General features: G+C 39.5%; 2 protein-coding genes across 7 annotated transcripts; both read left to right on the plus strand.

Moving 5' to 3' along the window:
- Positions 1–100,489: 100,489 nt before the first annotated feature.
- On the plus strand, positions 100,490–378,356 carry DOCK10 (dedicator of cytokinesis 10). 6 transcript variants are annotated; one of them, XM_060016026.1, is made up of 57 exons: positions 100,490–100,650; positions 226,269–226,388; positions 237,917–238,006; positions 255,731–255,813; positions 266,573–266,645; positions 266,920–267,042; positions 267,288–267,422; positions 276,565–276,748; positions 277,999–278,084; positions 278,359–278,442; positions 278,562–278,717; positions 286,334–286,555; positions 286,969–287,091; positions 288,338–288,420; positions 293,549–293,671; positions 296,289–296,368; positions 298,176–298,363; positions 298,866–298,931; positions 300,661–300,753; positions 304,654–304,777; positions 304,974–305,095; positions 305,468–305,554; positions 308,219–308,311; positions 308,756–308,874; positions 313,296–313,365; positions 316,693–316,806; positions 320,912–320,983; positions 326,059–326,205; positions 331,000–331,083; positions 333,283–333,379; positions 335,616–335,660; positions 337,441–337,616; positions 337,743–337,859; positions 339,322–339,433; positions 340,176–340,270; positions 340,359–340,473; positions 340,564–340,630; positions 340,852–340,899; positions 341,468–341,569; positions 343,635–343,759; positions 345,038–345,150; positions 346,759–346,896; positions 347,581–347,763; positions 348,181–348,291; positions 349,674–349,889; positions 353,780–353,837; positions 354,145–354,243; positions 357,254–357,360; positions 359,112–359,234; positions 359,371–359,484; positions 366,800–366,946; positions 368,798–369,008; positions 370,228–370,418; positions 372,738–372,838; positions 373,015–373,153; positions 374,437–374,512; positions 377,406–378,356. In XM_060016026.1, the coding sequence occupies exons 1-57, from the start codon at positions 100,528–100,530 to the stop codon at positions 377,465–377,467; spliced, it is 6,555 nt and encodes a 2,184-aa protein (XP_059872009.1). In that variant the 5' UTR covers positions 100,490–100,527; the 3' UTR covers positions 377,468–378,356. The 6 variants fall into 6 exon arrangements, with proteins under 6 accessions (XP_059872009.1, XP_059872005.1, XP_059872008.1 ...); XM_060016022.1 differs by lacking the exon at positions 374,437–374,512 and having other exon boundaries at positions 340,149–340,270; XM_060016025.1 differs by lacking the exon at positions 374,437–374,512.
- A 38,062-nt stretch (positions 378,357–416,418) lies between these two features.
- On the plus strand, positions 416,419–430,727 carry CCDC195 (coiled-coil domain containing 195). The gene is made up of 3 exons (XM_060015501.1): positions 416,419–416,688; positions 421,490–421,736; positions 430,472–430,727. The coding sequence occupies exons 1-3, from the start codon at positions 416,427–416,429 to the stop codon at positions 430,593–430,595; spliced, it is 633 nt and encodes a 210-aa protein (XP_059871484.1). The 5' UTR covers positions 416,419–416,426; the 3' UTR covers positions 430,596–430,727.
- The last annotated feature ends 97,165 nt before the right edge of the window (positions 430,728–527,892 follow it).

The following is a 527,892-nucleotide window of genomic DNA, read 5'->3' on the forward strand; positions in this document are numbered from 1 at the left end:
AACAAGTTAGTTTAAAGTGGAAGATTTAAATATTTTAATAATGACCAGTGATAAACACTTAATTGCATGTATATTCATAAGATGTGTTTATTCATTGTGATTGATCTTCACTGTTGAAAATTAAAGAAGCTACAACTTTTTACATTTATTTATTTTATAAAGAAAAAAATCCACAAATCTATCTTCCCTCAAATTTCACAGCCTTTCTTTATTTTTAATAAACATATTCAAACCCTATGGTGTAAAGGAAGGATAAAGAACCCACTGGGATTCACCTCTGCGCACAGTTTTCTCTGAGCCCTAATTCACTTCCTTTGAAGTGGAACTTAATTCCATACATATACCCAACCACAATCCCTAACACAAATGTTAACTAAAAGAAAGATTAACATGCTTCTCTTACTCATTCAAAGCACCTAAATTTTCTTTAGCATTATTTGTCAGGGTACAATAAAATTATACTTTTCATAGATTTGATTTCTAAAGATTTTAAATTATTCCACATTATAGTTTCTGGTGAGATATACATAAGCTAAGCAGATCTTCCAAATGTTGACACATTTTATTATACAATATATTTAGAAGCTCATTCCATAATACCATCATCAGACTCACTGAAAAATTTCGTGATAGCAAGTACAAGTTTTCAAAATTTCATTTTTTACATGAAAGCCTGAATTTTATCATTAGCCAACTGTTTTCCTTACAGAGCTAGCTCATTTTGTTCACTTCAGAAAAAATATCTACCAAATATTCAGATCTAAGTGTGCATAGTTTGTTTGCTAGTCATTCTTTCGAGTAGAAATGGTGTTCCAGGAAAAAAAATGTCCAACTGGGCTGACAATTCAATTGCACGAGGGCTTTTCCTTGAGACAAATATCATAATTTTGGTATGCAGCAGAAACACTTTATGCCTATTTCCTATTTTACACACAAAACATTAAAAAGATGTGTGATTAAAAGCAGAGATTTAATATAATTTGTATTGCTTCATTAAGGACATTCTTAAGTGAAACTGCCTTTTTTTCTTCCTTACTACCTTCCTTACTACCTTGCTCCGTGCTAAGTTGCCCGAAGTTTTTCTCACCATTGATTTTGCACCATCTACAAATATCATCACAAAGAAAAAGACAAATAATATCTTACTATTATTTTGAAAACAATAGTTTTATTCATGGATCTCCTAAAAGAATTTCAAAGGCCCCCACAGCTTCACAGACCACATTTTGAGAACCAATAGTGCAGATAATTATTTTATTTTATTAATTTCATAAGAATGATCTGAGCATGTTGAGTTTATGTGAAGGTTGGTACATTATTCATTCTAATCTTTGTTATTCTCCATTAAAAACATATCTAAGATTTTAAGATACACTGTCCAACTTAAACTCTGTACAACAGACTATATTTAGTCTACATTAGTTACTACAGTGTACTTACATTGTGTGAGATCTACACTTAGTATAGGTACCATTTATCCAAAAGTTGGATTACATCCTATTTGGAACACAGTGATGCAATCAAAATTCAAAACAACAGTTAACACAAAGTCATACCTGCACATTTAGAAGAAAACGCTTGGAGCTGCCCAATGAAGCCTCATTCCAAATCCTGCAGACTGAATTGTGTGTAACTAAGATAATTGGCTTAAGAGTCCTATATATGTGCTTTTCCATGGCAATGTGGAAATCATTTCATTTTGTTTGTTGCAAATAGGAAAATAAAGGATTTCCTTAAGAAATCTTTAAAATCAACTACAATTGAATGTGCCTCTACAAGCTTCAAGTATAGTATTGAGATGTAGTATAGCATCAAGGTCAAATGAGCTGGGGTCAAGTCCCACCCCTTGAAACATGAGAGTTACTATCTGCAAAATGGGGATAGTAATACTACTTCCTCATATTAGTAGTAAAAACTATTATTATTAATAATAAAATAGTTTTTGAAAGTCAAAATGAAGTAATACATTAAAGTTCTCAGAACAGTGCCTGGAATAGTAAGTAATAAACATTTTTAATTTCACTTTTAGGAAAAATCGTGAAAGGTTTTGAAATGGGCAAAAGGAAGATTCCTAGTTGTTCTGTCAGTCCACCCCTTTAGATTATCCCAGTCTTTACTTGTCTTTGAGCTTATTTTACAACTTTAGAAATCATAGAAAACTGATAGTAATGCAAAAGATTCTTGTGGGGCAGAAAAAAAAAACAACTATTAACTTGTGGATATTGACTACGTTTACAACCCTGTGTAAATTAATTTCAGCATTCCTGTCCACCAGTGTATGTATATGTTCTTTGAATTTTCCTTTGAGCAGGTGGGAATGTTTTTCTGGATTCTTCATTAATTAATGAATTATAAAATCTGCAATGACCATTTTATGTTTATATGAGCATCATGATTTTAGCATTTTAAAAATATTATTCTTTAACTCGTTATTATTATTGCAAAGAAATGTGACATTAATGAAAGGGGAAAACACACTATGAGGAGAATTAATGTAATTTTGGAATATGGCAGGACCAGGTGGCATAGCTTATTGGAGATATCATTGGAAATCCTCAGGGAGCATCATGTTAATGACATGAGTTTGAGTTCAAAGGCAATCAGGTTAGACTGTTCACTACTGAAAAAGGTAGGGAAGTGAATACAATATTTTTTAAATTAGTTTTTTAATTGACAGTGGTTAAATATTTTAATTTAGGCGTAGTTAGCCAGAATATTTACTTAGATAGAAATTCTTATTTCTTGACAAAGCTACCTATATAAAATGTTATCTACAAAAATCTAAAAATTTTTCTCTCTCCTGCTCTGTCACTAATTTAAGTTGATTCCCTGAGTGGTTTGTCCAACGTTATAATTCTGGAGCTGGAAACAGTAAATCATCAGTTGTTCCCATCCCACTCTTTTTCCACAGGCAGTCTGAAATTTCACTGAACTACCATATTGAATTTCTGATCCATTATATGATGGCATCTCATTTTAGTATTTAGTATTTAAAAAAATTTCATACAAAATTTATAACTGAATTTTTAGGAATGTTTAAATATACCTGTGTTTGAGAGTGCTTTTATTTTTCTTTTAGTATCACCCTACATGTTAAAATACTAACACAATAAAACCAGGAAGTTAGAGCTCAGTAATTTAGAAGTCTTAATAAATTAGGCAGGGAAGGACTAAATTGGCATTTACCTTTATCTGTCTATTCATTTCAGAAAATGATTTATTGAGTGTATTTAGTTCAAAATATCTATGTTTTGTTTATTAAAGGAAGTAAAATAGTGCAAGATCTTTAAGCGTTCATTTCCACATAACGTTTTTGATATGACAGATAATTACTTACTGATTTAAGATATCTACTTTTAAACTTAAGATAGTCTGAGTTCCCAATATACGCCAAACATACTTCAGTGGCTTTTTGTAACAACATCCCATAATTCAAAGCAATCTTCCTCATAAATAAGCAAAAACGTGGGTGTTTCTTTACATGCATAGAATATAAAAATGTTTTTATCCTAAAATATCTGAATGTCACTTTATTTGTGCAAATTTATTAAGCACATTGAATTGCCTGTTTTATAGCAAGGATTCAATATCCGACTTTACTTTCCTGCCATTGCTTTATTAAAAGAAGCAACTTAATTACGTCCTCCTAGCCATATGAAAAGAAAAACCTGATACATCAACATAACAGAATCAGGCTGCGAGCAAAGAGGAGAGCTTTGCCCATACATTTCTCCAGCTATTACAGAACTGGAAAGCTTTAATAAAGATTTGTACCCTCATGCCAAGTTTCTGACATGCAATTATGTAAGCAGAAGTAAAACTAAAACCTTCTGGAAAACTGATGTTTAACCAGCATAAAATTCAGTATTTCCCAAATGACCAGTAATTGCATGCAGTATTTCTGAAAAGTAGATTAATTCCCTGCATTCTGATGTGAGTGTACTCAAATGATCTCTAATCTTGGACCACTTGGACTGGTCAAAAGACTCTACTGATCAAACTCAGCAACTTCTACTTATTACCTACCAATAAAGGAATCAGAGAGAGTCAGAGGGCGAGGGAAAGAAATCCCTATTTTTGATGAGACACTAATGAGATTATGTAGACTTTTCATTAAATTATAAAATCATCTTAAAAACGAAGCTTGGTTTATCACCCTCCAGTCATAAATTATGCAAGCTTGCTGCCAGTTGAGAATTCTTAACCATGTGGGGAACTCTTACAGAAAACAGTGATCTATTTGGAGAAATACCGCAAGAGACAGAAGGAGGGCTACTCCAGGCAGCCTTGGTATAGGAGGCCCAAAATCTATGAACTAGGAATTAGGGTGAATGCCAGAAGCCTGTACTGCTTCCACAAGCTCACTCTGTGGTTTCAGGTCACTGACCTCATTCGGACATTTCTTCATTTATCTCACCTTTTCTCTAACAATGCTTTAGGCCCTGGACTTATTTAAATTTGACGAGCTTTAGCATTTTTTTTTTTTAATGAGTAAGAAAGTAATATCTAATTCTTTTCAATTTTATAAGAAAAGATGGATTTTCACTGAACAAATTAGATTTGGAACCATTAGGGAAGAATGAGTCATCTTTAAAAACATAAATTAAAAACTATTTCAAGACTAGGAGCAAAATAACTTTTTTTTGACCTTATATGCCCATTACTTCCCATAGTGACCTTACACTATATTTATAACTAAAACAAATCTCCTCAGTAAAATAACATACCCTGAATTCTTTCTGGGGTTGTGATAAGAATTAAGTACAATAACTTGGCTAAAGTCCATATACTTATAGTTTAACTGTAACATAATTTTATAAATTCAAATAGTAACACGAGGGCTTCCCTGGTGGCGCAGTGGTTGAGAGTCCGCCTGCCGATGCAGGGGACGCGGGCTCGTGCCCCGGTCCGGGAAGATCCCACATGCCGCAGAGCGGCTAGGCCCGTGAGCCATGGCTGCTGAGCCTGCGCGTCTGGAGCCTGTGCTCCGCAACGGGAGAGGCCACAGCAGTGAGAGGCCCGCGTACCGCAAAAAAAAAAAAAAAATTTCATGAATTCTGTAAGTTCAGGTTCACTTCCTTTCACTACAATTGCAAAAGGCATGATAATAGGAAATGCAAACGGCAATAAGTAGATTTTTTTTAATGCAATGTTAATTCTGGCATGCTATCTTCTGACCTTTCACAGGTCAAGTCTGGAAAGCAGAAATCTCACTCTGCCCCAGCAAAATGCTTTATTCATGACTTTGAAAATGCCAAGATCAAAAGGGGGTGTATTCAATTCAATTCAATTTGCTCAAGTGGACAGAAAAGATGTTCTTTTATTCAAACGACAAGGACATTTGATCCAGAAAAGCTGTACTACTTCATTCTTGAAGAAGGGCACACACCTTGCTTTATGAATTCCATTTTGAAAATGTATTTGTTGATCGGCTTATTAATAGTCAGATCCAAATAACCATCTAAAAATGAGGCAATTGGCCAGTCTTTGTTTAAAAAAGGAAACAAGATGCATTTCATTAGCAACAGCCAATGAACATAAAGACCCATCTATAGGATTCTGTTCCTCTGGAAACCTTGGGTGGATTTAGGGGGATTCCACTTAAGCTTTGTGAATTGAAAGAAAAATATAATTCACATAGTGTCAATAAATCTACCTGGTTTATTTACCAAAGGCCAGAGGACTACCCTTGTTCTCATCTCTTGGGGACCAAATAAGGGAAAAATAAATTCTTTTTCTGTAAAATAATTTCCTAAATAGTACCTATGCCACTGGCATTCTGCCAAAGGCTAGGGAAAACCTTAGAGTCTTTCTTTGCTCACATATGAGCTGTTTGTTTTAGTGGATACACCAATGCTTGGTCATATATGATAAGGAAACATGACGAAGAGACCAAAGGGGACTTGAAAACACAAAGTACAATAAAAAATTACATTAAGGGGCGTGGGAGAATGTCATTCCATTTGAGTGAGTCTTTTGGGGGAATGTGAGATTTTAATACCCATGTAGAACTCCAAGTAAAATATGGATGTTCCATTTCAGCTTGCCTGAAATTTGGTATCTCACCATCTCTCCCTGATCAACCTCTTAAATGTCAACCCTGGCCTTTCAGTCCCATTGGGTAGAGGAGTTCCTAGAGATGGGGCAGGGTTCTCACCCCTGTCTGCAAATCAATATCACCTGGAGAGCTTTTATAACATGTGTTAAGTTTGAGTCTCTTTTTTCAACCCATTAAATCTGGGTCTCTGGGCTGTGAGTTCCAAGCACCCCCAAATGTTCAGCTAGAGTTGAGAGTCATTGATTTGGGGGTAATACAGGATTTGCAAAGTGGAAAGGTAAATTTAGGACATATAACAATTCAGAAAATAGAAATGTATAATACATGCATTCTCTCTCAAGACTCACATGACATGTCGTGACCTCTAGATACCACTTTTTCTCTCTTTGCTATTTCCTGGTCAAAGAGGAACTACATTTGTCCGTTACCACCGTTCCACACTGTCCTCTTTCCTCTTCTGTGAAGCTTCCTTAGTCATAAACAAGATTAGTGAACTATAAAGAAATTCATTTTACACTCACACGGTGACCTCCTAACACAGGTCCCTGCTCCTGTGTAACCACTGAATTCTGTTAGAAGACAGTTCAGTCCCTCATGAATGTCTCCAAATATTTATAACTTGTGGTGGATCAGGGCATTAAATAATTCCTACTTTCTTCTAGTTCTTACTTATTACTGATCCAGTTATATTCTAGAAGCTAGATGGATTATACACTGCAGGTTGCTTAGCAGTGTAACTAAAATGATATGAATCCAGCAATGCCAAATACTCCAACTTGAACAATTTGAAATAGATTAATGATAGACAGGTAAGTAGAAAATCTGAAAGTGCTTCTAACTTGAGTGAAACATGATGCACAGTCTCAAAACAAAAGTCAGTCTCTCTCTCTCACTCTCTTTCTCTTTTTCATTGTCCTTAGATCAAATCCTATGGAAGCAATGAGATAGGCCTGGCTTGTTTCCATGCTCACCTCTTGGACCAGTCCAGCATGAGATAATTATCAGCATTATCTCATGCTGATAATGAATGAGATTCAATGACTGGCCAGACTCAGAATGTATGTTGAGATTGTCAGATCCACTAGAACCACATGGGATCAGAGAGAAAAAACTCCTGCATTGAAAGATGACTGAGTAGCACCAATAAGAAGTGACCATACTCCTAAGATGGATAAGAGGTCATAACCACCTCTCTTGTCCTAGTTGCATCGAGGAGAGTCTCACTCAAGTGTGCCTGTACCTAGCTCCTTCCTGAGAACTAATAATCCAGCCATCTTCCACTGGGAATGTTTTAGCATCTGCTTCCCAGATACTGGGGGGAAAACCCACTTGCCTCTGATTCGAAACACTCCTATATTCTTGCAAATTATAGAAATTTGCAGTTGTGGTACCCAAAGTCCTCAAGTTTTCTTCGACTTCCCTTTTCCTTGGTGTCAACCTGTATATACTTAAATACATTGTCTATTTCCCTTTGGACCCTGAATTTGTGGTATCTGACATGTGTACCTTAAGTTTGTAACAGGAAACTCTCCAAACAAAGTTCACAGCCAGTATGCCCCCAGTCATACACTGCTCTCCCCAGATCTCATCTATACTCAGAATTTCATTTTTTCTGGGATTTGCATAAATCATGACTTTTTTAAATGATAACGGAAACATTCTTTTCTATGGTATTTTTCCTGATACCAGATGCCTATGTCTCTATTTCCTCCAGGTTTCCATTTCTATTTCCTTCTGTTATTACCATCTCCTTCAAGCAGATCTTAGCTGAGTTTTTTAAAGTTCAACCTGCTTCATCAATTAGATCCAATTTCTCTTCGACATTTGTGAGGCTAGATACTCATTAGATCAGAGTATTCTCTTCTTTCTTTATTTTTCCCATGGTTCCTCTTTTTACTGCAAAACAAACTTTTGTGGTTCTTTGTTTGGCTGGTTACTCAGCTAATACTACTACTTGTGTTTCAGATTTTCCTTTTCCACAGCCTAAGCAGTAATTTTACCTACTGGGTAATTAATTCTAGCTTGCGCAACAGACAAGCCCTGAAATCTCAATGACTTGACCATGATAAACGTCCATTGATTGCTCACGTGATAGTTAAAGTTCGGACGAGTGCCCGTCATCCATAGCAATGCCATCTGGACCACACAGCCTCCAATCATCATGGCAAGAGAAGAGAAGGCCAGAAGACTGGATGGATGGTTTTAAGGCTTGTGAGTAGCTTACATAACTTCTTCCACTTTATGTTAGCTAGAAATTAACCACATGACCTCAGTCTAACTTCAGGGGAGCCTGACATAGCTGAATGGACACAGGCCTGTATAGACAGGATGCAGGATAAGCACTAAAACTCATACTCTACATTTGCAATTTTCCTCACGCTCACAATTTTTCTCTATCTCAGAGCAACTGTGGTTGGACACTGGCAATGTAGCTAGTCTAAACTGAAATATGCTGTGAGTGTAAAAGACACACTGAGTTTCAAACACAGTATAAAATAAGGATTAAAATATCTCACATTTTCTATTGATGACATGTTGAAATGACAACATCTGAATATATTCAGTTGAATAAAATATATAACTAAAATCATTTCTGTTACTTTTTGCTTTTTGTTTAATGTGACTGCTAGAAAAATTTTAAATTTCATTTGTGACAAGTGTTGTCTTTTAATTGGACAACACTGCTCTACAGTGTTCCAGACATAGGCTTGCCTTTAATTATTTTCAATGATCGCCCTGCAATGATTTCTTTGAGGTTTTCTTTCTCTAAATCCAGGAGACTGACATACTTTTAATAATAAATATCCTAATTTTTATTTATTTATTCATCAATGATTTCCACTCCTTCACTATATGTATATCTGCTGTCTGGATTTCTGAAATCCAGAACCAGGAGGAGGATTTAACCAATAAACATACAAGACCCAACTCGAGAGCAAACAGTGGGACAGATTCTGGGATATCATAGCCACACGAATCCCAAGAAGATTCTAGATAGTAGATACACTAAGGAACATAATGAAGCAGTTGATCTAATACTACTGGTGTCAATTTGGCACCACTAATATAAATAATTAAAGATTCACACATTAGAACTTGGCATATGCTGAGTAGTGTCTACCTTGAAATGCAACGGTACTCCACTGCTCTTGTTACCTGAGCAAAAACCTGCCCTGGCTCCAAAAATGCATCCTTTTCCTCAGATTAATACCAGAGTCTGCCTGTAAGAAGCAGAAGTCATTCCCCAGCAGAGATAGTTGGCTAATCCTTGCTTTCTTCATGTGGTACTTGTTCCTCAACTGCTAGTTCCCTTGGTAAATGCATTAGGACTACTGAAACCATAGCAAATATGAGAAACCAGGGTGAGATTTTGATGGGCTAAGATATCATTATGTCCAGGTCATCAAACAATAGCCCCAGCTGTAGCCAGAATCTTCAAAGATCCTGGTGAAGATAAGCACGCAGGAATGAAAACAAACATTTTGAAGTTCTTTTTTTCTGAATCTCTGTATCTCAAGGAAGAACTCTGACAAACTAAGCTGCACTTAAGTTGGTAGGAGGTAGAAGCCTATGAGGTCTCCTTCCATACAGAAATCTGCCCCCAAATCTTAGAATTTAATAACCTGGAATGTTTAGAGACTAAACAACCTATTTCCACTTAAACCCAGACTTGAATTTCTACATTCTTGCCAACCACATGGAAGGGCCTGCTCCAGGACAGAAAGCCTGGGATGAGTTTCCTACTGCAGTTAGAAAGGTAGAAGGAAAGAGAGCCAAGCATACCATAGGCTGACATTCAAGTGCATGGAGTTCTCAGTATTCTAGCCCACTAGACAATCAGTGTCCCAGAAACTGAAAAATCAATGACACCACTTTTATGGAAGAGAGTGGAGTGGGCGCAGTGGAGGTATAAGGAACAGGAACAGAATGATCCTGGAAGTCATTTTCCTGGGAGTAACAGCCAACTCTGGGCCAAAACTTCAAGAAGAATGACTTCCAAGTCAATTCTACTTCTTTTTGGAATTAAAAAAAAAGCATATTAACACAACATTGTAAATCAACTATACTCCAATAAAAAATTTTTAATAAAGCATACGTAAACTCTTATTTTCTCCCAGTATGTTATGTAAATATCTACTAAGTTAAAAATATTTGTTGGAATTAATAGGAAGATTTAATTGTTGTTGTTGTTCTATCTTTAACGTGGGACTTGAGGTTACGGTGACGTTGGTTTCCCCCAGATGCACTGAGCATGTCCGCATCCTCTCCTTTATTGACTCTGTCTCAGCTCCTAGAGCATCTTCCTGTGCATTTATAGTCCCTGACACACGACCTGATATTTACCATTTGGAATTCATCTTTTCTTCCTCTTAATTCTGATATAATTATACATGCTTCTCTAATGATACACTTTTTATATAGTTTTCATAAACATGCCTGAGTAGGAATTTACATCGAAATATAGTCTATTTTTGTGTTGAATGACATATGGAAAAGGAATATTTTCTAATATTCTTTTCCTTAGACTGTCAGCCTGGGCCTTCTAGAAAGCAGAATCCCAAGGCAGGAATGAAATTGCTGATACTATTTGGGAGGCACGAAGAGCAGAGCCGTGAGAGTGAAGGTGAAAGGGAAACGATGCGTAGCACTTGGCCTTCCAGATCAGCTGCAGAGCTAGGGAGCCACATTCATGTTAATAACTTATTCTTATAATTAATTAGTGATAGCAGCCTGTCCATCTGTCTGTCTGGGGCACCTAAATATCAATACCAAGACGTGAAGAGTGAACATGAGGAGAGCTGCGAAGAAGCTGTGAGCCAGAGGTGAAGCTGCAACACACCACCAGAGAGCTCAAGTCATGCAAAAGGACTCCGACTCTGTCGACTGAAAACAAAAAAAACCGCACAACTTAAAAGTTGAGAATTAGGTTTTACTTGGCAGACAAAACTGAGGACTTAAGCTCCAGGATGCATCCTCTCAGATAGCTCTGAGGGACCGCTCCCAATGTAGTTTTTGAAACACACACCAGATACTTACAGATTACTATTAATTAAAGGAAACCAGACATCTCAAGTCAAAGAATGTGCTGCTTTTCTGTGTATGGGAAGATGCAAAATTCTTGAGCTCATTGAAATCATTCCTTTGATATGCACCTCAGCTATCTGGGGCCAGTATCCTGTGTTTTCCCATCCTGAGTCTCCTCAGGGTGCACCCCTGGGGGGTGGCTGCAGGGACTGAGGGCTGGATGGCTGGCATCCTATTTCTATCCTGAGTTCCCTCAGGGCTCACCCTCGGGGCAGCTCTAGTGGCTAGATGGCTGCAGCGTCCTTTGTTTAGCAACATGGCAGGCAACATTTTGTCACTCACATGTCCTCTCACCCACCACAACAATAGAGTATTGTTAACTGTAATCACCATGCTGTACCTTAGATCCCTAGAACTTAGTTATCTTATAACTGGAAGTTTGTTCTATTTGAGCAATATCTCCCCATTTCCCCCACCCCTCAGACCCTGGCAACCACCAATCTACTCTCTGTTTCCATGAGTTAGGTTTTTTTAGATTCCACATAAAAGTGATACCATATGGTGGGTGCCGAAGTCCCTTATATAAAATGGCATAGTATTTGCATATAACTTATAAACATCCTCCTATATACTTTATTTATTTATTTATTTTAATTTTATTTATTTATTTATTTAGTTATGGCTGTGTTGGCTCTTCGTTTCTGTGTCAGGGCTTTCTCTTGTTGCGACTAGCGGGGGCCACTCCTCATTGCGGTGTGCGCACCTCTCACTATCGCGGCCTCTCCCGTTGCGGAGCACAGGCTCCAGACTCACAGGCTCAGTAATTGTGGCTCACGGGGCTAGTTGCTCCGCGGCATGTGGGATCTTCCCAGACCAGGGCTCGAACCCGTGTCCCCTGCATTGGCAGGCAGATTCTCAACCACTGCGCCACCAGGGAAGCCCCCTCCTATATGCTTTAAATCATCTTTAGATGACGTATAATACCTAATACAATGTAAATGCTGTGTAAATAGTTGTAAATGCTATGTAAATAGTTGCTGGTATGTGGCAAATTCAAGTTTTACTTTTTGGAACTTTCTGGAATTTTTTTTCTAATAGTTCAATCCACAGTTGGTTGAATCCTCAGATGTAGAACCCACAGATATGGAAGACCGACTGTACTGTTGAATTAAGTTTGCTAGTATTTTGGTGAGGATTGTTGCATTGATATTCATCAGGGATATTGGCCTGTAGTTTTCCTTTCCTGTAACGTCCTTATCTGGCTTTGGATAAGCATTACCTTATCAAGGTAATGCTAGCCTCCTCATAAAATGGGTTTGGGAGTGTTCCTTCCTTTTCAATTTTTTGCAAGATTTTGAGAAAGATTGGTGTTAATTCTTTAAATGTTTGGTAGAATTTACCCATGAAGCCATCCTGTTCTGGGCTTTTTGTTGTTGGGAGGTTTTGGATTACTGATTGGGATCTCTGCTCGGGCACCTCTGCCCACGGGGACGTGGTCTGCCAAGTTCTGCTGCACCCTCATTGCTGTGAGCCCCGTCCCCTTTCCTGGTCTCTACCTGACTCTCCTGGTGATCCCTAGGAGGTGGTATCTCAGTGGATCTCCCAAGAAGCATCCTGGAATGCTGGTGAAACTGAATGTCCACATTGGGCTCTTCTTTTCCACTGAAGGAACTGTAGGCCCAGGGGGAAGCTCCTTGACGCCAGCCTGGGGAGTGGCAATGTGATCAAGTGAAACCACTCCCCTTACCCTTCACATGCAGTTTTTCTCAGGTTTTTGTGGTCCACAGTGGTGATTCAGCCTCACACTGGTTCGGGATCTTCAAAGACATCTTCTCTATGGCTGTTTACTCGCTGCCCACTGTGTGGGACACCAAAATCAGGAACCCCTCTATTTCACCATCCTGCTGATGTCACACTCATTTACCCATAAGTTTTATCTTGATAAGAAGAGGTGGAAAGTTAATAAAGATATAAATATGTAAAGAAGATCATTTTAGCTTTTTTATAAGCACTATGAAGCAAATAAACAGAATTATATGCTGTAGAATAATTTGGAGTGTGCAGGAATGCACGGTGTGGGGTGGCTTGAATCAGATAGCCCAGAAAAGCCTCACAGAGAAGGTGATATTTGACCTCAGAGTAAAAGGATGTAAAGGAGCCAGGCATCTAAGGACCCAGAGAATGTGCATCGCAGGCTGTGAGACTAGTGTATTGAGTGGCCCTCAGACAGGAAAGTGCTTGTGGTTTTTTGTAGAAGTGAAAGTTAGCCAATGTGGGAGGAGTTTCGTCAGCTAGAACGTAGATCAGCAGTTTTTTTCTATAAATGGCCAGACGGTAAATCATTTAGATTTTATAGGCTAGGTCTCTGTTGCAACTACTCAGCTCTCTGTTGTAGAATGAAAGCAGCAGTAGACAACATATATTCCAATAAAACTTTGTTTATAAAAGCAGGATATTGCCATCAAGCTGTAGGTTGCTGACCCCTGAATTAGAGGAGAGTGGTGGAAAAGGTTAGGGAGGTGGGCAGGAGTCAGAGCAGGAAAAGCCTGGAAGGCCATAGTATGGATACATCAATTATCTACCTCTGCGTAACAAACCAATCCAGCTCCCTGTGTCTTAAATCTACAACAACAATTCATTTGCCATAATTCTGAAATTTGGGCAGGGCTCAGCAGGATGGTTCCTTTTGGTTCCCCACAGTCTTCATGGGGGGGCTCAAGTGGACCTGGAGAGTCTGAATGGCTTCACTTTCTTTCCTGGTGTCTTAGCTGAGGTGGATGGAAGAGCCAGAGGCTACCTGGGCTTCTCTCTCTTTGCCTTTATGGTCTTTCAACCAGCAAGTGCCCTCTCTCTCTCTCTCTCTCTCTCTCTCTCTCTCTTTCTCTCCACAAGACCTTTCTCTGCAGTAAAGTAGTTGGACATCTTTGGTAGCTGGTGTTATATGGTACAAGGTGTCCTGAAGCCCAGGTCTGTAATAGGCATAATGTCATTTCTGTCACAATTTCTTGATCAAAAAAAAGTCACAAGGATAGTCTGGATTCCAGTGTAAGGAAAACAGAAATTAATGAGAAAAATTGTCGTTAGCCTTATCTGCAGACCATTCTTGGCACATTATAAGGAGTTTACATTTTTTTCTCAAGTGAATTAGGAAGACATTTTATCTTGCAAAGGAATGACATGGCATAACTTATGATGAGAGAGAAATGTCTTAGCTGCATATTCTTGTAACAATCTTTTCACGATGCCTGGGAAAGATCAGCAGAAACGTGGAAAGCAAACTATAAGAATTCAATGGCTAACGAAGAAGCAATGAGTTTCACAGCACTTGGCCTGAAATTCTCCATTTGAAAAGGATCTCAACTCCACCAAATTGTATAGAGCATATATAGCAGTATGTCAGGGGTGTGGACTTGATTCTTTCATCCACCAACTTGTTCAATTTTATTCCATAATTATGGACTAAACCCATGATGCCTGCTATCTATCTCACAAATCTGCTCATTTAACCACAAGGTGGATCAATTTGGCAGAAACCAGGACTTCGTTGGATTCGTATCCATCATAACAACTAGAAAAACTACCAAAGTCCTTGTCCTACTGACAACAGGTCATTAAAAACAAAATGATTTTGTAAATTTACTAAGCTCTTACATTATCAGCTTAATTATCCTAGCATTAAATTAATAGGTATATCAGAAGCCAAAATGTTCATTGTCATGCTTACAAAACACCTATAAATGCAAACATAAGTTGCAACAGTATTAGCTCTCCCAAATATCTTTTTACATAAACTTTGTTCTTCAGTCACTCATCCGTTTTATATTTTCTATTTTTAATCAGATATTTTTTATTGATATTGTGTTATACAGTAAACACTATTACTTATTACATTCTTCTTTTGGAGACATAAATGTCCGTTTGACTTCAGTCCACTTGAAACTGTATTCTGAACATTTATGTATTATTTATTTATTTAAGCCTCTTTCAATAAGAACAAATGTCTCAGGTAAAATTTACAGTGAACAATAAGATTTAGTCCCAGTAGTAGGTGTGTTTTCTAAAATAAAAATTAGAAGTATCAGGCATCCAATCATTAGAAAAGTCATTAACGATAATGGTGATCGTGCAATGGCCTTACTTCTCTGTCATTGAAAATAAGGCAGAGAATTGTGCTCTAAAAGAATGATTCGAGAATAGTCTAACAAAACTAGCTAATCAGCTACTTTTCCTTAGGTAGTAGAAGTAATATTACAATTTCTTTCCTGTCATAGTATCGAGGGAATAGAATAAATGTGTTTCAAGCATCACCTGAAAGAGAAAAGAGGAACAATTTAGAAACATTCTTATTAAGCTTAGCATGATTTCATTGTCCTTCAGCAAAACACATTTCTTATCAGGGAACTCTATTTTGCTATTCTCTTGAAACACTGGCTTGGGGAGGGAGGCATGAACAGCTTGAATAATTTCTTGCCAGCTCAATGCTATTTTCTTACTGGTGCTTTTCCAGTTATTCCATAAAAGTAGACTTGGCTTTACCTAAAAGTTAGAGTGCAGATATTATGTTTATGAATTGAACCACAATCAGCAATGAACAATTTTTAAGAGACCCTTATTAAATTTTCTTGTACAAGAAAGAATTCTTTTTTAATACCAATAAGGAGCCTTGATTTATTTACACTGGACCTGGGGAAAGACTGAGAAACTCATGCCACAGGTTGAAGGAACTGATTAAGGATTTCTACAAAGCATGTGAATGACAAGAGAAAAGGATATGGCCAAAGGAGATATAAGAGCAGTGGCTGAAGAAGAGTTTGCTATAGGTGCTCCCCACTCTGACCACAGCTCCCACGGTCCCTGGGAACTTGTATATTCCATCTAGGATGGCTGCATGCAGAAACCAACAGAGTCATTTTCACTCTCTGATTCAAAACAGTATCTCGTCAACATCCAGGTACAAACTTTTCTATCACTTCCAAGGGAAAGAAGATAAAGAAGTGATGGGAAAAAGTTTCAGGGGAAAGAAGGTTCAAAAAAAACCAAAATCGGCATGGACTGTTATGCAATTTTGGCATAATGACGACTTCATATAATGGACTGCCATTCTAACAACTCGAAGGCCATAGCGCTCATCAGTACCAGAGAAATCACGGGGTGTTCCCATCAGAAGCCAGTGTTGCCCAAGATGGCAAAATAAGGTGGCCAGCAGAGGCAATAATGTACTATGGCCTTTGTCCAGATTCCATGCAGCTGATGAAAGAAGAAGAAAGTGGTGTTGGACTAGCAAGCAGGATTTGCTTGTCAGTTGATATGTCCAACAGCACATATATTTTTCTTTTTTTTTAAACATCTTTATTGGAGTATAATTGCTTTACAATTGTGTGTTAGTTTCCGCTTTATAACAAAGTGAATCAGCTATACATATACATATATCCCCATATATCCTCCCTCATGCATTTCCCTCCCACCCTTCCCAACCCACCCTTCTAGGTGGTCACAAAGCACCAAGCTGATCTCCCTGTGCTACGCGGCTGCTTTCCAGTAGCTATCTATTTTACATTTGGTAGTGTATATATGTCCATGCCACTCTCTCACTTCGTCTGAGCTTACCCTTCCCCCTCCCTGTATCCTCAAGTCCATTCTCTACATTTGCGTCCTGTCCTGTCCCTAGGTTCTTCATAAACTTTTTTTTTTTTTTTAGATTCTATATATATATGTGTTAGCATACGGTGCTTGTTTTTCTCTTTCTGACTTGCTTCACTCTGTATGACAGACTCTAGGTCCATCCACCTCACTACAAATAACTCAACTTCATTTCTTTTTATGGCTGAATAATATTCCATTGTATATATGTGCCACATCTTCTTTATCCATTCATCTGTCGATGGACACTTAGGTTACTCCCATGTCCTAGCTATTGTAAATAGAGCTGCAATGAACATTGTGGTACATGACTCTTTTTGAATTATGGTTTTCTCAGGGTATATACCCAGTAGTGGGATTGCTGGGTCATATGGTAGTTCTATTTTTAGATTTTTAAGGAACCTCCATACTATTCTCCATAGTGGCTGTATCAATTTACATTCCCACCAACCGTGCAAGAGGGTTCCCTTTTCCCCATACCCTCTCCAGCATTTATTGTTTGTAGATTTTTTCATGATGGCCATTCTGACTGATGGGAGGTGATACCTCATTGTAGTTTTGATTTACATTTCTCTAATGATTAGTGATGTTGAGCATTCTTTCATGTGTTTGTTGGCAATCTGTATATCTTCTTTGGAGAAATGTCTATTTAGGTCTTCTGCCCATTTTTGGATTGAGTTGTTTGCTTTTTTGATATTAAGCTGCATGAGCTGCTTGTAAATTTTGGAGATTAGTCCTTTTTCAGTTGCTTCATTTGCAAATATTTTCTCCCATTCTGAGGGTTGTCTTTTCGTCTTGTTTATGGTTTCCTTTGCTGTGCAAAAACTTTGAAGTTTCATTAGGTCCCATTTGTTTATTTTTGTTTTTATTTCCATTTCTCTAGGAGGTGGGTCAAAAAGGATCTTGCTGTGATGTATGTCATAGAGTGTTCTGCCTATGTTTTCCTCTAAGAGTTTTATAATGTCTGGCCTTACATTTAGGTCTTTAATCCATTTTGAGTTTATTTTTGTGTATGGTGTTAGGGAGTGTTCTAATTTCATTCTTTTACATGTAGCTGTCCAGTTTTCCCAGCACTAGTTATTGAAGATGCTGTCTTTTCTTCATTATATATTCTTGTCTCCTTTATCAAAAATAAGGTGACCATATGTGCATGGGTTTATCTCTGGGCTTTCTCTCCTGTTCCACTGATCTATATTTCTGGTTTTGTGCCAGTACCATACTGTCTTGATTACTGTAGCTTTGTAGTATAGTCTGAAGTCAGGGAGCCTTTTCCCTCCAGCTCCGTTTTTCTTTCTCAAGATTGTTTTGGCTGTTCGGGGTCTTTTGTGTTTCCATACAAATTGTGAAATTTTTTGTTCTAGTTCTGTGAAAAATGCCATTGGTGCTTTGATAGGGATTGCATTGAACCTGTAGTTTGCTTTGGGTTAGTATAGTCATTTTGACAATGCTGATTCTTCCAATCCAAAAACATGGTATATCTCTCCATCTGTTTGTATCATCTTTCATTTCTTTCACCAGTGTCTTATAGTTTTCTGCATACAGGTCTTTTGTCTCCTTAGGTAGGTTTATTCCTAGGTATTTTATTCTTTTTGTTGCAATGGTAAATGGGAGTGTTTCCTTAATTTCTCTTTCAGATTTTTCATCACTGGTGTATAGGAATGCCAGAGATTTCTGTGCATTAATTTTGTATCCTGCTACTTTACCAAATTCATTGATTAGCTCTAGGAGTTTTCTGGTAGCGTCTTTAGGATTCTCTATGTATAATACCATGTCATCTGCAAATAGTGACAATTTTACTTCCTGTTTTCTGATTTGGATTCCTTTTATTTCTCTTTCTTCTCTGATTGCTGTGGCTAAAACTTCCAAAAGTATGTTGAATAATAGTGATGAGAGCAACAGCACATATATTGACCAGAAATAATTGAATGGTTACTTTAAATGGTGGCTATATGTACATCAGAGGGCAACTGCTGTGTTTCTAGTCATCTAGGACCGTTTCTCTCTTAACTAATGGTGGCATGATTTCCACTGGGGAATTATATCTCCCCTCATTGTGTGTTGTCTTGTTTATGTGATAAATTATGGTGCCCTCTCATTATAAAAACCAAAGAGAACCCCAGGGACTTTGACAAATCACACCTCTTCCTGCCTAATAAAGGCCATGATGCAGAAACATGCCCTAAGTGATAGAAATTGGCCTCTTTTCCTAAGCACTTTGACATGTGAGCATAGCAAAATGCATTAAGCACTGAAGAAATAGAATGAGTTGATTCCTCCAGTGAAGGCATCAGAGCCATAAATGTCAGATAAGTTATATTTTGAGATTCCCCTAAATCAGTGGTCCCCAACCTTTTTGGCACCAGGGACCGGTTTCATGGAAGACAATTTTTCCACGGATGGCGTGGGTGGGGATGGTTCAGGCAGTAACGCGAGCAATGGGGAGTGATGGGGAGCGTCAGGTGACGCTTCATTCGCCCGCCTGCCGCTCACTTCCTGTTGTGTGGCCCTGTTCCTAACAGGCCACGGACTGGTACTTGCCTGCAGACCAGGGGTTGGGGACCCCTGCCCTAAATTGACTATTACTAGTTTCTGTTATTTCCAGACAATATTATGCTTTTCCTTCACTCCTATTAGTTTCTTATATATCTACCAATACATTCATTTTATGCTTAAGAAAGATATAGTTTTTCCTGCTTATGAGAAAAGTATACAAATAAAATAGTATAAATTTTATAGTAAAATAATGGTCATAATTGTCATGTCTTTAAAAAACCAATGTGATATACAACGTCTTACTTCATACAACGTGATATTATTAGAAGTCAGATTTTAGATGCATCATTGATCTATCAGCCCAGCAGTTTCTGTGTGGTGTGTTATGTGATAAGACCTTGGTAACAGGTCCATGACTGTACCTCCTTTGCTATAGACTGGGTCCCTTGGCCTGAGATAACTGTATGAGATATACAGTGTCAAAGACTGTCAGTGGGTCAAATACTTAGGCCTTCAGTAATGGCCATAAAGACAAGAAAGACACAGCCATGCCAGGAATAAGTATCATTTCCAGTCAAGATGAATCATTGCCCATTCCAGGGTAGAAGGAGTCCAACGTGATCAACTTGTCACCAGTGGTTGACCTGTTGCTTTGAGGAATGGTCCCATATCCAAGGGCCTGTTATCTATTACTGTTGTTTGTCTGTTGGACCTTCAATGAAGGCAGTTGCTACATCAGCTCTGATGAATGGGGACCCATCCTCCTTTTCTAGAAATGGGTCCTGAGTCTGAGAACTGACTCAAGTCAGAAACTGGACAAAGGATTATATTTTATTGCCCTAAGCTTTCTTGTTATCCATCTTTGATTGCTTTTGACTGTATACATCTATTATATATATATTTTAGACCATGCCATGCAGCATGTGAGATCTTTGTTCCCTGACCAGGGTTCAAACCAGTGCCCCCTGCCCCTGCATTGGGAGTGCTTTTGACTGTATATGTTGAACAAGATCCTGTCTGTCCTAAAGCAAAGCCACATTCTGCTAACCATCTCAACAGCTATCTACAGGACAGGACAGCCTGGCTGCCACTTTGATGTGCTGCTCATTATGGTAAATATGCACACCTTGCTTCTGAGGGTTGAGTGTCTCTATTATTTGGGGACTCCATTACCTCACTTTAATCAGGGAAAACAGTTCTATTCAGTATCTCTACCATTTTCCCTACTACAGGGGATAGCCACTACTTAAATTCTCCCTGATGGTGACAATAGTATTCCTCTCACCAGCACAATCTTATATCGATAAATGGAGTATTCCCTGGGCTCTCTCACAGAATAGAATTGATTTTCTGGCCTTAGGTATTATATTAATTCTAGCATGCCATGTCTTTGGGCCTTGCATTTATTCCTCTATTGTTTGTATAACAGTCCTGGCATTTCTTTTGCACTTAGAGCAAGCCTTAACTTTCTCCAAGCTTGCAAGAACCAACATAGGAGCATATTTGCATTGTTTCCCAGCTTTGTTAGGGAGTAAAATTCTGTCCAGTCCCATACATATGTTCCTGGATCTTGCTGTTATATGTTGACTAGGTTTTGCAGCTCTATCTGGAAATAACCTTTTCCTCTTTTTTTTTTTTTTTTTTGCGGTACGCGGGCCTCTCACTGTTGTGGCCTCTCCCGTTGCGGAGCACAGGCTCCGGACACGCAGGCCCGGCGGCCATGGCTCACGGGCCCAGCCGCTCCGTGGCATGTGGGATCTTCCCGGACCGGGGCACAAACCCGTGTCCCCTGCATCGGCAAGCGGACTTCCAACCACTGCACCACCAGGGAAGCCCACCCTTTCCTCTTTTAGGAGAATATACTAGAATGCACTGGCCAGGTTACCTTGTAATAACCCCAGTTATTAGTCTGGCATCCAGAAGCAGAGGTAGAGATAGATCCTGACTTGCAAGGTAGCAGCTTCTATATCCTCAAGCTGGTGCAGAGTAGAAGATTTTAATTAGCAGGAGGGGACCATTTCTGCAGACCTAGTGTATTAAGCGGTATCGAGGGTTTTCAAGGTTCTAGTATATTCATTACAGGTGTCCCCATCTCAGTTCTCAGGTTTCAGACCTTGCCAACCATGACACTAACCTTGACTGTAGCAGACTTGTTAAGGATGAGAATTAGAATTCAACCTTCTCCGATGCTCTGCTACTCATAATTATACCCTGGCCTGATGCTCCGCTTATCCTGGCCCCCAGCTCCAAAATATGGACTCTTTTCCTGTGCTGCCAAATAGGCCCTCTGATTTTCACATTTTACCTTGAATTGTTGGTTAATCACCATCAGCCTTTCATTGTCTTCGTCCAATGCATCAATAGTACTCTGATTCCATTGTCCTTATAATTGCTACTTCCCCCAAACCTCTCAAACATTTGAGATATTGCAGTAGCCAGTGCATTACCTTCCCCAACTTCCCATTTCAGTTCACCACCAGGGAACATTTTAACAATTGTTTTGCTACAGCAGGTCAAAGGCCACCGGTGCTCTACCCACCAGGGATGTGATCCACATTGCCAGCTGGCCTGGGGTGAATCAGCTCTGAATTCCTGTTTTTAAATCTGCTTCCTGGAACCACTCTTGGCATCAAATATGTAAGGCCAGTTTCCCCATACATGTGTACTCTAAGACAAAGATTTGTATGCAGAAAGTTAATTGAAGAATACTCACAGGAACAGCATCCATTAAGGATTGAGGGAAGAAGAATTGGTTAGAAGATGAAGTTGAATGCAATGAGTTTGAAAAAAGGTCTCAGCTGGTCCCACAAGAGGCACTCAGCTAGAATGACCCTTCAGAGTTGTCCAAGATTGAGGCCAGGGATGGGTCTCTGCACCCGTGGATGCATGAGGTCATAGATGTGGGCCGCCCCTGCGGAAGGGGTATAACCTTTGTGAAACAGCTTACTCAGGCCAACACTCCCCCAGCTAGTGGCTCAGCCCTGATTTTGGAGCCATCCTAGCCTCTACTACATTTTTGCACATCACACTAGATTGTACAATAGATTTGGAGTTTGAAAAAAGTCTTAATTTATATATTGGCCCTACCAGCGACAAGAAAAATGACTGAGCAAGAGATTTAACTTTTCTTGGTCTTGGCTGTCTCTCTTGTGGAAAATAATCTACTTATTTTTCTTCTTTTTCAACATTATCTTGGTTATTCTCACTTCACTATTCTTTCAGATGTATTGTAGATTTATCTTGTTAAAGTCCTATTCGTATTAAAATTCTACTAGTATTTTAAATGAAATTAAAATAAATACATGGATTAATTTGGAAGATCATTGTATCTCTTCTATTGTGGATTACTGAGTTTTCTTTCTCTTCTTTATACTTTCTCTCTCTCTCTTTCTGTCTCTCTTTCTCTCTGTCTCTTCTGTTTGTCAGCTCTGTCTGTCTCCCTCTCTCTCTCTCTCTCTCACTCCCTCTCCATTGTGAGTGGTCACTCTAGATCATCCTCCCTCTTTCAGAGAGCCTTTAGTCAGTCCAGGCTGCTACCACAAAGTGCCATAGACTGGGTGACTTATAAACAGTAGAATTTTATTTCTTACAGTTCTGGAAGCTGGGCATCTGAGATCAGGGTGCCAGAATGGTAGGATTCTGGTGAGCACTCTCCATAGGATAGCAAATTGCAGACTTTTATTGTATCCTCACATGGCAGAAAGAGGGTAAGAGAGCTCTCTGGCGTCCCTCTTATAAAGGCACTAATCCCATTCATGGGGGCACCGCTGTTATGATCGAATTATCTCCCAAAGCCCTCACCTCCCAATACCATCACATGGTGGTTATGATTTCAACCTATGAATTTGGGGTGGGACCCAAGCAGTCCATTGCAGATCACCTTCAGTTACGTTTTGGTATGGTGAACAGGCATTTCTAAAGGTTTCTGGTAATTGCTGTAGGGATCTGTATCCTCTTTTAGAATTTAATTTTTAATTTGCCAACTTAGTAAACTTCTAGTTTTAAATGGGATGAGGAATTTGTTCACATTTTCTAGGGAGAAAATTTCATTTATTTCATTTTAACTGATATCTCATCTTTTCAAATTTATCAGCACTGATTTCAAGGCAATATTTTCTTACATTTAAAAATCTTTTTGGATCATAGTTTTGTCTGCCAAAAAGTGGGATTGCTGGATCATGTGGTAATTCTATTTTTAGTTTTCTGAGGAACCTATATATTGTTTTCCACAGTGGCTGCACCAACTTACATTCCTACCAACAGTGTAGGAGAGTCCCCTTTTCTCCACACCCCTCCAGCATTTGTTATTTGTAGACTTTTTAATGATGGCCATTCTGACTGGTGTGAGGAGGTACCTCATTGTAGTTTTGATTTGAATTTTTCTAATAAACAGTGATGTTGAGCATATTTTCATGTGCCTATTGGCCATCTGTATGCCTTCTTTGGAGAAACATCTATTTAGGTCTTCTGCCCATTTTTGGATAGGGGTTTTTGTTGTTGTTGAGTTGTATGAGCTGTTTGTATATTTTGAGAATTAAGCCCTTATTGATCACATCATTTGAAAATATTTTCTCCCATTCTGTAGTCTGTCTTTTCATTTTGTTTATGGTTTCTTTGCTGTGCAAAACCTTGTAAGTTGACTAAGTCCCATTTGTTTATTTATTTATTTATTTTTTTTATTGCTTTGGGAGACTGACCTAAGAAAACACTGGTATGATTTATATCAGAGAAGGTTTTGCCTGTGTTCTCTTCTAGGAGTTTTATGGTGTCACGTTTAAGTCTTTATGAAAAACTATAATTCAAAAAGATACATGCACCCCTTTGTTCATAGCAGCAGTATTCACAATAGGCAAACATGGAAACAGCCTAAATGTCCATCGACAGATGAATGGATAAAAAAAGATGTGGTATAAATACATATATATAATGGAATACTACTCAGCCATAAAAAAGAATAAAATTTTGCCATTTGCAACAACATGGATAGACTTGGAGGGTATTATGCTAAGTGAAATAAGTTAAACAGAGAAAGACAAATATCATATAATATCACTTATATGTGTAATCTAAAAAAATTCAACAAACTAGTGAATATAACAAAAAAGAAGCAGACTCACAGATATGGAAAACAAACTATATTTTTTATTTTTTACAGAGAATTTTAACAAATACCATATTATTCTTTATTGATTAGACACATTTAGATTTTTAAAATTAGACATTGCGATGAACAGGACATGTGAACCTCGATTTATTGACTTCCCCTGGTGAAACTACAAACATTTTTGCATGTTTTTAATTCCCTCTACTCTAACCTTCTCACTTCCAGAATTTTTTCTAGGACCTCAAAGAAGGTGAAGGTTGAATACAAAAAAAATTTGGAGCATAACATTTGTTTTGAAGACAACATAGATTTTTATATCATCATGGAAAGTTTCCAGCATATAGCAGTAATGGGTATTGTGCTAGCAAAATGTGTATATTCTGACAATTTCCCAAATGATAAGTAAAGTGTTTTTATGCAAGGGTGTCTTTTTCTAATTCACACGAATATAGACTATTCCTGGGTCTGCTTAATAAAATATACGTTTATTATAATTTAAATTAAATCTCTTTCAAGATTGATAACATTTTTCTAAAGTTTCATATCTTCATTGAAAACAATATAAATAAAAAACAGAGGAAATTCTGCTTCCAACAAAGATGGAGTAACGGGAAGGCAACTTATCTTTCTGCCTTAAACAAATAGAAAGCCAGAGAAAATAACGGTGGTTTTCAGAACTACTTTCAGACAAGTAGTTTTTGAGCAATGAGCAGCTCTTGTTGGTGACCCCTGGGGAGGGCAAGCAAACGTGGGGAGCCTTCCGTTTGCCCCGGATTACTGCCTGAGTGTTTATACACTGAAGGGCAAGAAAGGGAAACCAAAACAGAGCCTCACAGCCTCTCTGACTCAAGAAAACCAACTTGAGAATTGAGTAAGACCAGGGCAGCTGGAATTTGTGGAGCAGATGACCGGAATGGAGAGAGAAGTCTTCATAGAGAGAGCTCTGGAAATCTGCAGAAGGTTTTCATAAGTTTTCACACAATATTGATCAGCATGTACACATGAGAAAACTCTAAGAGGCCAAGCTAAGAGGCACCAGATGTACAAAAGTGGATAGAATTCATCACCAGCAGCCCTGCCCTGCAAGACAAGATAAAGGAAGTATTTCAAGCCAAAGAAAAGGGATACCAATGCTCAGATCTTGGTTTTGAAATACTATTCTCCAATAAAAAGAATGCAGCCTCCTTAGAGAAATGGCTGATTCTCGTATTGGGACACAGAAAACTCTTGTAGCTTGTAATCATCTTGTAGAAGAAGTCAGTACTCAAAAAAACAAGAGGACAGAGGCATTTCACAGGGACACAAATGCCAATCTGAAAAAACTCAGATTGGAATTTAAAACTGGAATAATTTATGCAATAAAATAATATAGTAATGGGTTATAAGCCAAAGTATAAAATGCATAAAATGAAGTCCATACTGATATAAACAAATGAATAAATAAATAAATGGAGATGCAAGGAGAGGCAAAACTTCCTTATAGGAACATTACAGATAACATAAAATTTTATTTAATTTAAGGGTTGTCCTCAAAGTTTGTACATATTACATGAGAAACTTTGGCTCAGTCAGTTTCCCATAATAAAGTAGATCACCCTCCATGCCCATGGGAGGCTGCGTGATACGTGGATTTCCAGGCTCCTTGCTTACCTAAGCTTGAAGCTTACCTAAGCTTCAAAAAGCCAGGAGGAAAAGAAAGATTGCAAGCCTTCCCAAAGCATACAGTGTGACATAGTGCATTGTCTGTTCTGTATTCTCACATAGCACCTCAAAGGCATGTCAAATTCATCATATGTGACCTAAAGTCATAGCCTACCTCCAAAGCAGCTACCCTGTCCCATGCAGGCTGTCTACTATTATTTCCTATCTTAATTAATGACAATATAAACCAATAAGCATCATAAACTGATCATTTATATCTCTCAAATTCAGTCTACTGCCATGTCCAGTTACTCTTATATCCTAGATGACTCTTACGCCTGTCTATATATCTTCTGTATATCTTCATTACTCTACCCAAATAAATGGCCATCAACTTCTTTCCTGGACTAAAGCTGTATTTTTTCCTAACTGGTTTTCTTGCCATCCCAAACTCCACACTGTAGCCAAAGATTTCAAAAATGCAAATGTAATGATATCACACGTTTCTTAAAACCTGCCAATGTCTTCTCATTGCTCTTGGAATAGAAACAAAAATGTTTAAAATCTCACACAAGACCTTTCATATTCCAGACTTTGCTTATGATTCCAGATGGGCTGGCAACAACTCAACATCACTACCATCTCCTTCTTCTAAGAACTTGCCTGGGATGAAGACAAATCCAGGAACTACATTTCCCACAGTCCTTGGCACTCACGCAAGATCCTGAAAGCAGAAGAGAGGAAAATCCATTGTTCTCCTGAGACTGTGGCAGCAGAAAACATGAGCAGCTCTGAGAGTCACAGCAGCTCCTAGCAAGCTCTTAAAAAGCACATTCTTTGCTGAAATCCTTGAAAGCAGTTCTGTTTTTCTCCCTGCCCTTCAATGGTATTTGCCCTGACCTTCCTGACCTCCAGTGATGACTTCTATGATCCTTCAGCTTTGAGCGGTTGCCTACAGCTCCGAATTTCAGACCCACAAAAATAGAGAGTGACGTCTGTTTCCCTGACCAAATACTGCCTCACACACTTTTTATCCTGGAGTTGGTAACAGGGAACAAACTTTAACGATGAGACTCTAAAATTGGTTTGCAGGTCAGATTAGATTTAAGGCACTAACGCCCTCATTGCTAGTGGAACGTGACATCTTTGTTTCGTTTTCCCCAGAATCAGACCTTGAGTCAAAAATGTAAATACAAGTGACAGATGATTGTAGTGAGCTCCACTGTTAAGAAAGTAGGGAAATGAGGAGCAAGGAGAAGGAAGACAATTTAAAAAGTCAAGAGTTCACTGCCATAAGCAGCTGGAGCTCACCAGTGCTATACGAGAGCCGTAGGAGAGGCAAGGTGTATTGTCACGCAGAGGAAGCCCAGCTGAGGGAGGATACTGGGGTTTCTATCCACTAACTGCCCATTTATTTTTGTTTGAAACCTTCTCCCAGGAACATTGACTCTCCAGCCTATTTGACTTGCCCTGAATGCACACTGAGTATGTTCCTGCATCAGGAAGAAAAACAGAGCAGTCCTCAGGCAGAGAGCCACAGGTATTCGCAGTAAGAAGCCTACAGCCTATGGAAGAGAGTGCAGAGGAAATATGGGTGGGGCACAGAGCTCCAGTGAGACATGGGCAGTCCCTCACATTAAGTGGAAGGAGAGCTGTTTATATTATAAACTTCAGTTGCATGGTGTCGAATGTCTGTGCAATGTAGGCTTTAGAAGACAAAGTAGTAGTTGCAATAGATGTGACTTTATATAAGTGCACTGGAGAAGCTGGAGAAAGAAACTGATGAGCTCAAGATTTTACATTCTCAGATAAAGAAGATGTGGTACATATATACAATGGAGTATTACTCAGCCATGAAAAAGAATGAAATAATGCCACTTGCAGCAATATGGATGGACCTAGAGATTATCATACTGAGTGAAGTAAGCCAGAAAGAGAAAGACAAATATACCATATGATATCACTTATATGTGGAATCTAAAATACGACATAAATGAACCTATCTAAGAAACAGAAACAGACTCACAGACATAGAGAACAGACTTGTGGTAGTCAAGGGAGGATGATGGATTGGGAATTTGGGATTAGCAGATGCAAACTATTATATATAAAATGGATAAACAACGAAGTCCTACTGTATAGTAAAGCAAACTGTATTCAATATCCTGTGATAAACCATAATGGAAAAGAATATGAAAAAGAATGTGTATATATGTATAACTGAATCAGTTTGCTATACAGCAGAAATTAACACATTATAAATCAACTATGCTTTGATAAAATAAATTTTAAAATAATAATAAATGTTGAAACATTAAAAAAAAGAATTTACATTCTCAATTCAAGTCACAGAGTACTGTAGAGATGATAAGACTTCCTTGAAATTATTCCTTATAATTTAAATTTACAAAGTGAGATTTCTAAACCTGATCCTGTAAGTGGTTGAATTATTATACAACGGGAATTGAATTACAGCCTTGATAGGACTCTTATGTTACAGTTAAGTCACTGATGGAAAAGAATGGAATGTTAATGATAAGAATGAGCATATTTCAATGAATCTAATAACCTTGACCCACCCTCAGAGTTTCCTGAGTTTTCCTTAGCAACAAAAGCAGCCTCTCCCCTCCTCTGGGCAAGATTATTGGCTTCTCCTTGCCTGAAGACCATAAAATCATTGTCAGAGTGTTCACCATGGGGATTATGCTGAATCCTTAACACTTATTACTTTCAGACTCATAAATATTCTTTTGTATGTGTGATAAAATATAGACAACATAGTATTTACCATTTTAACAGTTCTGTGGCACTAAGTACATTCACATTGCTGTGCAGCCATCACCACCTTCCATCCCCAGAGCTTTTTCACCTTCCCCAGCTGAAACTCTGTCCCCATCAATCGCAAACTCCCCATTCCTCTCCCTGCCAGCCTCTGGCAGCCACCATTCTACTCTTTATAAATCTGATGACTCTAGGTACCTCATAGGAGTGGAATCGTACAACACGTGTCCTTTTGTGACTGACTTATTTCACTTCACATAGTTCCATGCTGTAGCATATGCCACAGTTTCCTACCTCTTTAAGACTGAAGAATAGTCGACTGTATATATATTCCACTTTTGTTTATCCATTCAACCATTGATGAGCACTTAGATTGTTTCCACCTTCCAGCTATTGTAAATAATGCTGCTATGAACACTGTTGTACAAATAACTCTTCAAGTCCCTTCTTTTAGTTCTTCTGAACACCAGTGAGCTTGTGAGAACCACCTGTGATAGTGCTTCAAGCTTCAAACTTTGATAGAAGTTCCCGTGGCATTTGATATTCACATCTTTGATAGCTGTGCCCTAGCTCTTCCATGTTACGTATGCCCTTGCGTATCTTGAACATATAGAATGGTTTCTGGCTTCCTGGCTGTTCCATTTAACTTTCATGGTTTGTGCTCCCTCCCACTCATTCTCTGTGCTACAGTGATATCAGCATTCTTTATGTCTGTTTCACTAGCCATTCTCCTTACTACCCCAGGGCCTTAGAACCTGCTCCTCTGGGTGCTTGGGTTACTTTTGATAGACACCTCCCCCCAACTTTTTCCCCAATTAACAGCTCATCTTTCAAATCTCAGCTCAGTGTCACATCCTCAGGGAAGCATTTCCCTTCTCAGGTATCTTTGAGTACTATGTCCTCTTCCCTTAGAACACTTAACTTGGTTTCACATTTTACATTTATCTGTGTTCTTAATTAACATTTCCATCATAGTCCAAATGCTAAGCTCCAGATGATCATAGATTCTCTGCTCAGTTAATATTTCTAGCACAAAATTGCAACACTGAGTAGCAATTACTATGACTTCAAGTCATTTTGGAGGCCTATTAAAGAACTATGAACTCCGATAGATGCTAGCGCTCTCTGGAAGGGGCACTGAGGGATACAGTGGAGGTAAAACCAACTGGTTCAGGTTGCTCTTTGAGTCAACAGCTGAGAGCAGATGTCAGAGCTGAGAACACACTTGCTCATATGGGCAGTAGGAAGGGGAGGTGATTCTGGTTGACGGGGTGCTATTTTAACTTTGTTCAGCATGGTGGAGATTGGGGGCTTACATTTTAGACCTCCTTGAGGAAGGAGAGCACTGACTTCTCACTGTAAAATTTGGGGTCTTCAGGGAGGCATCAACTCTGCAACACCCAAAGCCATTCGAGCTGGAATCCAACCTTTGTAAAGGGAGTATAGTGACTAAGGAGCGGTTAAGTGAGTCTATTTTTTTTTCACAGATTATAAGCCTCTAGATCTCAAATTGCAGTCTTCAGAGATTCAGAAAGAAAACACACAAGTACACAGGAATGGAATAAAAAGAAAAACATAAGTATACCAATGAGAGATAAGTTGTTTACGTATTTTTAAAGGGAGATTGTTGCTTCTGCTTTCCTTATGAAGACTGCACATAATTGTCAGACATCATTCTCCAAGCCTGACAAAGAGAGTTTCCGAGTTGATATTCCGTCCAATTTAAGCAAGGATAAAAAATATAACACTATGCTCCTAACTTAATCATATATGTAATTATGTATATGTGGCCTTATACATATGCCCAACCAACCCCCAAACTTGGGTTTCTACCAAGCCTGAACACTAAAAATTATATTCTCTCCAAAACCGAGAACTGGTTCGTTAGGTTACAATTACAATTTTATAAGTCTAGTTATGAAGAAAAAGCCCTATGTACTTATTCTAGGTGACTCTCTAAAGAACTTCATTGGAACTCCTAAACTACTAGTTTTTCTCTTCGGATTCACCCAAATTTCTGATGCGACTAATGCTTTGATGATAATGAAAGGTAGCCTAAGTAATGCATTTAGTCACCATCTCACAAAGTTTTCTTCAAGGAAAACAGGCTCTAATGATACAGTTAAGTGCATGATAATTGAGTTCCAAGGCATGGCAATTCAAAGCTGCTGCGAGGTTTGGTTTTCATTCTTGTTTTAGTTCCTCAAAGTTTATATGTTCTAGGTTATGAGTAGAAATAGGAAGAGAGGAAGAGAGTGTGGACCTGAGGGCACAGCTTGAGGGAAAAGGACATAAGTTGATGCAGGTTCCAGGAAGCAGTCAGGTAAGAAGCCTAATCAATCAGAGAAAGGCAGAGACCACAGGTATTGGTAAAGAGGAAGGCCAAAGACATCCATGCACCCTTCGCAAACTGCAGACTGTCAGGACATGAAGAAACACTAGCAGGTAAGGGCAGGGAGTTGGAAGGTCAAGCAACTAGTCAACCAAGTAGCTGGCAGCCCAGCAAAAGACAGGCAAAACACAGATTCTGTAGAGCAGTGGGGACAAGGAAGAAATTCAGATTTGGTGGCAGCTGTCTCTGTTTACCTGTCCCCCTGGAGAAAGCGATTCCTGAGTGGACCCAGACTGCAGGCTGGAAGTGATGATAACAGAGAACAGCAGGTGGCATAACAAATGTGCATGTGGGGAGCAGATTCAATTCTCTGGCAAGGAGACATTTCCCTGAAAACCAGAGTTTCCTTGTAATGTTATCTTCAAGGTCCACGTTAACAGTACACACCCTACAAACAAAACCATGCTATAATGAGTACTTTTGCACATACCCCCAGAAACTCAAAACCTCCTTGGAGGGAATTCAAGATTGGTCCAATGCTTGATTCCAGCCTTTTGGATTTCATGTTATGGTATAGTTCCACCCTATAAATGTGAAACTCTCAATGAAACCATATGCAATCATATTACAGTTGTGTATATGACATGAAAGCTGGGCTTCTCTGATACCATCAACATAAGGAAAATGAAAATTCCATCTGCCACCTGGCTACGTGGACTCTGGAATGGAAAGCAAGTGTGTATTGGGATGACACAGAGACTATCTGAATGAGAGACTCCTTTTCGCTTGACTCCCTTTCACTTATTGTGACATAGATTTAATCTTAAATTAAGGTAGAGAAATTTGATTTTCAAAGGATACTATTCTTGAAAACCTCTGAATATTTAATCTACTCTATGGGGTGGGTAAAAGCTTAAACCTATAGTGAGAGAAATGGGAAGTTTTATATGCTTTCACCTGGTCCCTGGGTTCTTTTCCTCCATTCATCAGCTCTCATAAAATAGTTATGGTCATGATATATGAATGTACAATGCTACAAGCACGTTTGATCCTCTTCAGATTCTATTCCACCATTTTTCCATCCCCAAACCAGTTCGGATAGGTTCAGGAGGAAGAACAGGGGAGGCTAAGGAAAGCTGGACAATTGTGGACATGAGTAAAGAAGAAATCAGGCTATGGTGCCAAGGTGAGATCCCTCAGTCATAGTCACAACATCTTTCACGCTAACATGGGTTTGATTTATTGAAATTATCCCCACAAGTGTACCCTTCATACTGAAAATTCACCTTAGGTACTGTCACTACACCCCAAGCAAGAACACTCTCTAAAACTCATTAAACTGATTACATTTGCATAATCAAACAATTTTTATAATGCACAGTCCAACCTATGACTTTATCCCATTTTGTTTGCAGCTATCAGGATTACTGATGGAATCTCAAACAATCATTAAGAAAGCATTCCAAAAAGGAATTTCCCAGTATTGCTCCTGAGTACTTACTCTTAACTTAATTCATGAAGGCTTTAATACGACAGCTGCTAAATGTTCACAAAAATGCTATCGTGCCCCACAGTTTTATCAAAAGTCTAATTAAATGAACCACTTGACTATGGTGTAGATTTATCTAAGGCAGATAATCTTATATGACATAAGTCAAGTACTTAGAATATATGACTTAAGAGGGAAAACACTTAGAAAAAATATTTTTCCTTGAGATAGTTCTATTTTTAGGTTGAGTAGTCTCTTAAGTTATATACAAGATAACCATCTACTCTGAGCTACAGGTCAAACTAAATATTATCCAAATAGCATCAGCAGGGAACTCAGTCAGTGGAAGGGAGGTTTTGCAGACTCCAGTGGACTCACATGCTATTTGGAAATCAGTGGCATGCTGGTTGCCCAGTGCAGCTGTGGTTGCTATAGGGATGGAGTCCTGTGAGTATTCCATCTGCTACAAGGGGGACAGCTTGGAAACCCCTCACAGGTCTTAAGAAGAAATGAAGCAAACAAATGATTCATCTGGTTAGGAAGGCTGGTTTTGTCTAAGTAGCTATTTCAGCAGATTTCAAGCATATACATACCACGAATCTGTACTCAAACCAGAAAAATCTTAAATTTCAAAATTAGTTGCAAAAATTATTCAAATTTCAGTCAATTCCTTCGAAACTGTACGTGTTTCTCAAGCACAATGTGTTGCAACATTTTTGTGTTAAATTTAGCAAATGCACTTTTATGTAAGTGTTTAATCCACATTTTCCAGAACAATTAATATTATCTACTAAACAAAATGAAAGGCTCATTGAACAGACTTATTTTGGAGAACACAGCAAAAACAGACTTGTGTGATGAGTCCATATGGAATGTGGGGGTCTCACCCATGCTGAAAAACATTAACTCAAAGTTGTCTGAAAGTATATTTTTTAGCATTGTCCCTCATTAATAAACAGAAAGATTGATAGAAAACTTGGGCATATGCTCATACTATTTTTAAACTCTTACACCCATCCAAACTTACAGAATTAAGTAAGGTCCAGTATCATGCATCTTGAAAAATTAGAAAAGCCCCTGTTTTTTAAACTCTCAAAAGGAAACCAAATATCCTAAAGGGAAATCAGGTTGTTGGACACTGAGGTTTCAGAGAACACAAAATACTTGCAGACATGACTGAGAATGCCACCACAGTGCATTTTTCTGACTTAATAAAATAAGGTTTTGCTTATTGATTTGGTAGTGGAAATATAACAGCTCCTAACTCATGTAAATTTCATTTTATATAATTACATGATATGGCTAATGCAGCAGAACCATGTCTAGGTAAGCTGGATCCTCAAAGAATTTCCTATGGAAAGGTGTATTTGAGTAAAATGTGATCTTTTATAAGTTGTTCCCTGAACAGCCTAACTATTCAAACACATCAAACAAAAATTAGATAGTATTTGAGAGTTCTGTTACTTGAAATGGTACCTCCATAGGCTACCTCACCAAACTGTCCCTGAACAAATGACCCTGCTTTCCTAGAGGACAGAGAACTTATCTTCAGAGACTCACAGGAGAGGCAGAAGGGATATACCCATGGTCCAACATTTTTGTTGAATCAAAGAAAACAAAAGCTAGAAGACAGTTACATTTTAACATAAAACTGATAACACATTCAGATATGACCTAACTCTGTGTCTTCAGGTAGCCTTGCTTCCCAAAGCTCTCCTTCTGGGGTTCTGTCCCTGGCATGACTTAAATGCCAATAACTTCCCCAACTCTCCACCACTATCAAATTTAGACACCATCTTTTCACTTTCTCATGGTCTTCCCATGTTATCTAAGATGTTAATGACTAAAAATGAATTCATGTGGCATCCCTCCCACAGGATGCCTTTAAAATTTTTATCATAAGCCTTGCTTTCTATATGCTGATAAGTAACAAATGATATGTTTAAAGCATCATCACAGCGGTCTCCAACCTTTTTGGCACAAGGGACCGGTTTCAAGGAAGACAATTTTTCCATGGATGGGGTTGGGGAGTGAGGAGATGGTTCAGGTGGTAAGGCGAGTGATGGGGAGCGACGGGGAGCAGCAGATGAAGCTAAGCTCACTCACCCACCACTCACCTCCAGCTGTGTGGCCCACAGGACACAGACCGGGCCCGGGGGTTGGAGACCTCTGATGTAGAAGGCACTAAGAGATACTTTGGAACCAGGCAAAGGAGCAAGAGAGGTTTCAATACCTCTAATTCTGCCACATGCTAAATGGTCTATTCTACTTAAATGTAGGACAGGACCTTTGCTTACCCTGCACATAGTGTATTATAAAAATATCAGAAACAATAATTTTTGTACTGAGATACTTTTGAAACCATTAAAGGAATAGTCTCCAAACAGCGTTACATATACACATTTTACATAAATGTAATATGCATTTTATTTTATTAATTCTCTGAAAATTCATGATCCACTCATGACTGAAGGGAGTCTGTTTATCTGTTTAATGGGGAAGAAAATCAGAAAGACAAGGCTTAGGATAACCAGGGACTAACAAAAGACGGCCAAGTCATTGGTTTGACAGTTTTACAAATATGGAGGGAAGAGATGAAAGAAAGACAAGATAGGCTAACTCAGAAGCAAATAGTGAATAAACCAATTTTGTAGGATTTTATTTTAAATAATTGTTTGACCCTCTTAAAAAAAATCAAAACAACAATAAAACCCCTTAGTAGAAATTTGACACATCAGGCAGAGTAAGAAAAGATTCAGATATCTCAAGATTCTAGAATCAGGCTTAAAATGAGGTAACCAGCTGGATAGAAAATCTTCCTCTTCTCCCTCTCTCTGCCCCTCCCCCCTCCTCTTCTTCCTCTCCTCTCCTTCTCCTCCTTCTCCTCCTTCTCCTTCTTCTCCTCCTTCTCCTTCTCCTTCTCCTTCTCCTTCTCCTTCTCCTTCTCCTTCTTCTTCTTCTTCTTCTTCTTCTCCTTCTCCCTTCTCTCTCTCTCCTTTCCTTCCTTCTTCTGCTTTCATTCAACAAGTATATCCCTAGTGCACACACTTCTGGATACCAGGATACAACAATGAGCACAACAGCCAAAGTTCCTTTTCTCCAAAGTTATGTTCTAGTTAGGAGAGACAGACAATTAGCAATATGTCTGTGCTGATAAGTGCTATGAAAATTGTTGGTCTGGATAAGGGAATGAGAGTTTTGGAAGAAGAGCTCCCTTAAATATCTTGGTCAGAGAAGATCTCTCCAATGAAGTGATATTTGAAGGAAGGAAAAGGAATTGAACAGTAATGATATCTGTGTGAAGCATCCAGAATGCAGAGGGAATGATACATTAAGAGACCCTAAACAAGTACATTTGGTTCTTTGAGGAAGAGCCAGGAGGTCATATTGCCTGCAGCACAGTGAGCAAGGAAGAGGTGACCAAGGTTGAAGCAGTACAGGTCACTGAGGGCCATATTGGGAAGGCTTTCTAAGCCAGGGTAAGGATTTTTTTTTTTTTTAATGAGAAGAATAAGAGTTTTGAGCAAAGGAAAATCATGTACTGGTTTACATTTTTAAGGGAACTTGAAAAATTTAGCTAATATTATTGAATCGCTAAATACCTTTACTATCTCATAGAAAAATATCAATTAAAATAATTACTTTATTGAAACAGATGTGAAAGTGATAGTAATGTATGTCACAATTTGCACAACTGGAAAGATTCTGAAGAAATTATTTTTTTAAAAATCAAGACCTAGACCTTAATTAACAGCCAAACACAGACCAGTTCAGGGTTTTTGAAGTTGCAAGGGCCCAGCAAGAGGGAAGCTATGGATCACCTAGTCTAACACTGCCACTTCATCGAGGAGTTAATGGAATCCTCAAGAAATGTACTACTTCTTTGGTGACACAGACAAATAAAGGCAAAGCCCTGGACAAGCACACTGTGCCCCTCATTTCTACCTTGTTTCTCTTTCCAAAGCATTCTATTATACTTTGAATATCCTGAACACATAGGTTGGAAAACATACAGTAGATATGAATTAACTTGAAAGCCAAACAAAATGTTTTTGAAGAAGATCCATCAAGCAGGACCTTAAATTGTTCCATTGGGACCCAGATATTATGTAGAAGATTTATTTGCTTGTTTGTTTGATTTAAACAGAATCAATGAGTGGAAGCTTGGAAACTAGGGCTTTGACTTCTTAGCCTCCCTGGCAACTTTGACTTATTAATTAATAGCTAGCTTCTTTATTTTTAGAGATGACATTCAAGAACCTGTGTGTAGAATAAACAATAGGGAAATGCATGCAAGAGTTTATGAAGGACCATGTCAAAACTAAAAAGCAAAAAAAAATTAAAAGAGAGAGAGAGAAAACAACAATGGAGCATGAAATTTGCATTATTTTATTGATTTAAAAATAATGAAAGCAAATTTATTGGAAAAGAATTATTTTATTTATTTACAATTAAAAGAAAAATTGACTATATTGACAGGCAATATTTAAAAATCCATTTGAGAGATCAATATTTACAACAATTTTTTAAAATCAGACTTTAACAAATCACCAACTAAATCATAAGGAATAAGTACAATTTTGTAAGCTTTTTTGGCAAGGCAAAATGTATATTATGGATAAAAGGTTACTTGTGACTATAAGCTATTATTTTCTACCCTAAATGCATGCTCAGCATCTGACCACAGGATAGCATGAAGAGCATACAATAGTGGATATCAGCCAAAACTTCAAAATTACATTCAAGATTTTATCTGTACTTATAATTGGACATGACAATGAATTCACTGTCTTCAAGATATTGAAGTTGTTCTTCCAAATATTTAAAACCAGTTAATTTTCTTAGAATATGGATTTCAAAATTGGTCAGCAAAATTCGCATAATATATTAAGCTCATAATGATGCCAGGAGCATACTCTTTCTATCTGTTAATTTTTTTTAGTAATTGTGAAAATGAAAATAGAATTAGAAATATTCTAATACTAATTATATCATATTATGTATTTACTAATTATATATGTACTAATATATTGTATATGTACTATGTATCAATATTATGTATGTACTAATTACATAGTATTTCGTATTTTCTAAGGTTGGGAGGAAAATTCATTGTTTTTGGACCAAGGACTTATTCAACTACAGTCCTGTGTTTCAAGGGATGAAGTGCTCAAGTGTTTTAGCTTTTCTAATAAACATTAGTGTAACTCTAAACTTATATGGCATGCGTATTTAATAACTGTCACATCTTTAGTCTTTTATCATTTTAATGTGTAGAGCCCACCTATGTGAGTAAAGAAAGGAAGTGGTTTACAGAGATCATCATTAGAAAAGAGAATGTAATATCTTTTCTGTATCATCAGGGCTTCAATCTGATATTATGGCCTCAACTGATTATATTTATACTACTATTATTACTATTATTACATTACTGTTATTGTGTTAAATAAATTTGTATGGCTCATTACAGGTCTTAAAGCACTTTCATATATATTCTCTCACTTGATCTTTAAAACAAGCAGTTGGAGTAGATATTATTATCTCTCCATTTTGCACACAAAGTTATTAAATTTGGGTGAGTAACTGCTACAGTGAAGATTCAGAATGAAGTTCATAAAACTGTTCTTTTGTGGTTGTTTAATGGGAGCTTTGTGATGGCTGTAATAGATGTGGGAAAATAGATGTATAATCCACAGCACTTATATTTAAATAATTTATGATATAGTTGAGAAGGATGCACAAAATTATCATTTGACAGGTGAAGAGTATACTCAGTTAATTCCTCCATTTAAAATCTTGGTAATAAGTGATAATAACAAGGTTGCAGGATACAAGCTTAACATGAAAGTCAAGTGCCAACAATAAGCTATTGGAATGTGAAATTAAAAACACAATCCAGTGGCACTAAAAAATGAACTATTTAGGTATAAATCTAACCAAAAATATATAGGATCTACCTGTGGAAAACTACAAAACTGATGAAAGAAATCAAAAAAGGTTGCTGGGGGAGGGTTCCAGAGAAGATAAAACTTAAGAAATATGCCCGATGGAGAAGATAAGAAAGATTAAGATTGGGATTGACATATACACACTACTATATATAAAATAGATAATTAATAAGAACGTACTTTACAACATAGGGAACTCTGCTAAATACTCTGTAATGACCTATATGGGAAAAGAATTTAAAAAATAGTGGATATATGTATAACTGATTTGCTTTGCTGTACAGCAGAAATTAACACAGCATTGTGAATCAACTATACTCCAATAAAAATTAATGAAAAAAAAAGAAGAAGGTAAGATTCCAAGTAGGGGAAAGGGCAAAACTGACGAAATGCCAGAACAACCCATGCAAGCAATCTAAGTTGTATGATTATACACACACTCTTGTCCTGACACACATTTACTGGTTCACCCACCTGGAGAGGAGGGGACTGTTTCTGATGTGTCATTGGCTGATAGATGGGTTTCTGAAGAATACATCCATTGAATCACAGCACAGCCAGCTCTGATTTTTATGTGCTCTCCAGTGAGGGGCAGGGGTGGGGAAGCATTCACTTGAACACAGAAAATACTCGAACATGTTCAGATCCTCAAAGCTGTACATTGCATGCACGTTTGGATAAAGTGAGAGCACATTTTGGATTCCTATCGGTTTAGCAAGATCAAGGAATAGCACATTCAAACTGCTTTTAAATAAAAGGTTTTTATTAGAGGGAAATTAATAGGAAAATACTTGGAAAATGATAAACAAAGGTGAATGTCTGTCAGGATGAGGTAGAAATTTTTCACGGAAAGATTACTATCCATGGAATAATGAGAATTCATGCATAATCAAAAGAGAACAAGAGATTTTAAAAAACATTTTTATATGTTTCACAATCCAATTTTAAAGATAGAAGACTTTATTGAATAGTGTGCTATTGAAAGACTGCATTTTTCCTCTTAGTAAATGATCGTACAAGTGAATTAAAGTAACTTGGCAAACAAGTAAATTTGCCCATACTAAAAATTGCTATTTTTTCACCAAAAAAAAGGACACAGAAGAAATTCAACCACGAAGTGTGGGTGGGGGGAGAAAACATGACTCTAATCATCATGTTACCTTTTCTAAAATATAATTATTTGTGATTCACTTCTATACAGTAAATTATGGCAATAATAGTTTATTTCTACACAATGATTGTTCCCATTTCACTTTGGTTTTCTTTGGGAAAGTGTCCCATTGCCCATCCCATGTGATTCTAAAAATATCATGAAATAGAGCGCCCACTCATCTCCTAGACAAAGAGGTGAGCATGTTACCCAAGTCCTGTCGATCACGGTCCTATATCTCCCTGTCAACAGCAATTGGTTCAAGAGGCAGGTGTGTACCAAAACTAGGACCAATCAGAGTACTGCTATTCTATTTATTGTCCCTAAGAAATAAAGAGTTTCTCTTCCTTTTAGATCTCATGTTGTAAAGATACAGTCTTAGGGCTCTCTGCAATTCTCTTTCCTGCAGCAGGAGAGAATGAAGTTAACCAGAGAAAAAGCAAATCTAGAGATGGAAAGAAAAAGATCCCTGGTAATGTTATTTTGCTTGAGCCACTGGATCAATCACACTTAGATTTCCCAGCTTTATGAGACAAATTCTATGGGTTTGAGAGTTGTTGGGTTCTTTTAATACTTTTTGTGTTTTGTTTTCACTTAAGTGGAAGTTTGAGTTGAGCTTCTGTCAGTTACACCAAAAATTGTCCTGATCAAAATATGTTTTTCCTTGAAAATATGACTTAAATGAATACTAATATGGCAGGATAATCACAGAATTACTTTAAAAGATAATTATAAAAGAAACTCAGTGCTGGTTTGGTATAGCTATGTCATCATTAAGGTCTACATCTATTCTAATGTGTCAGTAACTATGCTCAACCAGTTATTTGAATATTTTGGATGTCATCTATGAATAGAAACTTGAAGAAAGAGAGGACACGGAGCCCAGATATATACAAGTGATAATGCTTTGTAAACCATAAAATGCTATAGAAATATTAATTATTGATGATCTCATTCAGATAATCCATGGGACATTATACTTCCTCATTCTTTGAGAGTTTGATAAAGAAATGTATCTCGAAGAGGAGTCAAGTTTCTCTTACACAGTTTCACTTATTCCAGTGCATCAACCAGGTGAGTGGGTTCCCAATGCTCCTGCAAGTCAGGTAAAGACAAGCAGAGAGACTTGTCCAAGGTAAAAGTATTGATAGCTTGTGGCCAAAATAGTCTAATGAATTCTTCTATGTTTTGCTCTTTGAAACATACCCCAAAAATGTATCACTGTCCAGTTCATATCAGGGAAATTAACACTTCTCATGAAGTCAGATACTAATCTCATAATTTTTTGTAAACTATTCATTTGAGGTCACACCTACTTTCTCTTTCTGGATTAAGTATGCTATCAACATGTTTATTTCCTATTTCTATTTTTTATCTTGGTAATACTACCAAATTTCTGTAAGGACTTCTTTCTATCTCTGTACATAACTTTTATACATTCATGTATGTATGTATAATCTTTACATTCTTAAACTGTAAGGTAAAATGAACTCCTCTTTTTCCTCAGTCTAGCATATACATTATCTCATTATCCCTACCAAATGATCATTTTAAATGAAAAATCTTCTGCTTACCTGTATATTTTATTTGTGCCTTACATTTACATCTGAATATATCCTTCTTTTTGCAAGTGTTTATATCACACTTTGACCCTATTTTTACATTTTCATAATTTCTAATATGAAGTCTGCAATTCAATCTACATACAAATTGATATGTAAAACTAGATTTTAATGATTTATACAGGATAAAAATAATTTATAGCTTTCTCATGAAATCGTTATGTTTTCTAACATTCTCTCCTCTTTCTAAATGGCAGAGATATGATAAGGTTTTCTAATCCTTTGTCCATGAAGATAAATGCCATCTTTAAAAATTCAATGTATTTTCTTCTACAACCCCTATACAGCAGTAAATATACTCCTACTAGGTATTTGTTTCTTTGGGTATCCTTCTGCTCAACTTGGAAGACTGACAATAATACCGCCTGAGCCCTGTCCCATTAATGGTCAATACTCAGCTGGGTTTTCAAGCATAAAGAAACTAAAAATTAAATCTATAGCTTTCAATATTGTGTCTGTAACACCAGATGTTAAGATACTGAATAAAAGCCCACAACGTCACACATAAAAGGAAAATCGAATAAATGAAGAAAAGACTTTTCAAAAAAAATTTTTTAAGTTAGGACAACATAATGATCCCAAATCTCAGACACTTTGGCAGGAGTTCAGATTATTACAAACACATGGAAGAAAGTCCACGGTGGGCTTTTGTATATGAATTTATATTTTGCCCACATGCAAGCAATGGAGTCAGGTTCTCTTCCCAGTGCAGTTCATGCTGTTTCTCCCTGCAGAGACAGAAAGCAAAATTGGACCATGGGTGATTTATGTTCCTGGACCTTCCAACTGAAGATACTCCATGCTACCTTTAGCCAAACAGCAGAAAAAAAGAGAGGTTTCTGATGTTAGACACACTAAGGTTAGTCTACACAATACTGAAGCAATTAATTGATGAAATGAAAAAGTTGCTCAAATTGGTCATTTGGTAAAGGAAAATATAGAGGAGCATTTGCATAGGGACCCCTTTTATAGCACATATCATGTTTATGTGTCTGCTTCCACTACTAAACTACCATTTTTAAGAAAAGACTTATGTATGACATTTAGTTCTATTGTCCATATTCTAGCAGGGAGGCTGGGTGACAGTAAGTACACTACAATTTGTTGTTGGATAAATGGATGAATGAATGAGTGAGTGAAATATTGCTCTCACACACCTTACTACTAGTTTAAACTAAATTTTGTCCTTATTTTTATGCCTAGTGTCAGTCAAGAATTTTTGTAACATGGCAGTTCGTCCTGAGACCAGTATGCTAATGAGTCTAGAGTCTAGGTAACCACTTTTAAGTGATTCAGAACGTGCATTTCATTATGATGAAAAAAAATTTAAACACGTCAAGCATCGGAGTAAAGGGTATGCCTTATTTTTTCCATTAGCCATGAAGGAAAAGGGAGAGCAAAGCATTAAAATGCTCATCTTCAAACAAATCAAATACGAGATGTTCGAAAGGGATCTGTTTAAAAAGGAAATTGTCTTCCCTGACCTTTGCAACATCCATGAAAAATAATATACTCAAAGTATCAAAAAGATTAAAGGTCTGTTTACTAAGAATTAAGACTAGTAACAAAGCACAATTTTACTTTCAAACTTCATTTTGTAAAAAAGACCATTTCACTCTGACTTATGAAACACTGAATTATAGAATACTGTACCTGTCTCTGACCAGATTGGAGGTCACACAGTGCAAAGGATAACACCATATAAATATGGCATTTTTTAGAGAGAAGAGAATATTTGAAAGATAATCAGCATCTGACCTTTTGAAACACTCATTCATTTTTCACAGTTCAAAAGCACTGATGTTTACTTACTTCTCTTTTCACTCGGATAGAATAGTTCTGATAACTAGAAGAGAGCACTTCCTGTCCCAATACTAATAGTCTTTGTCTTATAGCTCTGCATGTTATTACACACACATACACACACATACACACACATACATGCAAAAACTAGCAAGAAATAAAATATTTTAATTCTCTAAACTCAAAAGGATAGGAAGATTTCTTTCCTCTTCAAATCAAAGCTCCTTTAAAAAGTAGACTACTCCTGTTATCTCAGTCTTCATGTTCTCCATAATTCATTCATCAATAAATATTTGTTTTGGACTTAATCTGTGCCAGAAATTGTTGTATGTGCTGGGAAATCAACAGTAAGCATAACAGACAAAAATCCTTAGATGTGAGTATCTCATCATAGTGTGAAGGGGTTAGACAACAAACATCATGAATAAGTAAAGCACCTAGTACATCACTTCCATGGATGAAAAAAAAAATCACGGTAAGTATATCAGAGCTCTAGTGAGGGCGTCATTTTTAGTAAAATGCTTATGAGGTGAGCAAAGATTTGATGAACGTGAAGGATTTAGGCAAAGGGATAGTAGAACACTCTAGGCAGAGAAAAGAGCCAGTGCAAAGGCTCTAAGGTGGAGTGTGTCCCTGAGTTTGAGCAATAACAACAGGAGACCAGTGTGGCTGGTGGACCTGAGGTCAGAGAGGGAAAGAGGGCACCGGAGTATGCACAGCCTTGCAGGCTATTGTAAGGACTCTGGTTTTACAGGACTTTGAACAGAGAAATGACAAGATCTAACTTAGAACTTTAAAAAATTTAAGTATTAATGTTTCAGGTAGGATTTAATGAATAACAGACTACTCCAAACTTATTGGCTTAAATCAATAAACACTTTTTCAGGTCATGATTTGGAGGGTCAGCAATTTGAGCAGGATTGGGCTAAGCTGGTCTGTGCTTCTGCTGGTCTCAGGTTCATTGATGTCTGTGGTCAGCTGCTGGTCAGGTACGTGACTCAGCTTTTGGAGGTTACATAGTTGTCACCTTGGAAGATAGAGCAACTGGACCACGTGCATCCCATCATCCATCAGGCTAGCCTGGGATCCTTCACCTCATTGTGACTACAAGCATTTCGAAGAGCAGAAAAAGGGCAAGTCCAAATAAATGCACACGTATTTTTCACATCTCTGCTTGCATCACGTTAGCATGTCCCACTGGGCAGAGCAAGTCTCACAGCTATTCCAGTTTCAAGAAGTACAAAAATAGACTTTATATCTTGATGGGAGAGAAAGAGCATTCAGCAATTTTTTAAGTCTACCCCAGCTGATATTAGACGGTGGAGCGGGGGTAGGGGACAAAAGTCAGACGGGGTTATGAGGCTTTTGCAATAACCCGGTGAGAGGTATGGTTTTGGACAAGGTAAGAAATATTTGCTTCCTGAATATATTTTTGAAGTTTGAACCGAAAGGATATTCTAGCAAATCGGAACTGCAGTATAAAATAAACAGAAGAGTCAAAAAAAAGAAAAGTTTGGGGCCTGAGCAACTAAGAAGATGAAGTTGCCGTTAACTAGTAAGAGCAAGTTGTAAGGGAAGTTTTGATGTTCACTTTGTGATTATTAAGTTGAAGATGTTCACTAGATACTCAAGTGAAAAAGCCAGATTGAAGAGGATAATTTATATCAGAGTTCAGTGATGAGGTCCAGTGTTTAAATATAAATTCGGAAGTGGGCAGGATGCATATGGGACTGGATAAGATTACCAAAGGAGTATGTTTAGGTAAATCAAAGGGAAGATCCAAGGACTAAGTCATTCCAAAATTAAGAGTTCTGAGAGAAAAGGAGAAATCAGCTAAAGAGACTGAAAAGGAGCTGTCAGTGTAATAGGAAGCAAACCAGAAGCATGTGCTGTGCAAGTCAAGTGAAGAAAACATTTCAAAGACAAGAGAGTGTGCAGCCGTATGTCAAAAGCTTCTGGTAAATCAAGGAAAATGAGTACTGAAAAGTCCTTTGGATTCCACAATGTGGAGGTGACCTATGACTTTGATAAGAGCAACTTCCGGTGTAGTGATAGGTTCCAAAGCCTGAGTGGAGAGGAGACATTCAGGAATGGGAGGATAGAGATAGAGGAAAATGGAAGTGGGTAACACTTTCTAGGAGCTTTGCCATAAAGGGAAGCAGAGAAATGGGGTGACAACTGAACAGGGCAATGAGTTTAAGAGAAAATATTTAAGATGGGAAAATGACATGTTTGTATGCTGATTGAAAAGGCCAAGTGGAATGCCAGAAAACTGAGATTATAGGAGAGGGAGATAAACATTGTTGAATTGATACTTTAAAGTAAGAGAGAGGGTACAGGATCTGAGAGGGAGATAAACATTGTTGAATTGATACTTTAAAGTAAGAGAGAGGGTACAGGATCTGATGCTTTATTGGTTTTAGAAATAAGCAGAGGTAGTAACAGGAAGGAGGGTGTATTATATGGAAGAAGATGTGATGATGAGAGTTCATGAAATTTCTCCTCCAATTGTTTCAATTTTCTCAAATGAATAGAAATCAAGGTCATCTGTAGAGTGTAAAAATAGAAGAGAAGGTGCTGGAAGTGTGAGGACGGGGGGCGGGGGAAGAAATAGTATTGAGGAAAGAATGTGTATGAACCAGGAAAATGCAGTATAATTGCCTGACTGCATTAAAGACCCATTCGAGGTTCACAATTGTTCATTTATTTTTTCTCTTTAATTTTTCACACAGTAAAATTCACTCTTTTTGAAGTAGAGTTGAGTTTTGACAAATACATAGAGTCCTCTAACCACTTCCACAAACAAGATACAGACATTTCCATCAACCCCCCCCCCCCCCCGCGCAAAGTTGCCATAAGCTTCCCCTTTCTGGTCAACAACTTTCACCATCCCCACCCTCTGGTAATCACTGATCCTTCTTATGCCTCTAATTTTTTTTCTTCTAGAAGGTCATAGAAATGAAATGATTTGTAACATTTTAAGTCCAGCTTCTTTCACTTAGAATAATACAGTTGAGATTTATATATGTTGTTGGTTGTATCAATAGTTTATTTTAATTGCACAATAGTATTCCAATGTATGTATGAGCCACAGTTTGTTTATTCATTCACCAGGTGAAATCAGTTATGAAAAAAGCTACTATAAACATGTAAAACTTTTGTATAAACATAAATTTTTGTTTCTCTTGGATAAATATCTAGGAATGGGATTGCTGGATCATATGGTAAGTGCATGTTTAAGTTTATAAGAAATTGTCAAAAGTTGAAAATCAGCTTCCCAAATGGCTGTGCCATTTTGCATTCCCATGAGATATGTACAAGAGTTCCAGTTGCTCCACATCTTTGCAAGCACTTGATATTGTCAGTTGTGCTGTTTGCCCATCTAGTCTCAAGATGTTTAATGGAATATAATTGAGGTTTTAGTTTGTGTTTTTCTAATAACTAATAATGTTGAACATCTTTTCATATGTTTATTTGCCACTTACATAGCTTCTCTGATAAAGTTTCTGTTTGAATTTTTTTGCCGAGTTTTTTCAGGTTGTTTACTTTCTTCAGATTCGTGCTATGTCCCCAGTATAAAGAGTAGATGGGTCAGGAAACAAGGAGAGGAAGGTGGAGTGACCCCATTTACTTTCATTCCCAATTACCCACTGGAAGACACTTTTCTTCCTATTTCCACACCGCTGGACTTTATAGAAAGGTCCTGGTCCCCATAAGGGTGGAAGCACTATTATCAGGAGACATGTCAAGGGTTTCATGGAAGAACAAGCTACAGCAGCCACCTGGCACTTTGGACTTCGTGTGTCTGGGAACTAGTAGGCAAGAAAAGGAGTCATCATCTTGGGGTAGTATTTTCCCCGATCATCAGGAGGAGTCAGGGCTGCTGTTACACAATGAAGCAGGGAGGAATATGTATGGAACCCAGGTAATATGTATGGAACCCAGGGAGCAATATGTATGGAACCAGAGCGCCTCTAGGTACTCACTTACTCACCTGTGACTGTGAATGGACAAGGGAGGCAGCTTCAGCCTAAGAAACATAGGGTTTCTAGGATCTCAGACCTCTCAGATCTGCAATGGTGACACCTGGAGGACAGGGGAATTTAGAACATATAGCCTGTAGGGAGACAATGAGTACCAGTCGGAGACCCAAGATCAGTTGCAGTAGGGGGACAAGAGCTCTGGTTCATTTCACTAATCTCCCTCTTTTGAGGGTCCTCTCAGGAAGAGAAGCCCACTGGAATTCTGGAGGAGCTGCTTCTCAAACCTACATGGAAAATTGGATCTGCGCAGAATGAGGTCTCCACTGTGGCAACCGTGGAGGGACACAGCTGGGACAGACCAGCTATCCCACAGGCGTTAGCTGACAGCTTCCAGCTTTAGAGCCTTCAAGACCAACCTCAGTTTCCAAGTTCTTCCCAGACAGCCACCAGCCAATAATGAAGCAGAATGAAGATCTTAGGGCCTGGCCATTTCAGTCCAGTGCAGGATTTTCCTCATGGGGAATTTTTGCTTCCAGCGTTTTCTGTTGGGTGGACTGAGACTGTCAGGTCTAGTTCATAGTCTGGGGTTCTTCCTACCCAATTCTGCCTCCTTCCCACTTTCCTTTCACAGATAATAGATCTGCATTGCTTTCTGAAAGCCTTACCTTCCCAGTTCTGCTCCCTGTTGATTTAGCTTTCATGAGCACCACTCCACAATCTATCCCTGGCATTCTCAGTTCTGCCTCAGCTTCTGCTTCCAGAGAAGCCAAATGGATACACTAGCCCATTGACAGAATACCCAGACATGCATAATAATAACTTAAATGAATCATCTATAATATTTTGCCAACTTTTAATCATAAAATGTACCTTTACATAAATGTACCTTTACATAAAATGTACCTTTACATGTACCATTACATTAACCATCAGCTAAGTTACTAAATAATATTGCCAGCTTCCAAACAGCTCCGTATACTTACCAATGAAATTGATCTGGAATATCCTTCTTCGGCTTTGGAAACACAGCAAAAGCCAAAAACTCTTAGCCACTATTTTTTTTAATTCATCATAGTGGGTTCCATCCTAATCCTTGCCCAATTCCAATGATCATGTAATAGATGTATACGGAAATCTTTTTCAGTGGCTAAGTTAGGTCAACTGACAGAGGCAATGTGTCTTCTCTGGGTTCAGTCTTTCTGTCATATCTCGAAAAATCAATCTTTGTGGAGGAGAATGAACGGATGATATTTTACTAGGTGTGATGCTGCAATTGCTGAGCCTACAATAGTAAATGGCTCTTTGACCCTTCCATGTTCATTTTGCCTTTAACTTTGCTCAGTCAACCAGCCTAAGGGAGCACCCTCTCTCACAGGGTGCTGATGAAAACCCCTGGGTCTTAGAGATTTCCTCCATAATGGAGGAGGGGAGAGATTAATGCAGGTTGTTCCCCTGACCTTGAAGGAAATACGAAATCACTGGTGTAAAGAGACCACACAAATTTTCACCCACAGGAGGACCGCTGACTCTGCCAATTGTGATGAACGATGAATTGACAGAAAGGGAAGAGGTATCAGAAAATGCCAAGAAAGCTTCAAGCCCCATTCTGTGGCTTGTTCAGTCATAAGGGGGAAATAGCCATTTGTTCCAACCTCATATGTCATATGTCTTTTGCTAGAGGCAAAACGACAAGCTAAAGCCAGCACAGAGATTTCTGTCCCTCTTTTCCTATCAGCTCGTATGAATTATAGTTACTTCTCCTAAAGAGTTGGCTTGCGTTGAGACAGTCCTTTAACCTCATAAGGAATATCATAAGCATTCAGTAGATGTTACGATGTCTGAGAAGAAAATTGGGCACCCAGGCACGCTGCTGCACGTTATTCATTTTCAGCCGCTGACAATAAGAACCTGTCTGGGAATCCTAGGGCTGAGGTCTTTCCTGCTGGCACCTGTGCCTCTTCTTATCTTGGACAAGCCATCTACAGGAACTTCTCTGGAATGCACACACAGCATACATATATTTTCTAACTGTGTGTGTTGTGAGTTGAATTGTGTCCCCCAAAAAGGCACGTGGAAGTCCTCATCCCCAGGACCTGTAACCGAGACATAATTTGAAAACAATAAAGATGTAATCAAGTTAAGATGAGATCATACTGGATTAAGGGGGTCCCTAAATCCAATGACTGCTGTCCTCATAAGGAGAAGGAGACGCAGAGACACACAAAGAGTGAAGAAGAGCACGTGAAAACAGAGGCCGAGAGTGGAGTAACGCTGCCACAAGGTGAGGAATACCGAGCATTGCTGGCAATGGCCAGAAGCTAGAAAAAGCAGAGAAAGGTTTTTTTCTCCAGAGCCTTCAGAGGGAACTTGGCCCTGGAACACCTTGATTTCAGACATTTGGCCTCCAGAACGCTGAGAGGATACATTTCCGCTGTTTTAAGCCATCCAGTTGTGGTAATTTGTTACAGCAGGCCCAGAAAATATGCAATATGCACACACACATAAAGTGCATGTGAAAGATCAGATTTTTTTTTTTTGGATGTGGAAAAGTCATAAGAAAAAATACACTGTCTCTGTCTTCCAGTTCTACAATCTAATTGAGAGACGAAGTCAAATTAACAAACTTGCCAGCAAACCACTGCAAGGCAAAATAGCATCAGGTGCCAGATTCTATGGGACGCATTAGAATCATAAAGTATGAAATTAAATTTTTAAATGGAATGATTAGGTCAGTGATTAAGTCAATGATTAAGTCAGCAAGACCTAAAATTTCAAGTGCTTCTTCGACAGCTTTGAACCTGATAGGGCCCCCAAAGACCCAACCATGATATGTTCTCCCCAGAGTTGCCCCTCGCCCAGCAGGAAAGACTCTGCACCCACTAGCTGCAGGGCAAGCTGCTCTCCCCCTGGCCCTCAACCTCACAGTCTTGTGTCCCTGCCAGACCACAGAATTGTTCAAACAAGCCAAGCACATCCACCCAGCCTCCCGGCACCACGAAGCCTGCCTCCACAGCCTCTGCAGGTCCACTCTTTTCCCAAGTGCAACCCCCTTGTGACCCTGTATGTCCTTCCCCCGGGGGCTGTGAGTATATGCCACTAGTCAACTGCTGTCAACCTCATCTGACCCGAGTCAGGAATCCTGTGCCCAGCAAATCCCTAGAACCCTCAGGCAGGAATTTCTCCTTCACCTACGAGATGAAGAGGAGGTGAATAAAACAGGGAAGGACATTCATTAAGGGAAACAAAAAGAGCCCTAGGTGGGGGACATTTGAGCTGGATTTTGAAAAAAAAAAACAACAACAGTAAATACCAATTAGTGAAGAAAATATAAGACAACACAAAAGTGTAAACAAAAGAGATTAACAAATTGAAAACAGAAGCATTCATTTCATCATTTGAGTGAGCAAAAGTATCACATTTACAACTAGGAGTGATTGGGTTGAAACAGAACTCAGATCCCATTAATATCACTTAAAGATAGAATATAAGGCAAAGATCCACGACTCAATGGGATTATTTTCAAATAAAATTTCCCAGTCCATATTTATAGATTAAATGTGACTGAAACTAAGAACTATTAGAGAAGTTAATTCAGCCTTTCAGTTGAAACATATGAGTTTCCTTTGATTTTTATATACCTTTCAGAAATCTAAAAATATTATCCTGGATAAAATCGAGCCAACATTGAAGCTCTACAGAAGGCAATCACCTAAGACCATGAAAAATGTGCCAGGCTAGTATCATTTTTGTCCAACACATGTTATTACCAAAAAAACAAACAAAAAAACCCTTACACTTCTGGGTTTTTCTTCAAGAAAAAAGTATCAGTGTATGCTCAAATCAACAGTATTCCACTTATATTTTTCTCTTCCATATAACACTGAAATTTTCTACTGTTTTAATGAAGGTAATTTACTTGTACTTTATCCAATGATTGAGTTCAGTACTTATTTATTATTTTTGGTTTTTTACATTTGAGAGCAATGGGGAATAAAGTACATTTTCCTGTTGTCAACTTTTGAGAACCACAGACAAGAATTATTAAAACATCCTTTTAGGTCAATGAATGATCATAGCTTTTTAAAAGTAGAAAAATGGAATTATTGGAATATCAATTGCATTTCTGTCTGCCATTTTTCAAATGTGTTTTTTGAGAATTATGAGGTAGCTACAATACCAGCAGCTAAAAAGAGAAGGAAGAAAATTAATGGAGCTGATTGAGTCTAAATAATAGTTTCAGGATAATATTCTCTAAAATCAACTTTACTGAGGTATAATTTACCTACAATAAAATTCACCTATTTTAATTGTAAAAAAGTAAATAAAATAAAATTTCCCAGATCTGCCACCCACAATTTATAAATATAATATGTTCAATGTAAAGATATGTATATTTGCAAAATATACTACATATGTATATTATATTACATGTATATATATTTACAACCCAGCCTACACAATTATTAAAAAATGTATACAGGGCTTCCCTGGTGGCGCAGTGGTTGAGAGTCCGCCTGCCAATGCAGGGGACACGGGTTCGTGCCCTGGTCCGGGAAGATCCCACATGCCGCGGAGCGGCTGGGCCCCTGAGCCATAGCCGCCGGGCCTGCGCGTCTGGAGCCTGTGCTCCGCAACGGAAGAGGCCACAACAGTTAGAGGCCCGCGTACAGCAAAAAAAAAAAAAAAAAGTATACAAATACTACATATATATATTATACTACATGCATACACTACATGTGTATATATATATTTACATAATATAATACATGTGTATACTATATTATTTATAATTATACAATATTTAATATTATATGCTATATATCCCATCTTGTTGATTTCACAAGTTTGGAAAACAAACATTATTTTAAAATTACTAGTATATAGTTATATAGAATATATGACATAATATTATTTACTATATACATAACACAGTATTTAATACATGTATATGTATACATATGTTTATAATATAGAGATAGATGATAGATAGATACATAGATAGATAGATAGACAGATAGATAGGTAATGTATATATAATGCACCTAAGCATGCAATCCCATGCTTTGGAAAGTGTTGATGATTGGTGACCAATGAGTTTCAACAAAGGTTTTGAAGGAATAATATTGAGCTCTGTGAAGAGCCCAATCTGTCCCAAATTGAATACATTTTTGTCTTCAATTTTCCATCTATGACTCTGAAATTTCTAACTTTGTGGGGGTTATTTCATTCATTTTCACACCATAAAGTGGAGTAAAACCCTTAACAAATCCTTTGGAGAAGTTTTACCACCAGGATTTTAAGGGACGAGGGTCAATCTATAGATAAAATGATATTTTCATATATTTATTTTTATCTATTCAATAAAGCAGGTATTTTTAAGTGCAATGGACATTTTATGACTAGTTTCCACAATCTACCTGATAAGTTGTGGTCGTATTATCATTGTGAATATGGCCTGAATCGCATGGTACGCTGTAACCTTTTTTTATGCCCTATTATATCTTCTATTTTTTCCAATTGTTCTCACCTTTTAGAGATTATAATATTAAATGCATGCAAGGGGATGCCTGATATTAATTATAAGTTGGTTTGGAAACTCCAGAAATTTTGTCTCCTTCATTTGCTGACATTTGCATAATGCATTTCTTTTGTTCCTTTTATTCCCAGATAATTGAGTTAGAATATCTTTGTTAAACAAACAACCTTTCAGAAGACCCTTGGACTTAATTGTAACCATAGGTAAAATAAGACTACAGGTAACAAAGTAATGTCTCTTTTTCCTCATCTGGAGCATAAATTCTAGAATATAAGGTGTTGAAGCTTGTCATGAGGAATTAAAAAGAAAGAAAGAAAGAAAAAAAAACCTGTATTGCAGGCTTATTTGGACATTAAAGGGACAAGGGACAAAAGTGGCCATCTTCAAGCTGCATATGCCAGTAAAGTTCATTTAGTTTCCTACCCCCAGCAGGTGAGAGGGTGCTGGGGTAAGATGTGGGAAGATTTGATTGGCAAAACTGGTTCTTTCTAACACAGAGGGCCCAAAGTATGAGAAGGCACAGTGACCTAAAAATCTTCTTTGCCTTGTCAATGACGTTAATGCTATCTTTATTATTTAATCAAATGATATAAACTTTATTCTTAAAATTCTAAACAAGTGTTTCTATATCTCTTGGAATAAGCCTATGTCATCAGTTCATGTTTCACATTTATCGGTTCATTTTTTCCTCATTTTAGATGCTTTTGTATTTTTGCCATGTGGCTTATCTGAGAAAAAAGCACAATGGCTTTGACCTTCATGTTTATATTCTTTATGCATTTTTTTATTATTTTGGGTTTAAACGTTATTTTTATCTAGTGTTAATCAGTTGGTTTTACTCATTTCTATATTGTCCTAATATTCTCTCCTGACTTTTCAAAGTATCCATTACAAAAGGTTGCCAAAAAAAAGTCTCTATTGCTGTTCTACTATGGTGTAACTGAACTGCTGTTTTAATTTTATTTTTATTTATCTCTCTGCTTCCAGCATTTCGTTTCAGGATGATGGTCTGAGTACTTTTTATAATTCATTATTTCCTACAGCCTCCTTTACCAGAGTGATCTATGCTCCCATATTCTATTGAACTATCTCATGTATTTTTATATTCATTTTATGTTTATAATACCTGAACTCATGAATATCTGTTAGTGTTATGCTATTCCTCCTCTTTTTTCTATTAACAAAGATATTTAAACCACCTATTGCTATGCAACCTCCTAATTTTCATCTCTTCATAAGTATGATATCAGCTTCATTTCAAGTTAGTACATTAATTCACTCTACTTGTGAATGAAGAAGATGTAAATATACTTTGCGATGAAAAACAGCACAAGATTTAAAACTGATATCAGAATATGGGTTTTAAAACATTGAGAGAAAAAAGAAAATTATGTGAGAAAAAGTACAAGATAGATGGATTCTCATAAAATATGCTATTTTATATCAAAATGTGATTTTGTTGTGTGCTTTTATAATCCATATGTTCCAATAAGACTTAAAAGATAAAGTGCTAACCTGTAGATAAAGAGCCATATTGGTTAAGAGATGCAGTCTCTCTTTTTGTGAGCAGTAATGGCCATCTTTGGTGGGTTTGCCCTACCAAAGATAGACCTTTTTTCATAGAATTCAACCTATCACCATTCAAATGAAGTAGCTCTATCTGTATTACCACTTACCACAATGATTGCTCCGTACAGTAAATTAACATGCTATATTACTTAAGGTTTTGTTTCATGCTTAATTATATTTTCCTCCATTTAATTACAAGTTAAAGACAATTATCAAACCTCACTCTAAACTTCCGTCTGAGGCTAATGAATTTTCCTATCTGTCACAGAGGGAAGCTTCCCTATGCCATTTCCCCAACCCCAGACCACGTTCCTTTCTTCTATGTTCTCGTATAAGAACGACATCCTCCACTTTCAGAGCACTTAACACAATTGTAATTGTTTTATTTTATTTATTGAAGTAGAGTTGGTTTACAACGGTGTGTCCATTTCTGCCGCACAGCAAAGGGATTCAGTATATACAATCTTTTTTATATTCTTTTCCATTATGGTTTGTCACAGGATATTGAATATAGTTCCCCGTGCTATATAGTAGGACCCTGTCGTTTATCCATTCTACATATAATCGTTTGCATCTGCTAACCCTAACCTCCCACTCCATCCCTCCTTCTCCATTCTAAGCCCCATGTAAGCACAGCCTAAAGCCATTCTGGTTAATGCATGTCAGTGATAAAAGCTCAATAAATATTTGTGGGCTGAATGTGGAGTAAACTTCAGTGTTATATACCCAAAACTATTGCCAAGAAACTTCCATGACAGAATACTTAAGGGTGGCCAAAGAATGACACTTTTGTGAATTAAACTATAGATTAAAACAGTTTCCACTTGACTATAAACACACAGCTTCAAATACCATAGCAAAAAGTCAGCACCTATCATATTTCATCTGTGAGCAGCATTGTTTGGGGGTATTTGGGTAAATGCTTTTAAGCAGATGGAGTGAATGAGCAAACTGAAAAGAAGACAAATTTTGGCTTAGGATTCTCTTTTAGTTCAGCCCAGTGACCAATATGTACAATTAAAGGTACTAATGCCTCAGAGGGAGAGGAGTGTTATACCTTGAAATAATTATTTTTTTGGAATGGTGATTCCGTTGCGGAATACAAATCCAGTCTTACAGCTGGTCACTCGACAAAACGGTTCTGAGAGAGATTCATTAGTTCTTTTGTACGGTTTTGCAGTGGGCCAAGCACTATTCTTGATGCTTTTCTCTTCCTTTTATGTTATGTGTGTATGAAATCTCAATATAGATGCTTATATAGTTCACTCTATAAAGCACAGCTGTGAGATTATTGCTTACTATCACGTTAAAGAAAGAAACACAATCGCGAGGCCTGGATACAGTGAATAACTGATGAGAGCTATGATTGAAATGCCTTTTCCCTGCTTCCACATTTCCAAATGTAGTAGCAAAAAAGGAGGTCATTTGCATATGCTATGGGAGTGGAATACAATCTTAATAATTTGTATACTTTAAACCAAAGCTGGTTTTTGCTATTATTATCTTTGTTAATCAAACTGAACGTTCATTATTTTCTGTTATTATTACTGCAGTCTCCATCATAATATTTTTTAAAAATTAGAAGGAGGGGATCATTGACATTATTTAAAATCAAATGTTGACATATATATTTCATTCCTCCATTTACAAAAATAACCACGTTATCAGGCTCCTGATGTAAGAAAGAGAAAGAAGAAGAAAGGGAGGGAGGATAGAAAAAAGAGAGGATGGAGAGATAGTGGAGGAGAGAGAAGTAGTCAGGAAAGGAAGAAAGGAGGAAGGAAGGAAGGGAGAAAGAAAGGATTTTGAAAGTCTTTTAGCAGGCTAATTTGAAACTAAAGCTAGCCCTCTGCTGCAGCCTGCTGGCAGATCGGAGAACTACAAGTGAGAAGATACTTAGCCTTGGCAATAACAAATTTATTACAAATATTTCTTTTAGATCCAGAAGTCTTCATAATTTTATTATATATCATACAGTAGGATATACCTGAAACAAAGCATCTGTATTGTTTCTCAATTAGAAAATAGATTTACTCTTTGCAATAGAACATATAAATATTATACTTCTTCATAGAGGGTAGAGATTGATTCTCCAAATTAGAACGTAATAACCTGCCTTCTAGTCATCCCCCGGTTAGTTAAAGACTCAAGTTCATGTTCACACAGATAAAACCATGGTGGGGACAGAGCACAGATGAAAATCACTGTATAAGGAAGACTGTGCTCAACAGCATTCAAGGATCCATATTTGACCAGAAACTCCAAGACTACATCTGAGTGTTTTAAATATCTGAGAGTCCTGCAAAAAGATCAAAACATCTGTTGTAGGGGCTTCCCTGGTGGCGCAGTGGTTGAGAGTCCGCCTGCCGATGCAGGAGACACGGGTTCGTGCCCCGGTCCGGGAAGATCCCACATGCCGCGGAGCGGCTGGGCCCGTGAGCCATGGCCGCTGAGCCCGTGCGTCCGGAGCCTGTGCTCCGCAACGGGAGAGGCCACAACAGTGAGAGGCCCGCGTACCGCAAAAAAAAAACACACATCTGTTGTAAAATAGCCAGAAGTTTGTTTTGTGGAACTGCAGGTGGAAGCATACCTGAGAATTTGGGGTCAACTTTTTCTCTGTTCTGGTAAGGCTCACTGGCTAATCCGCTTAGTCAAAACTCAAGAACTCACTTACTCACCAGACACTGGTGAGGAAACCACCACATAACTGCTTAAATACATGTCTAATAATACAGAAGGCTTTTAAAAGGGAGTGGAGGACTTTCTGTCAGGGATAAACACAAACACACACACAGAATTACTTTATGTGACTTTATGATTTTCCTAGTAGGCTGAAGGACAGGACTTTAGAGCTTCTAAAACAGGGGAAAATAAGCCCTGAAGAAGAGAGGCTAATCTCGGTTGGAAAGGCCCCCACGGAGATGATGGTGCTCAGGACCCCAGCAAGGAAAATCACCGAAGAGGTCCATCTACGGCCGTGGAAGCAGGCACTTAAGACCAAGTTTTCTGTGTTGCAAGACTCTCATGATATTTTCACATTTTTAGTTTAGTTTTAATGACTACAACTGGTTGACGTCTTAGTTTCCAGAACTTTTTTAAATCCCTGAGAATAAGAATTTAAAGGAAAAGTTTTAAATGTAATAGGTTGAGTAGAACTTCTGAATTTTTCCTCAAATTTCCTTAAAATGTATAGTATGTAAGTACCTTAGAAATGAAAGAAGGAGTCAGGGATTAGAAGTTGGGTGCAGAATGGCTTCATTTCAAGAAAAAGGAAGAGAATAATCTTTGGTTTATTATTAAAGAAAGAATTCTCTTTTTGGTGGGGGGGGTGGGTACGTGGGCCTCTCACTGCTGTGGCCTCTCCCGTTGCGGAGGTCCGGACGCGCAGGCTCAGCGACCATGGCTCACGGGCCCAGCCGCTCCGCGGCCTGTGGGATCTTCCCGGACCGGGGCACGAACCCGTGTCCCCTGAATTGGCAGGCGGACTCTCAACCACTGCGCCACCAGGGAAGCCCAAAGAAAGAATTCTTTTAGTGACAAAGGAGAAGTTCCTGGTGGCTTAAGAGATAGAATTTGAGTGAGATTTTAAAATCCTCCTGTTCAAAGGAATTATAATAAAATATAGGGGGTGGTGGTGCTAATCTTCCAGAATTTCTAACTACTCCAGGTGTGGGCTAGTGGCCTCCTATGGTTTGGGGAAAATCCCTCAGACTTACAGAGGCAGATACTAGCTGTTGGGATTTGGCTGAAGCATGACTGAAATGCAATGAGATGTCAGAGATCGGAGTCAGTAGGGGTTAGTGATAGATTGAACCAATTCAAGGGTTACACCTTAGCAGGACAATTGTGTTGATGATGCTGCGATGGGGAGGATGTGGTGAATGATCGACAAGGTGACAAGGAAATCTGATAGAGGGCCAACCATGTGGGGCTACATACACAGGACACATCTCCCATGAAACGCATAGAAATCCTCAATGGCACTGTGAGAAAGGCTAGGATTTGTGGCGGTCACGTGTGGCCTCCTATTATCATGATTTGAATATACTAGAAATATGACCTCATTTGTAGCCACTGAAGAATGACACCTAGAAATGTGATTTACATGATAACAAGATGGCCTGCAGTTTATAATCTCCAGAATTCTATAAATTGTCGAGAGAAGGGAATGAAGAAGCTAAACATGAACATCTATAAAATCTACAGCAACATTAGATTTATTTGCTAAACTGTAATCGAACTATACGACAGTGGCCCTCAGATTCTCTTGGCTTCTCAGCAATCAGATATTAAATTTGGCTTGCCAATGGACATGACGTAAAGTAAATGAAATCATTACGTTTAAGAATTTCAATTGACATTCTGTTAGGTTCACCAGTGTAAAAAGAGGTAACTTTGAGGGATGTAAGCCGGCTATTTTACGTCTTTTCAAATGAGGCGATAAAGCCCATGGGTTTGCTAACCACCTCTGACATATAAAGCACTCACAGGCAGGAAAAATGAAAACAAAATTTCTTCACTCTAATAAAAAAAAAAAATACTTGCCTGGGCTTCCTAGTCACAAAACAATCCAATTTACATTGAAAAATACATTTAAAAAGAAAATATAACAGAATTTTCTAACAATATCCTTCCTCATGTCCTTGAAACACTGCCTCTTGTTATTTTCTTCCTTTCCTTTCTTCAGTGTATCAGCTGACAGCTAAAATTGGCCTAGACACCCTTTCTCGTTTGACTCCTCTCTGACCCAGTTCAGGCTCCCGAGTTGGGGAAGCACAGAAGCAAAGCCAACATTCGGAATTTGTTTACTTCTTTATGTTTCAAATGATGGTACCACTAGAAAGAGTCCGGGAATAATGTTTCTTTGTTTCGATGTAGCTTGCGCACCTGCGGGGTCAGTGCAGGCATTGTTTTGTGGTTTTCTCACATGCCGGACCAGATGAGAAAGCAATTTTGTTATTGCTTTGTGATTCAATCTACCAAGCTATTCTTATTCCCACAAAACGTGGGGAGAAATGTGTATGGGACTAAGCGCAGACTTCAGAACTCTAGGCAGTTATCAACTTTTTCTCTGTTTTACATTTTCTAGCAGATGTTGATTAGGAAAAATCTGGACTGCAGTGTTAATCCAGTTGCTATGAGATCCTATCAGTAACTGGTGGTTTCACCATTATGCTATGAAAATTGCTTCTGTGAAGCAATTTTCAGAGAATTATAATGCATTTTCCACCGTTCTACAGGACAATTTTTTCCCAATGTCTCTCTTTGTGGTTGACCAAATAGAAGATATTTTTACTCTGCAAAAAATTATCTGGAAAACTGCTATTAAAAAGTTAATTGAGGGCTTTCCTGGTGGCGCAGTGGTTGGGAGTCCGCCTGCTGATGCGGGGGACACGGGTTCGTGCCCCGGTCCGGGAGGATCCCACGTGCCGCGGAGCGGCTGGGCCCGTGAGCCATGGCTGCGGAGCCTGCGCGTCCGGAGCCTGTGCTCCGCAACGGGAGAGGCCACAGCAGTGAGAGGCCCGCGTACCGCAAAAAAAAAAACAAAAAACAAAAAACAAAAAACAACAACAAAAAAAAAGTTAATTGAAGAAATTGTTAATTTATTCATTTAATGATGCATTGTATATTGTGGACAGTTCACTGGTATATGTAAATACAAAAATTATTACGCCAAATTTTTCAATCTATATTGGAGCTCAGTGGACGTAAACTATTTATAGTTAATATGCTGAAGGCATTAGTGGTAAACAAGGGGCCAGCATTACCGTACTTCTGTGGATGATGATATCAGTATACTAAAAGGTCGTTGAGATTGTGACACAGGGTAGATTGTAGGGTTCCAGAGGAAATAGACAAGCAGAATCCTCCCCGTCTTAGCAGCAGTCAAAAATTAAATTTGGTTTACCTACAAGACTTGAGATGTACCCTTATCCACGCCTAGATTTTGAACATTTCACTTATGGGTTTGGTTTCTGGGCTGTAAATTGCTTGTCTCTCGGGGGGCAGTGAGAATTAAGAGTTGTCATATATTTTGGCAGTTTGGGGGAGACACCAGGAGATACAGTCTCCCACAATCTAGCACTGACTGCCAATATTTATACTGAGCATTTCATAAACAATGAAATATCTATTTCATTTGTACCACTGTTGGAAAATTTCAGGCCCTAGGGATTTCTGGATCTCACAGATGTGACAGAAATCAGATGTCAACAGCTTTTGAAATCAAAATGCTCCTACATAGGTAGAAATTCCTACTGTGTATTTCCGTACTTTCTATGAACATTTTAAAAGAGAAGTAGCAAGTATTTGAAAGCAAGTACTTGACTTTGTTAAGGATATTTAATACCTATGACACTCTGCTTTGTTGGAAATTATTCAGTTTTTATGACATTTAAGAACAAATCCACGAGATGCAGTTTAGAAAAGCAGCAGGCTGGGAATCAGACAGAACAAAGTTTAAATCTGGGCTCTGGCATTTAAGAGTTTTCTACCCTTGGGCAAGATACTTAAACTTTCAGAACTTTTAAATTTTTAATTAATTTATTTATTTTTATTTACTTTTGGCTGCATTGGGTCTTCATTGCTACGCGCGGGCTTTCTCTAGTTGCAGTGAGCAGGGGCTACTCTTCATTGCGGTGCACGGGCTTCTCATTGCGGTGGCTTCTCTTGTGGTGGAGCACGTGGGCTTCAGTAGTTGTGGCTCACGGGCTTAGATGCTCCTTGGCACGTGGGATCTTCCTGGACCAGGGCTCAAACCCGTATCCCTTGCATTGGCAGGCAGATACTTAACCACTGCTCCACCAGGGAAGACCCAGAACTTTTAAAATGTTTCAGTTTTTTAATCTGTTTTTAATACATAATAGGTCTAAGGGAATGGTTAAAAAAATTGTGAAAGCATCCAGGGTACTGAGAGCATAAAGTCCACACAGTGTTGAGTGACATGAATCTAAATGGAGTGTGTGCGGTGAGTATGCCCACCAACAGCTACCATTTCTGCATTTGGAGGAGGATTGTCACAGGGCAGGTGTCTCAATTAGGAAAGGCAGGGCCTGTGGCATAATCCATAATGCAGAAGTGAGAATTGAGGGAGTTAAACTGCTCTGTAAAATTGAATTTAAACAAAGGAGGAAGGGTGTCCTTTGAGCTTGAGATGTTAATTTCATGTAAAAATGATTTGGGGGTTCTTCGGGGTAAGGCTGGAGAGGTAGGAGTCGGAGGACACTGAAAGTGGGGAACTGGTGAGACAAAAGGGGGGCTCTGGATGAACACTGGCCACAGCAACTGGAAGTAGGCTGTGGTCAAAGGATGGAGACAGCTGAAATTAATGATCTTCCTGTGCTGAAGTTCAACTTCTAGACTTTAGAGACAATGATGTCTGATGTCCAAATTTAATGATTTTCCCACTGTGTAATGGAATGCCCTGCCACTTACCACCCTCTGGTATTCAGTAAAGGCTTATCAACCACTAATTTCATGCTGGCCTTCCATGAATGTAACCTTAAGGATTAAGACGAGGAGGTTTTGACCATGTTGAGAGAGGGAGAGTGGTCCAGAGAAAACTGGATCACAAGGAAAATACAGCCATGAGATGGCCAGGTTCTGTCAAGGAGCCCAAGAGCAGCTGGGACCAAAATTTCAGCGTGACAGGCCACAAACATGATATAAAAGCAACCTCTGAAATTTTTCAACAATTGTTACAAGGAGACTGAATTTCTTACATTTACATCTAGGTGAGACTCATTATTTTGTGCATTGGAAAAAAAAAAGATAAACCCTAATTTCAGGAGAACTTGAGGACCTTTCAGTTACATAAAGTGTCAGTAAATTTTAATTTATAAAAATAGTACACAAGTAAGAAACTAAAAAAAAAAATCTGCAACCAAATTGATTTAATACGCCTCGCTGGGTGTTATTCAATGGTTGTTAAGGGCCAATAATCTACCTACAAAGCAATTACGTAGAAGGGGAAAGAAGACGGAAAATAAATTATGCTGAGTCCTGTCTCTGTGCCAGGCACCTCAGGTTATCTCGTTTTGCTCTTAAGTCATTCCTACCAGGGGAATCGTGTTTCTATTTTAGAAACAAGACCACTGATGCTGTGAGAGGTTAAGTAACTTGCCTCAGTGAGTCATTCAGCCATGGCAAAGCAGAGACGGAAGCCGGGGTCCTTTGACTCTCACCTCCCTGCATGTTCCAGGTCTCCCCAATGAGCTAGCAACGTTCCACGTCAGGAAAGCGAGGCTGGTGCCTCATCATCACAAGGGCACACAGATTCTTTTAATCTATTCTGATTGTTCCCAGAGAAGAATGAGTGTCTAATTTCATTCTCTACTAATATCACTGCTACATGAAATGTAATAAATTTTCCAGTTTAAAAACAGTGGTTCATCATTACCAAATGCATTAGAAAACATTTATTAATATCTGAATTGCATATAATAATGGTAATATTTATAGAATACTTAATGCCAGACACTGTATTAAGTGCTTCACATAGATTACATCATTTAATGCCCACAAAACCCATAAGGTCGATATTATTCTTTTCCCCATTTTATATTTGAAGACATTGAGACTCAGAGAGGTTAAGCAATTTGCTGAAGGCCATGCAGCTAATAAGAGTCACAATTAGACCAGGCGGTCCAAGTGGAGAGCTCACATTTTTAATCAACATGCTATAAGTCCTCCCATATAAAACTTTACCAGGTACTGGGCACAAAGCCTAGACTTGGTCTTTCTCATGTGGAGCAAAATCCACACCAAATGCAGGAAAAATGATACTTTATAGATATTCACAAAGAACTAGGGAATAGAAGAAAGGGAGAGAATGTGAGAGACCTGAGTTACTACTGAGTTTTCCTCCCTCCCATCCATGCCCCCAGCTCCTCAGTTACAGTGTTTCTGCAGATGAAAGCAAGAGGACTAGAGAGATTAAACAACTTGCCCAAGGTCACCTACCCAGAGCCAAATCTCTTGACCTGCAGGTCAAAGGAACTTTCACAATACACCTCAAGCCCTGATAGAAGTTAGGCTATATCCCAGCAAAAATCCAAACAGTGGATTATATTTTCAGAACTGTCTTTTGAAGATAGCTTTGTTTTAGAGAAATATCCAGCAACCTTTCCTTTATTTAGAAAGGTTTGTCAATGAAATGGTTGATTGATGGGGGTTCGTGATTTTCATACATACCTTAATATGACAACAATTTTAATTTTAGGTCTTGACATGGCCATGAAGAATGGAATCGTTCATTTTTTTCTCCCCTGGAGGTGTGATTTTATGATTCCAGACTCTGTTATCAATTCTGTCCAGGCTTGAAATGGTAGTATTGTGTCAAGAAAGAGAAAATTTCCTACGGGGTTACATACTTACTTCTACAAGGTTTGGTTTTCTCCCCACAGTATTAAATAAGTTGGCACTGAATCTTTGCTGCATGTTTAAAACTTGAGTCCTTGGGATGTGTTATCTGGGGTCTATGGGTCATGAAGTCTGACTACCTTCATTAAGGATTCATCAGAGAGTTGTTGAAGTTGGTCCCATTTGCAGAGTTTCTGTACCTGCAATATTCCATCACCAATAGAATGACAACGGATATGGATGATAATTATTGGATATGATGATAGCTAACCTTCCAAACTTAAAATTCCTCATGTTATATTTCTTTACATCTCCTACAGTTCTTAGCATATTACAATCCAATCCACACAATAAGCTGAAGCAAGATGGGAAAAAAACAGACCAATTGCTCTGTTATATCAGTATGGTAGAAACAACTAATTACTCCCTAAAATTTACTCCTTCATCTGTAGTAGTAAAGGTGAAGGTCACTCTTGACTGCCAACTTTGGCTGTCAATGCCAAATGAAATGAGACAACAATTCTCAGCCTTCCTAAAGACTAGATGTGGTTGTATGATTAAATTAAGGCCAATGGGATTGAACGTGGATGATGTTTGCAACATGTGGATGATCTTCAACTTAAAACACAAGCCATTTGCCATGGAGTTCCTCTCTTTTTCTCTTGTTCTGTAAAACAGACACAATTGTGACCCAGCCTCAACTATGCAGGTGAAAAGAATGCCTTAGGGAGTAGCAAAGCAACAAGATGGAAGAAATTGGTCACATGGCAGGGCCACCTCCCAATCTAAACTACTCACCTCAAGACCCTTAAATGAGAAAGAAAGAAATACTTTCTCTGTTTTTGGGGTCCATTGTTATGTAAACTTAGTTTTTACCTTAACTTTACTCTAGGACTGCATTCATCAATAAAGGGCTAACTCCTGAATTCCTATGCCCAACGAGGCATGTGCATGACTCACTATTTTTATTAGTAAAAAGTAATTATAATCATTTTGTGCAAGGTTTTATTTTCTTTGGCATTGTTAAATAACTACTTTCCCTACCATATGTGAGGAATTAAGAGGAGAGCCAAATGAACTGTTCAAAGTTGTGCTGTCATAAAGTCATTTTTTCAAACTACTCTAAAGCTTGCTTTTATGGTTAACTGATCTCTTTGCTCTATGTTAGTATAACAGGAGAGATGTTTCTTTTAAGAAGGAAACATAGTATGCAGTAAATGATCCTAATTTTTCATACTGAAGTCAAATCATTATTATGACCAAAACATGCAAATGGAGATAACCTGTGATATTGCTCTTGTTAATGCTTGTTTTTCAAAAGGTAAATGACAGATTTTATTAAAGTAAGATCATTTGAAAATCATTACATTGAATCATGTGAAGATCTGAAAACTATACAATAAATACACCTACTGGGAAACTGGAGCAGGACAAAGAAACTGGTGCAATAACTGCAGTGCTGATTTTATTAGTGGCAAAAGTTACTACCGATTTCTACCGATTCGCCTCAGAGATTATTTTTGTAATTTTATGCATTTAAAGAAATTCAGAAGAGTGTTGTGAAAATAACTATGACTAAAGAATCCTAATATTGACATCATTCAAGGGTAAACACATCTCCAAGAAATAATTCTAAATTTTGTATGGAAGCACAGAAATAAACATTCTTGGGAAAGAAGAACAGCGCTGGAGGAATCACACTCCCTGATTTCAAGCGGTACCACAAAGCTATTGTAAACAAAACAGTATGATACTTCCACAAAAGCAGACACATAGAACAATGGAGCAGAACAGAGAGCCCAGAAATGAACCCACACTTATATGGCCAATTAACCTATGACAAAGGAGGCAAGAATATGCAATGGAGAAAAGACAGCCTCTTCAATAAACGGTGTTGGGAAAACTGTACAGCTATATGCAAAAGAATCAAACTGGAGTACTTTCTTACACCATATACAAAAATAAATTCAAAATGAGTTAAAGACTTAAATGTAGGACCTGAAAGCAATAAAACTTGTGGAAGAAAACATGGCAGTATTCCCTTTGACATTGGTTTTGGGAATATTTTTTTAGATATGTCTCCTCAGGCAAGGGAAACAAAATCAAAAGTAAACAAACGGGATGACATCAAACTCAAAAGCTTTCACACAGTGAAGGAAACTATCAACAAAATGGAAAGGATGCACACTGAATGGGAGAAGATACTTGCAAATGATATATCTGATGAGGGGTTAATATCCATAATATACAAAGAACTCATGCAACTCAATTAAAAAATACTAATTAAAAAATGGGTAAAGTACCTGAATAGACGTTTCTCTGAAGGAAATGTACAGATGTCCAATAGACACATGAAAAGATGCTCATCACCACTAACCATCAGGGAAATCCAAATGAAAACCACAATGAGACATAACCTCACACCTGCCAGAATGGCTGTTATAAAAAACAAAACATAAGAAATGTTGGTGAGGATGGAGAGAAAAGTGAACGCTCCTGCACTCTAGGTGGGAATGTAAATTGGTGCAACCACTATGGAAAACAGTATGGAGATGCCTCAAAAAATTAAAAATAGAACTACCATACAATCCAGTAATTCCACGTGTGAGTATTTTTCCAAAGAAAACAAAAACACTAATTTGAGAAGATATATTCACCTATATGTTCACTGCAGCATTATTTACAGTAGCCAAAATATGGAGGGAATCTAGTGGCCATCAACAGGTGAATAGATAAAGATTTGGCATATATATGCAATGAAATATTACTCAATCATAAAAATGAAGGAAATCATTCTAATTAATTTATCTTTTTATTATTTACTTATTTATTTTTATTGGAAAAAAAGAAGAAAATCTTGTCATTAACAACAATACTGCTGGAGCTAGAGGGTATTATGCTAAGTGAAATAAGTCAGACAGAGAAAGACAAATACCATATGATTTTACTTATATGTGTAATTAAAAAAACAAAACAAGTGAACACACATAAGTCAGAAACAGTCATAGATACAGAGAACAAACAAATGGTTGCCAGAGGTGAGGGGGACTGAGGGGATGAGTGAAAGTTACAAGGTAAATGAGTCATGGGGATGAAATGTACAATGTGGGAAATATAGTCATTAATAATATAGTACCTTTGTATGGTGACAGATGATAACTAGACTTATTGTGGTGATCATTTTGTAATGTATAGAAATATTGAATCACTGTGTTGTACACCAGAAAATAACACAGTATTTAGGTCAATTATACTTCAAAAACAAACAAACTCAGAAAAAGATATTAGCTTTGTGGTTACCAGAGGCAGAGGATGGAGCTAGAGGGAATTGGACAAAGGGGGTCAAAGGGTACAAACTTCCAGTTACAAGATAAATAAGTACTAAGGATGTAATGTACATGATTAATATAATTAACACTGCTGTAGACTAAATATGAAAGTTGTTGAGTTCTCATCATAAGGAAAACATATTTATTTCTTTTTTCTTTTATTTTTTGTCTATATGAGAAGGTGAATGTTCACTACAATTATTGTGGTAGTTATTTCATGATGTATGTAAGTCAAACCATTATTCATTACACATCATATCTTGGGTCACAAATCAAACCTTGGCAAATTTAAGAAAATTGAAATCATATCAAGTATTTTTTCTGACCACAATGCTATGAGACTAGATATCAATTACAGGAAAAAATCTGTAAAATATACAAGCACATGGAGGCTAAACAATACACTACTTAATAACCAAGGAATGCAAGGATTCTTCAATATATGCAAATCAATCAATGTGATAACCATATTAAAAAATTGAAGGAGAAAAACCATATGATCATCTCAATCGATGCAGAGAAAGCTTTTGACAAAATTTAACAGCACTTCTGATAAAAACCCTGCAGAAAGTAGGCATAGAGGGAAATTTTCTCAACATAATAAAGGCCATATATGACAAACCCACAGCCAACATCGTCCTCAATGGTGAAATACTGAAACCATATCCACTAAGATCAGGAACAAGACAAGGTTGTCCACTCTCACCACTATTATTCAATATAGTTTTGGAAGTTTTAGCCACAGCAATCAGAGAAGAAGAAGAAATAAAAGGAATCGAAATTGGAAAAGAAGAAGTAAAGCTGTCACTGTTTGCAGATGACATGATACTATACATAGAGAATCCTAAAGATGCTACCAGAAAACTACTAGAGCTAATCAATGAATTTAGTAAAATAGCAGGATACAAAATTAATGCACAGAAATCTCTAGCATTCTTATAAACTAATGATGAAAAATCTGAAAGAGAAAGTAAGTAAACACTCCCATTTACCATCACAACAAAAAGAATAAAATACCTAGGAATAAACCTATCTAAGGAGACAAAAGACCAGTATGCAGAAAATTATAAGATACTCATGAAAGAAATTAAAGGTGATACAGACATATGGAGAGATATACCATGTTCTTGGATTGGAAGAATCAACATTGTGATTCTGTAGATTCTGCAATCTACAGATTCAGTGCAATCCCTATCAAACCACCACTGGCATTTTTCACAGAACTAGAACAAAAAAATTCACAATTTGTATGGAAACACAAAAGACCCCGAATAGTAAAAGCAATCTTGAGAAAGAAAAACGGAGCTGAAGGAAAAAGGCTCCCTGACTTCAGACTGTACTACAAAGCTACAGTAATCAAGACAGTATGGTACAGGCACAAAACCAGAAATATAGATCAGTGGAATAGGAGAGAAATCCCAGAGATAAACCCACTCACATATGGTCACATTATCTTTGATTAAGAAGGCAAGAATATAAAATGGAGAAAAGACAGCCTCTTCAATAAGTGATGCTCAGAAAACTGGACAGCTACATGTAAAAGAATGAAATTAGAACACTTCCTAACACAATACAGAAAAATAAGCTCAAAATGGACTAAAGACCTAAATGTAAAGCCAGACACTATAAAACAAGAAGAACACTCTTTGACATAAATCACAAGATACTTTTTGACCCACCTCCTAGAGAAATGGGATTAAAAACAAAATTAAACAAATGGGACTGAATGAAAAGTAAAAGCTTTTGCACAGCAAAGGAAACCATAAACAAGATGAAAAGACAACCCTTGGAATGAGAGAAAATATTTGCAAACAAAGCAACTGATAAAGGATTAATCTCCAAAATATACAAGCAGCTCATGCAGCTCAATATCAAAAAAACAAACAACCCAATCCAAAAATTGGTAAAAGACCTAAATAGACATTTCTCGAAAGAGATATAAGATTGCCAACAAACACATGAAAGGATGCTCAAGTCACTGATCCTTAGAGGAAGTCACTGATCCTTAGAGGAACTCAAATCAAAACTACAATGAGGTATCACCTCACACTGGTCAGAATAGCCATCCTCAAAAAAACTACAAACAATAAATGCTGGAGAGGGTGTGGAGAAAAGGGAAGCCTCTTGCACTATTGGTGGGAATGTAAATTGATACAGCCACTATGGAGAACAGTATGGAGGTTCCTTAAAAAGTTAAAAATGGAGATACCATATCACACAGCAATCTCACTACTGGGCATATACCCTGAGAAAATGATAATTCAAAAAGAGTCATGTACCACAATATTTATTGCAGCACTTTTTACAATAGCCAGGACATGGAAACAACCTAAATGTCCATCGCCAGAGGAATGGATAAAGAAGATGCGACAAATATATACAATGGAATATTAGTCAGCCATAAAAAAAAGAAATTGAGTTATTTGTAGTGAGGTGGATGGACCTAGAGTCTGTCATACAGTGTGAAGTAAGTCAGAAAGAGAAAAACAAATACCGTATGCTAACACATATATATGGAATCTAAAAAAAAAAAATGGTTCTGATGAACCTTGGAACAGGACAGGAATAAAGATGCAGACGTAGAGAATGGACTTGAGGACCCAGGGAGAGGAAAGCGTAAGATGGGACGAAGTGAGAGAGTGGCATTGACATATTTACACTACCAAATGTAAAATAGATAGCTAGTGGGAAGCAGCCGCATAGCACAGGGAGATCATTTCGGTGCTTTGTGACCACCTAGAGGGGTGGGATAGGGAGGGGGGGAGGGAGACGCAAGAGGGAGGGGATATGGTGATATATGTATAAGTATAGCTGATTCACCTTGTTATGCAGCAGAAACTAACACATTGTAAAGCAATTATACTCCAATAAATATGTTAAAAACTAAATAAAATATAGGTTCATTGATGTTGAGATATAATTAAACAGATGATGGTCCAAGATTAATGCTAGAAGAAAAATTGTAATTAACTGAGAAGGAATAAAAAATGTTCAAGTTTCCAAAAGAAAAATATAGAAGGCTGGACCAGCAGCCATTTTCCAGGGTTGTGCTATGTTATTGCACAAATGCGGCGCCACTGACGCTCATCACACTGCAGGCCATGGAGGGGGTGCTCCAAGGGCTCTGTGGAGTTGTGCTCTACAGGGTTCCATTATTCCCAGGAGTGGTGCTGCACAGTGCCCTGGATTTACATCTGATCCCTCAGGAATCGCTCTGTTAGTCGGGGGGCACTTTCCCTACACCCTTTCAGCTTTTCCTTGACTCCTCCTGCATCTTCTCTAAGTCTAATAGTAGAAACGTCAGAGAACAGCTAGGCAGAAAGGAGAAGAAAAATAAGTGTCTCTCTATACTCTATGGGTGGTCACTTTTGGAGCAGAAGCGCTCAGAAGAGATTGAGGGTGGGGCTGGCATGGAACACTGAGCATGCTCTGGGGTGTGTCGCTTCGCACCTGCGCAGAGTTCCAAAGGACCACACTGTGAATGCTCAAGGCAGAAGTAAATGCCATTCTGTTTCCTTTTATCAGTAGAAGCAGAAGCAAGTGCTCCCGCCAGCCCCCATTCCAGCTATAAAGTAAAAGTAGATAAATGCACACTAACAGGAGACCTGAGAGCCAACCCACATGACCTCTTTATTCACACACTCACCCTGGACAGATTTTGCCTCTTTAATGATAAATAAGAGTGGGGGGAAATGCATAGGGGTCAGGAAAATGGAGATCTATGGAGAATGAAGTAACAATGGTACTGAAGGATCCAGAAGAAGGTGGCATCTTTCATAAAATACACTAAGAAAAGAAATTCAAGGCATAGGAAAGAAAACAAGGTAGCATGATAGGGAAGATGGATTAGATAAAGAAAGAACACTAAAGACACAATATAGGAATAATAAGTTGAAACAGAATGGATGCTGTTGTAAATTAAATCAATATTGTGGAGAACAAATGTGAGCCGTTCTCCCAGAATAAAGATGAAAAGGACCAGGGGAAAACAGTGGTGTGAAAACAAGAGAAGAGAAAACATAGAAAAGGAGTGAGGAGCCATCCAAGAGAATAGACCTTAAGTAAAAATAAAAGAGAAAAAATAAATAAATAAAACACGTGCGTCCATACAAAGGGATCCCTGTACTCCAGGCAAAATCCATGGAAAAGTAGAAAAAGAAGACTAGAAAGTGGAAAGAAATGTTTAATCATTTTACATTCTGGGAACATTTCTGAACTACTAGCCTTTCATTTAAGGATGAACAAAGATTAATCTGGGCAAAAACAAGAGGTTATACCTACCACCACCACTTCCTTCAGAAAGAATAACAATAATAACAATGAGTAAACCCTAATCACAGACAGAAGATAGGGAAGTGACACTGGCTTAGACCAGTGGTTCTCCAAAATTTTGATTTCAGGATCCGTTACACTCAAAAATTATTGGGGATCCTGAAGAGCTTTTGTTCTGTGGATTACATCTGTCAATATTTACTATGCCAGAAATAAATGTGAGAAGTTTTAGAACATATATTTATTCATCCATTTTAAAATAAACCCATCACATATTTAGCTTTTTTTTTTTTAAGTTTTCCTAAACAATAAAAATTTAATGAGAAGAGTGGCATCATGTTACATTTTTACAAATCTCAATGTCTGGCTTAATAGAAAACAGCCGGATTCTCACATCTGTGTCTATGTTTAATTTGTTGCCCTGTTACACATCACATAACCTCTGGAAAACTCCACTGTGCACGCTGAAAGAATGAGAGTGAAAGGGCAAATAACATGCTGGTATTATTATGAAAATAGTTTTGAATATCTGAAAGGGTCTCAGAGACCCCTCAGGTTCTCACGCTTTGAGGACCGCTGCCTTAGGCTAAAGGATATTTATGAAATACTATAAATAACAAAACTATGGAGGGAAGGTGAGTCCAGGGTTGCTTATTTCCCTGGTTCATTAACATGATCAAGAACTCAGGTTCTTTCCATCTTTACCGCTGTGCCATTCTCAGAGGGTGCGCCTCTCCTCTTTGCCTGGCTTCCTTATCCTTCTAAAACTGCCAGGGTTCCAGACCTCAACCCTCAAGACCAGAGACAGAAGAAAAGTTTATTTCATGAACACTTTTCCTAGTGAAGAAACAATTTTAAGACACCTAAGCAGACTTCCCTTATGCTCACTGACCAAAAATGAATAATGTGTTATTCTTTGATCAGTTAGCTGGATGAAATCACCACACTTGGGCTTCATACACATACACGCACATACGCGCGCGCACACACACACACACACACACATATACATATACATATCTTGAGATGTGTATATTTCCTTTGAATTTGCAATTCTATTTCTAGATATTTATCCTAATGCAATTATCAAACATGTGAAAAGAGGAATGCATGTTGATATTTTACATGGCATTTTAATATTAGTGTATAATTTTTTAAAGTCAATGGTCCAATCATAAGAAATGGGTTAAATAAATAAATTTTTTTGTGCTTCCATCAATGAAATGCTTTGGAATCACTAAAAGTGATGATCCAGAATTACACTTATTAACATGGAAATCTGTTCACAGCATATTATTAAATAAAAAGTAAAATTTACAAAATAAAATATATTCAACAATGTGTGTAGAAATATGTCAGAAAGACTATATATAAAAATAGTAATAGTTGTCACCTCTGGTCATATTGAAGGTCATTGGTTTCTCATACTTTTCTGAATTATCTGACTTGTTTATGAATATTTTTATGAACACATTATTTTATGATAATAATTTAGCAGAGCTATTTCCATCTTTAAAAAGTGGATGTGGGCTTCCCTGGTGGCGCAGTGGTTGAGAGTCCGCCTGCCGATGCAGGGGACATGGGTTCGTGCCCCAGTCCGGGAAGATCCCACATGCTGCGGAGCGGCTCGGCCCGTGAGCCATGGCCACTGAGCCTGCGGGTCCGGAGCCTGTGCTCCGCAACGGAAGAGGCCACAGCAGTGAGAGGCCCGCGTACCGCAAAAAAAAAGTGGATGTAATGCAGAAATGTTTCTAGTTCACTGATACCATGTAAATAAATTTCATCTGAATAACTAATTATTATCACTAACTCCCCTTCCTTCTCAACATAGGAAAGATGTTACAGTTTTTAAAAAATTATCATGAGTATACAATTGTTAAGTAATTTAATGTGACCAGTTTATATTCTGTGTGATTTCATAGCAATACCAATGTAAATCAAAATCATCAATCACATTTGAAAGTATGTATATCTGACTCACATTTCCTTAAATCATAATTAGGGTTAATCCTGGGCTGTAAAAAAGAAAACAATGCCCTCAGTCTCTCTGTAATTGGTTTGAAAGCACAGAAATCACACATTTACTTGAGGTCAGGAAGTGTTTGTAGAATTATAACCTCAATATCAAATATAATCCACTCACTTGATTTAAGTACCTGCAACATCTCATTCAAGAAATGCTTCTTTAATTTACCTGCTTAGGGGTCAAAATAATTTCTATCTTCAATTTACTATTGATTTTTCATGTCCAGTGCTCTCTACCACTGCCTAACATTATTCATTCATTCATTCCCTGAAATTATTGACAACCTAAAATGTCCTGCATACAATGATGGGCCCCAAGGCTACAAAAATAAATGAGAAAAGTCCTGCTCAGACAGATGTGAGACATGGGACTGGTGAAGTGGTGTTTTTGTTGTTGCTGTTTTTTATCTGAAATGAGAAGGAAGCAACGATGCAAATATGAATCATTTTATGGGGAGAGAGGCTGAGATTCAAGAGAATATATGCCTGAGAGTGTCTACCTGCTCTGTAACGTGGGAAGCAATGTCCTTGGCTAAGACTCAGCAAGGATGTGTGGGAGACAAGGCAGGCTGTGCCTGGATGCTTGAGTAAAGAGGTGAGAGTATGGGGTATTCTTCTGGGGAAAAGACAAGGACATGCACCAGAAAGAAAGAGATAGATAAGTGAACTTGAATTCTCTATAATTTCAGAACAACCGATAGAATTATTGGAAATTGGGAGGAAGAAGGCAAGGTAGAGTGATGGGTCAGAAAGCCTCAACTTTTACTTGGAGAAGTTGAAAGACCAAGAAGTTATAGTATAAACATGTTAATGTAAAGTAAGTAGGCTCCCAAAAGAACTAAAATAGGAATGTTTAAAAGGAGTTTCCTCTGGTTAGTAGGGTGAGGTGGGGCACGGTGGGGTAAGAAACTGGCTTTTTGTCATTAGCTCCTCTATATTCTTTGGCTCTTTTTCTTTGTGTGTCTATTATTTTATATCAAGTGTTATAAAAGAGAAATGGACTCTTTACTGTAAACTTTTGGTGGCAAAGTGTGGGTGTTATTTCTTTTCTTTTTCACTATAATTATTTTCTTTCTAATCTAGAGGATGCATCTTTAAATGGCTGTTTTCCACTTTCTGTCCCAATGCTATCGTTAAAATAATAAGCAATTCTGTGGGTAAAGAATAAATCGTTCAGGGGTTGAGACCCTGGAATGAGATGATTAAATCACCAGGGGAAAATTGAGGTTCTAACTTAGCTGCTATATATGCAAGAATATCCAAAGTTTAAAACCATATGAATTTTTTAAATTACTTATAGATTTTGCTGAATTGATTACAAAGTATAGCGCTTGATCAGAGAAGTGATTCTATGTTATTTTTATCTTGTTTCTTTCTCAGTTTTTTTCATCTGCATCTCATTATAAACGGGCAAATTAATATTTGAGCAGATACAAATAAGGATATTCATAAGCTGCAAAATAACATGTTTACCTTTAAAAAAAAGCACTTAGATGCCCCTTCTATTTATCAACTTCCTGAAAGCTAACTCTAATCTCTCTACCCTGCCTTCATTTCTTTTCTAGATACCCCCTCCTCATTTCCCCTCAATCCTCAAGGTTTCCAATGAGCTATTCTTGTTTTGTTGCTTGTATTCATGTGTCTCTCAGCCAGCCTGGGACACAACTGGCCAGTCCCCACTTCTCCATCCTTCTCCTCTTATGGCATACAGCCTGGTTCAACTCTTTGGACAAAACGACTCACAGGGCACATCCACAGTGATTTACTCCTTTCCTTAACTTCCAGATCACTGCTGGATCTCACCACCACAGTTCCAGATCTTTCCAGATTTTAAGTTTCTCAAAGTCACGGATCAAACATTCAAGCTTGCTTCCTTCTCACATGGTGACCAGTACAGTACTGGGTAAATAATAGGTCCAAAAGATATTACTTTTTGTTTAAAACTTTAATGATTGACTCTCCAGATTCCTAACATCTGTATTCTAGTGCTGTGCCACAGTCTGGCCAATCCACCAAGCAAATGCAATGGCCTCTATTTTTGTGTAATTGTTTTCTTCTCCTTCAATTTATTTTATTTTACTTTACTTGGTATAACTTTTCTCAGTAACCCAAATATTTTCAGAAACTTGATATTTTCATGGTCTATATAATGTATATTAGTTCTCTTTTTCAAAATACTCTATAAAACTAACATGCAAATGCAAATCCAAAATATAAATTATTTTATAATATTCTAGACTTTTTAACATGTATAATATATATCCTCATCAGCTTTTCAAGGGTATCTGAGTTGACGTGCAACAAAAAACTTATATCTAATAAGCTTATTTAAAATGAAATAGATTCTGGAAAGCATTATATTTCAGACCAAATTTCCAATTTGTATTCTTTTGGCAAAGGCAAGCTTTGGCTTTAATTTTTAGCTTGGAAATAACATGATTAAATGATCATTTTAGGAAAACTTGTCCTCTGGTGTTAAAATATCTGTCTATGCATCTCTAACTAGTGGATGGAGGAGTTTCAACTTGGGGTCTAAACATGAAAAGATTTCATTTTGTTCCAGTAACTGTTCCCTAATTGTGCTGTATTCATCCTACCTTTCCCACTGTGTACTTTAATGACACCTTGGCAAGATTCAGTAATTTTCTACTCAGTTTCACTTATTTGAAATGTCTCATTTTCAGCAATAAAGAGTCAAGACTCTAGCGGCTTGTGGGTAGGGCTGATAGGGGAACTGCTGGGAGAGAAGGTGCTCCAAGTCAGAAGGAGGAGGTTGCTTTTGAACCCCCTCTCACTCTGCCCTCTTCTAGGGTGAGCTGGTCCATTGTGTTGGGATGATGAGGAGGGAGTGGTGAAAAGGCAAGCCTCTCTCTCCTGGCTGAGCAGGGAGCAGTCTTCTCCTTGATTAATTGACGCTCTACTCCTTCAAGGTCCTTCACATGGCTAGTTCCCAAATGTTACCACTTTTATGTGGATGGGCCCCTGTGGGGACCTCTACCCTAAAAGAGGCAGTTCTAGTTCTGGATAGCCATCTTCCATCAATATCTCTTACACCTAGTGCCTCTGACTGGTGGACTTTCCTTACCCAGAGGGTGACTTCTTGTGTGGAGTGCCTGAGTAAAGGCTTAAGCTCAGCTCTCTGTACAGTGTCCACTTGACTTGCAGTGAACATATGTATTCCTGGCATGCCTCTCCCAAGTTTCTACCTTGCAGCCTTACTAGTTCTTCTCCTCTGCTCTGAGGACACAAAGAAAAATCATGTCCCCTTGATCAGCAACCAGGAGCACTCCTAGACCTAAGTAATGGGCATCTTTTTAGTGGGCTGGAAGGAGGAGAACAGGTTATTGACCTTATTGGGTGTATGTCTTTGAATTTTCACTTTAGCTAGAGTATAGAGAAAAAATAATGGATTGGGATAGACAAGAGGGAAAGTGAGAGCTGAAATACCGGTAGCTTGATCTCAAGTGGTGAGGCTTTCCAGAAAGAGTTCAAGGTACCAAGAAGTAGCCATCCTAATGGGATATGATGAACAAATAATTAAGTAGGTAAGACGATAATAAGTCATGGTGAGGAGAGCCAAGCTTATGGCAGAACAAGAAGGGACAGGATGTAGACATGAACCTAAACAAGAGGGGTGAGTGATTTCAAGCTCAAGACATAAGGCATTTCTCCAGAAACAGAACTGAGGAGTGCATCTGAGCTGGTGGAAAATCCAAAGTATAAGATAAAATACCTTTGGGAAATCAGAGCATGTCTGTAGTATGAATGCCATAATGTTGGGCAGTAGAGCTCACCACAGGTAAGAGTTTCTTACATGATTCTAGTGGAGAAAGGAACCACAATTAACCCAAGAAGCACAGAGTGACAACCTGCCACACCTGTGAGGTCCTGACAGCAAGCACTACATCACCAGATTTTCCAGGGTCATTAACAGAAACAAGGTAAAAATAGGACTCTGCAGAGGGACACTGTTAACACTCATAATCACATATTTTAGATGCTGCAAACCATCAGTGCATTGCAGCAAGGAAATTAGGAGGCTGAATTAAGGATTTCTCCTGAGGAGAATGCAGATAATGAAGTCTATGTTGAATATAAACCAAAACCAATTAGTTCTCCGGCACTGCTGCACAGGACTATAAATTCTACTGACGCAGTTTGAACCAACAAAATGCAAAACACTATGAACTTATTTATTAACACTAAAACAAGTTAGTCATAGGACAAACAAGCTATCTTATCGTTTAATGGCATGTCAAATAATAAATCTTTGCTTGACATTCGTGCTCTGTTGTTGAAAGAAACAAACCACTAATAATCAGATCTCCAATAACCACTCCAAAGCTTCATAATGATTCCCCTGTCCCCAGTATAAGCCTATCCCAAAAGGAGAGTAGGAGTCTCTAAGATTTTATAGGTGATAATTGTTGCTTCACTGCCAAACTTAGGAAATGCCTCCTGCTTTGATGGAACTACCTCATCCAACTCTTAGTTTGCAAGGTTTTTCTGGGGCCTCACTATGGGATACAAGGGCAAAGCAGGTGACCTTAGTTTAAACCAGTCAGTACATTTCTTCCTAGCGATTGGCTCAGGGATGGAACTGTGACTCAGTATAGCCAGAGAAGGAGTGAATACTTTGGCTTCCGTGGGAACTATCCAAAAAGACTGTTCAGCTGGACTTCCAACTAAAGGAGTAAGGTTAAGGCAGCTGTAGCCTCCTTGTGACCGCAAGTTCAGAACCTTGTTGCTCATGGAGCCAATCTGGAAAAAGTAGAGCTGAGAGATGGAAAGAAACATGTTCTAAAGCCAAACATACTCCTGGACTTTTCATTTACATGAGTCAATGCATTTTCCTTTTCACTTGATTCAGTTTGGATTGGTTTTTCTATCACTAATATGAGAGAATATCTTAATTGATACGGTATGCAATACAATTGAAGAAACCCAGCAGATATTACCCTCACTCATCTCATTTACATGGTATCTATTAGATGCTGCCATGGTTCTTGATCATGGGGTCTCACAGCCCATCTGGGGAAATTGTATTTGCCATATGGAATAAAAAACAACAACACAAGCCGACAAGGGGTAAATACCAGATGAAACGTGCCAGCCGTTGGTGAGCACCAAAAGTACAAGAAGATACAACATGGTACCTAGGATACACCAGCACCCTCCACCATGAGAGCTGTTAAGGTTATCAACCCTGACTATAATGTTTATCTTTACAGTTCATGGGATTTTGTGTTTGTTCAATTTGGGGTATAAATAGATCGACGATTAATTCCCACACTGTATATGCATAAAAATCCAACCATGTCACAAGTTATAATGTAAATCTTCTCAACCCATCTAAAACTTCTAAAAATAACCTAAAGCAAAAAGAAAGCAAAGGCAAAATGACATACAGTAAGGCCTTGAGTTTCACTTCTCTAAATTCCACTGAAATTTTAACTATCGCAATTGGGAAAATTATTTCTTATAATTTTTGTTCTAAAATAATCATAGATTCAGAAGAAGTTGCAAAATAAAAATTTACAGAAAGAGCGCACGTATCCCAGCCTCCCACAATGACAATATCCTGCACACCCAGAGTACAATGTCCAAACCAGGGAACTGACCCCAGCAGGATCCACATAGCACATTCAGACTTCATCGGCACTGCATGCATGCACTCGTGTGTGTGTGTGTGGGGGGGGTGGTGAGTGTGTGTGTGTGTGTGTGTGTTGGGTGGGAACCCATATGATAACTAATTGTAGAGACCTCATTGCTACTCTCTGCCTACCAGGCCTTCTGAAAGAAGGGTCCATGGATTCATCTCAATACATTTATCTAACTTTTAAACTCTCCAGTTTGAGAGTTTGGGAGTCAGTCCCTTCACTCTAGGCTTCTGGATCCTTCTGGGATTTCATCTGACCCTTCCCCAGAGCTCTATATTGTACTAGGAAGGCCAGTCTTTGCTTGGCCCTAAAGCGGTGGGTGACAGCTTCCCTTAACCTTCCCTAACAAGAGAAGTCACCCAAAATATTTTTATTCCAAAAGATCTTCTCCAAGTTGAATTGCCTTCTGGATCTCCAAACATGGAAGTGGATAAAATAGTTATTTCTTCAAATTCCACCTCACCATACACCCTAATACAACTCCCAAGATGCCTTAGCATTTCTAAACAAGTTTAACGATAACAATAACCCATGTAGCCCATGATTTAAAGTCCCTAACGAGGATAGAAATGGAGAATGTTTATATGGAGTGCATGCGAGTTTAAAACATTTAAGAGTTCAGATATCTCTTCAAGTTACTGGTTTCATTTCCTTTGGATATATATCCAGAATTGGGACTGCTGGATCCTATGGTAGTTCTATTTGTAATTTTTTAAGGAACTTCCATACTGTTTTCCATAATAGCTGTACCAATGTATACTCCCACCAACAGGTATACAAGGGTTCCCTTTTTTCCACATCCTAACCAACACTTAACTTTTGTCTTTTTGATAATAGTCATTCTTATAGGTGCGAGGTATATCTCATTGTGGTTTTGATTTGCATTTCCCTGATGATTAGAGATGATGAGCATTTTTTCTTATATCTGTTGGCTATTTGTATGTATTCTTTTGAGAAATGTCTATTCAGGTTCCTTGCATGTTTTTAAATCAGATTATTTGTTTTCTTGCTATTCAGTTGTTTGAGTTCCTTATACATTTTGGATACGAACCCCTTGTCAGATATATGGTCTGCAGATATTTTCCCTGATTCCATCTCATCACTCTGTTGATCGTTTGCTTTACTGTGCAGAAACTGTTTAGTTTGCTGCAATCCCATTTGTCTACTGAAGAAAAATTTTATAAAAGGTTTCCCAATTCTTAAACTTTTGAAGTGGCAGTGCAGTAGAAAGGGCAGGGGATTTATACTTATGAGAATCTTGATTCTAAGCTCTAGTTTCTCCCACGTACAGGTTGTATGACCTTGACATAAACCTTTCACACACATTTACTGGATAACATTCTATGCTGAACGCTAGCCTCCAAGAGTTCACAGTCCAGTAGGAGAGGCAGAAAGTAATCAACTACCATTGTAAAATGTTATAATTGCCAGAATGAAGCATGCAATGTGTTTAGGGTGCTTACAAGGCAACTTATTCAGAGTGTGGAGCTCAAGGAAGGCTTCTGTGAAGAAGTGATATCTCAGCGGATTTACTGGATTTCCGGAGCCTCCTTTTCCTCATTCTGTAAAATGGGAATAAACACTTTATTGCACAGAGTGGTTGCACAGATTAAATAAGTTAATCCAGCACATTATTGGCACTCAACAAGTATTAAATAACCTCTCCCCCGCCCCCGGCCTTTTTTTGGTTAAGGAATCCTAAAAACAATCAATGAAAATGAATACAGAGAACATAACATAGAGAGAAGCTTCTCCAAGTATAATGAGGTATAAAGCAATAATAACTAATGGACCTTAACCTTTCATTCTAAATATAAAGTGAAATCCCCCCAGGTTCTGCCTTCTCCATTTGGTCTTCATTTAATCATACTTTATTTCAGAGCAAGAATTGCTTCCTCTATATTCTGTGCAGTGCTGTGCCCTGTATCCATTATGTTGTTGGATGAGACTAAGTAAATTTTATTTAAATTAAATTGACATACACACTCATAGTCCATACTCTGCAAGCCATGTCTAATCATCAAGCCAATTAAGAACCCTATAAGGAGGTTATATTCCTCCCATTTAATTATTCCTGGTTTGTAATCCACGGTCAAGGAAATCCGGAGATTGAAGCCTTCTTCTCGGCCTAATCAGTAGCTAATGAAGATTTAAAGGAAGGCTTCCTGGTTTCCTTTCCTTTAACGGAGATGCCAGTCCCTTTTTCCAGTTGATGGTTAATTTATTAAGAAAAAATCATTAAAAGGAATTAAAAATTCTATTCTCCTCTGATAGCCACACATTACATTTCAGAAGTAGACCTTAGCTTTCTTAATGTAATAACAATAGATCATCTTAAAAATTTGCATCCTGAAAAACAAGAATAGATTTTAAAGTTGCAAAAAGAAAATGCCTTTAGTAAAATAAAGTCAGTTTCTACAGATAATTAAGTAGTAGATTCATTATTTTTAAGCTTTTGAAATAGCTGAAGATTTTAGGTAGTTTAAGATTTTTGTTTCTGTCTGGTTTTCATTTGCTGATTTTAGCTTTAACCCTATGACCATATTTGTAGGACATTCCACTGGGGACAAAAGAAGCATGATTTGTGATTTTTAAATCAAAATTTTGCTGAGTTCATTATAAAAGAACTACAGCTAGGATAAGCTGGAGCACACAGTAGACAAGCAATGCATTGAGGACCAGTGATTACTGAACGCTACAGCTGGTAGGGACCTGCAGACTCTAATCCAGAGATTGCTAAGGTTGACACTGGGAGATGTATGTATATGTATCTATATACATGTATATATATGTATATACTTTTACTTTTTAAAAAACAAAAAAGCTAATAAACTACATATCTATATATAAACCTCCTGCCAATATGGAGTTCTACAAATTTTTTAACTAGTTCGGAAACTTAAATTTTGGAGATTCCATCTAAAAAAAATCTAGATTTCTAGCTTCTCTTGAAAAATAGGTAGATATGGCAACACAGGGCTCACATTCCTGCGTGATTATTTTTGGCTGGAGCTGAGTAGAAGCTTCCTTTTTAGAAGGGGTGAATGTTGTATCATCAAACACCATCCTCTTTCCTTCATTTACTGTGCCTTCCTGCCCTGAAGGCAATCTGAGTTTGGATCACCAGCCCTATCCTAACACCCTCGTGTTGCCAAGAAGGAAATTTATCCAGAGGAACTAGAACAAATTACTTCTATGGCTCTGGTAATGCTACATAACAAAAAACCCTCAGAAGCTCAACAACAAACAACAGTAAGCATTTGTTTTGCTCATGTGTCTGGGGGTCAGCTGTGTTCAACTAATCTAGGCTGGGTTGATCTGGGGTGACTTGGCTTTTCTCCACGTGCCACTTATTCTCCTTCTAGCACCAGCACACCAGCAGGGCAACTTCTTCTCAAGGCAATGACAGAAATGGAAACGGTCAAGGGGAACACACGAGCTCTCTTAATATCTAGGTTCATAGCTAACATGCCTTCACATCTGTCTCTTTCAAGTGGGCAAAGCAAGTCATATGGCTGACCTAAAGTCAAAGGAATGGGGAAACGTGCACTGCCTCTTTAATGGGGCGACCTTCCAAAGCATATCATGGATGGGAGCAGGGGTAAGGTTAAATAATTAGAGCCAGTAACCCAATCTACCATGGAAGGGGTAGTCAATCACCCATTGCACAGTCTCCATCAAGCCTAACCTCACTCATTCATCTCCCATTTCTGCCCTGGAGTCATCTGATTTGGAAGCAGCTGGTCTAATCTCATGACACAGACAAGGAAACTTGAGCAGAACCAACAGAATCGGAGCCCTGAGAAGACCCTGCCTCTTAACCTAGTGTTCTTCACTTCTCATTTTGATGACAGAGCACTATTTTCTTACCTGTGTGAAATAAAACAATTCCTCATAGTTTTTGCCAATAGAATTTCGTATTTGGAAAGAGCTACATTAAAGCTTAAAAGGCATTACATAACTGGACTACAAATCACTCATTAGGATGAGTTCCAAGTACTCAAAGCAATCTCCTCCTTAATAATTCTCAGAGTCTAATTGCACCTTATGTGGAAATATGGCACTAAAGACCTCCATTAGGGAAAGAAAAGAGCTTCCTACAAATTAGACAGCATTATTTACTTTAGGCTGGAAAATCTCAGCAGGCTTCCCTTTCAGAATTGTAGTTTTTCTTGTTCTCTGCTTCTAAGACTTGATACTTTTAAAAAAACACTATACTCAAAAAGCTAATAGACCACTGAATCGCTCATGGATGAAGAAAGGAGAAACAAAGCTTAGTAAATGAATTTTAACATGTTAATTTGGAAGGTCTCCAATCAATGGCCATGGGGATCCCTTAATTCCTTACAAGGGAAGCTCCACTCAGACAGAAGCTCCTTTTTCCTGTAGCAAGAGTCCCTGCACAGCCCTTCCTCCTCTCCTAGCCTGCAGTCCCCCAAAGACCCCCGAGCTCTGTTTGCTAAGCCTAGAGGCAGCCCCAGTACCCAGCTCCCAGGGTTTTTCTAGGACCCAACCCTTGTAGCTTCAGCTTTCCAGAGGCGCTGTTGTCACACAGGCAAAATCAACCTCCACCCCACAAAATGAAGAGGCACAAATGTAGAAATCAGAAACCAGGAAGGTGCCAGCAGTTCACAAGACCTAAAGCTTCCAAAAGCACCTGCAGTCCCAAAGTTCACCACACGGACCACGCCCCAGCCATGCTCACACACCTCAGTGTTCAAATCCTTTCCATCCCTTGACCTATGATACTTCCCCAGCCTGATTTTGTTTTCTTGGGGAAAGGTAGACTGCGGAGGAAGGAGAACAGACAAACGGGAGTCTCTATATCTCTCCTCCCCTCCTTCCAAGTCTAGAGTAAACTATTTTTCTTCCTCTAAAATCTTTCCTACCTACGATATAAATATTTTGTTGACAGCTTTGCTGGTTCAAGCCTTTCCACGTGAGCCAGCCAGCTGGGTCCATGCTATGGTGTCTCGCCCAGGCCCTGGCTCACACCTTCGTCTCCTGTGAGTACGTCATGATAACATCACCCTTCCCCAGGGAGAGTGAAGTGCATGGAGAAACAAAGCTCACCTAATAACTGGACATTGAAGAATTCCATAAGGAGTGCATCCCTCCATGAATGTCAACATATCCAGCAGGGATGAGAAACAGGATTTCGAGATAAAGCACTTTATTATCTGCCTTCAAGGATTTAAAATCACTTAAACCACACAACCATGGTGAAAGTTTGCATTTTCATTTTGTAGACCAGGTGGCGCGGGGGCTTGAAGTTGTGAGGCACGAAGTCATATGTTCAAAGTCACACGTAGTAAGGAGTAGAGCTTTTGTCATGGGGGTGGCAGTGGGTGGGTGGAGGAAGATCTTGGACGCTGCCAGGCCCCTTTGTCCTTGATTAAATACTACAATTAGAAGTCCTGTTAAATGATCCTTTCAGTGGCTGTATATATATGTAAGGAATAAAATCAAAGTTCTCTCTCTCACAAAACGGTTGATCTTGCCATTACAAACTTATGCTTTTGTTTGTTTGTGTGTCTCTCTGAGATGGTTTCTGCACATATTTTAAAGCTGTTTTGGCAAAACATTAATACTTTCTGACTGTATTTTTCTACAAGAATTCTTTAGGACAAATTGACTGGTACCAAGAAGCTTGGAATCCAAGAGCAGAAGTTTCCAAAGTCTTGGTTTCGGATAATTTCAGAAATTGTGCCAATGTGTATAAAACCTGCCTTCCTCCAGACAGCGGGAGAGACTAAGGATGTGAGTGTGTGATGGGCAGAGTTCAGAAGCCTTGCCACGCAGCACTTCCTGTGGTTTAGATTTCCATCTGTTCTTCAGCTGCCAGGGTGACACGGGAAAAAATGACCAGGCTCTCTTGGGCATAGTTGCAATAAAACCTTCACCGCTGCTTTTTCCTACTTTTTTCTACCATTAAAGATTCAAAATACACTTTTGCAAGGAAGGAGTATAAAATATAAAATTTTGTGAATATGACAGAATATGACAGTCTTTGTCCTAGTTTTTGGCCTAGTGGGAAATTGTCTCTGAAAGCTAATGCAGTCTCTATATCTTATAGTTATTTGGCATGCTTTATAAACGTCTTTGCACTATATGAATGCAAATAGCATTCATAACCGTAATTCAGCTTCAATTTGAAGGATAGCCATTGTTCTTTCATAATTTGTTTCGGGACTATCAAAGAAAGTTCGGGCAATCCATCTTGATACAGGATGCTTGAAATATTTCCAGTGTTCTGGGATATAGCCTTCCGGAATTTCTACTAACCTCAGCTTCACTAATAAATACATTCACCAGAGTTATGCCAGTTGCTACTGGAATCCCAGTCAACAAAATGTAGAATCTCATTCATTTCAAAAAACGTCTGTCATAGAACCCAGAAGTCTTGATGATAAACAGTCTTTTCCAGTGGTCTCCACTGTGTCGCATAGGAGCGACAGTCTTAGGAAAGTCACGGGTGAGGAAGCCCCCCCCAATCCAAGTCGAGTGCCAAGGCGGCAGGCCGGACAGAGCGGCCACTGCAGGGACCGAAGCCCGCTGCAATAAATTCATGGCCGCCATGGCTACTATCTGTGTTGCTTTTAGCTAGAACTAGAAATCATATCAAGGCTCTGGTACAACAGCCACAGGAAACTAATAGACATTAAAAAAAAATAAAAGTTTCCAAATAAGCTTTTTCTGAAGGCATGCTTTTACTACACCCGGAGACACAATACGTGACTTTTCAGTATCCTATCAACTGACTGATACCTTACCGAGAGACATCACAAATCCCCCGGCTGGGCAGAGATGCAAATAATTCTTTAAAAACAAATGTTGGACTTCGTCATTTTTTTTTTTCTGTTGTAACACCAAAATATCAGTGAGCAAAATCAAATGTAGAGGAGAAGTAATAAAATATTGGGGATATATTCTTCAAAATACTTGAAAATATTTTTTCGTGTGATAGTAATATATCTGCTTCAGTTGGATTTCAAGCAGTAATGGGTCAGAATAGAGGGTTTCCCCAAACCATCTTGTCATATATTCATCCTTGACTTTTGGTACTTGACAAAGAGATACTATCAATATTGGTTAACTATCCATTTTAGACTGTTGTGAATTTTTACTTTTAAAGCACATTGATAAATATCTAAATCATGCCCTAAACTGTTCATTTAATTTTCAAAGGTTGTGATAGAGCTATCATTCTTAAATGATAGAATTCTGAAAGTCAGGAGTGTGTTCTTCCATACCACTATTTTTGCAGTTGAATGACAGCTTTATTTATTTATCCCAAAGTTGATGCCAAACTCTGATTTCTGACTCTCAAGGAAAAGAATAAAAGATATGGGTCTCTCTGAACTCCGAAGGATACCAAGGCAGGTCCCACCATGACACACTCTCCTGACACTTAATAATTTTCCTTGACAACACCTGCCACAATTATGACTAATAATCAGTTGTGTAATTCTTTATATGATGTTTTCCTTTCTCTACTAGCATAGGTCCCAGAAGAGTAGGATACATATATACCTCATTTACCTTTTATCTTCAATGCCTAACATTGCTTGGCTCATAATAAATATCTGTTGAATGAATGGATACAATAAATGTATGATATTGTCATTGCTTATTGAGCTTCCCAAGTTATATGCTTAGCTCTGATATTAATTGTTGCATAAATGGATGGGAAATCTGTGTCATATGGCATATCCCCCACTTGAGAATATGTCAATCTTAATAGTACATTTATAAAACCACTTTATTTATATTATTTGAACATTACAAGGAGGATAAAGTCAGAAATATTGGGACTGGGTATTAAACACAATCGATAAAACATTACATGACATAGAGAATACAGCATCAGTATCTAGCACTATGACTATTAAATTAACAATGCAAGTACCAGACAGGGATTTTTCACTTAAATAATTTACAACCTTATTACATCATCATAAATGAGAATGATATGGCTTTTTATTCATGCATATTGATATTAAGAAAAAGTTATTTTATCTGCCTTTAAGATACATAAACCAAGATCCCAAAGTAAAATATTTACAGATTATTGTAATTAAGTTCTGATCATGACAATATATATTAATAACTACTCAATACATGTACATTGGATGAAAATGATATGTAAAGATACTGTGGAAGATACAAAGAAAAATGACATCCTTCCTGCCACAAGGAGACTAAAATTACTCAATGTGGGAATGGTTCAGAAAATCAGCCCTAAGGGTACTACCCATCCTCCCTCCCCACTCCTCAACACCTTCCAACTCCTGCACACACCCGTACCTCCAATCAACCTCCCTCACTGCTACATAAGCAGGGTCAGTTGGTCTGGTCAAGGAAGGAATCAGGGGAAAAGATGGCTTGAGCTGCAATTTGAATGATGGTTAGAAGTGAGATAAGCGGTGAGGAAATTCCAAGCCAAGGAAATCACTTTGAAACAAAGTTGCAGAAATAAAAAAAACATAAAGCATATTAAAGATAATGAATAGGCCTATTGGACCATATGTCTTAGTAAGGGACATGCAGCAGAAGCTATTGTGATGATAACTTCTATCCTCTTCTACGTGCTGAAAAACTTTTTTCCCCTTTCTGCCTCCAGAAGTGTATAAATTTTTTTTCCCTTTCAGGACTGGCCTTGAAGAACAGCCCCACTCATGCTATTGAGGGATGAGGCAGGAATTGCTCCACACTGAAAAGCTGATGCCTGGACTAGAAACAGAAGTCTGAGCCTGCAAAAGCGACATGGACTTTCTGGAGGAATCAGTGAGGTAGCTCAGTGGCCCACTCCCAAGCCTCAGCTCCACCTGATCACTCCTACCTCCTTCTCAACCCCCTTCTCAACCCTACAGTGTATGCACCAGCTTTGTACCATGGCTGCCTTCTCCCCTTCTCTCACTCTTATCCTGGCTAAACCATCTTTGGAAGATCTTATATAATTTTGTAATTATTTCTTCTTTGAATGTTAGAACTGGCCAGTGAAGTAAACTGGACCTCAAATGTTCTGTCAAAGACTAATTCAATGAACTTACCCTAATGATCATAGGACTATTATGATTTCCTATTGTTTATTAAGTTTCAATAAGCTATATTTTTCCAGAAACCTTTCCATTTCATCTAAATTTTCTAGTTTCTGCCACAAGCTTTCTTATTAACTTTTTAATTTCTTCTGGTCACTAGTGATTTTCTGTTTGCTATATCTTCTAATAATCTACCACAGGCTTTTACTATAACCCTAATATTAGCATGTGTCCCTTCTATTTACTTGATCAATCTCTCCAGAGGCTTATCAATTTTATTTTTTTCTCTTTAAAGAACTATTTTTGGCTTTATTAAGCCTTTTTATCATGTGCTTGTATTCTCTTTCATTAATTTGTGCTGTCACTTTTATTATTGCCTATCTTCTACTTTCTTTCGGTTAATTTTGCTATTGTTTTAAAAAATTTCTTGTAAAGGCTGTTTAGCTTGTTAATTTTTAGATTTTTTTAAATCAATATAAGTATCTAAGAACATATATGTTCCTCAAAGTGCTGATCTAACCCCAACTCACAAGATTTTATATTTAGTATATGTGTTATAGATCAGTTCAACCTATTTCTAATTTCCATTGTGATTTTTCAAGTATTTAGAAGTATATTTTGTAATTCGAAACATATGGAAATTTTACAACTTTACCATTGATTCATATTATCTTCATATTGTGAAATGGAATAAATGTTGTACGATTCCAATCCTTTGATATAATTTGTGTATTCCTTTTTGTCCAATCTGTTAATTTTTATATCTGTTCCATATGTATTTTTAACATGCATTGAATAAAATACAACTTACCCAAATTCATGGGATGCAGCAAAAGCCGTGCTTAAAAGGAAATTTATAGCATTGGCTGCTTATATTAGGAAAGAAGGAAGATCTAAAATCAATAATCTAAGCTTCCATCTTAGGAAACTAGAAAAAAAAGAGTAAATTGAATACTAAGTAAACAGAAGAAAAGATAATAAGAACTAGAAGAATAAAAATCATGAAATTAAAAACAGGAAATCAATAGAGAAAATCAAAAGCTGGTTCTTTGAAATAATCAGTAAAATTGATGTGCCTCTAACCAGGCTAGACAAGAAAAAAAAGAGAAGACACAAAGTACTAATATCAGAAATGGAAGAAGAGACATCACTACAGATCACAACTCTATGTCCACAAATTTGATAGCCTAGATGAAGTTGACCAATTCCCCGTAAGACACAATTTTCAGAAACGCAGAAAAGAAATAGACAATCTGACTAGGTCTATTCTGTTTGACACTATAATGTAGACTCATCAGTTGTAATTAATGTGCCAGTGTCATGCAGGATATTGATAGCTGAGGAGTCTGTGAGTTTGTGGGGATGGAAGTAAATGGGAACTCTGTACTTTTCAATTTTGTTTTGAACCTAAAACTTCTCCAAAAAATTTTTATTAAAAAAAGAATACATGTTTTGTAGTTGATGCAATGATCTCTACATATATGTAGAGATATATAGATCTCTTTTGTTAATTACGTTGTTCAAATCTATATCCTTGCTGACTTTTTGTCTATTTATTATAAAACAACACACACACACACTCACAAACACATATTTAACTTCAATTTTTCAGTTATCCTCACTCTCAACTACACATCCCACCATTACTGGAAGCAGAAGTTTGTGTCATGGCAATTCTTTATTAGTCTATGCCATTCTCCATTTCCTGCAAACAAACATTCATCCTGTCAAACTCCTACTCAGGCTTCAAGATCTTCCTTAAGGGTGACTTTTCCAAACTGGTTTCCAGACTGCCTAGCACAGCTAGTGACTTACGCTTTGTCACTCTATTTGGATTATCATCATACTCTTGTCAACTGTTATTTATTCCTTCAAGGGCAGAATTTTTCTATATCCAACACCTAAAACGGTTACTTCAAATACTGTATACTAAACAAATGTTGGCAGCATAAATGGATGATAAAATTCATTTGGCAGAATTATAATGGGAAAAATGGGAGATTTGGCCAAACTCCCTCCAACCTCAATCCTTTCTCCTATTCACGTTGGCTTACAATTTTTCTAAGGTTTCTGACACTTGTGTTTCTCCTGCTCAGATACAGAATTATATCATTTCTAACTTGGCTAAGCAGTCCCTGTTCCTGCTTCCCGCTCAGATTAGTGATGAAAGACCATGTAGAAAGAGAGGCCACAAGGAAAAGTCTGAAGGCAGCTCAGCAGACAAGTGAGGCTGTCTCAGATGTTCCAGCCTCAGCAGAGCTGCTAGCTGAATTCAGCCACATGAGTGAACCCATCAGAAGAACTGCCCAGCTGATTCCAACCAACTGCAGAATCATGATAAATAATAAATCATTCCAACGTATGGACACCAATGGGGGAAAGTGGCGGAGGGGTAGTGATGGTGGAGTGATTAATTGGGCAATTGGGATTGACATGTATACACTGATGTGTATAAAATTGATGACCAATAAGGACCTGCTGTATAAAAAAAATAAATAAAATAAAATTCAAAAATTAAAAAAAAATAATAATAAATCATTGTTGTTTTAGTCCTAAAATAAATCATTTTAGGTTTTGGAGTGGTTTGTTATACAACAACAGATATGGGAAATACCACCATATCATTCTGGGTATTTGAGGCAAAAAGAAATGTAATAAGGAATTTAGTTTTACAAAATCATTGGAAAGGCAAGATGAACCCCTCCTGGACTATGGAGTCCAAGGTTACGGATACACCTCCTAACTGTGATCCAGATGTCAGGAAGCTTCCATGGCTGCTACCGCAGGTGTTGTCACAACTGCCTCTCAAACCTCAAAGCTGGTGACTGAAAACTGAGTGCTTGAGTCTGCTTCTACCTACTCACCCCCCCACACACACCGCGCCTTGCATCCCAGCCACCACAGCAGCTGGAAGACGGCACGCACGTCACTACTGCCTTCCGAATCTCTTACCACTGCTTCTAACTGGCACACCTTCCATCATATCCAGAATCCTAGATTCCAGAGACTTTGAAAAGTGCAGGTTCAGCTTTCCAACCTCAAAGACTGGAAGGTGCATGGAATGAATGATGAGAGAAGTCTAGTATTCATGACCACAGTCCTCTGGCTCTGAATTTAGTCAGTATGACACACAGAAATGATGTAGGAATGGGAACACAGCAAATATGATTTCCCATTCTGGTTCTGATGTTTATTAAGTGTTTGAACTTGGTCAGTCAGGAAACCCTCATCCCTGATTTGGAGGGTTTTTCAAGAACTCAACACGGCTTTCGTAAAGTTCCTGGCAAAGTGCCTGGCACATAGTAGGTACTCAGTGATTGATAATGGTTATTATTAATGGAGGAGAGGACAAGTGAACAAAAAACTACAATATACAGAAAGTATTATTTGACCATGTAGGAACGACATCTAACAGATTGGGAGAGAGAAAAGACATCTCAAAGAAGGTGATTTTGAAATTTGAGATGGGCCAGGAAAAAAAATGGCACAAAAGGGAATTCAATATATTGAGGTCTCTCTCTGGCCCCTTCCATAATTCTCTAGGTAGGACCATGACTCTGGCAGCTCTGTGCTTATTTCCAGAACACTTCATAAGAATGGTATTTAGTTTAATGTCATTAGCCTCTGATTTTCTCCCTTTCATGTTTCCAGCTTCATGGTATAGTATTGGAACAAACATTGGACTAGAAATATATCTGGGTAGCAATCCTACCTTTGCCACCAGGTAGTTTTATCAGCAGCTGATCTGAGATACAGCACTTAGCTTCTGAGTTTTCACCTCCCCTTCTGTAAACAAAACCTACAACTAAGAAAGCAAAAGCAAACAAACATGACTTAGATAATTTCTGTGACCACTTCCAACTTTGACAATCTCAGAAATACCTTGATCCACTTAACCCCAAGCATAGCCCAGTGGTTTTTAACAGTTGACTCACCATCCATATATCAGGCACTCTACCCCTATCCAAAATAGGAATCCAACAAGAGAATACGTATCCAGCGACGAGATGAAAGCTTACTTAGTAGATTTACATATTAACCACTAGGTTTGGCCTTCATAGATATACTTCATCACACTGATCAACATTGGTTGGATAAATGTTGGAGCCAATGGGAAAAAAAAAAGGGTAGTAAAAACCTGGCATCTTTATGAAATACATTATTGATCTCCAAGAGTCATATTCAGACGCTTTCAAGTAGCTCCCACCCAAGCATCTCTTTAACAGAAGGTAGGGTACTTGGCAGGTGTTAGGGAACAAGCTCTTGTTAATGTGAGCTTGGAGCTTTACGCACATGATGCTAATAGTACCCTTTTAAAATATACAAAAAGTACTTTGACTTTATTAGGATTTTTTTAGACTAGTTGCATAATAATTCTCCTATTGCTTTAAAAACTTTATAAAAATAACTATTTTCTTCTTTTTGTCCCTCTAGCAAATAAACAAGCAAGGAGAAAGGGGAGAAGATTCACGATTAGCTCAGAACAGAAATACATTTTCAAGTCTATACATGAGAAAATGCTAGAAGATAAAGCTATGAAAAATCCTAATGTAGTCATATTAATAAATTCTAATGATCACATGGGGAAGAACAAAAGCCCACTGACTTTCGTTTGAATAGGCATCTTCAGTACTCGTCAAACTGCCAATTTTGTTTCAGGCTTTGGAAACGCGTGCACAGTTTGCATTGTTTTTCTCCCTCTGCCTTCTCCTTTTTCAAAAACTGAGCTCTGGGCAATGGTGTTATATTTCTATTTCACTTCTTTTTAACACATCAAGGGCAAGGGTAAAGCCGAGCATACGCACAGGAAATGGGTTAGTGCAAATGCAACTACACACCAAAACCACATGCCTGGGAAAAGACAGTGACAATGTTGCATAGACTTTTTTAAAAGAAAAATTTCCTGGAAATAAAATAGTTTCTTTACATCAATTATATGCACCAAAAGCATATTTCCTCCAACTGTCTTCAACCCACCTAATCAGGGTATAGAATTAATGCTTTGAAAAACTTTATAAGCATAGATTAAATATTAGTATGTTTCTTTCTGAGGCTGCCTATTAGGAAATAAAACGCATCCTTTATCTCTTTTAAATAATCACTTGGTATTTGTTAGGTGTATATTTGGTGTAACACTCTCTTTACTAGATGAAGAAAATGGTAAATGATGCCATGACTTCTGATTACTGTTAGCAACATCCAGTAGTGAAAACAACAAACTATATATATATACATAAATATTTGACTTATATCCAGAATATATAAATTAGACTTTAAAATGAATGAGATAGGCTGACAACCTAATTTAAAATGGGCAAAAAATTCGAATAGATTTTCTTTCCTTTTCTAATTCAGAGTTTCTCTCTTAGGAATTTGCCTATTTCAGGTATTTATCTTGTCAGTTGAGATCTTTGTATATTAGAAATATTTGCCTTTCTTGTTTATTTTTATTATAAACATTAACCCAATTATGTTTGCCTATGGCTTTTTTATTTTTTCTTTTGCCATAATGAAAATTTAAGATTTTATGTATTTAAATATTACTATGTTGTCCTTCTATAATATCTGGGGTTCCTGTCTTGATTAAGAGAGTTTCACCCTATTAATGAAAAAACAAACAATAAAACATAGTCAAATTAATAAAACTCAAGACCAGTTCCTTGAAGAGACTCATATAATAGCTAATTCCCCTCGAGAACATAATTAAGGAAAAAAAGAAGAAAGTAAGAAATTCAAGATTAAGAATGAGAAAAAACTGGATAAAGAAGAACAAATTAAACGTCAGTAAATAGAAGTGACACAACTGAGTTCGTCTCTTCAACAAGTCAATGTTATTATCAAAAAGGAGGAGGAGAATGGTTTTAAATTAAAGACTTAAGAGACAAGACAACCAAATATCTTCTATGATTAAATTCGGGATTCGGCAAATCAGCTATAAAGTGTTTGGGGAACAACTGGAGAAATTTGAATATGAACTGGATGATAAAAGTTATTGAGAGATTGATATTGCAGTTCTGCGGGAGAATGTTTTTACTCTTCGGAGAGAAATGCTGAATTGCTTAAAGACGTAGGGTTATGACTTCTCTAATTTAAAATGGTTAACGATAGCTGGGGGTTAGTTGGGTGCTCACTGTATTCTTTTGAAACTCTTTAGACGTGTTTAAAATCTTTATAATAAAATTAAAAAGAATACAGGATGGGGGAATATATATAAGTTAACGCTACGTGCAATTCTAAAGCAAAATGTTTTTGAAACCTGGAAAAATGGGTGCTATTCATTGTAAAACATAAATTATTAAGAATTAAAAGAAGATGTGTAAATCTTGCCTAGACCAATTACTATAGAAAAGATTTGAAAGTGATTATAGATCGTCCCTTAAAAAAAAATGCACCAGGACCAGGTGGCTCCACAGCTGGATTCTATTCAACCTTTGGAGACCAAATGATCCCAATGTTTTAAAAATGATTGTAGGCCATGGAAGGGGACAGCAATTGCTCCAATCCACTTCAGGAAGCTAAAGAAATCTTCCTGGCAAAATGAAATAAAGTCACTTCCACAAAAGAAAAGATGACCAATCTCACTCATGTATAGAGCTGCAAAATTCTCAAAGAAATAATAGAAGACAGATTCAATTTTATGTTGCTCTCTTTAAAAAGTAAAAGAAATAATTATGTTATAATTTGTTATATAAGGTGTATTTCTGTGAGAATTGTGAATGCCTGGAGTAATCAACATATTGAAGAATAAGAGAAGGGCATTGAAATGCCTAGAAGAATAAAATAAATACAGGGTTTAACTATGCATGTAAGAAATTGAAAAGTTCCCATTCTATGTTTACTAATCATTTCCTTCTTCCTCATATCAAGCCAAAATCTGCCTCTCAGTAATTTTTACAGATGGAGAAATAAAGGTCCTGGGACATTAATTCCCTAAGGCCAGACTACAAATTAAATCCAAAGCAGGATAGAAAACCCAGAGACTGGTTTCCCGTCCAAACTGTTCTTTCCTTTCAAGTATGTGCCTCTCTTTGAGATATGCCCCAAGGATTCTGGTGGACTTATTGTGCTCTGCATGTGGCGTGTGGGCAAAATATACAGCCCAGCAGAGAGTTTCACATTCAAATCACATTATGTTAAGTGAAATTTTCTTCCAAAGAGTGATCTGTCTTCTAAACACGGTAACAAATCCATATCAAATTTAATTCCTTTGCCCATAAGCAACATGGAGGCACTCAGCTTTGTCAAATGGCTCTGGCTCTGGCAAAGACTAATGCATGCCCATAAATATCACACCTCTCAAATCATATTTTCCTTGCTGCTTTTTAATATTCCCTGGGCAAGGTGAAGAAAAATGGACCTTATGAAATAGGATTCGGCCAAAAAGCCACTGGAAATAAATTCAATTGTTTAATTTTTATCTTAATATTAGAGAACAAAGAAATGTTTATGGCAAAGTATTTTTCTTATATTTTGGTTTGAGATTCTGATATTTTATTTACTTATTGCTGAATAGGACAAATTTTATACTTTCAGTAGCCAAATACAATTATTTTAATTTACCCACCCCAATCACAGTCACTACAGTGCCATGGCAAGTCACCTACTTCTGTGGACCTCTTTTCCTATTATAAAAAGAGGATAAATGTACTTTTCCCTAGATAGGGAACTAGGAAGGAAGTCTTGATAATATCACAGAATAATTTTAGCTTAGACATTTGTACCCTAAGCCTTTTTTTATTAATTAGCAAAATGCTCCTCCTTCTAATTTCAATGTTATTAAATTATCTCTCAGTTTTGTCTTATGGACAGTGGGGGCAATATTTCATGCTTCATCTGCCTTTTAGGATGAATTATTTTAGAATCAAATGACATAGTGACTATATTTTGTAGACTGTGTAACATTAGGCAAACTTTAAATGGTTTGAGACCTTGAAACCTTGAGACAGGCTGATGGCCAGGCTGACACCTAGGGTGCAGTAGACTTGGTATCTCTTAGGAAAGGTGGCTTAATGCCATGGAATTAGTACAAGGGGTATTGTCCTAGTTTCTACAATCTCTGAGTACCAAAACCTGGACTCACAGCCAGGTCTTCAGACTCCTGGACTAACAACTAATGGAATTTTCACACTATTGTATCTGTTGTATCTCTAGATACAGTAAAGATAGTACAGTTTTCACTTTTATACTTATTACTGCTAAAGTTCCTGAGAGCTTTCCTTACTCATAAGACTAGTGTAATCAGCCCTGGGCAAAGTCACGGAGAAGGATGATAGGAGAGGACTATTGACAATTTCATTTTTCTAGTTGTATAGAGTTTCAAACTGTACCAGGGCAGGTAATCAGTGCTTACTGCATCTTAAGAAAGCCATTGATGCTTTTGAATAAGGAGGGAGAGTGCCTGAGCTTTAAAGAAGGAAAGGAAGGCAGGCAGGAAGGAAAGAAGGAAGGAAGGAAGGTAGGAAGGAAGGAAGGAAGGAAGGAAGGAAGAGGGAAGGAGAGAGGGAGAGGCGAAGGGAGGGAGGAAGCACCAGAAAATCCCATATTATTGAGACAAATGTTTTCAATCTTAGAGCTCTAAGAATATAAAATATAAAACGTTAATACGGGTCCTATCTGAGAGACTCCATTTCCAGAATATTACCCTCCACCCCTCACTAGTGTTTTACATCAGTTTCTCTATTTGAAATTAAGTTATCTGAAGGCAGAGACCATTTGCTTTGCTCCCTGCCCCCATGGCTTACGTTGAGATCCTGTCCAGAGTTGAGAGTCCATAAATGTCTACTATTGAAAGTGGGGTCATTTCTTTCCTATTAAATGGCTTGGTCCATGCCACCTCAAATAAAGAGGAGAATTAGAACTTGATAAAACTTGATTGCAGGCTATGTGTTCTAAATATTAGGAAATATGGAACAGTAAAAGATTGAATTTAAGGTCATTGAATAAAATTTGTCACTTCATGACTTTTTTTAACTTTAAAAATTTTTATGGAATCTGTAGTTAATACCTTTTGTCATTTCATTGTAATTTCTTTCGTGAAATATTATTTTACTTATTAGTTTGTGAATAGGTTATTACACATGTGATACAAAATCCAATAAGCACACAGGGTGTATATATTAACATGTATATTAATATATATCGACACTCCTGTCCGCCAGCTGTCAAGTTCCCCTTCCCAAAAGCAATAACTGAAATCTGTTTCTTGTGCAACCTCCCATACGATTAATTTTAGAACATTTTCACCATACCCCAAAGAGACTGTGTACCCATTAGCTGTCACTCCCCACCTTCCCCCAACCGCCTCCAGCCCTAGTCAACCACTAATCTATTTTCTGTTTCTAGATTTGCCAATCCTGGGCATTTCGTTACAAAGGGTATCATAAGTGTGTGATCTTTTGTGGCTACCTTCTTTCACTTCGCATAATGTTTTCATGGTTCATCCACATTGTAGCACATACCAATACTTCATTTTTTTATTGCCAAAAAATACTCCATTGTATGGACATACCGCATTTTGTTTATCCATTCAATTGGTGGATATCTAAGTTTTTTCCACTTCTTAGCTATTATGAATAAGGCTGCTGTGAACATTCTTCTATAATACAACTTTTTATGTGAATATATGTCTTCATTTCTCTAGGAGTGGAATGGCTGGGTCACACGGTAACTCCATGTTTACCATTTTATCGAACAGCCAAATGGCTTCCAAAGTCGCTGTGCCATTTTATATCCCTACTACCAAAGCACAAGGGTTCCAATTTCTCCACATCTCCCACATCTCCCCAACACTTGCTATTTTCCATATTTGCATTATGACCCTCCTCGTGGGGTGGTATCTCATTATGGTATCTCACTGTGGCTTTGATTTGCATTTCTCTGATGACTAATGATATTGAGCATTGTCTATTTACATATCTTCTTTGGAGAAATGTATGATCAAATCCTTTGCCCATTCTTCCATTGGGCTATTTGTCTTTTCATTGTTGTGTTACATTGCTTTCTTTGTTTTTGTTTTTTTTAACTTTTGTTTTTAGAGCAGTGTTAAATTCACAGCAAAATAAAGAAAAAAATACAGAGATCTCCCCCTACCTCCCCACCTGTAAAACCTCTGCCGTTATCAACATCCCCCCACCAGTGGTACATTTGTTACAACTAATGAACCTACACCGACACAGCATAATCACCCAAGTGCCTAGTTTACATTAATTAGGATCTCCACGGCACTTTCATAGGTTTGCCTTTACAAAGCATCTTAGCCATGTCTCTCTAGGGAACTGAGAGATTGGTGACCAGCAAAGAGTCAGAGAATCCCAAATTAGCAGACCTGAAGTTGTGCCTCTGCAGCAAAGAATGTGTGTGTCTATGCAGACACTCAGTACTAGATCCTTGAAATCCAGAAGGCAGTTTAACTAAAAGCTACATGACTGTCAAGGGCCGTTATTGAAATGTCCTGAGTGTAAAGGTCACTTACATTTACCCTCCTTCTCAGCGTGAGCCATGGAGTGAACATCATACAGGGTAAGGGTAGGACAAATAGGCATCTGTTCATCAAATCCTCTCACACTAGTGCTCTGGGTAACCCCCTGAAGCTGGAGAAAGCGAAGTTTGCGGTAATAAAAGATGGGTGAGTGATTTTCTGTTACTTGATACTCTTAAAGAATGGGTTGCGCGGGATCTCGGTGTTTTGAAGCAGCTCAGTGCCTTGCTTGCCATACCAAGGACACATTCTGAGGAATTTTCAGGTACGCCAGCCTTCCCTTCCAGCACACCTTTCTGTCTGTCTCTACCTCAGGCACTCAGCTCTCAGACTGCACCAGCCCATCGAACCCTTGGGAAAGTCATCCGCAAATCAATATCAGCGAGCAACTCCTGTGTTCTGAAACCATGGAGAAAGACTAGATACCTCTTCTTGGGAAGCTCAAGTTCTTTCAAAAGTGCTTAATGAACTATCTCTCTCAAGAAAGTATGCATTTGAAAGCATCACCACAAGGCACACCTGTTAGAGGAGGGTGTGGCTGGAGGGAGATACTCCCATAGAGATCTTGTGTGTCACCACAAGGCAACCACCTACTTTGCTTACCCTTAAAGGTGACCTTGGTCACATATTGGGTACCAGTGTGAAAGCATATGACGCAAGACACAGTAGTTTGCTCTGAAGGGTATAGTAGAGCCGACCAGTGTTTCGTATGGCACGTCCCAAACCTTCCAGAGCCTCTGTCCGTCACGATTTCTAAATAGAATGCGCTGAAATGATGCCACACCAGTACCTCTGGCTAACTGAATCCCAGACATCAGAGAGCTGCCTCAAGTGCATCTATCAGCCACTTAAGAGTTCTTTATACCCAAATGCAACTTTGTGTTAAAACTATATATTGGCTTGGGAAAAACGTCAGGGTCACAGATTTATAAAAAGCTGTTAAGAAAAACCTAGACTACTTGGAGTGGCTGCCCTGAATCTCTTCAGACTGGTATCCTAGGGGCGGGGGCTGCTCTTCCCGACTCCCAGCCCCACGTGGAGTTGGAGAACCACCCTGGGGTGTGACTCAGGATGAGAATTCTCAGAAGACTTTAATCAGAGAGCTAGGGACAATGTGCAGGCCAGATGCATGTGTGGCAAGAGTGGGAGAAGAAAAACAACACAAATGTAAGTCCACCCGCATACCTGACCCACACCACCTGGCAAGGCCACCGTCAGTTCTAGCCAGTTCACCCTATGTGCTACTCCCCAGCTTCTTACCTCACATTAATTACCCTGATTTATTGGTTTCTAGCTTGTATTATCTGAAACTCCCTTGTTCACATACTTGTATTCTTTCATTAACTTGGTTATCTGCTGCCTCCTACCCCAAGCTCAAAAACCTCGTCAGCCCCTCACAGCCTTAAGGTGGGGCTGGTAGGTTCCCCCTCTTAGCCCAGTTTCCAGAACAACGTGCACTGGCACATAGTAGGCGTTTCATGAATACTGGTTGAGGCATCTATGAACTTGCACGCTTATTCCAAGGCCCTGAGTGAGGACTTCGGGCAAAGGAGACTTTGAAAGCCTGGCTCGGGAGATGCTGCGGAGATCCCAGCCACCAGACCGTTTATAAGCCTCTGACCTGATTCCAAGGCTGGAAGGGCGAACTGAGCTCTGCCCGCGCCCTCTCGCCAACCCCGGAAAGTCGGGGCGAAACCAGCGAACGCGGCCAGAGCTCCAGCGCCGCAAGGAGCCTCCAAATGGGCACGAGGGCGGTGGGCAGGCCCCGCCCGGAGCGCCGCCGCCGCCGCCGCCCCGCGCCCCTCCCCCGCCACACGCCGGTCCTGGGGGCTGCGGGCACAGTCGCGGGTGGCCGGCTGAGGCCGGGGGTTGGCACGGGCAGGAGCCGCCCCACGCGCGTCCCGCGGTCCCCACTCCAGAGGCGCAACAGCCGGGTCGGGGCCGCCTGCCGAGTTGGCCGCGCGCGCCCGCAGGAGCGCAGAGTTTGGAAAGTCGTCGCGAAGCTTCGGCGGAGCGCAGTGGGTGGGGGGTGTCAGAGAGAAAAACCCGCCTCTTGCGAGTAGAGCGAGGAAGGCGGGGGGGGGGGGGGCGGGGGGAGGCTCCGAGTTCCGCTTCCTGAACGGCGGTGGGTAGAGGAGGTCGGCGCCGGCGAGGGCGGCGGGACGCGCGCTCCGGGCCCGCGACGGGCGATGGCCAGCGAGCGGACCCGCAGGTTCACCCGGAGCCTGCTGCGACCCGGGCAGGCGGCCGAACTCCGGCACAGCGCCGCGTCCGCCGCCGCGGTGGCTGTCAGCAGCCGGCAGCAGCAGCGGGTGAGTGCAGCGCGTCCTCCGCGCCTCCCCGTGCGCCCCGGGCTGCTGGGGGCCCGAGCCCGGCCTCCCGGAGCCCTCGGCGCCCGGTTCCCTGCCGCCCTCCGCCTCCCCCGCCCCCGCACGGCCTCCCCCGCCGCCTCGCCCGGGGCCGCCAGCGCCACCTCTGCGAGGCAGCGGCACCGACGCGTGAGGACCGGGGGCACGTTTGGGGACCGGGGACGCTCAGAGGATCAGCCGCGCGGGCAGCAGAAGCGCAGCGTGGGAGAGGATATGCCTGGGTTTGGGGGTGTGAGGAGGTGACGGGAACGCATCGCGAGCCCCGTGGGCGTTAGGTTGTGGGGTGCCAGAGACCCGAGGGGTGGATAGTCTACGGAGCGGAACCTCTCGGTCCTCGGGTCTCCGCGCCCCCTTCACCCCTGGCGACTAGGGCGCAGGAGGAGAGGGTGTGATCCGAGGTCCTCGCCCGGGCTAAAGCTGGGAACCTCATCTGAACGCTCTCGCGGAAATAAATGCCCTTCTCACCCCCCTCCCTCCATGGGGTAAAAACCCACAAACCGCTTTATGGGAGTCCAGAAAGGGCTGAGGGAACTAGACTGGAGGAGACGTGGGTCGTTAAGTATCCAGTGGTTCCTGGTATTTTTCTAAGATGTTCGCAGGGTTCTCCCGCCAACTTTACTGGTTACTTCCTTATTGAAACGCCTTCTAAGAGAGCCGGGTGATTTCCGCGGGAAATCCCTGGGGCAGCAGCCAGGCGTTCTCATCTGATGCCCAAATCATATCCATACCTCCCCAGATGTTCGTAAGTTCCAGTAGGTGTCACACTCCGGGTTGGAAGTGTCAGGAGGAAGAAAAATGAACTCTTGTGGGAAAGGGAAGCGAGTGGGAACAGACTTAAAGCAAGACTTGGGTTCAGCAGCGACACTCTTGGCCTGCCTTTGCTGGACCGGAATCCCACGTTGTGGGTTTCATTTTACTTTTTGCCAGGAAACATCATTAGGAATTAAACGGCTTCTTTTAAGAGTGTCAAAGAAAGTGTTACTCTTGCAAGTCACCCATCAGGAGGGAGCCAAGAGCTGCCCAGAGCCAGTTCCCACAGCCAGGACTTTTCTCTAAAGGCAGAGGTTGGAAAGTTGAACAGAACGGAAGCTAATTGCCTGGCAGAGGAAAGAGGCATCAGATGCCCAAGAGGGTGAGGGTGATTGGAGTGTGAAATGAGTCAGGAGTCAGTGGCCAGGGTGCCTTCTCTTTCACTTACCACTGGCTGCAGTCTGCAGGCACCCAGAGGGGATTTAACTGTTAGCAGACCCTGTGCCAGGGGCTGCCCTGGTCCTGATATCAGCATGCACATTTTCAAGGCAGGAAGGATAATCGGTCAAAAAGAACATTTGAAAGAAAGGTTCAGCTAGAGTAAAAATAGAGATAGTAAAATCCTCAGGCATGCATAGAACGTAATTTTCACTTTGGAATGATTATTCAGGATGGTGGCTTTGTCATTGTCTGCCATTTGCTTTAAGAGAACTTTATTTTGCAGTTGATTCATTTTACCAAATCTCAGTAATGACCTGGTAGACAAGTGCACAGAAATAAGTAGCATTCAATTGGAATAAACAGCCCTAAATGTTGTTTTTGATTTTTGTTTTATTTTTAACGGGGTTCTCCTAGAGTTTTTGGAGCACTCGACTTTTCTCTAAAGAATATGTATCCTAGATACCTTTGTACGCGGACATACACATTACTTTCTCCAAACTGATGTCAGATTTGAAATCCTAGGGTATCTTGTCAAAATGAATAAGCCCAGTGTCTTAAAAAGAGTTGGGGGAAGGGGTGATTCGCGGGAAAGGTGTCCCTGCCCCCCTCCCCTCACTTCAGCACCGTGGCCAACACCCTGGAGCCAGCTCTTGCCAAGACATATCAAAGGATCTTACCCATCTAGTCAGGCAGCTTGGGCAGCGATTCTGGCAGCACGGACTTATGTGCCTGGCATCCATCCCATCAGTTAACTCTTAAAGGGAAGCTGGAAAGTGAGGCATTCTCTGAGTTGGCACCCAAACGCAGTGGGATTCTGTGGGGCAGAGCATCCCTTTTGAACCTAAAACCTTGTAATGGGACTGTGCAGTGAAGATGAAGCTTAGCTTACATTGATCCACTGCCTTAAGACTCTTTGTGTTTGTTGCTTCAAGTCCTCAAATCCTGGTTGTCAAGGGAGAAAATGAATAGTCTGGGGGAAGAAGAGAATGGGTAGCCCACTTCAATACAGCAAGTGGAATAGTGTGTATTGGAGCAAGCTGTCATCTACTGAAAAAATATTTGAGACACACTAGAAAGTCTTGCTGAGAAAACCTGTCTCACTGCTGGATTCATACAGTACCCTTTCTGAAATCTCTCTTTTGCGGACCGAAAATATAAATACAAAAAATATATAAATATATATACATACATATATATCATACAAACATACACATAATAGGACAGGAAATCTTCAAAATGTGTTTGGATTATGGAGATCAGAGAACGAAGGGATGCTGAGTGAGGGCATTTACCGGGGGGCCTACTTTCAGTGCAGTTGCTGAGGAAAGTAGAGGTGGATTCCACAGCAATCTTGATTTTAGTTTTAACCCAAGGCACTGTAGTAGCTCATATGCAGGCAGACTCCTAGTGAGGACCCGCCTTAGTCTACATTCCTCTTAAGAATAATAATGAAAAATTATCTGCACTCCCAACTTCATTGGAGCATTCTACACAATAGCCAAGATATCCCATTACAATGGATATATAATATTCCATTGGGGGTGTGTGTGTGTGTATACACACACACATATTATTTAACCTTAAAAAAGAGGGAAATAGAAGGAAATCGTGCCATTTGTGTACATTATATTAAGTGAAATAAGTCAGACACAGAAAGACGAATACTACATGAACTCACGTATGTGTAGAATCTAAAACGGTAAAACTCATAGATGCAGAGAGTAGAACAGTGGTTGCTGGAGTGGGGAGGGGAGCAGAAGGGGAAATGAGGAGATGGTCATCAAAGGGTACAGATTGGTCACCTCTGCACGATGAATGAGTCCTGGAGCTCCAATGTACAACGTGGTGACAATAGTTGAAAATACTGTATTGTACACTTGAAATTTGCTAAGACGATAGATCTTTAAATCTTCCCAACACACACACACACACACACACACACACAATGGTAACTAGGTAGAAGTGATGGATAAGTCATTTAACTTGATCATGGTGATCTTCCCACGATACATCAAAACATCAAAGTGTACTCCTTAAGTATATACAGTTTTTATATGTCAAAGGTCTCTCAATGAAGTTGTTGGAAAAAAAAAAAGAAAAAAAGAGTGAGAACAATAAAGAAAAATTATGAGCAAAAGCCATAGATTTTGAAAACAGAAATATATCCTCCTTAGTTATCCTAAAACTTTTTCATCGAAAACAAATGAATCACAACTCATGCCAAAGCCAATCTCAGGATCAAGCACAGCTTAAGTATTTCCTGACCGCCCCCCTTTCATAGTAGTCCCACAAAGCAAACTTGTGTATCGCAGAATCGCAGTTCAAAAATGATGAGGAACATTTCTCTCATGTCAGGGCTTGAGTGTTTTATTTTTTTTTGGTTGAATATACTACTGTCTTGGCCACAAAGTTGTAATGCCACTAATTGGAGATTCTTTTTTGCTAAGAAGCTCTTCTTTTAAAAATGTGTGAAGTGCATTTGTACTTTCACATGAATTAGTTCATCTAAATAGCTTTCTACAGTTGATTAAGCTATAAACATAGGATTGGTGCTTTTTTCCGCATATATATTATATTTGTTTGAGAGATACGGACTTTTATTTCTGGAACATGATTGGGTGGGTCACAGGAATGGAAGACTGAGTAACAGAGAGGCTAAGAACTAACTAGGATCAGATGATGGGAAGGAAACACAGAGGCAGGTGGAGGTTTGCCAAACACCAACTAATCATTTGGTCAATTTTTGCCTAATGCCTTTTATGTGTTTCCTAGATGAGAACATACCACTTTATTTACGTGTATTCTTTAGGACATTTACTCTGCTGTTACACAAAAATAGCTCTGCAACTTGTGTTTGGATTGTATCCAAATTTATTAATTTCTTTAAAAAAGGAAACATCCTGCTAAAAGCAACTGTACTTAATCAGTGTGTTTTCTCCCTCCCCACCCAGAAAGGCTAAGAGAGGAGAGTATTGATTCAGTATTCCCCCAAATTCCATATCCTTGCTTTGATTTGGTGTTTCCTAACTACCTCTGCTCCCCAGTGGTACTCCTATTAATATTTTAGGCAGCTTTGAATAAGCAGAACCTTTGACCGACTGAAGATTTCTGGTTGAGAAGCTATCAATATGGAAACATGTTTACAGGGGCAGGAGGAATTCTTGGAAGGAAGACTTTCCTTCCCTCTGAACTTTGTGATATTTAATGGTTGAGAGTAAGAGGGTTTTAAGAAATTGAGTGGGAGATACTAGAATTTCCACAAACTCCTATGCCTGGAGTAGGAGTCAGTGAAATGATGTGGGAAGTGATATTGAAGAAAAATGAAACACTTGTTTTGCTGTCAGTGTCTAGAATGAAAGCAGTAGGCAAAGCAGAGGCCTGTTAGTTTGGCATTCCCAGCACCGTCTTGTTCTGTTCCAGTTTTTTTTGACAGGGTTCTTCATAACAAGGGTGTTTACATTTTAGCAGAAGTCACAGGCTTTAGCATAAATCCCAATCCCACGTTTATGTTTTCAAATGAGGAAAGTCCCTAGCCCGGTGAAGAACTCAACACAAACTTAGTTTACAAGATCAAGGTTGAATGTTGTTATTGACTGTATCAACTCATGTTTTTGACTTCTCAAGGGCATTGCAGAGGTAACTTTAAAAATATATGGTAACAACGGTGGGCTCTAGAGAACTTTTACGTGGGTCAAAAAGTGAAAGAATGAATAAACATTTTCGTCTGTCTCTTTCTTTACAACCTTTTTCTCTAAGGCCTAGCATAAAGAAAGAGAGCAGTAATAGTTGTTATATAATAAACCATTTGCTGAGAACCTACAAAGTGCCTGACACAGCATTGTTTTATTTAATTCTCAGAGCAATCCTATGAGGAAGTCATTATAGTTACAGATTACAGAGGAGGCCACTGAGACTCATAGGGTTAATACCTTGCTCTGAGTTAAGTAACTGACAGGGGACCTCTTTGCATCCTGAATAGCAACCAGTTTTGTAGCTGCTTCCAATGGCATCTCTAAGTGGGAAGACACAAGGATTTTACTTTGGTTAATGTTGCCTTTTGATGGGTAGCTCTACCTAAGGAAGAACTCTGTCCTTCCTACTGGCATTTCAGAGTACCCGTGAGGGGTCGCTTCAGTTTTCCTCTGAGGTTAGAAGCCACAGGAGAGGCTGTTCCAGTTACCCATGTTAATAATAGACCTTCCCAAGGCAACCGGAGCTCAGTGGTTAAGTCCTTAAAACATGAACTTACTTAGCTAACCCCATGCCATCTATCTGGCAAAGCCATAAGTGAATTGTGAAAGAGGGCGGAGTTCATTCTTCTCAAGTCCACTTCTCTCCCAGGACTGGCTGCTTCTCCATTCTCAATCACTTCACCCACTCCAAGCAAGGGCCTGAAATTTTCCAATGCGTCATGTGTCCTTGACGATGCACACTTCCATGTGACTGGGTTGTGTTGAGATTCTTTTCTCACACACTATCTTATTCAAAGGAGTGATTCCAAGTGTCTTACAAAGATGCAAGTAACATAGCAGCAACGAAAAATATAGTGAGGAGGTAAAAAGCAATATTAGCAACAACAAAAAGCAGTGTTAGGAAAGGTAGATGTAGTCAGGAGTAGGTCAGTGGAGTACGATCGTATACAAAACGCCTAACCATTAAGTCCTGTAGTCTGGCTAAGGGTGCATCCTAGAGAACCAAGTCAAAGAGGAAAACATGATCAGCCGTGAGGTTAAGAGAGCCATAAGATAAAAGAAGATCATTTGCTCTAGACTTGGTCAGCTTTAAACTTGTACTGAGACTCCAAAGACAAGATAGTCTTTCTTCTGTAATTTTTCGCAAAGGGCAGCATGATGCAGTGATAGACCCTTATTCCTTAGAATGTGGTCCATGGGCCAGCATTGGCATCACCTGGTCACTAGAAATGCAGAATCCCTGGCTCTATACCTGACCTCCTGGATCAGAATGTGAATATTAATAAGATCCTCTGATGATTTGTAAGCACGTTGAAACGTGAGAAACACATACACACTGACACACAAAGCTACAATTTTAGCCGTAGTTTTGCACTGTATTGTCAGGTAAAGGCAATTGTGTGAGGGTCTAGTACACCATGGTTTATTCTGCAACTCTTTGAAAGAGTCTCTTGAGACAAAGATAAAGTTTAGAACGCCTAAGGATAAAAATGAGATTTGTTCATTGCTAAGTGACTTTAGGGAAGTCCGTTGCTTATTTGCTTTGTGTTTTCTCCTCCATCTAGCACCTTAATTGTAGAGTGAACTTAAGTTAAGCTTCTAGGTTAAGGAAAAAATTCTGTAACGTACATGACATAGTTGCAATGTGAATCTGCAGAAGTTCTCACCCTGGTTATAACCCTAAAGATGGGTTCCAGGATGAGGCCAGTGTCACCCCACTTACCAGAGAATTTGAAAGCAGAATCACTCCAACTCAGGTAGGACATGCAATGATGATTACTTATTGCTTTAGAAGATTTATGTTCCCATCATATTGAAACCCTTAGTTATTTGAAAATAATTGGTTATATCAGAATATCTGATTGCTAGAATCAGAAAATGATGAACCTTTTTTCTTTCAGTCATTGACTCTCAGAAAAAAATGGTTTTTCTTGTTCTCATTTGAATGTCCTAAGGATGGGATTCCATGGAGTTAAAGACCTTGGTTTTTCCACATGTTGTAATTAATGTGGTCCAGGACCCCTTTGATTGGCTGTCCTTTACCACCATCTGGGGACACTCTTTCCTCTCCACGGCTGTCCAAGTTGAAGTTCCCTCATGCAGTTTGAACCATTTGGCCAGTTTGGGAGTTGGTGTAGTAAATATCAGATCCCGTGAGACTGGAGACCAGAATTCCAGCCCTGGCTCTGTGACTCTTTGCTGAGTCACTTCCCTTTCTGGAGTCTCAGTTTCTTGATCTGTGAAATTAGGACATTAGATGATTGGATCCTTACATTTGCCCTCTCTCTGCCTTGGAGTCCTCACGGCTTCTCCTCCTTGCCCCTCAGGTTCTCAGATGTCATCTGCTGAGGAAGGTCATCTTGGATTCCCAACTGCAAGCGGTTTGCCCAGCCTCCCTCTGCTACAGACATCTCTGACCCATTACTGTTCTTCACTTTCCTCATAGCTCTTACCACTGTCTAAAGAGATCTTTCTACTTATTTAATTTCTTATTTCTCTTTTCCAGGCTTTCTGCCTTCAAATATAAATGCCATTGAGAGAAGGGAACTTGTCAGTTTCACTACTTTTATGCTGTATTGACTATATGAAAATAAGGGGCGGGGGTCTCCCTTCCCACTGCAAATGAGTGCTTAAGGAACGTCGGGAGAGTGGGCTGGGTGTATATCAGTGAGAGACTGTAGTGGAGTTATGACTTCAAAATGTCAGGGTTGTCAGTATCTGCTTATGCTGTTCCTTGAGCCATCTTCTTCACGGTCTAGTTGGTAAGTGGCAGAAATGCAATTAAATAGAAAGATATTGAGCACATCCTGTGTGCCCGGTACTTGACTCGTACAGTCTCTTTTAATCCTCATGACAACCGTATGGGGAAGGATTTCTATTCCTATTTTATAGACGAGGAAGGAGATGCTTGGAGATCAGGAACTTGCCCCAGATGAAATGGCTGGTAATTGTTGCATCCAGGAGTCACATGCAGGCAGTCTGACTCTGGAGTCTGTGTTGCCCACGATTAGTCTGTTCTGAAGACAGGTCCACCAGGCAGACAGGCAGATCTCATTAAACATGCAGTTAGCATCCGTGTGAGAGAGCAAAGAGAGAAAAGGAAATCTCAGAGTACCAGCCGTAGGAAGAGGTTTTTAAAAAGAGTTTCTCAACAAGAGAAGAGCTGCGGTTACTTTTGCTCTGCTGAACAATTTTTCATTTATGACATCTCAGCAGAGTGGGATACTGGGAGTGACACCAACTTTGGACACTCTGTCAGTGTGATTCTTTCCCAAGGACAGGACTGGCATGGAGTGTGTTAAACTGTGCAAACAATGGCTCCTTCATCTCTTGAAAGGGGCATCATTTGATTCTTCTCCTTCTGTAGGAATACATTTCTGGCACGATATGCATGGCGTAGTTGCAGTTGCAGCATTGCATCTGTTACATTGTCTTTTGTAGTCTTGATTTGAATGTTCGTGTTTACAAAGGAGAGGGTTTTTTTCCCACTGAAGTGAGATTTGTTTGCCGCTTATCATTCACAGCAGTGTCAGTGGGCTGGAAAGAAATGCTTGTGTTCGCTGGACTTGACATGTTGACGTACATTAAATGATGTAGAAATAATAAAATTTAATGAATGTGACTGAGTTAGTGGCTATAGAGCAAAACACTTGCCTTTGAAAACGTTAATATTTGTAACTGGATTGCAGTGGAAGTGTCTGCCTCTGAGAATAGCAGAGTTAATGGACCCGAATCATCAAAAGTTCCTTTCATTGTGCTGCTAAATGTGAAAGTAGTCAGTTTTCCTAATTCAGTTTCAGCACAACCCCCTCCCCTGACACGTAGAATTGGGGAAGCGAGGCAGCTCTCTACGTTAAACACCAAAATGGCAGAGTTTAACGATAGGATGTGGAGGAGGGTCTATTGAAAAGGACGGCACCATTTATGATGACCACAGTGAGCTTTTCTTCATACAATTATTTTGGTAATTACCAATCTAAATGACTAATTAAGGCTGTCAAAATGACCAGTGACTTTGGGGCTTTCAAAACACACATTCTATAAACAGAACACAGGCCTGAGCATCTGACTTGGCAAACAAGCGAACAAAAAAACTTAACAAAATTCACTATTCAATTAAATATGATAATTAAGTTATTTTCAAACACGGATTGTTTATTTGATTAGCTCTTAAAAGTCCCTTTGTCACGCTCTTCAGAAGGAGAAAATGGGAATTAACTACAGCTGAGTAACCTTCACAAAAATGAAAGTGACGTCAGAGCTCAGTAACTTCTGTTTTTTGTTTGTTTGTTTGTTTGTTTTTTGCGGTATGCGGGCCTCTCCCGTTGTGGAGCACAGGCTCCGGACGCGCAGGCTCAGCAGCTATGGCTCACGCACGGGCCCAGCCGCGGGGCATGTGGGATCTTCCCGGACCGGGGCACGAACCCATGTCCCCTGCATCGGCAGGCGGACTGTCAACCACTGCGCCACCAGGGAAGCCCTCAGTAACTTTTTTGGAGAAGAAAATTCAAATCTGGAGAACTCATATTGAAAGTCATTTACTTTCATGTTTTTTACATTATTTATTTTAAAATCAGACATTTATTCAAAAGAGGATTTTATTTTCCAACGAAAAGTGTTCCAGTTTACTTTAAAGCCTGTATATCTACAATAGCTATAAAAGTTCCCTGTGTAACTGCCAGTAATAAAATTTATTGGCATACCAATATGCACATATAAGATTCTTTCAGGACCTTTCTGAGTGCTAACAGGGAAGGTTCATTTATTAACTTCCATTTTTCAAAGTCAAAAGCCATTATGTGGTTGCTATTCAATCAATTTGAAAAATGTATCTTTTTATCATTAGGAAGCAATGGTTTCCAGGCTCTGTAACCTTGGCTATGTCTTTAAGCTTCTTCGGGTTTTAGTTTCCTTGTCTTTAAAACAATAAGGTTGGACAGTAAAACCTTTAAATGTGCCTTAGTTCTAAAAATCTAGGGAGTTATTATTCTTAAGAGGTTTTCATAGATGGTTCAATTTTTTTCATTTTAATAACACCATTATTGATTAAATAGCTGGTTTTAGCAATAGGTAGAATGGTTCCAAATGATCTACAACCAAATTTGTATTTCAGAGATGAAAATGGTAGCACAAAGTGGTTATTTGAGGATGTAATGAAGGGAATAGCATTTATACACCCAAAGAACAGGGCTAGAGGCATCAGAATTGGCAGAAGGACAGCCAGCAGTGACTGCTGGTGGGCAAGACAGGTCCCTCCGACGTGGTGGAGGCTCAGAGGCAAGCTTGTAACCTCATTTCCCACTTTCTATTCCTGCAGAGAACTGTAGGCTCCATCTGCTTTTAAGACCACGAGCTCTCCGGTTCCCATGCCCAGTCTTTGTAATTGCAGCTCTCTGGCTTAATGTCTGTGCCAGGCTCCTCTTAGCACCCACATGACTAGGGTATAGACCAGGGTGGGGGGAGTTTGAACCATCCTCCACGCTCCACACCTCTTCCCTGCCATCGAAAAGCAGTAAGAAACTCTTTCTTTTTCAAGTTCTGTCTCTGTCACCTCCTTCTCACACCTGAGAAAGGTAGTATGATCTTTCCTTGTGATCTGTCTGGTGTGATTTCCGAGCTGTTGAAAAGACAGCAAAATCTTCCTTCCCAGATCATTCTCCTAGCAGCCTGTTCCCTAACAAGGTCCAGCATATTTCATTCAGCAGTTAGAAGTCAACCTTAAAGATACAAGATGAACATTGACTTGAATTCACACCAAAGTATAAATCCATTCCCCAGCAGGTGTACCTTGGAAATCGCCTTTATAATAAATGGGCGTAAGAATGGGAGGCTTGTACCAGAAATAACGTTTCATCTTTTACTGGTAACTAGTCCGATCTCTGGCATGTAAATGCGTGACACGTGTCCCTGTTGCCTCCCCTGGAAATGTAGAATGAAGTGTGGTTTTGCCCTCACATTTCCAAAACCCTGAGAAACCTTCTGGATAAGCACTGTGGTTATTGTTTCCATATTTCCAGGACAGCAAGGTGGCATACAGCAGTATTTACTAAATGCTTGTTAAATGTAAGAAAGAAGGTCACCCTTGGAGACGACAGAAGTACATGTTAGGCGTGTGAAAGGGAATCTAAGTGCCTGGTTTGCAGTAAAGAAATTCTCAGGTATGTTTCAGAAGAAATACTTTGGTGAACATCTGACTTGGCAAACAAGCGAACAAAAAAACTTCATAAAATTTACTATTCAATGAAATATGATAATTAAGTACAAGCATATGGAATGTGCTCAGTTGTCACAAACTGAAGTATCCTGAATGGAATTGAATTCAAGATTCCCAACAAAAGCTATTTAAAGATAAAAAAAAAATTAAAATGTTAATCGGCATGAACGGATGCTCTTGGATAAATAAGACTCAGCCCAGCAGGTGTTAGTGTTGTTCTAACACCAGCTCCTCCCCTTGTGGGCGCCTCAGTGGCACACACAGGCTTCACTGTTCGGCCAGGGGTGTCATTGTCATTCCCTCAGACGCTGTTAGCAGTCACAAGCCTGGGACAGAATAAAACTCTGGGCGGGCTGCAGAAAATGATGGATTCAAATGCAGGAAGTGTGGGCGACAGAGTTTGGACAGCAGTCGGTCCCCAGTCCCATGATGGAGAGAGGTTTATGTTTTCAAGAAAACACTTCATAAATCACCAGAGCTGTATGAGGCTATCAGTGAATGTGAGAGTGCTATTTGAGTTCTTAAAAACTCTGCTGCTTTTCTTTAGGTCAAGGAGCTTTCCTGACGCTGTTTCAGAGGGTTGTAATAACTGTGCTCTATGTTCTCTTTTTACTTCCAATTTTCATCTAATAGTCTCTTTTTACAGCTGTACTTTGAACACCTTTATTAAATTGATAACTCAACATATAGGTAATAATGGAAAAATAAAAGCAGTGATCACCCATAATCTCACCACCCACTGGTAACAGCTTTTGGTGTGCTTATTTTAAACATTTGTCTGTTCACAAAAATATCCTTTGACACACGTTTAAGCTAATAGTGAATATTTAAATTTTGCATGTGTGTTCAGTGATTCAAGCTCAATTTTGTCCTGAGAATTCTTTCTTCTGGTGCTTACGGATACCAACTCCGCGTGAAATGTATGTTGGGAATGAGAAAAGAGAAATTGTGCTGCATTTCTTGGTGTCCTACCATCATAAACATTTAGACCTAGAGGAAAAAGTCTAAAATAGATCAGGAAGTTGAGTCACAGGGAGGTTGAAGTGGATATGGTCAGGGTGACAGAGCAAGGTTGATGAGCTCAGACCCAGTGCCTTTTCTCCCTCAGCCCAGGGCACCGTGAGCAGCCCGAAGTATAATTTAATGTCATAAAAGGAAAGTCTAGAATTTTACTCAGATTTCTATGGGGCTTTCCAGTAAGAGTGAATAAGCCTTAAAGCCAATAGAACACCGCTTTCAAAGGAGTTTAAACAGTAAACACACACTTAACCCGTGCGTGCACACGTGGCTTACTTCCTGAACACGTGAGGGGGGTGTTACCTGTTGCTGCTGAGACTCTGTGACCTGTGTTTAGCAGCAGGTTGAAGTTGTGGGTCTCTGATTTGTGAGCGCACGGAAGGGTGCGGTTGTGCCCTTGGGCTTCCTGTAAGCTGACACTGATGCCTTTTGCTGCCACCTTGAGTGATCTGAATGGTGACACGTGATCTCTCAGGGCCCAAAGAAATGATCAGAACTTGACCGAGTCTGGGCTTCTGTGACTTTGTGGAGACACCAGCCCTGTCACTAGATTTCTATTGCTGCCATAACAAAATTACTACAAATGTGTGGCTTAAATAACACAGATATATTATCTTCCCATAAGGTAGGTAGGAAGTCCACAGCAGTCTCCCCAGGCTAAAATCAAGGTGTCAAGAGGGCTGAGTCCTTTTCCGCAGGCTGGAGGGGAAAATGTGTTTCCTGCTCATGCGGGTTCTTGGCAGAACTTCTTGTGACGGTAGGGTCAAGGTACCTGTTTTCTTGCTGGATGAAAACTGAAGGCCATTTCCAACTTCTAGACACCAACAGCTTCCTTGGCCATGGCCCCTTCTTCCATCTTCAAAGCCAGCAATGGTGGATCGAGTCCCGGATGTATCACATCTCTCTGACTCATTCTTCTGTTTTCCTCTTTTGCTGTTAAGGACTCATGTGATTATGTTGAGCCCTCTGGGTAATGCAGGATACTCTCCCCATTTCAGTATCCTTAACCTTAATCACATTTGCAAAGTCCCCCTTTCCAGGAAAGTTAGCATACTCCCAGGTTCTGGGGATCAGAGGGTGGACATCTTTGGGGATCTTATCACACATGCATTTAGAAGGATTATTAAAAGGACAAATTCTTCCCCAAGTACCCCTGAATTCCCTCTGTTGGAGGTCGGGTTAGGGCCTAGTCTCTGACCAGGCCTCATTATTTTGTGTGAGAGTAACTCTGATCCATGGTAGATCTCAACCCTACCAGACCCTGAACTTCCTTCTCCATGTTGTCTTTAGTTTCATGTACTGAGGACCCTGGTGGGCAGGACCAAATATTCTGTGCAGCAGTTCCAGACAAGCTGTCTACAACTTTGTGTACATGGACTCAGTAACCATTACTCAGAAACAGAGGCTGAAACTACCTTTTATCATTTTACCTAATGGCTAAAAGAACCATTTAACACAAGCAGTCTTATTCGAAATGGCATCTTTGATTCATTAATAAACAGAGACTCGGTACATTTTGGGGCACAGAAGACTGGATCAAGAATTACTCAATATATTTTCAGATCATGGAATACCTCTAGGGGAAGTGGACCACTTCATGTTGGAATTCACCAGGGATCTAGCCTTAGATCTTCTTTTCTCTGTCTCTCCCCAAAAAACCTCCCTCCTTTGTTCATCCTCCCACAGATTCAGCAACGCACTTATGCACTGATGTTTCCAACTCTGTCTCTACTTCGTGCTCTGTATCTGAGCCCTGCCTATTGATGCCTGTAGTTTGGAGTCCCCTAGTGACTTCAAACTCAACAGGATCCATATCTAATACAATTTTTCTTGCATCATAAATCTGTTATTCTTGTTACCTGAGTTTTACATCTCAGTTGATCCTTTAATCTCAAACTGAAACCATGCTGAATTCTTTCCATTCCCTGCCACCCTGCAGGGGATCACGCTCCGAGTGTTGACAGCTCTACATCCTAAGTATTTCAAGCATCGCCCTGACCACAGTGATCTAGGTAAATCGCTCGCGATTTCTTCCCCAATGCAATTGCCTTTTGCAATGTCCTTGAGGTTTTTCTCCAGAACTACTTCCTGTCTCTGTTCTCCCCACCCAGTCATCCACCTTCCACACTTCATCTGCCTTATCTTGTGAGCACAGACTTCTGATCATGATATGTTTCTTCCCGAGTGCCGTTCATGCGCTTGATGACTGCCCCGGTGGATTGAATCTCACCTGGTTCCAAACTTGCCTTTCCAGCCTCACTTTCCATTAGGTTCTTTCCTCACTATGCACTATAGCCACTTAAGGTGCTGGGCGTTTCCTACGGATGCTGTGCGCTTTTATGCCACCGGCTGCTCTTTTTTCTCTTCTTGTTCAGCTCCTACTTGCCTTTCAAGACCCAGCCCTTCACCTGTTACCCTCCCTAAATCTATAGGCAAACAATCTCTTCCTCTCCTGAGTTTCCATAGCACTTCTTGATATGTGATTTACTTTTCATTGTAATCGTTTACTTATTGTCTCACCTCATCAGACAGTTAGTTTTATCATAATGTAATAAATGACTGGAGAGATGTCTGTGCATATTTACAGTTCTTTTAAATGTTCTAACCACTCCATGTTCTTTTGAAAGGGAAATGTACTGCAAATATTGTCGTACAGGAGAAGCAGTAAGGCATTATCTTTCTCCTCCTTACTTAGATGCTTAAATATTACCTAGCTTTGCAAATAATAGCCCAGCATTCAGTCCAATGCTTCTGACAAAAAAATGAAACCGGTTCAGAGATTTTTTAAAAGGACCCATTTTAATTATTGCCTTTCAAGAATGGATGTGGCTGTGAGGAAAAATTGCATTTTAGGTCTGCGATTTCTTTATTTTTCAAAGCGCACCCCCTGTCATTTCTCATTGAACATTTCTAACATTTCTAAATATTTTTTTCTAGTTGCAGTTAGTTACAATAAATTGGACATTAAATGTTTATGAATTATCCAGTTTGCTGGGGGAAATACAGACACATTTAATTGCCCCAGTGCTAACACTGAAAATCTTTGATGTGGTAGTTCCAGACCCCAGCCTCCCTTTGCTCCCTTGTCAAAGGCCCAGGGGCCACCTCTGAGCACCTGGTGTGCAACAGGCACCTGTGAGGCACGGCCCTGACTGGGTGTTTCCCAGCCCAGAAGGTTCTTTTCTCCCTCACCTGCCTTCTCACATACCAGTTCCTCCAGGGACCCTTCCCTCATCTCCAGCCAAACCCTGGAAGCTTGAGTTGCACTGGGTACTGCCTTCTGTGGCAAATATGGGTTTCCTGGTTATAAACTATGAATGCTTCATATATAAAAAGAATATCTAGAGCCTATGTTTATTCCTGAAAGACTAGAGATGAAAGTGCTGTTTATGAAACGCTATGAGCAGCACCTTCACAGGCCTCTGTCCGCCTCTCTGCATCCCAAGCTCCTCCTTCCTGCGAAGTAGCCACTAAACAAAATGTCCTCAGTATTCATTCCCCTGCTTCGTTTTTTCCTTTTCCTTTTTTATTTTGAGGAGCATTCAGATTTATTTTTTTAACATCTTTATTGGAGCATAATTGCTTTACAGTGGTGTGTTAGTTGCTGCTGTATAACAAAGTGAATCAGCTATACCTACACATATATCCCCATATCCCCTCCCTCTTGCGTCTCCCTCCCACCCTCCCTATCTCACCCCTCTAGTTGGTCACAAAGCACTGAGCTGATCTCCCTGTGCTATGCAGCTGCTTCCCACGAGCTATCTGTTTTACATTTGGTAGTATATATATGTCCATGCCTCTCTCTCATTTTGTCACAGCTTACCCTTCCCCCTCCCCATGTCCTCAAGTCCATTCTCTACGTCTGTGTCTTTATTCCTGTCCTGCTCCTAGGTTCATGAGAACCATTTTTTTTTTTTTAGATTCCATATATATGTGTTAGCATACGGTATTTGTTTTTCTCTTTCTGACTTACTTCACTCTGTATGACAGACTCTAGGTCCATCCACCTCACTACAAATAACTCAATTCTGTTTCTTTTTATGGCTGAGTAATATTCCATTATATATATGTGCCACATCTTCCTTATCCATTCATCTGTAGACGGACACTTAGGTTGCTTCTATGTCTTGTCTATTGTAAATAGAGTTGCAGTGAACATTGAGGTACATGAGTCTTTTTGAATTATGGTTTTCTCAGGGTATATGCCCAGTAGTGGGACTGCTGGGTCATATGGTAGTTCTATTTTTAGTTTTTTAAGGAACCTCCATACTGTTCTCCACAGTGGCTGTATCAATTTACATTCCCACAGCAGTGCAAGAGGGTTCCCTTTTCTCCACACCCTCTCCAGCATTTATTGTTTGTAGAGTTTTTGGTGATGGCCATTCTGACTGGTGTGAAGTGATACCTCATTGTAGTTTTGATTTGCATTTCTCTAATGATTAGTGATGTTGAGCATCCTTTCATGTGTTTGTTGGCAGTCTGTATATCTTCTTTGGAGAAATGTCTATTTATGTCTTATGCACATTTTTGGATTGGGTTGTTTTTTTGATATTGAGCTGCATGAGCTGCCTGTATATTTTGGAGATTAATCCTTTGTCAGTTGCTTCATTTGCAAATATTTTCTCCCATTCTGAGGGTTGTCTTTTTGTCCTGTTTATGGTTTCCTTTGCTGTGCAAAAGCTTTTAAGTTTCATTAGGTCCCATTTGTTTATTTTTGGTTTTATTTTCAGTTCTCTAGGAGGTGGGTCAAAAAGTGTCTTGCTGTGATTTATGTCATAAAGTGTTCTGCCTATGTTTTCCTCTAAGAGTTTTATAGTGTCTGGCCTTACATTTAGGCCTTTAATCCGTTTTGAGTTTATCTTTGTGTATGGTGTTAGGGAGTGTTCTAATTTCATTCTTTTACATGTAGCTGTCCAGTGTTCCCAGCATCACTTATTGAAGAGGCTGTCTTTTCTCCATTGTATATTGTTGCCTCCTTTATCAAAAATAAGGTGACCATATGTGCGTGCTTTTATCTCTGGGCTTTCTATCCTGTTCCATTGATCTAATTTGTTTCTGGTTTTATGTTTATCTTAGTTTAGTATTTAGAGTTTATCATCATTGGTAGATTTGTTTATTGATTTGGTTGCTCTCTTCCGTTTTATATGTATAGATATATTTTTTTTTCCTTTTTCTCTTTTTGTGAGCGTGTATGCTTCTTTGTGCGATTTTGTATGTATAGCTTTGCTTTTACCATTTGTCCTAGGGTTCTGTCTGTCCGTTTTTTTTGTTTTTTAGTATAGTTTTTAGCACTTGTTATCATTGACAGATTTATTAAGAAGTAAAAACTAGTGGAAAAATCTCATGTACCCTTCTCACTGAGATTCCCCAAATCTTAACATTTTACCACACTTAATATTAATCATTCTCTCTCTCTCTCTCTCTTTCTCCCTCCAGGCTCTTTTTGCCTCTCTGTTTCTCTCTCTGTCTCTTTAACACACACACACATACACACACACGCACACACACACACAATATTGTTTTCCTGAAATGTTTGAGAATAAATGGCATACATGATACCCTTTTACCTCAAAATACTGCTTCAGGAATATTTCTTAAAGCAGTTCTCTTACATACCTATACTAGAATGATCAAAACCAAGAAATTAACGTTGATACAATAATAGTATCTAGCCCATACATCTTCTTAAGATTTTGCCAATTGACCCACTGTTTTTTTTTTCTGGTCCCAGATCCAAGGGTGACATTGCATTTAGCTGTCACATCTGTTTAGTTTTCTTTCATTGGAACAGTTTCTCAGTCTTTCTATGTCTTTCTTGACCTTGACACTTTGAACAACACAGGTCCATTGCTTCGTAGAATGGCCGTCAGTCTGGTTTTATACAGATGCATTCTCACGATTAGATTCAAGCCAAACTGTTTGGGGCAGGTATGTAGCAGAAGCCATGGGGTATCCCCAGTGCAGCCTGTGGGGCGGGGGGGGGGGTACATGATGTCAATTTGTCCCATTGCTGGTCACTTAGTTGCAATGGTGTCTGCCATGTTTATCCTTTAAAGCTACTAGGTTCCTGCCTTAGTCAACTTGAGCAGCTATAACAAAACACCATGGACCAGGGGGTTTAAACAACAAACATTTATTTCTCACAGTTCTGGAGGCTGGGAAGTCCAAGATTAAGACACAGGCAGATCTAGGGTCTGCTGAGGGTTCTCTTCCTCATGTGCAGAATGCCATTGTCTCAGTGCATCCTCACGTGGTGGAGAGCTGAGACGGAAGCAAGCTCTCTGGTGTCTCTTAAAATGACATTAATCCCATCACTAGGACTTCACCTCCATGACCTAATTACCTCCCAAAGGCCCCGTCCCCAAATATCATCACGTTGGGAGACTAGGGTTTCAACAAAAAATTTGGGCCGGTGGGTGGGGGAACACAAGCATTCAGCCCGTAGCAGTTCCCTCTGTAATAAACCAGTAACTTGTAGGGAGACCTCTGAGACCCTCCTCTGTTTCTCCTTATACTTTAGCCACTGTTTTAACATCTGGAGATGATACTTTCCTAAAGTAGTTATTGCTATGAATGGACATTTAGGTTACCTCCATTTTTTGTTTTGCTGTTTTCTATTTTAAATCTCCTGGTGCACAAATGCAGGGACTTCTCCAGGGCACACCTTCTTTAACTTTAGCAGCGCTGCCAGATCGTCTCCAAAAAGACCATATTGCTTTCTATTCTCACACACACTTTTTAAACTTACTATCAAGGCTTTTTGATTTTTGTTGGTTTACTGGGTAAGATGGCATCCTATTGCTGATTTTATTTGCATTTCCCTGTTCACAAAGTAGAGCATCTTTTTATATGTTTACTCACTATTCTTGTTTCTTTTTCAAGCTGACAATTTAGCATATATTTGGAAGGTTTGAGTTTATATCAATAAGTATTCCAGAGATTAAAGGTAGGATGATTATTAGAAGTCTTTTTGTAGAGGAAATTTTTTGAATTTAAGTTGCATTTTGAAGTTTTGTTAGCATTTTCTCAAAACTCTGTTGGTAATTAGGATCAGTCCTCTTCCACCATCAAGTTCATGGACTTCATTATTCACTACATTAGTGTCCTGTATAAAATTCTCATAATGAAATTCACAACAATAAATGCAAGCAGGTGTTTCCATTTAAGAAAATTCCATTTATTTGAACTTTTGCTCAAATCTAGGGACAGAAGGGCTATTTGGCCCACAGACTTCCCTGGCCCCAAGCATCTCTTTTGCAAATGTTTTGTTTAAATCAGACTGAACTGAACAATATAAAAATGTTTGAGTTTGAAGTTGTAGTAAATGCCCAGCCTGAAGTCTCAATTTTTTTCTGGCACAGCTTCTGGTAGGAGTATATAGTTTTATATTAGAAGATTCTGTTAGACCTTCAGTTTAGGTTAACAGTTAGATTCTACACTTGTATGAAAATGTGCGGTTTTGCAAGTGAGTTTGATATAAAAGAATGGCTCGTTTTTACTGTCCCAGGGCTGCTGCTGATCAGGCTTGTGACGTGGAGCTGGGTGTGGGGACCCTATGGTACGGGTTCTGGCAAAATGAAGTCTTCAAGGAATAAGCGAAAGGGCACCTGCAGAAATGGAGCTGGCAGCTCAGTCTGACCCAACCAGAGTCATGGACTGAGTGGTTAAGTAACTTACTCAAGATTAAACAATTTTAAGTGGTAGAGAGAGCGCTCAAGCTCCAGAACTCACAATCTTAGCTACGCTCTTGTAAAATACTGTGTGTGTGTGTGTGTGTGTGTGTGTGTGTGTATGGACATTACAACATTATGCATTTTGGAGCATAATGTCAAAAATGCATAATTAGGAAAATGCCATTTTTAACGTTATTGAGTGTAGAATCCAACCTGATTTGTGTCTTTTTGTTACTTAATAATTGGAAAAGCAGTTCCTACAAAAGTTCATTAAAAATAACTTATTGAAATGAAAATATTTACAACTTTGTAGACCGTCGTAAATTATTTAATGTCTGGGTCCCATCTTCGTGTTCTGTGGTGAACTTCCAACTGATCGAGTTCCCAAAGTTAGCTCATGATTTCTCTGCTGCTTTGCCAATGTGCTCACCATCTTTTATCTTGGTCTTTGCTGTGACTCATCTGTTCTGCTCTATAGACTATATTGACCACAGATGAATATAAAACCATAACAGTTTTGTTATGCTGACATGTCGATTTATCTCTAGGAGTGGCCTTGAGATTCCTGAAGAGCACAGGCACTCAAATTTGTATGGCTTGGAGAAGAGCTGGGAGAGAAATAAAACAAACAAACAAAACAACAACAAACCTTTATGACTCTTCTACCCTCTATCCCAACTGAATTAGGAAATCAAATTGCAGATTCAAAACAGCTAAAGTCTACCAATATATATGATCATATACAGGAAGTAGCAATCTGTTGCAAGTATTTGATGTGCGAACCTCAGCACAGAATAGAATGGAGCTCCACCCCAGAGGGTGCAAGGTCTTCAGGGATAAATCCTCGCCAGAGCTTCTCTTTTTCCCACATTTCTCTCGCCTTCTTAACAACATGTTTTAAACAAATAACATTCATTCAAATAAACAGTAAGGGCAGTTTTGAATGGGGAAGTAGTCGTAAATGGGCATCCTGGGGTGGGTAGGTAAGGCCGTAGATTGGGATGAGGAGGCATTAGTATTTGCATAGCTTAAGTGGAAATGAAAGATTGATGAACTGATGATTTACTCACTGTTTAACCAACTGCCTAGTACTCTTGTCAAGTTCTCTGACGGACACAGGATGTACTGCTGAACACAATGTTTAGGATCTCTGCCATTTATTGGTCCCTGCCACATTAGTTGTTCAGCACAAGACACAGCTCTCCAACTCCCCTCACATTCAGCAGACTCCCTTGACTTTTGCTCAACTCTCCCCCAAAGTGAGTTCCTGAAACAAATTGCTGCTTGTTTTATCTTCACAGAAGTGTTTAAAGCCAGTGAATATAAACAGTACATTTCTGTGTCACATATGCATTCCATCACATTTATGGAGTTGTCTTCATACAAGTGCAAGAGGGGTGTGTATGTGTCTGAAACACAAGATTCTTGGGAATCTAAACCAATTTTATTTTCTTGAATAGGAGGAAATGCTCTAGTGTATCTTAGAAATTAGACTGCTGAGGATGGAGATTGTCCTAAGTGATAGCAAATGTTGTTTCATTCATCTCATGTTGAGATGCTCGCAACACATTTTTAGAAAATGACATCATTTTATGATTGCCATCAAGTTGACAAATTGTCCCTTAGAATCTTAAAATAGCTACCTCTACTCAGAGGAGAGAAACCCTGCAAAATCCATCATAGCCATCAGTGTCACTTTTGTTCATCCACATAATGTAATAAAGTATGATTTTTGGAGAACAATCATCATAAAGTATAGGGGAAGTTGCTTCTGAAATATTATATGTTGCTGTGTTAAATTGTTCGGCAGAAAAAAATCCTTTGTTTCGTGATTAGCTCATGATTTCTCTGCTGCTTTGCCAATGTGTTCACCATCTTTTATCTTGGTCTTTGCTGTGACTCATCTGTTCTGCTCTATAGCATATATTGACCACAGATGAATATAAATGTATGTCTTATTCTCAACAAAATGCCGAGGACATATAGTTCAAAGTGTTACTCCTCCTTTTTAAAAAATATGACATACTTTAATAGCGATTTCAAGACCGTTCACTTACGAATCATTACAAATGTGAGGGTTATAAAATAGGAGAGCAAAATAACATTAGATTGTTGGCAGTTTCAAATTCTGAAAAGACATAGAGGTAAGTGCTCTGTCTGTGTAGACAAATAGCTACATATACGTTGAGTCTGTATCTCTGACTGAGCTAGATTCACAAGGAATGAGGCACGAGAACTACATGTGGGTGGCAGGTATGCCTGTAATTGACACCCGTGTCTTCAGGCTTCAGCTTGTTGGTTTAGCCTTGTCGGTTGGTCACATCGCTTGACTGAAAGCATGGGAACTTACCTAAATTATACTGATTATGACTGCTGATTCTCCTCTTAATGGTTGTGAAATCAGTAGACCATCTTTGCAGAATGAGAACCCAACATTAAATACTTTCAATCTTTTTATTCACCCTCACATTCCAGCCTGATACCCAAGCCAGAGCTCAGGGCTGTGTTTGCTAAGGCGCTGCCAGCGATGAGAGGATAAACCATCCACTTCAGGATGGAAGACCTGGAGGCAGAGAAATGTGGAGCAGGCCACTGTGTTTGACAGCAAATAGTAGGCATTGAACAGCTGGAGACAAATGGAAGCCAGGAGGGAGTAGATGCCAGGAGTAGCAAAAATGGGTTTAAAGAAGAAAACCAGGCAGGAGCATGGGACACTGAAATGGGGTTGGCTTGGAGATTTGTATCTCAGCCAGGAAAACAAAATTAAACCATGCTCTCTTGAGCTTTGAAGTTGCCAGCCACCAAATTCACAGTTGTCTTCTTTTTTGTTAACCATGAGACTCTGCTTCAGATCTTGGAAACCTAGAGCCTGTATTAGTTGGGAAATGTGGTATTTCTCCATATCCATTCAGGAAACTACCACATCATGTGGTCAGGGTGACAGCCTTTACTCATTCAAAATCCCACACATCATAGCAGGGGTCCTGAGCATATGGAGGGCTGCACGGGCAGAGAACCTGATGAACAAACTGTAAGATGATTGGTCTCCACTGTGGCCTAACCCATAGGGCTGTTTTCTCTCTTACATAATTACCAAGTGTTCTTAACAATTCAAAAGGAAAGGTTTAGGGCTTCCCTGGTGGCACAGTGGTTGAGAATCTGCCTACCGATACAGGAGACGAAGGTTCGTGCCCTGGTCCGGGAGGATCCCACATGCCGCGGAGCGGCTGGGTCCGTGAGCCATGGCCGCTGAGCCTGCACGTCTGGAGCCTGTGCTCCGCAACGGGAGAGGCCACAACAGTGAGAGGCCCACGTACTGCAAAAAAAAAACAAAACAAACCAAAAAAAAAAAAAAAAGGAAAGGTTTAGAAAATGGACAGGCACTCAAAAATAGATTGTTGCTAATTGGTAACAGAGCTTTTTTTAACGTCTTTATTGGAGTATAATTGCTTTACGATGGTATGTTAGTTTCTGCTGATAACAAAGTGAATCAGCTATATGTAAACGTATATTCCCATATCCCCTCCCTCTTGCATCTCCCTCCCACCCTCCCTATCCCACCCCTCTAGGTGGTCACAAAGCACTGAGCTGATCTCCCTGTGCTATGCGGCTACTTCCCACTAGCTATCTATTTTACATTTGGTAGTGTATATATGTCCATGCCACTCTCTCACTTCGTCCCAGCTTACCCTTCCCCCTCCCTGTGTCCTCAAGTCTATTCTCAAGTCTACGTCTTTATTCCTATCCTGCCCCTAGGTTCTTCAGAACCATTTTTTTTTTTTTTTTTTTAGATTCCATATATATGTGTTAGCATACGGTATTGGTTTTTCTCTTTCTGACTTACTTCACTCTGTATGACAGACTGGGCATATACCCTGAGAAAATCATAATTCAAAAAGAGTCATGTATCACAATGTTCATTGCAGCTCTATTTACAATAGCCAGGACATGGAAGCAACCTTAGTGTCCATTTACAGGTGAATGGATAAAGAAGATGTGGCTCATATATACAATGGAATATTACTCAGCCATAAAGAGAAACAAAATTGTGTTATTTGTGGTGAGTGGATGGACCTAGGGTTTGTCATGCAGGGTAACAGAGCTTTGCATACATTTACCTGATAACTTGGAAAGGCCTAGAATTCCCCCCTCCAATTTTGGCTGCAATTTGGTGCCCTTCCATGAAACTAACTGAATGCTCTGTCCTAAGGAGAGAATGATGGTTAAGATGGGATGCATACTGCTCATTTCACAGCCCCCTGATTCAGTCCTGCAAGGAATGGCAACTCACCATTCCTTCCACTCCAATCCCTGGGTCAGCACTTCTCCCTTTCAGCTGTTCAGAAACAGAGATGAACCATTTAGTCCCCATGATTGCGATGATACGCAGAAGAGAATAGAGACTAAATATTTTGTTTAAAATATTGGTTATAAAAAAGGCTTCCTCATGCACTGTATTTTTCTTTGAAAATGTATGAATTCAGCACTTGGCAAGCAAGTTGTCACCTCAGTAAAGTATTCCTTAAAGCTTTCTTTCTGTAGAAAATCCAGTCAAACTTGAGATGTGGCACAGCTCTAACCTAGGGGCCACCTCACTATGACCGTGAATGCATGTTATTCCAGCAGAGTAGCTGACATGGAAAGGCAGGCAATGGGGGCTGGCAACCAGACAGTGACCTCTGTTCTCTGTTGGCAGGGATAAGGAAGAAGAGATGCAATTATAAATAGAATTAGAGACCAAACCAGGATTCCTTGGATAACTCAGTCAACACAAGGTTTTGTTTGATTCAATTTTCTAGATGATTTCATCAATGATTAACCTAACTTTGTTAGTAGAGATCTAAAAAGAGAGCCAGCTTAAACATATTCAGCCCAGCCAGCATTTCCTTTTTGCTTTTTTTGAGTGGTAGGCATATCTCCAAATATTGGCTTCTTTGGCTAGACAGTGCTGTTCACATTTTTTTTTTTTTTTGACAAAGCAGAAAAAAAGTCACTAAGAGATTCTGTTTAGAAATCTAAAAGAAAATGGACAAGCTGGAGAACTATTCATGCTGAATAATTACCTTAGAAGTTTTACCGAAATGGCATACCAGGCCGGACTGCCGAATCAATCAATCAGTCTTTGACTGTCCCTCTCTCTGTTGCCCTGTTTCTCTCACTACAATGTCATTTTATTTCTGTTTCTTTCTGTATAACTTGTGACTCTTTTGCATGAACAGTGAGATTTGTTTCTTTGGCTAAGCTGTCTTCAAAAATAAAAGTTGGATGGTCAATTCCATCCTAAATGGTCATTTTGACGGACTCATAATGTACAACCTTTGCAAATGCATATCAAAGGCCCAAAGCTGGACTGAATGATCCAACCACTCTTGCCATTTCCTAAAAGTGAAATTATTGGATACCAGATTTAGTTAAGAAATCCTTTCAAAAGTTTTTCTGGGTTTAATTTTAGTCTTCTTTGGGCTTTAGCTTGGGAAGTTAAAAATATAAGTAAGAGGATTTGCTATTTAGGAAAGAATGTACATTTAAATAATATCACCACCTAGATTTTTAATAACATATTTGCCTTCTTGCTCATATCAATCAACATGAAACTTTCTCTTTTTTAGTCAAATACAGATACAAATTATGACATATTATTAAAAGTGACCCATGTTTTGAGTATTAAATCTAAGAAGTTGTCTACATATTGTAAGTCCAAATAAAAACAGAAAGTCTTGACATGTAGACCAACTATTCTATTTTTCATTTTTACTTGCGTATTTTATAAAATAAAGGCCATAGTAAGACATTTAGAAAGCAACTTATATGCTAGTGACAAACCTGTTAACAAGACCCATTAACGCTATCTGACTCTAATGAAGCATCCACGATAGACTTGAGAACAAACACAAATAGTACATAATGTTTTATGGTTTTACAGTTTGCAAATAATTTTAAGATGGGATTATCTTAACATAATCCCATCTCATTTAAGTCTCAGCAAAAGCTCTAGGATGGGGAAACTGAAGCTTAAAGAGTCTGAGTGAAATTTCTGGCCCAAATGTTCTTATTCTGGTTGATTAGTTTTCTTTTTAGTTAGTGATATTTTATTTTATTTAGTTGACATTTCAAGGCCCCTACTCCACCTTTCCTATCCCTATCAGGTGTAAAGATTTTTAAAAGTCTTTCAAATAAAAATAGAAATGAAACAGAAACACAGAGCAGTAAGGGGGGGACTGGAAACAAGAAACAGGTGGCAGAACTGGAAATAGAACAGGGGTATTGGCTCTGAGAAATGGGTGCTCATTCAAGGTGGGCATCTGAAATCAGACTCAAAACTGGAAACCAGGAATTGGAATGGAGCTTCAGTGTCCTTGAATAAGCATGGAAAAAGCCACCATCCCTGTCCCATTCCTAAGAGCCATATTCCTTAAACACAGCTTCTCAGCCTTGGCCAGTCTACCAGCTGGCCTGGATCTTGGGTCTCTCCAGTCACCATGTGATGGAGTTACCAGGCCCGGGTGGAAAGACACCCCCTACAGAGTAGGAGATGACTCCCTACTCTGTCTCGAGTCTGCATGCTAAAATGCCAGAACATGTGAGGAAAATGAATGCTAACCAAAGTGTCCCCTTAAATCAACAATCAAAAGATGAATTTAGTCCTGATTACAAGGAAATAATAGTGTAATCTGGAAAATACTTCTTTAAAACTATAGTAAAACCCTGCCATCATCGAAAAGTGGTGATCTAATAAAAGTTCCATCACACAAAGTGCACAAGTTGCATTACTGTAAAAATAATGAAATATACTTTGGCTGTCTTCCAGCTTCTGTGGGAAAAAATAAAAGGAAAACGTTTTTATTTATATATTTTTACTTATTGAATATATTAGTAAGTTTAAAAAAAAAACAGTTCACTATTACAAATTTTGTATCACACACTAAGTTGAGAAAATCCCAAATGATCATAAAGTGGTCACTTCCAAACTATGCCCTCCCCCACTGACCCAGACTCTCTGTTTCCAAGAGTCAGTAAGACTTTTATTCAACCTTCAGATGAGAACAGGCAGGTGATAAGAGATCAGTCACCAATTACATTATAACCACACAAAAGTATTTTGTGTCCCCTTACAATGGAGTTTACTTTAGAATATCCAAGAGGTAAAGACGAATAAGTGGCTGTAAAAAGAATAACAAAACAAGAACATATAGATTTTTAAAATCATGGAAATGAAAATGATAGCCCCTGAAATTAAGGAATAAACTTCAGACTAGACCCAGTTCAAGAGACAACTAATGTATTAAAAGATAGTACTGAATTCACACAAAATAAAATTCAGAGAAATTAGATCAAAGATATGAAAGAGAAAAATAATAAATTCAGTTACATTAAAATTCAGAGGAGAAATAAAATGTCGAGCTCCTAAACCAGCAGAGGAGAAAAAGAATTTAAAGCATATCTTTCCAACCTAACACATAATAAGAAAAAAGACACAAACAAAAGGCATGATTAGTAGACATCTCAAAATAAACTTTTAGACATTAACTACATCAATAACTAATCACAATAAATGTAAGCTGAGTAATCTCATCAATTACAAAGCAGAGTATACTTCGTATTTATACCAATACTTTGGTATACTATAATATTCTATAATAATAGCATAGCAACTTTTATTTTTAAAAATCTTTTCTATTTTTTATAAGGAAATTTCCCTACACTTAATTGCAATTTTTCAATAACTGAGCTTTTTCTCAACACAGAAACACCCAAAATATCATTTCAAAAATATTCACTGTCTCCAAAAGATCTGTGAGAAAATAGGCTACCATGATATCTAGTTACCCTAGGAAGTAGGTAATATCATTTGAAAATTCCCAGAGGCAAAATGTGGGCTTAAAATCCACATTTTGATTTGAGAATTTTTATTCCAAATGCTATAAGTGTTTGTTTCCAATGAGTTTTTAAGTTGTATTTCTTTTTTAAAAATAACCTTCATATTCTGACTGCCAGAAATTTTTTAATGATATTGGCTACTTCTTACAGTTATAAAATGTCATAGTAGCCAAAAACGCTTTTCTCATATATTTTTTGGAGACATTGAGAAATTTCTGAAATGACATTTTGGATGTTCTTGTGTTGAGATCAGCTTAGTGGCTAAAACAAATTCTAATTGAGTGAAAGAAAATTTTGGATTTTATCTAAAAATGCTATAATATATTAAGATAAGGAGATGATGCTCTAACACAGTTTAATTCTACAGTTTAATACAATATAAATTATATTCAAGGAGAACATAATGCTAAGTACTATATATATCTAAAATTCTGAAATTCTTTGTGGCAGATATCTTCAAAATCCCACCATTATTACAACCAAACATCCTCACTAAAAGAAAAACTTTTTATGTTGGGAACTGTGAGGTCCTAGAAGAAAAAGGGGACATTCATTTCCATGGAGAACTCAAGCTGTTGTTTAATTTCTGTGCACTTTGATGAAACTCTTGTCAGGGAGCCCTGTCATGCCTAGTGGTCCCCTACTCTGGCCGAGCTCAGCCAAACTCCCCTGAAGGGGTCGATATGGTTCTCTTACTGGGCATCCGTCTATCCCTGGTCTTGGAGACCATGTCTTATCTTGGGCTTGCACAATCAGCAGATGAGTTTGGGAAGCTTCAACCAGCAGGGATGAGTCTGATTGTTTTTTTATTTAAATTCACAATGTCCTCATAAGAAGAACTAGACAAGTATGTTTCCTAAAGATTTTTAAATTATGACTGTTGCCTAAGGGGAAGTTTGCTAAAATACACAGAAAAAGGAAGGAAGAAAAATATGTAAGTTTCTTAAATGCTTGGAAAGCTCAATATTTCTTGAGCTACTTAACTACTTTTCCTCACCTGTTATTACCACCTCCTTTCTCTCCCTCCCTCTCCCTGCCCTGTCCCGCGCGCAACGAAGAGTAGCCCCCCGCACACACACACACCTACAGCCTGTGCTGACTTTTCTGTCTTAATTTTATGATGTCAGTGTTTCTAGGGAGTCAGTGTTTGAACAGAAGAGAACCAAAGGAAATTGTAAATTCCTCTTTCGAAAACAGGCATTGAACACATGTAGGATGCTATCCCTGATGGCTGTTATAAAGTAAGGTCAGTTGCAGAGAGATTAGGTTGCTCCAAACCAAGCAGAGTGAAGTGTTGAAGTGCTTATTATCTAGATGATTTGAGAATCTAGCTTGATTGACACACACGTCCTAACTCTCCACTTCACTTTGGCCACAGCAATCTGACCTACATAATTTCCTTCATGTCAGAATCATGAACTTTCTTTTCATGATTTTACCGGTTTACAGAAACACAGATTAGTGAATGGGGTTTAATTATATTTCTCCTAGAACCATTTCTGAGACATAATACTTCAGAATAAGCCTCACCATACCTTTCACAGCAGCACGTTTAAATCTTTGAGCACCATTAAATGTACTTTTGAGTGATCAGGGACCTTTATATTCAGGGTTTGTTCGTTTTTTTAACTAATTGTATTTATTTATTTATTTTGGCTGCGTTGGGTCTTCGTTGCTCTGCACACACTTTCTCTCATTGTGGCGAGCGGGGGCTACTCTTCGTTGCCGTGAGTGGGTTTCTCATTGCAGTGGCTTCTCTTGTTGCAGAGCACTGGCTCTAGGTGCGTGGGCTTCAGTAGTTACGGCTCGCGGGCTCTAGAGCACAGGCTCAGTAGTTGTGGCTCACGGGCTTTGTTGCTCTGAGGCATGTGGGATCTTCCCAGACGGGGGATGGAACCCGTGTCCCCTGCATTGACAGGTGGATTCTTAACCACTGAGCCACCAGGGAAGTCCATTCAGGGGGTTTTGACGATGCTTGTTATCCAATATGTAAATGATTATTTTCTTGTTTTCCTCTAGAGTACAAGAAACTCGATGTATTTGCACTGAAAGAGAATGTGGTTTGATTTTAACAAAGAAATTATGTACTTTCCTCGATGTTAATTAACTCGAGTATTAATCGAGACTGAATTATTATTTAACTGTGCTGTAGCTAGCCAGGAAAATAAATTTCTAAATGTTTTGATATGCAACAAAGGCTTATGAATATTAGAGCCTGTGTGACTTGGGACAACTAACAGAATCTTTCTGGGGTTCAGTTTTCTTTTCTGTAAAAATAGGGACAATAATCACACCTGCCTTACAGAGTTTTTGTGAAGATTGAATTTTTTAAAAAGCAAATAATTAAAATTTTTTTCTAATATTTAACATTGAAATATAGTTGATTAACAACATCATGTTAGTTTCAGGTGTACAACAGAGCGACTTAACATTTTTATAGATTATACTCCATTCAAAATCACCACAAAATAATGGCTATATTTCCCTGTGCTGTACAATACACTCCTGCAGCCTATCCACTTCATACATAGTAGTTCGTACCCTTCAATACCATTCCCTGTCCTGCTTCCTCCCCATCCCCACTGGTAACCACTAGTCTGTTCTTTTTTTTTTTTTAATCATTTTAAAATGTATGTTCTATTTTATTTTTTATTAGTTACCTGTTTTATACACATCAGTGTATACATGTCAATCCCAATCTCCCAATTCATTCCACCCCCACCACCCCCAGCCTTCCCCCCTTGGTGTCCGTACGTTTGTTCTCTACATCTGTGTCTCTATTTCTGCCTTACAAACCAGTTCATTGGTACCATTTTTCTAGGCTCCACATATATGTGTTAATATACGATATTTGTTTTTCTCTTTCTGACTTACTTTGTTTGACAGTCTCTAGGTCCATCTATGTCTCTACAAATGACCTGATTTCGTTCCTTTTTATGGCTGAGTAATAGTCCATTGTATATATGTACCACATCTTCTTTATTCAGTCATCTGTCGATGGGCATTTAGGTTGCTTCCATGACTTGGTTATTGTAAATAGTGCTTCAGTGAACACTGGGGTACATGTGTCTTTTTGAATTATGGTTTTCTCAGGGTATTATGCCCAGTAGTGGGATTGCTGGGTCATATGGTAATTCTATTTTTCATTTTTTAAGGAACCTCCATACTGTTCTCCACAGTGGCTGTATCAATTTACATTCCCAGCAACAGTGCAAGAGGGTTCCCTTTTCTCCACACCCTCTCCAGCATTTGTTGTTTGTAGATTTTCTGATGATGCGCATTCTAACCAGTGTGAGGTGATACCTCATTGTAGTTTTGATTTGCATTTCTCTAATAATTAGTGATGTTGAGCACTTTTCATGTGCCTCTTGACCATCTGTATGTCTTCTTTGGAGAAATGTCTACTTGGTTCTTCTGCCCATTTTTTGATTAGGTTGTTTGTTTTTTTAATATTGACCTGCATGAGCTGTTTATATATTTTGGAGATTAATCCTTTGTCCATTGATTCATTTGCAAATATTTTCTCCCATTCTGAAGGTTGTCTTTTCATCATGTTTATAGTTTCCTTTGCTGTGCAAAAGCTTTTAAGTTTCATCAGGTCCCATTTGTTTATTTTTGTTTTTATTTCCATTACTCTAGGAGGTGGGTCATAAAAGATCTTGCTGTGATTTATGTCAAAGAGTGTTCTTCCCATGTTTTCCTCTAAGAGTTTTATAGTGTCTGGCCTTACATTTAGGTCTTTAATCCATTTGGGGTTTATTTTTGTGCATGATGTTAGGGAGTGCTCTAATTTCATTCTTTTACACGTAGCTGTCCAGTATTCCCAGCACCACTTATTGAAGAGACTGTGTTTTTTCCACTGTATATCCTTACCTCCTTTGTCATAGATTAGTTGACCATAGGTATATGGGTTTATCTCTGGGCTTTCTATACTATTCCCTTGATCTATATTTCGGTTTTTGTGCCATTACCGTACTGTCTTGATTACTGTAGCTTTATAGTATAGTCTGAAGTCAGGGAGTCTGGTTCCACCAGCTCCTTTTTTTCCCCTAAAGATTGCTTTGGCTTTTCGGAGTCTTTTGTGTCTCCATACAAATTTTAAGATATTTTGTTCTAGTTCTGTAAAAAATGCCATTGGTAATTTGATACAGATTGCATTGAATCTGTAGATTGCTTTGGGTAGTATAGTCATTTTCACAATATTGATTCTTCCAATGCAAGAACATGGTATAACTCTTCATCTGTTTGTGTGACCTTTGATTTCTTTCATCAGTGTCTTTTAGTTTTCTGAGTACAGGTCTTTTACCTCCTTAGGTAGGTTTATTCCTGGATATTTTATTATTTCTGTTGCAATGGTGAATGGGAATGTTTCCTTAATTTCTCTTTCTGATCTTTTGTTGTTAGTGTATAGGAATGCAAGAGATATCTGTGCATTAATTTTATATCCTGCAACTTTACCAAATTCATTGATTAGCCCTGGTAGTTTTCTGGTGGCATCTTTAGGATTATCTACATATAGTATCATGTCATCTGCAAACAGTGACAGTTTTACTCTTTCTTTTCCAATTTGTATTCCTTTTATTTCTTTGTATTCTCTGATTGCCATGGCTAGAACTTCCAAAACTATGTTGAATAATAGTGGCAAGAGTGAACATCCTTGTCTTGTTTCTGACCTTAGGGGAAATGCTTTCAGTTTTTCACCATTGAGAATGATCTTTGCTGTGGGTTTGTCTTATATGGCCCTTATTATGTCAAGGTAGGTTCCCTCTATGCCCAGTTTCTGGAGAATTTTTATCATAAATGGGTATTGAGTTTGTCAGAAGCTTTTTCTCCATCTATTGAGATGATCATATGGATTTTATTCTTCAATTTGTTAATATGGTGTAACACATTGATTGATTTGCATATATTGAAGAATTCTTGCATCCTTTGGTTAAATCCCACTTGATCATGGTGTATGATCTTTTAATGTGTTGTTGGATTCTGTTTGCTAGTATTTTGTTGAGGACTTTTGCATCTATATTCATCAGTGATATTGGTCTGTAATTTTCTTTTTTTGTGATATCTTTTTCTGGTTTTGATATCAGGGTGATGGTGGCTTCGTAGAATATATTTGGGAGTGTTCCTTCCTCTGCAATTTTTTGGAAGAGTTTGATAAGGTTGGGTGTTTGCTGTTCTCTAAATGTTTGATAGAATTCACCTGTGAAGCCATCCAGTCCTGGACGTTTGTTTGTTGGAAGATTTTAATCACAGTTTCAATTCCATTACTTGTGATTGGTCTGTTCATATTTTCTATTTCTTCCTGGTGCAGTCTTGGAAGGTTATACCTTTCCAAGAATTTGTTCATTTCTCCCAGGTTGCCCATTTTATTGGCAGAGTTGCTTGTAATATTTTCTTATGATGCTTTGTATTTCTGCAGTGTCCATTGTAACTTCTCCTTTTTCATTTCTAATTTTATTGATTTGAGTCCTCTCCCTCTTTTTCTTGATGAGTCTGACTAAAGGTTTATCAACTTTATCTTCTCAAAGAACCAGCTTTTAGGTTTTGGTTTGTTTGTTTGGCGGTACACAGGCCTCTCACTGTTGTGGCCTCTCCCGTTGTGGAGCACAGGCTCCAGATGCACAGGTTCAGTGGCCATGGTTCACAGGCCTAGCCGTGCCGTGGCATGTGGGATCTTCCCGGACCAGGGCACAAACCCGTGTCCCCTGCATTGGCAGGCGGACTCTCAACCACTGCGCCACCAGGGAAACCCCCAGCTTTTAGTTTCATTGATCTTTGCTATTGTTTTCTTTGTTTCTATTTCATTTATTTCTGCTCTGATCTGGATGATTTCTTTCTTTCTACTAACTTTGGGTTTTGTTTGTTCTTCTTTCTCTAGTTCCTTTAGGTGTAAGGTTAGATTGTTTATTTGAGATTTTTCTTGTTTCTTGAGGTAGGATTGTATTGCTATAAATTTCCCTCTTAGAACTGCTTTTGCTGTATCCCATAGGTTTTGGATCATCGTGTTTTCATTGTCATTTGTCTCTAGGTATTTTTGATTCCCTCTTTGATTTATGCAGTGATCTCTTGGTTATTTAGTAACGTATTGTTTAGCCTCTATGTATTTGTGTTTTTTATATTTTTCCCCCTGTAATTTATTTCTAATCTCATAACATTGTGGTCGGAAAAGATGCTTGATATGATTTCAATTTTCTTAAAATTACTGAGGCTTGACTTGTGACCCAGGTTTACTGAGGCTTGATTTGTGACTCCAGGAGGTGATCTATCCTGGAGAATATTCTGTGTGCACTTGAGAAGAAAATGTAATCTGCTGTTTTCAGATGAAATGTCCTGTAAATATCAATTAAATCTATCTGATATATTGTGTCATTTAAAGCTTGTGTTTCCTTATTAATTTTCTGTCTGGATGATCTCTCCATTGGTGTAAATGAGGTGTTAAATTCCCAAGATATTATTGTGTTACTGTCAATTTCCTCTTTTATAGCTGTTAGCATCTGCCTTATGTATTGAGGTGCTCCTATGTTGGGTGCATATATATTTATAATTGTTATATATTCTTCTTGGATTGATCCCTTGATCATTATGTAGTGTTCTTTCTTGTCTCTTGCAACATTCTTTATTTTAAAGTCTATTTTAACTGGTATGAGTATTGCTACTCCATCTTTCTTTTGATTTCCATTTTCATGGAATATCTTTTTTCATCTCTTCATTTTCAGTCTGTATGTGTCCCTAGGTCTGAAGTGGGTGTCTTGTAGATGGCATATATATGGTTCTTGTTTTTGTATCCATTCAGAATGCCTGTGTCTTTGGTTAGAGCATTTAATCCATTCACATTTAAGGTAATTATCAATATGTGTGTTCCTATTATCATTTTCTTAATTGTTTTGGGTTTGTTTTTGTCGGTCCTTTTCTTCTCTTGTGTTTCCCACTTAGAGAAGTTCCTTTAGCATTTGTTGTAGAGCTGGTTTGGTGGTGCTGAATTCTCTTAGCTTTTGCCTGTCTGTAAAGCTTTTGATTTCTCCGTCAAATCTGAATGAGATCATCCTTGCTGGCTAGAGTAATCTTGGTTATAGCTTCTTCCCTTTCATCACTTTGAATGTATCATGCCACTCCTTTCTGGCTTGTAGAGTTTCTGCTGAGCAATCAGCTTTTAACCTTATGGGAGTTCCCTTGTATGTTATTTGCCGTTTTTCCTTTGTTGCTTTTAATAATTTTTCTTTGTCTTTAATTCTTGTAAATTTGATTACTATGTGTCTCGGCATGTTTCTCCTTGGGTTTATCCTGCCTGGGGCTCTCTGCTCTTCCTGGACTTGCGTGGTTATTTCCTTTCCCATGTTAGGGAATTTTTCACCTATAATCTCTTCAAATATTTTCTTGGGTCCTTTCTCTCTGTCTTCTCCTTCTGGGACCCCTATAATGTGAATGTTGGTGCATTTAAGGTTGTCCCAGAGGTCTCTTAGGCTGTCTTCATTTCTTTTCATTCATTTTTCTTTATTCTGTTCCGCAACAGTGATGTCCAGCATTCTGTCTTCCAGGTCACTTATCTGTTCTTCTGCCTCAGTTATTCTGCCATTGATTCCTTCTAGTGTATTTTTCATTTCAGTTATTCTATTGTGCATCTCTGTTTATTTGTTCTTTAATTCTTCTAGGTCTTTGTTAAACATTTCTTGCATCTTCTTGACCTTTGACTCCATTCTTTTCCCAAGGTCCTGGATCATCTTCACTATCATTATTCAGAATTCTTTTTCTGAAAGGTTGCCTGTCTCCACTTCATTTAGTTGTTTTTCTTGGGTTTTATCTTATTCCTTCATCTAGTACATAGTCGTCTCCCTTTTCATTTTGTCTGTCTTTCTGTGAATGTGGTTATCATTCCACAGGCTGCAGGATTGTAGTTTTTTTTGCTTCTGCTGTCTGCCCTCTGGTGGATGAGGCTATCTAAGAGGCTTGTGCAGGCTTCCTGATAGGAGGGACTCTAATCTGTTCTTTTTATCTGTAATTCTCTTTCTGTTTTGCTATTTTCACTCATTTGTTTTATTTTTTAGATTCTACATATAAGTGATAACATGCAGTATTTGTCTTTCACTAAGCATAATACCCTCTAGGTCCATCCATGTTGTTTCAGATGGCAGAATTACATTCTTTTTATGGCTGAGTAATATTCCATTGTGATATCTATACCACATCTTCTTAGTCCAGTCTTCTGTTGATGGGCACTTGTGTTGCTTCCATGTCTTGGCTATCATAAATAGTGCTACTATGAACATTGGAGTGCACATATCTTTTCCAATTGGTGTTTTTGGTTTTTGTCACAAATATATACCCAGGTGTGGAATTGCTGGGTCATATGGTAGTTCTATTTTTAGTTTTTTGAGAACCCTCCATGTTCTTTTCCACAGTGGCTGGCTGCACCAATGTGCATTCCCACCAACAGTGTACTAGGGTTCCCTTATCTCCACATCCTTGCCAACATTTATTATTTGTTGTTTTTTGATGGTAGCCATTCTGACAGGTGTGAAGTGATAACTCATTGTGGTTTTGATTTGCATTTCTCTGATGTTTAATGATGTTGAACATCTTTTAATGTGCCTGTTAGCCACCTGTGTGTCTTTTTCGGAAAAATGTCTATTCAGGTCTTCTGCCCATTTTTAAATAGGGTTATTTGGGTTTTCTTTTTTTTTTTATATTGAGTTGTATGAACTGTTTATATATTTTAATTATTAACCCCTTATCAGCAATATCCTTTGCAAATATTTTTTCCCATTAAGTAGTTTTTTTTCATTTTGTTGATGGCTTCCTTTGCTGTGCAAAAGTTTTAAATTTTAATTAGGCCCCATTTGTTTATTTTTAATTTTGTTTCTTTTGCATTAGGAGACAGATTCAAAAAATATTGCTATGATTTATGTCAAAGAGTGTTATAACAGTGTTTCCTTCTAGGAATTTTATGGCTTCTGGTCTTACATTTAGGTCTTTAATCCATTTTGAGTTTATGTCTGTATATGGTATGAGAAAATGTTCTAATTTCATTCTTTTACATGGCTGTCCAGTTTTCTTAGCACCCCTTATTGTTTTTTCTCCATTGTTTATTCTTGCCTTTGTCATAGGTTAATTGCTTATAAGTGCATGGGTTTATTTCTGGGCTCTGTATTCTGTTCCATTGATCTATGTGTCTGGTTTTGTATCAGGACCATGTTGTTTTGATTACAAAGCAGTATTATACTGCTTTGTAGCAAGTCTGCAATCAGAAGCACGATACTTTCAGCTTTGTTCTTTTTTCTCAAGATTGCTTTGACTATTCAGGGTATTTTGTGGTTCCATATAAATTCTAGGATTATTTGTTCTAGTTCTGTGAAAAAATGTCATGGGTATTTTGATAGGGATTTCATTAACTGTGTAGATTGCTTTGGGTAGTATGGACATTTTAACAATATTAATTCTTCCAATCCATGAACATGGGATATCTTTCCATTTATTTGTATCTTCAATTTCCTTCTTCATTGTCTTAAAATTTTCAGAGTGTAGGTCTTTCACCTCCTTTGTTAAATTTTTTCCTAAGTATTTTATTCTTTTTATGCAATTATAAATTATAAATGGACAGTTTTCTTTAATTCTCCTTCTGATAGTTCATTATTAGTGTATAGCCAAACAACAGATTTCTGTATATCAGTCTTGTATCCTGCAAATTTACTGAATTCATTTATTAGTTCTGATAGCTTTTTGGTGGAGACTTTAGGGTTTTCTGTGTGTAGTATAATTTCATCTGCAAATAGTAACAGTTTTACATTTTCCCTCCCAATTTGGATGCCTTTTATTTCTTGTTCTTGTCTGATTGCTATGGCTAGGACTTCCAATACTATATTAAATGGAAGTGGCAAGAGTGGGCACTTTTGTCTTGTTCCTGATTTTAGAGGAAAAGAAAAAGCAAGTTATTTTTAACATATTTTTTATACAGTCAATGTTCATAATTATTAACCATTATTACTATTATTATTGTTATTATTTATGACATCAAATGAGATATGTGGTTTGTAAGCTGTAAGTGCCTTGTCAACTCTAACAAGGTGTATATACTAGTTTTATTTTTAATATCTCTTTTTGATTATATGATGGAAAAGCTAAGTTATATGGGCACTGTAATTTTTTGAAAGCTGAGTATAAAACTTAGAAAACAGATGTTGCTACACAAGTAGATTAAAGGATTTGGGAATTATCTTCCTTTTTTTTACTTTGAAAATAAAGTGAAAGCAGATGGGATTGAGTATGAAATTATTAATGAAATAAAATGAACTTAGGAAGTATATCTTGGATGATTTATATAGTCTCCCTAATTGTCATGCATGCCTCCAAATACTTTCCAGAGCTCCTTATTTAACACAGAGATGATTCAGGATACTTCCAGCCTTTGCTTTGTGTGAAAGGATCCTATGTCATTACTGTCCGTTATGGTCTGGTCCAGAGTAGAGTCTAACCCAGGTGGAGAGCCTTCAGCCTTTAGTATAACCTGTGACCAGTTAAGTCAGTGTCTGGGTCTCAAGTCTCCCTTCGTGCAATGGAGGGGAACTTTTTCCCCTGCCTGCTGTGGATTTCAAATTTTGAATGAGTGGGGCCTCATTCTGAGATATCTGGAGACATGGCATATATAATATTGAATTGTTACTGATAGTAATAATACCATGTAAAGCCATTTTCAAGTTCTCTCTCCTTAATGAATTCGGGTGGCACTTTGTTTTTCTCCTCCCAGGGAGTACACATGAGCTAGTTTCCATTCAGATCATACCTGCATCGAGCGTGCTCCTCCACCGGGCTGTTCTCAGTGGGGCTCATCTCAAAGAGCAGCTCAGGCCCCGTTGACTCTAGATACTTCCACTCACGCTGTAGCTGAGAGCAGCTAGACCTTTCTTTCAGAGCCTAACATTTTGGGTGCCTGTTTATAATGCCAGTGGCAATTTGCATATTGATGTGGCCTCTGTGCCAGTAGCCAGATGTTCCTCCAAGCCCCAGAGTCTTCCTTTTACTCATCTCCACCCAGCTCTGGACTTGGCTGAATTTCTTTCCTAAAACACAGAGACTCTTCTGTTTTGTTTACTCTTTAAGGATCAGGATTGAATAAATGCATTTCATTTTAAAAACGAAATCATAAAAATTTTATTATATTAGGAAAGTCATACCTATACTGAAGTCATAACTAAAGACCTCTGTTTGCCTTCTTGTTGGTTGGTGACACTGATCACAGTATTTCTAATAAGAGCTAAGTTAGTTTGTTTTTCACTTGTTTTTTAAGCTAACTTGATTATCCAACCTCTTTCCTCTAATGAAAGTGAATCCCTTTAAGAATCTAGAACTTCTAGTGTGAATTCCTCCAGCAGGTTTGTTTGTATGGCCGATATGATGCTTTTATTTAATTTTCTTCCCAGAAGCAAAGAAAGAAAATGTCTCCTGTGACTTCTCCACTTTCCATATAAAGCCCTAAGTCCTTTCTGGCAACTACTGTGACATCGTCTTTTTTGGGTTTTGTAGTAATCTTCATTGGCGTGAAATCGTCTTTGAACCTGATCATTTGGCAAGACTTGCTTGCTGTGAAAAGAACTTGGACTCTCCACATATGCTATTATAGATATCATAGCAATATTTTCCATCACTATTTAACGTTATCAGAAAAGACATGTCCTGCTGTCAGGCAGAGTGAGTCACAGTCAGGCTCACTTCTGAGACTTAAAATATTTCCCTGTTTTCCTTCAAAATATTTGACGTGTCAGCTGAGAGGATATCAGACCTTTATTCACCATTGGTTTGATTGAGACCAGTGCAATGATGGGTCCATATGTGCTTGCTGTGCTGTATCCCTTATTAGCTGGTCTGCTTCATACAGGCTAAATACTTCTTTGGAAGAAAAGTTTTTTTGGATTTAGTTCTGTTTCTAATCCTGGATCAGTTGATGTCTCTCCTACAGAAAAACATCTGTTTTCTGTATTCTTTTTTCAAGGTTGAATCAATATTTCTCACTGACACCCTTTCATCCTTAAACAGTGTTGACCCTCCCAGATTGTATGAACTATCCGGCTTGAACCAAAGGGTGAAGTGCCCGAACTGATCTTGGAACCAATAAGAACCTGAAGCTCTTTCCTGGCCCCACCTGGGCTTTCTATAGTGGTAGTTCTCAGTGTGTGCCCTTCATCCCTCTTCTCTCAGTAACATCAGCATCACTTGGGAACTTGTTAGAAATGCAAGTTAGCAGGCCCAACCCATACCTCCTACTTCAGAAAGTCTGGGGCCAGGCCCAACAATGTGTGTGTCAGCAAGCCCTCCGGGCAGTTTTGATGAGCAGTACAGTTGAAAGCAGTAAAGTTGATTATCCCCTTTCTTCTTTCTCTGACTCTTTCTTTTGCTTTCTTGATCCTCCTTCCCTTTCTCAAATTCCACTCTTCAAGAGAAACAGCTGTCAGTTGTGTGTACCAGTGATTGAGACCTTTGTCTGTTTGTTTTGTGTGCCTTCCTTCTTGTTGGACCCTAGAAGACTCTGTCCCCTATCCTGGGAGATGGATTGAATTAACCTCCCCTGTTCTTCACACTTCCGTCTATCTAGGTGCTTTGGGGGTGCCTTCCCACATTGCCTCTGGGCTTAGTGTCATGATTCTCTTTGGCCAATGAGACAGTAATGAACAACACACATACGGAAGCTTAACAAGCTTTCGAGTGCCTCTGCTTCCTCTTTTATTCCTCTGCCTTCACGATGAGAAAATGCCTGGGTTAGCTGCTGGAGGATGATACCTAGTAGAGAACAGGGGAGTCTGCCAAGACCCCAGAGATTCTCAGAGCTGCCTGGCTGACCTGTGGCTGACAGCAGACCCATGGGTGCATTCCCAGCCAATACCAAAAGAACTGCCCAGTCAACCGATAGGCGCCTTAGCAATAAAAAATGGTTGCTTTTTTTTTCCTAAGCCACTGAGTTTTGGGGTAGTTTGTTACTCAGCAACAGCTAACTAATACACTGTTAAAGGAATGTAATGCTTCAGCCAAGGGGAGAGGGCAACACAAAGACCCTTCTCAGTCTATCAGAAATTGTGTCCATAGCAGCTTGCAGGAATTGACCGCATCATCAAGTATGGGCAAAACCCTAGCAAACTCTTGAGTCAAAATGAAAATTCGTAGCAGGCCTTTTTAAGTGGCTAGTTTGAACTCATTACTGTTACAGAGTTTTCCTTTTTAGGCAAATTCTGAACAGAGTTTTTCAGCCTTTTTTTAATCCCTAGGGCCTGCCTTTGTCCTTTTTCCCTTCACACCCTTCCATCTATATTTCTTCTTTGCAAACATGCTGCTAACTTCACCAGAGGCCACCCAGTGAAATGAGATTTGCAGGGATACACTGGAGCAGAGTAAATCATCTTTCACAAGAAGGATGATTGCAAAAGTCATCTCCCATTTGGGTGAAGCAAATACGTGTATTTTGTGGCTGTTTTACACTCTTGTTTTTGAAATCTCAAAGAGGGAAATTCCCCAAGTATTTTTATTAACTTAGAAATCCAGCTGAGAGTATTTTATTGTTCCGACAGCCTCCCTGCCTGGGGTTCACTCCTAGAGAACTTAATATCATCTGTTTTCAATATTTTGAGTCAATGATTGGTGTTTTATTTTGGTGGATAGAGTATTACATCTTAGCTAAAAATCGAATACTTATTTTAGTTGAAAAATGCTTATGGGGACATGAAATTTTAACTAGACTCTTTAAACTCAGTCATCCGTGACCCCTTACTTAGGAGCCAACCTGGTTTTTCAAGTAGTTCTCCCTAGAGGGCGCCATATGCTCACTTCACAACTTGGTCTGGAAAGGTTGGCTCCCGGTCTGTAATATCATATGTGAAGTTGAAGTCGTTTAGGTTAAAACATTGGAATCTTTTAGTAAATCTACCAGCAGTGGAGACTTCATTTTAACATGATAAATGCATAATTTACTGATGCATTTTGTTTAGGCATCATGGCAAATGAGACACAGTCTATGGAAGGAGGCGATAGTGTTTATTTGGCGTGTTTGTGGTTGTCAGTGAATTCTAGTCCACCTCTGTGGAATATTATGGACAGCTGGTGGAGTACTGGATAGAATACTGAGGATGGACTGAGGGGACCTGCGCTCTCATAATCTCTATGTCGCTTACAGAAGGTACTTACCCCATTTGTACTTCAGATTCCTCATTTGTAAGATTAGAGAGCTGGTCTTGTTTTTCTTCACAATCCCACTAGCTTTGTGATATGAACTTTGGTACATAACAATAGTTCTGTCCAGTTTGGTAGAGGAAGTGATACGATAACTGCTAATTCTAAGGAAATTTAGGTAGTTACCCGGTGAAATTTTGGTCAGCCTACAGAAAATATCTAAAATTTTGAGAAAAAATTATAGCTTGATTATTGAAAACCATAAATGCTCATAAATATGTTTTTATGTCTCTTCTTAAAGCATGAATATTTTCATAAAGTCAGCATAAGGTATTGGTTTAATAACTGGCTTGGAAGAACAAGTGTCAGCTAGCCAAGATCTATCACCATGTGTAACAAAGGGTCCTCACTCAAGAAATAGTTGTTGAATAAATGGCAAGATGGCTAATTTCATTTCTGGTACAGCTTTTATTTCTAGAATATTCTTTATTATATTGAGTCAGAATTGATCTCTATAAACTTCCAGCAGTGGCTTTAAATCTAGTCCTTTGGGTTGTATTGACCGTACTGCATTTGCTATACATGGAGAGTTACTTTTATTTTTTTCCCACCCCACTACTAAAATAGTTGGGTGGTAATAGAGTTTCTGAAAGCATGGGATGCATACCACTGGCCATACCCATAAATTAGGCATAATTCTTTCTATACGGCCATTTTTAAGTTTTAGGTAATAATTCTCTTACCTGGTATAGTTACATCTTTTCAAAGCTAAACATCATCTTCAGAACTTCCTTATACGTGTTTTTTTCAATGTCTTCATCACTCTCTTCTAATGAGTCCCGGTTTGTTTGTATCCTTCCTACATGTCACCAAGAACTGAGCAGTTTTCAATGTTTCATCAATGCTAAGAAAACCAGGATTACCTTCACCTTGATTCTAAATGCTGTTTTTCTGCTGATACAACTTAACGTTACATTCTTCACCACATGTTGGTTCATACTAATACCCAAGTCTTTTTCATGATTGTGTTGTTAAATCACATCTCTATATCATTGTGATTTTTTAAAGATTTAAGTGAAGATCTTTTACTCTTCTTTGAAGTACACCTTCTTTTTTTTTTTTTTTTTTTTTTGCGGTACGCGGGCCTCTCACTGTTGTGGCCTCTCCCGTTGCAGAGCACAGGCTCCGGACGCGCAGGCTCAGCAGCCATGGCTCACGGGCCCAGCCGCTCCGCGGCATGTGGGACCTTCCCAGACCGGGTCACAAACCCGTGTCCCCTGCATCGGCAGGCGGACTCTCAACCACTGCGCCACCAGGGAAGCCCAAAGTACATCTTCTTAGACTTAGCCTGCATGTGGGAACATTTTGGATTCTGGGTATGTCCATCTACTAATTACTTCTGCTTCTACTTCATGTCATCTACAACAATACTGGCCCCATGACCTAGTCGCATGTTTCATTTGTGCATGCGTGTAATTTAACAGAGCTAAGAGAGCAGTGATGCTCACTGCTAGAAACCACGCTCCAGGATATCAGCAAAAACATCTTTGAGGTCTTGTCAGATGCCTTTATAAGATTCTTTCCATCATTCTATCTCAGGCCCAAGTAAAAAGAAACAAAATTATTGTGACCTGATTTGATGTAAGTGATCTATCTATATTGACTCTTCATGATCACCTTTTCCCTTCCCAAGAGCCAACAAACCATCCTGTTAATATCCACTTTAGAAATTTGCTGGAAATAAACATAAAACAAGATGTTGGACAGCAGAATGCACCTCACGTTCCTTTTATGAATTTTGTGATGCATTTGTGCATCTCAAGTCTTCTGGCCTCTCCATACATCCACAGAGCCCCTGATGGACGTTGAGTGAGTTCTTTCAATACACCACAAAGTAATTTCATGGGCTTAAAGTTTGAGTCTTCAGAGCTATTGTTGAGGGCTTCATTTTCTCCTTATCAAGGTTCATTTGCCATTTTTAAGCACGGATCACTGATGTTGAGAAGATAGAGGCAATATGAAAGATGAACTTTGATATCCATCAGTATTTTTCTTCAGCTCTAAGCAGCAGGTCTATCCCTTCCTTGTTGCTTCTCTTTCCAAATGTAAATTAAAACTATCAATAGTTGGGAAATATCTTCAAATAACTCATTTTGGAAGGTGTGCGATGAGCATAACAGGAGGAATAGAAAGGCATGCAGAAGAGGGAAATAACTTTGGTCACAGGGCCTCAGGAAATCTACTTTTTTGAGCTGGTCATGGAAAAAATAAGTGGGATTTTGACTGAAAGGATTCAGAGGGAGTCTAAGTGGGAAAAGTGATAGGAGCAAAACCATAAATGGGACAGTGCTTAAATATTTAAGAAGTAGCTAAGAAACTGTTAATTTACCTAGTAGATAAGAGCTAGATTAACAAGGGCCTTGTGGATTGCAACTCAGTTGAATCATCTAATGGAGTTAAGGAAGATTTTAAAGGTTTCAACTAAAGCAGTGATATGAGTGAATTAGTAAACTTAACCTGAAAGACTGAAAAATTGCAGTTAGAAAAACTACTAGGGAATTTTATAGGAACCCGTGCCACTCCAACTAAGATTGCAGTAAATGGAAAGGATAGAAACAGCCCATAAAGCAGAGACAGGGAGAAAAATGAAGATGGATTTCATATTAATCAAATATTTAAAGTATACATATATTGTACTTGTTCTGTTTTGAAAAATTACTTTACTTATCCCCCCTACCCCGAAATGTTAGTGCTCTATGCCAACGTGTGAAATGCATACCCGTGATCATTCTCAAGATTATTTTAGGTGCTTTCCCACACAGCTTTAAATAACTTTGAATCATACTGTGAAAAAGGTATTTTCTCTTTCTTTTTTGACATCTTTATTGAAGTTGCTTTACAATGAAGTGTTAGTTTCTGCTGTATAACAAAGTGAATCAGCTATACACAAACATATATTCCCATATCTCCTGCCTCTTGCGTCTCACTCCCGCACTCCCTATCCCACCCCTCTAGGTGGTCACAAAGCACCAAGCTGATCTCCCTGTGCTGTGTGGCTGCTTCCTACTAGCTATTTAACATTTGGTAGTGTGTATGTGTCCATGCCACTCTCTCACTTCGTCCCAGCTTCCCCTTCCCCTTCCCAGTGTCCTCAACTCCATTCTCTATGTCTGTGTCTTTATTCCTCTCCTGCCCCTAGGTTCTTTAGAACCTTTTTTTTTATTATCATTCCATATATTTATGTGTTAGCATACGGTATTTGTTTTTCTCGTTCTGACTTACTTCACTCTGTATGACAGAATCTAGGTCCATCCACCTCACTACAAATAACTCAATTTCATTTCTTTTATGGCTGAGTAATATTCCACTGTATATATGTGCCACATCTTCTTTATCCATTCATCTGTAGGTGGACACTTAGGTTGCTTCCATGTCCTGGTTATTGTAAATAGAGCTGCAATGAACATTGTGGCACATGACACTTTTTGCATTAGTTTTCTCAGGGTATATGCCCAGTAGTGGGATTGCTGGGTCATGTGATAGTTCTATTTTTAGTTTTTTAAGGAACCTCCGTACTGTTCTCCATAGTGGCTGTATCAATTTATATTCCCACCAGCTGCGCAAGAGGGTTCCCATTTCTCCACACCCTCTCCAGCATTTATTGTTTGTAGATTTTTTGATGGTGGCCATTCTGACAGGTGTGAGGTGATACCTCATTGTAGTTTGATTTGCATTTCTCTAATGATAAGTGATGTTGAGCATCCTTTCATGTGTTTGTTGGCAATCTGTATATCTTCTTTTGGAAAAATGTCTATTTAGGTTTTCTGCCCATTTTTGGATTGGGTTGTTTGTTTTCTTGATATTGAGCTGCATGAGCTGCTTGTAAATTTTGGAGATTAATCATTTGTCAGTTGCTTCATTTGCAAATATTTTCTCCCATTCTGAGCGTTTTCTTTTTGTCTTGTTTATGTTTTCCTTTGCTGTGCAAAAACTTTCAAGTTTCATTAGGTCCTATTTGGTTTTTTTTTTTTGTTTTTATTTCCATTTCTCTAGGAGATGGTTCAAAAAGGATCTTTCTGTGATGCATGCCATAGAGTGTTCTGCCTATGTTTTCCTCGAAGAGTTTGATAGTTTCTGGCCTTACATTTAGGTCTTTAATCCATTTTGAGTTTATTTTTGTGTATGGTGTTAGGGAGTGTTCTAATTTCATTCTTTTACATGTAGCTGTCTAGTGTTCCCAGCACCACTTATTGAAGAGGTTGTCTTTTCTCCATTGTATATTGTTGCCTCCTTTATCAAAAATAAGGTGACCATATGTGCATGGGTTTGTCTCTGGGCTTTCTAGCCTGTTCCCTTGATCTATATTTCTCTTTTTGTGCCAGTACCATACTGTCTTGATTACTGTGGCTTTGTAGTATAGTCTGAAGTCAGGGAGCCTGATTCCTCCAGCTCCATCTTTCTTTCTTAAGATTGCTTTGGCTCTTCGGAGTCTTTTGTGTGTCCATACAAATTGTGAAGTTTTTGTCCTAGTTCTGTGAAAAATGCCATTGGTAGTTTGATAGGGATTGCATTGAATCTGTAGATTGCTTTGGGTAGTATAGTCATTTTCACAATGTTGAGTCTTCCGATCCAAGAACATGGTATATCTCTCCATCTGTTTGTACCATCTTTAATTTCTTTCATCAGTGTCTTATAGTTTTCTGCATACAGGTCTTTTGTCTCCTTAGGTAGGTTTATTCCTAAGTATTTTATTCTTTTTGTTGCAGTGGTAAATAGGAGTGTTTCCTTAATTTCTCTTTCAGATTTTGCATCATTAGTGTATAGGAATGTAAGAGATTTCTGTGCATTAATTTTATATCCTGCTATTTTGCCAAATTCGTTGATTAGCTCTAGTAGTTTTCTGGTAGCATCTTTGGGATTGTCTATGTATAGTATCATGTCATCTGCAAACAGTGACAGTTTTACTTCTTTTCTGATTTGGATTCTGTTTATTTCTTTTTCTTCTCTGATTGCTGTGGGTAAAACTTCCAAAACTATGTTGAATAATGGTAGTGAGAGTGGACAACCTTGTCTTGCTCCTGATCTTAGTGGAAATGGCTTCAGTTTTTCACCATTGAGGAGGATGTTGGCTGTGGGTTTGTCATATATGGCCTTTATTCTGTTGAGGTAAGTTCCCTCTATGCCTACTTTCTGAAGAGTTTTTATCATAAATGGGTATTGAATTTTGTCGAAAGTTTTTTCTGCATCCATTGACATGATCATATGGTTTTTCTCCTTCGATTTGTTAATATGGTGTATCACATTGATTGTTTTGCATATATTGAAGAATCTTTGCATTCCTGGGATAAACCCCACTTGATCATGGTTCAAGTTACTTTTCATGTGCTGTTGGTTTCTGTTTGCTAGTATTTTGTTGAGGATTTTTGCATCTATGTTCATCAGTGATATTGATCTGTAGTTTTATTGTGACATCCTTGTCTGATTTTGGAATCAGTGTGATGGTGGTCACGTAGAATGAGTTTAGGGTTGTTCCTTCCTCTGCTATATTTTGGAAGAGTTTGAGAAGGATAGGTGTTAGCTCTTCTCTAAATGTTTGATAGAATTCGCCTGTGAAGCCATCTGGTCCTGGGCTTTTGTTTGTTCGACGATTTTTAATCACGGTCTCAATTTCAGTGCTTGTGATTGGTCTGTTTATATTATGTATTTCTTCCTCCTTCAGTCTCAGGAGGTGCTGCATTTCTAAGAATTTGTCTATTTCTTCCAGGTTGTCCATTTTATTGGCATATAGTTGCTTGCAGTAATCTCTCATGATTCTTTATATTTCTGCAGTTGTTACTTCTCTTTTTTCATTTCTAATTCTATTGATTTCAGTCTTCTCCCTTCTTTTCTTGATGAGTCTGGTTAGTGGTTTATCAATTTTGTTTATCCCCTCAAAGCACCAGCCTTTAATTTTATTGATCTTAGCTATTGTTTCCTTCATTTCTTTTCATTTATTTCTGATCTGATCTTTATGATTTCTTTCCTTCTGCTGACTTTGGGGTTGTTTTGTTCTTCTTTCTCTAATTGTTTCAGGTGTAAGGTTAGATTGTTTATTTGAGATGTTTCTTGTTTCTTGAGGTAGGATTGTATTGTTATAAACTTCCCTCTTAGAACTGCTTTTACTGCATCCCATAGATTTTGGGTCATCATGTTTTTATTGTCATTTGTTTCAAGCATTTTTTTATTTCCTCTTTGATTTCTTCAGTGCTCTCTTGGCTATTTAGTAGTGTATTGTTTAGCTTCCATGTATTTGTATTTTTCACAGATTTTTTCCTGTAATTGATATCTAGTCTCATAGCATTGTGGTCAGAAATGATACTTGATACTATTTCAATTTTCTTAAGTTTACCAAGGCTTGATTTGTGACTCAGGATATGATCTATCCTGAAGAATGTTCCATGAGCGCTTGAGAAGAAAGTGTATTCTGTTGTTTTTGGATGGAATGTCCTATAAATATCAATTAATCCCATCTTGTTTAATGTATCATTTAAAGCTTTTGTTTACTTATTTATTTTCATTTTGGATGATCTGTCCATTGGTGAAAGTGAGGTGTTAAAGTCCCCTACTATGATTGTGTTACTGTCGATTTCCCCTTTTATGGCTGTTAGCATTTGCCTTATGTATTGAGGTGCTTCTATATTGGGTGCATAAATATTTACAATTGTTATGTCTTCTTCTTGGATTGATCCCTTGATCATTGTGTAGTGTCCTTCTTTGTCTTTTATAATAGTCTTTATTTTAAAGTCTATTTTGTCTGATATGAGAATTGCTACTCCAGCTTTCTTTTTATTTCCATTTGCATGGAATATCTTTTTCCATCCCCTCACTTTCAGTCTGTATGTGTCCCTTGGTCTGAAGTGGGTCTCTTGTAGACAGCATATATGCGGGTCTTGTTTTTGTATCCATTCACCCAGTCTGTGTCTTTTGGTTGGAGCATTTAATCCATTTACATTTAAGGTAGCTATTGATATGTGTGTTCCTATTACCATTTTCTTAATTGTTTGGGGTTTGTTATTGCTGGTGTTTTCCTTCTCTTGTGTTTCCTGCCCAGAGAAGTTCCTTTAGCATTTGTTGCAAAGCTGGTTTGGTGGTACTTAATTCTCTTAGCTTTTGCTTGTCTGTTAAACTTTTAATTTCTCCGTTGAATCTGAATGAGATCCTTGCTGGGTAGAATAATCTTGGTTGTAGGTTCTACTCTTTCATCACTTTAAATATGTCCTGCCAGTCCCTTCTGGCTTGCAGAGTTTCTGCTGAAAGATCAGCTGTTAACCTCATGGGAATTCTCTTGTATGTTATTTGTTCCTTTTCCCTTACTGCTTTCAATATTTTTTCTTTGTATGTAATTTTTGATAGTTTGATTAATATGTTTCTTGGCATGTTTCTCCTTGGATTTATCCAAGGAGTATGGCACTCTCTGTGCTTTCTGGACTTGATTAACTATTTCCTTTCCCACATTAGGGAATTTTTCAACTATAATCTCTTCAAATATTTTCTTAGTCCCTGTTTTTTTCTCTTCTTCTACTCGGACCCCTATAATTCAAATGTTGGTGCGTTTAATGTTGTCCCAGAGGTCTCTGAGACTGTCCTCAATTCTTCTCATTCTTTTTTCTTTATTCTGCTCTTCCGTAGTTATTTCCACTATTTTATCTTCCAGGTCACTTATCCCTTCTTCTGCCTCAGTTATTCTGCTACTGATTCCTTCTAGAGAATTTTAAATTTCACTTACTGTGTTGTTCATCATTGTTTGTATGCTCTTTCGTTTTTTTAGTTCCTTGTTAAATGTGTCTTGTATTTTCTCCATTCTATTTCCAATATTTTGGGTCATCTTTACTATCATTACTCTGAATTCTTCTTCAGGTAGACTGCCTATTTCCTCTTCATTTGTTTGGTCTGGTGGGCTTTTACCTTGATCCTTCATCTGCTGTGTACTTTTCCGTCTTCTCATTTTGCTTAACTTACTGTGTTGGGGTCTCCTTTTCACAGGCTGGAGGTTTGTAGTTCCCGTTGTTTTTGGTGTCTGCCCCCAGTGGCTAAAGTTGCTTCAGTGGGTTGTGTAGGCTTCCTGGTCTGGGGGACTGGTACCTGTGTTCTGGTGGATGAGGCTGGATCTTGTCTTTCTGGTGGGCAGGACTGCATACGGTGGTGTGTTTCGGGGTGTCTGTGAACTTATGAATTTAGGCGTCCTCTCTACTAATGGGCGGGGTTGTGTTCCTGTCTTGCTAGTTGTTTGGCGTAGCGTGTCCAGCACTGTAACTTGCTGGTCGTTGAGTGGAGCTGGGTCTTTGCATTGTGATGGAGATCTCTGAGAAAGCTGTTGCCATTTGATATTACATGGAGCTGGGAGGTCTCTTGTGGACCAATGTCCTGAACTCTGCTCTCCCACCTCAGAGGCCCAGGCACTGAGGCCCAGCACTGAGACCCTGTCAGCCACATGGCTCAGAAGAAAAGGGAGAGAAAAAAAGAAAGATAGAAAAATAAAATAAAGTTATTAAAATAAAAAGTGAAAAATATATTATTAAAAAAATAAAAAAGTAAAAAAAAAGAAAGAAAGAAGAGAGCCACCAAACCAAAATACAAATCCACCAATGAAAACAAGCACTAAAAATTATACTAAAAAAAATAAACAAAAAAAAATGGACAGACAGAACCCTAGGACAAATGGCAAAAGCAAAGCTATACAAAGCAAAGCTATACAAAGCTATACAAAGAAGCATACACATACACACTCACAAAAGGAGAAAAAGGAAAAAAATATGTATATTAAAAAAAAAAGGAAGAGAACAACCAAAGATCTCTAGTTTTTTTGTGGTGCTGTCCTCCTCTGGTGTAAGGTCATAATTCTATCTCTTGAAAAAAAGTTTTTTCTAAAGAGAACATGAGATCCCGTTTCTCAATTCACTTCTGAATTGATTCTAATACATCTAATGACCTCTTTTCTAAAATTAGTTTCATGAAGGGCCTGATTGATTTCAGGCTCTTTATGGATTGAATTTAATGTTCATCCTCCATTGTATTACTGCCCAGCATGCTTAAAGGTGATTATATATATGATGAGAGAAATAAAGCAAGGCCAGGATTGCTACTTTGGGGGCCAAGTGTAGAGCGGCTTTATCCCTGAATCGGGAAGCAGGGCCACACGTGGACTGAATTGCTGATGAACAGACCCTAATGGCTCTTTTAATGCAAGCAATTGATTCTGAAGGCGGGAAGCTGCTGGAAAGGCTGCCCTGAAACTCTGCATCAGCACTCTCGTCATTCTTGGTTTCTTCTTAGGAAAACAAATGCTCCCTAGACTGTTAAACCAGGCCTGTGGCTTTATGCTTAAAGCCCAGATTTTTGAGTCGGAAAGATAAGTTCAAACATGGCTCTACCATATATTAATGCTAGCCATGTGGCCCTGGGAAGTTATTTGACCTCTCTGAGCTTCGGGTTTCTCAACTTTAAAATAGGGATGCATTAGTGTCCCAGGGCTACCATAACCAATTACCACAAATGGGCAGCTTACAACACCAGAAATTTCTCACAGGTCAGAAGTAGTCAGCAAATCTAGTGGTCAGCAGGTCTGTCCTCCCTCTGAATGTTCTCAGGGCAGATCTTTCCTTGCTTCTTTCTTTTTTTTTTTTCGGTGGTACGCGGGCCTCTCACTGGTGTGGCCTCTCCCGTTGCGGAGCACAGGCTCCAGACGCGCAGGCTCAGTGGCCATGGCTCACAGGCCCAGCCGCTCCGCGGCATATGGGATCTTCCCGGACCGGGGCACGAACCGCGGCAGGCAGACTCTCAACCACTGCGCCACCAGGGAAGCCCGAGGACGTATCTTTTTGAACGCCACATTAAACCCACTACAAGATCTAATCATATGCTTACATCACAGATTAAATAAGAAAATGCTAAGTGAATAAGACATGTTCAAGAAATGTTAGTCATCATCAGTTTTAGGATTATCAAATAGCTTCTTGGTTTTGTCATTCTAATATTTACTTTCCATAGACTTACCAAACTTAACAGTGGGCTCTGTTATGATTAGGCCTGAGGAGCAGATATAAGTCTCTAGTTGCCTTTGAACATTTCACAGGAAAAAACGTGGCTTTTCTCCCCAAAGTGGCTTGGAAGTCATTGACCTTATATTATCAGGATAAATGCATCTCATAGAACTTTCAAGACAATATTTCTTGTAGTTTTAGCAGAGAAGGAAAGTCATTAGGGATCAAGGATGCTAATGAAATACCATTGACTCCACTCCATAAAATTTGGAACAGGACTGCTTTTAGATAAAACCTTTTATTTGAAACTAAAATCAACGGAGAGTGTGTCTGTGCTTTGGATATGTGTTTTTTGAACAAAAGGTTCATTTGATTAAACGTGAAGTCAACGCAATCAGTAAAACATGACTTCAGGATTGGGTGTCTCCACTCTGACCCTAATTGAGAGCATTGCACTGCCAGAGATAGTTCTGCGGCTAAGATCCATCTTCTGGTGGAATATGGTGGAACAAAGGCCCACCTCCCACCCTCAGAAAGCTCAAACTGTCCTTGAGGATATTAACTCCAAATTCCAACTCCAAACTGTAACTGTAACCTCCTGAAACTCCTTTCCATTCTTAATTAGAGATGGCATTTGACACCTTCTAAAACGTTCCCTGCTCATTCGTCGGTCCTCACCTGTCCACCCCAGGGCAGTCTGCACTGACATTGTTCTTACCGACTCTTCAGTGGGTTCTGAGCACCTAACAACACTCAAGGCCCTTCCTGGGAGCTGTGGGTAATGAGAGGCTATCTACTGATTCCTTTCCTGCTGCATATGGGGATGCATCTTTCTGTCTGCCTGAGCCGATGACCAACTCCTTGAGGCGTGGCCCAGCTGTTGTCACACTGTGATAAGCAGTCTCTGAAACACTTTCTGTATCTCAGTCTACTCGCCAGTTAAAGAGAGCTGAACGGTTGACCAGATCTCAGCCACTAAGGCCGAAGAAATAAATGGAAGTAATTCTCTTCACGTCGGTCAATAAAGGGCCCTAAGAAGAAGCAGATTTATTTCTGCGTAAACTCATTGAGAAAGCTTTGCGTGTGGTTGTTATCGTTATTATCGCAGTTCCTGGTCAGAGCTCACCTTTATTCATTGTACGACTTAGGGATGAAACTTGAAGAAATGATGCTGAGGATGACACTTTTGTCATTCTTATAGAGCAATATGGCAAAGAGGATGAACGTTTGCACTTGAGGCCTCTTCTCACAGTGGACACCAGGGGGCAGTGCTTATAGTGAGAGATTTCAGCCTCAGGCAGAGAAGTGCATCCGTCTGCATAAGTGGGATGCCTTCAAGAGGGGCACAGCAGTTCACGACTGAAACCCTTTTCCGCACTTCACTTCCCAAATGTCTTTTAACCATTCTTTATAATGCCGCTCAAATCTTTTAGCCTCTAAAGAAACCATATCTAACTGTCCTGGCCGAATTAACTGCCCCTCTCTGACCTTTCATAGTATTGGGTTGGCCAAAAAGTTCATTCGGGGTTTTCATCGGTTACAGGAAACCCCGAATGAACTTTTTGGCCAACCCAGTACTTTGAATAAAACTCGATTTTAGGCAATTTGTTGTATACCGTTGCACACCTCTGGTAAGCCCTGCCCATGGCTTAGCAACATCCCCAGCACCTGCTCTTGCCTTCTCTATATCTATTGCTAAATACATATACTCTGAAAGATTGCCGAAACTACTACTATTATTACTTCTACTATTATTAGCTAACCAGTAACTTTAAAGTTAATCATTTAAAAATGCTGTTAAGACTCACAGACTTAGAGAACGAACTTATGGTTACCAGACGGGAAGGGTGGGTGGAAGGGATAGTTAGGGAGTTTGGGATTGACATGTACACACTGCCGTATTTAAAATGGATGGCAACCAGGGTCCTGTTGTGTAGCACAGGGGACTCTGCTCAATATTATGTAACAACCTAAATGGGAAAATAATTTGAAAAAGAATAGATACATGTATATGTATAATTGAACCACTTTGCCTTACACGTGAAACTAACACATTGTTAATCAACTATACTCCAATATAAAATAAAAAGTTAAAAAAAATTTTTTAAATAAAAATGCTGATAAGATGCCACTTCTCATAATAATCTTTGCCTCCCCACTGTTGGCAGGAAACGGCACTAAACCGGTTCAGTAGGTTAACTCCTTCAATGCCAAATTAACACATCACTTTCTAGTAATTGCTTTTCTTTCTAGGAACAGCTAGAGCACTGTTCCGAAGCCCCTTTCTCTAAAGGAAATGCAGAGAGGCCATGGCTGGCACATGGACTCACATTCCAGTCCCTTGATCCTGCCCTACTTTTGGCAAAGACACCCTCCAGATGTTGTGACTGTGTTGAAATTCTGTTGGCCTCCTAGCAGAATTGGCGGTATTACTTTCCATGAGCTGTGGACAGGAAGTGCTCAAAACAAAACAGTTTAAAAGTGGGCTTGCTCACTCTAAAAAATACATCTATTTATTTTTTAAAGTGGGGAGGGGGAAAGAGGGGTTGCTAATCAATGGGTATGAAGTTCAGTTCTGTAAGATGAGTAGGTTCTCAAGATTTGCTGTACTACGTTGTGCCCATAGGTAACAATACTGTACTGTACACTTAAACATTAATTAGAAGGGTAGATCTCATGTTGAGCGTTCTTACCAAAATAAAGAAAAAAGAAGAGAGAGGAGGAATAAAAGGAGGAATAAAGTGGGTTGTTTCTTGCCCTGTTAAAGCATTTACCTTTTGGTCTTCCATACATGGAAAGCACAATTCCATTAATGACTGTAATAAACAGAATATATATTTCCCAACACTAAGAGTTTCTCAGAGGTCATGATTCTTTCCTTGTGTTTTTAGAAACCAGACCCACGAACCATTGGAAACTGCAGCAATGAGACTGAAGCATGACCTGTGAAGCTAGTAATTGTGTGTGTGTGTATGTGTGTGTGTAGCTTGAGTGACCCCAGGACTTTTTTATAAATAATAGGACATAATTTGTGTAGCTTCAGAAGACTCACCATGCATCAGCTCCTTGGGGCCAGCAGTATTTTTGCATATAAATTGTATGATATGAAAAGCCACATTTTCTTACCCTTTGATAGACCGTAGTTTTCTAATTTAAGGTCACTTGCCAATTTAACAGTGACTGCATCAGCACCTTGTGACGCCAAGCAGGGTGCGTTCTGAAGAGCCGTCAGAGGGAACTTGTTACATCGCACATAATAAAGCTTTCAGTCCATCGCTGAGTTTTTCCAAGTACTTGGCATGCAATAAAATAAATTCTAATATTTACTTTGCGTATTGTCAGATAGTAACTATCAGGTTGGAGACCTGGGAAAAGTTGCTTCTTTGGGCTTAATTTTTCTCCTCTGAAATTACGGACATTACACCAGGCAGTGCTCATTTTAGGCTAGAGAATCCTAAACACCATCATGGTATTTACGGGTAAGCTTTTCCTAAGAGGAAATCATATTTTATTTGAGACTGACATCAGAATGTGAGCCCCGAGGGGCAAGAGCTCTCATGTCCGTGTTCACTGCTCTATCGCCTGAGCCTGGGACAGTGCCTGGCACAGACTCACCTTTAGTAAATATTCATTAAATGGAGAAAACGTCTTCCTTTCCTTTCTTCCCTCCCTCCCTCCCTTCCTTTCTTCTTTCCATGCTTATTAGGAAGGAAAGGAGGGAGAGAGGAAGGAACGTTGACATATTAACACCTCATTAAGCTGAACCTGCTCCCTGGGATAGCCACGTGGAAGCAACCTTGAAGGTTTGCATGTGAAATTTCATGCTGTGAGTGATATTTCAAGAACAGTTTTGTAAGAGAAAAAGTACATTGAAGGATGTCAGCAATCTTTTTTCCATCTAGAAATCACATGGCTGGGCTGACTGGTGACCCTTTGGTGAAGAGAGTTCGATGAAGTGGGTGCCGGGGGGTTAGGAAAGAATGGGAAAAGAGGAAGGAAAGAAATAGGGTCTTTAGATGATGCTTTCCAGTCGTTTGCCTGTGAGGGAAGGCGAGAGAGTGCGGTAGCCATAGAATTTTCAGGGTTGAGAGAGGTTTTTTTTAGTTTGTTTATATAATCTGTGGGAGAAGCATTTAGGCTGCCGAGGGGAAGGAGCCAGTAGAGGGGGAGGGGAATGATGGACGGAGCAAGATGCTGGAGAGTGCGCAGAGATAGGCCTTGCTTCTGACGCTAGGGAGAATGGAGGCAGGATGTGAGTAAACATTTTAAAAGAACAACAATAATACAAATAGCACCAAGGTGCTGAGCCAAGTAAAACCAGATGCTTCCGAATGATTTTAGTAACTCCGTTTGCCACTTGTTCATTCATTTTCATTCATCTGCTCGTGCTGACTCACAGACAAGCAGTAAGAGAAGCAAAATATTAAGAAAATACATAGAAAACTTATAACTCATGTAACATGTAACTCTAATTGGAAATTGGAAATAGATTGCCATTTATTTTTAGATTGCCATTTTTTTTTTTTTTTTTTTTTTGCGGTACACGGGCCTCTCACTGTTGTGGCCTCTCCCGTTGCGGAGCACAGGCTCCGGACACACAGGCTCAGCGGCCATCATGGGCCCAGCCGCTCCGTGGCATGTGGGATCTTCCAGGACCGGGGCACGAACCCGTGTCCCCTGCATCGGCAGGCGGTGTCCCAACCACTGCGCCACCAGGGAAGCCCTAGATTGCCATTTTTAAATCATCAATGTCTGGCTCTTAGAATACCATGAGATTGCAAGTAATAAGAACTAGAGCTGGCGTTGGGTGGCACTAGGAATTGAGACATGCAGCTGTGTTCACAAGTCCCTGGGAGATCTGAGGGTACAGACCTTCACAGATTTTGGAACCTATACTGGGGGAAACACAGACAAGAGATAGCTGGAGAGACGCGTGTTTGTTCCACAGAATGTTGTCCATATCCCCAAGCCTACACACCCACATCCCTCTCTCCTGGAGCCCCCTTGGGTTCACCACTCTCTTTTGGACCCCGGTCTTGCCTCTGGGAATCTGTCTCCAGATCTAAAATCCTCTCATGGCTTTGGATCACATGGCATGTCTGGTAGTGACTCTCTTTCTGGATTCTGCTCTGGTCCTCCTTGGCTTGCTGGGAGTTCTGGACTTCAATTCTCGGGCTCACTGTTCTTGAGATGAGCCACCTGCATCATCAGGCCTGGGTTTTGCATGTATTCCCAGCACAGGCTGCTGTCTGATTCCTGTCCTCCTGGCCTCTGTCAGCAGTGCCTGTGAGCTGGACTTGTTGCCCGTTGCATGTGGATGACTGTGAAGAAGGAGGCAGCAAAGGTTACCCCAAAGTTTGAGGAACAATGACGCAGCCATTAAAACCAAGAGGACCACTACTACATATAAAATAAATAATCAACTAGGGCCTACTGTATAGTGTGGGGAACTCTACCCAACATTCTATAATAACCTATATGGAAAAACAATCTGAAATAGAATAGGTATATGTATAACTGATTCGCTTTGCTGTACACCTGAAACCAACACACTGTGAATCAACTATACTCCAATATAAAGTAAAAAATAAAATTAAAAAGAAAAAAAAACAGGACAGTTGCAAGGCAGAGGTGACTCAGAAACAAAGCCCAAAGGCAGTGTTGAACTTGTCAGGGCACGGAATATCTAGATGGAAATGTGGAAATAGGCCTTTGGGGGGTTAGGGTAGATTTTGAAGGTAGAAGTGAGGATTTAGGGATCCCAGGTATAGAGGAAATCTGGTTCTTGGGACGCCACATGAACGCTAAGTTGGAACTCTTTTCTTTCCTTCTCCTGCCCCTAAGCTCAGTCAGCATGACTAATGAAGCCTCAGACCTTGTTCCTACCCCTCCTCCGGCCTCATGTCTGGAGCCCACATCCCCTGCCAGCCTGAAATGTGCTCTCCTTGCAAGCCAACCACCTCCATGAAGAACCAACATCGAAAGCTGCTCAGCACTTATTGTCATGTTGTTCAAACTGGACCCCTCGACCCTTAAGTCCTGCTCATGTTACTAACATTTATTGACACTGTTATACCAAACACTCGCCTAAATGATTTCACATGGATTACCTTATCTGATTCTTTTTTACCTTATTTGATTTTCATAGCAATCATCCATGTTAGAAATTATCACCAAGGTGACCGTGCATCCGAGTTCGTCTGTGCATAGCCCCTATTTATGCCCAATGTCTTGGCATCATTATTAATAGCACCCTCTAAAAGGGTCCTGGTTTGGACGGTCAATTATATGGCCACTGTAACTGTTACCACACTTACTTTCCTCAGTTTACAGATGAGACACTGAGACGTGAAGTCCCTTATCCATCGTCACATTGATGATCCGTGGCTGAGCCAGGACTCGGACTCTGGCGTCAGACCCCTCATGCCAGCCTGTAAACCGCTGTGTTCTGATTCGTGTTTACCGGTCCCCTTAAGTTTTGCTGGATGCCTCGTCTTTAGGATTTATTTGCTGCTGATTTAGTTCTGATATTCTGTGTCGCACGGGGCAGCTTATCCTCTTTCGCCCCCATCCCCACCCCTGGTGAGCACCAGGTCCCACTGCATCTGACCCCCAGCTATAGCGTGAGCTTTTATCATGTGGGGCTGGAATGGAGAGGAGAGAGATGGGGTGCTTGCTGGAGTGGGTAGAAGACTTAAGAGAAATTTATTTTAAGGGCTGGAAGATGTGAGCCGTTTGGTACAAAAGACTTGAGCAAGAATTTTATTGAAGGAGAAATGGTTGAGCCAAGTAATGGCCCGGCCTTTTATTTTGGACAACTTACCCGTTGACTCAAATTATCCCACAATCAATTCCAGTGAAACAAATAGTATCAATGACAAAACTGGCTAAAAGGCCTAAGAGCAACTACGCCACGTACAAGTGCACCTCATCTAAACAGACTTGGTTTTTGTCAAAATTGAATTTTGAAAATCAGTAGTGTCCTTTTCACGCTAAAGCGAGTTGATGGCCACAGGTGTGAGCAATGCATACTTAAAAACCTGCCCTCATATACAATACCTTTTCCTGAAAAAAAAAAAAAACACAAAAAAAGTTTAAAATGCAGCCATGGTCACTTTCCACATCCTGAAAATGATGAATTTACTAAGATTCACACAGTTAGCCATGTTTTCATCACCAGTGTACCAACGTCCACTTCCTGTCATAACTAAAAGTAGTATTCCAAGGGCCCTCCTGATCACACACCGTCTCATCCAGAGTTTGTCACAGGTGGGTAGGTCCGCCTTTGCACGGAAATAGGTAGAAATCTGAAACCACGGCTGTACATCAATACCAGGTGATGGGACCTTGCAGCACCGTTCCAAAACAGCCGTTACCATATCACGTATGTACTTTTACATGCATTATTTCTGTTAATTCTCACAGCAGTCCTCTGAGGTGGGTCTGAAAGTGAAGAAGAGTCACGTGAGTTGCTGAAGATTTTCAAGCTAGGAAGACACAGACCTGACTTTCAAAACCAGGCTGGAGTTCTGCGGAGTCCTCCATGCCCAGCACATATACTAGACAGTACTGCCTCTGATGACAAGGTTAAACTTGCTTCTTTTTTTTTTTTTTTTTTTTTTTTTTGTGGTACGCGGGCCTCTCGCTGTTGTGGCCTCTCCCATTGCGGAGCACAGGCTCCGGACACGCAGGCTCAGTGGCCATGGCTCACGGGCCCAGCCGCTCCGCGGCACGTGGGATCTTCCCGGACCGGGGCGTGAACCCGCGTCCCCTGCATCGGCAGGCGGACTCTCAACCACTGTGCCACCAGGGAAGCCCTAAACTTGCTTCTTAAGCTTATAGCCCCATTACCTCCTACAAAGGTGGTCATAATATAAATTGTTAGGCTATTCCTTTCAAAATAAATTTGATATATTAAATGAATTACAAAGTGATCTGAAACGCTACGTCCTTATTCATAGATGTGTAGTGATAGACTGCTTTAAAAGCCAAAATATATTCATCGGAAATTCCTTCTCTTCATCCCTTGGTTGGGTGCACATTAAATCTTTATTAAGATTTGCACTGAGATATCTGGCATTGCCTTTGAGGAATGTAATAGAATCCTATCCTGATCACACATATACTTCTAAAGACCTAAGGGCACAGGCAGTTGAATTTGGGAAATCCTTGTATGGCCAGGTTTCAGGGTTTTTCAGAGTAGAAGCATGGCAGCGTGGAGGCTGGGATCTCAGCCTCACGGAATCCAGCAGCCCTGAGGAAAATGGCCATTGGCACTGCGGCTTTGTTCTCTGGCAGCTCGGCCACCTGCCGGGCTGCTTCCGGCTCCAGTAAGGACTGTGTAGTCCAGGCTGATGTTAAGCTGGCCACAGGCTGGGCAGGGCTTTTGTAGCCCCCTCCTCAGTGCAGGGCAGGGCTCCCGTGTCCTCCTTGGGTAGGGGTCATAGTGGGCGAAGGGGAGGGAGGGAGAGTCTTTCCCGTAGTCAGAATTCAGTTCCCTGAAATGTGTCTTCCTCCTGTTCCTTTCTGCTCCTGAATAGAAAACAGGATGACAATACTTTGCCTAAAGGGTAAACATTAACATCCTGTATTCTGTCTCACATTCTTCTCTTCTAAAATGCTGGGAGCCTAGAGATTTCTCCTACTAGGGGAGGTTTTCTGTTTCTCCATGACTCCTAATGTCGCCCAGCAGTGAGAGGCACACTGCCTCACTGGGTGTGTAGCTGGCAACTCGGAAAGTCCCCGAGTTGAGTTCATAAATAGCAAAGGCTCTCTATTTATTGGGTCCTTACTCCGTCCCGGGCACGGTGTTGAGCGTGTTAAGTACTTCGTTTGGATTATCTCAGTTACTCCTTCTCATCGTATAAGGTAGGGGTACACTGTCATCACCCCCATTTCACTGCAGTGGAAACGAAGATCAAAAGGTTGTTTGCTCAGGGCTTCCCTGGTGGCGCGGTGGTTGAGAGTCCGCCTGCCGATGCAGGGGACGCGGGTTCGTGCCCCGGTCCGGGAAGATCCCACATGCCGCGGAGCGGCTGGGCCCGTGAGCCATGGCCGCTGAGCCTGCGCGTCCGGAGCCTGTGCTCCGCAACGGGAAAGGCCACGACAGTGAGAGGTCTGCGTACCGCAAAAAAAAAAAAAAAGTTGTTTGCTCAGGGTCACAAATACAGGTAGTGACAAGCTCAGATCTGTGGGACACCAAAAGGATCAACCTTTGGAGAAAAGCCAACCGAGTCTTAACCGTTCATTACCCAACCATCATCCTGCTTCCACTCCGTAGGGCGTTGCCGTGTACCTGTTAGAGCTCATTGTGGTGAAGTTTCTGGCTATTGGGCTGGATCAGGGAAGGGAGCAGGTAGGATAAAGTCCTTTTGGCTTCTCACTTGGCCAACGACTTGATCACCAAAAAAAGGAAATGGGTTTCGTTGGACACCCCCATCCACTACATCAGTTCCAATGTTTTCCTCCTCCCCCTCACTCTTTAGAGTGCTTTTACCTCTTTTTCAACATTGTTTGTGATTCACTGTAGCCTTTAAAAAAAATATTGGCAGGGGGAATGTGAGAGATACCAGCAACAACTCTTTCTATCTCCCCCTCTTTTGTTTGTATGTTTATATGTGACTGACCCCAAAGCCCAGACATGTGTTATTGGTCTTTGTGAATCTGCAGTTGGAGAAAGCTTTTAGACCCTAGACCTAGAAGGAACCTGAGCTTATCTATTCTAACTCTCTAACTTTATGGACAAGCAAACTTAGATCCAGAGAGAGAGAAGTAACAAGGACTGTCTGAAGTCTTAATTAGTGTCGGAGCCCAAACCCCATCCACTGCTGTGGCCATCACATCCCACTGGAATGCAGGGTACCCAAGTCACCCTGCAGAACTGCAGTAGCTTCATTTGTCAGTAGCAGCAACCGGAGATAATAGGAACGCAAACTTGAAGAATCCACATCCTGTAGTTTAGGGTTTAAAGAGAAGCTGAACATTATCTTATCAAGTTAATCTTTTGAATATAGCTCCGCCCCTCCTTCTCCTGCTGGGTTTAAACCTTGCTTTGTCCTCATTTCCTTTCAACAGCCTGAGCTGGGTGCTTTGCACCAATTCTAAAATTATATGTTGGGCTGCTCCCCTGAGTCCTGGCAAAGAATGCAGAGTTGAGATTTGCTCAGGTTGACACGATCCTTTTCAGCTCTTGAATCGGTTTGGAAAGCACATTTGTAAATGACTTAAAAGACTGCCATTTTCATGTTTGGAAAGCAATTCGTGATTTATTGTAAATGAGGTTTAACTTGGAATGTTTAGGACGTGGGTGGCTAATTCCGGCCACAATTCAAAGGGGTAAGAAATGAACACAGAAAATAAAATAGAGCAAGTACTGAAAGTACAGTTAATAGTTCATTGATCCAGCCTCAGCTGAGAACATTTTTTACATAGCTAACTTGGGAAGATCACAAAATTGACCCCATTTAATCATAAACTTTTAAAAACTAAAAGCAGTCTCTGGCAGAAGTTTATCTCGAATGTTTCACAGGTTTCTCTTCCTTCTGAAGCTGTCGCCCCTGGACATAATTTGACTTTTCCTGATGCACCAGTGTCATTATCGTGAGCTCTCATTATTGCCCTGGACTAGAACACTGTACAATTTACGACCTTTATGATGTTTATGGTCCCAGATGCTAGGGATACTGATTTCCTTTACTTTTGTCAGTCTGTTTTGTCAGCCCTTCCTTTTGTGGGTGCTTGTACCTTTAAGTTAGTTGGACTCAGGCAACTAGGTGGTGTAAAGGAGCCAAGAACGCTTCCTGCCTCACCTCACTCTTGACCTTGCCAGTTCATTCTAGTGCCAAGGCTCTCTCTTTTGTTTGTGTGTTTACATGTGACCGTATTAGCGTTGAACCTTGACTTACAGGACTGTTACTTACCCTCTTTGGCACTTTCTTGGAATAATAATGATAATAAACATAATAGTTTTATTAATAATGCAGGTAAAAGAGTGATAAAATCTACCATCTATGCCAGTGTTTCCTACATAGCATGTCTTTTGTTATAATAACTCTGCAAAAGAGGTCATCTTAGTTCTGTTGTAAAATTGAGGAAAATAAGGTTCAGAGGATTCAAACTTCGAATCACTTCCCAGGTACCAAGCTAGAACCATGAACCCTCATCTCTGCTCCAGATACACAGTCCGCAACCCCATCTAGTGGCATGGGTCTCGGTAGCCCGCTGGCTTAATTGCTGGGACCACCGCAACCCTCTGAAGAAGCTAGAGGCTGTCAGCACTCCATTCCTCAGCAGGGACATCCTTCCAGTTCTAAGTGGCTCGGCCCTGTTCCCACTGGACCAAGGCAAGTCAGAATTATAGTGCTTCTGGTCAAAGGCTGTTGCAAGCTTCGTTCAGCAGCCTCTTTGGAATCCTGTCTAAGGTGGCTGTAAATGGGTAAATGTACAAAGACCCCTCCTCTAAACCACTCCTGTAACCTTCCCAGATTAATGAATCGGGTGCTGTCTCTTTCTGGCCCTGCAGAGGTTGTTTCTCTTGCTTCCCGGGGCTTGGCTGTGATCAGAATAGTTGAGGTTGCAAAATGAGTGCCCTCTGGGTAAGTGAGGTATTATTATATTATTTCAAATGTGTTTATTCATGGAAAAGCACTGGGAAGGGGTTATGGAACTTGTCTCATGTTACCATGGGAGCTAACTTCAAAGCACGGAGGAGGCATGCCCAATACGCTCGTTCCTCCATCACACAGGGAACATCGTGTGTTACTCAACAAGGAAGAGTCCAGAGATTTTTTAAAAACACCACTTGTGAAAGGGACAGGGAAAAAGCAAGCAATGTTTGAAATCCTTAGATCTTCTCTCTTCTAGTAATAACTAACTCGCATGTATTGAATACTTACTTACCATGAGTCTGGCACTGTGCCAGGCACTGACATGGCGATTAGATCCTCCTGAGTACTCATTCATTTAACAGATGAGGAAACTGAGGTTTAAAATGTTTGCTTTAAGTCACAAAGGTAGCAAGTGTCTCAACAGGGATTTAAATTTGGCAGTCTGCTTCCTGAGCCTTTGTCTTACTGCAACACTATACCATCTTCTACTAAGAATAAGAAAGATTTATTCTGACCTGACAAGCATTCAGTCAAACGTAGAAGCCTGAGAAATGTAAGGTATGATATTAATGGAACATTGACGTTATCCACACATTCTGCAGGAAGCTGCTGATGAGGAAGCCACCCAGAGAGGGATGCAGGATAATTTTCTGATGCATCTAAATGTACCAACCGAAGAGTACTCTCCTTTTAAGCCGGGCTGGTGCCAAAAGGAGGGAAATGAAGACAAAGAAGAGCTTGGCAGCAGCACCTGGATTTCTTAAATGAACGAACAGTGTGCCTGTTTCCAAAGTGATTAATTAATTGTACAACTCAATAAATGTCAGCGCGTGCGAAAGATGCCTGTAAAGAGGAGGCCACTATAATTAAGTGAAAATGAAGAGAGAGAAGCTGAAAGAAGAGAACTTTACAAATCACAGATGGGGAAAAAGAGGTCATGGTTACTATCAAAATAGACAAGTCCCAAGCTCTTGAGTAGAAGTAGCACCAGGAGAGGCAAAGATGCAAGTTGGTAAAGAGCCACTGGGCCTCAGGGAGCATCATTTCGCTGGGTTGTATTTTCCACTTTCTAGCTAAGAAAGCACTGATCGACTCCCTCCTATCCATTTAATTGAGTTTATATACCTGAGGGGACTTACCCATCTGGAAACAGACAAGTTAAAAGATTCATTCTAATCCCTGCCCTGGGAAAGTGGTCAGCTCCGTGACCTGGTTTTACTCAGCTTGGGGTTAAAGCCCCAATTGCTTTTTTTTTTTTTTTTTTTTTTTGCGGTACGCGGGCCGCTCACTGTTGTGGCCTCTCCCGTTGCGGAGCACAGGCTCCGGACGCGCAGGCTCAGCGGCCATGGCTCACGGGCCCAGCCGCTCCGCGGCATGTGGGATCTTCCCGGACCAGGACACGAACTCGTGTCCCCCGCATCGGCAGGCGGACTCTCAACCACTGTGCCACCAGGGAAGCCCGCCCAAGTTGCTTTTAATCTATGAGGGTTCTCCTCCTTTGGGGTCACTTTCACTTGGGAACAATTGCTGAGCCTCTGGAAAACTTACAAAGCAGCCCAGCAGGATTCAGACTTTGAGGGTGATAATGATGAGGAAGAAGAGGGGGAGTTTGTTTTCGTTACATATTGATTGATTCACTCCACGAAGCACTGAGTTCCCATGGAAAGGCTGTGCTCCAACTTAAAGAAGTGGATGGAAGTTTCTACCTTGATCTCCAGTTTCTTTCCATCACACAACTCTGTATAGAATAGTGCTGGTGGTGAAGGAGGGGGCAACAAAGACTGGGGGCAGTTCCACTCCACCAATTTCCTAGTCCCCACCAAATTCTCATGCTGGCCCAGAAAAGCAGGTGGCTGGTTCCCTGTGAACAGCAAGGTGTTCAGGCTGTCAGCTTCCAATGGATTCCAGGGGGAGTGGCAGTAGGCTTCTTCCTGGAGCCATGTCCAGGCTCAAAGGGTGTCCTAGGGTGATGGCTTCATTCTTGTTGGACCCAGAGTAGCCTCTTGGGGCATTTTGGTGTTAACCAGCATCTTTGTATGTAAGGACAGATGTCGCATCAGGGAGTTACAAAGCAAGCCAATCACAATTCCGTATTCGAACTGTGTGCTTTCAGAGCCAGTTTCGACAGGTGAGTCATTTCTGCCAATGAATGCTTCACACATAAACAGAGCACACCTTTTTAAAAATTATCTTATCAAATTCATTACATTTTCAAATGTTTTAAAATGCAATTTAAATGATCACCCCAAACAGCTTGCTGACACTACTAGCTGCCTTCTGAAACTGTAATCCAAGGAAACATCACAAATTTTCCTCTGAAGGACAAACCAGCTCTCACAGGGGATGTTCCGGGGTTGCGTCCCTACACTTTGCCATGTGCCAAATGTTTCTCTGGTATAAATCCACCTTTGGAAGATACAAGGTTTACTTGGCATATATTTGGCTTTCAGAATTGGTTTTCAAAGGCTCAGACTCAGTTCAGATTCTGGCTCTGCCACTTAAATAGCTGTGAGTCTAGGAGCAAGTCACTTAATTTCTCTGTGCCTCAGTTTCCTCACCTGTAAAATGGGGGTGGTCAGAGCACGACCTCATAATGGAGATGTAAATGAATCAGTATGTGTAAATATTAAGTAGAACTGTGCCTGGTGCATAAGAAGTGCTGTGGAAGGGCTTGCTTTATTATAAGTTTCATTATTATTATTGTTATTATTCACTGAGCATCTACTGCGTGGTTACACAGGGCCTATAGTGAACGAAGCACAATCCCAGCTCTTACAGAGAGGGGACGACAGCTCTTAAAAATGAAATCCATCGGAATGTAATTTCAGCTTATGTGTTAGGAAAGAAGCCCACAGGGTGCAGTGATGGGACTGCGCTTCCTGATTACCTCGGGCTGTGAGACGAGGTCTGTCAGGGGAGGCTTCTCGGCGGCAGTGTCATGTTTAAGCCGAACCTGGAGGCTTTGGGGAGGAGACCGAGCTTTCACCCTCCCCATCAGCACAGGTAGTCTCACACTTGCTCAGTGAATGATGATTACGGGCCAGGCTCTCTATTGGTCTTTTTATTTATTTATTTGGTTGCACCGGGTCTTAATTGCAGCGGGCAGGCTCCTTAGTTGCAGCTCGCCGGCTCCTTAGTTGCGGCATAGCGAACTCTTAGTTGCAGCATGCATGTGGGATCTAGTTCCCTGAGCAGGGATCGAACCCAGGCCCCCTGCATTGGGAGCGTGGAGTCTTAACCCCCGTGCCATGGGGAAGTCCCTCTGTACCAGTCTTTTCAGGTACTCTCCTCCCGCCGACATCCTGACAGGTGTAAAGGATTATCTCCATGTTACAGCGGATACTCTCAAGGCTCAGAGAGGTTAAACGACTTGCTCGAGAGCACACAGCTTATGGGTGGCAGAGCCTTGACTGAGCAGGAGTGTGTCTGACTCTGCAGCTCACTGGGAGCCTTTCTACTGCCTTCTGCTGCCACCTCTTCCTCCAGGCTGCCACCGGGATCAGTTAGACTTGGACCGTGTGGCTCAGTACATACACTGTCAGTTCCTCTATGAATAAATCCAAATATAAGGAGGGTTCTACTTAGTTTGGGTAGCCTGAGTGCTCTGCCCTCCAGCTCTGGGAACAGGGAGAAAAGCCCTAGAGGCCCCCTTCTTCACTAGGTTCAGACTGATACCTGACTCTCAGCTCTCAAGCTGACAGGTGTGCCCATTGCCATCTTTTCTTCAGAGTGTGTGTGAGCCAGGCGGGCAGGCTGTAGACATGCCCACCTCCACCGGCCAAGGGGAGCTGACACCTGGGCTACTTATTCTGGAATCTTTTGCCCTTCTGCAGAGAGCTACTGTGCTCTAAAGTTCTGTCCGCTGGGGTGAGGGGTAGGGTCCACTAGCTACTCTCTCACACCCAGTGCCTACTTTCCTCGAGCTTGGAGGGCCCCCTCCAGGGCTCTGTTGAAAACTGTGGCTCCTCTTTGCACGGCCTTCTCCTGCCCTGGAAGCTGTTATTCATCCTTCATTTTTGGTTATTGATCCATGTGACCATGTTCACTTTTCATCTTTCAGAGAAACTCTGAAAACTCTCATCTGCTCGAAGATCCATCCCGCCCCCAACTTTCTCACTGTCATTAATATGTTCCCTTTTATGCCGCTCTGTTGTCACTTCACTTGGACTTTGGGAAGAAGGGAAGGAAACATACGTACTTCATTTCTCAATTACAGTATTTGCATCTGAGGGCATGTTTGTTTTCTAAGATAACGTCCTGCTGTCAGCAATAGTGTTCGGTGCACATTTAATGCTTGAAGGCCAAGTTAATGATTCATTTGGTTAATACTTCAAAGAAAATGGCAGACACCTGTGGGGAGTTGATTCTTCCTTTTTTACTATTTCCTGTGTGTCAACATCTATGCCAAATGTGAGGGAAAAAAGGTCCCTTATGTCTGTGGGTTGATTTCTATCTCTTCCCCCACCCTACCGCACCTCCAGCTTAATTTACTATTTCAAACTTAGAGCTCAGAATCTGATCCCTTTCTTGCAATTTTGCTGCACGTTTGAAAGTTTTCATAAAACGCTGGACTGTATGTCCAGCTATTATTCTCTGATTTTCATCCTTCTGGTCTCTTGTCCATTGGGTAACTGTAGTGTGTAATGAATTCACAAGAAACTAATTCTTGGAGGTTCCCTTTCCTTGATGCTGGAAGTTGAGAGAGAGAGAGAGAGAGAGAGAGAGAGAGAGAGAGAGAATTCTGAGACTCTGTCCATAATAGCAGTGCATCAATAACGGATGAATTCCTCAGAGGCAGAACAGGGATCGATGAATAGAGCAGGACTCTAATAGCTAGAAAGCACATCGCTTTTTCCCCCCAAGACTTTGTCATCTGCCAAAACATCTGACTCCAAAAGCCACCCTAGAGGTTAGCCAGACTTAGCGAGAGGTGGCTAGAAAGGAATTTGGTATCAAACTGCCTCTTCCCTGCCAAGCCCATGGTGTGCAACTGAGGGATCCACCTTCCCTTTCCTGTTCCCCACAGGAGTTGCTGGAGTGTTTAAGCACCTCCAGTCCGTGTCTTGCTGCATTCGAGCTGTTCGGTCATGAGCAGATGACCAGAACCCGAGAGAATGGTTGGAGAGTGATAGGTCATGGGGTATGGGAGTGGGTGGACAGGGTGAGCACCGACATCCAGGGAGCCCCGAGGAGCAATCCTATTTGAAAAGACACATTCATAATCATGGAAACCCACTCGATGCTTTGTCTCTGGTGGACACCATTTATATAGATATTCAATACACAAGCCAGACAGGCTAAATTGTGACCTCTCTTCTGTAAATGCCCTAGTTGTTTGGAGTAAAAAAAATGGTTTAGATTAGCACCCGGGCACTCTGACAAAGGTCCGGAGGGAGTTCAGGGACTTGCCAGCATCATTAGCATTTTTTTCTTCTTTTTCCAGCCGCACTAAAATATGTTTGCTGAAAACATAGGGAGATGAAAAACTACTGGTAGCCAGTACCTCTTAAAAGAAAAAAAAATGTTTTACTTCTCTGGCAAACATACCAATTAAAACGAGGCTGTGTTGTGACAGATTACGGAGCAATTAATGCCTAATTGAGCCTTCTGCTAGATGCCTCTGCGAAAGCCACTTCACTGGGGTCACACCTTAGAGCAAAACAAACCTCCAAACTTCCTGCAACACCCTCTGCTCTGCGGAGCCCAGAAACCAAAGAAAACATTTTTGAATCTCCAAGAGTTACACCAAAAGGATTAGCTAAACGGAAAGATCTCGACATTGAAAAATCCTACCGGGGATTTCATAGTTTCTTCATTTGTAAGCAAAATATATTTTCCACGAGATATTTTTGGTGCAAGCATCCCTTGCTGTCCTATTCTCTTAGAGTATACCATTAGATCTTGAGGCCATTCCAGGCAGGTCACGTGACTTCTAAGCATCTCTCCGGTTCCCTCCTAAGTCACTAGTCTCACAGGAGTCAGGGAGTCCTAGACTCTTAACTACCAAAGACCTCAAAGTCCTTCCTGAAGCCTTGAATTCTTACTGATAGGATGTGAAAATGCTGTACAGCTGCTTTTCCGAAGAGGTCAGCTTGGTGGAGCTCCCTGCCTGACCTCAGTAATAGAGATATTTTCAGCCCTGCGAGCCGCCTGTGTAAATATAAAAATGTATTAGGCTGCAGAACTGCATGTGTGGGAACAGAACAAGCATGCTATTGAGAGGAAATCACAGGGGGAACACTGGTGTCACTCACATGGGTTTGGTTAATGCGTGCATACTTTTGATAAATCATTTTGATTCAGCGGACTGCATGTTTCAGATGAGCCCATTTCATTTCTGGAACTTCTGAGCTCTGATAAGTAAAACCCCAGTCACCTAGTAAGGTGTCTAATAAAGTTTACTTCTGGAAGTTTTCACATTTGAAAACAATCATGTCACTCTTTGTATGACACTCATTTACCTTAAAAAAAAATGTTAGTGTGAAGTCAATTTTTCAGTTGTTTAATGTGAAAAAGAGTGATTTGTTTAAGTGTCTGAGAGGGAAAGATATATTTATTCAGACCTCTGAAACCAGAATCGAAGAGAATCACTGTAATGAACCGGAAACATGCTCTTGAAATGAACTGAGCAATGCTGTCTGAGCGAAATGCTCTAATATCCCTGAGTGTGTTCAGTTTCGGTGGATCAAATCTTTCCCATCTCTGCATCCAAGCTATTTGGCAGTGATCAGATGATCAGAGCTCAAGGAAGTGATTGGAGAGTGAGCTCGCTGCAGCTGCAATGTAGGCTGTTTTCAGGGACAAGGAGCCACTGTTTTCAAACATAGCATCAACATAGAAGTTATTTTGTGGGCTCCAGGATGCAGCGATGGGCTGCGCTGCCAGCATTGTTCTGCTTCAGGCTTTTCGTTCTGTGGTCCAGAGGAGCTGTCCACACATTTGTAGACGACGCCAGGAGGAACCATCCCATGAAATTTTGCCTCTGGAAAGTGACGATGAAATGAGTAGACCCAGAACCCTCATCATAATGGTATGGTATCTGTGGCAGAGCAGCCTCCGTTGATGAAACTGTTATTATAGAAATGAGGTTGCCATTCGAGGTTTGGGTTTTCAGATAAAGAAATGTGTGACCTAGAGTTTACTACTGTGCTTTCCTGTTCGGGGAAAATCTTTCAAAATTGTTTCCTGTATTATTCAGAGAACTGGTTTTCTTTCTCTTAGATCTGTCATGAAAGTGTGCAGTTTATTGGTCTCTGAGAAACTGTCTTCTGCCTAACATTTTGTATGCTGTTATTAACTTTTGTGCAGAAGCAGAAAATTTTGAAGTCTTGTTTAATTAAGCGGATTTTATTTTATAACTCAAATTTGAAAGTAGAGCCCCAGATAGATATTTTTATGTCACATGTAACCCATCGAGTTGTGTAAATGTTGGTACTTAGATCTCTAACTTCAAAGTATTTGAGGCCTTTATTTCCAATGCTGCTGTGGAAATGCCTTTCCAAAACGCTTAACTTACACATAAAATCAGAATGAAGTTTTTGAGAATTTTGTGGGATGCATGGTGTTTTAATTAGAAAGCTGTTTCTTGCCACTTGTCAAATTACATTTTTGTCTGTGCTTTAATTATAATAGTGTTACTCCTTCTTTGTGTGTCTGTTTGATCAGCAAGAATAAAGTACAGGTTAGTCTCTCCTTACTTTAGGTTCAGGGAGAGATTTGCCTAGTCACTGAAATTCAACGTTGGGATGGAAGTAGTGTGCTAAAGTTTCCAAAATTGGGGAGGCGTTGAAGTCTGCGTGGTTTCAGCACAATCGACTTTTTTCTCTTAGATTTCAATGTTCAGATATCAAGGATGCAGTAAATAATGAATGATAAATACCTGTTACACTAAAAGTTTTTAAATGAAAGTCATTTAGCCTGCCTTTGACTGACAGAATACTAAGCTATAACATTCTATGCCAATTTCTCCAACAAATCAATACCTGGTTTTCAAAAGGGCAAGACTGTTCTTCAACTGTTGGGCTATGATGATCTCTAAGAGGAAACACTTAGTGGGAATATTTTCATACTCATTTTCCCATAAGTTTTCACAAATTAAATTTAAAAGGATTTGACACATTTGTGCTCCAAGTTTAACTCTTAATAGCAGTAACACATTCTATAGCTATGTGTATTACTCATGCCAGCTCAGTCATTAAAGCAGTCAGTTTTCCTAATTTTACTAATTAGACTATAAAATTTTGCAGCTAGAAATTTGCCCCTAAAACTGTTTTTCAAAGTAATTGAGAAATAAAAAATAATACATTCACTTAATAACAATGCCCTGTTTTTTTCAAAGATCCTTTTAATTCATAGGATACCTTTACTGACATTAAATGAGGTGATGATGGATTTATTGATGAGGAAAACAGGTTCAGAAAGATCGAATACCTTGTTTATATCACACAGCTGCCCAACGCCAGAGCCTCAGGTCACACTTAGATCAATTATTCCAAAAGCCAATATACTTTTTCACTCTGTTCATGTCTCTAAGGAAATAATGATAAAACTGAGAAGCGTGAATTTTTATGAGAAGTCTGATGGAAATGTTGGACCACTCAGAGTAAAATACGCTCATAGAAAGTTATTGTGCAACTTGAACGTTTCCTCTGTGCCGCTTGAAACTTCACACACTCCACAACTATTTGTTGCCGATGCACTATTGGCCAACCACTGTTCTAGGTACTTGGAATCCACCAATGAACAAACCCATCCGAGATCCCCGTCCTAAGTGGCAAAATTTTACTGTGCTTGTATATTTTGAAGATCTCATTATGGAATTACTATATTAGGGTTGTGACGCTTAGTGTCCTAGTTTAAGTCAATGAAACGATTTCCTATTTTCCAAGATGGTGGTTTGAAACCTTGAATGTGTTTCAAAATCACCTAGGAGTTCTTTATGTTTTTAAATTTTTATTGGAGTATAGTTGATTTACAATGTTGTATTAGTTTCAGGTGTACAGCAAAGTGAATCTGTTATACATATACCTATTTGCACTCTTTTTAAGATTATTTTCCCATATAGGACATTACAGAGTATTGAGTAGAGTTCCCTGTGCTCTACAGTAGGTCCTTATTAGTTATCTATTTTATATATAGTAGTGTCAGTCCCAATCTTCCAGTTTATCCCTCCCCCCCCTTACCCACTGGTAACCATAAGTTTGTTTTCTACAGATTCTCTAACTCTATTTCTGTTTTGTAGAGAAGTTCATTTGTACCCTTTTTTTCGATTCCACATATAAGCAATATCACATGACATTTGTCTTTGTCTGACTTACTTCGCTCCGTATGACAATCTCTAGGTCCATCCAGGAGTTCTTATTTATACTAATCCTTGGGCTCCTGGCCCCAATGACTCTACATGAGAATGTCTGGAGTGGAGCTGAGGAATCTGCACTGTTAGCAAACACCCCCTGAGTGTTTCTGAGAATCTCAGGTTCTGAGATTCCGATGGAGAGCGTGGTGGATGACGCTCTGAGAAACGACGCTCTGGAAACTGATCATCTAAACCCCCTACCTTGCATCCTCCTTTAACCTGATATGCTAATCGCCTTCTCACTCTGGCTACAAGCTTCTGAGCAAACTGATTTTCTATTCTCTTACTTTCCCATCAACCACTAGTCACCAAATTTTGTATATTGATCGTGTGTGGGTGTGTGTGTAAGAACACAGGCTCTAGAGCCAGAGACTCTAGGTTGCAATCCTGAATTCATCCCTTATCGGCCGTGTGACCTTCTGCATACTTTTTAACTACTCTGTGCTCTTTTCCTCTGTAAGGTGGAGATAATAGTTCCCTCAACCCAGAGCTGTTGTGAGGGTTTAATGAGGTAAGAATGTTCAGTGCTTGGAATCATGTCTAGATATGTTATTAAGATTATCAATAAGAAGGATCGAGGTCATCCTAACTGAAAAAGTGACATTTGAGGGAAAGACCTGACGGAGGTGAAGAGTGAGTCGGAAATGGCTCAGGCAGAAGGACCAGCCAGGGTGAAAGTCCCTGATACGGGAAGAAGCTTGGGGTGTTTGAGGACCAGTGAGGAGGCCAATGTGGCTGAGTGAGCCAAGGAGAAGGCAGTAGAAGGACGTCGTGGAGGGAACAGGGGACAGGTCATGTGAGGCTTGGCGGGCCATCATGAAGACGTGGGCTTTTTCTGAGAGTGAGAAGGGACGCCGTTGGAGGGAGCAGGCACAGAAGTTAGGAGCGTGGGCTGTGGAGCCAGAATGTCAAGGTTTGAGTCCTGTGTCTGCCCTTCACTAGCTGTGTGGTCTTGACTTGTCCTAAGTGCGCCTGCATTTCTTCACTGATGAAACGCAGAGAGTCACAGGACCTACCGTGTAGGGCTATTGTGAGAATTCAGTTACTACTTGTAAAGAGCTTAGAACAGTGCCTAGTGGGTAGTAAGTGCCGTGTTAACTATAGGTTTGTTAATTTGGATGGCCTTGAGCAGGGCAGTAACAGGATCTATGGCTGCCAGGGGTCCAGGGTGGAAACAGGGAGACCATTAGTCAGGAAGCTATTGCAATGATCCCAGCTAAAGACGTGGATGGTAGTTGCTGAGGTTGTAAGAAGTGGGTCGATTCGGATACATTTTAAAAGTAGGACCAGTAGAGGTTGCTTACAAATTGAACACAAAGAGTGAGAGAAAGGGAGGAATGAGGGATGAATGTATGGTATTTTGGTTTTGTTTTGTTTGTTTGTTTGTTTTTTGGCCTGCACAACCAGAGGACTGAGTTGCCATTCAGAAGGGGAAGGCTGCAGGGGAAGATTTGGCAAGCTAATCTAAGTTCACTGTAAGACATGTTAAGTTTGAAATGCCTGTGAGGTCTATACATGGAGGTTGCAAATAGGAAATTGGATATATAGCTCAGAGTCCCAAAGAAGAGTCTACAGAGAAGATATAACGCTTGGCACTGTATAAATACCAATTAATGATTGATGAATGAATACATGATCTCTCCTCTAATTTCCTGTAATACTTATAGTGTGTCAATCCATTTGTAGTTAATCATATCTTTAGCTATTTCATTGAACTTGTTTATTTACCTTATTATTCATATTTTTTTTTTTATCCCACTGGTAGGTGGAAAACCCCATGTAGGCAGGAACTAAGTTGGCTTTATACCCCAGTGGTGCCCAGCACCATTGCTTTTATAGACTAAAAGTTCAGTATCATCAATGATTTGAAATCTTTAAGCAACTGACATCAACTTGAAAAGTTCAGCTGTTAAAGCTGCCTTCCTAACTCTTCATTGAAATGTCCAGGAATAAGTTAAGAATGAAGACAGCTACTACAATAAATACAAGGGTTTGAATGTTCTGCAAAAGGCTTTTGTACTCAAGTCATCATTATATCAAAGAATCTCATTGCTGAGTCCAGGTCCTGAGTCTTCATATAGAGATCAGCTTTGGGCTGGCACTGATTATAGTTTAGCTGCATAGTCCAAAGTGGAGACACTTGGTACACATCAAAATAAATCATTGTAGGCCCTTTGCCTTTGCAAGGGACACATGAAATCCCACCGTCTGAGACTATTTCAATGTCTATTAAAATGCAGCCAAATTTAACTGGGAGAAAATGAGGAAATTCCTTCAAAGCTCTAGTTTGTCTCTTCAAAAATTTTTGCTCTGATGGGAGAATTAACAGAAACCTTTTCATGAATTAGTTTTTCTTACATCCTTTATAGCATATTTTGTTGAAGGCCTCAGACACTAATTTAATTTATGGAGATCTGCTGTTTTCTGAGGAATGTGTATAATTTCTGATGTAATTTACTAATCACCAACCCTGGAAGCTGGCTTCTATTTTAAGGCCTATTTCCGCTTCCCCTCCCTGCCCCCCCACCCCAAGAGCATTTATCCATTTATATGATGCAGGGTAGAGATAAAATAGAAGGAGGACAAGAAGCAAGTGCTAGGCAGGCTGCTGGTCTCTCTCACTATATGCCCAACTCCCAAGCACAATTTTAGGATCTTAAAAGTGAAATGTTTTTAAAATCCATGAGCATTTGGGGGTGTCTCTGAAACAGTAGAAACCGTGATATTTACATTTGTGAATGCCAGGGGTCTAGTGCAGATAGCATGCGAAACGTGGCTTTGTCTTTTAATTTTGGTTGAAGACAGAGGAAAATAAAAATAGCCTAACTTGCGGTGAGTCGGAGAGGTGAACTCTCTTCTGTGAGTCAAGGATGTGCACTTATAGGATAAACATTTCAAAGCCAGGGAACTTCAGGTACGCCTGAAGATCTGCATTACAAGTCATCCTTTGGTGGTTGCCAGGTGCAGGGCTCTGATGAACTATGGTATGTGGGTCCAGTTCCGCCCACAGTCTGTTTTTGTATGCCCTGTGAACTCAGAATGGTTTCCACAACTTTTAAGTTTTGTAAAACAAAACAAAAAAGGAAGAAGAAGACCACTATGCAACAGAGACCATATATGGCCCCAAAACCTAAAATATTTACCATCTGGCCTTTTACAGGAAAAGTTTGCCAACCCCACTCTGGTGAATGATGTGGGCTCAACCAAAATGGAAACTTCTCTTTTTTTTTTTTTAACTTATTTGATTTCTGCAGTGTACTTGGTCTCTGCCTAACTAGGTGTAAAGGAACTTGGGTTTTTCCTGGGCACCTTTTGTTCACCTGAGGGTCTGAGAATGGTCGTGATTCAATGATGAATCTTAGATTTGGAGTCAGAAGGCCCAGTGTCTGAGTCTCAAGCCATCACTTAAAAGCCCATATCACCCAGACATGCTAATTCATTTGTCTGGGTTTGTGAAATGGGGACTGCTCTCTATTCTGTCTGTTAGAAGCATCAGAATGTTTATTTTTATGGAATCACTTTGTAAATTAGTGAGCATTATACAAGGACAAAATCTTGCAGGTAGGGAGCTAACTTTACAGTACCAGAGATGCACTGTAGGTCACTGTCCCAGTGAGAGTTCATTATCCATTGGGTGACTCATCAGTGATGTGGGGAGGTAGTTTCCACTAGAGTTTTACTGTATTTGCTCCATGTCTACCCCAAAAGGGTGGTATAGTGAGTGTGGCCAGAAGAGAGGGCCCATGAGTGAACTGTCAAGCTTCTACTTGATTAGCTTTTTTTTTTTTTTTGGTACGTGGGCATCTCATTGTTGTGGCCTCTCCCATTGCGGAGCACAGGCTCCGGACGCGCAGGCTCAGTGGCCATGGCTCACAGGCCTAGCGCTCCGCGGCATGTGGGATCTTCCCGGACCGGGGCACGTACCCATGTCCCCTGCATCGGCAGGCGGACTCTCAACCACTGCGCCACCAGGGAAGCACTTGATTAGCTTTTTGATCTTCAGTAAATCTCCACATCTGTGTCCCCTCATGTAGAATAGGCATAATAGTCCTTCCTTCCTGGTCAAGTTCTTTGAGAACCTAAGATAAGGAAGGAAGCTAAATGAAGGACATCAATTATTTATGAAACTAATGGTGCCATCTCTTTGGAACACACATTTGTTTACATTTATGTCCTATGAATAAAATCAGGACCAGAGAGAAATATACTATGGGAGCTACTTCAAAGGAAATAAAATAATCTCTCTTCTTACTCTACAATAAATATTCCAATTTAATAAAACTTTATCATCACCAAAGGGATTTTAACATGCTTTGCCCAGTTTCTGCTTTATGCATGTGGAGGAAACAACTTCCAAACATTCTCAATCCTGAGTAAATGTTCTTATTTCATTTTAGTGAGTTTGAATTTTGGATATACTAATGTAAGATTCCCCAGAGAAAGGAAGCTTGTGAAATGGAGACTGATTTGAAATGGTTTGCCGTAGATAGATGGGTGTAACGTGGAACTTAAAAGCACAGGGAGTGTTTGGCAGTTATTTTTCCTTGGGCACTGAATTTGCACTGAATCTCAAAGCCACAGAAAATGGATAAATGAATTGAACGGCTTCTCCATGGGTATAAGAATTAATTGAATGTGACTGAGGCTTCGTAGTTAGCAACACAAATCTTTGAGGCAAAGCCATACTAGATTCAAATTACATCTGGTATCATCTTGTCCAAATAATCTGGCAACTTTCTAGTTCTCCAAATAACACATATTTAGAAATGATAAGGAACAAAGACAAAATATTCAAAATCTAAAATGTTTAAAATATAAAACCACCACAGTGATAAAGAAAAGCAGAAAATCAGGTATATGGGAGTAGAAACTTATACCAAAAACAATTAGCAAATTCAACTATAGATAGATATAAATAGATATTTATATTATTGGTAAAAATATATATTATAAGAACATGTAGAAGATTATGCTTTTAGTAGGTATAACTGTTTGAGGGGAGACCATAATGTGAAGATTAAGAAACAGTTTATTACAAGTAGAAACACACAGTTATATGGCTAGAAAAAGTCAAGACTCAACAAATAAGTGGTAACAAAAAGTCCCTTAACTTTTTTAAATAATCAAATATAGAAAAACCCTGGTTATGCTTGTTTTGTTTTTGTTTGTGTCTTTGCCTTCTAGAAGAGTAGATTTAAAACTTATCCTCAAGTTCCAGGTTTCAATACAGTGAAATCTTGTGCAAACTGAGTAATACAGTTGAGGATAAAAAGGCATCTTTTGGCAAACCAAATACGAATAGAGTATTTTTGTCATGCTTCAACAAATTTCTTCTGGATAGTTCTTTTGTTCTCTCATATTTTCTTCTCATGGAGCTGATTTACTCAGGAGCTAAAGTCTAGGAGTTTTGAAATTCATTTCCCATAATCTGCTTTGTTCTGCCGGAACACATTTTATTCTCTAAGACCATGTCCAACAAATTGAACATGTGTCAAACGAATTTGGATTGTTAATTAGCTAAACATCAGAAATTCAGTAGACAACAGAGGGACAACTACCCCTTACCTTTGACAGGCACAGATGGCAAAGGCCAGCCACTGACCTGCTTTCATGGAGCTTACAGTTTGATGGCAGAGACAGAAAGGACTCAAACAAATGTAAAATTGTAACCGTGATAAGTGTTTCAAATGAGAGTTACATTCTACCTTAAGACTATACCCTTTGAGCATCCAACCTCATACACACAAGCAAGGAAGGCTCCCTCTAAGGAAGTGACAAGGGAGCTGAAACCTGGAGAGTGAGTAGAGGGAGGAGTGCCATGTGCCAGTCCGAAGTTTTATTTTGTTGCCATGGGTTAAGAACCCTTGGTTCATGGACCTATTCCATCTTCAAAGTCAGCAGTATAGTGTTGTCAAACATCTCTCTGACTCTGACCCCTGACTCTCCTACCTCCCTGTTTCACTTACAGGGGACCCTTGTGGATGACACTGGTCCCACGTGGAAAATCCAGGATACTCTCCCCTTTTCTAGGTTCGCTGATTGGCCACCTTAGTTCCATCGGCAGCTTACTTCCCCCTTGCCATGTAAATAACATATTCACAGGTTCTGGGGCTTAGGATATGGACAACTTTGGAGGGCTGTTATCTGTCTACTGAGATATTTCATGGAGTTATTTTAAAGTTCAATTAGTGAATACAAATAAAGGATCTATTATGTACCTGGAACTTAGAAAGACCTCAGTAAGTTTTAGCTATTATGATTGCTTCAGAAACTAAGAGAGGTTCACAAATTTAATATACTTTAAAGAGTTATTTTAGGAAAAAGAATTGAACTGCTAAAAGGAAACTTAATTTGTGCTTCATAGAATGTGGAGAAATGGAAATTCAAGATTAGCGTATTTACACGAGCACTGTAATACTTACTGAATAGATTCTTCAAAGAACACCTACGTTTATTAGAGATTCTCTTCTATGTTGTCCATCAGTTGCCACTTTTCTAAAATTTAACTTTTAGTTTCTTTTTGTTTTCCCTTGATCATTTATAAAAGAATACTTCATCTTTCCAGGTGTCCAAATTATGCCAAAGTTAGAAATAAGGAACAAAGAAAAAACATACAAAATCTTAAAAAGAAATGTTTAGAATTTAAAACTTCCACAATAATAAAATAGAAAATCAGGTGAGAGAGAGAAGAAAAAGGATAATACATTTTAAGTTCAGTAAGGACAGTTGAAGTTATTAACTTAGTGATGAAGAATAGACTGCATCTTATCATTTTAAAGCTATTTCAGTGTTTCCTGATGTGAGCAGATTTTTTTTTATTACAGGTCTATAACCATTAAGAAACCTAAGAATGCAAAACTATGGAATCTAGGTTCTTCAACAAATTGGTACTCAGTAAAATGTTTGATGAATGAATGAATGAATGTAAGCCATATCTTACAGGTCATGAAAGTTATAAAAGTAGGAATCTGTGAGGTGAAAACAAAATATGGGTTCATTTGGTAAATTATCAGCATCCCTGCCATCCATTGGTCCCTGTGCTGTCAGTGGCCTTCTTGGCTCTCGTGCACTTTATGAGAACAGACTGAATATCCCACAGAATATCTCCAAATTCTGTTTCGTGGGTCAGAGGAAGTAAGGATGGAAATCGCGTCCACAGAAGAACAGCTCTCGATTGAGCACGTCCAGCTATTTGTCAAGCACTTTGCTAAGAACTTTGCAGTTATCTTTTCTTATTGCCACAACAACTACTGGAGGAAATTATTTTTATTCCCATATCATTAAGGAAGAAATTAAAGCATATAGAGCAGCTCTGCCCAACTGAAATACAGCAAGCCACATAATTTTAAATTTTCTAGGAGCCATATTTTAAGAAGTAAAAAAAAAAAAGATGAAATTAATAATATATTTTATTTAACCCAGTATATCCAAACTCTTATTTTTTTGCGGTATGCTGGCCTCTCACTGCTATGGCCTCTCCCACTGTGGAGCACAGGCTCAGGACGCGCAGGCTCAGCGGCCATGGCTCACGGACCCAGCCGCTCCGCAGCATGTGGGATCTTCCCGGACCAGGGCACGAACCCGCGTTCCCTGCATCGACAGGCGGACTGTCAACCACTGCGCCACCAGGGAAGCTCCAAACTCTTATCATTTTGGCATATAATCAATATACAATTTTTAATGAGGTAGTTTACCTTCTTGTTTTTATCCCAAGTTTTCAAAATCCAGTATGTATTTATACTTATCACACATTCCAATTGGAATATTAAATATTTATCACAAATACTTGTGCAGTATTTAGATTTCATAAAATTTACATTTGAAAGTGTAAATTCACATAACCAAGTTGTTTCAAAACTAGTTAAAGTTTTCCACTAACTGGCTACAGTACCAGTTTTTAAAGTTAAACCAAAATTAATTAAGATGAACTCAAATTAAAAATTCAGTTCCTCATTCACACTAGCCACATTTCAATAGCCACATATGGCTAGTGGCTGCTGCAGTGGACAGTGCGGGTATACCTAGTGGTTACCGAACTTGGCCAGGGTCACGCATCTGGTAGGGACCTGGCATTTGAACCCGGAGCGGTTGCTTGTAGCCACGGTGCCACACTGCCTCTCCCTTGCCACACCAGGGAGTGGTGAGAAGCATGAGGCTCGGCCCGCCTTCACCAGCGCGTTCTCTATTGCTTTCCCATGGGCATTTGTTTCTCTGAATTAAATAAAACTAAATAACAAAAAATAGGACATTTAATTTCTTTAAAGTGTATAGGGAGGGCTTCCCTGGTGGCGCAGTGGTTGAGAATCTGCCTGCCAATGCAGGGACCACGGGTTCAAGCCCTGGTCTGGGAAGATCCCACATGCCGCCGAGCAACTAGGTCCGTGAGCCACAACTACTGAGCCTGTGCGCCTGGAGCCTGTGCTCCGCCGCAAGAGATGCCGCGATAGTGAGAGACCCGCACACTGCAATGAAGAGTGGTCCCCACTTGCCACAACTAGAGAAAACCCTCGCACAGAAATGAAGACCCAACAGCCAAAAATAAATTAAAAAAAAAAAAAAGTATATAGGGAGGGGGCAGGGGAGACCAGAGTATCTATTAATAGGAAGATTTGGGGTGAAGTAAAAATTTGTCATTTTTCACCTGTCTCTAGAAAATTTTTCTAAGGTGCACAAATATTGTTATCAGATTGGCAAATGAGCCAAAATAAATTTAAAAATTAATTAATTAGTTAATTAATTAAAAATGGAAAAGCTACCCAGCTTAGAGATGAAGTCAGGGGCAACCCCAGTGTGGCCCTTATCAAACCCGTAACTGCCACCTTCCCTGTGACCCAGAAACACCACTTCCCCCTTCCACGACACCCTCCTCCCTCACTCCACCCTCCTCCCTTCTCTGGCTCTTATGCAGCCACACCCACCCCACTGATTCACCCCCTTTCTCTCCACTCCTGCCACCTGAGTGGGCCCACTTTCCCCACTGCTCCCTCCTGCCTTCTGTCTCTGTTAACTCAGGGACTCAGGTCTCTGCCATGGCATTTTTCTGCTGTGTCCAGCGTGGCAAGCTGCTTGGTACTTTTCTTAAAAATTCAGAGTTTTCCATGTAGATTATATAAAATAATAACATGTTATGAATTGGGGATCATAGAATTCAGCTGCCTCATTTGAAAAGTGAAACCCAGAGCCAGAAAGACAAATTGACATATCTGTAGCTCTCATAAGAGTTGGTGGCAGAACAATGACCTTTGCCCAGGTCTCAAAATGATGAGACCCTCACTCTTTTAAACTACATACTCTTCCTTTCTCAATCCAGAGATAATGGGCCAGAGTAGGTGCACAGTTTTAGTTCAACCACATAAATGCTAACTGCAAAATAGTAATAACATCAGTAGCATAGTAAATTATATCCAGTCTCTGATTATTTTAGAAGAATAAATTGATATAGGGATGGAAAACAATTTTGTCATTCAATAGATAAGGGACTCTTACACCAAACTATTCTCTTGACTTTTCTTGAAGGATTAAACACAAAGAAAATGAGTTCCGGTTACTGTGTAGAATAAACCAGTAAGATGAGCAGATGCTGCAGAGATACAGCATCTTTTCGTCTTATGGTATTCGGTCTCAGGGATCCCACAGCAGGGAGAGCAAAGAAAAAATAAAAGGCAAATCACTTTCTTGTAATCTCTTCAGATTGAATAGTTTACAGAGTTCCACTTGGAGAAGTGTGTCTCTCCTACCTTGCCGAACTCTGAATCCCAAAATGCTGTGCTGTACCAGAAAGAATTATATAATGACAAAACATGGGATTTGATGTCAGACTTGTGCCCTTTGAAAAGTATCAGACTATGGGAGAATTCTTTGCATTCTTTAAATCTCAGTATCCCGATTTGTGGCGCAGTAATGATTCTTCATAGTGCTGTTGACTATCTGAATGAAAATTGAGGAAAAGCACTTAGCACAGTGCTTCTGTTCCCTGTTCCTGAAGAGAATGTGCCTCTTTTTCATCTGTGAAATGAGGAAAATATCTCCTGCCCACCTGCGTCATAATTGAAGTAATGACTTCTGTAAGTTAAGCATACACTGTTTACGATTTTGTGTTAATTCCAAAGGAGACATTTTGGTATGCCTGACTGTTCATTTTTCCACCAGATAAGGCAACTAGAATGTTAAGAGACTTAGCAAGTAAACAAGAGTTATTCAAAAAGGGGACTCAGTGAAAAAGCCAGTGAACCAAATGACATTCCCCAAATGAAAGCCATCGGAAGAAATAAGTGGACCAAAAGCTAGAGATCAGGATCAAGGACAAAGAGATGTAGGCAGGGAAGAGGCTCACCGAGCAGGGAGCGAAATGAAGTGTGAAATGCCTTTTCCTCTCTCAAATCAAAGTGACCCTGAGGATGTTAAAGGGCCCTTTTGTAAGGTTTGCTTAAAACCAGTCTGCTCGGGCTTCCCTGGTGGCGCAGTGGTTGAGAGTCCGCCTGCCGATGCAGGGGACACAGGTTCGTGCCCCGGTCCGGGAAGATCCCACATGCCGTGGAGCGGCTGGGCCCGTGAGCCATGGCCGCTGAGCCTGCGCGTCCGGAGCCTGTGCTCCGCAATGGGAGAGGCCGCAGCAGTGAGAGGCCCGCACACTGCAAAAAAAACCAAACTAAAAAACCAGTCTGCTTTTGTACCACTCTAAAATAATGGAACATTTCAGTGTCATTCCTCCATCCTAGTTTTTTTGTTCTCTTAAAGATATCTGTTCTTTCATAAAGCTGCCATATTTCATCCCATTTTTGCCCATGCTGTTGAAAAAGAATACTGATGGGTTTTCAGTTAAAGATTGTGTGTATCCATGCCGTTCCTTTAGCTCTGAAGGTTGAGTGGAGCATGGCAGATCTGTAACTGATGGAACTGGCATAGAATCACATCTTCAGGGTCTGATGTGATAGCCATTAGAGGCTTTCGTTTTGACTGACAGGCAAATGAACCAATGAACATTTCTAGAAATGTTGTCTCCCTGAACAGCCATGTAGTATTCATTTGCAAAGATATGGGGAATAAAGAGTTTGATCGCAAATACATCTTTTTTTGCACAGCTAAAACAAAAAGAAATTATGAACCATCCCTGCGTTTACCACAAAGCAGTAAGCACCATGGGAATCACTTAAGTTTCCCTTCGGAAGCTTTTTAGATCTGTTATCAGAGAAAGTGTATTTCACTACAGATGTGGTTAAGGTCATTAAGGATCTTCAAGACTTTAGATTACTTACGTAAAGATGGAGATTGAAAAGAGAAACAGAAAACAGATGTGAGGTTCTAGTATCACTAAGTAAATTTTAAAGCATTGGAAGAAGCCTGTTGCCTCAGTTTGGGAGGACTGCTACTTGGACAAACAGATGCACGTTGTGAAAACTCCCTTGGCAAAAGCAGAGAGCCCAGTCTCAAGCTGAGACCACAGAGAAGTAAAGAAATCGTGGCTGAACAGCTTTGCCTGACGTTTTGCAGCGGACACTGTCCTTCTCTGAAGGTGTTACTGCCTGGACTTGGCAAACCCTACTTTCATTTTACCCTCCCAACCTTCTGCCCCTATTTGGTTGAAGTTTGCACGGGTAGATCTGTGTGCTTGTGTGTGTCTGTGGCTCTGTTTGTTTTGCAGTCAAAGAAACTTTCTAACCTTGTGTTGTCTTTAAGCATTCAGCCTCATTATATCCATAGATGCACAGTTAATTTACAGGTCTGCATCCATGTAGCTATACAGACTGATACGGATTCAACTGTGGTAGTACATCCACTAGCCTGATACACAGAGTTTTAAATGGAGCCTGGTGTGTGTGGAAAATGTAATCTACTACCTTATTTAGCCACTTAGGACTGAATCAGTTATTTCAGAACCTCGTGAGGATAAAGCCAATGAGGACAAAATTTTTGAGATACAATTCATAAATCTTAGCCGATATTCTCATTTCATCTCTTACCTTTTAGCAATAAATGTCGATTTATCACTGTTTTACAAAGAATGCTAAATATGCAATGTCAAATAGATTCAAAGAAGTAATGTGCTGAGGGCCACATAGGCAGTGGAAAATTGAGACCAGGGGCCGATCGGCTGTAGGATGATGTAGTTGAGACCTGACTCACACCATCTACGGCGCAGAGAAGGGCTTACTGAGCCCCAGAACCTGCCCCACCCTAGATTATTTTGTGCTTAGACTCATATTCCTTGTGGTTTAACGAATCCAAAGTTTAAACTATTCTTAGTTCTTAGAGGATATTTTCTGACTCTCCTCTTTAAACACCACATGGGAATTATTTCAGTCAGTAAAACTAGACGTATCATTTTCCGTTAGCTTTGTCCTTGCCGTTTCTGTTGCTCGCAGGCTCGATTTCCCACTCAATGCTCCCTTTATGTGCCAGATCACGGTCGTAATTTAACATTGTTTTACTTTCCTGGTGGTGATCTGTCTCCACACGCCAAGGTACAGATTTAGATGAATCCGTTCAAATTCAGCTAGTGACTCCTCTTTAGATGTTTCCCCAAAATAGATAATGATCGTGATGAGAAAACTACAGTTGCAAAAGAGTAAAAACCAAGACAGAATAACGCCTATCAGTGTTTCTCTTTTATATTTTTTTAAATTGTAAAAGAAGTATATACCACGTGAACAATGTAAATAACGAATGGCGGTATAAAATGAAACAGTGAAAATATTCGAGAGATTTTATTCAAACTTCTTACACACATTCCCACATTCCTCTCACATCCCTACAAATAATCATTATTAACACCTACATATATGTAGTTTTCTTTTTTTACAAAATTAATATGACTTTTAGTAGATGGCTCACCAAGAGATCTATTTAATCACAAAGGTAAACATGATCATAACCCAGGATGTGGGGACACAGAGCCAGTTTTTGGTTTAATTTCTTACTGTAATTTGATAAGGGGGCCTATGATAGTCACTGACATAACCTACTTTCTGTCATAGTCACCAAATAAAATGATAACTTTAGATACTTGATTATAAAATAATACTTTAGGGATATATATCCTACCCATTGCCAAGGCACTGGGCAAACCCTGAAATTTTTACTTATTATGTAGATCATCAAGCCATTCTTCATACTGGATGAGACGAAAAGATAGATGAAACTTGATCTGTTTGATCCTGGCATATTCTGTGCCCAATGAATGGGGTTGTTTCATGAGCTCTTACTTTTTTTAGCACCTACACTATTTTAGACCTAAGGGGTTCCCAAAGGTGTGTGTAATTCCCTCCTCTGTAATTTCAGTGGTTAAATGTGAGTCTCTATTGTTTTACCTGAATATCGGCTTAAGATGAAATATTTAACTCTATAACCATGAGTTAGCTGGCACTGAAGAGTTTAGTCCATGTTTGTTCACAGCCTCAATAAAATATAATTGGCCATAAACCCAGCAAGTATTAAGGTCCCTTTCCAAAGAAGCTTGCTCTATAGCCCATTATACTCTTTATGACACTTAGAATTCTTCTGCATCTAGAAGTTTTCTGCATCTTTAGAATGAGGGTCCTTCTGCTTTGTCTCAGGAATGCTGTTTGACAACCACATGTGATCAGTTTCACAGTTCACCTATCAGAGGCGGTGGTAGTCTTAGTGACTTCCAGAAGGAGGAAATAAATACTTAAGACTTCTAGAAAATAGGAATAAATCAAACATTTCCTTTTTGTTGCCCTGGGAATTACATCCGGGAACTTACAGTTGCAGAAAAGTAGAAATTTAGTCTTATATAAATCTTAACAGACTGTGTGATAGTTTTGTGTATTCAAAATAGCCACTGGATGGACCTAGAGATTGCCATACTGAGTGACAAAGAAAGACAAATATCATATGACATTGCTTATGTGTGGAATCTAAGAAAATGGTACAAATTAACCTATTTACAAAACAGAAAGAGTCACAGATGTAGAAAACAAACTTATGGTTACCAAGGCGGAAAAGGGGGGGGGATAAATTCGGAGATTAGGATTGACATATACACACTACTATATATAAAATAGATAACTAATAAGGACCTGCTGTATAGCACAGGGAACTCTACTCTGTACTCTGTAAGGACCTATATGGGAATAGAATCTAAAAGAGAGTGGATATATGTATATGTATAACTGATTCACTTTGCTGTGCAGCAGAAACTAACACAACATTGTAAATCAACTATACGCCAATAAAAATTAATTAAAAAAATAAATCAGGAGAATCATCTCTGAAAAAAAAATAGCGTGTGTTACATCATTCTAGTGCAAAGAGGCCATGATTTTCAGAGTAGCCTGTGTTATATCCTAATGCAAAGAAGCTATGCTTTTTATCAAATAGTGTTCTCTTTCTAAAATGAGCATAAGGTATAGAGCTAGAGCCATGACTGGGGCACCATCCATCTATTTTTTCCTAGCAGCTCACCTGATTTTTTGGTACTAAGAATAGGCAGGCCCTTCAGAAATGTCTTTCGAAAGAATTTGGAGGGAAAGAGAGGGCTGAGAGTGGACGGTATATAGGCTGAGCACTTTGTTTGCCAAATATCTGAAGGAGTCAGGGAGTCTGTTGTGTCCACTTGCCTTTATTACAGGATAATGTTAATCAGTTAGCTCAATTCTGCTATAGATAGTAAGTATTACATTCCCTGGAAGCCACAGTGGAGTGATTAATAATACATTCTAATTTCCAAAAGTAGCATTTCACTCAGCCTTTAAACATGGCTCTTTGAAAAGTATTTTTTTGTATACAAGAAACATGGGTGGAGTGAAATTTATTTCTCTGAAAATAGTCCTGTGAAAAGGAAAATATTATAAAGTTTTCTCTGAGGCCTTCTGGCCCTCCCTGTGTAAATGAGTACAATTCAAGTTGCTTCTTTAAGCATTTTCAAATAAATTCTTAGGAAACAGTGCTGTAGGCTTCAGAGTTAAATGTGCTATATGGGAGTTTAAGGGAAGCCACATAAATTCTTAATAATTATAGAGCACCTGCTATATTAGAGTTCTGAGACTAAGCTCTCTCACGGGTAAAAAGGTAATTAAGCCACTGGCTCTGTATCTAAGACACTGCAGCAAGAGGGCATTTGGCCTGTACTAAGTGAGTACACGCTAAAGAGAAGTAAGGTAATTACCATGAGCGAAACACAAAGTTCAATGAGGTTTTATTAGAGGGATAAGGAAGGCAAGAATCTACCCTAGAAGAGCTGGACTGTGGACTATTACAGCATCATACGGGAGGTGAGGGCAGAAAAGTAAATTTGAGGCCAGCCTTGAGTGTGAACATCGACCTTGCCGTAGAAGGGCCCCTCACAGTGCCTGTTGTGGAGCATGCAGTCAGCAAACATTTACGTAATATTTTCTACACGCCAGGCTCTGCCCCCACTCCTACACAACGTGAAATTTAGACACTTTCAGGATTCTGACCCGATCTCCTTAACCTCTGCACACACGGTGAAGTGAAAGCACTTGGCATTAAATATGCGCTTAAAAAATTGAAAGATTATGTTTTGGAGAAAATGCACGTCATCAGATACCAGACATGATTGTTTCTTAAAATTGTTTCTTGAAATCAACCAATAATTATTAATATTTTTTCTAGCAGCTAAAAAGCTGATTAATGAGAGTTCTTCTCTTCTATGAAATGAGTATCTCTTACCTGATGTAGTGATACTGGCGTAACCCACCAAAAAGAAGCATTTTTGCTCTGACGTCCACACTAGAAGCGACTTGGCAGTGTACGTGGGCAGGATGGCCCTCTGTCTCTACCTTTAGCATTCTGCGGTCTTCTTTCTCCTAGTCTTGTGTCCATGAACCATGAGTTCTTACAAAAGCACTAATCCCTTCTAAGGGAGAAGAAAAGAAGAACAAAATAATGAAAGGAAGGGAGTTCTGCATTTTGGAGGGCATGTTGCTGAAGGGAAAATGTGAACTTCCATTTGTTGATATTCAAGACCATCAATTGCATTTTCTTAGAAATATTTAAAGGCCAATATTTAAACCCATGGAATAATCATGAAAAATCATGGTTTTATTCCTGGTCTCTTGGTTCCTATGCCCGTTTAAGCCCTCAAAAAGGAATTATTGGTGAGCCAAATGGTATCTATTTCAAAGAGCTTTGGTTGAAATATTAAGCTGTATTAAAGAATCATTTGCATTTAGAAAGTGAATGATACATTAAATTTTGAATGGGTATCAAATGGCTTTTATTTTTACAGCAGCTTACCATTTAAAGAGTTTTTGTGATTCATGTTAAATTCTGTGGCATATTTTTTATTACATCCATCTAAACGCAGAAAGTCTTCTAAATTTCACCAAGGAAAATTCCCACAAGAGACTTATTAATGTGTTCTAACCCACTGCATCCTGCATTGTCGTCCTCCCCTCAAATACAAATTTTTAAATAGTTTGAAAATAATATGGAGAAAATGGCTCTTTGAATTTCAGACCAAATTGTAAAAGCATGATGATTTCAGACTGAATAGTCTTTATGTCCCTGACACTCATCTAGTTGAATCTCACACCAAGCACACACACATCCCAAGTGCCTCCTTGCCTCCTTGAACTTTTCCATCCTACTTCTCTTTGCTCTGCAGTGGATGTGAATATTATATTATCCTTCTGCAATTATTTGCATATTAAACCTTGCTTTGCAGGCATTAAGAAACAAGTAGGCTTTGTAATAAGGAGCTCCAGATATCCTCCAGGGCCAAATGGTCCTTCCCTGAATTAACCCACATAGGAGTAACTGTACTCCCTACATGTAAGGCCAACCTTATTAAACTTTATAGTAGGAGGATTAAATTTAAGCCTGGGAAGTTGCTAATTGTCTATTGTTAATGATATATCAAAACAAGTTGGGGGAAATGAGCTTGAACCTGCACTAGAGAACTTCAGAACTTCATTTTAATTTTGACTTTCTCCCTTCTCAGTCCCTCATATCATCATTGCTATTGTGGGTTGTTTTTTTTTTGTTTGTTTTTTGTTTTTTTGCGGTATGCGGGCCTCTCACTGTTGTGGCCTCTCCCATTGTGGAGCACAGGCTCCAGACGCGCAGGCTCAGCGGCCATGGCTCACGGGCCCAGCTGCTCCACGGCATGTGGGATCCTCCCGGACCGGGTCACGAACCCGTGTCCCCTGCATCGGCAGGCAGACTCTCAACCACTGCGCCACCAGGGAAGCCCCTGCTATTGTTTTTGAAATAAAAATTTCCCATTCTATATTGCACTAACTCCAGATTTTCAGTTACTTGTCATTCATGGTTTAAGAAAAGCTGGGAGCAATGCCAGATTCCTATTAGCATTCTTTATTTTCTTCATGATTCATTAAATTTTTTCATGCATTTTTTTTTTTCTTGCAGAGGGCAGAATTTGGTTTACAGTCCAATTGACTATTGGAACAGTGAGGCTAAGCTAGATGCATTTGTCATTTAATACAAAAGACGTCAGCAAAAAACGTCTTGGCATCATATTATACTCCCAGGACAATTTAAAGTTGTGTTGTTTAGTTTTGAGAACAGAGAGGCCAGAAGGGTACTCCACTGGCAGACTGGATAGGGGCAGTGAGGAGTGATTCACACCTGATCTCAGCCATCCCAGCAGGGAAGCCATGACTGTGAAAATGGTGGAATAGCCAAGAAAATGGCATTGGTGCTTTGGAGGGAGGATTTCTGGGATAAATCCGTTACTAAGTAATGGATTATGACATTTCTCCTCCTCTGGCAGGAGAAATGTCAATATGACTTATGTAGTTGCTAGAAACTATGAGGTATGTCAGAATCAGCCCTTGATGATCTTTCAAAGTGCAAGAAAAATGCAACCATAGCATATCTGGAAAGAGTACCCTGAAACCATCAAATTATTCGAAAGACTCTCGTGGTCTCTCATCATGACTTACATGATTACTAACAGGGGGACCCTATATGAAGAAAGGAGACTAGTATTCTCTTAGTTTCCCAAGGATAATTGTAGAGAATACATAAGAACATTTGCTAAGGCTTCATAGCTATACTCTCATACCATAATAGAGCTTTAGATCTAGCTAGTGTTTTCAAGATTATGTACAATCTCATGTCTTTATTTCATTGAATGAGGAAAATGATCAATACAAGTACTGAGTTCCTTATGCAGATATGTGATATAGTCCTTAAAATGTACGGTGGAAATAATTTTAAATTTATAAATACCTTAGTAGTATCACGATAACCATTAATATTAAATCTCTTATCTCTCCTTCATCGTTAATGTGAAATTACTGCTTGAACATTTTTTGCTTCCTCTTTAAAACAAATATTTCATCACTTCTTCGAAGTTTTTGCTTAGCATTATGTTCCCATCTTTTATATGAAGAGGTGTTGAACCATGCCATTAGTTGCCACACCAATTTCTCCCACGAGCTGACTCTGCCTCAAAATGGTTTTTATTTTGAAAAATTAAAAATGTAATGCTTTCTGTGGCTTAATCAACACCAGAAAGAGTCTCTTGTTCCATACATGCAAGGAGAGGGCATTCTGGCAGGAATGTTAGAACCAAAGCACAGTTTTATTACTTCATTCAAGATATTGGTGCTTTATTCACACACGGGGAATTCTCAGGAGTAAATTAGCCATCTAATATTCACCTGGATTAACTACAAATATATTGGCAGTAGAAATCTTTGGGCTTGTTGTTTAATGTAGATGGATCAAGCAAGTCTTCCTGCAGATTCCCAGTTATAATAGTCTTACTAAAAGTCATGATTTTTTTTTAATTTATTTTTTACTGAAGTATAGTTGAATTACAGTGTTGTATTAATTACTGCTGTACAGCAAAGTGACTCAGTTATACATATATATACATTCTTTCTCATATTCATTTCCATTATGGTTTATCACAGGATATTGAATATAGTTCCGTGTGCTATCCAGTAGGACCTTGTTGTTTATCCATTCTGTATATACCAGTTTGCATCTGCTATTTCCAAACTCCCAATCCAACCCTCTCCTACCCCTCTCCCCCTTGGCAACCACCAGTTCTCTATGTTCTCTATGTCCCTGATTCTATTTCTGCTTCATAGATAGGTTCATTTGTGTCATATTTTAGATTCTACCTATAAGTGATATCATATGGTATTTGTCTTTCTCTTTCTGACTTACTTCACTTAGTATGATAATCTCTAGTTGCATCCGTGTTGCTGCAAATGACATTATTTCATTCTAAAAGTCATGATCTTAAATGTGACTTTAAGTCAAAGGTTCCAAACTCAAATGCCTACAGGCCTTGCAGGGAACAAGTGAATCAGGCTAGACAAGGAGACAAAAGGGAGTGGCGGGGAGCAGAGCAAACTGAAGAAACTACGGCCCATCCACGGGGTACGGCCACTGTTCCACTTGGGCAACTTTTTCAGTGTCAGAAGGGAGGATTAGTTATAGTACAGGGAACTCTACTCAATATTCTGTGATAACCTATATGAGAAAAGAAGCTGAAAAAGAATGAATATATGTATATGTATAACTGAATCACTTTGCTGTACCCCTGAAACTAACACAACATTGTAAATCAACTATACTCCAATAAAATTTAAAAAAAAAAAGAGCACACACACACACGCACACATAAGAAGTGAGGATTAGTATGATTAGAACTGGAATTTTCCAAGAGAAGCAAATAACCAGGGCTTTTTATGTAAAATCTTCCCATTTTTAAATGCTGGCAACTAATTCAAATATTTTAAAACAATGCTGGCAGGAAAACACAATTATGGGACCAGGTTGAGCCATAGGCTGCCTGATTGTTATTCTCTTATAAATTTGCATCAGTTTTACTTTAATTCAAGGTTCCAACTTCAAGGAGCCAGTGAGAAATACACTGCCTGTAATATGTTACAGTATGTTTGGCTGGTCTGAGTGGAAAATGATTTTGATATTAATGTCCATGTAGGGCTAGAGATTATATTTTGAATTCGAGAAATTGTGCACTCCAACTCCTAATTCAGAAAGATTTCCACAGATATAATTGAATAATAACAAGTCAGACTGTCCTTTCTTGACGGTAAAACAATAAGCGGGGAATGTGGTAATACGTATCTGACACTTAATGTAATTTTCAGCAACATAATGCAGGTGGAAGATGTGGATACTAATGCATCAGATGCAACAAATCCTTTTAAAAATCTGTTTACAAACCAGACTAGGGATATTGCCAACTCTTGAAGGGGAAAGGTGGAAGGCAGGGATGGAGGGAGGATTCAGACATCCATGTTTTCACCTTAACTGGGTCATGAATTATTTTCCATGCTGACTACAGTGCTTATTCAGTGCTTAGTACACAACCATGAAAATCTGTCCCTGCCTTATCCTGTTAAGCTGAGATTTCACAGAGGTTCAATAAACCCAAAGCCACACAGCTAAGTAGATGTTACCTTTGGTCCAATTTAAGCAAATTGTTTTAAGTATTTATTTGAGTTGTGTGTTTCTCTAACTGATGTGCACAAGTGGCTTGTTTATACTGCCCAGAACAGTCACTCCTGGGAGAAGTGGACGTCTGGGCTGCTGCTTACTCTGGGGAAGGAACAGGACCAAAATTGGAAAAGGTAGAGAAGTCTTACCCCGAAGCCACCAGCCACCCTGTCACCCAGCCACCATGCTGTCATCTTTCTGTTTTAACACCAAGCAACCCAGCACCTGCCCTAATTCAGACTTCCCTGCTTTGTCATGTAAACCCCTGCAATTTCTCTCAACGCTGGAAAAGAAGCCGCTGTCATCTTCTTTTTCTCAAGTATTTTAAATTCTGTCTCACCAGGTGGCTCACTACGAATGCTGGTTGCAGAGACCATTTCTCAGACTATATGACACAGAATGATAAGTGCTCTGTAGGAAAATGCTTTTGTGCGAAAATCAGTGTGGGAAATATTGCCTAGTACACACTCCTTGAGAGATTCACATTGCACATTGGAAATTTAAAGCTCTGAGAGTTCTTCCGTGAAAAGGCCAGTTTAGCTTTGTTCAATCCGTTGTTTCTCAAGTTTACTTGACATTGAATATCTCTTATCTGGAACACTGGCCCACACATCTTGAAGTTCTAGAGCACAGTTTGGGAAGCACGAATATGGACAAGGGGGATGCCACTTACGGCTTCTGACCTGGGGAATGACGTGGTCAAACCTGGCTTTAAACAGGAGAATGGCTGCAGTGAGAGGGAAGATTAAGAGAACATATATAATCATTAGGTTTAGTGATGGGCTGGTTATGCAGATGTGGGATAAGAAACGTTGAAAAGGAGAATCAGTGGGAAAAGAATCTGGAAAGAATCTGGATAGATGTATATGTGTAACTGAATCAGTTAGCTGTACACCTGAAACTAACACAACATTGTAAATCAACTACACTCCAATAGAAAATAAAAATTAAATTAAAAAAAAAAGAGAATCAGGTCCCCAATTTTATCACCTACATGGATGATGGTGTTATTAGCGTGTTATTAGCGTTATTAGATAAAGTCACGTGAAATAGTATTTGGAAGGAAAGGTAATGAGCTTTTTGTTGGTTTTAGCACTTAAGAGAATATTTGGAGAAAGAATATTGAGATTTTTCTTTGTTTGATTTTTAGGGCTTTCTAATACAAACGTCTCATTACAGCATGTGCCAAACTATCTCCTCTAAGCTCTGTGAAAGCAAAGAAGTTACTTTACTTTTCTGATTTCCCTAAATACTTAGCACGACATCTGCACCCATTTACGGAGGAAATAAACAAATGGTTGCAAACATTATATGGTTACAAAAAAGAAATGGCTTGAGCTAAATCAAGGGGAATAAAGAGTGAAGGTGGAGCGAGCCCATCAGACTGAGGCAGAACTCACTAGAAAGCCTCGTAAACACAGGAAGTAGGAGGAGGGCCCCTGGAGCTGTAACGTGCAGGGTTTGGGGCAGGTTTTGGTACATACCACAGCTTTGTGTCATTCTTCTCAAGGCTCAAGTTCAGAGAAAAGAGTCTTTTTAATCCAGGTGTGGTCAGAGCACTTGTTGGGTGAGCTCTGGAAGATGAGGGGGTAGAGGAGATGTCTCATAGGAAAGTCAGAGACTGTCAGTACAACGAGTGGGTATGAGAACAGTGCCAGAATTCTTTTAAATGGTCTGTTTATGAGCCACGTCAAGGACAATGCCATCTAGTGAGAAGGCACAGCTATTGACTGCTGAAATGAAATCTAGCTGGAACAGGGAGCGAGGCCCAGGTAGCGTTTGGGGGTACACCATCTGGACTTGGCGTGCAGAAAGAGGTGCTCTGACTGAAGATTGCTTTCCTTTCCAATTGGCCGTTGAGGTTAAAATAAAACAGACAAAAAGCTTATTTTCTCAGGCCGGTCATCAGACTATCTGAAAATGGATAATACAAGTTTTATTTAAAAACATAAAAATTTTAGAGATGAAAAAGGCTTTAGGTCAAAGACGTCCAGAGAGGTTACTGCTTTGCCCAGCGTTGCTTAGACCATCAGTGAAGGACTGATTCTTGAATACAGGAGTCCTGACTGTCATCCGATGCTCTCCTCACTGTGAGCACAGATGCACTCTGCCTAGAAGAACAAAATGACTTCTCAACGGCAGTCTCCACTCAGCTGTTATGGGCACAGAGAGATAAGAAGGGAACACAAACTCAAAACTGTTTTCTGAAACCGTCACCCTGAATGCCAACCAAAGCAAGAGGGAGGCCAATTTTAAATGCTGCCAAAGATCTTTTGATACAGTCTAGGTAACGTATCTCCTTCCCAATCTGTGACATCCTTGCAAATGAGAGCAAAGTCAGATTAAATGTCTCCTTGTCAGTGTACTTTAATACCTTGCTGTGGCCTCAGAAAGTTGCGGGAAAGGAGAAGCAGAAGAAAGAGAAAAAGAAAGTGCTATGCCCTTTTCTCTGTTCACAACATCAAATTGGTAATTACAGTGTTGGTATTTGCCGCATGCCAGTAAGGGACCCAGCACGGTTCAAACATAAAGACAACACTGTTCATTGCTCTGGGAATTTACAGTCTCGCTTAGACAGAAAAGTAACCATGAAAAGATTGAAAAAAATCATATGATATTGGTTAAATCTTGGCTTTCTTTAACTTCCTTGGCATTTGGGTCTTTTGTGTGGGATGAAGGGACATGACAGAAATAGGATAATTGGAAGCTTTTGTAGTTGTGCACAGTGGGGATTTCAAAATGAAATCACCAGTATTGCAAGACACAGCACAAAGAGGTCAGTTGTGGAAGGATGGAGTGCGCATGGGAGGAGGGGCTTTTTAACCTGATTATCCACATCCAAGCCAAAGGGGTCTCCTAGCCACTCCCTCCATTTTTGGAAGGTCCTTTCCCTTTTACTGCTGCTTTCAAAGCAGCTAGCACCCCTCTTGTGCTCCCACCCCACCTCTCCAAGCTCAGTGCGTGAACAGCTGGGACATCTGCGCCCCCCGCCCAATACACACAGCCCAGCTTAAGACCCCTCCTCGCCACAACCACACTTAGAGCTAACATCTTTTGAGCATTTTCTTATTTTCCAGGCACTGTGCTAAACGCTTTGCAAAATATTCTTTTATTAAGCCTCACAGCTCTCAGTGAAACAGGTACTATGGTTACCTTCATTTTACAGGTGAAAAGCTCAGGTTCAGAGAGAGGTTGAGTAACTTGTCTGGAGACCCTCAGCAAGTAAGCGGGAAGGCCAGGAATCAAACGCAGGCCGACTGACTCCAGCACAGTGATCTTACCCACCATGGCAAACACCACACTCTCAGCTTTATCCTTCACACCGTTAAAATGTCTGTCTTCATCTCCACGTCCTTGGGGCTTTGCCTAGGTGGCCAGCTTGCCTCTTATGATGTATCATGCTAAGTTACTGAAGATTCTAATGGCTTCAGCTCTTTTCCAGAAAAGTGATAGCTGCACTTGATTAGGGACACCCCAGAATAGAAACCCAGACTCATAGACTAATTCCAATAGGGGGATTTTTAGGCATATAGAGGATAAGAGAGGGGACTGACTTGAAAGTCAGTAGCCCCGGGGTTCCTCCAAACAAGGAGGAACAAAAGACCCAAATGCCAAGTGATTCTCAACTTGGCTTTCAGTAGGAGCTAACTCTGATCTGAAGAGAAACTTCCATCATCTGCCCCGAGATCTCTGGGCCTGAAAGCCATCATCAAAGCAATACTGAGGCAGAATAATTTGCATTAGGATTTGGACCAGAGATTTTCAAGCAGGAGTGATTTTTCCCTCCTTCCCCCCCCCGCCAGAGGACATGTGATGATGTCTGAAGACATTGTTGGCTGCCACAGCAGGGGACCGGGGTGGGGGGTTACTGGCATCGAGTGGGTAGAGGCCAGCCAGGGATGTTGCTAAACATCCCGCAATGCAGAGGACAACCCCCTACAAGAAGAACGATCTGGCCCAAAATGTCACTAATGCCAAGTTTAAGAAAATCTGTTTAGACAATAATTGAGAGGCCAGTATGACCAGGGTTACAAAAGTCCAAGCAGAGAAAGAGCCAATGAAGAAGAAACAAAGTGAAATCGAAGGACAGATGGCACATGTCCAAGGCCCAGTTTTCAACAACTAGTTACACTCCAGGGTTTTCTCCTCAGTCTCCTAAATGTTTAGGGCAATGTAGCTGGTCAGCTAATTCTGCCTCTTTTTGAGTATACCTAAGAGAAAAGGAAATATTTGATTTTACAAATAAGACTTGAGTCTAGTAAAAAAAAATGAAAAACAGCCCTGGGAGTGATGCCCCATTGGATACTATTATATGATTCTTCTGACTTAAGAAAACAATTAGGTGAACCAGCTTCTGAGTCATAGTTTCTCAAAATGTGGTCCGTGTAGCATCTTCAAATGAACCACGTGGATGTTTGTTAGCAAAGCCAGATCCCTGGACCTCCTGTCAGACCTACTGAGGTCCTGGGTAAGCTCAGGAATCCACAATTTTAACAACCTTCTCGTGTGATTTTTGCATATACTGGAGGATGCCTGCTTTGGGGGGTCTTATAAAGGTGACGTTCGAAGTCCTGCTGATCTCGGGTGGCCTCGGCCTGCAGCGGATTGAAGGAGGATTTCGGTTCCCGGCCAGAGATTGATGTCAGGCCGCGGCAGTGAGAGCGCTGAATCCTAGCCACTAGACCAGTGGCCGGTGACAAGGCCCTGGCCCTTCGGCTTTGTAGAAATGAATTCCCACAACGAGAAAGTAGTGAAAAAAGTAAATGTTTATTAGGAGGAAAAAAGAGTGCGTGTGAATAGGCACACACGGGTGGACTCAGAGAGAGAGAGAGTCACGCCCTTGGGGTAGTTTGAATCACTTATATGGAGCATTTCTTCCAGGCTTCCGTTGGCCAGTCATCTTGCTTTGCCTGGTTCTGCGTCTGTATTTTGTACATCTCAGGGTCCTCACATGTGTGTGGGCACATCTCTTAGCCAAGATGGATTCTAGTGAAGAGACCTATACCTAGGTTGACATCACCTTCTATGGGGTGCCTCCCCTCCCTTTCTGACCTTCAAGCACCTTTCTGTGCCTGTGTAGTCGGGAAGGTCTCCTTGACTTCGAGAATGATGAATATGTGGTCTTTTATCTGTTATCTGGGTAGGGCTCAGCTCCTCTCATTATTCTCCTGCTATTATCTTCCTCTTGGAGTATCTCTCAGCAAGGGACAAGCTCCTCGGCCTGGGCCCCGTCTGTCTCCTGTCTCACTACCATTGTCCAGGCCCAGACTCAAGTCTCCATGCCTGTATGAAGTCCCCCTTGACCTTAACCTCATGCTCTCTTCACTTGACACTTCGTTTCTGCGTTCTTATACTTCTGTCGTTGTTTTGTGTGTACGGTGATCTCCCGCCTGGACTGAGGGTGGGCACCCTGACTTAATCCCCTCTATCACTGATATCTGGCACTGGACCAGGACTAGGGAATGTCCTCAGAGCCTCTCAGCATTTGTACCCATTCTCATAAACCAGATTCGATAGATACTAGCGCCCTCTTCAGAACCATCCAATCTTCATTTTCCTGTTGTTTTTCCTGTGTCCACCTGGAGAGGTGCAGAACAAAAAGCAAGAAGTCAATTTGTCCTTGAACTGGGGACCTTGATGAGCTACCGCACATCCAAAGGTCAAGAATGTACTCCAGTGTGCACAGCTAAATAGAGAAAATCCAACAGTTAATCCTCTGTAAGACACAAAGAAGCTCTTGATTGAAAAGCCAAGACCCATCCATTACTCTCCAATTCCTACAGTGCAGGGCATTAAACACTTAAATCAAAGTATTGCATTAGCTTTTTTAAGGCCTCCTTACAGAGGCCTTAAAAAAGATAAATGCATTATGACACTATTAAACGAACGGTTTGTGGGGCATCCAGGTTGCAGAAATTGCAGCTAGACTATCAGTCAGCGCCACTAGCAAGCAGTCCTTGGTCTGAACGGTTGGTCGCTTGCATGTTCAGGGGTTGGCACGTATGTGGCAATCTATTTCCTCGTCAGAATTGCTTAGGTAAGAATGCCTTATCGCCCTCCCTTTGTAAAGACACATCCATCTGCAGTTCAAACCAAACCAAACAGAAACAAAAAGACTACCACGAGACTAAAACATATGTAATACTGACGTTATATAAATTAACCAATTTTTCCATCGGAGCTTCACAGATTGGAAAGACCTTGGCGCGTCCATAAACACGTGATTTTCAAGGTAATTATTAAACATTGGGTGACATTCATATTGAAAGCAAGGTAATTAGCAATTGGAAAGACGAGAGGAGGGCAATTTGGGGTGCTTGTTTTATTTTAAAAGAAGTAACTCAGGTCTGTAGTTCACTTTGCCAGCAGCGGGAGGCTCGCATGGGATCCAGCCAGCCAGCAGAGAGATGCATGTGTCTCCAGGGGGAAGTTACTGTCGGGCAGCAGTCCTTAGCAGATCAATGATAATAGCATTGATTTGGACCCTCAACTCCCATTTGTGTCCTTTCACTTGATCATTTGTGAGAGAAATCGTCTGCCTCGACCCAGAATGCCTTTCAGTCTTCGTTAAAAGACAGAGAAAAATAGTCCAGGGAAAATAAGTTGTTTGGTGGTTGATTATGTTTTTAATGGAAAGAGAGCACTATATTCTAGGTGTAGAATTAGCTGCGTGACTTTTTAAACAACATTTTAAATAACATTAACAATCCAGGCTGTATTATTCGTGTGAGACATAAGCTTAAAAAATCATATGTTAGCTTTTGTATGTTTCTTGTTGTTATTATTGTCATGTTGTTATGCTCTGGCTCTGAGCCTGGTGGCATGGGGGAGTGAGTTAAAATGTGGTCTCCAGAAGCATGAATTCTTGCTTCTTAGGGATTTCCCATTTTGCAGCAGACCAAGCTAAAGCTACCTCTCGAGGGTGGTTGGAGGCCTTTGCCATAAAGCAGAAAAAACTTCAACATGGGTGATGAGTGCCTATATACCCATCAGGAAACTGAGAAAAAAGGGTAAAATTAAAATCAGTTTTCCTCATTTCCTAAATATTGTATCAGGATGCTTACTGGTAAGATATATGAGTATATACAGGCTATAATATTTTTCCTAGTGGAAGGCTGTGACCAATGATAAAGTCCAGGATTAAAAAGAAAAAACTAAAACCCCTTCACTGATTGCTATTAGATTCTAAGATGGGCTCACTAAACTGTAAGCAATGAGTTCTTTAACCCCCTTGTCCCCATGAAATCCTGATTAAGTGGGAATTCTTACCTCCTGAGACCTACTTAAGTTCAATGATATAAACAAATATTATTACAACTTAATACATGTTTGAAGGGCCATGAAAGGAATACCCTAAATTATTTTAATGCAGTAAAGATCGTTTATGCTACGCACGTGTACACACACACAACAAACGTCACACACTCAGCACACACCATGCACGCATACACACACAACTGCAGTCTGTTTCTATTTCTGGCATGTCTACATTCTCCCTCAGTGCAATTCATGTTGCAGGGCTCTCTTTATTTTCCGTGAAATTTCTAAATATTTAATACTAAAACTAATGTGATTTGCATTAGAGTTTAGCAGACACACAAAAAAACTGCTGAATTCCGCAGACACTGCCCACTGAAAGCTCTGCACTTAGAAATATGAGGTTTTGTCATGTTCAATGAAACTCCCCTGAGCTATCTAAGCCTGTCTCATAGGTAACTCAGAGCCATTCAGCCCTGACCTTTGTAGGCAGAAGCAGTGAGCCTCAGTGCTACGAGCTACAGAAGCACTTCTGCTTGGGGCCAGGCTCAGGCGAGACCACAGTGAGGGAGGAAGTAGCTACTGGTGCTTTACTTCCTTTAAACAAAGTAGACAGTGGTGAGCAGAACCTAGAGAAGCGCTATGGACCAGCCTTGTTTCATCCTATGAGAGAAAGGCTGTAAAGCACACAAACCCTCAGGCAAAGGGAAAATCTATTGGAAATGGCAGAGAAAAATGAAATGAAATGCGTTATCTAAACGTTCTCTAACAAGGAAGTATAAACGCTGAAAAGCTCCACAGGTAAAATACATTGGAATAAAGTTAAGATGGGTTGAGAAGCAAGTAAAGAAAGTAGGTGGAAATGAACAGAAAGTACTTTACCAGCTGCTCAAATTAGGTTTTGTGGATTCAAGTATGATGTCGTGTGTGGCTGTGTAAGTCTTAACCACCAGGGTTTCAGTTACTCTGCATCTCTAACGGTACTTTCTCGGTAATGTTTATTAAGTAGGTTCAGTTGCGTTTTCAACGAAACAAAAATCTCTGTCCTCTGGTTTCTTAGATTCCACGAGGACGTCATTTGCTGTTTGTACAGGCTATTCAAATACAGTGCAAACATAAACATTTTAGAGATGACCTCAGAGCGTGTTGCCTTTAGCTTATAGCCTTTGTTTTCTGTGTTTATGTATTTGATTACTTCACCAATACCCATCATCTAAATTTGTCTCTTTGGTTCTGCCCTCCCTCCCCACAACTACGATTTTCTTTCTCACCTTATTTCACTGCCAGCTTTTTCCAGGAAGTGACCTATAAGCCAGATGTCTGTTTCCTCTCACTCATTTCTTGCCTCCACTGAAACCTGCATCCCACCTCACTGTTCAACAGAAATTCAAAGGCCAGGTACTGTCCTGCCTACACCTTCTTCTCAGTGCATTCTTAATGTTAACATTGTCTTCGAAAGATAGGTGTAAAAAGCAAGCTGTGGTCCAGAATAAGACTGTGCGAGAGACAGTTTTCTGAAGATACCTCTCCCCCTCAACAGGACTGTCTGGTGCTTCAATGAAACACTCATCTTAGTACTGCTATGAAGGCACTTTGTGGATGTAAATTAAGGTTACTTATCAGCTGGCCTTAAAATATAGAAATTATCCTAGATCGTCTGGGTGGAACCAATCGAAACACATGAGGCCTTAAGAGCCAACACTTTTCTCCACCTACAGTAGAAAGATGCAGAGAAGAGATATTTAGGAGAAAAGGAAAAGTCAGAGAGATTTCAGAAGGGTTCAACCCATTGTTGCTGGCTTAGAAAGGGGCCATGGGCCAGAGAATGCAGGCGGCCTCTAGAAGCTGACAATGACCCCTGGCTGACAGACAGCAGGAAACTGGGACCTCAGTCCTGCAACTGCAAGGAATTGAATTCTGCCAACAACCTGAATGAGCCTGGAACCAGTGTCCCCTCTGGAGCCTCCAGAAAGGGACACCACCCTGCTGACACTTGGATTTCAGCCTTGGGAGGCTCTAAGTGGAGAATCAGCTGAGCTGTATCATACCCGGATTTCTGACCCACAAAAACTATGAGACAACAAGTGGGTGTTGATTTAAGGCAATAAATGTGTGGTCATCTGTTACAGCAGCAATAGAAAACTAATACAGACTACTAGAACTTTTCCTCAAATTTCTGATATCTTAGCATTCAAATTCCTATTTCTTCTAAAACATGGTGAAGACTTACCATCTTAATTAAATTCCAAATACCCGGACTCTTATCTACTGAAAATTGCAAACTTAGTTTCTCTTTCTGGACACCATGGAGCCAGACTCTGAAGACACATATAAGAATTCGTGCGTCTGTGTATTTTGTTATGTACATGCATATGCATATATAGGTGTGTCTATACGTGAATACGTACCTAGCTAGACCTGGTAAATACCAATCATAGTCAATAAGTAATACTTTACATATATGCATATATAGGAATCTTAGCAATTATATATACACGTGTGTATTTTTTTTCTCAATGCTGAGTAATAACATATATTATTTCATGACAGTCTTGTAAGCTGTACACTAATTGCTCCATTGTAAATATAAGAAATGGGAAGACAGAGGTCACGTAACTTGCTGGAGGTTATCTAGTAGGTGGCGGAAGAGGATTCAAATATAGATCTGTCTGGATCCAAGACTGCAAGGTCTTTAGTTTTCATCTTGCTTATCTCTCATGCTGGATCTTTTTGGACATCCTTGGGTCCTACCTCCATCTCTGCCCAGATGCCGTGTGTCACCCTCCTTAAACTCCCTTCCTCAGTGCATCTGGACACCACACTGCCCTGCTAGTTTCCCCCCCAGTATCCCTATGCCTTCTCAGTTTCCTAAGTTGCCTTCTATTTATCATATATAAAAGAATTTCAGGATTATGTTCTCAATTTTATGCTACTCTGTTCTCCAAAAATTCAGTTTACTTTTGGATTTTCAATTTTAACTCTTTCGATGACTTTCACCTGGATATCTCCAGTCCTGACTCTTTCCTGAGTTCCAGGCACACGTATGACAGTGGTGCTGAAAATGCCCATTTTTCTGTCTTCTTGACATGTCTAAATCAGCATTAGTGGAAAAGAAGTCCTCTCTTCTTGCCACCCTTTTTCCCTCAGACATATTATCCATCTCCTTGATGGCCAGACTCAGAAACCTACTGGCATCTTTGGACCTCTCTTCTGATTAGGGGCATGAGCTCTGGAGCTGGACTGCCTGGGTTTAAATCCCAGCTGTGCTACTTACTTGTTTTGGAACCTTGGACCAATTGCTTGACTTCCCAAGACCCAAGTATCTTCCTCTGTAAAACTAAGTGGTGATAACAGTAATAGTAATACTTACCTCACAGGGTTGTTGCATGGTTTAAATGAGGCACTATAAATATTTAGATCAGCACCCAGCACCTAGTACTTGCTTGATAAATTTCAGCTATCATTCATTTTCCATTTAATTGCCAGATCTTCATCTGTGAAGTCTGTGGTTATGATTCTGATGCCAAGTTTTCTGCCCTCCACTACTCTATGTTAATATCCGGGTTAATGCAGACTACTACTCGGGATCATACTCCCCAAAATCTAGCCTACGTGTAATTATCAGATGACTCTTCCAAAGGCACTACTTTAATCATAATTCAAAAATCCATGGGACAAAGTGAGAGAGTGGCATGGACATATATACACTACCAAACGTAAAGTAGATAGCTAGTGGGAAGCAGCCGCATAGCACAGGGAGATCAGCTTGGTGCTTTGTGACCACCTAGAGGGGTGGGATAGGGAGGGCGGGAGGGAGGGAGATGCAAGAGGGAAGAGGTATGGGGACATATGTATATGTATAACTGATTCACTTTGTTATAAAGCAGAAACTAACACACCATTGTAAAGCAATTATACTCCAATAAAGATGTTTAAAAAAAAAAAAAATCCTTTAGTGACTTTGCATGGCTTTTGGGATACGATGGAACCTTTCAGCATCTTAGCATTTAAAGCCTTCCATGAACTGGTCCTGGCTTCTGTTTTCAATTGTTTCTGCCTCTATTCTCCTACTCAGCCCTTGGCTATCGACAAGCTGGACTTCCTACTTTTTTTTTTTTTTTAATCTTTATTAGAGTATAATTGCTTTACAATGGTGTGTTAGTTTCTGCTTTATGACAAAGTGAATCAGGTATACATATACATATGTTCTCATATCTCTTCCGTCTTGCGTCTCCCTCCCTCCCACCCTCCCTATCCCACCCCTCCAGGCGGTCACAAAGCACCGAGCTGATCTCCCTGTGCTATGTGGCTGCTTTCCACTAGCTACCTACCTTACATTTGGTAGTGTATATATGTCCATGCCTCTCTCTCACTTTGTCACAGCTTACCCTTCCCCCTCCCCATATCCTCAAGTCCCTTCTCTAGTAGGTCTGTGTCTTTATTCCTGTCTTACCCCTAGGTTCTTCATGACATTTTTTTTTCTTAAATATTCTTTCTTGGCCTGCTTCTTAGTTTCTGTGATAACGAACAGTTATGGTAACTATACCAGGCAATGAGTTGAAATTTTAAAGTGTCATCTCATTTATACTCACAAAAACTCTGTGAGGTATCTACTACGCTCTCCCTATTTTACAGATGAGAAAACTGAGGCCTGGAGAGGGTAAGTATTGCCTGAGGATATAGGATATAGTTAGGAAGCATGGACCCAGGAGCTGCCTCTAAGCAGATTCCAGATGCCACGGTTTTAACCATTGTATCTTATGCCTTCTCTATGCTACATTCCTCTTTTCTAGAGTATCCTTTACCCTTCTCCCATCTATTTGACTCAAACCTATTCAAAGTCTCCCTTAGGTCCTGTCTTTATTATAAAGCTTTCCCAGTCTCCTTTACACTTTAGTGAACTCCTCTGTCAGGTACAAGCTTCTCAAGACTAGGAAGAGTATTACATATTTCTCATGAAGCACAGCAATGCCTTGAGTATAGTAATTAATTCTGATCATTGATTGGTACCAGATTTCTTTACTAATGAACTTGACAGTGATTCCTTGTGATTGAGCCAGCTAATCTCTGATTTCTCTTTATTGCCTATTCTTGCCCAGTGCCCTAGTTAGGTTCTTTGGTTGTCAACAAGTGTCCGAACTTAAGCAGAAGTTGCTCCAGTATGCTGGAGAAACAGACTTGGTCTGAAATCAAGGAGCTCAGTAGAAGCTCAACTGTGCCATCCCATGGAGCACTGAACTCCATGCTACTAGATTTTCTCCTCCTTTGCAGTCACCACAGGTTATGTCTTTCTGACATTCCCATATACTGCCCGGCAATGCCTCCTTTTGCCAATGTTAAAGGTAGCTGCAATCAACAGCTTAGCAAGGAGAGAAATGAGTCATTCTCACATTGCAGAAGTCGGGAAGTGGGAGGGACTCCAGGATAAAGAACTGTGGTGCCTAAAGAGGAATAGAGGAGAGACGAGATGCAACTGTTAGATAGAAAGAGAGGAAGTCACTTACGAGTTGCTCAAGATTATTAAATGCTTCGTTATAAGACAACGTTCCTATCTTCTAAAGCTGTGAGCTAGGGATTTAGGGTAACATGAATAAGCGGGTCCCCAGATGGACCTCAGAGATTGGTGACCCCCTACCATGCACACACATTTTCTGAGTCCTTACATGTTCCTGCTGAGTGAGTCCAGTTTTGTTAGATTCTCAAACAGGTCCATGATCTGAAAGGGTTGTGGAATACGACTTTCAGCTATTAAAATAGAATCATACATACTCGGGAAATCAGGTGACCCAAAAAGGCAGACTCTCATCATATAAGGGCGAAAGACAGACAGTGGAATGTCTATACATCCCATGACCATGGATCCAGAGGCCTTCTGCTCTGTGGAATCTTCGGATGCCTACTTAAACCAATTGCAGAATAACAATATAGTTTACCTCCTCAGTTGTTATTTTTGTAGCGTCTTGCTATTTTTCTCAGTTTTTGAAAGAAGCTTCCTTGGTCTCCATACTTTGGCAAGGAATGAGTGGTATCTCTTTTTGCCTGTCTTGTACAAATCTCTGCATGAGAAGGTAGAGGTGCACAAGAGGCTAGAGTCTGGGGGATACGTATGTGCATCAATTAAATCTGGTCTTCATTGGGGAAATACTATTGGGAAATGGCCTATGTCAGGATAAGGCAACCATGATAAAGGTGAAGGCTTATTACAGATTAAATAATAATCAATAATGAGGCTTATTAAATAAGCAAATGGCATCTATTAGTGCCTTGTCTTTGGAACTAGCTGGCTAAGTGGGAGCTTCCCTGAGGATAGCCGCCTTCATTACAGAATCATAACTATGCTTGCAGAAGTGGCTTCTCAGGGTGAGATACGAACTTCTTACCCCATCTTGTCTAGGACCCCCTCCCCCCACACACAAAAAGGCAAGGGAGGAGCATTCAAAGTCATCAGAGGAGGCTTTCTGAGGAAGAGACATTTCAAGTAAAGACTGAAGGAAGCTGAGGAAAAGCCACATGGATACGTGGGACCATTCAGTCCTAGGTGGCAAGTTGGCATATCCGTGGAAGACATCGGGGCCTGCACCATTAACCGTGTTGAGCTCTAGAAAGAGAAGGCAAGGCTCTGGAGCAAAAGCCCCCCACAAAACCCCCGACTCACTGTGTTTACCCATTGTTCCCTTCCTCTGGTCGCTCTCCTCATTCCCATCTGTACCCTGAGTCCTGCTTCCAGCTAAGACACGAATGCAATAGCAGCCTTGTTATTTTTCTTTCTTAAAGTTCCAAACTCCCAGAATACTGAGAGCCTTTTGCAGAAATTGCTCTCCTGGTTAAGCTTCGTGCTTGCGTCCACACTGCACGTCACACTGCCCTCTGTGTGAAGATGCCCCAACAAGTGTCTGTGGAACTGACTCCCTGACAGTTACTCCCTTCGAAATGCCCCTTGCTCAGGACTCATCTCCTGGGAGAGCTGGTAGGAGCTTGTGTCTCGGTGGTTGTGAAGATCAGTCCTCAATGGAAATATTCCTTCAACCATCTTTTAAACCCCAGAGTGCTTCCTAGACAAGCAATGGTTCCTTTAGCACCTACCTCACACCGATGGACACCTCCGTTGTGGGGGTCCACCCTGCAGATGAAGAAACAAACTCTTGAAGAAACTGAATGAACGTCTCCCACAACAATCGTTTTTTAGAACCCAGCTTTCTAATGTTTAATCTAATCAATTATTTCCTAGTCCTGTGGCCTCCAAATATTTCCTGTCTCATGCACTTTGTAGAAAAAAGTTGGCTGCACTCCCATCTTCTGTGTGTATTTATAAATTATATAGTCCTTGCCAGTAGCTAATATTTCAAAACACAATATACATAGGGGACAAGGTTCCTTGTTAAGCACAATATTTATGTCCTTCATTTATTAAACAATTATATATATATATATATATATATATACTGAGAATCTTCTGGAAGCCAGGCATGGTTTTGATCACTGAAGACACAGTGAATGAAGCAAAAAAATTCCCACACTCTTGTGGCATAGACTCTAGTGGAGGATGACAGTCCATGAGTAAAATAAGGAAAAGGCACAGTAGTGTCACATGCTAGTAAGTGCCGTGGGGGAAAATAAAACAGGAAGTAGCACTGGGGTGGGTTTGAGGGGAGAGGTGCACTTTTAAATTGCCCCAGAGAGAGGGAGTAAAGATCTAAAGATTAGGGAATTAACTATTTGACTATATGTAACCATTTGACGTAGAGAATGAAGGCGTCCATGTCAATGTGTTATGTTAAATATTAGTAAAGCACAGTTTCTCTATCTAGATGACTAATATAAATAGAATTCTAATATTTTCCCCTTGTGCCTAAGTGATCCTCTTGGGCACCTCCCTGGAAAGACTGTTAATGTAATCTACGCATACATGACCAGCTGATTATTACAGTTCACCTTTGGGATCTAGCCACAGTGATAAAGTTTGGATGGCTGTTACACTGACAGACATGGCAGCCTACCGTAAACTAGCTCTTTGATTCAGTCTTGACTTGGTTCCAACGGTGAGTTTACATCCTATGGTTTATTTAGCTGTGAGCAATTCTCTTAAACATCCAAAGTCATTTTGTGTTTTTCATCCTGCTTTAAAGCAGGTGATTAGGGAGAATAAATGCACAAAAGCGCTTCTGAACAGCTGGTAGTTACTCACTCACAGGAAGCAGTAACTTGTCGGTTTTCTTTTCCTTTCTATTCAGTTATGTTAATGTAGCATGAGCATTTCCCTTTTTACCGGAGAAGAAAAATTTGTTCGGCCTGGTGACGCTTCAGAAGCAAGAGGCTTAAAGAAATTGATATTTTTAAATATCTTGCCACTCAAATAACAATACAATGAGCTTCCGAGGAAAGGTTTTTAAACGGGATCCCAGTGAATTTTGGAAGAAGAGACGAACAATGAGGAGAAAAAATCAAGAAGAAATCCACAGATTTAGTTCTGTAGGTATCTGAATGTTGTTTGCTTTCCATCTTTTCTTAATACTTTAAAAAAAAAAAAAAAGATTAGCTCTGGAGTGGTATGCTAACCTAGGCTATGGGCAAAGTCTTAGATGGAACAGAATATTCAACCCAGTTCATAAATATCCTTTTTTACTTCCATCATTATTTTTTAATTACTTCCATCATTAGTTTAAAACATATTGGAAGAGGTTGGAAGTAGCTAAAACATTAGTGACTTATTTGGAATATTGGAATTACTTCCATCATTATTTTAAAACATGTTGATACAGGATTTAAATGGTTAAAATGCTACTAGAATATTCTCTGTTTTAAAGAAAAGCCTACCATTGCCTCAATTAAGACCCAATTGATGACTTGTATACAGTTGTGTGTTTTTTTTTTTTTAATTTATTTTATTTATTTATTTTTGGCTGTGTTGGATCTTCGTTGTGGTGCACGGGCTTCTCATTGCAGTGGCTTCTCTTGTTGCGGAGCACGGGCTCTAGGCGCCTGGGCTTCAGTAGTTGTGGCACATGGGCTTAGTTGCTCCGCGGCATGTGGGATCTTCCTGGACTAGGGCTCGAACCTGTGTCCCCTGCATTGGCAGGCAGATTCTTAACCCCTGGGCCACCAGGGAAGTCCCTACAGTTGTGTTTTTAAAAAAGTATTACTGCTCTATTTTTATCATGTACCACTCATGATTTGTTTTAAAGTTCTTAGAAAGAGCAACCCAAAATAGGAAGGGAAATGTAAATAAGTATTTAATTCAATGAGCCAAGGAAGAGAGGAAAAATTGGTAAGTTTTAAAGGTAGAAAGATTTGGTTTTGTCTATTGTTAAAAAATGTTTCTGCTTTAGCATTCTTAAAATGAGAAATCTGGAAACGTGTACTTATTACAGAATTCCAGATTTCTATCTGTAAGAACTATGGGTAGCTGAGTATCAGGGTGGATGGCTAGAGCTTCAGTGACTCACATGTAATGTGGCCCACTTTATATGATAAATGGCTACAACAACATGATTGGGTAGCTCTTTTTACAGGAATGTTTATTTTACCAGGTGGTTCAAGTTTTGCTTGCTTTTCTTCAAGGCAGGGGTTCTTCAGCTCAGCATACTGTCATTTTGGGTTGCAGAGTTCTTTGTTGTTTGGGGCTGTCCTGTGCATTGTACAATATTTAGTGACATCCTGGGCCTTAACCACTAGATGCTGGTGGAAAGCTCTGCCCCATTTTGACAAGCAAAAATGTCTCCAAACATTGCCAAATGTCACCTTGGGCAGGGAGGGTGATATTCCAGGTGGAGAGCTACTGCTCTAGAGGTACATAATCTTTTTGTTTATATAAACACCTTTAATCTAGAAACAGAACAGCTTTAAAAAATATATACATTTGATAATATAGTGATGGTTTATGAATAGTCATTGAATAAATATGAATAATCAAATTAATGAAGAGTCACTCAGTCTTTGATAGGCCAGAATCAGGCACGGAATACTCCGTCTCAAGTAACAGTGGTTGTCTTTATACCTACAGTCTATCTGGTGGTAATTTAATGGGAGTAGAATTTACTGGAGGTCTGGTTCATGGGATTGATGCCTTGCTATTTCTACCACAGGATCTTAGTAGTACGTGTCTCCCACTGGGAAACATGGGTAATCGACCCCCTTGACCTTGGGATGTGCCCGGGTCTTTCCACTCAGTGTTTCATAATGGGAATATGCAGAGCTCAGAACCTAACCTCTTGGTCCCCACTGGCCCCACAGGGTGCTCAGTTGTGACTTCTCTACCAACCCCATAAAAGCCTCATAGGTTGTTTACCATCAGCCTGTTAGAGGATTAGTGTTTGAAAACTTGTTTGGTTTGAGATATGTTAACCTTCAGACCAGTCCCCAAAATGTTAATTTCCTAGCTGCCTTTCTCTCAGTGGAATTTAGAAGTTCCAAGGGTTATGTCACCATAGGTTTACTTCTTTTTGTGTCCACTAAAAGAGATAACACACAGGAGAAGAACGAGTCTATCTTACAGAGCCCACACACAGGATTTGGCATTAGGACAGTCCCTGGTGCGTCTCCGTATAATGAAGCTAATCACTCCATGAATTATCTTAATTGCATTTGAAGGTATTGCTACTCAGAACTATGGGGAAAGCAGCCAGTAAGGATGGAGTGTTTTCCCACAGCATTCAGTAGCTGTGCATTCACGTTTAATTAAGATCATTCATACAGCGATTCGCTTTCTTCTGTAGAAGGCACTGGGACTCCCTGCTGCTGTTGCCTGCCTTTGGTCCTCCTAAGATAGGCATATCTTCTTTCACAGGTTGTCTCTTCTGTTGAGTAGGGGATTGCTCAATCCATCCTTAGGTATTATCCCGGGCTTTCATTTTAGAAAAAAAAAAGAGACTCCAAGAAAGTGAAACATGTAATTAGAGGGCTAGGGGGTAATTCTGACTGTCTCGCGCACGGTCCATGTGACCTTGGGCAGGTTACTTAAATCGCTCTGAGCCTCAGCTGCCCCTTCCGTAAAATGTTCCTAACAATACCTGCCCTGTCTTAAGATTGTTTACTGGAATTCATTTCGATCATGTGGGTTCTGAACATGATTTGAACGTTGTAAAAAGTTACGAGTTGCAAGTGTTATGGAGTATTAATAAAACCAAGTAAAATGTCTCCATTTCCAAGGGCAGAGGAAGTGGGGTATACTTGTGGAGTGAGATTGTCTTTTCAGTGACTGCAGCATTGAAGCCACTGGGCTATAGGTGACTCCTTCCTCCCGGGACACTTTTTCAATGACAGAGCCACTCAGTAGACAAAATTCTGAATTGCATCAAGCTGAGTGCTCTCGGGGGTCCCAGATCACTCTGTGTGTCAGTGAGGTTTGCCTTAGAAATGCCATTTCCCACCCTGGCTCCCACCAAAGCCCAGCTTAGCTGAAGCCCATTCAGAACCAGATTGGACTTTCCACAGCGCATTCATCTAAGCTTTTTAAAAGCTAAACCAACATCTCTAGAACTGCTTCTGAGATGCCTGGATAGGTGATAAGGAAGAAGCAATGCAAGTGTCAAAATGCCCAACAAATGAAGATAAGGCTTACAGTTAGGTCACAAAATAAAACAACGATTTCTTTTGAATTTTTGGATATACTTATATATTGTGGTGAAAGAAGAAATAATGATCGCTGGAAATAATGATCACAGATTGTGTTTTTATAATGATTGTGTGGATTTTGAATTCAACAAACCATTTCTTGCTCTAAGACAAATTTAGAAATGGTTTAGTATCAGAGTAGTCTAGAATACTTAAGCGGAAGTCTGTGACTTCCTAAGTGGTATACAACCCAAACTTTATACTCTCATGACCCAGACTGACAATTCTGTTTATTTGGTTTTCTTCAAATGCTGTTTATTTAACTCTGTTGGAATTTTTTATTGTTTTGGAAGCTTCCCTTATTGATCCAGTTTTCAGGTGTCTTGTCTAAGAAATCCCTTTCCATGTTTTAATCCACTTATCACAGACAACATACGAGACAGTGCAACTGCATTATAAGAAAAGTTTGAGGAACTTACTTGCTAGATCATCAAGTAGAACTACTTCCCTTAATTTTTGAAGTGTGTATGGTGTTCTGTAGTTGAAGGTTTTCTCTTTAACTGTCTTTCTATTTTTATTTTTCTTTTTTTATCCAATCGTTCAGTATGATCTCTGGCGCATAGGGCGGAGGTTAATAAAAAGACAGTTTCCTTCCTAAGTTGCATATCCTCATTTAGAAAGATTAAATATACTATTGAATTGAGTTATGATATCAGTCATCTGTACTATCAGAAAAAAATGCAAAATTTATTTAAGTAAATGTGAGTTGTTATTTTTAAGTTGTTACTGGCTTGTGGATAATTAATCTGCAGGATTTCAAAGTGTTTAGAAGACTTTGTCTACAAATGAAAATCACTCCTCCTCTTTAGTCATAGACTGTTAGCACTTTAATAGAAAATAGAAAATTGTAGAAAACTATAGATGGAGGATGTAATCTGAAATATTTATATCTCCTACATATGTCATTTTATTAAATGTCTTGTGCTGTTGTCTTTCAAGTCTGTTTTTTTATCTTTACTCTTCCATGTTAACGTGGACAGCTTCTCCCTGGTCATCTGTGCTTCCTTACTTACGGATACTGTTTTATACAAACATTCACAGTTACCTGTTTAGGTTACTTTACAATGAACCAGTTAGCTGAAAGGAAGCACAGGATGGGGTGCCAGGAACCAGGATGATGGTTCCAGGAAACGATGAAATGAGATGGAATCAGGGTTGGAATACAATGTAAAGCAGGGATGAATGCTATAAATGGACAAGGTGGAAGGAAGCAAAGAAACAGGAGTAAACAGGGGATCTGAATTCAGTCCAGACCACAGAAATGGAGAAGTGTAAGTTGAAACTGGATCTGAGGAGTCTGCCTGTGGCTTAAGCAATAGGGAACAGCTAGCTCAGATGCTGCATAGCTGCAGAGAAGACACTTTCAAAATGGACTTCGGATTAGTACCTGCAATTAAACCAAGACTGACCTTACTTTCCTCGAGACTGAGTGCTAGGAGAGGAAGCAGAGTTAAATCCAGAGAGAGACAAGGTGGAGGAGAACTGCCAAGTCAAACTGGGCAGACCTTAGCTCCATGACAATGTTCTTTACAACTATCTGAGCAGGAGGTGGACCATTTGTCAGAGGGGTGTGGGGAGGGGGCACAGTGGACAGGAAATAACACCATGATCCCCCCATCTTTTATTTCCCAGATGACAGCAGTACAAAACTTTCTTAATGCAGACAGTCCCTCAATTGGTGGCAGGTTCCACTGTGGTTTCTGACACAAACGTTATCTAGCATTCTCAGTTGGAAAACTTCAGTTTTCCACCTGTCTTCTTCTTATGTGTCTCCTTTACTCCTCATACAAAACACTTCATTTCTGACACCTCTGGTCACCAAATGTGTGGAGGTTTTTCCCCACACCAAGAAATTCTGTGTGGTACCAGCTGGGTGTCCTAAATTTAAATCGGTTCTAACACCGCCTACCTGGAGGTCATGTCAGATCTCACAGGTTAAGCTCAGTCCTACGAGGCTACCCCTGATCCCATGTCAGATGCCAACCACAAGTCTAGGTTATCACCTGTGCTTCTGACCAACGGGCTATAGATTGGAGGTTCCAGCCACCCGCTCTGACTTCAGACGCCAGGTGCAAGTCCAAGTTGTTATCTGTACTTCTGATCCACTGGCTATAAATCACAGGTTCCCATGATCCCCTCTCTGGTTTGACTTAATTTGCTAGAGCAGCTCACAGAACTCAGAGAAACATTTTACTTACTAGATCACTGATTTACTATAAAAGGATATAACTCAGGAAGAGCCAGATGGAAGAGATGCATAGGGCAAGGTATGGGGAAAGGCACCAGTCTCCCCCAGTCTCCAGGTGTTCACCAACCCAGAAGCTCTCCAAACACCATCCTTTTGGGTTTTTATAAAGGCTTCATTGCACAGGCATCGTTGATTAAGTCATTGGCTCTTAAACACTGATTCAACCTCAAACCCCACTTGATCTCCCCAGAGGTCAGGGAGGTGGGATGGAAAGGGCCAGCTCTCTAATCACGTGGTTGGTTCTCATGGAAACCACCCCCACCCTGTCCAAAAGTCATTCATTAACATAACAAAAAACACCTTCATCATGCTCTTAGGAAATTCCAAGTGTTTTAGGAGCTCAGTGCCATAAAGGAGGATGAAGACCAACTTTATATTTCTTATTATAAATCATAAAATCACACATCCCTTATATGATTCCTTAACATACCTTTTCATCTCCTTTTCTTCATCTTCCGTACCATTTTATAAATGTTTCTTAGTCCTCTGTCCCTACGACTTCCTCCCCTGAGGTGCCCGGTGACCTCCCACCAGCCCCCAGCTTTCTAATTTCCCTCATTGTGGAAACTGACCAAGGGAGCAGGAATAGTACCCAAGCTACAGCTCTATTGTAGAATCTTCCCAATAGGAAAAAAAAAAAAAGCGTTTCTGATTCTTATTCCTGCAAAGCTATGACCTTTGCTGGTAGAGTGTAGTGGAGGGGACCAAAGGCTTTATCCTGAGCTGGATTGAAATATCAGTTGTTCTATCAAGTTGCTGAACAGGTCCTCAGATTCCAAGTTTCTGCATTTGTAAAATAAAGCAATGATGACCTCTTCTAGGCTTGATATGAGTATTCAATGAGAGAAAGTGTTAAATACTTATTATAGGCCTTGCCATTTGATCATGATAATAGTAGTAGGAAAATAAAAGCTATCATTAGCATATATGGGGTAAATGATAAAAAATGGTAGTGTCTAAAGTTACTATTAGTATTAAATTGTTTGGTGTGACTATGTTATTTCTACAAGTAAAAACACATGAATTGGTTTTAATACAACAAATATAGCAAATGTTTTCTCTTAAGCTGAAAATGACAGAATGAAGGAAGGTGATACAGGGCCAGCAATGGCTTAGAGACACCTGGTCGGTCATCTCTAACACAACTTCCAATGCAACCTGGCACCTCCTATAGAGACAAAATTATAGTCTGTGACAACATCAGCACTGAAAGCAAATGTGGACATAAACTTATTTTTTGGCCCCAGTTGCTCTGGTGACATCAGAGAGGGATGATTAGAATGGATTAGGCTTAGTGGAAAATTAGAGATGAAGGCTTCACTGAGTTTATCACCTTGGAAAACCAAGAAGGTATTTGTCCCCCATTCTCAGGATGCATGATACCTGATGTATTTTTTATAGAGTAGGATGACGTTGGAATTCATTAGTAACACATGAGTTTACTAAACCTACATCCTGTACTTCAAGGAGTCATTGGCTACAGGAGAGGTTCTCCTTTAAGATGATTCAAATCCAAACAAAGGTAAGTTGAGGAAATAATAGTCCCTTATTGTAGGCGCTGCTCCTTGTATTATATCATTTTAGATTCTTCTAGATGCAAGCAGAAGAAAGCTTCCCTGGTAAACAAACATATCCAGAGAAGGGAACAGAGGAAGAATGGAGAGACAGGCTGGGCAAAGAACAAGAATGGACTTAGAGCAGCTCGGGGCAGTGGGAAACAGGGATGGTCTTGGTGTTTGGAACTAATGGACGGTCATGTGGGATTTTGGCATCTCTCCTTCAAGATTCAGAGTCCTGGCGGGAAGTGTTGAATGGGCTGGGGTCACATGCCCTTGATCACGGAAAAACAGGACTTTTTAAATTATCAGACCCACCGACACTGCTCTTTACAGGGAAGGAGAAAGAAGTACCCCCTCAGAAGGAAATTAACATGCTAGTACTAAAAGAAAGCAGGATGGATGTTACTTAGGTCAAAAAACAACAAATGTCCACTATTCATGTTCAGTTCCAAGTAGCCAAAGGTTAAGAAAGGAAATAAAAGAATGAGCTGACCAATCATTATGGGAAGATTTATTGAACATATATAATTCATGTTGTTGACAGGACTATTTGCATTCATGTATTTGTGACATGTATGTGTTTACGTACACACACACATACATACCTCTCACATTTGACTCATTTGTGTGCCTGTTAAAGTACTAAAATAGTGTCAGAGTTTAAGCTGGTGGCAGCTTTCATCACAGACTTTATATAAATTAATCTAAAAATCCTGGCAGCTGGCTCAAAGGCGTTAATTTCCCTGGTGTCAGGCGGACTTGTAATTGGGTTGTGATGTATTTTTAATGATATTTATTATCTTTCAAGTGTTTCTAGAAAACTAAATGAGACAGGTAATTTAATTTGATTTAGATCTTCTTTCCTACTTCTTTACAAGTACCAGTGTTAGGCAAAGAAGCAGGCACTTTTCTGTTTTCATTTTCGGAGCAAAAATGAGTGAATTTTGACATGATCCTAAGAGATATATGTTGTTAAATTGCCTTAAAAGAGAAAATAAGACTGAAAAGATTTAAATTCAGCTTGAAACTATACCTTATTTCATCCTATAAATCTCTTCGGGTCCTTAATTTTCCTAATGAAATTAAGGGTTAATAAAATAGAATCTCCTGATTTTTCTAACTATAATGTTTGTGTTGAATATGATGACTAATCATCCTTTGTATTTGCAAACAACTTTGTAATTTACCAAGTTTAACCTGCTTTATATCACTGAAATGGACTAGGACATTTACAGAGTTACTTTTGGCTGATTTCTTCTGAGATCTATGTCCGTTTTTGTTACCAAGGGAACTGTTTCCAAATTCAGCTTAATCTGAGTTTGCCCAGCTGCACAGCTCTTAACTTTGACTTAACTGGTGTTTATCCATTCTCATGAAACTGGGGGGTTGAAGACAGAGAGAAGGTTAAAGGGTCAGCATAAGATGGCTTATTCCTTACTTAATCATTTCCTTTTTGGTAAGAAAAGTTCATCTTGCTTTCTGAAGCTCAAACAGTTGAGAAGTTGTCCAGTGGAACTCCCTTTGATGAAAGGCTGAATTAAATCTGTCACAGGACCACAGGCTGACAGCTGTGGCCGTGGGTCCAGCTGTGTGGGGTCTTCGCAAATTTCTTGTTTGTTTTAAACACAGGTAGTGTGGAAGTTGGTTCCTTTCCAGTTGCACTAAGGCCAAAGGGCCCTGGATGAACTTAAGATCTAAAGAATCCATGTGTCATTTAGATCTCTTATTTTCTTTAAGAAATGTAATCAGTCATCTTGATAACATTGAAATTAATTAACAGCTGTGTTGTTTCTAATTTGTTTGGAGATGTCCAGATTGGTATTTTTTTTTTAGGGTCTGTCTAAAGATCGTGTGGATCCTCACAGTTCCCTATTTGTCTGTAGGTCAAGATGTGAAGAGAATGTTTAAGTAATTGGCATGTCATGCCCTACTAGAGCCTTCTGTACTGGTCCTGAAGTACACACCTATTTTTATTTGTTTTTCTGGGTCATTAACCTGGATGGATAATATTGTCAGCTGATGAAGGCATTCAGATATAAACTTAATTCTGTTATAAATACTGAAATTAGAATAAAGATTCAGATATCTGAAAGCGACAGGGGTGGTTGAGGGAAATAGAGGAAGTCTAGACTAGCATCACAGTAGACACTGCATGTCACAGAAAAAATATGAAACATCTCAAAGGTAGGGGAAAAAACTCTTTGCATAATACTGTTTCTTGAAAAGATCAGATTTTTTTGAAAAGCAGAACCAAGCAAGTGGTTCAGATCAGACTAACTAGAGTAACCCTAACGGTGAGTAACCAGTGCTTGGCTTCCTTATTACACTTAACATTTACAGCACAGACATGTGGCCCCAAACACAAAGGGTTTGCTATAGAGATTGTTCTCCATTTCTCATCCCATCGAACCCTTTTCCTGATTTTAGTCCTTAGCGATCCTATTAACTCCCTATTGCTCACAAACTTGACTTGCATGTGTGTAGGTTAGAGCTACAGAAAGAAATTCTAAATATCTTTTGATAAAACTTTGTTGTCTAGGTATTTATCTTGGCAAAGCTAATGAGTTTAATACTAAACTAATCCTAAATTTAATCCTTTTCTTTTGATCTGAAAATATAAATTCAAGAAAATATTTTCTAGGTTGGTCTCTCAAGGAAAATAAAAGGCAGAATTTCAAAGTCACTTTCATTTGCTGATATACATAATTAGATTGCCTTCCTTCTTCCTGCCGGTCATAGAGCGGCCTGACTTGATTCAGGAGATACACAGAGGAGATGCTGCCCTTTCCTAAATTTCAGTGCTTTTCCTTATGCTTTTACCTCTTTTGCTTCCAGTAGAACCACTGATTATCAAGGTTTATTTGTTTGTTTGTTTGCTTTTTAAGGAAATTTAGATAACAAACATAAAAGCATGTAGGACAGTTTCTGGGACATGAAGAATTTAGTATCACCAGTTTGATTAGTTGGTTGGTTTGACTTGGTGTTGGGATATATTTGGGGTTAAACATATGTGGTAATTTTCAATCGTTTTCGAATAAAGAAAAATCTATATTTGCCTCGCTTTTGGTGGTTCACTTAACACCCTCACATACTTCATCTCTTTGATCCTTATGACAACACTGCTGTAAGCAGGAAGTTGCCCTTTGATTTCTTTGAGTCAGTCTCTCTAAGTCTCAGTTTAAATGACTGTCCAAGTTACTTAGCTGGGAGGTAAAAGACCCTGGACTTCGAACTAGAGATTCTGACTTTTAATCCTTTGCAAGCGTGGCCAGTGCACAGAGCTGCTTAAGTAACTTACCAAATGTTTCTGGTTCCCTACAGAGCTCAAAATACTTTTGTTAATAAATTGCTAATTGTTCTTCCCTTTCTTGCTGACATTAGCTTCTAGAATCACATACATAATCTGTAGTTATTTTCCCTGGTCTCTTTTCACCAGTGTTTTATTTCTCTTTTTTTAATTACTTCAAGTTGTTAGTGGTTGAACTTTCATGTGCTTTTCTACTTTCCCTCTTTGGTGTGTTTTCAAAGGGTAAACAATTTTAAAACCAAGCAACTCCCCAGTGTTTTCAGAGACATGAGAGTTTTGAAAGGCCAAGTTCATTTTTCACTATGATGAAAGAAATATATGTTCATTACAGAAGATTTGGAAAATGCAAAAATTCAAAATGACAAAATCCTAAACATCATAGTCCCATCTAAATATAATTGATAATATGTGGATACAGATTTCTAATTCTTTTCTTTAATTTTTAAAAATTTTGTGCAGTTATTCAGTGTGCAGTATTTATTCCCACTTTTACTTAACAATACATAAGCAATTTTGCTTGTCATTGCAAACTTTAAAACCTCAGGTTTAATGAGCATGTACTGTTTCTTAGAATGGATGTGCCATAATTTCCTAATCATTCTTTACCTTTAATAATTTATTGTTTCCCATATTTAGCTCTGCTGGTCCTTCAGGCTTTATTACCCCTCAGAGATCTAGCTATTCTGGACTCAATTCTAATGTCATAATATGTGTGAATCTAGAACCATTGTCAGGATGCATTTGACTTCCTTTCCTTCCTCCTTTCATTGTCTTCTTTCCCTTTGCAGCAATACTTGCCATCTTGATCATGGACCCCAACCTCCTCACGTTTCCCCACGAAAGCCAATCACATGCAAAATGTTGTGAGCTAACTAGCTTTACTGAATATTTGAAGAGTTACAAGGAGAATTACAGCATGTACCACACAATTTTTCACTGATTCTTTTCCAACTCCTATCCTATTTTCAGTATCCTTCCCAAAGCCCATTAGAGCACTAAGCCTTTCTCCACTACATACGATTCTTGGAAAATATGAATCGCTTTTTGTGAACAACAACTCTGGTGTCTTCACCTTTTAGATATAGCCTCCACCAGCCTGCCTGCCTTTCTTAGCCCTCTTGCATTAAAGTGAATGTATTTTCTCCATCTTGTTACAAAGGTAATATTGCAATGATATCCTTGTATACTTCTTGGATTACATGTGTGATTATTTCTTTAAAATAGAGTCCCAGAAAAGGAATTCCTGGATGAAAGGATATAAACTTATTTACTCAACAGATATTTATTGAGCACCTATTATTTGCTCTCTGTACACATTAAATTTACAATACAGGTGCCTTAAATCCATGACTAGTGAAAATTTAAAACTCACAGCCTTTATCTACTTAACACTTATGTAATGAGTACTATGGGTATAGTTTTGTTCTAAGAGCATAACAGATATTACCTCATTCAGTCCTATGATCTAACTCCTACTAAAATGTCCATTTTACAGATTGGGAAACTAAGGCACAGAGATTCTAACATGCCCAAAGTTCCATAGCCCGTAAGTGGCAATGCCAGGACCAGGAGCCCAGGAATTCTGGTTCTAGAGTGCATGTTACACTCTCTGTTGCATCTCAACATAGAAAACCTATAATCACACTTCCCTAAAACGAGGCTGCGTGGTCTAGGTTATTTCTTAGATTCTGGAGAGATGTCTAGGTTGATCATGTAGTCATTTGACTTTTTTCAGTGTTACATACTTCAAATGCTTAGATCTTCAGTGTCATTTCTACATCCATTTGCTTTTGAATTATAATTATGAAAATAATTCAGACCTTTGTGGTAGCACACCATGTTCTTGAAATTAGAGTCTTCAGCTAAAGCATGGACAGTCTGCTTGTTTCGTACCAGTAAACAGCTCCTGGCAGCTCAGGTTGTTACCAAGATGGCAGGTTCACCAATTCCAAGGCTTAGATTTGCGTTGGCATTCCATGAGAAGTTGTGGAATAAGGAGAGGGGAAGAAAGCATTTGTTTTTGTGACAGGAGCCCATTCTTCTGCTGTGAAGTCGAATTGGAAGAGAGCTGTGGATCTGGGGGAGTAGATCAAACAAATGTCTTAATACTATATCAAAAGAATAGCCCTATTCCCACATCAGTGCAGCACCAGCCCTGCCACATAATGACGGGCACTGGTGGTTGCCTTTTCCCATGCCTGGAGTGATTTTAGAACAGCTAATGAAATTCATGACTCATTTGAGAGAAAAAGAGTAAGAGTAAAATGCACTATAAAAGTCCAATCCAATTCAGGGTAATCTTGGCACATACCTTATCCCAGTTGGTGCATTTCCAAAGGAAAGAGGCACATTAAATTCAGGAGGGACAACCCAACTGTTGTAAAGCTGTAAATCAATGCTTCTCAGTTCCCAGTTTCACTCAAAATCTCTGTAAGGAGCAGTAGTGAGAAATTAACCGATCCCATCATCTTTGTATACATCTGTCTCTTTGACCAAAACATGGAACTGACAGCTCTCTTGCTCCAGAGAAGACTACTGGTTGCATAGCCTGGATTCTCACCATCACAGATGCATAAAGCATCCTTGGCGAGCATTGCCAAATTCTAAGCTCTAGGTACTGTGGAAGATATCACTATTATTTTTATTTATGAACCTCATATTCCCCAAATTATGAAACATTGAATATCTTGAACGTTGCACACTATTTAACATATTCCCTGGAAAGATAGAATTTTACTTATCCCCCAGAGGTCAAAACTTAAAAAATGATATGAAGCAGATCTGCTAGGCTTTGCAGCCCCAAGTCAGGATAACCTCAGTGCAACATTTTAAACAGGAAGGGCTTAGTAAACCTCCTTCGTTAATTGGCTGGCATGTCATAGCCTGAAGTGAATAACTAAAAATATACCTTCCAACAGGTGCTTACAGGGTATGCCATTTATTGTGTGTATCAAGGAGAGTTTAGGATTTAGATTTCCTGTGGTTTTATTAATAACCAGTGACTTGTGAACTCTGATTTTCCTATTGTACTAATTTAGGTGGGATTCATTTTAGGTGGAGTTTAGGCCCTAGTAAAAATAAATAAACAAGTAAGTAAGTAAATAAATAAATAGAAAGATCTTTGAAGGTCTTGACCTGCGGTTGTTTATTAACGCTCAAGTTTTCGACTAATGGGAGATAAAATTAAAATGACAGTGAGGGGTTTCCCTGGTGGCGCAGTGGTTGGGAATCCGCCTACCAATGCAGAGGACGCGGGTTCGTGCCCTGGTCCAGGAAGATCCCACATGCCGCGGAGCAGCTAGGCCCTGTGAGCCATGGCCGCTGAGCCTGCGCGTCCAGAGCCTGTGCTCCGCAACAGGAGAGGCCACAACAGTGAGAGGCCCGCGTACCGCAAAAAAAAAAAAAAAAATGATAGTGAGAACAAGACTGTAGAAGGCCTTCTAAAACATCCTTATGTCATTTGCCTTTTTTTTTTGAGGCTTTCTCCATTTTATTTCTTTGGGAAAAGCAAACGAAGTCTTTCCATCGCATGTGGTAGAGATATAATTTCATATATAATTTCTTTTGTGTTTGGAAATCCCAAAGCTGAGTCTGTTCATATTTTTTTCTATTTTTTTTTTTTTTTCCTACTAATGCCTCCTCTTTCCCCTGCCCCTCTGGCCCAGGCCCAGATTCTGGGGCAGGTGCTGTGAAGGGTGAGTGGGAATGGGCATGATTGCCAGGACAGCCCTCCACCCAGCTCAGAGATCTGGTGAGGGGCACCGGAAGGGGCTGTGCAGAAGGACAGAGGCCACAGGGGCACTCCTGTTTTTGTGGCGGATGCACACCTCATTAAACAGTCACCAGTCATGGGAGGAGGCTGGTCAGGGGTCGGGGGATTGCTGACAGTAGTTAAACCTATAAATCCCAGCGCACACTGAGCCACACTCCCACACTCCTGTGCGTGTTGGTGTGAAGAAGGGAGAGAAAAGGGCAAGTGTTAGTAATCACATCCTGAGCTGTTGGTAGAAGGACATCAGACACTTGAGCTGAAGAAACAGTGAGGAAATGGGGCTTACCAACCAACTCGATGGCGGAGATAAGCGCTTCCTGACCGTTTTACAATGCATTCTGTTTTATTTGCTACGTCCCATACACAAACACAATATTAAGGGAGGGAAAAGAGATTCCAGAATAAGCCAGGTGTTTCCGACTTGAAGGCTTATTGGGGCAGCTGGTAATATATTATAAATGTGACATCGTGATACAAATGAACTTATTTACAAAACAGAAACAGGCTCACAGACTTAGAGAATGAACTTACGGGTACCAGGAGAGCAAGGGTGGGGGGAAGGGATAGTTAGGGAGTTTGGGATTGACATGTACACACTGCTATATTTAAAATGGATAACCAGCAAGGACCTACTGTATAGCACAGGGAACTCTGTTAAGTATTATGTAACAACCTAAATGGGAAAAGAGTTTGAAAAAGAATAGATACATTTATATGTATAACTGGATCACTTTGCTGTACACCTGAAACTACCACAACATTGTTAATCAACTATACTCCGATATAAAATAAAAAGTTAAAAAAAAGGTTTTTTACATGTGACATTGCAGGGTAAGAGGTGATAGGCTACTGAGGTCTGTTGCTGACCTGGAGTGAAATACCACTACTCAAAGACATTCAAAGACAACTAAAATCATTAAGATAAGTGAGCCAAAACAAACGTCTGCAGCCTGCATTTGCCTCTTGAGCTATCAATCTGTGCTTCTTGGAATTAATTTTTGCCTGGGAAAATAGGGAATTGGAACCTAAAAGAAGTCTAAAATAGAATAATTATATCAAAAGGCAGGGAAAGGATGCAAGAAGTGCTTTTTTTTCAATTACCCATCATGCCATAGTGTCTCTGTATCTTCTACTTGCAAATATTGAATGTCTCACAGCTTTCACTAAATGGATTATGTTGGGCAACTAAATTTCTTCTTTCCTCCAAGCGTGAAGTCCTGCGTTTTTATTTGCTAAATCAGCAATCCTCATTGAAGGGCCCTTCCAGAGAGGATATTCACCTTTCATCATCCTCAGTTTACTCAAGCATTTGTAAAATGGGTTTGTTTTTGTTCTGTTTCGGTGCAGAAAGTACATGGAAATCCATGTTGTTGGCCCACCGTGTTACATTTTGTTTTGTTTTTTATAGTTGGAAAAAAACATTGACTGCTGCTTTGAGGAGCTCATTAGCAATTATTAAAATGTTGGTAACAGTTTCTGGAGCTTTACCAGCAGAGATCCTCCAAAGAAGGCTTTAGAAGTTGAAGCTAAATCTGTGGGCTTTGCAGAGCGGGGAGGGGTGGGGTTGGTGGGAAAGTGTCTGCTGATGTCATTGACGTGAAAAATAAAATATTTTTTTTTTCATTTATGAGATCACTTTAGCATGCAGATTTCACGTTGACCACTCCAGCTTCCAGGAGCCCAAAAATAATCCAAACAATGATCCTTTTTTATTTAGGCTGCATGAATGCTTCATCCAAGGGCTAAGGGAACTTAGACTGTGTACTTAGTCTTCAGTAATATTTTATTATTTATTTTGGGCTCCATCTTTCTCACTTTGTGAGCTCTATACAGTTTGGCGTAAACATATCAACTGTAGAATGAAACAACCACCTTTCTCCCACTGGCATCTTAAATATCTCTTGGGCAGCTTCTTTGAGGGAGGTGTCTTTCCCCTTGGCTTTAGGAGTTTAATGTGGTGAGATTATCTAGCTATTTTTTCAGACTCTTCTCCGTTTTCAGCACACTGTTTCCATATTAACTGTGTTGTTCAATCCTACTAAAGAATTACCCAACTTCTCTCTATATTGGCAAAGAGGCTCAGAGCCAAGCAATTAATCCTGACACAGGATCCAAGTTTCAGTGACGACGAAGACAGTCTGTGTTACTTTGATTGCTAGCAGGGAGCCAACAGCTTAAAATAGACCCAAGTAGACCTCACAAGGAAGTATCTAATTCACGAAAATTGATGATAATCATCATAATACTATAGCAAGTAAGGAGAAGGCCTTTCTCCACATTAACAAAGATCAGGTTTACATAAACATCTACTCTGTGGATGTGACAAGGCTGAACGCCATGTGCACTGGAGGCTTGGCGCTTAAATTACTGAGTGAGATGTCAGGTATTTCAAGATCTTCTCATATTATTTCAGATCTGGAAATAATAGTTATGTGGCTTTGCCCCAAATGCCTGGAGTCTCCATGACTCTCTTAGAAGGGTTGCACGATATCAGAGCTTTGGTGATTCTAAGAAATGAAATCCAACCAGATGTTGAGAAAAAGCAAGATTCTCCGTTTCAGTGGTTAATACAATATTTTCTTTGTCTACAGCAAGAAAAGCCCAGGCTTCTCCAGCCTTTGGATTATGAAACTGTCATTGAAGAACTTGAAAAGACCTATCAGAATGATCCCCTTCGAGATCTCCTGTTCTTCCCCAGTGACGACTTTTCAGTAAGTGTTGTCTTTTCCAGCCATCTAAGTTCAGGAGGGCCCCACAAGGTGATAGTAGATCCTCCCAAATTGTGTCGCTGTCTTTCCTTATAGATTTGGGGAGCTCAGCCCTCTTCCTGTGGTCACCCTACATCACTGTCATCACAGATGGAATGCATATCCAGTATAGAAAGTGCCCAAGGTCTTCTAAAGTTGGAAGATTGGAGGCTCAGTGATAACTGTGGCCACCCGGGATGGAAGGGGCATGGGGAGCTGCCTGGCTCCAGGTGGTACTATTGTCCCTGCCAGTATCTTGGTTTCTAACCACTTACCTAGCCTCACAGAACACTTCCTCCCTTAGGCCATTTGTAACTGAAAGCTTCCAAGCAACTGGAACCAACCAAAGGCAGAGGCGGGGGCACAAAAGATGTAGGTCTTAAAAATCACCCTTAATCGTGGTTGTCCCTTGCTTAGCCTTGTGGGCAAGGAAAGGTAGGCAGGCGCATCTTCACGGAAGGATTTGTGATCTGAGATGTGTCCCATTTAGGGTGATGCTCACTGGCACACAGAACACTCCAGAGGGTGGTGCAGGGAATGAATAAAAAGGAAATTCATTTTGGAGACAAGCACAGTAAAGTTATGGTGATGAGCATGCCTGTGTCCCAAGCGTTCCATCTGTGGTCATCTGAAGCATGTTTAATTTGTTAGTGAATATCTATATAAACAGAGATCTCAATGGGCAGATGGTAACCTTTCCTTTTTTTGTAAGAGAAAGGTAGTCTCAGACATCACAAAAATGAACATCTTTTTTGTGTGTGTGTGTGGTTGGATATAATTTCTTTCTTTTTTTTTAACATCTTTATTGGAGTATAGTTGCTTTACAATGTTGTATTAGTTTCTGCTGTATAACAAAGTGCATCAGCTATACGTATACACATATCCCCATTATCCCCTCCCTCTTGCGTCTCCCACCCACCCTCCCTATCCCACCCCTCTTGGTCACAAAGCACCAAGCTGATCTCCCTGTGCTATGCAGCTGCTTCCCACTAGCTATCTATTTTATGTTTGGTAGTTTATATATGTCCATGCCACTCTCTCACTTCGTCCCAGCTTACCCTTCCCCCCTCCCCGTGTCCTCAAGTCCATTCTCTGCGTCTGCGTCTTTATTGCTGTCCTGCCCCTCGGTTCTTCTTAAAGCAGATGAAAAAGCAGCTCTGAGGTAACCTGTGGCACAGCCACTGTCAGTGGAAACCTCTGACGAGTTGCTGGGGCCCCAGGGCTTCCACTTCCTCAAACAGCCTCAAACTTCCATTTCTTCTCTTATCTTGGGGGCAGATCTGGCTTCTGGTTTCTAAAGGTTCATTTTTTTCACCTTTCTCCTTGAATTAATAAAAAAGAGGTGTGTGGAAGTCAACAATTTTCTGTTCCAAGTACCGAGAATGATGGAAAGAAAGGAGACAGATTTGTAGACAGGAGAAAGAAACTCTTCCCATCTGTTCTTCAGACTTTAAATGTCTCTCGCTTGAGTGTTTGACACACTTTAAAACAGGCTTATCTTGGACAGAAATCTTGTTTCCGTGGTGGGACGGGGCCACGGGGCCTGAACTGCAAGCACAAAGTTGAACCACGTTTTATTTTTTAATTCTGCATCCTCATTTTCTTTCAGACCGAGGGTAAACCTTGAAACAGTCTCTTTCTGTCAAACAGCACACACACAAACAGCTTGACACTTGGAGCCCCTTTTCTTCTAGCTCTGTTACTCAGAAATACGGTCAAAAGCTACTCCAGGTTCCCCCAGCTCAAGAAGAGAATGGAGGCATGTAGATGCAATGTAACATTTGTACTGAATTTGAATTCATTTTTTGGCATCTTTCCACACTCATTTAACTTAAGACTGGTCTGATTGCTCTGTGTCCTTTGCTATCCTTAATTGTGTAAACAGAGCATACAATAAGTGCTTTGTTATTTTCCCAATGTAAACATTCCAATAAATACACTGAATTCTTTTATCTTGGCCTTGCTTAAGACCCACCTGTGGCCACCCCCATTGCCTTCAAAACAAAGGGCAAACACTGTAGTATTTCCCTACGGCTTCTCCATGGTCTGGTCCTAGCCCATTTCTCAAGGCCATGGTCTTCCACCCCAACCCAACCCCCCACCCTGTCATACACAGTCACCCTCATCCCCAACTGGGGTAACATGCTAGCACAATTCTGAACGTAACATTCTATCACCCCATACACGATGTCCTTCCTTTATTCATTCAACAAATATAGAAGGTATAATACCGAATGTTAGGTATTAAAATATCTCAGAATGGGGAGACAGCAGCCATTAGACAGAAATATCCTTGTTTTAATGAAGCTTACCTTCTGGTGGGAGGAATCAGGCAAAAAACAAATAAGTAAATAAATTAATTAGCAAGATAATTCAGATAAAGACCAGTTCTATGAAGAATGAACGGGGCCGAGTAATAGAAGTAACGAGGGGAAGAACTGAGCCGGACTGGATGATCAAGGGCACCTCTGACAAGCTGACATTTGAGCTGAGCTCTGAATTCCCAAAGAAGACCAACCCTGCTAAAGCCTGGGGAAGGAAGGAGGGTTTGGGGCCGCAGGAAGCTGCTCTGAAGGCCCAGGAGAGGTCTGGGTGGACAGCCAGAGTGGTCAGAGTTGAGGTCAGGCAAGGACAAGATAAGACATTTGCATCTTATTCGAAAGGCAAGTGGCGAGTCACTGGAGTGTTTCAAGAAGGGGGACGAGTGACCTGGTGCATGTTTTTAAAAGCTCATCTGGCCTCTGCATGGAGAGCACATAACAGGGTGTGGAAGAAGCTGGGAACCGGCTGGCAGCGTGGCTCCCAGTTGGCAGGTGGTCAAGAGACGTTTGATGCCACCCTATCATCAGAAAATATTGTGTTAGACAAACAGCTAAATTTTCATTTCCATGAAATGATATTTTCACAAACTAAAGGAGAGTATTGAATATTATTACCACGTAAAGTTGCCAGTTTTTGAACAACATTCAGATGGATTGGTTTCCTGCTTTCCTACTCTACAGAGGAATGGTTGACAAACAATGGCTCATGGATGGCCTGTTACCTAATTTCGTATGTCCCGTGAACTAAGAATGGTTTTTACGTTTTTAAAACACTACCCTGTTCTATTTTCTTCATAGAATTGATTAAATAGTTGAAGGGAAAAAAAGAATATTTTATAACCCATGAAAATTATATGAAATTCAGATTTTGGTATCCATAAATAAAGTTTTACTTGAACCCAATGACACCCATTCATTCACCTGTTGTCCATGGCTGCTTTCATGATACAGCTACAGAGTTACAACAGAGGTGCAGTAATTGCAGCAGAGAGAGAGGGCCCTAAAAGATTTACTATCTGACCCTTTACAGAAGAAATTTGGAGATCCCCGCTATACAGTACAACCATGCTCGTTTTGGGGGGGCTTCCTCTCCCTCCATGTGGAGTAAAGCCCTTCTTTAAATGCCTTCTGCCACAGTCTGCTCCATCCACAGCCTGCATCACATTTCAGGGGTGTTGCTCGCCAACAGCAAGGCTTCTGTTCACCTGGCTAGGGTATCGTTTCCCAGGCCCATCCTTGAGCAATGAGTAAGGATGCTCTGGGATATGAGCAGTCACCCAATGAGAGGTAGTAATTGAGTGGCCACTCCAATCCCAAAGCATCTCAGGATGGAAGGAGGGGAGCGGCCCCAAACTCCCCACCCTCCCTCCAATGTCCTTCCCAGTTGTGCCCTGCGGATGGGAGAATCTAGCTCACTTCTGTGTTTCCGTGTTACCAAGCGCCCATGCTTGCAGTAGACATGGTTCATTATTCGGTTTGCTTAATCAGTATTTATTCAGCACCCACAAGGCGCTGAATATAGAGTAGCACTTTCTAGACAAGAGAGACTGACAAGAAAAACAAAAGCCCTGTGTTTAAGGAGTGTGTGCCCTAAGAAGGATGAACACTAAACTTGATTAAGAATGCTTATGGTTAAGCAATAACAAGAAACAAAGTCTTCATCTGGTCCTCTATACCCCGTAAAGGAGATTATTTTTTACCGAGACAGTATTCCATTCACACTGCTGGCCCAAGCCATCATCATCCTTTTTTGCCTGGATCCCCAGAAGTGGTCTTTAACTGGTCTCCCTGCATCCTTCTTTGCCTTGATTGATTTATTCAACGGAAGCTTTTGGAAATACAAGTCAGATAACGCCACGCCTCTAGTTAAAACTTTCCAGTGGTTTTGCGTCGCCTTTAGAGTCAAATCCAGCTTCCCACCTGGCCCCTGATCATCTCTGAGCCGTTTTCTCCTAGCCCCATTTCCCTTGGTCACTACACAGATACCTAGCGTTCTTTGTGTTCCCTGCTTTTCCCCAGCCCACCCCCTCCATGGGGCCTTTACTCCCCTCGCACAGCTGGTTCGTTTCTTCCATTCATGGTTCAGTTCAGATGCTACCTCTTCAAAGAACCATCTCTGACTTCCAACCTGCATTACCCCACCTCCACCCTGTGTTATTCTATCACATCCCCCTGTTTGCTTCTCTTTATAATACTTACCACTACCAAGGAAGATCTTGGTTTGCTTTTTCGCTCTCTCACCATCAGTGAGTAACCCCAAGCAGGACAAGGGTGTCCCTGCCTTGACCATGGTAAGACCCCCCAGCAACTAGAACGGCGCTCAGCACTCAACAGGTGGAAAATGAATACCTATTTCACGAGTTGTCTTTCAGACACATGCATGTTATTATTTTAGACTATAACTTTGAGTACCTTTAGGAACCAAAAAGGCTATTCTGAAATGAAATTTGAGAATAAAGAGAATGAAGTCATTGGTGTTTCTTGAGATCATTAATACGATACTTTCCTCTTTGACACAACTTAACACATCACCTTAAAACAACAGCGCTGAGTTCGGGATCCCTTTCCCCAGAGGCTCATTCCATCCGATACAGTGACTGGTACTTAGCTGCTATCAACAAAGGCTGATTTCCTCCCTGTAGCACCCTGTACTTATTCACTTGTTTTCTGTTACTAGGCAAGGGAGAAATCAATTCCTATCTGCATTTTAAGTACCCAACACAACGTCTGGCTCATGGGCATTCAATAAAGATTGTTGAACATTGAATGGAAATCGTCTTCTTCCAGATTAAGAAACCAAAGTAGAAGCATTTTCCTCTTTCTTGGCCCACGAGGTAGAAACTCTTCCTCTGGTGCGTGGGTTCTGGGGAAAAGCAGTGTGATCTTCTGTACTGCTTGCATCGTAATGATTACTTGGAATAAGCCGTCCAGATGCATTTATTAACTCATTCATTTCAAAAACATGCACTCCTTCAGTAATTGTATTTGCTGCTCTTGTTTTTCTCATTTTTCTTTTTGAAGCTGGTAGTAATAGAAACTTAAGACCAAAAAATAAAGAACTTACTCACCAGATTGTGGCTTCACGAAATAGGCAAGGAGAGTAAGAAAGGAAAACAAGAGCTAAAGAACAGTTTGCACAGGGAGATCAGCTTGGTGCTTTGCGATGACCTGGAGGGGTAGGATAGGGAGGGTGGAAGGGAGGCTCACGAGGGAGGGGATATGGGGACATGTGGATGTATAGGGCTGATTCGCTTTGCTGTGCAACAGAAACTAACACAGTATAGTGAAGCAATTATACTCCAGTAAAGATCTATTTTAAAAAACAACAGTTTCGGGGCTTCCCTCGTGGCGCAGTGGTTGAGAGTCCGCCTGCCAATGCAGGGGACACGGGTTCGTGCCCCGGTCCGGGAAGATCCCACATGCCGCGGAGCGGCTGGGCCCGTGAGCCATGGCCGCTGAGCCTGCACGTCCGGAGCCTGTGCTCCACAACGGGAGAGGCCACAACAGTGAGAGGCCCGCGTACCGCAAAAAAAAAAAACAGAAAAAAACAAAAAAACATGGCAAAACATTTCATATATAGTTACATTTTATCACGAAAGCAGATTTAATGTGGCGTGCTTACATACAAGAGTACACACACGTAACATGACTGGCTGAATTAATCACTTGCAGAGCTTTGGGTTCTACAATATTCTACAGTTAAGCTGCAGACTTCATGGGTAATACAGACAGTAAACGATATAATGCTGAGAAGAGAAGATGTATGTTGGATGAATTAGAGAAGACTTTCAAAAGAAGGTGGCATCTTTGTCAAACCTGAGATTAGGAAAGAACAAGGAAAGAAAAGGGTTTTCTGAGAGTAGGAGCACGGCAAGGTATGTGCAGGCCTGAGCCCAGCGCGGAAGAAAGAATGCCCGCAGCCACGGGAAAAGGTGCCCTGGCGGCTTGGCTGCGGTGGGTTGGCTCACGTCTTAGGCCTGTTGCTGCTCATGAGGGCATATCTGCAGGCCTCACATGGAGCAGGCTTCTTCGCCGTACCTCCTTGGAGAGTGAGCTCAGACCACAGCCTCTGAGTCCTTGCCAAGGGGAGACCTTGGTGCAATAAGTATATTCCTGTTGTTGGAACCGTGTGTTCTATGAATACTCACATTTTTCCATATGTAAAACGTTTCATCCTTACCACCATGGAGGAGGTGAGACACATTTTGGAGCCTGGAAAATGAAGCACAGCAAAAAGAAGGGAAGTGACTTGCTCCGTGGTTTGCCTGTCCAAGACTAAAATGTCTTGAAACAGGTCTCCAAGGTTCCCTAATTATATACTTAAACACTATGATGGATGAATCACCATGCTTGACTTGGCTGGATCATGACTAGGGTCCAGTTATGGGCAACTGCTCACTATTCGTGCAAAACAAGAAGGACCTTTCCCTTAAAGCACAATGAAAGTATTCATGTGAATTCTCATGTATGTAAAAAAATAAAATCGCAATACTCTTCTGAATGGGATAAAAAATGTTTTTCAAGCAACCAATGTAGTATAAGTGTCTGCTCTACCAGGATAGAAACCAGTATCAGTGTCTTAATTTGAGAAATTTAGGTGAAGATTACTTTTAAACACACGCTTACGTTGGAATTGACCACAAAGTGTTAGTTAATAGCCCTTATTGTGAGGTTTGTTGGCTTCTCGAGCTCAGAATGATGGGTTACTCTAAACACCATCATTTTTGTCCTCTTTTTTGAGCAGCTGGGATCTACAATACCGTCAGAGGGAGCTTTGCTCAGCTCCAACATAGGAAAAGCAACTTCTTTTTTAGACTTTGACGGTGGCCTTTGGCCAATTGAGACATGGCCCCTATGTGCTTGGAATGAAGTCTTCTGTAGTCATTTTAGCCAGCAGCATGGTAGCTGTGACAAAGCCCCAAAGACTACCCACTGCAGAGTAGAAAGAATCAGAGAGTGTCAGGGCTGCCGTGGGTGATGTCTGAATGTCATGGACCTGAAACTACAAACACAGGTCTGCATGCCTCATTTCATAAATAAAAGGACAGTTTTTATTTCCAGATGCCTAATCTCTGGACAATAGGCCCTTATGAGACTCTCCCACCCGATGAGCAGCTCGGCTGCGTTCCAGTGCAGTCTCAGATCCGTCTCATGCTATTGAGCTCTACTGATCGTCGACCAGAGGGTTTATTAAAGAGAACAGGAAGTCTGTTGTGGCCAAGGCAATTTGTAGTGGTCGGAAAGCATCTAATTCTCAGAAAAGAAATTATTTGTAACCATGTTAATTCCCTTACTTAACAAATGTGACTCTGTATACTTTTTTCCTATTTGATCGATTTATTTTTGCTTCAGCAGAGATACATGAAAGAAATGTAAAATGATCAAGATGGGGTTAGGGGGTTAAGAGGTACAGACTGTTGTGTATAAAATAAATAAGCTACAAGGATGTATATAGTACAACACAGGGAATATAGCCAGTATTTTGTAGTAACTGTGAATGGAATAGAACCTTTAAAACTTGTGAGTCGCTATGCTATACACCTGTAACTTACGTAATATTATACATCAACTATACTCCAATTAAAAAATGAAAACAAAAGGAATCAAAAATGAGTAGAAGCAATACAGTTCTTAAAGGTGAAATTGTATGGAGCCCTTCTGCTTTTTCACGCAAGTTCTCCAGCATTATGACAAACTATAACTGAGGTTAACTATAGCATGTTATTATACATGTATTCCTTTTCTTGTATTTGTGTACTCTGTGCAAGGTATTAGATGTGCATGTTGTAAAATATTGTTTCAGATTTATCACATGGTTACATGAGGGTGATTCAGCCCCAGCTGCCTTATTTAGCAAAGAATCAACATCATCTCATAACTAGAGGTCATCAGGGATCACACATAACCATTGTACCTATGATTCATTTTTATTACCCCAAATTGAAGGAACTTCCAATCTCATATATTGAATATGAGCATTAGCCTGTGTATTTGGGACCCTAATCTTTACTCTGTGGCATCACAAATCAGGTAGTCATGTAATTATTATTACTGGAAACCTGAGCCCACCTTCCAGAAAAAACAAAACAAAACAAAACAAAAACCTTCTTAAACCAGCACAGTATTCACTCTATTGAACTACACCACAGAGTACTTGATCTTAGTGGGATGATAGGTTTATGGTATAACTAAACAGGAAACTAAACTTTGGGCCCCTTTACTCTCCATCAGACTTAGAGTATTTTAGAGCAGCTATTATTTTTTTAAAGGCAAGAAATCAATAAACTGTGGTAGATAATGAAAAAGAGGAATCTTTTGCTTTTTTATATAAAAATTTTATTATAAAATAATGACTGAAATATAGAAAATTTTTTCAATTGGAGGAAAAAAATCCTTAATCTTGTCAGTAGATCACAATATGTAATGTTCGCTGGAAACGCATCAAGTTACACTGTGTATCTGCAAATTATCTGTCCAAACAGGAAATAAGTTATCCCCAGACAACTGAAATCCAGCAATAAACCCCAAAGCTCAGTTTAGGCATGGATTTTCGTCTTCTACTCCAACCTTTCAATAGAGTTTATTTACTGTTTATCTTCTAACAGAGTGAATAACATAAAAGATGCAATTAGCAAAAGGAAATTCAAAAGGAATCAAAAATGTAAAATCTAGATAATAATAAATCCTAAACTGGCTCCAGCACGCTTCACGTGGGAGGTAATGGTTCCCTGTGCGTGTATCTATACTTGGCTTAAATCGACAGCCATGTCCTGCGAGCACTTCCAGACTCTCTTCACACAAACCGCAGTCAAATCCTGGGGCAGATGCACTGACCGAGGGGCTCTGTATCTGTGTTTCAAGATGAGCATTTATTTTTGCCATATAATGTATCTTGATTACAGTTTTCTTATTATTTTTTTGTCCTCTGATCATTATTTTTGTCCTCTGATCCTGTTAGAATCACATGACATTCTTCCTGTTTCAGTGTCCAAATCCCATCCTCCCAATATGCACGTACATGCGTGCACGCCCACACGCACAGATATACCCACACACCACACCCACTCACACATGCACATATACATGCTCACACATGACAGACACACGCTCACACATGACAGACACACTCGCCATGCACACAAACACACGCTATCAAGTACAGCATACCTTCCTGCATGATCACACTCACACACCAGGCACACACCACACACACACATTCACACAGACATACTTACACGCTACATGCAACCACACAAGCTCACACAGACGCACACCACCCACCCACCACATGCATACACAGAATGCACATTTACATACTCACACACATTCAACACACTCAACAAGTAAGTACTGAGCACCCAACCAGGCACTGAGGTTATAGCGATGAACAAAACAGACCAAATTTCTTTCCCACGAGGAGCTTATATCAAGAGTGAAGAGAAAAGGGGATTTGAAGAAAATATGAGGCTAGGATTGGAAGAAAAAGAACGATGCTGCCCTTGGTGGCAGAGCCTGCAGCTGCAGCTGTGACCTCAGAAGACTAAATTCCCTGGACCCCTCTCCTTCCCAAAAGTAAGGATGGGTTTTAAGACTCTCATCTGTTTTAATAATTGGTCTAGAAAAAAATGCCCTTCATCTAGAACAGTTCAAATAAACCTTATTTTGTGCTTTAGAAATGCTGATGAATTTGCATGTGGGTTTGGGGATGTACAAAATAAAAGATCCCAACTGTTGGTACCATGTATGTTAACAGACTCATCATCCCAGCATCCTTGTAATCCCCAAGGAGTACAGACTAAAGGAAGCTGGTAGCTGTTAATGGAAAGTTACCAATTTATGGCATCCCATAAGATATATACAGGGGAAACAATCTATGAATTCTGTTTTAAATGTCTTATATTTAGAGATTCTTTATATTTTTAGTTAATGTATATTCATTTAATAAAAAGCTGTTTGTTTAGCATTGAAGTTGAAAATGTTTTATTTATTTCAGTGAAAATAAAGACGCTAAAAACATGACTTATTTTCTTCAAGGTCCAGATTTACTGAGTACCCTTTCTTCTCTCCCACCATAATAGTGGCTACACACACACACACACACACACACACACACACACACACACAGGGCTTCTGAAAGGGGCTAAATTTACCCTGTGGATATTCAAGAGATTATTTACAGTAGGATTAAAATAATGTAGATTTTGTAGGTTTTCTTTTTCATTTCAAATGTATTCTATCAATAGCATTAAGAACAAAAAAGATACCAATATAAACTAGTCAAAATATACAGATGCCCAAATTTTTGTGTTCTGCAGGGAAGGAAACAGCTTAAAATTATGAGCTTCACAGATAAAACAGTAATTGCAATACAGTATTGCAATCCTCCCTTATACACTGGGGATACATTCCAAGATCCCCAGTGGATGCCTGAAACTTCAGATAGTACCAAACTCTATCTCTACATACTGTTTTTTCTTATACGCACATACCTATGATAAAGTTTAATTTATAAATTAGGCAGAGTAAAAGATTAACAATGACAACTAATAATAAAATAGAACAATTATAACAATATACTGTAATAAAAGTGATGTGAATGTGGTCTCTTTCTCTATCACAATATCTTATGATACTGTACTCACCTTTCTTCCTGTGATGATGGGAGATGATAAATGCCTAGGTGATGAGGTGAAGTGAGTTGAACGATGTAGTGACATAGTATTAGGCTACTATTTATTATCTTTCTGACAATACATCAGAAGGAGGGTCATCCTGGATCATGGAGCCCTGAAGATGTCGATGAGATGGGATGTTGGGGACAGAGTGTGACGGCTTGAGATATCATCATGCTATTCAGAACAGCACACAATTTCAAACTTATGAATTGTTTATTTCTGGAAGTTTCCACTTAATATTTTTCGACCCTGGTTAACCATGTGTAACTGAAACCATGGAGCAGGGGGGACTCACTGTAATGCCAGTGGTGGTAATCCAAAGAGGTTTGAATCTTCCCTCCTAGAGATTAAATTGGTAAGAACTATGGAAGTTTCTCTGTCTTCTCTTATCCTTAAATGCTAAGATCTCATACACTTCTTTATTGTGCCTTTGGTATAGTGGTCTGCCCAGTGCTTTAAGACGGAAGGCTTAATTTCCTTTCCTTGTTCCTCTCAGACTGCCACAGTTCCTTGGGACATACGAACATTGTACTCAACAGTACCCGAAGATGCAGAGCACAAAGCAGAAAGTTTACTGGTGAGAGAGGTAAATGCAATGCTTCCAGTCCTTTATTTTGTAAAGCTTCGCTTCACCCCATTTAGTTCTTTTTTTTTAACATCTTTTTTGGAGTATAATTGCTTTACAATGTTGTGTTAGTTTCTGCTGTATAACAAAGTGAATCAGCTATATGTATACATATATCCCCATATCTCTTCCCTCTTGCGTCTCCCTCCCACCCTCCCTATCCCACCCCTCTAGGTGGACACAAAGCACCCAGCTGATCTCCCTGTGCTATGCGGCTGCTTCCCACTAGCTATTTATTTTATATTTGATAGTGTATATATGTCAATGCTACTCTCTCACTTCGTCCCAGCCTACCGTTCCCCCTCCCCATGTCCTCAAGTCCGTTCTCTACGTCTGCATCTTTATTCCCGTCCTGCCCCTAGGTTCTTCAGAACCTTTTTTTTTTTTAGGTTCCGTATATATGCGTTAGCATACGGTATTTGTTTTTCTCTTTCTGACTTACTTCACTCTGTATGACAGAATATAGGTCCATCCACCTCACTACAGATAACTCAATTTCATTTCTTTTTATGGCTGAGTAATATTCTATTGCCTATATGTGCCACCTCTTCTTTATCCATTCATCTGTCGATGGACACTTAGGTTGCTTCCATGTCCTGGTTATTGTAAATAGAGCTGCAATGAACCTTGTGGTACATGACTCTTTTTGAATTATGGTTTTCTCAGGGTATATGCCCAGTAGTGGGATTGCTGGGTCATATGGTAGTTCTAGGTTTTTAAGGAACCTCCATACTGTTCTCCACAGTGGCTGTATCAATTTACATTCCCACCAACAGTGCAAGAGGGTTTCCTTTTATCCACACCTTCTCCAGCATTTATTGTTCGTAGATTTTTTGATGATGACCATTCTGACCGGTGTGAGGTGATACCCCACTGTAGTTTTGATTTACATTTCTCTAATGATTAGTGATGTTGAGCATCCTTTCATGTGTTTGTTGGCAATCTGTATATCTTCTTTGGAGAAATGTCTGTTTAGATCTTCTGCCCATTTTTGGATTGGAGTGTTTGGTTTTTTGATATTGAGCTGCATGAGCTGCTTGTATATTTTGGAGATTAGTCCTTATTTGAGTATTCTTAACAAAAAGATTTAATTTTATTTTCCTTGTTTAGATTGAGTTGTAGGAAAGGCCATAGTATGTGAGAATTTTGGATAACAGACTTTCTATTTTAAGAGAGATATTTCTTTCAAGTATTAACTATAGAAATAGTTAATGGGAAAACCACGTGGACAGCTTAAAGGGACTGATAAAAGTCTGTTGGTGTAGCATCTACTTGCATTTAGTTGGTGTAGAAGAGGCCTATAAAACTGCTACTTCTTCTAACCAGACTGCAGGTGGCTTTGGGGCAGGGATTGGGCCCACACTTAACAGCTACTTAGTAGATGTCTATTGAATGAATAAACGAAGTCAGTCCTTCCTTTACAGAATATGCAATGATATCATTTAGCCCAGCACAGGTCAGACTGAAAGTAGTGGGATCTAAATGCCATCTTTAATCCTGAGAAAGTAGCGTATCCCAATTAGGATTTAAATGAAGCTGCATAAAATAGCAAAACCCTTTCTCAGCTCTTAAACATATTTGTGCGAGTAGAAGCTAGCTTTATTAGTGTACATACTGATCCTAATCTGATTAATCATACATATTTTATTTTGGACTATTCAATCCAGATCATCTTTACCATAGATTTGCCTTTTTTTTTCCCAATTCTATCATTTCATATTTATTTTCTCAAAGTTCACATTGACTTACACCATCTCCTAAGAAGGTTAAAAAAAAAAGTGCAAATTCAGATAACATCAGGATATCTGAGTATACTGTTTCCACATTTACTGATAAAAATGCTTTGTCAGTGCCATAATATTTTGTTTACAGTCGCCTTAGAGGAAGTCTTAATATCTAGTAGGGCATCACTGTTTAAAAAAAGAAAGAAAGAAAAAAGAGTTGGTAAATCATTGTCTACACAAGCAAATCAGAATCATTGAGACCAGGTCTGCAAAGTCCTGCAGGAAATATGTGTTGACTTAGGTAAGATTTGAAATGTTTATGATATTGAATGCCTAACAGGGAATATTTAACTAGGTCTTTTTATGTGTTTTTTACTAAAATGTTTCACTTTCTTCATAAAGATCTTTAACTTTGTTGTTGTTTATTTCTATGTATTTTATAGTTTTGTTGCAAACGTGAGTAGAGTTTTTAAAACCCATTTCCTTTCCTTACTGTTCATTGCTGATATTTTTTAAAAGGTATTGATTTTGAAATATGGATAACTAGCTTACTAAACTCTCTGGTCCTAATAGTTTGTTTTTTTTTAAATTTTTAGATGTGTAGTCACATCATCTGCAAAAATATTTTAAATTTCTTTTTTTCTAATAAGTATATTGTTTCTTTGATTTTTATCTTATTTTATTATCTAATAACTCTAAAACAATATTGAATGATAATGCTAACATCAGGCATATTGTCTTATTCTTGATTTGGTGTTTTCTGACAGTTTCAAATACAAAAGAACTGTCTAAGAAGGGTCTTTCTTGGTCTTTATCATGTTTAAGAAGGGCCTTTCTTGGTCTCCACAGTGCTTATAAAGACTGGCTACCCTATGCTGTGAAATTCATATTCAGCCTATTGACATAATAGCTTTTTTCTTGAATTTATCACTGTAATAAAATTAATAGGTTGCTGTCCTATGAATGCATACTTGTGTTTCTGGTATAAACTTTCTTGTTCAAGTTGTACTATTACCTTAATATTTTACTACATCAGAATTGCTAATTTTTTCAAATTTTTGCATTTATATTCATGAGTGAAATTTTGGCTCTAGTTTTCTTTTTTCCTTTGGTATTAGAGAAAAGTTAGCTTTAAAAAATAGAGACTCCATCTTTTCCTGTCTTCTGAAATTAAAAAAAATAAGCCAGTGAAATGAAACAGAGTATCAAGAAACAGTTCCAAGTGCATATGGTTACTTAGTAAATGGTAAATATGGCACTCCAGATTCTCTGGGGAAGGGTAGACAATTCAACAAATACCACTTGGCTATCCATTTTGGACAAAAATAAAGTTAGAGTTGTATGTCACAGTACATGTAAAAATTAATTCCAGATGAATTTTTAAAATCTTAATTTTAGAAACGCAAGTTATAAAAACGTAGGAAAACATTCTTTTAGTGGAAAGTTATGGAAAAATGAACACATTTAACAAAAGTCTTAAATTTTTATGATGAATGGAACATAAATCAAGCCAAAAAAAAATAGTTAGTGAACTCATTTGCAACTCATGTTCTTTCGCCACACCGCCCCACACACATTCCTAATACTCAAAATTCTACAAGTTAATAAGAAAAGGTAAATAACCCAAGAAAACATGAGCAAAAAGATAGAAGCAGGAAGTTCAAAAAGAGCAAGACTAAGTTGGCCAAGAGGTGTACAAAGTTGCCCAGCTACGGGGCTTCCCTGGTGGCGCAGCGGTTAAGAATTCGCCTGCCAATGCAAGGGTCAGGGGTCGAGCGCTGGTCCGGGAAGATCCCACATGCCTTGGAGCAACTAAGCCCATGCGCCGCAACTACTAAGCCTGCGCTCTAGAGCCCGCGAGCCACAACTACTGAGCCCACGTGCCACAACTACTGAAGCCCACACGCCTAGAACCCGTGCTCTACAACAAGAGAAGCCACCGCAATTAGAAGCCCGCGCACTGCAAAGCAGAGTAACCCTCGCTCTCTGCAACTAGAGGAAGTCCACACGCAGCAACGAAGACCCAATGCAGCCAAAAATAAATTAATTAGCTTAAAAAAACTCAAAAAATATTGCCCAGCTACACTTGTAATCATAAGAATACAAATTAAAACAAAAATGATGTATAATATCTGAATGAAGAAAAATTTAAGTTGAATATCATTTAGTGATAGTAAGACTATAGGGAAATAAACACTATAACACAGTGTTTGTAATTCTCACATGTCTATAGCCTTTTGAGATATTCAAATGTATCTTTTTTTTAACATCTTTATTAGAATATAATTGCTTTATAATGGTGTGTTAGTTTCTGCTTTATAACAAAGTGAATCAGTTATACATATACATTATGTTCCCATATCTCTTCCCTCTTGTGTCTCCCTCCCTCCCACCCTCCCTATCCCACCCCTTGAGATATTCAAATGTATCTTTTGTAAGTCATACATATAAGTATGCAACATGAATATTAGAAAAACAAACACTAAAGCATAAAAATACAATTACAAGCATGAGTATTGCAGCACCAGACAATTTGTAATATCAGTTGATAAGGGTGGGGTTGAATATATTTTGGCACATCTATATTTTATAATAATAACTAATGGAAAAAAATTACATACATTTAAGTGTATTAATTGGAATGCCCATGATATGCTGTTAAGAGAAGAAAGTAAGCTGCAGAATACACAGTATATCATTGGAGAGTTAAAAAAAAATGTGAATATGTAAATATGTTATGTAAGCCTAGAAAAAGTATTAAAAAATGCCCATTAAACTCATAACATTGGTTACCTCACAAGTTTGGGATTATAGGAAGGAGGTAGAAATTGATTTTCAGTGTATATATTCTGTATTGTTGTGATGTTACAAACAAATTTATGTAACTAAAAAGTATTTTGAAAAAAAATTACTTAGAATATATCTAAAAATGCTGCCAGAATTGGAAGCAACTCGAGTCTATTTCCTAAAATTTTCTCTAAAAGTTAAAATCCAACTTAATTCTTCAAGTTATTAGGTAGTCACCTTAGAGACTTCATCAGATTCTTTTATTATTATTATTATTTTTTTAGTTTGATCATGAAAATATCATATGGAGAGATCAAAATCCCATATGTGTTTTGCTTTATGATTCTATCTGCTGGGCTTCTCTGTCCATGATAGAAGCCAATTAGGTTCCTCTGACATAATCCATTCTTAATCATTTGTAATATAGTATAATTTGAATAGACTTATAAATATTTCCATGATCTTAGGGACTTTCCTTTCTTGGTCCTTGCATCTCTTTTTGGGTATATAGAGTATTTGTGTGTTCCAGATTTTCTGCAGTCTCTCTCCTTTAGGCTGTGGAAAATTGCTCTCACTCGAACCAGGGGTTGTTAGTTCTCCCCTGTGGGTCTCTAGTACCTGAGGCTTTCGAGGCCTTGGATTGGGTTGCCAGCCAACTTCAGCTTTTTTGCTCATTTTATTGCCTGGTAAGCCTTCGGGGTAGGGCCAATCAGCTCAAAGACGAAATCCCAGGACCTAATCAGAAACCACACCCCAATCTCTGGATCCAACAAAGGTGTCAAGTTTAGCTCCTTTCCCTGGCGAAAGGATGGCCTGAAAACTAGGTCAGTACAACACTGGAGACTTCTAAGGATATTCTAGGGTTCTTAGAGGCCTTTAGTTTTGTTTGTACTTTCATGAGCTTCTGCACCACGACTTTAAATGGCCACATCGATCCCTTTATTTCTGTAGTTCTCTAAGAATGTCCACTTCAGCTGAGAACAGGTTGGCCACAAAATATGCCTTTGTCTTGCTATTTCTCCTGGGGAGGAATTTTCACCTTCACCTTTGTTCCTATATTAATTTCCTTCCAACTACTTGCAGCTGGGATTATTCCTCCTTTGCTCACTTCCACCCTCCGCTTCTCGATTCTCTTAAGAACTTCTCTAAGGAGAAGTCAGGTGAAATGCCTTTTACCTCAGATGCCGGGTAACTGCCAAAGTTTTAGATTCCAAATCTCAGGGCAGAGCCTCTGACTTGGAAACATGAATGAATCTTCTTACCATGTTTTTCCCAACTGTGTGGATCTAAAGTAGAAAAAAAGAAAAAAGAAAGTGGAGAAAGCCTGGGAAGAAATTTTTCTGGATCACTAGCCGTGAAAACCCTGTGGAAATTCCCATAGTTGTACTTGTTTTTAAGGATGGAGATAAAGTGAAACTTGTGCCTTAGGATAGAAAGAAGACAAACATTACATGATGATAATGGAACATGAATAGTTGAGCCTGGAGACAGTAGATAGAAAGAAAAGGGTCACCAGAGAGCTGGGTTAAGATGAGAAATGACCCCAGAGAATTATGCTGGCAAAAAGTCTTGACCTCTATAGCTAATAGCCGCTGATCTTTATTGACTACTTAACTCTGTGCCAGATACGCTTCTCAGCCCTTTGCTTACAGTAGTTACAAACATACGTTTCGTCATTATCATCATCATCACCTTTTAATGATGATGAAACTTTCATAGAAAAATGAAGGAACGTGTCCAGCCTCATACAGCTGGGAATAGACAGGTCCGGCGTTGCAACCCCTGCCGTCTGGCCCCTGGCCTCTGAACCATGATGCCGACTGCCCATGTGGGCTTTGCTATAGCTGCCCTCTGGAAGGAACACTTGTCTCAGTCTTCTTCCTAACCACCCCACTGTAGCTTTGTAACCCTGATGCATGCAGTTAGTGGACCACACTTTGAGAAACATTGGCTGGAGTTTTGAAACCAGAGTAAGCCAGCACTGAAGTGAATTCATTGATATTTGTAGGGTTTCGTAGAAACACATGTTTCCCTTACAGTGGCTGCTGCATTGCACTAAGCAATCTTTTTAGTCCACCCTGTGCTAAATTGCCCTGCGGCTCCCCACAGGGCGGCAAGGACAAATACCCTAGTTGCTAGGCAACAAACTGGCATGAATCTCATTTAAACACATGGAGTTCAATACTAATTTTGAATTGTCCCTCTACACTCTACTTTGACAGCTCTGAGCCTCTTCGGAAAGGCAGTAGGCATTCTTTCCTTTTTAAAATAAGAGTATAGGTGTATTTAATATCCACTAAAGCACCTCACACTTAGTTAAACTAACACAAGTCAGAGTTCAGCAACATTCTCTCTATATATTTTGAACATCCTGTGTTATAAGTATTACTACCTCATTTTACAGCCTACGAAGCAGGTCCTGAACAATTAAATATTTGCTCAAATACATACAGAACCAGAATTAAGCCCCTGATCCCTCTAACCTCATGCTCCCTCTAATCCCATGCTCCATGCTCTTACCAACTTTGCTACCTCTGACCCTTTGAAAAATGCCTTTAAACCATGCACTTAATAGCCTGACCTAATGGGGATATTTCCACTGTCCACAAGGGAATATGTCCTTCATTTTGACAAGTATTTAACCTTTTTTGCCTCAATTTCTCCATCTTTAAGTGAGGATATTAATAGTGCCGATGCTGTGTTTCTAAAAATAAATATAGCAATGGTATGAAAACACTTGGAAAATAACAACTGGGGAGCCATGTCTTTATCTGATCCTCATAAATGACTTAAAATCAACATCTATAACCATAAAAAGTATGAAACACTTCTGTGATAAAACAAGCACCACTTCCTCCCACTGGGACTCAGGGGAGCGATTAAAGGCATCTATGAATAGGGTGCAGACTTCTTAAGCAAAACTTCTGTAGCAAAGTTTTCATTTTAATATACACAAAACACTAATTAACACTAAGCTCTCGGTTTGGTCTCTCTTAACAAAGAAGATGAGAGAGCAGAGAACTGAGAATAATACAGTGGCCCAACAGAGAGCAAGGGTCCAGGGACCACCTCACCTGAATGGCTGAGAGAGATACTGAGTACTAAGGTAGCAAGTTACTCTGCCAGCAAAGCCCCCTGTAATTTCTAGGAACCAACCTGCAGCAGGAGTAGACTCATGAAGAAGTGAGGAGTCAGTCCGAATTCAAGAATCCACGTCTCACTTTGGTCAAAGGCACAAGACACTTGAGGACTTAAGAGTTGTGGAAACGTTAAAAGAATGGAAGCAAAATATCTATATATACTTCTGTACCTGATTATGTCTGTATACACACACATGCACAGAATGATGAGGTACTGTCCTCATCCCGAAAGTACTAAGTTACTGAGGCAAGGACAAGTTCGGATTTTAAGCAGCGTTTCCAGACCAGAAACAGTTGAATTCTCCAGGAAAAATATAAAATAGATAACTAATAAGGACCTATTGTATAGCACAGGGAACTCTACGCAATACTCTGTAATGGCTTATATGGGAAAAGAATCTAAAAAAGAATGGGTATATGTATATGTACAACTGATTCACTTTGCTGTACACCTGAAAGTAATACATCATTGTACATCAACTAGACCCCAATACAAATTTTAAAACAATAATGAAAACAGGACCCAAGACTGAATAGGGAAAACAAACCAGATTCAAAGAAGACAGGATAAATGTTGTTGAAATCTCTAGGCTTCCATAGAAAGTGCACACTAAAAACCAGGAGAAAAAATGGTTGAGATCAGAGCAGGACCCCAATTTCATCCTGCAGAAAGCTGCAGGATGTTCACAGGTCTCACACACACACACAGATTCTTCACACACACACACACACACACACACACACAGATTCTTTAGCTAACATCTATTGAGGCTACCTTAGAAGGGAATATGGAATGAATTATTTCCCAAGTTTATTTTACCATGGAGAAATTCTGTTTCCCCCCAAGTATCTTGAGAAATATATTTCAGAAATGCCGATGCATTGTAAACCTGATGGAAGGAAATCATCAGGAACTAGGGGCACAATACAGCTCAAGTCAAACAGAATCAGCTCTTGGGTGAACTTTGACATGCATTTCATTAAGGCAGATGGTGAAGAAGAGAAAGGGAATATTAAAGCCTCTGAAAGAGCAAATTAATTGTTTCTTTCTTTTTATGGGCACATCCATTCTTAATTCTTATCATTAGTGTCAAAAATGTCTACCTTTCTCCAGGGTAAACCTCTTACAACATTAAGACACAATCCCAGATACACCCAGTGATGGCAGTTCTATAGATTTATCTTCATGCAGCAAATTGTAAGTATTAACAAGGTGAATTTCAAAGTTGGAAGTAAATAATAATAATCATAAAGCTCAGAGTAACACCTTTTTCAGCCCTTAAATTTCTCCTCTCAATCCCCTATCCAGTTACCAGATTATGTTTTCTCGTGTCCTAGAGGTAAGTGCAAATTCAGTGACTTAAACAAGCTGCCCCTTTAGATATACACAGAAACTGCTACTCCCAGTCTAGCTGGGTGGAGTTGATTATCTTTACTAATAGTTGAATTCTTTATGTAGAAAGTTCCTCACTTGCTGACTTATATTGTTACTGTGGATTACATACAAAGTATATGAAATAAAGGGCCTTGTCCACTGCATGAAAGATTGGACTGGGTTTATTGTTCACCAACATTTATCACTTACTAAGCTACTGATACCACCTGGATGTAACATAGTCAAGGAGCTCAGCACCAGACGGGAAATGACAGACCTGTGATCAGATTTTTGCAGAACAACTAACAAGAACCCTTGGAGTGTTACTGTAAAATAGAGAAACAAGGTCAGGTTCACATGTTAGAAAAAAACAACTAAAGGCAGACCAGAGAATGGATTGGTTGGCTCGTGGGGAGGAGTAACATTGAAGGGAAGTTGGACAGATAGGAGACTATTTATTTTAATAGCCCAGCTGGGTTAAAGATCTGTGCTAACGTATGGCAGCATGGTTGTGGTGACAGTAAAGAGCTGTTAAAGAGACAGAATTGACAGGAGTTGGTGACGGAAAAGAAAGTAAAGGAGAGGACTATATTGGCAATGACTCCCACGTTTCTGTCTTGGGCTATTAGCCAGATAGTTGTGCCGGTAATTTAAATAAGGTCCCCAGAAGAAAGTACAGATTGCTCAAGCAGGGATGGATGAAGCAAGTGAGGTAATCTCTCCGGCCGACATGCAGAGAGAGATATCCAAGAAGAAGATACATATATAGGTCTCAACGTAGAAGGAAAGAGTAGGCACTGGCTCTGGATTTGAAAGTTGAAGCTTTGAGCCTGGAAGAGCTTGTCCAGGAATGCCACGAGGGAGGTCCCTGAGTGATGCTCCCACATAAGGGGCTGGCAAAGAGGGCCCAACACAGGAGGTGGAGATGGAGTGGACCCGGAGGTAGAAAGAAATCAAGGAGAGATTGATTTCTCAGAAACAAAAACCTGTCAATAGCGAGAGTGAGCCAATGGCGTAAAATGCCAAAATGTGTCAAGATTGGGTAATTCACTGGATTGGGTAATTCAGAGCCATTGGTGGTTCTTTAACAGAGCAGTTTCAGAGGCTTTGATCACAACCCGATTACAGTGGGTTGAACACTGAAGAGATGCAAGATGTATTATCTTATCAAAGAAAGTGCTAGTATATTGTTGTCCCTTTTCCCTAGAAAGTGCTTTAAGGGTAAACCCAGTAAAACTGTTGGAACTCTTCAGGGAGAATAAGCTATGCATTCTGAATTTAAAAATAGCTCAGGAGACTGTTAAATACTGTACCGAAATATTGCTTAATTGATTAAGAAGCAAAATTTTGTAACTATGAAAAACAATATATGACCAAGTGAGTGTAATATTGAAAATGAATTTCTTCTTCCTCATCTACCATTTGGACCCAGACAAGTGGCATTCAATTAATTCGAGAGAAAATTATGAATAGTCAAGGTAGAAGCTGCATCATGTCGAGAAGTAAAAGCGATTTTAAGCAACGTGGATCCTAGGCATTTCAAAGAAAATGATGACGAGAGGAAGGCTGGCCATGATTTCAAATGTATTTCATGCTGCCCCGTTTTGTTAACTGAATGAAACATATCTAAAAAGAATGAAATGTATCTTTTCTGAAGAAAGCACAGGGAATTTCACTTGTTCTATGGTTGAAATAATTTTATACGCTTTATGTTTAATTTTGGATTGCCTGTTGTGTACATTGACAAAGAAACCATTCTTTTAACCAAAATGCCTTTGGACTTTATACAAATTGTTTGAATCTCATATGCAGAATAAGGTGCAGTTCATCACCCAGAAATAAGAATGAGTCTTTCAGTAAATGATTCTGAGGTGGGCTTTTTTTTTTTTTGCATGTATAAATAAATTAAGTAAAAATGAATGCCGTTTTCTGATTCTGAACCATTGGGCAGCAAGTGAGTGATTCTAATGCATTTGTTAACTTTAGATCAGAGCACAGTAAACATAGTTTTCTTCAATCTAGAAGTAACCCCTCTGCTGTGACATCAGGGGTACATGCACAATTTCAGTTACTGGAAGATATTAGGGAAAATACAACTATAAAAATTTCTCCAAATTAAAAAGAAAAATCTTAACCCTTTCTTAATAAAATTAGTGCAAATAAAAGATTTTTGTTTTTGTTTTGAAGAAGGAGGCTCTTAATTCACTAGTGAAGGTCTTGCTGGAAGTTAAGGGACTTTTCATTTTGTGTGTACTTTTTAAAAGTAAATTTATAAGTAAAGCCATATTTATTTTGCAACTTCAAGAATTTAATGGAAAAATGATATCAAAATCTGTTGTCCTATATATAGTTTAGTCTTAGATGTAAAGATTTTTTTCTATCATAGTCAGAACAAAATGGATCACCCTATTTTTTTTAACACTAAATGTATGACAGTAAAGATAATAAACGTACAAATGTTGATTAAGGTAAATTCAAATGCATTTACTCTTTAGTAGCATTAGGATAAAATGTATATGGAAAACACTGTTGAAAACAATGAAAACAAAATATTTTTGTGTTTCACATTAACCACCTTGAATAAATTTATTTTCTAGTCTGTCACATCTCTAGAATAATAGTCTTGTTTCCAAACATGTAAAATGGTTCCCATTCTAAATTGGCTTCCTCTAATCTTCTCCACAATAAAAATCATCCTACAATGTTTGGTGGTAAGTGAATAAAGACAGAAATATAAGTCGGGGACCCTGGAGTATAAAAATTTTAAAAAAAACCATCATAAGTTTGAACCTAAAATTTCAGTTTCATTGAATTACAGCCCAGATTTTATGACTTACATGAAAAGAACAAGTAGATCATAATATTATCAAGGTTTTTTTTAGTACCATCCATTATTTATGTCCTGACAAAATACTTGTGACATCTAGCTGGGCAATTAGAGTGTAGGTCCCCAGATTGGGCACAGGTGTGACTTATGAAAGTCTAATTTTAAAGTTTGTTCAGTTGCCTTAGTGCAATGCATTTTTTAAAGACAAACCAAATACCTTGATTCACTTTCAATTTAAAATCAACAAAGGTAGCAATTTAGGCTACTCTATAATTCAGACACAGTAGTTTAAAAATGATTTACAGTTATGGTTGGCATTTGATGTGACTTTCTGTTTTACATGGTATATGCCTATTTATACACATAGTAACACTATCTAATATCAAGTAATATTTTTAAAAAACAGACTCAAAAATCTATTAAATAAGATTGTACCATGATTTCTGAAACTGAATCAGATCTAGAGTTACATCACGTATTTTGTCCAAACTCATTTTCATTTCTCTCCCAAGAGTGTAGTATAAGTTTTAAAAGATCAGTAACGGTTCAGCTTATTTTCATAGTACAGAAATTAATGATTGCATTTTAAAGGAATATATAATGTGGTCAAGTTAAATTAAAAAATGTTTTCAGTGCCTTTTCCTTTCTTCTAAAATATCGGTGTATTTATTGGGTGACCAATGTCCTGATTTGCAGGAAGTTTCATATTCTACCTGTTGGCCTGGCTAATAGCATCTCCTTTCACTTTGAAGTGCCTCAATGTGGACAATAAATTATTCAGCCACTCTTTCAATACATAATTTATCTGAATTCACTTAACTTCGTGATGCTGCATTTTTTTAACATTTATAAAATAGCCGTAATTACTTCTAAACTTTGTAAAGAATGGCATTAATATGAAAATCACCACCATCGTTTTACAAATACAGAATTAATCCCATTGGTGACTAAGAGCCAAAAAGAACACCTTTTGTGGTTGCATAAATATTTCTGGCAAGAAAGTAGTCAGGTAATTAAATAACCTCTATAGCCAGAAAGAAAAATAATTTTGCATCTAAAATGCAATCTATTACCTGCTTGTTACTCTGTAGCCAGAATCTAATAATCAGCCTTTTTAAGAGATGGACAAATTACATTGCCAAACCTAAATTGCTATTTGAGGTACGTGACATGATTTGAATTGATTCTGGTGATCCTCTAAAGAGGACGGGAAAAGGGGAAAAATGATATGTTTTGTTTAGAGTATTTTAGGGTATGCTTTATAGTTGCCCAATCTTTTCAAAAGTATTTAGATTTTTAGAACTTTTAAGGTGTCCTGTTCAGTTATTTCTAAAGGAAAAGAAAGAATATAGAAGATTAATTCATTCAACACATATATATTGAGTTTCCACTATCAGTAAAACCCCATGCTGTAGTTGATATGCTCCCTGCTCTTTTCAAAAGGATGTGCCTACTTACAGGGAAGCTGGAGGGTCACCTCAGTTACTAGAGTTCCCTGTGTGAAGCTGGGACCCTAATGCTTTCAGTTCATAGGCAGACAGCATGACAAGGACAGAGTCACACTGTCACCCCAGTGGAATGATGCCTTTCAAGGCCCCCTCTAGAGATTCTGATTCAGTGAACCCCCCGTGGGACCCAGGAACCTGCATTTTAATTAGCAAGCTCCATGGACACAATACAGTTTGGGCAACACTATCCTAATGACTTAAAAGCCTTTGACTATGTTGAGTTGGCTCAATTTTTTGTGTGTCTAAACATATAACAGGCAGAGATGGCAAGATAAAGGCTGAACAAGCAAACATAATAAACAAATAAAATGTGAACCGGGGCATTGCTGTTTGGAAAAATTAACCAACGCAGCAAATGTTTGCTGGATATTCAGTCTTCATCTTTGAAGCAGACTGTGGCAGTGTCCCTTTCTCAAGGGGATAAGAAGTGGGTAATTTAAAATCAGTGCTGTGAGATAGGTACTTTTTAGGGGGGAAATGGAGCCATTGCCTTACTAAAACAAGCAGAGTTGTAGCCTGTGACTTTGAATTTGCAACAGGTCATTTCAGCTTAGTTTTTGGACAAAGAGGAATTGTAGTCATAATTATAATAGATCTTAATGATCTTCTTAGAGCGAGTGTGTGGGCTGGAACAAAGAATGGCGAATAATTTTCTATGTGTAACATTTCCAAAATGCCTAACTATGTAGGAGAAATGTTTATGTGTTTGTAAAATGCACTGACTTTCTCAGAATCGGAGAAATCACAGGTTTACAAGGATTCTTAAGGGTCATCTAGTCCAACCCTAATCCTCATCTACCTACCACCAGATACAAGAAACCTAACAAATAAATTCAGAAGGAATTTGATTAAAACAGAACACTGTGATCATCAGAGCTAAGATAGCTCTCCAAAACTATACTTGAATAAATCAAGAAAAACAAGTTGTTATTATCAACTATCATGAATGTGATTTATAGATTGAGTCAAACTTGCTGAGAAAACCGATTTTTTAAAAACAAGTATTTGTTAATTACCCTCTGTTAGGTGCTTTATAGGAATCGATGCTAATGAAGGTGGTATTATTTAGACAGATAAATAGATATTAAATCGCTTAATTGAGACCTCACAGTTAATACCAAAATTCAAAACCAGGTTTGCCTGACTCCAAGACAGAAGCAGAAACACCATAGAAAACCTCTGGAATGGTGGTCCAGATGTGATTTTTTTTTTTTAAAGGCTTCAAAGTCTGCAAATATCAAACAACTCATAAATTAGTTGAATAGACTTTTTGAGTCAGACAAATCCAGTTTGAAATCCTACTTCTATCACATGTGGGATCTTGGGCAAAAATCTGAGCCTCTCCTTGCCTCTGTGATCTATAAAATGGGAATATACAATCTCATGGAGTGCTTATTAAGATTATATGTAAAGCACCTACTAGAACAGTATCTGACAGGCATTTGCCACTGCCAAAACAAAAAAGAGGTAGTTCTTTACTAGGCTGCACTATCATAAGAAATAACCACCTTCATTTTTGGTCAGTATCTCAGGTTTGGTGAAGCTGTGGCATCTCGTGAACAGCGTGTGTAATATGCGTGAATGTTTATTGCGGTTACACATAGCTACTATCCCTAGCAAGACAGGGCAATAAGACAATGCACATCTGTCCCATCGAAACCTCCAGATTAGGAAGTGTAGCCATAGATATTATGAGAGAGAAATTTCTAATCCAGTCTAATATACTGAGTGTTCAGTTGCTAAATCAGAGATCCTAATAAATAAAATGATTTGCCCAAAATCATGTTGGAATTCAGTACTAGTCCCAGACCAAGAATAAAGCCCTGTAGCTCCTGGTTCAGTGCAGTACCCTCTGTTCGCATTTTTTTTGTAAAGAATATACGTTGGTTTGGCAGTTTTTTATCAAGAATCTTTAAAATACTTTGAGTACTCTATCCTAAGAAAATGATCCAAAATGGGTCAAACTTGGGGGAAAATGGGAGGACCAAATTCATGAAGAAACACTCTGAAGCATCTTTTTCTACAATGGCACAAAATTTGCAGTAGCCATAGTAACTGCTCACTCTGTCCTCTTCTATAAGTCTTTGCTCAAATGTCACCTTCTTTGTAAGACTTACCCTAACCATTCTATTTAAATTGTCCCTCCTTCCCCAACTCTATCCATCCCCCTTCTTCTGCTTTATTTTTCACATGACACTTGGCATTTCCTGATACATGACACAATTTACTTATTTTTGTGTTTGTTGACCAGCTCTTCACAGGGGCACACTTTTCAAGAGGGCATGAATTTGTGTCCCTTGTTCACTGATGTATTTGCATCACCTGGAAAAACGCCGGGCACACAGTATGGGTTCAATAATGTTTATTGACCAAATTAATGAATGGATGGTTTCCAAAACTAAGAGACCTGGTTGGTAAATTAGGGTATGAGACTTTATTCTACTTATTTAAAGTGGTCATAAAATTTAGAAAGCAAAAGTTAAAAAATCTTTAGAATATGGCTTTAGGTGAATAAAAACAATATTCCAATTCAAATATATACTTAGAGGAGAACTAGGTAAAACTACGCACCAGAAAAAAAAAAAAAGATTGAAAGGGAATGCAAAAAAGGGGTGGGTTTTATGCTTTTTGTTTTCCATTGTGTATCGATTGAGAACTACAGAAAAGTGTAGAGAAAGGAAAGTAAGTGAGAGAGGGTGGGAAAGAGCCGTGATCATGAACGTTTTGCCCTCTTGGGTTGCGATGCTGTGGACCTTTGTGATCCTTGCCTGAATTCCTGGCATCTTTATCGAAAATGAAGATGGAACTTTTTAGCCAGGGAGCATATCAAGGTCCAGTTTTCCTTTTATTTCCAGAGACGTGTGGTTTGCACAGTTGGCTCAGGCATTGGCAAGTTAAGAAATTTAATTTGAGCTAAACATTAAGTTTTGTTCACATTCCTCCTCTCCATCCAAAGTCGGTACACATCCCCTGAATCCTCTTTGACTGTTATCCACATCCATTTGTCTTGTTGCTGACAAATGTTTTTCTGTTTTTCTGTTTTTAATCTCTTCTTTTCTCCTGTCCCCCGCCGCCATCCCGCCACTCCTGTCTTTGTCCTAGTCTCATGCATTGTTTGCCCTCAGTCCCCATTTGCATCGGGGTGTTTCCCTGAACAGATAAAGCTATGGTGCTGAGGAAGTTCAAGGCTAGAGAAATCCAGTGCGGCTAAGGACCCCTAACCCTTCTCCCTGCCTTTCCTGTGCCTCTTGAGCCAGGTGCCCGCACCCTATGTTCTCCACCCACCTTTCTACACCCCGCTGTGAGCCACTCCTTCCCACTTTCTGTTTCTGCAAAGACAGTGCCCGTGCTTTCTTTGCTCTAACCCTTCCACACCTTGAGTAATGACTCTCCTGAAGAGCTCTCATTTGCTGTCCCCTTCTTGGTTACAAAGACAATCAGAGGTCTTATCTCTCACATTGCAGTAAGTTTATTACTCCTCATTTTTTCCCACTAATGCTAGAGGACAGAGTCTCCTTATCATCCTGGTGTTGCTGTTTAATCCCCAGATTTACGTAATTTTAGAATCTAAAGGAATCTTAAAAGCCAGCTAGTGAAATCCCTATTACCACTCTGTGGTCAGTACTGTGACAGACACAGGGTCGGTGTTTGGGAAATATTTGCCGTGAGTAACTACTGTAAACTCAGCCATCATGAACCGCTCTACGATAATTCTTTTGTGCTATTAACATTGTTTTTTAAAAGTTTTTTGGTCATCTTTTATTCACATATATTTATAAAGTTGATGAATAATCAGGGAGAAGGTTAGGCTCAGAAGGCAATGAGGTAAAACTAGAAAACTCATTTCAAGCTGACAGCAGGGTTGATATAAAGAGGAAAAGGATAGGTTACTGATGCAGGAATAAGAAGAAATGGGCTAAAATTATGATGAAAGGATAGCATATAAATAATAACATATTTCACTGCTAAGAACTGTTACATAAAGGAAGGCTTTCCAAGGAAAGCTGAAAAATGATGATACTTGAGGTTAGTGACATATCCGGTTATGATTCAGAGGATGATTAAATTAGGCTTTCCTTAATGGAGAAAAATAGAATAAATATGTTAAACAGTTCCTCCTCTAGGAGTCTGGGAAAGGTTAGATTTTCCTTTCACTGGAAAATGAAATGATTATAATGCTCAAGCCCCTTCTCTACCTTAAAATTGATAACATAGCTACCTTAACATTAACCCGGAGATTACGAGCACTGAATGCACTGTGCTTCTTTATCAGGACAGCTGCTCTTTGAATGATCATTTTTAATTGCCATTGTTTTCCTTTCAGGCTTGTAAATTTTACAGTTCCCAGTGGTATGTGGTAAACTACAAATACGAACAGTATTCTGGAGACATTCGACAGTTACCTCGGTAAGAACCTGTTATGATTACTTCTTGGGTTTTTCCATATATAAGCTGTGTTCCCTAAATTCTGCCACTGTTCATGAATACATGTACGTTAATCTAGTATCAAGGTATGTTTTACAAAATTTAAAAGTAAAAGTCACAATGGAACATTTTGTTCAACAATGTATTGCTTGTAACCTCACAGAATTGGGGTGAGAGATACGTATACTCATTTAGGTTTTGAACAAAGTTTGAAAGTACCATGTCATTCTTTTGTGAGCTGTCTTTTCAATAGCAGATACAAGAGAATTTAAAAAGTAAAATTTGGACCAGAAATTTTTTCTGACAATGTTCTATATATAGCATTCAGATTTGCCACTGGTTTCATGTATTTTCACTCTGGGATATCAAAGGGCACGAAAGTAAACAACCTCCACAGGAATGATAAATGTCTAAGAACAGCAAAAAGGAAAAACAAACACCTACTATTTTCCGGATTATGGGGAAATAAAGTCTTTAGGAAAAGGTGATATTGTTCTGCACTGCCCAGATGTCACCTCTATAAAGAATTTGCTCACCTGACCAACTACCTGACCTAGGGTAGTCATTTATTCTGTGTCTGTGTCTCCACTAAAGTTAACCCCCCCCAAAGGGCAGGGACTCTTCCTCGCAGAATCCCCTGCAGGCCTAGGAGAATGCCTGGCACATCGTAGGTGTGCAATAATTACTTATTGGATAAGTAAACTGAGAGAGGAACAAATTTTAAAATATAATAATCCTGGGTGGGCTTGGAGCTGCTTAAATTCAAAGAACTGCAAAGAACTGGAATCTCCCAACACACTGGTTCATCAAACTAAAATGATGTGCATCATCCAGAAAAAACACTTAAGACAGTCAAAAGTTAATTTTTTATTAACACTCCCTCAAGTGAAACTTTGAGGTCATACACATTGCATCTAAATTTTTAATGGACACATGGTTTAGATTTGGACACCACTTTCTAAGATTTTCCGTGCCCCGAGAAACATCTTTTCCAGACTGGGATACTTGGAAGTGCTGTTCTCAACTCCTGGAGGCAGAATTTGAAGTGGAGGGGGTGTTACGGAGTAGCTCTGGGAAGGTGACATTTGGGCTCAGATCTGAAGGAACCGTAGCTACCAGCACTGCAATCTCCAGAAAACGGTTCCCAGGGGAAACAGCAGGGGCAAAGGCCATGAGGTGGGAACCAGAGTGGTCATTCTGAGACCGGACCTAAGGGTTGGTGAAACCATGGAACTAGGCAGGGGACCTCGTGGGTCCTGAAAAGGAGCTGGATTTTATTCTCATTGCAACAGAAGACTAGAAATTTGTAACCTGGAGTGTGACATGATCTGGTTTACCTCTTTAAGAAATTACCTCCTCTTCTCTATGGAGAATGGGATTGTAGCAGTGAGAATTAAAAAACAGAAAAAAAAAAAGAGAAGCAGGCCATTTCTTTTGGAGTAGTGTTACTGTGAAGAGCAAAGCAATGTTCCTCTAAAACAGCAAGTCTTTATTCAAAACAGTGGCTGTTAACTTTCACCAAATATCTGAACATTCCTTTAGATTCTGGTCACTCCTAAAAGATAACTTCCTTAAACTTCATGTTGGGAAGGTCTCATCACACCCTAGGCCTTCAAGAATAATTATTACATTCAGTATGTCTGGGCCTTAGTCGTACACCTTTTGTAGCTGCAATTGAAAAGCAAAGCATTTTTTAACATCGAGACTTCTTCTTTCTGAAAATAGTACTGAGAAGTGGTTACAACTTGTAAGCCATGTCCAAGCCCTTGGAAGACTGCATATAAAGGGAGAGAGTGTAGAAAGAGGTGTTCAGCTGCCATTTGGCATAAATGCCTTCCTGCTGTCCTTAGGTCTATTGAAATCTTTAATGGCTTTTTCCCCAAACACTGTTCATCTTTTCTTGTATTCATGATGCCATAAAGAAAAATAAATTAATTTAAAAATTCACATGCACTATATTCTTCCTCTGTGAAAACAATAAAGAAGGCACCTCCAGTCAGAACAGGGTCTGGATATCATTGTTGAATTGGAATTCTTGTAAAGCACGAGAAGGAATCTCATGAGAAGAAATGCAAAAGTAACCAAAATATTGCTGAAAATTTCCCTGACTTTAACTAAAGGATGTGGAAGTTGCTACCAAGAAAGGGAAGCATAAGACTGCCGCTAAGTGAGAAACTGTAATGAACTCTATATGGTATGTTCAAAATGAAAATCAGAAGTTCTAGAATAATCCTCATGTATCCCCTGAACGAATGAAGACTGTAACATTGAATAGTAAAACTATTTTTTAAGTGATTTTACAAAGCTAAGCACTTCCCACTAAAGACTACACATATTTAGGTCAGTAGTGGGAACATAATTTACTTGGGCCTTCTGAGACTATTAGAAGTAAATCATTTTCATGCCTCCTGGATTAGAAGAATTCTCCTATGTCTGCTACCAATTTAAGCTGATCATTTCTTTTTATGGATTGCTGAGGCTTTAAAATAAAAACTTGGAATTATGGGGAAGTAAAAAATGATATGTGTTCATCTCCCTCATTTTTAGTCTTTAAGTTTAAAATTGTGCTATTATCCACTCTTAAGAACCTCATTGTTTTAGTGTCTGTTCATAGGAAGATATTGGAGAGAGACTTTATTTCAGGCTAGAATGTAAAATGTAAAGACTTCACACATTAGAAGTAAAAATTGGCACTGCAATTGGTGTTCCTAGGAAACAAGAATGTCATAAAAAAAAAGTATGATGTCAAAGCAGCCAAGAATATACAATGGGGAAAGGATAGTCTCTTCAATAAACATTGGGAAAGCTGACAGCAACAAGTAAAAGAATGAAACTAGACTACTATCTTACACCATACATGAAATTAACTAAAAATGGATTTACTACTTGAGTATAAGACCAGAAGCCATAAAACTCCTGGGTAAAAACATAGGCAATAAGCTCCTTGACATTGGTTTTGACAATGATGTTTTTGGATCTGACTCCAAAAGCAAAGGCAACAAAAGCAAAAATAAACAAATGAGACTACATCAAATTAAAAAGCTTCTGCACAACAAAGGAAATCATCAAAAAAATGAAAAGCAACCTACTGAATGGGAGAAATATTTGCAAATCATATACCTGATAAGGGGTTAATATATAAAATATACAAAGAACTCATACAACTCAGTGGCAAAAAAAAAAAACCAACAACGATCTTATTAAAAAATAGGAAGAGGATCTGAATAGACATTTTCCCAGAGAAGACATACAGATGGCCAACCGGTACATGAAAAGATGCTCAACGTCACTAATCACCAGGGAAATGCAAATCAAAACCACAATGAATTATCTCCTCACACCTGTTAGAATGGCTATTATCAAAACAACCAGAGATAACAAGTGTTGGTAAGGATGTGGAGAAAATGGAACCCTTGTGCACTCTTGGTAGGAACGTAAACTGGTGTAGCCACTACGAAAACAGTATGGAGATTCCTCAAAAAATTAAAAATGGAGCTACCATATGATTCAGCAATTCCACTTCTGGGTATTTATTTGAAGAAAACAAAAACACTAATTCGAAAAGATATACACACCCCCATGTTCATTACAGCATTATTTACACTAGCCAAGATACAGAAACAACTTAAGTGTCCACTGATGGATGAAAATGTGGCATATATACACAATGGAATACTATTCGGTGATAAAAAAGAATGAAATCTTGCCACTTTTGATGACATGCGTGGACCTGAAGGGCACTGTGCTGAGTGAAATAAGTCAGAGAAAGACAAAAGCCATATGATCTCACTCATATGTGGAATTTAAAAACAAAACCAGAAAAAAAAAATAGCAAGCTCACAGATACAGAGAACAGACTGATTAGTTGTCAGAGGTGAGGTGAAGGGGATCAAAAAGGTACAAACGTCCAGTTATAAAATAAATAAGTCAATGGTAATGGAACGTACAGCTTGGTGACTAGAGTTAACAATACTGTATCGAATATTTGAAAGTTGCCAAGAGAGTAGATCTTAAAAGTCCTCATCACACACAAAAATTCTTCGTAGCTATGCATGGTAACGATGTCAACTAGACTTATTGTGGTGATTATTTCACAGTGTATACAAATACAGAATCATTATTTTGTACACCTAAAACTAGCATAATGTCATCTGTCAATTATACCTCAATTTAAAAAATGTGAAACAAGCAAAAAAATATGATGCCACAGTTTTCATTAATCTGCAGGCTAAAATACAGAGATAAGTGACATACTTAAAAAAGTTTTACCACAGCTGGGTGGATATAAAGAAAATTTCATAGAGTATATTTTGTGGTGGATAGAAGATCAATTAAAATGGAACCTATAGGGCTTCCCTGGTGGTGCAGTGATTGAGAGTCCGCCTGCCGATGCAGGGGCGCGGGTTCGTGCCCCGGTCCGGGAAGACCCCACGTGCCGCAGAGTGGCTGGGCCAGTGAGCCATGGCCGCTGAGCCTGCGCGTCCGGAGCCTGTGCTCCGCAACGGGAGAGGCCGCAGCGGTGAGAGGCCCGCGTACCGCAAAGAAAAAAAAAAGAAAAAAAAATGGAACCTGTATAGTTGGGCTGACTTGGAACCAATTTTTTTTTAAATAAAAGAAGACTTCTTGAGTGTCGACAGTGAGCCAGAATGTGCTGGGTGCCATATGTACATTATCTCATTTAACACGCATGACCCCACGGAGTAGGAACTGTTTTCCCTGTTGTATAAAGGAATGCAGAGCATCGAGAGGGTTAGTAACTTGCCCCCAACCTCACTCCAGTCAGGCATCTCCACACTCCTTATATGAGGTATAGGAGGTAATTTGGGTATAGAAATGAGAAATAAGACTGATCAGAAATGACAACTAACGTTGGGTCCAATCACCGGAAGGTGAGGCCCCTGCTGAGCCCTCTGTCTCTGGAGCCCAAAGGCCCTTAGAGACCCACAGCGGTCTTGGGGGAAGAATTTTACCTTCAACAGCCAGAGGTGCTTATCTTTTAGTGACATCCAGAAGAGAGAAAGGTCATGCTTAATGGCCCTGCAGATATGAGACTGAGTAGTGATGATGGTTACTTAAGGACAAGGAGGCCGTGCCCTGTGGGTCAGTGGGAAGAGGGACGGGAAAGAAGAGCTCTCAGTAGCACCCATGTCTAAACCCTCCGCCAAGTGTGCTGCAGGGCATTTTCTTACAAGGCTGGCCTCCCCTCCTGTCTCTCTCCCTCCCTCACTGTGCTCCAGCCCCACCAGCAGTCCACTCTTGGGTGCTGCAAGCCTGATCCTTCCTCAAAACCTTTGCTCGCCATTCCCTGTGCCAGAATGATCTTCCCCCAGATCATCACATGGCTGGCTTCTTCTCATTTTCAACCAAAATGGCCATCTGTGACCACCCCTTCTAAACCTGGCTTCTGCCACCCCTACCTGGATCACTCTTTTCTCCTCTTTAATTTTCTTCCCAACCATTTTCATCCAGGGAAATTACCTTGTTTATTTATGCTTAAATACCGACTCTCTCCTCCCTTAGAAGGCGAGCTTACTCAGCTTGGGGATTTATCTTCCGATACGTGGTTGTCATTATTGCAGGTCTTCTATGTGACAGGTACTGTCTAGAAACTGGATCATTTAGTGACGAGGAGGAATAGCCTCCAAGAATTAACACAGCTCTCAACTCACAGTGAATTTGATCAAGCAAACAGATTTAAGAAAAGCCAGCAATGAAAAAACCATGCACATTCACCCATCCCACACCCCTAGATAGACCTATATTGACACTCCCTGGTCTGCACATTTTTTTTAATGAACAATAAGGTCTGCATGAATATGACTAAGGATTAATGTAGTTGGTTGAGTTTTGCTAGTGACCTCATTGGTTTCATCTGTCATATCTTATGATTTATTTTTGAGTCATAATACTTAAGTGAACTGGAAAGGAAAACTTAAAGTTTGGTTTTATGCAAGAGTTTGGAGACCTCACAAATTGTAATATCGTAACATTTGGGAAATTAAAAAAAATTTTTTAGTATTTGTATGAAGCCGCCTTCTCTCTTTTCAAAATCATCTGTCCTTCAAACATACCAGGGGAAAGTTCTTGAGAAATTCATACTCACTATTTTCTTTGAGAATAGTTATATATATTTTTGCACAATTTCTTAAAATTTTGCTTAGTATTAAAAAAAATTCAGGAAACGTCATTTTTCTTCAACACCTTTAAAAAAATCCCCCCTGTATCTTACTATGCAAATTTTCAAACATACAAAAAATGTTGGAAAACTTATACAATGAACACCCATATTCTCACCATCTAGAATGTATCTTTTACATTTTGCTGGATGTATTTAATGACATTATGCATCCATCCACCCATCCCTCTTGCCATCCACCAGTCCATCTTATATTTTGATCATTTCAAAGTGAGCTTAAAGTACCAACACACTGTCTGCTGCCTTTCTGAACACTTTAGAATGCATACCATTAACTAGAAACATATATGTTTACAGTTTACTTTTTTTTTCTTTTGAGGGAAACTTTAGGAGGTGAGACACAAGTTGTAAGTGAACCACTGGATGACTTTGACTATGAATACACCTGTGCACCTGAAACCCCTGCTGACATAAGGGACGTTATCATCACCTTCAAAGAGTTCATAGCTACCCCTTCCTTGTCAGTCCTCACCCCTACTTCCCTCTCTCCCCAGGGACAACCACTGTTCTGATTTTCTTCACCACAGATTGCTATTACATATTCTAGAACTTTATATTCTAGAACTTTATTTTTTGGAATCATTCTATAGGTATTCCTGTGTTTCTGACTTCTTTGACTCAGCATGATGTTCTGAGTGATATCCATGTTGTTGCACGTGTCAGTAGCTCCTTTCCCCTTCTGAGTAACATTCCTTTTGTGTGTTGATCTACTATAGTTTGTTTAGCCGTTCTCCTGTCAATACAGCATTTTCAGCTGAGTTGTGCATAAGTCACTTTAAAATCATGGACTTTTGTGAAACTTTGGCTATGATTTATAGGCTATCTCAGTTGTTATTTTCAATTCTCTGATGGGAGATTTGTGGAAAAACCCTCACAAGTATTTAACGTTATGGACTGAGATTCATGAAAACCCTATTTTGTTTCCTTAATTGTTTGTTATTTCATTGCTAGTTTGAAAGGCTGTTCCTTCTCTCCTTTCTTTACACTTTTATAACTATCTTTGCAGAAATGAGAGTTGGACTGTGGATCATGGCCTCTATTGCAAGCCACAATTATCAAGAACAAATGCCTATAAAATTATTCTTTGGTAAGAAAGAAAAGAAAGGATAAACCATGCTGGCAAAAGAGGACAGAGTAAAGAATTCAGAAATGAATAGAACTGCCTCAAGGTCAAAGGGAGACGGGCAGGAAAGGACTAGCATATAATTTAGGGCCGCCCCGGAGCCAAACATTGACCTTCCAGTTCAAGTTTGTCTTTGCTGCCTCATCCTCAGTTTTTCCTACTCATCCCTTTATCTTTCACTTGGGATGTTTCCTTAATAGTGCCTTTACTGCCCTGCCATCATTTTAAGAATCCTGGAACACTCATGTCTCCTCCTCTGCAGAAAAATTACTTTGAATAATTGCTCTGAAATAAGCCCTTTGAACCTGCCTCTGAATCTCAGGCAGTGTGTCACCTCTGGAAGGAGCAAGGGTTGAGGAAAGGGTTGTGTTTACGTGCTTTATTTTGCCCATCAAATGAAAAGGCAAAAGGAACTGCTTCTGGTTCAAGGAGTGTCAAGATGTTGTTAAGGAGAAGAGGAGTATTTTTGGTGGGATGGGGAGAATTTCCCAGTGGTCCCAAAATAACAGTGTGGTCTGTTACCTGTTCTGCCTTCATATAAGGTTGACCCTAACCAAAAGAGGCAGAACAAGTTAACATCAGTGGCAGTTGGCCCAAACTTGAGTATCTCTAAGGTTCTGCAAGAAGGAGAAAGAACTACAGGTACACCAGGATCCTTTGCAAGAGAAAAATGGCTGAAGTCATACTTAACATGCTTATTAAAGATGGTTTGGACTAATCTGTCCTTGATACAGGAAGTATCGTTTCAGAGATAAGCCTTCTGACCCCATCTCTTTCACTATGTGTTTATGTGAGTAACTGTTATGGACTTCGTTTTCTTCTCAGCAAAATAACAAGATTAGACTAGATGTGGATTCCCAGTATTTGTGTCCAAAAGTCTGATTATACACATATACGTTTGAATAAAAAGCAATATGCTACTTAGTACATATTTAGACTTCAGTACAAAATCTCTGTTATCTTGGTATATATTTTTGAGCTTGCAAATAAATCATGGTTGAGGAAGGTTGTATTATATATTAATATGTTTTTGAAATTTGGACTAACACATACCCATGCAAGTAAATTCATACACATTAATTAACAAGTATTTATTGATCACTTACCCTTACCATGTTTCTGAACCTGTTGTGATGATAACCTCGAAATACACATTTCCTACCACTCTTCTTTCAAGCCTCTGGCTTTGAAATAAAACTGTTACCATCTGCAACTACTTATCTATGGGTCTTGGGATGTCCTATCAAGACTGTGGAACCAAAACAAAATAGAGAAATAAATGGGAATTAGGACTGAAGTGAGACTCTAGATATCATTTATAACACTCAATATCAAGTACTGTGTACCCCAGAATAGCTTTATTTTTATTAGTTATGAATTTTAGTAGCAAGGGACTTTCATTAATTTGAATTTATAGGATAAATTCACAATAATAAGATACTTTTTAAAAACCTATTTAACATGTTGGAGGTGCCTCTTAGGATTTTGATCACCAAAAATGTGTCCTACTGCTAAAAAGAACATCGCCAAGATGCCTTCCAAAAACAAAAGTTTAAGTTATACCTTTTCATATTATCTCACTTCTGTGATATCCTTGTTCATCTTGCCTCTCAATAATTCAGTCAGCAAACGCATATTGATCGTGTCTACAACAGGAAAGAAAAAAGCCGAGTGAGACGTAGATGGGACTTTATTAGAGTCACTGGCTTTAAGAAATGTATAATCTGCTGGAGGGCTAAGACAGGCGTCCAAATAACAGAACCAGGCAAGCATCATAAGAGACGTACGCTCAACATCTACAGGAAGACAGTCCTAATTCTGTAGATCCAGGACACCTTCATGGAAATGACTTTGGGAGCACAAACTCTTACCAATATCGTTCAGCCTTAAAAAGGAACGAAATCCTGATACACTCCCCAACATGAATGAACCTTGAAGACATTATGCTAAGTGAAATAAGCCAGCCACAAAAAAGACAAATATTGCATGACTCCACTCATATGAAGTACCAAGAATAGTTCATTTCATAGAGATAGAAAGTAGAATGATAACCCGGGGCTGGGGAAAGGGAAAAATGGGGAATTATTGTTTAATGGGTACAGAGTCAGTTTGGGAATAAAAGTGGTCTGGAGATGGACAGTGGGGATGGTTGTACAGTGTGAATCTACTTAATGCTACTGAACTGTGCACTTAAAAAGAGTTAAAATAGTAATTCTTCTGTTATGTGTATTTTACCACAATAGAAAAAACATTGATCAGGTACGGAGGATGTGGTTCTGATCTCAGGCTTTTCTACAGTTTGATAGCGAGGACGGTGTTTTTTGTGCTCTTTCTCTGCTGTGAACTGGGAATGGGCATTTCTGTGTCTTTCAGAAGGAGGGTACAGAATATTTTGAATCCGTTTGAGTCCACTGAATCCCTGTGTGAATGCACGGCTTGGTGATTTTATGAGCACATATATAATATATATATATGTGTGTGTGTACATATACGTATACACATGTATGTATAGACATATATGAATACATATAAAGAGTCCTTGGTCACTCCCCTTGCTATCTGGAACACCATCAACATAGGAAGCCATTTGTAATGGGAACACTGAATGTGCCCCTGGGCTTTTTTCTCAATAGTCAACTTCTGAGATTGCTTCTACATAATATAAATCATTTTAAAGAAAACACATCTCCCGTGCCACTCTCCGTGTAGGATTTTCTAGTTAGGTATAAAGGAATGCCTGAATTTTGGATGATACTGTCTGGTTTCCATTCAACCATGTGTTATGAGGTAGAATCAAGCCAAGGGAAGTTTATTTCTGTCTTATTTTACCATTTATAGGGCCAAGTGTACACTCTTACTCCTCTGGGCTCGTCAGTGACGCTCTAAGAGGCTTTACTGTGCTACCATGGAAATCCCCAAAGCTAGCACAATTGCTGCTAAGTCACGTTGGTGCAGGCTTCTGGGAGAGGCCAAGGTTAGGGGAGCAGCGCAGCCTGGTGGCCAGAGCCCTGGTGGTTCTTCAAATGACTGTCCTGTAGCCTTGGATATGTCACATAAAAGCAAAAGGGGAAAAAAAAAAAGGTAATGAAAATATCAGTACTTTATATTCCACTTCAAAATATGGAGGAAGGAAAATATAAATCACCAAGCCCTTAAAATTGTCCCACTTACCTTTGTGTAATTAAAAAGGACATGTGTAAATCTGTATAAATAGTAACTGTGGTTTAAAATGGAGATTTAATTTCTGGAGATAAGAAATAATGGTGTAAGGGGAAAGTTAATACTTCCAAAGGAAATGGGCCCCTCACGAGATTATATTATTTTATAAAAACGTGTAAGGAAGCCACCACAATAGCTGTTACCCAGCTGAAAGCAATGTCTCAAATGACACATCAGAATCTTTTTTTTTTTTTTAATATCAGAGCAGAATACAAACCAGAGAAACTTCCTTCACATTCCTTTGAGGTTGACCATGAAGATGCTGATAAGGATGAAGTAAGTAAATGGTTGAAAGTGAAATGTTTAAAACATGAGGATAATTAGCTCCTGTCTTTCACTAGCGTGTTTCAAATTCAGACCAGTTTCTCCTAAAGCTGCAGTAGCTGTTGGTGTGAAGGCTTTTAGATAAAATGAATCACGTGTTTTGAAATTGAACATGATTTCTTAAGATGAGTCAAATAGAGAAAAAGGAGTCTCGTTTTTAAGCACAGTGTCTAAGATCTGGGATTCACAGAAGATGGCTGTGATGCTAATGATGTCTTCTGTACAGGATACCACTTCTCACTCATCCTCCAAGGGCGGAGGGGGAATGGGAGGAACTGGAGTTTTCAAGTCTGGCTGGCTCTACAAGGGGAATTTTAACAGCACCGTGAATAATACCGTTACCGTTCGGGTAAGGAGACATCAAGACTCATCTTTGTTTCTGCCACCTTTCTTCACTCCCTCCTCCACTTCGGTCACAGAACAGAGGAGAGCCATTTGCATTGAGTTTTATTCATGTCATATTTTATTTATGAGAAAGGAGGATGTTCTTCTCTAGAACAGTGCCCTAGAAACGTAGCACTCTTGAAGGAATTAGAAGTAGTCTAATTGCTGTGAATTTGAACTACCTCCTTACATTTTTTTCCCTTTATTTAGTCATTCAAAAAGCGCTTCTTCCAGCTGACTCAGTTGCCAGATAATTCTTACATCATGAATTTTTACAAAGATGAAAAAATATCCAAAGAACCCAAAGGTTGCATCTTTTTGGATTCCTGTACAGGTGTGGTACAGGTGAGTAGAGATCTCTTTTCCCCCGAGTTTTTTTAATCGAAAAGTGTGTTCATCCAATCATTATTCATTCATTCCAAAAATATGTATGGAGTATCTGATATGAGCCGAGAACTGTTTCAAACTCTAAGGATTCAGTGGAGAGCAAGGCAGCCTAGATACCTGCTTTCACAAAACTCATTTCAATAAAGTAAGGAAAACAGAAAATACGTAAAGAAAGAAATAAACAGAATGGAATGATTGGTAAAATCTGGAATAAAGAAAATAAACAGGGTTACAGAAGGTAGAGAGACGATGGTGAGGTGGCAAAGGAATTTTTATGCTGCAGAAGTGAGAAAAACATTTATGAAGAGAAAATATTTGATCTAGAGATTAAAGAATAAGCAGGGGCAGCAAATGCAAAGGTCCTGAGGCAAGAGCAAGTCTGCTATACTCAAGGCAAAGAGGAAAATTACCACCTGCATGGCTGCAGTGTGGAGATCCACCAAGCTAAAGAATTCAGTAAGATTATATGTAAATCACATCGTTCAAAGAAGGCTCTTCATGAATGTTATCTTTATTATTAGGTAATAAGTAATAAGATAGTAAATTTACAGTGTGTAAATACATCATCCTTCTTCAAAGAGCAGGTTTCTTCAAAGGCAAGGATTACATTGATTCTCAAGAGTTAATCTCAGAAACAGACACAGTGCCTGTAACAGACAATACTGTTCTGCAAAGCCTTGGTCCTCAAAGTATTGCCCTTAGTATTAAATTTGACATGGACCACGGTGGCAAAGGGAAGCAAAATAATTCCTTAGGCCTCACTTGGACATCTTATTTTCAAAAATTTTATCCTACTTTGATGAAATAGCTATCCTTATTCTCGCTCATGTAAAAATTGAAGCAATAAGTGTTTTAGCAGTCTTCCCTCAAATTTCACATTAAGACGCTGGCCTATTTAGGTTGAGGGTCATAGGCCACCAGGAACAATTCTTTATCTTATCACCAAACTACAGGCATTCACATAACTTGCTACATGGCTGAGATTACATTTTGGATTAATACCAGGGGCACTCAGATGTGTGAATGCAAAATAGAGTTCTCTTTAGTCACTCAAGCCTAGTCTATTTCTGGATGGTTTATCCATTAAAATCTGGAATTTCTCCAGAAAGTAATAATGCTGCACTTTAAAAGGAAAGAATTAATGAAGTGTTGCTGAGCCCTCCACTAGAAATGAAAGATAACTGCTTTTTAACACAGATGCCAGCTTTCCTTATGGAAAGGACAATAAGGATCTTAATGGAGGGTGGAGATAGTTTTCTATTGTTGGTCACAAAGGAGACTCTTTGGCTTTAGAAATATGAAATAATACTTTAACAATAGGTTAAAGATCAATAACTACATTTTACAGACATTGAGCTGAAAAACTCATTTTCTTTTCTATTTGTACTTCCAAACTTGCTCTAGCAAATGAGTCATCATCTTCTAAGAAGTATCATTGTAGCCCTTGTTAGGTATCAAGTTTGCAGAGATATGAATTATTGTGTAATTTCTTCTTCCAAGAACTATGTAACTCTGTTGAACACACAGTTAGTTAGTGCTCTAATCTGACCTTCCACTACAGGTACCTTTTCTCCATCACATCTTAGACTGTGTTTCAGTCTCTGCTTAAGCAGTACCTTGAAAAAAGAATGTCTTCTAAGGAAAACGTAAGCTTGGGGTTTTTACTGGTCAATGTTTGAATCCTAGTTTCACCATTTACTATCTGAGAGCCTTGCGTAAGTTACTCAAGCTCTTTGATTTTTGGTGTCTCATCTGTAAAACCAAAATAAATGTGCTAACATGTGATAAGGATCTGGGAGATAGTGTGTCCTCAGCCATCCTTTCCTAGTCTTTCCATTAATTACAAAGGTCACAACTTTGAGAGATAAACACCCCATCGTGGGAAAGCCCTTCTAGAAAATATTGATTCACCTTCCTGAAATATCTACCTAAACTTGCTAATTTATCCATTTCTTTCTTCATTCATTCATTCATCCAGCAAACTTATTTAGTGCTTATGACATGCAGGAACTGTGCTTAAGCATTAGGAATTCCCTGCTGAAATCATGACCAGAGAAGGACATAGGCTCATAACTCACTATTACACAGTGTCTCAAGAGCTATAATGGAGGTATAAATGGCACTTTCTATGGAATGTTCTAGGAACATGGAACAGTGATAAACTCTTCTGGGTTGGCTGGAAGGATGCATAGAAAAAATGGGCATATAGGTAGGAATCTCCAAGGTAGATTTTACACCTTCAAGCACAACTGAATAATCCTACTTCACTTTCCAATAGATATTAGCCATTCAAGTACCCGGGAACATGTATTTTATCTCTTAAAGGGTTTGGCTCTGTATCCCTGTATTTGTATTCCTCTTTATCAAGAGCTTGTTACCCTTTATAGAGGGAGGGGCCTTTAGCTTCTTGAGATCACTTTGGGAAGGTAGACATCTGGGTCCCTCGTCACCTTATGTCTGCCAGTTCTTATGTATTTGCTTACAGCTCTTTCTAACTTGTAAGTTTTGCATCTGGAAAAAAAGATACTGAATCAGAGAGTGCAAGTTTAGTCATTGCTCCAGCAAGTTCTCAGGCACAAAATGTGCCTGGAGACGAAACACGTACACACAGAAGCACAAAGCAAATGAATAATAGGATGAGTCAGACCTATTTTGTCAAGAATCATTGTCAGTTGCCCTTGAATAAAACAGAGAAGAGAAACAAAGAGTTTGCTTCAGGAAGTGCTACCTACCACCCAGCATTCTCAGGGCATTCATGCACATAAGAGTCTTGAGTGAACAAGCCTTTTACTTTGCTTCATTCAGACCCATTCTATATCACTGTGCTTTCCTAAGAATAATCCTTGGAATTCTTAGAAATATATTTCAAGGGTGACTTCAAATAGAGAGAAACTCCTACCCAGAGACTTCAGGTGACATTTATGATTGGAAATTTCCTGGATCTTGGTAAAATAGAGACCTAACAGTAGTTTTCCTCTTTTTTGTAATGTCATCAAACAGTACTAGATCTGTTTCACACCCCTCATTCCCAGTCTGAAGCAGAACTTCCAATTTTTGCTACTTCAGTTTTGATTTGAGACTAAGGCCTATTTGGACCTAAGCTATCCTATCTTGTTCTGTGAGAGTCTTCTCATTCATTCATTCATTCATTGGTCCATCCATCCATCCATTCCAGATCCTGCCACTGCGAAGGGAGTGAATAGCCCAGGAATCGCAGCTACCTAGGGTCCCTACCTCAACAGTGACAATGACTGATGTCACTTGATAGATAAAGGCTTAAATGAGGGTGGTGTGGTGCTGAATGCTGTTGATTTCCTCCTAGGTGCTGATCTTCCACCTTGTGGATGTGGGTTCTAAGACAACGGCCTTAGGGGCTTAACCAGAGTCTAGAAAGTCAGATGCCTTCTGCAGCTCAGGCCACTACAGGAAGGAAGTAGGGTCAGCTGTGAGGTAACAGGAGCAGCTCAGACTGTGTGTGCCCATATAAAGGCAGTCAAACTGGGAGGGAAAACAATGTGTACCTCCCAAGGACAATAAATTTAGAAACCCCCCATAAACCCCCCATTAGCAAACCTTGGCTGTAAAGAATCTGACTTCCCATGATAACAATAAAAACCAGAATGACACTTGTAATCTTCTTCATCTAATACATTATTTGACAACAGTTGATGGAACATGCATTATTATTGTCCCAATTTATTAAAATAAAACTCAGCGAGATAAAGCGGCTTGCCCAAGTCACAGAGCTAATAAATGGAAAAATTACATTTGAGGCAGAAGAATGTCCAAAGTTACAGAAAGATGCCCAAGGAAATGCTTTGGTGATCATACATCCAGTGGACATGCTTGCATAGATACATACATTCATCCTACATAAGCCGCATAGGCAGAAGAAACACTACAAAGATAGGTGCTGGTGTGTCATTTAAGCAGTGAGTTTTGGATGTAAGATTTATTTCAGCAAATATATATGGAAACTTTTGCTTTATGCAAAGCACTGTGGGAAAGCCAAACATGAATTAGATGTGGTTTGTGTCTTCAAAGAACTTCTGGCCTGTGGGAGAACAGAACAGATATAGCACATGCCTGAGTAATTAAACACGAGTGACACAGCTCAAACAATAGGTTCTGATAACATATGAAAGGAAGATATTACATTTATCACTGCATGATGCTACCTTATATTACACATATGTAATATATATATTGCTTATTTTTTCCTGACATTACATAACACTAGAATGTAAGTTCAATGAGGGCAAGCAGTTCTCTTGAACATTTTTAATGCTCTGTACTTGGCACATAGAAGGTAGCCAATATATCTTGGTCGAATGAATGAACAAATAAGCATACAGAGAATGGAAAGGACTGCATGGATGGTAGCCATCAATACCAGTAACCTGGATTTGATGTTGTGTGTTTCCTCTTAAAACTCTTCTCTTGTGGGGCTTCCCTGGTGGCGCAGTGGTTGAGAGTCCGCCTGCCGATGCAGGGGACACGGGTTCGTGCCCCGGTCCGGGAGGATCCCACATGCTGCGGAGCGGCTGGGCCCGTGAGCCATGGCCGCTGAGCCTGCGCGTCCGGAGCCTCTGCTCCACAACGGGAGAGGCCACAACAGTGAGAGGCCCGCGTACCACAAAAAAAAAAAAAAAAAAAAAACTCTTCTCTTGTTAAGGCAAAATTCTGTAAAAGATGCTAGCCACATAATAGGTACAGTGGCATATTTTGCTCGAATAACTTCCTTCAATATTCAGTCCTCCATTGGCTTTGGTGATTTTATTGGAGTGTCTATTTCAAAACTTTTCCAGATGAATATTGTGGAAAGAGACCAGTTTGCCACAACTCATTAAGCACACCATGTGGCATTAGGACATATTTCCAGTTTCCTTTTATTTATGAAGTCACGTAGATAGACTGTGGTGACCTTGAATGAACAAAGTAGTTTCATCGGTCGCAAAGGATACTGATTTCAGGGAAATAAAGGAAAATTTGAGGAGTAATAAGAAAACGATTACTTCTTGATTATCATTTTAATGACTTAAAATTGCATTTCAAGATTATAAAAATGACCCATTGGTTTTCTGCTTTGGGTTTTTCTTTTTTGCTGTTTTATACGCCATTATCTTGGAGATTACGGAGAGTGAGATGGAAAACCACTTAGGCATCGTAATCTTCCCCAACATAAGCTTCTCTGCACTGCAAGTAGTTCTGTTTCACTCCAAGGAGAAAAATAATTTGGCTTTTGAGAAGTTGTGAATAGAATATTTATTTCATTTATAAATATCCCTTTTTGAGAAACAAGGGCTTGTTATACTTTGCTCAAATTTTTTTAAAAATTTAATATATAATATTGTTGAAGTTGACAATCACATTTAATTCATTTAAAGTACAGAAGGCAATTTAGGAAATCAAGTTTTGTTCTTATTTTGTCGTGTTTGTTATTAGTTCCTTGACAGCTGCATTTGAAAGCAGGTTGCAGCTCAATCCACTTTTAATTTGGACCCAGTATAAGTACTGTACATAGCTTTGCATCTGCCTGTCCCCATTGTTTACAGCATCAAATTAGTCAAGCAGATTCTTTCTTTTATTTTCAAGACAGCCCTGAGACTTGTTTGCATTCTGCTATCCTCAGATGCTTTAGATCTGCTCTGAACTCTGGACATTTCTAGTTCTTTCCTGAGTGTCTATTTCTGTTCCTGCTGCTTTTTGAAGGATACAATACTATCATAGCAACGTGTCTCTTTTATACCTGCTCTCGGCCGTCTGTCTCTGCCCTCAGACCCTCTGTGTCAGTGCAGGTCACAGGCGGTTTTATGGACCTCCTTCTTCAGCACCCCAGGAAATGTGTGGGAGGATGTGTGGAGGGAGTCTGCCCCACTCCTCATGCGGCAAGCATAGCTTTTAAGAATTTGCATTCTTAAAGAAGCTACCTGGAGGTTTGCTTTGCACAGGACCACCCCGCCTCTGTTTACACTGCAGCCAAAATGATCTCAAAATGCAACTGTGGTCTTTTACTAGTCAAGTCATCCTTTCTGTATTCTCACAGAACACAGAGGGTGCTGCAAGAATAGTAGTATTCTCAACACACCATTGTAAAGCAACTATACTCCAATAAAGATGTTAAAAAAAAAAAAAAAGAATAGCAGTATTCTCATGTTGCAGTAACAATCCTGTTCTCAAAAAGAATTTTTATACCTTGATTTCATACGTCTTCTTCAATACATTCATACAAAAGTTAAGTACATTTATCTTCCAATTTCACATTTGGGTGATTAATTGGTTAACACCCATCGACCCTGTTCCAACACCTTGTCTGTTTTTGCCCAGCACAAAATGTAAACACGAGAGAACCTCTTTAAGAATGAATACTGTCACTGCACTGAGGATAACTAGTGAGCTTCTGCCCTTATCAGGCTCACGGGCTATTGAAAATGGCAGCCTGCAGGTGAGTCATTACAGGGCAAAGAAATAATAAAAATTGACAATAATACGAAAGTATGGACACGAGCAGAGAGCTTGTCCTTGGCAGTCTACAAAGTGCCATGTGAGCTGTGAGATTCCACAGTGAGGATCACGGTTAGCTTTTTAGCTAATTCTTCTTTCTCCTTCAATTCCCAATTTTTACTTTTTCTTGAGTCTTGTATGATGCCCTGCTGTCTACTTTCAGAAACCAGAACATCCCAGGCCATGGTTACCCATTTGGTGTGTGATTGTGCCAGGCAGGTGGCAAAGAAGGAGAAGGGCATCTGATGAGCATCTTCTTTGTGGCTGGTCATCTCAGGGGATGTTAAAGGATGAAGGGATTACTTCCTGTCTCCACCACTTGCTGCCCGTGTATCCCAAGCATATTTTCATTTGTCTTCCCAAGCCTCAATGTTACCATCTGTTAAATGGAATGATACAGTTTCTCTCACAGAGTTATTATGAGATTTAAATAAAATGGTGACCGAAATGGTCAGCACAGTGCCAGGTATATAGATGACAAGTGTTTAGTAAGTGTCATGTTTGTAGTAGTAGCCGTACTGTTGTGGAAGCTGAAAGGAGAACGCTATTTGGGGACGTTTTTAAGAGCCTCCCAAAGAAAGAGAACACGACCAGGAGTATATTAAAAATTATTCTTTCTTGGGCTTCCCTGGTGGCGCAGTGGTTCAGAGTCCGCCTGCCGATGCAGGGGACACGGGTTCGTGCCCCGGTCCGGGAAGATCCCACATGCCGCGGAGCGGCTGGGCCCGTGAGCCATGGCCGCTGAGCCTGCGCGTCCGGAGCCTGTGCTCCGCAATGGGAGAGGCCACAACAGTGAGAGGCCCGCGTACCGCAAAAACAAACAAACAAACAAACAAACAAATTATTCTTTCTTGCCACCAAGAAATAGCAATCCTGTTCTCAGAAAGAATTTATACCTTGATGTTTAGGCGCAACCCCGCACTATAGTGCCGTTCTCATCTTAGGGTTCTATTATTGTTTGTATTTTACTTATCTTAATTGTGTAGGCTTTGCTTTATTACAGTTGTGAGTTCTCTAAAGGCGTTAGAACAGTGTGGGTAAGAGTTGAATACTTGTATCGGAGGTACCTAGGAGTGAATTAAATGTGGAACATCTTCAGTTCTTACAGCCACCGCGGGTTATATAACTCTAGTCTATATCATCAGGGGAAGTTTCTACTTTGCATTTGTATTTCTCATCTCATGGCAGAGTATATAAAACTGCTGTAATAATCTGCTTTTGTATTCCCTCTACTTTAAATGTGCTTCTTTGATCTTTAAACAGCTCACTTCTTTTTACAGATTTCACCTTCTGTGAAAGTTCAATCTAGAGTAGCTACTCATCGCATCAGACCATTTTAATTCTCTGCACAACAGAGAATCTTTGTTTTTCATTTGTTTGTTCATTTCTTCAATCATTCATTCATTCCCAACGAGAAGAACCTCTTCTGTCCCATTTATAAGATATGACTGTTTTGAACACACTGTTGTTGAATCCTTCTGTGTGAGAGCACTGGTACAGGACAGAGTGGTGACCCAGCTCTCATGGAGGCAGATGTAAGGGAGGAGTATACTGTTCAAACAAACAAGTGAAAGTGAATAAGCATGTAATCCCAAACTGTTGTGAGTGCCCCGGAGGACAAGAACCTTGTCCTAACTGGGGAACTGGGGAAGGTTCACTGAGCAAGGATAAATTCACTTGAGATCTGAAGAGTGAATACAAGTCATGTAAGTACTTGAAGGGCAAACATCGTGCTGTGTGCGAGAACCCATGCATGGTGATTTGGGATGGGAGGGTTGTTTCAGGCCTTTGTGGCAGCAACAAAGCCTATGATGGGAGCACATCCAGGGAACTAGAACAAAGCCTCGTGGGTTGGTCACAAAATGCAAAGTAGAGATGTCAAGTTCGAGAAAAGTCTGGAGGTTGGTGGAGAAGCCAGAGACAGAGAAAGGAATTGGGGGTCCCTGGCATATGGATGTCATTTAAAGCCATTGGCCCAGAGGAGAAAGGAAGGAGTCTAAGGCAGAGCTGAGGTCAGCATGACAAGTCAGCAAGATAAGGAAGAGCCAGTAGAGGTGACTGAAGAGTGGTGGCTATTCAGGAGGAAAGGAAACTAGCATAGAGTGTAGTCATGGAGAAACCCAGAGAGAGATGGGTTTCAAGAAGCCACTGTGTTAATTCTGATGAGAGGTCAAGGAAGATATGAAGAAAGAGATGTCCTTGGGTAGTACAGCAGCATAGAGTTTGTTGGTGATCTTGGCAAGTGCTGCCTCTGGGATACGATGGGGTCAAAAACCCAACTGGAGTGAGTTGTAGACAGAACACAAGGTGAGGAAGTGAAGGTAGCAACTCAAAGCAACTATTTGAAGAAGCTTAGAATATACTTCTCCACCTGCCTGAAGATGAAATTTTTGAGCCAACATGCTCATCCAATCAAGAAAAATGTACAAAAAGGCTTGAAAGAAACCAAACGAAATGATTCTTATCCAGCTAAATTTTTGTCTTGTTTTGGAAGATCTCCTTGAAGTCATCTACTCATGAGGAAAGACCCCGTTAAAAGCGTCTCCCACTCTCTAAGACTTGGTATCTGGTGTTTTTCTTTCTTTTCATGCCACAGAATAACAGACTAAGAAAATATGCCTTCGAATTGAAAATGAATGACCTGACCTATTTTGTGCTGGCGGCTGAAACGGAGTCAGATATGGAGGAGTGGATCCACAGCCTCAGCCGCATCCTGCAGATCAGTCCTGAGGGCCCCCCTCAGGGCAGAAGGAGCGCCGAGCTCACGGAGCTGGGGCTGGGTGAGCGCTTGCACACCCGCCTCCCTTCCCTCGCGAAGTGCGCATTTGGTTCATTTCAGCTGCTACTAACCCTGGTAGCCGTCAGGTGTAGCTCTTCCAACCCTGAGCTATTCACTCCAGGAAATCACCCATAAACCTTTACTTTTACTCAATAGTGAGAGTCGCCACACAGAGGTATGATTTTGAGTTGCCAGGCAATGCTTTGAGGCTGACATCCAGCCAATGATGTTAGGAACCATCGGTCAGCGGTATTAAAAATATACCCATGTCTGATGGGGTGTTAGAGGGGAGATTCTGTGTTTTATAGCCTTTCATTAAATTTAATTAATGAACATAATACTCTGTAATGGCAAATATGCATTCTTTCCTTTTAGTTGAAAGGCATCTTTCACGTGTGCTTTTGACCCCACTGAGATCAGCCTAGTCGTGGAAGTTCCATGAATTTTGCATGGTATTCGAGATTTTTATAAGACAGATTTTTTTTCTGCCCATCCTAATTCTTTCGTATAATTCTAATCCAGGCTAGCAAAGAGAAGAGAACAAGAGAGAGGAAAGAGAGGATGAAAAGTAGGGGAGAAAACAGGTCTGTAGCCACATCGAAGACAAGTTCACCTTCAGAGTCAGTGATCCTAAAGGAAAATTACTTTAAGACATTTTTCATAACACATGATATGTTATTTTAAGTCTTTAAGTTCTGATAGTCTGTGTATCATATGAGAGAGTCATGAGATAATAAGGAAGAAAATTATGGTTGACTTTAATACAACTGCTATATATCATAGTAAGTGTTTTACATTCATGATTTGCTTACTAATGATCAACTAGAATATTAATGTTTACAGAGTCTTAGAGAGTTTAACTGAAGCTAGAATGTGGGTTTTACATTGATGGCCTAAGAGTCAGAATTATCCAAAATATATTCATATATAAGAAAACTTTAGTATGCATTACTGAACTGCGACAAAACAACCTCAAGTATAAATGTAGTATTGTAAGGGTCCATAGTTCTTATGGGCACAGGATGGTGTCATGGAGAGTGTCCCAAAATGAGCACCAGGACATCTGATTTCCAGGCCCAGTTCATCTAACAATACGGAATACTAGAGCCAGGACACAGTGAAGCCACCTCCTCACCAATATCCGTCCCCCATCGCTCTGGAGTCTAACCCAGTTGTTATATGTCACAGGCTAGAGAAAGGAATGATTCATGAGAACTGTTTAATAACCCAGTCTTGGTGTATCTTTTCAAGATTCCCTGGATAATTCTATAACGTGTGAATGCACACCGGAGGAAACAGATTCTTCAGAGAACAACCTACACCCAGACTTCACAAAAGTAATAAAGCTGACATTTTTCTATGAAAATAAATTCGAATTACTTATTGTTTATTGCTTTCATGGAAAAGATATAAATGCTTTCTTCTAAGATTTAGACTAAGAAACACAACAGTCAGAAAACAAAAGCATGTTTCTATAAGATTGTGGAGTGTTCATGGATGATATTAAAGCAGTGCTGATACTAAGGGGCTATTTCTTGGCCGTGTGGATGGAGCTGGGCCGTAAGTTTACGGCTATTCAGATACTAAGAACTAACACAGTTTTCTCTGTAGTACCTCACAGAAACTGAAGAGATTGTCAAAGCAACTCGAAACGCGGAGAGGCTAAATCTGTTCTTGCTGGATCCAGATATAGATGTAAGTCGGGATTCTCTCTAAGCAGACATGAACTTGATTCGTACAGTCGTGGTTTATAATTTAGAATCTCTTTTCTTATGATGGGTGTTTGTTGAGTAAAACTTCCCAAACTTTTTTAGAGCTTGAAACTTCAGAAGAAGGATCTTTTAGAACCTGAGTTTGTGATCAAACCATTTGAAGAAAAAGCTGCCAAGAGAATCATGATCATTTGTAAAGCTCTCAACTTAAGTCTCCAGGGATGTGTTACAGAGAATGAAAACGATCCGGCAACAAATGTAAGTTTCTCTTCTGTTACATCCTATAGATCGGCCAACATCACACCAGCCTCGTTAAAATCTTTTATTCAATTCTTGATCTTTCCAGGCACTGAGTTCACACCCTCAATTGTACCAAGCATATGATTGACAGCATTTTTCCACATGAAAAAATGCACAAGTTATGAAGTGGAATTGTCAGGACACTGCTATAGAATTTCCCTTTTAACTTAAAGAAGCATCGAAGGGATTATGCTCTAGGGTTCTTTCCATTAAGTCAGCACAGTGGTTCAGAGTTTCCAAAGATATTGTTTGTATCTTCTTGGAACTTGAGATGGCTTTTAAATTGATATTTTTATTTTAATATTTATGTGTTAATTTTCATGTATATTAGAGAATATTTATAATGAGCAAATCAACCCTGTGTTTTCACAGCTACTGCTGCTTATGACAAGGCTAAATAGTGAATCAAGTAAAATAATACTATATAAATATTAAATAAATAATACACGTAAATGGTAGGGAAAAAAAGGTGCTTCACTGATATTTGGGAAACATCACTGTGCTCATTAAATCCATACAAGATTCCTCTTCTTACCAAGTGGGCTCTCTTGAGAGTTCACTCTTAGTATTCTAGGGGACAATTCTATACTAATTGTAAATGTATGTGTGGGAAGGGGACATTTTGTGAGCATAAATATTATTAAAGGTTGAACTATAAAAAGGAATAAAAAGCACTCATAATCCTAACATCAAAAATCATTGTTACTATATTGGTGTGTTCCCTTTCATTCTTTGTTAATGCATTCTGTCCTCATTTCTAATAAAGCATCCCTCAATTGTCATCTTTCACCTTAAAGAAGAAAACTTATTTCCAGATCCATGATACAAGCCACATTTGCTTTTAAAAGGTAGAAACGACATTAAGTTTTCTCTTCAGATTGCACACACAATCCTGTACATGCCTTTATTTATGATGTAGTAAAACGAGCCTCGTTAGTTTGACAGTGAGTTGCTGGCAAAATGGGTGAACTCTTTCGAAAGACTGTAACCTACTGCCCTTGGGTCTTCAGGCACCTCACTGGTTGTCTGAGCCCCCTTCTTCCTGGTGTAATAGCAGGACAACGGTACATGCTATGGACCTCAGGAGAATGAGGAGAATCAAGTAACAAATGCCTGACTTTCCCACTTACAAGTTGTTCCATGCTGGGCAAGTGGCTTAACTTCAGTCTCCTCTTCTGAAAATGGGGAAAATAATAAGACTATTTCAAATAGCCGTTGTGAAGATTAAATATGGTGCCCGGCGCAGAGCAAGCATTCATTAAATATTAACTCTTATTCTAATATCTGGGAAATTGCTTTGAAATTTGTAAATACAATGCATGCAAGGTATTGATGTTTTCAATGTTACCTGTGAGATTCTTGTTGACAAGTAAGCTAAAATTGAGATTAGTTGCCAGTAAGAATCTTCCTCCAAAATGAAGCTTCCTCATGTTTTATAACTGTAACTGTGCACTAGGTTATGTGAGACTGAAAGCAGTTGAAGTTGAGTTAACTCATTCTCCAGCAAATATTTATTCAGTGCACCTACTAGACCCAGACTTGTTCTAAGTACTGGATAAACAGCAGGGAACGAAATCAACAAGGTCCCTAGCCTCTTGAAGACTAGATTCTTTTGGAAAAGGACCGAAGTAAATAAGGAAACGAATAAATTAACAAGATAATTGCACATTGTGCAAAGTTCTTTAAAATAAATCAATATAAAGAGATGTGATACAGAGGAACTGGGAAGAAGGCTGCTGTAGGTGGGGGGCCATGGGAGACCTCTCTGAGCGGGTGACATTTGAACAGAGACCAAAGGTTGAGAAGGATAAAACGTCAGGTCAGGGCAAAAGATTCCAGGCAGAAGAAAGAACAAGCGTGAATGCCCTGAGACAGTTAAGTCTTGGCAAGTTCTGGGAACTGAAAGGAGATAGTGAGGGGAAGGGCAGACCAAGATGCGGTGGGAGAAACAGTACAGGGTAAGATTAGGTAGGGTCTTATAAGCTGTAGCAAAGAGTTTGGATTTATCCTAGGTGTGAGTGGAGGCTATTCAAGAGTTGAAAGCACATTAAAATGGTGTGATCTAATTTGTGTTTTTAAAACATCTCATTAGAAGAATGGATTGGAGGAAACAAGAGTTGAACAGGGAAAGCAGTTAGAAGCCTATTACTATAGTTCACATCACGGCTTGCGCTAGGGCTGGCGAGGAGGAGGGAGAGGAATGGATGGATTTGACTGCTGTTTTGTAAATTGAACTGACAGTTTTTTCAGATACGTTGCATATACAGGATAAGGGGAAGGGAAATCTGAATGCTGAGTCCCTAGTCTTTGCTTTAAACACTTAGACGCATGGTAGTGCCATTACTAAGAGGACAAGACTAGAGGAAGAGCAGATTTGGGGGATACAGGCCGAGAAGTACATTACGGATATGTGAAGCTTAATCAGCCTATTAGATATCCAAATAGAGATGGCCAGTGGGCAGATTCAAATACAAGTTTGGAACTCAAAGGCATGGCATGAACAGAGATACAAATTTGGAAGTCTGGTACAGACAGTGACCTAGAGGGAATCATGTAGGAATTTCTGTGTGTGTAGGAAACATTTAATGGATGAACAGAGAAGTGACCAGAGAAGAATCAGAAGGAATGTTCATGGATGTAGAGATAAACCAGGAAAGAGTGGGTCATGACGCCAAGAGAGAAAGGGTCAGCTATGTGGAATGGTGCTGAGAAGCTGAATAACAAGAAGCCAGAGAGCAGCGTGGTAGATGTGGCCACGTGGAGGATGACTATAGCAGAAAAAACTTCCTTGGAGTGAAAATGTTAGGAGGAGCAATCAGAACATACTTTCATTTGGGAGTAAAAAAAAAAAACAACTAGAAACTTAGTTCTTGAAACTATATTTGGAAATATCAGGAAAATTTAACCTAAATTATAATGTCACTTAATCTAAATTTTACTAAATAAAAATAAATGCTTTTTTTGACCGGGTACATCTTTAAGTGTGATTAAAAGCTCAAATTTAGAAACGGAAACTCAAAGATAATGGGCTTTTCTTTCCAGTGCCAGGGGCATATGGCTCCTTCCACATGGCTTCGTATCTTTATACTAAAGCCCATATTCAGAAGCTAAATGTGTGTATTTGGGCCAATCTCGCCAGGCAAGAGAGCACGTGCAGCTCAAAGAGCAGCTTCTGTGAGCCCTTTCTTATGTGTCAGGCCATAGGAATAAGCCAATTCCAAGTGCTCTGTATGTCTGTATTATTTTTAATTTATTTTACAGTTGATACACATGTTTAAAAACTAGGAAAAGAATTTTAAGAATAATTTCATAGTGCTTATAAACAATAATGTAAAAAAACCGAGAAAACAGCCTCTCCTGAACTCAAGTGCAATTTTGTATGTAATGGCATTGTTTTAAAAAATCTTTGTGTGATTATTCAGTGATACTCATTAATGTCGCTATTTTTAAATTCATTGTTTGTAACTCAGTGAGCATGCTTTTAACTTAATTGAAATATTTCTCCAAGTTGCTGAAGAGCCAGCAATTCAGTAGCATTTAATGAATGAGCTTCTAAAAAGACACCCTAAAAGGACTTTTTCACGATGGGGAAACAATACTTGACAGCATGTAATTTTTTTAGTCAGTCAGTTGAAAACCAAATTCAAGTTGATGGTTTTAGAGTATAAAATATTTCTTTGAAAATAAAAATTGATTCCAAAAATCTGAACTAATAAAACTGCTTCACAGCTGAGCTACATTTAAAATGCCATGTTCTTGAATTTTTTTAAAGAGAAGTACAGAATTCTAAACATCAGAAACCTATGACTTAATTTGTTAGGCTTTGAAGGTTCTAAACAACACTTTATTGAAAAGCTGGTGATTCAAAAAGTAAAATGTGAATGGCCATCATCAAAAAGTCTACAAACAATAAATGCTGGAGAGGGTGTGGAGAAAAGGGAACCATTTTTCACTGTTGGTGGGAATGCAAACTGATACAGCCACTATGGAGAACAGTATGGAGGTTCCTTAAAAAACTAAAAATAGAACTACCATATGACCCAGCAATCCCACTACTGGGCATATACCCTGAGAAAACCATAATTCAAAAAGACACATGTACTCCAATGTTCATTGCAGCACTATTTACAATAGTCAGGACATGGAAACAACCTAAATGTCCAATGAGATGAATGGATAAAGAACATGTGGTACATATATACAATGGAATATTACTCAGCAATAAAAAGGAACGAAACTGGGTCATTTGTAGAGATGTAGTTGGACCTAGAGTCTGTCATACAGAGTGAAGTAATTCAGAAAGAGAAAAACAAATATCGTACATTAACGCCTACATGTGGAATCTAGAAAAATGGTACAAATGAAACTATTTGCAAGGCAGGATAGAGACACAGACGTAGAGAACGGACATGTGGACATGGTGGGGGGGAAAGGGGGTGGGATGAATTGGGAGATTGGGATTGGCATATACACACTACCATGTGTAAAATAGATAGCTAGTGGGAACCTGCTGTATAGCACAGGGAGATCAGCTCGGTGCTCTGTGATGACCTAGATGGGTGGGGGAGGGAAGTCCAAGAGGGAGGGGATATATGTATACATATAGCTGATTCACGTCATTGTACAGCAGAAACTAACACAACATTGTAAAGCAATTTTACTCCAATTAAAAAACGGTAAGATGTGACATTTAAGTTGAAAAGGTGGATTGGAGGAAATAAGTGACGCACCATATGAGCTTTAATTCCTGACGGATTATCGAAGTAGGTGATTTATTTCCCTTCACGAAGCAGAAATGAAAATCAAAAGGCAGCAATTCACAAAAACTTAATAAGGATTTTTTTCCTTTGACCTTCAATGTGTTTGGGGTTCCTACCTGAGTTATTTTCACATAATTTTGTATTTTTCAACTCTTAGCAGACTACCACTGCCACAAACCAAGAGTTTTTCTAAACTAAATTAAATTGGTAAAATATGAAACTTTTCCATTTTGTCTTATTTTTAAAAACGAATGCGTTGAATTTTATTTTATATGTAATTGTAACAGTAAGGGAGCTGGCAGGTATTGCTAATATTAAGGAATTAAACTAATACCCCTGTTATAAACTAGCCATAATCCTGCATTTCAAGGAACACAAGATACTTATTAAACATTCAGCAAAATCCACAGCATGAGTGAGTCTGTACAGTGATGAACTTGGTCACAACCTGCTTATCCACAGAATCCTGGTGGGTGAGAGGCATCAATTCAAAATTAAGTAACATAAACAAAAGTTAAAAACTTTTTATAAGTATATTCATTTTAAGAAGCCTGTAGTTAATTACATATGTATGTATTTACATATATATGTATGTATATAATTATTCATGTGTGTATTTATATACCTATGTCTGTGTATATAATTACATATACATATATTGGGTTGGCCAAAAAGTTCGTCCGTTTTTTCCATGTTACAGAAAAACCTGATTCTCTGTACCAAAGAATTCATCTTTGTATCCTCATCCTATATATTAGTGAATGGCATTGTCATTCACTTAGTTTCCTATAGCTCCAAACCTGGGGATTTTCTTTTATTCATGCCCTTGTGAACCCTCTCTCCAACTAACCAACCCACGCACACAAGCAATGGATTTCCAAGCCTTTTGGTTGTACCTTCCTAACGTTTCTCAAATGTATCTTCTGCAAACACATCCTAACTTTTTGTTTCCACTCTGATCTCACTCTAAACCTGTGTTTTTTCATGTCTTTGTGACTTTGCCATGTCACTCCACCTACTAGAAGCCCTTTATAACTTCCCCTTTACCAAATTTCTACTTCTTTAAAACTCAAGCAAGAAACTTTCCCTTCCCTTTCCATCTTCCTTTACCTTCGCATTTGCCCTTTACTTCCCATCTTCCTCTTCCTTCCTAGCACGGTAGTAAGAGGTTAAGGGGGCAATCACACAGAGGCTTGGAAGTTGAGTGAGCATAAGAATTCCAGATGACGCGGGGGAGGGAGCCACGTGGAGGCGCAGAGGTGCCACGCCCTTGGATTTGTCAGGACCTGGGGCACTGTGCAGGCTGGTGCAGAGGAGATAGCTAGATAGCTACTATGGTTGGGAGACTGGTTACTCTGAACAATAAGTAAACTAATTGAACAAATAAGTAAATAAATGATAGTGAGTCAGGTTTTTCACGATTGGATGAAATACTCGCAAATATGAAAAAGGGAAAGGCTAGAAAGAACCTTTGAGGGTTTGGATTGGAAATGGAGGTATGACACGAACCCATGAGTTTTTAATAAATATTCATGTACTGACAGAGATAGAGACATCACTGTAGCTGTGAATACTGTGTATATGTATATATATGTGTGTGTCCCAGAAACAATGAGCATAGATAGCAAGCACCCAGATCTTGGTTTCTAAGTGTCACCCTCACTAACAGGAGCCAGGGCTCTTTGGAGGAATGGCTGGACATGGAAAGTAGAAGATGAGCCTGGAACATCTTGTTGGGTAAAGAAAGAGGTGCTCCAGAAATGATGCTCATCTGCCGTAAAGACACAGGAGCTACACTGAAGGGTGTACCTCTAGCCAAGTCTGAGACAAGTCGAGTATCACTGTAAATAACGACAGTAAGAGATGGACATTTATTGAATAAAGTAGCAATCCATGAGTCTATACATACATATATATATGTACATATGTGTGTATGTGTATATAAATATATATATGAATAAAAAATGAGGGATAAAGGAAAGCTCATTGTTACAGTAAAATACCGACTAATGTAGAAAGAATGATGGAACTAGAAGATCACCATTGGTAGCCATCATAGTGGTAGTTGGTTCCAGTGGGAGTTATGAATGGTGGATTGGGTTTGATGAGTAGCAGGACATTGGTGTAATCTCAGAAAATATTTCCAAAAAGGCTAATCACTTACCAAAGGGAAAATGGTGACGTTATAATGGAGAAAACTGGAAGATGCCAACAAGACCGGAATATTTAGGTTAACATTACCTAAAGTCGTGGGAAAGTTGACTTTTTGTGCCCTTGATATAATAAACTATGAAAATCAAATGTCACACTGGGGTATTACTGCCCCAGTAATACCTGAGTCAGATCATGAGGCATCATCAGGGATACTGACATTGCAGATATTTCTGAGAGAGTAAAGGAAATAACTAGAAGGTTTTGTAAGGTTGAATCATACATGTATTACAACGTATGAAAAAGAATATTTGGCAGGAAAAGTAGAATGAGGAAACCAATGAAATACAGTTCTGGGATCTGAGGAACCTGATAGTGGAAGGGATTCTGGGAACTTGCCTACAAATATTGTATTTTATATGTTATATATAAAATATATAATACATGCAATATAATATATGGTATTATATCTATATACGTATCTATATACATATATATACATATATCTATATACATATAATAATAGCATATTATATATAGAAATATTCTACTATATATAAATAGTATTTTATCTACTGCCTTATTAAATAATATACTTAAGGAGGCTATCCCCTGTGTGATGATTTTATGTCAAAACCATCAATTCTTTCTTTTTCTCCAAAGATTGAGCCTTTTTTTGTGAGTGTGGCACTTTATGACCTCAGAAACAGCAGGAAGATTTCTGCTGATTTCCACGTGGATCTAAACCACACTGCTGTCAGGCAGATGCTCTCAGGGGCTTCCGTGGCTTTGGAAAATGGAAACATAGACACTGTCACTCCAAGACAATCAGAAGAACCTCATGTCAAGGGATTTCCAGAGGAATGGCTAAAATTTCCAAAGCAGGTTGCACTTTTTTTTACCTATCATGGGAGGGAAAATGCTTGTTCCAGTTTTCTTACCAATAGATTACATAAGATGAGCAGTTTTCCAAATAAAAATCCCCCTTAAAGCTGTACTCTAAAAAAGTAGAATTTTGGGGGCTTCCCTGGTGGCGCAGTGGTTGAGAGTCCGCCTGCCGATGCAGGGGACACGGGTTCGTGACCCGGTCCGGGAAGATCCCACATGCCGCGGAGCGGCTGGGCCCGTGAGCCATGGCCGCTGTGCCTGCGCGTCCGGAGCCTGTGCTCCGCAACCGGAGAGGCCACAACAGTGAGAGGCCCGCGTACCGCAAAAAAAAAAAAAAAAAAAAGTAGAATTTTGTAAATGTCTTCAGTGTGGTTTCCTAGATGCTTATTAGCTGTTTTCTTTGTACATAGGCTATATTTTCTGTAAGCAATCCACATTCTGAAATTGTTTTGGTGGCCAAAATCGAAAAAGTACTGATGGGAAACATTGCAAGTGGTGCTGAACCTTATATTAAAAATCCAGACTCCAACAAGGTAATGCATGATCTTTTTATAAGTAATTTCAATTACTTTCAAGAAATAAAATCACACTGCCTTGATGAATTATCAAGTTTGATAAATGTAAGTCTTGAAGTATTCCCTTGTTAGTGAAATGAGTATCAAACAGGAAATTTTTAAAGTATATATTCTCAGCTTATGTTTTTTGATCCTGCAATTTCTGCTGAGACTCTATTGGTAGAAATAAATTTAAATGTGGATAAAACTTTAACCCCCAAAGACTAAAGTGTTAACAATAATGAAAAGTTAGGATTAATCTGACTGAAAACAAGGGAATACAGTTTACTAAGACATCAGCAATGCTTATGCTGAACTAAGTGAAAAAGTAAAATAGTTGTTTACCAAATTTTAATAACACCTAAATGAAGAAAGAAAGAGGAAAGAAAATACCATAAGTTCTTTAAATGGTGGGACTGCAGGACATTTTTTCTGCTTTCTTTTTTCAATTACCATATTTTCTATAATAATTGAATGTTATTTTTTAATAGAAAATAAATACAAAAAGTTTATATTATCCACACGAAGAAGTATATTGGGAAAATAATGCATAATAATTGAATTTGAGGATGTGTGACAGTTTAGGGCAGTGTTTAACATATTTATGAGAATCCTTTAATTCAGGGTTTAGCAAACTATGGAGTGCAGGCCAAGTCCAGCCTGTCACCTATTTTTGTAAATAAAGTTTTATTGAAACACGTTACACTCATTCATTTAAGATTGTCTTTCCTGCTATAGCAACAGAGTTGAGAAGCTGAGACAGAGACCACATGGCCCACAAAGCCCTATATATTGGATTGGCCAAAAAGTTTGTTCGAAAGAACTTTTAGGCCAATCCAATATTTACCGTGTGACTTTACAGAACAAGTTTGCTGACCTCTATCATAACAAATAAAAAGAAATACAGGACAGCCTGTGAATGTAAATTTCATAACTCTTTCCATTCAATATTTTAAGGTCTTTTAAGTCAGAAAAAAAGTTGGTATTCCAAGGTAAGGGTGTTTTCTACATTTGAAATTTCTAAACTAAAAAGAAAGAAAGTGTTATACAATAGTTTGAACACAGAGGATATCATTTGTCTCTTTACAAGGTAGAATCTGTGAGCCAGTAAAGCAGAAGTTTACTAAGTTTCAGTATAACACGGAAAAGTATTTATTAATATTTTACATGGACTGTTTGTACAGTGATGTTCTAAACAACATTTATATTTATTTTTTTTCCTTAGTATGCACAAAAGATACTAAAATCCAACAGGCAGTTCTGCAGCAAGTTGGGGAAATACCGCATGCCATTTGCTTGGGCGGTGAGGTAGGTTGACAATTGCAATCAACAGAATAGAAGTGCATTTATTGTCTGCATTGAAAGCTTCATTTTTGAACGCATCTGTGTTACCTGTTATTTTTAACATACCAACACCTAGAAGAATGCTAGTGTGTTCATCTTCAAAAATACCTTGAGCTCCCCAGAAACATGTGTTTTACAAGATAATTTAGCAAGCCAGCTCATAATAGACTGGGACCATGACATGTGTACAGTGTATGCATGACCAGGTATACAGTGGGTACTTGGTAGGATCAAAGCCAAGTCATAACTTCTTTACTATGTATATTTGGTCTAACAAATTCTTGATGTTTTATCAGTCCCAAGGGTTTGGTGCACATAAAATTCAGATGGAAGCACTGTGATTTCTTATGCAGCTGCATGTTTTCATCCGTGCAGAAAACACGGGTCTATATATGGATGTTCAAATGAAACCATCAAATTGATCACTTGAACTCTCTTTGATTTTGGTACTGATTAGCATAGCCACATTTCTCAGTACCAGTTGACTCTCTGATAGAAATGCTGAGTTAATGTGGACACTGATGGTGGAACCATCCACCTGGACATATAACCTCTGCATAAAGGACAAAAAATGCCTTTCAGATCTGTTTAAACATCAATTACTACTGTCCTTGTCAGTCTCTTTGTGTCTTTATCAGTACATGAATTTCTTAAAGGAGGAAGTGCCTGCCATAGATATATGGGAAAAGGTCAGCAATGGACAATCTGAATGAACTAAAAAAGATAAATTAGTGCTACAAAACAAGCAGCCTATCAGGTATCCATTTGAATGTTGATTATACCCCAATGCAAATAACTTTAAAATCCAGAAGGACAGAAGAACTAGTTAGCTATGTCATTTTCAGGTCTCACAGTATCCAGTTGTGGTGCATAACCAGAGTAAACTCATCCCTATTTTTCATAATTTTGATGTAGTTATTGAAAGTTGGAGACAGGTACAGGGAGGAGGAATGTGGAATTAGGGGCAGTGGTAAACCAAGGTAGACTCATGCCGTCTCTAGGGATTCATTTGCCCCAAGGCAGCCCTCTCAGTTGAGGAGGAAGAGACCAGGCCCAGGAATCTGAAAACGTGGTCCACATCAGATACCACTTATAGATTGTAGCTTTGGTCAAGTTTCCTTTCAGAGTCTCAGGGTCTCCATTTGCAGAATGAAACTAACAAGACCGCCTTGTGAACAATAGTGCAATCACAAGTGCAAAGGCATCTGTCATAGAGTAGATCATAAATATCATTTTATCCCCCTTTAATATCTCTCCCTACAGGGACAGCTAATGCTAGGATATTCTTCATGAATAAAAGATATTAGTTAGAAATACTGAACCCTTATGATGAACTTAATTCATTTTATTCCTTGTAAGCTTCAAGAAAAAGGATAACTAATTGTAATTCACAGGTCAGACTTTTCATGTTGATAAGTATTCTCAGTTCCCACAAGATAATCAGTTGGGGCAAGTAGAGGGTAGAGGCAGGATGTCCTTTGGCAAAGTGAAATATTCCAATATAGCAAAATCATAATAGTGAACACATTTTCTCTTTAAGGATTGAGGATTATTCTGAGTATTGTTATAAGCAGACATTTTAGAGCCAGAGCTGGGTTCCCTATCTCAACTCTATCTACCAGTGAATATAGCAAGAACTTATAGTCTCAATTTTTTTTGAATGTAGGAAGAGGAATTCTAATACCTAATTTACTATTTCAGGGATTAACAAGTACATAGATTTATTCAATAAAAGGTAGCCATTATTAGAAGCCATTAGTCTAATATGATTATTAAAAGTCCCTGTGGAGATCATATCCACCCAAACAAGCCTCCTTTTCAGGTAAATTTGGGGCAGTGAAGAATAATGTGGGAGAAAGAAGTAAAAGAATTACCCATTATTGAAAGAACCTGAGCAGTTAGGAAAAGCAGTAACAACCCTACTTTGAAGTTGTCTTGGTCAAACGTGCTAGAGGAAAGATAGATGAAGTTTCTAGGGAGGCTGATAATATTACCAACTATTGAAGTAATTATGTCTAGGGCAGGAAAGCCAACAAAACCACAGGTTCATGCTACGTGAATGCCTGATCACTGGTTTGGTTGTAGACCAGGGAACAGTATACACCACCAATTTGTGCCCGTAAATGCATGATTTACATTTACATAAACATCTCTAGCAACTGAGAAAGATGATTAGCAGCACAGTTCTCAAGATAGACCCCTTGGAATATCTAACCACAAAAACAAGTACAAGATCCAACCAAAGAAGATTTTAATTTTCCCCCCACAGTGCGGAAACTGCTCCAAGTAAATGTTGACCAAATTAGAGAAGGGCTCTTGCTACTCATGTCGTTTTGACATAAGCCAGCCTGCTGACATAGTCCACTACCCTACTGACACCGCTGGTTCTCTGGCTCCTTTTCCCTTCTATTATATTTTCTCGATTACAGCTTATTTCTTGACATAGCTTTGAGTGGACTCTAAAACCCTTTGGCCCTTAAAATCAACTGCCACTCAAAAGCATAGAACTGACAATTAGCTTTACAATCATATTTTTACCCGATCCAGTCATCCCACCAGCTGCAAAACACACACTCATCACTGTGAACATTTTATTTTCTAGAACATTTTATTTTCTAGAACGTGCACTAATTTGGTACATGTTCTTATTTTGGGCACCAGCTGTAGCACCATTTTATAGCAAAAAAGCTTATATTTGGGATAGGTAAACAGAATGCACTCAGATGGCTACAGAGGGCATTGTACACTCATTGATTCAGAAGAAAGTCAACCTTTACAAATGTGCCATGTTGCTAAATCAAACTCTTTCCTCGTGTATCACCCCCAGGAGTATGTGTGCCTAAATCCAGGACAGGACGCTTTTTGATTCCTTTTTCTCTGTCCCATGAAACATTCCAAATGGAACCGAGTAAAAAACTGGATTTTCTTTAAAATTAAACAAGACTAAAATAAACATTTCATTCTTATATCTATACATTTATAGAAGGCACACAGCACAACAACAACACCCAACAAATGGTTGTCCAACCTCTGTTCAAATCCTTCCAGTGACAAAAACTCAAGTGCGTCCCACAGTGGTTCTTTCTTCTTTTATAGCTCCAATGATTAGATAATTCTTCATCTATATATATATATATATATACACACACACACACACACACACACACTCACACACACACACAGTTTTTTAAACTGCTTGACACTTTTATGTTTTGTCTTCCAAAGCCACAAAAAATGGGCCCAATTCTTCCTATATATCACAGCTATTCATGTTGCTTATTTTTGTTAATATTTTTTTAAAGTCTTTATTGAATTTGTTACAATATTGCTTCTGTTTTATGTTTTGTTATTTTGGCCGTGAGGCATGTGGGATCTTAGCTCCCCAACCAGGGATCAAACCCGCACCCCCTGCATCGGAAGGCAAAGTCTTAACCACTGGACCGCCAAGGAAGTCCCTCATGCTGCTTATGAATGAAGCTCTCAGGGATACCTAAGCTTCTTTTCCTTTAGGCTAAACACCACATTTTTTTTTTTTCAATCACACTCTAAACGTCATGGCTCTGAGACCTTCACTGCACATGGATCATTGCTCAACTCTGGCAGTTGGAACAGGGCATGGTGTCCCAGCCATCCTGAAACCATCTGTGTAAACGAATCAGTTCTCTGCTCTCCTGCCAGTTACCATATTTATGGAGTGGGGACAGAGTGTGAGTGCCGTGACCAGCGCCTCTCTGTGCTGCTGTGTTCCTCACAGCGTGTCCAATGTTAAGTGAGCTGTTTCCAGGACAGGGCTGGCTGCGGATAAGAGCAAAAGCGAGTGATACAACTCAAGTCTACTGATATATTTGAAGTGACTGGTTAAATTTTTTAAAAATACTACTCAGTTTAACTTTCTTCCATGTTGGGAACAATGTCACACACTCAAACACAATCCCTGAATAATATTTAAATAAAAATAATCTTCAAGTTAAATATTTTCATTCTTCCTCCCTCAGTGTTATTTGATAGGGGACCTTTTTTCCCACAGTTACTACTTCACAGAAAAAAAACTGAGGAGAAAGGTTGAAGGAGTCTAAAAATATCATTCTGATAAATTCCTGGCCCATTTTCTAAATTATTTGACACTAAAGCTCTATGATCAGGTAGCCATTTAAATGGCCTTTGCAGCCTGTGTATTGAAATCTTTGGCTAATGTGAAGAGTAGTAAAAGAGTCTCGTTAAGGTCCTTAAGTTAGAAGAAATAAAGATTCAGCATTTCTCTAACATTGAAGAAAAATCAGCTACGCATAGGTCTAATTTTCCTTTGATAGACACAGAGTATGATGAATTATGGGGAAGAAAAACGACATTAAGCATGTTAGGTATACTTGCTTTTCAGGAAGTGTGTTGCCCGGCATTACTATATTATTTGGATGAAAACAATTTATGCATTTTAACTAAATCTGTATAGTCCCATTGAAATGGATCAAGGAAGGAAATAAATGGTTCAGGTTCACAGTGTTCTCTTTATTTAATACAAAACGCTCATTCAGGTGTTCTCCATTTTATCTTTGTCTCTGCCCTAAAATTTAGGGCATGGGCACATTTATCTCCATGAAAATGTTTCAAGAGTCTGGCTCTCTACACCCACATACACAACCTCATACCCTTTCCATTATTCATAAATTCTAACGGCACCACCCAAACTGACATGACCCAGGAAATAATGAAAAAGTGGTAACATGTGTTCCCATTCCTCTCCACCCCCCCTAATGCTCTGTGGCTTTGACATGTTACCAAATCATAAATAAATGTAGTTGTAATATGGGCTGCTGTCACTTTAGATACCAGGTTGAAAATAAGAAATTGAAGATAATAAATGCAGTGTATAAATGAAATTTTTTTCTAAGAGGTTTTCCTGTCTTTTTATTTTATAAGTTCCTGGATTTTCTTCCATTATAAATGGGAAGTTGAATCATTTTAGTCAACTTAAAAATACATCTTCGTAAGTAATATCCAGGTACCAAGAGGGGAGCATTGGTGGTTCAGTGGTAGAATTCTCCCCTCCCTCCCATGCCAAATACCAAACTGAATAAATATTGTTTTCTTTCAGATCAGTATTTAAGGACAACCAGGGAAATGTGGACAGAGACTCAAGATTTTCACCATTGTATAGACAAGAAAGCAACAAGATTTCAACTGAGGACCTACTTAAACTAGTGTCAGATTATAGAAGGTAAGATGTTTTGGATACTCTTGAAATTAACACGAATCAGCTACATTGCTGCTGTTGATTTGTTATCTCTGCATAAACAATACTCCATAGCCAGATTCCCAATTATCCATACTCCCCCAGAAAGCAGATGCTTTGCAGATGACCTCTCATATGCCCAAATGACACCGTAAGAGTAAATTTGCCAGAATGATGTGGAAGGAGGGTGAGGCATTAAACTATGTCAGCTACCTATGGCTGTGTAACAAATCACCCCAAAACTTAGTGGCTTAAAACAACAGCATCACTTATTTTTCTCTTGAGTCCATAATTTGAGCATGGCTAAGTGAAGACAGTTTGTCTCTTCTGTATATGGCATCGGCTGGAAGAGGTCCAATGGAGCCAGAGGGTCCATTTTTGAGATAGCGCATTTGATGACTGGCAAGTTGGTGCTGGCTGTTGGCTGGAAGCTCAACTGGAGCTGTGGGTTGGAGACCTTGGCTCTTCTCTCCATGAGATGCTATGGCTTGGGTTCTAAGAGTAAGTGTCCCAAGGGACAGACAGAAAATGTTCACTGCCAGTTTCTTAAGATGGGAAGCTGTCACAGTGCCCTTTCTGCCATAACATACTGTCAAACTGTCACAGATCCTAGATTCAAATGAAGGGTATATAGACGCCTCTAAGTAGGAGGAGTGTTAGGGGATTTTAGAATATGTATGAAACACCACAGAGCAATTAATTGCTGTGAATACAATAATTCATAATAGTTCTGTCATTCAAATGCTTTTGGAAAAGACAATGGAAGTTAGAGCTAAAAGAAGAAAAACATAAAAGTCACAACATTTTTAAAATGAATCACCGTATATTCAGCATCTGATGATGGTAAGATCTTTCATGACAAGTGGCTTATCTTAAACTGTTGGTCCCCTGACACAGTCAGGATTCTTGTTCCCTTTGCCCCTTTCCCAAATATTAACTCTCTGCCTCTCGCATCTAAGAGTCAACAATTCCTTATCAATTAATTTTGTTTATCCAAAACAAAAATTATTTATTACTATGAAACAAGCATGATTAATATTTTCTGTATCTTCAGTAGAGGATATATTTCTATTTAACGAGAAGGGAAGTTTGTCCAATGTTCTTTTTTGTTCTGGAAAAAAATAAACCTTAGGAAACAAAATAAAAGTGGAATTGAACCAATATTATTTTTTTGTGATCTACAGGACCACCCCTTACATGGGGAGACCTTCCTTCCCCTTATCAAACATCACGGTCAAAACCCCTATATCGACTAAGTGGAAATTAAGAATGCTTTTCCTCTTTACTTTTTTCCAAGTTTACTAAAGCCTGAAAAGTTGTAACACTGAGCAGAAGGAAACGGGCAAAACAGGAGAAGACCATACTGTCACAAAACCCATGTTATTGGTGTTTAGCAAAGATAGTTATCACTATGGCACTTAGAGGGCGTCTAGAATACCCAACACCATACTGGTGAGACATCAAATTATTTCATGGATGCCTCACACGTAATGACATTTATTCTCAGTAGTGTGCTGATAAATGTCTACCACTGACCCTCTAGGAGGAAAAAAACTGATTGGTATTGATGGCAAATTTCCATGGTGTAAATTCTCCTACCATTGCTGATTTCAAGCTACCAGTGGGGTTTTGCCAAACATGGAGCTGGAAAGAAATGTGCACACCATCATATAACTTTTCCACCACACAGACAGATGTAAATAACCTCAAGAGCACGGATCCTCTCCCCTGTAGTAAAACAATTACTAAGTGATGAATTTTCAGTACTTTTTACCTTGGTATGTAATGTAATTTGTTTAATATAATTTCATTTTTAATAATGACTGTGTTTTACAGATGGCAGGCAAAATAACTGAAAATATAACAATTAGCTCTCACAGGCTGGGAAGAGCTGCCTCTCGAGGTAGATTTCCTGAGAGGGGTGACACTCGAAACTGTTCTTAGCAACTTTCACCTTACTATAAAAGAAGATAGGGGAGACGGTTTTAGTAAAGAGGGAGGAAAAGAAAGTCAAGGACTCGTGAATTAGAGTGACTGTGGGCACAGGGATAGGTGGTGAAGAAGGGGATCAGGGAAAGGGCCCTTGTCCTCCTGGATTGTTGGTGAAGAGGGAAAAAGCAAACTGTCCACTTACCAGTTGTGGCAAAGACCATCCCTGCTCTCAAAACTTCTTAAAATTCCTCACGAAAGTGAATTATTTAAATCGGTTCAAAGACTAGTACTTTCTGCTAACAAAAACTAAATATTTACCATTTACCAAAACTAACGATTTACATTGCACTCGTTTGGCCATATAAATGTTATCTGAAGTGGTGCAAATAAATTTAAAACATTCTTCAGAATATCTGTAACTGGACCCCTCCCTGATTTTTTATTTGCGAAGTCACATAAATTTTAGTTTTCAAAATAAAACCAGCTAAATGAAATTATTCACAAGATTGTTTAGGGTCCCACTGTTTATCCTTATCAAAGCTCAGAATTACCATTGTGTGTTTTTTTTCCTTGACAACTAGAATAATTCACTGTGTGTGTGTGTGTGTGTGTGTGTGTGTGTGTGTGTGTGTGTGTGTGTGTGTGTTTCTGTGCTGGTATACTTTCACAGAGCTGACAGAATAAGCAAAACGCAGACCATTCCTGGAAGCCTGGATATCGCTGTTGACAACATTCCTTTGGAGCATCCAAGTATGATGATGTCATGGTTTGCTTGTAGAGTTTTGAATGTTTAGTGGCTTTTTGGTTAGTTGGTTGGTTGGTTGGATAGTTGGTTCGTTACAAAGGTTTGTTTGGGGATTTTTTTCTCAAGGTTTAGGATAACTGTAATTCATTATCCTATAGAAATGTGGGATGTCTTATTTCTCCATTAAGACAGACTGTAAGTATTGTAGGACAGGAACTATATTCAGGGTGACCTAATATTCATCTGGTATACACCATGCACTGAGCAGGGTGTTAAATTGTATCATTTAATCCTCAAAACCCTGAAGGGTTGCAAATGAGGAAGTCCGGTTCAGATAGATTGATAAACCAGTAACCCATAATGAACAATGCCACGCTGAGCTGTCAAAGGGCTACTCTGAACATGGTACGTTGCCACCCAAGTGGCCATGCAGTAATTATAGCTGGGAAGTTTTTAGACTCTGTTATTACACAGACAGCATATATCTTTTCCAGAATATGGTCAAAAGTTCTATTTATGTTAGTGAAAATTTAAATTTCAGAAGCAGTTTTATTAACTTATAAATAAGATTTTTCAGAATTTATTTATTAAGTGGTGAGATTAGTTTATTTGGTTTTATTTTCCTTCTAATTACACCTTTTAGTGACTTTCTCAGTGATGCAAAGAATGAATAAAGGCATTCTAAAAAGAACTACAAACAGGGAGAGGATTATTACCACAGGATATTTGAATTACCATTAGCACTATTAAGTTTTCCATTCTTATGACTTTTCCACAAATCACTTTAGTATGAAATAAAATGAGCATTCTAACTTAAATCATGGCTCCAAATCACTTTTGTATCGATTGGTGTGAAAAAGCAGATGACAAAGTAAGCCATTTCCTCTACCTGATTTGTGGGAAGTTGCTTTTATTACCTAGGGAAAAGAAAAATAACAAAAGAGAAAGCTAAAATATTCTCTTTGAATATACTATGATATTCTCTGATATCATGGGATATCAGAGAAATTTGAACATATAATAAAAATATTCTAATTGATTTTTGAAGAAAAAAAAAAAGCCTGTAATCTGATTCCCAAGCATATAGCTAACGATATAGCTAAACATGGAGCTAACCATGTTGCTTGTTTGAACACAGGAAGATTCCAGATGGGGTAAAGGAAGGTAGAAGGCCTTGCTGTCTTTCAGGGCCACAACTTCAGCCTCCAAACTGCTTAGTGACAAGTTTTGATTTATAAATTCCTACTGGTCTTTTCCCCCCTTAGGCTGTTTTTACAAGGTTAGATTTTAAAAGATTGTGAAAACTGAAGAGAAAAATAAAATTCTAACTATTAATGCAGAGGGGGATTAGGGCCTATGTTGTAAAATCATTCCATAGGGAAAATTACTATTAAACCAAGTGGTACTATCAGTAATAAACCCACTGGACGGAGTTTTGTTCCATCATAGAGCAATGTTTATAGTGTGATGGCTAAAGTCAGTGGGCTAGTCTTTATCTATGAATATCTGGTTAGTATGCTCAGAGGATCTCTAGCTAAAATTTACTTTCTATATGAAGCTTAATACAAAAAGAAAATAGTTATAAATCCAAAAGATTTACCAGTCTTTTGAGATATCAGTTTTGATGTTAAATATATCCCTGAGTATCTATCGTGCTTACCTCCTACAAAGTTTTCAGGCCAGCATAATTTAACATAAATTAGTATACAAGCATGGAGTTTCTATTTTGAGTAGATTCATCTTAAAATAGGTTAAGTACTGTTCACTTACAATCATATCAAGTGACAAACTTTTCTTTTCTGATTTTTAAAGACTGTGTAACGTCGTCCTTTATCCCTGTCAAGCCTTTCAATGTGACGGCTCAACCAGAACCCACAGTGGAAGTGGAAGAATTTGTTTACGACTCAGCAAAGTATTGCCGTCCTTACAGAGTATACAAAAATCAAATTTACATTTACCCCAAGCACCTCAAGTATGATAGCCAGAAATGTTTCAACAAGGTATGATATGTTTCTGAGATATCATCCTCTCTCTCCACCCTATTTAGACCATATTAAGATGGCTTCTTGAAAGTTCAAATACAAATTACTATAGACTAACACTTTAGAATAGAAAACCATTTGAAGAAAATGTTTAATGAGAGACAGTGATGAGTTTCACCTTAAAAGTGTTTGAGGATGCACATTTTATAACATATGAGTAAAACTTTCTGAAATCAGCCCTAAATAATTTTGTTCCAAACTTTATTTTTAGTTTATTAAGAGACTCTGAAAATAGCCTACCTGCACTCTTTCAATATGAGTCTTTTCTTCCCTTTTAAATAATCTCTCCAAATCTTTCTGCTATTTCGGAGCGCTATGAGTAATGCCACAAGAGAATTTTGGCTATTCTGCATTTTTCAGATTTAATTAGAAGCTACTTATTTTAGGCACTTGGATTGTTTTTTGATGTTATTATCTAACAGGAAATTACAATGTCCATTTTCCCTGTCTGTAATTTCAGGCACGAAATATAACCGTGTGCATTGAATTCAAAAATTCCGATGAAGAAGATGCCAAGCCCGTGAAGGTGAGTCCAGCCCATGAGGGAATACAGCACATAGGGGCAGGCAGGTGCCCTGGTTCTCCCCACGACCAAGGGGCTTTTTAGTTTAGTGTGCTGGAAAGAGGAGCAATTCAGTCCATTTGATTTAGATTTCCTAACATGTATCTGATTGAACAGCTACCATTAACTAGATCTATTAGAAATGCCAGTCTCATGGCTCTGCTTAGCTTTTCATGATTTGGAAAAAAGGAAGCCGTTCTGGTGTGAAATCAAGGCAACGATTCCCCTCTGGAAGACTTTGCCGTTTTCAAAGATTAGCCCGCATCTCATGAATTCAGCATGCTTGATTTCAAATGCAGCATCCCAGCTGGGCTTCATGTGGCCTCTGCGGAAGGGCTGCTGCCTACTGGCCTGATGGCTAATGCAGGGGGCCCATGGGGCGCTCACATTTTTGGAAGGTGCGTGTGGCCACCTGCCCGAGGACCTCGGAAGTGGCTCTGGGAAGCTGGTCCCTGCTGTTGATCACGCGACTTAATAAGATCAATAAGACTATGAGTTTTATAGGAACTGGGCTGTTTGATCCTATAAAACTGCAACTGGATGGCATTTTTCAGAGTTTGTATTTGATATATACTGTTTTTATTTTAGGGACTTCAAACAGCATAAAGAAACTTATAAAAATAGAGAGGAAAATTATTTTCAGTGGGCCTGTGGCCAGATCTTCCCAGTTTTGGTGAATCAGAGGAAGGAGATATAGTAAAGGACAAAACTAATTTCTAACTAATCCCCACAATTATCTGAGGTCACCTCTTAAAGCGCTCTGTCAGGTACCGATTGTGTTCTCTGTGCTCAGAAGGGTTGTAGCATTATTCAGAAGAACAGTAATCAACTTGAGTGAATGAATCATGCACAATAGAGAGAAAGAGTTCTTTAAAATTGTCCTGAGGCACTCTCAGCATCCCCAGCTTCCAAGTTCCACAATAGCATTAGCAGCAGGAGAGAAAAAATAAAATGAAATGGAATTGTCAAGCAAACAAAGGCAATGGCCAGGCGGCGAACACACCAGGCCTGCTAGAGAATATGGGGAAAAATCTAAAAAAGAGGAGTACTCGCAGGTACATGTGACCCCTGTTTCATTGCATTCTAAAGCATTACTCAAGAGATACAGCTGACTGCAGTAAAGGGACTCTGAGCCTTGGGCTAAAGGGGCTTTTATGACAAGGAAGGTCCATATCCCATCCCCAGGCCTGATTAGGGGCTGGGACAGAAGAATAACACAATACAATGGAGCCTGGGACCAGCCCTACCCTTCCAGCTCTCATTCTTGGTTGGGGACTGGCATGTCAGGAGCTGGGGTCAAACCAAGTCTTGTATCACTAAGGACTGATCGCCTTAAACTCTAGACCAGAGCTGGGTACCGTGGGCCGCGAGAATCAGAATTGAACAAAGTATCTCTTATCTTCTGGTAATCAAAAGTTAGGTAGTAGTTAATTGATTCAGGTATTCAGTATTGATATAATATCTACATAGTGAATTAAAGCCTTCATATTTTCTTCAACAGTGCCCTATTGTGTAATAAATACAGGACAGCAGATCAAAGAAGTTCAAGGTTAATTAGATGTCAGCTCAGCCTGGCAAGTTACCACAAAATGCACCTTTGTCCCAGAATGGGTAACTGAAGAGTTGTGGCCTTTTTGTGCTCAGGGTTAATTTCAGACACTCATAATTATTCAACTCATAACTTTTTAAACAGTGTATTTACGGAAAACCTGGAGGGCCCCTCTTCACCTCAGCCGCCTACACTGCAGTTCTGCACCATTCCCAGAACCCAGATTTCTCAGACGAGGTAAGCCAAGCCTCCACTGCCCCCAGCAGCTCCTTAAAAGATGGGTGAGTGGGTAAGATAATACGTGATGACAAACACTCTCTCTAAACTAGCCCTCAGACTAAGGACATACCTTAGCAGGTGTTTACATAACCCAGTTTTAAAAACCACGTTAATTGACAGTTGCTCCAGGACTATGCTGCAAACTCACGTATTTCAGCACAAGATTTTAAAAATGTGATGTTTTTATTATATCATTTCTTTCAAATGAGACTAATTTTTTTCTTTTCTTTTTCATTGGTTAGGGTAACAAACATCGTGTTAGGTAGTTTTTACCAATCAGTAGCAGCATTTCATATCCTAAGGGAAAAAACAAAAAGGGCTAGAATATGAGCCAACTGTTGCTTATAACCCTCATGAACTTGAAGGAGCTTGGACTGCCTCACCTCAAGACCTGCCCTGCCAACTCTCAAGACTCTCTTCTTATGTGCCAGGAACCACGCTATACTCTAAATAGACACTATCTCACTTGATCCACATGGCTTTCTCCAGAGAAACAGAGCCAATAGGAAGATGATAGATAGAGAGATACATAGGTAGATAGATAGACAGATAGATAGGTACAATTTAATATAAGGTATCAGATCACATCATTATGGAGGCTGAAAAGTCCCACAGTCTACCATCTGCACCCAGGAAAGCCATTGGTGTAGTTCAAAGGCCTGAGAACCAGAGTGTCTATTGTAGAGTCCAGTCGAGGTCTGAAAGCCTGAGAACCAATAGTGCCAAGAACTGGAGAAGGTCAGTGTTCCAGGTCAAGCAGTCAGGCAGAGAGGAAATTCAACCTTACTCCGCCTTCTTGTTCTATTCTGGACCTCAGTGGACGAGATGTGCCCACCCACATGTGGACCCACATCTGCTTTGCTCAGTCCACCAATTCAAATGCTGGTCTCCTCCAGAAACGCCCTCACAGACACACTGAGAAATCATGTTTAGCCAGCTCTCTGGGCATCCCGTGGCCCAGTCAAGTTGACACATAAAATTAACCTTCACACCTTCCTAATTTATGGATAAGGAAGCCGGCGATCAGAGAAGCAGCTTTGACAAGGGCACATAACTATGAAGTGACAGTCAAAATTTAAGCCAGCCCATGTGACTGCAGAGCCTGAAGCGTCACTGCTCTGCTATAACCCATATATAAAAAAAAACTTACTGGATTAGTAGTAAAGGACTATACATATGTCAGCTTGTATTATAAACAGCTTTAGACAAACAAGTTTCAGTGATTAAATTTAATTTCTAACCGTGAAGCTAAGGTCTGAACTAATGCAACCTGCCAATGTGATTTCTGGGATTTAAAACATCACATCTTTTGTATTAGGTTCCTATTGCTACTTGAACAAATTGTCACAGTTTCGTGGCTTAAATAACACGCATTGATTACCTTACGGTTCGGGGGGTCAGAACTCTGAAATGGGTCCCACAGGGCTGAAATCAGGTGTCAGCAGGCCTCCATTCCTTCTGGAGGTTCTGGGACGAATCCTTACCTTGCCTTTTCCAGTTTCTGGAGACTGCCCTTACTCCTTGGCTTGTGACCCCTTCCAGCAATGAGCAATTACTCTGACCTCTGTTTCTCTCCTCACATTTCTTACGACCCTGACTCTCCTGCCTTCCTCTGATAAGGACCTTTGCAATTACATTGGGCCCACTGGGCTAATCCAATTTAATCTCCCCATCTCAAGACCCTTAATTTAATCACAGCTGCAAAGTCCCTTTTACTGTGTAAGGAGACATATTCATATATTCTGAGGATTAGGACTTGGGGGGCATCCTGGAGGGCCATTATTCTGCCTATCACACCTTGTTACACGTCAACCATTTATAAACTTCTTAAAAGAACACCAATGAAACCACAGACCTGACTAACCTTATCTCCTTCCTCCACATCCATTTAATGCTCTTAAATTTTTTCCCTATAAATTCAGGACAGAGGTAAAAAAAATAAATAAGGGAAAGGGCTGTTACTACATTACAGAATATTTACTACATTGGTTGACGTCTTGACAAAGCCCATCTGAAAGGTGCATCCTCTGTCAACATATAAGATTTAACGAAGAAAAAGAAAATGTTCTTACGGTTAAGTCTGGCTTTTAATCTCTCTCACGCTCATGTGCTTCCCGGAATACTTGTAAAAGCCATGAGCTTTTCCACAAGAGACCGTGTATATAATGACCTGCCTGGTGAACTCTGCAGTACAGATTCAAAACCATTTCTTTTTTATTGCAAAAGATGATTGCATTAATTATAAACATGAATATAAATTCTTCTAAGGCACTGCTCAAATATAATGTATTTGCAGTATTTGTTACCAAGGAGTGTTAGCATTAATATGTAGTTTACTGGAATTCTTGAACACTTGTTTCAGGCCCATGTGTTCCAACTAAAAAAAGAAAATTTCATTCTACTGCATTGTTAGTTATTGTATGTTTGGAACTGTATATTGGCTTTTGTTACCAGGTTAGCATTGCTGGTATGTCATGAATATATGTAAGCTGCAAACCATTCTAATTCAGGAGTTCTCAAACCTTACCAGGCACAGAATCACCTGGAAGGCTTGTTAAAACACAGATGACTGGAACCCACCCCAGATTTTTGGATTCCATATGTCTGGGATGGGGCCTGAGAAATTGCATTTCTAAACAACTTTCTCAGAGATGATGATACCGCTGTTCCAGGGATGACACTGAAAATCTGTGTAATAAATTCTCTCCTGAGCAATGTGACAGTAAAGTAACTATATATATAGATGCACAGAGAGTCTAATAAAAACTAGTAGATAATTTGCTTGTCTGTTTATCACCTTATTGCTTGATTTGATTGTTCAAGAAATTACCTAGTTGCTAATATTGAACTGAATGTCACTTAACCTGCATGGGATCCTGGGATTCCAGTGTGACATGTGTTCTTGTCCTGGAAGATCCTATTAATTACTGACTAGTCCATCCTCCTAGTGACTCAAAGCCCCCTAACATCTTTCGCCTTGGTTGCTACCTCTGTATCATCCTACTTTGCAAGGCCGTGGAGGGAATTAAATGACAACCTATGTGACAGAGGTTTGGAAACTGCAAAGCACTATCACATGTAGAAGGTTCCAAAACCTTTCTTTCCAGGAACATGGAGGACGCTCCTCATTAAGTATATTCTTCACCTATATCAATTTTATGTTTTTCTTCACAAGTGTCATTTACAGAGGAGAACGTGACCTCTTTCCAAAATGGCTCATTACTTAGTTACCACAGTGTGATTTTTTACACAATACATACCATATATCTTTTTGTGGTTTTTATAACAGATAGATTCCGTGCTCCAGTTACATCATTTGCAGCTACCATGTTCCTCAACAATGTGACTGTGGATCATCTGGGGATCTTGCTAAATGCAGATTCTGATTCTGTCTGTCTGGGGTAGTGTCTGAGAGTCTGCATCTCTAATCAGCTCCCAAGTGATGCTTATGCAACTGGTCCATGCACACACTCTGGGAGGCAACGACCTACTCTTCACTCAACTCATGTCCCTTGATGATAGGTCCTTCATCTGTGCCTTATTTACATGCTACTGTCATGTCTGTGTGTGTGTGTGTGTGTGTGTAATTCATGGTGGTGTAAATTATCTAATGAGAAACACTAGGTATTCTAAGTGATCACCACAATAAAGAAGTAAAAATAACATCTTAACACATTACTGCTAGCGGGATGGATATTTATTGAGAGGTAAATCGTACTTCTAGTGCTGACTATTAAATTGTGGACCTAGATTTCAGTGAAAGACTTTTAAAGAGGCTAACATGCCTATGCCGTGTCTTGTCCTGACACTGGGAGAATGATTCCAGTCTTCGCCCAGCTGTTCTCTCTTTCATTGCAGGTGAAAATCGAGCTACCAACACAACTTCATGAGAAGCACCATATTTTTTTTTCTTTTTATCATGTCACTTGTGACATAAATGCAAAAGCTAACACCAAAAAGAAGGAGGCTCTGGAAACACCAGGTATTGACAGAAAGCAATCTGAGATAGCTGTGCATGTTATCTCTGGAACCTAAATTGGAGAGTATTTGAAAAGCTCTGATTTATTGAGTTTTTTAAAGTGACGTTTTATATTCATAAATGATAAATAGCTTTATTTTTACTCCTCGCCATGAAGATTTGTACTGAAAAGTTTTCCCTTTGTTGTTCCTTTGCACAGTTGGATATGCGTGGCTTCCTCTCATGAGAGATGATCAGATAGCTTCTCAAGAGTACAACATCCCAGTAGCAACAAGCCTGCCTCCGAATTATTTAAGCTTTCAAGATTCTGCAAGTGGAAAGGTATTGAATGATGTATAACTTAAGAGAAAAAATACATGGGCTAAAAGGCATGAGGTTATCTTCTTTCTGCTGTTTGAATTAACCCAACCTTGGTGTATGCATCCATTGTAATAAGGAATCAGGTGTACCTATGATACGTCAAATATCTTGTTTAGTTTGTGGCCAGTAGAAACGATCTGTTCAAAATGATCCCCTGGTATCACATTGGTTTCATTGACCAATATTACCAAATGTATTTGCATCTCTTATTTTCCATCTCTATAGGACCGCGAGGTTAATGGGTCAGGATGACAAATTAACGTAAACTAAATAACCTGTTTATTTCCTCTCTCTCAAATTGCCACAGTGACAGTAACAAACTCTTTTTTGCAGCATGGTGGGAGTGACATTAAATGGGTCGATGGTGGCAAACCACTTTTCAAAGTATCGACATTTGTTGTATCAACAGTGAATACTCAGGTGAGTGTGTTGTCCTGAAATATCAAAATCTTCTCTAACACATAAAATCGTAAAGTGTCTCCCAGATTTACAGGAGGAGACTCACCATTCCACAAGGTGTCAGAGAGCAGGTGATCAAAAAGGAAGAATGTTTGTGGCAAAACTGTATCCCTCTTCCAGAAGAGATCGAACGCCCTAACCCATAAAAGCTCAGGCACTACCAAACTGCAACCCAAAATTCCAGTAGCGTATTTATCAAAAGGGCACTTTCCTTGGAAGATGGTTTGCTTCCCATGACAACCCCCGAGTGTTAAAAATATGAAACGTTTAAAATAAAGGCTTTGGACCTTTACCTTAAAACTCAGTCTAATTCCCAATCCCTACCCAAGGCTCCTCTCATGGAAAGGCCACGAGGTTGGCAGAACTGTATTTGAGAGTCACCTCGGCCAATTTCTGGCCCAGTGACCCTGGACAAGTCACCTCACCCCTGCAGTCCTGTGTCCTCAGCAGGAAAATGATAACAATAGAAAATCTCAACCTAAGGTGGTTGTGAGGCTCAAAATGAGAAACTGCACGTGAAACTATCTCATGAACTGCAAAACGCTGTACAAATGTAGTTATTATCACTGTCAGATTACCACAAACTCACCCCTTCCATTGCAAGGCAGCTTACTTTACCACACTGTGAGGACTTTTGTGGTACTAACTATAAACAAACTATTGCAAGTACATAGGCTACGTATTGCTTCTTTCTTAAATTCAATGTGTACCTGGGTTTTGTGTGTGGTTTTTTGTTTGTTTTTTTGCTTCATGCTGCTTTAACCGTAGCACATACTTGCTTACTAAGAAGAATGAAATAATCCGGGGACCACCATATATTGGATCAAAAGGTCTTTCCGTAACCACTGGCGCCTCAAGCCAAACTTAGTCCTCTTCCCAAGTCCTATGCCCATGACTCCTCAAACCCATCTTTTCTCTGACGCCATCAGCCCCGGTCAAGTCCCACAAAATGGTCCTTCTCCACCAAATCCTGCTTTTATAGCTCTCAGAATGCCCCGAGTTTCTCCTTCCCGCACCTCCAGCTGCTTTTCTCCAAACTGCCCAGGTCTCTCTGTGACTCACCACTACTCTCCTTTCTGCACATCAGCTTCCACCGCCCACGCACTCGTCACCCTGGGGGACACCTTCTTCCTTCCTCCATAGCGGTATTTACCTCAATTTTCAAACACGCCAGGCCCTATCCTGCACTGTGCCCTCTGTCTGCTTCATACCTCCAAGATCCAGGGATTTTGTGACACTCAGCCTTTCGTCAGCCAGGAGGGCGATCTCTCCCTCTCTGCCTACCCTCCCCTGATTGGTCTGGGCAGCTACTACTCAACCTTCAGAGCTTGGCTCTAATGTCGCGTCCTCAAAGAAGCCTTCCCTGTCCCCTAACCCCTCAGATATGCCGTGTCATCTTGTCATACACCCATACAGCACCCTGCTTTCCTTTGAAGCACTTGTCTAATTATGAGCAAATAGGTATGTGTGAAAATCATGGCATGGTACCTGATTTCCCGGGCATAATGGAAGGACCACAGAGTGGCTTTTCCTTGCTCCTGACTCTGTCCTCCGTGCCTGACAAGAACCTGGCACATAGACAGCTTTCAATAAATAACTGTCGAATAAATGAAGTGAAACTGAAAATATACACACACGCACGCACACGCACACAAATACCCCGACTTGAGGGGAACCCCAACCACAGATGCCCTCTAGAACTGACAAAGGCCAGAGAAACCCCCAGAGAGTGCACCTACACTAAAAGTCTGTATTCCACTTCCTGACTTCATAACTTTGACCCTCAACATAGAACTTAGGCATTTCCAAGGTGACACCCTTTTCAGGAAAGAGCATTAAAGGGCTGATTAGTTTGCTTAGGCTGCCATAACAAAATACCAGACTGGGTGGCTTAAACAACAGAAATGTATTTTCTCACAGGTCTAGAGGCTGGAAGTCTGAGATCAAGGTGTCAGCAGAGTTGGCTTCTTCCAAGGCCTCTCTCCTTGGCTTTCCTCTGTGTGTGCACATCCAAGTTTACTCTTCCATGAGGACGTCAGTCATATTGGACTAGGGCCACCCTAACTAATTACCTCTTTAAAGACCTTATCTTCAAATATCATTACATCTGGAGGTACTGGGAATTAGGACTTCAACATATGGGTCTGGGGAGTCAAGTTTTATCTCATGATGTCAGGTGGACTTCATAATTTTTTTATTAACTCTGACATTTTAAGTCCGAAAATATCCGTATGCATTTTAAACTGTACCCATTCTCGTGTGTGTTAAAGAATAGGTAAGAAAAATTGGTAGAAGTCTGTGGAAGGAAGATGACAGAAGACACCTTAAAAAGAAAGAAGGGAAAGAACAGAGACAAGGGAAATAATTCTCTAGCCATTATCATGTGGCCCGGAAAGAAAACAAATCTCTGAGAGTGAAATAGGAGAGAGAGGGGACTTCGTAGTTCAGGTCAAGCCCTCTGTGTGCTGGAATGCCTGTGAAAATGAGAGGTCTGTCACTATGCCTCCTGGACAAAGCACCTCACATCAAGGCATCTTGTCCTACAGAAGGGCTCACCTCCCATCACCATGATTGTTCCACAGCTTACATGTCATCAAAAATCAAGACTTTCTTTTGCTGTTTCAGGATCCACATGTGAACGCATTTTTCCGACAGTGCCAAAAAAGGGAGAAAGATATGTCTCAGTCACCTACCTCGAGTTTCGTCCGTTCTTGTAAGGTAACATGACATGCAAATAGCTGCAATGGTCTCCAGGGTAGAAATGGGCAAAACAGACCTTTACGTTTTGCATTGAGCAGCAAACTAAGGGGTAATTATTATCGAAGATTTTTAAACACCTTATCAATTCAGAGACTAAATGATTTTATTTCACAATTCCTAAAAGGTGTCTGTGTGTTCATTAAAAAATAAGCAAAGATCAGTTTCTCCAAAATAAAAATGATTGAAAATCAGAATCAATTGACTCTAAATTAGTTAATTAGATGTAGAGTCCTTGTAACATTACCCCCATGCCTTTATGTCATGCTAAATGCCATGAAAAGTAAAGTCAAACAAAAGTGAGCTACAGTAGTCATATTCAAGTTCTGAAGAACGTCAGTAAAAGAATGTGCTTTAAATTTAATCAATGGCCTTTTTTTTTTTTTTGTCCTGCCAATTTAACAGAACTTACTGAATGTGGAAAAGATTCATGCAATCATGAGTTTTCTGCCGGTAATCTTGAATCAGCTCTTCAGGGTTCTGGTGCAGAATGAAGAAGATGAAATAAGCACAACTGTGACCAGGTATCCATAGCACAGCCTTAGGGGAAGAGGTTTTATAAGCTGTGGTTACACACAACTTTGATTATAACCGAATGGCCACCTGATTGTGTATGCTTGCATTTCGTTCGAATACGTACCTCAAAGTTAAGTATGTCTCACTCTTGAGTTCTTACCTTCTAATCATCTATTACTATCATTCAAGTAAAGTTTTAGACCTCTTTTTTAACTTTGTGTTTTTAATTAAACTTTTTATTTTGAGATAGAGGCACATGCAGTTGTAAGAAATAATGCAGAGAGAGTCCATGTTCTCTTTAGATGTTCCCAATGGTGGCATTGTGCAAAACTGTAGGACAATATCACTCCAAGAATATTAACATTGATAGAATCAGGAGACAGAATATTCCCGTCCCCACAAGGATCCCTCATGTTGCCCTTTTATTGACACACTTACTTCTTTGGCATCTCAAACCCCACTCCTTGCCCCGGACAACTACTAATCTGTTCTCCATCTCTAAAATTTTGTTACTTTAAGAATTTTATATATATTATATTGAAATTTTATATATAATAGGAATATATAAAATTTTATAGTATGTTAAAATATACTCTATGCTCCACATATTCATATAATAAATTGATGAGTTTATTATATATTCTATTTTCAATTCATATATAAATTATATATTTTATATATATATATATGGATATGGAATTATATAGTATCACGGTATATAACCTTTGGGGATTGGCTTTTTTCACTCAGCATAATTCTCTGGAGATTCATCCAGGTTGTTGCATCAATCAATCAATAGTTCTCTCCTTTTTATTTCTGACTAGTATTCCACATCAAAAAATGTTTAAAAATTCACCTGTTGAAGGCTAGCTGGGTTGTTTCCAGTTTTGGGTACATTTGGGGTGAACATGTTTTCATTTCTTTGAAATGAGCGATTGTTGGGTCATATGGTCATTGTATGTGTTGGTTTTAAGAACATGCCGAATCTCTTGCATTCCTATACACTGATGATGAAAAATCTGAAAGAGAAATGAAGGAAACACTCCCATTTACCGTTACAACAAAAAGAATAAAATACCTAGGAATAAACCTACCTAAGGAGACAAAAGACCTGTATCCAGAAAACTATAAGACACTGATGAAAGAAATTAAAGAGAATACAAACAGATGGAGAGATATACCATGTTCTTGGATTGGAAGAATCAACATTGTGAAAATGACTATATTACCCAAAGCAATCTACAGACTCAGTGCAAACTGAGTCTATCAAACTACCACTGGAATTTTTCACAGAACTAGAACAAAACATTTCACAATTTGTATGGAAACACAAAAGACCCCGAATAGCCAAAGCAATCTTGAGAAAGAAAAACGGAGCTGGAGGAATCAGGCTCCCGGACTTCAGACTATACTACAAAGCTACAGTCATTAAGACAGTATGGTACTGGCACAAAAACAGAAATATAGATGAATGGAACAGGATAGAAAGCCCAGAGACAAATGCATGCACATAAGGTCACCTTATCTTTGATAAAGGAGGCAAGAATATACACTGGAGAAAAGACAGCCTCTTCAATAAGTGGTGCTGGGAAAACTGGACAGCTACATGTAAATGAATGAAATTAGAACACTCCCTAACAGCACACACAAAAATAAACTCAAAATGGATTAAAGACCTAAATGTAAGGCCAGACACTATCAAACTCTCAGAGGAAAACATAGGCAAAACACTCTATGACATAAATCACAGCAAGATCCTTTTTGACCCACCTCTTAGAGAAATGGAAATAAAAAGGAAAATAAAGAAATGAGACCTAATGAAACTTCAAAGCTTTTGCACAGCAAAGGAAACCATAAACAAGACGAGAAGACAACCCTCAGAATGAGAGAAAATATTTGCAAATGAAGCAACTGACAAAGGATTAACCTCCAAAATTTATAAACAGCTCATGCAACTCAGTATCAAAAAAACAAACAAACCAATCCAAAAATGAGCAGAAGACCTAAATAGATTGCCAACAAACACATGAAAGAATGCTCAACATCACTAATCATTAGAGAAATGCAAGTCAAAACTACAATGAGGTATTACCTCACACCAGTCAGAATGGCCATCATCAAAAAATCTACAAACAATAAATGCTGGAGAGGGTGTGGAGAAAAGGGAACCCTCTTGCACTGTTGGTGGGAATGTAAATTGATACAGCCACTGTGGAGAACAGTATGGAGGTTCCTTAAAAAACTAAAAATAGAATTACCATATGACCCAGCAATCCCACTACTGGGCATATACCCAGAGAAAACCATAATTCAAAAAGAGTCATGTACCAAAATGTTCATTGCAGCTCTATTTACAATAACCAGGACATGGAAGCAACCTAAGTGTCCATCGACAGATGAATGGATAAAGAAGATGTGGCGCTCATATACAATGGAATATTACTCATCCATTAAAAGAAACGAAATTGATTTATTTGTAGGGAGGTGGGTGGACCTAGAGTCTGTCATACAGAGTGAAGTAAGTCAGAAAGAGGAAAACAAATACCGTATGCTAACACATATATATGGAACCTAAAAAAAGAAAAATGGTTATAAAGAACCTAAGGGCAGGATAGGAATAATGATGCAGATGTAGAGAATGGACTTGAGGACACGGGGTGGGGAAGGGTAAGCTAGGATGAAGTGAGAGAGTGGCATGGACATATATACACTACCAAATGTAAAATAAGTAGCTAGTGGGAATCAGCTGCATAGCAGAGGGAGATCAGCTCAGTGCTTTGTGACCACCTAGAAGGGTGGGATAGGGAGGGTGGGAGGGAGATGCAAGAGGGAGGAGATATGGGGATATATGTATATGTATAGCTGATTCACTTTGTTATAAAGCAGAAACTAACACACCATTGTAAAGCAATTATACTCCAATAAAGATGTTAAATTTTTTTTAAATTTTAATTAAAAATAACATGCTGAATTGCTTTCCAGAATAGCTGTACCATTTCTCTCCCACTAGATCTTATTTTTTTATGCTCAATTTTTCTTCAACTGTTCTCACTTTAAATTTGCCTGTACTATATTCTTTCAACATTACTAATCTGTCTTGTGACTTTGGCAGTTACAATTTCCTCTTTCTAGAGATAGAATTCTTGATTAATTATTGAATCAAATATTTCTAAAGTTCACTTTTTTTTAAATATTAGTTACAGCATTCTGGAAAAAACCTACTCTTCACATTGAAATGTTTCCAGTACCTTCATAACTCACAGGCATATTATTAGCCTCTTTCAGAATAAGAGTCTTTAGCGTCAGTTTTTTGTTTGTTTGTTTGTTTGTTTGGCTGCGTTGGGTCTTCATTGCTGCACGCAGACTTTCTCTAGTTGCAGCGAGTGGGCTCTACTCTTCGTGGCAGTGCACAGGCTTCTCATTGCGGTGGCTTCTCTTTTTGCGGAGCATGAGCTCTAGGCGCACCGGCTTCAGTAGTTGTGGCACGTGGGCTCAGTAGTTGTGGTTCGCGGGCTCTAGAAAGCAGGCTCAGTAGTCGTACTGCACAGGCTTAGCTGCTCAATGGCATGCAGGATCTTCCCGGACCAGGGCTCAAACCCGTGTCCCCTGCACTGGCAGGCAGATTCTTAACCACTGCGCCACCAGGGAAGTCCCCTTTAGCGTCATTTTTAAAGTAAAGCTCTGAAGCTCTAGAAAATTAAAGTATCTCTAACAGTTCTACAACCAGGCAGTTCTGGAGCCAGATTAGAAGGCCCCAACTGTGCCTTCAAGTTATGCCTTTTTCAACATGAGTATATGCATCTGTGTTGGCAAAACTCCTAAGTATTTCAGCAGATAGATCTGTTGAAATTCTGGGCTGTTCCTAAGCCCTACAGCCGTGGAGTAACTGGAAGTATTAATGTGAAGAAATCAACCCATACCACAAGTGCTACTGGAAACCCTAACCCAGCTAAGAGGGAAAACCCAAAAACCTGCATCTTAAACGAATTAGTTTTTCCAAAAGCATGTATATAACACCTCTAGGTTGGAAGACTAGCCCTTTTAAAGTGGAACATGATAGTTGGAGGTTAAAGAAGTTTTAATAAGGTACTAAAAATGATCCCTTTTCCAAGAAGACAATGTCAGCAAACACATAGACCATAATAGCATATACAACTTGGGCAAAAATGTCTCCAGTATGGTATTGCAGCCTTAATACATTACTTATATCGTAGTGTTTAGAGATTTCATGGTTGGAAATGGCTAACAGGTATTGTAGATGTTAAACACCCAGTATTGGGGGATAAGGGGGGCGGGGAGAGTCTGAAATTGGTTCGTTCATTCATTCAACAACGATTAAGCACCCAGTTTACCAAGCACTCCAGTGACAAACCAAGTGGTATTTTCCTGCCTTCTCCAGAAAGTCCACTCAACAGCATTGCTTTTCCAGGGTTCTGACTGACATCGTGACCAAGTGCCATGAGGAGCAGCTGGACCACTGCATCCAGTCCTATATTAAGGTACAAAATTGCCACCTGGGCATTGGTCATATCCCCTTGTGCTGTGTGGCTTTTCTCACTTCCTGTCTGCAACAAGTGGGAAGTTTCCCCCTTTAGCTAGACGGTGCCTACCACAGTCGTATCAGACATTCCCCTTAGCTACTTAGAATTCCTTCTTTTTGCATTGATGGGCTCAATGTATTGTTTCAATGTATAAATGTATAAATAATGTGTTCATGTGCAAATGAATATACATATGGGGAGAGAGAGCAAAGAAAGAGAGGAGAAAACTAAAGTATTGTCCTTTGAAGTCAACATTACAAATAAATGAAATCCCTCTATAAATTTAAGGAAGATGTTTCCTGTTGGTTTGTTGAATGTGCTATGTTTCTTCTGTACTGTTTTCTTAGCTCTTTTTATTGTTTTCTCAGGCATTATTTCATTTTCCCAGTTACTGTATATTTGTACCTGCTTCTGGTATGTTAAGTCCTTTATCCTCTGGCATGCACCACTAGCCCATCCCATCAGTGTGCACTGCATCCTTCAGTGGCCTTCGTCAGATGTTCACTCGGATATGTTTATATTCTCATTTTCAGTTGGCCTGTGACTTAATGCCAGTGAACTTGTGATGATGTTTGTACATTATAGTTCCAACCTAAAAGTCATCTTCTTGAGTGAAGAGAAAAAATCCACCCAGAGATAAATGAAAGTACCTTATATTCCTTTATGATGCATAGAGGACCTAAATTTCAATATTTATGCACAGGTTGTATCTTTAAGAGACAGAGACCTTTTTATTAAAAGATATATTCCATTAATATATAGATAGACATTTATCCATATATTTTAGGTGTCTAGAAAGGTGACTAGAGAAGAATTTGGCGTCTTCTTTGACAGAAATGCTCCTGTAAAAGGAAGTAACTAGAAATTTTACTCTGGAGTGAACCCTTCTGAGATACCATCAGTGAGGAATTTTTCTCATTACAGTTTTATATTTACATGTTTTCTACCTGTCAGAAATGTTAGATGTCTTCCCAAATATCTAAGTATGAGTGTGTGCCATTCCTTAAAATAGCCCATACGCCAAAAAGAGCTTCTTCACCATAATTTCCCTATGGTATAATTTTACCCAATAAGATCTACAATTCAACTGCAGAAGGCCAGTTCCACCTACAAATGCCTTTTTAGTTTGCTCTCTAAGACAGAGTCATAGCTTACTTTTATAGGGTATTGAAGACTTTACTGTTCAACAGAAATCATCTATAGAATTTTCATTCTCTCGACACTTAACCCAGTTTTCCATTTCAATTGCCAAAGGGGCTGAGTAGAAAAAAAATTCCCCAATCCTTATTACACAAAGTCATCTCCTTTTCAACACACATATTATTTACCTTGTTCCAATGGAATCACTGAAAATTGCATTGAGAACCCACTGACGTTGCAGTTATTTTTGTGACAGCCGAGGCTAGTTCCTGGTGAGAGCCTTAAATCAGCTCTCAGATGTTATCTGTCATGCTCCTGGAGCGTTGTCCTGGAAATGCACCCTGGAAAGGTCTTTATTTTTAAGCAGGATGTTTGAAATATCCTGATGAGACCTTTTGATTTTGTAATGTAAGAAGCTGTGTATTTAGTTTGCTTTGAAGTGGTTCAAATCTAGAAATACACCTATGTGGAATTTCAAGCTGATAAAAATTCCTAAAGATATTTTATAACATAATTTCATATATCTAAAACAAATACAGCCTAATAAGTATAACCAACTGGAATTTTACTCTGGAAAGAGCATTAAAGTAGCAAATGAAAAACTACATTCTAGTTAAGGTTAAATAGCTAACTTGGAGCAATCAGCCTCTCTGAGCCTCACTTTTCTCCTCTGTGAAGTGAGATGGGGGAGACCCCATGAACATCTAGGTCTATGGTTCTGTGATTTGTCTCTTGCTGCAGTACATGGCTGACAGCCTGACCTTGACCAAGGAGTATGACTTTTTTTACCCGTGGTGGAAAACATTATTTTTTAGCATATACATTAAGCCCCACACCTAAGAGTATAATGAAAACTGGTACCAATACGTGCTTTGATGTCCTTGAAAGATGGGATAGCTGATATAATTCAAACCTATTCAGAAGTAATCTAAACACCATTTCAAGTTCAGTGGTGTTAAATGCTGCTAACTCACTCCATCTACGATATCCAAAATGCACACATACACCATGTCTTTTTCAAAAATGTATACCTAAGGTCAATCTAATTAAATGGTTTACAGCAATTCGTAGGACTCATATGGTCTAGCCAAAATTTTTAAAATTTCAGAGCTAGTCAAAATGCCCTTGGGGCTTAATTACTGCACAAGGGATTAGACAGTTGATGACATTACCCTCATATGAGTCATAATCCATGAGGGGGAAAATCATACTACTCTTGATGTTAGCTAGTTTCATGCATTTCTTAGCCTCGTTTTTCTCCTTTGGGATGAGCGTGGAGAAGTTAGGCCCCATCAGAATGATTTAGATATCAATGGCCTGTGAAGTTCAAAGAAATAATTACAGACCCAAATGCAAAGTGCCTCTGCTTTGTTTCTTGCCTGCATTCATCCTTGACTGTAGTGAAGTCCAAATTTTGAATATTATGAAGAAATGACCTTCCTTGAGGCAAACCCAACTCATAAGTAAAATATTATAATTCAGTAATAAGCATTTTGTATTTTAAATATACATGCATGAATTGATACTTAAAATATATGAAGAAATATGGAAAACTAAACCATGACATGCACTCAGTGGTGAACGCCAGCACTAATCTTTTAAGAAAAGAAAGCGAGAAGCATTAGTTATCTTACTGATGGCCAATTATTATGAACCTGTTGGTTGCCACGTCTCAGCATGAGATGGTAGTGGACCCTGGGCTTGTGGGCAGCTCACCTCCTGGCCTCTGGAAGGCGCCTGCTTCCCCACTTGGCTATTTGAGTGGGTGCTCTACCCTTTCAGGATGAAGAAATGCTACCATGCCACCCACCTGTTGCCAGTGGAAGGAAGGAGAAGGGGAAATGTATCCTAAGTAGGTGGGTCAAAGCCCTCCATGTTTCCTTGAACCCTCTAAATTGCTCTCTGATCTTCTTTGTGATTTCGACAAAGAGCGTTTCAAGGAGAACTTAGGTGAGCAAGGCTCTACCTGTGCAAAGCCCTCAATAGGAGCAGGTGTGTATTACACTTCTCATTGGGCCTTCATTTATTTCATGACAAAATCTGGCATGAGCAGATAAGTTTGAGACATGAGTTATTCTTGGAACGTCATTTTTGATGCTTTGTTCTTAAGTATTTCACTTTTTTCACTTTTTGGATTTTCTTCAGTTTGTGTTCAAGACCACGGCATGCAAGGAGAGAACTATACATGAGGAACTGGTTAAAAATGTGACTGGTCTTTTGCAATCAAATGACTCCACAACAGTCAAGCATGTCCTGAAGGTAAAGAATTTAAAGACGGTCCTTTCATTGGGATGGCTTACACTCAACCCTGAAGGTGATAGGATTCATTGATTTTTATAGATCGTTTCTCTAACAGTTTCTGGTATAAGCTTCATGTTGAAACGGTAACATATGAACCTGTTAAGAAAAAGAGATCCGTGTCAAGAGAACAGATCATTTTAACAAGTAGAATGGACTCAAGTTAAGTCCTTTGGCCTAAAGGCAGAACGAATGACTATTAAGAATGACCCAAAACATTCAAAAACGCTAAGTGTACCCCAACTAAAGTTTATTGGGTTTTCAGGCACAGGAAGAGGAAAACTACCAACAAAAGGATTAATGATGTAGTAATGAATATACTGACAGCAGAGAAGAGGCAGAGAAACAGCCACTCTTTGACCCCCAAAAGTTGAAACACATGCATTTGTAGTAATAGAAGAAGAGATGGTGAGAAGCTGGTAAAGATGTAACTTACAGACTTGTGAATTTAGTCCCCTGCTAAATTAATTATCTATCATGACTTGACAGATAGATGATTGATTTGTAAGTAGCTAGAAGGGGAGGCTGAAGGCCGGATCAATAAGCGTCAACAGGGGTTGACTGAAATCACATTATCCTAGGCCAAGCGGTTTGTTTGTTTAAATTTAAATCAGCCGTATGCGTATATTCATTCAGTTTATCCAACAAGTATGTTCCAAGTGCCTTCCTTGTGACAAGCGCCATCCTCACCATCCTAGGCATTTGGCGTGCATTTAGAGAATAGAATAAAGATCTCCGCCCTTGGGAAGCTTACATTCTACTGCGGGATAAAAACGATAAATGACACACATGATAGCAAAGTTAATTAAATTGTACATTTGGAGGTGAGAAGTAGCATAGGAGAAGAAAATGTCGAGCAGGTAAATGGAATGCGGAGTCCTGAGTACGCAGGGTGAGGTTTGCAGTTTTAAATAGAATGGTCAAGGTAGAGCTCATGGAGAAGGTAATACCTCAGCTAAAAATGTGAAGAAAGTGAGGGAGCTGGAGATGTTTAGGGTAGAACATTAAAGGTAGAGGGGAAAACATACCGTATTTATCTTTGTCTGACTTATTTAACTAAGCATAATACCCTCCGAGTTCATCCATGATGTCACAAGTAGCAAAATTTCATTCACTTATATGTGGAATCTAAAAAGTAAAACAAACAAGTGGATATAACAAAACAGAAACAGACTCACTGATACAGAGAACGAACTAGTGGTTCTGAGATGAGAGAGGAGTGGGGAGAGGGGACAAATAAGTGAAGGGGATTAACAGGTACAAACTGTTAGGTATAAAATAAGTTACAAGGATGTAACGTAGAGTGCAGGGTATATCGCCAATATTTTTATAATAACCTTATATGGAGTACAATCTATAAAAATATTGCGTCATTATGTTGTGCACCTGAAACTAATATAATATTGTAAGTCAGCTATATTTCAAAAGAAAAGGTAGAGGGGAAGACCTGTATAACGTTGTAAGGCAGCAGCACACCTAGTGGATACGCCTGAAAGATGGCAGGGAGGCCAATGTGGCTGAAGCCGTGTGAGCAAAGAAAAGCGGAGGCAAGTTGAAGTCAGAGAGGCAGCGGGAGGTTTGGCAGGTAATGTAAGGCCTGTGGGCCATTGCAAGGGTTTTGGCTTCCACTCAGAGAGAAACTGGGAGCCGTCAGAGGACTTTGAGTGGAGGAGTAACGTGAGCTGATCTTGGTTCAAAAGGATCGCTCTGATGGCTGCGTAGAGAATAGACTGTAGTGGGGTGAGAGTGGAGACGGGGCTGCTGAAGAAAGCTGCCTGCCTAGCGTCCATGTTGCTGCAAATGGCATTATTTCATTCTTTTAATGGCTGCGTAATATCCCATTGTATACATGTACCACATCTTTATCCATTCGTCTGTCAATGGGCATGTAGGTTGCTTCCATGTCTTGGCTATTGTAGACAGTGCTGCAATGAACATTGGGGTGCATGTATCCTTTTGAACCATGTTCTTCTCCGGATATATGCCAAGGAGTGGGATTGCTGGATCATATGGTAGTTATATTTTTAGTTTTTTAAGGAACCTCCATACTGTTCTCCATAGTGACTGTACCAATTTACAGTCCCACCAACAGTGTAGGAGGGTTCCCTTCTCTCCACACCCTCTCCAGCAGGGTCCTCTGGGGAGAGTCAGTGTTCAGTTAAAAGACAAGGCAAAGGGAATGTTTGGAGGAGAAGTTGCATCTTCAGGAGATTTTATTGGTGATGGACCATGTGTTCCAGACCAAAGGTATGGTGGGTGGGTTTCAGGAGATGAGAAGCAGTGAGATACACAAGGGGGTGTGCAGCACCTACGGAGACCAGAGGGCAGGAGAGGAGTGAGGCTTCTTCTGTCATCAGACGTGAACAGAGGCAAGAGTCTCAATGGGATTGGTCCTGGTGGATTCAAGGTAAATAGTGGAGGTGGGGCTGCGTGCTGAGGAGTGAGAGTGACAGGTGTCAGTTAAATCAAGAGACAAATGTTAGAACATTTGGCATGGTGGTTCAAAATATTATTTAGGACAAGGTGGGGTGCCTTGTGTTAATTAAATATTCCCAACAGCATGAATTTCACTTCCAATATCAAGTTTACTAAGGAATGACCCCCTTTTTAAGCCAGAGCTGCCCCTTTAGAGCTTAAACGTCCTTTCTTCCTCATCTCAGTCAATCTTCCAGCGTTAGAACCCAGTACTCAAAAGTTCTTAACAGCGTGCTTGGTATCAGCCTAAAATTGGATATAGTTCAGATGCCCACCCACAGTAGAGCAGATAGGTAAATTGGGATTATATATGTGATGCAATGACAATAGAGGACCCCCAGCTACCTAGCTCCACATAAATAAACCTCAGAAAAGCATTTGTTGAATTGAAAAGGCCATCACAAGAGAATACATACAGGATGATTCCGTTTATTTAAAGTTCAGGGGCAGGCAAAACTGAATATCACTTCGATGTATGATATTGGCAGCAAAATTATGAAGGAAAGCAAGGGAATGATGAACACAAAACTCAAAATTATTATATGTGGTGGAGAGGCTGGGAAGGGAAGAGGCTCAGGGAAGTGTATTCTTTGTAAGTGTACACAATATGTGATGTATATTTTTTGTATCTGGGTTAAGCAAGACCCTTAGACCCAAGAAAGAGGGGCCTCTGCTCTTGAATATGCTTTGATCTTCTCCAAATGTACCCCTTCTCATAAGAAAAAGTATGAGAATAGCCAAGAGCAATGCTCCTGGGAGCCCCTACCACCTCTTCAGCACCTATAAGAATCCCCAGGAGCCCCTGCCTAAAGGGTTTATAGGTTAATTCCTGGGCCTGCTTAGATCTCTTTCCTAAGTCCATTGTTCAGAGGGAAAATCTGGAGTGTAACCCAAGACCCAAGAGGGGAGCAGTGTTTGGTGGGAGAGAGGGACCAGCTTGTGGGCAGCACCTGGATTTGCAGGCTGGACAGTCACCCACGTGCCCCAGGCCCCTCAGTGTAGGGCAGAGCCTCAGGTGAGAAGAGGGGGTGAGCCCCGCGTCCTGGTGCAGCATTCCAAGTTGTCATGAACTTATATTTGTCAAGATAGGAGGATCCAACATATTTTATTTAAGACTCTGCTAACGTGACTTTGAACTTTTAGATATTTTCACACGTGGCTTCCATGTTCACTCTTGCCTCTATCCCTGGCAATGTTAGGGGTGGGTCTGCTACACCATATTTTAAGACAAAAAAGTTTTACTTAGTTTTGTTTAACTAAGTAAAACAGATAGAACACCCAATGAATGAATAAGTATTTCATAAGACTACTGTCTACTCAGCCATGTCTAGCAAACCAGTATCTTGTTTTAGTTTAAACAGTCTTTGAGGTGACTGAGGAACAGAAGTATCTGGTATTTACTTTTACCATTAGAACTTTGCTAAGGATGATCCTAACATAATGGAGAATATACTATTGCTCTGATGCATTGAATTTCAAAGAATACATTTTAAGATAAACGTTTTATAAAATTGCATGTTGTGAAGAATGGAATTATCATTATTTTGCTATAAGATGATAAATTTCTGGTTGTCTTTTCTTTTCCTAACAGCATTCCTGGTTCTTCTTTGCAATTATCCTAAAATCCATGGCACAGCACTTGATTGACACAAATAAAATTCAGGTACGATCATAGGTAATACAATAGCATCCAATAAATGTGAGACATGATTGTGTGTATCAGTACAGGTCCTTCAGAAGCAGATGCCAGGACAAAATTAGAAGTACAAAAATGACTACAAAGGATAAAGGGACAGGCAAAAGGACTAGGAAGGTCTGACACCTGTGAAAGGAGATGGCAAAGGAAGGAGGATCAGCTAGAAAGAGGCTTGCAGTGAGAAAGTTGTAGGTGGGCCAATGGGCTGTCTGAGAGCAAAGAATGTTCATGAGAAAAGTCCTGCATCGGGAAGATGGTCTGGCTCCGTTACCTCTGCAAGCTCAGTAATTACTCAGAGCAGCCGGAGAGAATGTGGCTTGGCATGAGCTCTTGAGTGGGTCCCAAAGGCTTCGTAGTTATTTCATTCATCCCAGTAGACTTTTTCTCAAGGGAGTATCTGAGCTATGCACATCCTCGGCTGCCACCCGTGGTCCACAGTCCACAGCTACCTTTCACATATGATTATGAATCTTCTCCTCCACAGTTCCCATGGGCCTCTCCTTCCTGAAAGGAAACTTACAAGAGGGAGGCTAGTGGGGTTAACTGTAGCCCCTGTTACTATAGTTGGTCTCGGAACCCTGTGCAGTTCTCATCACCTCCCTCCTCTACCATCCATTCTAGATTGCCCTCACCCTCAGCCAGCAGCTCGGAAGGTCTTGGTGACTTACTGTGTTGTGACCCAAACCCTCATTCCAGAGTGGTCCAGGGTGGTCTCACCCTCCCAAGCCTCCAGTGTGTGGGTACTCTAGATGCTAATTATGTCAATACAAATTATACATTTGGACCAGGGAAATGGCTGTTTGGTGGATTTTTGAAGCCAGTGGACTCTCTGCTAACAGAACTTTAGGCAGGGCAACTTTATGAATCCTGTGAGTTTCCACTCTAACTGGGTGGACTTGGTGGTGTTTTGGTCTCCAGATAGCAGTATCAACTCAGATCTTGTGGCCAGTAGTTCTTGAAATATATGAATATTCCCCTCCGCCTAGTATCGTCACCTGAGGAAAGCCTTTGGAGAAGGACTGGTGGAATCATTACAGTATGTACTTATCAAAGGTCTGTAGGGGGCTTTCTTTAGGGACCCTGCCTCCTCTTCAGTCAGCATGTACCAGATCTGAAAATTGACTGAGATCCAAGAACAGAGAGAGGATTCCCGTCTACTTACTGGAACAAACATCCTCATCTCCCGATTGTCCAGTCTTGCCTTCTTGGTGGACTTAAGCATCGCCATTGCTGGCTGCTGATTGTCTCGTCCCTAGGGCTTCCAGCGTGTCATCAATCAGCTCTGTAGCTCCCTGAGAGTCCAGCCCCCTCGGCTGCTCTCCAGATCTGCCATTTGTTTTGGGAATCGCAACCCCCTGGCCCCTGGAGATTAGGTGCGATCACATGGCCTCTGTTATATTGATGCCCCTCATCCTCATGACTGTGAGTGAGCCAACACTGGGACTGCCTGTCTCACCTGCAGATGGGAGACGCCACTGAACGGTCTTAGGGATGTCGGTCCCCAGTACCTTCCTGATGGCCTTGGCGGATAGTGGGTCTTCCGGGCTCATAGTTCCATTCCTACGTGTCCACCTTCATCTGCTTCTTTATTCCTTCCTCATTCATCTGCCAGGGCAACCTAGGCATTTCCGTTCTGCTTAAAATGAGCCATCTCCAGGATTCTAAGAGCCAACTAACAGTGAGTGGTCCATCCCCTGAGGTCTTATTTAAGCCCATGTCCTGACAAAGTGCCCTCACGTCAGTGAAATTGAATTTATCCATTCTTATGTTCTGGCCATCTTGGTCAAATACACTCAACATCCAATCTCAGTGGTACTCCCACTGTGGCTCCTGCTGGTACCTGCTAACTAATTCTTACAACTCCTTGGGGTACACGCCCTTCCTTACCTTATTAGGCCCAGCAGGTTCACAGCTGAGTTAAGCTGGCATTTAATCCCAGTTCATGGCCTGAGCTCCAGGAGAGGAGGAAGGACAGCTCCTGAAGGGTTTGCCTGGCCTCTTGCAGGGAGAGACCTTTGCAGTGTATTCCCACACAGGAGAAGTGCTGACTCTTAATAGAGAGGGATGGGGCACTGAGGATTCAGGGGAGTCTGCCAAGCCACCATCCTCGGGCCATCCATCCACGTGCCCCATCCCTGCCTCCAGGCCTCAGGCCTTTCCAAACATGGCTTTGACGTAAGCATAACAGACCTGCCTTGGCTGCACATCTCATCATCTCTGGTATCCCATAACTCTCAGTTCTTAAGTCCTATGTTTGCTTTTCAGCTGTGTCTGCGCTTCTACTTCCAGAGATAAGAGCCTCCTGTCTGGGAGGAAGAGAAAATCTAACATGAAGCTAAGACTGATTCCTATCTCTCTGTTCTTAAGCTGTATCAGGAAACCTCACCACTGTAATCCTTGCTCTGCCACTAACATGTTCGATGATTTTAAAAAAAGACACTAAACATCTCAGAGTCTGTTCTCCCATATGTAAAAAGAACAAATTGGACTAAAATCCTTTAGTTCCCACCAGTATGTATCTGCTAAAATAGATAGGTCACAAAACACCCTTATGAACAGCCTAAGAATAAAGGAACTCATCGTAAACGAGAGTTTATCTTCACTGATTCAAGTTCCCTTTTCCTTACCCTCTTCCATAGCAATCACCATACCCAGTTTTCTTCCAGAGGTGCACGGCCTTCCAATTTTCTAACCGTCTCTATTTATCACAGTAGGAGAACACCAGATACCATCATTTGACCTGAAAGCATTCACAATAAACATCTCCCAAGCTATTTGCATTTTCTTTTCTTATTTTTTAATTGTGAAGTGAATAGCTTTCTTTGCTATTAAAAAAAGCTTCCATCATCAAGGAGATGCGAGAAAGTCAGATCCCCTAGTCTGGTCCTCTGAAAGGCAGATAACACCTCCCTGTGACCCCTGCTTTCTTGTCCAAGGCGAATTCCTATTTACTAGGAAGTGCTGAATAGCTTCTCAACACTGAGCTCTAGTAGCCAAAGTTTTCTTGTACTGGCTACACCTTTTGTTTCCCATCAGCCCCTTGTTCTTAACGAAATTCCCAAATGCCTGAAATTCAGCCCCTGCATTCCGCACCTGATCCTTGGGACCTCCACCATATCATAGCCCAGGTTCTCCAACGCGTTCCAGCTCTGCAGCTTGGGATCCAACCATGTGGTCACCTTACCCCGCTTCCTCCCCTGTCCTGAGAGAGAAAATCCACCGTCCCCAGCTCAGGAATTCTCCCGCCTCAAGCCCTTGGGATAGACTTCCAGAGAACGATTAAAAATATTGCTCGTGTGTTTACCGAGCAGCATGTCTTTGGGTTAAGAGTGGGAGTAGGCTACAAGGGGAGTTTGAAAGGAAGGCAGAAAAGACAGAGGAACAGAGGGGTTATCAAAGTCCAAGGTATTACTGTATGTCCTTGTGAAGAAAATGTTGACATTGATATGTTTAATGTATCTTGGAGGACTAACACAATGAAAAAAGGAAAACTACAAATGTGCTTTGATTATCTAAAAAGTGATTGTTGCTTTCATAGGTGAATTGTTCACCCTTATTTCCCCAGGGTACACCCAGCAGGATGAAAAATGATGTCTGCAATTAAATTCATTAGGTTTATTTGTTGTTAACTTCATTTGATTTCAACAATAAGCTTTGAATATATACAGGGGGTAACCATAAAATCCTCAAAATGCCTATACAGTCATGTCCTGGTACAATGGCTTAAAAAAAAGCCAGTCCAAGTCAGCTCCAGCGTCCAACAATTAATCACTGTTTGTTCTATGCAGTTCCTGTAATTTTAGCCTCCGTGGTTTTTATTCTTGCCTCATGGAAGGCTGGGTGCTCAGAATTTTAGAGAATATGGCACTAACTCTCAATTGTCTGTTTCTGTCTATAGTGAAAATGCGAGTCTAATTTTAAAGCCAACTTGTAAAGATGAATGAATCTTACCTATCTCGTGCAAAGAAGCTGTGTAAATTCACCAAGTAGAGACTGAAATGGGAAAACTCAGCTGCCTGAAACTTTCCCTTTATGTGCGGGAGTTCAAATTGCGGGGGGGGGGGGGGGGGTGTTGGATTCCTGGACTGAGGGCAGTCTTTAGGGGCCTACAGAGTTTTATTCAATGTATGTTATGTAATCTCACAGCCAAATCACTTTTTATCTTGCGGCAAAACATCTTGACTGTGAAGTCCCACAGGCACCTGCGGTGGCATATGCTGGGACCATTGAGTTAAGACTAGCTTGTGTAAACCTTCATCTATAAGATAAATAAGGTTTGAGCATCTAATGGAAAACATGGTGATAACACTGTATTGTGTAATTGAAATCTGCCGAGAGTAGAACTTAAATGTTCTCTCCCCAAAAATATGTATGTGAGCTGATGGATGGCTTAATTAACTAGATGAGGGGTGGAGGGTGGAATTCTTTCACAATGTGTATGTGTATGAAAGCACCACAGTGTATGCTTTAAATATAATTTTATATATCAACTATAACTCAATAAAGCTGAAATAAATGTTTTAAAAAGACTAGCTGGGACTCACTACTTATTAGAGAACATTACAAACCGATATCTGTACCCATTCAGTTATTCATTCACTGATTTCTTATAGTTGTTTATTGGAGGATTCCTAGTTTTAAAAAATCAAAATAATTGATTTTTAAATTAGAGAACTGTGAGTCAAAGAAAATCTAGAATAATATTCATTAAACCATTGATAGCAGTTATTTCCGGAGAGGGAAAGGAGGGGAATTAAGAGGTTATAAAAAAATGTTACATTTCTACATTGTCTGAATAGTCTGCAATTCATATATGTTATAATTTATAATGAAAAAGTGAAAAACTTATTGGGCAAAATAGAAGGAAACATTAAATGAAAATGATGACAATCATGACCTTGAAATTAAAAGGCCTTCTATTTTATTATTGCTTTCAAGTTTTCAGAAAGACTTTTTGTTTGTAGTAAGTCTTACAGTTTATGTTTTCCAGGCTTAGTATTTCACAGGTCACATTATAAAGAAATGATCCATTCTTTCCTTAGCTTTCTCGGCCTCAAAGATTTCCTGAATCTTACCAAAATGAATTGGACAATCTTGTCATGAGCCTAGCCGACCACATGATTTGGAAAAACAAAGATGCACTTGAAGAAACAAGAAGGGCAAACCACAGCGTTGCCAGATTTCTTAAGGTACAATTATACAAGATCACAGTTCTCTTCAAGCCTCCGTGATAGTGGGTGTGAGATACTCTAAATGTCAATTTAAGTCACAGTTTCATTTATGATGAAAAGTCAAGACTACCAGGATTAGATGAATACTTTCATCTATACATCTTTCTTGCTTGAAATACTTTTTGATACTTTTTCCAATTTGGAGTCATACAGAATAAGAACCAAGGTTAAAGAAAAGTATCTACTTGAGTGTTGCCAAGTGTAGTACTTCTAAATATCTTTAAAGAGAAAAATGAGATTTTTAAAGAAGCTGCACTGTGACAATATTATTCTCTTGGGCTTTTCTGCCCTTGAAGTGATGTTTTGGATTGGATCCAGCTCTAACAGTGATGCCAAATAGCCACTTTGGGAAAATTTTGGGGAATTTCGCATTTTTGTTATATTACCTCTAGGCTCTTTTAACATGATGAAAATATCGTGCATTAATCGCATAAAAGGAAAATTATCAGTTAAAGTATTGAGCAACATAAAGTGAATATATATATACATATATATATACACATACATATATTTAGCATCATTTCTTTGAATTACAGGCATTTCTATTGAATTGAGAAGAAAAATGTGCTTAGTCCAAGAAAAGCTAATGTAGAATGATGGTGTATCATTTAACAGATAATACATTCAACCAGAAAGATAATGTTTTTCTTCTATTCCTTCTTTTGCCCAACTGTTGACCACTGACGAAGCCACTTCACTTGTTTCTTTGTGGTAGACACCAGAACATACTGGATAGGTGTGGGAATGTATAAATAAATACTACTAACAAAGTTAAGAGGCTATGGAGGTAGATGGAAAATTAGCTTAAGTTGTCTTTGGTGAGTTTTAATTCAGTCTAATTTCTTTTTTAATGTGTTAAATGCAGTTTCAAATTGCATACTATATTTGTTCTCATCTTGTATTTCTTTTTCTTCACTGTTTTGCCTCTTATTTTTGCTTTTTTTCTTGTTTCAGGAAGAGAAAGGGATGGTCAGAGTTGAGGAGGAAAAGAGTAAAGGAGAAAAAAATTACTCTAGTTTTCTACCATGTTTTTAAGACCTATGAGAATAAAGTTTATTACTATGCTAGTAGTTTATTTGAAGTGCTTGATGGAAAAGAAAATTTGGGAAAAAAATGGCATACTGTCTGATTTGTAAGCAAATTACATTCAAGAAATATCTGCAATATTCTTCCCAAAATTCCAAAAAAAAAGGTTGCATAAGCAAGTCTCTTAAAAAGGGAAAAGACCTATTATTATCCACTCTTTTTGGCTTAAATGCTCTGTACTTATTAGAATAAATATATGTTTTCCTTGGAGCTCATTTATGCAAAAGTTGCTTCTGGTGGTACATAAACTAATGTCTAACATGAATGTCCAAGATGAAAAAAGCCACAAAGTATAAATCTAATGGTGAGACCAGTGGTTGTGAAATCTGTGGGTAAAAAGCATGGATTGACAACAGATAAAACAAATATAGTCTATAAGATACATGGATCCATGAAGTGCAAACTGAAAGCAATACTTATATGTGAAGTTTATAAATGAAAACATTAGTTTAATATATTGTACATTATAAAAGTCCATCATACAAGCATTGTACAATGCTCGTCTGACTAATCTCTACTTTATTTCAATTAGCATTTGGAAATCATTTGCAAATGATCTAATATAAAAAACAGACTTTGGTAGAAAACTACGTTTAAAGAAACATCTGTGATAGTTCTAATTATGAAAAAAAAGATGGATAAGCAAGTCAGTGAAAAGGGAAAGTCTTCATATCTACTCTATTTTCCTTAAATGTTCTGTGTTTGTGGAATAAATAAATGTTTTCTAGAAACTTCATCTATGCAAAAGTTGCTGTGGGTGGTACAGAAGCTAATACCTAGCACAGGGGCAAAGGAAAGGAAATGATGGGCCCAGAGGTTTTGTAAAATATACAGGGAAAGTCACTCAGGTGGTGTGTTTTGCAATTTGGGATTTCATAACTCATCACTGAACCATCTATAGAGTAAAACTGTGACTTTCACAGTTGATGAGACAAAATAAACATTTTTTCATTACAACAGCCATATATACAAAAATATATTTTTGCATGTAATTTAGAATATTTGGCTTTTAGTTTACTAAGCCAAACTGAGAAAAAGTCTGATAGGGTATAAGTTATCCTTTATATCAAGAATCTGCAAAATTGTTTTCTATAAATGGTCAAATCTTAAATATTTTTAGTTCTGCAGAACATACAGTCTCTGTGACAACTACCCAACTCTGCAACTGTAATACAGAAACAACCATAGACCATTCGCCATAGACAATATATAAACAAATGACTGTAGCTGTGTCAGTAAAACTTTCTTTTGAAAAACAGACAGTGGGCCAGTTTTGGCTCATGGGCCATAGATTACCAGAGCCTGTTATAAATTATTTTCTACTCATGTAGAAGGTTAATATAAATTATTTTAAAATAAAAGCAGGGGCTTCCCTGGTGGCGCAGTGGTTGAGTCCGCCTGCCGATGCAGGGGACGCAGGTTCGTGCCCCGGTCCGGGAGGATCCCACGTGCCGCGGAATGGCTGGGCCCCTGAGCCATGGCCGCTGAGCCTGCGCGTCCGGAGCCTGTGCTCTGCAAAGGAAGAGGCCACAGCAGTGAGAGGCCCACGTACCGCTAAATAAATAAATAAATAGATAGATAGATAGATAGATAGATAGATAGATAGATAGATAGATAAAAGCAGAGAGGTCCCTTCGCCTGGGGTTAAGAAGATGCTGGGATGGACCAGACACGGGACTGGTGACAGGAGAGACACATTTGATGAAGCTTGATCTGCAGGAGGGCTCTCTGCAGGAAGAAGGCTGATTCTGCTGACTTTGTATCTTAGGAATGACCCCTCCTTTTCCCTCACTGTCCCTTAGAAAGAGAATGACAAGTTTACCACATGCAAAGTCTTCTTAAATCTCAAGAAAGTCTTAAGTGAGTTTCCCTAGATCCCCAGGGTAGGCAGCCTTCTTCTCACCACTACCCTTGTTCAATGACAGGACTCACCAACCCCTTCTCTGTCTAATCAAAGGGCCCTGTGTCCTCACCAAAGGGCTTCTTTTCTCTTGTTGTTTCTTGAGAAGTTTCTAGAACCCACAGTTATACTGGGTGGTCTTCCTCTCTCTGCAAGGTGAGACACAAGCTTCTTCCCAGCAGGAAAGAGACAGCAGAGGTCTTCTGGGGAGGGAGCTCCATATTGGGGATAGTCCAAGGGTCACCAGTCGGGACTTCCTTCTGCAGATGGAAAGCCTGGGAGGATTTGACACACTAGCTGGGAGCCTGCATAGTGTAGAAGACACGAAAGCCCTCTTTTCCTCCCATCCTCCCCTTATAGTGTTCTGCACTTATGATTATGCTCTACTGTCTACCTTTCCTCACTGTTCTTTTGGGAGGTGGGAGGACATGGGAGCCATTTACTTTTTTCTAAGGGGAGAGTTATTGAAAGAACTTAAATCCATATTGAAAATGAAAATATAAATGAAGCAGTATGTTAACACAGTAATGAATAGGTAATGGAAAAAAAAACTCAGAAGAAAACAAAGAAAAATGGAAAAGGAAACAAAACAAACATATAAATGACCAAGCAACTGGAAAAATGTTATTAGAGAAAAAAGCTCATGTTTATACACGGGCGTATTTCAGTGGGAGATTTGCACTTGGTAGACTACCTATAACAAGATTTTATGTTCAGTCCTTTCTGAGAAAAGAGATTTGTTTGTAAAATTGAGGAGAGATTAAGAGATGCAAAACCAGTACAATGGACCATACAGGGCTCTTTGGACGAGAAAGAAGGCTTCTATGCTGAGTGATGTAGCAGAGAAATTTTCCCATGTAGTACGCATGCTCACACACATGTGGCTGGGCAGAATGCAACCCACACACACGCAGTGATGACCCCATATGCCAATCTGCTATAGTGCCTCCCCAAGATACTGCATCAGTAACTATGGTCCATGCCCGCTTCACACTCTTCCAGTGCAGTAATTGGCCACTGTAGCTTGGTTACTGGTGACATGGCCATGGGTCTTTGGGAGAGAGAGCAGGTGCTGTACCAAGTTGGCACGCTTGCCTGACTCCTCCAAACCTACCTACTGTTTAAGGCTCTCGTTTCTCCAGTTAAGAGGGATTGACAACATAATAAAGAGGCAGTGGGCAGCTCACTGATAGAAATCCCAGGATCTCTTGCCTTCACTCTTCAAATTCAAGCTGCCTTGGCTGAAAAGAAAAGCTATTCTGCTGAAGGAGGCCAGTGAGATTTTATTATTTTTTTTATTTATTAATTTTTCGGCCAGTGAGATTTTAAAAGGTTTTCCTGACGTGTCTCTGCCCTGTTCCTACCCAATGTTGCACAGCAAGTTTCTTCACCTGAGGAATTATGGAATCGAATTACTAAAAGAAAATAATAATAAAATGTAACTAAGTGGTTTTTAAAAATAGACAAGTAAAAGCTAAAACTTTCTATATTAAAAGGAAAGGGCTCATTGCAAAGCTCCAAGAGATGTTTTATAAAATTGATAAATATGGGTTTGTAACTTTCTGGTGTGTGTACTGTATCTAGTATTTTAATTAGTTGCCGTATGTGGATGAATGCTTAAACATATTGCAGAGATTTTTAAGACATTTATTATACAGCACATTTAGTTAAATGCTATTTTACTTCAATATATTTAATCATCTTTTCTAACATCTTTAATGATCCTTAAAGTAAAAACGTCTGAATTTAGAATTTTACTTTTTTAGCGCTGCTTTACGTTTATGGACCGGGGTTTTGTGTTTAAGACGGTTAACAGTTATGTCAGCATGTTCTCCTCTGGTGATCCCAAGGTAAGAACCACGTACAGGAGTGCTTGCTTTCTAAACTGCTGCATTATAAATAAATAAACCGGTCTCTGTGTATATCTGTCTAAAACAATAACCTATGCATTATCCATATCAAAAAATAATTTCTATACCAATGGGAGGCAGCCTTTTAAAACGGTTCACATGCTCAGTAAGTCTACCCATTCCTTCCTTCACGGGGGACAAAAAAGGAGTGTGGAATGAGAGTGCTTACATTTCACTTTTATTTCCTGTGGGCAGTGAAAGGAGTGATTCTTTCCACCTGCAATTCTTCTGCCTCCGGTTTACTCGGAACTGTCTTGGTTTTAGCACTGAAAGTCCCACTTCCCTGGAAACCTTCAGTCTTGGGCAAAATGGGACAGTGGATCACCCTACCCAAATAGGGGCTATGTTTTGGGAGATAGGGAACGGTACTGTCTAGAGAGCAGCAGTTCTAAAAGTGTGGTTCCTAGACCAGTGATCTCGGAACAGAGCTACCACGGGTGGAGCCCAGAAATCTGGATTGCAACAAGACTTTCAGGTGATGCCTGTGCATTCTCAAGTTTGAGAACCACTGAGCTATGAGTATGAGTATGACTGGAAGTGGACCAGACCGTGAACGTTTATCAGTTAAGGTTCTTTGTCTCACAGCAACAGAAGCTTACTCCAAATTGAGCAAAAGGGAATTTGGGGGAAGGATATTGGGGTAAACAGCATTGATGAAAGAGCTGGAGAACTAAGCTTGGAAAAGAGCAGTGACCAAGGCACTTCCAGGCACAAGAGTAATCACAGAGGATGAACCAGTGGCCAGGGTCTGCTGCTGTCTAAATAAGCAAATGGGACCCTTTTCTCCTTCTTAATACTCAGCTTAAGATTTACATTCCAGAGAGGAAGCATGTGACCAACCTGCTTTGGGTCACATGCCTGCCTCTTAGGGAGGGAAGACAGGGCACCTGAATTAATAGTTCCCCATTAACCTTTACCCATTGGGAGGAAGATAAGTCCCCAATGGGAAATTATCTAGGTATTGGGAAAGAGTAACGAATATAGAAAAGCCAAAAATAATAATGATCTCCTTGGAGCCTTTCATGTTATGCTTAGGAGCCCGAACCTTATTTTTCGGCAGTGGAGATTTACTTTAGGCTAGGAGAGTTACATGGTTATATGTCATTTGATTTTGAGAATCCAGCTCTCTCTGTAAATATTTTTTGGAAGGATATCCTTCATTAGGGCTCCAGTTATGCATGACATTTTCAGAATATCATTTTAGGTATAATTCCAGTGAACTTAAACTATATATTTTATCAAAAACCAAACAGAACATACTCAGTGAAGAATGACTACCATGTAATTTAATTATGCTTCGTTTCACTTGGATGTGCAAAGGATTAAGTCAGATACTACCCTTGTTTGAGACGGCAGTATTTTAAATTATTGACTAAAGTGGCCACAAAATATGATTCTAAAATATCTGAGCAAATGGAATATATTTTATTTTGTTAGCTGATATTAGTGAATACAGTGAACACAATCTGAGTCTTAAAAATTGATTACTTAGTTTGCATGACAATGAAAATAGAATGGTTATGAACATGCTAATTGTTCCTATTTATGTGATTGTGTTAAGTTGTCTTAGACCATGTCTGCACTTCGTTTATCTCTGTCCTACTCAAAACATTATTGAAATGACAGACCTGTTTGCTAGGGCAGGGAAGAGGTGGAATTAGATAATGTACTCCAAAAGCAAATGGCAGATGGAGAGAGATTCACTCTAACTTTAGATTATCTGCACCACTGTCTTCCTTAGCACTGGATCTTAGGAGTTGATTGGAGTGATATGTTCTTTGAGCTGAGTGTAGTTGAAGACCTCTGTACATGTGGTGAGGACCTATTTTTCCCAGAATAAACATGTTACATACATGCCAAAAGAAGCAAAACATAGGTCTGAGTAAGATTGTATCTCATAGAAACTCAATGTAGGTTGCAGCTGGGATCATTTCCTGAACAGGCCTTGTCCAATCTCCAAAAACAGGGGGCCTGACTACATTTACCACTTCAGAGGGGACAAAATCCTTTAAATTTAACGATGACCCAGTGGTCACACAAAAGTAACCCCACCTCCTTTTTAGATGTAAGATTCAAGTGCAGATTTTCCATTAACTTTCTTAGTGTGTGATAATAGTCATTTCTTTGCTTCTTTTTCAGACCTTATGCCAGTATAAATTTGATTTCCTCCAAGAAGTATGTCAGCATGAACACTTTATTCCTTTGTGTCTCCCCATAAGATCAGCAAACATTCCAGGTAATAATTCCCAGAATTTTTGTCTGTTCCTACAATGGGAACAAATATATTTTTTTGTTTGTTTTGCCTTTGTTTATTTGTTGTTGTTTCCCTGTTTCTTCAATGTTGGTTTTGTCTGAAGTTTTCACATGGGATTAGATCCAGGTAATCAGGTTAAAATGCAGAAGTTGGTGGCATGTGGTAAAGAATACAGCTCTGTATTTCTCAATTTTTGTCTATGTTTCCTTTTTCATTAATGAGAAGGCCAAGAAAACCATAAAATTAATGCTTGTAAATCAAAGAATTTTAACCTAGACCCATACTGTCTTTCACCATACTGGCTCCAAAAGACAACTTTCCTTTGATTTTGAGAGACATAAAATTACAGGGAGGAAAAGTTATACTTTGTGAGTATAAATTCATTTAAGATTATCAAGGTGTGTACATTAAAATGCAATTCCTCAAAATGAGTTTTATACAAAGAAAACTGTTACCTTGAAAGGGAGAAAAGAAGGCAGACAAATGGGCACCATTGTAAATACTCAATACCTCTGGGTCAGAAAGAGGCAGAGATGGGCGCACAGGTAAAAATGGGGCCTCACATATTGTTTACTGTACTTACTATAGTATAAATGGTCTATAGAAAATATTTTCATTTATTACTTTTGTTAAAATATGTATATACACACACATATCAGCATGATCATGGTAGAGAATAAGCATCGCCCATCTAGACATCAGAAACTAATCAAACATCAAGCTACATAGAAAATACTTAAATGATTTAGGACCTTAAACTACTTTACTTCTACTTTGTAAGGTGTACATATATCAAGTCATGTGGTGCACTAGAAACTAATATAATGTTATATGTCAGTTTTACCTCAATAAAATAAATAAATTGATTAATTAAATACTTCTAAGCATGAGTAAATTACAAGGCACAGTTTTGATATTCATGGAAAGCAGAAACTAAGATGGTAAAGAGCCTCTTCACGTGTATTATAGCTCACACTAATATTTTGGAAGGAAAGAGAAAGTAACGTACATTATCAAGCCTATAAAAGTTTTGTCTAGTAGGTCTGTCTTTATTCCTGTCTTACCCCCTAGGTTCTTCATGACATTTTTTTTTCTTAAATTCCATATATATGAGTTAGCATACGGTATTTGTCTTTCTCTTTCTGACTTACTTCACTCTGTATGACAGACTCTAAGTCTATCCACGTCATTACAAATAGCTCAATTTCATTTCTTTTTATGGCTGAGTAATATTCCATTGTATATATGTGCCACATCTTCTTTATCCATTCATCCGATGATGGGCACTTAGGTTGCTTCCATCTCCGGGCTATTGTAAATAGAGCTGCAATGAACAAGGGTGAGCTGTGACAAAGCGAGAGAGAGGCATGGACATATATACACTACCAAACGTAAGGCAGATAGCTAGTGGGAAGCAGCCGCATAGCACAGGGAGATCAGCTCGGTGCTTTGTGACCACCTGGAGGGGTGGGATAGGGAGGGTGGGAGGGAGGGAGACGCAAGAGGGAAGAGATATGGGAACATATGTATATGTATAACTGATTCACTTCGTTATAAAGCAGAAACTAACACACCATTGTAAAGCAATTATAACCCAATAAAGATGTAAAAAAAAAAAAAAGTTTTGTCATGTCAATCTTAAATATAAGCTGTATACATTATTCCATTCTTTTTCCAATTTACGAAATACATTTATCTAAATGCCTTCATAGAATAAAGGGTGGAAAAGTTATTTGGGACTGTAACATTCTTCGCTTTTTGTTTTATGTTTATGAACTAGTGCCAAGATATTACTGCGTTAGGCAGGCTGGTTACGACACTCAAGAGGATCAAACCTGTTTTTGTCATTTGGATTCTGGTTGTTTACTGCTTATCAGTAGCTCAGAAAAAGGCCTGACAGTCTCTGTGTAGATACGATATTATCAACAGCGAACATAAAAATATGTTTCGTAGCAAGCAGATTTCTGATAGAACAAAAAGGTGTCCAAGAAGAAGGCTAAGAATTAAAATAATTCTGTTCACGGCATTCATTTTTAAGGAAAGAAGTAAACAACCTCAGGTACTTGTCTTGAGAAACAAAGCTTTTTTGAAGGGACTCGCTCATATTTTAGGCCAGTGTATTTTAATTTTTCAGTATAAATTACACATAGTTAATGAATACAGTGTGTCTCTGAGTATGTATGTATCTGAATTTTTTGTTTATTTATATTACCTCCAGATCCTTTGACACCTTCAGAATCAATACAAGAGTTACATGCATCAGGTAAATAATGATATTTTATATTACACTATCTCAGCATCAATAACCACATCATAATTTGATAATATTGATGAGTATATATAGTTCAGATTTCCAACTGGAAATTCCAGATGCTAATAAGTAGCCATATGTTTAATACCGTCTAATCAAAATAGTCAAAAAGTTGATTGAGCTTTTCTCTTGTCACAGATAATTAAATGCTTCCCCAATTTGAATTCTTTCATACTTTATTCTCCAGAGTTGGAATTTTCTTAATTTCCCAAAGCATCTGAAATTTCTTAGAGGGCATCATAAATAAAATTCCCAATCGTATGTAATAACACGCTTGCTCAATGAAACTATATAATATTTCTATCAATAAACCATACCCCTGTTCAAACCATTCTCTCAGGATTTGAGATTATTAGAATCACATAAGTTTATTTTTACCCCAGACCAGTTTATAACTTCAAATAGTCCTGGCAATTTTTTTTCTAGCCATAGATTGGGAATCGGAAAGCTTGGTTCTCTTCCTGGCCCCTCATTATTACTCAGTATTTCATGGAAAGATTTATTTAACCTAAGCCCTTTGATCTTAGTTCCCTGAACTTCCACATTCCCCGTACTTCTGCCCCCAGCAGTATTTTTTAAAAATCAGTGTTTACTTTGCTCCTGGTCAGTTATGACCTGGAGTATTCTAATAGTTCATTCTTCCTAATGGGTAGCTATGAGGAGTAACGGAGATAACGCTTGCAAAGCGCTTAGCCGAGTGTTGGCACACAATACCTGTTCTATAGGTTGGACGCTAGTCCTGCTATTAACAGTTACGTTTGGGAAGCACATTGGCCCGTTCTCGATAAACGCACTATTACTTGAGATTTTAGCACTCTTTTCTCTATAATTCAGACTCAAAAGGGTGCAGCCCCCTTTGGTTTTCCTCTCTCTCTGCTCTTTTACGTCCTGCAGCTCACGTGTCCTGGTGACTTTACTGCTACTACTTGGGTCCTGCTACCCCAGGTCCAGAGGCCTTCTCACCATCCCCACTTCCCTGTTCCTCCAGCGTCCTGGATGGTAGCCCTCACCCCACATCTCCCTACAGTCTAATTCCCATTTATAGCCTATCATATTAATGGCTCAATAAAGCACAGGTCCGATTGGGCCACTGATCTCAAAGCTGTCAGTCACTTAACATTTCCTGTAGAATTACGTGCAAATGGTTCAGGGACCTAGACACCAGCTTAGGAATTTGTACTTGATTTTGCCCATCATCCAGTCCCAGTATATCTCTTCAGTCGTAATTCTCGCCACTCCTCTTTTGGCTGCTGTGCTTACTGGTCTCCTCCGTACCTGTGCTCCCCACATAACTGTGCTTTCAGAAGTCTGTGCCACTGAAACCCTCTCCCTTCTCCCAACTTCCTCTCCTCTACCCACTGCCTCCAACTGCCCCCCCCCGCCCCCCAGACTCTTTGCATCTTCAACCTTGAGCAACCTCAAAGGTCCATCTCAACATATTCCCTCCGGTCACATCTCCTGATTCCTCCAGGCAGAATATAAGCTTTTCTCCTTTCAACTCCGGTACTATTGTAGACATGCCACTTTTATGGAATTTGACATTTGACACTGAGTACTATTTGGATTAGTATAAACAGAATACTTGCTGAATGCCCCTCTTCACATTTTTCATCTCTGTATTACTGAATCCCTCCTAGTAGTGAGAGGGGTTGATAGTTGTTTGCTAAATCTCTCGATTATCAAGTGATCAGTTGATTTTCAATAACATGATCTCTTTACCTTCCTCACAAAGATATGCCTGAATATTCAGTCACAAATGAGTTTTGCCGCAAACACTTCTTAATCGGAATTCTGCTCCGAGAAGTTGGCTTTGCTCTGCAAGAAGACCAAGATATCAGGCACTTGGCTTTAGCTGTCCTAAAAAATCTAATGGCTAAGCATTCATTTGATGATCGATACAGAGAACCAGTAAGTGGTCTTCCTCTCTCCCTTCCCTAAACACCATTTAATGGTTCACTGCATTAAATGCATATCAAACCTACAAGTCTATTGATTTTCAGGTAAATCATTTCTTTTGACTACTTTTTCACCTAGGAGAAGCAGGCCCAGATAGCAAGTTTATACATGCCCCTCTATGGCATGCTTCTGGACAATATGCCAAGGATTTTCCTGAAGGACCTGTATCCTTTTACCATCAATACATCGAATCAGGTAAGTCTGCAGAATATTCCAAGTGTCTATCGTAATAAAGAATTTGCCTTTTTTATATTTTTGCCATAGATAACTATTTTCCCCCAACTGTGACCAAACTAAGAATTAAACAGCACTTCTTGCTAGGTGCTTTGAGACGTTTACATAGTGTCATTTGTTCCAGATTGGTCACTGACGCCTTCCACTTGTCCATCTTTTCAGCATTTTGTTTTCATTGTCCTCTGTTCTCTGCATCACCTTCCAATTCTCTCCAGTTTGTACCACGTTCCTCTGTTGCATTCATGGCCCCATTCTCAGTGTACACCTTTCCCCACCAGCTTTCTGCATCAGGTTTAGGCCCATCTGGTGTCAGTAGAGCCACGTGCCTTATTTGTAGTCACAGCCCAGGAGTGGCCTGTTTTGTCACCCCTCCTCCACTGAGCCAGCCTAGTGACTTCACAACAACCCTCTTGAGATCCTTTGACTGTGTTCAACTCCCAGATGAGTTGACGCACTGCTGAATCCAGGCAAGATGTTACCATCTAGAAGTTAGGAGCTATGTCTTTGGAATTTTTTTTTTAGACCTTGTTCAAATCCTAATAGTATCAGTTACTATCTATGTGACCTTAGATAAGTTATCCAACTTCTTTAAGCCTCTGTTTCCTCATTTATAAAATGGAAGAGAATACCTGTATCACAAGGTTCTTAGGAGGATTAAATTGTGGAATAGAGAACATTCATCATAGATACTGGCCTATAATAAGTACCTAAAAATTATTTAAAAAGTTTTAAATAATAGTAATATACATAAAATAATCCATGATAATAATGATATATAATCTACAATATAATCAATGAATTTATGATATCGCTTATAGGTAGAATCTAAAAAATACAACAAACTAGTGAATATGACAAAAAAAGAAGCAGATTCACATATATATAGAACAAACTAGTGATTACCAGTGGGGAGAGGGAAGGGGGGTGAGAGGCAATAGGGGTAGGGGATTAAGAGGTACAAACTATTATGTATAAAATAAACTATAAGAATATATTATACAACATAGGGAATATAGCCAATATTTTATAATAACTGTAAATAGAGTATAACCTTTACAAATTGTGAATCCCTATATTGTACACCTGTAACTTATATAATATTGTACATCAACTATACCTCAATTAAAATTTTTTTAAATCAGTGAATTTATCAATAACCATTCCAGCCATTTAGTCTATATCTAAAAGATAGTTTCTACTACATTGTTAAAAATTTTTTAAATCACGTAAGATTTAAAGTCTGACTAAGAGTATGGTTTAACTATATTAATTTTCATTGCCTAGTTTGGCAGAAGGTTTTGCTGAAATATAAAAGATCAAATCGCGTATCATCTAATGGAAAGTGTAACGAAGAAGGCATATGTGGGTTTGCAATGCTGAAATATGATGATTCCCACTAATTTCTTCTGTGCTTTGAATACAGGGGTCTAGAGATGACCTCAGCACCAATGGAGGATTCCACACCCAGTCAGCTATGAAATATGCAAACTCTGTGGACACATCATTTTCTAAAGATGTTTTGAATTCCATAGCAGGTACTTCAAACCTTCCAGACAGTTGTGTTTAACTCTCATCCGTGTTTACGTTGTATATCACTGTGCTTTTTACCCACTCCATAATTCATTACACCTAATCTATGTGACAAAGTATACTGCATTTATATAGCTGAAGAGTCTTGTTACATATTTCTTTGCATGCCGTCCAGCAACTTCATCTTCTACTTAGTGTTCATTTTTACTTGGATCGAGGAGCAGTCTTCTCCGATGTTATCAAATTGTTTCATTCTGGAGACAATCTTGAAGTTTTCATTGCATACGGCCTTTTAAAGTATAATAGCCCTTCAACTTCAAAGATTATTCTTAAGAACTATTTTGGAAATGTCATCTTAATTTCTTATAAACTGTCAAAAATTGAAAGCTTCTTCCCCCAAAGCATCATTAGGAACTTTTATTATTCATTTTAAAACAGAAATGTTCTTTCAAAAGCTTTTGAAGAAATCAAAGGAAAAAAGATTTATTTCCAGTTAAAAAGGTCTACATTTTCCTAAATCCTTAAGGCTGGCATGGCTGTTATAATAATAGTTTAAAAGTTGCATATCTTTCATGGCAATGCCAGACTCTATTACGTCAGCTTTTCACAATACTGCTACCCCCTGAATGACCAGCGTCTTTTTGGTTCATCATTTTAGCTTTCTGTGTTGTGTGCCCACGCATCTCATTACCGTCTGTGTGCTGTGGCTTGTGTTTACAGCATTTTCATCAATAGCTATTTCTACAGTAAACCATGCTGATTCCAGAGCTTCGTTAGCAAGTCTTGACTCCAACCCAAGTACCAATGAGAAGAGCAGTGAGAAGACTGAAAACTGTGAAAAGGTACGGCTTCCCTCCCAAACTTACTCAGCATATTACCAGTCAGCAACCTCCTATTCTTACTCAATCCTAATTGGTTCTTCATTCCTAGATCCCAAGACCCTTGTCTTTGATAGGCTCAACTCTTCGGTTTGACAAGTTAGATCAAGCAGAAACCAGGAGTCTTCTTATGTGCTTTCTTCACATTATGAAAACAATTTCAGAGGGTAAAGAGAGTTCTTTAAATTTAAATTTTAAAAAGAAGAAAAAAACTTTGAATTTCAAAGAGTCTCATGCTACTCGGGGTTTCCTTTCAGAGACTCTGATTGCCTACTGGCAAAGAGCGCCCAGTCCAGAGGTGTCCGACTTCTTCAGCATCTTGGAGTAAGTTTTAGAGTTGATTACATAACGCTTTTTTCTGGAACCTTCAAAATACTTTAGTATATCATTTTTCATTCTAGGTACCATATGGTGAATGATCTATCAGTAATAATGCATAAACTATTTAAAGAAGACAATATTTTTCTTTTAATATACTTGGATGAACACTTTGTATAAATAAAAAGGCGTGAATAATTAGAATGTGACATTTTTTTCCTTTCTAGTGTTTGTCTTCAAAATTTCAGATACCTAGGAAAACGTAACATAATAAGGTAATAATTTTAAATTCCAAAAGGTTAGTCTGATATTTTGAAAAAAATTATGACATATTATTAATGGATCAGGTTAGACTTAGAGATTTATGTTAGAAATCTTAAAATGCAAATAAGGATTTTAAGGTTGACCTCACATTAGACATAGAAGTTTGATGAATACCCTATAGCCGTAGTAGATCTAGGAACAGTTAAAGCTGTCCAGGGAAAAAGCACAAAACACATTTCTGAAAGGAAACCACATTTCATGTAACTTCTCAACTAATTTATCCATCTTTATATGAAAATAACTTGAAAGATACCTATTTAAGAAAATACTTCCAATAAACTAAAAAAAGCAATTAATCTAGAAAACTGTGCTGTCATCCTTTTCTCATGAGAGACAGCAGTGCCCCTGGCATCTTCCCTAAACCCGCAATTTCCCATTTCCAGAAGAAAATGTGATTTTATTTTTCACAGCATGTGGAATATTTCATTGTTCAGTAATCGCTTTGTCAGTTGCCTTTTCTTAATTCATATATCAATTACAAACACTGAGTTCATATTAAAACTTCAGTTTTCCTTGCAGAAAAATTGCTGCTGCTTTTAAATTCGTGCAGTCCACCCAAAACAATGGAACTCTCAAAGGATCTAATCCATCCTGCCAGACTTCTGGCCTCTTGCCGCAATGGTACTGTCACATTTGCTTGATATTTAAAATTATATTGTGAGTGTACGTGTGTGTGTGTGTGTGTGTGTGTATACATACATATATATATATATATATATATATATATAGGCTGTGGATACACCCATATGCACACACACATGTGCATGTGTGTGTGTGTCTGTGTATATATATATCTCAAACCCAAAACAGATCTCAAGTAACTCTGTGTGTTTCTCTGAAGAAACTTTGACGGTACAGCCCTGTCTGCCCCACCAGCTTGTGAAAACCTAGAAGCAAGATTTGCCTTATTTATGTGCACCTAGCGTACAATGCCTTGTATAGGGTCAACGAGTGTCTTAATTTAATTGAACCTGAAAAGACATAATTCCAATAAATGCCTATTGTAATGTTTGCTAATCTAGTGACAAAGTAAAATGTGAGGTCATATCTCCCCTTTCCTCTTAGTAGTAAGTGTAATAATTTATCAGTATTCTTAGAGCTTAATGTGTTGTTTAAAGGGTCAAGGGCAATAGGAAGCATAGTTGGCCCCGTAAGCTCATTTTAGGTTTTTTAGTCATTAGAATAGTATATAAAGCCTAGGGTCACCCTCCATTAACCTACCCTACAGGAAACATTTGCCCTAAAATCCTGCCTTAAAGCTCCTCTGGGTCTAGTAAATCAGAATTCTTTGCTAAAATTTTCTCCAGTTTGATTTATTCTCCCCAGGAGTATCATAATAATGTATAATATGAAAATGGCTATATTTTAGAAAGAGCTTTAGAAAGAAATATGAATGTAGTACATAGCTAATAAACCATAAAATAAATTTTGCCTGTTTATCCATGGGGACCCCTTGAAATGGCCCCTTATGAGAAAATAAATGGCAGTTGAGTAGAGGACTGTAAACAATTACTTTAATGACAGTCGTAGCCCACCTGAGGTCACTGCAGTTTTGAAGACGTCTGGTGGGTTAGACTTTAGGCCCCTCCCTAAACCATCTGGACAGGTCCTGGTCGTTCCCAGGACTCCCCTCCCAGAAGCCATGGCTTTTCCTCCAGGAGTTACAGACTGAAGGAGACTCAAAACATGGAAATAATCCAGTCCAAAAGGTCCAAGCCATACAGCCCCAAACCATACAGCCCCAAACCCATTATTCCTTGTAGCTACAGAAATGACCCAGACTCTCCTGGCTACTGAAAGCCAAGGTTAGATCTCTAGGGTCCCAATCCATCCAGAGCATTTGATTTAGCCAGAATCGAATAAGCCTTGAGAAGTAAGACAAAGACAAAAAGTTGTTTCTTTTTCAGGCTTGACTCTTCAGTATCTCCTATTGCCTGCTTTCCTCAAAGAAATTTTCTATGACCTTGGCCATCAGATAGCTTAAATGAAAGCTTAAATGAAATGATAGCTTAAATGAAAGTCGGGAACAGGAAATATTCCTACTTCCTCATTCCCCCAGTTAGAAGTGCCAAGGGGTATTGAATGAGAGCCCTGGCCATTGTCCCTGCTCTGGGAAAGCAGCAGCCCAGAAGCGACCTCAGCTCTCTCCCCCACAAGGATCATATGTCAGCCCTGCTGTGGGCCTGACACAAATGCAAAGACAAATCCTGTAAGAATTTCCAAATGCAAAGAAGTAGGAGACAAAGGGTTGTTTTAGACTAGATTTTACTTTTTTACATTTTACCTCCTAAAAATAATTGATACAACTGAGCTATATAATATTGTACTTTTTTAATGTCTACCACTATGCCTTTCTGATCAACCAATGACCACCTGAACATGCATGGAATCCCATGATTTCATTAAATAATAATGAATATGTTTGTGCAGAATTTAATTCAGCATCTATTATTTGTCTGTTATCCTTTAGTATCTGTTATCATTCTGAACCCTTTTTTGGCTTAAATAAAATTTGTCCAAACGTACTTTTAAAAGTTCCTCTCAGCATGTCACCTATAATTAATATTTTTAATAAAAAGTGTCTATTCAAAAATTTTTTAACATTTGACTCAATCAAGAGAATTTGAATGAAAATTTGGTTATCATATCCCTATGACTTTAAGCATTTCTGTCATTTCATTTTCAGGATGCACACCACTTCCAGTCATGAAGGACAGAAGCAGCACAGATCACAAACTTTACCGATAATTCGAGGCAAAAATGCACTTTCTAACCCTAAACTCCTACAGATGTTAGACAATACCATGACCAGTAAGTATACCAGAAATAATAGCAACAAGATGGTTATCATCTTTCTCTAGATGTGTACAGGACATAAAATGCATTATGTTTCAAAAATGTAAGGAATGTTGCTGTGCCCCTGAGACCACTGGTTTTCAGGCTTGCTGTAGCCTGAGGAACATTTCTGGGAGGAGAGAATCAGCTGGAAGCATCTAAAAAAAAGTAGTGTCCTTATGAGGAGAAAGGGGAAAAGTAAAACTCTCAATATAGTATGCTCACTGTAGCCCCTCTGGAACCAGGTGACTTGGCATTGTGAGGGGTTAGGGTGGCCTCTCTCAACCAGATTATTGTCCACTCTTTGGGAAGAGGAGAAAGTTGTCCATGTCCTAGAAGCAGCAAGTGTGCCATCTCGAATCCAGTGTTGCACACATTCCAGGTGTGAATGAGGAGAAGATGGGATCCAGTGTTTTTGTATCATGTAAGTGTTCTTGATTATGGACACGTGACCACAGTTAGCTGTTTGAAGGTATTTGCCTTAACCTAGAAACACATTTAATCCCTTTCTGACGAGGCCATTAATGCAGATCATCTACTGAGACTCCACGTTTGGTCTGTTAATCTGAGACCATAAAACTTGACCCAGACTGATTATGGAGGAAATAGGACTCTACCAATGCCTGAATCAATGGAAAAGTAGTGAGAAATAATGGAGAACAGACTACTCTGGTCCTTTGGAAACTATAGCTGACAAATTAAAAGGGCACCCACACAGTCTTAATCAGTTCGAGCTGCTACAACACAATACCACAGACTATGTAGCTTAAACAACAAACATTTATTTCTCATAGTTTTAGAGGGTGAGAGATCCAAGATCAAGACGCCAGCAGATTTGATGTCTGGTAAGAACCACGTTTGCAGATGGCCAACTTCTTGCTGTGTCCTCACGTGACAGAGAGAGAGAGAGATGATCTCTCTGGTGTCTCTTTTTATAAGGGCACTAATCCCATTCATGAGGGCTCCATTCTCATAACCTAATTACCTCTCAAAGACTCCGCCATATTGTGGATAAGGGCTTTGACATATGAATTTGCGGGGACACAAACATTCAGTCTATAGCACCCACTAAAAACTCTGTCTCTGTTTTTGCTTCCGCTGATAAAGAGATTGAACAAATGAAAGCACTTTGATTTAATAAAATTACTCGTCAAAACACCAGTAAACATTGACTATGTTGTAATAGAAAAAAGTTCTTTATAGGGTACAAAGATTTGTTTCTGACATTGATGCATTTTCTACTTTATTTTGTAGGCAACTCCAATGAAATAGACATCGTGCACCATGTGGACACAGAGGCCAATATTGCTACAGAGGTTTGCCTGACTATTCTAGACCTGCTAGCCCTCTTCACTCAGGTCCACCAGGTGAGTGTGACGGTAACTTCTTCTGTAATATGATAAAATGAAAGGTGGAAAAGTCATGTGAAGTCAAGAATATGTTTTTAAGGTTTTTATGACATTTAATGAAATGTATTAACCTTACATAAATCAACCTAAGTGTGAGTGGAAAACATGTTAAAGAAGAGATTCAGAATTTATCAGAAGTTGGCGAATGCTCAATTGATATACACACAGACATATTTCCTTATTGTCCAATAATAGACAATCTCTCTTCCTTGTTTCTCTTGCTTTACTGTCAGGCAAGTTGGGCTGAGGGAGAATGTGACTCTACTTTTTCAGTATCAAAGGGAGAGACAAAGCACAGCTAGATACAACAGATAAACAGATACAACAGCTAGAGAAAACAGCGTGATAATGTGGAGCATCTTTTTGTGTGCTTACTTACCATCTCTATATCTTTGGTGAAGTGATTCCACTACTTACCATTAGAATGGCTGCAGTTTAAAAACACTGACCATACTAAGTTTTGGCAACTTGGGGAAACTGGAACTCTCATTCACTGATGGTGGGAATACAAAATGATACAAACACCTTGAAAAAACGTATGCTGGAATGAAGGTTCAACATAATCTATCATGTGACCAGCCATTCCAATACTAGGAATTTACCCAGGAAAAATAAAAGCATTTGTTCACACAAAGCTTTGTACATCAATATTCACAGCTTTGTTTTTTAATAATTAAACACTAGAAACAACCCAAAAGTACATCAACAGGTGAATGGATTTTTTAAAATAGTGGTATTGAAACATATCCATACAATAGAATATAAACTATAAAATTTTATAAAATATGAACTATAGAAATTATATCAATTACACCTCAATGAAGTTATTAAAAACATTAGCTCAACCTAATGAGCTTTCAAATGTTAAGGGTTAAATTAGAAAAAGTTGGGTCGGTTGAATAGTCTGCACCAAACAGAATGATTATAGCAAGGAAGTCTTATTTTCAAGTAAAATGTCAGCATGGCAGTCGAAAAAACAAAATCCACATTTTAATTCTTTATTGCTCGATGGAAATGTCAATCAAATCTCACATCTTACAGGCTCTATCAGTGCCTTTGAGGACCTGCCTGTCTGTGACCACATCTGCTACCTCTCTCCCGACCCTGCCCCACTAACCATGCTTAGGCTACTCTGCTCTTTTTCCTCTTTTTTTCTTTTTTCTCTTTTTTCTCTGCTTAAACTAATAAGCTCCATTCCATCTCAAGTCCCTGGTACCAACTGGTTTTCCTTCCTTGGACAATCCTCCCAGATCTGCCCATGGCTGACTTTTTCAGCTCACATGTCAATTCATCCATTAGGGAGGTCTTAACCACCCTATATAAAGTAATCTTATCTCCCAAAGCAACTACTTTCCATCATAGATTATTCTACTCTATTTTCTTATTTAGTAACTTTTTTCAATCACTGCTATATGTAAGTTTCATTGGGAACATAGAGCTTATTCAGCACTTTATTTCCACACCCAGAATTGTGCCTATCGCATAGTAGGACCAGAGTAGATATTTTTTGAAAGAATACAGGTGTCCTTTCACTCATCCTAAATAACTGCTGTGTTGAATTTCCAGAGACAACTCCAACAATCTGAATGTCAAAATTCAATGATGAAAAGGGTCTTTGATACCTACATGCTCTTTTTTCAAGTCAACCAATCAGCCACAGCCCTGAAGCACGTATTTGCCTCTTTGAGGCTATTTGTATGCAAGGTAAGGGTCCTCCAGGTTCCAAGAAAAGCTCAGTGAAGTGTTTATTGCTGACAATAAACACATATCAATCCTTACATCTCTCAGTATCGAGGGAAGAAAGTTTGTTTTCTTCTATTTGATTTATTTGGTTTTATTAGACGATTTATTTGGTTTTATTAAACTATTTGATTCACGGTCTCAAAATAAGTTCACAACCTTGGCAGCCTATCTGCTGGATATCAAAAGGGAGCAAAATTAGCACCTGGCCATCAATTCTTGGGGTTCTCAGTGTTTGTGGCAGAGAGTTAGGTAAAATATACACCATCAACTGTGATGTCCGTTCCTGCCAAGTCAAAGGTTCTGCACTAGATACAGGAGAGTCCACCTTTGAGGACCCTGGGGGTTTTACAGTGTTGGGTGAATAGAAACTTTTTCAGAGCTCTCATTCCATTGCTTTGGGTAGTCATCCGTTACTGATGCAAGGGATACTTACAACGTGGAGAATGATTATTTCTAGGAAAAAAAAAATACTAACATAGACTTCAGTAAATAAGATTATATCCTCTTCCACCTGCAAGTGGGAGAAAAAGTCTAGGTTAAGAAAAAAAGAAAGAAAGATTTTATTCTAAGGGATTTTAAAATTTGAGAATGAACAGAGCAAAATGAAGGCATCTGCTCACTTCACCAGCACTTCTGTTTCCGCAGTTTCCTTCAGCGTTCTTCCAAGGGCCTGCCGACCTGTGTGGCTCATTCTGCTATGAAGTCCTAAAATGCTGCAACCACAGGTCACGGTCAACTCAGACGGAAGCGTCAGCACTTCTATACTTTTTTATGAGGAAGAATTTTGAATTTAACAAGCAAAAGTCAATTGTCCGGTCCCACTTACAAGTACGTGCTGCCAATTTCCATTAATGTTGTTGTTCAAACCACTCATTTGTTTCAGCATTGATAAAAGCCTACTGTTTCCAGGGCAACCACTTCCCAACTCTTCCATCAGATTCCTCCTTAAAGATGCCCATCACACTGAGTTCCGATTCATAGAAAGAGTGCAGCTGGGCAGAAATCAGCAAAACCCATAACTCCACCTGTACTTTTCCTTTCTTCTGCCAGGGAGTAGAATCATAGAATACACAACTCAGGGACCATGACTGTTTCTAGGATGCCAAATCCCACCAGATTCTGAGCACACTCATTGGGCCTACAGGGAGAAATTAATGATACATTCATCCAACTCAATGGATTTCTTTACAACTAGTATTTCGGAGTTACTTGCTTTTGAGGTTCCGTTTTCCTTTTCTTTTTCAGCTTATCAAGGCCGTAAGCCAGTTAATAGCTGATGCTGGGATTGGAGGCTCTCGGTTTCAACATTCCCTTGCAATTACCAATAATTTTGCTAATGGAGACAAGCAAATGAAAGTAAGAAATGCTTTGTGGACTTTTTTAAAGAATTGGGAATAAACTAAACTGGATTCTTTTTGCGAGATACCAAAATCATAAAAAATACAAATTCTGTATTTTGTTTATTTACCCTTTGAGTACTTATATTGAGTCCGCTTGCATGAATGGATAATCAGTTCTTACACTTTCAGCATATACTCAGTTAAGTGGAATTTCCAAGATATGGGGTTGAATGATACTTAACAAGAAAACTGACCACAAGTATCAGATACCAAGAAATACAGTGTTTCTCTCATAATCTCATTCTTGGTCAAATTCATTTTATCTCTTTTAAAACTTTCTGGAGGGGCTTCCCTGGTGGCACAGTGGTTGGGAATCCGCCTGCCAATGCAGGGGACATGGGTTTGAGCCCTGGTCTAGGAAGATCCCACATGCCGCAGAGCCGCTAAGCCCGTGCGCCACAACTACTGAGCATCCACTCTAGAGCCCACAGGCCACAACTACTGAAGCCCATGCACCTAGAGCCCATGCTCTGCAACAAGAGAAGCCACCGCAATGAGAAGCCCGTGCACCGCAACGAAGAGCAGCCCCCACTCACTGCAACCAGAGAAAGCCCGCACACAGCAACGAAGACCCAGCACAGCCAAAAATAAATAAATAAAATAAATAAATTAAAAAAAAAAAAAACCTTTCTGGAGACTTGTCCTTCAGTTATAATATTGAAAAGTTCAGGGATAGAGCCTGGTGTCAGGCATGGCTGAACCCAGGGATTAAAATAATGTTTTCAGATCCCCTTCCCCTACTGCCTCTAGTTTTACCTCTCTCTTTGTCTCTCAGTTCAGTTTTCTTCTTCCTTTACTTCATTTACAGGTAGGCTCTCCCCATGAGCTAAGTCTCTCAGAAATTCTGAGGACAATGGTAGTATTCTATGGATGGGAAAAGCACCTTGCTCTATAGTGCCAATTAAAGTCCCAGGACTGAGTCTCGTTGATCCAACCTTGTTTCATATGCCCATCCCTAAGCCAATCACTGTGACCTGGAGTATAAAAGAATATGATTGATTGGCCAGGCCCATATCATGTGTCACCCCTGGTGCCTGGGAATGAAGTAGACCCGTTCAAATCATGTGAACTAGAGCCAGAGAGGATGCTAGAGGATGTCGGGGTGCTATTACTAGAAGAATGTAGGCTAGGAGACAAAATGGAGTCCACTACAATTCATCTTCAAATGTGTACACAATCATAATACATAGAATTTGTCCATAAAGAATATACATATTTGTGAACAGTATTTAGAATGCACTAGACTGTGATGCCAAGCCATAGCTAAAAGCATAACTTGAAGTGAGTTAATTTGTGAGTTCTAAACAGATAATGACCCAGGCTCTCTGTTTTCCAAAGAACAGCAATTTCCCAGCAGAGGTGAAAGATCTGACTAAACGTATAAGGACTGTTTTAATGGCCACGGCTCAGATGAAGGAGCATGAGAAGGATCCTGAGATGCTGGTGGATCTCCAGTACAGCCTGGCAAACTCCTACGCAAGCACTCCCGAGCTACGGAGGACCTGGCTGGAAAGCATGGCCAAAATTCATGCGAGAAATGGAGACTTATCCGAGGTGATTAGCAAAGACTCAGTCATTCTTCATTAGGTGTCCTCTTGATCAGGATGATTGGGTTATCATTTACAGCAGGAGGATAAAAAGTTATCATATTTCCCCACTAAAGTTGATATGACCTAATTATATGTTATGTGCATTACATTTGCATGTAGGATTCGAGGATGCCTAACTCCATGTAAATAATATCAAATAAAAGCCAGTGTCTTGGGGGCCAGCTGTAGCTGTAGGATGTGTAATGGAGACCAAATGCTAAAAGCCTGAGGCTACGGAGCATGGTTATAAGGGTGTCTGGAAATTGAGTTATATAAGTTGGTGTTCAGTGTGTTAAAACTTCTTCCCTGGAATTGGAGTTGAATGGGGAAACTCACCATTGAGGTGAGTCAACTCAGGTTGGGGTAATCTGTCCTCCTGTGCAGCTAGCCTGAACTAGCGTTGGAAAGGTTAACACCCCTAAGAGCCATATGAGAAGCGGCCACTGTGTGATGGTTATAACTCAATAGGTAACTTCTTATCTTTTTTAACATCTTTATGGGACTATAACTACTTTATAATAGTGTGTTAGTTTCTGCTTTATAACAAAGTGAATCAGTTATACATATACATATATCCCCATATCTCTTCCGTCTTGCGTCTCCCTCCCTCCCACCGTCCCTATCCCACCTCTCTAGGTGGTCACAAAGCACAGAGCTGATCTCCCTGTGCTATGTGGCTGCTTCCTACTATCTGTTCTACATTTGGTAGTATATATATGTCCATGCCACTCTCTCACTTTGTCCCATCTTATCCTTCCCCCTCCCCATATCCTCAAGTCCATTCTCTAGTAGGTCTGCCTCTTTATTCCCATCTTGACCCTAGGTTCTTCATGACCAATTTTTTTGTTTGTTTTTTAGATTCCATATATATGTGTTAGTATACGGTTTTTGTTTTTCTCTTTCTGACTTATTTCACTCTGTATGACAGACTCTAGGTCCCTCCACCTCACTACAAATAACTCAATTTCATTTCTTTTTATGGCTGAGTAATAGTCCATTGTATATATGTGCCATATCTTCTTTATCCATTCATCTGTTGATGGACACTTAGGTTGCTTCCATGTCCTGGCTATTGTAAATAGAGCTACAATGAACATTGTGGTACACGACTCTTTTTGAATTACAGTTTTCTGAGGGTATATGCCCAGTAGTGGGTTTGCTGGGTCGTATGGTAGTTCTATTTGTAGTTTTTTAAGGAACCTCCATACTGTTCTCCATAGTGGCTGTATCAATTTACATTCCCACCAACAGTGCAAGAGGGTTCCCTTTCCTCCACACCCTCTCCAACATTTACTGTTTGTAGATTTTTTGATGGTGACCATTCTGACCGATGTGAGATGATATTTCATTGTAATTTTGATTTGCATTTCTCTAATGATTAATGATGCTGAGCATTCTTTCATGTGTTTGTTAGCAATCTGTATATCTTCTTTGGAGAAATGTCTATTTAGGTCTTCTGCCCATTTTGGATTGGGTTGTTTGTTTTTTGGATATTGAGCTGCATGAGATGCTTGTAAATTTTGGAGATTAATCCTCTGTCAGTTGCTTCATTTGCAAATATTTTCTCCCATTCTGAGGCTTGTCTTTTCATCTTGTTTATGGTTTCCTTTGCTGTGCAGAAGTTTTTAAGTTTCCTTAGGTCCCACTTGTTTATTTTTGTTTTTATTTCCATTTCTCTAGTAAGTGGGTCTAAAAGGATCTTGCTGTGATTTATGTCATAGAGTGTTCTGCCTATGTTTTCCTCTAAGAGTTTGATAGTGTCTGGCCTTACATTTAGGTCTTTAATCCATTTTGAGTTTATTTTTGTGTATGGTGTTAGGGAGTGTTCTAATTTCATTCTTTTACATGAAGCTGTCCAGTTTTCCCAGCACCACTTATTGAAGAGGCTGTCTTTTCTCCATTGTATATTGTTGCCTCCTTTATCAAAGATAAGGCAACCATATGTGTGTGGGCTTATCTCTGGGCTTTGTATCCTGTTCCATTGATCTATATTTCTGTTTTTGTGCCAGTACCATATTGTCTTGATGACTATAGCTTTGTAGTATAGTCTGAAGTCCGGGAGCCTGATTCCTCCAGCTCCGTTTTTCTTTCTCAAGATTGCTTTGGCTATTCAGGGTCTTTTGTGTTTCCACACAAATTGTGAAATTTTTTGTTCTAGTTCTGTGAAAAATGCCAGTGGTAGTTTGATAGGAATTGCATTGAGTCTGTAGATTGCTTTGGGTTGTATACTCATTTTCACAATGTTGATTCTTCCAATCCAAGGACATGGTATATCTCTCCATCTATTTGTATCACCTTTAATTTCTTTCATCAGTGTCTTATAATTTTCTGCATACAGGTCTTTTGTCTCCTTAGGTAGGTTTATTCCTAGATATTTTATTCTTTTGGTTGCAGTGGTTAATGGGAGTGTTTTCTTAATTTCACTTTCAGATTTTTCATCATTAGTGTATAGGAATGCAAGAGATTTCTGTGCATTAATTTTGTATCCTGATACTTTACCAAATTCATTGATTAGCTTTAGTAGTTTTCTGGTAGCATCTTTAGGATTCTCTATGTATAATATCATGTCATCTGCAAACAGTGAAAGCTTTACTTCTTCTTTTCCGATTTGGATTCCTTTTATTTCCTTTTCTTCTCTGATTGCTGTGGCTAAAACTTCCAAAACTATGTTGAATAATAGTAGTAGGAGTGGGCAACCTTGTCTTGTTTCTGATCTTAGTGGAAATGCTTTCAGTTTTTCCCCATTGAGGACAATGTTGGCTGTGGGTTTGTCATATATGGCCTTTATTATGTTGAGGTAAGTTCCCTCTATGCCTACTTTCTGGAGGGTTTTTTTATCATAAATGGGTGTTGAATTTTGTCAAAAGCTTTCTCTGCATCTATTGAGATGATCATATTGTTTTTCTCCATCAATTTGTTAATATGGTGTATCACAATAGGTAACTTTTTAATGTCTGTTTAAACACTGGGAGGATTTATGTGCAGCAATTCAGAGCACCCAAGTGGCTTCCGGACACCAAGTGGGGAAGTTCTGCTTTACTGTATTCCCAGGATTGTGCCCTCTTTGGGAAGAGATGAATTTGCATAGGAAAACTGAAGTCCTTCTAAATACATGTGAAGGACTCTGGGATGGAAGTAGATCTGACCAGAGGCCTCACTTGGTAGCAGTTTGGTGAGGACAAAAATGAGCAGCTCCAGTTCCCTTGGACTGCCCTGAAAATGGAGGAGTTTCTCCATAAAACTTCAAAAGGCAAAGTTGAAGTCATTTGAACTCTTCAACAGGTCAGGGTCTACTCTGTGTTCAGCAGTGTTCGAGGGCTTTGCAGGAGATTTTACAGAACAAAAAAATGTCGCTCAAATAATCTGGTTGAGGAAAGCACACGTGATACATTAGGTCACACTATTTTATCAAGTGCCACCTTGTGCGGCTACCATTTTAAAGGCAATAGAAATTCTAAGGGGGACATTACTGGAAGTAGAAAAATGTAAGAAGACGGCTTATTTTTACTTCCAGTTTATATTCAGGTGTTATTTAGAGAGAGAGGGGAGACATAGATATTAAGGAAAGAAGATAATTCTATGGGATTCAGGCCAGCTCGTTCACCCACCTGAAAACTACATCAAGAAAAACAAACCAAAAAAATTCCCAAATAGACAGTTTATTCTTGATGGTGAACTTTTTGGAAATCTAATTGATTCTTATTTCCGGTTCTACCATGAAAAGGATTTCTGTACATATTCTGACTTGGAATACTGACTCACCTTGGATTAGTCCTAATAAGATAGATAGTAAAATCTACAGTATTAGATAAATGGTAAAATCTTCCTCTCAAACTGTTTTCTTTTTTCTTACAGGCTGCTATGTGTTACATTCATATAGCTGCCCTCATCGCGGAATACCTAAAAAGAAGGGGTAAGACAACATTGTGAGGGGAGAAAGTGCAGAAATCAACATGTTGAAACCTAACTTAAAATTTATTTATTAATTTTAAGTTTTATTAATCTTGATGTTTTATTAAGCAATGTTAATTTTCACACATATTTCTAATTATGCTGTACTTTTAACTCTCTCTTCCGTGCCATTATCATGTTTATTTTATGTACAACCAGGCTAACTGGTCCGCTTCTTAGTTCCAAATGAGAAAGCTTCATTGGTTAACATAAGCTTGAATTAACATAAACATGTGACAATGTCCTAACCTCATCTTGCACTGCCATAGGTTACTGGAAAATGGAAAAGATTTGCACACCATCCTTGCTCCCGGAGGATATCCACCCCCGTGATAGCAACCTATTACTAACAACTCCCAGTGGAGGAAGTGAGTGATCTAACTGGGCTCCTTTATTCCCAGGGAATGGTACCGAGAAAACCAAGTCACTGCTTCAGTTTTGTTCCAGCGAAACTCTTAAACGTATTCCTAGAAGCAAAAACTGTCTCATATCTACATAACTTACTCCGTAAAAACCCAAAGTTTCTACCATTCAGAAATTCCATCCATCCAAACTTTTATGAAGTTTAGAGACCTAAAGAGTGCTCAGCAAACAGAACCACATCTTATCCAATATTATGGCCATGTTTTACTACCAATTTGCATAGTAGTCTGTCTTCGGGATTTTATTCTGAAATGGATGAATTGTTTAAAATTGCAAGAGAAATCTGTTCAGCTGTTGAAATATAATACAACTGTTTATTCAAAATAAGGGGTGCAGAAAGAGACATATAAATATAGTGTATATACAGGACTACACTTACAGTCAACAGGCTCCATTTCCTTTTTGTAAAGCACACACTGATTCTCACAATTTATAACATATAATAATTTACAGTATGGTTTTCCTTCAATTAAAAATATTCCATCTTTAACATTTGATAGAGATTTTCTAACAATAACTAAAGAATTACTCTTTGTTTAAAAAAATTTGTCAATATAACCTTGCAAAATTTGTTCAAACCCAGAGTTTATGAACCACGGTCTATTTCACATCACTATCTTAACTTTCAAAATGCAGTGGAAAACTCACTGTATGAACAACGGAAACAGATCTTTAGATGTTAAGATTAAAGTACCTAAACAAAAGGGAAAAGGACTTCATTTACAATATTTTGGAAACATAATTGGTCCCTTATTCTTTTAAATATGTATTTATTTCCTAAAGAGTTTCAGTGGATTTTGCAAATAAGATATTTGAACCAAATGACCAGACTGGATTCTGAGACAGTGAGCTCACTTGTTAGAGGGCCCTGGAGGAGGGACCAGACCTGGCTTTATGACTCATGTCCACCATAAAAGTCAGGGATCTTCTGGCTCAGTTTCACGCTTCCTACTTAGCCTTATTTTTATAGGCAAGTCATGAAAACCATCATTGTTGTATTTAACATGCCCTTCCTCCCCATCTAATTTTTTTCATAATCAGATCCCATACAGTTTTATAAAAACTATTTTATATTCTAACTGAAACAAAATTGGAGAAACCAGATAAAGCTAGGTGTCAGTTTGAGAAGTTGTGGAAACTTATAGCCCAAAATGTCGTGTGAATCTTTAATATTCAAAAAAATCTAAATACGTTTAGACCAGTGGTGATATTGGAATAACATACCCATTGAGAAACATATATACAGTTGAGCCTTGGACAACGAGGCGGTTAGGGGCGGTGACCCTGCCAGTTGAAAAACCCACATGTAACTTTACAGTCGGCCCTCCGTATCCACATCCACGGCTTCGACCAAACACAGACTGTGCAGGGCTGCACGCATACTTATTGAAAAAAATCTGCGTGTGAGTGGACTCCTGTAGTTCAAACCATGTTGCTTAAGGGTCAACTGTATTTGTTTTGTAAACTTTGAATGAAGGAAGGTGATTATTTATGATGCATTAGCAGATATTTGTATTCACTGGCACATATCTGAAGCTCATTGGCATATATTTGAAGTCCTCAATGTACTTGTAGGTTATGATGTTTCTAAGTCAAAGAAGTAAACTGTTCCTTCACTACAATGCACACATGATAAGAATGCAGTCGAACCTCCGTATCCGGGGGTTCCAGATCTGCAGATTCAACCAGCCGCTCCATCAGTGAGAACCCATAGATGTGGAGGACCAATTGTACTGTGCCATTTTATATAAAGAACTTGAGCATTTGTAGAATTTGATATCTGATATCTGTGGAGGTCCTGGAATCAATCCCTTGCGGATACTGAGGGATGACTGTATAGGTGAATTGAGGTGACTCCAGAAAACATGGCTTCCTCAGTTGTACTAACATTCATCATCATCCCACAGAAGTATGTCATGACTTTTCCTGCTCCAGTCAATGCTCATGTAGTTAATGTGTTTAATTACCAAAGAAAAATATTAATAAGAAGTAGGAAAGTAGAATTTTTAATGCAAGGATTCAATTGCAATCTTTATCATCGTCATTTCTAGCATGTTTGGGAGTAATAAGTTAGTAACATAGCCAATGATCTGATTATTAAAAATGGAAATATCTATAAAAGTATTAACTGTAACTTAAAAAGCACTTGCTCCAGGGCAGCCACTGCACCAAGCTCTGTACTGGCCATATCTCCATTAGTTGCCAATAAGGAGTCTGAGTTAGGTGCTGTTATCACCTCATGTTTACAGGTGAGAAAACCTAAAGAAGTTAAGCAACCTGCCGCAGACTCCCTTGTTAGCTTGTGATGGGGCTGAAGTTCAAGGGCTGGTCTATCACTCCAGACTGTGCTCTTAACCTCTGATACTCCCCAACGTTCTGATCTGATCCCTTGTTTAGCACATTACCCATTATCAACTGTTTTCATATGCATCCGCAGAGCCAGATCTTTTTTAAGCTTGGTGGCCAAGAGGCTAAGAAAATTTAAGAAGTTTTCTAGATAATGCAAAAGAGTGAAAGTTAGTAAGTATTGAGTATTGTCTTTACAATGCACTGATGATACCAGGTGTTTTCTCAAATACTAATACTCCGAATCCTTTCAACATCCTTTGAGATAGATATCAATGTCTGTGGTTTAACAAATGAGGGATACAGACTCCAAGAGGTTAATTAAACCAGAACATTGGAGCTATATCAATCTGCAAGCCTGTGCTCTGTCCATAATCCCGTGCCAGCTCGTTATAGAAAACAGGTCACCTGAAAATGATAAAAAAAAAAATTATAAAAAGGGGAAGATTGGTTGCCTAGAAGAGAGTATTTATCAACAGTCATAATCTAACCGTCTCGTTGAGTGTGTGAGCTTTATAACCACCACATGTCACATCATGAAGAAAGGCACTGTCTAATCCAAGCAGGATTTGTCTCAAATAATGATACATTTTGCTTTGTTCTCTCAAGGCATGTTCTCTATGGGCTGGCCAGCTTTCCTGAGCATTACACCAAATATTAAAGAAGAAGGGGCAATGAAAGAAGATTCAGGAATGCAAGACACACCATACAATGAGGTTAGACCAAAATGATTGAGTGTACAGTAATTGAGTGAAAAGATGCATTGAATTGTAACATTAAGCTAAATAGGGGGGAGAAACTCTTATTCAGAAATCAAATAAAGTTATTCTATAACATGACTTAGGCAAAATAAAACGCAGGCTAAAAATTAAACTAAGATTAATAGATATCAGATTCCATTGATAAAGCATAATTTTCAATGAAAATTTAAACTAAATTTTACTTCTCTAAGATAGAGCCAAACATATACGATCAGCTCTTCTACAAAATATAAAGTCTGTAGTCCTTTGGTAAATGTGGTAAGGGACGCTGAAAATTCGTTGAGCTGGTCACAACTTTATTTAATGCATTAGAAAATGTATTAACAAATAGACTTGAGCAGAAAATCACACTAGTTTCTGCAGAAAACCTTCTGGTATGCAAACCACGGTTATTTTTCAAAAGAAGCTCTCTACCTGGAATGACTTAGCAATAACTCAGGTAAAGAAAATAGAGCTCCCCTCCTCAAGTAAATAAAAAATTAGTATTCATAATATTACATAGACTTAAAAGAGGATACAGAAAAAAATCTGGGGTAGATTTTAATGAAATTTTACATATGGCTGTACACTAATTTAATGTACATTGAAAATAAATAGTAAATGCAATTATGTATTTATATGAAGTATTTCAAATAATGTTTAAAATCTTTTCTTAAAAGACACTGAAAACATTCCAGCAATATTATCCACTTGCTTTAGAGAGTATATAATTTGATTCCGTTGAACATTTATTAAACTACTAGTATATGGAGGCATTGATACAAAGATAAGTAAAGCAAATGTATTTGGAGAGACAAAGATAATAAGGCATAATCCCAGCTCTTAAAGAGTTTAGAATCTTGTGAAAGACAAACTTCCTTCAGGGTGGGGAGTAACCAGTCTAAGACCCAGTAACTATAAATCTAGGCGTCATATATAGCTGCAATTAAAAGGGGAACAATTTTTTACATGAAAGTGATTGGAATGCAGATGAATGGGGCATAAATAAAAACTCTGCAGACTTTTGCACTGTCTTGACATTTGATGGGACTTGAAGGTGTCAAATAAGAAAATAAGGTTCTTATAGGAGCAGCAGCAACTTCAAAGGCAAAAGTGTGGGAATTGTATTCTAAGAATGGTGTGGTACAGTCTGGTGTAGCCAAAGTGTAAAGTCAATGCCAAGGTGCTGAAAGAGAGTGGCACTGAAAAGGAGGTTGGTGCCTGATTCTCGAGCTCCTTCAATGTCATGCTAGAGAGTTTGGACAGCAGTTCATAGCCACTGGAGTGCCTCCAAAGGTTTAGGGCAGTGGCAAGTTCATGGTCAGGTTTATGTTTTAGAAACAAAGATTACTGGGGAGTAACACATAGGACCAATAGGACCAATTGGCGAGGGAAAACATTAGCTTGAAGGCTACTCCAGGGATCTGGGAATGAAGAAACGGGGGTTTGATCTAAGCCAGTGACTGTAGGAATGGAAAAAAAAAACAGATCTGAATACTTGTTATAGATTTAAATTAGCAAGTTTGAGGCACTAATAAGGAAAGAGAAGACTGCAAGAAGACACCACCATCCCTCCCAGGATGGATGTAACTGCCAATTGCAAAGATAGGGAATGCAGAAATCCCACTATGAAAAAAATGGACCCTTCAACAGTTTTGAAAGCAAGTTTCAGGGATGAGCCACCATCTTCACTGTGTAAAGTCTCATTTCCGTTTGCGGAATTGCAGAATATCCTGGTGGAGCAGCTGTACCTGTGTGTGGAGTTCCTGTGGAAGTCTGAGAGATATGAGCTCATCGCTGATGTCAACAAACCCATCATTGCGGTCTTTGAGAAGCAGAGAGACTTCAAAGTAGGTGTTCTAAACCCAGGAGTTAGTTCAAATATCCTTCATTACATTGGAGAATTACTTACAACTTCCAAAAGTAGAAACTCCCTAGTTTTGATGTCAGCATCCTCTTCACGAAACCCTTCACTTCTGGTTTCAGAAATTATCAGATCTCTACTACGACATTCATCGGTCGTATCTGAAAGTTGCAGAGGTGGTGAATTCAGAGAAGCGGCTCTTCGGTCGCTACTATCGTGTGGCATTTTATGGGCAGGTAAGTTTCCTACAAGCAGCATGGCCTCTAAGTTCTGTTAAGTGGTTGACTGATGTTCTTCATTCTCTACAAGACATCTAACTACATGTGCCAACAGATTGAGGGGGTGGAGGTGGAGGTGGGGATGTGTCTAGGTATATTTGAGTGTTTCTCTGAGTGTGAGGGTCTATATGTTTGGCCAAAGGAACATGCTAAATTAAGAAAAAAATGAGCGGAGACCTCCACGGGTCTTAATACAGATTGAGGTAAAACAGTGATTTCGAACTTCTTGGAGAAAGAGGGTACTTCCTCAACACCCTCCTCCTCCAGTTCCCCCCAAAATGTCTAATTAGAGGTTTGCATCATATTTGAAAATGAGATTTAAATGAATATATTTTGGGCAATGAAATCCATAATATTCCAGGAAATAAAGAATTCCTAGGGGCTCTACCATATCAAAGCCATGAACTTTTGACTTTAAAATCATGCATTTTCTTTTCTCCTGCTTTCAAACCATCACTGCTTCTAAGCAGAGCATAATCTGGTTGTTTTGTTTCTTATATTGCAGGTCAATATAATGTCAAAGTGATCTTTCTCAGCTTACTGCATAAACAATGAACAAGACTGAAAATATTAGCAAGCCATAGCATTGTCTTAAAAGCAAAGCGCACTTAGATATTAATTCGGAATGTCTCTGAGTAGTGCTTTAGGTGGGATAAACCCAGACACCATCCAGGCAGGCTTATAACACTAGTATATTTCAGCAGCCATATTTCAGACTGTTATTTTCACGGAGAATCAGTCCATTCTTCTATTTTCACAGTGGTAATGACCCTCAGCCCTCTCGTTTCCTTTTTTTTCTCCCCTCACGTAAGGCACAGTTTCACATGCTTCTTGTTCTCCTCAGAATCTTTTAAGGCTGCAAACAAACGTGTCAAATCCAGCATGGTCATTCTAGATCACTTCCCACTTAAGTCTTTTGGAAAATAATATATATTGTCCTCTAATCACCAAAGGCAGCTTAAAAACTAATGTCTGAATTAATAAAGACAGCTGCGCTCTCCCTGGAAAGGAAAATGTCACTGGGCAGCCACTTACCATAAACAAATGAATCCAACCCAGATTTCCCCCACTGCACAGGAGCATCAGGACTGTGGAGACAGTCTACGAAAAGAAGCTAAATTTACTCATTTGGGGGTTCCCTGGAAAAGAATCTGACCTATCTGAAGTGATAGTGTATATGGGGGAGATAGAAATGTGAGAATCTGCAGGAGAGGAGGAGAGAGAAAAGGAAATGCTATCTTGCAAATCAGCGATAAACAGAAAATAAATGACTCTTGACCTCAGGGAAACATTAGCAAGAATAATGGCAGAACTCCTCATCAGGAAGGGAATGTGGGAGCTGAGGGATTGTAAGGGAAAGGCAAGGGCTTCCTGGGAATGGCCACAGGCTAACTGAGCAGCATGGATGTAGCTCACAGGACATACGTTCAGCAAACCTAGATTTGAGTTTACAACGCTTCAGGCGATCTTTCTAATGAAAAAGTGATGAATTGCCATTAAGAGTCTGGTCATGAAAAGCAGATTGCCTACCTGATGGTTTCTCCAACCAACATCTAAGATACTGGTTGCTAAACAGGTGGAAACGAAACGATCATGCTCTTTTCCAATGAGATTTTAATGCAGATGTTTACTCTTTTCTTCTTTTGGTCTTGATTGTTCCAGGCTGTGGTAAGTTCTCTCTCTCTCCACTTGCATGCTCTAATAAGCCTCACACTTCCCTCCCTATGTTTTTACTGAACCTTAACTTTTTTGTGCAAATGAACGTTTGAGATAGGTGAGATAATCCTGTTTCCATTCATTTTGGAGTCATCCTGCATTTCTGGGACTAAATTGTGTTTATTCCATTTATCTGAATTACAAAAATGTATCCTTTATTTTTCATATATAATATCTTTCTGCACAAAGGTCGATGTAGTCTGAAAACCTACACACACACACACACACACACACACACACACTCACACACACACACACACACACAGATAAATATGGGCACACATATTTGAAATATATGGATAGCAGGCTCAGTATTGGAATTTGCCTGCTCAGTTCAGGCCACCAGAGTTGCAGCTGATTAAGAAGAGCATGGTGGGCAAAATCTCAAAAGTTATAATGGTGGCCATTGGTGGGCACCTTCCCAGGGTCCTGAAAGGACCCTGCCCTTTTCCAAATGAGTATCGTGGAGAAACAGGGCTCTCTCTGTTTGGTGGTGAGCTCTGAGCATTCTCGAAAATGATGGTATTAGTTCCCAACATAAATGATGAACAGTGAATTAAACCTTTACCCTGTGAATCACGTTAAGTCTCCTGAGATGCAAAAAGAAGCCGTGTAAGAATTTTAGAGGATGAGCTGAGGGGCAATAACATGCCAAGACCTAGAGCTCTGTGACACAGAATTTTCTCTGTGTTATTCTGAACCATATGAAATTGCCCATAATCAACCTTTCATTTTACTTACAAAGATGGCAACTTCATGTGGTTCCATGTAATTATTGCTGAGTAAGCTGGAAAAGCAAATTCCTTCAATATCCACACATTGTCCACAGTCAGCTCTGCTTCTCTGACCAATACATACTTTTTTGTAATTCTTTAAAATCCCTTTCCCCCATCCATACTATATCAGTATTTTCTACCTTCATTTGTAAATTTGGGGTCACGTGTCCTTAACTCACCTACTAAAAGAATACTTGGAAACCCCTCTATTAAATAGAATGGGGGAGGTGGTGGGCAATGGGGAAGGATGGGGGAGAGCTACTTTCAAATGTCCTAACTTTGTTCTTTTTGCAGATTCCTCAATAAAGTGTGCTGACTGTGCACCTGACTTTTTGTTTTTAATGCTGCCAGTATTCTCAATTGTCTTTTATTTAAAAGTCCAACCTGACCTTAAAAGGCAAAGTGCCTTGTTAAATCTGCAGACCTGAGGACATGCCTAAGCATGGTACTCTGTAAACTCAAACCCCAGCTGCCTTTGAACAAGGAGAACTAATGGAGGTCATTCTGATAAACAGTCATTTAGAGCCTGTCATCATTGTTCAAATGATATTCAACTACCTGTCCCAAGACACCAAACGGAGAGGGTGAACTGCTGTATTCAGTGGGAGCAGACGGCGCACATCACTTTATATTTGATGATAAAGAAATAGCAAATAGATTTGCACATCCCCCCAAATGTGTGCAGAATGAAGGTTTCTGAGAAAATCTTGACTATTTCATTAGCATAACCTCCATGGTCAGAAATGATTTTTTTTTATGATGGTACCTTATGTCCTTGTAAAATTCACCTATTAATCCAAATTGATGTCTCACAATCATATTCCGAAGATTGTGGGAATATAACATGCAGTCGGCTCTTTGCCTCCACAAAGGCCTTTGTGTAAATATTTTAGTGTCCCCCGTGGGCTAGTACTTTCACTTTATAGTACTGACTAGAGTAGTTAATATTATGTCTGCAATGAGCCAGACCCTGGAAAACAAGTTGAAAACTGTGCTTTTGTGGCGAGAACTTTAATAAAAACGCAAGTCTTGCATAGCGTGGATTTTCTAATGCAACACCTGGCATCACTGACTATGGAAATTTTACACAGAGCAGCCTATATAAAACACCCCTTCAAGTGTCCCTGAAGTATTCATTTCCAGAGTAATGAACCGCCAGTAGTGATCAAACATCAACTGTAATCAATGAAATCCTTAGGCTCTGGTATTTAGCATGAAAGCAAGCAAGTGAATGCTCATTGAATAACTTAAAACATCAGATGGCCCTGGAATGAATTGAGTGAAAAGCCTGGGGGAATTTTATTCTGTTCATCAAAGGATGTAAATTCCATGATTCTCAATCATGCTTACATGGGTAGAGATGCACCTCAGAATCTTGATAGAAAAGGGATTGGGGGTGGAGGAAAGGTGCCTGTGTACTGTGTACAGCCATCATCTCCATGTTGGGGTGTGATACACCCTTCTGGCTCCCCTCCTAGATGAAAGTCACTGAGATAGATAGATATATATATATATATATATATATATATATATATATATATATATATATATATACACTAATAATTGGGTTCATATTTGGGTTCATGTTTGTATGAAACCATTTCTCTGCATCTGTGAAGTTTTTCTTTTCCTAACATTTAGCTTATTGTGATTTTCTGACCCATCTTTTATACACTAGATTCCTCTTTGCATGCATTCCTTTGTGAACCTTGAATCAGTGGAATATAATAGCAGGGGCACTTATATTTGACATCCCAATAATGATCCAGAGCTATTTCAAGATTCTGAAGTACCTGCAAAAACATCTAAGAAGGAGTCAATAATTTTCGTTTTCGGTTTATTGAAGTACATTTTTATCATCATCTGTTGCCTAAAAGTTTCATAATCCATGCATGTTACCTACTGACTCAAAGTCCTTGTTTAACTAGGATACGGGCTGTTTCGTAACCATGGCAGATCAGGGCGTTTGTTGCCTGGTAAAATGACATTTTAAAAAATAGAACTATGGAAAATGCGGAAGTCATATTTCCTGTTGCCTTGAAATGCAGTCTTCTCATCACTTTGGGGCAAAAGCAAAAGAGAGACTGCCCCTAGGTTTTCATCACCTTGTGTCCCTATTTATAACTCAATTATTTCACGGACAGAGCATTAAACTTCCTTAAGATAGTGTCCTGTGCCTCACTGGGCTTTGCTTTGACTTCCCTGGGTAAGAGATAAGCTCGCATCCCGGCCATTTTCAGAGACTCCATTTCTCTGGCTCCAAAAGCTCTTACACAGTCCCTGTAAGGGATTAAGTGCTATATTCTGCTACACCCGCTCCTTTCTATTCATTTTATAAAATAGTCTCAATAGGTTTATAGCTCCATGTGCTGTAAATAAATTGATTAATTCTAATCACGATTCTTTCTGATCAATCACTTACCAAAATATCAAAATAATCATCAATAGTCCTTTTACAATAAGGAAAAGTGTAGTGCCCAAGTAAGAGAACCCAAAGGTAGGTATTTTTAAGCACTCAAAACTCAGTTTAGCTGTTTCCCTGCATATTAGCCAGAACTCAGATTGCTTTGCTGACAGTTTTTTCCTTTATCATTGTCATCACTACCATTCTCCTCATTATAGCTAACACTCACCAATGGCCTTTTGTGTCCCGGACACTGTCCTTAGGGTCTCCTAAGTCTAAGTCTGTACTATTTCCCATCCTCCAGACCAAGGAGTAAGGATGAAAGGAGTCACAGGTCATGATCAAGGCCACAAGGGTCATAGTAACGACAATAAAATACTGCTCTCACCACTCCTTTTCTGCTAACTCTGGATTCAGAAATTTGTTAGGGGAAAATTTTCACAGTGAAAGTATCTTTGTGCTAGTTTTCACACCATGATGAGAAAATCTTTTCCTGGAACTTGGAGACATTTTTCTCGTTGAAATGGAAGTTGTAAATGTTGCTTCAGCTATTGCCCTGTGGGGATTCTGGTTGATGGCCTCAGAAGTCTTAGTTCTCTTTTGTGCCAGTCTGTCAATTTGAGCCACTAACCTCTGACCTTGAATCAGACAAAACTCCATAAAGACAGCAACAGAAAAAACCTAGCAGGCTGGAAGTCATGTGGGGATAGGGCCAGACCTCACTACCCCTACGAAGTCTAGAAGAATGATAAGGAGAGACTTTTCATGCCTTTAGCATCACACATCACTGTTTTAGCAGTCTGGAGTCAAGGTACTCATAATCAACTGTGTTGGTCTTGAACATTTCTCAAAGAAATTTGTTCCATAAAAACATCTGTATTAAAAGCAATGGAATCTTTTCCAGTTATATTTGGTACAAATATATCCTTTTAAGATGTAGCCCTCTGAGAGCTATCTTATTCATCTGTTTATTCACTCAACTAATGTACAGTGATGTCTCTCTAGAGACCAGGCACTATGTTAAATACTGGACATGCAGTGCTGAACAAGATACTTTCCTGCCTTAAAAAAGCCCAAAGTCAATTAGGGAAACACAAGGAAACAAGCAATTACCTGCTGAACAAGAACTGTGCTGGTGAATGTGCCTTATTCCTTGCCTTCAGTTATAGCCCAATTATGATACAAAGTATACTGTTCATGATGGGCAGACTTACATGGATGAAAGTGCTTTACAAGTATGAAGAACCATACAGATGTGAGCTGTTATCATTATTCTTAGATTGCCTCACATTAGCCATGAAAAAAAAAAAAACAGCATTGGAACATTTTACCCATGTTTTTTAACACATAATGAGTAGTTTTTAAATAGCCAAAAATAATTTTTAAAAATGTATAGGTAAGATATTTTTATGACCTTCAGTATCTTTACTCAGCCCTCAGAAGTCATTTCCTTAAGGTAAACTCTGCAGTCAGAAGATACCAGAGACACTTGGGTTCTTAAACTGCAAACTTACTCCAATATTCTGAGGTCACATTTATTCCAAAGGAAAAATGCCTCTGTGTCTCTTCAGTGAGAAGGAATTATAAAGATTGCCTCAATTATCCGCAATGGAATCTTCCCTTCCCCCTGTTTCAAACCAGGTAAATAAATTAACAGAGGTTAAAACCTACTTGCTCCTATGATATAAAAATGATAACATGGTTACTTTACTACTTTCAATCATAAGGTCTAGCTTTTCAAGAACGTAAGGGATCTATTAGTAAAGTAAATTGAAGGACAAAATTGCACATAGCCAAGTTGCATCAGACCCCTGATGAAATATTAAAAATAACAGTACTTGCGAGCATAGCACATGTAATTTCTGTTATGGCTTTTCATCTAAGATGATGTGGGAGGCATATCAACCCATTTAGATACCTTTATCTGCCCTATAGCATTAATATTTCCTATCCTGGTTTCCAAGACTTTCTTAAAAATGATACTGCTCTTTGAAAAATACCGTTGAAAAATACCAAAAAGTACTCCAGACTTGGTGTTCTACACCAGGCTACCACATGAGGGCATTCTTCCCCTAAAATATATGCAAGCAGGTATTACCAATGATTTCTTCTAATAGAGAAAAATACGTGTAATTTGCTTCGTGAGGCTCTTTGGCCTGACTAGGCAGTATTTACACTAATGACTGATTCTAACATGATACTTTGTTTCCTTCACTCGATTTTTCTCTGAATTTGAATTTTATAGGGTGCTAATCTATGGCTTGGATGACAACCAAAATACTGGCTATAATATTTAAGTAAATGTTTTTTGTTTTGCTCCTTATTTGCAGTTGGAGTTCTCTAATAAACTTGGCGGTTCGCTGTATGTCTTTCATAGGGTTTTTTTGAAGAAGAAGAAGGTAAAGAGTATATTTATAAAGAGCCTAAGCTGACAGGTCTCTCCGAGATTTCCCAAAGACTGCTCAAGCTCTACGCAGATAAATTCGGAGCGGACAATGTGAAGATAATCCAGGACTCCAATAAGGTAGGGGAACATCAAGATTCATGCAACTGCAAAGAACTAACTACATTTTTTTTTCTCTCTTAACTACATTCATTCATGTTTTAAATTTCTGCCTGAATTTGCAAAGTAAACTACCTAAACTATTTTGAGCGTTTCGGTTGTTTATTGGTCGATGGATTGGTGACTGGGGAGGGGAGTGTCAAAAACCTTGTACATGTTTATTTGAGTCACTTTTAGGTAACCTTAGAAACAACTTACTAAACCCTAAATCACTCCCATAGGTTGTTCGCATTTGAGTAGCAACCAAAGGGTTAAAGTAATTGGGCCCAATGGTGGACTGGGAGGAAAGAGCAAAAAAGTATTTATTTAGTCATGAAGGTCTTCCTGGAGGAGCTTTCGTCCAAGTCACACAGGGAAAGCTTGGGGCTGGGGCCTCCCTGAACAGCTCATTCTTGGTTAGGCGATGCTTCACAGAGAGAGTGATGTTTGAGCTGGGGATTGTAGGGTGAGAAGGTGTTCTCTGGAAGCGTTCTAAAAGCCAGCACATGTAGTGACAGGAGGAATTCAAGGGAGAGGTGTGTTTAGAGAACGGCAGGTCTTTGAAACATAGATTGTATAGAAGAGTGTGGCAGAGGTGGAACTAGAAAAGCTGGTTTGCACCCAACTGTATTGACCTCTACTAGGCCCAGAAAAGGTCTTTTTTTTCCTTTCCCTCTTTTGCAATGCTAGTATTTGGAGGGGTCTGGGCATGAGATTAGATTTGCTGGATCTGGACAGAAATTGTTAAAATGTGTTCATCATTCTTAGCTTGAAAGGTACAAACCTCTTCCCCATAAAGAGGGACAGAGCTAGAACCGCGGTCATGGTCGCCCTTCTACATGGAAAGTAGAAACAATTCCTAGCAGTGAGAGAAGTGCCAATTTTGGTGTCAGGACAACTGTTGTCTTCATCCCGCCATGCTGCCACTCATCAGCTGGCGATGCATCTTGGAGAAGCTGGGTGGTCACTCGGAGTCTCCATGTTTTAATCTGTGAAATGGTTACAGTTACACCCATCTTACAGTGCCATTATCTGCGGCATTACAAATAAATTCATGAGCTTCCTCCAATCTCTGGAATTGGATAAACAGTGGGTGGGTGAACGGATGGAGAAAGTTGGAAGAAGCCTGAAAATTCTTCAAGGAATCATTAGCAAAGAGGCCGAGGCTCATCTCTCCCTCCTTGAAGGAAAGCAAGAGCCATTGCCTGGCTGTGTGGGGGAGACCCCAAGCCTGTCTTCCTTGCTGTTTGTCAAGCCTATTCACCAAAGCTCAGTTAGTTTTAAAAATTACATAGAATGACTTATTGCAGATTAGAGAAGGAATTCGAGAAATCGAAAATAAAAATATTTGCAGTCGTGCGATAGGTCATCAGTTAATCTGCTAAACAGACCAGGAACCTCCTTTCACATGACAAGCCCACAGCCGATGGTCCCAGTCTAGGTACACGACTGAATCGTAGAGGAACAGAGATATATTTCTACTCTCAACAAGCTTGATTCAACACAAAGGTGAAGATATTCAGTACAGAAGAGAAAGAAAATAAAAGGTTAAATAGTACGTCATAGCCAAGTACTTATGTTTCAAAGAGCCCCAGCTACTTGGCAAGCTGGCTTCCTGCTGCCTCTGCCACCATCTGGCTGCTTGACCACAGTCCAGCCAGCTACTCTTTTGGGCTTTCCGTTCACCCAGCTCTCACATGATGTGATGGGCCTTTCTTCTCTGAGAGGGGCAGCTCAGGATGCCAAGCTGGGGGGATACAGGGTTCCCCACCTTTCTTTCAGAAGCACTTCACGGCTCACTGCTCTTTCTCTGCCCATAATGTGTTGAAACAGGTAAACCCCAAGGATTTGGACCCCAAATACGCCTACATCCAGGTGACCTATGTCACGCCGTTCTTTGAGGAAAAGGAAATAGAGGACCGGAAGACAGACTTTGAAATGCACCACAACATCAACCGCTTTGTCTTTGAGACGCCCTTCACGCCGTCAGGCAAGAAGCACGGTGGCGTGGAGGAACAGTGCAAGCGGAGGACGGTCCTGACAAGTAGGTGCTGGCCCCCGAGCACGTGCTCCCACGCAGGGCCCTCGCGTAGGCCGGATTCGCGGAAATCAAGACACTTCGATCTTGCAGACAAGTACCCAAAGTGTGCTGACTTGGAAATGTTTGCCAGGAACATTTCTTTATTTTCTTTCAAGACAGAGACCCTTGACAAGTCAACCAAAACAGAAACTATCACAGGGTCACTTTACCCACCTCTTCCCTTTAGACCGTAGAGTGGTGAAGGTCCTGGTGTCTTGGGAAAGGCACTCTGAGCTTTCCTCTCCTCTCTCCCTGAAACTACCCCCCAGTTACTGCAGAGTTAGCCACTCTCGGAATTGTGTGCTTTGGGGCAAGATTCCCAACCACTGTGGAATTCAGGTTCCTCATCTGTGAAATGAATGCAGAGGGTTTTCCTCCAGCATCCCTTCCAGTACTATCTAGATCTATCCTGTGAGTTGGTCTTCCCTTCATTCCACAAACATTCGATAAGTGCCTGTAGGTGTCGGGCATTGTTCTGACAATTCAAATAAGTAAAACACAATTCTTGCCCTCAAGGTGCTCACCATCTGGTAGGAGAAAGAGCTAAGTAAAGCAAGAATTTCAGGTGAGTCCAGCATGAGAAATGAAATGGGAACCCAGCAGAGGGGGACTTAGGGCAGGCTGAGGGGAAAAATGAGCACGGGCATCTGAATGAAGGAGACCCAAGCCACCTTCAAAGGTGAGCAGTCCTAGATTCTATAGTAAATACGTGGGTAGCAGCCACACCCAAACTATGGGGAAACATTCCCCTTCAGTAAACTTTTCCAGAACTTTCATAATTCAAAAAAAAAAACTAGAACAAAGCTGTTATAGTATATGCTATTCAGTATCTAGTGGAGCATTCTTGACTGTGATTTAGTGTAGTTTTTATCTGAATTACAAGTTGTGGTGGAAGCTATCATCTTTTCAGTGTTTAGAGACTCTATAGGTCTAGTCCAGCCTCGGCAATGAGGACATGTTGGCTAGTGAAGCGTGGGAGAACGTGCCAGGGGAAAGTAGCTGGGCTCCTAAGAGGTATATGAGAGCGTGGAACATAGGAAAAAAAATAACTCACATACACAGAAAACATGCAGGATGGAATGGTCTGTGTGCAAAGAAAAGACACAGGATCGTCCTTTCAAGAGAACCCTTGACTCTTCACTAACCCTCGACCTTGAAATGCTCTTGTATTGCTTTTGTGCAGCGAGTCACTTGTTCCCCTACGTGAAGAAGAGGATCCAGGTCATCAGCCAGTCAAGCACAGAACTGAATCCCATTGAAGTGGCGATTGACGAGATGTCCAAGAAAGTTTCCGAGCTTAATCAGCTTTGCACGATGGAAGAAGTGGACATGATCAGACTGCAGCTCAAACTCCAAGGGAGCGTCAGCGTGAAGGTAAGCATCGCCCGGAGCTGAGATACTCATGGCCAGTGGAACCTGGTACAAAATGCCCCTTGGGGCTTCCCTGGTGGTGCAGTGGTTGGGAGTCCGCCTGCCGATGCAGGGGACACGGGTTCGTGCCCCGGTCCGGGAGGATCCCACATGCCGCGGAGCGGCTGGGCCCGTGAGCCGTGGCCGCTGACCCTGTGCGTCCGGAGCCTGTGCTCCGCGGCGGGAGAGGCCGCGGCAGTGAGAGACCCGCGTACCGCAAAAAAAAAAAAAAAAAAAAATGCCCCTTGAAATTTTTTGACAAAGGGTATAAGAGACATTTTTCTGTTTGTGGTACCATTCAACACCTTCATCTGAGTCTTTAAAATTTTGTTTCCTTGTGAATGCCCATTGATGGTGCCAAAAACTAGAGATAAGCCTTTCTTAGGTTTAGCTGAAATAAAATTTCTTCTTCCTCAACCGTCCTTTCCCATCTGCTCTGCATAAACTGTGTTCTATATTCTAAATTCTAACAAATAATTAGTAAATGAGTAAGCATGGCTCTCTTGTAAGTCTCTGTCATGAAAAGCCTTATAAAACTGTTCAAAAACAAAACTTTTTAAAATGTTTATTCATAAAATGTGCATCAGTATTTATCTGACTGTCAGGGTCTTGAGAGGAAGCAGAGGGCCTGTTCACAGTGGGTGACTGAAGAAAACGTAACAAATGACTCTTTGAAAAATGTACAAGAAGGGGCTTCCCTGGTGGCGCAATGGTTGAGAGTCCGCCTGCCGATGCAGGGAACACGGGTTCGTGCCCTGGTCCGGGAGGATCCCACATGCCGCAGAGCGGCTGGGCCCGTGAGCCATGGCCACTGAACCTGCCCATCTGGAGCCTGTGCTCCGCAACGGGAGAGGCCCACGTACCGCAAAAAAAAAAAAAAGTACAAGCTGTATTTAGGAAAACCAAAGAGGGCAGGCACCGGGGCATAAGACTGAGGGGCTGTCACCCTTCCCAGACCTGAAGACTCAGGGGAGAGAAGAGTTAGTGGAAGCAGGGAGAGAGCAGGGAGAGCCAGCTGATGACAGACAGACAGACAGATAGACATGTTCTGTGCTGGAGGATTGCAAGGAAGAAGCCCTGGACCTAAATAAGCCCTGACAGGACTGAGACTAGGGTGAGGCGAGTGAGGCATTTTCCTTGGGCATAAAATTAAGGGAGCATCAAAACACTCAGTAACCAAGATAAAATTATATTTTAATGCAATATTTTTAAAAATCAAAAATAACTTCAAAAATCCATATTGAACAAAGTATTAAAATTTTAAATAAAGGCAAGTCAGTAACAGTGCCACACAGAGCTATGCGGGAGCCTGAGGCAAAAAGAAAACTCAGTACTGTTGATCCTGATACTAATCTGGCTCTCCTCTTCCCCACCCACCTCTTGTCTGTATCCCATGGCTGACTCAAAATAATAATAATACATGTTTAAAAGCCAGAAAGTAAAAGAACCATTGCTATACTCCAAACGGGACAGCTTCCCTCAGCACATAGCTGAGCAGAGGAAGGTGGAGTTGCATCTGGAGAGACAGAGGAAAGCACTCTGTACTCACTCTACCACACTGGCAATACCTGGTAGGCAAAGCCATCTGAAGATGCCTCAGATACAGCACTGGCTTCCTTCTTCTTTTACCTTGTTCCTTCCAAGCCCCACAGTCACATGCAAAGACTGTTAAGCCCTGAAGAACATAGACGCCTTCACTAATGAGAGCCTACGCATGCCTGTGAGCGTGAAGAGGACTTGGCACTGTGCCTTCATTCAGCAAATCTAAAAAGTCCCTTTTGGACCCCAATCTCAGCCAGACTTTCGAGGGAGATGCAATAAATCAGTGATTCCCAGGGCGCTGCCTAGATCGCGACCACTGTGGAATGTCTCTTATTAATAGCTATGTGTTTGCTTGAAAGTTTGTAGGGAAAAAACTAGCACGGCAAACATTTGATTTCACGGATGTTACATTTATTTAAGTAAATCAAGGTGAGTCTAGTTTTCAAGGTTATTAAGAAAATAACAGTGCTAACAGAATGAGGATGTGGCCAAATGTGACATGGTGCACACGTGACTGAAGTTGAGGAAGGAGGACAATGAAGTGTGGAATTCAGATGCCTCCTTTTAGTAGCTCATTGACCAGTTGAGAGACAGCAGATAAGACCGATAACAAATGAGTAGACTACAAGGCAATGTGAGAGAACTGGGGGGCCACACGATGGGTGCTACTCCTTCCAGCCTTGGAGAAGGCTCCATGGAGGAGGCGGGACCGTCCTCATCCAATTCTCTCCTCCCCGATAGGTTAACGCCGGGCCGATGGCCTATGCACGGGCTTTTCTTGAAGAAACCAATGCAAAGAAATACCCTGACAACCAAGTAAAGCTTTTGAAGGCAATCTTCAGGTAAGCTTTTCTTTGTTGGGCTGTTCTTCCTTGAATCCCTTGAGACAGGGAGTCATGAATGAACGCCCCAGGAAGCCACCTGACCGACCCTCTTCTCGGTGGCAGAGTGTATCAGCAGCCTGACTTTGAGTTGCCACTTTCTCTGGCTGTTAATTTGCTTATTGCTGTCACTAAAGGCAGTTTGCAGATGTGTGTGGGCAGGCCCTGGATGTGAATGAGCGCCTCATCAAGGAGGACCAGCTGGAGTACCAGGAGGAACTGAGATCCCATTATAAGGACATGCTCAGCGAACTCTCAGCAATCATGAGTGAGCAGGTGAGGCTTCCCCTGGGGCAGCCCGAGCGGTCCATGCATAGAAAGTGCCCATTTTATCCCCAATGCCAGAAGGACCGGAAAGAGTCTCTTTGTTTTCCTGCTGCTGAAATCCCTGTACTTTCCTGAACACCATGTTGCTGAGCTGTTCTCTCCCCCATGCACAACATCCCCTGTCTCAAAGGAGAGGGATCAGGTTGGAGAAAAATCTGTAGGAAAAGAAGATGAGATGAGAACCCAGTTGCTGTCCACAGTTTTCAGAGATGTTTATCCAAACAATGTGTGTTGGTTTTCTAGAACAGTTGATGCCTGTTACACACCAAGAACATTGGTGGCATTCCAGCTAGAGTTTGCTGCCACTCCCAACACCCCTGATTCAGGACCTCACAATCCCCAGGCTGGGATGTGGAGTTCCACAGTTCTGCCACTAGGGGTCTCTGCATTCATACTCAGGAAGAACACCAGGACTAGGGTCCTGGGCTTTTAATGGTCAAGGCTACCTCTGGAAAATATGCAGAAGTGGGATAAAAGCCAACCCCCCACCCCACAAGCAAGTCATCCATGATTCCTGACATGTATTCAGTATGTTCTGTAAGACTGTGCACAAAATGTGGACATTCAATAATCACAATACTTTTGGGGATACTGAGAATCGAGCGACCGAAAGCCAAGTTCTGCTTTTTTTGGCCCGCTTCCCAGCGTCCGTCAACCCTCACACTCTACCTGGACATCTCATCACCCATGGTCCCCTCAAGGAGTTAGATGTGTTCTTTCCAGAACAATTGAGGGGGAGAACTTGAGTTAACCTCCCAATACTGCTTCATGCACAGTAGCCATTCACTAAATATTAGTTCCCTTTCCTTTCCTTAAATGGCCTAGCACTATAACAAAACATGAAATGTGTCATAAGCATCTTTTATTCTAATTGTATTTCCCATATGTTTATTTTTCTTCTTTTCCATCTCCTTCTACCCGCATTTTAAATTCTCCATAGCAGTTAGAGAAAGAAATGGTTAATTGACTTACGTTGCAAAGAAAACAATCTCCCTGGATAGGATTGCTAGTGGAAGTATTGGTTTGGAATTTTTCAGGGGTAATGGGAATTAAATACTCAGGAACAACGCCTTAACAGCATGGGAAATCATAAATCGGAGAATGAAACAAAAAGAATAAACAGTGGATCTGAAAGGGGGAATAGGTGGCAAAGAAATGCTTGTTTCCAACTGTAAATTGCATCTGACCTTGAAACTTTGGGCAAAAATGCTTTTCTCTTTTTTTCCTGGCAGCTCTGTCGTGGTCCATGTTTATACAGCTTCTGTTCCTCTGTGTCTAGTATTTCCCTCAGTACTGTAAGCAAAAGCGGTATGTTTTTCTTTCCTTATGTCTACTCTGTCCTTTGTGGCCTTCTGGTCTACCTCTTCATTTTTCCCAGACACCTCCATAGTGACTAGTGTTCTCTAGATGTTTACTTAATTAGAACAACTTTATTTCTATTTCAAGGTAGGTCAGTATGAAAATTAAAAAGCCTACTAAAATGAAAAAGCTAAAGTTAACAACTTAGCTTTTAAAAGGAAAACGTATATTCTGTCAACTTCTGAAATACTTTTGAGCTCATTTGTATCCAAAACAAAGATTCATTATACCTCCAAGTGCTAAAACAACATTACAAAGACAAGGACCAGGTGATTAAGAGGAGAGAAAAATAATTTCTTTTCCAGAAAACCTTCGCTAAGAGAAGCAAAATGTGACTCTGTGCTTTGTAGAAACTGATGCAAAGAAAAGAAACTTATGCATTACACGGGTCCTGTTATTTAGTAAAAGAAATATATCTGTTGGCAGGAAAGACAAACTTTCTCCTGGTCCCGAGCTTCTATGGGGATTTGTCACATAGGTTTTTATGTATGGCACAATGACTACAACATTCACGATCCTAAAAAAAAAAGTTTTCCATGCTTCCCCGGTGGCACAGTGGTTGGGAGTCCGCCTGCCGATGCAGGGGACACGGGTTCGTGCCCCAGTCCGGGAAGATCCCACATGCCGCAGAGCGGCTGGGCCCGTGAGCCATGGCCACTAAGCCTGCACGTCCGGAGCCTGTGCTCCGCAACGGGAGAGGCCACGACAGTGAGAGGCCCGCGTACCACAAAAAAAAAAAAAAAAAGTTTTCCTTAAAAACGATTTACTCTATTATGTGGCCATTCCACATTTCCACCTTAGATTAAAATGAGGACAAAATATTAACTTCTAACTCTGTAGAGGATATTCTAAATTAACTACTTAATTGACGATTATCAATCATAAATTTAAATTAACCGTAGCAAAACTCTAAGTCATCTACAGCAAAATAAGCTATTTTCATGACAACCATTGATAAGTGTTTTGAGTTGGTTGTAATGTCAGAAATAGCTAGCAAAGGATAGGGGTCCTTAAAGTCCAAAGTATTTTTTAAAAACTGGGTATTTATCTCAGTTCAGATTTATAACAAAAAAAATTTGTTTGCTTCTTTTCTCAATTTTTTAATAAAGCATTTGACCATAATGTTTGGGTTTGAACTCTAGCAGAGGGAAGGGTAGTCAAATTTTAGCATAACCCTGTAATGCATGAATGAACCATCATCTTTAATGTATGAATACCTTTACATACCTAGATACTCATCCACATATTCTGGAAACAGGTACATATATAATAACAGTAGAAGAGAGAAATTCTACCATAAAACTTTTAAAACACAGAAACAGAGTTAGAATGGATAGACAAACATAGAAATAGAAAAACAGAAACAGAATTGATTATGCAGTTCACTCCAAGAGTGTCCAGAAAAGTCTTAGCTAAAAGGCTAAGACTGAAGCCACTACTTAGTGAAAGAACCTTCAGTATAAGGAGAGAGATGAAGCCGGATTAAGTGGATGCTAGTGTGTAAAATGGAGATGTGGCGATGGAACAGCCTCAGCTGCTAAAGTGACAGGCAGGCAGTGATTACCTGTACAGGCAGTCAGAATGCCGCACTATTTTATAAACAGCCAAAATCCATAAAAGCCTCCTTTGATGGAGGCCAAAGTAATACATGTAACTATTGGATGAAGCGTAAGATGCTGATTCGGAGTCTGTTTCAACATTTAGAAGGATGACAGCATAGTGAAGTCAACGCTGGTAATGGATATCAAATATAAAATACAGGGAAAGGAACACATCTACTCTGTTAAAGTGCCAAGCAGGCGAGATCCAAAGGCATGTTGCTTTTAGAATTTCTTTTGATACATTGTTGGCCAATTTATTTAAGCAGAACTTGAGACATTGATCAAAAGGAGAACTTATTGGTAGTATAGGATACATGGATGCCAGGTGCTTGGGTGGGGACAGAGCGACCATTCCATCCCATAAGAGTAGTAGAGCTAAAGCATGGTAATGCAGGAAGTTAGTGGGAAAATTGTCATAACCAAGAATTTTAAATATTAATTAAGTCTCTTCTGCACAGAGATTTTAGAGGTGCCTGGGGTTTCTGTGATTGTTACTGTGTTCACATATCATTATTTGAACAGATCTGACAGGAAAGTATGATTTAGGCGTATTAACATTATTTTCAAAAGTAAAATCAGGTCAAGGTATATTTTTTCCTTGTATTATAGTTCCATTAATGCAAACATTTAAATGAGGCTTCAGCTGTTTCCCTTTGGGGGCAGATTTTGCCCATACAGTTTACAAACTTTGCAAATAAAATAAAATTCCAGAATTACTCAAACACATTCATAAGGTTCATTCAGACATTTACAAATATATATCTGGAGCTTCCCTGGTGGCGCAGTGGTTGAGAGTCCGCCTGCCGATGCAGGGGACGCGGGTTCATGCCCCGGTCCGGGATGATCCCATGTGCCGCGGAGCGGCTGGGCCCGTGAGCCATGGCCACTGAGCCTGCGCGTCCGGAGCCTGTGCTCCGCAACGGGAGAGGCCACAACAGTGAGAGGCCCGTGTACTGCAAAAAAAAAAAAATAAATATATATATATATATATATATATATATATATATGAGAGTTGAAGAGTATCAGAAAGCTACTTTAAATCTGGTCAACATGGCTGAGACAGGGGCTGGGAAAAAATTCTTCAGATCTGCTTTGATAAGTGCATTTTTCAACATTTGCAGATTTCCTGTAGGGAATTATAAAAAATCACTGTTCTGGGTTTAATTTTGTGTTTGGAGATATTAACACAGACTTCTCTGTCATCATTTTGTTTTGTCACATATGTTTTGTCCTGTCCCAAGATTACGTACCAGGACGGCCCATCAAAGCGAGGAGTGGAGCAAACTTGCACTCGAGTAATTAACAAGGCGGCTCCCTCTCTGTCTCACCCAGTGCAGAAGTTTGAGGGAGAGTCTGCAACGTCAGACACGCCTCCAAGAGAACTCTGAATTTGCAGCTAATCTCGGGGAAGAGAAAGATACGTTTAATTTATTTGAAGTTTTTATGGTGTTCATATTTTTTGTTTTTACCTCGCTAGCTTGAGAATTTTGCAGTTTCCAGATTTGCACATTTCTTACATCCTTTTTCTTTGAGCAGCGTCGATCAAGCCAAGCTGAATATTTGCTATGAAATTCCAATGAATGTGTAGCTCAAAAGCCGACTGTAAGTTTGCTATCGGCTACATTATGTTCCATACCCAGTCCTCATACACATATTTTAAAGGTCAAAGTGAATGTTTTTTAACATTTGAGCATATTTCAGATGTAAATAGAAGATTGTAAAATATATGGTTTTTACCAAATTTAAAAAACTTTTTAGTTAATACTTATGACAGTGCTAAAACTATATGAATAACATTTCAGATACCATTATATTAAAATATTTGTGTATGTGTACAAAAATGTTGATAAATACTAATCTTTAAAGTTTGTGGAGTTTCTTTATTTGTAATATATGTGCTCTTAAAAGCAATGAGATGTGAAATTATGGAAACCTTTTGTTGTTAATAGAAATAAAAAATACAGTTACTTTGCATTTGGTTTCCTCTTGAAGAGTGGGCAAGTTGCTACTAAAAGTGGATCATGGGACTGGGCCTCTGCTGAATGCAATCCTACTCACAGCATTTTCTGTTTGTTTCGTTTTGGGGGTTTTTGTTTTTGTTTTATTCTTTTTCAAATTCTTTTCCCAATTAGGTTATTAGAGAATATTAAACAGAGTTCCCTGTGGTATACAGTAGGTCTTTGTTGGTTATCCATTTTAAATATAGCAGTGTGTACATGTCAAGCCCAAACTCCCTAACTATCCCTCCTCCCCAACCTTCTCCCTGCAGGTAACCATAGTTCGTTCTCTAAGCCTATTTCTGTTTTATAAATAAGTTCATTTGTATCATGTTTTTTAGATTCCACTATAAGCACTATCATATGATATTTCTCTTTCTCTGACTAACTTCACTCAGTATGATAATATCTAGGTCCATCCATGTTGCTGCGAATGGCATTATTTCATTCTTTTTAACGGCTGAGTAATATTCCATTGTATATATGTAGCACATCTTCTTTATCCATTCTTTTGTCAATGGACATTTAGGTTGCTTCCATGTCTTGGCTGTTGTAAACAGTGCTGCAGAACATTGGGGTGCATGTATCCTTTCAGACCATACTACTCACCACCTATGATGCCTTAGCAAGAAGTCAGGAAAAGGACTTGAACCTCATCTGGACAGTTCCTCCTAAGGGCAACTAGACAGGCCAGGGATTTCAAATCCCAGGAGATAACTTGACTGATTTGGAGAAGATTTAATGAATCAGAATTTGAGGGTTGTGATAATTATTGGACTTTTCACAAACATTCCATCTGTATATTTTATAAATTTGTGGTGGTATTGCACTTTCCTGCCTCTTCTGAAGTTAGACTTGACCATATTTTAGCCATTGAAATGTGAGCCCAAGTGACATGTGTCACTTTCAGGCAGATATTTAAAAGCCAGTAAGTGGTTCTGCCCCAGCCCTTCGCCTGATGCAGACATCGTTGAAGGACAGGAGACGGAGACTCCATCAGCCTGAGTCCCCAAGTGGCCACAGGAGCAGACACACACTCACACCACTCCCCCAACGTTGTTGGACATGGAGTCTTGAGTGAGAAAAACATTTTGTTGTATTGAGCCCTGATATTCAAGGCTTGTTTGTTACTGCAGCGTCCTGAGCTTATCCTGGCCGATCTGTGTTTTCATCAGAGCTGTGACTGATATTCCTCCATGTGTGGGAACCACTGACACATCCCACTCCCTCCCCCGCCAACACCAGCAGCAGTTCAGCTGAGCTGTCTCCATATGCAGAAGGCAAGCTCCAGAATATCATTTTATATTGACCCTCACCAGACATTCTAAAGGCCCAGACTCCAGTTAGGAGACTTTAGCTGAGCTCATCTTTCTGCCCTGTAAGCTCATCGGTCAGTATTAGCACATGAGGGCCAGAAGGGAAGATAGGGCTTGGAAGACACATGGAAATATTATATACACAGAAGTGATAAAAGGACATTTTAGATGAGAACTCCGACCCCTTGAGACTCATATAACTGGGCTTTTTTCAAATAAAGTCCACTGTTTCATTAGAAAGAGGAAGAAAGGAAGGGAGGGAGGGAGGGAAAAGAGAAGGAAGGAAGGAAGGAAGGAAAGAAAGAAAGAAAGAAAGAAAGAAAGAAAGAAAGAAAGAAAGAAAGAAAGAAAGAAAGAAAGAAAGAAAGAGAAAGAAAAAAAGAAAAAGAAAGGGGAAAGAAAGAAAGGAAAGAAAGAAAAGAAAGAAAAAAAAAGAAAAAGGGAGGGAGGAAGGAAGGGAGGAAGCAAAAGAAAGAAAGGAAGAAAGGGTGAAAAGGAGGGAGGGAGGGAGGAAGGAAGGAAGGAGAAAGGAAAGAAACCATGGTGTGAGCCGCCCTCTGGCTCAAAGCATCCCTCCCAGCTTCGTTCCGGCTCCCGCTTAGGGTTTCTGACTGCCTGGTCAGCATCTTGGCTTCTCCCCTCTCGTTTCCCCTTTTGGATTTTTAAGCTGCCCTCGAGAGGATTACTCTCCCAGGAACCCAGGAAGACTCTGCCTCTGCTATTGTCTCCCACCCAGTTCCTACCTTTAGGCTCATTTCCTCATCTCAACCCACCCATCCCCCCTGCCCTAGGGACACCGTCAGCATTAGGTCGCCTGTCCAAATCTGAAAATAAAACCTCTAAGGAAGTAATCGAAAATAACCGATCTTTTTACTCATGTTAAATGCCAAATATTCCATTTTTTGCCTCACAAACAGCCATATGTTAGATGGCTTCACTGTGTTTTGCCCCTGAAATGGTTCATAGTACAAGAAGTTTAAGGTCAGCTGCTCTAGAGAGAATCAGCTAAGACCACTGTGCTTTAACAACACTGAACTCGCCCTGCAAATCCCAGCGCCTTCTATTCCTTCCTTCTTTAGACCAGATGCATCAACTTGGCCGCTCAGAGACTGAATCCAACAGATGCATTTTATCTGTCACACAGAGTGTCTTTAATTTTTTTCAGGTACACACCAACACTTAAATATTCAGAGACTTACATAAAATTCCAGCTTTCTAGTATCTGTGAAAAAATGAAGCTCTCTCTGGTAATGCTGGATTCACATGCCCACCAGAAAACAATCAGTTAAAACTGAGACCCCAATGATCGCTTTACAGGTGCTCTCCTCTTTGCCACAGTCTGCAGCAGGCCCTGACTGACTTACGCCAGGTCAGCCACTTTTATTTACGTTTCCTGCCTAGATCCCACAGGCATGTGCAGACCGCAGTTCAAACTTTTTATGTCTATCAAAGTGTAGTGATTACTAGATGTGGACAGCAGATCATCTGCTTCAGCATCAGGCATGTCCCATGCTAAAATGCATATTTCTGAGCTCTATCAAGCCTTCTGAAATAGAAACCCCAAGAAGTGGTACCCAGCACCACATAATTCTTAGACATACAAGGGTACAAACGTTCTACCGCATCCTGTGCCAATTAACCACCCCTAAATATTTACTTTGCAGAGGACAATGCCTTATAAACCAGTAACCTGGTTTTGAATTACCAAGACTGAATTCTTCTTTTATGTTCTTTTGCATCTTTATATTACCTTTTTCTCAAAACAATTTACATTTTACTTTAATTAGTAACTCATCAAAATAAGCTCTATAAAAAAAAAATGGTAGCAAATTTCCCAGTTCTTCAAATGGAAAGACTGAAACTAAGAAGACAAGGGACATTATTTTCCTGTGGCTTACCCTGGAAGGTATCCAACACAGAATAAGTAGATCTAGTACTTGGGATTTTAGTCTTGGCTGTGTCCACCCACCCATTCATCATCCCACTCAGTAGCTACCTCTCCATTCTCATTTCAAAGTGCACAACGCCCTGACTGCAAAACAAATTAATGTATCCCTTCATTTTTGGCAACAACTACCTTATAAACAAGTGCCCAATATCCAAACCTCCCATAATATGTCCCTATTCTGTGTTCTCATCCGTTTAGAAAACAATACAAATGGACCAATAAACTTGTTTCCTTCTGAAGAGATGGAGAGTATGTATGGGAAGTGTCGGATTTCATAACCTGAACATTGCTCTGCAGAAGGATTCTACCGTATTTGCAGACTGATGGCTTTTCATCTTACAGTATTAGTCAAACTCCAGAAAGAAAGAAAAAATATTTATATATATACATATATGTAAAATTTCAGTACTCTCATAAGCAGTTAGGAAATGAAACCAATTTGAAAGCGAACGTGACAAAATGACTCTAAATTTTAAACTTGCTCATATTACAAGGGCCCCCATATCCTCCCCCCATGTTTGTATCAGTGAAAAATCATATATATATGCAAATATGTATCATATTATATGCCAATAATGTGATATTTTGTTCCGAAAATGATCAAGTGCAGGCACGGGTAGCATTCAAGGTTCTCTGCCGGAAGCCCCTTCCCCTCCTCCCAGGTTCACATCCTGCCTGCTTGCCTACGCACACCCTTCACTGGGGCCACATTGTTCGGCTCACTTAAAAAAAACAAAAACAGGGCTTCCCTGGTAGCGCAGTGGTTGAGAGTCTGCCTGCCGATTCAGGGGACACGGGTTCGTGCCCCGGTCCTGGAAGATCCCACATGCCGCAGCGGATGGGCCCGTGAGCCATGGCCGCTGAGCCTACGCGTCCGGAGCCTGTGCTCCACAACGGGAGAGGCCACAACAGTGAGAGGCCTGCGTACCGCAAAAAAAACAAAAAACAAAGAAAAACCTTGTGCCTCCACCTGAAAGGTTGCTTTTCTCCAACCGTATAAACCCAACCATATACGCCAGGACTCAGCTGAATTCACACCCGTGTGACCACTGTGATAGGACACCCAGAGCCCCCCTTCAGGACTGAGACCCCCATTCCCCCAGCTGCTCACTCTCCTGGCAGCTAATGGCTCTCAACTGAGTTCCTCTTGTCCGATGTGAGCCCAGACGAACCTCACATTCAATGACTGGTTGATGGTGGGAGGTACAAAGGCCTGGCCTCACTGCCAGTTCAAGACGACTCCGAAGGGCTATCAGGGCTCCCCAGCTCTGACTGAGAGCACCTTGTACCTACATCACAGTTCAGCTCCTTCTGCCTTTGAAGAGGATTCCAAAGAGGCGTGGATTCGCAGTACATTTCCTGCATGTAAATCTCCACATCAGAGTCTATTTCTCGGGGAAATAGATCAAGTCCATAGATTTTCCAGAAGCTTTGCTTTCGACCCCAGCTCATCTGGATTTCTCATTCTCTGCCCTTCATGGGCACAGACGCCTGCGTCACCCGTTTTTCTCTCCTTCATTATGTTGTCAGTTACCATTTCACGTGTCTGCCTTTTCTTTCCAACCACGCCATGGCTGGCTTGAAGGCAGATTGTGTCTTAATCTTCTTTGCGATGTTGGCAGTTCAAACTCTTGACCTGCACTTGGGAGTTCTGGAGTAATTTCTCCAAGTTCTGTTGGAATGGAGACGTTCCAGAGAAAATGCGAGGGCAGGGAATGGAGAGCAAAGGGAGAAAGAGTAGCTTGTGGGAAGATGGATTTGGAGCCAGAAGTCATTGTAGGAATGAGTGTCCTTGAATCTCTCTTATAAGGGACTTTTCTTTTTTTTAATATCAGTGTTGTCTGCTTTGGGTTTCTTTTCAGTTCTCAGCCTCAGCAGGGTTTGCCACTGAAGTACTTGGTTCTGGATATGTACATCTGTAGGAGCAAACTCGGGCAGAGTTATTCACAACACGATCTTTTCATTTGGAAGCTTCCCCACTCCTCTCTGCTCCTAGCTCCTTTGTATTCTCGTGCCCTCCCCACCACTCAGTGACCTCATGTCACCTAGCTGCAGTCCCTGCTCGAGCCCTCCACCCAGTCCTGTCTTCCTCAAGCAGAATCTACCCCCCCTTCTCCATCTGTGTTTGTCTTGCTTCCAAGTGGATTCTAATTCAAATACCGACTCCAATCAAAATGAAGCTGTTGGGAATTCCCTGGCGGTCCAGTGGTTAGGACTTTGCACTTTCACTGCCAAGGGTGTGGGTTTGATCCCTGGCAAGGGAACTAAGATCCCACAAGCCACCAGCCAAAAAAAAATTTTTTTAAAAAGAGAAAGGAAGCTGTTGCCTGGGACACTGGGTTGAGAAGGATTACGTGAGACCACCTCTGCTCCTGCGGTACGGGCAACTGGCAATGTGCTGGGCACTGGAGTTAGGGTTAGGAGTGGCTGCCCAGTTCCTGTGCATTTCCCATCCTTGCGTGAAACCTGCTGAAAGGTTAACATGAAGTTGCCTCAAACTTTTGATCCAATGACTGACTACAGGAAAGAGTGCTACTGTTTCCTGGGAAAATTAGTATCTTCAAAGGACAATCTTTTTTTTTTTTTAATTTTCAGCACATTTTTATTTTTATTTTTTTTCTACATCTTTATTGGAGTATAACTGCTTTACAATGTTGTGTTAGTTTCTGCTTTATAACAAAGTGAATCAGTTATACATATACATATGTTCCCATATCTCTTCCCTCTTGCATCTCCCTCCCTCCCACCCTCCCTATCCCACCCCTCCAGGTGGTCACAAAGCACCGAGCTGATCTCCCTGTGCTATGCGGCTGCTTCCCACTAGCTATCTACCTTACGTTTGGTAGTGTATATATGTCCATGCCTCTCTCTCGCTTTGTCAAAGGACAATCTTTAACTCAAAAGAATGATTTTTTTAATTGAAGTATAGTTGATTTACAATGTTGTGCTAATCTCTGCTGTACAGCAAAGTGACTCAGTTATACACATATAGACATTCTTTTTTTTATCTTCTTTTCCATTATGGTTTATCACAGGATATTGAATATAGTTCCCTGTGCTATACAGTAGGACCTTGTTGGTTATCCATTCTAAATGTAATAGTTTGCATCTACCAACCCCAAACTCCCAGTCCATCCCTCTCTCTCCATCCCCTCCCTTGCAAGTCACAAGTCTGTTCTCTATGTCTATGAGTGTGTTTCTGTTTTGTAGATAGTTTCATTTGTGCCATATTTTAGATTGCACATGTAAGTGATATCATACGGTATTTGTCTTTCTCTTTCTGACTTATTTCACTTAGTAGGATAATCTCTAGTTTCATCCATGCTGCTGCAAATGGCATTATTTCATTCTTTTTATGGCTGAGTAGTATTCCATTGTAGGTATGTACCACATCTAAAGGAATGAATTTTTAATTGTTGGAATTTTAGGTCTTCAGATAGTCTGCCACTGAAGTCCTTCCACAACCCACATCCTTGTCCGCCATCTCACTAAATAAACCATCATCTCTATCTAGCCTGAAGTCATCTCTGAACACATTCGGTTAAATCATATCTAAGTGAAGTAGTAAATGAGTTACAAAGAACCATACCTGGTTATGGTCTGAAGGCTCAAACAGGTATGTCCTTGGGCCAATCACTTTAACTCTCTAAGGGAGGGTCATGAGTGCTACCGAACAAGTGGTTCTGAACACTAAATGCAAAAAACAGATGTATGGGTACTTTGTAGAGTGGTGTACGTAGATGGCATATGTTCATTGAAAATTTTCAATTAGCAGTCCTAGCAGATCACTCTATTTTCCCACATCATTCCAAAGCAATCAGCATCTGATTCTCCTGATTCTAAGACAACATGCAAGGTCTGATGGCTACTGAGAGAGCCACATGTGTGTAGTGTCAATAGGAGAAGTTTGAAAATATGAGAAAGTTTATATGGGATCTTGAATTTTCTAAGAGGGTGAAAATAAGTTTAAGAAGTGCTAACAGTTGGCATCTAAGAGCCCCCTTGGCATGTCCTCTGCAGCTCCACCTTGGTTATGTCCCAAGATTTAACAAGAAGATCCATGGTCTACTTAGAGAACAGAGCCCCATCCTGACCAGAAGTTCATTTGCCTGAGATGGAACAGGATAAGTGTCAATTTCCTTATGGGCACATGAGAGGAAGTGCTATGAAGAGAGGACAGATAAGCAGATAAATGTGTCTGGGTTCAGAACACGGGTGATTAAAGTGCTCCAGGTGAATAATGGAGATGAGGAGACATCAGCAAAATAAAGAAATTCCCATAAAAGCTCTAAACTCCTTTGCCTTCCCCTTGCCCCTTGATGTTCCTGTAGGGAACACGTGTGGTTGGGCATGGGAGGTAAGAGAAGAATAATTTGATGGAGAGATCATAAACCACAAGTCTCAAGAGAGACGCTACAGCAAGCACATAAAGTTGATCTGAGAGAGAGAGAAATCAAAACATGCCCAAACGGGTTTCATGAAGGCCATTTGGAGAAGGTGATGGTGATTGAGCCTGAGTAACTGAGCAAAAGTTTACAAAGAATAGCTTTAAATAACACTAATGTCAAGGATTCTCCAGAGGCATCTGCTTGCAATTTTCTTACATCATTACTATTAATACCCAACTATAAAGCCATTGTCTCTTGGATATATTCCTAATTTATAAAGAATATTTACTTTTGAAGCTCATGACTTTCCTTGTATTTCATCAAAAGCCACACAACTGTAACTACTAAATCCAGGACAGGTTGACGTTTTAAAGTTACAAATAAGACAGTGGCAGCTGCAGGATATTTTATTGAACAGAATGGCCCATGAGTGAGAAAGTCCATTTCATAATACTTGCATGAAAATTAGTGAGTTCCTTTGGATTTCTATGGGACTTATCTTCTGCAATGTTATTTTTTCCTTTGGATGAGCAATTATCTTTTTAAGAAATAAAGAATAAAAGTAAAGTTCTAGAAATCAAGTTAAATCAATTTAATGACAGCAACAAAAAAGAATTTTTGCTTTTTAACAAAAGTGAAGTAAAATGGAAATCTAGCTTGAAAAGACTCTGGAGTGTTCTACAGAAATATTTCCAGCCAGTGACCCAAGCCAGGGCAGAGGCCTTTCACCACCTCAGCTCAAAAACACCACTTTGGATTCCGAAAGTCAAATTGACCCATCTCAGTCTATCAAGTGGTTTCCAGTTTTCAGCTTCTCCCTTCTGAACAGCTGAGCAAAAGACATTGCTGCCTGAGGTTTATTGAATTGGTTATTTTTAAGCTAAAGGATTTGGGAAATACGTTGCCCCTTACTTTGCCTTTAACATTTAGAAGGGCTGAAAATAAGAGTCCTTCCCAGAAAGAAACTGTTTCCATTACGATTTTAAGCCCAAGATGCTCATGATGATTCAACACAATCTATACTCTTTTCTGGAGAGACCTTGGTTCTGATACTATGGATTTTTATAGTCACTACTGGGAAAAGTTGAGAATGAACAATAACAGCCTTTTATAAGCTGATATTCACTGTCTTCTATAGTGTAACTTGAGTGTGTAACTGTGCTGAGTCAGAGACTCTCTCCAAAGAAGCAGAGTATTTTTCCATCTTGCTTTCCTATCTACTGCTGGTCCTGCGCAGAGTGAGTCAGAGCCCCAAGAGGGGATGGGTAGGTGCCACACCCCAGCAATGGGGATTTCCTAACATCATACATTTGGCAAGAATGAAATGGGAAGTTTTTAAAATGCATGAAATGGAAATGAATCTAGCCCAGCAGAGTAAGCCAACACTTCCCTGACTCTCAGACAGATCACCAGCCCTGGGGAGTCTGAGGTTTCCCATTTGCTCCCATACCATGAGGCATCTGTTTGTTTCTGGGAGATATCATGGCAACACTGTTTTACACCTCTCAAAATAGCTTCCATTTGGCTTTAGTCATATGCACTTCATTAAAAGTTGGATTTTTTATCAAGTTGTTGCTAACAGGATGCCTTAAATTTGAATAATAGGTTTTAATATTCTGGTCACTATCGATTTTTACACTCTCATCAAATATGCAGCTTTTCTACTCCTTTCAATAGAATCTGAGAATGTCTCTGGCAAAAATGCAGGACCCCTGGAGGACTGTGTAGCTGCAATTCAGTTCTCTCTTCTGGAAGCCATAGAAATAGCTCATGACTGGAATTACAGATAATTGCCCCATTCTTTCACCTCAGAAATGGCCTTGAGTGCAGTGCTCATCTTGGGTAAAAAGTATGCTTTATCTTCTAATCAATTTCATCTCTCTATTGGAATTAGCAACTTCTTGGGTTGTCTATTTAACATATCAGGTGATATGCCCTTTGAAGTCTAAATGTTAGCATAGTCTCTTTTTAAGAATTAGAAAATAATGTTTTCCTTGCCAGAATTTCCCACTTATATTTTCTGTACTGTGATATCTTGACATTTGAATAGGTAATTAAAATCAGATCAGAAAGACCTCCTATAGCAGTCCATTGCCAAGGGTCAGCAGCAAACACCTCCTCCTGGACTCATAGAGCTAAGATGTTGCATGATTCAAGAGTAATCAAAAGAGAAATCCTTAGAGGGAGACAGAAAACAAATAGTTGAATCCAAGGATGTAACTCCTTGAAGGCAAAGGTTGCATCTTGTGTGCCTTTGTATTCCAGAGGCTCGGCAAAGCGCCCAGCATAGAGAAGGGTCTCAGTCAACACCAGCTAGATACAGGGGTGACTGAATAAGCAAATGAATCAAAAAAGCTCTCAAGGTTAGACTTCCTTGAGCAATCTCACACTGACTAATGACTCTTTAGTTTCCCTACTCATACCATATTAAATCAGAATGGCATAGTGGTTTTTAGCATGGACTCCAGAGCAATATAGAACCCCAGCTCCACTGCTAATTGCCTAAGTGGTGTTAAGTATCCTCACCAAATCTCAGTTTCATCATCTGTAAAATGGCAATAATAAATACACTGATTTCACAAGGTTATTAAGAGGATTAAATGAAAGAACAGAAAATACTTAGCACACAGCCTGGCAACAATAAGCACTCAATATCTGTGAATTATAATTATTAATATCACACGGAAAAAGCAACCCAAGTGGGAAGTTAGGGGTTATGACTTTAAATTATTTTAAAATAATATTTATTAAAAGAATGATTGAAATAAGTGAATAATTAATGAATGCATAAATTAGAAAATGAGTAATTCATGTTGTCTCCATACATAGTCGCTAATGAACACGTAATACCAGCTGGAAGTCCCAGGTGGTTTCCCTTTATGTTAGATGGCTGAGGACAGGGTAACATCTTCTGTTTTCAGAGACTGCTGGCATAGCGCACGCCGTATTGTAGGTACTCAGAAAGTGTTGTCAAAGTGCACAAATACGGGGCTTCCGTGGTGGCGCAGTGGTTGAGAGTCCGCCTGCCGACGCAGGGGACAGGGGTTCGTGCCCCAGTCCGGGAAGATCCCACATGCCGCAGCGGCTGGGTCCGTGAGCCATGGCCGCTGAGCCTGCGCATCCGGTGCCTGTGCTCCGCAACGGGAGAGGCCACAACAGTGAGAGCCCGCGTACGGCAAAAAAAAAAAAAAAGTGCACAAATACTACTTATTATCTGCTTGTATCCTTAAGGAAAGACGCCACCTATTGGTTCGGCTTTGGATAAACCCTCTGAAATTGCCCATAAAAGACAAAAGTGAAATTAGCATAATCACTGACAAAGGATATGAATACAGAAAAGGCATGCTTTCTAAAGTCCAGCTGGATGAAATAGTTATTTGCTGAAAAGCGGTTTTTTTTTCAAGTAGTGATATCAAAAATAATTTAGCATCAAATTTTTCTTCTCTGTTAGAGGATCAACTTGGTCATCCTTAGTGACAGAAAAACATTAGGAAGATGTGAGGTTTGATAGTAGTTAAAATGCCTAGAAGCTATGTAAAAACCAGACATGTATAACACTGACCTGCTGTGTGTTTCAGAACCTGAGATTGGAGACCCATTGAACTGATTAACGTTCACAGGAATAATTTACTGTAATTACATCAAAAAACTGGCTCTAACTATGGCAACAAATGGAACTGATAGCTTTTCAGAGCAATGCTGTGAAGTAAATACAGTATACACATATTATTGTGAAAAATGTAAAACAAAGTTCAAGTGGAAATCATGAAGACATGGGGAAGTGAGAACAGGGAAAACCTAAAGTAAACTATTCATTTTCTGGTTTATTCTGAAAGTTAACATGTGTGCACACAAACACACAGGGAATACTATAATAATTTTGACAAGAGGGCAAGAACTGATGCAAATCTCAAGTGGAAAATATAAGAAAGAAATGAATAGAAAAATGAACTTCGCAAAGCAGCTCACATTCTACAAATTGGAGTCAATAGATTGATGGCATATAGTTCTGCACATGCAGTCTACTCAGAATAATGGAAGAACTTCCATCCAGGAGGGTTTCTACTCTACCCTGGCGTAACTCAGCGAGCTACGTGGAACCTACTGTTACATAAGCTGATGTTTAAGCTGTTTCTCCTTGTGGTGCATCAGGAGATTTTGAAGTCTGTGGGGAAAGAAGAATAGAGAGAGAAAGAAAAAGGGAGAAAGAGAGAAGCGTAGGGCTAAGGATAGAAGTGGGGTTTGAATTAATTGAATGTCCACCATCAGTACCAGGCTAAGCAACTTTACCTACATGGTCCCGTTACTCTTCTCAGCACCACTGTGAATAGGTATCCTTATCATCATTTCATAGATGAAGAAATGCAAGTCCAGGGAAATGAAGAAATTGGTTCAATGTCATGACGGAATATAATAAAAAGCAGAACTAGACTGTGGTCAGATCTGTCTGCCTGTCCACTGCTGTGCTTCCACCTTACCACTTGTTTGAATTTGCTTGAGCCTAAACCAAAATCCTACCCACACTGGCCATACCGAGCCATTGCCCCCATGTCACCAGATGTCCTTTCTGAGAATGCTCCCAATCACCTGGAGGACGACAGTCCTTGATACCTTGTAAGGTTAGAGAGATGCTGTTGCCTACCCTCTCTCACTCTAGGGAATTCACATAATGATGTTTTTCAACCTAAATGCTGCAGGATTTTACAATAAGGAATATCTTCTAAGGAAACTCAAATGTTAGCATTGCCTTTATTACATATCCTTGCTAGGCGAGGAATTTTATTCTGAAGGGCAGATTTATCACCAGCAGGCTGCATAGGGAATGTGGCGTCAGGTATACCAGAAATGGATATTTTTAAAGATGTCTCATTCAAGCTGAGTCTAATAAAACCTGCTGAAAAACACTTTGACTTGTTTTATTTGAAAAGAAAAGTTCTTTCGCTCTCAATTGTGCACCTTTCTATAAACTGAACTATTCACATTTACTTCTCTTCCAAAAGCTGTGTCCATTAAACCCTGAGAAAATGTATTTTTCACCATCTTCCCTTTGCCTGGAGTTCTAGTGACCATTCTGATTTCTATCCCTAACCCATTACTACTTGCACTTCATTTTCCAATTCTCTTTCGAGATACGTTTGTATTCAATTTCTATAGTCATTTCGGTTGGCCTCCTGTCGGTTTTTGGTTTTATGTTGACTTCCATCAGAGATACCTCACTGTTTACTTCTGAAATTCACATTTGCGGCAGAGATGGCCAGCTGCTCACTAAGTTCTACCCATCTTTCTCTATAACACAACCATGATTTTATGCAGGAGATAAAAGTACTGAGCCAAAAAAGACTATACTTCTCAGCCAACCTTGTGTCTATATGATTGAGGTCTAGCCAGTGAAGTACAGGTAGAATTTGTTGGGGGACACATCTTGAAAGCACCTTAAAAGGGTAGCATGTAGCTGGCCTGGACCCTTTTTGCTCTTCCTCACTTCCTCCCTCGTGCCTGGTATGTGAGCCTGAGTTCTGGCAGCAATCTTGGACCCTGGGGAAAGATTGGTAGCCACACATTAAGAATGGAGAGAAGAAATATAGAAAGATACTGGGTCCAAGATGATGGTGGAGTGCCGTGCCAGTCTTAGAATACCTATTTCTGGAGAGAAAACTTAAAAATTCATCTCATTAGCCCAGCATTGTTCTTAGTAGCATCATCATGTTATTTCTAACAAATGTACTCCCCAGAAGATATAAAGTCCTCTTTTTTTTTTGCGGTACGTGGGCCTCTCACTGTTGTGGCCTCTCCCGTTGCGGAGCACAGGCTCCGGATGCGCAGGCTCAGCGGCCACGGCTCAGCGGCCCAGCCGCTCCGTGGCCTGTGAGATCCTCCCGACCGGGGCACGAACCCGTGTCCCCTGCATCGGCAGGCGGACTCTCAACCACTGCGCCACCAGGGAAGCCCTCGTGAGAGCTTTTGATGTTGATATTGATTATGTGATTTGCTTTGGCCAATAGAATATTAATAGATGTAACTGACCTGAGTTAGATGTGTAATAAGCTTGCACAATGGGACCTGGTCACTTGCAGTTCGACTTTTATTCTTAGAGGACCAGGCTTTGAGTTGAGGCTTTGAGCCATTGGACCAGGGAGGATAAAAGACACGTGGAGAAGAGCTTGGCTAAACCTGAAGTTTGGAGCCAAATCCAGCCAAACCCAGACTCAAACAGTCAAATACCAGCCAGTGATCACATGCGTAAAAGAGAAATAAGTACTTATTGCTGGATGCAAGTAAGATTTGGGGTGAAAACACACAGCTTTTGTGAAGCATCAGCTAACTGATGCATGTGGCGTTTCAACAAAATTCTCAGACTTTAATCTCATGAACTCAGAGCAGTGGTTCTCAAAGTGTGATCATCAGCATCTCTTAGGAGAACACCAGCATCAACCTGGAGACTTGTTAAAAATGCTCAGGTCTCAAACCAGACCGACAGAATCATAATCTCTGAGGGAAAGGACCAACAATTTTTGTTTTAACAAGCCCTCCAAGTGATTCAGATCTACCATAATGTTTGAAAACCACTGACCTGGAGCATATGTTCACTCTTAAACCATCCCAGTGCATAAATCATCAGGCCTGGAGCTGTGGGGTGGGTCAGCAGCACCAGAATTATTTAATCCCGCGGGACAAGACCTGAGGATGCACATTTCTAACAAGTTTCTGGATGCTGATGCCGCTGGTCTGAGGCGCACACTTTGAGAATCACTAGACTAAGACTGCAACAGGAGTGGCTAATTGGGAAATCAACATTCTGTTAACAAAAGAAAGAAACAAAAGAAGAAGGCTACTGGCTGGACAGCAAATGTCAATCACAGCTGCATCCTTATTAAAAGGAAAAAGTTCTCATGGAAGAGATCAGACAACCACCGATATTCTGCAGCAATTCTGCAGGGACAGGCAAATCTGGAGCCAAAAGAGAAATCTCATCTGTCTTTTAGTTCATGAAATTGATTGAGACATGAACTGATTTTTTTCTTCTCTTCTATTTTGCTGAAATTCAACACAGATCGGAGGAATCAAATAAAAGACAGCGGTTTTTGCTACACAGAGCCATGTATCATCCCAAATGTGATCTGAGTTGTCACACAAATCTTTCTTAGTACAATTCACTGAAGATTAATATAGTGCTTAAGGAGATAATGTCTATATGTCAAACAACTGAGTCATTTTGATCCATTCTCATGAAACCAAGACAACAGCCTATAATTTTGAGCAATACAAAATAGGATCACAGACCCTGGTTATTGTTGCTATTTTTAATCTGTTCCTGATATGTGAAAATTAAAGAATTTTGGAACTCAAAGAACCTTAGAGATCATCCAGCCCACATATTGCAAGCCCAGACAACAGGCCACATTCCACCCAGAAATGTGTTTATTTGTCCTGCACAAAAGCATTTTTCTTTTAATTAAAATTATCACCATATTTAAAATTTTTCAACTTTTCTTGGCAAGTCTGAAGATCCAGCAACACATAATATGGACAACAGTCTAGTTTCCTCATGGCACAGTACATCAGAGCTGAGGGCTGGTGTCCTACTTTTGAAGAAGCACCTACTCTACTCCCCAGTCTGACAAAGACATTCCACTCTGTTGTTTTACAACCAGCTGGCCTCACTCATTTACAGGGCCTGCCTGTGTCCTGTAGGCATGTAGATTTGCCATCTCTAGTCTAGACAAACGCCTTTGTTTTAGTAACTAGAACACTGAAGTTCATGGTGATGACCAACTTTCATTCACATTCTCTCTTTAGCAGCAGACAGGTTTGCACTGTCAGTTTTTCACTATTTCAGAAAGTAGTTTCTCTTACAGACACTTATTCACCATGGAAAATGGGGTTGCAAAAGCTCACCATTCAAATTCTGCCCAGTTAATACTGAGGCAGGTGGCTCATTTCAGTATATGGCTAATTTCAGAAGCCTAAAGAGTAAAAAAATCCATGATCAATGCAAGAAATGATCAACCACAATACTTTTAATGTGAAATAAATCTTATTCAGATTTTGTGGACTTTGTGCCCTCAGTATTTTCAACTCCTTTGGTGAGAAAGTGGGGTTTTTTTCAGTTAAAAAGCAATTTTTAGGGCTTCCCTGGTGGCACAGTGGTTGAGAGTCTGCCTGCCCATGCAGGGGACATGGGTTCGTGCCCCGGTCCGGGAAGATCCCACATGCTGCGGAGCAGCTGGGCCTGTAAGCCATGGCTGCTGAGCCTGCGCGTCCGGAGCCTGTGCTCTGCAACAGGAGAGGCCACAACAGTGAGGGGCTGTGAACCGCAAAAAAAAAAAAAAAAAAGCAATTTTTAAACACATTTATCTGGATGACTACTATTTAAAAAAAAAAAAAAGACAGAAAATAACAAGTGTTAGCAAAGATGTGAAAAAAAAATCCCTTTATGCTGTTGGTGGGAAGGTAAAATGGTGCTGCCACCATAGAAAACAGTATGAAAGTCCCTCAAAAAATTAAAAGTAGGATTTACCATATGATCCACACACTCCGCTTCTGGGGATGTATCCGAAAGAACTGAAAGTGGGATTGCAGACAGATATTTGCACACCCGTGTTCATAGCAACACTATTCAAAATACCCAAGACGTGGAAGCAACCCAAGTGTTCATCCACGGATGAAAAGATTTTTTTTAATGTTGTCTATACGTACAATAGAATATTATTCCGTCTTTAAAAGGAAGGAACTTCTCTAAGTCTGTGAGTCTTTCTCTGTTTTGTGAATAAGTTCATTTGTATCGTTTTTTTTGGTATAACTAAATCACTTTGCTGTACACCTGAAACTAACACAACATTGTTAATCAACTGTACGGCAATGCAAAATAAAAAGTCAAAAAAGAAGGAAATTCTGACACATGCTACAACATGGCTGAACATCGAGGTTACTTTGCTAAGTAAAATAAGCCAGTCAGAAAAAGACAAATATCACATGATTCCACCTCCATGAGGTATTTAGAGTAGTCAAAATCATAGGAACCAAAAGGAGAATGGTGGGTGCCAGGGACTGGGGGAGGGGGGAGTGGGGAGTGCTTGCTTAACGGGTCCAGAGTTTCAGTTTTGCAAGATGAAAAGTTCTGGAGCTTGGCTGGCCAACAATGTGAATATACTTAACACGACTGAAGTAAACAGTTAAAAAATGTTTAGGATGGTAAATTTCATGTTATGGGTTTTTTACTACAATAAAAATAATTTTTTTGAAAAAGAAATTTCTTAGTCAAGTCTGCTAGGTTTGGGGGGATCCGGTGTAATTATTTCAAACGCCAGAGTGATGATATTCAAAGATGAACTAGAAAGACGATGTGTGTCCTATCCTGCAGAGGCTCTTGTGAAGGAGAACTTCCATTCACATCAGCATGGTTAAGCAAGTTCAAAGACAAAGTCAGGTTCCCAAAAGATCCTCTCAATCGATGAGTAAAAAAATGCTCTCTAGAGCTAGAACTGATAAATTTTTAGATGACAATTTTATCTCATTCTGAAAACTACAACAAAAAATTTTGCATTAAATATGTTTCAGATTTACTCTAAAAATGAGTTAAAAAGTGAGGAATTTGGTTGTTATATCTAATAAAATTCAAGTAGAGTATAAAATATATTTTATGATATTTGACTCATCTGCTTTGGGTTTTTAATACTCCTCTCAGTATAGATTATGTACTCCTATTTGCTAATCCTAGAGGTCATTATTCCTGGAACTAACAGCAAGGACTGTATTAGCTGCTCATATTGTAATAGTTCTGTCTCCCTAGGGCAATCAATCACTGAAGAAAGGCAAGACCAGTGTCAGCGTCCCAAAAGGCAGTCCCAATGCAAACCACCCTCTGATAATTTTGTAATTGTTGGTCTATTTTTATCTGCTGAATCGGGTACCTTTAAACTGCCGGTGTGCGTATCATTTTGTCTCACCAGCTTTCCACACTGTCTCAATGTATCTAAAGGCTGCCAAGGAAAGAGCCACTGTGCCAAATGCTCCGGATGCATCTCAATAGACTGAGTTTGGTTCACTGGAGATACTTCAAATGGAAACTGGAATCTATCCAGGAAACAGATTAGTCTAGTGCTCTAGGGCTTGACCACCTTTAAAAGACAAACTTCAGCTTCGTCTGAAAATTATGAAGTCACAGCTGTTATATGTGTCTTGAAACTTATCCACTCCAACTAACATTCTCATATACTGACACATTATCATGGTACTCTTGTAAATTCTGTGACTGTTAGAGCAATGACACTGGGGAGAGGGAGAAAAAAAACCCAATGAGACTAGTCTTTGCTCTCAGGAAGTTTATATCTTAGTCAAGGAGATAAATGCTATGTCCACGGTTCCAGAAAAATGCTTGACAGTATATCGTTGTGTCAAAAATTTGTGATGTCTGCTACATTAAAAGAATTCAGTGACAGAAAAGACCAAGGTGATATGGAGTATTGAGAAGGGTTTCATGAACCTGATAGGGTTCCAACAGGACCTTGAAAGAAAGATGGTATGCGAAATAGAAAGCAGACCGCTTGTATGTTCTCACTTCAATTCTGCAATACATATTTCCTATATTTGCTTTATCACACATTTACCCATTACTCATTCCTATAACCATCCATCATTCCATCGCATTTTAAAAATACATGTTTAGGGTAAGTTGCTCACATCAGTATATCTCACCCCTAAAAACTTTAGCATGAATAGCATTAGAGTTCAATAGTTATTCATAATTTGGGAGGGGTAAAATGTACATAAAGTTAAATGCACAAATCTTAAGCGCACTCTTGGATGTGTTTTGACAAATGCTTGCTCCTGAGTAATATAACCCTTCTTTCAAGATATACAACATTACCAACACTCCAGAAAGTTCCCTCAGTGCCCTTTTCCTACCAATACCCACCCCCCTCTAACTCCCTTGAGGCAGCCACTGTTCCAATTTTCTATCCACAAATTACTTTTGCTTACTGTAGAACACCAGGTAAATGGAATTATAAGCTATCTTTTGGGTAAGGCTTCTTGACAGCATAATGTTTTTGAGAGTCATTTAAGTTTTTGCATGAATGAGTATTTCATTCCTTTTTAGTGCTGGGTAGTATTCCACTATGTAAATGGACCATAATTTGTTTATCCATTTTTTGTTGGTAATCACCTGGGCTATTTACATTTTGGGGCTATTATGATTAAAGCTGCTTTAAATCTTTCTGTACAGATCTTTTCATTTCCCTTATGTAAGCACCTAGGAGTAGAATTGCTGGGCCAAAAATAAGAAGGTAAAAATAACTTTACAGTAGACTAAGAATAAAACTGGATGATGGGTTTTAAATTAAATTTTACTCTATAAAACTCTATAGATAACCATTAAAATTATATTTGTTTCTGAGAGAATGCTGGGAGAGGTATATCATAGAAATATTCAGTCCCATAATTTGTATTTCTTTGTTTCAAAAAGCTTCTAGAAAAAAACCTTTGCAAAGGATTGTTACAAAAATTGCATCCTATCAGGGAGTAGTGGGGAAAAAAAAGCATGAAATTCAGTCATTGGGGATCATTACTTTTTATATTAGTCCATATTTTATGCAATCCTTCTCAAAGTTTTAAAATTCAGCAAAATGAAGAAACGTGCAACTTAACTAATTTTTCATTCTGTCTTTCTATTAAAAAAAAAGTGAGAACATGCCATGATCATTATTATGTTCTGTGTAAATAGTAATTCTTTCATGCTAGTAATTGCAGGTAAGAATTTTCCTAATAACACCAGGATAACCTAGAAGAATTAGACACATTTGTCATGTTTCCTAGTGATTTTTCTAAAAAAATTTTTTAACTTAGATTTTTTTTTCAAATTATAGTATAATGTATCTAATTTTATAGTGACTCAGATTCTGGGAAGAGTTAGATACCCCATCTTAGTAGTATTGGACTTCTCGAGTTTGCTTTATGATGAGAAAAACTGACGCAGTTACTAAAAATACTGATTCCCAGGTGTTTCCCCTGGAGATTCTGCTTCAGTAAGGAGAAGATGAGGCCAGCAGAGAGCCCTCCAGGGACTGTAGACAGCACATCTGAACTTCACTAGTCTATTCCGCCCTCCCTCGGCTCCTACACTCTTGGAATGAGCAGGCCATTGTACCCCTGTGGGTTTCGCTCCCTTATTTGTTAAAAAGAAAAAAAAAGAGCATTAGTACCTAGAAATGTACTCAGATCTTGCCACTCCTGCCACAACCCTCCAATGAATGCGTGTACCCTTAGAATAGAACTGGAGGCCTTGCCATCACACTGTCTGCAAGGCCAAGGTGATGGGGCCCCTGACTCACCCTGTGTCTTCCCCTTCTGGCATTTCCCCCAGGTTCACTCTGCTGTAGCCACACTAGCCTTCTGGTCCTCACACGTGGCAGACTCACTGCTAACTCAAGGCTCTGCACTTACTGTTCCATTTGCCTGGAAAGGTCTTCCCCTAGGCAGTTACATGTCCTGCTCCCTTGCTTCATTCAGTTCCCTCTTTACATATTACTTCCCCAAAGGGGACTTCTCCGAACTCCATGGCTGAAATCCAAAGCAGCATTTCTACTCTTACTTCTGATCATTCCCTACTTCCTGTCCTGCTTTTTGTTTCCCCTAGTATTTATCACTACCTGGAATTACACAATAAATCAGTTATTTATTGCTAGGTTATTTATTTATATGTGAATTTGTTTATATGTTATGCTCCATGAAGGTCAGTATTGTTAGTGCATTCAGGCTGCTCTAACAAAAACACGATAGGCCTTCCCTGGTGGAGCAGTGGTTAAGAATCCGCCTGCCAGTGCAGGGGACACAGGTTCGAGCCCTGGTCTGGGAAGATCCCACATGCCGTGGAGCAACTGAGGCCTTGTGCCACAACTACTGAACCTGTGCTCTAGAGCCCGCGAGGCACAACTACTGAGCCTGTGTGCTGCAGCTACTGAAGCCCACGCACGCCTAGAGCCTGTGCTCCGCAACAAGAGAAGCCACCGCAATGAGAAGTCTGTGCACCGCAACGACGAGTAGCCACTGCTCGCTGCAACTAGAGAAAGCAGCGCACAGCAACGAAGAACCAAAGCAGCCAAAAATAAATAAAATAAATAAATTTATTTTTTTAAAAAAACACAATAAACTGAAGCCTTATAAACAACAAACATTTCTTTCTCCCAGTTCTGGAGGCTGGGAAGTGAGAGACCATGGCGCCAGCAGATTTGGTGTCTGGTGAGAACTGTGTCCTTACATTGTGGAAGGTACTCTGGGGTCTTTTTTACAAGGGCACTAACTCTAATCATGAGGGCTTCACCCTAATGAGCTAATCACCTTCCAATGGCCTCACCTCCTAATATTATCATCTTGGGGTTAAAGATTTCAACATATAAAATTTGGGGGCACATAAACATTAAGACCATAGCAGCCAGGAATATTCATCTCTTTTGTTTAATCTACCTTGAGAACCTCAAACAATATCTGGCTCATAGTAAGCCCTAAATAAAATTTTTGTAAACTAATGTCAGCACTCATGGTCTTGATGAGATCAATGTATGTCATATAAAATCACTCTGTAAACAAAAAACACCCTGTTCAGGTATTTTTTTACCATTAAACTGCTATAAAAATATATATAACTTCATCTACAGATATTAACTATTTTTTCACAAAGAATATATTTGATGTCAATAGTAGTATTAATTTGTCCTTCAACATTCAGTACCTTTATTAAATAAGTGAAATACTGCACAACTATTGCATGCAATAAACTCCTTTTAAAAGTCAGTAGTTTAAATGATCAGTTAATAAATTCTGGAAAAATCTGCAAATAATTAAAACTTTCTTGTGATTGCTTTCATAATTTCAGTATTATATAAAAGCAATCCATCTTCCAATCTGAAGAAGAATTTAGAATTTTAGGCTTCTCTATGTAGAATTCTCTGTACAGTTGCTCCTGCTTTTATGCATTTTAATAATTCTGTTTATTAATGACATTAACCTGAATGTCAAATTCTTCCCAACTTCTTTACTGACACTTTAACACAAATAATACTTAGTAGCAAAATAAAGCTGCATTAAATTTTGTTTCTTTTCACTGAGCCTGTTCAATGTCCATATTTCCATTGCTCTCTTGAGGGATCATGTGGACACAGTGCTCACTGAGAATAAACAGCCCAAACTGAACCTTATTAGCCATATACACAGAATTCTAATGTATATGGCCAGGAATTAATAGAGACCTTTCCCTTTTTGTTGACTATTTACACTCATTAGTGCAATACTTCTTGTTCCATAAACACATACAACTGGAAATTCCCTGGGGGTCCAGTGGTTAGCACTCTGCTCTTCCACTGCAGGAGGCATGGGTTCGATCCCTGGTTGGGGAACTAAGATCCCACATGCTGTGCAGTGTGGCCAAAAAAAATAAATAAATAACACATACAACTGGACACTATCAATTATATAAACGTCAGAGTCAATAAGAGTAATAATCACTTCCCTCATTTGAAAATTCACCATGTGCCCTGCACTATTCTGAGCACTCAGTTACACCTCACAGCCCCCCTCTGGTAGGAATTATTCTTGTGTCCATTTTATGGAAGAAGAAACTGAGCCACGAAAGTAAACATCACACACTTTGTATGAGAGATAGAAACCCCAGCACTCAACTCTGAATAAACATGTTTGTCTACAACTTATTCTGCCTCAGGATGGTTTTAATGACCTAGTTTTCCATTGGAGCAAAGACAAACAGCGTGTAATCGAAGAAAAGATACTGCATGGTTGATGTGGTAGAAAAAGAGTTACTTCAAATACAGTTTTTATATTTAGGGGAAAAGGCAAATTATGAAGTTAGAGGTAACCTAGAAACCAAACACTGTACGTTTATAAATTAATTTTAAGTAAATGTTTTCATGCAGTTGTTGCTCTCCTGTCTGAATGGCAAGATTTTTTTAATTTAGTTAAAATTTAACTGAGTCTGTTGGCTTTTATGTACATTTTTTTATTGAGATAGAATTTGCATGCCATAAAATTCACCATACATGCTACAGTATGAATGAATCTTGAAAACGCTCTGCTAAGTGACACAAAAGGCCACGTTTTACGATTCCATTTATATGAGATGTTGAGAATATGAAAAAAACAGAAACAAAAAGTAGATTAATGATTGCCAAGGGCAGGGAGGGAGGCGGGCATGGGGAGTGGGTAAATGGTTTCTTTTTAGAGTGATGAAAATGTTCTGGAATTAGATAGCAAGGATGGTTGCACAACCTTGTGAATGACAAAGTTTCAAACAAATCTGAGATAGGATCAAAGGGTCATTGGTCATTCTTTCTTGAGAGGCACTATCCTTAATTTCTTAATCCTTTCATGGAAAACCTATAAACATATAGGAAAAGGAATGATAGAAAAACATGAAAGTGCCTTTCCAATAACGAAGCATAGCAGAGCTATTCTCGATGGTTAGAAAATAATACACTAAAAAAAGAACCCAAAAAAACAAACAAAGAAAAGATAGGGAGGGTGGGAGGGAGACGCAAGAGGGAGGAGATATGGGGATACATGTATATGTATAGCCGATTCACTTTGTTATAAAGCAGAAAGTAACACACCATTGTGAAGCAGTTATACTCCAGTAAAGATGTTTTAAAAAAAAAACCCTCTATGAACTAGTTGTATTTACAATTATAGCTAAATGTGTTTCAGTACTTACTCTCTGCATTTATTTTTAAAAAGAACCTGAAGAAAAAATAAATAATAACCCAGCAAGATTCCTATTTCTGTGTCTCTTCATCACCAGCCAATATCTCCAAACCATTGCCTTTTAAATTAATTTCACCTGAGTTACATAAAAGAAGCAAGACTAAAAACCCAGGCTAATACTTTCCTGACCAAAAAAAACTAAAAAAGGAAGAATAGAGGACCCGAAATGTCAACTACAAAACTAATTTGATTGACTATTTAGTTCAAAATAAATAGGAAAAAATGGTAATGGTAACATAAACACAGAGACTTTGAGGGAAAAAAAAAAAATTTACTGGGATCCTTTAATTCTTCCGATACTTTTGAAAGCCCAGCTTCCAATACATAGCTATTCTCTACATAGCAAAACACTGAAAAAAATCACAGATGAGGACCACATCTCTGAACAACAGTAACCCGTTTTCCTGCTTCAATCACAAAAGCCTAGGGCTGGACACAACCTCAAAGCTGCTTCAGCAGATGAATGGCTATCTAGAAAAAGAGATGGCCATTTACTTCATCTATAAGCATCTCCAGAGACCAAGAATTTGCATTGAACAAAAACAAGAGTAAACCGTTAAATATCTGATGGAAAATAATTTTTAGCAAAATCACACATACAACCAATAACTCTATATTTTGATTGCTTATTGACGTTGACCTATACATGTCTACATTCATTGAACCAAATCTAATATAAATCTCTTATAAAAATTAGACCAGAAGTGAATCAAAATTGAACCACATTTTCATTGAGCTTTAATCCTGGCAAACTCAGAAAGAGCACTGGGCCCCTTTACACCATTGTAGGTAACAGCCCCATAGTCAAATGACTCTTCTGCCCTGTGAACCCAATTCCTTGGGCTGGCAGGTGAAGTGTTGCTGTGAATAGGAGGTCTGCGTCAGTCTACATTAATGGCAGTGGAGTTGGGGAATGGAAGGGCTCATGGGAACTCTATTTCAAGACCTTCAACCCAGCCAGACTGCATAAAACCACATGCCAATGACTTCACAGAGATTTCATCCACAGTCAAATTGGCCCAACATTTGCATTATTCGTGCCTGTGGAAGAACCAACCACAGGGCCCACTTTTTAGGACACGAGCCAAGTTTTGCAGAACTAAATGAGCAGGCATTCATAGTTCTATTCCTATTGGCAGACTACCTTCCATTTATTTTTAAAATGCATTCAGAGAAAATTACTATTCATTCATTCTTCTACCAAACACGCCCTAATAGTATAAGGAACAAAGAATACTCTTTGTTCTAATACAGTGACACTAGTCAAAATAACACAGTTTATTTTGAACAGTCTCCAGTATAAACTAATAAGAGATCAATATGTAATAGTCCATTTATTCCCCTCTATAGAGTAAGACCTTCCCATCACCACACAAATCACAAATTTCAGTGAGACATTTCAGCCTCAGATAAATCCAAAGATGTCTTTCCACTTAAAATAATCAGACACAGTAAATAATATTCTTGAAAATAAAAGTCTTTTTTCTACCATGAGCAAAGTAGTCTCCCAGAAAGCAGGACCCTTCCAGGCAGGTCACAACAAGATCATTGCTGTCAACTTTGGGATCGAAAACTACTCAAATGTCTCTGGTAGGAGAAATTCCTTATTTGACATTACATATTAATGGATTACAAAAATATATTTTTATAAATCATCCTCTCTTTCACATTTAATACCAGTTACTTAATAACTGCTCTAATCCATTCTTCACCCAAAGCCAATAGATCTTTTTAAAATTTAAAGATTTAAAATAAAAGCCAAAATATAAGGGTTGCAGGGGGTGGGGGAGGATTATTATGGAATTATAATCATGTGTGTGAAACTTTCAAAAATTGTAAAGCACTATAGAATTTAAAGAATCTTCCGTTTAATTTTAAAAAATTAAAAATAATAAAATCACATTCTTCTAGTGGCAAAATAAAAACCAGCAAGCCAAACTCCTCCATGTGGTATGTAAGGCATTTTAATATTTGGCTGGTTTTTTGCAGGGCTCCTGTGTTCTCATTCTTTATGCTCTAAGAAGCCTCCCCTGACCATCTTCCTTCAAGAAAATTCTCCTGGGTGACTTCTTTCTAATACTAATCATAATACAACTTACAATTTATGTTTTGATTATTTCATGTATTTATTTGGTTGTCTCACTTTTTAAGGCATAAAACCTGCCTGTCTCCTGTGTCCAGTATAGCACATTAGATAGGCAGATGCTTAATAAGAACTTGCTGAGGACGTCCCTGGTGGTGCAGTGGTTGAGAATCCGCCCACCAATGCAGGGGACACGGGCGGGCTCGAGCCCTGGTCCAGTAAGATCCCACATGCCACGGAGCAACTAAGCCCGTGTGCCACAATTACTGAGTCTTCGCTCTAGAACTCGCGAGCCACAACTACTGAAGCCCACATGCCTAGAGCCCGTGCTTCGCAGCAAGAGAAGCCACTGCAATGAGAAGCCCACGCACCTCAAAGAAGAGTAGCCACCGCTCGCCGCAACTAGAGAAAGCCTGCGCTCAGCAACAAAGACCCAACGCAGCCAAAAATAAATAAATAATTTAAGAAAGAATTTGCTGAATATATAAATGAATGCAAAATGAACACATGAATGAACTGATTCAGGCTCTCAAAAAGAAACACACAGAGGGTTTCAGCTTGTAGTAAAGAAAACTTTGCAAGCTATTGCACCACGAAGTTAAGAATTTCAAATAGATTGTTCAGTTTTTGCTAAACTACTCAGTATCCCATCAGCCTGAATTTAAACGCACTAAATGATGAGGGATAAATGATGTCCCTCTGTCAGCAGTAGCAGAAGCACAGTTAATATTTATTTGCTGACACTGTGATATACCTTGACTGAATCCCTCCATTTGGGCAGCCAACGAGGAAAAAAAAAAAGAGAAAGAGATTGAAACAATGAGCGTGGAGGGTTTGGAGAACACGCTGTTTCAGAGGCCAGGCTTGGAAGAAGCATATCTACTTCTTCCCATATTCCATTGGCCAGAACTCAGTCACGTGGTCCCACCTAGCTACAGGGGAAGCTAGGAAATGTAGTTTATCTGTGAGCTGAGGAGAAGAAATCAAATAGATGTGGTCAATGCATTTTGCATTTAAGATATAAATTTTCCTCTGAGGATTGTTATAGTCAATCCCACAGACTTGCCATTCATTTGTAATAATTTTAATTTCATTTTCATTTCCTTTTTAAGACGATGGCTTTTTAATTCTATATGGTCAATTTATGGAGGGTAGGATTAGAAATCTTTCCTTTTGTTACTATTAACTAATCTGCAGAGACTATGACCCATACGTTTCTGCTATATTATTTTTAATTTTCAAAGGTTTTTCATTGTTCTAAATGTTCTCTTTTTATATACATTCTCTTTTTGTGTCATGAATACTATTCTTCACATACTTTTCCAGGAATATTAATTATAGTTATTTGCCTAAATTTTCTTCTTCTCCCTGTGTTGCCTCTGTTTCCTATGAGCACTTTTATTCTATTTGCTTGTTCTGGCCTTTGTCTTTCAAGGTAGATAATTTTCTTGATTGTTAACGATTTATTATCCATTCATATTCAAAATGAGGTACTATACAAGCTGGCATTAAACTCAGTGTGTGTGTGTGTGTGTGTGTGTGTGTGTGTGTGTGTGTGTGTGTGTATGTGTGTGTGAAAGAGACAGAGACTAAAAGAGAGAGAAATTGTCTTTCCATTTAGAGGAACCATCAACTGACAATATCTATAGATCTTTCTGGTTAGGCTGGTCAGTGCCCCAGAAACCAGAGAAAATTTACCTAAGGTTATAAACCTGTTTTGCAAAAAAAAAGAAAGTTCTGGTGTCATCACCATTCAGTGAGTAGATGCTCACTTAATCCTCTGTTTTCAGGGTGTCATTCATACTCTCAACTTGGTGCGCCCAGTTCAGAGCCCCTTTGGTTCATCCTTTCCAGATAATAACTCTCCAGTTTTATATTAGCACTTGAGTTAATCAACTGGGTCTGTGAAGTGAGGAGGGCCTCTAGGAATCTGTTTCAATCAATTCTCCTTGTTTTAACCTTCCCACATCTGCACATTTATAGATAACCGATACAGCCTCCATCCTTCATTAAAGAAAGTGCTAATAAGCAAAAGATTGGCATCACAAAGGCTAGGGAAGCAATTACCTCCAGGAACTGGTAGCAGAAGTAAACTGTCCAGGTGACACTACCTTCCAGTGCTTCTAATGGCAGAAGCTGGTCCTAGAGAAAAACTTTGTAATACTGTGCAGCACGAGTCAATGGAATGGGACCCTCTTGGGGGAAGAAGAATCATCTTTTCCAAAGTAAGGGGCCCTGATGCAGATGCTGTACTCTGTTTAATGCTATTAGAATTAATGAGGCCAAAGTAGAGGCATCATGCTACGCAAGACTGTAAGTGAAGCTGGACATTTTTTAAGTCCCATTTCGTCAATAATTCATAGTAAACAAAGTTCAGCAAAGCCACAGATTTCTCTTCATCTAAAAAATAGGAGAAACGTTAAAAAACCACATGTATTTCTGGCAAATTGGCTTCATAAGGCAGAAGAGTGGCTAAACAGGTCACACTTTTTTGCTATTTCTAGAACGGTATTCCTCTTAAGAATAGAACTTATGGGTAATGGCCTCCTGGAAAGACATAGCATTCCGCTGACTCTGTAATCTTCACAGAGCTGAACGTGAGGGTGGATGATCCTGAGATCATCATCTCATGATCATAAGGAAGATTATCGATGCTCACAGATTATTTTCAGGTTTTTTCCAGCCCGACCCACCTGGGAGATCAAATGAGACGGTCTCTATCAGTCACAGTGGCTCTTTGTGACAGGAACTTTTAGAGAGGAGAGTTTAAAAACACAAGCATGCAGACACACACATACAGCCTAAGCTGAGAAAGGACGGGGGAGGAGAGGAAGAAAGTTGTACAGGTCAGGAAAAAAGAACTGCCTGCTGTAGAGGCCAGCAGGACCAGCACTGAGGGCTGTTGCTAAGAGAGATCATTTTGCATTTTTCAAGCAGTCTTTCCATATGGTTGTATTGATTTGCCTGTGAGTACATACACATACACACACACACACACACACACACACACACACGTACACACACACCACATTGCCTAACATAAATAAACTACTCTAGAACAGCATTGCTCAAAGAACCTTCCAGGATGATGGATAAGCTATATCTGCACTGTCCACCGTCCAATACAGCAGCCACTAGCCTCATGCGCCTACTAATTTCATCTCAAGATTCCTAATTTAATTATATGAGCAAGAACCCTTTTTCCAAATAACAACACATTTACAGGGTCCAGGAATTGAGATACAGAGGTACCTTTGGGGGCCACCATTCAATTCACTCCAAGTACCTCATTGGCCTGGTGGCCACAGAAGGAGGCGCACAGACCTTCCCTGTGAGAACCTGTTGTGGGAGGCACTGTCGTCCTGCTGCCCGGCTGAGCCTCCACCCCCTTAGAGGTGCTGCAGCAAACCTGCCCAAGCCCCACTTCCCTGGGTGGCCCCAGTCAGTGCTGAGCCCGGCAGGGTAATTTGTGCTGGATTCCTCTGCTCAACACAGAATTTCTCTAAGGAGAAACTTTTGCCTGGGGACTTCCATTGGCCTGGCCAAAATTTTCTCAGAATTGTGCTGCAGTCTAACGCGCTTCCTAGCCCACACTTCCTTTCCTCTCTCCTTGAATTTCCCTGCAGATTTCTGCCCCGCTCTCCCCTTTATGCTTCACAAGAATTTCCCCTAATAAATCTGTCTTACATCTTATCCTGCCTTGGCATTTACTTCTTGAAAAGACAGGACCGTCACAGCCAAGTACTGGGAATGCAATGATGAACGAGACAAGCCCGGCCCCTGCCTTCATGGAGCTTAAAATAGAAGGGGAGGGGCAGATAGAAGAAATAATTTTTATCACCATTTTGATAAGCGTTCCAAAGGAAACGTACGGCGTTTTGTGAGGGAACGTGCTGTGGTCTCCTAAGCTGGACAGGAGGATGGGAAGAGGCATCTCTAGGGAACGGTACTTAACCTGGCACCAGGAAGATAGGTAGGAATTTGCAGATGAAGTTGTGGATGGAGTTTTCAGGCCAAAAGCAACAAGATGTGTAAAGACCCTGAGCTGAGAAGGACCTTCATACATCTGAGAACAGTCTGTATGGGGAGAACATGGTGAGTGAGGAAAAAGTGACATGAAGATGAAGGTGAAGTGGTAATCAGGGACCAGGCCATTTTATCCAGGCTTCACAACAGGCTTGTGAACAGATCATAGCTTCACGATGAATAATCAGCAGGGTAAATAGTGATAAATTCATATCCTAATGAAATACATAAAAATAAAAGATTATAAAGACCATCTAATAATTATCAGAGGAAATAGAAAAAATTACTTGTAGAGAAATAAGAATTAAATTTACAGCATACTTATTAGCAATAGAGGCCAAAAGACAACCAAATGAAGTATTCAAAATGCTAACTTTTTGCTGAACAAATGAATTTCTCTTTATTCAGAGAATCCATACAAATGCCTCATAGGGGCAATTTTACTGGAGACATAAAAGTTGAATCAACACAGAGAACAAATACTGGCCACACTTCTTCATAGCTGATGGGTGTTATTCAAGCCATGATGTTTACACTGTCTGGTTCCATTGACAACAACCTACATAGAGAGAAAATGGAAGCAAATAGGAGAAAGAAAATATCCAGGGTGTTGAAATCATTACACCTGCATCTCTCTGCTGTAGTGTTCAGAACTGTTCCATGATCTTGTAGTTGATAGATGGTGTTTTGAAAAAAACATTCAGTGACATACAATTATGGCTGGGAATTTTCAAGAAGACTTATACATATTATAGAATTTTGTACCCAGCTAAACCCTCATTCACAAGTGAGGATAAAATAAAAGCATATCTATTGATATTTACATGAACATAGTTTATATATTCATAGACCTGCATTAAAAGAATTGGTTTAAAAAATGCAAGTAAGAAGGAAGATTAACACCCCCCCCCCATAAAAAGACAGGGTAATTACAGAAAAAGTTAAAGCATATTGTTAAATTTAATAATCTTATGATTGCAAAAAACAAAGAATGTTTTTCAAAACCAAATTCAAAATAACTATAACAAGTAAGAAATGTTTAAGTGAAAGTTAAAGACTTTCAGTATTTGTAGTGGTCAAGAGGGGGAGAAAAATGTTGCATAACTTTTCACGTTATTAAAAAATATGTTGAAAAATTAATGCTAAATGTTAGAAGAATAGAAATACAGTCAAAAGCTCGATTCCAAACTAGCAAAAAGAGCAACAAACACATTTTGAGTATTTCCTATATGCTGCCACTGTTTGAAGTGCTTGAAGCTATCTTCACAACCACCCCATGAGAGAACAGCTGACAGCTGAATTTCCAACAGATCTCAGTCTAGGACACAGAGAAGTTAGGTAACTGACCCAAGGTCACATTGCTAGGAAGCGGTAGAGCCAAAACTCAAACCCAGAGCTTTCAGAGGCTGTGCTCTTCAGCATCTGTGTTACCTTAAGGCAAGTTTATTAAACAATCTAATGACAGTGGTAGAGGGGAAAATAGCAGCTAAGAAAAAAGAATTGCAAATAGAGAATAAAAATAGAAACAAATCCAAATATATAAACAATAACAATAAATGTGAATGGATCTTAAAAGTTTATTATTTGGAAATATAAGCCAAAGTCCACCCAGTAGCCTACAGAGCCCTTGTGATCTAGCTCCCCGCTACCTTCCTGACTCTGTGTTACATCTATTTCGCATACCATCCAAATCTTGCCCTCAAACGTAACAAGAATACAGTTCCATCAGTGCCTTTGTTCTTTCCATTCACATGACTGAAACTTTTCCCAAAGGTTTTCTCCCTCCTTTTCCTCGGGTCACCTTTACAGTGACTTCTTTCCTACCTGCTCTCTTTTTAAATGAATTTAAACTGAACTCTTACTGCCCTCACCTGGCATTCTGTGCCCCTTTATTTTTCTCCAAAGCCCTTATCTCTTCTCACATGCTTTACATTTTGCTTACGTATTGTGTTTCTTTGCTGTCTTCCCAACTAGAATATACATTCCATAAAGGTAAGGATTTCTATCTCTTTTGTTCACTAGCTATTATCCAGTGCTTTGAACGGGGCTTGGCACATGGTAAGAAGTAAATAACTATTCATTGAATAAATGAATGAGGTGAGAACAATAGGAATTACAAAATATTTAGAGCTAAATGATAGTGAAACAATAATGTAATGAAATAAGTGGAAGACTTTCATGGACATAAGTACAAAGCATTCTTGAAGTACTTAGAAGTAGATCAGAATAAATGTCATAATAAAGATTCAATATAGTAAAGATGCTAACTGTTCCTAATTGATCCATAAATTCCAAAAGGGATTTTAATGAAACTAAAAATACTGGGGCTCAGCAGAGAGGAACTGTCTGCAGATATACAGGTACCCAGGGCAAGGCTAGACTCAAACCCCGCAGGTAGGTTCATTCTCCTGCAGTCATATGTCTCTCCATCCTCCCTCTCTCCTCCCCTATGAAGCCCTCTCCCTACTTGTCTAATGCTAGATAGCAGATAGAATATTCAACCAGCAATCTTTAATTTTAAAACCTGATGTTACTCAACTAACATGTATTGAAAACTTACTAACTTCAAAGCCCTTGAGTATTTATCATTATAAATTCATTCAATCTCACAATGACCCACGGAGATAACTGTCCTTATGTTCCCTTTACAGATAAAGATATAGGCTCAGAAAACAGGAATAACTTGCTCTTGCAGCTGAAAGTACATAAAGCTAGATCCTTACAGGATATCCTGCTGGAGGCTTAAACTTGGCCCTCAGTAAATGTTGACTAGAGCAAGTTGATCTTGGAAAGCTATATTACTTTTCTGGTCCTTATTTTCTCATGGGAAGAAGGACTCTGTCTCCTGGAAGCCACACACATTGGAAACCAAGAAAATGTATCCATTCCCTCGAACATGTTTTGTTGGGTCTGTACAATATATTTGAAAGGTTGAATTAGCTGCCCATCTTTAAAAGTGTAAAGATCTCTCATGATATCTGGATTCCAACTTCTTTCGGAAATTCTAAAGAACTAGAAACAGTAGAGGTGCATTTCTTCGTGGCAATCGATGGCTGGAGCTGACTAGTTGTTCACCTCATATCATTCATTTATTTTACCTGCCTTTATTTTATGAGTAAGATTTAATAATGAGATAGTGGCAGAGTAGGAGTTAGGTCCTTAGGACCCAGGATCTCTGCCCTGTCCACTATATCAGTTCAAATTTCTTGCACATATGCCAGTTTCAGGGAAACCTTGAAATTCTTATTCTCATTGGAAACCTACCACAGGACAGTGGCAGTCTATCAGACAGCAGATGTTCTTTCTCATAATTGTCTCCATGAAAGTCTCTTCGTGCACACAAAGCTGGCCAAGCCAAGCTCATCTCACATCTGGCTGAACAGGGAAGTGGCTCATCACTTCCCAGGGCATTGAGTTGACCCAGGGCATTCTTAAACATCCCTCTCATAAGCTTATCAGCATTTCTCGGATGCTGTGCCCGTCAAAAACTTCTCATCTCCTCCTTCCTTTCCACATGACTGCTCTGCCACTGTGTGGTACTCAGATGTCAAAAAGACGACGAGAAGGCGGACTGTCAAATCCACTCCTGAGTCTGGGCCCATGGCAACACCAGATGCTTCCGGTCACCTGGGAAATCACTGTGACAATAGCTACATATCAAGTTCAAGGTCAAAGTGAATTCTCAGCAAATGCTGCAAAAGTAGCATTTCTGAGCAGCTGCTTAAATAATTTATAACAGCAGAGTGTATGCCTGCTTGAAAAGTGAGGCAAGATTTCACGTAAGTGACATTTTTCTATTATGTCTTAGAGGGTAAGGCATTTGGGTACCTCCACACATGGTCGAGTGATGATAATGCAGTCAGAATCCCTGAGTTCTAATCTGACCTTGCCCATCCTCTGTCACTGAATTAAACTGAAGTTTCTGACAGATAAAGAAGCCACATGTCAACCCTACACACCATATTCTAGCAAGGCACGATTCTATGTCCAGAAAAAGGACATGATGTGTCATCATCTATTTGAGATGGATGGAAGGAAGACACTTGGTGCCAACCCTCCATTCTCTGGAAAGCAGATGTGCTAATGCAGTTCGAGCTCCTTTTTTAAACCTTTGCCCACAAATGTGGGAAAAGCCAAAGATTGACTCCATTCCCATAGTGTCAACTCACGCTGGAGGCTGGAGGCATGAGGTTTACTAGCTGGTGTAGAAGATGAGGGAATTAGCTGTGTGGATATCTAAGGGGAAGCACTTTCAGTCACAGGGACAGCTGGGACCAGGGTCATAAGGCAAGAATGTGCCTGGAGTGTTTATGGAACCAAAAAGGCCAGTGTGCCTGGGGTTAGGGCAGAGTGGTGGAGCAAGGGAGTGGTAGCAGATGAAATCAGAGCGGAGCCAAAGACAGGATCACATCAGACCTCATGGGTGACCCGTGTGGGGACTTGCCTTCTACTCCCATTGAACTGGAGGATCACTGAGGCTGCTCTACAGATGACTGACTGATGCCCAAGCGTGTCTCAGTATGTTTGTTTGGAACCACCTGGGCATGCAAATGTACCTTTTCAACTGTCAGTTTGATGAAATCTAAATACAGATCAAGTATTTCCAATGAAAAATTAGTGTCTGAATTGTGACAGGCTCTCAGTGTAAAATGCACACTGAATTTTAAAGACAGCGTGAGAAAAACTATGTAAAATATCTCATTAGCAATTTTTATATTTATTTGCATGCTGAAATGATCATATCCTGGGGCTACTGTGCTAAAGAAAACATGAAAATTAATTTGTTTTCTTTACTTTTTTAATGTGGCTACTAGAAAATTTGTAATGATGTATGCGGCTTCCATTTTACTTCTATTGTTTTTTAAATTTCTGCTACTGTTCTAGAACAATTGCCGTAAAACTTTAGTATGCATAAGAATAACCTAGGGAGCTTCTTACAATGTGATTTACCAAATCTACCACAAGAGAGTCCCAACGGGTCTAGGGTTGGGCCTATAGACCTGCATTTTAAGCAAGCACTCCCAGGTGACGCTGAGGGGTCTGAGGGTCCCTGCTCTAGAAAAAGGGCTCACAGTCCTGATTTTGGTAGTTCAAGAAAAAGGCCTAAGGTGCCATCAGGGAGTCACAGTGGCAGTGGCCATAGCTCTTCTACATGCCAACAACGCCCTGCTATGCCATCCTTCAGCCTGGATCCCCAAGCAAGTTTCTTACCTGTCAGCTTCTGCCGTGGTCTTCAGACACTTTTTTCCTCTTGCCATTTGGACTTCCCAGAGCATGCTGTTGGAATTTTCCTTCAACCCCACTCACCACTTCTCCGCCCTTCTTATAGGACCCAATACCCCGTCTACCCCACTATACAAGTCAGTTCCTAAAGCAGAACTCTCTGAGCCCAGCCCGTCCCATTACACAAGACATCCATCCACACCCTTAGAAATGAATCATGAGTAATTATAAAACCATCAATCCTAGCATTTGTATAAAAATTTACTAATTCTGAACACCTTTCACTCATATATCAAATTTTAAAACTGCTATGACAACTATTAAAGACTAAAGCTAATTTGGTAAGAAAAAAATTCCAGTTCTCACTAGCCATTTGACTTAATTGCCATTTGACTTAATCAAACATCAACAAAGTCCCAAGAAAATGTAATGTCAGATCATTTAAATAAATTTCTTTCACATTATTTATTTTTATTACCTATTTTTTTCATTATGGAAATCTTTCATGTAACTATAGGATTTTTTTAAATTCTTATAGCATATAAGGGTAAATAAAAATCATCCAAAATCTTACCACAAAGAGATAGGAATTGTTTTCCTTTCAGGGCATTTCTTTCTAATGCTTTTTACATGGTTTTGATTTTACTCTATAATATATACTACTTTTTCACTCAACATTTTCAGTTTCAGAATACTATTATGTTTTAAGGCTCTATCATATTTTATTTATTTATTCTCCTCTTTTGGACACTTAGGTTATTTCCAATGTTTTGCTATTAAAGTAATGCACAATGAGCATCCTTTTATAAAAATCTTTAAATAGAATTATTTTCTTAGGTAGAGTCTAGAAGGTAGAATTTAAAGGTCTACAGTGAAGAATTTTTTAAATATCCTTGATACTTATTGTAAAACTGCTTATCAAAAAGACATGTCATTTATTAGTAGTATTTGCATTAATTTTATTCATTTTTCCAAATCTTTGCTAGCTTGTTAGCCCCTTCCAAAAAAACCATTTCATTGTTTTAATTTGCAAAAATACTAGTGATATTGAGATTCTTTCACATTTTTTGGCCATTTCTATTTCTTCTAGGAATTATCTGTAACTTTGTCCTACCTGCAAATTCACCAGTATTTGCTGTTTTCATCTGTATAGCTTCATACTCTATTGAATAACTTAATAAGGCAAAGACCCAACAAATACGCTTCATTTTCACATAATTCAAGCCTATTGTCTCCAGGTGATCTTTAGAATGATTTCATCAATTTCTTTTTTAAAAAAAGAATTTGTGCTTTCACTAAACCTATACATTAGAAATTCAATTATGATTTCCTTAAAATATACAGTCCTCTCATCAAGAGCATATTCTCCATTTTCTTAAGTTTTCTATCTCAGTAAAATACTAGATTTTCTTCTGCAAAATTTTAAAGACAATTCCTGAGTGATTTTATAGGTGGGGAGCCTATTGTTAGTGGAATACTTTTCAATTATTTTATTCTATATAGTTATTAATAGTACTTTGGAAAACTACTGATTTTTAAATATTTATTTTGTAACATAGGAGTAGATTACAAAATAAAATTTTTTATTCACTTCCTTGGACTTTATAGATATCAATCAAATTGTCTATAAATAATAACTATTTTGTCAGTTTCAACAGTTATACAATTCCTGCTTTGTTGCAGTGAATACAATTTCAAGAATGGTCTTTACTGCCCAATTTTATGGAATATTTTCTACAGAAGACTTTACAGAAGCTATGCCAGTATACTCCAGGCTAGTCAGATGCCTTCAGGAGAATGCATTTAGACCTGGACATCCTAGTTCAAGAGGCCTTTCTACAAATGGAAACATATTCAAAGAGAGTGACCAAGGTCCATGAACCCACATTAGCTGACAAACAGTTGAAAAAATTGGGATGTTCCTTCTGGTGAATAGAGACTCATTGGAACATGATGGAATAAGAATTTTCATTAAAACAAGGATTAGGCTTGTCACATCACCTCTCTAAAGAGAAGAACTGGAAACAAGCTACATGGAGGCCAATTTTTGGCCAAGTAAATAATTTTAATTAAAAAGTAAGTAGTATACCTTGGTAGGAAGGGGACTTTCCTACAGGGGAAATACTTAAATATAGGGTCAATAATCCATTACAGAGATGTTGTGGAACAGATTTGAATATCTGGTAGGTGGTTGGACTGGATGACCTTTAAGACTCATCTTACTCCATATTCCATATTTCCACAGCCACTTCTATAGCCTCTAGCCAGTTTGGCACACAAAAGTTTACTGAAATTCGTTTAAATACAAATAGAAGTAGTATATCAAAACAGCCACATTGTTTTTTTAGACTGACTTTTTAGTAAACACTTCATAAAATTTAAATACATATAATAATTCAGTATGCATAAAAAAGGAGTAATACTTCCTCCAATCACTCTCACCTACGGCCTTGGATCAATCAACCTGCCTATCCTATTTATTAGGATAAGCAAAAAAAACCACATCAACATACATAAAAACATAAGGAAACAAATGCGCAGGGAAAACTATCACCATGAAAAATTATCTGATCATTTTTACTCTATTGCAAAAAGACATTCATGTTTAAACATTAATTGAATTTCCAAGTGGTTATAGAGAATATGTTATCTAAGATTCATACTTTTCATTCCCAACAAAGAAACCTCTTCAGGAAATAGGTAATGAAAGCTGTTAACTATTGCGTGTTCTTCTCATTCAAGATTAATGTTTAACCTGTATCTTCTTACATTCCCAAAATAGCTCTGGGCAGTATTTGCCCAAGCAAACACTCTGAAACCAAATAACGGCAAAAATGCTTATAAGATAGAAACCTACTGAGAAGTAATTATCTGGTCCTTGAAGTTATCTTAAGGGATTTAGGTATAATTATCAACATCTCATTTAAATAATCTCACTGCAATTCATATGACTTCCTCTGCTAGTTAACCTTAATCAAGAGGTGTCAAAATCAATAATTTACCCAAAAAGTACAGAACTATGATATATTTTACAGAGACGACAAGAAATAATTCTTATGTGCCAGTTTTGATGTGCTCGTGCCAGTTGGTGATTCTATGAGACGTCTGATCCCAGAAATAGCAACAGAGAAAAAACTTGAGTGGCTGGTAGGATGGTGAGTTCATGACAGAAGCAAGAAACTCTGTTCCTCACTGGAAATTTCTGGAGTGTCCTCTGCAGACACAAAGCAATATTCTAGAACTGTGGATTGATATGAAATGAAAGATACAAAGAAAAGCTCTGTTCTGAAAAACAAAACCCAGAATGAATAAGTCATGGAGATCCTTTACCTCCCTAGACAGCCTAACTCCCCAGATGCTGAAAGATGGCATAGAGAAGAGTGACACCTATTGTTCAGGAAGGTTTATGGGCGGGATCAACTTGCTCCACTGAGTAGATTGTGCATTTGGTTCATGAGCAAATGTTGATCTGTCTCCCTAAAGGAACAAACCAGAGCGACCTGAAAAGAGGCAATGGAAGCAAATGTCCAGCTCGTGAGAGTTATCCAGGAAATGCGGGCAGAGATCAATAAGCTGGAGAAAGAGAATCAAGCCCTCCGGATGAAACTGACTTCAAGTAGTCAGAGAACCCCAGGCTCAGGGGGAAAATCAGGAGATGAGAAGGAGGAGGAAGTCACAGACCTCAGTAAACTTGCAGAAGTGCCTGGACAATCTCCAGCAGCCCTTCATGGTGGTGTTTCCACTGGTACGGCCCCAGCTGTGAGGGAACACCAAGGTACCGTATGTCCATAGCTCTTTTGGGCTGTGCCCACCTTTGCAAATATCTCCTAAATAGTAGGTTTATTGTGCCTCTCACATAACTGCGTAATTTGGTATTACAGTTGTGAGTTCCATCCTTTTTCTCCTGGTAGATTAGCTTCGAATCCCTAGGGAAAAAATTTCTTTAGCATCTTCAAGCAACATATTTTAACAACATTGAAACTATCTCCAGATAGTCCTGGAAAGATAAGGATGACAGATTTGTGGAAATCAGTCATATTAAAAGGAATGCTTTTCTTCCTTTCTTGACTTCAAGCATTTAAATGCTACATAATGGAACACCAAATGGGTACGTGTCAAATGGCGTGCTCACTTATTAACCTAGAACAGTATTGCATAATAGTTAAGTATACGGATATTAGAATCAGACAAATACGGTTGCCAGTGATCTGACACCAGTTAGCCAGTTGATTTAGAGCTAGCTCTGAGAAATCTTTAACCCTCATTTTGTTCATTTGGAAGTGTTATAGTACCTATCTTACATGGTTGTGAGGATTGACTTTAATGATAAACTAAGTGCTTAGTATAGCACCTGGCAAACACACAACAAATGGTAGGTATTATTTCTTATCCGTATTTTACAAAATTTTTACTGTCCTTTATGAACATATGTTGCACATAATTCAACTTACTATACAGGTTGAAGACTTCAAGAATAAAAGGCAATGATATATTCTAAAAGAATCAAATCTCTCACCCTTTATGGGAAAGAATTTTGACTGTGAGGATTATACATTAAGTCAGAAATCAGGGGAGTGAAAAAATACATTCTTCATTTAAATGAGTGCTTGCCTACATACAGTATTTTCAAATAAAATTGATATACATAATTAAATACTCAAAGCGCTTAATATCCTGTCAAAAGATTCAGGCAATGCCATTTAGAGGTGCTGAACAGCTTGGCAATTGGACATGTTCTGTTGCCAGCTGGTTTTGTTCTGTTAAAGAGGTCTCTTTCTAGTATGGGTCCCTGTATTTCAAAGCTGGGTACAGATTCCAATCACAGTCTTTTCCCTTGTTGTCAAGAACAACTCTGCATCTGAGCTATTCTGTCTGGTGGTTATTTAGTAAAACTGAAAGAGTAACCTATAAGGAAGTTAGACCTTCTCCTGGTGAAAAAAAAAAAACAGATATGGACATGTGTAGTATATCCTTCCCCAGGCTTCCTCCACCTCTGAATTCTTGACATTTGGACTGAATAACTCTGTATTATAGCAGTTTGTCTCGGACACTGAAGGATGTTCAGCAGTTTTTCCTGGCTTCTAAACACTAGTAGTACCTGCCTCTCCCCCTTCAGTTATGACCATCAAAAATGTCTTCAGACATTCCAAATGTCACCCGGAAGACAACATTTCTCCCAATTGAAAACAACTGCCTTACTCCAAAGGTAAACAACTCCTTCAAATCTATTTTTCATGATGCTTATCCTAATGCAAAAGTAATTTGGGCCTCAGTATACCTAGTGCTATTCTAAAACAAGCATTAAACTGGTTAAAGAACAAAGAGTATTACCCTTTAAACCCTGAATTCAGGGACTGAATGCCATCAAATTTAAAGGAGGTTTGAATATTATTAAGAGCTAAATACACAACTGATAATATACATTTTCAGCCACTGAATGGTGACCTCCAATAAGAATATAAGCATTAAGCTGGAAAAGGACTAGTGAAAACCATTTGGTGACATTTGGGGAACTCTTGCCAGTTGCACCAACAAAACAAAGAAGGAAATATGATTTAAATTTGTGCTTAGAAGCCCGGTTGAGTTAAGTTAAGTGATATTTATGTGTGTCTTACATGTGATGTTCTATTATGAAAGTGATATAAGTAGAAGGAACATTGGCCTGAGCATGAAGAAACCTGGGTTGTAGTACCAGTTTTGTAATAGTTGGTCAGTGCTGGGTAGCTCACATAAAATTCCTGATCTTAGCATTATCAAGTAAAAATGAATGGGTTAGATGCCTTCCAAGGCCTATTCCAGCTATAAAATTCTATGACTCTATGAATGTGACATGTTTTATGATCACTCTCCTCATTTGTAAAATGGAGAAAGTGACAGCATCTATCTCATAGGGCTGCTGAGACGATTAAATGAGGTAGCACAAGTAAGACTCAGCATGAGTTACTCGGTAGCAGTTGTCGTCATATCATTGGATAGGTCGGAAAAATACTATTTGACTTACGTTTAAGTTTTTATTAGCAGTCAGTAAGATATTGCTGATATCAATCAAAATTCCTACCTGCAGCTGAATGCTAGAAATGTGCCGCTAGGGCGGAGATTCAGAGCTCATCCCCTTTTCTTACTGTTGAGGCTACAAGACCCAGAGAGATCAAGCAGCTTGTCTGATCCTCTTGAAAACAAAATCATATAAACCCATTCTTTGCGAAGGAACGATATGAAATCCGAAGTGTGTCTCACTTTAAGAAGGAACAATTAAGGTGGGCCTGGAAGTGATCACTTGAGACTAAATTCTCCTGGAAATATATGTAAGAGTGTGCCAGCCTTTGGTAGGTATGAAGTCCAACCCATCCATTACAGGGATGTTGCCCTCACCCCTCCTGCCCTTTGCAATCTCACCTAGGCTCTTTTAGGGAAGAGATAATCTGCTACAAAGAAGACGCAAGAAGCAATTCTTTACAGGGAAACTCCAGCATTCCCTTCAATCTGCTCATACCCTTTGCTGGCAAATAAAGTGCATTTGAAAGCAATCTTCGAATTGGTGCTAATGACCCTGTGATGCTCTGTGGAATATTCTTTCCCTTTTATTGATAAGAAACTAAAGGATACAGATTATTTGTGATCCAGGGACATAAACCAAAAGCCTATATGCTGATCTGTCAAGCTGGAGTAAAGGTCCCAAACAATAAACTTTGCTATTATAAATATAATTTCCTCTGTTGTACTTTCCTACCATTTGGTGTAGAGATATTGTTTTATAATCCACTTAAACAGAAACTTTTATGTTTGTCAATAGTCATAAACCTGTTTTTAGATAATTATAAAAGTGATATATCATGGCCAAAGGAAGGGTTCAAAGATAATTTATGAATAGTATTTGCAGTTAATTACTTCAGATAGATTTGAACTTAAACTCCCCCACAAACTCTTGCTTAAAATATGACCTTCTGGGCTTCCCTGGTGGCGCAGTGGTTGAGAGTCCGCCTGCCGATGCAGGGGACACGGGTTCGTGCCCCAGTCCGGGAAGATCCCACATGCCGCGGAGCGGCTGGGCCCGTGAGCCATGGCCGCTGAGCCTGCGCGTCCGGAGCCTGTGCTCCGCAGCAGGAGAGGCCACAACAGTGAGAGGCCCGCGTACCGCAAAAAAAAAAAAAAAAAAAAAATGACCTTCTGCTCTTCCAACCTATGAAAAGCCAGGGCAGCCTCCACTTTTTGTAATGGCTATATAATTTGCTGTCTGTGTTCTGCAGACACCGGCCACAAACTTAAAAAGAGAAAATTGTGCTTCCAGCCCTCTGAAAACCTAAACACGATGCTGCACTTTCTTATACTTTCATGCTCGTTAATGACAAAGCTATGATGAGAAAGAATAAAGATTCAACAAACATTCACTAAGTGCTCCAGAAAATGGAAACTAACCCTTGAGGTCAGTGTCATTAACCCCAGGGGTAATAGCCAGATGTCTAAGTAGAGGTTGAATGACAGCCCCCAGGTCAGTTAGCACAGTGTTAGAAGTGAGACGCAGACAAATCAAGACTCCCTAAAAGAAAGCTCTTTTATTCAAGGTGCTTTCATTACAAGGAAAGGAGATAGGATTTACCTCAAGGAAAGAGTTTATTAGCAGACCCTTATGGACAGAAGTTGGGTTGGAAGCCCTCAGAAACTAAAGCCATAAATCTCTCAATCTCTTTCAGGAGAACTCCTGTTTCCCACAGAAGGCATCTTTACTACTACTTCTTTTTTTTTTTTTTTTTTAATTTTTTGGCCGTGCCTTGTGGCATGCAGGACCTTAATTCCCCGACCAGGGATGGAACCCATGCCCCCTGCCCCCCATAGAGTCTTAACCACTGGACCACCAGGGAAGTCCCAAGGCATCTTTACTTCTTTCCATGTGTCTGCCTTGCTTTCATCTCTCATTCGACAGGCATCCTCATAACAACTGTCCTAACTAAAGCCAACACACATATTTCAGGACAGTTGGGAGCAGCCAGTTCAATTATTTGTGGCTATTCAAGTGATGAGGGGCTGTGGATAAGCACCTTCTTCTAGAATGAGGAGAACTTCCAGAACTGCATGTCTAGAAATTCATGTTCTTTGCATTTTAAAATCGTGGTTTTTTATCTCTATATGTCCGGCTCTCTGTTCATATCCTATGTGAGAGGAAGGTCTTCCCTGACCACACTACTTAAATAGCCTCCAGACCCCCTTCCTCATCTGCCTCCATCCCCTAGCCCTCATCAGCTTGATTTGTCTTCCTAGAACCTACCACTATCTGAATTTTATCATATATTGTTTGCTTATCATCTGTCAGCCACACGAGAATTTTACGCAGGCAAGAATTCTGTGTTGTTCACTCCCACACCCCATCTCTTAAAAAAACACCTAGCTCATGGCTGGCACTCAATAATTTGCGAAATAAATCAATGAATGAATGTCTTTTATGCAAAAAAATAATAATCTAAAAACAACAGCTTTTGTTAGTTAGTTTCAATGAAGTATTTACTACCAACACAATCTTGCATTTGTGGATGTCATTAAAAGTAGAATTTTTAAACTTGAATTTTGTGTCTCCTGTATAGGCAATGTCATGATTGTTAGACGCTATTCCATTTCCTCACCAACTCATTTGTTAGCTGCAAATGATCCTTGGAAAGCTGGGAAAAAACATCCAAATTGTGGAATTCTAGAAGCTCAAAGCACAGTCAAATCACTGGCATGTTCTTCAATTAAGAAGCAAGACAACGAAGAAAAGATGTTTGCCCCAGATTCTTTTACCAGCGATGGTTCCAGCCAAAGCGCCTTTCCCAAGCATGGTTTTGGTTGCAGGTAATGTACAATCTGCCTCAAGATAGTTTATAGTTGAATGCTGTGATGGCTACTGAGACGTTCTCCTGGATAAGCCAGGTCTTATCTAGTGGAAGTAATAAAACCAAGTAGGCTATTATGCCAAGATAACTTCCATCGTACTTATGTCTGTTTTGAGAACCAAAACAAAGAAATTTATGTGAGATCAAATGGTACCCTCTAATAGATGCCTCTAATAAGTGGAGAACCATCAGTCTTCACTTACTAATCAAGCATTAATTATCATACTCTGAGCTGGTCGCTGGGGATCCAAGATCCTGCAAAAGCTAAATGTTATGTTCAAAGCTTTCGCTTAGTGACAAAGACGCACAAGTAAACTGAACACTGCAATAAAGAGCATCTCAGGGAGAAGGCACAGTTACATTAGGAGCTGAATAGAGAATTCCTCTCTGAGAAGGAACTATTCTTGTGGAGGAAGGCGCCTTCATGGGCTTATGTGAGTATAAAACAGGACTCTTTAGGCATAAGCCAAACAGGCCAAGAGACAAAGAGGAAACTGACCTGTTCTGCAAAACACATGAATTGGTATTTAAGGAGTTATGAGCAGGCTGCAAATGGGAGGGACTGAGGAAATATTTGAAAAGTAGTCTGGGAATCTTTAAGAGGAAAGTTGGCCAGTGGCCCTTGTAGTGGGTAAAGCCAAGGGCTCTTTCAGAACAAGATTGTCACTGTCAAGCACTACTGTGTTAGAGCATCACTTCCCCTACTCCACAATCTGCATTTCTACCTCCCAATTCCCAGTTACACCCTATCAAAAGTATATACACATCTTGTTTATGTTTTCCTTTGCTGTGGAAAAGCTTTTAAGTTATGCACCCAACATAGGAGCACATCAATACATAAGGCAAATGCTAACAGACATAAAGGGAAAATTGACAGTAACACAATCATAGTAGGGGATTTTAACGCCCCGCTTTCACCAATGGACAGATCATCAAAAATGAAAATAAACAAGGAAATACAACCTTTAAATGATACATTAAACAAGATGGACTTAATTGATATTTATAGGACATTCCATCCAAAAACAACAGAACAGTTTCTTTTAAAGTGCTCATGGAACATTCTACAGAATAGATCATATCTTGGGTCAAAAATCAAGCCTTGGTAAATTTAACAAAACTGAAATCATATCACGTATCTTTACTGACCACAATGCTATGAGACTAGGTATCAATTACAGGAAAAAATCTGTAAAAATTACAAACACATGGAGGCTAAACAATACACTGCTTAATAACCAAGAGATCACTGAAGAAATCAAAGAGGAAATAAAAAATACCTAGAAACAAATGACAATGAAAATACGACAACCCAAAACCTATGGGATGCAGCAAAAGCAGTTCTAAGATGGAAGTTTATAGCAATACAATCCTACCTCAAGAAACAAGAAACATCTCAAATAAACAACCTAACCTTACACCTACAGCAATTAGAGAAAGAAGAACAAAAAAACCACAAAGTTAGAAGAAGGAAAGAAATCATAAAGATCAGAGAAGAAATAAATGAAAAACAAATGAATGAAACAATAGCAAAGATCAATAAAACAAAAAGCTGATTCTTTGAGAAGATAAACAAAATTGTAAACCATTAGCCAGACTCATCAAGAAAAAAAGGGAGAAGACTCAAATCAATAGAATTAGAAATGAAAAAGGAGAAGTAACAACTGACACTGCAGAAATACAAAGGATCATGAGAGATTACTACAAGCACCTCTATGCCAATAAAATGGACAACCTGGAAGAAATGGACAAATTCTTAGAAAGACACAACCTTCCAGGAAGAAATAGAAAATATAAACAGACCAATCACAAGCAATGAAATTGAAACTGTGATTAAAAATCTTCCAACAGGGGGCTTCCCTGGTGGTGCAGTGGTTGAGAGTCCGCCTGCCGATGCAGGGGACACGGGTTCGTGCCCCGATCCGGGAAGATCCCACATGCCGCGGAGCGGCTGGGTCCGTGAGCCATGGCCGCTGAGCCTGCGCGTCCCGAGCCTGTGCTCCGCAACGGAAGAGGCCGCAGCAGTGAGAGGCCCGCATACCGCAAAAAAAAAAAAAAAAAAAAAAAAAAATCTTCCAACAAACAAAAGCCCAGGACCAGATGGCTTCAAAGGCGAATTCTATCAAATATTTAGAGAAGAGCTAACACCTATCCTTCTCAAACTCTTCCAAAATATAGCAGAGGGAGGAACACTCGCAAACTCATTCTACGAGGCCACCATCACCTTGATACCAAAACCAGACAAGGATGTCACAAAGAAAGAAAACTACAGGCCAATATCACTGATGAACATAGATGCAAAAATCCTCAACAAAATACTAGCAAACAGAATCCAACAGCACATTAAAAGGATCATACACCAGGATCAAGTGCGGTTTATTTCAGGAATGCAAGGATTCTTCAATATATGCAAATCAATCAATGTGATAAACATATTAACAAATTGAAGGAGAAAAACCATACGATCATCTCAATAGATGCAGAAAAAGCTTTCAAAAAAATTCAACACCCATTTATGATTAAAAACCCTCCAGAAAGTAGGCATAGAGGGAACTTACCTCAACATAATAGAGACCATATATGACAAACCACAGTCAACATCATTCTCAATGGTGAAAAACTGAAAGCATTTCCACTAAGATCAGGAACAAGACAAGGTTGCCCACTCTCACCACTCTTATTCAACATAGTTTGGAAAGTTTTAGCCACAACCATCAGAGAAGAAAAAGAAATAAAAGGAATCCAAATCGGAAAAGAAGAAGTAAAGCTGTCACTGTTTGCAGATGACAGGATACTATACATAGAGAATCCTAAAGATGCTACCAGAAAACTACCAGAGCTAATCAATGAATTTGGTAAAGTAGTAGGATACAAAATTAATGCACAGAAATCTCTTGCATTCCTATACACTAATGGTGAAAAATCTGAAAGAGAAATTAAGGAAACACCCCCAGTTACCATTGCAACAAAAAGAATGAAATACCTAGGAATAAAACTACTTAAGGAGACAAAAGACCTGTACTAGAAAACTTTAAGACACTGATGAAAGAAATTAAAGATGATACAAACAGATGGAGAGATATACCATGTTCTTGGATTGGAAGAATCAACATTGTGAAAATGACTATAGTACATAAAACAATCTACAGATTCAATGCAATTCCTATCAAACTACCAATGGCATTTTTCACAGAACTAGAACAAAAAGTTCCACAATTTATATGGAAACACAAAAGACCCCAAATAGTCAACGCAATCTTGAGAAAGAAAAACGGAGCTAGAGGAATCAGGCTCCTGGACTTCAGACTATACTACAAAGCTACAGTAATCAAGACAGTATGGTACTGGCACAAAAACAGAAATATAGATCAATGGAACAGGATAGAAAGCCCAGAGATAAACCCACGCACATATGGTCACCTTATTTTTGATAAAGGAGGCAAGAATACACAATGGAGAAAAGACAGCCTCTTCAATAAGTGGTACTGGGAAAACTGGACAGCTACATGTCAAAGAATGAAATTAGAACACTCCCTAACACCATACACAAAAATAAATTCAAAATAGATTAAAGACCTAAATGTAAGGTCAGAAACTATAAAACTTTAGAGGAAAACATAGGCAGAACACTCCATGATATAAATCACAGCAATATCCTTTTTGACCCACCTCCTAGAGAAATGGAAATAAAAACAAAAATAAACAAATGGGACCTAAGGAAACTTAAAAGCTTCTGCACAGCAAAGGAAACCATAAACAAGACGAAAAGACAACCCTTAGAATAAGAGAAAATATTTACAAATGAAGCAACTGACAAAGGATTAATCTCCAAAATTTACAAGTGGTTCTTGCAGCTCAATATCAAAAAAACAAACAACCTAATCCAAAAATGCGCAGAAGACCTAAATAGACATTTCTCCAAAGAAGATATACAGATTGCCAACAAACACATGAAAGGATGCTCAACATCACTAATCATTAGAGAAATGGAAATCAAAACTACAATGAGGTATCACTTCACACCAATCAGAATGGCCACCACCAAAAAAATCTATGAACAATAAATGCTGGAGAGGGTGTGGAGAAAAGGGAACCCTCTTGCACTGTTGGTGGGAATATAAATTGATACAGCTGCTATGGAGAACAGTATGGAGGTTCCTTATAAAACTAAAACTATAACTATCATACGACCCAGCAATCTCATTACTGGGCATATACCCTGAGAAAACCATAATTCAAAAAGAGTCATGTACCACAGTGTTCATTGCAGCTTTATTTACAATAGCCAGGGCATGGAAGCAAGCTAAGTGTCCATTGACAGATGAATGGATAAAGAAGATGTGGCACATATATACAATGGAATATTACTCAGCCATAAAAAGAAATGAAATTGAGTTAATTGTAGTGAGGTGGAAGGACCTAGAGTCTGTCATACAGAGTGAAGTAAGTCAGAAAGAGAAAAACAAATACCATATGCTAACACATATATATGGAATCTAAAAAAAAAAAAAAAGGTCTGAACAACATAGGGGCAAGAATGGAGTAAAGACTCAGATGTAGCAAATAGACTTGAGCACACGGAGAAGGGGAAGGATAAGCTGGGACGAAGTGAAACAGTGGAATGGACATATATACACTACCAAATGTAAAATAGATAGCTAGAGTTGCTTTGCTGTGCACCTGAAACTATCACAACATTGTTAATTGGCTATACTCCAATATAAAGTTTTTTTTTAAAAAAAGAAATATAGCTAGTGGGAAGCAGCTGCATAGCACAGGGAGATCAGTTCGGTGCTTTGTGTCCACCTAGAGTTGTGGGATAAGGAGGGTGGGAGGGAGACACAAGAGGGAGGAGATATGGGGATATATGTATATGTATAGCTGATTCACTTTGTTATATAGTGGAAACTAACACACCATTGTAAAGCAATTATACACCCATAAAGATGTTAAAAAAAAAAAGTGTATACACATTTGTCTCCTCTGAGGAGAAGGAGGAAAATCAAGAAATAGGGACCTGGTTTCACGATTAACTTATCTGGGGAAGAGAAAATGGAACAAATATATTTGTTGAGAGAATGAGTTATCTAATTCATCAGTGGCAGGAAATCAAATCAAAGGGTAACCATAATTAATAGGCCTGCAAGAATTCTCATAAATATTGGAGAGAACACTGGACTTCCCACTGGATGTGGGATACAAAGGTTGAGCCAGTTTTATTTGAATTTTACAAGGCAGCATGAAAACTGTGTTTCATTTGTAGAAAGTTCTATTATAGGAGCAGAGAGAGGAACCTGGGTCAGGAAGGACAGGCAAAGAAAAATGGAGAGGTCATCCCAGTAGAGCAAAAAAGACAAGAAGAGAGAAGAAATCATGACTACAGAGAAAACTAAAAGTAGGGAAATCAGTGAGGATGGAGAAGTTAGCAGGATCCATCATAAAAGTCCTTCTATGGAATGCTAGGAATATGTGCTTTACCATTAATTATTGGAAAGCTACTAAAATATGTCTTTATGAAAATTTTCAAAATACATAAACATTCAGAACCTAATATTACAAATATCAATATATTCATCTGCAAGAGTTTTATCATATTTTATCCAGATATTTTTATATATAAAAGAAAAAATGTTACTAATAAAGAGAAAAGCCCTATATCTCTCTTCCCCTGGACTCCTGAGGGGCAAGTGTTAACCATGAGGTTTTTTTCTATCCTTTCAGTGTTTTTTATGCTTTCATTACCCACATCCATTCATTCAGCAAATACATCTTAAGGGTGTACTACTACGTGCTGGATTCTAGGCACTGAAGATACAGCAGGAAAAAAATTGTCAAAAATCTCTGCCAATGTGGAGCTTTTTCCTTTGTAACATAATGATCAATAAACATGAAAATACAGGAAGTATATATTATGTTAGATGGTGAGAAAAGTAAACCAATCAAAGGAAAAATGAAGGGTTTGAAGAGCAAGCATTGTTGAAATTTTTTATATCGTAGCCAGAAGATACCTCACTATTTGAATAAAGAAGGGAGAGAGAGAGTTCTGGGGATACGAGCAGGGGATTGGAGTGGGTAGGCGGGGGCACTCTCCAGGCATTGAGAACAGCAAATGCCAGAGGCCTGGGTGGGCCCACGACTGGTGTTTGAAGAAGGGCAAGGTGGCTGGCACTGAGTGCAGTGAAGGGAAGAAGCGAGACAGAGAGAGAAGGCAGAGAGCTAAGGGTGGTCTTTCACTCCTTTCCAATGATTCTGGATTTTTTCTAAGTGAATTGGGATGCATAATATACTCTTTTCATTCATATATATATATATATATATATATATATATATATATATGGAGAGACAGAGAGAGAGAGAGCTCAGTTTTGAAAAGACTATAGAAAAACAATATAGAAAGCAAGGGGACCATGTTTAAGGTTAAAAAAATAATTTAGACAAGAAATGATTATTTCTTGGCCAACGGCAATAACTGGATGTGGTTTCTAAACATTTGAAGGTGGAGCCAACAAGATCTGTTGACAGAGCAGATGTGGGATATGGAAACAAGAAGTGTATATCCAACCACTGTGTTCCAATGGCCATGTGTTTTCAAAGAGGGAGGAGGGAAGAAAGGCAGAGATGTACCCTTTGTCTAAATAAAATTATGTATATATAATATACAGTTACATAAAAGCACTAAATGTTCATTATTTTTTAAATTGCTAATTATAAAATATTAATGTGATGTAAAAAGTATAAAAAGGAAAATCTTCCCTAATCCCATTACCTGAAAAACCACCATTGAGATTTTAATGGATATCTTTCCAGGTCTGTGTTTACATAGTTCATAATTGTAGAGTGCCTGTATTATAATGCTTTAGTTTTTGCACTTAAACCATTACAGGCTTACAGACCTACAATGCTAAACTGGGAAATATAGCGGTATTAATTTTCCCATTTCAATTTATATTATTTTCTATGGTAGTTTGGGGACCTAGCCAATGTTTATAATGTATTATTTTTCTGAAGCAAAATGTTTTCCAACTTCCAAGCTGCCAATGAATAAATTATTAGAACACAATCCATTTCTAATTTGGAATCTACTTTAATTTGAAAGATTGAGCCAATTGTAGAATTGTGTTAAAGCAAGAAAGTCAGTAATGGCTTAAAATCAACAGCTGGGTTGGCATAAAACCCAGTAGATACAGAGAACTGCTGAAAAGGAATTAAGCTTTTTTTTTTGTAGTACTTTTTTATTTTGTCTTTTACTTTCTCAGGGATTAACTAGTAAAGTAACAACTCATTACATTATTCCTCTAATTTTGGAGTAAATTCATTTCCTTTCTAATAGCTTTCAAAGACTCTTACAAAGATTTATCAAGAACCAATGTGTTTGAATTAGCTTTCAAATCAGTGAGACATTGTACCTAATTTGCTCATGAACTTTTCTATTATTGTACCAAGAAAGTATTTTATGGAATAATGCCAATGTCAATATTTCTAAGAACCAATGATCTCCAGAAACTAGAGACTGGATTTTAATTTTTTCCCTAATTTTGACATAGAAACCCAATCTTTTCCTCCTGCATTCAAGAAAAAAAAAAAAAACAAAAAACCTCAGGCTGTTGAAAAGATTAGGGAAAAGGGTCCATATGGACAACTAAACTTAGAAATGATATTTTACTGATAGGATAAAACAGACACATTAAAATAAATACATTGTCTTCTTTTCCTAAGCAAAGTGGTTAAGAAGACAGCCTCTGGAATCAGATGGCTAAAGTCCCAACTCCATCGTTTGCAAACAGCATGGTCTTGGAAAAGTTATTAGTCTGAGCTGTGCTGTAGTCTATTCTTTTGTAAAAAGAGAATCATAATAGCAGTTACCTCATAGTTTTTGTGAAGAATAAATGGGATAGTCAAGTGAATGCTTGCTAAGTGGCAGAGCAGTTATTATTTTATTGATCCCATATAGAACTACTGGCCTTCCTCCCAAGGGAGGGAGCAGATGTGTTCCCCTAGATACAGGCCACTGAATGCCATTCAGTGAAATTATGGTCTTATCTAATTAAAGAGAGAGAGAGATCAAAACTAGAGAAAAGGCAATAATTTTAAACACTGTTCTTTAGACTTATTCCTGGGAGAACTTTATCCTGGTTTATGTCAAAATTATATATAACACTGTTCAAGAGGAAAGGAGAAGTGGGCAAAATGAAAAGATTTAATCCCTCAGGTAACACTGGGTCATTGCTGTCACTTCTCTCTCCCCTTATTGCTCAGGTGTGATGGATATTCCATTAATGCAAACTCCAAATTGATTGGGATTATAAACTAATTCCCTCAAATTTCTTCTTCATTTCAACTGAAGAGTTTTGATGTGCAGGACCGTTTGCCTGAGAGAACATGATATTCTCCAACTTTAAACGCCAAGCTAATAATCCTCAGACGTACAGACCCTGCCTCAAAATTTTTAAATTTTAGTTTTATCAGCGCTATTCACTGGGTTTAATCAAAAGGCCAATTCCAATCTTTTTTCATGCATTATTATTGAACAACTAAACAAAAAAAATTATTATATATTTAAGGTGAACCTTTAACACTTTAAGCAATATTTGGTGACTTGCAAAAATAGTAAATGTTTTGTAGAAATAGTAAGTGTTTTTGCATAAAGGCCCACTAAAACGTTTTATTTCTCTTTCCCTATTCTGCGTTCTTTAGGGACAAGATAAAGACAGTCAGTTTCCTGTTACCCATGAACATGTCTTCATATTCCAAAAACTCAAGTTCTTTGAAATGCTCATCAAATCAGACCACAAACCAGCTAAGTACCATTACAGAGTAGGATACGTAAGGTGGTGAAATTTAAGAAACAGTTGATTTCCAACATGTGGGAACACCAAGGCCTGGCGGGGTCAATGTCTTCCCCTGCAAAGACCTCTGGCAAGATGCTCAGTGAGATATACAAATATTTGGCGTTGGGTCAATAGAGTTGTCAGTGGACTTGGCCAAGAAATGGAAGCCATTACTTTATGTTGTTGTTGATGGGTGCACAGTGTCTGTGGAAGTCTCTCTATGCAGCATGTGAGCAATTAAACGTAATTAAATTAAGTTGCATGCTAAGTGTTTTGTATCTGTGCTATGCTATCAGGAAATGCTGCTGTTCCCATTATGTGTCATTCTCCAGTTGAAACTATAACAAATCTAGGAAAAAAAGTTCTATTTCTGATTATAACATAGAAGCCACAGTGATTATCCTTATAGTTAATTTGTGTGTTGATATTTCACTGACACAAGCTCACTTGGTCTTTTAATATCCCGTGTTACTGGCATGTAGACACAAACACAGCAAACTCCCACAGCGTATATTGTGGGCTCAGAGTAACTGTGGGCTGGCTAATGGCAAAGACACTCATCCTGGTTGGAAGGAGAGAGGAAAAGGTTCAAATGATTATTACTTAGGGGTTGAAAACCTCAGAACTCCCTCAAATCCTGAACTTCTAGTCAAGAGACCATCTCCTCCTCCAAGTTTACAGCAATCATGTTCTAATACCAGTATGCCTTTTAAACAAATATCTTAATGTTAAAATCTCCAGAGTGTTAAAATGCAGATCTGGGGGCTCCAGACAGGAACAAGACAAGAAATTCACATTTTAAACAAGCCTTCCCAGGTGACGTCTTAAACAGCTATGATTACTATCTGCTATTGTAAATACTAAGAATCATAGGGTGCCCCAGATCTGATGCCAAGTTGAAGAAGCAGGGAAGCAAGGAAAGGGTATGAATGGTCCAGTCTATTTCTAAGAGAGGTCTTTAATAATCACAAGACAGACTCCTGGAAGGGAAATGGATGAATCAACGAATACCCTGAGGTAAAAGTCACATAATGGGTCAGATGCTTCCTTTATTTATGATATTCATTTAAGATTAACAATATTCTCAGCATTCTAACAGGTGTACAATAGGGCAAGGTTACAGCCAGAGGGGAAAGATACGAAAGAGGGGAACTCAAATGTCCAGCAAGGACAGACAAGTGATAGAAAGGAGTGGGGGGGGCACACCCCATCCACATAGGGCGGCAACTACTCATGCCTGTGAGACTGTGTGGGGAAGGGGACACTCCATTGTCACATGGTCTATCGTCCAATGGATGTTAAAATCTGGATTTTTATGCAAAATCTCCTGATTCATAAATACTGGCATTATGTTCAATTTTTAAAACATTGTGAAAACCAAATACGACTTGTCTAAAGACCAGATTTAAGATACCAGGTAAAAACTTATATGTGAGATTTCTAGCTTTTGTGTTTTCTAGCTTTTGATTTTCTCTTGGTTAAGTTGATGAGTCATCAGCTAAAAGATGAACAGCAAGACACTTCCCTAGCATTCAGAGCTGTGTACTTTACCTGGAAAGAAGAGGAAAAAGAGAAAGGGGAAGAAGGAAGAGAAACCTCCCCATGATGAATTCTTAATGGCCACCGTCACTGCCAATAGTGGCAGAAATTCATAACTCTGTGGGTGATGAAAGCCAAAAGTTAACAAATACATCAATCTATTATCAAAGTACACCAACATCTGCCAGAGCTATTTGCTTTCATAAATTGGTCTCCTGCAAATGTCCTTTAACAAATAAAGATATTGAAACAAAGGAAAACATAAACAATGTGTTCAAAATCAAATGGTTGGCCCTGGCAACTTTTCCAGCACCCCAATTCTGTCTGCTCTGATTTCCTTGAGCTATTTCTACTCCCTCAGCTGTGAATCTAGAATAAACTTAACCAGAAAATTGCTGTGTAGAGGGACAATGGGAAACATTATGGAGTTCATTTTATTCCTTAGTCCAAATTCTAGTTTACCCTCTAGAAAACAGATCTTAGGAACCTCGAAGTATCCAGGAAGGCACGATCATTGAGCCTGATGTTTTTACCACCAAAATAAAAAGGAAAGTACAGTAGTACCTTCTGATTATGGAAAACATCACCCATAGAACTTAAAAAATATGATAAAGCAGTATAAGAGAGAACTACGTGGTTATTGTAAACCACATATAATGTTCAATTATCGTCCTATTTTAAGAGACAGTTCTGCCGCCTGCAGTAGTACTTAATTTTTAAATATCAATGCACAGAAATGTTCATTTATTCAAGCTGTGTTTGAAAAAGCATGTAGTTGAAAAATACTCTTTCTCATACAGGAGTGAATAAAAGACCTGTTGTAGCTTTAATTCTTCTTTGATTCCTGCTTTTATCATTAGCGCTGTAAGACAGTCAAAATATCTCACGACTACAGTAATCTACTCACAATTAGTTTTCTGAAACGTGAGAAAAGGAAGACTGAATTTATCCGGTCTCATACATACTTAGTACTTTGACATTATTAAAACTACTTTGAAAGTCGATCTTGAAACACAATTCTCCATGAACTCAGAGAGAGATTAAACTTGTTCCTGTCCAGGTCTTGCTAAAAGATAATTCTCTGTGGCATTCAGGCTTACCTTCAGGAAATACCTCCTCATTTTACCTTTTCCTTTAATTAGAATTTCTCCTCCTGCAGGTCAACTCAAAATTCTTACGCTTGAGACGTCTGAATGTGAGGACCAATTTAAAGTCTACTCTCAATAATGATAACAAATTCATTCTGCCATCTGCTCAATACCATTTTATGAAGACCGTATACATTTTCGTTAAGAGTGTTCCAAAAGATACAGTACCCCTCTTCTTTAGGGAACACAGTTATCAGTCTTAATTTTACTCATTCATGAAAATTGTCCCTAATTCCTTCCATTAATTTCCAAATACTCACCCTTCCTCCTTTCTTTCCTCCTTAGTCTTGAGGATTTTTAATTCACACAGTTATCTCAGACCAGAAACTCATTTCTGACGGAAAGATAAGGGGAATAAGCAAGACTATCTAAGTAGGAAAAAATTCACTCTATGAAATACCTAGAAAGTTCTTGGTCTTTAAAATAACATTTTGTCCAACAAACCCCATTGTTTAATATAAGAAAAGCTTTCAGCATTGAAGAGCAGGTAGCTGAATGGATAGCTCAGAAGCAAATAACTCTTTGGCCCAATTGCTACACCATTTAGTGCACTAGAAAAAGTAACTTGCTAAATGGCCTCTGGTCACGTGTAACAGTTAAATGGGCATCCAAGAAGTGAGCCAATGACTCCCTTCCTAACTGTATTATTTCATCTAATATGCGGCTGATTTTATATTGCCCGTCAAAGATGTGGCCTTTTTCATCCTGGCCACTGGCTTTGGTTCTAGTTCTATCCAGACTGACTGTGGAAAACTTACATCACATCATCACACACAGACGCTTACTCTCTTAAAACAGAAACTCCCTTTGGCCTCAGATCTTTTCTAAACCAACTCATTCAACTGTTCCTCCCAAATATTTACTTTTTTCTCTCTCCAAGTGCTCTACATTTGTAGAGCTGCACTGAAGCTCATTCCTGGTCCCAGAAATCTAGCATTTAAACGATCTCCTCAAGAAGCCATTCCAAGAAAAGCCAGCTCTCAGAAAACTGAAACTCCAAAGTCGGAAAGTGCTTCGGCCCTCCCGGCCTTCTCTCCCCAGTCCCTGAAACTAAGCGTATAGTGGCAGTTCTCAATCCTGACTGCAGCATCAAATAAACCAGAGAGCATTAAAAATCCCATTTCGCAGGCTCCACCCTAGACGAGTTATGTCAGCAGCCCTGGGGGTAGACCTTGCCATCAGTATTCCTTAGAGCTCCCCCCACGATTCCAATGCGCAAGCAATGGTGAGAATCACTGTTGTAAAGTCGAGGGGCTGCAAAGACCAGCCCTGAATGTCACAGATCCCGAAGAAGGACGTGCCTTGACAGCACGGATAAGGACAGCCCTGGGCTCTCACTCCCTCACACCCATGTGATCTTAAGCAACATCACTGAGTCTCTTAAAGCCTCAGTTCCCTCATCTGTAAAATGGAGATACGCTGACATTCTCTGGCACGTGGAGATTTAATGAGCCAGAATATGTTAAGCACCTACCCCAATACCCAGCACCCAGTAAGCACTGAAGAAATAACAGTAATAGTGGTAGTAGTGGCAGTAGAGGTGTGTACAGGACAGTCTTTGCCTTCAAGGAACAGGTAAGCCGAGGTTTGCCCCCTCCCAGCCCTGCCCAGGGAGTTAGTGGCAGGCCACGCCGAGAAACCTTGTCTCCTGATTTGTGGTCCAGTAGCCTTTCCACGGCACCACACTTCTGCCCTGAGTTTGGTGGCTGCAGAGGATTTATGCAGTAAATAAGACTGGACATGGCCCCAAAGCTCTTTCCCATAAGAAATATTATGTTTTAAATCTACTTCTTGAAAATACACTTCAAGAGTTCACTTCTTGTTTGAAAACTAGAGCAACTTCAGAAGGTTTCGATGAACTCGGAGCCATTTCTCATCAGCTGCCTTCCTACCACAAAGGACCTCATCCCCACAGGGACCGTCAATTCCAGAGCCTCTGAGCTCCCGTGGAAACCTTCGTGAAGTGGTAACCACCCTTGTGAAGACTTCCAAGCCAGTCTCTACACAGACTACATTATGCTGATGAACCCTGATATCATTCTCCTGTTCAGCCTCCAAACAAACTGGGTCAATGAAATCTATTTGGGGAGCAAAAATGACTTCAAGAGGTTATTGTTACAAGCAACCAAGTCCATTTCCGTCATTTTAGAAGGAAGTCTGCATTCAGAGCTTTCAAAAGAAGATTACAAGCCTTTAAGGTAATGGGCAATTCCACAGTTACTCACTCATAAGTATTTGGCCTGAATTAAATTTTGATTGGAATCCTATGATGCTATATGCAAAATGCTTTATTAACTGTGTATTCAGTAAATGCACATCTTCTCAACAAACTCTCCAGTTAAGGCAGACTGCGCTGAATGCCAATTCTCATCCTTATCAAACATGGCAAGAACATCCAGAAAGTCAAATGTCACTTACCTATTCAGCATCACATCTTGGCCTCCACACAACTCTTCGCAATGTTTCCTTTAGCGGTCTTGACTTGAAAGTGAGTACAAAAAGCGGTGCATATACAGGTCAAAAAGTATTCTGCTATTATGAGAAAGTGTCCTTTATACCTGAAAAATAAACACAAATATCATTCTCCTTTCCTGACTGAATAGTGAGGTGTGAGATGTGATGCTTGGAACCAAAGCAGCAATCTTGTCACTGTAAAAAAAAGACTGGCCTGAAAACAAAAGCAAAAAGCCCACTGAGGGTGTCCAAGAGAAAATTTATAAATAATTTAGGACCATGAGTATGTCACTAAGCTGTTGAATTCACCAGTTCTTGAAACCACCTTACCTCCTACCATCACTCTGACATTCTCTGGGAAATCGTTGTTTCCTATTGATGCCATAGCAAATTACCATAAACTTAAAACTACACGTATTCATTATCCTACAGTTCTGGAGGTCATATGGCCAAAAATCAAGAGCCAGCAGAACTATGTTGTTTCTGGAGGCTCTAGGAGAGAATCCATTTCCTTGCCTTTTCCAGCTTCTGCTGCATTCCTTAGCTAACGGTCCTTAACTCTCTTGATGGCGAGTGGAGCAGCATCTGCAAATCTTTCCCTCCTCTCTTTCTCTCCTCCCATCATTACACTGCCTTCTCTGACTTGGACTTTCCTGCCTCCCTCCTTCCAAGACCCTTGTGACTTCATAGCACCTCTTCAGATAATCCGGTCTAATCTTCCCATCTCAAATCTTTAACTTAATCACACCTACAAAGTCCCTTTTGCCACGTAATGTAACATATTCACAGGTTCGAGGATTAGGACATGGATATCTGGGGGAAGAGGGACATTATTCAGCCAACCACAGACCTCAAAGCAGGGAATATTTCTTCTGACTATATTATGACAGAGAGCAAGAAGGTTGACATTGCCTTGGGACTAAACCATAGCGATGTGTTCTTGTCTCTTCCATGTGGATGAAAACTGTTTCTGATCTTTTCCAGCTGGGCTTTAAAACAATGTGTTTGCCAATGCTGAGGTCTTATTAATCTTGTTACCAAAGCAGACTTGGATCTGCTCACCCAACATGCATCAAAGTCAATCTACTGACACTGGGTTGTGATGAAGGAAAGTACAGAGTTTATTGCAAGGCCAAGCAAGAAGAATGAGCAGCTCATGCTCAAAAGGCCCAAATTCCCCAATAGCTTTCAAGGAAGAGTTTTTATACATTTACTTTTTTAAAAAAAATTTTATTGGGGTACAGTTGATTTACAATGTTGTGTTAGTTTCAGGTGTACAGCAAAGTGAATCAGTTATACATATGCATACATACACCCTTTTTTAGATTCTTTTCCCATATAGGTCATTACAGAGTACTGAGTAGAGTTCCCTGTCCTTGTTGGTTATCTATTTTACATGTCAATCCCAGTCTCCCAATTTATCCCTCTCCCCATTTTTCCCCCGTTAATCATAAGTTTGTTTTCTACATCTGTGACTCTATTTCTGTTTTGTAAATAAGTTCATTTGTACCATTTATTTTTAGATTCCACATATAAGCGATATCATATGATGTTTGTCTTTCTCTGTCTGACTTACTTCACTCAGTATGACAATCTCTAGGTCCATCCATGTTGCTGCAAAATGCATTATTTTGTTCTTTTCTATGGCTAAGTAATATTTCATTGTATATACGTACCACATCTTCTAAGGCAAAGTGAGGCAGATGGTTGCAGGGTGTGTGATCAGCTCGTGTGCATCCTGATTGGCTGGGGGTGAGGTAACCAGGTGGTATGTCAGGAATCTCAGTTATAAATGTTCTGGCTCCAACTGGTCTGGATTCTACACCCTGGTGGTCATCATGCAGTTAATTTTTTCCACCTGGTGGGGTTTTAGCATCTGCAGAACAACTCAAGGATATGGCTCGGGATATTATCTATAGCCCTTGAGGAGGAACTAAAGGTCCTTGACTTTGTTTTATGGCTAAACTATTACTATTTTGTCTTACTTGACTGTTTTCTTTTGTTTCTGCATTTTCTCACTTCTCTGATTAAATTTGCTTTGGAACTTCACAACCCTGTCTAATACCCATCCCAATTGGGACATTGCTCATTTCCAGGTTTTCCTCTCAAAGATAAGGGCTTTCTGGTCATTTTTCTATTCCTAGTATCTTAACTCAGGGCATTTGCTCAGTTATGCACTAAATAAATGAGTGAATTAATAATTGAGATGGTGGCAGGGAAGCAGAGAAATCACTTGGTTTGGAACAGGAAACCATACCAGAACCCTGAGAAGGTAGCATGCTATAGTGAATATAGACTTGGAAATGGACAGATCTAGCTCTTCACATAATCTCAGATTTGAGGAAAGTCTTTTCTCTGAGGATCAGTCTTCTCATCTGTCAAATAAACACTGAGGGAGGGGGAAGAATGTTTTGACAAATAAAATCGATATATAAAGAACCTAGAGCACAACACAGATTATAGCCAAATTCCCACAAATGTTAGTCAATGTTATTCTTTAGGCAATTTGTGTGTTTTTAAGCCCAAGACCATTGTCAGAAATGTGTGAGCGTTTTATTTGGAACATACACACACAAAGAAAGAAAATCCAGATCTCTTCTCTACATAATATTTATTTATATTCTGGGTTAAAGGTGGGAGGAGTTAGGGCTCATAAAGGTCTTCTAAGGCCAGTGTGCCTGGTCTCCTTGTAAGTGCTGTTAAGATTATCCCAAAAGGAAACTGTCAGCTCCTCTATGGGCTTGGATCTTCTGGCTTCGAGAAAATGTCAAAAGGGGAACAGCCTCAAGATGTGTTTTCTCCTTTCAAATATTCAAACAGTTTCTGTATACAGTGTTATCACTTTTTTCATTAACATAGCTGCTTTAATCATAAAAACTCATGATTTTCAGATTCAATTTAAAAAGCAAGATTTTTAACCACAAGTACCCCGCTCCATGAAAATGATTAGAAGGAAAAGCTAGTCTATCAGAACAGGGTGTTAGGCTCTACCCCAGGGGTAGATTTGGAGATTATTGGGTAGCTATCACGGCAAGGAAGGCAGCCTCCTTCCCCTCTAGCCATCCCGCATCAAAAGGCCCTACCACTAGAAGGGGTCCGGAAAATTCTATGCCAATACTAGAAAAACTCCCCATACTCCTTAACCCACTAATTACAGGTCTGGGAATTTATCACAAGGAAGCAATCAGAGCTTTACAAAAAATATTCAAAGATACTCATTGCGATGTTATTTTACAAGAGCAAAAAATAGCTTCCATTTCCAAAAATTGGGTATTGCTTTAGTAAATTGGGGTCATGATGGATTTTAAAGTTTTGGGAGAATATTTTATGATGTGGGAATATACACATGATATATTAAACTTAAATGGTACAAAAACAAAGCATATAATATCATCTTGTTACAAAAAGCACAACAAATGCCTGTGAGTACATACGCACAGAAGGTAAAACATGTCCAAACCCCAAAGTGCTCATCTCTGAGGGGTAGAACTATGAGTAAATTATTTTCTTCTTCACCCTTTTATTTTCCCAATTTTTTATCGTGAACTTTTATGATCGGAGGAATTGCTATTGATTACACAGAAAAATAACTCAGAGTTTATGTCATGCTGCCAGGGTGAGCTGGTAACTTCACCTTCATGCATGAATAATGGCAGAGTTCAAACATTCCAGAACCTCACATTTCTGGCATGGTTGCTTCTCTCCAGACTGTGGCATCATACTTCTCTCAGTATAAAAACAATCGTATATAATTTTATCATATATACATATACACACGTACAATAAAAATTAAAATATTGGCTATTTATAAACATCTGAATAACTGAGATATTGAAAATTACTTCACACTGTACAATCTAAAGTTTTGCTCAGATCAAATGTCTGTCTTCTGAAGATAAGGAACAACCTTTTCTTTTTTTAAGTTGAAGTATAGTTGATTCACAATGCTGTGTTAGTTTCAGGAATAGAAACAACTTTTTAGACGCTCACACCAGTCTGCTTCACTCTGAACAGGTGAAAAAAGAATTCATTTCCATGTTCATGAAATCGGTAAACTGGGCTTCCCCCAAATGTTACTTTAGCTAAGCTGTATCAAATAATGCCTCAAAAATTCAGAGCATTCCTTCACACTGAGACAAAGTGACCTGGCAATCTTCTAGTCAAAAGATTTCTCTGTAGTATGATGCTATCAATCATTTAAAACCAGGACTTGCAAAGATACAGTGTTAAATTATCTGAGAAACACTTTATCACCCAAGTCTACATGATGCTGATAATACAGAATTTATTCTTACTATATTGATTTTTTAACATGAGTTTCATATATTGCTGTTATGATCATCTCTCAGCTTGATTCATATTATTAAATAGAAAGCAGCTAAGTAAATGGAATTCCAGACCTTGGCAATCTCTTCACCTAACTGGGCCTCAAATTTCTCATCTGTAAAAGAGGGAGTTGTATTGACAGATTTGAGGGTCTTGACACCACTGACATTCTATAACCTATGGCCATTGCCACAAGCTTATTTTAAGTAGGAAAACAGATATGAGCAAATATGAAGCCATATGCCCAGAACCTAAAAGAGATCAGAATGAGCTTGTATGAAATTTGGCTACAAACTTAAAGAAATCCCTTCAGTAGGTCAATGAGAACTCTAGGTTTCCTCTTTATTTACTTTTTTTTTTTTTTATTTTTGGCTGTGCTGGGTCTTCGTTTCTGTGCGAGGGCTTTCTCTAGTTGCAGCAAGCAAGGGCCCCTCTTCATCGCGGTGCGCGGGCCTCTCACTACCGTGTCCTCTCTTGTTGCGGAGCACAGGCTCCAGACCCGCAGGCTCAGTAGTTGTGGCTCACGGGCATAGCTGCTCCACGGCATGTGGGGTCTTCCCAGACCAGGGCTCGAACCCGTGTCCCCTGCATTGGCAGGCAGATTCTCAACCACTGCGCCACCAGGGAAGCCCTAGGTTTCCTCTTGTTTCAAAGTTTTTTTGGTATGTTTCATCATTGGGAATTTCTAGGGCATATCCGTGGAATTGAGGGTCTACGTGCTATACACAGTGGATTCTCATTATTCACTATAAAGTCACCATGAATACTGAATTAGCAAATACTAAACAATTGCCCCCAGGGGAAATACAGGGTTAGCTTCCTGCGAGCCTATGATCACGAAATTTTCAGCAAACAATTCATACATAAGCTTGTTTTATGTGTATTTCTGTTTGACACCTTATGTAATATATATTGGGATTCAATAACAAACTCACAGCCAACAACACTACGACTCAGAGCCAATGGAAGCTTATCTAACACTGGGCTTAAGACACTCGATGACAGTTTCCTTGCACTGAGTAGCACTAGATAGCACTTCAGCACTACTTGCTTGGGGACCATTTTAAACATCAAAATCACCCAAAAAAAGCACAAAAATGTGAAAGTCATGGCCCTAAGAGACTGTAGAAAGGACACTTGTTTACAGCCCAAGAGCAGAAGGCAGGGCATCAGCTGGTTCGATGTCAGCTGGTAGCTTGCATCTCCACGGACTCAAATTGTTTTGTTGCTCTGCACATATCCGCAAATGCGCATGAAGGCGCAGTGAGTATTGATCTGGGGTCATAGATAAACTGTAGCGAGAGGTGAACTCACAAACACAGAATCTGTGAATAATGAGGATCGACTGTATTTGCCATCTCGTCACCAATTAAAACAAAAGATGAGGACGATGGAAGTCTCGGGGCAGAGCATTTGTGAACTTTAAGATTTTTGAAAGTCAATGCATAATGATCATCAGGTACACGTCTCCTCGGTGTCTCCAGAAGCTGGCGCTTATAATTTGTTAGGACCCCTGCATCTCCTAACTTGGGCGTCACCAGACCGTTTTATTCTATGTCGTGTAACAGCGTGGCAGTCTCCCACCCCCAATGTTTTCCATTTTTTTTCTCCTCTTCCTTTGGTCTTTTTAACATCTGCAGTCCAATCTTTTTCCAAATAGTGATCAACACATTATTAGTGCTACATTAGGCTTCATAACATCAACTTTGAATTCTGACAAGCACCCTGAACAGAGTTAAGTATTTGAAATGGCAGGTGAAAGTCTAAAGCACAGAGTTCCAGCCACAGTCTCACTCAGCTCTTTGTTCTTCTCCAAGCAACCTGGTAACAAGCCCTGTGCAGTACAGTGCCACAAAACACACCCTTTTCATCAATAACCACAGCAAAAGGCAGCCCACTACAGAATGTTTTCATGTCCCTCCTGAGAGAGGTTATGCAGCTGGTTCAGATCTTTGCCAAATCATTCTGCAATAGGCCAACCACTTGGAAGAACTTCTGGCAGTTTTTATTAGAGTTCAATATACACCTATCTTAGGCCCGGCAGTTCTGCTCCAAATATATCTCCAAGAGACCTAAGTACATATACCCATTAAAAGCCTTGCACAAGAATGTTCAGAGAGCATTATTATTAATAGATAAAAACTTGAAACAAAGAAAAAGAGTAAAGAATAAATTGTGACATATCCATAAGATGGAATACTACGTAACAAAAGAAACAAATGGTATTAATAGTGGAACCTCACAGATACTACATTAAAAGAAAGAAGCCAGACATAAAAGAGCATACAGTGGTTCCATTAATAAGAAGCTCAGAAACAGGCAAATCTAACCTATGAAGTTGGAAGTCAAGAATAGTGGCTACCTCTGATGGCTGATTTTGACTGGGAAAGGGCCTGAGGGAACTTTGTAGCATGGTAAAAATGTTCTAGATCTTGTTCTAGGTAGTCGTTACACAGATTTATACATATGTAAAAATTCATTTAGCTGTGGTACTAGTTTCCTATTGCTGCCATAACAAATGATCACAAATGCAGTGGCTTAACACAACACAACTTTATCCTCTTACAGTTTTATAGGCCGGTAGCCCAACAAAGGTCTCACTAGGCCAAAATCAAAGTATTGGCAGGGTTGTGTTCCTTTCCTAAGGCTTTGCGGCTAACCATGTTTTTTGCCTATTCCTGCTTCTAGGTGCCACACCTATCCCTAGGTTCGTGGTCCCCTCCCTCCCTCCATCTTCAAGGCCAGCAATGGAGGTGGGTGGAATCTTTTTTGCATCTCATCACTCTGACCTCCAGTTCTGCCCCCCTCTCCCACTTTTAAGAATTCTTGTGATTTCACTGTGCTCACATGGATAATCCAGAGTAATCTTTCCATCTCAAGGACCTGAATTTAAGGACCTCTGCAAGGCCCCTTTTGTCATGTATGGTAACATACTCAGTTTTCAGGGATGAGAATGTGGACATCTCTGGAAGTCCATTATTCTGCCTACCACAGTACTTCAGATGTGTGCATATAGTTGTGTAGAAATTATACCTCAATTTAAAAACAGTTTTTCCAAGAATAAAAAAAAAAAAACGTTGGGCAGAAATCTTGATAAAAACCTGAGAATGGGGGGCTTCCCTGGTGGTGCAGTGGTTCAGAATCCACCTGTCAAAGCAGGAGACACGGGTTCGAGCCCTGGTCCGGGAAGATCCCACATGCCGTGGAGCAACTAGGACCGTGTGCCACAACTACTGAGCCTGTGCTCTAGAGCCTACATGCCACAACTACTGAAGCCCGCGCACCTAGAGCCCGTGCTCCCAACAAGAGAAGCCACCGCAATGAGAAGCCTGTGCACCACAACGAAGAGTAGCCCCCGTTCGCTGCAACCAGAGAAAATCCCACGTGCAGCAATGAAGACCCAATGCAGCCAAAAATAAAATAAAATTAATTAATTAAAAAAAAAACTGAGAATGTCAGGCTTATGAAGCACTTCATCAAGATTTACAACAGAAGCCAACAGAATCCAAACTACTAGAAGTTGATTCATAGCTCACTAGGTAGTCTAACATAAATAATCAGTCCAATGTAGGAATAAATCAAATACCAAGCTTAGGTTTAGACTTAGCTGAAGGACATATGCAAACTCTACATAAGGTATAATGCAGTATGCAAAAACGTTAGGCAGCCTAAGAACAGATTCATCTGTGTCTATCTCATGCCCCTTATGCTACGTCACCCAAGAGACAATTAACTGGTATTTGATGATATGGATCATTCAATTGGCAGTTAACGTTCACTTTTAACTGGGTAAACAAGCCAAGAGATAAATCATGATCCCAATTTTAAAGGTTTTAATTTTGAACTTCCTCCTTAACTATGCAGCTGATTGAAAAGCTTGTGAAACAAATGTTTTTTAAAGGCACAAATATTAGATGGAAGTAAAATAATGAAAACAGATGTAAAAGAGTGGCATCATCCTTACTTTAAAGGTATTTTAGTGACTGCTTTGTTCACATTCAAATATATTCATGAGAGATACTTGCTACTTAAATTAAAAGTATTTGCCTAATATGAAAATAAATACTCCACCGTATCGTCTCAGTTACATTTGCACTATTCTGGCAATATGTATTGTCATATTCACTTGAGGAAAAAGAACTCAGTGGATTAAGCTAAGAAAATAACAAAAAATGAAAAGCCATACCTTTGCCCGTATGCTAGCCTAATCCTGCTTTCCTGTGCACCTGCTGCCCTGCTAGAGATCTGGGTCATCTTGATTTAAGCATGTCCCCTAACAGTGTATCTTACGCCAGATATTTTCCACTAGGAAGCAGCATTGCTTCCCCACTGGTTATAAACAATCCTGATCCTGAACATGGGATTTTCCAGGTAAGGAGACTATCCATGTATACCATTTGCCAGGTGTCTGATCAGGGGAAATCCTCTTGGTCTCAGAAGTTCGAGGAGAAAGGGACTTTTATGGGCATGAAATTTAGCCCCCAAGGTAAAAATTCAGGCACCAACATTGGTAGGCAATTACTCGGATAGGAAAAGTCACTCTTCCAGAGTCACACTGACACTAAGTGAGATAGAGTTTGACCCAGGCGGTCTGACTCCTGTGGGATTAATTGCTGTTTGTATCATTTGTCACATGATTCTGTGGTCTCCCAAGCCTCAGAAATCACGGTCATCATGGTCATGTGTGTAGCCACCTTAAAATGAGTCTGCGTCCACTCTCCACACATTAGGCTGGAGGTGGGGAGAAACACAGTGTTCCCTGGGCTTGATGATATCCTGGTATGCCATAGAGGGTCCAGTCACAGACTGACTCCAGCTTGAAGGGTCCCAAAGAGTTGCATACATCCCCAGAATTTCCAGGACACACTTAGGTAAGTGTGGTAGCTCCAGAAGTATCCCAGATCCACTGGGATAATTCAGGAAATAGAAAAAAATCTCACTAAAAACATGCCTAATTTCCCCAGTGTGAGACCACCCAGGATATTAAGCACATGGGTAGAACCAACACCTCTTGTACTAGACAGACTTTGAGTCGAGAAGGTTCACATCCTGCAGCTTCTCTCATTTCCCAAGCTTAGGGACCATGGGCAGAGAGTTAAACATCCAAGAATACTCAAGCCTGCCCACAGAAACATGGCTTCCAAAAGCCCAAAGATATGGGATAACTTATATCACCAGCGATTGCCTTTACGGGAGCCTGCCATTCAGGGACACGTTGTTATCATTCAGCCCTTCGTTTATTCAGGGAATCTTAATTTAGCACCCACTATGTTCCAGTGCTGGGATTACTGCTGTGAACTAGACAGACCAGCTCCTGATGAGCTGGAGTTTATATTACAGTTGGGGAAGTACACAAAGAGATTTATCAACAAAGCAATCAGTTAAATAAATAAATAAATAGGAAAAGTGGGTGGAGCTCAAAAGGTTAAAAAAATTTTTATATGTATAACTGAATCACTCTGCTGTACACCTGAAACTAACACAGCATTGTAAATCAACTATACTCCCATATAAAATTAAAAATTTAATTTAATTTTAAAAATTAAAAAATAAAATTTTAATTAAATATTTAATTAATTATTGTAGTAATAAGTGTTGAGATGAAAATCCTTTGAGTGCTAAATAGAAACTAATTAGATACAGCTCTTAGGAACTGAGGCTGAAGGATGAGATGAAGCCAGCTTTCGAAGAAATGGGAGAAGAGCATCCAAGGAGAGGAAAGAATAATTTATGTTCCTGGTGCATCCCACCCCCAAACCCACAGAAAACATGTTCCACTATGAGTGCCCCTTGGTCTTTCATGAAGGGAGAATAAAGAGTTTGCAAAATGACCCTTGAATATGATTCTAGCTCCCCTTTTTAAGACCTCAGACCACAGCCTTCTCTTACACACCTTGACCTCATGAAGAGAACAGTCCAATACAGTGTGAAGACCTGAACGTCCACAAAACCCAGGCTCTGGCCCTAGCTTGCCCCTTCCAGGGTGTGGGCCAGTTAACTGTGCCTCCATCCCCGTAACTAGTCTGGGCTTCTATAAACTGCAGGCATTGGATATAAAGTCCCTTTCATCACTCATGCAACTTGTGATTAACTGACAGTTGCATGCTTGTACTAGGCCTTAATCTTTTTTTACTGCATCACATAAACCATACTATATGATATAGTTTCTAGTCCAGATTATTGGCCTTTAAGAGCTTACCCTTGTGGTTTTTCAAAATGGATAAAATGGGGGACCACTTCAAATGGTCCCTCGCCCTAAACATCCCAACTCAACAAATGATTTTTCCATAAATGTCCTACCTTGCATTTGCCCATTATGATTTGCCCTTAACAGTGAGTTGACCTCCCATTTTCCCACATTATTAATTCCATTTTGCATTTTCTTCACCAATTTTATTCACACATGCATGAGATGTCTCCTTTGAATTTCCTTTTTACATAATTTTCCTTTCTCTCCAGACAGACTGCACCACCCGTCACTGGTAGACTCCAGGGGAGTTTATCCCAAACCAGGCCCTACAGTACACTGCACGGACAGAGGGCTTTCTCCTTGGCATTTAGAGGCAATTTCCACTAAGGTGTTCCAATTCCCAGTGGATGACCATAGTGTTCCAAAATGGCATATTTTTGTCCTTAAAAAGGCAAATCTTATAATTCCATTTATATTAACTCAAACACAGGCATAATTTAGCTATAGTGTTAGAAGTCAGGAGAGTGATTCCTTTGGGGAGGAGGGTAGTGATTGGGAAGGAACATGAGATGGGCTTCTGGGGGCCAATACTATGCCCCTGCTTGACCGAAGTGGTGTTCACGGGCATGTCCACTTTGATAACTCACCCAGCTACACACTTATGACTTTTATACTTTCTTGTATATATGTTATAAAGTTCACTAATAAAAAAGCCAAAACTTCTCCCCATACTTTACGTAGTATCAAAACCTACATTGGTAATTTATCAGTTATGGGGAGCAGACTTGGAGCTAGACTCCCTGGATTTTAATTTGTGTTCCCCTATTTTATTGCTACATTCTTTCCTTGTCTGTAAAATGGTAATGATAGTAGTACCTACCTCAGAGGACTGTTCTGACCTTTGGAAGAGTTATCATCTATAGAGCCCTTAAACAATGACAGCGCCATTAAGGGCAGAATTTAAATACCATTTCTCATGTCTACAAAAGATGGCTGGAGGCCTTACTAGACTCTAAGAGTGAAACCTTAGGCGTAGGGTCTAAGCCTGAGATGTCCTGGAGGGCCCAGACCCCGCCTACCTGGCCCCATGATCCCCAAGCCAGGTCAATGTCACCTCAGTAAATGTCACCGTAACTCATCCAGTTGTTAAAGCCCAAAACCTAAGGGTTGTTTTGGATGCATTTCTTTCCCACTTTTACCCATTCAGCTATTGGCCAAATGCTGTCAGTCGTACGTCAGCTTCCCTTACCCGGACTCCTTCCCGCCTGGTCTGCCTGCTCCATAGTGCCTCCCCCTATTCCTTTGTATGCAGCCACAAAAAATAACCTTCTAAAATATAAAGCAAATGATATTCTTCCCCTTCTAAAAGCCCTCGCATGGCTTCCCATTATACTTTGGGGATGGAGAGATTCCCCACATCCCTTGCTGTTGCCTACAAAGTCCCATGTGGGATATAACCTCTGCCTGCTCTCAACTTCATGGAGTACCCTATTTCACAGATAAGCAAACCCAGGCACAAAGAGGTTAAGAAACTCACCACCAGGGTTAAACGGCTAGTGAGCGACAGAGGCAGGATATGAGCTCTGACTCTAAAGCCAGCACACTTGATCACCACGCTAACAATCCCACGTTTTTTCCTGCCCCATGGTCTTCACTCAGGCTTTTCCCTCTGCTGAGAACTCTTCTCCTCCACTCTTTGTGTATCGGATTTAATCCTACTCTTCAGATCTTAGTTTAAGCATCATTCTGTCAGACAAGTTTGCCCTGACCATGCTATGTAAAGTAGGCACCTCCCTGCATTATTCTCAGCCTTTTCTTTGTTTACTTTGTAACATTTATGTTAATGCATACTAATTTGGTCCATTCACTTGTTTTCCTCTGCCTTTGCCCTCAGTACAAAAAGCCCCTTGAGGGCAGGCACTGTGTCCATCTTATTTTCCACCGTTTCTCTGGTTTCTGGGACAGAGAAACACTAGATGGATGAAGGGTATATGATTTCCACATTTAACAAGAGGGAGGATTATCCCAGTACTTAGCCCACTGCTTTTTTAATATTTTTTCAGGTATTAAATATAGAAAAAGTTCTATTACATTGTGAGTGAAATTTTTTCTTCCTTATTTTACATCAATCTTACGTTTTCAAACATGCCTTCATTCAAAACACTCAACAAAACAAAGTTCCATGTACTCATGAAACTTACATTCTAATAAAGAAGGTCAGACAATGGACATCAGACAAAATAAAGGAGTAAAGTATAGAGCACATTCAATGGTGATAGGTTCTATGGAAAAAGAAGAAACAGAGTATGTGCAGTAGACCGCTACACTGGTGGCCCCCAAGGATCTTTACCCACTGGTGTTCATGTGCTTGTGTAGTAAGTCGTTTCCACATCACCTCAAGCCTTAGCCATATGACTTGCTTTGGTCAATGGGAAATTAGCAAGGATGATGCAAGGAGAGATTCAATAAATGCTTGTATATTGGGGGTTGACCTCTTAGAATGCTTTTTTCTTGGAAGCCAGCCACTATGGTGCAAAGAACCTTGGGCTAGACTACTGAATCAGAGATGCCACATGGGTGGGGGTCCTGGAGAAGAAGAGGCCATCTTGGATGTTGAAGCCCCAGCCAAGATCCCAGTTGAATTTAGCTGCAGTCAGACCACAGAGGTGGACCAGAATCCCAAACTCTGGTGGCAGAAATCCTACTGCCCAAGCAAGCTAGCTAACCTCTCAGGGTTCCTGCTTTCTCATCCACAAAAATTGGCTTCTGAGAGAGGTGATCTCTAGCCTCTCTCTTAATTCCAACTTTCTAAAATTTCAGATGTTTAAAAATTAAGTGAAACATAAAGAATATATTGGTTTCATCATGGGAAAGTGGAGTGATGAGATGAAATAACCCAAATTACCTCCAATGAGCTACTGTGATATCGATGGTATTTCTGTTTTTCTTTCGAAAGACAAGATGAGCTTTAGGGCCTCAACAAATAAAACATGTTCCTTTTGTCCTGTTCTTTCTTCTTTTTTGCCTGCTTGTAATTTCCACAGAAATTTTAATGTTGAAAACGTAAACACAAGATCAGTGCTCTAATGCCTGGTGAGAGAGAAAAATGTGAGTAGAAAAGTGAAATTTTCCACATTTAAAACAAATTTTTACAGGCAGGTTTGAAAAATGCATTGATGTCTACACTGGGTCAGTGTCTCTCCCCTGGGCTGTATAGCATACATTTTCTTAATAGCATGAGTCTTCTTTACCATTTGGTCATTTGAAATGAAATCATTCAGGGACAAAGGTATTTGAAAATTTTACAGTCAGTCTTTCCTCCATTAGCTTCCAGGAAAGGGGCTAGATCTCACCAGCATCAGCATAGAGTGACAAGGGAAAAACTCAACAGAACTGGATGAGGGAGAAATAGTTGTCTATAGAGAGAACAATTCACCATAAATCAGTTCAACCAGGGCCATTGCAATTCTTGTCCAGATTCCTGTTGAAACTGAAATCCAAAGAGAATCTAATGGTAAGACATACAGTGGCAGTGGGACTTGAGAAGAGCCTCCAGGATAAACCATTCAGGGAAGACTGGGGCAATGCTCCTGGGAAAAGTGGGTAAGAAATGAAAAGAAAATCAGCACTCTGTGAAAGGTGAAGAAATGTCAGTTACCCAAGGTATCTAACAGAGAAGAAAAAGCAAATATTTTTGCCTGCTCCTAGATATGTTTGGGTAGAAAGGTGATAGGAGCAGCAAAGATTATGTCTCAGTCACCTACTGCTGCATAACAAACCATCCCAAAAGTGTGTGGCTTAAAGTAGTAATAATGTATTATTTTTCACAGTGCATCTCACAGTATTTTCATACTGAAGGTTCTTCTGATGTTTTGCCTCTTTCATGATCTGTACTCAGCTGAAAGGCTGGCTGGGTTAGAAGGTTCAAGATGACTCATTCCGATGTCTGGCAGTTAGCGTGGCTGTCTGCTAGGGTGTGTTACTTCTCCGCCCTGTGGTCCCTCATCCTCCAACCAGATAGAACTGCTTCCCTATCTGGTGGTCTCAGGGCCATATTCTGAGAGAACAAGGAGGCAGCTGCAAGATCCCTTGAGATTTAGGACTCAGAACTCTCACAGTGTCACTTCTGCCATGTTCTATTGGTCAAAGCAAGTCACAAAGCCAGCCCAGGATGAAGGGGAGGGGAAATCCACTTCACCTCTTGATAAGAGAAGCTGCAGAGTCTTGAGGCAAGATTTTTCAGTTTACCACAGAATTTATCATTTCAGCCCTCTCCTTTGTCACAATCAGAAATTATCTTTACACTCTACTAGGTTGCTGAATGAGATCTACCTGATGGAATTCTCAATGATTCCAAGTTTGACTAGAGGCAGCCTGCAATGGTTGGATGATCAGTGAAAAATAATGAGCTCGTGGTAGGGTTGGGGCTGAAATTCATAATGAACATCACAGGAACTTGTAATGATTTTGGGGAAACTAAGTATAAATCTTAGAAAATTGCTTCGTCTAAAATAGAAACACTCGTCACTGATGAACAAAAATCCTTTCAAGAACTTTCTGATAAAATTAGCTATTACCATTAATGCTTTTTATAATTATCTCTTTTTACATTATTGGCTGTGATGAGTCTCTCTTACTTTAATAAGCGAATTCTTCATTACTTAAGAGAAAAAACACAGACTCTAAATAATAATACTATGTTTATTTTTGTGAGTAAGCCTAAATCCCTCCCTTTAGAAAATGGATACACACAGCTGTCTGCTGTGAAGTTCCCTTCAAAAGCATAATGCTGTTTTGTGGGGTTTTGCCAGGTTATATTTGTTTTGCCTTCGAGCAAGATAAGCTCTACATATGCTCACAAAATTCAGTACACCCAGCTGTTTGTAAGGTGCCCTCTTGGAACAATCCTGTGCGATGCCTCTAATCCCAAATCAGAACAGACAATATAACATCTCTGATTATTGATTTATTAAATATAGTAAAAGCAGGAAATACTAATAATTCCCAATAAGTTACTTGATTCAAACCTCTTGAGAAACCAACTAGATGACTTTGTTGAATGAATCCAACCTTATAGATCATGGGATTAACCCTAAATATACAAAGAAGCAAGGAGATTTGAGAAAAGTATCTCTAATCTAGGGCTTTTATCTAAGAGGAGTCTTATTTTAAATCAATATTTCTCAAAGTTTAGTCTGCATAGAATAACCTGGGAACCTTGTTAAAACACAGATTCCCAGGCACCACCCTAGAGATTCTAATTCAGTAGGTCTTGGTGGAGCCTGAAGATTTGCATTTCTAACAATTTTTCAGATGATGCTGATGCTTCTGGTCCATGGACCACACCTTGAATAAGACTGTCCTAATCTACATCAGGTGTGAAAAGAGTCACAAAAGACAGTACAGTTATTTTTCACCTTTGTTCAAAGATGCTACTCAAGCACTATGCAACATATCCCACCAATACAATACAATACAATCACCTGAGAATCCTCTTTACTTGCTATGAAGAACTTCACTAGTTATTGCTAAAAGTAGATTCTTTTGAGATTTGCATTTTGTTATTTTTGTTGTTGTTGTTACAAGTAAACTTTTCACACAGTTCTAGAATGGCCTTTGGTGTTAAAAAAGACCCAAATTACCTAAAGAATAATGAAAATGTATCAGATTGCCATTGAGGTAGATTGTTTAAAGGTCAGAAATTCCTCCCATCTTACATTGCACCCTTTGCAGTGTGACTTTGCTGATTCTCCCATCCAAAATTGCATTCTATTTTTCAGCCTCCTGAACTTGAACTGGCCTCGTGACTTGCTTTAACCAATAGAATGTGCTGAAAGACATTGCACAAGCCCCTAAAACTCAAAAAGCCTTGCAGTTTCTGCATTTGCCTTTTTGGAAAACTGTGTTGAAATTGCCAAATGAGAAAGCTAGCCTAGCGGAGAATTAGAGCCCATGGAGGAGAACCGAGGTACCCCAGTCAACAGCCAGCAGCTGCCAGCTGTGTAAAACAGGCCATCCTGGACTTTGAGCCCCATAGACCTCCAGCTGAATGCTCTTGCATGAACGAGCCCACATCAGACCAGTGGAGGACCTGCCAGTCAACCCTTAGAAACGTGAGAAATAACAAATCATTGCTTTAAGTCACTAAATTTTGGGATATTTTGTTAAGCTGTAAGTGACTGGTACAGCTATCCTGCATATTTCAGTGAATTTGGGTAAAAAAAAGATCCTGAGACTCTATAACTAGAACAATAATGTAACTGCACCTGACAATTGGCAATGCCTGCAGTGATAAGGCAGACTCCCACAGATACAGAGAACAGACTAGTGGTTACCAGTGGGAAGCAGGGAGGAGCAACATGGGGGGCGGAGGAGGTACAAACTACTGGGTGTAAGGTAGGCTCATAGACACATTATACAACACGGGGAATGCAGCCAACATTTTGTAATAACTGTAAATGGCAAGTAACCTTTAAAAATTGTATAAAAATTAAAAAAAAACTTTTAAAGGCAGAGTCCACATCAAGGAGTAGTGATGCAATGCATTGGTCACACTCATTCTTCTCTGCCCAAAGAGAAGGTGCACTTATCTCCAAAAAAAAAAAGTCATCATTAATTATTCTGTGTCTGAGGGAGTAAAAAACCTAAACGTAGTAAAGAAAAAGACCCTCTGTTTTTCCAGTTTCACCTTAAGCTTAGAAGGTATGAGCAAAGCTTGCTTAGAAGCACAGTACCTGATCGTGCGCAACGGAGAAGGGGAATTCCCCACCGCACCGTGAGGCAGAACACTGGTTGTGGTAGAAAAGCAGCAAATCTTTCCAGAGTATAACCACTCATAACATAGCATTTACTTTTTCAAGGGAAATGGGTAGGATTTGCCTTGAAGTAATATCTTTCTCCCTAGTCCCTCAATCAAAAGCCCTGAATACCTTATAATACTACCTTGCCTTTCTACAACCCTTTATAATTTTTTAACTTTCATTTTCAAGGGATTTACTTTGAACCTGGTAAGTAAGACAGGAAACATCATATAGTCCTTATTAAAAAAAAAAAAAAAAGTTGAATCTTAAGTCCAGATTAAAATTTTCCCAACATCTATTTGATAAACAAATGAATATCCTTTAGTTATTTAGTACTTGAATTACTCCAAGTCCAATAGATCATAGTGAGGAGGTTGAGGGCCTCTGATTTCAGAAGGAAAATAAGTATTAAGTCATTTATAGCTCAGTTTCTTGTCCCATTTCCCCAGTTTCATACTCAGTGGGTCTCAGGTAAGACCCTGAATCTGCATTTTTAACAAGTATCCCAAGCGATTCTTATGCAAGTGGTCCTCGGGTCAGTTTTTGGAAAACACTGCAGGAGTTTGAAAACACAGTGTTGGAGTGACCTGAATCCAGCTCCAGCCCTCCCCCATCACTGGCTGTTTGACGTTGGACAAGTTTTTCTCTCTGATAACTTATCTCAGAATCTTCATCTATAAAATGGGGACCATAATAGTACTGTATTAGTTTGCTAGGACTGCTATAACAACATACCACAAACTAGATGGCTTAACAACAGAAATTTATTGTCTCACAGTTCAGGCTACAAATTTGAAATCCAGGTGTCGGCAGGGTTGGTTCCTTCTGCGGGTTGTGAGGGAGAATCAGTTCCAGGCCCCTCTCCTAGTTTCTGCTGGTTTGCTGATAAGCTTGGGCCTTCCTCGGCTTACAGATCTCTGCCTTCATCTGCACACGGCGTTCTCCCTATGTGCATGTCTGTGCCCAAATTCCCCCTTGCATAAGGATACCAGTCATATTGGATTAAGGGCCTTCCCTAATCCAATGTGACCTCATATTAACTAATTACATCTGCAAAGACCCTATTTCCAAATGAGGTCACATTCTGAGGTCCTACAGGTTAGGACTTCAACATCTGAATTTTTGAGTGACATGATTCAACCCATAAAGTATCCACCTCTCAAAGTTGCACTGAGATAAATGTGCACAGCATTTATAAGCCTCAATAAATGAGAGCTGTGAACTATTATTATACTCCATTGTCTTCCACAACACTGAGAGTGTGTGTATCCTTTCTACCTTTACTACAGATCGACATATAAATATAATGTAAACAAGAGCATTGGTCCTTTCAACATGCTTTTTATATACTAGAAGAATAAATGATCTTGTATGTTTTCTAGATTCTAGAAAATATAAAAACGTATAACAATTATGCAAACCCTATTAATGCACTCAGGATCTGAAAGCTTCCGGGAAATGGGGAAACTGCCTTGGTGCTTTCTTCTGCTTTAAAGAAAAACTTATTTTTTTAATGCTGCTTTTAATTATATTACTTAGGCCCCAGGATACTGAGTCTTTTCTAATCTTTTTCCTTTTGTATAAGGGTTTTCCAGTCGTTTAGAGGTTTTATTTTCTTATTTATACCTCGACTAATAGAATTGTTAAATCCCTTGGAAATTAAAGTAATCTAAAGAGTTTATTGTTTAACCTGATAATTAAATCCCCCATGTTCTCTGGTAAAGTGGTGCTCCTTACAAAGAGAAGACCCACCATTAAAGTGTAAGTAGACGTGGGTAAGAGCAGTTCTCAGAGTAACTGTGTCTACTCTCATTTATCTCCCAGGAAATTATCCACTTCATAGATAATCTGCTGAAAAGTTAAACTCTTATCAAAGAGAGTAGGTGAGAGTTAAGGTACTGGCTCTGCCATTAACCCTTTAGTGACTTTTTGTAAAGTCTGAAAGTTCTCAAAATATGTCATTTCTTGGCTGGGATGGCAGGGACAGGTAACTGTGTAATACAACCAAGTTTCTATGAAGTTATAAAAATTCCCAGCTAAGGTGATCAGCATATGGTCAAAGTCCAACCTTTTGCAAGCCTCAAAGAAATATTCACCAAACTACTTCAAAAGTATATTGGGAGCTTCCCTGGTGGCGCAGTGGTTGAGAGTCCGCCTGCCGATGCAGGGGACACGGGTTCGTGCCCCGGTCCGGGAAGATCCCACATGCCACGGAGCAGCTGGGCCTGTGAGCCATGGCCGCTGAGCCTGCGCATCCGGAGCCTGTGCTCCGCAACGGGAGAGGCCACAACAGTGAGAGGCCCGCGTACCGCAAAAAAAAAAAAAAAAAAAAAAAAAAAAAAGTATATTGGAGTCAATATCTAGTAAGATAAAGAAAATTGGGTATGATTTGCTCTTTTTAATGTCTCCTTACATAGTCCCTCAGTCATAGACCTGATAATAACTTATAATCTTACCTCACCTTTGTAAGATCATTTATAGTATTTAAAGTGCGTTCAAGGGATTGAATTTGATCCTGTGATGTAAGGTAAGGCACATTTCATTGACGTCTTTTTTAAAAAACAGACTCTAAAGCCCGTCATATCCTGCAGTCTTGTAGGAGACATCTATTTGTTTTAGCCAGGCCAACATCCAGCACCCCCTGTAAGTCAGCCCCTGGCCTTCTTTCAGGGAACTATTCTTTTCCCAGCTCCTCTGCCATGTGATTGGATGAGCTGACCTCATTCCCTACCAACCTCCAGGCTCTAGAAATGAGCATGTGATTCAAATTAACCAACTGGAGCATTCCATTTTCCAGGCCACAATTACTGACTCAGGAATGGACCAGTGACATAAGTTTCAAAGAGAATTGGCTCTGGTCCCTTTGTTAGAACAGTTGGGAAAGATGAGCTGTTTTTTCAGAAGGTGCTAAGCTTGCATGATGCCATCCTTGTCACCGTAAGGGAGAACCTTCCTAAGAATTAAGCCAACATGAAGAGAAACAGAACCAGGAATTGAGAAAGACTTTATTGATGATGTTTGGTACCTGGATTTCACTGTGCCTGAAACACTACTGCTTGAGTTTTCAGATACGTGGGCAGATATATGTAAGTATTCTTTTTTTAAGCAATATTTCTGTTTTTTGTTACTAAAATAGTCCAAAGTCTCCACTATATTGATTAACAATGAGATGTAACATTCCTGGGGACATCCATGGATAGGAAGCAGAGCCACTGAATTGTGATTTCCTTTAGAAATGATCTCCACTCTTGTGGGCACATGACGATTTAATGTAGGTGAAAGTGCAAAACAAATATGCTCAAAGAAATCGTGTGACCTTGTAAATCAGTTCATGTCTTTCCCTTTGTTCCTTCACAGCCTCAGGCCTGGTTTCCAGAAGCTCACGTTGAGATGAGGATTCATGTGCAAGGGGTTGATTTAGGATGTGGGAAACCTAGCAAGAGAAAGGAGGAAGCCCAGCCAGGAGCAATCCAGCAGAGTCCAGAGAGGGTGGCATCAGCCTGATCCTGCTGGAGAGCTCTAAAGTGGTCCCCATTTGAGGCAAGCAATTGGGGCTTTCCTACTCCTGCACTTGTCATTTGCTGGTACAGCCCCCAAGGAGTATAAATTCTACGCATAGGTAAAGGCATCCAATAGCCCAAGGGCAGAGCTCTGAAAGAGTCATGGACTGTTGAGAAAAAAGCACAATGACAGAGGAGCAGATTCAAGACTGGTAAAAAGGATACAGAAATGTCTGGGCAGAGCCCCAGTATAATCTACCACATTCACCCCACTTTTCCACTGCCAGTGACCTCAGGCAGGTTTTTTTAATAAATTCATTCTTGAAAGAATATAGAGAAAGAATATTACCCAGGCTTTCAATCACTGTTCTTACTTTTCTGCAATCGGTTTAATATCTAATCTTCATCACTACTAAAAAGACTATATTCCAAACTTACTAAAATTACAACTCTTGGTCAGGCTTCAAAAATTCAGTAGAATTATTACAGCATAAAGGCAGATTCTTCCATTCCTAGCTCCTCTGGCTATTTAAGTCAGGAAATTTGAAAAGTTTGAAGTCCTTCAGATTCCTTGTCTTCGGTTCACAAATGCTCTGGTGGCCTTAGAAGATTCACACCTAATCTATGAACAAAGAATCCTTTTACCCTCTGTTCTCCCTCAGCCTTCAATCCTTTTGTAGATTTGAAAAAGCACCTATTTTAGATCACAGTACATTGTGCAGTCATCATGTTTCAAAAAAAATGAGCATATTTTAAATCTATAGTCCATGCCTGATAATACAGGTAGAATGCATAAAATATATATGTATATTTATACACACACAAACTCATTTTCTAGGAACGTCAGATAAAAACTAAAGTCATGTAATCACCATGTTACATCTGTCTGTATCTATGCCCATAATGTGTATTTATCAGTGCTTTAAAAAATCCACATTCAATTAGTTTTTATTTACTCTGTTATTTTTCTCTTTCTTCTCAGCTCTCTCAAAGCATAAAATGTTAAAGATTGGCTGTATCCTGATTTACCAAAAATTGTTCTAATATCAACATATATTCCAGCCACTGAATGCCTAAGAGATTTTCCACCTTCTTTAAATATGTTACAGAATCTATGAATCATTTTACTACCAAGTTATAAAACTCTGAAAATATGAGGGAGCTGATGAAAATGCTAAGATTCATCAGAGCATCTCTGACCATACAAGTGACCGTTTTCCTCTCTTTTGCCCAAGAACACATTCTTTGCACTTTAGTTGAGTCAGGTTTCAATCATTATGCTCTACTGCAGAAAGAGCTGGGTACAACCACGGGGGTTGGAATAAGGAGAGAGAAAAGAGAGAAATTCATAGGTCTTCTTTTGAAAAGCTTTTCTCTTGGTAAATCTTGCTTGAATGAAAGGGGGCAAGTAGACATTGTTGATCTCTGATTTCTGAAAGTGGAGAAAGAAAGACATTTGCAGGGGTGGGGAGTAGCTATCAAATTAGTCTCATTTATCATTTATTATTCTTTTGCTGAGTGGTTAAGCATTGGTACTCATGGAATACTGAAGTTGAGGTCTGAGGAGCCTCACGTTGCCAACAGGAATAAACTCTTTATTCAAGAACAACTCATAATCAGCTGGCCATCTGTTGCAAAACTTACAGAGGATTTTTGAGGGGATTCCCTTCCAGAAAAAAGAAAATCATGTTATTCCCCAAATACTAACACCATTTTTCTCTTCCTTACTTTCCCTCTTGTGTACACGCTCACAGTTCTTTAAGTCGGTCTCATGATATTACTAAAAACCAAATCTGCTGGCACAACACTTCAGCTTCAGATTAATCAGTGGGCATCCCTCCTTTACTGAGACCAAAAAAGAAAAAGTTTTAATTAAAAAAGTTGGTACTCCAGGAAACATTCATGCCAGTTCTCCTTACTTCCATGCAAAAGTCACAGTTTCCCAGACTTCTTGGTTCCTTTAATCCTCACTAACTGCTCCTTCTTAGCCCCCTGCCTCTCACCGTTGTGGCCTTTCCCGTTGCGGAGCTCCGGACGCGCAGGCTCAGCTGCCATGGCTCACGCGCCCAGCCGCTCCGCGGCATGTGGGATCTTCCCGGACCGGGGCACGAACCCATGTCCCCTGCATCGGCAGGCGGACTCTCAACCACTGCGCCACCAGGGAAGCCCCACCAACAGACTCTTAAGCACTCAAGAGAAATTTTAAATATTTTGATCATTTCTGTTTTTTCCAAAAATAAATAAAATAAAAGTATATATACTTATACAGCCATATATGCATATGACTCCCTGCTTGCTGGCCAGAGACAGATGTCACTGGATTTACATATGCTTTATTGGTGCGACCCACACGGTGACTGGCAGTTCGCCATTGCAGGGCAGGATCTGGGGAGCTGTTCTCAGCACGGTGCTGAATTGATTAACCCATCACGGAGGGGTCGGCGTTCATCCCTGAGCTTCGAGGGACATTACAACCTGCTCCTCACCCCAGAACTGTCAGATGGCTCTGTGAGCATCCTCTAAAACCACATCCGCGAGGAAGAATTTGCCAACCAAACTGGGACAGAATGAAAACCTCAGGAAAAAACACATTTAGTTGACTACTGGGTTTAAGGCCAGAAGCAGGGAGCTCAAGCTCTATCAGACTTCAGGGTCAGACCCTAGTCTGTCCTAGAGATAAATGTCTTTGTGACACACATTGTCTGAATGGATGCAGATGCTGCTCTCCATTGTAATAGAGTAGTACTTTAGTCATAAGAACATACCTAATTGCTGTTATTGAGCTCAGAACCTTAACGGTGCTTCCAAGAGTAAAGCATATACGATAAAATTAAAGATATTTTAAAATTTGGAGGATGCACATTTATGACCGCCTGCATTTTTACCTTAAATCATTGTTTGGTTGGCCAATGAATATCATATATGCTACCTAGGTTAGTTGAGTTAGTCTTAGAGAAAAAATAATGTCCAGTATGTTACATGAAAGGTATCACGTGTGTGTGTGTGTGTGTTTATTTGCTTCTTGGGCTCAATTTATCACATGTCCCAGTCCTTTTATAAGTACTAAATACTAAATCTATAACTATTATCTGTTCTTTTCTAAAAGCAACCACATCAAAACTCAATCCATTATACTTCTTGTAATTTCAAATGCTTAACAAATGCTAAGTGATTTCATCACCAAAAGTTAGTGAATACAAATTTCAGGTTAATAATCATTCCAATATTCTTTAAGATCAATAGAGACAATTGCAGGTTCTTCTTCAGTAATACTTTCCTTTATTTCCATGGTCTTATAAGGAATGTAATGGGGAAAACTATTTGTCAATATGCTATTTAAGTTGGAATAATATTTAGTCCCCTAAAACTAAGTCAGTCAGATCCTTGATACAAAAAGTACTTCTTTGTGTGTCTTGTTAAATATAAGTCAGTGTCCAATATTTCTGTGCTTAGCTTAGACCTTCTTTTCCTCCTGGTTATCTACCTCTGCATCCTGAGTTTTAAGTGCTGTGTCTTTCAAGTCATTTTCACATCCTGCCTTTAGGCTCTCAGAGTTGTATTTTACTGACCCTATAACTCTTGTTTACTGATTTTATGTCTGACTCCTAGAATTTATGGTCTTGAAAGAGCTGCCACTTAAGATCCAATCAGCTTTCGGCTCACTTTCAATGAGGAACCAAAAAACCATTCAGAAATATAACACTGTAAAAGAAAGGTAATTTTTTTCCTTTCCTTGAATGTAATTTTCTAAACATGCTGATGGCAAATCTCATAGAACTAAGTGACACTGACTACAAAGCCCCATTATTTTTCTATTACCAATTTATTAAGGGTTCACATACATTAAAAGATTAAATGACTTTGACATTTGATTACCAGCTTGCTATTAGACATAAATTATATTGTTCTGAAAATGACTCCCCAGTGCTGAAAAGTTATTAATATTGAAACAAATGCACTGAATCTTCAGTGATCAAAGTGGACCGATACAAATATCTTCAGTGATTGCCATTTTCATAGTGAAGTAAATTTTAAATAAAAGTACTCCGCTTAAATTTAGATGCCAGCTTTAACTCTGTTCAAGCTTTCATAAATATGTTTCATTAATTACCACCGTGATTGTACTTTCAAAAGGATTTCTCCGACACTCCATACAGGTCCCACCACTGGGACCACACCTTTCTCACCTGTAAGTCCATGCACTTCCTCAACTGACTTCAGCACATTCATAAACAGACAATGTAAGAGGATCACAAGTTAAATGTCATGGACCCGGCATTTTAATACATTCTGTCCAGTCTCAACAAATTAACCAAATTATGAATAAAAAGTTAAAGCAATCACTCTTGTGGCAGTGATGGCAGCAAGTAAATAGAAATGGGCCATCAGTTTCTTACTAACTGTTGTGTCTTTTATTTACTGTTTTGAACTTCCTGCTTTTGAAAGTGATTTGTCATTAAAATTTGCTGCTTTATTTAATTAGTGTAATGGGGAAGCCTCAGAAGGGATGTAACCTGAATTGCCCAATTACTTGAATTATACTAATTAGCCCCAAGTGGTAAAGTTCCTTCCCCTAGGCAAAACTGAAAGTTACCTCCTCTCAAATAGGAGTTTCTCCCCACTCCCAATCCTGGTGAAAGGGAATCTCATCTGCAGGAAACCAGTCCATTTTGCAGTTATTCTCTCTCCAGGTTGACCTCTAGAGGGCGATCCTTCCTAATTTTAAAAGCATCTGATTCCACTGGGAAAGAGCTGAGATGCTAACCAAATCCGGAACTGGAAAGTAATCTCTTGTAAAGACTATGATGGGAATACTGAGTGAAGTAAATCAGACAGAGAAAGACATATACCATACGATATCACTTATATGTGGGATCTAAAAAAATGGTCCAAATGAACCTATTTATAAAACAGAAATAGAGTCACAGATGTAGAAAAAAACATAGTTACCAAGGGGGAAAGGGGGGAGAGGTGGGATAAATTGGGAGATTGGGATTGACATATACACACTACTATGTATAAAATAGATAACTAATAAGGACCTACTGTATAGCACAGAGAACTCTACTCAATACTCTGTAATGACCTATATGGGAGTAGAATCTTAAAAAGAGTAGATATATTTATATGTATAACCAATTCACTTTGCTGTACAGCAGAAACTAACACAACACTGTAAATCAACTATACTCCAATAGAAATTAATTTAAAAAACAAGACTGTGATGGAAGAAAACTCACTGCGTTCACGTTCCCTGTGACACACCAACCACCTGAGTCTCCATTTTTCACATGATGCCTTCTTTCTTCATTCCCTCATCCATGAAATGCTGAACCACTGGAACTATCTTGGTGTAAAGAAAAAAATATGTAATCCCCTACAAACCCCTTTCAGCTATATAAATCTTTATTGTGTAGTTTTGTTTCTTTGCACTTAAATAGTAAAAAACTGTTTTCTGTAGGTCAGAATATTGACACATTAGGTATCCCATCTCTTGTTTCCTCTTCCTGGGCTTTATTTCTTTTGCCTGGTACTGTTTTTAGGAACAGAAGCATGACACCTGGTAAGTGATAAAGATAGCCTTAGATTGTGGATTCATACACTACATAATACTTGTCTTTAAAGTCAACTTTCCAAAAAGTCAAATAATTATCCAAGGGTCATCTTATTCCTCAGTGGCAGAGCCAGAATTTATTCTCACAGTTTTAAAATGTTTATCTGAGATTTGCTTGCTAATCCACCTGCATTCTGTCATTCCACCACTAGGCTCCCTGCAAAAACAAGAACCAAGATTTTTATTGAGCACTTTCTAAGTGCCAGGCACTGCATTAAGCACTTTACCTGAGTTTTATCATTTAATCCTTAGAACAACTCAATGATGTGATATTACCCACTTTACAAATGAGGAACTCAAAGCTCAGAGACAATAAGTAACTTTCCCAACATCACTCAGTTAGTAGGTTTCACTAGAATTCAAAACACTGCTGTCTACCACAGGGTCTATTTTCTCATCTCCTGCTACCTTTTCAACCTGGGAAGACTATCTCTGAATCTGTAAACTTTTTTTATAAATCCTTTTTTTTTTGGCTACGTTTGGTCTTCGTTCCTGTGCAGGCTTTCTTTAGTTATGGTGACAGGAGGCTACTCTTCCTTGCACTGCGGTGGCTTCTCTTGTTGCCGAGCACGGGCCCTAGGTGCACGGGCTTCAGTAGTTGCAGCACATGGGCTCAGTAGTTGTGGCGCATGGGCTTAGTTGCTCCATGGCATGTGGGATCTTCCCGGACTAGGGATCGAACCTGTGTCCCCTGCATTGGCAGACGGATTCTTAACCACTGCGCCACCAGGGAAGTCCCCCGAATCCATAAACTTTTAAGCGCTCCTTTCTTTCAAGGACAGTAAAGAGAACTAAGTCTCGGAAAAACAAGGAATCCATTTCCTCAATATTCCCCCTGGAAAAACTGACTCATATGGCTTAGAAAAATTCTAAATCCTGATTTCGTATGATACTGGGTAGTGTCTGCGTTTAATCTAGCCAGACAGATTGGATTGAAATTTCAACTCTTCACTTTCTAGCTGAATTACTTTTAACAAATGATTTAACCTCCCTGGGCCTTAGTTTCCTCATTTGGAAACTGGATAATAATATATACTGCACAAGTGAGGCTTAAAAAACATAGCTCTACGTGACGGGCTCACAACTATATCTAGTCAATAGTAAGTGCCAATTCTAATTATTTTTGTTTGAGGTCAAAGGAGAGAAAGATTTAACAGTGGGAACTATGAAAGAGGCTCGCCAACCTGAAAGAAAGAAATAAAAGGATAGGTACATCATTCAAGCCTAACAATAGATTTTTTAAAAGTCGCCCCAACAGTAGATTTTTTTAAAGTCCCATGTAAATAGGCCAGTTTGGTTTTGGTTTTGGTTTTGGTTTGGTTCGTTTGGGTGACATGGCTTCCTTGGGTGCATAAGGAGGTTTTTCTAGACAAGGAAAAATGTCTACCAAGTTTAACAGGTTATGTGCCTATTTCACACTAAATGCCAAACCCCACCCCTGTCCCTTTGCAGCAAAACTGAAATGCCTTATTTCTTTAAGAATGCTTCAGATGCCAAAGCCGTCTGTGCACAAAAAGTAAGAAATTGACTACACAAATCTCACTTCCCTTCTATTAAATGTTTCACAAAATTCAGTATTCCATCTCAATTTCCCAACCCTGACAGCCACTTTATGTTGCCCTCTGTCAACAACTCAGTCTGAACTTCAGGGGAGAGCCTGTCCTTTGGAAATAATGACCTGCATCTTCAATTCAGGGGTACCTCTTAGTAAATATTTTACTGCACGTGGGTGATGAATCCACAGCACATCTATTGCATGAAATCCTCAGCCTCTATTTGCTTGTCTTTGAATTTCCTTTATATTGAAAGCATCTGTCAGCAAAGCAAGATGTCAAAGGTGATAAACTCTACCACCTACTGGGAGCACTTGGTGGCAAAGAACCAATTGGTGGGTCCACTTGGAAGAATCAAGGACCCTAGGTTTTGCTCTTTGGGTTCTACCTGCTTGTATGATTATTGCTCTAGATATCAGCACATTCCTCTTTTGGGAGGGGGCTTCTATGCGCAACTCTAACCTCCTTTACAGTGAAAACAGTTTCTTATGATAGGAGGAGGTAGGTTGCTTTATATATAACTGGTTTGATTAATCCATCTATGACTCCATGAAGAGACCAATTTGCTATAATCACACATCTACACACCTTTAACCCAGTGCATGGCAGCCTTTAATTTATGCCCCTAATTTTATTTCTAAAGTTACTTCTCACATTAATACTCAAATGAATTTTTTTCAACTTATTACAGGTTTCTCAGCCTTCTCACTATTGACATGTTGGTCCCAATAGCTCTTTGTTGTGGGGAACTGTCCTGAGCACTGCAGGATGTTTTTATTTTTTTTAACATCTTTATTGGAGTATAATTGCTTTACAATGGTGTGTTAGTTTCTGCTTTGTAACAAAGTGAATCAGTTATACATATACATATATCCGCATATCCCCTCCCTCTTGCATCTCCCTCCCTCCCACCCTCCCTATCCCACCCCTCTAGGTGGTCACAAAGCACCGAGCTGATCTCCCTGTGCTATGCGGCTGCTTCCCACTAGCTATCTATTTTACATTTGGTAGTGTATATATGTCCATGCCACTCTCTCAGTTTGTCCCAGCTTACCCTTCCCCCTCCCTGTATCCTCAAGTCCATTCTCTAGTAGGTCTGTATCTTTATTCCTGTCTTGCCCCTAAGTTCTTCATGACCCTTTTTTTTCCCTTAGATTCCATATATATGTGTTAGCATACAGTATTTGTTTTTCTCTTTCTGACTTACTTCACGCTGTATGACAAACCCTAGGTCCATCCAGCTCACTACAAATAACTCAATTTCGTTTCTTTTTATGGCTGAGTAATATTCCATTGTATATATGTCCCACATCTTCATTATCCATTCATCTGTCGATGGACACTTAGGTTGCTTCCATGTCCTGGCTATTGTAAATAGAGCTACAAATGAACATTTTGGTACATGACTCTTTTTGAATTATGTTTTTCTCAGGGTATATGCCCAGTAGTGGGATTGCTGTGTCATATGGCAGTTCTATTTTTAGTTTTTTAAGGAACCTCCATACTGTTCTCCACAGTGGCTGTATCAATTTACATTCCCACCAACACTGCAACAGGGTTCCCTTTTCTCCACACCCTCTCCAGCATTTATTGTTTGTAGATTTTTTGATGATGGCCATTCTGACCGGTATGAGATGGTATCTCATTGTAGTTTTGATTTGCATTTCTCTAATGATTAATGATGTTGAGCATTCTTTCATGTGTTTGTTGGCAATCTGTATATCTTCTTCGGAGAAATGTCTATTTAGGTCTTCTGCCCATTTTTGGATTGGGTTGTTTGTTTTTTTTGATATTGAGCTGCATGTGCTGTCTATAAATTTTGGAGATTAATCCTTTGTCAGTTGCTTCATTTGCAAATATTTTCTCCCACTCTGAGGGATGTCTTTTCATCTTGTTTATGGTTTCTTTTGCTGTGCAAAAGCTTTTAGGTTTCATTAGGTTCCATTTGTTTATTTTTGTTTTTATTTCCATTTCTCTAGGAGGTGGGTCAAAAAGGATCTTGCTGTGATTTATGTCATTGAGTGTTCTGCCTATGTTTTCCTCTACGAGTTTGATAGTGTCTGGCCTTACATTTAGGTCTTTAATCCATTTTGAGCTTATTTTTGTGTATGGTGTTAGAGAGTGATCTAATTTAATACTTTTACACGTAGCTGTCCAGTTTTCCCAGCACCACTTATTGAAGAGGCTGTCTTTTCTCCACTGTATATTCTTGCCTCCTTTATCAAAGATAAGGTAACCATATGTGTGTGGGCTTATCTCTGGGCTTTCTATCCTGTTCCATTGATCTATATTTCTGTTTTTGTGCCAGTACTGTACTGTCTTGATTACTGTAGCTTTGTAGTATAGTCTGAAGTCCAGGAGCCTGATTCCTCCAGCTCCGTTTTTCTTTCTCAAGATTGCTTTGGCTATTCAGGGTCTTTTGTGTTTCCATACAAATTGTGAAATTTTTTGTTCTAGTTCTGTGAAAAATGCCAGTGGTAGTTTGATAGGGATTGCATTGAATCTGTAGATTGCTTTGGGTAGTAGAGTCATTTTCACAATGTTGATTCTTCCAATCCAAGAACATGGTATATCTCTCCATCTATTTGTATCATCTTTAATTTCTTTCATCAGTGTCATAACTTTCTGCATACAGGTCTTTTGTCTCCTTAGGTAGGTTTATTCCTAGATATTTTAGTCTTTTTCTTGCAATGGTAAATTGGAGTGTTTCCTTAATTTCTCTTTCAGATTTTTCATCATTAGTGTATAGGAACACAAGAGATTTCTGTGCATTAATTTTGTATCCTGCTACTTTACCAAATTCATTGATTAGCTCTCGTAGTTTTCTGGTAGCATCTTTAGGATTCTCTATGTATAGGATCATGTCATCTGCAAACAGTGACAGCTTTACTTCTTCTTTTCCAATTGGGATTCTTTTTATTTCTTTTTATTCTCTGATGGCTGTGGCTAAAACTTCCCAAACTATGTTGAATAATAGTAGTGAGAGTGGGCAGCCTTGTCTTGTTCCTGATCTTAGTGGAAATGGTTTCAGTTTTTCACCATTGAGGACGATGTTGGCTGTGGGTTTGTCATATATGGCCTTTATTATGTTGAGGAAAGTTCCCTCTATGCCTACCTTCCGGAGGGTTTTTATCATAACTGGGTGTTGAATTTTTTTGAAAGCTTTCTCTGCATCTATTGAGATGATCATAAGGTTTTTCTCCTTCAATTTGTTGATATGGTGTATCACAATGATTGATTTGCATATATTGAAGAATCCTACTGCAGGATGTTTTGAAGTATTCCTGGCCTTTACTTGCTAGATGCCAGCAGCAAACCTCTCTTTCAGTTCTGACAATGAAAAATGCCTCCAGACATTTCTAAGCATCCCCTGGGGGGCAAAATTGCCCCCGTTAAGAACCATTGATCAACTAGTATTATCCTATAACTTTTAAATAGCATTAGGTGTTTGAGTTTCATTTTGAATATTAATAGTAATTATTAAGGCTTTATTTTTACCTCAGTTTTGAACTTTTCTCTGCCAGTGGATACAAGAGCATTATATAAATATCATAAAGCCTTCAGATGGCATTGTTGAATTATGAAAACCATAACCAAATAGCTATGTGACATTCCAGGCTATTGAAAGTGAAAGTAAACTCCAGCATGGTCTAGGCACCTGCTCTACAGTTCAGTTTTGTGTACTGGCTTATATGATCCGATCCCAGCAATCCTCTTATGTGTGCTCCCTCCAAAATACCTGCATCAGGTAGGACCCACAGGATCCTCAAGACAAAGGCAAGCAGTTGCCTAACTATGAATGATGCCATAGCTGTGCACAGCAGGTGCAATCCGGGTCCCAGGAAGCAGTGAACTGAACAATACTGCCTCTGTGTCATCTGACTGCCAAGGAGGTAAAATCCACCTGTATGTTCAAAGCATAGACATCTGTGGCATTGGGGCCAGCCCTACATCAGGATCTGAGGTATGCCCAGGTCACCTGAGTCACATGTTTCATCTTCCAGCATGCTCCCTCATCACAAGTCCAACCTGTCTCCTAACCCAGAGGAGCTTCTGGGGCAGCCCCCACCTGAGCTTCCTGTACTAAAACATCCTCTCATTTAAAAGTACTTTCCTGGATCCCACTTGCAGCTGACCTCCCAAACTTATCTGCAGTTATATAGATCCAAGGTACTAAACTGATGGCCCATGAGCCAGGTCAACCGCATGGAACATGTATCTCTTTAGTCAGCAAGGTGTTTTCCTTTTCTTTTTCTCTTTTTTCTTTTCAATTCTTTGCTAACTCCCAACATTTATATTTTATATATTTATATTTTATATTTTATCTCAAAATATTTTATCTCAAAATTCCAGATTTATATTTTATCTCAAAATATAAATTTTGAAATATAAAATTTATATTTTATCTCAAAATTCCAGATTTATATTTTATCTCAAAATTCCAGATTTCCAGCTTCTCTTAAAGGACTTGCATATGATACCACTGGCACTGAAACAGTCAGCTGTAGCTGAGTCATACAACCTGCTTAGACAGGTCAGATCATGTGCTCCCTGGTCCACCCCTGAGCCTGCTCCCCTTATTTATTTGTTACCTGCCTCACCCCCAACAGCATCTGAGTATGTCATCCTCTCATTTGAATCCCAGAGATTCACATGCTGAAATTGTAATTATTTCTGGAAAACAGAATCAGCAAGACAAATGGAAGATGTAATAAAATTTAAAACAATAACTTCAATGCTATTCATGCACTTTTCCTAGACATCATTTTTTCCTAACAGACAAGCATCATGTGCCTCTTATCAAGCACTATTTTTAGGTGCTGTAGTCAAATGCCAGGCACAGTTTGAAGCACTTCACAAGAAATAGTTCATCTAATTATCATAACAGCCATTGAAGGAGATACCATTATCGTCCTCTTAGGGGAGATACGGAAACTGAGGCACGGATTGGTTAAGAAATGTGTTGCAGGCAGAAGACCTAAAATAGACATTTCTCCAAAGAAGACATATGTATGGCCAAGAGGCACATGAAAAGATGTTCAACGTCACTAAGTATTAGAGAAATGCAGATCAAAGCCACAATGAGATGTCACCTCACACCAGTCAAAATGGCCATCATCAAAAAAGTCCACAAACAGTAAATGCTGGAGAGGGTGTGGAGAGAAAGGAACCCTCCTACACTGTTGGTGGGAATGTAAATTGATACAGCCATTATGGAGAACAGTATGGAGATTCCTTAAAAAACTAAAAGCAGAACTACCATATGACCCAGCAATCCCACTACTGGGCATATACCCTGAGAAAACCATAATTCAAAAAGAGTCATGTATCACAATGTTCATTGCAGCACTATTTACAATAGCCAGGACATGGAAGCAACCTAAGTGTCCATCGACAGATGAATGGATAAAGAAGATGTGGGACATATATACAATGGGATATTACTCAGTCATTAAAAAGAATGAAATAATGCCATTTGCAGCAACATGGATGAACCTAGATATTGTCATACTGAGTGAAGTAAGTCAGACAGAGAAAGAGAAATATTGTATGATATCACTTGTAAGTGGAATCTAAAAAGAAATAATACAAATGAACTTACAAAACAGAAACAGACTCACAAAATTAGAAAACTAACTTACAGTTACCAGAGGGGAAGGGTTGGGGGGGAGGAATAGTTAGGGAGTTTGGTATTGACATGTACACACTGCTATATTTAAAATAGATAACCAGGGACTTCCCTGGTGGCACAGTGGTTAAGAGTCCGCCTGCTAATGCAGGGGACGTGGGTTCGAACCCTGTTCTGGGAAGATCCCACATGCCACGGAGCAACTGAGCCCGCGGTCCACAACTACTGAAGCCTGCGCACCTAGACCCCGTTCTCCGCAACAAGAGAAGCCACCGCAATGAGAAGCCCACGCACTGCAATGAAGAGTAGCCCCCGTTCGCCGCACCTAGAGAAAACCCACGCACAGCAACGAAGATCCAACACAGCCAAAAATAAATAAATTTATAAAAAATAAAATAAAATAGAAAACCAACAAGGACCTACTATATTGCATAGGGAATTCAGCTCAATATTATGTAACGAAATAATTGGGAAAAAAATTTGAAAAAGAATAGATACATGTATACATATAACTGGATCACTTTGCTGTACACCTGAAACTATTACAATGTTGTTAATCGACTATTCTCCAATATAAAATTTAAAGTTTAAAAAAAAATAAGTGTTCCAACAGGATCCACATGGGAATGACCTGGATGGTCTGACTCTAGACTCCAAGCCAAGTTTGCCTTGACAATTTACTGCCTCTCAAATTGTCAATTCTCACAATAACTCAGAAGCAATGGTTATTACTATCCAGTCTTTACAGAGGAGGGAACTGGAGTTCAGAGAAGTTAAAGAACTCTCCTGAAAATCATTGTCAAAACACTTCAGAGAAGAGACTATCTACTGTCTACACCAGCTTCCAGAGTCAGCCCCATGCAGCATTGCTGGGGTTTCAGTATCGTGAAGCACCCAGGCTGCAGGCCTTTCCCCCTCAGACCCTAACCAAAGGAGGTGTGAGTAGGGGTCTGCTCTGCTCCAGCCCCCAAGCCCTGCGTGGGATCAGCACAGGCACAGGAAGCTGGTCCAGATTTGCCAAGCCGGGAGCCCACACCACCTAATAAAGGGCAGGACTCATCCACCAGGGTCCACACCAAGTCTGTTGAACTTGCCGTGCCCTGCAGAGCGGTTCCTGTTCCACTGAGGTGAAAAGGAAGCTGCAGAAGTGGGAGCGAAGAGTAGGGGTGGAAACTGGGACAGCTGGAGGAAAATTGAAGTAAAAGTTACAAAGTAACCCACCACCGCTGTACAGAAAGAATGAAACTTAAAGGATTCAGGAAGTATCAACATGTCTTCATTACCCCAGTCTCAGTTCTCGTTGAATATCGCACATACAGACTTAATTGAGCTCATCTCATACAACACAAGAAATTGTTCCCTTTTAAAAGACACAGTGGAGCAGTGGAGACAGTCCTAGATTTCCCAGCAAACAAGTATTCAACCAAAGCCTAGGAATCATCCTTGATCCCTCCCTTTCTTTCACTTCCCATGTTCTATCCATGTAGGTCCAATCAGCTCTTCTCCAAAACTTATCCCAAACCCATCTTCTCTCCATCTCCACTGTTAAAACCCTTGGCCAAACCCCAGTCACCTCTCACCTGGGTTACTGCCTAGGCTTCCTCACTCTTTCCTTTTCATGCTCCCTTGTCATTTTCACCCCTCCATCTTCCAAACAGAAGAGTTACTCCCCATAAAACATAAATCAGATCACATCATTCCAACGTGCAAAACCCTCCGTCATGTTTAGAATAAAGTCAAACTTCCTGCATCCTAGAAAACCCAGTCTCTCCAACTTCACCTCCTACATCCTCTCATTTGCTCACCATGGGGAATCCTGACCTTTGCACCTCAAACACATCAAGTTCATTTCACTTGGGTATACTTTGCCCACAGCTCACTTTGCCTCCATTTTTCCGTTGTCATTGCCTCATTTCCTTCAAGTTTCTCTTCTGATGTCTCACCCTTAGAGATTTCTTTCTTGACCACCATTTCTAAAATAGCCTTCATTCATTGTCTCCCCACCCATCCTAGCTGTCTCTGTCTCCTCATGGTACCTAGCTTTGCTGTTGATGTTGTTGTTGTTTAGTACTTAGCACTGTCCAAAATTATCTAATATATGTATTTGTTTCCCTGTTCCCTTTCGGTCTCTTTTCACTAAAATATAATCTCTGAGCCCATAGACCTGGTTTGTCTCGTTTGGGGCTGTGTCTTCAGAACAAAGAACCATGCCTGGCACACGGGAGTCGCTCAATAAATATTTGTTGAATGAAAAAACAAAGTTATAAACTCACCTTCATATTTCTAGCTTTGGAGAAATAAAAAGAGAGTAAGAAGACAAAGAGAAATTAGAAAAAGGAAAGGGAACATAGTCATATTTTCAAATGCCTACAAGGGGCCGAGCACAGTGCCTCAAATGTACTGAGTCCCCAACAAATGGTAGCTGTGTTTGTTGATCTGATATTGATTTCCACACTCAATTGAACTTCAGGCTTTCATGGATCCTATGAGGCAGACGTTAGTGTCCCCATTTTACAGAAAAGGAAGCTGAGGCTGAGAGGTGGTAAGTAACACGGGCGAGTCAAAACAGCTGGAAAGTGCCAGAGATCATTTCCCTCCCACCACTCTATGACTTTGACCGCTGTCTCTGAGGCTTACTGCTATGACCTTACGTCCTTACACTTTCTCCTTTAAAAAATGGGCTGAAAAGAACTTGCCTCCTAAATCCTAAGTCCTGAATATGGCCAAGGCAAGAAGATAATACTCAAAAATTGTTTCAACGTCTTGGAAGAAGTGCAGCACCCTTTGACGGCAAAGGGCCTCCTGATTATCTGTAATGCCAGAACAAACTGGGTCCACATTGCTAAAGTGAGGGCAACAATCGAAAGTCTGATGTATCCATTCCTGCTCCTATCCACCCAGCTTAGCCTCTGTGTCTGTGGTCTCTAGTAAGGATATACTAGGATCCGAGTTTTCCCCATCAATTATGATGTCTTACCTTGCAAAAGGAATGTAATGTGGTCAGACAGAATGATTATAAACCTATTCATAAACTGACTTTTCCCCTTTGAAGAACCTTTATCAATATCAGTTTCCTAAGGATTTTATGCTCAATTTTTTAAAAATAAAAATAGTATGCTGGGAATGGAAAATGGTACAGCCACCCTGGAAAACAGTTGCACACTTTCTTTAAAAAATGAAATATATACTTCATGTATGACTCAGCAATTGCATTTATCCCAGAGAAGTGAAAATATATGTGCACACAAACCAGTACACAATTGTTCGTAGCAACTGTAACAGAAATAGTCAGCAGACTGTGGTACGTTCATGCCAGGGAATAGTGCTTAGTAATATAAAGGAATGAACTGCTGATACACACAACTTGGATGGATCTCAAGGGTATTACGTTGAACGCAGAAAGCCAATCTCAAAAGGTCACAGACTATAAGATTCCACTTATATAACTACCTCAAAAATGACAAAATTATAGAAATGGAAAACAAATCAGGGTTGCAAGGGTTTCATTTATGGTAGGGGAGGGTCAAGTAGCAAGAGGAAAATCTCTGGGGTTTTGGAATAGTTCTGTGTCTGGATTGGGGTGGCGGTTACACAAATCTACATGTCTTCAAATCACATGGAACTATGCACACACATTGTACCAATGTCTGTTCCCTAGAGGGTATTTCTCACTTGATGCCATAGTGCTTTGTGCACATACAGAAAACACGTCTCTCCAAAATCAGACATTCTAATAGAAACAATTGAGATAAACAATGTTCTTAGGATAGTCCCAAGAAATTCTTTTGAGTTCCAAGTCAATCCAAATCACAGTTTTGTATAGATAGATGTAAAGATAACCAAGTTTTGATCCTTCTATTAGTTTGAAACCTCAGAAGCTTCCCTGGTGAAATCTGAAACTGGACCCCGGAAAAAGAGAGCAAGGAGAGACAAAAGAAAGAGGCCCAGTACTTCAGGCTGGTAGGTGGCAGTGAAGTAAGCAAGGAACTTGTACACAAGGCTTGTCTTGGGTGGCTGCAAGATGAGTAGATCTCCTCACCTGCCCACCAGGATCTTGAGTTTATATAGATACCTTACCTGGGCTCAGTCACGTATTCAGTCCAGATGGTCCCAGCACCTTATTCTCTCAAGGCTGTGACCTTGAAAATGGCTCCTCCTGCAGGAACAGTGGGCAAAATGTACATTCCAAGGACAAGGGAGGAGGTGAAGAACTTCTACTTGCCCGGGTCCAACTTGCAGTTCAAGCAGTGGTCACATCCTCTCAACTTCTTCCAATACCTTCAATACTGGTTTCAACCATTCTGGAAGTAATGATTGAAAATACACTTGTTCTAGGATGGTGTTTTCCTCTGTATTTTCCCTTCTTAAACGAAGTAAGTTCAGCCTCAATGTCTGTTTGCTTCTGTGGTTTCTTCTGCCATGGCAAGGGGCCCAGCACGTAATATAAACGTATGAGTCACATAAGACATAGTGAGACTTACAGTGAACAAAAGAGCATGCCTCACCTCAAGTCATTCAAATCCAAATATTATAAAAAGAAAGAAAAACCACACCCATTGCGCCAGCCCAACAAATTTGCAACCTCTGGTTAGACCATCAGGGCCCAGAGCAACAGTTACGGCTGCCCTCAGTAAACAATCCTCCAGGTGTACAGTCACTGCAGTGGAGGCCAGGCTTGTTTGTTTCCTTCTGAATCAGGATGAGGAGGCAGCCATAATGAGGAAGTGCTGAATTTGTTGCCACGAAAATACTGAGGGTGCCTCCCAAAGACATCCACCTGTTGAAATTGTTTACTTTATAAAGAGATTAGTCAAGCTATCACTGATGCAATGAATTAGGCTACAACTCTAAAAACCAGCAGTAGTAGGTTGGGCACATTAGGGTGCAAAAGGCTGCTACAAAGCATTCATGAATATTCTGTTCCCTCCCACTCACGGTAATCCAAAGCCAGTTATTTGTAACATTTATATTGTTCTGGATAAATGGTGTGGAAAGTAGAAAAAAAACTTGAATCGACAGGGAGTAGTTCCTAAAAACTGGTGCCAATTGCTTTCTGTCAAGTTTCTGCAGAGCACTGTCGTTCTAAGTCCCAATAATCCCAAAATCTGTTAGACATACCTGCAAATACCCATCCCACGAGCCCATTCCCCCACCTTCAAGCAAAATCATTCTAAATCTGCAAATGCAGGCTGGAAATCTGGAAGCTGCCACTGTGTGAAATTCAGAAGCTCATTTGATGCAGGATCCAAATTGTTCATGAAAAAAATAAATGTAGACTTCAGTTTTAGTCAGAAACTGGCTGAGGTACAATGCAGGGCCCAAGCATTTAAAGCCTAGTTATTCAGAAGCCGGTTAGGGCCTAAACCCATTCAGTTTTAGGCAGAAACTTGCTGAGGTAGAATCCAGGGCCTAACCATTTTAAAACCTAGTTATTCAGAAGAGGGGGGCTTCCGGGAAGATGGCGGAAGAGTAAGACGCGGAGATCACCTTCCGCCCCACAGATACACCAGAAATACATCTACACGTGGAACAACTCCTACAGAACACCTACTGAACGCTGGCAGAAGACCTCAGACCTCCCAAAAGGCAAGAAACTCCCCACGTACCGGGGTAGGGCAAAAGGAAAAAGAATAAACAGAGACCAAAGGATAGGGACGGTACCTGCACCAGTGGGAGGGAGCCGTGAAGGAGGAAAGGTGTCCACACATTAGGAGCTCCTTCGCGAGCAGAGACTGTGGGTGGCGGAGGGGGGAAGCTTCGGAGCCGCAGAGGAGAGCACAGCAACAGAGGTGCGGAGGGAAAAGCGGAGAGATTCCCGCACAGAGGATCGGTGCCGACCGGCACTCACCAACCCGAGGCTTGTCTGCTCACCCGCCGAGGCGGGCGGGGCTGGGAGCTGAGGCTCGGGCTTCGGTCGGAGCGCCGGGAGAGGACTGGGGTTGGCGGCGTGAACACAGCCTGCAGGGGTTAGTGCGCCACGGCTAGCCGGGAGGGAGTCCGGGGAAAAGTCTGGACCTGCCTAAGAGGCAAGAGACTTTTTCTTCCCTCTTTGTTTCCTGGTGCGCGAGGGGAGGGGATTAAGAGCGCTACTTAAAGGAGCTCCAGAGACGGGCGCAGGCGCGGCTAAAAGCGCGGAGCCCAGAGACGGGCATGAGACGCTAAGGCTGCTGCTGCCGCCACCAAGAAGCCTGTGTGCGAGCACAGGTCACTCTCCACACCCCACTTCCGGGGAGCCTGTGCGGTCCGCCACTGCCAGGGTCCCGAGATCCAGGGACAACTCCCTCGGGAGAACGCACGGTGCGCCTCAGGCTGGTGCATCGTCACGCCGGCCTCTGCCGCCGCAGGCCCGCCCCGCACTCCATGCCCCTCCCTCCCCCCCGGCCTGAGTGAGCCAGAGCCCCCGAATCAGCGGCTCCTTTAACCCCGTCCTGTCTGAGCGAAGAACACACGCCCTCTGGCGACCTACACGCAGAGGCGGGGCCCAATCCAAAGCTGAAACCCGGGAGCTGTGAGAACAAAGAAGAGAAAGGGAAATCTCTCCCAGCAGCCTCAGAAGCAGCGGATTAAAGCTTCACAATCGACTTGATGTACCTGCATCTGTGGAATACATGAATAGACAACGAATCATCCCAAATTGAGGAGGACTTTGAGAGCAAGATTTATGATTTTTTCCACTTTTCCTCTTTTTGTGAGTGTGTATGTGTATGCTTCTGTGTGAGATTATGTCTGTATAGCTTTGCTTCCACCATTTGTCTTAGGGTTCTATCCGTCTGTTTTTTTTTTTTCTTAATAATTATTTTTTTATTTTAAAAACTTTATTACATTTTATCTTACTTTATTTTATTTTACTTTATCTTCTTTCTTTTTTTCCTTACTTCCCTCCTTCCTTGCTCCCTCCCTCCCTCCTTTCTTTCATTCATTCTTTCTTTCTACTTCTACTAATTCTTTCTTTCTACTTTTTCTCCCTTTTATTCTGAGCTGTGTGGATGAAAGGCTCTTGGTGCTGCAGTCAGGAGTCAGTGCTGTGCCTCTGAGGTGGGAGAGCCAACTTCAGGACACTGGTCCACAAGGGACCTCCCAGCTCCACATAATATCAAATGGCGAAAATCTCCCAGAGATCTCCATCTCAACAACAGCACCCAGCTTCATTTAACGACCAGTAGGCTACAGTGCTGGACATTCTATGCCAAACAACTAGCAAGACAGGAACACAACCCCACCCATTAGCAGAGAGGCTGCCTAAAATCATAATAAGTCCACAGACACCCCAAAACACACCACCAGATGTGGACCTGCCCACCAGAAAGACAAGATCCAGCTTCATCCACCAGAACACAGGCACTAGTCCCCTCCACCAGGAAGCCTACACAACCCACTGAACCAACCTTAGCCACTGGAGACAGACACCAAAAACAATGGGAACTACGAACCTGCAGCCTGCAAAAAGGAGACCCCAAACACAGTAAGATAAGCAAAATGAGAAGACAAAAAAACACACAGCAGATGAAGGAGCAAGATAAAAACCCACCAGACCTAACAAATGAAGAGGAAATAGGCAGTCTACCTGAAAAAGAATTCAGAATAATGACAGTAAAGATGATCCAAAATCTTGGAAATAGAATGGAGAAAATGTAAGAAATATTTAACAAGGACCTAGAAGAACTAAAGATGAAACAAACAATGATGAACAACACAATAAATGAAATTAAAAATACTCTAGATGGGATCAATAGCAGAATAACTGAGGCAGAAGAACGGATAAGTGACCTGGAAGATAAAATAGTGGAAATAACTACTGCAGAGCAGAATAAAGAAAAAAGAATGAAAAGAACTGAGGACAGTCTCAGAGACCTCTGGGACAACATTAAACGCACCAACATTCGAATTATAGGGGTTCCAGAAGAAGAAGAGAAAAAGAAAGGGACTGAGAAAATATTTGAAGAGATTATAGTTGAAAACTTCCCTAATATGGGAAAGGAAATAGTTAATCAAGTCCAGGAAGCACAGAGAGTCCCATACAGGATAAATCCAAGGAGAAATACACCAAGACACATATTAATCAAACTGTCAAAAATTAAATACAAAGAAAACATATTAAAAGCAGCAAGGGAAAAACAACAAATAACACATAAGGGAATCCCCATAAGGTTAACAGCTGATCTTTCAGCAGAAACTCTGCAAGCCAGAAGGGATTGGCAGGACATATTTAAAGTGATGAAGAAGAAAAACCTGCAACCAAGATTACTCTACCCAGCAAGGATCTCATTCGGATTTGATGGAGAAATTAAAACTTTTACAGACAAGCAAAAGCTGAGAGAGTTCAGCACCACCAAACCAGCTTTACAACAACTGCTAAAGGAACTTCTCTAGGCAAGAAACACGAGAAGGAAAAGACCTACAATAACGAACACAAAACAATTAAGAAAATGGGAATAGGAACATACATATCGATAATTACCTTAAATGTAAATGGACTAAATGCTCCCACCAAAAGACACAGATTGGCTGAATGGATACAAAAACAAGACCCACATATTTGCTGTCTACAAGAGACCCACTTCAGACCTAGAGACACATACAGACTGAAAGTAGGGGGATGAAAAAGGTATTTCATGCAAATGGAAACCAAAAGAAAGCTGGAGTAGCAATTCTCATATCAGACAAAATAGACTTTAAAATAAAGACTGTTACAAGAGACAAAGAAGGACACTACATAATGATCAAGGGATCGATCCAAGAAGAAGATATAACAATTGTAAATATTTATGCAGCCAACATAGGAGCACCTCAATACAAAAGGCAAATACTAACAGCCATAAAAGGGGAAATCAACAGTAACACATTCATAGTAGGGGACTTAAACACCCCACTTTCACCCATGGACAGATCATCCAAAATGAAAATAAATAAGGAAACACAAGCTTTAAATGATACATTAAACAAGATGGACTTAATTGATATTTATAGGACATTCCATCCAAAAACAACAGAATACACATTTTTCTCAAGTGCTCATGGAATATTCTCCAGGATAGGTCATATCTAGGGTCACAAATCAAGCCTTGGTAAATTTAAGAAAATTGAAATTGTTTCAAGTATTTTTTCCGACCACAACACTATGAGACTAGATATCAATTACAGGAAAAGATCTTTAAAAAATACAAACACATGAAAGCTAACCAATACACTACTTAATAACGAAGTGATCACTGAAGAAATCAAAGAGGAAATGAAAAAATACCTAGAAACAATTGACAATGGAGACACGACGACCCAAAACCTATGGGATGCAGCAAAAGCAGTTCTAAGAGGGAAGTTTATAGCAATACAATCCTACCTTAAGAAACAGGAGACATCTCAAATAAACAACCTAACCTTGCACCTAAAGCAATTAGAGAAAGGAGAACAAAAAAACCCCAAAGTTAGCAGAAGGAAAGAAATCATAAAAATCAGATCAGAAATAAATGAAAAAGAAATGAAGGAAATGATAGCAAGGATCAATAAAACTAAAAGCTGGTTCTTTGAGAAGATAAAAAAATTAATAAATCATTAGCCAGACTCATCAAGAAAAAAAGGGAGAAGACTCAAATCAATAGAATTAGAAATGAAAAAGGAGAAGTAACAATGGACACTGCAGAAATACAAAAGATCATGAGCGATTACTACAAGCAACTCTATGCCAATAAAATGGACAACCTGGAAGAAATGGACAAATTCTTAGAAAGGCACAACCTGCCAACACTGAATCAGGAAGAAATAGAAAATATGAACAGACCAATCACAAGCACTGAAATTGAAACTGTGATTAAAAGTCTTCCAACAAACAAAAGCCCAGGACCACATGGCTTCACAGGTAAATTCTATCAAACATTTAGAGAAGAGCTAACACCTATCCTTCTCAAACTCTTCCAAAATATAGCAGAGGGAGGAACACTCCCAAACTCATTCTATGAGGCCACCAGCACCTTGATACCAAAACCAGACAAGGATGTCACAAAGAAAGAAAACTACAGGGCAATATCACTGATGAACATAGATGCAAAAATCCTCAACAAAATACTAGCAAACAGAATCCAACAGCACATTAAAGTGATCATACACCATGATCAAGTGGGGTTTATTCCAGGAATGCAAGGATTCTTCAATATATGCAAAACAATCAATGTGATAAACATATTAACAAATTGAAGGAGAAAAAACATATGATCATCTCAATAGATGCAGAGGAAGCTTTTGACAAAATTCAACACCCATTTATGATAAAAACCCTCCAGAAAGTAGGCATAGAGGGAACCTACCTCAACATAATAAAGGCCATATATGACAAACCCACAGCCAACATCGTCCTCAGTGGTGAAAAACTGAAAACATTTCCACTAAGATCAGGAACAAGACAAGGTTGCCCACACTCACCTCTCTTATTCAACATAGTTTTGGAAGTTTTAGCCACAGCAATCAGAGAAGAAAGGGAAATAAAAGGAAGCCAAATCGGAAAAGAAGAAATAAAGCTGTCACTGTTTGCAGATGACATGATACTATACATAGAGAATCCTAAAGATGCTACCAGAAAACTACTAGAGCTAATCAATGAATTTGGTAAAGTAGCAGGATACAAAATTAATGCACAGAAATCTCTTGTGTTCCTATACACTAATGATGAAAAATCTGAAAGTGAAATCAAGAAAACACTCCCATTTACCATTGCAGCAAAAAGAATAAAATATCTAGGAATAAACCTACCTAAGGAGACAAAAGACCTGTATGCAGAAAATTATAAGACACTGATGAAAGAAATTAAAGATGATACAAAGAGATGGAGAGATATACCATGTTCCTGGATTGGAAGAATCAACATTGTGACAATGACTCTACTACCCAAAGCAATCTACAGATTCAATGCAATCTCTATCAAACTACCACTGGTATTTTTCACAGAACTAGAACAAAAAATTTCACAATTTGTATGGAAACACAAAAGACCCCGAATAGCCAAAGCAATCTTGGGAATGAAAAACGGAGCTGGAGGATTCAGGCTCCCTGACTTCAGACTATACTACAAAGCTACAGTCATCAAGACAGTATGGTACTGGCACAAAAACAGAAAGATAGGTCAATGGAACAGGATAGAAAGCCCAGAAATAAACCCACACACATATGGTCACCTTATCTTTGATAAAGGAGGCAGGAATGTACAGTGGAGAAAGGACAGCCTCTTTAATAAGTGGTGCTGGGAAAACTGAACAGCTACATATAAAAGTATGAGATTAGATCACTCCCTAACACCATACACTAAAATAAGCTCAAAATGGATTAAAGACCTAAATGTAAGGCCAGAAACTATCAAACTCTTAGAGGAAAACATAGGCAGAACACTCTATGACATAAATCTCAGCAAGGTCCTTTCTGACCCACCTCCCAGAGAAATGGAAATAAAAACAAAAATAAACAAATGGGACCTAATGAAACTTCAAAGATTTTGCACAGCAAAGGAAACCATAAACAAGACCAAAAGACAAGCCTCTGAATGGGAGAGAATATTTGTAAATGAAGGAACTGACCAAGGATTAATCTCCAAAATTTATAGGCAGCACATGCAGCTCAATAACAAAAAAACAAATAACCCAATCCAAAAATGGGCAGCAGACCTAAGTAGACATATCTCCAAAGAAGATATAGAGACTGCCAATAAACACATGAAAGAATGCTCAACTTCATTAATCATTAGAGAAATGCAAATCAAAACTACACTGAGATATCATCTCATACCAGTCAGAATGGCCATCATCAAAAAATCTAGAAACAGTAAATGCTGGAGAGGATGTGGAGAAAAGGGAATCCTCTTGCACTATTGGTGGGAATGTAAATTGATACAGCCACTGTGGAGAACAGTATGGAGGTTCCTTTAAAAACTACAAATAGAACTACCATATGACCCAGCAATCCCACTACTGGGCATATACCCTGAGAAAACCATAATTCAAAAAGAGTCATGTACCAATATGTTCATTGCAGCTCTATTTACAATAGCCAGGACATGGAAGCAACCTAAGTGTCCATCAACAGATGAATGGATAAAGAAGATGTGGCACATATATACAATGGAATATTACTCAGCCATAAAAAGAAATGAAATTGAGCTATTTGTAATGAGGTGGATAGACCTAGAGTCTGTCATACAGAGTGAAGTAGTCAGAAAGAGAAAGACAAATACCGTATGCTAACACATATATATGAAATTTAAGAAAAAAAATGTCATGAAGAACCTAGGGGTAAGACAGGAATAAAGACACAGACCTACTAGAGAATGGACTTGAGGATATGGGGAGGGGGAAGGGTAAGCTGTGACAAAGCGAGAGAGTGGCATGGACATATATACACTACCAAACGTAAGGTAGATTGCTAGTGGGAAGCAGCCACATAGCACAGGGAGATCAGCTCGGTGCTTTGTGGCTTTGTGACCGCCTGGAGGGGTGGGATAGGGAGGGTGGGAGGGAGGGAGATGTAAAAGGGAAGAGATATGGGAACATAAGTATATGTATAACTGATTCACTTTGTTATAAAGCAGAAACTAACACAACATTGTAAAGCAATTATACTCCAATAAAGATGTAAAAAAATAAAAATAAAATATATGTAGCACTGATGCCTGTTTACTGCTAAATGTTATTCAAATGGTTGACATCTGGTCTGTTATCAAATCCTATGTAATTTGAGTCCTGATTATGTTATTGTATCTTCCTCTGTCCCCTTTGAATAGGATGCTCTTGCAAATGCCTTCATTTTTAATTTCAGGAAATCAGGGATTATTTGGACTTTTTTAACTACCGGACAAATATAGATCAGATTTGCCACCTTTCTGGGTACTCCTTTATTAATTTATTTATTCAGTGGTGTTTATTGAACAGTTTCGATGTACTAGCCACCATGATAATTGCCAGAAATAAACGAATGAGTAAAATATGGTACTTATCCTCAGCAAAATCTTGCAGAAAGAAATAGAGTAGGTGGACGTTGACAATTATCTATCTAGCATGCTTTCCCCTCTTAGACCTTCCAAATAGTACCCTAGCTGAAGGGTAAATCCATTTCTCTCATCAGTGATTAAGCAGGTGAAAACTCTTGCCAATGAGTTGTGGGAAGACGTGTGCTGGGGGCTTCCCCCATGCTCTTCAGAAGGAAATTTTGGAAGCTTTTTTTTGTCTTCCTCTGATGTTATTGTTCATCGGTTATGTGTCTGGAACTGCTGCACCCAATTCAGTAACAGCCTGAGGATGGAGCTGATCCATGGAGAGGTGCAGAGCTTAGACAGTCACTCAGGGAAATGGAAGCCCATAGATAGATTAAGATAATTTAAAATGTGTCCTATGTCTGGGCTTCCACTTATGGGAACCAATGAATTTCTTTGTCATTTAAGCCAATTTGAGTTGGGTTTCCTTATACTTGCAAACAAAATTGTTTGATATGTTTTTACCGAGATCACTTCCCATGAGGAGATTCACAGGTTACACCATTTTTTTCTCAACAATGATAGCGACATGTAATGTTATGAACTATCGTGGCATGTGCTTCTTCTAACTGTGCTTCTGCTTCTCAGTTAAGACACTTGAGGTTACTGGACACTTTCTCCTCTCTCTTTGCCCTTGTATTTACAGTGTTCCTGCACTTATTCCCAGCTAATTTAACCTAAACTACAACATGAGAAATGCAAAGTAGGCAGAGAAAAGTTTCTCAAACTACAATTGCTTTTGTAGGTATGTTTTTTGTTATAAAAATAATTTTCAGTGAAAATATATTTAAAATTAGAGCTCAGTTGCATTCACCTGACATGTCTTAAGGATCATTTGGCTGAAATAAGGCCAGAGATGCAGACAGAGTAGACAGTCTCTCAAAAGTTGTTCCAGCCCTGGGAGCCTGTGAATCATGGCTCTATGTGTAGCAAAAATAGCAGAAGGGTTAGCTGAACTCTACTCATTGCTATCCTCAGTAGAAAAGGGCTGAAAGTGAAAAAAAATGGACATTTAGGGTGGTTCCATTGAGGGATGGGAATCCATCACCTATATGGCTAAATCTAACTCTGAGTATGTGCTAGACTTGAACTAGCTGTGGCTTTGGCTTTTTACCCATCAGTATTTATATCTCAACTATAAAGGATGTCATTCTGTGCATAGACCTCATAAATTCAAAATTTGGGGGATGGGGGTGTAACAGGGAGAATATTCTGGAACTAACTTTAGAAAGATTATGTTTGATTCCTGGCCCACACAGGGATTTATTGGGGATAATAGTATAGGATTCCATCCTACCCACCATCTCTAACCTTGCTTTGCCTTGCAGCCAAATAAGTTCCTATACTGAAGAAAAAAATAGAAGCCCTGGGCTTCTCAATACCACACCTACCAACCATTTGGAATAGTGACTGCAATTGATCTATTATTTAATGACCAAATTCTATCATGTAACATTAGGAGAGTTGAACCAGTGTATAAAAGGGAGCAACAAAATGTCAACATTTTTAAAACTTTAAAAATTTTTTCTGAAGTGTTTAATTAAAATGCATTAAGGATAAAATCCTGTAATGTTTAAGATTTTCAGTTGAGATGAAAATACTTCAATATCAACTTTAATGCAGGTAAAAATATTAAGATTTTACTCATTTTTTGTAGTCTATGTTGCTAAATAAAGCAAATGATGACAATTCTAATTAGAATATTATTTGTTTCTTTTTCTCTATTTATTTCTAAATCCAAGAAGAGATTGCCATTTTCAAAGTACCATGGCTATTTCCTCTAGCTACTGCTAGATGGTTTACTGAGTATTTCAAAGTGTGCTTTTGAGGCTCCCATAGGGTTTACAGGTGAAACATACAGAAAAATATTCAACATTTCTCATGATAATCATGCCACTTTGTATTTCTATGATAATTTTTGTTTGTTTTTAATACTTGTTAGCATGCCTTATCACATTTCATTTTTCACTTGTCTGTGAGGTACGTTTCATTATCCCAATTAAAATATATGAAAAGTGAATACACAAAGAGCACAAAAACTCAGAAATAGTAAATTAAAAAGTGGAATTTGAACTCAAGTTTTCTGACTGCCAGTTTAGTGCCTTTAAAAATAATGTTCCTGTAAAAACACTGCCCATCCTGAGGAACATCAATGACAAAGGGCCCTCTACGAGGGATTCCCCTGACAAATATCAAAGTGACATTCTATTATAGATTAACTTAGGTTATGATTATTTTAGACTATGATGAAACTATTATTTCAATTTTAACACAATAATCACAAATAGTTTAAGGGCAACACCCACATGACTTCTCCCTGCCCTGCATTCCTTAGCCTAGTGTAATAGGGTTGGAAGTAACTCAGCAGTCAATAGAGGGCAGTAGCTTGGAGCAAGTTCCATCATCCCCAGAGGTTCTTCAACATCAAGAGGTCACAGGGAAGCATCTTTCTCTGACTTCCTCACCTCTAACAGGGTCAAAAGAGAGCTCAGATATTCTACTTTGCCCAGCCCCTAACATTCAAAGCCTAACCACCCCTGCCTTGAATGCCCCAGGATAAATCTCATTATGCCCCATATATACACGTCAATCACCCTAATAAGGCCAATTCGCAGATCGTCTGGAATCTTCCTCACTCTAACTCCCACAAAGATCCGCATGGCCCCTGTTGAGTCCTAGCTTCAACCCCCCAGATCTCATGGAACCCTTCCCACACGGCCCTCTTCAAATCCCAGTCCATCCTTTGTAATACCTATAACCACAAACTGTCTCTAAATGTTCCCTTCTTTTTCTTGCTCCAACTATAACCTGTCTGTCCCCTGAGGAAACCATTTCCCCCGCAGCCTCTCAGCTGATCGACCTCTTTTCTCCCACAGTCCTTGTACTACCTGGAGGTCGAATAGGCATCTCAAGGCTAAGATGCACAGAACAACTCCTGATCTTCCTCCACAAAAGTCCACTACAGACTTCCCTATCGGACTGATGGCATCTCCACCCTTCCAGTTATTCTGGTCAAAAGCCTTGGAGACACCCTTGATTCCCTTTTCTGCCACACTCCACATTCAACGTGTAGGAAAATCTGTTGGCTCTACTTTCAAAATACTACATCCAGAATCCAAATTCTTCTCCCTACCCTGGTGATGCATTACCGTCCCTCACCTAGATTACTAAAATAGCATCTTTGAAAGTCTCCCTGCTTCCACCTGAGACTATTCCACATTCCTAGAGTCTATTCTCAAGCCAGCAGACAGAGCAATCCCTTAAATACATGTCAGATCATGCCACCACTCGGCTGTAAACCTACCAAAGGTTCCCTGTTTAAACTGGAGTAGTACAAACCAAAGTCCTTACAGTGGCCTACCAGGCCTTACAGGATCTGGCCCCTTGGACCATCAGATCTCTTCTACTTTCCCTAAATTACTCTGTTCTGCACATTCTTCACTCCCCAATGCTCCCGGGAGGAACTAACACGTACTGTCTCTCTTAGGACTCTGTTTCCTCTGCTTGAAACACTCTTTCTCCAGTTATGCCCCAGCCCCACCCCAGCATTCCTGATCCCCATACCCTGCCCTGTGCTTTCTTCTAGCTCTCATGCCTTCCAACATCTATGTAATTTTCTTACGTATCACATTTCTATCCGCTCCTCTCCCCCCGGCCCCATGAGAATGCAATGGCAAGAGCTAGAACCTTTGCTTGTTTTGTTCACTGAGGTGTCCCAGGTGCCTACTTAGAGCATAGGACTGACTCCTGATCATCTCCCACAAACCTGCTTCACAAAGGACACACACACACCCATCTCAGTTAATGGCAACTCCATCTTTCCAGGTCAAAAATATTGAGGGCATCCTTGATTCTTTTATCTCTTACACCAACATCTGATCAGTCAGGAAGACTTTTGTGCTCCATGTTCAAAATAATTGCTTGATAATTTCATGTTGAAACAAGGACTGATTTATCCTTGTGAAATTGGCTAATAATATGATCCAATCCCAATAGAATACCATGACCTAATCCAAATATATCTAATCCTTTTACATATCCCACACATTGACATTCTACTAATTACATGCATATGTATGGGTGGTCCTTCTAAATATTATTTTTTAATCTAATTTTGTCTGGCTTGACATCTACCTTGAATAGACTTCATTAACTGCCTAAGTGCAGGAACCCTGTGCAAGATACTTTATAAATCTTCTAGGTCCAGTTTAGTCCTTCTAGCTATGAAATCCCAGTAAGCATTACTTGATGGTAAGGCAAATAGTAATTTCACAATCTGCAAAGTAATACATGGAGTTTTCGAGATCCTATTAAAAAGTCAATCCAATTCAACAAATCTTCAGTGCATGACTATACTAGGAATTCTACTGGATGCTGAAAAGATCAAAATACATAACTCTCGAGATACACATCACCTGATAGAGAACACAGTCATTTAAACAAATAAGTTCAAATCAATGTGATAAATGAAATATGAGCATTGGTACAAGGTGAGAGGAATTAACCCTGGAAAACCAGGGAAAGGCAAAGGCATGTCAGAATTTATCAGAAATACAGTGTGGGAAAAAACATTCCAAGCAAGGAAAAATTGAACAGAACTTTTTTATTTGTTGTAAAGCTTCTGTTTTTTATTATTAGGGATGCTGCTTTTGGCCATAACAGGCCAGATGTGGAAGGTGGATTCAATTAATGGAAGAGAACACATGCATTAGGTAAGGAGTTTGAATTAAACTGTTTCCTTGTAAAGTCCCTTGTAAAACCTTTATATATAATGACTCAAATGATCAAAAAAGGACTATATTAATTTATTCAAGTTTTGACTCATAGAATGCTTTTGGCAAGGTTTGCATGAATAATAGTATTTTACGTGTCTGATGCCAAAACTGAAACATTGACTGTGTTAAGATTTAAATCTAGTTATAAACATGTCTCCAAGATAAGATGCATGATAATTAGGAGAAAAGAATAATCTGGAGCTGTTTCTTTCTGAGAACCAGCAGAACTGTAAACAGCTACAATCTGTCTTTGCATTTTCCTTGAAAGTAAAATCGAGAAACAGCAAAGAACAAAATTGCCTGTACCTATACAACAGTCTGAGTATAATTCTGCTTTAATTCCATTTTAAGAAATGTTGACCACTCGCTGTGGAAACATTTTCTTCTGGAATCTGTAAATTAAGTCATTGCTTTTCCAATAAGTATGGGTAAATATATTCACAGCTTCACAAAACTAAAAATAAGCAACAAATTTCATCTTTCTTTGAAAATAGTGTGCTTCTTGTGACATTCCTTAAGCTATTCTTAAAAATAGAACTGGATTTGAGGGCTAACATCAGCACATACTAGGCAGTTATCTCTGACAGCCTCTGCTTCCCTACCTGGAAAATGGAAATAGCAAAACTTACCATATCTCACATAGTGTTTGTAAGGCCCAAATCAGATCTGAAAGTATATCATAAATGCTAAAACATCATATATAAACAAAAACATATATGAATGTTCATAGCAGCATTATACATAATAGTCAAAAAGTGGAAATAACTCAAATGTCCAACATTGATGAATGGATAAACAAAATGTAGCATAGCCATACAATGGAATATTATTCTGCTATAAAAAGGAGTGAAGTACAGATTTTCCTTGACTTATGATGGGGTTATGTCCCGATAAACCCATCGTGAATTGAAAATATGCATTTAATACACTTAACCTACCGAACATTATAGCTTAGCCTAGCCCGCTTTAAACATGCTCGGAACACTTACATTAGCCTACAGTTGGGCAAAATCACTTAACACAAAGCCTATTTTATAAATAAAATGTTGAATACCTCATGTAATTTATTGAACACTACACTGAAAGTGAAAAACAGAACGGCTGTAAGTGTGTCAGTTGTTTACCCTCACGATTGTGTGGCTGACTGGGGGCTGTGGTCACCGCCACAACCCAGCAAAAGAAGAGTATGTCACACCACGTATCACTAACCCAGGAAAAGATCAAAATTCAAAAATCAAAATATGGTTTCTACTGAAAGTGTATCACTTTTGCACCACCATAAAGTTGAAAAAAGCATCAGTGGAACCATCATAAGTCAGGGACCACCTGTACAGATACATGTTACAACATGGATGGACATGGAAAATATTATACTAAGTGACAGAAGCCAGATACAAAGCGCCATATTTATATGATTCCATTTATATGAAATTTCTAAAGTAGGCAAATCCACAAAGACAGAATGTAGATTAGTGTTTGTGGGGTTGGGGAGAAAGAGGACTAGGGAGTCACTGCAAATGGGGACGGGTGGTCGGGGGGGAAGGAGAATGTTTTGACATTAGGTGGTGGTGATGGCTGCCCAACTCTATGAATAGACTAGAAACCACTGAATTGTACACTTTAAAAGGGTGAATTTACGGAAAATGCATTATATCTCAATTTTATAAATTACATAGTGCACATATAATATATAAATATTTAATTACTAATGTCATTATTTAGGAGTCTATTTCCATTAAGGGTCCTTCCCTGAGAATATGCTATAGTTCCTTTTGTCCCCCCCTCAAAATCTCTCTCTAAAGTACTTAGAGCTGCCTTCCCAGGCTCCTGGAAAATAACAGAGAAAGTAATTGATATTTAAAAGAAAGCAGGACTGGGGGAAAGGGTTGGAGTTCATAAGCATGACCACATATGTGAAATACCCCCAGAGCCTAGATGTGTTGTGACGTCACTTTTTACTCAAAGTTGCACTTAGTGCTTATTTTGAGCCAATAATTTCACTTGGGTAAAAATGGGTATGTCTGTGTGTGTAAGGAAAAAATGTGAGATACAACACAATTTGACCAGGGCTCTTGTCTTTCAGCCACTAAAATTTACCAAATTCTTACAATTTACCATATGTTTGAAGATTTTTTCTTAATTTCTAGAAATTCTGAGTGACCAGTTTTTTAAAAAATCTGTCAGTAGAAGATGTATGATCAAAAATATAATATTAAAAATATCATTATCCAAATGTGGCATAATACTAATTTCCTATTCATAAACTATTTTCAAAGCAAAAGGAGTATAATTTTATTTAATTGGTCATTTTTCTTATGAACAACTAGGGAATTTACATTCCACCAAAAAATGTATTCAGTAAAATCACAACATGAATTTCATAGAGAATTAATTTGTTGTTATACTAATTACTTTTTACCACCCATAGGGATAGCATGGAGCAATAAATGCAAAAAGAATCTTTAAAAATAATTTCTTTAAGACTCTAAGTAGGGATGCAGAAGTGAAAACAAGCTAAAAAGCAACGTACAAAAAAGACTGTCAGTTTCATTGTTTTTAGTGTGCAAACATGAAGAGAAGAGGAAGTGCAGAGCTGTAATGGTAGCTGTCTCTGAGTAGGTGGATGCTGGGTGGTTTTAACATCTTTGTGCTCATCTGGCTTTTCTGTAATAAAGATGTCATAAAAGAGGATGTGGCCAAAATGGCAGAGTAGAAAGACCCTGAACTCACCTCCTCCCAAAGACACACCAACGTTACCACTAGTTACAGAGCGACTATGTTTGAGAAAACCCCAAAGACTAGCAGAAAAGGATTTCCACAACTAAAGACGGAAAGAAGGAATCACAACAAGATAGGTAGGAGAAGCAGACATGATATAGTCAGGACCCACACCCCCGGGCCAATGACTCACGAACAGGAGGAATATCACAATTGTAGGAGTCCTCCCCAAGGCACGAGGGGTCCAAGCTCCACATGGGGCTCCGCAGCCTGGAGGTCCTGTACTGGGACGATGAGTCCCCAGACGTCTGGCTTTGAAAAACAGCAGGGCTTGTGGATGGGAGAGCTGAGGGCTACCGGAATCAGGGACTCGACTCTTAAATGAGCACACAAAACCTCACAACTGAAGCACAGAGGCAGTCCTTTGAGAGGAGCCTGAGTCAGACCCACTTGCTGAGCTTGGAGAGCCTCCTGGAGAGACAGAAGGCAACTGGGCTCTCCCTGGAGAAGGAGGCCCTTGAGGCAGCCGTTTGGGGAGCTTGTTCTAGCACCACTATACCAGCACTGGCAAACCCCATTTTGGAGCACTCTCTGCAGCTTATTAGCACTGGGGACCCAGCCCTGGCCTCCAGACCCCCGGGTCACACAGATGGACACCCAGAGGCCTGGACCCACCCACCAGCTGGCTAGCAGCAGGCCCAAGCCCCCAAGGCCTCACAGCCAACTGCCCAGGAGGCCTATCCCACCTTGCAGAAGAGGCACGGCCTGACAACCGCCTGGGCCCGGGGGTCCAACCCCGCCCACCAGCCGCCCACAGTAGTCAGCCCTAGCACAACAGAAGAGGGCATCCAGCCTACATAGGGGGCACCCCTAGAGCATAGAGCTCGGGTAACCAGAAGGGAGTGTGCTGCTGGACCCCATAGGATGGCTCCTACATAAGGCCAGTTCTCCAAGATAGGGAAATGTAACCAACCTACCTAACACACAGATATAAACACAGACAACTGGGCAAAATGAGATGACAGAATACGTGCCTAATGAAGGAACAAGACAAAAACCTCAGAAAAAGAACTAAACCAAGAGGACATTAGAAATCTACCTGATATGGGATAGATTGGGAGATTGGGATTGACGTATACACACTGCTATATATAAAATAGATATAAGAACCTGCTGCATAGCACAGGGAATGCTACTCAATACTCTGCAATGGCCTATAGAGGAAAAGAATCTAAAAAAAAAAGAGTGGAGGGCTTCCCTGGTGGCACAGTGGTTAAGAATCCACCTGCCAATGCAGGGGACACGGGTTCGAGCTCTGGTCCGGGAAGATCCCACATGCCATGGAGAAACGAAGCCCATGAGCCACAATTACTGAGCCTGTGCTCTAGAGCCCGCGAGCCACAACTATTGAGCCCGTGTGTTACAACTACTGAAGCCTGCGCGCCTAGAGCCCGTGCTCCACAACAAGAGAAGCCACTGCAGGGAGAGGCCTGCGCACCGCAACGAAGAGTAGCCCCCGCTCGCTCCAACTAGAGAAAGCCCATGTGCAACAACGAAGACCCAATGCAGCCAAATAAATAAATAAAACTTTTTTTAAAAAGAGTGGATATATGGATATGTATAACTGATTCACTTTGCTGTACACCTGAAACTAACACAACATTGTGAATCAACTATACTCCAATAAAAAATTTAAAAAATAAAGAATTCAACTTTGCCTAGCCATAGACAATTGTTCATTAAGATGATATAGAATAAAATAACTTTCATTAAAAAAGAAAGAAAGAAAGAAAGAAATCTACCTGATAAAGACTAGTGAAGCAGGGCCAAAAAAAGTGGTTTAGACACACACTCTAACACTTTCACTAGAAACAGTACTGAGAAATCTGTTTGTGCTGGCCCTTTTTTTTTTTTCTTATTTGTTTTACATATTCTTAAATGAAGCTGAATTTTGTCATATAACATAGCAGCTAGAGTTTACTCTTTCCTTCCATCTGGTATATATGGGCATAGTATGAACTGTGCATAAAGATTTGCCGATAAGTAAACCAATTTGCTAGACCATGGGAAGAGGCTGATTTATAACACATATCCTTCCAGCCGTGACATATAAGTGCAACCACAACAAACGATACATGCCTTTTTGCAGGTGAGTTGAAGATAAAAATACCAGGCAAGCAGCCTTTGGGATAGATGTGCCAGGACTGGGAATTGTCTTTGCTCAATTCAGTTGCAATTGACAAAGGAAGGTTTTTAATAAAATCTCTGAATGTAGAGACACTCTTGATATTGGACTAGAGGAACATATGGATATTATCAAAAGGAGTTTATTTTATCACTCATGAGGGAAGCCAAAGACGTATGAAAATATCTGGGAAATGTGCAATTTTTGGAGACGGAGATTAAGAGCTGAACTTACACTTTCAGAAAAGGAACAATTTGGTAATAGAGTCTAATGAAAACATGCAGACAGTGAGTACATATGCAAATAAATGGACAGTGGGGATTTTAACATAGCAGTACTTTCCTCTATGCATGGCTTTCTTTGACACTTACATCTCCATGACAGAACAGTAATGATCCTGTTTTACAAATAAGAAACATACGGCTTGGAGGATTTGGTTATTTTAGAATCCTAGACTCCGAATCAGGGCAATACACCACCTTTCATCCATCTCTCATTAATGTTCTGCTTTGGCTGGCTGTTTATTTCACTGCATTCATTATTTTCTCTGTAGTTCCAAGGCAGCACTAACTCTGTACTTCCCAGTGAAAGTGCATTATTATGTAACCCATGGGATAGACTGTTTTTCTTTCTCTGGGAGGCATTCACTATCTGCAGGATGATTCTTCTGGACCTGAGAAGCCCATGATGAGGGTTCTGTGTGATGAGGGAGTAACTAGAGACAGGAAAGAGAGCCATGCCCCTCCCCATCATGGACTCTGCTTCACGTGCCTTTGGCTGAAGCGACCTTGAGGCTGACTCCTCGAGGAGTTAAGCCAAAGCTTGCAAACAAAACCAAAGACCCCAGAAACATTTGGTGCAGAAGGCCAATTTTTTTTTTTTTTTTTTTTTTTTTTTTTGAAAATTTGAATCTAAAAGCCTTTAGGTGTGGGCTTCCCTGGTGGCGCAGTGGTTGAGAGTCCGCCTGCCGATGCAGGGGATGCGGGTTCGTGCCCCGGTCCGGGAAGATCCCACATGCCGCGGAGCGGCTGGGCCCGTGAGCCATGGCCGCTGAGCCTACGCGTCCAGAGCCTGTGCTCCGCAACGGGAGAGGCCACAGCAGTGAGAGGCCCGCGTACCGCAAAAAAAAAAAAAAAAAAGCCTTTAGGTGAGACACCAGCTCACCATAGCCCCAGCTATCTTGCACTTGGCTGCCTCTGACCTCTGTGATACCTCTGTGGCCCCTGAAGGACCCTGAAGCAGGTCTTTCCCTCCATTGCTGATGTTTATTCCAAATCTGCAATGAATAGGGAAGGTGGGAGGAGAGGTGGGATCAAATACCGTAGCCCTTGTCTAGAGGTCCAGTTCTTTTAAACCTCACTATGACTAAGAGTTCATGTCTCACTTTCCCCGGTGAGGGCGTTCACGCCATGCGGAAGCATCTAAAGCTTTCAGAGGGTGCCCCACCTGGGTCTCCCCTGTTCCCCATCTTCAATCTCTCCCTTCAACCCTGTCTTCCCCTCTAACATCCCATTTCCCTGTCTTTGCAGGGTACTTTTCACCCCTCCCTAAAGAAATAACCAGGTAAATCCCATATCGTCAGGCACTGAGTGTCAATGACAATAATGATAGTTAACATGGATAGAGTTTATACTATGTGTATAATGCTAAGAAAATTATTAACCATATTTTACCTATGAAGACGTTGAGGCTCCAGGCACAGAATGACATTCTCAATGCCACAGGCTATGGGATTCCAATCTAAATTGCCTGTACTGAGCCCTCCACCACAATACCTCTTCTGCTTCCTCACCCAGCCATCCAGTACCTTCTGCTCTGAAGAGGAGAGAGCTGGGCTTTGACTCATGCTATGAAAGTCTGCCCCAGAAAAGGGAAGGCAAGGGAGGGGGTGAGCAGAAGAGAGGGTAAGTGGGAGTCTTTCTTCCAGTCCGCAATCCCACACCTACCCTCTCCGACACTCCTCTGCAGAGAAGCAAAACCAGACGTATCCACCAAGACAAAGACTCATTTCCTTCTGAAACTTGGTCTGGGGGGGATCTAGAATGGAAATTCATATTCTCTCCATTAACATAACTTTGACTTTATTTATGCAAATTAATATCCTTATCTTTTTAGATCTAGAAAGCAATCGCCCTCACTTTTCCTCCGATCACATCATGAAGCGTCCATGTGAAAAAGACAGTGAATAATACAAGGACCACATCACCTTTCCCAAGAGAGGAGGCGGGGGAAGGGAAGAAAGAAGTAGGGAGGAGTCTCAGTGTTCCTTTAACAGTTTAATATATGATGAATTTTGATTAAACATTGATGCCTTTTTAACATGATGTCTTTAAAACTCTACACAAAAGGGGAAAAGAGACACTGAGAAAATGCAGCCTGATATTGGGTCCTAGGTATCCAGAAACACCTACACATCTCAAACCTGGCTCTGTCCCTGTGCATCACAAGAGGCTGGCTTCTTTCAGGGAGGCTGGGCTGTGTGGGCCACCCCAGGGAGGCCTGCTAAGTGACCCTCCTGTCACCTGGAAGTCCATCCACGTGAAGGTAATCACAGAGGCTTTTTATAAAAGTTAAATAAATGAATAAGAAAATAAATAAGGCATACATGCATTCCTACATTGGTAATGTATTCAGGGTAGAAATCCTTTCAAAGCTAATTGCTAAGCAAATTAACAGACTAACTGAATTGCCTAAAAATTGTTATTTAGTATGGGTAGCATAATACAGTGTGTTAAATACAACCTATTGTTGATCCTAGAGGAACTTGTATTTAAGAAGGGGAAGAAATTATGCCTTAGAGCATTCATTTTTTCATGCTCTTTACCATCTGTTTGGGTGAAAGACCATATAAAGGCCGGTAATCACCATTATCACTAATTATCTGTCACTCGAAATCTTTTTCAGTTTACCATTAGCATTAAATGTGAAGCAAGAAGCTGACTGATTAAATCCTAGAGTAGATTTTTATTCCCTATAGAGACATGTAGTTTACAAAATACTTTTGATATTCTAATGTGGACTCTAACTTCAAAAATATAGGATCCAAGCCAACTTCACTTTTGTGCATGGAACTGCCTGTTTGGTCCTCAGACTCGGAGTTGTATAATCTGGGCTCAGTTAGGTTCTGACCCAGTTAGGATCTAGCTGGTTAGCCAGTTACAAGGGAGAGTCTGATAATGGTTGGAGGACACCAGGTAAGTGCTAGAGGAGAATGCCCCAGGCATGGATGCCAAAGGCCTCAAAATTCAGTGTTTCTAGGCCCTGAAAGAGAAAGGTTATGTATGTTTACTAGATGGTAAATAAAACCCACATCCACTTACCCTGCTCCATTTATACAAACAGTTAACACAAAGTGGGACCCATAGATGAAGCTTGAAAAATGTTAGTTGTTGTTTGTAGTTGCAGTAGAATGACTGTTGGTTTCTTGGCTGATTTTTTAATTAAGTTGTTTCTAGTGATCCACTAACTTTATTTTACAAGAGGTGAGGTATGAAATAGTCTATCTTTCTCAAGGGCTTACAAAGCAGACTTGGATTCCAGTTGCCACATGTCTAATTGTCATTTCACAGCTTGATTTCCCTCTCGACACACTGTAAAACTAAATTAACCTGCTACTTGACTCTCAGCTGAGTGAATCATGTTGGGTGCATAGCTGAGCCAAACTGGACCAATCAGATTCTTCTCCTGGGAATCTAGCATTAACACAGAGTCAGTTCAACATAAAAAGCTATGCAAAACTCATCTATTCTTGAGTCAAGCCCATGTCAACCCAAAGTCATACGCAAGACAAAGTTATGGAGGAGAAAAGTTATGGAGAGACCAAGCGTAAGCAAAGAAAGTTGGTTGGCCAAACAGAAGGGATCATGCTTGCAAAATTATGTACAGGAGAAGAATTATGCAGCTGCTGAAAGTAAAAGCAACTATGGTCCTTGGCAGCTCCCCAGGGTGCAGCTCCATTCCCAGCTGTATCTCATTCATGTGAGACCTCCTTTTCCTAAAAATAAACCTTCCTCTGAATGGGAATTAATCTGAGTGCGCTTCCATCCCTCACAACCATTGAGTTTTGCCTTTAAAAAGTACCTCTGCTTAGATGACCACTCTTCTATGGTACTTTTTTGAACTGTCCCAACTGAAACGATTCTTGCCCTGCTACGCTACCTTGTCATGAGCGGCCTGCTTCTCTATTGTCACTGCCTTCTAGTCACTTCACACACACCCCTCAAGGCTTCACTCCCATTCTAAGCCCTAGGATAGATCATGTTTAATTATCTGGGGAAACTGGAGAAGCCCTTGTTCAATCTCCCAGCACTACTCTGAGGGGAGTTAGTGCAGTCAGAGTTCAGCTGGTTTCTATGACCAAACTCCTATCTCTGTCCTTGGTTTGATAATTTGGTATGTGAGATCTTCCTAAATTGATCCTACCTTGCCCTGACCAGTTGTTTTCTGAAAGTCCAGTTCTAAGGCAGGGGCTCTGCCAGACCTCCCTAACCTTAGTAACTTCTTGGTCCTGGCAGTGGTTCTCAAGAAGGGGGAGTGACTTTGGCATATGGCAATATCTGTTATCACAACCTGAGAGGGAAGGGGAGCTGCTTCCATCTAGAGGGTAGATACCAGAGACGCTGATAAACATCCTGCAATGCACCGCACAGCCCTCCACAGCAAAGGATCACCCAGCCTAAGATGTGAATAATGCTGACGTTGAGAAGCTCTACTTAGGAGTACGGGGCAAATGACCTTGAGCCAGTTATTTAACAACTGTGTGCTTCACAATTTCCCTTCATAAAAATACAGGTATATTTGTTGTAGGATTATCACAGTACCTAACACAGTGCCTGTGAAGCCTTTAGTATTTTCTCATGATTATGTTTGTGCAATACAAAAGAATCTTGTTAAATAATTATGCCGTTATCTAACCATTCCTTCTTTATTCTGTCTATACTTTGTGTTTGGAAAAATTCTTCTCAGTGATGAATTCTGTGTTTACTCGGAAAACCTCTCAGGCTTCTAAAGCCTTGATCATATTTGTCTCGATATTTTTTAATAAGATTTTTTAATGAAACTTTTCTATAGTGGTAAAATACACAAAAGATAAAATTATTTAACCATTTTGTAACTGTACAGTTTTGCAGTATTAACTGCATTCATATTTTTGTGCCACCATCACCACCACGATACATCTTCAGAACTCTTTTCATTTAGCAAAATTGAAACTCTGCACCCATTAAACAGTAAGTCCTCATTTCCTCCTCCCACCAACCCCTGGCAATCACTATTCTACTTTTTGTCTCTTTATATTAGACTACTACAGGCACTCGTATAAGTGGGGTCATACAGCATTTGTCTTCTGGTGACTGGTTTATTGCACTTAGCATAATACTCTCAAGGTTCAACCATGTTGTAGCATGTGTTAGAAATACATTCCTTTTTAAGGCTGAAAAATGTTCTATTTATGTATACCTACTTTTCTTATCCAATTCATCCATCAGTGGACACTTGGGTTGCTTCCACATTTTAGCTTATTGTGAATAATGCTGCTATGAATATGGTTGTACAAATATATCTTCAACACCCTTCTTTCAGCTATTTTGGGTACATACCCAGCAGCAGAATTGCCGGATCATTGGTAATTCTATTTTCATTTATTTATTTATTTATTTTAAAGTCTTTATTGGAGTATAATTGCTTTACAATGGTGTGTTAGTTTCTGCTTTATAACAAAGTGAACAAGCTATACATATACATACATCACCATATCTCCTCCTTCTTGCGTCTCCCTCCCACCCTCCTTATCCCACCCCTCTAGGTGGATACAAAGCACCAAGCTGATCTACCTGTACTAGCAGCTGCTTCCCACTAGCTACCTATTTTACATTTGGTAGTGTATATATGACCATGCCACTATCTCACTTCGTCCCAGATTACCCTTCCCCTTCCCCATGTCCTCAAGTCCATTCTCTACGTCTGTGTCTTTATATCTGTCCCACCTCTAGGTTCTTCAGAACCTTCTTTTTTTTTTAGATTTCATATATATGTGTTAGTATACGGTATTTGTTTTTCTCTTTCTGACTTACTTCACTCCGTATGACAGTCTCTAAGTCCATACACCCACTACAAATAACTCAATTTAGGTTTTTTTTGCGTTTTTTATTGCGGTACGTGGGCCTCTCACTGTTGTGGCCTCTCCCGTTGCAGAGCACAGGCTCCGCAGGCTCAGCGGCCATGGCTCACGGGCCCAGCCGCTCCGCAGCATGTGGGATCTTCCTGGACTGGGGCACGAACCCACGTCTCCTGAATCGGCAGGCGGACTCTCAACCACTGAGCCACCAGGGAAGCCCTCAATTTAGTTTTTTTTTTATGGCTGAGTAATATTCCTTTGTATATATGTGCCACATCTTCTTTATCCATTCATCTGCTGATGGACACTTAGGTTGCTTCCATGTCCTAGCTATTGTAAATAGAGCTACAAATGAACATTTTGGTACATGACTCTTTTTGAATTATGGTTTTCTCAGGGTATATGCCCAGTAGTGGGATTGCTGGGTCCTATGGTAGTTCTATTTTTAGATTTTTGAGGAACCTCCATACTGCTCTCTATAGTGGCTGTATCAATTTACATTCCCACCAACACTGCAAGAGGGTTCCCTTTTCTCCACACCCTCTCCAGCATTTATTGTTTGTAGATTTTTTGATGATGGCCATTCTGACCGGTGTGAGGTGATACCTCATTGTAGTTTTGATTTGCATTTCTCTAACGATTAGTGATGTTGAGCATCCTTTCATGTGTTTGTTGGCAATCTGTATATCTCCTTTGGAGAAATGTTTATTTATGTCTTCTGCCCATTTTTGGATTGGTTTGTTTGTTTTTTTGATATTAAGCTGCATGAGCTGCTTGTATATTTTGGAGATTAATCCTTTGTCAGTTGCTTCATTTGCAAATATTTTCTCCTATTCTGAGGGTTGTCTTTTCCTCTTGATTATGGTTTCCTTTGCTGTGCAGAAGTTTTTAAGTTTCATTAGGTCCCATTTGCTTATTTTTGTTTTTATTTCCATTTCTCTAGGAGGTGGGTCAGAAAGGATCTTACTATGATTTATGTCATGGAGTGTTCTGCCTATGACTTCCTCTAATAGTTTGATAGTGTCTGGCCCTACATTTAGGTCTTTAATCAATTTTGAGTTTATTTTTGTATATGTTGTTAAGGAGTGTTCTAATTTCATTCTTTTACATGTAGCTGTCCAGTTTTCCCAGCACCACTTATTGAAGAGGCTGTCTTTTCTCCATTGTATGTTCTTGCCTCCTTTGTCGTAAATTAGGTGGCCATAGGTGCATGGGTTTATCTCTGGGCATTCTGTCCTGTGCCATTGATCTATATTTCTGTTTCTGTGCCAATACCATACTGTCTTGATTACTGTAGCTTAGTAGTAGAGTCTGATGTCCGGGAGCCTGATTCTTCCAGCTTCGTTTTTCATTCTCAAGACTGCTTTGGCCATTCGAGGTCTTTTGTGTTTCCATACAAATTGTGAAATTTTTTTGTTCTAGTTCTGTGAAAAATGCCATTGGTCCTTTGAGAGTGATTGCATTGAATCTGTAGATTGCTTTGGGTAGTATAGTCATTTTCACAATATTGATTCTTCTAATCCTAGAACATGGCATATCTCTCCATCCATTGGTATCATCTATAATTTCCTTCATCAGTGTCTTAAAGTTTTCTGAGTACAGGTCTTTTGTCTCCTTAGGTAAGTTTATTCCTAGGTATTTTACTTTTTGTTGCAATGGTAAACGGGAGTGTTTCCTTAATTTCTCTTTCAGATTTTTCATCATTAGTGTATAGGAACGCAAGAGATTTCTGTGCATTAATTTTGTATCCTGCTACTTTACCAAATTCATTCATTAGTTCTAGTAGTTTTCTGGTAGCATCTTTAGGATTCTCTGTGTATAGTGTCATGTCATCTGCAAACAGTGACAGTTTTACTTCTTCTTTTCCGATTTGGATTCCTTTTATTTCTTTTTCTTCTCTGATTGCTGTGGCTAAAACTTCCCAAACTATGTTGAATAATAGTGGTGAGAGTGGACAACCTTGTCTTTTTCGTGATCTTAGTGGAAATGGTTTCAGTTTTTCACCATTGAGAATGACGTTGACTGTGGGTTTGTCAAAAATGGCCTTTATTATGCTTTGAGGTAAGTTCCCTCCATGCCTACTTTCTGGAGGTTTTTTATCATAAATCGGTGTTGAATTTTTTTGAAAGCTTTTCCTGCATCTATTAAGGTGATCATATGGTTTTTCTCCTTCAATTTGTTAATATGCTTTATCACATTGATTGATTTGCATATTTTGAAGAATTCTTGCATCCCTGGATAAGACCCACTTAATCATGATGTATGACCCTTTTAATGTGCTGTTGGATTCTGTTTGCTAGTATTTTGTTGAGGATTTTTGCATCTATGTTCATCAGTGATATTGGCCTGTAGATTTCTTTCTTGGTGGCATCTTTGTCTGGTTTGGTATCAGGGTGATGGTGGCCTCGTAGATTGAGTTTGGGGGTGTTCCTTCCTCCACAATTTTTTGGAAGAGTATGAGAAAGATAGATGTTAGCTCTTCTCTAAATGTTTGATAGAATTCACCTGTGAAGCCAGGTGAAGTCACCTGTGAAGCCAGAATTTCACCTGTGAAATTCCTGGGCTTTTGTTTGTGGAAAATTTTTAATCACAGTTTCAATTTCAGTGCTTGTGATTGGTCTGTTTATATTTTCTATTTCTTCCTAGTTCAGTCTCGGAAGGTTGTGCTTTTCTAAGAATTTGTCCATTTCTTCCAAGTTGTCCATTTTATTGGCATATGGTTGCTAGTAGTAATCTCTCCTAATCCTTTGTACTCATGCAGCATCAGTTGTTACTTCTCCTTTTCCATTTCAAATTCTATTGATTTGAGTGTTCTCCCTTTTTTTCTTGATGAGTCTGGCTAATGGTTTTTCAATTTTGTTTATCTTCTCAAGGAACCAGCTTTTAGTTTTATTGATCTTTGCTATCATTTCCTTCATTTCTTTTTCATTTATTTCAGACCTGATCTTTATGATTTCTTTCCTTCTGCTAACTTTGGGGGTTTTTTGTTCTTCTTTCTCTAATTGCTTTAAGTGTAAATTTATGTTCTTTATTTGAGATGTTTCTTGTTTCTTGAGGTACGATTGTATTGCTATAAACTTCCCTCTTAGAACTGTTTTGCTGTATCCCATGGGTTTTGGGTCGTCGTGTTTTCATTGTCATTTGTTTCTAGGTATTTTTTGATTTCCTCTTTGATTTCTGCAGTGACCTCTTTGTTATTTAGTAGTGTATTGTTAGCCTACGTGTGTTTGTATTTTTTACCAATTTTTTTTCCTGTAATTGATATCTAATAGCATAATGTTGTGGTGGAAAAAGTACTTGATATGATTTCAATTTTCTTAAATTTACCAAGGCTTGATTTTTTACCCAAGATATGGTCTATCCTGGAGAATGTTCCATGAGCACTTGAGAAGAAAGTGTAAGCTACTGTTTTTGGATGGAATGTCCTATAAATATAAGTTAAGTCCATCTTGTTTAATGTATCATTTAAAGCTTGTGTTTCCTTGTTTATTTTCATTTTGGATCATCTGTCCATTGGTGAAAGTGAGGTGTTAAAGTCCCCTACTATTATTGTGTTACTGTCGATTTCCCCTTTTATGGCTGTTAATATTTGCCTTATATATTGAGGTGCTCCTATGTTGGGTGCATAAATATTTACAATTGTTGTATCTTGTTCTTGGATTGATCCCTTGATCATTATGTAGTGTCCTTCTTTGTCTCTTGTAACAGTCTTCATTTTAAATCTATTTTGTCTGATATGAGAATTGCTACTCCACCTTTCTTTTGATTTCCATTTTCATGGAATATCTTTTTCTACCCCCTCACTTTCAGTCTGTTTGTGTCCCTACGTCTAAGTGGGTCTTCTGTAGACAACATATATACAGGTCCTGTTTTTGTATACATTCAGCCAGTCTATGTCTTTTGGTTGGAGCATTTAATCCATTTACATTTAAGGTAGTCATTGATATATATGTTCCTATTACCATTTTCTTAATTGTTTTGGGTTTGTTATTGGAAGTCTTTTCCTTCCCTTGTGTTTCCTGCCTAGAGAAATTCCTTTAGCATTTGTTGTAGAGCTGGTTTGGTGGTGCTGAATTCTCTTAGGTTTTGCTGTCTGTAAAGGTTTTAATTTCTCCATGGACTCTGAATGAGATCCTTGCTGGGTTGAGTAACCTTGGTTGTAGTTTTTTCCCTTTCATCACTTTATATATGTCCTGCTGCTCCCTTCTGGCTTTCAGAGTTCTGCTGAAAGATCAGCTGTTAACCTTATGGGGATTCCCTTGTATGTTAATTGTTGCTTTTCCCTTGCTGCTTTTAATGTTTTTTCTTTGTATTTAATTTTTGATAGTTTGATTAATATGTGTCTTGCTTTGTTTCTCCTTGGATTTATCCTGTATGCAACTCTCTGCACTTCCTGGACTTGATTGACTATTTCCTTTCCCATATTAGGGAAGTTTTCAACTATAATCTCTTCAAATATTTTTTCAGTCCCTTTTTTTTTCTCTTCCTCTTCTGGGACACCTGTAATTCAAATGTTGGTGCGTTTAATGTTGTCCCAGAGGTCTCTGTGATTGTCCTGAATTCTTTTCATTCTTTTTCCTTTATTCTGCTCTGCGGTAGTTATTTCCACTATTTTATCTTCCAGGTCACTTACCCTTTCTTCTGACTCAGTGATTCTGCTATTAGTTCCTTCTAGAGAATTTTTAATTTCACTTATTGTGTTGTTCACCATTGTTTGTTTGCTCTTTAGCTCTTGGTCCTTGTTAAATGTTTCTTTTATTTTGTCCATTCTATTTCCAAGGTTTTGGATCATCTTTACTATCATTATTCTGAATTCTTTTTCAGGTAGACTGCCTATTTGCTCTTCATTTGTTAGGTCTGGTGGGTTTTTATCTTGCTCCTTCATCTGCTGTGTGTTTTTCTGCCTTTTCATTTTGCTTAACTTACTGTGTTTGGGCTATCCTTTTGCAGGCTCCAGGTTTGTAGTTCCCATTGTTTTTGGTGTCTGTCCCCAGTGGCTAAGGTTGGTTCAGTGGGTTGTGTAGGCTTCCTGGTGGAGGGGACTAGTGCCTGTGTTCTGGTGGATGAGGCTAGATCTTGTCTTTCTGGTGGGCAGGTCCACATCTTGTGGTGTGTTTTCGGGTGTCTGTGAACTTAGTATGATTTTAGGCAGCCTCTCTGCTAATGAGTGGAGTTGTGTTCCTGTCTTGCTCGTTGTTTGCCATAGGGTGTCCAGCACTGTAGTTTGCTGGTCATTGAGTGGAGCTGGGTCTTAGCATTGAGTTGGAGATCTCTGGAAGAGCTTTTGCCACTTGATATTACATGGGGCCAGGAGGTCTCTAGTGGACCAATATTCTGAACTTGGCTCTACCTCCTCAGAGGCTCAGCCCTGACACCTGGCCAGAGCACCAAGACCCTGTCAGCCACTCGGCTGAGTAGAAAAGGGAGAAAAGAAAAAGAAAGAAAAAATGAAATAAATAAAAAGTATTAAAATAGAAAAAATTATTAAAAATTAAAAAATAATATAAAAAAAGAGAGAAAGAAAGAAGAGAGCAACCAAACCAAAAAACAAATCCACCAATGATAACAAGAGCTAAAAACTAAACTATAAAAAACCCCAAAAACAAAAATGGACAGTCAGAACCCTAGGACAAATGGCAAAAGCAAAGATACACAGACAAAATCACACAAAGAAACATACACAAAAAAAGGAAGAGAGCAACCAAATCAATAAACAAATCTACCAATGATAATAAGCTCTAAATACTAAACTAAGATAAACATAAAACCAGAAACAAATTAGATACAGAAAGCAACCCCAAGTCTACAGTTGCTCCCAAAGTCTACCACCTCAATTTTGGGATGATTCGTTGTCTATTCCTGTATTCCACAGTTGCAGGGTACATCAACTTGACTGTGGAGATTTAATCCGCTGCTCCTGAGGCTTCTGGGGGAGATTTCCCTTTCTCTTTTTTGTTTGCACAGCTCCTGGGGTTCAGCTTTGGATTTGGACCCTCCTCTGCGTGTAGGTCACCTGAGGGTGTCTGTTCCCTGCCCAGAGAGGACAGGGTTAAAGGAGCAGCTGATTAGGGGGCTCTGGCTCACTCAGGCCAGGGGGAGGGAGAGGTACAGAATGCAGGGTGAGCCTGTGGAGGCAGAGGCCAGCATGACGTTGCACCAGCCTGAGGTGCACAATGTGTTCCCCCCAGGGAAATTGTCCCTGGATCACGTGACCCTGGCAGTGGCGGGCTGCACAGGCTCCCAGGAGGGGAGTTGTGGATAGCGACCTGTGCTTGCACACAGGCTTCTTGGTGGTTGCAGTAGCAACCTTAGCATTTCATGCCCGTCTCTGGTGTCTCCACTGATAGCCACGGCTCGTGCCCATCTCTGGAGCTGGTTTAAGCGGTGCTCTGAATCCCCTCTCCTCGCGCACCCCAAAACAATGGTCTCTTGCCTCTTAGGTAGGTCCATTCTCTTTCCCGGACTCCCTCTTGGCTAGCTGTGGCACACTAGCCCCCTTCAGGCTGTGTTCATGCAGCCAACCCCAGTCCTATCGCTGGGGTCTGAACTCCGAAGCCAGAACCTCAGGTCCCAGCGCCCACCCACCCCAGCGGGTGAGCAGACAAGCCGCTTGGGCTGGTTAGTGCTGGTCAGCTCCAATCCTCTTTGCAGGAATCTCTCCACTTTGCCCTCTGCACCCCTGTTGCTGCGCTCTCCTCCGTGGCTCCGAAGCTTCCCCCTGGCCCACCCCCCATCTCCTCCTGTGAAGGGGCTTCCTGGTGTGTGGAAACATTTCCTCCTTCACAGCTCCCTCCCACCGATACAGGTCCCATCCCTATTCTTTTGTCTTTGTTTTTCCTTTTTTCTTCTGCCCTACCCAGGTACAGGGGAGTTTCTTGCCTTTTGGGAAGTCTGAGGTCTTCTACTAGCGTTCAGTAGGTGTTCTGTAGGAGGAGTTCCACATGTAGATGTAGTTTTGATGTATTTGTGGGGAGGAAGGTGATCTCCATGTCTTACTCCTCTGCCATCTTGAAGGTGCCCCCTGGTAATTCTACTTTTAATTTTATAAGGTACTGCCATACTGTTTCCCACAGTGGTATACCATACTACATTCCCACCAACAGTGCACAAGTATTCCAATTTCTCCATATTCTCACCAACACTTGTTATTTTCTTTTCTTTTTTTTTCATACTAGCCATCTTAATGGGTATGAGGTGGTGTCTCATGTAGCTTTAATTTGCATTTACATAACTATTAGTGATATTGAGCATCTTTTTGTGAACTTATTGGTTATTTGTATATCTTCCTTGGGAAAATGTCTATTTAAGTCCCTTTGTCTACATTTTTTTTAAGAGTTTTTTTGATGTGGACCATTTTTAAAGTCTTTATTGAATTTGTTACAATACTGCTTCAGTTTTATGTTGTGGTTTTTTGGATGCAAATCATGTGGAATCTTGACTCCCAGAACAGGGATTGAACCTGAACCCCCTGCTTTGCGAAGTGAAGTCTTAACCACTGGACCACCAGGGAAGTCCCCTTTTGTCTATTTTTGAATTGTTTAGTATTTTTCTTTTTGTGTTTTAGGAATTCTCTATATAATCTGTATATTAATCACTTATCATACATATAATTTACAAATATTTTCTCCCTTTCTGTGGATTGCCTTTTAATCTGTTAATAGCATCTTTTGATGCACAAAAGTTTTATTTTCATAAAGTCCAATTTGTCTATTTTCCTCTTTTATTGCCTGCACCTTTAGTGTCATACTCAAGAAATCATTGCTGGACTTCCCTGGTGGTACAGTGGTTAAGAATCTGCCTGCCAATGCAGGGGACATGGGTTCGAGCCCTGGTCCGGGAAGATCCCACATGCCACGGAGCAACTAAGCCTGTGTGCCACAACTACTGAAGCCTACGCATCTAGAGCCTGTGCTCTGCAAAAAGAGAAGCCACTGCAGTGAGAAGCCTGCGCACTGCAACCAAGAGTAGCCCCCGTTTGCTGTAACTAGAGAAAGCCTGCATGCAGCAATGGAGACCCAATGCAGCCAAAAATAAAATTAATTAATTAATTAAAAAAAAATCATTGTCAAATCTAATGTCATGAAAATTTGTCCCATGTTTTCTTCTAAGAATTTTGTAGCTTGTTCATATTTTCCTCTTGATTTATTATTTTTTTATTTTGTACATATTTTATTATAAGTGTAGATGAGCATTTCTTTTTTTTTAATAGATCTTTATTGGAGTATAATTGCTTCACAATACTGTGTTAGTTTCTGTTGTACACCAAAGTGAATCACCCATATGCATACATATGTCCCCATATCCCCTCCCTCTTTAGCCTCCCTCCCATCCTCCATATCCCACCCCTCTAGGTCATCGCAAAGCACTGAGCTGATCTCCCTGTCCTATGCTGCTGCTTCCCACTAGCTTCTCACATATATACACATTTGGTAGTGTATATATGTTGATGCTACTCTCACTTCTCCCCAGTTTCCCCCTCCCACCCTGTATCCTCAAGTCCATTCTCTATGTCTACATCTTTATTCCTGCCCTGCAACTAGGTTCATCAGTACCATTTTTTTTTTTTTTTAGATTCCATATATATGCATTAGCATACGGTATATTTTTTCCCTTTCTGACTTACTTCACTCTGTATGACAGACTCTAGGTCCATCTACCTTACTACAGATAACTCAATTTGGTTTTTTTTATGGCTGAGTAATATTCCATTGTATATATGAGCCACATCTTCTTTATCCATTCATCTGTCGGTGGACATTTAGGTTGGTTCCATGTCTTGGCTATTGTATATAGTGCTACAATGAACATTGTAGTACATGTCTCTTTTTGAATTATGGTTTTCTCAGGGTATATGTCCAGTAATGGGATTGCTGAGTCATATGGTAGTTCTATTTTTAGTTTTTTAAGGAAACTCCATACTGTTTTCCATAGTGGTTGTATCAACTTACATTCCCACCAACAGTGCAGGAGGGTTCCCTTTTCAACACACCCTCTCCAGCATTTATTGTTTCCAGATTTTTTGATGATGGCCATTCTGACCAGTGTGAGATGATACCTCATTGTAGTTTTGATTTGCATTTTCAGCTTTATTTTTCCAGATAAAATCTGCAGTCTAAATATGCCCTGAGTAAAATATACACGGATGTATTACTCATCTACAGAACCCAAAGGTAATTAGCTATTGTGCCTGCACTTGTGTGCATGTGTGTACTCAAGTACTTGCGCATGTGTGTTAGGGTATCGCTTGCTGCAAGAAATAGCAAAAGCATTTAACACTAGTACAGGAAAATATGGGCATATTAGATAGGGTAGGCTAATGGCTAAACAAATAAGCCAAAAATTTATAACTGTTCAAACAAGAAGTTTATTTTTTGTTTATGTAACATCCAAAGCAAATATTTTTGATTGATGGCAGTCTTTCCTCAAAGTCATCATTCAAAGACCCGTGCTCCTTCCTTCTTCCTTCTTGTGCCATCTTTGACAGGCTGCATGTCCATTTGCATCAAGCTGGTGAAAGCAGACAGAGAGTGAAGAAACCACATCTGCTTCTTAACCACCCTAGTTTAGAAGTGACATACCTAACTTCTGTTCCCAAGCTTTTGGCAATACCTAGTTACTTGGCCCTTCCTAGAGGCAAGGTAACTAGGAGATGAAGTCCCTGAGAGCATAGCTACTTTCCAGTGATTGCTCTATCTTTGCGATCCAATATGGTGACCAGCAGCCACATGTGGCTATTGGGCACTGGAGATGTGGTTCATCCAAATTGAGATATGCTGTAAGCATAAAAAGCACACCAGACTTTGATGACTTAGCATGAAAATAAGGATGTAGATATCTGATTGGTAATTTTTAGAGTGATTACAGGTTGAAATGGCAAGATTGTGGATAACTGCATTAAATAAAATATATTATTAAAATTAATTTCACCTGTTTCTTTTTACTTTTTTACCAAGGCTACTAGAACATTTTAAAGTACGTATGTGACTTGCATACTTGCGTACTATTTCTATTGGATAGCCCTGCAATGGAAACTACCCTTCTCTGTTACACAGATTATCTCATAGGATTGAGATAGGGAGTATATCTGGGCCACTCACAGAATCAGAAGAAGAGGAATTGGAAAGCTCTCTGGAATCAAGGTGTATGCTCTCTCTCTTTCTTTCTTTTTCTCTCACTGGAGCCACATGGTGACTGGTCTCTCTGTCTATACCTACTGACTTAACTCTTCTCTCTCTGTCTTTCTCTTTCTCCCTCTGTCTCTTTCATTCATGTTGCAATCAGCTGGGGTCAGGAGGCTGAGGTCAAATGGCTTGCCACCCATTCACTAGAAGCAATGGAAACAGGTTCTCAGGGAAAGGGCACAAGTAGGTCAGACAAATTGACTGACGTGTTTGCTCAGTATGCAAATATGTAAAGGCTACATGGACTTGGCAGCTGTCAACATTCCCCAGTTTTTACACTTCAAAGACTATATTTACTCTGAGGCCTTTTGTAAGAACTCTGTGTTGAATAGATGATTAAATTTAATCTGAGAGTATACTATTTAACTCATGTCATCACTAATGAAAACATGTAACTAATCTTTATTTCTTGGGTTTGTACCAGTGCCCAGAAATAGTCAACCTCATTGACAAGGCTTGAATTTCCAGCAGTGTACATTGGGCTCAACATATATTCATAGAATATCAATTTAGCCCATAGGACCAGGCTCATTAAACCATATGCAGAAATTATGTGAGAGTACAAAGTTAATATATGGGTGATATACCCCCAAATATAACTCTCCTGTTGGGCCGGAACCTTTACATTTTAATGCCATTCTCTGGAGTTTAAGAAATGTCACCAGCCCCTGTTAGAATATGTATATATGACCTAGAGAGATTACCAGATGTGTTTAGATTCTCAGGAAGAATTTACATGTCAGACACCATCCTAAATCCACTAACAATTTATCAGAAATGGATTTTTCAGATTATTATCTTCCACCTAGAAAAAAAAGGGGCCCATAAGGAATGGAATTAACTTTTGTTAAAACGGGATTTGGTTAGCTTCAAAATATGTCCAGCGGTCCTACAGAAGCTGGATGGCCAGTATCTGCACTAAGATCTTAGCCATCAGGGAGGGAAAAGGAGGTAGGGGATGGTGATGAAAGAGGGGACACGAATGTCACCAAACACACATTTTACCTTCTTTATTTTCCTGATGAAACTAGAGCTTTGACAATGGTAGTCCTTTTGCAGGTGCAATTTCACAGCCCTGCTTTGAGGCTATGACCTTCAAAGTTGGTAGGAATCTCCTAAGCCTCTGAGGTTCTTTTGGACTTGTTTTAGTTAGTGGATGACCTTCCAGAAATGAGCTGAGATTTCCTGTGGCATTTTTAGGATGCTGAGTGGGGCTGGCTGTAAGCTGAGCTGTTGGGGATACATGCTTTGCCTTTTTCTCTCCTGCAAAGCTTATTCAGAGTCCAATGCGGGTGTAGGTCTGCCAGGAGATGGCCTCTACTCCACCAGTGTACTGAGCTGAATCTATCGTCTCCCACTGACATAATGACCTACCTCCCAGGAAACCTAGCATATTCCTAAGGGGGATTCTCTTACCCTTTCACTAAGAGGAGATGGGGTACAGTTGCCAGCTGTACTCCTCTCTCAGCTTGGAATCTAGACAAATTCTAGAGGGGTAATTTGCCAGGAAGTGGGAAGTAGTAATGCAAAGAGCTTAGGTATCTTCCACAACTTATGGATGGCTTTGAGGGCTACCCATAAATCTTGATGGAATCACTGGCCTTGTAATTTATATAATGGATAATAGTTCTTAGCTCGTGTTCTTTCTAGTACATGTTCCTGAAATTAAACACACATCTTAAGAATGTTCATAACATTTGACTACTAGAGTTAGATTATTAGTTCTATGAAGGCAGGGACCACTTCTGTCTTTATTGTCTTGTTTTTCCTAGTGTCCTTAGAGCTAAACACTGATTTAATGAAGGAATGAATGAATGAACAATGAATTTACTTATACTCTTATGTTATTTGTTGATTGTGCATCTTTGTTATAGTTGTTCTTTTAGGGAAGAAAAAGATGTTTTAGTTTATTCTGTGTCTTGGAGACAGCTTTATCAGGGAACCACTTACTAAAAATCATTTGCTAATAAACAACTGGACAAGAACATTTAGAAATTTTATCCGTAGAGAACAAGTAATCCTTTTCTTTAAAGCATGGACTTCTTTTTTCCACTTCCTATGTGAAAATGAAAAATAATAGAGGCCACAGAGAGATAATAAATAGTATCTGCCCCAAACTCTATCACGTGGAAAAAAACGCCCACTTTCACATACTCTATTTCATTTTATTCTTAGAGCAATCTTCTCAGAAATAGAACTGACAGTATAATCTGTTTTATTAATAAAAGAGTAATTAAGATCCAGATAGTTGTAGTGTGTAGCTCCAAAAAAACTAGAAGAATTGGGGTCAATGATTATAACACGTGGCTTATTTTAACTTTGAAATCTGGACACAGAATTCTGTATATTGACTCTTAGGTTAAAATCGTTATTTTATGTCTGACTCTTACACATCCCTCAGATCTCAATTCAAATGTCTCTTCCTCAAGGAAGTCCTCTCTGTATTCCCCAGGCTGGGTCTGGTCTTCCTGGAAATGCTCTTATAGTGCCTGGTAACTTCTGTACATGGTACTTATCATACTTGTCTGTTACTGGCTGTTTTGGTGGCTTTATCTGATTACTATATTTTCTCCTTAACCAGGAAGCATGCTGTTTTACCATGGTATTCCTGGAGCTTAGCACACAGTAAGCATTCAGTAAATACCATAGCATTAATAAGTAAAGGAACAAGGACCTACTGTATATCACAGGGAACTATACTCAATATTTTGTAATAACCTATAAGGGAAAAGAATATGAAAAAGAACATTTATATTCTGTGTTATACACCTGACACTAACATGACGTTATAAATCAACTATACTTCAATTTAAGGAAAAAAAGAAAGAAAAAAATAATAAGTAAAGGAACAAATAAATGTTGACTTTTTAAAATGGAGTTTAAAGCCCTAGGAGGAATTCAAAGAGAAAGTAAGAATTGAAATTCATTTTCAGAGGACTTGAATTGATGTTTACATTTCAGAAGAATTCAGAATAATTTTTAAAATTTAAATAAATGTAATAGCAAAGAGATATTTCAATCAGTTATTACTAAGATACATTATTTTTATAATTATGTATATGCACTAAGACTATTTAAAACATTCAAAATAACTTCTAAACATCCATAAATCTATAATACAATTTGAACTTATTTTTTAACCTGACCTATGTTATGCTTTCTTTATGGGAGCATAGGTTAAATCACTAATTTTGTTAATTTTTCCTCCTTAATGGTCTGTTTTTAAGATAAAAACATTTGATTCATGTTATCTATAACAATATATTTTATTAAAATGATGCTTAGTGAGGAAGAAAATGGCTAGAAAATGTCAAAAAACAAAAATAATGTCATAGTGTGTATGAATTAAATTTATAGCAAACTTTATCCTACTTAGAAAAGTTTTATAGGGCAGTAAGACATGAAAAAGTTTAAAAAAAGGAAAGTTTACTAATGGAAGAAAAGAAAGTTTACAGGTTTTTCTAACTTTTCCCTATCTATAACGGAAATAAGCACCATTCAATAGAATTCAAATGTAAGACATTTAAATGTGGAGAAAAACAGTAGCTAAAAATAAAACATGTCATTAAAACTGTCAATTTTTTTTTTTTGCGGTACGCGGGCCTCTCACCGTTGTGGCCTCTCCCGTTGCGGAGCACAGGCTTCGGACGCGCAGGCTCAGTGGCCATGGCTCACGGGCCCAGCCGCTCCGCGGCATGTGGGATCTCCCCGGACCGGGGCACGAACCCATGTCCCCTGCATCGGCAGGCGGACTCTCAACCACTGTGCCACCAGGGAAGCCCAAAACTGTCAAAATTTTAGTGTGAAAAATTATGGTTAATTTTCTTTCAGTGTAAACACTAATAAGATATTTATAGAAAGATTATAATTTTAACTTTTTTCATATTCACATATATGTTGCATTAAGATATCCTCAGATTTAGACAAAGAAAATAATACCTAAATTAGCAACTGCAAAAATGAAAAAAGGATTTTGGGGAAAACTCTTGAGACAATTTCCTTAATATAGAGATTTAATATAAAAACATATGTCTTAATATAAAGATGTATAAATACACGTATAAAGGTGAGTGAGTTCTTTAAGTAAGAGATTAAAAGTCAAAGCAGAGCAAGCCAAGAGGACTGCCTGGGAAGAATAAAAGGGAATGGAGGTCAGGGATTTTATTAGAGTAGGAAACAGGCAAATCTATAGACCTTTGAAGAGCTGGTTTTCATAAATATGTCTCTTCCTTGGTAAACTGTAATTTCCTACTCATGTGTTTAGCTTAATAGCAGAATTTTACCTTAATCAAAAGTTAAGTGGGCTTACTAAAATTCTTGAGTGTTTTGTTTTGGTGAATTCCATAGTTACTATGATGCTGATTCACAGGAGTCTAACATAAATGATACATAATGCTAGAAAATTGAGTTTAAAATACAATTCTCTTTTGTATTCTCATTCCCATAATAGAAGAAGAGAAAACTGAGTTTAAAGCTGCTGTGTTACTGACACTTCAAATAAGATTTAATTAGTTTCTCTGACAAAGCAGTAAATCTAAATTAAAGAGTTCAGGAGAGCTTAGCCCCATAAATTCTCTAAGGAAATTTAAATAGGAATAATACATTTTAAACACATCTTTCTTGGTGCTTCCCATGAAGCAGCCAGTGTTGGCCCTTGACAAATGACAAATATAAAAATACCTTGAATCTATAAAAGTCCATCACAGGCATTTACTAAAATAAGACTTCTTGATGTTCAGGAATTAGAAGCCGACCTCCAGAATACCAGAGAATGATATAGATGAAATATTAATCAATCAATAAAAGTCATCTTTCTCTATAACAACAGCCAACATTCACTAAGTGCTTATGAAATGTTATGGCCTACTTTAAGTATTTTACATGGATTGAATCTTTACTCCTCTCAACCCTATGTGGTTGAAGCTATTATTATTTCCATTTTATAGAGGAAGAAACTAGGTCTTAAACAAGATGAGTGACTTCCTAGGAATATACTGATAGAGGATGTCTGTAGCAAAGGCTGTGGGTGTGCCAACTATATTCCCTTGGCCTTATCAATGTAGTGCACACCCAGGCCTTACTTCTTTCTAACTGCCAGGGCCTGCTGCAGGCCACTTTGTGTATGTTTTGCTGTATGCAAGACAGACCAGAAAAGCCAGAGCTAGAATCTGCCCCAACCTCCTCCCAGGAGCCCTCAATCAATGACAGATGGACTTTGGTATAAAATATCTCAGGTCCCTCACCCCTCAGGTAGGGTAGCTCAGAGGCACGTATTCTATATTGCCTACTAAGAGTTCCCAAGTGGGATTAAACTTTTGTTACTCACAGTTATAACTTACTTAAAAATTCGTCATTAATTGGCTGCCTTCCCTTGCCTTTCTTATTTCCTTAGTCATTACCAGTGATTTCTGAGATTACCTCCCAAAATAAACTGTTTTCTCTCATATCCTTATCTTAGAGTTTGTTTCTCGAGAAACCCAAACCAGAAAGAGACCTAGACATGATTAGAACCCAGACAGTCTGGCCACAGAGTCTAAGTGTTTAATTCCTACAATGTGCTGCCCATTCTCCCAAAAAGAGGACATATATTTTGTAAAAATGGTCTCAAGAGATGATAGGAAGAATTTTTGTCTCTATTTTCCATCCCACCTTCTTGTCAAGAACGGTGAAGGGTCTGAGATTTTACTCTTCTTGCTAACGAAGGAATTAGCTTGCTTTGAAGGCTGGTAGAAGACATGAGACTCCTGAGTCAGAGACAAGAGACTCTATTACACACAGCAGTGGCAGTAGCTGAAGAACCTGCATTTGTACCAGCTGCCCAAGGCCCATTTCTAGGATGACACAGACAAGCCCAGATGAATAACTACACATGCAGTGGATTGTGTTATGGGAAAGAAACCCTGAGGTTAGGGAACCCAAAACTTTTATACAGGACAATAAACATGCCTGCTCTTTGCTCCAGAGAGAGACACTATTTCTGTCTTTCAAAGGTGTCAGCTATACCAAAAATTTTGAAAAGATAGTCCATAATAAAGGCAATCAGTGCCTCACATGAAAGGTGTGCAGCTATGCAAGACACCCATGGAGAATTGTCTTCTATGTTCGGAAATCAAGAAATATGTTCATAGTTTCATCACACTGTGGTAACATAATTATGCCTTACAGAAAATGGCAAGAACGAACAAATTGGCAAAATTTAAACATTGTTTATTGTGTTGTTCTTAGTTTTTATTGTTTTGTTTTCAAAGCATAAACACATTTTCCTTTGATGCCCACAGTAATCCTGTCAGGCAAGTATTTTATGGCTGATGGAAAAATGACTCAGAAGATAAGGAGCTTCACTATCCTCATCTAGTGAGTGGTGGACCCAAAAGTTAAATCCAGGACTTCTTAGCCCAAAGCCGCCAAACATTTGACCAATTGCGCTAGAGAAGATGGACAACTGCTCAGAACTTATAACCTAAAAGCTTTAGTGAGTCTCTTCATTTCTTCGATGCTGCCACACTCCCAGATCAGAATTTTGGGAGCAGAACTGAAGACATAAGCTGGAGGGTGCAAATGGGGAAAAGGGCACAAATATGCCCTCTTTGTTTTTTTGATGTTCAACTTCTACGTTCACTTTTGTTTTAGGTGGTTTGCACTGTGCAAATCAGTCACTGCTTAAAAAAAAAAAATCCCAGAAAGTCGTGGGTTTGGAACTGAACTGTGAAAAAAACTCCACAATAAGCAGAATTATAGCATTTTCACTCAAATGGATGCAATGCATATTTATTTCAGAATTTCGTGTGTTTTTCCCACCAGGGAAATATACACAATTTCAGTGCATTCAAAAACTCAAGCTAGGGCTTCCCTGGTGGCGCAGTGGTTGGGAGTCCGCCTGCCAATGCAGGGGACACGGGTTCGTGCCCTGGTCCGGGAAGATCCCACATGCTGCGGAGCGGCTGGGCCCGTGAGCCATGGCTGCTGAGCCTGCGCGTCCGGAGCCTGTGCTTCGCAACGGGAGAGGCCACAACAGTGAGAGGCCCGCGTTCCACAAAAAAAAAACTCAAGCTAATGTTACACTTTTGGACATACTGTTTATAGCAGCAGGGTGCCATTGTTTATGACATACGATACCTGAAAAAAGTATATAGATCAAATTCTGCTCTATCACATTATGGTTGAAGTACATTATGGAAATGTTACTTAAGGGAAGCCTATAGTGAATCCATTTTGTAGAAAACAACTGTAGTCAGAGAGATATCATGACTAGTGGCAAAAGTCTTGACCAAAGAGTAAGAATTCTGGGATTCTAGTGCTACTGCTTCTTTGTGTCATTTGTACCAAAGGAGGGGATACTCGATAATCTCTAAATGCCTCTAATTTAAATTTCCCTTTTCTGGAGTGTAGTGACTGATGTGGTTTGACTCTCAGCTGTGCCGCTTACTGGATACACACTTTCCTGCAATTTATGTAACCTTTTCATAACTTTTCCTAACTTGTGAAGTTAGGATAATAATCTGTACTTCAAACAATACTTGTATTACATTAAATTAGATAACACTTATTAAGCAGTTTGTACAAAAACTGGCACATACTAAGTGCTCAATAGCTTGCAGTCCATATCATTAATTCTACATTTTCATGTATCAAGTTCACTTACTGTGAGACTTCCTATAATACATGCATATTCTGGACTCTTCTTTTCAATTAAATATGACTATAAGTAATTTAATCCACACATTCATGCTTTTTTTCTAACATTTTATTGAAAAATTTCAAACCTGGTATAAAGTTGAAAGAACTATGCAATGAATACCCATCTACCTACCACCTAGATCCTACAATTAACATTTCCCTAGATTTGTGTTATCACATGTCTGTCTACTCACTCCGATATCCATCCAGCAAGCCTTCTTTCTTGATGCATTTCAAATTTAATGGAAAATGTCAGCACACCTTTCCTAAACATATCAGCCTGCTTATTGTTAAATAGAATCCAGAATTTGTTTGGAGGCCTTTTTTTTCCCATCTGAGGTAAAACTTTACATACCAGAAAACCATGCATTTATTTTTATATTCTGGGGTGATTTAAATATTTCAAATTGACTCTTTTGTAGGGACTTAACTATTCAAAATTAAATCACCAATTATGTTTGCTATAACCTGTAACATAATGCATTGAAATGCCTTTAAAATCCTGGTGTCAAAGAGCAATCTTACCTTATAGGTCAGCTAAACCATATCAAGTTTCTCTTTGGTGGTTGTTTTATTTGGGCACATTCAATTTGACCTTGGTGTCATATATCCACATCCACTTGGATATCCATTTGTAAACTATATAAAAAGATGTTCCACGGCAGAAAAAAAATTTGTAACTATGTGTGGTGATGGGTATGAACTAGACTTATTGTGGTGATCATTTCACAATATATCCATATATTGAATCATCATGTCAGACACCAGAAACAAATCGAATGTTATATGTCAATTATATCTCAATTTTTAAAAAAGAGGAAAAGTAAATAAATCTATAAGTATGTAATAAGATTTCAAAAAAGAAAAAGAAAATGAATACTGCAAGTCAATAAAATTAGAATGACATTCTAATTCACATTCTGGTTTTCCAGCTTTTGTTTGATTCTACCATGTTGAAGCACTTCAACTCAATAGTTCCCACATGTAACACTAAGGGGAAGATGCCTGAAGAGATCCCCTACCTTAGGAAGGGCTTTGGCAATCTTAGTCTTATAGGGGATACTCCAAGAAAAAGGATTTCAACAAAATTATCCCCTAAACTATACCTGCTCAGCTTGTTTTATAATTCACACCTACTCCCTTCCCACTTCTCATAATATATCTGACGTACAAAGTAAACCCTGGACAGAAAAATAAATTCCACTGAAATTACTGGAAAAAAAGCAACAATTAATCATAGCTGGGACCCTCAGATATATCTGCATGTTCTGGTGAACTAAAGAAATTCATTTAGCTCCAAAACCTCTGTGGAAACTTTAGTTCCTTTCTCTAATGTGTGAGAAGAACAAACTCAGCAAAAATCATTTTTTCCTAGCTAATTTATGTCTTAAAGTATATAGAGATGGTCTTCATGAGTAAAGATCACAGTAACGTGGATAGAATATTATCACATTTTCAGGCCATCACTCAAAATGGCAACAAAATACAGTCATCCCTCAGTATCCAAAGGGGATTGGCTCCAGGACCCCCATGGATACCAAACTCCATAGATGCTCAAGTCCCTTATGTAAAATGGTGAAGTATTTGCATATAAGCTATGCACATCTTCCTGCATACTTCAAATCATCTCTAGATTATTTATGATACCTAATACAATGTAAAAATATTTGCAGTGTGTGGCAAATTCAAGTTTTGCTTTTTGGAAATTTGTCTTTAAATTAATTTATTTATTTTTGCTGTGTTGGGTCTTGGTTTCTGTGCGAGGGCTTTCTCTAGCTGTGGCAAGCAGGGGCCACTCTTCATCGTGGTGCGCGGGCCTCTTACTATCGCGGCCTCTCTTGTTGCGGAGCACAGGCTCCAGATGCGCAGGCTCAGTAGTTGTGGCTCACGGGCCTAGCTGCTCCGCGGCCTGTGGGATTCTGCCAGGCCAGGGCTCAAACCCGTGTCCCCTGCATCAGCAGGCAGATTCTCAACCACTGCGCCACCAGGGAAGCCCTGGAATTTTTTTAACCAAAAATTTTCAACCCTCGGTTGAATCCCCAGATGCAGAACCCATGGATACACAGGACCAACTGTAGTTTGTCAGGGTCTTAGGCATAGACTATCCATCTGTTGGTCATTCAGCAACATCCACTTAGTGCCCTTTAAGTGCAGAGCACTCAGGAGTATACCAAAAAAGTTATTATTATTATTATTATTTTTTTTTTTTTTTTTTGCGGTACGCGGGCCTCTCACTGCTGTGGCCTCTCCCGTTGCGGAGCACAGGCTCCGGACGCGCAGGCTCAGCGGCCATGGCTCACGGGCCCAGCTGCTCCGCGGCATGTGGGAACTTCCCGGACCGGGCCCGAACCTGCGTCCCCTGCATCGGCAGGCGGACTCTCAACCACTGCGCCACCAGGGAAGCCCAAAAATTAATTTTGATCTCCAACTTTTGGGGCACTTTGTCCTATTATCCTGTGTGGAATAGAGTATTTGAAATAGATATTCAGCAGAAATATGACATATTTGTGAAACAGCCAGGCTCTAGAATTGGATAGACCTGAAATTAGATAAAAGCATTTAAATCCCTCTCTCATGATTTATTAATGTAGTGACCTTAGGCAAATAAACTCTCTCAGATATGACAAGTTACTTAATCTCTTTGATATACAATTTTCTGATCTATAAAATAAGAAAAGAGCAGATTTTTATTAAGTGCTTATTATTTGCAAGGTGCTGGAGTAAGAGCACTGAAGGTTCCTTAACTCCTTTAATCTCATAACAATCTCAGGAGGTAGGTACTGTTATTATCTCCTTCCTATATGGGAGCACCCAGGTCGTTCAGCTCATGAGTGCAGTGCCTGAGCTGGAACCCAGAGCTGTTCATCATGATGCTAGTGATACTGAACTGCACAGGGTTGCTTTCAAGAGAAGTGAGCAAAGTTGAGGCATGAAAGACATGTAGCAGATGTTCAATCAATGCTAACCTCCTCTCCTTAGCAATAGTGTACCTAAGAACACCCAGAACCTACACTTCAGATATTTTCTTTTTTTATTTATTTATGTATTTACTTATTTATTTATTTATATTTTTTTAAAAAAGAAACTTGTTATCTGTTGAGCTTTTATTTATTATTTATTTTATATATTTATTTTGGCTGCTCTGGGTCTTAGTTGCGGCACGTGGGACCTTCATGGCAGCATGTGGGATCTTTAGTTGCAGCATGTGGACTCCTTAGTTGCATCATATGGACTCTTAGTTGTGGCATGCATGTGGGATCTAGTTCCCTGACCAGGGATGGAACCTGGGCCCCCTGCATTGGGACTGAGGAGTCTTACCCACTGGACCACCAGGGAAGTCCCTTTATTTTTTATTGAAGTATAATTGACATACAATATTATATGTTACAGTTGTACAATACAGTGATTCATAATTTTTAAAGGTTAGATATTTTCTTATTTTTAGGAAGTTAGTGAATGTAAAACAAACAAAACAACAATAAATTAAGAATCGATCTGATGTAAATTAAAAAAATACTAACTTCTATTCCCAAAGGAAAATTTCTTTGTTATACCAGTTCTTTACATCTTTGGGAGACACCTTTGCTACCAAACAGTAGAGACAGGGTCAAAAGCCGAAGGGGGGCTTCCCTGGTGGCGCAGTGGTTGGGAGTCCGCCTGCCAATGCGGGGGACACGGGTTGGTGCCCCGGTCCCGGAAGATCCCACGTGTCGCGGAGCGGCTGGGCACATGAGCCATGGCCGCTGAGCCTGCGCGTCCGGAGCCTGTGCTCCGCAACGGGAGAGGCAAAAGCCGAAGGGTTCCAGAACGATTAATAAATGTTTTGGCATCAATCAAGTATAAGTATTTCTGAACTAAACATCCCAATACAAAATTTTCACATACCTACTCACTCCCTTAGAAAGGTTTAAAATGAACCCAAGGTCATACTTCATTCTTGGGAGATGTCTTGATTAATTTCCATTGTAATGTGGAAAGGAGCCAATCTCTCACCAACAAACAGGAAGTGGAGTGAAGAACACACTTTCCCTCAGGAGGCAAGGCAGGAAAAGGGGAGCTCCCAGAGGGCCACAGGGCCGCTCTCCTGAGACTCTTACTTCCCAGTTTCTTCCTCATACATTGGCTCAAGTAGGGCACATGTTTGAATCTCATTATCACATTATTTTCCTATGTGTTTTACACAGATATGTTTGTCTATTGGAAAGCTAAGCAAACGGATAAAGAAGTTGCTTCTCCCTTTTTAAAGATCCTGCCCATCTTGGGAATTCACTTGTTTGCAGGTACACTTAGATTCTATGATGTAACAATTAATGCTAAGCTGTTGGTGGCTTAATGTAGCCTTCTTCACATAAGCACTTACTTTTGAAAAATCTTTAGACGTACTTTATCCAATAGTGGAACTGATGGCTTTGAGCTCAGAGTGGGGTGCTATGGGGTTTGGAGAGACAGCACAGAACCTTCCACCCTGTATCCCATAGGTAACTATCTTGTCCACCTAAGCAGATGGCTAGTTAGGTCTCTCTGTGTTTTTGTGCATTTGGTTTGCTTCGTTTTGTTTTTAAAGGGGGAGCATTTTGGAGGGTAAAGAGGCCTCTTCATCACCTGTCAGGTTGCTCTTTGTGGGCACCCACCTTTTGTCCTCATTTGCCTGTGGAGGTCCTGGTCTATAGAGCCCACAAAAGCAGGGAGCAGAGAATAAGATTTCTCCAGCACCTCTGAGACAGAAGCCTATGACCCCTGAGAGAAGTGTGCAGCTGTCTGTGCATGCCCACAGTATCTTTTTGAAACAAGCTGCACCTTTCTGTGGGTCCCTGGCTGTGATGCACTTCTCTTTGATCTCCTTACCTGTGTTTGAGAGCTATCCATTCATTGTAGTTTGGGGCCTGAGATCATGCCCCTTCATTAGCCAAAAAACCTATTTTTCACACACACACACACACACACACACACACACACACACACACACTTCCCTTTCCCTCAAACTTAATCTCCACGTAAAATCTCTTCAGAGATAAATAAATGTGCTCTGTACTAAATGTTGACTCCCCAAAATCTATTCTACCCCAATGATAGCATAAACTATGGTCACTCCCCTTACTACTGAGTGGGTTAAAATAGACACATAACCTAGTCTTGGCCAATAAGCCACAACAGTCTCCTGCTTCTGGGAACAGCTTCCTAGCTGATTACACAAAGCTGTAAGAAAGAGGCAGTCTCTCTCCTTCCTTTAGTCTGGACTTTGTTTGTCTGCAAGTGATACCTATAGTGTCTGGAGCCACCTTGCCATCAGCCCAAGGCCAGGGCCAGGAAGACTGTCACAAAGCTGGGCTGGAGCCTTGATGTACCATGTCTGGAGACCACACTAACTTTGGACTTCTTATGTAAGATAATAGATTTGATTGTTGCGTGTGCCAATTTGAGTTCGGTTTTCTGTTACTTGCAACAAAACTTAATTTAGCTGATTCATAAAAATACTATTTTTATGGACAACCTTAATTGTTCTATTGCTTTGATATAACCATTTGATAACTGCTAATATTCTTTGAGTTCAGACCATATGCCAGGTATTTATGTAAAGGAGAGTCTGCTGGCTTGTTTTTAAAAGTGATATCGCTTATAATCAATTCATTTGTAATCCTTCTCCATCCCTACCCATGGTCACTTGTTACCACACTGGTTAGTATAACATTAGATGGTAGATATGTAAATTCACCAGAAACTGATGGTGAATGAGTTGATCAAACTAGAGCCACGTGGACCATTTCTTTTACTCCTAAAAGTCTGGACACAATTATGGAAAGACCTGCCTCCTTAATCAATAGATAAAAAACATACTTTAGATGATATAGCATCATGCTTTCAATCAAAATCTTAAGGATGAAAAGAAAATCTTAAGGATGAATTTAATTTGCCATGTACTTAACACTGACATGAGACTCCTAATTTTTCAGTTGTTGTAATGATGTAAGGTCCAGCCTTGCTGCCCTCTTGTGCATGACAAAGGTGACATGGCAGTGGGGAGAGGAAAGCAGAAGTGCAAATGATAATGAATTGCACCACATGTAATTTACATATCCAAAGTTTATACTTTGTATGTTTTGGAAAGAAAGAACACAGCCTAAAACAGATCATGAGAAGGGACAGTCGGGTTACGTTGCTTTGCATGCTTATTTTCTAAAGTCCATTGTGGAACCTTAAAGCAAGCATAATAGATTTAAAGTTTTAATCCTAGAATTGTGGTACAACCAAATCTTAAACTACAGAGAGGATATCCTGACGATTTAAAGGCTGTTGAAGATTTTGATGCGGCTTGAAAATCAAAGCAGAGTTCCCACCACTGTTTATTCTTTTTCAGTCTTTTTTAGGAGGCTTGATGCTCCTGAGTCTCACTGGAAGGATAGATAACTTGGGAGCATCCTCCACAGATAACAGATGGCTAGGATGTAAGCCTAGAGAAGCGAATGTTGCAGGGAAAATGAATGCTGACTGGAAAGTGATGTGATCGAGAGGATGATGGACGTATAGGTATCAGATACAGATGACAGGGAGGCCACTGTGTAAGGGGTGATGGGACTGGGCGTTGGGGAAGAGATTAACCACACAGGATGTTGTGGTGGCTGCAGGAATGGAAGTCAAAAAACAGTATTGGAAATTAACCATAAAACAATTGTTCATGTTCTTGGAGTTCAAACTGCATGCCAGGTGTTGGGCTAAATGCTTTATCTCTACTGTTTCATCTAATCCTCACACTAGCCTTGTGAAGTCGGCATTATTATTAACCTAATTTCACTGACGAGAGTAAATGGCACACTTTTTGATACACTGCAGAACTCAGATGAGAATCCAGGTAGTCTGATTCCAGAGTTGGCATGCTTAACTAGATGCTCTATTGTTTCAGAGTTTAAAATATTAGTGCATGGGCGACGCACAGCCACTGCTGGTCTATATGATAGTTTTAATGCAAATTAGAAAAGACCAAAGGGCCCTGCCCACCACCCAGTGAAGTCCAGCCCCCTAGCTGCACAGTTTAGAGGGCAGTTGGCATCTCTGATCAAGGAAACACACGCTCCATCCTTCAGGTAATTACAGCCCTTGCAAGGGTACCTGCCTTGGATATCAGCCTCTATTGACCTTCTCAGCAAGGCACCTCCTTACAGTGCACAGGCTTTACAACTATATGAGGGGGCTTTAAAAAATGAATGTATATGTATATTTTAGTTTTATCAGTCAAGTCTCATTCGCAAGCACTCTACACAGATATTCCCTGTTCCCTCTCCAGATCTATTCTCTACCCTTCTCCATTCTGCTCTGTGTTCTGAAAGGCTGACCCTTATGGGCTCCACCAATGGGCTTCCTTGCCTTCTCGCTTCCAGGTAGCTTCATCCAATGGGAGGCACCAGCCAGAAGTCCGAAGGAAGGAGAAGAGTGAGGCTGGGGTATTTTGTCCCCTGGCTGCCTCCGTATTGAGCCAGGAGCTTGGGTCCTCTCCTAAGGTCTCAGCTTGTCAGGCAGCACTGTTCCACAGCTACAGAGAGAGTTCTCTCTCCAGGTTCTGGTGGCACTTCACCTCATAGCCCTTCCAGCCTAGAAGTGGTATAAGGCTCCCTGCTGTTGCTAGTCTTCATCATCCCTTGGTCACTCCCTAACTCTACCCACACTTCTGTAAATAGTCCCTGAATTAAAGTCCCCCCAATTTCCCTGTTTGAGTGAGCCAACTGTTTCCTGCCAGGACCCTCTCTGATACACAGCGGAAACAAACTTTGACCATCTTAAGCAAAAATGGAATTTAGGGAAGGCATTTTAGGAAGCACATGAAGGAAGATGGGAGGACCAGGGTTGGAGAACAAGCAGGAACCCAGGGACCTCTGGAAAGCTGAAGAGCAGGAATGACAGCTAAAGTCATTCAGTGGGAGGAGCTTAGGCCACCCACTGCCACTGCCCCCATGCCAACCAACTGTCCCTGTGTCCTTCAGCCACCTACTCAAGAGTGTCGAGGAGAAGGTCCGCTTGCCTGAGTCTACATCATACATCCCCAGGCTGAGCTGGGGAGTGGAGATGGGGGAATCAGGCCCCTCTGGCTATTGTGATAGGAATGGACACCACTACCCACCAAGACCACACCCAATGGGTGAATCCTTTAAAACAAGAAATCAGGATGCTAATAGGAAGCACCACCCCCAAAACAAGGACAAACATAGCTGTAAAAATTAATAAAATAATGTGAGACTGCCTTAACAATCCAATCCAAGCATCTGAAGTAACTTTTCCCAAAAGACGAAAGTTTGTGCAAAGACAGGCACTTCTCAACAAGGATTCCAGTAGCAGAGAAGTATCTAAAGGTCTTATAAATGAAAAGTCTTTATAGGGTTTCAAACTGGGTTAGGTATAAAGATGCTGGTTTCATCTTAACAAGATGCCATGTTTGTCTCTTTCTTAGAACCACCCATTCAATGGGTCTTCTGCCCAATAACCAGCCACTCAAGAACTAGAATATTCAGATACCAATAACTTCAAGTCAACTTATTGCCAGGAATTAATTGATTATATCAACCTGGGGCTAGAAACTGGCCCCAACAATTTTTTTTTAATCTGTTAGTCTCTTAAAGGTTATTCTTCAACTCTACCACCACTCCTTTGCTTTATTCAGATTTTGTTTTTTACTAGTTGAAGATGTAGGAATAAAGAATACAGGTTTACTGTGAACTAAAGACAAACAGCTTATTGCAGAAGTTTAAAGATAATACTATTTTATTATATTTGTTGACTGTTGTATTTATAATTCACACAATTACTAAATCTAGCATTAAATTTAGACTACTTTTATAGCTCTCTGGAACCATGCTTTATCTCATCTCCAAAATTAACTTACTTCACAAAGACAGAGCTGATGAGTTATAAATTTCAACATATGCTTTACTTGTCACGAATGAAAGCAATACATATTCATAATTGTCCCCCAGAGGTTTCTTGATATAGTTACTGTTATCAGTAAGAGGAAATTATTTTTCTTCAAAATAAAATTACATGAATGCAACGCCTATAATTTTTTTTCTTTGCAGTACGCGGGCCTCTCACTGTTGTGGCCTCTCCCACTGCGGAGCACAGGCTCCGGATGCGCAGGCTCAGCGGCCATGGCTCATGGGCCCAGCCACTCCGCGGCATGTGGGATTTTCCCAGACCGGGGCACAAACCCACGTCCCCCGCATCGGCAGGCAGACTCTCAACCACTGCGCCACCAGGGAAGCCCAACGCCTATAATTTTTAATTGAGAATATGTATTCTGGTAAGTTAGGTTTGTTGGTTGTATATACAGATATTTTTATTTCCAAAATATTAATTTATTGGATAAATGTGGAGTAAATAGAACACTGTCCAGGCCAACTAGAAGGTTTCCAGAGCTGCCAGTGAGATGCTTTTGTTTAGCATGACAATGTGATAAAAATTGAGATGGGTTTTTATGATACAATAGGCATTTAAGATTTTCTTTAATTCAAGATGTAACTTGTCACATATGCGCATAGGTCTTATAAACTTCTTGTCTTGATGACATACACATAAAAAGATAGTAAGAACAAAGTAGAAAAGATCTACAGTTTTTATATATGTAATTGTCTGTGGTTATGTTCTCAATCAAATACTCCTATAATATGTCATCTTATAAAACAAATATGAATGCTACTGCTCTAAATATGTACAAATTTAATGGCCTGCAATACTTGCTAGTTGCCTGGTGGAGACAAGGAAGAAAGTAGATCTAGCCCTTCTTTTCAAGGAAGTGATAATATCTATAAATCTTCCTCTTCCAATTTCAAAAACATGCATCTTTCCCTAACAGTCTTTGTTGTTCAAAGCCATTGACCAGATTTTTCTAAATGAATTGGGAGGCTGTCAGCAGTTTTAATAACCAATATCTGCACAATCAGATCACCAGGTACGATATAGTAATTAATGTGGCTTGGTATCCTGGATACCTAGAAATTCATGGCCAAGAAGAAGCTATTGCCTTTCACTGGCTTCTCACAGTCTGTACTGCCCATTTCTAAACTGGGTTGTAGAAAAGAGGCTGGTCCACTCAGCCTCCTGACTTCTCTGACTGCACGTGCTCCATGCGAATAAATGGAAATGGGGCCACTGTTCTCCTGTGTCAGGACACGGTCAGCGTAAGTAGGAATACCAACTGGCAGGCATGTAACATCTAGTGAGTTCCTAGTCCAGAGCTGCTTTCTCTGCTAGATCAGGTGGCAGGTGGCAGGTGGCAGAAAAAGAAATATCCTGAAAGTTCATTTGCTATCTGCAAGTCAGGGAATACTACTGGACTAGAAGAATGGTCTACTGCTGCTTTAGAGAGTATTTCATAGACATTTTGAGGATGCTGATTTCCTAGAAAGGAAAAGCTCTGATTTCTGTACTGCAGTATATAAAAAGTTATTGCCAAATTCAACCTGGGTCTGTGGTTTCCAAATTTTTTTGGGGGGGGAGGGCGGTGGGAAGAACTACATATTCTGTGATTGCACGTCTCATCTGTCTTATTCACCTTAGTGCCTGACATATAGCAACCATTAAATAAATGTTTCTTAAACAAATGAATAATTAAATGAAAAAGTAAATGAGCAGTAGATTTTTTTTTTATGGCAGTGGTAGACAAATTCATTTTGAAGAGTTTTTCTGGGTCTTTGTGGTTAAAAGCCTAAAGGAAGACCGTTGAAAGTGATTCTTTTAAATGCAGCTAAATTTTGCTTAAGCAAAACCAAAATATGAAAATCTGGGTTCACAAAACAAATTAATTAAAAGGTGATTATATGCTTCACAATTACATGGGAATATGACTTAATGCAGGGTATTCCTAAATGCTGGCCCACGGTGTTTTCTCAGGTTCTCGCTGAAAGGAGAAAAATCAGCTCAGTGTGTTGTTCTAAAGAACTGTCCTCTATTCACAAATTGACCTTCCTCCATTTCTGTGGTTAAAATATTTAACAACAACAAAAAGATAATGAAACTAGTCTCTACTTCCAGTTAATTATTCCTTTTTAATATTCTTAAACTTGCCAAAATAAAATTGTCAACCCTAAATTGGTTCCCCAGCTTTTTGAAAAATACTTTATTGGTTTGTGAAATCCAAATAAGATTCATTTTATAAAAGCATATAGCATTTTTAAAGAAACCTACATATTGAATAAAGGACGATAGTGTAACCTGGGCCTTAATTACCCATGATAATAACAGCCAACAAGTTTTGAGTCGGTGCTGAGTACTGCTCTCAGGCCTTTTAAAAATGGTGTTAATCATCTAAATTTCATAGTAGCCCAAGGAGAAAATATTATTTTTATCCCTATCTTACAGATGAGGAACTCTAGACACAAACAGTCCAGTCCTTGCCCCAAAAGATAGAAAATACAGCCAGTAAAATGGTAGAGATGGCCCCATATATTCTTAAATTACAAAGAAACAGAGCCATGTGACACTACAACCAATAAAAAAAATTGGTTGTTAATATAGTCTAATGATTATAGAAATGGCATTTCAGTCAGCATACAGATTATAAACTCCTATCCAAGACTCATAGTATTTTATATTTAAATCAGAATCCTCCCAATCTTACCTTAGCAACAAAATTCTTGACCTATTTTTAGCTTCAGTATTTACACAGATACTGCTTCAAGCAACATCCTTGTTTCTTAAGCTCTATTCTATTAGCAAATACCAGAAAACAAAACAAGAAAATATGATGTTTCTAATGGGGCATTTCAACCAAGTAGGGGGTGAAAGCACAACACTGGTAAATCTAGCTATCAGGATTAAGCTAATTTAGGGAAAATTCAACCTTATAGCGAACAAATCAAAAGGTATATTTCAGTCCACTTATTTAAAAAAAAAGTA

The sequence above is a fragment of the Delphinus delphis genome, chromosome 7 (assembly GCF_949987515.2).
Source record: "Delphinus delphis chromosome 7, mDelDel1.2, whole genome shotgun sequence".
Taxonomy (NCBI): domain Eukaryota; kingdom Metazoa; phylum Chordata; class Mammalia; order Artiodactyla; family Delphinidae; genus Delphinus; species Delphinus delphis.

Coding starts and splice junctions, on each gene's coding strand:
- DOCK10 (XM_060016021.1), top strand. CDS start 171,011: ATGGGCTGCGCTGCCAGCATTGTTCTGCTTCAGGCTTTTCGTTCTGTG. Junction 286,556..286,968: donor GGCTAAAATTTCCAAAGCAG/GTTGCACTTTTT, acceptor CTTTGTACATAG/GCTATATTTTCTGTAAGCAA. Junction 353,838..354,144: donor GGAATACCTAAAAAGAAGGG/GTAAGACAACAT, acceptor GCACTGCCATAG/GTTACTGGAAAATGGAAAAG.
- CCDC195 (XM_060015501.1), top strand. CDS start 416,427: ATGGAAGCAAATGTCCAGCTCGTGAGAGTTATCCAGGAAATGCGGGCA. Junction 416,689..421,489: donor AGCTGTGAGGGAACACCAAG/GTACCGTATGTC, acceptor TCTCCTGTATAG/GCAATGTCATGATTGTTAGA. Junction 421,737..430,471: donor AAGCATGGTTTTGGTTGCAG/GTAATGTACAAT, acceptor TGCGTTCTTTAG/GGACAAGATAAAGACAGTCA.